The sequence below is a fragment of the Thamnophis sirtalis genome, unplaced genomic scaffold (genome assembly GCF_051295495.1).
Source record: "Thamnophis sirtalis isolate CommonGarterSnake01/CBP01778 unplaced genomic scaffold, rThaSir2_p1.2 scaffold_11, whole genome shotgun sequence".
Taxonomy (NCBI): domain Eukaryota; kingdom Metazoa; phylum Chordata; class Lepidosauria; order Squamata; family Natricidae; genus Thamnophis; species Thamnophis sirtalis.
In genome coordinates this window covers 48,302,795-48,792,499 of record NW_028261391.1, presented here as the reverse complement: position 1 = coordinate 48,792,499, position 489,705 = coordinate 48,302,795, and the positions used below count along the sequence as shown (strand labels likewise).

At 39.3% G+C, this 489,705-nt stretch overlaps 9 protein-coding genes across 29 annotated transcripts; 5 read left to right on the top strand and 4 right to left on the bottom strand.

Annotated features, from left to right (window-relative positions):
- The first annotated feature begins 13,086 nt into the window (after positions 1 to 13,086).
- ITPRIP (inositol 1,4,5-trisphosphate receptor interacting protein) lies at positions 13,087 to 38,779 on the top strand. 2 transcript variants are annotated; one of them, XR_015698061.1, is made up of 2 exons: positions 13,087 to 13,282; positions 13,741 to 14,269. XR_015698061.1 is itself a non-coding variant. In XM_087725808.1 (2 exons), exon 2 carries the CDS (start codon positions 36,721 to 36,723, stop codon positions 38,356 to 38,358), a length of 1,638 nt encoding a protein of 545 aa, XP_087581934.1. In that variant the 5' UTR covers positions 13,087 to 13,282; positions 36,708 to 36,720; the 3' UTR covers positions 38,359 to 38,779. The 2 variants fall into 2 exon arrangements, 1 of the variants encoding a protein (XP_087581934.1); XM_087725808.1 differs by lacking the exon at positions 13,741 to 14,269 and adding an exon at positions 36,708 to 38,779.
- A 14,026-nt stretch (positions 38,780 to 52,805) lies between these two features.
- On the bottom strand, positions 52,806 to 70,123 carry LOC106543498 (glutathione S-transferase omega-1). Its single transcript, XM_014059528.2, has 6 exons — positions 69,991 to 70,123; positions 68,673 to 68,781; positions 66,952 to 67,174; positions 63,380 to 63,481; positions 54,586 to 54,692; positions 52,806 to 53,147 (listed from the first exon to the last, which is right to left on the bottom strand). The coding sequence occupies exons 1-6, from the start codon at positions 70,022 to 70,024 to the stop codon at positions 52,994 to 52,996; spliced, it is 729 nt and encodes a 242-aa protein (XP_013915003.1). The 5' UTR covers positions 70,025 to 70,123; the 3' UTR covers positions 52,806 to 52,993.
- Positions 70,124 to 77,811: 7,688 nt separating this feature from the next.
- Positions 77,812 to 92,504, bottom strand: LOC106543499 (glutathione S-transferase omega-1). Of its 3 annotated transcripts, none has more exons than XM_087725807.1 (7): positions 92,348 to 92,453; positions 91,126 to 91,228; positions 90,746 to 90,852; positions 89,127 to 89,349; positions 86,439 to 86,540; positions 79,877 to 79,983; positions 77,812 to 78,294 (listed from the first exon to the last, which is right to left on the bottom strand). In XM_087725807.1, the coding sequence occupies exons 3-7, from the start codon at positions 90,802 to 90,804 to the stop codon at positions 78,141 to 78,143; spliced, it is 645 nt and encodes a 214-aa protein (XP_087581933.1). In that variant the 5' UTR covers positions 90,805 to 90,852; positions 91,126 to 91,228; positions 92,348 to 92,453; the 3' UTR covers positions 77,812 to 78,140. The 3 variants fall into 3 exon arrangements, with proteins under 3 accessions (XP_087581933.1, XP_087581932.1, XP_013915004.2); XM_087725806.1 differs by having other exon boundaries at positions 91,193 to 91,228; XM_014059529.2 differs by lacking the exon at positions 91,126 to 91,228 and having other exon boundaries at positions 92,348 to 92,504.
- Positions 92,505 to 96,476: 3,972 nt separating this feature from the next.
- CFAP43 (cilia and flagella associated protein 43) lies at positions 96,477 to 160,376 on the top strand. 8 transcript variants are annotated; one of them, XM_087725795.1, is made up of 40 exons: positions 96,477 to 96,578; positions 97,614 to 97,867; positions 98,796 to 98,892; positions 99,844 to 100,011; positions 103,971 to 104,121; positions 107,219 to 107,378; positions 108,425 to 108,478; positions 115,340 to 115,419; positions 117,453 to 117,584; positions 122,661 to 122,777; positions 124,176 to 124,256; positions 124,883 to 125,034; positions 126,459 to 126,562; positions 127,705 to 127,845; positions 129,066 to 129,235; positions 130,417 to 130,581; positions 132,596 to 132,726; positions 133,651 to 133,819; positions 134,243 to 134,347; positions 136,288 to 136,365; positions 137,938 to 138,063; positions 138,659 to 138,763; positions 139,712 to 139,828; positions 141,463 to 141,669; positions 142,029 to 142,235; positions 143,599 to 143,688; positions 143,784 to 143,864; positions 145,263 to 145,388; positions 146,839 to 146,958; positions 147,040 to 147,147; positions 147,573 to 147,659; positions 149,430 to 149,518; positions 150,531 to 150,738; positions 151,029 to 151,141; positions 153,055 to 153,214; positions 153,639 to 153,803; positions 156,191 to 156,271; positions 157,365 to 157,518; positions 158,014 to 158,210; positions 160,110 to 160,376. In XM_087725795.1, the coding sequence occupies exons 1-39, from the start codon at positions 96,511 to 96,513 to the stop codon at positions 158,187 to 158,189; spliced, it is 5,097 nt and encodes a 1,698-aa protein (XP_087581921.1). In that variant the 5' UTR covers positions 96,477 to 96,510; the 3' UTR covers positions 158,190 to 158,210; positions 160,110 to 160,376. The 8 variants fall into 8 exon arrangements, with proteins under 8 accessions (XP_087581921.1, XP_087581920.1, XP_087581922.1 ...); XM_087725794.1 differs by having other exon boundaries at positions 130,414 to 130,581; XM_087725796.1 differs by lacking the exon at positions 108,425 to 108,478 and having other exon boundaries at positions 130,414 to 130,581.
- On the bottom strand, positions 157,970 to 161,511 carry SFR1 (SWI5 dependent homologous recombination repair protein 1). Of its 7 annotated transcripts, none has more exons than XM_014059532.2 (4): positions 161,393 to 161,511; positions 160,507 to 160,616; positions 160,017 to 160,421; positions 157,970 to 158,936 (listed from the first exon to the last, which is right to left on the bottom strand). In XM_014059532.2, the coding sequence occupies exons 2-4, from the start codon at positions 160,597 to 160,599 to the stop codon at positions 158,745 to 158,747; spliced, it is 690 nt and encodes a 229-aa protein (XP_013915007.1). In that variant the 5' UTR covers positions 160,600 to 160,616; positions 161,393 to 161,511; the 3' UTR covers positions 157,970 to 158,744. The 7 variants fall into 7 exon arrangements, with proteins under 7 accessions (XP_013915007.1, XP_087581930.1, XP_013915008.1 ...); XM_087725804.1 differs by having other exon boundaries at positions 160,520 to 160,619; positions 161,179 to 161,449; XM_014059533.2 differs by having other exon boundaries at positions 160,507 to 160,619; positions 161,179 to 161,448.
- A 33,940-nt stretch (positions 161,512 to 195,451) lies between these two features.
- On the top strand, positions 195,452 to 261,152 carry COL17A1 (collagen type XVII alpha 1 chain). Its single transcript, XM_087725793.1, has 56 exons — positions 195,452 to 195,567; positions 199,652 to 199,713; positions 200,543 to 200,587; positions 201,673 to 201,771; positions 204,975 to 205,106; positions 205,535 to 205,582; positions 209,136 to 209,171; positions 211,202 to 211,249; positions 211,735 to 211,878; positions 214,394 to 214,549; positions 215,857 to 215,928; positions 216,748 to 216,819; positions 217,247 to 217,321; positions 219,678 to 219,842; positions 222,034 to 222,120; positions 223,088 to 223,132; positions 224,011 to 224,160; positions 224,583 to 224,762; positions 225,469 to 225,498; positions 225,953 to 225,979; positions 226,738 to 226,755; positions 227,525 to 227,578; positions 227,740 to 227,844; positions 230,425 to 230,487; positions 231,715 to 231,768; positions 233,042 to 233,077; positions 234,002 to 234,037; positions 234,455 to 234,517; positions 235,024 to 235,059; positions 235,462 to 235,533; positions 236,645 to 236,671; positions 237,399 to 237,434; positions 238,966 to 239,001; positions 239,092 to 239,172; positions 239,912 to 239,947; positions 240,436 to 240,513; positions 241,409 to 241,462; positions 242,369 to 242,410; positions 242,749 to 242,802; positions 243,006 to 243,065; positions 244,288 to 244,314; positions 244,400 to 244,441; positions 245,194 to 245,262; positions 245,560 to 245,601; positions 246,726 to 246,839; positions 248,374 to 248,505; positions 248,868 to 248,942; positions 249,460 to 249,597; positions 250,444 to 250,533; positions 251,461 to 251,571; positions 253,372 to 253,524; positions 254,653 to 255,009; positions 257,362 to 257,493; positions 257,846 to 257,908; positions 259,052 to 259,114; positions 259,562 to 261,152. Exons 2-56 carry the CDS (start codon positions 199,659 to 199,661, stop codon positions 259,609 to 259,611), a joined length of 4,365 nt encoding a protein of 1,454 aa, XP_087581919.1. The 5' UTR covers positions 195,452 to 195,567; positions 199,652 to 199,658; the 3' UTR covers positions 259,612 to 261,152.
- Positions 261,153 to 261,471: 319 nt separating this feature from the next.
- SLK (STE20 like kinase) lies at positions 261,472 to 308,154 on the bottom strand. 4 transcript variants are annotated; one of them, XM_014065846.2, is made up of 21 exons: positions 307,980 to 308,154; positions 306,845 to 307,663; positions 295,314 to 295,478; positions 294,123 to 294,171; positions 293,373 to 293,522; positions 291,916 to 291,988; positions 291,508 to 291,702; positions 291,164 to 291,245; positions 289,585 to 289,713; positions 287,110 to 288,561; positions 279,915 to 280,045; positions 279,529 to 279,652; positions 278,317 to 278,496; positions 276,380 to 276,472; positions 271,046 to 271,156; positions 270,482 to 270,611; positions 269,637 to 269,761; positions 269,342 to 269,530; positions 268,841 to 268,966; positions 268,181 to 268,294; positions 261,472 to 267,069 (listed from the first exon to the last, which is right to left on the bottom strand). In XM_014065846.2, the coding sequence occupies exons 2-21, from the start codon at positions 306,992 to 306,994 to the stop codon at positions 266,923 to 266,925; spliced, it is 3,915 nt and encodes a 1,304-aa protein (XP_013921321.2). In that variant the 5' UTR covers positions 306,995 to 307,663; positions 307,980 to 308,154; the 3' UTR covers positions 261,472 to 266,922. The 4 variants fall into 4 exon arrangements, with proteins under 4 accessions (XP_013921321.2, XP_087581917.1, XP_013921322.2 ...); XM_087725791.1 differs by lacking the exon at positions 307,980 to 308,154 and adding an exon at positions 304,604 to 304,717 and having other exon boundaries at positions 306,845 to 306,917; XM_014065847.2 differs by lacking the exon at positions 271,046 to 271,156 and having other exon boundaries at positions 307,980 to 308,150.
- A 197-nt stretch (positions 308,155 to 308,351) lies between these two features.
- STN1 (STN1 subunit of CST complex) lies at positions 308,352 to 334,925 on the top strand. Its single transcript, XM_014065850.2, has 10 exons — positions 308,352 to 308,515; positions 315,371 to 315,518; positions 316,706 to 316,801; positions 323,270 to 323,341; positions 323,927 to 324,097; positions 324,312 to 324,423; positions 325,372 to 325,540; positions 331,421 to 331,543; positions 332,735 to 332,807; positions 334,033 to 334,925. The coding sequence occupies exons 2-10, from the start codon at positions 315,386 to 315,388 to the stop codon at positions 334,188 to 334,190; spliced, it is 1,107 nt and encodes a 368-aa protein (XP_013921325.2). The 5' UTR covers positions 308,352 to 308,515; positions 315,371 to 315,385; the 3' UTR covers positions 334,191 to 334,925.
- Positions 334,926 to 339,816: 4,891 nt separating this feature from the next.
- Positions 339,817 to 480,761, top strand: LOC148043639 (SH3 and PX domain-containing protein 2A-like). 2 transcript variants are annotated; one of them, XM_087725789.1, is made up of 6 exons: positions 339,817 to 340,673; positions 381,005 to 381,085; positions 428,599 to 428,674; positions 457,495 to 457,571; positions 461,018 to 461,109; positions 480,568 to 480,761. In XM_087725789.1, exons 1-6 carry the CDS (start codon positions 340,602 to 340,604, stop codon positions 480,602 to 480,604), a joined length of 435 nt encoding a protein of 144 aa, XP_087581915.1. In that variant the 5' UTR covers positions 339,817 to 340,601; the 3' UTR covers positions 480,605 to 480,761. The 2 variants fall into 2 exon arrangements, with proteins under 2 accessions (XP_087581915.1, XP_087581916.1); XM_087725790.1 differs by lacking the exon at positions 480,568 to 480,761 and adding an exon at positions 461,244 to 461,410.
- The last annotated feature ends 8,944 nt before the right edge of the window (positions 480,762 to 489,705 follow it).

Below are 489,705 nucleotides of genomic sequence, written 5' to 3'. Positions count from 1 at the left end.
GAGGTAATCCATTTTATTTTATTGCCCTCCCTGATTTTACACATTTCTGTCATGACTTCTTTGTACCTTCTTTCATTCCAACTTAAAGAACTTAGTTGCTATATTTTTTACTTGTAGGAAGGTTCTTCATTCCTTCAATCAAAGCAGTTATTCTTTTTGCATCTTTTCTAGCTCTTTATCCTCTTTAAGATGTAATGACCAGATGTCAAATCATTACATGGGGAAAAATAGCAAATTATATTCACATAGGTTAAGAGTCTTTTTCTTCCCATCATATTTTATTAAGATAAAGCCCTGAAGCCTTAGAGCAAATTAAGTTTCAGAATAAGATAAGGGACTGGCAAGGAATCCTAAGCAGTAGATAGATTTCTTAGGTCTAGTGAGGAATTTCCCTTGAAGGAGGACAAATTGTAAGGAAGGAAGAAAACATTTTGGAGTGAATGAGGTGTGCAGGAGATATGAGCCGGAAAATTAGAAAAAAAACATAGGACCCAATATCACCCTTAGTCTTAGTATTTGAAAAAATAATAATTCAGTATTAATGGGCTTATGTTTAAGAGTAGAGCATAACTGGTTTCTGGAACAGGTTCTAATTAACATTTGTGAACTATTGCATACCTTATGATTATAAATGTTATAACATATAGCATAAGGATAACCACCAGAATCATTTATTTAATATATATTTTCATTTTTTTAAAAAAACTGTTAAACTATTCTTCCCTCCTTCCCCTTTATAAAATTAAATCCAGTGGAAGTAATTTTCCTGAAATCCAAATGACTCAAGAGCTTATTCAATGAAAAGAAACATATTTATTTATATTTATTTATACAATTTATAAGCAGACTCCCAACTACTTGCTTGATCTTTTCTTCTTTCAGTGATTACTTCTGTGCAGATGTTTCTTGCAATATTTATTATCTTGTATACCTATGAATCTGCTGGTTTAAATAACAGTTATATTTTTAAAAAATAAGTCTATAGTCATACATTTGAGCAGGCTTCTGCTGATTTTATGTAGGTGACATAAATTCTGTACTGAAATCAACATCTTACCCTGCTTCATCTGAAAAGAAAACATAGGGAAATCATGTAAGCACTGTTTATTATCTTACAGCAGGAGTGTCAAACATATGATGTATCGTGACTTCTTTCCCCTTCACTTTCCCCTTCACTAACTTCACTTAACGGGGTGGGCGTAACCAGAGCTGATGCATACTGCCCACAGGTTGCGAGTTTAACAGCCTTGCCTTACAATGTCATCACTAAATTAGTATAAATCTGAGGCGGGCTACTCGAATCCAATGCCCACTAGATGTTACAACTATCATTCCTCAAATTAGCAGCCAACATGGCCATGTTGCCTGAGAATTCTGGAAGTTATGCCATATAAATCTGAGAGGTGTCCAGTTAGATAAAGATGGTATGGAAAGAATAATTCCTGCTTCATATTAAAGCAAGAATATATGCACATTAAATAGATAGTGCAACCATTGCTTATGATGACATTTATTTTTCTGCATTTCTGCACTATTCAAGCACAAAATACAACTTTTTTGAGAAGATTAAACTCTAGGAGTGTGAAAATGAAGTAAATCTTTATGTCCAGCATAAAATGAAGCATGTAAACACATTAAGCATGCTGTGAAGTCCCAATAAATAATCTGCTGCATGCTTAGTGTATTATAAATAATATCTCATATATTAACAATACTTTATAGCACACATGTGACCAATAACATTTAGATGATACATCTATAAGCTTTAAGCTAAACATATAATATCTAACTTACGTGGCAATATTGAAATAACCACCAGGTAAGAGGCATCATTGGCCATTTCCCACATATAAACAATGAAATACACTAAAACTTCACCCTAATTTCATGTACATATAAATCACTTGCAGGAGGAATTATTCCCTTGTTAGCCATATTATAATAAGGAAATGCACTAGGTGGCACTATGTAACCATTAAATGATAGCAATTATGCTGAACTTTACCTTGTTTTATTCTCTTTCACACTAAAATTATCCCAGATGCATATGATTTTCTTTCTATAAATTGTTCTCCATCTTATTGTTTTGGTGCTTGTTTAATCTGTACACCTTCATGTACACAAAGCTGCAAACTGATGGCGAGATGGGGGATCTGTATTATAACGCTATGGTTGTGGGTGCTTTCAGGGGAAGAGTTGCCAGTTTTGCCTGTTGAAGGTGTTCTTCTATTTTAATTTCTTTAACAATTTGTGTATGTGCAGTGGGACCAGAAACAGTTGTTGTAGAGAGTGACACAGCTCTCACATATGGGGGAGGCCAGTAAAAAAAAATAAAGCCATAAAAGTCAAAAGTCTTCCAGAAGATAGTTAGATCGTAGAGCAATTAGCCTTTAATAATATGACACAAAGATATATGTTTGTACTGTAATTTTCTCTTCTTTTAGAATAATCTCTGAGATGGTTTCGCCCATGGTGCAAAATATGTCACTACTCCAGGGAGCCAATTAGCCACCCATGCCATTGCCCAGTTAATTTAGCCAGCTGCATGCAAACCAACTCAAACCTATGACCTTAGGCACATGTAACGATGTAACTGCACAATTGTATAATGCATTTGTATGGGTTTTGTTTTCTTCTGTTCAATCATATCTGATTCTCATGGACTTTTGTCAGTCAGAATCATTCCACCAAGTGCTGTCCCTATTCACAGAACTGCTCACAGAAACATCTAGTCCACTATCAGTCCTTACCTGGAAGTCTTGACCTGCAATTATTTTTAAAAGGGTTCTTTATGACTTAATATAATATTCTCCCATCTGCATCTATACAAGGTAAATTAAAATTTACCCTGGACAAGCAAACATGCTCATGTTCTAAGAGGATTAAAACAAATAATATTTTATTATACTTCCTTTTCTACAAGACTTGACAAAATAGATTAATCCTCTACACAATTACCCAGACAAAGAATGAATTTTCTACCATTCTGCTTCTTTCAGATGTAAAATAGCACAAAGATTTCAGGATAGCCAGCTTCAGAGTAGCTGCTTTGAAAATACAAGATTGTTCAACCTGAATACGACAAGCTATTGCTGGACTTTACAGTGTTTGATCTTTGATTGTAAATAAAAGTTGATGTATGGGGTTTACAACTTCAAATCAGAGCTCTTATGTAATCTCCAATATAGTTACACCAACCTCTCCAAAAAATGGCAGCTAAACGGTAATATTTAATGTGCAGAGGAAAAATATTAGGTGAAAATCAGTCTGTTTGGAAGAATTGCTTACAATTATACTTGGATTAAATATCATTCTTATTTGGCTTCATTCATTTTCCTAATATGCCATTCAAAAATAAATCATAAACCTTAGCTAAAATGTAATGTGCAAAAGAAGATCAAACAGTAAGCCTTGGCCCCCAAATAATTGTAAATTCTAAATAGTTAAGTACTTCATTCTTTTAAGTTATAGAAACTGGGTTATATGTAAATATGCTGCCTCCACTCACACTACAGTTTAGGATGGGAGAGTAGTACGTTGTTACCTACCTGTTGCTTTGAAAGAACATAAAGCAATCTTTCTATATATTCTGTTGCTAGTTCTGCAAATCAGAAGTGTTCTGATTTATATTTCTATTCCATGATACTTCTCAGACTACAGATCAGGATGATCTACTAAAATGGCCTACGTGATTTGTTTCCAATCATGGAGACTCAGGTTCACAGAAACTCCCTGGATGTCTTTGAACCAGTCAAATAGGAGGAAAGAATTTATATGCACTACATCCCTGAGTTCTTGTACAATAGATGGAATATTTTAATTAAAGACTTTGCACACATATTCATTCATATATTGCACTCAACCCAAACGTTTTAGTTTCCTATGCTTCTGTTACAGAAATAGTTACTCTTTTGAATTTGGATACCTCAGTAAATCAAAAAGGTTTGCTAAATGTAGCATATAATGATATTGTCAATTGTTGGCAGGCACACACACATTTACTAAGCTTTTGAATTTACTGTGTTTGTAAGTACAACCTTTTCCTAAATACCAGTACAAATATACATTCAGAAATGAGACATTTCACTGATTCCATATGTAGACTTGTTGCTCTCTCAACAGACAACAACTTTGAAAAATATAATTATAAAACATGATTCAGAAAATAGACCTCTGTCTTTGATGTTTTTTGTTTGTCATCCCTGTCATATATGATATTCAGATAACATCCACCTACGTACATACAGATATACACGGTTATATGTTGGGAAGACACGGGATTGTTTTGTAATAGGTTTTGATTGCTTTCTTTTCCACATTGCAAAACTCTGAACAGGAATCCTTATGTAAGCAAAATATTGCCAACCAAATGGAAGGCCCAACAGCCTCTTTTCAGGTGGCCAATTCAATAAGAAATTATTGAGAGAATTATAGGACAATCTACCATGGTGAAGATATTCTAGACATTTGGTAGATAAAATTCTTCATTCGGACTTGGCAAAAGCATAACCTTGGTTGGTTGGCTAATATTGTGATCCTGTTAGTCCTTAGGAAGTACACAAGATCTTCAGAACTGCTAACCCAGCCACATGATTATGTCCCTATGTTGGAAGAAATGTCCATCTGGATTCAGTTTCAAGTGGGGAAAAAGATACTGGAAACATGGAGGCTGCTTGGAAAGATGGTTTAATGGTGGACAGGATCACATGGCTTGAGTTCCTGAACAGAAAATGTGGATCACTCTCTGTTTTCTGCTCCTGTGTAAGAAATGTATTCTGATTGGTTGTCAGACTCCCAGGGGCGGGAGGGGTGAGGGTTTTTTAGCTAACTGTCAGCTTCTGCTTTGCTGTTGCTTCAGCTGCCATGAAACGGGGAGGGAGGGCATGGTATTTGGGTGGGGTTACTCGATGTGCTGGAGGAATGTTCTGGAGTTCTCTGGATGGTCAGACTACGCATGCGTGGGTGTTTCCCGCCTGGACTAACGGCACCGACATTCCATCTTCGTGATGCCTTTTGAAGTTATCTCACACCTGACACTTGAAGGACTTATGATTGGACTAGGCCTATGATGCCAGGGGGTGTGGAATGGGCTATTCTATATATCAACTGCTTTCGCGCCTAATTAATCAGACTTCGCTATGCAACCGCTCTTTAACCATTTTTAATTAGTAAAAGTACATTTGATTTTCCACGTATGGAGTCTCATGGTCTTTCTTTCCTAATTATTAAATGGAGAGGTGCTGACAAGTAGCGAAGTCTCAAAATCACCTTTCCAGGAGATCACCATCTACCGTGGAGGGTGCAAATGTCTTTGCCAGCCAGCGAAGGAAAGGAGGAAGAACTCCCCGCCGAACTCTTGCTTCATGAAGATTTATCTCAGCTGCAGATATCAAGCCCGGCTGATCCACCTCCCCCCCCCCGGTGGTCCACCTCGATAGGACAAAGAGAAGAGGGGCCCAGCTGGGATGCGGGGGTTACCCGGAGGAAACACCAGGAAAGACCGCTGGAGGCGGGAGCCAAAAGAAGACCCCGGGGGGAAGAACAACCTGATTACTTGGAACAAAGGTACTTTGGGCAAATATGTGGGGAAGATGAAGAGGTCAGGAGGGGCTGGGAGCGAGAAAACCCATGCGCTGATTCACACCCCCCCTCGAGCTGATTCACCCCCTCCTGCTGGGCCTTTTGCCAGACTAGGGGGGCCACCTCCCAGAAGACGCAGAATGGCTAAAATTCCCCCCTTGCCTGTGAGATATGATGGAAGCCCTGCGAAACTGGGGTCTTTTATCATGCAAGTGTATAATTACATGGAGATCTACGGCCCAGATTTTGAATCAGATACCATGAAAATAAGGATGATTTTACTATCATTAGACGGTGAAGCGTCTGACTGGAGTACTGGTTTACATCAATCGATTTCCCCCCTCCTGAGGAATTTCAATAGGTTTATGGAGGCTTTCAAAAGACGCTTTGATGACCCCCTTACTGAGAAACGAAGCAAGTTAAAATTTATAACCCTCGAGCAAGACGACAGACCGGTGTCCCAGTATATTCAAGATTTTCAACGCCTTTCCCAGTACATGAGGGGGTGGAGTGAAGAAGCCCTTTTGGACAAATTTGCTTTGGGCTTGGATGAAGATATCTATCAGCAATGTGTCAATCGAAATCTCCCCAAGCGCTTAACCGTTTGGTTTGAACACGCTGCTGACATCGAGCTGGATTTAACGAGGCTCCGTTATGCGAGAGAGGAGAGACAGAAAAGGAAGGAGAAAGCTGCAAAATCCACCACCACCCCTTAGCCGGAAAGCCCCGTTCGGAGGGAAGGGCGAGGGGAGAGGTGGCCCCTCGGGGAAATCAAGGCCAGTAACGTGTTTTCGTTGCGGAAAATTAGGCCATCGCACACCCGACTGCTGTGCTAAATTACCCTCAACCTCCCAACCCCCATCCAAGCGGGAGGAGAGATCTGGCAAGTCCTCAGACAAGAGAAAGAAGGAAGCTGCCTTCGCTGTGGATTCCAGACCCCCTCGCTTCAGCCAGGCCTTGGAGGGAGAAGTGGACGCCCCCCCCCCAGCTCTTCTGATGACTCAGATGACGACACATCGCCTCGCTGGGTGAGTTCAAACAAAGGCCCCATGCTAATCCCCATAGAATTAAAAGTTCCGCCCGATGGGGAGCCGGAATCCCTTCACGCCTTACTCGACTCTGGGTGTTCCCAGTCAATGATCAATCCTGCTATGGTGGAAAAGTTGGGCCTCAAATTACGTACTTTAAAAACCCCCATTGTCTTTTGCCAAATAGATGGGTCCATCGCGGGGGGGGGGGCGCTCATTTCTTTACTGAGCCCTTGGAAATGAAAATGGGTTCCCACACAGAACTAATCTCGTTCATTGTGGCTCCTGGGATGGACAGGCCACTCATTTTGGGCCTCCCTTGGCTTCGGAAATGGAACCCTCGCATAAATTGGAGGGAAGGCTGGTTACGCATCCGCACGAAAGAGCCTCCGGAAGGGGAGGGCGTTCCTGAGAAACCTGTTAATTGCAATCCTGAGGTGGCCGCCAGAGGGCAGGAGAGGATTGAAGGAGAGGAAAAGATTCCTAAAGTATATTGGGACCTAAGGGGAGTTTTCAGTGAAAAGTCTTCCGACAAACTTCCACCCCACAGACCTACTGATTGCTCCATTGACATTCTACCCGGGGTTAAACTACCAAAACCCCAAATATATTCCATGTCACCCAGAGAAATGGAAGAAATGTGGAATTTCATAGATAAAAATTTGGAACGGGGATTCATTGAACCTGCTCGTCCCAAGGTTGCTGCCCCTGTACTTTTCCGTGAGAAGAAAGATGGCTCTCTCAGATTATGTGTTAATTTTAAAAATTTGAACGGGATATCGGCCCAAAATGTATACCCACTTCCATTAATGAAGGACATGTTGGCCCAGTTGGGGAAGGGCCGCATTTTCACTAAATTGGACCTCAGGGAAGCTTATTATAGGGTCCGCATAAAGGAGGGAGATGAATGGAAGACTACTTTCAACTGCCCTCTTGGTTGCTTCCAGTTCCGGGTCATGCCTTTTGGCCTGCAGGGGGCCCCTGCAGTTTTCATGCAATTAATCAATGAGATCTTGCATGACCACCTCTACAAAGGAGTTATCGTATATTTGGACGATATCCTTATCTATAGTCGCTCCTATGACGAACATGTCGCACTTGTGCGCACTGTTTTGAAAAAACTCAGAGCTACTGATCTTTATGCCAAATTATCCAAGTGTGAGTTTCACCAAACTAAGATTGACTACCTTGGATATCGCATCTCTCCAGCCGGCATTGAAATGGACCCTGAAAAGGTGAGGGCAGTCACTGAGTGGGACGCGCCTAGAACTCGTAGACAATTGCAAAAAAATTTGGGTTTTGCTAATTTCTACCGTCAATTCATTCCTTCTTTTGCCAAAATTGCGCTTCCTATAACTAATTTGCTGAAATCCAGAGGTGGTCCTAAACCTAAGCCTAGCAAGCCTCTTGACTGGACCATGGACTGCCAAGCGGCTTTCGAGAAACTGAAACGCCTTTTTGCTGCGGAGCCGGTGCTGAAGCATCCCGACATGGACAAGCCTTTCGTCGTCCAAGCTGATGCCAGCGACGTCGCTGTTGGGGCCGTCTTGTTGCAATCCAATGACCAAGGTAACCTGCAACCTTGCGCGTACACCTGCCGCAAGCTCACAGACACTGAGAGACGTTGGGCAGTTTGGGAGAAGGAGGCGTTTGCGGTACGGTGGGCCCTAACCACGTGGCGCCATTTTCTGGAAGGCGCTAAGCACCCTTTCGAGGTGTGGACTGACCACAAGAATCTGGAGGCTTTGAGAACGCCGCGCCGTCTCTCCCCCAAACAAATGTGGTGGGCCCAACATTTCAACCGGTTCAACTTCACACTCAAATACATCCCTGGTGGGAAGAATTTCATGGCGGACGCCTTGTCCAGACTCCCTCAATACAACTGCTCTAAACTGAGCATCGTGCAACCGGTGGTTCCCACTTCCAGCCTGGCGGCTCCGGTGGTTACTCGCCAGCAGGCACGAGCAAAAGTGGACGTGCCTCAAGATTTTCTTTCTGACCTCAAACTCGCCCTTCCCCAGGATGACTGGTTCCAGAAGCATCAGGATGAGTGCACGATGAGGGACGAATTGCCATGGATCGGCGCCAAATTGTATGTCCCTACCTCCCTTCGTCCCGTTGTCCTCCAACGTGCTCACGACTCCAAATTGGCGGGTCATTTTGGTTTTGTAAAAACTTTGCATTTAGTGAAGAGACAATTTTGGTGGCCATCTTTGAAAAAGGACATTGAACTTTATGTTGCCAGTTGCCCCGTTTGTGCGGCCGCGAAACGGCCTCCTGGGAAACCGCAGGGATTGCTCCAGTCTGTCGCCCAACCTGTTGCCCCTTGGAAGGAGATCTCTATGGATTTTATTGTTGAGCTCCCCGAGAGCCAGGGGCACACCGTCATTTGGGTCGTTACGGATTTGTTTTCAAAACAGGTTCATTTCGTCCCCTGCCACAAAATTCCTTCCGCTAAGGCGCTGGCTAAACTCTTCATTTCCCACATTTACCGTTTGCATGGGGTGCCTGATCGCATCATCTCCGACAGGGGTGTCCAGTTCACCTCAGTGTTCTGGAAGGAATTTCTCAAACGTATTGGCTCCGCCCAGGGCCTTAGCTCCGCCTACCATCCTCAGACTAATGGCGCTTGTGAGAGGACTAATTCTGTTCTTGAACAATATTTACGTTGTTTCATCAATTATCAACAAGATGATTGGGTGGACTTATTGCCACATGCTGAAGTGGCCTACAACAATTCTGTCCATTCCAGCACTGGTTTCACGCCTTTCCGGGTGGTGTATGGTCAAGATTTTGTTCCTATTCCTGAATTGCCTCGTGACCAGCCGCAAGTTCCGTCCGTCGCTGACTGGAGCGACCGTCTCAGCCGTATTTGGCCTTTGACCCTGGCTACTCTGGATGCTGCACATCGTGCCCATAAAAAACAGGCGGATAAAAGGCGTACACAGCCATATGAATACCGGGAGGGTGACTTGGTTTATTTGTCCACGAAGTTCCTTCACACCACGCAGAAGTCCAAAAAGTTGGGGCCGAAATATGTGGGTCAGTTCCCCATTGTGAAGGTCATCAATCCTGTCTCTGTTCGCTTGCAGTTGCCCAAGCACCTTCACCGGGTTCACCCGGTATTCCACATTAACCTCATTAAACCTGTTCGTGTTTCACATTTACGTCCACCTGATGACCCTCCGCCTCCTCCTTTGCTGATCGATGGTGAACGGCATTTTGAAGTTCTTCAAATACTTGATTCCCGCAAGCGGCGTAATCGCATCCAATACTTGGTGGCTTGGAAGCATTTTCCTCCCTCTCATACGGAATGGGTTGACAAGTTCCATGTTCGTGCCCCCCGGCTGCTTCGGAAGTTTTATGATGCTTATCCTGACAAGCCTTATTTTTTCTCTTTTCCCCTCCCTGTTTCTTTTTGTGTTTTGTTGTTCGTCTGTTTGTTTGTGGTTTTTTTTTAGGCCTGAACGCCTTTTTCCGGGGGACGGCCGGATGTCAGCTTCTGCTTTGCTGTTGCTTCAGCTGCCATGAAACGGGGAGGGAGGGCATGGTATTTGGGTGGGGTTACTCGATGTGCTGGAGGAATGTTCTGGAGTTCTCTGGTCAGACTACGCATGCGTGGGTGTTTCCCGCCTGGACTAACGGCACCGACATTCCATCTTCGTGATGCCTTTTGAAGTTATCTCACACCTGACACTTGAAGGACTTATGATTGGACTAGGCCTATGATGCCAGGGGGTGTGGAATGGGCTATTCTATATATCAACTGCTTTCGCGCCTAATTAATCAGACTTCGCTATGCAACCGCTCTTTAACCATTTTTAATTAGTAAAAGTACATTTGATTTTCCACGTATGGAGTCTCATGGTCTTTCTTTCCTAATTATTAAATGGAGAGGTGCTGACACTAACTTTGTAAGTTGTGTGTCTTTTGAGTCTCAAGCTTGGTTGAGTTCCCAGATGCCATGTGGTGAGTTTCTGTAGAGGGTTAAACATACCTTTGTTATGTAAAATAGACTAGCTGAGGCATTTTAATGGCTCATTGACAAAGGTGGGGGCTATTAAGAGTGAGTCTGTTTCCTGCCTAAAAACATGTTTCTCCATTTCTTATCCAGGGAAATATAATATTCTGCCTTTTCAATATTTCCCATTTCATTTTTCTAGGAGAGGGGTAGCTGCTAAGTTCCGACACCTATTGACTGGTGAAAGCTGCCCAACAGTTTTGTTTTGCTTTATGTGGTAGTATCTGCTTCCTTGAGGGCTCAAGTGGGGGAGGCTTTGTTGGCCTTGAAGGACATGGTGGTGTGTCCCTTTTTTTAAAGGCTATCACTGGACCTAACCATTCTAGATTGTTTTCATCCAGTCTCCAACCTCCTGTTTTTGAAGACAGTTGATAAGAAGGTGAACAGTTACAAGTCCTGAAAGTAATGGATTACCCTGTCCCTTTTCAGTTGGAATTCACATCAGCATATAGTGTTGAAATATTTTGCTCATGCTTGCTTATCAATGACTTATGGCATGGCCAGGATGGGAGTGATGCAACCTTCTTGACTCTCCTGGATGTCTCAGTGGCTTATTTTGATATTGTTTCTTATAGGACTTTTCTGGCCTGGCTGCAGGGAGTGGGTTATGGTGTTTCAGTAGCTCTCCTTTCTCTATAGCCAGATCCAGTTGGTGTTGGTAGAGGGTAAGAGATCAAATCCAAAGCCTTATGTCTGTGGAGCATCAGAAGATGATAGATAGATAGATAGATAGATAGATAGATAGATAGATAGATAGATAGATAGATAGATAGATAGATAGATAGATAGATAGATAGATAGATAGATAGATTTGTAGTAGTATGGTAATATAGTAGTGTTACATGGCAGTATAGAAATGTCATTTTGGGTTCAGTTCCAAATGGGGGGAAAAGACCCTGGAAACTTGGAGGATGCTTGGAAATATGGTTTAATGGTAGACAGGACCACATGGTTTGAGGTTCTGAACAGAAAAGGTGATCACATGCTTCCAGATGTTGGGTGAAGAAGAGGCCGAGATGCTGAAAGTTCCTGGTTTTATGCCCTCTCTGGCTTTGATGTTGAGCTTTTATTCTGATTGGTTGTCAGACTCCCATGGGGCCATGCAGGGGCAACTCTGTAGGCTGTGCTTTAAGACGAAGTTTGATTGCCTTGCTGGCTGATGTAATTCTCCCAGGTGCCTTATGGGGAGTTTCTGTAGAAGGCTAATCCTACATTTCTTATGTAGAGTAGACTAGCTTAGGCTTTTTGATGGCCCATTGACAAAGGTGGGGGCTATTAAGAGTGAGTCTATTTCCTGCCTAAAAACATGTTTCTCCATTTCTTATCCAGGGGAATATAATATTCTGCCTTTTCAATATTTCCCAGGACATTTCATTTTTCTTGGAGATGGGTGGGTTTTAACTTCCTACAGTTTGGTATTGTTTCTTAGCAGTAGTTAAACTGCATAACCACTCTGGAGGCGGGCAATCTGAAAATCCAATGAATAAATAAATAAGACGTAAAACTTGGTGAGTTCATAGGAATTCCAAGTTAGTGAACCAAAGTCTGGTTCTTTAAGGACAATTATTTTAAGGGGGGGGGGTACTTAACCCACAATCACTTGGCTGCACATACTCCCATGGGCTCAGAATGCCGTGGGACTTCAGGGGAGGCAGGAAACAGGAGAAATAGACTAAATTCTTCTTGACCCGAGGAGCTTGGTTGGCTGCCAACTTGCAGAGCTTTTAAAGCAGCTAAATAAAGCCACGGAGGATCAAGCTATAAATGAGTATTGGTCGCTCTTCCTCAGTATTACCATTATAATGTGCTTCTGAAGAAGATCCTGGCCCCAATGTATTTGATTAGTTATAATAGGAACAAAAGGTTGGGGCTGATCCCCATGTTTTCTCGACTTCTCCCTCCCTCCCTCAAGAATTTGAACGTGTGTGCAACCAACATAGCATCCTCGGGTTTCCCAACAGGCAACTGTAAGGCCAAAGAGACATCTTGGCAGTGTAACCGGACAAGGAAATTTGCATACAAGAGGCTTTGTTGCCCAGACTGTTTTCACAACTAGAGAAGCCACGAGGAGCAAACTCCGGAAAATTGCTGCTCTGCTGCTTCCTCGCGTGTTGCACAACCGGCGAGATTTAAGGGCGTCCATCATCCGCTCTCTTCCTCCCCCACCCATCCCCACGTCCTGTCCTACTCGGAAAGTGTGTCTGCTAAAAATCCGCTAATCTTTTCTCCTCTGCACTCGAGCCGGCAAAAAAAAAAGGGGGGGGGGGGGTCTGAACAAGCTACCAATTGTCGCTGGGTTGTTTTAAGACATCGCCTTCCACCTTAAGAAGGTCCTGGCACTTTGCAGAAAGTTGGACTGCACCGCTTTTTTCCTCTGCTGGGTGGAGAGAAGTTTTTTTTTTTTTTTTGAGAGAGAGAGAAGCTCATCTCCAGGAAATGAGTAAACTAGAAAAAAAATCGTGTTAAAGCTGCTCCCGTAGCTAAAAGCAACAGGCGTGTAGGATGCTCAGAGAAGAAGGAAGTGCTTCAGACAGAAGTTTTGATCACAGTCGGCACGAAAAGTCGAAGCCTGAATCAAACCTGGCTTGGAAAAGCAGACAAAACGGTTCTCTGTCGGTCATTTAGTCGAGTAAAAAGTTTGTTGCAGGACGCAGTAAGTATACAGCTAATATTGACTCCTCTGCCTCAAAAAAACAAACAAACAAACCCCAAGTTTTTCATTTAAGATAGTTTTTCTTTTCTGTCGGAGGTCTGCATTTGCTTTTTGAAAAGTATGCAGCCCCATCCCGCCGCCTTTTTCGCCGCTAAAAATAGGAGTCACTTTTGCAGTCCCCCCTTCCTTCCGCTCGCAGCCCTCCAACCGTCTCTAAACGAACGTGGGGGGGGGGGGGGACAGACACACACGGCCGGATGCCCTGCTCAGAACCGGTTGGGAATCACTCTGTATTCGGCGGGGGGGGGGTGACATTTGCACCGGTTTTTTTCCTTAAGCATTGTAAAACGAGTTGCAGAATAGTAAACGGAAGAGGAAACATCCTTCAAACTTTGGGGGGGGGGGATGAGGTAGTTTTAAAAAAAATGATTTTCTACACTGCATTTTCCTCCTTCTAGGGACTTGGCTTTTTCAACTTACAGATGGATACCGAAAACATTTTTTTATGGTCCATATTCTGATTATCCAGTTATGTTCACCTCTCACGAGGCTCTTCAGCTTTCTCTTTCTAAGTGCTTTGGGGGCTTTTTTGTTGTTGTTATTAAACTGCTAAATTGTCCACAATTTATTTTATTCTTCTCCTGAGTCAAATAATTCCAGGCTAGTTTACAGCAACATGCAAATTAACAAGAAGCATTAAGAGTAAAAACAAATCCTAATAAAAACACAAGGCTGTAATTCTACCAGCACCTGAGAAGGTGAGAAGCTATAAGGGTGAGATGAGAACAAAGTATGGAAGGAACTGTAAGAAAGGAGACAATTACGTTTATAATTTAAAAGCAAAGGGCCCTTTCCCAGAGATTTAAAGATTAGCAAAATAATAAAAATAAAATAAGTAAATAAAATAAAAAATAAGTAAAATAAGCACCAGAAAATCCTGCACAGCCCCACCCCAGAAATCCATCCAAGTTGGCTATGTACCTCAAGAGAAAATGACTGAGGATTGTGTTGTATCCACTTTTATTTGCTTAGATAGATTTGTTAAAATGTGTAACTTAGTAATAAACAGAAAAATAAATAAAATGTTCTTTAAATTAGGACTTAAGCATTGACTGTGAAGCATTCTCCCCATTACAAACTCAATTTTGTTCTATTCTTCTAGCTTGCCATAACTATTATAACAGTGTTTCCAAATATGACACCCTATTTTATTCTGGTTAGCTCAAGGGTGCCAAATTCGCAGCATCACATGGGGCCTTTTTTTCTCTTTGCTAAACCGGGCGTGGGCATGGCTAGCACGTGAGACATCTGGACTGTGAGTTTGAAAGCCCTGTTTAGCTGAAAATTCTAGGAGTTGTAATCTAAATAATGGTTGGAAAGATATGTTTTAAGTGCCTGGCCTGTAACTATGTTTTGTAAAATTCTGGTCCCTCCTGCATGGACATGCCTACTTAGCAGTATATGCCATATCGAACACTAAATAATAGATAAATGTAATTCTAAGTGTATTACTTCTCTGTAGCTCAGACTACAGTACTTTTAAACGGGGTTAAACAAATTCATGAAGTTAGTCTGTGGTTTTACTTATGGAAACTACCATGGAACCTCTGTTGAATGCCACATAGAATTGGGCAATTTGAAATAATGTATACATTACTCAAAGTGGTCAGTGATCACGGGCTATGGAAACTGATCCAAAATGAAAGAAAAGTTACACGTGATTTTCCTCTTTCAAAACACTCTGCTTCAATGGTATTTGGTGGGGGAAGTGCTAGAATAGATCTTTGCTTAGTTACAGCCATGGAAGGATATATGGAGTTGGTTTCCACATAAACTAGGGATGTCCAGCTGGTGTCCCCTGGGCCAGATGTGTCACACACAGGCCACACCCATCCCAGCTCCACAAAGGGAAAAAGTCTCAAAACATCATGTGGTGGCAACGTGACACCAGGAGTTTGACACCCGTGACATAAACTAAGCTTAGAATGAGTAGCCATGGCAGATCATTTTTACTGTGATTTTTTTTAAGTGAAAGATCTCCATTAACATACTACGAGGGTAGAAACAGGCTCAAAAGTCTGGAAGGCAAAGTTCACCTATTTAAAAGTTTAATAAACCCCAGCTCTCCCTCCCAAACCTCCCAGTGATGTTAGCCTGTCATGGATATCCTTCCCTACAGCCAATTAGTTTTTTAAAAAACCCTGCAGTCATCAAATGGAAAATATTGCCTGCTCCTTGCTAAACTCTATGAACTAAAATGCTAAGCCATAATTTGGGAACCATCTCATTCTGTAAATATAATTCAGAATTCAAAATTGCTATTAAATTCCTTTTTTGAGATCATTTTGCAAATAAATCTGTCCTCTGTCTCACCATCTCACCAAGCCTGGCATCACCATCACCTGAAACACTTCTTATGTAGTAATCAGAATTCTTTTTATTTGTGATTATTTACAACTCCCTTGAAATCACATTGTCTTCACAGTGATATTGATCTGAGGCAGTATTGGCGAACCTTTTCAGCACTGAGTGAAACCAGAAGAGCAGCCCTCCGGTGTGCGTACGTGTGAAGATGATATTCCTGTTTCCAGCACATGCATATGTACCGGCCAGCTGGTTTTTGCACACGCATGTGCATGAGAAACTGGAAGACCAGATGGCTGATGTGCATGCATGCGCTGAAAACTGGAAGAGCAGCCACCCGATGCATGCATGCACACCAGGTGGCTGCTCTTTTGGTTTCCGCTTGAAGACCAGCTGGCCAGTGCACCGGAACCTGGAAGAGCAATGGGTGACAGCTCATGTGCCTGGAGAGATGACTCTGTGTCCCACTTCCGGCACAAGTGTAATAGGTTCGCCATCACGGTTCTAAGAGGTTTTTCTGCATTATAGATACCAAATTTCATGGATCACTCTACGAATAATAGATGCATACTGTATTTTCCGGCGTATAAGTTGACTGGGTGAATAAGACGACCCCCTACATTTCCTGTTAAAATATAGGGTTTGGGCTGTACTTGCCGTATAAGACTATCCCTCTTCCGAGGCGCACCAAATAAAAATTAAAAAAACATCAGATTTTATTTCAATATGGTAATTTTAATTCAAATGGTTACGGCATACAGGAATTTAGCAGGAAAACTCACTTATAAACATAAGGCTGTTTGTCATCAAACATGTAATATAAAACATTGCAAGTGGATTAAACTTTTCCTAATTCACTCTAAAGCTGAAAGGAAGGATAAGATGATAAACCCAGGGGGGTGCCATGCTGTTTGTTTGCAGTAATGCTGTCAGGTCAGGTATTGCCATTCCAGTATACAGTGTTCAGCCAATCATGGTGAGCGATGTATTTTCTATTAATGAATACAAGGCCTGCTCAGATTGGCAGAGGGTGTGACATCATCAGCCCGCCTTCCTGACTCCAAGGCAGTCCAAGCAGGCCGGCTCATAGCGGTATACGCTATGTGGAAACTGCTGGCTCAGCACTGCCGGCGTGGAAAATGCAGCTCAGTACAGCAGTGCGGCAGCGGTACTTAACGGCACTCAGACCGGCTTGGAACCGGTAAGTTTCAGCTCGCCGTATACCTGGCGTATGACAACCCCCGATTTTGGGAATGATTTTTATAGGCTAAAAAGTCATCTTATACGCCGGAAAATACGGTAGTTAGTAGACAGCTTTTTCATTTTGGAACTCTCCAAATTTGCAATCCCACAGACTCACATTGGTCCAGGCCAAGCAGGTTGTGGAAGTTGAGACTTATGGGGATTGTAATCCAACAGATTTTATGGATCAAGAAATTTGTAGACAAGCTTATATATGTGGATCCTGAAGAATAAAGTTTAGAGTAAGTTTTACAGTCCCTGTAAAAATGTTGGACACAGAATGCTGAAAAGTGATTGGCACAGTCCTTGATTGAGTCCAGTGGAACTACGATTGCTAGACCTAATTATCTGAAGTATTCAAAAAGTATTGAGCGCTCAGATAAGCAACTCATATAGATACTGTAGATGCCATCATGTCTTGCCATTGACAATTCTGGCTTGGCTATTCAGATTTGAAGTCCAAGACTCCAGAGCCTCACAAGTTGGAAGGAATAGATCGCCCTGATGACCTAAAATGGATAATTTATTCATTATTTGAAACTTGCTTGCTTTGATAAGAATAGTTTAAAAACATTTTAATACATTTGCCCTCTGGTTATATGTGTATTTTCCAACTTTCCTTAGTGTCTTTCCTGTGTATTGGGTTGATTAGTTACCATATTTTTCAGAGTATAAGATGCACCGTTTCCCCTCAAACAAGAGGCTGAAAATCTGGGTGCATCTTATACCCTGAATAAAGCATTTTTTGCCTCCCGAAATCCCGCCCTTTCACCAAAACAGCCATGCATAGCCTTTAGGAGGCCTCCAGAGTGCTCCTGGGGGCTGAGGAGGGCAGCACTCTATAAGCCTCCTAAAGGCTATGCATGCCCTTTTTTTTGAAAAAAAACTGGTCCATTTTCACAAAAAACAGGCCATTATATGCTCATTTTTGTCCTCACCTCCACCCCCCAGGAACACTCTACAAACCTCCTAAAAGCTATTCATGCCCTTCTTTTGAAAAAAAGAAAAAAGGCCCGTTTTCGTGAAAAATGGGCCGTTTTGGGGAGGTTTGCAGAGTGCAAAAACTTTTTTAAAAAATTTGCCTCTTCAAAATCTTATACTCCACTGCGTCTTATACTTTGAAAAATACAGTAAATAATTTTAAGGAACAGCCAATGCGAAGGAGAGCTGCTTTAAAACCTAACTTTCAAAACCTAAATTTCTTTTTGACAACTTATTTTCCAGCTTAGATTTTTCATAGCTACCAGTTTTCAGAAAGTAAATATTCCAATTTGAAAATCTTAGGAGAGGGAGTTGGCACATTTTCTTGTAGATGTTTCATTAAACAGTTATGGTGCTCCAACTGTTTTTGCACCAAAGAATGTCTATTATTATTGGTACTACCTTTGTTTTCTTTTGCCACAATCATTTCTTTTGTATTTTATCATTTTTTCGAGTTCTTTGTCTTCAATTTTGCTGTCTCCAGATACTCCCATATACACTATCCAGCCTTTTTTGTCTTTCTTATCAACAGTTGTTAAGTCTGGGGTGCTTTGTGGCTTGTTGATTTGAATTCTAAAGTCCCAGAGAACTTTCTTTCTTTTCACATCCAGAGAAATATTCTGCCTTTTCAATATTTCCTAGGATATTTCATTTTTCTGGGAGAGGGCTGGGTGATAACTTCCTACAATCCCTCCTTTTTTAAAAAAAAAACATGTTCCATGCACATGTTCTTGACAAAAGATTAAAATTGGTCAGATCAGGGAGACTTAATTCTTCTGATGGAAAGGCATTGAGAGAGACAGCAGAAGGATCTCTTCAGTGGCTCCCAGAGAGCTTTCAACCATGTAGGTCTAGCAACCAGGGCACAATTTCTGGAAAGAAATTTACAGTATCCAATTTTCCATGCCAATTAGTATCAGATATCACTTTCTGTGAGCTTCCAGACAGGTTTCAAGCAAGCAGAAATCCCAAAATTCTTCACAGCCATGCTTTCCCTTTACGTTACAGGCTGCCCATTTCGAAGGGATGATTCTTGAACCTGCCCTAGCTCTTATTTTAGTGAGGCCAAATTGAGTTTAGCTAGTGTGCAATCCAGGCTATTTAGTATTTTTAAAATTACACACAATGAGCCGGGGGACTCCTACTCATGAGACCCACGAGTGCAACATATCCTGCTTTACTGGGCAATGGGGCAGCATCATTTTTGAGTCAGTCAGGGCTCAGATTTTGAAGATCCTTTCTGCTACTCTTCAAGTGGGGGAAATATCTGAGGAGAATTGATCCTCCCACATGGGATTAAAAGGGAGATATCATTGCTTAGGCTTTTTTGTGCCAGAGCAAAAATCAACTTAGGAGAAGCTTTGTGTAGAGGAGAGTCAAGGAGATAGTTTCAATCTAATTCTGAATGGGGTCTCTCTCTCTCTGTCTCTGTCTCTCTCTGTGTGTGTAGGTGTAGCTGCTTCTACAATACAGAAAATACAGACATTGGACAAACTTTCCCTCCCACTAGACAGAAATCTAAGGTGTTCAGAACTGGCTGTGCTAGCCATTCTCAAATATAATTCTTACATGACTACATTAAAGTGATTACAATATAAATGAGACAAGAAAGAAAACCTTATAATGAATTTCTGTGAAGGAGGCAAAGAAAAAAACTTTACAATCAATTTTCACCCTCCCCCATAGACTTTACAGCTGTCTTCTGCCGATAGAAGAGAGTCTTTTGGTCTTTCTTGTGCATTTTAGGGTTCTTTCTATCATGTCTGATAGTGGTCAGTCAGGCTTGGTACAGTCTGTCCCAGGCTTGGCTAAGTTTTTTCCTCATGTCAGGTTTTATCAGGATGCAATCATCAGCAGTCAATTTGAGAGTTATGGTTTGAGCTAGCAGTCCTTTGTTTCTGAGGTAAAAAAAAGAGGCCAAGAATACAGTTCTTTACAGACATATCTTTAGTCTCATGTTGTGGAATCTCACCCGTTCTGTGTGGAAATCCAAACATTATTCCAGAAGGCAGACGATGTAAATTTCATGGAACATGACATTCCCACTGCCTCTATGATTGAAACACTTTTGCAGTAAGATGAGTAAATTTCCAAAAGGGACAACAACTTGTGTTGCAAACAAACAAACAAACAAAATATCATAGGGTAGAGCACCTTGACTCATAAGCTTTTAAAAATGCACTTAGACGTAAAAGAGAGAGGGAAGAAGAACAGCTTCAAAAAAATTGCAATTAAAAAAGGTACTTTGAGTCAACACTCCAAAATATCAGATTCCATTCAGATGGAAGCAAATTCTCATTAAGTATGTTAAAACATTTACAAATGTAAGCAAAATATCTCAAAATCATTTCTTTTTATAGGTTTAATTTAAGCATTTTAAACCTCAAAAATTTCCAGAAGAAAAAATCAAAATTGTATTAAGAGCAGACAAGGAACTGTAACTGCATAACCTTTATATGCAGATGAAAAGATCACAACAGTGAAAGGTAAAGGTGCAAGAGCAGGTCACCCATTTACTCCAAATTTCTCAGAAGAGAGAGAGAAAAAAGTGGTTAAGGTGAGGAGAAAAACTGCAGCCGCCTTTAATGACCCAAAAGGAAGGAGGGAAAGAAGGAGGGGATGCACAGAGGCATTCACAGGTATCACTGGGGGCATTTCATACACATACTCATGGTAAAATGAGCAGACACTCACACTCCCCGCCTTTCCTGCTTCCTCCAAAGAATGACCCAGAAGGAAGAAGGGGGGAAAATTCGCGCAGGCAATCACAGGTCTCTGGATCCCTTCACTTATCATTCCCTGGGGCATCGGGGACACATACTCACATTCATACTGCAATCAGACGTTCATGCTTGCTCATGCCAACCAATCTTAATAAGTATTTCAGGAAGCTTTTTTCACAAGCCATCAACCGTCATTTTCTTTTATTAGAGGATCTCACCCTCCCTTCAGGTTTGGAAATGATAACACACATGCATACACATACCATTAAACAACCCTGCAGCTTACTGTTTCTTTATATGAAAGGGAATCAAAGTACATTCATACCAACTTTTACCATCAACATACTCACATTTGCACTGCAATCAGACTGCTTGTGTAAATTAATTTCACATACAAAAATCCCATTTCATTCTTTCTTCATGCAAAGCAGTTATTACAATTATTTCAAGGAGCTGTACATAAGCCAATGAGCTCCATTTTCTTTTATTAAGGGATCTCAACTTCCCTCCAGGTCTGGAAATGATCACACACACATACATGCACAAATACCATGGAACAACACTTTCAGGCCTGGAGGAGATTCTATCCTTTAAAACTTCAATTTTCTTTTATTGGGGAACATGTGGCTCATTCTCCAAGCATGGGAAAACTCAGAGAGCAGTTTAAATCCTAACTACATTCCCCTTCCCCACAGCTTCAAACCCAAGCTGAGAAGCTTACTTATTTTGCCAGCTGGTCAAACGTATCACAATCAATTCAATGCCATTCAATTCTACATGTTATTAGTGTAGATGCACACCTAAGAATTTTTAACAGACATTACATCAAATTAATCAAGTCCAATTACCTAGGTCTTCCCATTCAGACAGGCTTTACCTTATTACCTGCTAAATTTCTTACTTTTGCTCGAAGTTACACCTGTTGTTCTATCTCCTTAAGCACTAGATTGTTAATACCTGTCTCTGCCCTGGGGTGTTCCATTTCTAATTTGGATCTGCCAGCGGCGTTGGCTAATTTTTAAAGTTCCAAACTCTTCTATCTTGAACTCCCAGCAAGCGCTGGCATATTTTTAAAGATCAAGATATATAGAGACAATATATAGAGAGGTTTGTCCACACATTGTTTGCATTCAGCCAGGGTTCTAGTTTGGATCTCCCAGCGAGCGCTGGCATATTTTTAGAGTTCCAGATGTATGGAGACTTTCATTAACACATCGTTTGCATCTGGGTGGGGCTCGAGCTCTACTTTTCTTTTTAAAAACAACTATTACTGCTGCAACAGCTTTCTAACGTATCCCTGTGCACTCCTCAGTCACTTTGAGGAAGAAACTCAAATAGAGCTTCTCTTCAGTTCATCTGATGGTGGCCAGAAAATCAGCAAATTTGTTGACAAAATCTAAATCAAAACTGTCTTCTAGAGCCAGGTTTCTACTTTAGGTCCAATAGAGAAGGTTGGCCAGATAAATGTGCAGAGGGTTTTTACTCAGGTTGAAGGCAAACCTTTAGTAGGAATTTCCTTCATCTCATGCATGCACACACAAGGCAACACTCTCCTCCTCCCCCCAAAAGAAAAAAAATCTATACTCACCTCGAAGAGTACAATCTTCCAGGGCTGAAAGACATGAGAACAAGGTCCCCTCCCCCACAGAAAAGGCATTGTTGGAGGATTAGAGGTAAGGGAGAGGCATGGGGGGGTAGATAGCTTGCAGGCAGAGTTTGGGGAAAAAACCAACCCCACCAGTATTGCTGGTAACATTATTGGGATATCACAGATGAGAAATGGGGTCTGGATTCACATGCTTCAGGAAAGAGATGAACAGGTAAAATCATTTAAACACACAATAACTGCAAAGACGAAAATTTTCTTGTAAATGAACTTAAAACATTTCCTGGGTTGTTACTTTAAGGTACAAGGAAGGAAGGAAGAAAAAAATACTTCTCTTTACTCTTTTCTTTCTTTGAACAATTTAAAATTCTTGTCTTTTTGGATTGGAGACATTTTATAGTTACAATAACTCGAGGGTGCACAAAGACTTAGACACACAAATACACAAGGACAAGGAGAAAATAAGGGGAAAAAGAGAGAACTCTCAGGTTTACACATCCTAGTCATTCCCAGCACAAATCTGTTAAATTAGGGAAGGCACAAATCTTAACAAACAAACCACGTGGTTGAATAGAAGACAGAGAAAGAGACAACCAGACCAGAGAGAAAGGAAACCCTAACATTTTTCTATTTTCTTTTAAGTACCTTTATGTAGCCAAATTAGTTTTCCTGTATTATCTTTCCGCAAAGCCCATTTGCCACAGTTTCCTTGCTCTCCATGCCAACCAACATAGGCATGTGCCTGGCATCCCAGGCTTCAAGGAAATCTCCAAGGAAAATTTCTGTCACCCACGAGCTAACGCTTCCCATGACCCTTTACATGTAGGGCTCACTTTTGGCCTAGCTGGGTGACCCGCCATAAGTTTTCGGAAGAAAAAAATTCTGGGAAGGACTTAAATTCTCTCAACAAAGTATTCAGCCCCTTTCCTCGTAGGGAATTCCGCTAAGGTTTTCCAGATCCAAAAAGGTGATCTGGGGAGGACCACTGCCCCGCTGCAGTTAATACCAGCACCTCCTTCTCTCTTTATGCACAATGGGCCTTTGCTTTTTTGCTTTCACAGGACAAAAGCAACAACAACAACAAAATTTTCATTTACTTTTCCATCCATTTTCACACACACTCTCTTTTCCCTAACAGAAGGTCCTGTTCTCTGGCCTGACCCTAATACTTTCCAGGCTCTCTTGGTAAAACACACAGAGGAACCAAGATCCAGCTGTGATCAGGAGAAGGAGCCCATCAGTCATACACATGCAGGCATACACACATTTTCCATGCTTTGCCATGCTTTCAAATTAAATTTTAGAGAATTAAAATTTAGAGGTACTCACCTTCTTTCCAGGCAGCCTTTGAGCTCAAACTCAAAACCCCTTTAAAACCTAGATCCAATGGTTAAGGCCAAGATAAAGTCCACCCACAGACTCAATGGTGTCTGTGCCAGCATGGAGGCTTACCTGGGCCATATCCATTGGTTAGGCTAGCTTGGAGTCCCTTCATGGACGCCAATTGATGAAAGAAATGTCCTGGGTTCGGCTCCAAGTGGGGAAAAAGACACTGGAGACATGGAGGCTGCTTGGAAAGATGGTTTATTGGTGGACAGGACCACATGGCTTGAGCCCTGAACAGAAAAGATGATCACATGCTTCAAGGTTGGTGGAGAAAAGAGAAGGAAGGACTGAGATGCTGAGTCCCTGGTTTTATGCTCTCTCTGGCCTTTCATCTTGAGCTTGTATTCTGATTGGTTGTCAGACTCCCATGGGGCCATGCAGGGGCAACTCTTTAGGCTGCGCTTTGAATCCAGGTTTGGTTGAGTTCTCAGATGCCATGTGGTGAGTTGGGTAAAGTGCCAATATTATCATGCCTTAATCCCATTCCCCTGGAGCTGAAGTGGAGAATTCTTTATTATGTAAAGTGACTAGCTTGGCCTTCTTAATGGCCCATTGATAAAGTGGGGATGGGCAGGAAGCTACAGGCAGCTATTCTGTCTTTTAAAACATGTTTTTTTCTTTTCACATCCAGAGAAATATTCTGCCTTTTCAATATTTCCTAGGATATTTCATTTTTTCTGGGCGAGGGCTGGGTGATAACTTCCTACAGTGGAAAAGAAGAGAAGAGCTGAGGTGCTGAAAGTCCCTGGTTTTATGCCCTCTCTGGCCTTTGATCTTGAGCTTTTATTCCGATTGGTTGTCAGACTTCCATGGGACCATGCAGGGGCAACTCTGTAGGCTGTGTTTTGAATCCAGGTTTGGTTGAGTTCTCAGATGCCATGTGGTGAGTGAGTAAAGGCCACTCATGCCTTAATCCCATCACCCTGGAGCTGAAGGGGAGAACTCTTTATTATGTAAAGGGACTGGCTTGAGCATCTTAATGGCCCATGAACAAAGGGCAATGGGCAGGAAGCTGCAGGAAGCTACTCTGGCTTTAAAACATGTTTCTCCCTTTTCACATCCAGGGAAATGTAATATTCTGCCTTTTCAATATTTCCTAGGATATTTCATTTTTCTGGGAGAGGGCTGGGTGATAACTCCCTACAGTAGAAATACCTTTCCATTTATCAATATACATAGTTTAGGTGTACTATGCAAGGAACAAATTTCAATATCTTAAACTACTTCTGAGGTATTTTGTTCTGCATTTGATCCATTCTGTGGCAGAATGTGATTATCCTATAAATTAGCATTTTTGATCCCTTCATTAGATATTAAATAAAGACTGTTACTAACTAACCATTTGTTCTCATCAAAGTCATGTCCAAAATGAGTCATGTAGACTAATTGCTGACAAATGCCAAATGTAAATATAATGCCAAATGGTGCGTCCCATCTATACTATATCTGACGGTTTCTGAGTTCTTCAACTAAAAAAACGTAGTCTCTCCTGGCTCTTAACATTTGAGGTGGTATCTCTTTCAAAACAATCAGGTCTTGACCGCCAATTTGGAGCTTAGTGTTATAAGACTCTTGTAGTACCATATTTCTAAGCTCTCTTGTAGTGAAGTATATAACGATGTCTCGAGGAAGCTGTTTCTGCTTTGCCACCCAGGAGTTAACGCGATAAACTTTGTCAATCTGCCAGTCGAGGTTAGTCCCTGGCCTTCCCACCAGGCGGTCAAAGGCTTCTGATAGGATCTGTTTCAGGTTCTCCTGTTTCTCCTCACGCAGCCCCCTTACTCTTAATGCCAGCTCCATTTGTCTATACTGTATCATAATAATTTCTTTTTCAGCATTTTCCACTTTTTGTTCCACCGCCTCTGTTTTCAATGTCAAGTTGGTATTAGCCTCATTAAGATCCTCTAGACTATCTTCAATTCCAGAAACATGTTCTGTCAATACAGTTACAAGTCCCAGCATTTCATCTTTAATTTTAACAACCCTGGCATCGATTTTCTCATACAACTCCTGTTTAAGTCCTTTTATTTCCCCTTTTATTTCTTTTATTTCCTCTTTTCCCTCCTGTTTTATCTCCTGTTTTATCTCCTCTTTAAGATCTCTAAGTTTATCTTCCATTTTAATTGTCTGTGTGTTAAGAGCCACACTTAATTCACTCAAGAAAAATTCTTTCATTAACAAATCTCCAGCAGGGGGCGTAGGGAGCGGAGGCTGCAACCTTGTGCCAGGCACTGGGGATGTGCCCCTGGGAATAGAAGGCAACGGTTTCAAATTAGGATTTGGTTTTGAGGCCATTCCAAATTTTATCTTCCAGCAATTAATAAAACTCTGCTGCCTGACTGTGCAGCTATAAGTAAAGATGCTGAATTTCCCCCTTTACTTTGAAATTTGAGGCTTGGCAAAACTTTCAGAAAATAAGCATTGTAACAAGACAGTTCAGCAGATTCATCACCATTTAAATTCCAGATAAGCAAGATTAATGAGAGAAAGGAAGTCTTGTGAAAATGAAACTAATTAAAAAGTTTCTGCTGGCCGATTGTGAAACAGGTGATAAGACGCTCCTTTGAAGTTTTAGAGTTCTGTACATTTAACAAGGAGGTTAAGAAGATAATCATTGTTACCGGAGAATCCAGCCGGCTCGGCGCCATTTTAAAAGCCTCTAAGTAAATAGATTTTCAGAGGAAGATCTTGTAAAAAAAAGAAGCTAGAATCTTGGTAAACAATTAATGTCCACGTAAACGGATTCAGCTCGTATTAAAATCAAATAAATCAAAGCTGTGAACTGAGTGGGAGAGATCTTACTTTGTACTGCACAAGGCAGTTTGAAGTTCCCAGCACGGACGCCGTTCTGCTTTGGGCTGGCCCCCCTCTCTCTGCAGGCACAGAAGCTGCAAAAATCGAAGGGCATTTGCCAGCAAAACTATATCTTCTTCCATTCTTGCCTGAAGGATAAGAAACCTGTTAAGACGTCAGATGGATGATCATCTAAACAGATACATGACCAGGAATTCGGGGGCAGCTAATTTTAAGCTGCCACCATCAGCAAGCTCCTCCCAGGAAGTAAGCCATGGCTTTTTTATTATCGTAATAATTTCTATGTTTTCCTAGGGGGAAATGGTTAACAAAGAAATTAAAGGAAAATTGGATTTGGTTCTTTTCGAACCTCCAAGGTGCACCATGAACAACATTTCTAGTGATAAAAAATAAATGTATATCTCTTTAATATTCCATATTACTAAATTGGTAGAATAAACTTTTCCAACTGTTTCACCCATTTTCATAGTTGAAACTTTACATTTGTTGTCTACTTCTTGCAATTTGGTTCCCCTTTGGTTAATTACATATTTTTTTAGTCTCTTTATCATTGACAAGTATTTCCAAAGCTTATGGGCAGAAAAACAAAAAGCAAATATCATAATACGTAGTAAATTAATTATGATCTGGCTATTATAATACACTCAGATGAATGTAGAAATTTGGAGTGTTCAGACTAATTTACCAGATAATTTGATAAACTGATAATTTATCATTTTGTAAATGTCATAATGTCCACAGATGTTTCCTTTTGTCATTGAGAAGATTGTGGGGAAACGTGTCCCTGGTCTTTTCAGCCATTGCCTTTCTCGCACTTAATAGTATTCTGTCTAATAGCAGAGAAATAGTGGCTTTCATAATGCAACCTTTTCAAAATAGTTTAAAATTCAGAACATACTAATTTATTGTTATTTAAATTAGATTTTTGTCTCCCCTTTCTTAATAGTTTCCATAAAAAACATCTCTGTGAAGAGAGAAAGTTACTGGCCACAGTAATCTGATGAATTTCATAATTGAGGGTAGATTTGAATTTAGATCTTCTAACTCTCATTCCTGCATCTTAATCACTATTACCACACTGAATCACACAGCTCAGTTCTGTGCAGACAAATATAGTGTGTATTTTTTTTTCCTGCAAGCAAACATGAGGTCACTATTTGAATTCCTTTGTGCTTTATCTGAGACCAAAATCCTTTTAATGCAATAGTACTTTATTTTATCTGTATGCTATTAATATTCCAATGTGGGGCTGTAGTCCACAAATTTCATATCATAGTAAATGTTCTAGTTTTCAGACTACCACAACACAGATGTTTTGTATGGGAGACTAAAAACTACAAGCCAATGTTTATTTCAGCATATCAAATGAAGCTTATAGAATCTTTTCTTGTGCTGAAAAATTAAGATACAAGCATTATATTATATTTAGTTACCTATTCATAAATAGGTAACTGAACAAATATTTCAGTGGAGTAACTGATTCAGTGGCAAATGTTTTGTTGGAATACAGCATACAGTATTACTGTATACATCATCAACTAAATCAATAAAAAACAATAATCCTATAACAATTGGCAAGTTCTTATGTATGTAACTGTGCATGTGTTTGTTTAATCATAAATCAACCATATATTTGATTCACACCAGAGGGAAATTTTGAGTAGTTCGGCATGCCTTTAAGTGCCGGCTTGTCTTCCGGGTGTCCTGGCTCCATCTGAGATGCTTCTCGCCACCGTCGCGCTCCACCGCCTTGCCCCCGCCCCCACCTCCTCCAACAACAATCCTGATTCCCCGGCCTGCAACCAGCCCAGCACCGAGCGGGGACGAGGAGGAGGAGGAGGAGAAGAGCGGTGAGTCCAGGCTCGGTGCTGGGCTGGCTGCAGGCCGGGGCATCAGGATTGTTTGTCGGAGGAGGCGGGGGGGCAAGGCGGTGGAGCGCGACGGCAGCGAGAAGCAACATCCCCACCACTGTGTCCGACAGGCGTCTTGCGTTTATGTCTTGCCTCACCAACGGTAACCGTCACCGCACGTCACTGAACAGCTTATATAACATTTTGTTCTTCCCGATCCCTGTGTAAGCTGTACATAATGAGATTCAATATGATTTTGAAATCCATATGCTTTATAGATAGCTGATTTGCATATAATGCTAAGTAGTACTGTAGAAATATGGAACAGCATTTCATTCGTGTACTTTCATCTTCTTTATAGCTGTGAAAAAGACTTGGAAAAATGTTCTTAGCAACTAGCAGATTTTTTTCTTGGTATATCTAAGTGTAAACAGTGATTAGCAGTTCGATAAGACATAAAACATCCAAGACTGGTTTATTCATTTCTGGTTATTAAAAAAACCCTAACTTTGCAGTGTTAAAAGAAATGGATTCTTGTTACTTCATAACCAGCATCTCAACAATTTCATACACAACTGGGAAACCTGTTTACCAAACATCAGCCTTTTGATGTAGACGACATCAGGAAACATGCCACTAGAAGAAACAGTAATAGAATCTTGCAACTTTTATCCACCCTTCTTCTTGTATGCCGAAGAATAAGGAAAGATCTTGCCTGAATCTCTTCTTCTTAATACCTCTTTGTTTATGTAATCTTTCTTGCCTTTGTTCCTCAAGATCATTTTCTTTATGGTCTATGCCAAATACTTTTTTAGTATTTGAGAAAAATCAGATTATAAAAAGAGTATAAAGAAGTTTAACCTAGACTTCTAAGTACATACTATATTTATTCAGGAAAACTAAATGAGATGTTAAAAAAAAAGTATGTCAGAAAAGTTATACAAAATACATAATTTTTAAAAATCTCTTAAATAATTCACATAACTGGATTAAATCGAGTATAGGTATGTGTGATTAACATTCACCCTTAATATTAACACTTTTTGTCTGTGTGTAGAGTAATGTTTGGTTTAGTTCCGTGGTGAAATTCAATTTTTTTTTACTAACGGTTCTGTGGGTGTGGCTTGGTGGGCATGGCAGGGGAAGGATACTGCAAAATCTCCATTCCCACCCCATTCTGGGGCCAGCCACAGGTGGCATTTGCCAGTTCTCCGAACTGCTCAAAATTTCTGCTACAGGTTCTCCAGAACCTGTCAGAACCTGCTGGATTTCACCCCTGATTTACTTGTATGAAAATAACCCTAGCCTCTGTTTCAGTTCACACAGTCCTAGTTTCCTTTTATCGGTATAATTCCAAACAGAAGAGTAGAACGTAGTTTACCTTAATTATATTTTGTATATTAATAAAGCATTAAATTATGCTTAAATATACTATTTTTATACTCTAGGACAGTGTTTCTCAACCTTGGCAACTTGAAGATGTCCGGACTTCAACTCCCAGAATTCCCCAGCCAGCATTTGCTGGCTGGGGAATTCTGGGAGTTGAAGTCCGGACATCTTCAAGTTGCCTAGGTTGAAAAACACTGCTCTAGGAAACATATAGATCTCTGCTGTAATCCTATTCATGTGAATACTTGTTGTTTGACAGTCTTCCTTCTCTCCTATGACAGTGGGAACCTTTATTTTGGTACAGTTAAGTCTGGGACTTAACAAGTTTAAATGTTTTGAAGTTCCTATGTTTTTTTTATATGTTGAGAATTTTTGAATGCAGACATTTTCTGTTCCATTTCATGCCAGCAGTCAACTCATTACAGCAATTCTCCACCCTAAGTTTAATGTCTCCAGTCCACTCTAATTTTAATCAGTGTTTAAAATCATACTTGGTTAAAATCTGTGTAATCAACTGTCTGTCAATGCATGAATCTTCAAATATTTTGTTTCTAATAAAGATTTCTTTAGTTTAACACATATTTATCACAGATTTTTTTAAAAAACATATTACTAGAGAATGAAGGCCCAGGATAATGTTACAGAATCCAATCTGGCTCGGACACCAGAACCAGAGGAGCTGATGCCCATCTTCAGGGAAATTAGCTAGAGAGAAGATTGGATCCTGCAATATCACCAGAACATTAAATGGGAAAGCAAAATTATGCAATCTGTTTACAGTCCTAGGTAGAGCAAAATCCCTACAAGGAACTCCCCGTTGTTTCAAAAACTGCTGCATTATGCACCATTAATGTGCAAATTGCAGCCCTGCTGTCCATGATCTTCCTGCAAATGTTATCTCTCTTTTGAGATTGTAACAAATGTCTTAGGAATATACAAAAGCTTGGAGAAAAGAAAATTAAGAGACCCTTATGGTCCCAAAACTAATCCTCAAGGCCTTTTCCTATCTCAAAATTAGCAGCAGAATAAAAAATGAAGAGCTTAATCACTACAGAGCAGAAACTGAGTACAGAACTATAAAGCATGCGCTTACTGCCACTCTTTTTCTAACACACCCAACAATTGGAGTATAATTAGACTATGCTTTATTCTAGCTAATACCATTCACCAGTTGGCAAGCCCAGGCAGACTAACAAATATTAAACAAGCTTATTGTGTTTGTCAGCACTGAGATTAAGGGGATTATGCATCATACTTCTTATACACAAGGAAATTAACCACACCTTTAATTTCAGAAATGAATGCTGATGGAGCATTAACGTACCACATCACTTGTTAAAATGATACATTGCCTAAAGAGGTAATCTACCAGCTTGTCTTGCTGTTTATTTCGCATATGGCTTTCCCTGCCTGCAGCAGAATTGAGATGTAGCTTGTTTCCGAATACTCTTCTCATCCTGCTAGGTTTGTGCACTGGATCTGGCTAAAGCTTGACTTCTAGACCGAGTTAAAAGATTGTGAAATAAATTTTCGTATACAGTATTGAAGATGGAATGCTGTGGCAAATTCACGTCATTCCCTATGTGGGTACTTGCAAAATTCTACTTGGAGTCTATTCTTGCAAATGGCAACAGTGCTATCATCATACTGAAAAAGGGGAAAACAGGCTTGTATCATATAGATATAAAATAACTTGAAGAACGAATTCTGAATTTAATATCTTGTGAGCAGACTAATATTTATCTCAGTCCCAGCATTGATCTTGAGAGCAGAGAGAAGTAACTCATTTTACCATTTGTCCACTTAATTGTTGTTTAGCTTGTTACCTTCCAACAATTCAACTAACTCCTAATTCAACTATCCTTATTTTTTATACAACCCTCTATTCACCATACATGAATTTTGCTGAACATATAGTGGGTGTAATACTACAGGTTTCATTTCATTCTGCTCTGACAGAGTATGCTTAAAATTGATTTTTAAAACTTGAAAAATCTTGCTCTCGTTTCTATGAAATTTAGCACCTTTGATGCATTTCTTAAGGTCATAAATTTCTATTTGTAAAAACATAACAAGATAATAGCTGATAATAGCTGATAGAAAGATAATAGTCTTTCTCCCATTTTAACATTGCATTTAGTATAAGGTTATACTAATAGAATCTTGCAAGTCTGAATGTGCTTCTCCCTCCCTCTGATCTCCCTGAAGACTAGAAGAGTCTTGTCTGAGATACTTTCTTGAATTACATTTCTATCCCAGGATCAGTTATGTTTTATCAGTTGCCTAGTTTTTAGCTCTTCTTCCTGTTCCTCAGGGTTATTTCTTCTTTCTATTATACCATCTATATGCCCAAAGGAACGTGAAACACTATATATCCAAGCCATAGATGATGTTCCAGAAAAGAAAACCCTCTTCCAGAAAACTCTGACTACTTTGTCAGTCCAGTAACTGGGAAAAAAATCCCAGATAGCATTTCAAGATCTAGACTCACATACTATATTGAATTCTGTACATCTTACATAAAGCAAACGTAAATAACGCTATCACAAAATCTACAAAACCACCCAGTGAGCCTCAAGGTCTTATTCTGCTTATTCTTCCCTCAAAGAGCCTAGGTAATTGAAAAAAACTACTATGCAAGAACTGGTGCTTCACTGCACTTACCAGAAGTATGTAGGCTCTGATGTAAGCTTTTACCAGTGCTCAGTCACATTCTTTTTGGTTTTCTGCCACTATCAATCTAGTTATCTTTTCAGCTACTTCATTTCTCTGAGGTCTTTGGTTAATTAAAAGGCTTCTTGGGATTGGTTTGGGTATTGCTCTTTGGTAGTCTTCATTTTCCAAAACTACATCCAAAAAACCAGAACAACCCACGAAAACTGTCAAGAGAACTCTATATACTCATCGAAATTCATCATCTATTTGGGACATCACCCTCATGGGATGTTTGAAAAGAGCCACTGCTGAATCTCTTTAAATGCACATTGTTTTTCACATCTTATCTTAATCATGTATGTTTTGTTAAAATTATTAGTGTGAGGCAATGAATATAGATTGATAGACACTTGCAAAATATTAACCTATATTCATTGTCAAAATAACTGCAAAATAGTTTCACCAATAAATGGCCATGAAATCTTGCCCTCTGACTTTATTTAAATTACTTTATAATTTTTATTAACTAGACACAATGCTTTCTTATCACAAGCCACATGCATTTGCTCAGGTTTGAGATCAGGATCCCTCAGAGAAGATAACATTGGCAGTGTTATATTTGCTTCTCAAAGTATGCATAGTACATACTGTTCTATTTTTAATAACAGCCCAGAAAAGGAAATCCTGGAGATTTATTGTGAACAGATAAAGATGCAGGTTGGCAGGGTAATTTATAGTTTAATTTTTAAAATCCTGTTTCACTTTGTGATATTCCCTATTAAAATTTACACATTAATAATCTACATCTTTGGACATTTCATTTATATCTTGTCCTTGTTTTCTAAGCCTCACCCTGGGTTAGTATGCTTTTGGTAGGGATCAGTTAAAGATCATCATCCTTCAGGTCCCTTCCTGTATCATCAAATTTATACCATTGTCCTCTATGTATCTTGAAATTTTGGGCCCAAACCTACTTTTTCCCACCTATTACATACAAATCTAATACATATAATCGCAATAGGCAACATTCTTTTTTGTTCCAATTCCCTCTGCTTGTTGTTAAAATGCAGTTTGCAAGAATCTGCCTGCAGAATTCTGGTAGCTTAGTTTGTAATAGTGTGAGAGTCTTCTGAAATTTATGATTTCACTAGGAAAATCCAGCGGAGAGTCATATAACAAGTAAATCTGGTTTTTTTGCTTCTCAGGATCTGCAAGAGCAAGTTTATCTAGCCCGTCCTTCTTTAAATATAGTCATCTGAATTCTGCTTCACAGATATAAAAATTGTGAATTTCTTCCATAATTTATCTAATGTTGATTAGACTGCTTTTCTGAAAGAGATCGCATGATACAGAGCACCCTTCTCAAAATGGGCATCTGGGACTACAACTCTCAGAACTGGGTCATTCTGCTTGGGGATTCTGACAATTATTGTTCCAACACACCAATGTGTTGCAGGTTGGCACAGACTGGGGGTAAGCTTTCCAATAATGGATAATTTGCACCAACTCCCAAATGTTCTGTCCATGATAAACATGGCACTATTGGAATACAGAGCTGAGACCTATTTGGTAATGGAAGTCTAATTTTATTAAGTACAGAATTGTGCTGTGCTTTAATAAGAAATTCATGACTTGAGATTGACTTGGTGGAAAATTTCTAAATCTAGGTATAGGTTTCATGTTGAATTGTTTTGCTTATTTACCTCCTATCTGTTTCCAGGTTGTGGAGGATACCTGATCGTGGGGTGGTGGGTGGGTATCTTCATTTTATCCCCAGAACACTCGCCTGTGAAATAGGTTGAGCTGAGAAGCAGTGAGCCCTATATTACCATAATCATAGCGGACTTGAACTTGGTTTTTCCAGGCCTAATGCAATCAGTCCTAATAATTACTGTGTTACACTGTATGCTGTCATGCAAAGAGGATTATTAATTGTTCTTATTTGTGCACAACTCCAAAATAGTAAGTTTCCCTTGAAGATGAAGTTAGGACTCTTCTGTATATCTCGGCTTTGTGGAAGATAGTTTTGGTACAAGGATGCATTGTTCCATTGTTGAATAGAGGTGGTTGGTGCAGTAACATAAGAAAATTCCATCATTGCTCTGCTTCAAACCCGTTTTTTTTTTACTTTGTTTTAATGCTTTGTAATTTTAACCTGCTTTTATATTTATGATTGTTTTTATACGTATTTTTATTACATGGTAAGTTTCTCAGAGTCACCTTGAACTGCAAGATGGGCAGAATATAAATTTAATAACTAATAATGTAACTACTGATTTAGATAATTTAGGCTACTTATTCATGTGTTTGTGGAGCCATTATTGAAAAAAATTCAAACATTAACTATGACTCCACAATGCTGTTACAAAATCAAGACCAAAACATTAAAAGTCACATGTGCATAATAAAAATAAGTAAAAATCTAACACAACTTAAGCATCATTTAGTTAAAACCAACATAAAGGCCAAATGGCCCTTGGAAAATGCTTCTTTAATTTTCAAAACGCCTACAGGTAGTGGTTGGATTATGATAGAACTGGAATTTCTATCACTATGCAATGTGTTTGTAAAGCAGGACGTGCCACATGGCCACATTGCACAGCAACAGCAGTCCTGGAAGTACTGTGATGTGACTGTGATGTGGCAAAAGGCAGAAACCACAGGCAAGCAGGTTGATGGGTGAGAGCTATAGTTTAGAGCCACAGAAAGGCTGGTGGGTGCTACGGAGCATGAATGGGTAGATGGGTTGGTTGTTGTCCTAGGAAAGTAACTATTGCAAGCAGATGCTACAGAGCATGGGGAAATGCCCTGGCCAGACACTGGGAAGCAAGCATAAGGAAGCAAAAAAGTAATGGGAGCGACTTGCGACCTGCCAACTTCCCACTGACTTTCCTTGTGTAGCAGATGACAATTATGTGCCCAACTCATGTGCAGCCAGTCTGATTGAAATCTAGCCCATATTTCTTTAGAGGACAGATATATTAAAACTAGTATGATTTATTAGCCAGAACTGTTTCATGTGTAGAGTGTTGGTTGCATAATACCAAACATCCATTTCAATTTGCTTATGTGAATGATTTAAGATCAGTTTCTATAGATAATGCTGCATGAAAAATCAGAAGCGTGAATCAGTTCACACACGTGTGTGAGTAATTGAATGCTTATGTAAGCTAGCACTTTCTTTATTGTGAAGAATGTTTGCCTCAATGAAAGTTTAGAAGCAAAACAATTACAAATACAAAGGGGGAATAAATAGTGGGTTTAAGGCTATTATCTTTGAAAATACTGTGTACTGCAGTGATCCCCAACCCCCGGTCCGCGGACCGGTGCTGGGCCGTGGAGTACCTGGCACCGGGCCGCGCAGCGGCCGGGGGCCATGATTGCTGCAGCGGCCGGGGGCCATGATCGCTGCAGCGGCCGGGGGCCATGATCGCTGCAGCGGCCGGGGGCCATGATCGCTGCAGCGGCCGGGGGCCATGATCGCTGCAGCGGCCGGGGGCCATAGTTTCTTTCTGTATGCAAATTAGGGCTAACTGGCACAAGGGGTGTTACTGGATCGCTGGTGGCACTCTGACGTCACCAGCGGCCCACCGCCCCCCTGTGTCCAGCGCCGCCCTTCTCATTCCTTTTCAGCGCTACAGCGCTGGCCGATTCCTGAAAAAAACCTAAGAGCGCCTGCGCAGCTACGTAGGGCTAGCGTAGAACAATGCCCCCTCACCCCTGCGCGCGCTCAGCGGGCCACGGTAAAATTATCAAAGGCTGACTGGTCCGCGGCGATAAAAAGGTTGGGGACCACTGGTGTACTGTACTTGGAGAGGTAACAATTTTCTATCTTAAAGAGAGCTCTCTTTTTCCCCTTATTTTAGAATGCACACAGGTTGTTAGATCAATATGCCAAACCGTAAGAACTAATACAGCCTTAGGATATCCACATATAAAATCAGTTAAGGGTTTTTGTTTTGCTTTGTTTCTTCTGAACTTTCAAAGGAGTTGTATTTTTGCATCTCATTAGCTATAAAATAAATTTAGTCTCTTGACACCAATGGGAATAATCTTCATACACTTCATCATTGTAGCAATATTAAATAGAGCGTTGACAAAAGGAACATTGCTATTTGTTTCTTTTACTCCTCTTGTGAGGTTTATAATTTAATATCCAATTTTTGCTTGAAATTGATATTTTTATGTCTCCCCCTTTCTCTTGGTAGTACCTATTTTCTTTAAATAAATTCCTGAAATATACTAACATTTATACGTGATATAAAGATAATTGTTTTCTATATCTAATATCGTCATTTTTAGAACTAGAGAGAAAAGTAAGAAAAGTATTAGACAGTTATTTCAGCAATACCAATAATACATTTCTTCATACCTATGTTCTGTTATTAGCAAAGCTAACTCTGTTTCTCTCATAGGTAAGATTCTATTATGCCGGCCGGATTCTTCCGGGTGTGCTTGGTGGTAATAACAGCTATTATCAACCATCCACTTCTCTTCCCAAAGGAAAATGTTACTGTTTTTGAAAACACAGAAGAAATCATTGAAAAGATGAAAGAGCGTGAAGAGAACCTGAGGCTAGAGCAGCTGAAACTGGAGCAGGAACTAGCAGCACAAGAGGTTTCAGTAGATTCTTCAGAGGAGAAGACTGGATCAGAAAAACAATATGACCATGATTCCCTTTCTTGGAATTTCTGGACTGTTTTGTCCATGATAGTCTTCCTTCTGATTGAATTCTGGAGACAGGATTACCAGGAAGGGATCTGGCAAGATTATACCAAAGATGATGATGAAATTAATGTCCTGGGGAAAACATTCAAGGGTTTTATTCTACCAGACAAAGTCACATTGGACAGTTTTTATGAAAGATGCCTCCAGAATGTGACAAGTGATATTGCTAGGAACCGAGAGCTTGTGGAAGGCTTTGCAGATGACTTATTAGAAGCTTTGAGAAGTGTGTGTAACCGAGATACTGACATGGAAGTGGAAGAGTCTATAGGAGTTGGGAGCATGTATGAAAACTGGAGAGCAAATAAGCCTTTTACTTGTGATTTCATTGTTCCCTTTAATCCCCCAGAGCCATACTGTTTCCAATTTGAGACCTGGTGTTCGGGAGAGTCTATTCTACCAGACAAAGGAAGTTATGGTATGATAAAAATCATCCGGTCATATGATAACTCATCAAGTTGTATCTGTGATAAAACTAAATTGGGGGAAGATTTACTTTGTCTGCTTCATAGCAAAGCAAGCCAAACTAGGCAGAGTAACCATATGGAAGATCTCCTTTGCTCCAAAGACACTCAGTATCTTGATTCTGATCAGGTTATGACATGGTTCCAGATGGCACTTACCAAGGGATGGAATAAAATTGCACACAAGTATGAATTCAGTCTGCTTTTCAATCACCTGGATACTCCAGGTGCCCTGAAAATCAAGTTCAGGTCTGGAAAAACCATCACATTCAATCTCAGGCCTGTGGTACAATATGCAGATTCTGATGTATATTTTATCTCTCACTTTCCATTCAATAGCTTCACCAGCAACACTCACTGGTTTCTCACCTTTACTGTGTACGAGAAGAGATATATCCAGTTTATTTCCAAAACTTTGCCTGCTAATCCTTGCCACCTCAGTTGCCTCCAGATTTTGTCTTTTCTTCATGGAAAACAGTGCAGTCTGACAGAACCGAGTAGCCTGACAAACTACCATTTTAAAACAGTAATACTGCATTTGCTACAAATCCATCCTAGTTCAGCGTGGACTTCTGACTGTCTGGAGGCCAGGCTGCAAGATGTACTCAACTTTTTGGAGAAAAGCTTGCAAGAAAAAAGACTTTACCATTTTTTCATTGGAAATAGAAATCTGCCACAGGAACTGGGTGTTCCAGTGGAGTTTCAAAAGGCAGAACCACTGAATCTTTTCCGGCCCCTAGTATTGCAACGAAACACTTACAGAAAAGCTATGGACATGTTCCACGAGATGCTTAAAAATACATTGGCTTTAATTAATGAATATTCCACGAATGTTCCAAATGGACAGGCAACTCCACTAAATAAAGATCTTTTCTGAGAGCTCCTCCTTTGACTGCTACCATACAGTATATGCAAATCTCCCCAGGGGAGAAGATGTATACATGTGGTAGAATTTACAGATATCTATATGACAAATACCATTTTCATTTTCTTTCCAATGGGCTGATATTTATGCAACTTTCAACATTTTTACCACTGCATTTCTTTGTTGTAATGAGCTTAAGCAAGGAAGATCATTTTTAATTTATTATATTACAGTTTTAAGAATATAGCGGTATATGTGTTAAGTGTTTTATTATTGCTGCTGTGGCAAAGTACCATAGCCAGACTGAAAAAGAATGCCTTATTTACAAGGTCTAACATAGTTAATGAGAGAAGGATGATGTACAATTAAGTAATATATATTCTGTTTTGTTCCTTTCCTTTGGCATAAAACTCTACTGCCAAGATTTTTTAAATGTAATTTTAAGTTAGTTTAGATATATGTAGAAAATAATGGTTCAGTATAACTTTATGCATTTGACAGTGCAATTCCAAATAATGCCTTTAGAAGCAGATCCTACTAAATTTGGGACAGCTTACTTCTAAGGGATCTCAACTTAATAGGCTTGACATATTGGAGTCAGAAATTCTTGAGCAGATCCAACTTTGCCCATCTTCACTGAAATGAATTCACCCCTTTAAATCCCCAAATCTGAGCTTTGCCAGGATTATTATCAGCCAAATGCTTTTTAAAAAGTCCATTCACTTGGAAGATGGGACTTTTTTTTGACTTTCTGCTCTCTGGACTGCATTTCCTTCTATTTCTTACATAAGAGGCTTGCTTTGCCACTCTGTTCCAATGGCAATTACTAATTTTCAGAGGAAAAAGGGCCAAATTGCTATTTTTGTGCAGCAAAAGTCAATGAATAGTCTGAAGTGAAGACTGCTTAAAAACCAATGATTGAATTAGAAATACTATAGACAAGATCACTTATCTATATACAAGCTATCGTGTGTGTGTGTGTGTGTGTGTGTGTGAGAGAGAGTGTGTGTGTGTGTGAGAGAGAGAGAGAGATATTGATTGATTAAAAGTGGTGAACATTATTTATCTTCCTGCCTCCTATTTTCCCCTCAACAACAACCACTCCCATTGGGTGGCTTAGACTGAGAGACATCAACTGGCCCAAAGTCACCCAGCCACCTTTCATGCCTGAAGGAGGCCTAAAATCACCATCTGGTTTCCAAGCCAGTACCTTCACCACTACAGCACCCACCCACCCCATCATATGCATTTATTAATACTTTTTGTGGCCACCAGTGATTTCCAGAAGCTATAGAAAACTGTTGATTACATTCTGGTACAACACAAACAAATCTTAAAACCAGTAGTTTGCTTTTAAAAAACAGTGGTTTTTAGTTATACTGGCACATAATTCTGAATGTAGTTTTGCAGTGACATGAATCATTCCTGCACTGAGCAGCAAATCAGGTTCAGTAGCTTAAATTATCCCTTCAGACCTAATTCTATAGCAGTTACACAGATTGGGCAATTCTATCTTTGCATATTCATTATCAAATTATAAATTGATATATTTATATCTATCCTTAGTCCATCTTTCATGCAGTGCTTCTCTTTACCAACAGAAATAGTCAAATTATTCCTGATCTGATTTAACAGTGTTTAAATAATTCTAAATAATGCTGCTATGTAAACTGTTCATGCACTCTTGGAATACAATGAATCTTTGCTTGAACAGACCTTGACTTGTCAAAACTCTTGCTATTTGCCTGACTTTATTAAACCAATAACAGTTTATATTATTTGTATGATGTCATTATGCCAATGACATAAATTTTGACTAAAATGCTGTAGTGGGAATTTTCAGGAATAACAAACATCTGTCACTAGTCAATGTGTTAAATTAGTTTTAACAGTACAGTGGACATTTGCGGCCACAAGTTTTACAAAGGTATGAAGAAGATACCAAAAAGGGTCACCAAGTGATGACATTACTGGACCCTGTAAAAAAATGTTCCTAGTGGCTTGGGGGAGGGGGAGGCAAATGGAGAACTTTATAAAGAAATAGAAAATTATGCAATCTCTGTCCTATAATATGAACAAATTTTGGAAAACATTTCATGTGACTGATATTTAAGCTTTGAAATTTTCTGTCACGAGTTATATTGATAACTTCTATGGAATCTTCCCAAAAGATCTAGCGATAAAAAAATAAATTCCAGTTCTGATCACTAGATTCTACTGGAAACAGCTTCCTAATGTATATTGCAGTGATGGCGAACCTTTTTCGCCGCGGGTGCCTAAAACACCCGTGTGCGTGCTATCACACGCACTCAAGTGCCCACCCACATAAATTAATGCCCCCTGTCAACTCCGTGGACCGTGCATTTTTGCTCAAGGCTTCTGCCACTCCCTGCTCTGGCTGTTTCCCCTTGGCTAACACCCAGCGAGAAGTTGCTCTGCCACAAATGGGCAGAGACCGGGGTGGGAGATGCTCAATTGAACTCCTGCGTCAAAAACTTTCCCTTATTCTCCTGTGTAAAGATTGGGTCCTTTATACTCCGACAGGTGTGAGCCCAGTTGCCACCCCCCCCCCTTATCAAAGAGGATCCTGGGCAATACAGTCAATAGACAAATGAGGAAGGGAGCTGCCTGCATGGGGGAAAGACAAGCGGCAAGGAAAGAAGAAAAGGGGGCTCTTTCCCTTTTGCTGGCTGCTCTGTTTCCCCCCTCCCCATGCTATTAATGGGGATCCTGCCTGATCGCTGGAATCCAAAGGGAAATGAGGAGAGAGCTGCCTGCAAGCGGGAGGGGGGGAGACAAGCTGCAAGGAAAGAATTGGATTCCAGCGATCAGGCAGAATCCCCTTTAGTAGCACGGGGGAGGGTGGAGAAACAGAGCAGCCAGCGAAAGGGAAAGAAGCCTCTTTTATTATTTCCTTGCCGCTTGTCCCTCCCCTCCCCCCCATGCAGGCAGCTCTCATTTCTGGTTTGCGTTAGGCTGTTTTTCTCCCTTTGAAGGCTTTAGGGAATCCTCCAGAGAGCGAAAAACCGTCAAAAATCAGCTGGTGCATGCGCGCTGGAGCTGACGGCAACGCCCTGCGTACCCTCAGAAATGGCTCCGCGTGCCACCTGTGGCACGCGTGCCATAGGTTTGCCATCACGGGTATATTGGATCTAAACGGTATATCTGATCCATCCATCCCCATATAAATAGCTGCTCTTCCAGTGTAAAATGGGCAAGGCTGTTTGTTGAGGCTTTTGTTTAGATTGAGAATAAAAGTTAAACAAGTCTAATCTCCAACAGCAAACAGTATGGCAATCTCATTAAATAAATATACAGCACACAGTCCTTGACTTATGACTGGTCATTTAGCTACCATTCAAAGTTATGATGGCCTTGGAAAGAGTGCTTTATGGGCTATAAACATTTTCAGCCAAATTAAAGGTGTTCCTCCATACCCACCCCATAACCTGAGTGCATTTTAGGCACTTGGTGATTGGCTCTCATTTACAACTGGTTGCCAAACACTGCAGGATCAAGAGATTGCCATTTGCAATCTTTGCTAGTTTTCCCAGAAAATCAGTGAGGAAGCTGCCAAGGAGGTTTGCAAGTAGCAGGAATAGAGGGGAGCCCAAATTCTTCTGAAGGCTATAGAAATGGAGCTCAAAACCTGAAGATTTCAGCATGGTTTCTGCAGCCCACTGAAGAATTTTTCCTCCATGCATGGAGAACTGAAATTCTATAATGCAAATCCCAAGAATAAGAAAAACTGTTGAAAACTTTGTGTCTACATTTTTAAAAACCATAACTCTGGAAAACTGGACTTTGATAAAAAGATTGAAAAATCCTTTGGGCCATCAATAGTGTCAAAATGTCCATTTTCTAATAGCATTCTTTTTGCAGGCAATTTCTGCACTTAAAAAATGTTTCTTGTATTCATGTCAACAATATACTATATAACTGATTCCTTGTAAAATACAGCCTCCAGTTAATAGGTCTATTAAACAGCCCTCTGTGACTTCAGTTATTTTAAGTAATTACATGATGGAAGTGGAAAATACCTGTCATCTTTCCCTGTCAGCATTATTTCTAGTTTTGTCACAGTCTTGTAATAAGTCTCTCAGGAGAAACAAAATACATTGTAAAAAATCCACAAGTTCCTTCAGGGTATCATTGAACATCTGTGAAAAGCTTTATTAAAGTTTTAGCAAGAAATATACTTTTAAAAACTTCCTTTAATTTTAATTTGCCTATTTCAAAAGTTACACTATAAGAAAGCAAAGCTGAATTCATAGAAAAAAATAAGTGGTTCAAGAAATGTGTATACATAGACTCTCTCTAAAGATAATGAGTATTCCTTTCTCCTTTGTTGGTGGAGACAGCGGTCGTGCATGGGTTAACTCAGTCAGTAACCAATAGAACTGAGTCTACCAAAGTGATGTCATCGGCTCTGCAGAGCATGCTCCCGCTTTTTAAGACTCCATTCGATTGAACTGGCTGTGTTAAATCGCTCTCTCCTAGATTAATTGGTTAAAATTGATTGATTGATTGGGTTTTTAATTGACTTTTCTCTGAATTCGCTTGCAAATTGTTTCTTTAAGCTGATATTCCAGTCTGGGCTCCTGATAAATTCTCTAAAGCCTCTGGGCTAGAGAGCTTTTGCCGCGCTTCATCGAGGTTAGCCTCTAAAAGCCTTCGGGCTTTCTGCCGGATCGGATTTCAGCAGAGCTTGCTGGAATAGCCGAGGGAAGCCCTAATCCTCTCAGCAGGGGACTCCCAGGTTGCTGCCTTGCCGCTCTCACTGCTAATTGCGCCGCTGCTTGCAGGAGCCTCCAGACACAGCGGGGAGCCTAATTAGAGCCGAAAAATTCACCGGCGGCTGGGGAACACCGTTCCAGCTCCTGAGCTTCACACTTTGTCGCTCCAAGGACAGCAGCAAGCCTCCACAACCTTGCCACAGAGCCTAACCCGCCCAAGTTCACCACGAGGCCTCGGCTACCACGTGGCTCCGGCCCATAGGCTCTGCAGCCTCAGTGGCCATTGAAATTGGCGCGAAAACTTCTGGCGGCCATTTTGAAGCAACAAACTAACTGAGTAACGGCTATGGCCTCCTCTCCCCCTCCGGAGCCTCAATTGCCTCCTCTGCCCTTGGTCTCTGCCCCTGATATTGAGGCCCCTGCCCCTAGGGGTCGCAAGCGCAGGCCTGCTCCTGCTGAAAACACCGAGCTTCCTCAGGGGGAAGTGCAGGAACCAGCCCTTAGGGAGGAAGACAGGGCCCCTCAGGCTCCAGCTAAGAAGGCCAGGTCCAAGACTAAGCACGCTGAACCTCGCATATTCCAGGCCCAGAGACCTGTTCATTCCAGTCCTTCCCCTGAATTTTCTCCCGATTCAGAGGATGACCTCTCTCCTGCTGCATCCATCTTGCAGCCCGAGGATGCTAGAGGCACAGTTACATTGGCCAATAATGGGGATGATTCGGATTGTGACAGGAGCGTCACTCCTGATGAAGATCCCCTCTACCAGGAAAATATTTCTCACTCTTCACGCCAACGCCGTTCTTATTCACCAGGCATGGCGGACATGATTTCTGAGGCCATTGAGTGGTATTGCAGCAGGCCTTAAACACAGGTCTTCTAACCGTTCTGCTTCTCGCAGGTATCTCCATCTCTTCTTCTAGTTCCAGGAGCAGGGATGGTGATCTCTCGGCTTCCTCGTCACACGAACTACCTGGCACTTCCAACCAACAGTTGGTCTTCGGGGAAGAAGAGCACCCGGCAAGAGACTCAGACCTCTCAGAGGATGAGGGTCTTCCACCCGACCCCCCTCCTTTTGTCGGTTTGTTTAAACCTGCTGTCTTTCGTTTTCTCCTGTTTAAGGCAAGGGAAATTGCAGGCATCCCAGCCCCAAAAGCATCCCAGAGTGCGGAAGCAGACAAGACTGACACCACCGATCCGCTCTTCATCCAGCCTACGGTGGAAAAAGAGGTGATCCCTTCACCACGGTTCTTCATGAACGTTGTCCAGAATCAGTGGGCATCTCCAGGTACTGCAACCCTTCCCAATGCCTCGGACAAGCATCTGTACAACGTCGCTTCTGACTTTGCCAAGACCTTAGAGGTACCTTCTGTTGACTTGCCGGTAATTGCCCTCTCCTCTCCCAACGCGCCTTCAGCAGCTCCAGAGGAAGCCCTACATCCAGAGGGCAAGAAGGTAGAGCAAACTCTGGTCAAGGGTCACCAGGCCTCAGCTTGGGTTGTTAGGGTGAGCACCTCAGCTTCCTTCTTTAGTCGATCCGTTCTTCTCTGGCTGAGACAGCTTCAGGCTCGCCTTCCAGCCAGGGATTCAGGGCTCGCAGGGACATCAATAAGATTAAGGCCACCTTAGAATACACTGCAGATGCCTCCCTGGACACAGCACGCTTTGCCTCCAAAGCCATTGCCTCCTCCAGCTCTACCCACTGGCTTATCTGGCTGAGGCAGTGGCAAGCGGAAGTGCGGGCCAAGTGGAGGCTTGCATCCTCTCCCTACTCTGCATCCCTTCTCTTTGGTCCTCCATTAGAACCCCTTCTGGTGGAGTCCAAAGATAAGAGGAAGGTTCTGCAACCAGCCACTAAAAAGCAGGAAGATCAGAACCAATCCTTTTACCGTAGGGAGTCCTTTCATGGCCAGGAGGGTAGTACTTCCAACTCCCATCCGCAGCAACAGGCCCCTCCTAGACAGGCCCCATCCTTCTCCTATAGATCAGGCAGGAACAATCAGAGATTCCAGCCCAGAAATCCCTTCAAGGACAATTCCAACTGTTCCTTTAAGAGGCAGAAGTGACTGCCTGGAGGATCTCCCAATAGGGGGGTGTCTAACGACCTTCGCGGATCTATGGGACGACATCACCAACGACACGTGTTTCAGGTTCACAATCAAATTCGGCCTTCTCCTGGACTTGCGCTCCAGCCCTCCGAACCACTTTGTCCCGTGTCCTATCTCCAGGAACCCTCAAAAAAGGCTCCTGGTAGAACAGGCCATTCGCCACCTTCTCCAGATTTGGGCCATTCAGCCTGTGCCTCCAGGCCAGGAGAGACAGGGGTTTTACTCTCGTCTTTTTATCGTGCCAAAGTCTTCGGGGGACTGGAAGGCAATTCTCGATCTAAAATTTTTAAATCAATTCGTCAGATACAGGAGATTCAAGATGCACTCTCTCCTATCAATTCTAGAGAGTATTCGCAGACATGATCTCCTCACATCAGTGGACCTGATGGAGGCTTACCTCCATGTGCCCGTCCACAAACGGCAGAGGAGGTTTCTCCGCTTTGTCCGTGCGGGCTTCCATTTCCAATATCGGGCCCTTCCCTTTGGGCTGTCCTCAGCTCCAAGGGTTTTCATGAAACTTCTGTCTGGCGTAGCTGCGCATCTGCGGGCCAGGCCCATCCAGATCTTCTGCTACCTGGATGACATCCTCTTGTTGTCCAGGTCACGTACCCAGGCCCTCAGATATCTCCAGGACACCCTTCAGGTATTAGAGGAAGTGGGGTTCTCCATCAATCGGGAGAAGAGTCACTTTGTCCCCACTCCTCGCCTGGTGCACATGGGAGCCCTCAGATTCATCCCAAGGGAAAGTCTTCCTGTCCCAGGACCACCAGAGCAGTCTCAGGGAGTTAGCCAGAGAGGTACGAAGGAGGCAGTGGGTCCCTCCTCTCCAGCTGTCTCAACTGCTGGGGAAGATGGTCTCCTGCTTCTCCATCGTCCCTTGGGCACGGCTTCACAGCCGCTGCCTCCAGTGGTTTCTTCTGCCATTCCAGAAGACCAACAGCAGCTGTTCCTCAGTGAAGGTTATAGGTTTATTTCATTTATATGGTCCTCCTGATCCTGGAAGTCCTGTCATCCCTGGAATGGTGGATCTCCCCGGCCATAGCTCAGGGCTCTCTTTTTGGGGATCCTCCATGTCTTGTGGTAACAACAGACGCGAGCCTCACGGGCTGGGGAGCTCACTTGGAGGAACAAGTAGCGCAGGGTCTTTGGTCCAATTCAGACCTATCACACAGTATGAATTGGCTAGAGTTGAGGGCCATCCATCTAGCTCTCCTTCACTTCCAGCCTTTTCTCCAAAACTTACGTGTTGATCCGGATGGACAACACCAGGGCCAAGGCGCATGTCAACCGCCGGGGGGAACGAGAGCTGTCTCTCTCATGGAATCTGCCTTTCAACTAGGCACCTGGGCGAAAGCCAACCTTCTTTCCCTACGCGCCGAACACATCTCGGGGTCAGACAACACCGCAGCAGACTGGCTGAGCCGCACAACAATCGACCCAGCAGAGTGGAGCTTGAATTGCTGCATATTTCATCAGCTGTTGGCCAGGTATGGGACTCCAGCCTTGGACCTCTTCGCAACATCTGCTAACAACCAGCTGCCCAGGTACCTGTCTCGATACACGACACCAGGCGTGGAAGGGACAGACACTCTCAGGTGCAGGTGGCCTCGCGGTCTCCTGTACGCCTTCCCTCCCTTGCCCCTGATACAGAGGGTGATTCGGAAAATGCTGGAGGAAGAGACCGAGTTCATCCTGGTCGCCCCCAATTGGCCGCACCGACCATGGTACGCGGATCTTTCAGTGGAACCTCAATGGCCCCTGCCAATGATTCCGTCCCTCCTTCATCAGGGGTCCATTCACCACCCAGATCTGCGCTGGCTACGTCTAACCGCTTGGAGGCTGAGCAGGCGGTCCTGAGGACAGATAACCTTTCCAAGACTGTGATCCATACCATTCAAGCCTCATGCCGCCCAGTTACCAATAGGATATATGAATCTACATGGCAGACTTTTGTAATGTGCCTGGGGCGAGGGGAGGACCCATTGAAAGCTTCTTGAATTCTTGCAGCAGGGTCTTGATAAGGGTTAGGGTTCTCCAAATATCTTGCGGCGGCAGGTGGCAGTTCTCTCTCTCCACCGAGATGAGCCCCTCTCCTTGCATCCTCACGTCCGCAGGTTCCTTAAAGGGGCATCCAATATCTGTCCTCTTGTCATGCACCGATTCCCCTCCTGGGATCTGACCAAGGTCCTCGACTTCCTTACAGAACTGCCCTTTGAGCCCCTCAGGGCGGCAACTCTGCACCACCTCACTCTCAAGACTGCCTTTCTGGTGGCCATAACATCAGCACGGAGGGTGTCAGAGTTGGCGGCCCTCTCCATCCGGGCCGACCTGTGTGTCTTCCACCCAGACCATGTGGTTTTCCGCATTGATCCCACCTTTGTTCCGAAGGTGAATTCAGCATTCCATCGTTCTCTGGATCTCACCCTTCCAAATTTCTGCCGGCTCCATCTCACAGTCTGGAGCACAAATGGCACAAACTAGACGTCAGGTGTGCCCTTAAAACTTACATCGCCAAGACGGCTGCCTTCAGACGCAGCGAAGCCCTTTTTGTCTCCTTTCATCCGACCAAGAAAGGCCTAAAAGCTTCTCCTTCCATGATTGTACGTTGGATCAGATCAGCCATTCGCAAACTTACATCGTGCATCATCTCCCTCCTCCTCCCAACATTATGACTCATTCTACGCGCAGCGCAGCCACATCAGCGGCATAGGCGCGACAGGCCTCAGTGGAGGAGATCTGTAAGGCAGCGACCTGAGCTACCCTTAATTCCTTTATCAGACATTACAAGATAGATAGGTATGCATCGGCTGCTGCAGCTTTCAGGCAGCGAGTGCTCCAGCAGGTCCTTCTGTCCTCCAGCTCCTAGGCCAGTCTCATGCCCTTCTGGGGACATGCCAGCTCTGGTACGTCCCATGCCTGACCGCTGTCTCCACCAACTTAGGAGAATGGGGCGTTGGTTCTTACCTGATACACCCCTTCTCTGGGCAGGTGGAGACAGTGGTCATCCCCACCCTAGTATTCTGGCCTACCTCGCACGGGTGTACAGTGAGCATTTTTGGTTGAGTCTGGAGAGAAAGCAATTGGTCACACACAGCAGACTACTAATCTCAATCAGGAAAAGCGGGAGCATGCTCCGCAGAGCCGATGAAATCACTTTGGTAGACTCAGTTCTATTGGTTACTGACTGAGTTGACCGCTGTCTCCACCTGCCCAGAGAAGGGGCGTATCAGGTAAGAACCAACGCCCCATTTTCATGTCATTTTAAGCCTTAAGCATGGTCTATACCCATACAATAAGCCAAAAGCAAACAGTAGCTGAGTAGTTCTCTCTAATTCCTGTCTTGCTTTGTAGAGGGAGGAAAAATATTTGCGCAGCTTTTCCAAAACGGAGTACAAATTATAAATATACAAATAAATTGCAAATACCTGTAATAGCAGCAAGTTAAAATAGTCACATTATGGATTATAGAAACAAAGTAAGAGTATGTCACATACATACTTAAAAGTTGGGCCTTGAAATTGTTCATCCCTGCTGGCAACTGCCCCCTGCAGTTTTCATGGCAACATTTTGAGAAGTGGCTGAGAGAGAGGGATCCACCTAAAGCAGGACTAGCATACAGTGTAGCCTAACACTGTAAATACTACACCCAACTGGCTCTACACATACATTTTATGGATTATAAAATGTCACTGCTAACTAGAATCAACAATGCTCGGAAGCTTCAGCGGTGTTCATCCCCATTTCAAAGCCAAAGAGCCATCTCCGTGGTCATGTGGCCAGCATGACTAAACACTGAAGGTTCATGGAACGCTGTTACCTTCCCACCAAACATGTTTCCTATTTTTGTACTTGCATTTTTACATGCTTTCGAACTGCTAGGTTGGCAGAAGCTGGGACAAGTAACGGGAGCTCACTCTGTTATGTGGCACTAGGAATTCGAACCACTGAACTGCTGACCTTTCTGATCAACAAGCTCAGCATCTTAGACACTGCGCCACCACGTCCCTCTTTTTACTTGTTAGCCTCCTACAGTTGTCAAGGCGCTATACACATTTAATAAGTAAAACGTTTTGAAAACATTTCAACAAAAATTAAGCATTACACAAAAATTCTTGATAGAGTCTCCATTTTGTTTTTTCCTCACATTCTTTCCTTTTCAGGATATACCATAAATGTATTAATTTAAAAATTACATCTTTAATAAAATTAACAACAATCATAGATCTTGCACTATCCTAAACTCAACAGATATTAGATCTTTTTTGGAGGGAGGATGGGGCAGTCTTGTGCAGATGTTCTGGAATCACATCAAGTGTATTTCCAGCTGGGCATAATCTAGAGAAGGATGGCTGCCTGTAGTCTTAGGAGCCGCCTCCTTCTCTGTGCCACAGCAGCACTGAGGATTGGTCTGTTTAAGGTAGCTTTGCTTTCTTAAGTTGCTATATGTTTTAACCATCAACAGGCCATATAATAAAAAGTATACCTAACCAAAAGGGGTTTCTTTGCAGTGTTCCCAGCACCACACCTTCCCTTCCCCCTGGCAAACTTCCCACATTGCAGGCTAAAACAAAAGCTCATAAAACATGTCTGAACAGTCACACAAGGTAGTCCCAAAGTGTTTTCCACTTGATGTGGGCTCAGTGAATTGATTTTGACTTTATGCCATTAGACTCCATTTAAATGTATCTCTATCACTTACTTAGTTCTTGCTACTTCATAATTCCTTCCACAGCAATGCAAACACGACTAGTTTTAATTTTATAGAGATTAAAAATTGATTTAAATCTATACAAAATGCCATTCATTCAACTCAGATTTGTCTACATTGAGATAAGTAGACCTGAGACTTGCAGGATCTACAATTTTTTTTCACTACCATCCAGGGCCTGATACAAAAAAATGCATTTAAGTATTAAAGTATTTTGAATGTAAGAAAAGGACTATCTTAGTTCCATTCCATAGCGTTGAAAGATGATTTTGTTACAAGCTGATATACCAGTACATTTGCATGCCAAGTACTGTTTAAACAAATCATACCCCTTACAGAATCCCTCAGTAAACAGGTGTTAATACCATCTACGTACTACAAGATAAACATTTCATTTAGCAAATTAGAATTCATAACTTGCAAGTTACATGGGATTCTTTATAAGTTTAAAATAAGAAAATGATATAGCAAGTGCAGATGTTTAGCCAGTTGATTTTTCCCCCCTAGTCTTGGCAGTAAGGTCATTAAGCCTTCAGAATGTGATTGATTCATTAGACTTAAATTACCCATTCAAGACAATTTCACAAATGAAAAAAAACAACTTTCAGGTTGAATTGATCTTTCTACTTTCAAAAAACATATGTGGTGTCTAGGCAATTGAAAATGAAGATAATTCACTTTTAAAAAGGGAGGAAAAGTGTATTTTGAAACATCTGTGACTTTTCCAGGTAACATTTGCAGCTGTGAGAAACATTAAGAAATTGAAATTACATGGAATTGTGGAAGACATCAATATCAAGAAAAAAAATCTGCTACAAGCTCCACCTAGTAAGGTTCCAGAACTCATAAATCACTGCAAATTTAGCTGTTACTGCAATAGTAGTCCACACCGTTGTACGTTATTGCTTATATAACCACAATGTGCATGTGTCAAAAGGAAACCTTTTCTTCAATTATTGCACAACTCATTGTCTATATATGTAGAATAAAATCTAGGTAAATGTCAAATGCTTTAAACATTAGATGCTCTTTGAACTAATAAACCAATTAAACTCTTCATTCACAGCTGCACAAGATACACTTGGAGAAAAATGAGTGAAGTATTTAAAGAAAACCTTCCCAACTGTTAAGCATTCGGGCAGCCCTAATTTTGGGGGGTTCTGTGGCAATCAATGCCACAGACAATGATGTACAAGTGGAAGCAAATATGGATTCAACTAAATGTCCCAAAGCCAAGCTGAAATACAAGTGGGTATTTCAGTGAGATATTGATTTGAAGCCTACCTAATTATGCAATATTTACATGACTGACTGATAAAGATTTTGCCATGACCTTCACAGTCCCCAGCTTGAACATCATTAAAAAATTCAAACATGCAGTTTGTACAAAGAGATCTAAAATAATTCAGAACAAGACAAGTTATATAAGGATGAAATTCCGGAAACAAGAATAGTTACTTTTAGCTGGGTACACGAAATATTTACCTGCTGCTATTTTTGCCATTTTTTAATAACTAAATAACAAATGAAAGTTTCTGTGTCTGACCTGTACCTGTTCGTGGTTTTGTTACAGTTTTGTTATTTTGAGCCTGTAATTATGCATTAGTTAAGTATGCATAAATTTTCAGGAAAATGTGTTCAACCTTGTACCATGTAGATGTACATCTCGTTTATATGGGGCTTCATGTTTGATGCAACTGTACTTATCTAGGTTAACCTGCTTTTCAAACATTGGAGAATACTCATGCTGCTACAAACCAGCACCAGGTAAGGAAACAAGTATGCAAAATTTCTTGAACCAAATGCAAAGTTTCCTGAACCAGATGGGAACATGGGTTAGAAAAGAATATTGCGCTCAATTTGAATTGAATTGAATAGAATATTTGGCCAAATTTGATTAGACAAACCCTAACACCTGAACTAAAGAGACACTATCTAATACTTCAATTTTACTTTAAAGTCAAGACTTAAATATGGAACAATAAATTTATGGTTGAGACTGACAAAGGTAAGTTCAAGCCTGAGATAGCAGGTTGTGTCCTGAGGTAAATGCAAGTAAATCAAAACTAGAAGCGTGCATTTATCATACTGATCTCAATTTAAGTGCAAGCCAACAAAACCAAATGCTTTCTATATAGTTGCCTTCACCAATCTGATTTCATCTACATATACTATACTAATATAGTGATATTGCTTGCTGAAAGTATCTGGGAAGATCATAAATGGCAACTGAGGATGTTATTCCCGTCATAAATGTACAACAGCTGCCAAGATTTCAAATGATGATCACATGATTGTGGAGAGACTGTGACAATTGTAAAGGCAAAGACTGATCATAAGTCACTTTTTTCAGTGTGTTGTAGCTTCAAACAGTTGCTAAAGAAAAGCTTGATAAGTGAGGAATACCTGTAATTTGTCTTAGCAACATTATATTTGGATATGCTGGCTCTTTATGCAAAACCTAAAACTGAAAACATCTGGGGAACTCTGTGAGAATTATATTTTTATATGCTCTCAAAAATGGTCATAGTTCATCTCTTTGCCAAACTGAAAAATAATACAGAAGAACCAAAGTAACTTCCCAGACCAAGGGACCCTTTGCTCTAGGCTAGGGACAATAGTTTTCTATGCATGCCACTTTGTGCTAATTTCCTATCCAGTTGCCTAAATAAGGGTATACAAAATGGAAGGCTATAGCTATAATAAAGCACAGGTTTTTCATGCAAAGCCTCCATAGTTCAATCTTTTGACTTGCTGTTGATACACATATATTAGTGATTGAATATAAATCTACAGTACTTCCAATGTTCTTGGAATTCTCCTGCCTCCTTCTCTTAAAACATCCTTCCAGGAAAATCTGGATTTGCTCATAAGCGTTTAGTTCACAGCACAGCCTACTAATTTCTAAGCTTAATTCATGCCATCTTTGCAGATAATTTATTGCAGATAATTACCATCTCATTGCAATTATATACTGGTTGAATAGCATACCACAAAAAATATCAAAGCTGAGCAAAGCATTTCAAATATCAGATGACACGCTGGAGCAATAGGTATCAATACCCCTTGTCATCCACTGAAAAAGCTTTCCATAGTTTTCAGAGCCCATAATCACAGGCCTCAAGACTACTATTGAAATATAATTCAAGGAAGCCCTTGAAGATTTGAGGATCAGTTATTGTGGCCTGAACAGCTGGATCAAGCTTCATCAGATCAACCCAGCATTTTAACCCTGGAGTATGGTCCAAACATCTGGAAAAGAACAGAAAAAGATTTGAGGTAACAGTGAAACTTTGAGGCAACTATTTTTGAATATGTTGCCATTAAGATAGTGTTCATTGACATTCCTAGGTCAATAATATCGAAAGAATCCAAGTTCAATATCCAAGTAAAACTGGGAAAGAACTTTGATGCCCTACTATCATTAACTGGTGTGGAGAATGTACAGGTAGCCCACGACTTGTGATCACAATTAAACCCAAAATTTCTGCTGCTAAGAGAGACATTTGTTAAGTGAGTTTTGCCCCATTTTCCAACCTTTCTTGCCACCATTGCTAAGTGAATCATTGCAGCTGTTAAGTTAGTAGCACGGTTGTTAAATGATTCTGGATCCCCCATTAACTTTGCTTGTTAGAAGGTCACAAAAGGGGATCACATGACCATAAGAGATTGCAACCATCATAAATATGAATCAATCGCCCAAGCATCTGAATTCTGATCATGTCATCTTGAGGACGCTGCAACAGTTGTGACTGAAAAATAGTCATGTCACTTTTTTCAGAGCTGTAATTTTGAACGGTCACTAAGGGCACTGTTGTAAATCTAGGACTACCTGTATTGAATTAGATGGTTTAAAACACTTTTTTACATTCCTAATTGTACATCGAAAGATATATGGTTCTCCACTTGGGTTGTGCTCAGCCTCCTTAAAGGAAAGTGCTTCAGATATAGCCAGATAGCTGTAGCTTAGCTCAAGTGCATAATTTCATTATTTCAATTTCAGTTCAAGTTATAGGGGTTTTCCAGCATATATGATTGGCTTCCCAATCTTTCAAAGCACTACCTTAAAAAGTATGGCTGGCAATTATCATATACTATGAAGTAAATACAGTGTTAAAATAATCTAGCCAAAGCTTTCTACTTCCACCTTTGAATTAAAGGAACTGAGGACATTCTGCTAACTCAGAAGAGCAGAATGACAACAGATTTTAATTACATCACACCCAATTCAAAATATGGACATGGGCATCTGTCATGAGAAGAAAAGTAATGATAGAAATTGAACAGAACTGAATTGCTACTAAATTCTGATTCAGAAAAATGTATTTCATCTTCCTGCCTTAGACAGCAAAGTTAGAAGATTAATGGATACATTCAAAACAGAAAAAAGACGATTCTCCTATTCCAGGGCTGTCAAAATCCCAGCCCTTGGGCCGATGCGTCACATGCTGGCCACACCCATGCCCAGTTTAGCAAAGGGGAGGAAAGTCCCGATATGTCACATGACGCTGCCATGACGGTGTGAGTTTGACACTCCTATCCTATTCTCTGTTGCCTCCTAATGACATCACTTCCATGTAAATTAGACATAAAACACGTGGAGCTAATATAGCTCTCCTGGCAGTAATCTGCAAAAGTAACCATGCGCAAGATTTAATAGCAAAAACTGTAAAAGGTACAATGCACTTACTCAATTAACTGAAAGGCCTCCATCCGTTCAAACCATGGCCAGATTAGATAATCAATCATGGATACTGAATTTCCACCAAAAAACTTAGTTTTGTGGTTTGTGAGCATCTAAGATATAGGAAGATGTGACATTTCTAAATAAAATGCAAGGCATGACACCATAATTAAGAAACTAAATACGGAAAGTTGAGAAAAATTATGAAGATGGTTCACTGCAATTCTTATTCTGATGATCTGTGAATTAATGTATTTATTTACATTATTTCTATGCTACCCAATTGTGTTAACACTGGTTGATGTTGGAAACAAGAATTTTAAGAAATGAACAATAGACACAGAAGTGTTACTGCCAACACATTTCTGTCCCCAAAACTCAGAATCTATTATTAGATTTCAGCTATTTGGAATTAAAACTAAAACACATTGTAGAATATTGTAAAATCAGAATTTAAATAAAAAAATATGAAAGAAAAAGATCTTAGAGAAGTGCTTAAAATAGAAGCATCTATAAAAGTGAGAGGGAATGAAACAGAAGATGGGCAGTAAAATGGATCAATGCAAAAACAACCACCTGAAAGAATCTTACAAATTAGGACCACAAAGACATTTTCACTGTAAACAGCTTCAACCATGAATCTTCACGGTTCAACCATAAAACTCAAGCTCTGATCAATTAAAGTACCTTGGGACACTTTTGAGTACAGATCAGAGGTGGGTTGCTCCCGATCTGGCCCAGTTCGGGAAAACTGGTAGTGGTGGCAGCGGGAGGCTCCACCCACCTGCCAGGATGCTTCTGCGCATGTGCAGAAGCATCGTGCACACGAGCGAACCAGTAGCACCAGGATTTGCAACCCACCTCTGGTATAGATCACCTTTGTTTCAAGTTCAAGAAACTCTCAAAACTAAAATGCCATAAATAACTCATTTTAAAATATGAGTTTCAAGAAATTTTTCTAAGTCTTGCACTCAGACTGGCTTGAAACAAAGTGTTTTGTATACCCCTATAACAAACATAATTCCACTAATGAGACTGTATTTCTCCATGCACAAGTCTGGTAGCAGGGATATTCCATCCCCTTTGAAATGACTTAAATGTTAAGAGTTTTTAAGAATATGCATTATTGCACCAGTAAGACTTAATTCTAATTTGTACTATTTTATTAACAGGAAGGGATAGCGACAAAAATGAAGGCATCAATTAAATTCATTAATCCACAGCACTCCAAGTATCCTGTCATCTGGGCCACGATGGCATGCGTGCCAGAAGTGGCACACAGAGCCATCTCTCTGGGCACACGAGCCATCACCTGTTGCTCTTCCGGTTTCCGGTGCACTGGCCAACTGGTCTTTACACACATGGGAACACCGCAAACCAGAAGAGCAGCCGCCTGGTGCACATGTGCGCACAGGGAAGATGATATTCCAGTTTCTGGCACGCGCATGTGCATTGGCAGCTAGTCTTGCCCGCATATGGCCAGTTCACATGCATGCGCCGGAAACCGTACTGGTCTGCAGTTTATTGGGAACTATGCTGCACAAGTGGCGGGTGAGTGTACGAAGTGCCTTTTGTGGAAGTGGCAGGCTCATGAGCAAAACCATCTCCTCTCCCCTGCTGCCGGCGGTCCACATGCTGGGAAGGTTGAGCACTGCTGGTCTAGAGTATACCTGAGGTGCTCTCTTATCACTGTGTAAACATGCAACTTCTACCAGATTTGTTTTGTAAGGGGAAGGACTGGATAGAAATGAGGGATATAATCTTGTGTGTTCAGTTTGGACCGAAAACCAAGGTCTGATCTTCACACCACCTTATCTTAATGAAAAACATGCACATCATCTCTCATACAATATAGATACCATTGGTTTGCTACCCTTTCTAGCTAAAGTTAGGAGAATCAGGAAGAATGTTAGGAATTGGAATCTATCCAATAACTTCAAAAGGAGAAACTGTGGAGTTCCAAACATGACAAGGGAAACAGTGAATCAGCAAGAGTGACATGAACTTTACGTCTCTTCAGAGGCCATGTATAAATTTGCTGGGATTTCAGGAAGAGAATACTACACTATATTGCCAAACGTATTCGCTCACCCATCCAAATAATCAGAACCAGGTGTTCCAATCACTTCCATGGCCACAGGTGTATAAAATCAAGTACCTAGGCATGCAGACTGTTTTTACCAACATTTGTGAAAGAATGGGTCGCTCTCAGAAGTTCAGTGAATTCCAGCATGGAACTGTGATAGGATGCCACCTGTGCAACAAATCCAGTCATGAAATTTCCTCGCTCCTAATTATTCCAGTAAACTCTCAGCTGTATTATAAGAAGGTGGAAGTGTTTGGGAATGACAGCCACAAAGTGGTAGGCCACGTAAACTCGTCCAACATCAGTGTGTGACCTCACAAATGCGCTTCTGGAAGAATGGTCAAAAATTCCCATAAACACACTCCTAAACCTTGTGGACAGCCTTCCCAGGAGAGTTGAAGCTGTTATAGCTGCAAAGGATGTCATATTGAACCCTATGGATTAGGAATGGGATGTCACTTACAGTAAGTTCATATGCGAGTAAAGGCAGGTGACCGAATACTTTTGGCAATATAGTGTAAGTCTACATTGGGTGAAGCTTGGTGTTGCGATATACGTGCAGGTATGCATTTAGCCATACTGTAACACGTATAGAACAGAAGCAATAATTAACCATATGATTAAATCAGTAAACTAAAAGCAATAATTGGCCATATGATTAGATCAGTAAGACAAACTGTCCAACTCCAAGCGTTGATTAAATCAGTACCCTTAACACTAAGCAGATCAGCAACCACAGACTTGTAACTAAGCGCTGATTAAATCAGGGGTTACAACTGTTTAACTCTCAAACATTAATTAAGCATTGGATGTTTGCATGATGATAAAAGGTTTATTGACTATGAGTGTTCTTCAAGTCTACATGAGAGTAAATGAGTTACCATATACTGTAAGCTTGCACAATCATGATTGGTCCGCATTGGCTATGTGAATCCACCCCTCCCTTGTGTATGATCAATAAAAGAAGCCCCCAGACTTCGTTCTGGGTCGGTTTCGTCCCGAAGGAAATTCGTGTCCGAGTCTTCTTTCCTCATTGGCTTCATGAACCACCCACGGAGAAATCGCATCTGGTGACCCCCGACGTGATGATCCATGCTGCCCGTCTCATCTCACCCTCGGCCGGGAAAAGCCTCGCACCCAGGGCCGGCCGTCTGCGAACGGAGCACCCTCTCAATTCGTGAGTATGGGATCGGGTTTCTCGAAAGAACAGGAAGCGCACCTTCATGAGCTTCGGGATATCTAAATTTTCTAGTGTAATTATTCAAGCGATGGGCAAGTCGCTTCCCGTTTTCCCCTCAAAAGTATTTAATTGACTTATTGACTGATGTCTAAAATCATTGTCCAATCTACCCGGAAAAAGGGGTCTTTAAAGCTCTCCTTATGGATAAAATTGGGCACCTACTTCCATGAGGAACCCCTAGCCCCTCCGGGCGTTTTAACAACATGGCGTTTACTTATCAAAAAAGCCTAGCAAGCCCCTTCCTCTTCCCTTCTCTCTTCTTCTCCATCAACATTGAAACATGTGATCCCCTTTTCTGTTCAGGGCTCAAGCCATGTGGCCCTGTCCAACAGTAAACCATCTTTCCAAGCAGCCTCCATGTCTCCAGTGTCTTCTTCCCCACTTGGAGCTGAACCCAGAAGGACATTTCTCTCAACAATTGGCGACCCACAGATGGGACTCCAAGCTAGCCTAACAAATGGATATGGCCCAGGTAAGCCTCCCATGCCGGCACAGACCCCATTGAGTCTGAGGGTGGACTTTATCTTGGCCTTAACCATTGGATCTAGGTTTTAAAGGGGTTTTGAGTTTGAGTTCAAAGGCTGCCTGGAAAGAAGGTGAGTACCTTTAAATTTTAATTCTCTAAAGTTTAAATTTTTGTTGTTGTTTCTGTTGTTCTGTGATAATACAGGAAAACTAATTTGGCTACATAAAGGTACTTAAAAGAAAAGGGAAAAATGTTGAAGTTTCTTTTTTTTTCTCCTGTCTCTTTGTCTCTTTGTCTTCTATGTGGTTTGTTTAAGATTTGTGCCTTCCCTAATTTCACAGATTTGTGCTGGGAATGTAGGATGTGAAAACCTGAGAGTTCTGTTTTTTCCCTTCTTATTTTCTCCTTGTTCTTATGTAAATGTGTGCCTAAGTCTTTGTGCACCCTCAAGGTAATTGTAACTAAGTAATTGTCTTCAATCCAAAAGACAAGGATTTTAAAGTGTTCAAAGAAAGAAAAGAGTAAACTGGCAGAAATTGCCTTCGCTCAGTTTGTTGCCCCCCCCCAAAAAAAGATAAGGTTTTTTTTTCCTTCCTTCCATCCCTTTGCCTTAAAGTAACAACCCAGGAAATGTTTTAAGTTCATTTACAGGAAAAGTTTCATCCTTGCTTCTATCGTGTGTTTAAATGATTTTACCTGTTTATTTCCTTCCTGAAGCATGTGAATCCAAACCCCACTTTGCATCTGTGATATCCCCATAATGTTACCAGTTTATCTGTTTAGTAACTGATGATTTTACCTTTTTTTTTACTCTGCCTGCAAGCTTTCTACCCACCCAGCCCCAAGCCCCTCCCTTACCCTTAATCCCCCAACAATGCCTTTTCTGTGGGGGAGGGAACCTTGTTTTCATGTTTTTCAGGCCTGGAAGATTTACTCTTCAGGTGAGTAAAGTTTTTTCCTTTTGGGGGAAGGAGGAGAGTGTTGCCTTGTGTGTGCGTGTAAAAGATGAAGGAAATTCCTACTAAAGGTTTGCCTTCACCCTGAGTAAAAACCCTCTGCACATTTATCCGGCCAACCTACTCGAAACCTGGCCCCAAGAAGACAGTCTTCATTTACATTTTGTAACAAGTTTGCTGATTTTCTGGCCACCATCAGATGAACTGAAGAGAAATTCTAACTGAGTTTCTTCCCCAAAGCGATTAAAGCCTGACTGAATGGGAAGACCTAGGTAATTGGACTTGATTACTTTGATGTAATGTCTGTTAAAAAAAAAATTCTTAGGTGTGCATCTAATAACATGTAGAATTGAATTGAATTGATGTTTGATCAGCTAGCTAAATAAAGACATTTGAGGATTTAAAGTGACAGAACCTCCCCCAGGCCTGAAAGTGTTGTTTCATGGTATGTGTGCATGTGTGTTTGTAATCATTTTCAGACCTGGAGGGAAGTTGAGATCTCTTAATAATAGAAAATGGAGCTCATTGGCTTATGTACAGCTCCCTGAAATAATTGTAATAACTGCTTTGTATGAAAGAAGAATGAAATGGGATATTTTTGTGTGTGAAATTAATTTACACAAGAAGTCTGATTGCAGTGCAAATGTACAGTAAGATGCAAGATTGTTTAATGGTATGTGTGTGTATGCTTGTGTGTTATGATTGGTTGGCATGAGCAAGCATGATTGCAGTATGAATGTATATGTCCCCGAAAGTGATAACTGAAGAGATCCAAAGACCTGTGATTGCCTGCGTGCCCCCCCCCTTTTCCCCTCTGGGTCATTCTTTGGAGGGAAGCAGGAGAAATGGGGAGAGAGTGTGTCTGCTCATTTTTACAATGAACGTGTGTATGAAATGCCCCTAGAGATACTTGTGAATGCCTCTGTGCATTACCCCCCCTTCTTTCCCTCATTCCTTTTGGGTCATTGAAGGGTGGCTGAAGTTTTTTGCTCATTTTAACCAATTTTTATTTCCTCTCTCTTCTGAGAAATTTGGAGTAAATGGGTGACTTGCTCCTTCACCTTTAAAAGTTATGCAATTACATTTCCTTTTCTGCTCTGAATGCATTTTGGTTTTTCTCTTTTCCTTCTGGAAATTTTTGAGGTTTAAAATGCTTAATTAAACCTATAAACAGAAATGATTTTGAGATATTTTGCTTACATTTGTAAATGTTCTAACATACTTAATGAGAATTTGCTTCCATCTGAATGGAATCTAATATTTTGGAGTGTTGCCTCAAAGTACCTCTTTTTTTAATTGCATTTTTTAAAAAAAGTTGTTTTTCTTCCCTTTCTCTTTTACACCTGAGTGCATTTTTAAAAGCTTGTGAGTCAAGGTACTCTACCCTATGTTATTTTGTTTGTTTGTTTGCAACACAAGTTGTTGTCTCTTTTGAAAATTTACTCATCTTACTGCAAAAGTGTTTTAATCATAGAAGCAGTGGGAATGTCCTGTTCCATGAAATTTACATCATTTACATCGTCTGCCTTCTGGAATAATGTTTGGATTTCCACATTTGGACAGAATGGGTGAGATTCCACAACATGGGACTATGTCTGTATAGAACTGTATATTTGGCCTCTCTTTTTCTTCACCTAAGACACAAAGGACTGCTAACTCTTGAATTGGCTGCTGGCGATTGCATTCTGATAAAACCTGACATGAGGAGAAAAAACTTAGCCAAGTCTGGAACTGACTACCAAACCTAACTGACCACTCTTATCAGCAAGCTAAGCCTAATGCCATCCAGCAGATATGAAAGAATGGACTCTGAGATGGAGAAGTAAAGACCAAAAGACTTTCTTCTATCCCCAGAAGACTATTGGGGAGGGTGAAAATTGATCCTAAAGTTCTCTTTCTTTGCTTTCTTCACAGAAATTCATTGTTAGGTTTCTTTCTTTTCTCATTTATATTGTAATCAGTTTAATGTATTCATGTAAGAATTGTATTTTGATAATGATAGCACAGCAATTCTGAACACCTTGGATTTATGTCTGGTGGGAGGGAAAGTTTGTCAAAAATGTCTGTATTTTCTGTATTGTAGAAGCAGCTACACACACACACACACACCAAGAAAAAGAGAGAGAGAGAGAGAGAGAGAGAAGAGCCTATTCAGAATTAGATTGAAACTATCTCTTCCACACACAGTTTTTGCACATTAGCTAAACTCAATTTGGCCTCATTAAAATAAGAGCCAGGGCAGGTTGAAGAACCATCCCTTTTAAAATGGGCAGCCTGTAACTTAAAGGGAAAGCATGGCTGTGAATAATTTTTGGGGTTTAAAACCTGTCTGGAAGCTCATAAAAAGTGATATCTGATACTAATTGGCATGGAAAATTGGATACTGTAAATTTCTTTCCAGAAATTTGTACCCTCGTTGCTAGACCTTCATGGTTGAAAGCTAAACACATGTGCATTCCACTCACATGTTTTGAAGAGAAAACAAAAGAAAGGGGAGTATGTAGGAAATTTAATCTTACAAATTGCTGTCTTCAAATTGATTCAACTGGCAAGGTAGTGGCCAATCTCAGTTGCAGAAATTGGTTCACGTACCCGTGCAAAAGTGGACAGGATTAATGGATGATGCAGGCTTCCTGGGAGGAATTTTTCGCAATTGGAAACAAGCCGCCTTCATGGCAGGCATGGCGCTCCTAGGGTTTCTCCTTTTACCCTGTTTAATCCCAGTGATCCAAATCATCATTCAATCCACAGTAGAAAGTATGACACAGGGCAAAAACATTAACACAGCAATCTTTGATTCGCAACACAAAGCCCTACTAACAGCATTCTCTGATGAAGACCCAGAGAAAAACGATACTCCCTTCCGACTCCTCAAAATTTAAAACAAAAGGAGGAGATGTTGCGATATACGTGCAGGTATGCATTTAGCCATACTGTAACACGTATAGAACAGAAGCAATAATTAACCATATGATTAAATCAGTAAACTAAAAGCAATAATTGGCCATATGATTAGATCAGTAAGACAAACTGTCCAACTCCAAGCGTTGATTAAATCAGTACCCTTAACACTAAGCAGATCAGCAACCACAGACTTGTAACTAAGCGCTGATTAAATCAGGGGTTACAACTGTTTAACTCTCAAACATTAATTAAGCATTGGATGTTTGCATGATGATAAAAGGTTTATTGACTATGAGTGTTCTTCAAGTCTACATGAGAGTAAATGAGTTACCATATACTGTAAGCTTGCACAATCATGATTGGTCCGCATTGGCTATGTGAATCCACCCCTCCCTTGTGTATGATCAATAAAAGAAGCCCCCAGACTTCGTTCTGGGTCGGTTTCGTCCCGAAGGAAATTCGTGTCCGAGTCTTCTTTCCTCATTGGCTTCATGAACCACCCACGGAGAAATCGCAGCTTGGGACAATGACAGAAAGGCAGCTGCATCCTGATTCCTAGTGCTGCTGCTTTGTGGATTTTTTTCTCTTTCCATTCTCCTGAATATATAAGCCTCTCTCCTCCCCCTCTATGGAAGAAGTGTTGTAAAAATATGTACACCTGCTGAGTTTGTGCTGGTTTGGTTTTTCTTAAAATAAAAATATTTTTAATAAGTTAGATAAATCTTTAAAAGATGCAAGAAGCTTAAGGGACACACAGTTGTTAAGACTTGTGCCGTTCAACTTCCCTGTAAAAAGAGTATCCTGCAATAGCCTCATACAAAACCACATCTACTCAAGTTCTGTATGAAAATAGCTCCCCCTAGCGGACAGATTCAAGCAACTTCATATAAATTGATTGAAGTTGTTTAAACTAGAAGACCTGACAGTTCAGTGTACCTCTATAAAAGATACCGTTAAGACCACATAATAAAAAGCAACATTGTTTGTAAAATGGCAAGGAATGATGGGAACAGAATAGGAAAGTTCACCTAGAACATACAGTATCTCAATCAGCATTCAAGGAATGCAGGGAATTTTCTACTTCATTTTTTCCCCAAGCCTCATGTCCTCCAGAACTATTCTGTCAAATAAGGTCATCAACCATTTACCTTTTCAAGCTTCAGAATCTTCTCCTGGAACTCCTTCTTTAATGCTGATGCATCTTCACCATTCCTGAAAGCCCGAATATAGTCAAAGCACATTGGATGTAGCTAAATAAATCAGAAATGATACATTACCAAGCTGCACAAAAGTATAGGATTTTCATTCAAGAAACAAAAGATTACTATGGGAATTCAGTGATATCATCATCAACAAGGAAGACAATAAATTGTCTGTATAAATAAAAATAGGATCATGCGTGTTAGAACAACTGGGACCAGAATTTCCATTGCAAAGCAAAATGTCATATTGCTTAGTGTCAGCAATCCCTGGTGTTAAACAAGGATTGTGGATTGTTAGGCAAATACCTCCTCATCACTGCCGTCTTCCAACAATCAATTTCAGCAGGAAAACTGGCAGGAAGTTGCTAGTACAAGGTGACTTGCAAGCCGGCTGGCAGGCAGGTAAGTGGGTGCTGCCAGATAGAGAGGGAGCAGGCCAGGAAAGCATGGTTCAAGTACATTAGGAATTGAAGTGGTTGCTGCTTGGTGGGAGATGATGCTTGAGAGTGCACAAGTGGAGAGTAGGCACAAGCGCAGTGGGCTTGGGATGGCTGCTGCTGGATTAGAGAATGCAAATGCATTCATAATTGGCAGATAGGAATGGAGTGGAAGAGGCGTGCGCAAGGGTGTACAAATAGAGAGGGAAGCACCACATGAGCACAGCGGGAGGAGAGATTGTGTAAGGGTGGAAAGACTTCACAAGGCTACATAAATAGTGAAGGAAACACAATTCAGAGGTAGGTTTCTAACAGTTCGGACTGATTCAGCCGAACTGGTAATGACCACTGGCTGGCCACACCCCTGAATTGGTCTGCCTGCTCGAACACTCACCCTGCCTTGCCTTCGCCATGTGCATCCACTGCGGCCTCCTGCCTACACACAGGTAAGATCTACACACAGATCCTGGCTTGCTCACTCGGCTGTTTCCAAACTAAGCACCAGTTGGTTGGTTAAAGTGCGGGTTGGATTCTAATGTTCCATCACTGAAGGCTTTTAAAAAGAACTTTTTGGTGGCCGGCTGGCAAAGAAAGCTCTCAGCTGTGACTGGCGCCGCTGCTGCTCCTGCTGGCTGGGCAGACAAAGAGACTGGATGGTGGCTGCAGTCTCAGTCTGGCACGAGCTGTGGGCCTGGACTGAGGAGGCAGGGAGCGGCTTGCCTGGGCTGCTGCTGCGACATCCGCAGAAGGAGTCCCCCTTCTCACCTCTGATGGGCCTTCTTCACAGTTGCAGCAGCAGCACCCCGCTCCTGCTGGTGTGCTGACCTAGGCCACCAGGCCAGTCAGGTCCCATCTGTGAGATGAGCGCACAGGAAAAAAGGCTTCCCGCTGGACCTCGGGGGTGGCTTCACCAAGGATGTGCTCAGGCCCCAGGGAAGAGGGCGACCCTATTTCCGCAGCCCGACAGCCATGGGTGTTGGGCCAGGAAGAGCAATGGAGGGAAAGCTGAGACGACTACTGCTAACCTGCGGCATCCAAATTTGGATCTGGGGCCTGAATTTAAAAAAAAATGCAAAAAGTCCCAAATTATTTTGCCACTGGTTCGGTGGGCATGGCTTGGGGGGGGGGTGTCATGTGACTAAATGTACATGAGTGATGTCAAGTTGGCCATGCCCATTCAGTCACATGCTCCCTGAACCAGTGGCGAAAATTTTTGAAATCTGTTAAGTTCTCGGGCTGCCGATCTGGGCTGAGCTGGGTTTCGCTGATTGCTAAATGTAGCCGTGGATTGGCTGGGTGCCTGAGAGCGGTCTTACAAATAGCCGTCTGATGGCTTCTCTTCTCAGCCTGTTGTAATTCAATGCTACCTTGTTAATAAATGGTTCAACTGCAACTTGGTGTCCGGCGTTACCTCGGCTTGCGAACAAAGCAAAACCCATCACTGATACGATCCAAATTTGGCAGGGCCTGGGGTGGCTGTTGCCCTCTTTTGGAGGGCAGGTGCCCAATGGTGAGTGAGTGGCCAGGGAGGATGTGCGAGTGGCTGGAGAGGCTTGCATGAGCTCAAGGGTCAGGGAGAATACACAGGTAGAGGACACTTTCCCAAGCAACTTGGGACTTTCCTGCTGGCTTCCCTATTGACTTTGCTTCTTGGATACCAACAGGGGAGATGTGAATTTAGGATGCTACAACTGTCGTAAGTGAGAGCCAGTTGCCAAGCTCCCAAATCGTGATCAAGTGACCCCAGGTTTCTGGGACAGACAAAACTTCTAGGACTAATTGTAACTAACCATTATTCAACACCACTGTAATTTTGAATAGTCACTGAACAAGTGGCCATTAACCAAGGACTACCTGTATTTACTTAACAGCTCCTATAGATAATCCCAAGATCATAGCTTTGAGATCCTTTTGAATAAGGCAGCATTAATGAGATCCAGTGTAGTTTGGAGTTATCAGACATTGAGAACTTAGGGAAAAAAAGTAAAAATAATAATGTTCCTTTAATTATAACCTTATACGAGATATAGATGATAGTCCCAATTCATCTCTAAACTACCTACTTATTCCTTTGTTGACATTGAAACTCACCATATTGCCTACACTTCAAAGAGTAACAGTTATCTTTCCAAATGTTTTTTCAAACCAATAGAATTTTCACTCAGTGATCCCAAAACCTTTGATGTGTTCTTCATACTTATAGTAAATAATCTAAGGCAGTGTTTCTCAATCTCAGTAACTTTAAAATGTGTGGACTTCAGCTTCCAAAATGCTAACTGGGGGATTCTGGCTGGACTGGGGGAAGAGTTCATAGAAGAGTCAGCCTAGAATCAAGTGAACAAAGTTCAACCTCTCTTGAATTCCATTGCCCTTATCTAACTCAAAGCTTGTGCTACCCCTAGTTCAGTATATCCCTGTTCATAGGCATGAGTAGCAATACATCAATTAACTCAGAGACCTGATCTTTTGTGCCTGACACAGTTTCCACCCAGACATGGAATGATTTAATATTTGGATATTAAATGTGAAACACAAATCCCTAACCTAACAAAATCTTTGCCGTTCAGTACATCACTCAGCATTGATGCTGCTCCAAGTCTGGTTCAAAGAGTATAGTTAGATAATAAAATGCCACTTTCCCCTAGGAGACACAAATCTTACATCATTATTACAGACCCTTTTAACTATTTTCTCAACTTCACCTCATATATTTCTAATAATGTATCTAATCAAATTACCATATTTTAAGCTTTAATTCTGCAAGATATCATAGAAAGTATATTATAGCAGAAGCAGCTGGTTTTTAAAGCATTGAATCACTCATAATTTAAACCCTAGACCTCCACCTAGCATGAAGTTATGAGCCCAGTTATCTTAAGATGGCTCATTACCTTTCCTTCCATCAATGAATCTAATCTTTTGTAGAATTCATTTTGCCTATTCATACACATATTAAGACTCAAAGAAGAAGAAGAAAGCCATACTTTCAAACAGATTTATCAATGCAATATCAAATATCAACTATTAGTTTTATTTTAATATTCCACACTAAAATGAATTTCTTGCTATGTTCAGTAATACCTTGGAGAAGTATTCTAGAAGCATTTTCTGATAAGCTTTTTCATAAGGATCTGCAGGGTACAACTTCTTTTCTGGGTAAACTTCATCCAAATATTCACAAGTGATTGGAGATTCACTGATCAGCTGACCCTTGCTTGTTTCTAGCACAGGTACCATTCCAAGTGGGTTCTTCTCAAAAAACCAGTCTGGTTTGTTTCTCAAATTGATATTTACAATTTCATGGCTAAATAGAATGAGATGAAACCAAGAATCTATTACTAAGACACTCTATTAAAATGATGTTATTCAAAGTTGTTGTGGGGAAAATAAGAGGAGGAAGGTATATTGGATATGTTCATCACCTTAACCTATTTGTAAAAATAATAAAAGACAGGATACAAAAATAAAAAATACAACTAGTAATTTCGTGCTATATGCTGATTGAAAAATAGAACATGGTAATATTAACTCTTGGAAACTGGAAAAAAAAGACACTTAGATTCTGATTTTATGGATACATCCACGTGTCTCTATATAAGGCTGTCTCTATGCCATCCAACCATGAAATCAGAACAGTTAATGTCTGTGGCTTGCATTTTCAAACTGACACTATGTCCATAATAGTTTCGGATTTCATGGCACAGCTAGGAAAGTAATTTGGACTTTATGCACTTGAATTACTTCGTAATAGCCTTTCCCTAGTGTGATCACCTTACATTAAGTTCATGGTAAAGCAAGTTTTATCCTCTAGTAGCACCTAGATAATCTCAGAAGTTCAACAGTAGCAATCTTCATTAGCATTAGGATACGAAATCACCTGGGAATAAAAAAGCATGCTGAAAGAGCAAAGATTGATTATTTTCACACTGTTGCCAAGAAATCTAAATGGAGAGACCCATCTATGAAGCCACTAGAAATTAAACTCATATTTAGAATTCAGACTTTAACTTAACCTGTTGGGCATGGAGGACAGCCTATTTTTTTAAAAAAAGCATGTCCTATAGTTGTTTGTACAAAACAACAGCTTACCACTATAAATAAAATGGACCACAGGCATAGGCTCACTATGTAAAAAGAGATAGGGGACAATATTTAAAAAAATAACTAATTGCCGCATTCCTTCAAATTGTTTTGGAATCCAAAAAGAATGTAGCTCAGACAAGTCTATACCTGAAATATTTCATCATCTAAAACCAATAATCTACTCATGCAATCAGTCCTGAGAAGATGACCTCCAATCATCACTAGACAAGAAATCCTGAAATGATTAAACATATTATATAATCAGAACAATAGAAACACTTGCCAGGATTTTAAAAGCAAACAACTACCTCTCCCTTTAAACTATCCATCACTTTCTCTATTGTATTTTCAAACTAGTGTTCAAATGAAATCTTTCTGGAGCAGAATCCTCTATTAAATAAATAAGGAATAAATCTGAAATTGAAAATATTCTATAGCAAGGGTGTGAAACTCGCAGCCCAGATGCGTCACGTGCTGGCCTGCCCCCACCTGGTTTAGCAAAGGGGAAAAAAGTCCTGATACATCACGTGAAAATGCCGTGACAACATGAGTTTGACACCCCTGTTCTATAGCATTAAGAGAAGGAAAATAAGTGTCTTTAAATACAATTTCTATAAACCCAAATACCTACCAACCCTCTGCTAATTTTCAACCAAACAGGTGTTGGTGTTTTTACATTAAGCCCTAATGAATATGGAAGGCAAAGTATCTGCTCATACTTGATTCCTTTGGCTTTTAGGACGAGTACTGTTCTCTGTGCAAAAGGGCAGTGACGCATACTGTACAGACGGATGGTTCCTTCAGGCACTGGTCCTGGAGCAGGAGTTCCTGAAAGACAATCACCAGTCAGAATTAACAAAAACTATATTCTATCCTGCAAATAATAATACACCCAAAAATAGGGCATGAAGAAGTATAATACAGGTAGCCCTCAACTTATAACCGTTCATTTAATGACTTTTGAGGTTACAATGACACTGGGGAAAAAAGATTTATGACCATTTTTCATACTTATGACCATTGCAGCATCTCCATGGTCACATGATCAAAATTCAGAAGCTAGGCTCATATTTATGATGGTTGCACTATCCCAGGGTCACGTGATCACCTTTTGTAACCTTCTGACAAAGTCAATGGGGAAGCCAGACATTTAACAACTGTACTACTAGCTTAACTGCAGCTATTCACTTAACAACTGTGGCAAGAAAGGTCATAAAACAGGGCAAAATTCACTTAACAAATGTTTCACTTAGCAACGGAAATTTTAGGCTCAATTGTAGTCATAAAAGAAAAAAAGAAAAAAGGTAGGGAATAAATCATTCAAAGCAAATATTGTCTATCTAGTAATTATTGTTACTCATTCCAATAGTTTAATTTTACACAGTCTGCCTTCATGCAATATATGCTAAGCTTGTGTACTCTGTTTATGTTTCAGTGTGTTGTACAAATTCACCCAGTGTGTTTAGTCTATAGTTCAGTATTTTGCAGAAATCCAAATAAAGTTAATTCAATAACCCAAGATTAAAACTACCCAAACTTCATGTGTTTTATGAATACAAATATTTACATTTGAGTCATAATAGAAAGGAATGAAGAATACAAAACATTCTTTTGTTAAAGTAAATTGTTATTGGCCAAATTATAAACAATTTTATGCACTCAAGTTTAATGTCTGTTAACATGCATACAGTAAATATACTAGGGCAAGGCTGCATATCAGGAACATACATTCCACCAAAAGGCATATTAGAAGTGTACACGCCCTCAACATATATTTGGTTGTACAATTTTAGATATGTAGCCTTTTAAAATCCTGATTATAGTGAAATCCAGTCATTGCCTTTGGCCATGCAAGACCAGCGATTAGGGGTGCTATCCTTAACGACATATTCCCCCCAAAATTCCATGGCATGTCGTCCCCCAACTCTTGAAAAACGGGGTGCGTGAAGACCAGCCCACAGCCCTAAAAAGGAGGGTTGCCTTAAGCCAGTTGGATTAGATGAAAGTGTTCCTCCTTGGATCAGAGCACTTTCTCACCTTTCCCCAAGCTTCTAGCGAATTCCCCAGACATCTTGCTTCGGGTCACCAGAAAACGGAACCAGCTGTGCACGTCGGAATTTTTCCTTAAGACGCCGCCTTTTCTCTCCACCGGCCCCTCGACGCAGTCTGGCTCCTCCCTCTTCGTTAATGGGCAGCTCTCCCTCCGTTGGATGCTAAAGAGCTTCGAGTTGAGTGATTGACAAGAAGTAAACAACTTGGAGGGCTGAGCGAATTGATCTACTACGGCGGTAAACTCTTCCGCAGAGCAACCTCTGGGACGCAGTTACTAGTTAACTCTAAGGCCGCATGCCTATAAGCGCAAAGTACGAATTCCATCTGCTATGTAAATATAGGTTTGAAAATCCGATACAAGAAATAAAAAGTATAGAAACAGGGTGGCAAATGGAGTCTACTCCAAGTCCTCTACCTGTGTTTATATTCTCTTTGTCTGTGTTCAGACGTCAGCGTGTCATTTTCATAGGAGAGAATTCAGAACGTTCCACATCAGACTAAACGATATAAGTCATGTCATGTAAACCACTGTAACATAGGACTTATACTAAGCCCTGTGATTCAACTTAATGTGTAAATCAGGCAACTTGCTTGAGGATGCGCAAAGGTAGCTATGCAGCTAACACAGAAAAGTAAAATGCAACTGTCCTCAGTAGCTGTATTGTGTATTATAGTGTATTTTTATTATTTATGCTGTTGGATAATTTTTGTTGTTGGAATTGGGTATTTTTGAACTCTGGCAAAGTGCCAAAATCTCTGGATGGGTGGTATATTAATATTTGTATAAATAAATAAATCAGTGTAACTTTTGTCTCTTGCAAGTCATTTCAATTTAAAATAATGCTTACTGGCTGTGCAGACTTAAAATTATGACCAGAAAAGGAAAATAGAATATAGAATAACAGAATTGGAAGGGACCTTGAAGGTCTTCTAGTCCAACCCCCTGCTTAGGCACCCCCTACAAATCCCCCTTCTTAAGATATCTTTTATATTATAAAATGCTGGTTATAATTGTTCTGCCTCATAAAGTAATGTAAACAGCATATATTAAGACTATATAGCAAATCTATAAAAATGTAGCAATAAGATAATTATCTGAGGGAAAGTTTATAAAAGAAGTAAACAAACCTGTTGGGTCATTGTTCCAGAGATATGCCACCTAAATCAGATTCCTCACTCCCTTGAACAATGCAGAACTCCTAATGTACTAAAAAAGTTCTTTAAAAGTCAGGAAGATATTCAGAGACGAATGTGCTTTGAATGATAGTCCTTGTTGAACTGTATAGCACAGCCAAACAGCAGCAGTTCACAACAGGAAATGCTTTATGACATTTTGTATTATGTCAGAAAACATTTTATGATCATTTTTATGTGATAGCTTTTTAAAAAACATTTGCCAAATTTCAATTCCATGGGAGTCATGGGTATCAGATTTTGAACATATTCTGTAATTTAGCCCATTTGAAGTACCTTGATTGAAAATGTATTGGCCTACAATGCACTGTTATACCCAAGTAATGTTACAGACACAAGAGTTTTATTAGTAGATAGACAAATGCTTTTTTCAGAAACACCACTCTTTGACTACATTGAAACTTATTGTAGAAAGTTCTCTTTCAGCAGTAGAAAATAACTCAACCTGATGCCCAATATCTATTTATCTAGATAAATAGCTAGATAGGTATTCCAAAGCTTCTGTTTGTCTCTCAGCAATTTTGAAATGCTTTCCTCTTATTTCTGGTTTGCCATGGAATTCAAACTTGATTCTAAATTGTAGATCAGTGAATTTACACAGTATGTATGTATGTATGTATGTATGTATGTATGTATGTATGTATGTATGTATGTATGTATGTACACACACACACACAGTGGGGCAAAAAAGTAGTCAGCCACCAATTGTGCAAGTTCTCTCACTTGAAAAGATGAGAGAGGCCTGTAATTGACAACATAGGTAGACCTCAACTATGAGAGACAAAATGAGAAAACAAATCCAGACAATCACATTGTCTGATGTGGAAAGAATCTTTTTGCAAATTATGGTGGAAAATAAGTATTTGGTCACCTACAAACAAGCAAGATTTCTGGCTCTCACAGACCTGTAACTTCTTCTTTAAGAGGCTCCTCTGTCCTCCACTCATTACCTGTATTAATGGCACCTGTTTGAACTTGTTAGCAGTATAAAAGACACCTGTCCACAACCTCAAACAGTCACACCCCAAACTCCACTATGGTGAAGACCAAAGAGCTGTCGAAGGACACCAAAAACAAAATTGTAGACCTGCACCAGGCTGGGAAGACTGAATCTGCAATAGGCAAGCAGCTTGGTGTGCAGAAATCAACTGTGGGAGCAATAATTAGAAAATGGAAGACATACAAGACCACTGATAATCTCCCTTGATCTGGAGTTCCACGCAAGATCTCACCCCGTGGGGTCAAAATGATCACAAGAACGGTGAGCAAAAATCCCAGAACCACACAGGGGGACCTAGTGAATGACCTGCAGAGAGCTGGGACCCAACATAACAAAGGCTACCTTCAGTAACACACTACGCCGCCAGGGACTTAGATCCTGCAGTGCCAGACGTGTCCCTCTGCTTAAGCCAGTACATGTCCAGGCCCATCTGAAGTTTGCTAGAGAGCATTTGGATGATCCAGAAGAGGATTGGGAGAATGTCATATGGTCAGATGAAACCAAAGTAGAACTGTTTGGTAGAAACACAACTCGTCGTGTTTGGAGGAGAGAGAATGCTGAGTTGCATCCAAAGAACACCATACCTACTGTGAAGCATGGGGGTGGCAACATCATGCTTTGGGGTTGTTTCTCTGCAAAGGGTCCAGGACAGCTGATCCGTGTACAGGAAAGAATGAATGAGGCCATGTATAGGGAGATTTTGAGTGCAAACCTCCTTCCCTCAGCAAGGGCATTGAAGATGAAACGTGGCTGGGTCTTTCAGCAGGACAATGATCCCAAACACACCGCCCGGGCAATGAAGGAGTGGCTTCGTAAGAAGCATTTCAAGGTCCTGGAGTGGCCTAGCCGGTCTCCAGATCTCAACCCCATAGAAAACCTTTGGAGGGAGTTGAAAGTCCATGTTGCCCAGCGACAGCCCCAAAACATCACTGCCCTAGAGGAGAGCTGCATGGAGGAATGGGCCAACATACCAGCAACAGTGTGTGCCAACCTTGTGAAGACTTACAGAAAACGTTTGACCTCTGTCATTGCCAACAAAGGATACATAACAAAGTATTGAGATAAACTTTTGATATTGACCAAATACTTATTTTCCACCATAATTTGCAAAAGAATTCTTTCCACATCATAGGTGATGTCAATTACAGGCCTCTCTCATCTTTTTAAGTGGGAGAACTTGCACAATTGGTGGCTGACTAAATACTTTTTTGCCCCACTATGTGTGTGTGTGTGTGTGTGTGTGTGTATGTGTGTGTATGTATGTATATATTCTTAGATTTTCATGGGTGTGGGTATGCTGGTCTTGTTGTATTCGGGTCTTTTCCCGTGTAAGATTGAGATTGTCTTGGCAACGTTTCGGCGAGGTCTCACTCACCATCTTTAGGCTGGTGTTTTCGGCTTCGTGTTTATGTGAGTAAAGCATGGTCGGAGCTGCCGTCTTTCTATAAATCTTGGGGGGGGGGGGAGTTCTGGCTTTGTTTCAGTAAGTGGATTGATTGGCTCTCTTTTCCAGCACCTTAAAGCTCTTTGAAATTAATTTTGAAGGAACCAAGTTAATCTCCAAAACTGAACACTATCAAAATAGAGAAACACCCCCAAAACATGAATAAACGTGACGATACCTCCCGCTTACCAGACATCTGGAAACCAGCCCTACTCAACAAACGAGCCCCACCCACCACTAAGGCCGTTACAACACAAAACAACGGACACACAGCCAGCACGAAATCAGCACCAATCTACCAATCATGATACAACCACACAGCCAATCAATCCACTTACTAAACAAAGCCAGCAATCCACACAGCCCCACCAAGATTTATAGAAAGACGGCAGCTCCGACCACACTTTACTCACACAAACACGAAGCCAAAAACACCAGCCTGAATATGGCGAGTTTAAATATACCAGGGGTTGTGACTTTAAATATATATATATATATATATATATATATATATATATATATATATATATATATATATATATATATATATATATATATATATATATATATATATATATATATATATATATATATATATATATATATATATATATATATATATATATATATATATATATATATTTAAAGTCACAACCCCTGGTATGCCCAAATATCGGAGGAAGTTCACTGCTTCCATTCTCTGTCCATCGGCTCATCACAAGAGACCATCCAGACAGAAACCAGACAGAAACCCAATATTTTTACTGTTGCCTTTGTTACATTTGTGTTGTATTTGTGCTGATAAATAAATAAACGGAGACTAGTATAGATCTATTTCAAGCTATTTAGCTCTCATCAGCTAGCCATACCCTTACTGCACAGATTCTAATTCCAGTAAGGGTATGGCTAGCTGATGAGAGCTAAATAGCTTGAAATAGATCTATACTAGTCTCCCTTTATTTATTTATCAGCACAAATACAACACACACACACACACACACACACGTGTGTGTGTGTGTGTGTGTGTGTGTGTGTATACACACACATATATATATACACACACACATATGTATGTATGTACGTACATATATATAACTGGCATTGTCTAAAGGAATATTTGCACATAATCTAGGCTAGATTCTCCTAAATCAAGATAGATCTCACAGAAAGATGTGAAGAATGAGAAAATTAACACATCCTGTGAAACTTCCAGATCCAGATATACAGGGAATTACTGGCCAATTAAACAGACATTGTGGTAGCACTGGTAGATAGAAGAATGATGCTAAAAGATGTAGCAGTGCAAAGTGACAGCAATATCAGAATTTGTCTTTGGGGCATATGTTCTCAGTGTACATAAAAAGATAAGATACATTCGTCAAGAATCATCATAAGGTACAACACTTAATGATAGTTAAAGATGGGATACAAATAAATAAAATACTGTAAAGTGCTAGAAACAGCTAAGATACTGCAAAACCCTCAAACTCCCAGGCATCTGGTAAATAACATGAGATTAAGAAAGACATATACCATCCATAAGGGTGAGAAAATAATTTGTTTATATGTCCAGTCAGCTATAAAGCCAAGAAAAAAGGCTCTTAGCAAATTCAAACACAGGATTTTAAAGCTTTACCAAAGGCTAACATTTGGGGCCATTCTCCAAGGGCAGGATATTCCACAAAGCAAGGGCTACTGCAGAAAAGGCCCATTTTCTAATCCCCCCCAGCTGTTAAATCTTTGCCTGAGACAGAATTTGCAATGTGCCCAATCTGCTAGATTGAATTGGATGATACACTTGGAAAAAGGCAGTCCAGCAGGTAACTCGGTCTCAAGCCAGTTAGATTTTAAAGTTGACAATCAGCATCGTGGATTGTACCCAGAAACATACAAGTAACTAATAGCAATAGCACTTAAGACTTATATACAGATTCATAGTGCTTTATGCCCTCTCTAAGCGATTTAGAGTCAGCATATTGTCTCCAACAATCTGGGTCATCATTTTACTGACCTCAGAAGGATGGAAGGCCCAGTGGAGATGGTGAGGATCGAACTCCTAGCAATGAGCTCAGTCCGCCTGCAATACTGCTTTCTAACCACTGTGCCACCATGGCTCTTGCCTGACTTTTTAATAGTTTTGTTATTTTGAACCTGTAACTTTGTTAAGCATGCATTCAAATTTGCAGAAAGATATGTGCAACTTTGTACCATGTAGATGTACATATCATTTATGTGGGGATTCATGTTTGATGCAAGTGTATCTAAGTGCATCTAAATCAAAACTAGAAGTGTGCTTTTATCATATTCTCAATTTAAGTACCAGCCAACAAAGCAAAATGCCTCCTATATACCGATTTTTCACACTAATCATGGCTCATCTCTCTGCCATGCTAGAAGACAGTATAGAAAACCAAAGTAATTTCCCAGACCAAAAACCATTTGCTCTAGGGACAATAGTTTTCTATGCATGAGTTTGCTCAAATTTACTATCCAGTTGCCTAAATAAGGGAATACATATTAGAATGTCTATAGCTTGGTAATGAAATACACAATCTCATATCCTGCTATACAGGTGAAACTCAAAAAATTGGAATATCATGCAAAAGTTCATTTATTTCAGTAATGCAACTTAAAAGGTGAAACTAATATATGAGATAGACTCATTACATGCAAAGCAAGATAGTTCAAGCCGTGATTTGTCATAATTGTGATGATTATGGTTTACAGCTCATGAAAACCCCAAATCCACAATCTCAGAAAATTTGAATATTATATGCAATCAATAAAATAAGGATTGTACATAGAACAATATCGGACTTCTGAAAAGTATAAGCATTTGGTTTGGGCCCCTTTTGCAGCAATTACTGCCTCAATGCAGTGTGGCATGGAAGCTATCAGCCTATGGCACTGCTGAGGTGTTATGGAAGACCAGCATGCTTCAATAGCGGCCTTCAGCTCTTCTGCATTGTTCGGTCCCATGTCTCTCATCTTTCTCTTGGCAATGCCCCATAGATTCTCTATGGGATTTAGGTCAGGCGGGTTTGCTAGCCAATCAAGCACAGTCATTGAACCAGGTTTTGGTGCTTTTGGAAGTGTGGGCAGGTGCCAGGTCCTGCTGGAAAATGAAGTCAGCATCCCCATAAAGCTCGTCTGAGGAAGGAAGCATGAAGTTCTCCAAAATCTCCTGGTAGACACTTGCGTTGACCCTGGACTTAAGGAAGCAGTGGACCAACACCAGCAGATGACATGGCTCCCCAAATCAACAGACACTGTGGAAACTTCACACTGGACTTCAAGCATCATGCAGCGTGTGCCTCTCCATTCTTCCTTCATACTCTGGGTCCTTGGTTTCCAAATGATATGTAAAAGTTGCTCTCATCAGAAAAGAGGACTTTGGACCACTGAGCAACAGACTAGGTCTGTTTTTCTTTAACCCAGGTAAGATCCTTCTGACGTTGTTTGTTGTTCAGGAGCAGCTTGACAAGAGGAATATGACATTTGAAGCCCATGTCCAGGATCCGTCTGTGTGTGGGGTGGCTCTTGATGCACTGACTCCAGCCTCAGTCCACTCCTTGTGAAAGTCCCCAACACATTTGAATGGCCTTTTCCTGACAATCCTCTCAAGGCTGCGGTCATCCCTACTGCTTGTGCACCTTTTTCTTCCACACTTTTCCCTTCCACATAACTTTCTATTAATGTGCTTTGATACAGCACTTTGGGAACATCCAACTTCTTTTGCAATTACCTTTTGAGGCTTTCCCTCAATGGAGGGTGTCAATGATGGTTTTCTGCACAACTGTCAAGTCAGCAGTCTTTCCCATGATTGTGATTCCTACTGAACCAGACTGAGAGACCATTTGCAGGTGTTATGGCTTAATTAGCTGATTAGAGTGGGACACTTTGAGCCTAGAATATTGTACCTTTTCACAATATTCTAATTTTCTGAGATTGTGGATTTGGGGTTTTCATGAGCTGTAAGCCATAATCATCACAATTATGACAAATCATAGCTTGAACTATCTTGTTTTGCATGTAATGAGTCTATCTCATATATTACTTTCACCTTTTAAGTAGCATTACTGAAATAAATGAACTTTTGCATGATATTCTAATTTTTCGAGTTTCACCTGTATATCTTTACTTGCTACTGCAAATAAAACGAAACCTATGCATTTGAAGTGTTTTTATTCTTGAAAGGCAATAACAGAGACAAAGTCAAATTGATGTCTATTCTAAATTGATAAACAATGCAAAAAATTCAACATCATCATTTAAATTGATAGAAAGATAACGATAAAAAAACTTTTCTTCCTGTTCAATATTGGCCATTTTCCTTTTCAAAGGGAAACATATTGCAGGTAATAGTCCAATTATATACTCATTCCATAACACAACACAATACACAACAAAACTAAAGCATTTCCAATATCAGATGACATGCTACAGCAATAGCTGTCAATATCCCTTGTCATCTACTGAAAAAGCTTCCCATAGTTTTCAGAGCCCATAATCACAGGCCTCAAGATTATTATTGTAATACAGTTCAACGAAGCCCTTGAAGATTTGAGGATCAGTTATTGTGGCCTGAACAGCTGGATCTAACTTCATCAGATCAACCCAGCATTTTAACCCTGGAGTATGGTCCAAACATCTGGAAAAGAACAGAAAAAGATTTGAGGTAACAGTGAAACTTTCAGGCAACTATCTTTGGACATGGTGTCATTAAGATAGTGTTCAGTGACATTCCTAGGTCAATAGTATAGAATGGATTCAGGTTCAATACCCAAGTAATACTGGGAAAGACCTTTGTCTGAAGCCCTGTCATCAGTAACTGGTATGGAGAATATATTAAATTAGATGTCTAAATACTTTTTTACATTCCTAAGTGAACCTAGAAAGAAATATGACATTCAACTTGGGTAGGGGTTGACCTCCCTAAAGGAAAGTGCTACAGATAGCTGTAGCTGTAGGTAGCTGTAGTTTAGATCAAATAAATGATTTCATTACTTCATTACTCCCAAGTTCTATCATTCAAATTTTTCAGCATACAGTTAATCCTCAAATTACGACCACAAAGTTGAGCCCAAAATTTATGTGGCTAAGTGAGACAGTTGTTAAGTGAATTTGCCCCATTTTATGACCTTTATTGCTCCAGTTGTTGAATGAATCACTGCAGTCATTAAGTTAGTAACATGGTTGTTAAGTGAATCTGGCTTCCCCATTGACTTTGCTTGTCAAAAGGTTGCAAAAGTTGATTACAAGACCCTGGGACACTTCAACCATCAAATATGAAGTTGCCAAGCACCCAAATTTTGATCACATGACCATGGAGATGCTGCAACAGTCATAAGTGTGAAAGATGGTCATCAAACACTCTTTTCAGTGTCATTTTAACTTCGAACGGTCACTAAATGAACTGTTGTAAGTTGAAGCCTACCTGTATATGATAACTTCCCCAACTTTCAAAGAAGCATTTGAAGAAATATTGCTGACAATTACTATATAGTAGGAAGTAAATACAGTGTTAAAATAATCCAACCTAAGCTTTCTACTTCCACTTGTGAGTTAAGAGGAATAGAGGACTCTTGTTTGAAACTCTATGATTATTTGTGCTTTTTTAAAAGGCAACTGGAGCATTTTTTTCCTTGAGGAAGAAGAAGAGAATGTTTCTCTTTTCATCCGAAAAAGCTTCATCTGTTGTGACTGGATGGTGGGGGAATGGAAGGATAGGTTCTGACAGGAAAGTGGTGGTGTGGGGAAGGATTCAATTTTTGGCAGTCATCTTGTCATTAGTATCTCTTTGAGAGCCATTGAAGCCACTGGGGAGTTTATCTGTACCCTCCCAGATCACCTGATACAGATTGCAAATGGTTCTGGCATCTTCTTGGAACTACTAAAAGGACTGCATTGTAGACGGGAAATTAGATGCTGTCTTACTCCTCTGTTGAGGGAAGATTGTTCTAGATGTCTGAGAAGCTCCATAGACTCTCAGTATTCTTGTTTGTTCCAAAGCTATTAATTTCTGATTTGCTAAATTAGAAAAACAGAATGTCAAGAGACATCACACCCAATTCAACTCCTGTCCTACTCTCTTTTGCCTCCTAATGACATCACTTCCATGTAAATTAGAAATAAAACATGTAGAGCTAATATAGCTCTCCTGACAGTAAACTGCAAAAATAACCATGCCCAAGATTTAAGAGCCAAAACTATAAAAGAGGCAAAACACTTACTCAAGTAACTGGAAGCCCTCCATCCGTTCAAACCATGGCCAGATTAGATAATCAATCATGGATACTGAATCTCCACCAAAGAACTTAGTTTTGTGGTTTGCAAGCATCTAAGATACAGGAAGATATGACATTTCTAAATAAAATGAAAGGCCTGACACCATATTTACAGAAACAAAATACGGGAAGATGAGAAAAATTATAAAGATTATTCTCTACAATTCTTATTCTAGATTGTCTATAACTTGATGTATTTTTTTAAAGTACTTCCATGCTGCCCAATTGTGTTAACACTGGTTGGTACAGGAAACATCAAGTCCAAATTATAAAAAATGCAAGGTAGACCCAGAGGTGTTAGTGCGAACATCTTTACTTCCCCAAAATTCAAAATCTTTTATGTGAAATTAAGCTATTAGAGTTAAAAGTAAAACATGTGGAAATGTTACAAGAAGAATACTGTAAAAACAGATTTTAAAGAAGTATGAAGGAAAAAAATATTGAAAGTGCTTAAAATAGAAGTAACTGTAAAAATGAGAGGGAATGGAGCAGAAGATGGACAGTCAAAATGGATCCATGGAGAAATTGTTTGCCTATAGTATTTAGGATCTATCTTTTCCAAAAGCAGAAACCACCACCTGAAACATTCGTACAAATTAAGAGTAAGAAGACATTTTCACTGTAAATAGTTTCAAGCATGGATCTTCATAAAACTCAATCTCTGATCAATTCAAATATCTTGGAAGTGTTTTGAGTTCAGACCAGCTTTGCTTTAAGTTAATTCTCCAAGCTTCTAAATTCTATTTAATTTTTATTTATTTATTTATTTTAACTTTTGTATTATGTGTTTCTTTTAATGTTGTACACCACCCTGAGTCCTTGGGAGAAGGGCGGCATATAAATCTAATAAACCTAAAGCTAAAGCTAAAATGCCAGAAATGACTCATTTTGAAAAATTGAGTTTCAAGAAATTTTTCCAAGTCTTGCACTCAGACTGTTTTGAAACAAAGTGTTTTGTATATCCCTATTACATATTTCCACTAATGAGACTATGCTTCTTCGTGTGCAAGTCTGTTAGCAGGAATATTCCATCTCCTTTGAGATGACTAAAATGTTAGAATTTTTAAGAATATGTATTAATGTATCAGGAGGGCTTAATTCTAATTTGTAATATTTTGTTAAGAGGAAGGGATAGGGACAAAAAGAAGACATTGATCAATAAAGGAGGCCAGCAGAAGAAACAGCTTTACAAGTGCACATTTTCCTATACAGAGAGTAGATGTATTGCTTTCTTTTTTGCTCTCTTCAGAAATTTGATCTGCAGATCACATCACCATGGTTAAATGTATTTATCAATGGCAATGTGGCTTACTCTGAAGCATTATTCTAGTCATTGAAGGGATTATCTCTAACTATTCTAATGAAAAAGCGTAAGTTTAAAATGTCTTCCTGTCATATGGAGAAAACTTATCTGACTAATTGAATGCAGAGGTCAGATGAATGTGGTTCAACTCCTTTTTTCTGAATAATTCACTAGTATTCTGACAGATACACTCATTAGTAACATGATCTTTGACTGCTTGAAATCTTTTATGTAGCCTCCTTTGGAGAAATAAACTCAACAACCATTCCAGTCATTAAAAAAGAGCTCCCAGAAAAGAGACCATCAAATTCCCCACAAGGATAATAGAGATAAAAAGACTCTCTGTATCATCATGCAATCAAAGGCTAGATCTGCAGAGCTAAACTTGAAAGTGTCATACAATTTAAATAATACAGGTGGTACCATCAGCCCCTGTTATTGGGTGTCCTGCTGTTACAACTATTATTGTAGCCGAATCCCTAATTACCGTATTTTTCGGAGTATAAGACGCACCAAGGTTTTGAAGAGGCAAATTAAAAAAAAAGTTTTTGCATTCTGCAAACCACCCCAAAATGGCCCATTTTTGCAAAAAATTGGCCTGTTTTTTTTTAAAGGGCATGAATAGCCCTTAGGCTTGTAGAGTACTCCTGGGGCAGAGGGGGGGCAAAAACGAGCAAAAAAGGCCCGTGTTTCGTGAAAAAGGGCATGGATAGTTTTTAGGAAGCTTATAGAGTGCCCCTGGGGGCTGGGGGGGGCACTCTATAAGCTTCCTAAAAACTATGGGAAAGGCTCATTTCTGCCTTTCCCAGCCCAAGAGCTCTCTGAAAGCCTCTTAAAAGCTGTGCATGGCCATTTTGCAAAAGGGGAGAGGTTTCAGGAGGCAAAAAATGCGGTCTTCAGTCTATAAGACGCACCCAGATTTTCAGCCTCTTTTTTGAGGGAAAAAGGTGTATCTTATACTCGGTTTCTTGCTGGCTGGGTGGTTTCTTGCTGGCTGGGTGGTTTCTTGCTGGCTGAGTATGCCACAGTAATGTCTTCCCTAAAGTACCTGCTGATGGTGGATGATGTAAATTCACATCTCTCCAGGTATCCTGTCATCTAGGATGTAGTCATTTACCTGTCTAAGGTGTGCTTGGGGTATTTTCTTAATACGGTGTACAACTTCTACGAGGTAAAGAATGGACTGGATAGAAATGTAAGAACGGACTGGATAGAGAAGATCTTTTGTGCTCAGTAGAATTGCACATTAATCTTGGACCTAAAACAAAACATCTGATCTTCACACAAATTTTATCTTGATGAAATACATGCAGGTCACTTCTCATGTAGAATACCATTCATTTGCCTAATTTCCTAGCTACAGTTAGGACTACTGGAAAGACTGTTAATAGGAATCTGTCCAATAAGGTCCAAAGGAGAAATTGTTAGGAGTCCTAAAAAGTAATGAGTAGAGAAACAGTGAATCACTGAGAGTGACATGAACTTTACATCTCTCCAAAAGCCATGCATGAATTTGCTGGATTTCAGGAAGAGAATAATAAGTCCACATTATTGAAGCTTGGGGCAGTGACAGAAAGACAGCTACAGCTTGATTCCTAGTGCTGCTGCTTTCTGGATTCTTTTTAGTTCTCTTTCCATTCTACATCCTTCTGAATCTACAGGTGAAACTCAAAAAATTGGAATATCGTGCAAAAGTTCATTTATTTCAGTAATGCAACTTAAAAGGTGAAACTAATATATGAGGTAAGACTCATTACATGCAAAGCAAGATAGTGTACTTGTGTACTGGACCCGTGTCCCTCCTGGCTGGTTGCCAACAGCAGTGAGGTGACCCGAGGCTGGATCCAAGCGGTTGTTGTTGCATCTCTTCGGGAGGGGCACTTCCCCACCGAGCTTAAGGCAGCGGTGGTGAGGCCCCTTCTGAAGAAACCGTCTTTGGACCCAGCTGTTCTTAATAACTACCGTCCAGTCTCCAACCTTCCCTATGTGGGGAAGGTTGTTGAGAAAGTGGTTGCTCTCCAGCTTCAGCGTACCTTGGAGGAAGCAAACTATCTTGACCCCTTCCAGTCCGGCTTCAGACCAGGTTACAGCACAGAAACCGCTTTGGTCGCATTGACCGATGATCTCTGGAGAGCTAGGGATGGAGGCTTTGCGTCCATCCTAGTTCTCCTTGACCTCTCAGCGGCTTTCGATACCATCGACCATGGTATCCTTCTGCGACGACTGCGGGAGGTGGGAGTGGGCGGCACTGTCTTGCAGTGGTTCTCCTCCTACCTCTCGGACAGGTCGCAGTCGGTGTTGGTGGGTGGGCAGAGATCGTCCCCGAGGCCCCTAACATATGGGGTGCCACAGGGGTCGGTCTTGTCCCCCCTCCTATTTAACATATACATGAAACCGCTGGGCGAGATCATTCGGAGGCACGGGATAAAGTATCACCAATATGCGGACGATACACAATTGTATCTGTCCGCCCCGTGCCAACTCAATGAAGCGGTGGACGTGATGAACCAGGGTCTGGAAGCTGTTAAAGACTGGATGAGGGCAAACAAACTGGTGCTCAACCCAGACAAGACCGAGTGGCTGTTGTGTTTTCCTCCCAATAATTTGACCACCGTACCATCAATCAGGCTGGGGGGACAAAACTTATACCCCTCAGATAGGGTCCGCAACTTGGGAGTCCTCCTGGATCCACAGCTGAGTTTTGATCACCACCTATCAGCTGTGACCAGGGGGGCATTTGCCCAGGTTCGCCTGGTGCGCCAGTTGCGGCCCTACCTGAATCGGGAGGCCCTCACGACAGTCACTCGAGCCCTTGTGATCTCTAAGCTGGAATACTGCAACGTGCTCTACATGGGGCTGCCCTTGAAGAGCACCCGGAGACTTCAGCTAGTACAGAACGCGGCCGCGCGAGTGATTGTGGGCGCACCTCGGTTCGCCCACATAACACCTATCCTCCGCGAGCTGCGCTGGCTACCTGTAGATCTCCGGGTGCAATTCAAGGCCTTACTTACCACCCATAAAGCGCTCCATGGTAGTGGATCTGACTATCTGAGAGACCGCCTCCTGCCAATAACCTCCCTGCGTCCCATCAGATCGCATAGAGCGGGCCTCCTCCGTATTCCATCCACCAGTCAGTGCCCGACTGGCGACCACCCGGAGGAGAGCCTTCTCAGTTGCTGCTCCGACGCTATGGAACAATCTCCCCGTGGAGATCCGTACCCTGACCACAGTCCAGGCCTTCCGCACAGCCCTCAAGACCTGGCTAGCCCGTCAGGCCTGGGGATAAATTTTCCTGCCCCTCCCGAATGCTGAGTGAATGTTGTGTTTTAGCACTTTTTGTTATTTCACTTTTCTTTTTGTCGTATTTTGTCTTTCACTCCCCTCCCCTCATTATTGTAAGCCGCCCTGAGTCCCCTCAGGGAAAAGGGCGGCCTATAAATGTTAAATAAATACAAATACAAATACAAATAGTTCAAGCCGTGATTTGTCATAATTGTGATGATTATGGCTTACAGCTCATGAAAACCCCAAATCCACAATTTCAGAAAATTAGAATATTACATGCAATCAATAAAACAAGGATTGTACATAGAACAATATCGGACCTCTGCAAAGTATAATCATGCATATGTACTCAGTACTTGGTTTGGATCCCTTTTGCAGCAATTACTGCCTCAATACAGTGTGGCATAGAAGCTATCAGCCTGTGGCATTGCTGAGGTGTTATGGAAGACCAGGATGCTTCAATACCGGCCTTCAGCTCTTCTGCATTGTTCGGTCTCATGTCGCTCATCTTTCTCTTGGCAATGCCCCATAGATTCTCTATGGGGTTCAAGTCAGGCGAGTTTGCTGGCCAATCAAGCACAGTAATCCAACAGTCATTGAACCAGGTTTTGGTGCTTTTGGCAGTGTGGGTAGCTGGAAAATTAAGTCAGCATCCCCATAAATCTCATCTGCAGAGGGAAGCATCAAGTGCTCCAAAATCTCCTGGTAGACGGCTGTGTTGACCCTGGTCTTAGTGAAGCATAGTGGTCCAAAGTCCTGTTGCTCAGTGGTCCAAAGTCCTCTTTTCTGATGAGAGCAACTTTTGGAAACCAAGGACCCAGAATATGGAGGAAGAATGGAGAGGCCAATCAAGCACAGTAATGCCATGGTCATTGAACCAGTTTTTGGTGCTTTTGGCAAAAGTTGCTCTCATGAAGCATCCTGGTCTTCCATAACACCTCAGCAATGCCACAGGCTGATAGCTTCCATGCCACGCCGCATTGAGGCAGTAATTGCTGCAAAAGGGGCCCAAACCAAGTAGTGAGTACATATGCATGCTTATACTTTTCAGAGGTCCGATATTGTACAATCCTTGTTTTATTGATTGCATGTAATATTCTAATTTTCTGAGATTGTGGATTTGGGCTTTTCATGAGCTGTACGCCATAATCATCACAATTATGACACATCACGGCTTGAACTATCGTGCTTTGCTTGTAATGAGTCTTATCTCATATATTAGTTTCACCTTTTAAGTTGCATTACTGAAATAAATGAACTTTTGCACGATATTCTAATTTTTCGAGTTTCACCTGTATAAGCTCCTCTCTTCCTTTTCTGTGGAAAGTGGTAAAAACATGTACACCAGCTGAGTTTGTGCTGGTCTAGTTCTTCATTCTCTTAAAATAAAAATATTTTTTATGTTAGATAAGTTTTTTAAAAATGCAAGAAACATAAGGGACACACAGTTGTTAAGACTTGTGCCATGCAACTTCCTTGTAGAAAGAGTAACTTGCTTGCAATAGTCTTAGACATAGACAAAAGCACTTCTACTCAAGTACTGTATGAGAATGGCTCCCCTGGGGGACAGATTCATGCAACTTCATATACATAGAATGAAGTTATTTAAACTAGATCTGACAGTGCACCCCTAAACAATACAAAACAACTTTGTCTTTAAAATGGTTGCAACTGTTGGGAACAGAATAGAATAGAAAAGTTAACCTAGCATATAGTATGTCAATCAGCATTCAAAGAATGCAGGGAAGTCTCTACTTCATTCTTTTCCAAGTCTCAAGTCCTCCAGAACGGTTCTGCCTACAATTTATAAATCTCGAAGCCACCACATTTAATAAGATTCTTATCTGGAAGGCAGCTATAATTGATTATGACAGTTCATTGCTTTTTTCTCTTAAAGAATGAAGATCATAAACCATTTACCTCTTCAAGCCTGAGAAGCTTCTCCTGGTATTCACTCTTCGGTGCTGATGCATCTTCACCATTCCTGATAGCCAGAGTATACTTGTAGGTTATTGGAGGCACCTAAGTAAATTAGAAATGATACATTACCAAGACCCACAAAAATATAGGATTTTCATTCAAGATACAAAAAATTATTATGGGAATATAGAGAGACAATACCATCAACAAACAATAAATTGTCCTGGTAACATATTTTATCCCAATTTTTATTTATAACAGCAAATAGGACCAGAATTTCCATTGCTAATAATGTGGCAAAGTGTCATATTGCCATATTGTCAGCAATCCCTGCTGTTAAACAAGAATTGTGGATTGTTAGGCAAACTATCTCCTCACCACTGCCGTCTTCCAACAACCACGTTGAGCAGGAAAGGTGGCAGGAAATTTCTACCGTGTTTCCCCGAAAATACGACACGGTCTTATTTTCTTTTTACCAACAAAATATGGCTTGGGCTTTATTATGGGGGTTTATTGTTTTGGGGTTGCTGGGCGGCTGCTCTCTTGCGAGTGGGCTCCCAAACAGCTGGGCACAGCCTCATGGGCGAATGGCTATGTTGCACTGTCGCAGCAGCGCAACACAACAGCCATGAAGCGACCACGCTCACGAGCAGGCCACCTGGCAAACCCTCTTTGCAGCCAGGAACAGCACCATTCACTGACCTAGGGGTATTGCCAAGCCACGTGAGCGCCTGTTCGCTGCCACCCAGCTCCTGCGGCTTGGCGCCTTCCAAATGCCAGTGAATGGCACTCTGCACGGCTGGAGAGGGGGGTTGTGTCCACGGCTGTTTCACTCTCGCTCACCCACCTCCCAGCCTCATGATGCATGGCCCAGTTCTCATTATGAAACCTGGGCACCTCCGCCACCATCCCAGCCTGGCTTTTTCCATGGCTTCCAACTCAAGTCTTTCGGCAGTGGCCGCTCTGGGCGCTCGCTCTATGGTTGTGGGCCAGCTGCCTGCAGAACGTACAACCATAGAGTGTGTACCCAGAGCAGCCACTGCTGAAAGACTTGGGTTGGAAGCCGTGGAAAAAGCCAGGCTGGGATGGTGGCGATGGCGGAGGTGCCCTGGCTCTGTAATGACAGCTGGGCCATGCATTGGGAGGTGGCTGAGCAAGAGCGGAACAGCCACTCGTGCAACTCCCCTCTCCAGCCATACAGAGCGCCATTCACTGGCATTTGGAAGGCGCCAAGCTGCGGGAGCCGGGCGGCAGCAAACAGGTGCTCACGCGGCTTGCCGATACCCCTAGATCAGTGAATGGCGCTGTGCCCGGCTGCAAAGGGGGTTTGCTGGATGGCTGCTCGTGAGCGTGGTCGCTTCATGGCTATTGTGTTGCACTGCTGTGACAGCGCAACACAGCCATTCGCCCATGAGGCTGTGCCCGGCTCTTTGGGAGCCCGCTCGCAAGAGAACAGTCGCCCAGCAACTCCCCTCTTCAGCTGGGCACAGCACTGCTCACCAACCTAGCGGTATCCCAAAGGTGCCAAGCAATGCGATCGCCTTTGCCTCCCCCCAGGTTCCCGCGGTTTGGCACTTTTGGAATACTGCTAGGTTGGTGAGCGGCGCTCTGCCTGGCCGGAGGTGGGTGGTTGTCCAGGGGGCTTATATGCGGGGGAGCTTATATTTTTGCCCACCAGAAAAATGTGGCATGGCTGTATTACGAGGACATGTCGTATTTTTGAGGAAACACGGTAGAATAGGTGGCTTGCAAGCAGGCTGACAGGCAGGTAAGTGGATACTGCCAGATGGGAGAGGGAGCAGGCAGGAAAGCATGGCCCAGGGGCATCAGGGCTTGGGGTACTTGTTGCTTGGTGGGAGATGATGCTTGAGAGTGCACAAATGGGAGGCATGCTATGAATGCAGTGGGTTAGGATAGCTGCTGCTGGATAAGAGGATGCACAAGTGTTCCTTTGTGGCAGATAGGCGTGGTAGAGAAGGATGTGCACCATGTGGGCACAGTGGGACCTAGGGTGCCTGCAGCCAGGTAGGGAGGATGTGCAAGGGGGGAAAGAGTTCACAAGGCTACATGAGTGGTGAAAGAAATACAATCCAAAAGGGGCAGGGCCTGGGGTGCCTATTGCCCCGTTGGAGCGCAGGTGCCCAACAGTGTGCGAACAGCCACAGAGGATGTGTGAGTGGCTGGAGAGGCTGGTCGTGAGCTCAACAGTCAGGGAGAATGCACAGGTGGAGGAGTCTTTCCCAAGCAACTTGGGACTTCTCTGCTGGCTTCCCTGTTGACTTTGCTTCTGGGATGCCAGTAGGGAAGGTAGCGATCACTTAGGATGTTACAACTGTTGTGAGAGCCAGTTGGCAAGCTGTCAGATCATGATCAAATGACTACAGGTTGCTGAGATAGACAGATCTTCTAGGACTAATTGTGTCTACCAATTTGGTTGTCTCAAAGGTGTTTTTTCAAAAGGCCACTGGACTATGCTATTTTCTTTGAGAAAGACATTTCACTTCTCATCCAAGACGTGTCTTCAGTTCTGACTGAATTAATTAATTGATCAATTAATTGAACAGCATTTCTCAACAGAGGGGAAGGAATACACCATCACCTATCTCCTGCCTGTTTTACCAGGTAATCTACCAGTTTTATTATAATCTTCCACACTAAAATGAATTTCTTGCTATGCTTCAATAATACCTTAGAAAAATATTCCAGGAGCATTTTCTGATATGCTTTTTCATAAGGGTCCGCAGGGTACAACTTCTTTTCTGGGTAAGCTTCATCCAAATATTCACAAGTGATTGGAGATTCATAGATCAGCTGTCCCTTGCTTGTTTCTAGCACAGGTACCATTCCAAATGGGTTCTTCTCAAAAAACCATTCTGGTTTGTTTTTCAAATTGATATTAACTATTTCATGGCTAAGTAAAATGAGATGAAATCACCAGGTTAATTCTTTTAGGAGGCTAAAACAGGCTATGCAAAAACAAGGTTGTTCAAAGTTGTTGTAGTGGGGAACGTAAGAGGATAAGGTATACTGGGTACATTCACCACCTTGAATTATTTGTAAAAATAATAAAGATGGAATAGAAATAAATAAAAATAAAATATACGAGTAGTAATTCCTGCTATATGCTGTTTGAAAAATATAATATGATAATATTAACTCTTGGAAACTGGAAGAGAAGACTCTTAAATTCTGGTTTTAGGGTTCTAATTTGTGTGTATCGACATAAGGCTGTCTCCACCTAATTCAAACAGGACAACCAAAGAAGTTAGTGTCCATGGCTTGCATTTGCAGCCTGGCTCCATGTTCCTTTCTTTCTTTCTTTCAACAAAGTTTTGGAACAAGATTCAGATTATGTCCATCCTATTGGATTGCATGGCATGGCTAGGAGAATAACTGTCCCTTGGATTACTTCATGCTAACCTTTCCCTGAAATACAATCACCATATATTTAATGGTTAAGCAAATTTCATCCTTTGGTAACATACCTAAATGATCTCAGAAAGTTAACAGGAGTAGTCTTCATTAGCATCAGGATAGGAAATCACATATCCTAATAAAAATAGGGGGAGGAACCAGAGCACCCTGGAAGAGCAAAGGCTAATCACTTTCATATGGTCGCCAAGAAATCTGCATGAACAGACCTACTTATAAACCCAACAGAAGTTAAGCCCATCTCTAGAATCCTGATTTTATCTTAACTGGTATGATGTGGAGGACAGGTTTTTTTAAAAAAAAAAAAATTAAAGAGATGTCCTATGGCTGTTCATACAAAAACAGCTAACCATTATAATAAATTGGACCATGTGCACATGCTCATTCACTATTTAAAAAGAGTGATGGACATATTAGAAAAATAACTAAATGCCATATTCCTTCAAGTTGCTTTGAAATCCAAAAGGAATGTAACTCAGGCATGTCTATGCCTGAAATACTGCATTATATTCTAATCCAATAATCTACTCATGCAAGATGATCTACAATCATCACAAGACAAATCTTGGAAATGATTAAGAAAACATATTACATAATCATAATAGAAATACCAAGAATTTGAAAGAAAACAACCACCCCTTCCCTTTAGCTATCCATCAATCTCCCTATTATATTTCTAAACTAAGTTCTCAGATGAAATCTTTCTGCAGCAGAATCCCCTAGGAACAAATCTGAAATTGAAAATGTTCTATGATATTAAACGAAGGAAAGTAACATGTTTTGAAGACAATATCTGCTAATTTTCAACAAAAAAAAGGATTTGATATTTTTACATCAAGCTGTAATGAATATAGGAGAAAGGTATTTGCTCATACTTGATTCCTTTGGCTTTTAGGATGAGTCGAGTTCTCTGTGCAAAAGGGCAGTAACGCATACTGTAGACGAATGATTCCTTCAGGCACTGGCCCTGGGGCTAGATTTCCTGAAAGACAGGTTCAAATTTCTAGTCAGAACTAACAAAAACTAGATTCTATCTTGAAGACAAACAATCAGCCATCCGAAAAACAAGGTAACGCTTATTGTCATATAGCTGTATAGACAACGGCACACATTAAAATGTAATTCTGATGCCCCCCACTCTCAAAAAGAAGAATGCCACAAAACAATGTCACCATCCCAAGGATAACAATATAACAAAAAAGATGCCAAGCTATACAACAATGACATCAAAACTTATATTAATCACAGTACATACATAGCGGAAAAGAGAGTCTTGATTGTTAGCAAGGTTAATAGTATATGGAACAAAGCTGTTACAGAACCTAGTTGTTCTGCTTCAGATACCACAAAGCCTCCACCTAGAAGGCAACAACAAAAACATGACATTAAAGTGTATAATATACAAAAAGAGAAAAAAAGGCAGGAATTAAAACTCTCAAAACAAGCATTGTCTATCTTCTTACTATACTTTCTCATTATTGTTACTCAATAGTTTATCTTACACACCGTGTCTTCATACAATATATTAAGCTTGGGCAGTGTGTTTATGCCTCTGTGTTGTACTGCTTTTTACCCAAAACTATTGCAACTATTTACCCAGTGTGTTTAGAGTATAGTCTGTTGCAAAAAACCAAATAATGGTAACCGGATAAACCTGGATTAAAACTACCCAAGCTTCATGTGTTTTATAAATACAAATATCTACATCTGAGTCATAATAGAAAGGAATGAGTACCAAGAATACATCCTTTTGTTAGAGTAATCATTACTGGCCAAATTTTAAACAATTTTATGCACGCAGGTTTAATGTCTGTTAACATTAAGAGTGATATGGAGGCCATTAAATGGCTTGTGTGTTATGTTGTCGCTGGTGTGGGGGGTGGAAGGCTTTTATATTATTTTACTAGTTTAATAAATTTATTATTTGATTACTTTCTCTCTTAGTTTTAATTTCTATATATGGTGTTTTTATATTCCTGTAAGCTGCCTTGAGCCACCATGTGTGAATAGGCGGCAATATAAAATTTATAAATAAACAAACATGCAAACAGTAAATATACTAGGGCAAGGCTGCATATCAGAGTATACAGTCCACCAAAAGTCATATCAGAAGTGTACACATTGGTTGTATTACACAACCATCACCACCGCCCCAATTTTCGATATGTAGCATTTTTAATCTTAATGATAGAGAAACCATTCATCGTTTCTGGCCACCCAAGACCAGGGGTCAGGGGTTAACATCTTTATCGACATGATATTCCCCATGAAACTCCATTGCATGTCGTTCACCAGCTCTTGAAAAACGGCGTGGGTGAAGACCAGCCCTGGACGACACCCAACCGCCTTAGGGAAGGTCACGGAAAAAGTTTCCACCAAACGAATAATTCTATAACATCCCTAGAAAGGAGGGTTGCCTTAAGCCAGTTGGATTGTTAAAGAAGGTGCTCCTCCTTGGGATCAGAACGCTTGCTCACCTTTTCCCAAGCTTCTAGCGAATTCCCCAGACATCTTGCTTCGGTTCACCAGAGAGAAAATGGTACCGGCTGCGAACATCGGAATTTTCCCTTAAGACTTCGCCTTTTCTCTCCACCCGCCCCTCGACGCAGTCTGGCTCCTCCCTCTTCGTTAGTGGGTCATCTCCCTCTTCCGCTGGATGCTTAAGAGATTTCCACGCTGGCTGATTGACACGAAACAAATGGCTCGGAGGGCAGAGCGAACTGATAGTCTTCTATCGCGGCAAATACTTCCGGCGTAGCAAACTCTCGGATACAGCTGCGGATGAACTGTAAGGGTCTGTGCATTTGAAGTACAGTTAGGAAGAGTACAAATTCCATCTTCTCTGTAAACATACGTTTGAAGATCAAAGACAAGGATTAAAAGGTCTAAAAACAGGGCGGCAAATGGATTCTACTGCCAAGTTCTCTGCCCGTGTTTAGTTTCGCTTTGTCTGCGTTTAGACAATTGCGCGTCATTTTCTTAGGATAGCGGAATTCAAAACGTTCCACATCACGCTAAATGTCATGTAAACCCCAGTAACATTGGACTTCTATTAAGCCCTGTGATTCAACTTAATGTGTAAACCATGCAACTTGCCTGATGACACGCAAAGGTAGCCAACATAGAAAGATAAATCTGCAATTATCCTCAGCAGATATATGATATGTTTTAGTGCATATTTTTCTGTTGAATATTGGATTATTTTTGTTGTTGGGGTTGGGCGTTTTTTAACTTTAGTAAAATGCCTAGAATCTCTGGGTTGAGGTGATATATTAATATTTGTATAAATAAACAAGTAAAACTTTTTTGTCTCTTGCAAGTCATTTCAAGTTAAAACAATGTTTACTGGCTGTGCAGACTTAAAATTATGACCAGAAATGGAAAATAAATTCCCCCTCCCTAAGTTATATTGTATATCTGTAAAATGATGATTGTAATTGATGCATCTCATAAGGTACACAATATATTTTAAAACTATACCACAAGTTAATAAAAACATAGGAATAAGAAGAGGTTAACAGATTAACAGAGTTGGAAGGGACTTTGCAAGTCATATAGTCCAACCCACACCCCATCCAAGCAGGGGACCCTGCACCATTTCTGACAGATAGAAGAAGTAGACAACTTGTTGGGTCATTGCTTTAGAGATGCTACTTTATGCTCAATGCCTTCAACAATAGCAGAACTTTTAATGTATTGGGAAATTCTTAAATATTTAGAGATGTATCTGCCTTGAACAATAGTCCTTATTGAACTGTATAGCACAGCCAAATATCAGCAGTTCACAACTGGAAATGTTTTATGACATTTTTGTATTATGTAAAATGCTTTATGATAATTTTATGGTGATAGCTTAATAACATTTGCCAAATTTCAATTCCATGGGAGTCATGGGTCCTGGATTTTGAATACATTCTGTAATTTAGCCCATTTGAGATACCTTTATTGAAAATGTTTTGTCCTACAATGCACAAGTACACACAGTTAAAAATTACAAATACAAGAGTTTTATTACTAGTTAGAGGAATGCTTTTCTAAGAAAACACCACTCATTCTTTCAGTGCATTAAAAATTATTGCATAAAGTTCTCTTTCAGCAGTAGAAAATAACGGGATGGCCAATATCTATTCATCTAGATAAATAGCTTCTGTTTGTCTCTCAGAAATTTTGAAATGTTTTCCTGTTATTTCTGGTTTGCAAAGGAACTCAAACTGGTTCTAAATTGTAGATCAGTGGATTTTTACAGTATTGCATATAATTGCCACATAGAGTTTTGAAATAGAGTTTGTCATCAAAAAGAGGTTTGCCCTACTCCCACTAATCGCAACTTAAATAATCAGCACTTTAACAATTTAAACTTGCAACCAGTTTTAAATCCCAGATTTAGAAAATATTACATAGTGATTTCAGGATCCTTAATTTCAAAGCTTTTGTTTGTCTCGCAGCAGTTTTGAAATATGTTTTCCTCTTATTCCTGGTTTACAAAGGAACTCAAACTTGGTTGATTCTAAATTGTAGATCAATAGCAATAGCAGTAGACTTATATACCGCTTCATAGGCCTTTCAGGCCTCTCTAAGCGGTTTACAGAGAGTCAGCATATTGCCCCCAACAATCTGGGTCCTCATTTTACCCACCTCGGAAGGATGGAAGGCTGAGTCAACCCTGAGCCGGTGAGATTTGAACCGCTGACCTGCTGATCTAGCAGTAGCCTGCAGTGCTGCTTTTAACCACTGCGCCACCTTGGCTCTTCAGTGATTCAGATCACTGAATTTTCAGAGTAACACACATTATTGCCACATAGAGTTTCGAAATAAGTTTCATCAAACAGCTGTTTGCATTTTTTCCACTAATAGTAACTACAATTATCAGCACTTTAACAATTTAAACTTGCAACCAAATCCCAGTTATAGGAAATATTAACAACGAAAGGAAATGTGTGGATTTTCCAGATCCAAATATGACAGGCTTTTTACCAAATAGGTATCTTGTTGGGACTGCAAAACCTATAATTATAGGTTGGTGTTCCTACAAAAATGCTCTAGAAAACTTGCTAGAAATCTTCCTAGGTTGTCTAATTCTGTACCTCTATTTATGACTGATGATTGCAGATAGTCTTTGACTTAGGACCACAATTGAACCCAACATTTCTGTTGTTAAGTGAAACACTTGTTAAGTGAGTTTTGACCAATTTTATGACTGTTGTTAAGTGAATCACTGAAGTTGTTAAATTATAACATGGTTGTTAAGTGAATCTGGTTTTACTTTGGTAACATGCAGTTACCAAAATGTGTAAGTTTTGAAATGAACAAGTTTAAATAGTATCAAAATTTTGGTTATCATATACAGATGGACCAATGGGAAAAGAGGTGATTAAAAGGACTGAAATTTATATTATGATATGACTTATAAGAATTTTAACAAAATAAATTACTGTTGGTATATGTTACCAGAAAAATTATCAAGAACATATAAAGAGCTACTTCAAATTGAGGTTGGAAATGTAAAAAATATGAAGAGTCATTTTATCATGCACCAGGAACATGTAAACAAATATTTGCATGGAAACATTCCTTGAATTTGGGAGAGAAAACATTAACCTTTGCAAAGTGGCTCCTCTCTGCCATAATATAAATCACCAAGGGAAAAGCAAAAAGCAGTTCTTAAGGGGGGGATGTCATGTCTTTTTATAAGGTAAAGAATTATATATAAATTAATATTTGTCATGCATCAAAAAGCAACAAGAAAAGACACTGATTAGTCATGAGAAAAGACAGAGTCCCCTCTGAGGGACAATTTAGAAATATGAAATGTAAATCAATTAACAAATAAATTGTATATTTGCTTTGTCATCCTTGCTTCTTTCTTTTAACACTTAGAATACTCAAGGACTCTAGAATATGCTCCCTATTGGTTAGTGTCAGGGCTTGCTGAAAAGGCTTCTCACACAGGAAAAGAAGAAAATGATTTTGCTTAAAAAGAAAACAGTCTCCTAACTTCAAATGGGGGACATGAATGCCTAAAATGCTAATATCACCTTTATAAAAAAAAAACCCATAACGCAGCTTAAAGATTCAAATAACGTCATTAAGTGGCTTGTCTAATTTTGGAACAGTATGGTGTGCGAATGTAGCTATTAATTTATAAATCATGATTTATGGCTTAACATGCGTAAACCTAATTATTTTCAGTTTATTCAATACATCATCGCTCAAATTCAAGTTGTTCTGTTGAAGTGGCCAATTATTCACAGAAGCTTGTTAAAATAGGACTTCTTTTAAATGTTTTCATTTATTCATTTTATTTAATTATTGCTCTATTTTTCGAGAGTCTGAAAGGGTAACTGGTGGAAAAAATAAAAGTAAAAAAAACAAACATTCATTTCTTTATTCTTGCTCCTCCCACGTAGGCTACTGCAGCCGGTAGCGAAACTTCCTCTTATTTTAACACTTAGCGTACCACATTAAAAAAAAAGGAATGGAAAGAAATTGCATATAACTCACTTGGAATATGTGGACTGCAATGGCAGAAGGAGGAGGAGTATATTAGCTTTAGCCAATGGCAGAAGTGCAGCTCGCGGTTGCTGGGATACGAATGTAAACGGCAAGCCTCGGCTGCGCGAAGATCAAAGCAGCGGGCAACATGGACCCTCTGAAAGCGGGCGGCCGTCGCCCGGTATCCGCGACGCACAAAGCCGAGCTGGAACCCAAGTACGAAGGGATAGGAGAGGGAGGAGAGGCTTTCTGGTGTTTCTGAGATGTGCTTTCCTAAAAACCTTTTTTTTTAATTCCCTACCTTCCGGGGGGAAAAGGCCATATAGAAGAGCGCGGTTTTCTTTTTGCCTCGTAAACAAATAAGTTTGGGTTTTGTTAAGATAAGGACCACCGGTTTTTTAGTCTATCATGTGTTTTTCAAGGAAACAAAATTACCAGCTGCGCATAGTTGTTGTTTTTTAATGCAAGCCCAGCTGTTTGTTTTCTTTTTCATGCCAACATCCTTGGAGACAGTCCTGAGGTTTGTTGGAAAGAGTACTTCGGATGTTTCTATGGGAATCATAGTGTTATATTGAAGAGTGGGGTTGAAATAAATAAATTGTCAAGGAAAAAAGACAGGTGAAAAAGAAATAAATAGTTTGATATTGCTGCAAATGGTGAAACTGAAGAAAATTCATGGGGATTAAATAAATACAACGTATGTGAAGGAAGAGTTGTGGTTAGAGGAAGTTGATGACATTTTCAAAAGTGCAGAGGTGAGAATTTTAAAGAAGGAAGGTGCAACCTATGAAGCAGATCTGGTGAGAGTAAGGATAATGTAGTGCCTTGGCACAACTTACAAAGGTGGAAAGATGAAGGTCTCAAATGTCCTCACCCAGAAGGACTTTTCATATCCTGATTTTTTATATCTTGTCATACTTCTCACATTGTAGAGTAGCAACTTGAGAATTTAGATAGCTATCACCTACCAAAAAGAGCCAGTTTGGTTTATTGGTTAAAGCACCAGGTTAGAAACCAGAAGACTGTGACTTTTTGTCCTCTCTTAGGCACAAAACCAGTTGGGAAAAAGGCAGTGGCAAACCTCTTCTGAAAAACCTTGTCAGGAAAACCACAGGAACTAACCCATGTAGACATGATGAGTCAAAACTGGCTTGAGGGTACACAACCCCCACTAGGAAGCACTTTATTTAATATGTGAGATTAGTCATCTATAATTAAACATATTTCCCTTAAAATATATTTTTCCCCAAGGTGGGTACAAGGATTCACCAATAGGAAAGTTGGATTTATCAACAACAGGACTGTTTCTTATCCTTGTGGCAATTACATTATCTTTATTAACATGGAAACTCGAGAGAGATCATTCTTGCGATGTCACCATGGAAATATTGGAGCCTTTGCAGTGAATGCAAGTCAGAATCTTGTTGCTTTTTCTGATCGGCAGTTGAATCCTAGAATCTATGTTTACAATTTTCCAGGACAAAAGAAAATAGCAAAATTAAAAGGTGGGTATGAGGACACTTTTATATATAGTATTATTCCATATACTTATGGCAGCATTCAGTCAAATAAAAAGCCAACATATTTCTGTTCCTGGGAGGGATGGGTGAAGAATGCAGGCATGTATGCCAATAATACATATACCCAGTAGGATTGCCCAAGGTGTAAAGATCATTTGCAGCTGCCCACCTAAAGCAAGCAGGCATTTATATCAGGCAGTACTGATATAGAAAGATGCTGAAAGTAGATGATCCCTTTCAGTGACAACAGTAAAACATTTCATACTATGTAAAAGAAGGCAATATTAAACCATTCCAGCAATTTACTGCAAAAACCAAAGGACACCATAGTGACTGGAGGTAAAGTGCAAGGGCAATCCTACTGGTATATGTATAAAATGCAAGTCCTTAGGTTGGATGGCACTCTCTATGATAATCACAAAATATGTCAAAAATTAATGTATGATGCATGGATTTTGTAAAGATGGAGCAGAATGGCAAGTGAGATGAAAAACTAGTAACTGGTCAAAACTGATTAAATTTAAAGACTGTATAAGATTTGGAAATAAGGTTGGGAAAAATCTATATGACACATGGAGCTGCCTTTCAAGATTCTCCTAAAATTCTGATTTGAGCATCATCAGGTGGCTGTTTAAATTTTTGAGGGGTTAAAAAAACCATGTTACATGGCGCCAAAACAGTTTTAATGAGTTTAATTCAGAGATGATTCATCTATCATCACACTGTACCATAATGTGATGGGAAGGGCAAGCAGGAATAGAGTAACAATAATATGAGGCTGGAATAACACATTATAGCATCTATTATGGACTGGGAAATTTTAAAATCTATCTTAAATTTTAAAAACTACATTAAAATATTAAATAAACTTGTTTTAATAAGCTTTAAAGTCTATGCTACTTTTAACTTTTAGGGCAAGCCAGTCTAGACTATTCCTTGCTTGCATTCAGTCACACAGGTCCCTATCTGGCCAGTTATTCGTCGCTGCCTGAGTTTTGCCTTTCAATATGGTAAGTATTGATAGCATATTTTAATAGGGACAAGTGGGTCAGAATTGCAGTCACACAAATTATGTATCAGAATTCTCTACCTTTCTGCTGTATTCATGAATTAGTGTGCTTATGTGCATATCATTTTGCTTGGCTTTTTGCAAGTGAAGTGATTACACTAACCAGACATTTACCAGGACAGTATGCAGAAAAGTATAGATTATGTTGAAATCTAGATTCTTACAAACCAGAATCTCAAGATGGTTTCTGGTTCCAAGTCTGTTAGAGAGCAAAAAGTCAGAATTCAGGTTCAAGATAACCTTTTTGTTTATAGTAATTTCCTGTTTAGTTTGTTGACTCCCAAATGAAAAGAAGGGGGAAGGAAAAGTGGAAATATTATGTTTAAAGCTTTAAAAAAATTTTCCTGGCATATTTTATCTAAGTGATTGTTTTTAAACTTAGATCTGGCAAACTTTTGCCATAGCTGCCTAATTGCAAGGAAACCATCTAAATCTAAACAATAATAAAATAACCAGAGTTGTGGTGTTCCCCCAAATCATGGTCAATATTTTAGTGTACCATGTTGAACCAACCTGGACACATTGTAGAAAACAGCAGTTAAGAAAAGATTGTTTACAACTGACTTGTTTTCCTGCCATAAGTCTGAATAAATTGGCCAAGATTATTTATTGCTATACTTGCCTAATACATTTTTCAAAGGAACCTAAAGTTCATTCAGTGCAGCAGGGATATTGAGGCTTCATTTGCTTTATTTTTTTCTTTTTTAATTGCTGTCTATTAATATTATATTGCAAGATGCAAGTCAGTTTTCCTTTTTGTTTTATTTATATATTGTTTTTTTGTTTTGACCATTGGAATAGCTCCTGGATTTTTGAGATAAAATACATATTGACAGAATACTTTGCATATACAATAAATAAAAAAAAAATACTTCTTTTCATTTTTAATTAGGGATTGGCAGAACAAAGTCTTATTATGTAGTAAGTCGCAACCTGAGGTAGAAATAACTGCAATGAGTTTTAATCCTATGAATTGGCATCAGTTATGTTTATTTAATGCAACCTCTATGACCCTTTGGAGTATTGAAAGGAATAACAAAGAGCACATCTTGATTTCAAAGTAAGTATGATTATGATTTTTATGTTAGAAGCAACAATGATATGCTAGAAAAAATAGAATAAGCTCTCTGACTAGGCTCTGTAGTTTGTGAAGAGTAACATTTAGTCCAGGGGTGTCAAACTTGATTTCATTGAGGGCTGCATCAGGGTTGTGTTTGAACTTGAGGGGCTGGGGTGGGCATGGCCAGCTTCACGTCACTTATGTCGGGGGTGCCTGTGGTTGCCTGAGCGCTCTGCCTCAAAATCCAGGCTCCCAACCTCCGTTTTTGGCTGCAACAGCCTTCTGCAACCCTCTGCCAGCAAAAATGGAGCGGGGTGGGGGCTGTGAACAGCCCTCGCAAGCTCTATTTTTGCTGGCAGATGCACCACGGGCTGGTCTTTTGCTGTTTCTAAGGTGGCCCCATGGGCCAAATCTGCAGGCTGGATCCAGCCCCTGGGCCTTAGTTTGACACCCCTGGTCTATTCGATGTGTCATAGTAGAATATACAGTATGAAATATAGATCTTTTATTATAGGTCACACGGTGTAAATATTTTCATTTCATTTATTGAATTTCTAGGCCGCCCAATCCCGAAGGACTCCGGGCAGCTTACAGAAATGAAAATATTAAAAAAGAATTTAAAAACAATAGGACACAACAAAGTTAAGAAAAAGCACAACATACACCCAATCAGAGGGGGGCTGGACCTCAGTCAAGAGGTCAACAGCACCAGGCCTGCTAGAAAAACCAGGTTTTAATAGCTTTGCGGAAGGCCATGAGAGTGGGTAGGGCCCGGATCTCTGGGGGCAGCTCATTCCATAGGGCCGGAGCGGCAACAGAGAAGGCTCTACTCCTAGGCGTCGCCAGCTGGCATTGTCCCACTGAAGGCACCCGGAGAAGGCCCATCCTGTGCGATCTTATTGGTCTAAGGGAGGTATGTGGCAGAAGATAGTCTCACAGGTATCCGGGTCCTAGGCCATGTAGGGCTTTAAAGGTAATAACCAGCACCTTGAATCATGCTCGGAGACTAATGGGAAGCCAGTGCAGCTTGCGGAGGATAGGTGTAGTATGGGTGTACCTTGGTACACCCAATATTGCTCACGCGGCTGCATTCTGGACTAATTGTAGTCTCCGAACACTTTTCAGGGGAAGCCCCAAGTAGAGCGCATTACAGTAATCCAGTCTTGAGATGACGAGGGCATGAGTGACTGTCTGAAGTGCCTCCCGGTCCAAATAGGGCTGCAACTGGTGCACCAGGCGAACCTGGGCAAAGGCCACCCTGGTCACAGCCGACAGGTGGTGTTCCAAAGTCAGCTGCGGGTCCAGGAGGACCCCCAAGTTGCGAACCCTCTCTGAGGGAGCAAATTTTCTCCTCCCAGGCTTAAGGACAGACTAGATGGACTGTCCTTAGGGAGCAACATCCACAGCCATTCGGTCTTGTCAGGATTGAGTGCGAGTTTGTTCACTCCCATCCAGACCCTAACAGCTTCCAGGCACTGGCGCATCACTTCCACCACTTCACTGAATTGGCACGGGGCGGACAGATACAAATGAGTGTCGTCCGCATAGTGGTGGTATTTAATCCCGTGCTGGCGAATGATCTCATCCAGTGGCTTCATGTAGATGTTAAATAGGAGGGGGGACAAGACCGACCCCTGCGGCACCCCATAATTGAGGGGCCTAGGAGTCGACCTCTGTCCTCCGACCAACACCGACTGCGACCTGTCGGAGAGGTAGGAGGAGAACCACCGTAAAACGGTGCCTCCCACTCCCACCTCTTCCAGCCGTCGCAGAAGGATACCATGGTCGATGGTATCGAAGGCCGCTGAGAGGTCAAGGAGCACAAGGACAGAGGAATGCCCTCTGTGCCTGGCCCGCCAGAGATCATCGGTCAGTGCGACCAAAGCGGTTTCAGTGGAGTAACCAGGCCTGAAACCAGACTGAAAAGGGTCTAGATAATCTGCTTCATCCAAGGTCCGTCGGAGTTGAAGGGCCACCACCTTCTCAACAACCTTCCCTAAAAAAGGGAGGTTGGAGACTGGACGATAGTTTTTAAAAATAGCTGGGTCCAGAGAAGGCTTCTTGAGGAGGGGCCTCCTTCACAGGTTGTGGAAAAGATCCCTCCCACAAGGCAGAGTTCGTAATTCTCTGGAGCCAGCCTCGTGTTACTTCCCTGCTGGTCGAAACCAGTCAGGAGGGGCACGGATCCAGTAAACAGGTGGAGGCACTCATCGCTCCCATGGCCTTGTCCACTTCATCAGGGATGACAAGCTGGAACTCATTCCAGAAAGTCTGAACAAGACCCTCCCTCGGCATCTCTGCTGGTTCTGTCCAAATGGAGTCCAGGTCTGTCCAAATCTGAGCGATTTTGTCCAACAGAAACTGAGCGAACTCTTAGCTCGATCCTGTAAGGCATCCCCCGTTTCCCCCCCCTTTCAAGAGGGAATGGGTTATCCTAAACAGGGCGGCTGGGCGAGATTCTGCGGACGCAATGAGAGCGGAAAAATGTGCACATTTTGCTGCCTGTATCGCCACTAAATAAATCCTAGCAAAGGTTCTTAGTAGTGTTCGGTCGGATTCGGAGTTGCTAGCCCTCCAGCGTCGCTCTAGGCGTCTCTTTTTGTGCTTCATCTCCCAGAGTTCCTCAGTAAACCAACGAGCCCTCCTGGATCCACTGCTGCAGAGAGGCCGCAAAGGCGCAATCCGATCTAGGGCCCCAGTCGCCGCTGTATTCCAAGCGGCGACCGGGGACTCTGTCGGATTGTGGGCCAGAGAGTCACATATCTCCCCAAGCTCCTTCTGAAATCCCAACGGGTCCATCAGGTGTCTGGGGTGGAACCACTTAATCGGTTCCACCTCCCTGCGGTGGGGGAGTAGCTTCCAAAAATCAAGCCTCAACAGGAAGTGATCCGACCATGACAAGGGTGAGATGTCTACTTCCCTTAACTCAAGATCACGTCTCCACTGCCTTGAGAGAAACACTAGGTCAAGCATGTGTCCTGCTCTATGAGTCGGACCCTGAATTACTTGGGTCAAGTCCATGGCTTCATGGAAGCCATGAACTCCTGGGCCCCATCAGAGCGTTCGCCTAAGGACGGCAGATTAAAGTCCCCCAGTACTAACAGTCTGGGGAACTCAATCGCCAACCCGGCTACTGACTCCAGGAGCGCAGGCAGAGCTATTGTGACGCAACTAGGAGGTAGGTACATCAAAAACAAGCCCACTTGAACCCCTAGGTCCAACTTCAAAAGAAGGGACTCACACCCAACAATCTCCGGAGCAGGGCTCCTGCGAGGAGCTAATGATCCTTGGATAATAATTGCCACTCCCCCACCCCTTCCTGTCATGGTTGGTGGAGCACCTGAAACCCTTCCGGGCACATTTCAGAGAGGGGGACTCCTCCCTCATGGCCCAGCCAGGTTTCAGTAATACATGCCAGGTCTGCCCTCTCGTCAAGTATTAAGTCCCGGACGAGGGGAGCTTTATGAATCACAGACCTGGCATTTAGCAACAGCAACCTGAGACCAGGGCCCTAGCTTCTCCTGCCACCTGGTCCTTGAGTTGAGCTTACAGGGCCGGAACGAGGGATCGCTGTGACATAGCGAGCCCTCCTTCCCCGGTAATGGCTAGCCCTGTAGCCCCCGTCGTACCTGCCCCTCCCCAACATGACTGGGATGCTCCGACCCGCCTCCATCCCAGAAGGCCCCTCCCCTCCTTCCATGGCCCACGCTCTTTCCGGCAGGTCACATCTATCACTCATTCTAGGATGAGGGGTAGGCCTGGGCCCCCCTACCACTTCTGCTTATGCACTCAGTGGGGGAGGCACCAGGCTGCGCCCTCAATCCAGTTTTGTCATACTTCACATATTATAAAATATGCTTTATAAATAAGGTGATTATGTTATACTGAAAACAAACCTTCATGTTTATAATTCATATTAAAAGAATCATTGTTCCAAGTTATTTTCCATACGGTTTCAGGCCTGTTAAACTTCCTATTGAAGATGGATCCTTAACAGATGAGGAAAATAGCTTCTTTTCCCATCCTAATGTCAGTGATCTTTATTTTGGTCCTGTGCTACCCAATTCAGCCATATCTGGCTTGGTAGGAGATGAGGCTGAAACGTTTAAGGTTAGTTTGATTCTGAATATTTCTTATTATGATCAGAAATCACTGCTTGTTAGTTAAGTATCATAGAGATTAATATGCTATGACTGTGATCGTGAACCTATGGCATGTGTGCCACAGGTGGTATGTGGATCCATTTCTGAGGGCACGTGAGGCATTATCCTGTCAGCTCCAGCGCGCATGCATGTGCTGGACAGCTGATTTTCGGCCTTGATTTTCAGCCATTTTTCGCCCTTCAAGGAAGCCTCCGGAGGGCGAAAAACTGCCCAATGCACAAACTGGAAGTTCAAGAATGGACTTCCGGTTTGCACGTTGGGCTGTTTTTTGCCCTCCAGAGGCTTCAGGGAAGCCTGAACCCTGGAACCTGGAGGTCTGTTCCCAAATTTCCAATTTCTGTGTTGGGCCATTTTTCGCCCTCCCCAGGCTCCTAGAAAGCCTCTGGAGCCTTGGGAGGGGAAAAAATGGACCTCCCAGGCCCACTGGAATTTGGGAAATGGGCCCTTTCCGGCCTCCAGAGGGCCTTTTGGGGGTGGGGAGGCTGCTCCTCCTCCCCAGGCTCCAAGAAAACCATGTGCGCATGCATGGGGCAGCGGGGGGCATTAAATTATGGGGTGGGCACACACACACACACACATGATAATGCGCATGTGTGTGCTTTCGGCACCTAAGGCAAAAATGGTTTGCTATCACTGTGCTATGATACAGATTTATTCCCCAAAATTCAATTTATTTCATTTTTGAATTAAATTTAAAGAAATAGATTTAATTTTTATTTAATTTTATTTTCTAAAAATTAAAATTAGAATATATTAAAATTTAAGAGTGTTTTTGTGAAGGCATGCCTGCATGTATCTTTATAGCTCAAGCTCCTGCTATATATGCATATTTTGTGTAATTTTATCTATTATATTAATCTTGGATATTATCAAATTCATGCCTTAGATTTAGATTACTTTTCTTTGATTATACATATGAGTCCAAAAAAAGCCACTTTATAGATTCAATTCTGGTAATGAATTTTTATTTATTGGTTTCTTAAACTGGGCAACTGTAGGTGGTTATAGACTATTTATGAATGTGTTTCTTGTACTGATGTGAAAGTATAGTAAAGGCAGACTGACTGAATATATTCATGACATTTTATTGGCTGCATTACAGAACTGATTTGTGATGGTTTTCTGTGATTTTTAACATCTTAGTCTAAAGCATAACTCATAATGCTCTGAAAACACGGTACATTAAGAGGAAAGCAGTGTTTTCATGAGTGCTTTTGGGTTTTAGTTGTGAAATGTATTTTTTTAACCCTAGCTGTTCATTTGTGAGTCTCATTTTTGAGATGGATAGTTCATAGAAACAAGCTGAATAAATAATATCAAAAATATCCAAGCACAGAATGTGAGGTGATTCATTCTAACAACCTATTAAAGTTTTGTTGGCTTAGTATTTTGGTCATGCTAGGGGTCACCACCTACAGACCTTGGTTGAGCTTTTATAAAGCTTGTTGAACCTAGATAATATTTAGATAAGGACTGCAGCTCAGAACTGAGCTCTTTCTTGGGAGATTGAAAAAAATAAATCCTAAAAAAAGTCAATTAGAAATCTATATTATTTTCAATAAAACTATAAATGCTTGTCTATCGAGTAGATAGGAATCTAACTCAACTTGAGAAAGTCATTATCTTCCCAGACACCTAAGATACAATAATGTATGAACCCATCAATAATTTACGTTAAGCAAATGATTAAGTTTGCGGACCAGGCGTTAATACAGGTAGTCCTCGACTTATGACCACAATTGAGCCAAAATTCATGTTGTTAAGTTTGGCATTTGTTACATAAGTTTTGCCCCATTTTATTTCTTGCCATGGTTGTTAAGTGAATCACAGCAGTTTATAAGTTAGTAATACGGTTGTTAAGTGAATCTGCCTTCCCCGTCGATTTTGCTCATCAGAAGGTGAGAAAAGGGGATCTCATGACCTTGGAATACAGCAACGGTCATAAATATGAACCAGTTGTCAAGCATCTGAATTTCGATGACATGATCATGATTTGACTTAGACTTAGAATAACTTTATAGTCACTTTGAATGTACACTAATTGGCATATATTAAAATGAAATTTCATTGCATACAGCTCTCAAAGGGTCATCACCTCCAATATACACTACATAAACATAACAAAATAAATAAATAAATACAACATTTTGCATATATACCCACATATCAGGAGATGTTACAATGGCCATGTGTGAAAAATGGTCATATGTCACTTTCTTCAGTGCTGTTGTAACTTTGAACAATCACTAAATGAACTGTTGTAAGTCAGGGACTACATGTAATAACTAAACTCCCTTCTTGCTAATATATCTTTGTGTTTTGTTTATATGGACTTCTGTTTTCATAGCTAAATTGAAACAGAGTACCATAATTGTTTTCTAAGTATTCAAGTCATATGGGGAGAATAGCAAGGAAAACAGAAATTAAAAGTGAGACTATGATATAATCATCAACAATATATATATTTTAAAATAAATAGGATGTAAAGTTGTTAACAGGCTTGAGGGAATACTAATGATGTGTCTTTGTACTCATAACCTTCACCCAGGAGCAGCTAAGAGGACAAGATTAGCAATGGAGATTAATGGGAACCAACACAGGCCAATCATTCATTAGGTTTCCAATCAAGTATCATCATTTTTGCATAATAATTGTTAGTCAGCTTCTTAAAAACATTGTCTCACAAGCATTGGGAATAGTGAGTAACGTACCATTCACACATTCAGCCAGTTTCTCTTTCAAATGCCAGAAGTTAATTAAAGCTCTCTATAAGAACTTTCTGGAATTAAAAAAAAAATGGCTTCCCTGTAGGTCTGCAATTCTAGGCCATTAAGCCTAATTTAAGGATAGGTAAGAATATATTGTCTAACGTGCTTGTAGTAATTTATATGAAGGATGAATAATCCTGATTAAAACATGTGTATTATATATGCCATATTATAAATATTTGAATAAAATCAAATTATGTCTGTCTGTGTATGTAGTTTGCGATTTTTGTATTGGTAATTCTTTTGTAATTGAAACTTCTTCCTTTATAATGATAGCCTAAAGATGATATTCAACCTTGTATTCATCCGACTGTCCATTGCTGGACTCCAGATTCTGAGCTGTATTTGGGCTGCGAAGAAGGATATTTCCTGAAAATAGGTGCAGACACATATAGGGCTGCTCTTCTCACTCAAAAACTTTCTCCAGATGCTATTGGTGAGAAACATTTTTTTCTGATTCATTGAAATTCAGACAAAAGAGGGGAGGATGCTATCTCTCTCTTGTTCCTCAAGTAATTATTTTGGGAAAATAGTTAATCCTGATGAAATTGTGTTATGTGCTAAATAGCCGGAGTTGTAAAAAAAATGAGAGTTCCACCTAAAAAATACATGACGAGCATAACTAATTTGATGGATTTTTTTTAAAGAAAGAAGACTATTCAAAAACATTAGGAATATTAATTTCCTACCATTCTCTTTTCCTGTGAACTGACATTGCCTGTTTAACTGGAAGGAGCAGTTAAATTGCATCCTCTGAAATGCAATAGATTCATGTTGCCAATTCAATACTGTAGCAGTACTATTCTACTGTCACAAAAATTGCATTTGGTTCCTTTATGAGAAAAACTGTGAGTTTACCAGTAGCTTTGAAATATGAAAACTTTAAATAAAATTTTCACAGTAAATATTATTATTAATTTTCCAAATAATTTGCTGTACTATATAACTTTTAGATGAATTATGTTGAATTATTACTAAATTTATCAAACACATCTAAATCCAAAGAAAACCTCTTAAGGAGAGTTAATTTTTAAAGTTACTATTTCTATAATTAGAAATAAAGGCTTCCGAAAAACTACAGAGATTATTTTGCATGGCGGAGGGAGGGGGGGGGAGAGAAAGGGTAAGTAAAATATATGAATACTGATAGTTAAAATAGGCTATCATATCATCAATTAAAAGCCGGTTCCAAAAGATATATGTTATGGCTCTTTAAAAAAAACTAAAGATGTTAGACCCATCAGTACTGGAGGAAGTATATAATAGAAAAGACTCAATACCAAGTTGTAATCAGACTAGTTCTCTGGAATTGTAGACAAATCTCATCTGTGAGCCCTATTGTAGATTTATATTATGCACATTATTCACTTTATTAACACAAATAATAATCATATAATTTTTGCTGATTTAATGGTAATTGGTTCTAATGTACTTGCAAATGAGTTATGTAAGTTGCAATTTACATACTCACTTCCTTTCCAGCGCAAAAACGGACAACTTTTCACTCAATGTCACACAGTTCAAGGAAAATGGAAGGTATTCATTTTTTAATACTAAATGCCTTTACAGAAAACATTTGTTACTTTGGGTATGTATCATAGTGCACTTTATTAGATAGGAAATGAATGTTGAAAGTACATATGAAATGAGGTATTGTACATGTCTGCATCAGTAACCTCTCTACTTCTGAGAACTGTGGAGTCCTTGGTGCTCTCAGGGCTTGGTTATTGCCTGCAGACTTTTCGTTGCCCAACTTGATAGCATGCATCAGTGCAAGTGAGGTTGTTTGTTTCCTGTTTTTATATAATAGCTTACCTGGTGAGTTTTGGTAGGAGTATGATTTTCTTTCCTTGATTCCTTTCCTCGGTCTTTTGATTAGATATTTCTTAATAGTTCCTTATTTTCTGCTTGATTTTTTGTCTGGTGTTAACCCCTGCTTACCTGGGCTTTGGTTGCTGGAGAGAATGTCTTCTAGTTTATTTTTATGTGTCTACTGAGAGCTGATTTGTCTGAATGCTGAGTTGCCAGGACTTCCCTTGGGACTTTGAATTTAACTGCTTATAGTTTCCCAGTTGGAATTGTGGCTTAGTCTGTCCATATATTGTGAGATTAAAGAGTTTTCATCATATTTACTAACTGCTTGGTATTCATAGAAGCCCTTTGCCTGTATCTCTCCTACATAGTGACAGTTTTAGTCCTTATATGTTGTAGATGTGTCCTGTTTTTATTTCTTGGCCTATTGAGTCTTTTGATGTAGATTGTTTTGGATGGCTTTCTAAGTATTACAATAAAGAAAATGGCTCCTATAAAAACCATGATTTACTACTTATTTTAATAGGAATAGATCCTATACCTTAAAAATACAGTAGGTATTACTGAATAGGTATTATAAGTTGGAGAAAGTCTTCCAGTTTAAGAAATTAATGAAATTGATGTGTTTATGCACACAGACATAAGTATATAAAAATCAGTTTGAAGGAAGTGATGTAGTTGAAAGTCTATGTCTTAATAACTGGGTATGTGCCCTGTATTTGTCATTGCTGAGAAATTGGAACCCTTCCTTTTGCTTTTCTATCCCCTCTTTAGATTTCAAATGCAATCAAACAAACAATAGGATTTCTAATAGAAAGAATAACATAGTTAATGGGATCAAAATCATAAGAAGTTTGTGCACTTAGGATGATGTAAATTTTATTTATATAAGGCATTCAGCTGTTCAAAACATATCAAGGTATTTATCCCAAAGGAATTATATGAGGAGAACCATACTAGTCTATATTAGCTAAAAAAACAGGAACAGTCCACTAATAAATTTTATAAATAACAATTTTTACTAAAAGACATATGTTTTTGTGAGCATCAGCTTACTTCATCAAATTCATAAAGTAGCTAAACTGAGGTTGGATTTAAATTGGAAGGAGGTAAGGGAAGGAGAAGGCACGGGAAGGCAAATTGGTTATGCGGGTAGCGCTCAGCAATCTCAATCAATACTTGGACTTGGACTTAATCTTCGTAAATGTCAACGTCCATAAGGCAGTGACCTTTGCATTGTGAAGGCCAGGGCCAGGACGTCACGGATTACAGCACGCCATTGATTCCGATTTAGGGCGGCTTGTTGGGCATCGGTTATCGAGAAATGGAGTGGTTGAAGATCGTGAGCCACTTGGGATATCCACGTTTTCTTTGGGGCATTTCGTGCGATTTTCCACCCATCCGGTCGCAGCGAGTTAATCGATCGGTAAGGTAATCGGCTATTGTCCATATGGCAAACGTGTCCAAACCATCTAAGTCGTTGTCTTCTTAGGTAAAGTTCGATTGTAGTTTGGTTTTTACACAGCTGCAATACCGTTTCGTTTTTCCATCGGTCCCGTAGAGTTATGTGCAGAATGTTGCGCAGGCATCTTAGCTGGAATCGTTCTAATAGGTTCAGGTCACTTTTAAGTAAAGTCCACGATTCCGAGCCGTACAGTAAGATTGTGCGGATGGAAGCATTAAATATCCTCATCTTGGTCGCAATCGTCACGTCATTTTGGCTCCACAGGCACTTCCTTAAAGAGGCGAATGCGGCTGTAGCATTGCCAATGCGGCTTTTGATGTCATTTGTAGCCACTACACGTTGGCTGTCAATGATCGACCCCAAATATTTAAACGTGTCTACTCTTTCGATAGGGTTGCCTTCGAGGTGCAGTTGAGCTGGTTGAGTGCCCGTAAAAATGAATTTGGTTTTTGCACCATTTATCACCAGGCCGAGCTTGTTAGCATTTGCTTGTAATGCATCCAGGGTATTTTGGGCGTTTTGGGCTGTTTCAGCAAAGAAGACGATGTCATCAGCATACACCAAGTCCGTGAGAGACAGCTGAGCCCTGATTTGAACGCCTGGTGTGTCTTTAAAAGTTTGTCTGAGGATCCAATCCATGGTTATATTGAAGAGCATTGGTGAAATAATACAGCCTTGTTTGACGCCGGTAGTTATTGAGAATGGTGGGGACACATTTCCCAGGTATTTTGTCCGGCTCATTCCACCTTCGTAAAAAGCTTTAAGCACGTTGAGTGTAGCATAGGGGATTGATTCAGCTTTAAGGGCGCACCACAACGATGAATGATCTATGCTATCGAAGGCGCATGAAAAATCCACAAATACTAAAAAAGTATCCTTTTTGTAACGCAGGCGTGATTCGGCTAGTTGTCTCAGGGTAAATATTTGGTCTGTGCAACCTCTTCGAGCCAAGGTGGCGCAGTGGTTAAAATGCAGCACTGCAGGCTACTGCTAGATCAGCAGGTCAGCGGTTCAAATCTCACCGGCTCAGGGTTGACTCAGCCTTCCATCCTTCCGAGGTGGGTAAAATGAGGACCCAGATTGTTGGGGGCAATATGCTGACTCTCTGTAAACCGCTTAGAGAGGCCTGAAAGGCCTATGAAGCGGTATATAAGTCTACTGCTATATTCCTGGTCTGAAACCGGCTTGCTCTTCCCTGCAATTAGTTTCTCTGACTTTCAGTAGTCTGGATCGGATTAATAGCAGTAGACTTATATACCGCTTCATAGGCCTTTCAGGCCTCTCTAAGCGGTTTACAGAGAGTCAGCATATTGCCCCCAACAATCTGGGTCCTCATTTTACCCACCTCGGAAGTATGGAAGGCTGAGTCAACCCTGAGCCGGTGAGATTTGAACCGCTGACCTGCTGATCTAGCAGTAGCCTGCAGTGCTGCATTTAACCACTGCGGCCACCTTGGATTATAGAGGTTAAGAGCTTGCCGGATGTTGATAGCAAACTTATTCCTCTATAGTTTTTGCAATCGGCTGGGTCTCCCTTTTTGTGGATTGGTACAATAATCGAGTCTTTGAAGTCTTGAGGCACGACTCTTTGGTCCCAGATGGCAGAGTATATACATTTCAATTGTTTTACTATCGGTTCTCCTCCCGCTTTCAAAGCTTCAGCAGGGATATTGTCCCTGAAGAGCCGAGGTGGCGCAGTGGTTAGGGTGCAGTACTGCAGGCCACTTCAGCTGACTGTTATCTGCAGTTCAGCAGTTCTAATCTCACCGGCTCAAGGTTGACTCAGCCTTCCATCCTTCCGAGGTGGGTGAAATGAGGACCCAGATTGTTGGGGGCGATATGCTGACTCTGTAAACCGCTTAGAGAGGGCTGAAAGCCCTATGAAGCGGTATATAAGTCTAACTGCTATTGCTACTGCTATATTGTCTACCCCAGGTGCCTTCCGGTTCTTAAGTCTTTTAATTGTAGCACGGATTTCCTCCTCTGTCGGAGGGTGGTCGTTAATTGCGCTTGGTAATTGTAAGTCCGCATTCTCCATCAGACGTTGGTCTAGGCTGGTGGGGTGGGGGCGATTCAGTAATTGGCTAAAGTGTTCTTTCCACCTATCCAGTTTACCCATTAGTGATTTTATGGGGTTTCCGAGATGATCTTTGAGGTTTGAGCTCGTTGCTTTAAAATTTCCATTGCAGCTTCGCAGGATGCTGTAGAGTAAGCGTGAGTCGTGGTTTTTGCTGGCCAGTTCCATTTCTTGGGCTTTTGCGTTCCACCAGGCCTCCTTATCCGCCTTAAGCTGCCTTTTAATTTGCCTGTTAAGGTAAAGGTATAGTTTGTGGTCAATGTTCTTTATTTTTGTGCGTTGTTCAACAAGATTTAGGGTATTAGTCGAAATCCAAGGTTTTATTTTCCGTCGTTTTTTTGGGCAGATTTCATTAAGTGAATCAATGATGGAGTTTTTTGTTGAGTTCCAGTTTTTGTCAATGTTGTCCGCTAACAGAGGAGAAAATCTGTTCTGTAGCAAGAGTTGAAATTTGGCTTGGCTGTTGGGGTTGGATAAATTTGCGTAGTCGAGGGTAGCTGTGGGCTGAGTAGTATTGGGTGCCTTTAGGTGCAGTCGGAATTTTGCCCTGACCAGATGGTGATCCGATCCAATAGAGGCTCCACGCATTGCTTGAACATCATGAGTAGCGCTCTGGAATCGTTTATGCACTAGGAAATAGTCCAGCATACTTTTGTCTCTGCCATTATTTGAAAACCAAGTGTGCCTGTGATGGATCGGGTGCTGAAACCACGTGTTGCAAACTACCATTTTATTGAAGCTTGCAAATGATAGTAGGCGTAGACCGTTGTCGTTAAGGCTGCCACATCCGAAAGGACCAAGAGTTTTCTCCCAGCCAGGACGATTTGAGCCGGTTTGTGCATTCAGATCCCCACAGAGAATAACTAAATGGTTGCCACCTTGGTATGAATCCATCGTTTGCTGTAAATTTTCATAAAATAAATCCTTGTCAGCATCGTCGCTTGTTTCCGTAGGGGCGTATACTCCAATCACGATCGTTGGTATAGTACCAGCGAATTCTAAAATGGCGATTTGGTCCGAAATCGGTTGGAAACACGTGACATATTTCTTCAGACTAGATTTTAACATAAAAGCTACGCCTCGATTAAAACTTTCGCCGCCGGAATAATAAAGGTTAAAGCTAGTTGAATGGCTAGAGGTAAAAACAGTACATTCCCCTTGACTGGGGAGTCTGGTTTCGGTAATAGTCGCTAAATCAATATCAAATTTGTTGAGTTCATCGGCCAATAAGTCCATTTTGCCGGTTTGGCTACCTGAACGTATGTTCCAGGTGGCAATGTTCATGATTTTCTTTGCATTAAGAATTTTGTTCGCTGCTGCTGGTAGCATATTTTTCGAAGGGAGCCCAGATACCCCCAACGCATCGGTTCGGCCGTGTGCGCTAGTTGTTGTTACATTATCCGTATGTTGTCCTGCCATTGGGTTCTCAGCTTATTTCACGGTTCCGTCGCCACGGGAACCAACACTCCCCATTTATCCGGGCTTGTGACCAGCTATGGTTTAGGAATCAGACTATGGTGGCGCAGTGGTTAGAATGCACTATTTCAGGCAAATTCTGCTGACTACTGACTGCCAGGAGTTTGCCAGATCAAGTCTCACCGGCTCAAGGTTGATTTAGCTTTCCATACTTCCAAGGTTGATAAAATTAGGACCCAGATTGTTGGGGGCAATATGCTGATTCTGTAACCACTTAGAGAGGACATTGTAGAGCAGTATATAAATCTACCATATTTTTCGGAGCACTCTACAAGCCTCCCAAAGCCTCTGCATGCCCCCCCTTTTTTGCAAAAAATGAAGTGTGGAGAGGGTTTGGGAGGCCTGCAGAGTGCAATTTTTTTTAAAAAAAAAATTTACCTCTTCAAAATCATGGTGCGTCTTATACTCCGGTGCGTCTTATAGTCCGAAAAATACAGTAAGTGCTATTGGTATCTCATTGTTCAATAGATTTTGAACAATTGCAGTGTTAACTGATAAGGTACTTGTAACCTGTCACACATGTAATTTGCATGCAGAAAGAAAAAGGTCCCCCCGCCATCAATTACTTGTGTGTAGGAAAGATGGAATTACTAAGTATGCTGCAGAGACGAAAATATCATTGAAAATAAGGAAACGTAGAAGGGGCAAACAGTGAAAGTCAAGTGGCTGAAAGAATGAACAGATCTTGGGATGACCATGCTAGAGTCCTCCTTTTCTTGTAACCTCCTATTCTACACTAAAGCACTGCTATCCACACAGGCTCTTCATATGAATCAAGAGTGTGAATAGTGAGGAAGTTCTCTGTTGCTGACACTCACATGGAATCGAACAAAAGGAAACTGATCTTACCATTCTCACTAAACAGTCATAAGCATATTTTATTGAATTAGGGCATATTAGAAAGCATAGTGTAATTATGCCTGTTTCAATGTCATCCACTAGTCTGTTCAGAAAACAGGCTTCTATTTTTTAGTGAAATCTGTACTTGATTAATGGAGGTAATCAAGTTAAATAATCTATGCAATCTGTAAATTACCACACTTAATTGCTCTATAACTTAAAATATTAAGGGAGATAAAATAAAACAGAAGAGATAGTCTTCTGACTGACTGATGTAAAGAAACAGTTATTTTGTTTTATTTTGTTTGGAAATCCCTCAAACCAGACTCCTTCCATTTTTATTTTTTCTCATATACTTCGAAACAATCTGCTCAAAGATCCCTCAAGTGACATAAAGTCAACAGTGGCCTTTTCTGCTTTTTGGCTGTTATTACCCATAATCCCATTACAAAAAGCTTACATCTTTTGCTGTAGAAAAAGGAAGTATAGCTTTTCCAACTTGAGATTTTATTTGTTACCAATGGGGAGGGGGGTACTCTTCAGTTCTTTTGTCTGCTAAATATTTGCATACTTCACAGTTTTTAATCTAATGCCTCTTGTAATTTTTTGCATTGTGATTTTAATAGATAGATGAACAGACAGACCGACAGACAGATATACACATACACACATATTACACAGACAATGCATAGTTTAAATAGCTCATATTTTATTAATACTTTCTATAGGTGAACCAAGGAAGGAATCTCAAAATGTGATCCTACTTTCTATGGCACTTCATAAGGATGGACTGTATGCAGCTGGAACTGTAAGGCACTGTTCTATCGAGTCCTATAATGTTTCACTGCTAATAAATTACATTAAACTCAGCTATCAACATTTCAGAATGAAATGTTTTTCATAACCCATCCCATAATCCTAGAAATAAAGAAATCAATAAAGAGAAACAACAGTGTTGTAAACATTAAGAACTAGGAAGGTTTTTTCCTTCTAATTGCCAATTAGGTACTGCTCAAGATACTAGAAAATCATATTTATGATTTCAGGGTAATATTCTTTGTACCACAAAAAATATATTATATATTCCCATGGCCTTTTAATATATAATGTGATACAGGAAATGTTCAGGAAAATATTTTTGAGAACACAAATGTTGAGTTAGTAACCGATGGATTCTGTGGACTATCTAACCATGCAAATTGATTAAATATGCATTTTCAGTACATATGTATCTATCACCCCCTTCTGCAAGTTTTATGAACAATAAATATGCAGAGATGTACAGAAGATCTATTACTATTCCAATATTTACCTAGTTTCTGCTATAGTAGTAATAGTAATTAAAATTTTTATAAATGTTTTTGGGAACAGATTTCTTCACATGTATTATTTATATTATACCATGTCTGCAAAATAGTTATTATCACCAATAAGAGGCAGAGACTAAGAACGTTAAAAACTTGCTAAGTTCTTAAAGGAGATCCTATTGAAGGAACCAGATTTATATCTCAGTTGCCAAATGATAGAAGTTGGAAAAGCAGAAACCAGCTTTTCCCAGCCTTGAAATAATCTCTTGTCCAGTTTCAAGTTTACATCAAGTGCTGCACCAAGTATTTGTTAATTTGGAAAGAGAGGAGGAAAAAAAACTCACTTCTCAAAAGTCTTTGAACTTTGGCCATCAATCAACTTTATGTATATTTTTCTCTCCTTGTCTGTACAGAAGATTTTATTTTAGTCAAACCACATTTGAGACTTTTCTGGCAGGTTAAACCAGGTAATCGAGAGAAGTGTCAGAAGAATTACTGCTGAGCCCATGATTGAAGCTTTAGACTTACTTGATCACCATTTCACACTAGGTTGTAGGCATTATTCACACATTGCAACAGGCATTTTCTGCACATCAACTTGTTAACTTGGCTTCATTGCTTTTTAGGAACTAGGAACTCTTAGAAGTTTGCAATGAAAAAATAAATTATCAGGATACTGAATTTTAGATGCTGGTCACCTAAAAACCTTATTAAAAAAGTTTTATGTAAAAAGTAACCAAATGTAGACAAGCTTATCATATATTTTAATTCTGAAGAGCATTCTAATAAGTATGAAAGTTCCATGAATGAGATAAATTGTGGTGTGATAAATTGTGATTTAATAAGCCATTAAAATAGAAAATGGGGTTATTTTTACAAGGGTTATATTCAGTTTCTAGATGTTAAAATGAGAGACAAATGAAAAATAAGTAATATCATTGTTTCCCCAAAATGTGACATAGAAGCTTATTAAACCAAAGAAATTAGTTATGTGTACTTATAATTGTAATATGATATGGATATCCATATATCAAATGGATATCTAAATATATACTGTATATATTTGGATATCTAATGAATTATTTTTTTTACAAAATAGGCATAGGGAGAAATAAATTGTACTGAATTTATAATTGTTCTGGAAAGCAAATATCAATTACTGCTTTAAGAGATGTTTCCTGTATAAATTACCCCTAAATTAATGTTCACCTATATGCATTTTCTAATCTTGGGTGTTGGAAGGAACAATTTAAATAAGAAAAATGAAGGAAGACTTTAAATCTCATAACCTTTTGCACAATTATAACCTAATTTCACATGCTTCTTTTCATCCACCCACTTTTGAAAGTAAAAGAGAGCTGAGAGATTCACTTTCCAATGTCAATATAGTTAGGTTTCAAATATTCTCTGATATTCATACAAAATAATTTTCAAATAACACAATGCTGTACCTAGAGTTTTTGGGGGGCGGAAGGGGTTGGAAAAGTTGGTATGAATTGTGCATTTTACGGTGTCTGTATGTTTTTTCCCCTAGGACGGTTTTGTTCGCCTTTACAAAATCAAGGGCACAAGCTTTCAAGCAGAAGATTGCTTTGAAATTGAAGAGCCAATAACAACTCTTTTCTTCTCCCCTGATTACAATTACCTGCTAGTAGAAACAGAAAAGGTACTTGTGCCAGGCAAACATCTTATTATATGAGATACCCAGATAAATATGTATTTATTAGCATTTTTTCCATATAACAAAATCAAGCCTAATATGATTTAATGTGGTGATTCTTTCAGTGAATACAAATGAATACTATCAAATGAGGGATTGATCTCTTCAGATCAGAAGCAAATAACCTGAGATCAGGCTAATTTGTTACCAGTTGGATGAAGTTTTAGTAAAATTAAGGACTGAAAAAATAACAGTTTTAATTGAATTATTTCACTCAACATTATTGTTGTACCATTTATTTTCTTATGTTATTATCTTGTAGTTAAAGGGTTTTTGTCTGTTTCAGATTAAACATTGCACAAGTAGTCATTCTATGTGAAACAATTATCAACACTTAAAAGTTAAAAACCCTTCCAAATTTCCCAGTGAAACAATTGCTTGGACATTCTATTTCTGACATCCACTCAGGATTAGACTGGATGGATTTGTACTTTTTAATATTTTTAGACCATTCTGTTATATAGATATCTTCAGATTAGTTTTAACATAAAACTGATATATAAAGGTTCACATTAGAGTAGGGTGACCAGACGTCCCGCTTTTGGCGGGACAGGAACGATTTTTCATCATTTTTCCCACATCCCGCCCGCTTCTCAAAAACCCACGCTTTATTTCGGCGCTCGCTGGCTCTCCCGCCCATCATCAGCTGCCGCTAGCTCGCTCATTCCTTTCCCCCATCTATTCTATTCTACACTAAAAATCTAAGCCAGCCCAGTCTGCCACTCACTGATTGGCCTGGACTCCAGCCAATCAGTGAGCTGGCTGGGATGGAAAACTTTAAGCACGCGGCATCCTAGCCAGCTCACTGATTGGCTGGAGTCCGCTTAAGCACGCCGCACGAGTCTCCATTTCATTTCGCCTTCGCTGTTTGCTTTTGCTGCTTCACTGGTGAGTAACCGGTGGGAATTGGGAGGCTTTGCCGCTTAGAGTGGGTGGCGGCAGCCTTTAGCAAGGGAAGGCCTTCCCTAGGGAGTCTGGATTTCCCTCCCCCGCCTCCTCCACTAGCCTTTGTCCCTCCACAGGGCGGCTGGGGGGAGGAGACGGCCCTCCTCTCCTTCTCCCCCTTTGCGGAGTTGGGCGGGCGGGCCGTCTCCTCCCCCCAGCCACCCTACTGTGGAGGGACAAAGGCTAGTGGAGGAGGCGAGGTGAGGCGGGGCGGGGGGGAAAGCCAGCCCGCGGCGGCTACTGCCAGCCCGCAGCCTCCCTACCCTGAGAGAGAAACCTGGGAGAAGATGCGGGGGGAATTCGCATGGGGCGGGCTGCAAGAGGGAGGGAGGGAGTCTGGGGCAGGCGGATGGCAGTGGGATCGCTGCCCGGGAGCTGCCAGAAGCCTTCCCCCCCTTTCCTTCCCTTGGCTGCGAAAAGGATGAGTGGGGGGCGGAGCCGCGGAGGGTCTGGACCGAGACGGGGAGACAGATAAGGCAGAGCTCCGAGCGAGTCATGAGTTTCCTTCTTTGGAAAATCTCTGAAAACGGAGTGCTAGCTGGGGGAGCCGCCGCAGCAGCAGGAGCCCTTCAAGGGAGCCCCTGAGCTGCGAGGGGAGGGAAAGATGCCCCGACTTGGGAGCTGTGTAGTTTGAAAGAAGCAGCAGCTGCGCGTTTCCAAAAAGCTGTCCCGAAGCCGGCGTGTGGACTGAGGAGCGTCGGGCGCGTGTAGGATTTGCTGGAGAGGAGGACTTGGTGCTGGGTAGGCTCGGAAGGGCTGTAGAGAGCTTTGCGGGGCAGGGGAAGGGAGCGACGGGAGGATGCACCAAAGGTACCGTGGAGGGGCGGCCTTCGTGGTGTAGGTTAGCTCAGGATCGGTCCCCAGCCCCACCACTTTTAGGGGCTGGAGGAGCGGGCAGTGATGGGGATGAAGTTGAAGAGTGCTGGCGGAGAGCCTGAGGAAGGGGTTACTTGGGGGGGGCTTAAAAGGAGACGGCCGGGTGGGAAGAGGGCGAGCGCTTTGGAAAATCTCTGAAAACGGAGTGCTAGCTGGGGGAGCCGCCGCAGCAGCAGGAGCCCTTCAAGGGAGCCCCTGAGCTGCGAGGGGAGGGAGAGATGCCCCGACTTGGGAGCCGTGTAGTTTGAAAGAGAAGCAGCAGCTGTGCGTTTCCAAAAAGCTCTCCCGGAGCCGGCAAGGGACGTGTGCACTGAGGAGTGTCGGGCGCGTGTAGGATTTGCTGGAGAGGAGGACTTGGTGCTGGGTAGGCTTGGAAGGGCTGTAGAGAGCTTTGCGGGGCGGGGGGAGGGAGCGGCGGGGAAATACAGTCTTCGGGGTGGGGAGAAGAAGCAGTTAGTCTCTCGACGGGTCACCCAGAAACTGGGTTTGGGGCTGTGAAGTCCCGCTGTTGGGACGCAATGCATCTGTAGCAGAGGAGCGGGATCCCGAGGGAGGCTGTTGCAGAAGGGCGAAATCTGAGATTTCTTCGCTTCTGCGGCAGGATAACATTTGTTCTTTAGAGGAAGGGGGGGAGAGATCACTACAGTTGCATTTCTTTTCTTGCTGGGGATTTAGAAGTCTTATGTTCACTTTTATTCCCGGGAAAAAAAACAAACCTGAGCCTCCGCCGTTGTCCAACCCTCGCGTTTCCTGGCAAGAAATCCATCCCCCATTATGACGAGGTACGCCGGCTTTCGATTGGTTAAGGCATCCTTGGCATCCCCCGGGTGATCTCCGGGCCCCCGGCTTCCCCATCTCCTCTCCTATGGGGAGACGTGCATCATAATGTTGTAAGCTGCCCGGAGTTACCTGTGTGTGAGGTGGGCTGCCCTATGCATTTGTGTTTGTGTGCTGGAGAGAGAGTGAAAAAGAGAGGGAGAATTATATTAATTAGAAGTGGTGGTGGCGGACGTCGGCAGCGACTGTAACGACTGCTCGGGTGAGGTGCGGAGGAAGAACGGAAGGTTCCTCCCGCCCGCGACGACGGCTCCAGCCATGGACGAGCAGGCTGGCCCCAACAACAACAACGCACTGCTCTTGCCGCCACCTCCGGATGGGAAGCAACCACGCCTGTGCGGCCCCTGTGCTGCGGTGGGAAGTGAGTCTGCAAGGTGTGGTTGCTTCCCACCCGGAGATGGCGGCAAGAGCAGCGCGTTGTTGTTGTTGTTGAAGAAGACGCCGGGGCCAGCCTGCTCGTCCATGGCTGGAGCCGTCGTCGCGGGCGGGAGGGACCTTCCGTTCTTCCTCCGCACCTCGCCCGCGCAGTCGTTACAGTCGCTGCTGACGTCCGCCACCGCCACTTCCCTCGTCCGTCTCGATTGCTGGAAGCAGTAACAAACGGCGCGTCTGCTCCGCTGTCAGTGCCTTGACAGCCACCCCAGCCGGCGGCTACCGGGCCTCACTGGAGTCAATTGCAAAACCGCGTTCAGCGCTTTGAGGACCTGAGGCATCTTGGGAAATGCAGTTCCCTATCGGAAAGAATGGAGTAGCTGCGAATTTGTAACAACAGAAGATAATAACTTGGTGCTTTGCAGGTTACGAAAATCTCAAGTTTGATTTGCACACTGTTTTTTAAAAGTTAGATAAAGAAATTATGCTGTGAAAGCGACTAGAAAGCCTCCCCTTCCTGTGTGCGAGAAAGGGAAGGAGAGGAAGGAAGGAGGGAGGGGGAAGGAAAAGAAGAAGGGAGGGTGGAGAAGATGGAAGGAGAAAAGATGGATGGAAGGAGAAAGAATGGGAGGAGAAGGAGGAAGATTGAAGAAAAAAAGAAAAAAGAAGGGAGGGAGAAAAGAGGGAAGGAGGTAGGAAGAAAAGGGGAAGAGAGGGAAAGAGCAGAAAGACAAAGAGGATGAAGTTGATAGGCAAGAGGAAAGAGGAAGGAAGGAAAAAAGAAAAAGGGAGGGAGAGAGGAAAGAAGAAAAGATGGAACTAGAAAGGAAAGAAGGGAGGGAGGGAGGAAAGGGGAAGACAGGGAAAGAGCAGAAAGACAGAGAAGGTGAAGGTAGATAGGCAGAAGGAAGGAAGAAGGAAGAAATAGGAAAGGAGGGAAGGAGGAAGGAACAGAAGCGAAGAGGAAGAGAGAAATGGAAAGAGCAGAAAGACAGAGAAGGTAGATAGGCATAAGAAATGAAGCTGAAAGAATGGAAGGAGGAAGGAAGAGAAAAGGAGGAAGGGAGTGAGTGAGGAAAGAAGAGAGGATGGAAGGAGAAAGGAAGGAAGAGAGGGAAAGAGCAGAAGACAGATAAGGTGAAGGTAGATAAGCAAGAGGAATGAAGGAAGAAGTGAGGAGTCTCGAGGAGGGGGAAAACATTTAGTGACCAAAGTTACAATGGCATTGAAAAAAGTGACTGATGACCATTTTTCACACTTAGCGACCGTTGCGACCATTTTTCACACTTAGCGACCGTTGCAGCATCCTCATGGTCACGTGATCAAAATTTTGTTTGGCAATAGATTCGTATTTATGCTGGTTTCAGTGTCCTGGGGTGACCTTTTGACAAAAAAAAATTTTTTAATCAAGCCCCCCCCCCCCCCCCCCCGGTCAAAGGCGTCCCTCTTTTCCAATCTGAAAATCTGGTCACCTTACATTAGAGTGTAGATTTTCCTGGTTACTGTAGTGAGATGATTCACATTTGTACGATGCTGAAAAAATCAAGCTCAGAATCGGTTTGTCTCATAAGATATATTTTGATCATTTTGGATCCATTTTGGAAGCATTTTAAGCAATAGAATAAATATTTTTTTCATTCTATTGGATTTTAATGCAAAACATTAAAATTACTAAAAAAAAAATTGGGTGGAGATAGTATTGAAGTAATTGATTCCACTACTAATAACCATTTTTCACATAATAAGCCATTCAGGTAAAGTTTCTAAAGACGTTCTCAAGAACTTAGTATTGCATACTTTTGCCAAAAGGAAATAGTGACAGTTTTGAGACTGGTATACAGTATATAAGAAAGTTAGTATAATATGATGTATGCCTTCACCCTGAGTTCAGTCACAAGTGGTGAAATAAGATGTATATTTTCCTAAAATAATTAAGAATATGTATAAATGCTTTCTCTGATCTTTCCATCGTGGATCATTTCTAATTAATAGGGATCACTTTATATCTTTAATCCAAATTCAAATGAAGATGTTATTACATTACTGGATGCAAGTATGAGTCAGTTCTTAGCAGCTGATTTTATTGTTCCAGGCAACAAGCACTGCGTGGTAAGAAAATTTCATTTATATTAAATGGCAGAGAAGAAAAAAATATTTTTTTCCAGAATTTTTAGTGTCATTTTGCAATATCATTCGATGAATGTTCCCACTATGGCAATTTCTAAATGAGGCTTGAAATCATATGTCTGTATTGGTTGCTTAATTTTTTATTCTTCTCATTTTCCCAAACAATTTAATCTGCTCATTTAAATAAGGCACGTTATGGTTCTAAGCAAACAGATCAGTGGCTTGTTTTTTCAGCACATATGGAGTTTGAACAGATTCAAACCAGTTTTGTTCAATTCAGCTGTTGCAGAAGGAAAATAATATCCATAATATAGTATATTAAAATAGAATAGCAAAGGAACTCCAAGCTTATAAGACCATCAGCTAGTATCAAAATAAAAGAAAAAAATCCTTTAGAAAAATCTTATCCAAAGGAAGGATAACAAACAAACATACAAAAATTCATAAACTTGCTCAAGTGCATGCAGTATGTGAGGAAACACACTCAAAGGTAGGAAAGGACAATATGACTCTTCTGAAGGAATTCTTACAACAAGTTAAAGAGTTATTTTTTGCCCTTTTTCAGACATTTTATATTTATTAAGTAAAAAAAAAACCAGTTTTCTTTCATTGACATTTTTCTGTTGCTTAATTTTTAGACTGAAGCAAGGGTTAAAGTGAGAATTCTAAAGTTGGGATTTAATTAGTGATTAAGCAAAATTAAAAACAAAAAAAATGTGTGTATAAGAAAAAAGATCCAAGTAATCCCTTTTGTTCCTTTTGCCCCTTAAACCTTTAATGTGGCTGAAAAGTTTGGCCTTACTTACCAGAGGAGAAAATGGATGAAAGATATCAGCATAATGCAGTAATTGAGGTCAGCTTGGTGGATTTTTCTTAATGGGTGTACTGTGAGGAAATGTAAAGTACACTTATTGATGGATATTGTGAGGGCTTTCACCACACTTACTAGTGAAATAATTTTGTATAATGTAAATAAAACAGATTAAGTGGCCAACACAAGTACCAAATCACCTACTGACTTAATATTAAATGCTAGGATATAAAATAATTTGCTTCTATACTGTATATTATATTTAAGACTTTGTATATCTGTTCCATCCTTTCTTTAATTATTTTGATGCATTTCTTTGATTTGACCCATATGAACTAGGGATGTGGGTGTGGGAAGGGGTATTATGTTTTTATTATTTATTGTAAGCTGCCTAAAGTTACCCTGTGGTTAGATGGGCAGCCAATAAATTTTACAACTAAAAATAAAATAAATATAATGACAAGGAACTAGGAAATATGTTCAAAATAAATTAGTAAAATGTATACATAAATAATAGAAACTTTATTTTGTTTCCTAGTTTGATCACATTTTATTCCTTTTTACTATAGTCTGCAGCAAAATCAGGAGAGATACAAGTTTGGGAGCTGGATAATGGTGCTTTTATCAGCACACTGTGTTTACATACAGTGGTACGTACCAATATAATTTGAGTTTTAATGTATTGGATCTGACTTACTATCCTATATTAATACTGCCATCAATACAATTAACCAAATGGAGAGTTAAGGTAAACATATATTAAAATACCCCAAATATTATTTTCCTTTTTTAAATCTATGAAATGATTTTTAAAAATATCTTATTCCTACATAAAACAATTACATTGTTTAATTGTTCACATTAATAAATATCAAATTGTTTTGAATTATTTCTGCTGAGAATCTAAACTATGTATAGATTATTATTTCATATGAAATGTTTTTTATTGCATCATCAAAACAGATTGGGTTTGATTTGGTTTGGTAACAGATTTTCTCTATATAGGCCTGGACATTTTATGGTCTGCAGGCCATATCCGGCCCTTTGGCTGTCCCTGTGGTGGTGGCAATAGGGGACAAGACAATAGCATCAGCAGGGGGGTAGCAGCCTTCCACAATAGTCCCAGTTTCTCATATAGCCCCATGGGAAAATTAATTGCCCACTTCTGCTCTAAATTGAGGCTGGCCTAATAAAATTCCATGAAAGAAAAAATAAAGTATCTTTTCTCAAATGACCTACATGAAAAAAAATTCATTATCATTTGTTTATTTCCAAGGTTACTGCGATGGCTTGTAGCCTCTCCTCTCACAGTGCTGCAGTAGGAACTCCAACAGGCCGTGTCTTTTTTGTAGATCTTACAAATGTTGAAACTCCTAGAGTAATTCACCGAATTCTCCTTTCTGAGAACATGACTGTGCAGTTTTTGCGGTAAGTATGTAAAATTGGCACAGCAAAGAAGGTGGTCTGATCCAGACTACTTGCAAGATTCTCAGAATTTTCAGACATGTGGTACCTTTAACATTTTGAATGTGTGTTGTGTTGCATCATGGTAAAATGTTACTAATGCAATATAGATGACATCTATTTACAATATGGCCAGTTATCACTCACCCATCTTACAAGAAAGAAGCGATTGAAAGTTCAGAAATATATAATTTACCTGAGGATATGATTACAAAACTGAGGTGGGGTTCCAGATAACTGCATTTACAAAGTTGGGTGGATTGGGAAAAACATATTGGCTTCCCTCTCCCCTTTTTAATCACCCCCATCAGTTTTCTTGCTCTGATTCATTCGGTCTTATTCATTCTAATTCTGCTCTCACTTTCTGATTTGCCCCTTTCCTGATGTCCTTACGGTTCTTTTTATTCTCCTTCATTCCCTTTTCCAGATGCTATAGATTATTTTAGGTTACAACTGCAATAAGGACTAGGATTAAGTACTGCTAACCGAAACAATCATAAAGTACAATGTCACATCACCTCATTGCTTACTGATGGAAATCCTAACATCCTCAGTTGCTGTTGTAACTGCCCCAGGATCAGGAGGGTCATTAAGCAGGAAGTGGGTGAATGTGGGAGTGCATAGGGGTGATGGATCATAGGGACCATAGGTTAATGGCTATCACAAGTAGGTGCTAAAGAGTGCGAGCAGGCCAATGGCAGCTATGTGGATACCTGGATGGCTGTATGGAGCCCAGAAAGGCTGGTGGTACAATGGCTAGGCTGGCAGGAACCACATGTGAATCAGTGTTTGCAGGTAGGCATGTACTATGGAGTACAGGTGGGCAGAGGGATGCTACAGAGTAAGAGATCACTGAGATCTCATACTCCTTGGGTAAAAAAATAGGAGCAACTTAATCTAATAATTTGCAATCTTGCCTGCTGGCTTCCTCATTGACCTTGCTTGTGGAAATCCAGAAGGGAAGGTTCAAGTGGCAATCACATAACCATGAAATGCTGCAGCCATTAAAAGTGAGAGCTACTGTAATTGCCTAACACTGAAATCACAATCACATGACCACAGAAGTATTGTGATGGGTGGAACACCCACTTGGTGCAAAGTTTGCCTCCCAGTTGATAGCAGGGTAGTTAAATTCTCCCATTAGAACCTATTAGACCTATCTATTAGAACCACAATTTCTAACATGGCCTATTGCAGTACCTGAAAGGCATCGTGTTGGAGTATGCTGGTGCATGTGCTTACTAGTGCTAAATTGACCCCCCCCCTAAAGTTTGTTCTTGGCCAAGTTCAAAATATATATACTGTAATTCCTTTGAAATAACAGGGATCCCATTATCCTGGTTGCTGATCAAGTGCTATCATCTTATTTACTCTTTTTCCCTCCTAAGGTATGAACAAACTGGCCAATTTCTCATAGCAGCTTCTACAGATGGAAATGTTTTTATTTTAAATGCTCTCCCATCAACATTGTTTAAAGTACTGGGATATATAGGTAATATACAGAAATTTATGGATGTCTTATTTCTTCTATGTATGTGGACAATATTTTTTCCTAGAACAAATGTTAGATGTCAAAACCCAAATATTTTATTTCAGAATGATCAGTTTTCTTAAATCAGTGAGAATATTGTGTGATCTTAATAATATATTTCTTTTTATAATCATCTATTGAGTCTGTAGGTTTTTGGTAAAATCCTAAACATATGCTTTAAAAAAAGTGGAGAAACATCTGTATTATAATATGAATAGGTGTAATAGCATGAATAGGTGCAACAAAGAATATCCACTGTAAGCAAGAAAGTAGATTGTTATAAATGAGAAACATTTTAAAAGGATAAGCATATAATTTGATTGTTTTTGATCAATATAGCAAGAAGAGGATTAGTGTTTGTATTTACATTCATTAGACAGGAAAGGATAACAAGAGAGTAAGCATATATACAGGAAGAGGGGGGGGGCAAGAAAAAAATGAATCAAGCTCAGGACAATGCAAACTAACATTACTCAGTGAAGGTCATAAATGTGGCCATGGGTCACAAAGTTACTTTTTCATTACTTTTTCATACCACTGTAATTGTGAATTATAGTTGCCTAACATACTCACTACTTGTATATTTATATAAACAATTTCTAAAAATTTCAGTATAACGCTTAGTAAAAGGGGATGCAGTGACTCAAGATTACAAAATATCTGTAATATATTTCATATTACAGTTACTATCCTGGCAACTTATCAAAAGCTGGCAGGAGGGTAGTCTTTATGGGTAATATAGGCTGGGATGACGTTTCCCATGTTATCTTGCCATCAAGATGGAATGCTGAAAAGTCAAAATTGTGAAGCTACACTGATAGTATTCAAGAACTACAGGCTAGATTGGTAGCCCATGTGTTATAAGGCATATTATGTGTATTATTTTCTTAGAAATCAATACATTTTGGGTCTATTCATTGGCTAGATAGGATACTAAATAAGTCTTGTATTCTAGTGCTCAATGATAAAGTAAGACAGGATATTAAAAATATATCTAATTTGTCTTTCCAAGGACTTCTAAACTATTTTAGCCCCCCCCCCAAAAAGTGATAATCTATTTTGATGTTACATGTGGTTTGAATGTTGTCTTCTTTTCACTGTAGTGTTGTCTGGTGAGATTGTGGACATAACTTTACAGTATAATGAAGAAAATGAATTAACTGAAGTGATTGCACTTCTTTCTCCAACGGAGTTCAAAAGGGGAAGAGTGGAGATATTTACACTTCCTCTAAATATTATTTCAGGTAAGAATCAATCTAGTGCTGAGTTCTGTTATTTCAAAGTGCAGTCACCATTTGAAAATAATATATGCTGACTTCAAAGTGTGAATAGATCCTTATGTTCTTAACATGTTTATAATGTCATTGTTCTATTTTTTTTAAATGCTAACAATGTTAATGTTAAGTTTTTATATGTTGTTTTATTGATCAATTATATTATATTGTATACCAGCCCCTCTTTGAGAGAGACGGCTGGTTTAAAAGTATGAAATATAAACAAACAAAGAAGCTATCATATACAAAATATTTTCAGAGGTTCAAAACCACTTTTTGAAGACAGGCCAAAAGGCCACAGAGCTGGGACTTCCTGATGAAGGGAAGGAAAAGCAGCCAAGGAGGAGAGGGAAAATCTTTTCCAAGCAAGGAGAAAGAAGGAAAGAGAAAGTAAACAAGAAAAAGACTGTTGTTCTGCTCAGCAAAGAAGAAAAGAGAAGCAGGATTTTGGCAGCTCTTAGTGGGGCGAGTTTTTTAGAGCGACTGATTGATTTAGCCTTCAAGTTAGTATCGATTCCAAGTAATAGTCCCCACAATTTTCTTGGAAGGATTTTCAGAAATGGTTTCCCATTATCTACTTCCTAGTGCCTGACCTAGATTCATGCCTAATATGTGATCAGAACTCATGTTCCTCCAGTTTCTATCTTGATGCGTTAATCATTATACCAAACACTGTTTTTCTAGATTATCACCCTACTGATAATGATTTGAAATATGTATCAGCCCAATAATAATATTGATAAAATATTAATATTCTGGTAATAAAAAGCACTATTAACTTCATGTCAAGGTGAAATAGCTCTGTTTTGCAGCTGTGATTTGCAAGTCACTTTGTCAGATTTTTTTAAAATTAATAAGTGTGTGTTTAATATTGGAATACTCTTCATATGTACCTATGTATGAAATGGTTTAAGTGTTGTGCTCAAATTATGTTATGCCCCAAACTAATGAAAGAGTCTTGTGAAAATTTGACTTTGAAACCCTCAACATATACTTGTGGAATTTTTTTTTTATATTGTTGCATTCAAAAGGCCAATTACAAAAGTTAAATACAAATAATCCGAGATAATTACATACACATTTTGGGAGACCCAATTACATCTGGTATTTTTTTTTCTTAACAAATATTCTCTAAGAGAAAAAATATTACACAAAGTTATTTCTCCTTTTTATCTTTTTTAAATCTGCAGACAATGAAATGTGTATTACAGAAAGAGGGCTGTTGAAAGACAGTATTATTCAGAAGCATATGTATGAATTAGAGTTCCCACTACTTTCTCTGGTCAAGCGGAAGGATGAAACAGTACTTGCCTGTACTAGCCCCTCTTCCTACATCTGTAAATATCATCTTATTGAAAAAGTATGTCTTCCTTTTACAAGTAGACTTTAATTATAGGTCAAACTAAACAAAATGTATGCAAATGTATGCAATTCCTTTAAACACTTTTCTTGGAAATTGCACTTCTGGATTTTACAGTCCAAACTAGAATTGTAGAACAAATGGGAGAAAGTTTAAATCTATCTTCTGCTCCAATTTCCCAATAAAAATTATTTCCCCACTCTACCTACAACAGATATTTCCTGTTAGGTTGTAAAATAGCATATTAAAGGAAAGTGGTTTTTGGGGAGCAATTATTCAACATCTCTTGATCCCGGACATGCCTATCCATAAGTTGAGATGCTTTGATTGAACACAAAAATTCAGAGAGATTAAAAATGATAACACACTTAATATGTCATCTAACTTGGCCCCTGGCCTGTTATTTTTTTAAAAGAATTAAATTTATTCAATACACTCTATTTATTCACAATATTATTAAACACTCATTTTCCTCTAGATTGGATTTTTGGATCTTAAAATGCTCCTATATAAATTAGCCTTTAGTTTCATTTTCCCAACTTTGTCCTTTAAAAATGGAGAGATTCTGGGAATGTTCATTTGTGCAGCTGAAAAGTGCAGTGAGAAACTGCTATGCTTATAGAGGGCATTTAAGGAGAAATGAATAAAAAGGCAGCTCATCAGACCAGGATTACTGCCACTGCTTTATGTAGCTCTGAGCTGTATATGAAATAAAAGACTGAATAAGTACTGGTAGATAATAAAAACTGAGAGAAGTATCAAATGGGGTAAAGTTGAACAAGAATTGAACTAGTATCAGGGCAGAAAAGCTGGGATTATGAGGAAATAAAGAATATTTCTGTGGATGGAATTTCAAGGGAGATGTGAAAGAAGAAAGAGGAGAAACTTCCTAACAGTGAGGACAATTAACCAGTGGGACAGCTTGCCTTCAGAAATCCATCATTCCATCACTGGAGGTTTTTAAGAAGAGTCTAGACACATATCTGAAACAGTTTAGTTTCTCCTGCTTGAGCTGGGGGCTGGACTCGAAGACCTCCAAGGTCCCTTCCAACTCAATTTTATTCTAGGTTTATTGAAAGGATGTTTGGTTATATTGTATTAGTTTTCTTAATTTGACTGGAGCTACCTTCCATATTCCTATGACCACATCAGTTACTGTATATGGCATTGCTTTATAGCAGGTGGCTTTACAGCAGATGACATCAAAAGACCAACCAATCATGTCAGAGAAGAAGATACCAAGCAAACAGTTTGGACAAGCATTCCTGTGTTTGTCGCCTCATGACAAATGGCTAGCTTCAGCTGCAGAGAGTGGGCTATTGTTTATTCATAATGCCTCAACTCTGGTAATTGTCACAACTTAGTTTTCATTTAATCTGTGTTCCTTTGAGTCATCAAATGAATTTCTTTGGTGTTTAAGGTACATATTTACAAACAATATTAAGTAAATGCACTCTGATGATTTCATTTTACCCGTTCTACTGTGACTGAAACATGCAATTGAACTACTGAAAAAATTGGAAGTTAGAAGGAATGAGTGATCTTTTTTATAGATGTCTCGGTTTGCATCTAGAACAATCAAAGGGACTGAATGTATTATTTTTTTATATTCTGTTCTGCACAAGGTGCTTCAGCATATGATGGCTGATCATATCCATACATTCTTGAATTAAATTGACATTCTGGATGAAATGGAGTTTTAGACTTGGATTTTGCACTGAACTGCCTTGATAAATTTGTTGGATTAGTTTGGCCAAGTGAGAAACAAAAAAATATGCATCCTGTTGATTCCACTTGGCAGTTTTCAATTCATCAAGCATGCTGTCCTAGTTGGTCAAAGCTAGACATGGATAGAATAGTGTTTTTGCTAATTATCTAGCTTTCCATCTCCAGAAAAAGTAAAGGTGAGGAATTTCTATAGGATTTTTATGGCATTCATGTGGATTCTGCAAATTCCAATTTTATCTCCTTTGTGATTCTACATGAAACTGCTTAGTGATATCATTTTGGAAATTTAAAATGTCCATATGCTGATTCTCTCCAGTTCTATCTCTTTTTTTTTTACCAGATCAAGGTAAGTCAGAGGAAGTCCTCAGTTTGTCCTATCTATATTAACAGACTGGATGAGAGCCAATAAATTAAAACTTAATACAGACAAGGAAGGTTTGCTGTTAGTAGACAAGATGGATAGTAGATGATGGGTGCTGCTCAATCTATTCCAGATGGTGCTATATTCTTCCCAAAAGACTAGTTCATAGTTTGATGTTGCTTTGGAGCCACTTCTGACATTACAGGCTCTAATGGCATCAGTGATACAAAGCACTTTTTATTACTTTAGGGTGACACCAAAGATGTTATTTTTAAAATAACTTCATTACAGTAATACATGCACAGATGACTTCACTGTTAAATTATTGACATGAAGGATTGCCCCTGAATATGCTTCAGAAATTTTAATAGAAAATAATATCAAGCAGACTGACTGTAACAGGGCAATTCGAAATCATACAAATTTTCTGGTGCCAATTCAAAGTGAGGATGTTAATTTATACTTTAATGGCTTGAGAACACAGTACAGTGTCTGAACAAGTGCCTTTCCCATTTGTTTCTGAACATATCCTAAGGTCATCTTTGGAGGACTTTAACTGGCTGCCCTCTTCTACTGAGGTACAGCAAATGTCTGCCTGAGAGCTCCCCCCAAATTTTAATGTCCTCCCACCAGGTATACTTACTCCCTTTTCAGTTCCAGGCAAAGTCATTTTTACTCTCAAATGCCTTTTAATGTACTGATTCTGCTTAAGTATTTAAACCTTTTGACTATTATTTTCATTGCTTATTTTGTATATTTTATACAATGCTTGAGTGTATGGTTTTATCAGTTGTTTTAATCAGTTGTTAAAATTCCTAATTTGGGATTTTAATTAGAATCATTTCAAAGTTTCTTAATAGGAAATTGGGAAGGAAAGAAAGAAAGCTATGTTTTCTTGTTATAGAATAGGATCAAAAGATTAAGAGTTTTACACAGTTCAAAGTTCCATCTATCACCAGTTTATCTGTGTCTCTTAGTAGTGATCTTTATCTGTAAACTATGGAATTTTCTTTTTTTGAATTCGGACCATTTGATATATATTTATTAGAATTAGTACATAAATATAAATCACATATTTGAGATATACTTTACAATTACAACATTTGCCAATACCTAAAATAGGACCAATGCTACTAAAACATTTTTAGTCTTCTCACATAGTTAAACTATATGCAACCTGCAAAAGTTTTCATTACATCTTTCCAGTCTTCTCACAAATTCCTTAGCCAACAGATAAAACAGTAATTTTTTCTTAAATATCTTTCTTCAAGGATATTCTGACTTCTGAATACTGCCATTCATATAATGGACGAGGAATTAAATCATTGGCATTCTCATTGGATAGCCAAAATATACTTGTCACCGGAACCCAAGATGGAGCTCTTGTTTGTCTAAAATGGAAGTATGTACATATTGACGGATAAAAGGATGATATATTTTCACCAGCTTTTCAAAAACATGGCTATTTGCCTTTATATATTGTGATTTGCATTAGACCAACTGATAGGATTATTTATCCCCCAACCCAATTGAGAGATACTTTAATTTGATTAACTTGACAATATTTGACTAAATACTCACAATTTTCTGTAGAAATAACTACGTATGTGTTTATTCAAAATACATCAGATGTGGGATGCTGTCAAAAGGAACAAACAAAATTTGGCTGTGATGTGTCTGCTTCTGTATATATTAATATTACTAGAAGGATGGAAAAAAAAGAAAAAGCAGTATAGTATAGTACCAGTATATACTAGAACATTTAAGGGAAAAATGACCATTTCTACTCTTGTTTTGCATCTGCTCTGCAAAGTAGGGCTGTAATTCTACAATTACTGACCAAACTGTGGAAATGTTTTATGAATAAAGCAGAAAAGAGGTATATTTGTATTTAAGGTAAGTCGTCTGTCCTGAGAATAAGATATTCTAGGTTGCCCAAATTTCTTGTGAAAGTATATAGATACAGGTTGAAGTTCTTCAGGCAAGAAAGGAAATTTAAATCACTTTTATGATACTTAAAGTATATTCAGTGCTTGCTGAAATCTGCAAGCATTAAATATTACAATAAAAATCTGTAAACCTATTGAACATTGGAAAATTTGCCAAACTGGGGAATCGGGTATATTCTTGTCTCCCACTAATAAATGCTTTCTTTTAAAAACAAAAAAGCTTCTTCTTTGTGAAGATAAATAAAGTATGGATTTGAAGTTCTTCTTAAGGATTCATAAGATTATTTTATAAATCATATTTGACCCATCTATTACGGATTGCTTAACAATCTTACCCACATTTTTTTCTTTGACTTTTTTTTCTTTAATTCTTCTAGGAAGCTTGGGGAACGCAAAATGAAGGATGCAGTTGACTTTGGGACACAACTTCTAGTCAAACTTAACCACTCTATTTTCAGTGAAAACTCATTTATAAAAACTATGGAAGAATGGGCAATAACATCAAAACCCACATATAGCATATCATTTGAGACTAGTTCTCCACAGGTCTTATACTATTTAAATATATAGCAAATGTAAACAATAGAATAAATATTGAGAAGATAAAAATGGAATTAATTATTTGCTGTAAAATCTTTGTGATTGAATCTTATTTTTCTTTTTCATTTCATTAGTAATATAACTAGCTATGTAGACCTATGATGTGTGGTCATTCACAGGGAATCATAACTATCAAGATGCCTGTCCTTACACCCTTGAATCAATGGCATACTTAATTCTGTAATAATTGATCAGTAAAGTAATTCATTTAGATTAATTTAATTTGTGCTTTCCACCCTGAAATTAAATATATAGCAAAAACTTAAGAAACTGATACTAAACATAGTTGAAATATAGATTATATATCTATCTAAAACACAATACAATATGTTATTTAACTATATTGTAAATGAGCTCTTTTCATTCAAGTTACATGGAAAAGCAAGCATAGAAGTGACTGATGAAGATGAATACTATTTACTTACACAAGCAAAATCCGAGGAGACTTCATGGTTAGATCAGAAAGCAGAGAAGGTACGTTTGTAGTATAGTAAAATCTGAAGTATTATAGTAAGATGTAAAATGGACAGGTAGCGGTTTGTCTCTTTCTTTGTTTATTGTGGTTTTATTAAAATTGATAACTCATTGCCCTATGAAATTGACTATGAATAAAACCAAGCAACATAGGACACATGCTTACTTCTACATAAGCAATACATTCATTTACTACAGGATGCCATGATTGATTTAGCCATGGTATGTTGAAAAAGAATTAAGAAAAAGCAGAGTGTAGGAATATTTTATTTTCCCCAATCTAGTCCCTTCCCTTGTAGTCTTCTACTTATAACCACAGTTGAGCCCAAAATTTCTGTAGTTAAGCAAGACAGTGATTAGGTGAGTTTTGCCCTATTTTACCTTTCTTGCCAAAAAGGTGCTTTTTCAAGAGAGAACTGGACTTTCTTGTTTTTCTTTGAAGATGTTCCTCATTCAAGAAGCTTCTTCAGCTTTGACTGGATGGTGAGGAATGAAAGGATCTAGTCAAGAGCTAAAGAAGCTTCATGGATGAGAAGCGAAACATCTTCAAAGAAAAATCAGAAAGTTCAGTTGCCTCTTGAAAAAGTACCTTTGGGACAACCCATGACCTGGATGACTGAGAATCTCCATAGACATTTTCTTGCCATAGTTGTTAAATCACTGCAGTTGTTAAGTTATAAGACAGTTGTTAAGTGAATCTGTTTTCCCCATTGACTTTGCTTGTCAGAAGATTGCAAAAGGTGATCACATGACCCTGGGACACTGCAATCATCATAAGTTTTCCAAGCATCTAAAATTTAACCACATGATCATGGGGATGCTGCAATGGTTGTAAGTATGAAAAATGGTGATAAGTCCCATTTTTCAATGCTGTTGTAACTTTGGTCACTAAATGAATTATTGTAAATTGAGATCTACTTGTACTGAGATATAGGCATTTTAGAAGGACTAGGAAAAGGAAGCAGTCAGTGGTTCCTAGTTCATTGCTAATTCCTTCTCTACAAATACATAGTTTCTTGGATGAGGTACTAGATGTGTAAACTAGGTCTTTGTCTGAGTAAGTAGTCCAGTTGTTCCTTAGAATTTTTGCAGTCCAAACTAGAAATAGCACATAATTCTACATGAAATATGGAAGTTTATTTAAAGCTTGAACTTTTATAGATTAATGGATTAGAAGTGACTTGATCCGCTATTTTTCTCAGGTTTTGTACTATTTAATCTTAATATGGGAAAAAGAGCTAGTAGGGCAGTGATGGCGAACCTATGACACGCGTGTCAGTGCTGACACGCGTAGCCATTTGGGGTGACACGCACAGGATTTCATGCGATTCATCCTCGGCTCCTGCACGGCCGCCGAGGATGAAAGAATCTGTGCTGGAGGAATGGGGGGGGGGACGTGTGATCTCCCCTGCCCACACTCACTTACTGTATCGCCGCCGCCTCTTTCTGAGCGCAGGGGCTGCTGGTAAGGCGTGCGTGCCGTGCGCACACACGTCATCAGCGCGGCGAGGGAGGACCCGCAGGAGAGGAGCCCGGGAACAGTGCGCGCCTCTCTCCAGTCAGGCCGGCACAGAGAGTCTTATGTTTTTGTCGAAGTGACACACAACGCGAGTTATGCTCGATTTTTTGCCGATTTTTGACACACCACGCCAAAAAGGTTGCCCATCACTGTAGTAGGGGATAGTGGTTGGTTGTTGTTGTTTTTTTGACTTTACAAAATATAGATTTTTGGATGAGAAGTGAAATGTCCTCAAAGAAAAAAAAACAAGAAAGTCCAGTTGCCTCCTAAAAAAGCATCTTTGGGACAACCATGATGACTGAGAATCTCTACGGACTTTTACAAAATGTAGTTTTCCCATTTTAATGCAGGTATACCTTTTTTTGCTTTGTATGTCAAAAATTGCAGTGTTTCCATTCCTCTGTCTGTTGTGAAATTTCAGGCAATCAAGGATGAAACTGACAGTTTTGATGAAAAGAGAAAAGAACTAAAACATGGAATTAAAGTGCTTCGTAAAAAGGTGTGCATTGATAAATCCCCAGTCTGCTTCCAGAAGTGCTATAAGGACATTACTTTTATGTTTCTCACACTTACTTTCATAACATAGCTTATTTGATTGTGGTTTTTATACAGTCTTTAAATCCTTTGTTTTCCCTTTGCCATGCAGCCATAACTTGCTTATGAGGGGTCCTTGGTGCTGTCTAAGTTTTCTCACAGATGTTTCAGTACCCAAACTAGGTAAAATCATCAGTTAATAACTTGCTTAGGATTCATATAGTGGGATTCCACAAGGATGTAGGTTGAATGTAAATAGCCAAATTATTTACCTGAAAAGATAATAGGGACCTTTTCCATGCATGTTGATATCTTTCATATTTAGTTGGGAAACATCTGTACCACTGCAGCTGTATATGAAGGTCAGTTGAGAGCACTAATCACTCAGTTCACTTTATGTTTTACTTTGGATTCCTGTACTGAGCAGTGTTTTGGACTCTGGCCTAAACCACCCGTTTCAATTTTATAATATTATAACTTTAAAAATGTAATTTTTAGAAAGGTGTTCTAACTAAACATTGTCTTTTTTATTTGATACTTAATGTAAGATAGTAAAACAGCACACAAACCGCATCTAATAACTATAGCTAAAGTTAACTTGCACCTAGTAACATCTGGAGAGAAAATGTCCTTTCAATCACCATGCATCAAATATGATGATCTGGTGTTTTTTTTCAGGAAAACAAATCATTTGATATCTTTTTAAATTGCAAAATCTCATGAGATTTTTCTATGATCTCACACCACAATGCCAAAACCTTGTGAAAGTTGGTGATATTTCAACCTTTAAAAAAACCTGTGTTAATAATATTGGTTGGAGAGACAGTGCACCATCTAGCTCTCATAGATAACATATCCTTATTTAGGCCTCAGGTGCTTATTTTCAGATGTATACTTAATTTCCTACTTATTGGGAATTATATAATAATTGCAAAAGAACTATTGCAGTCCTTCAAATTGACAGTTATTTTGAGACCACAGAAAATGATCTGTTTGTAAATCCAACTGCTGTGTGAAATAACTGCTTACTGTTTAGATTGGTTCTATGAATCTAAACTAGCAATCTTCATACTAGAGTCCCTTGTTCTTCGCAATGACTACGACAGTTTTAATTCACAGTGCAAATGATTTCTTTGCACTTATACTATCAAATGATTACATATATATTTCTGGATTCAGAATTTCCATTACTTTCCTGATATGAAATGGATCTGTATTATTCTTGTGTTTAAAGATATAATGTGCTTTGTGTAGTTGCTGAAAAGGTAGTACCGGCACGGATAACTATATGGAAATGCAGTCTTTCAATTATTTGGAAAGATATTAGTCATACTCCTTGTCTCTTTATGATGTCCAATGGTGTTGCATTTCCACTCACATTAAACTTAGCATGCCTAGTGATTTGTTATTATTATTAAAACTTGCATGTTTGTAAATTATACTTCAAACACACAGTATATTAGGATAGACATAGATTCACCATTCTTTTACAAATACATCTTTTCCTCACTATTAATTTCTATCATTTCAAAAATAGATTCAAGAAATGATGTTCGAAAATTCAGTTGCACCTAAAATTGAGAAACTGGACCAACAGGAATTCAATCTGGATGTAGAGGAACAAGAGAAACAGCAAATACACAGTGCTTCAGAAGTGGAAAGGGTATGGTGAACTTGTTGGGGTTCAATTTACTTTTATTTGTCCTGAACAAATAAAACGTTTGTATGGAGAATAAGAGGAATTCTAAAATGCTTAAAAGTCAATCAGAATTATACAGTATATATTATTCGTTAGGGCTAGATTTACATATTTATAAAGATCACCATTCAAATAAATAAACAAATCAGAAGTTGGAATGGGCTTATCCTAAGGAACTGATTTATTTATTTCTGCCTTCATTTTTGTATTTTCTTCTTCAGCTGTAGAATCTAAGAAAGGAAAATTATCCTTGTCACAATTGTACAATTTTTACTTTATTATATAAGTAACACAAGATTTACACATCTAAATGTCACCGATATTAAGGAAAAGAGCTTTCTTTTACTTTATATACAGATTTTTCAAATTGATATTTTGTCTATCAACATAATTCAAGCGGCAAATGTTTAAATCTGGATGCTTTCTAAGATTTTTGTGATATATAAGATTTTGATTAATATTATATATTGCATGATTTACATGAGTCCAGGGTTAACATGAGTGACATATAAACCAAATGGATTTTGCATCCTCATTTGTTTTCTGTTTTATGATAAAGGTGAGGAAGGATATAGAGATGGAAAATCTAGCCAATTGCTATTTACGTGAGATGATAAAAAAAGAGTGTTGGGATACCATGTTGGTTAAAGGACGTTCAATTAAGGTAATTTTTTTCCCTTTCTCACTTTTACTCTGCTTTAACTAAAAGTCAATCATTGCTTAAATTAATTAAATCTAGGAAAATACTGCAGGTAGTCCTTGGTTTAGCAGCTGTTTTAAGTTATGATGCTAAATATAGAGACTTACTGCTGTTCCTCAGCCTTTGCAGCACCCCTGTGGTCATTTACAGAGCCGAGGTGGCGCAGTGGTTAGGGTGCAGTACTACAGGCCACTTCAGCTGACTGTTATCTGCAGTTCAGCGGTTCTAATCTCACCGGCTCAAGGTTGACTCAGCCTTCCATCCTTCCGAGGTGGGTGAAATGAGGACCCGGATTGTTGTTGGGGGCAATATGCTGACTCAGTAAACCGCTTAGAGAGGGCTGAAAGCCCTATGAAGCGGTATATAAGTCTAACTGCTATTGCTATTGCTATTTGATAATAATTTGTGTGCTTAGCAATGGGCTTAAAATTATGACAGTTGCAGCATCTCACATCCATGTGATCACCATTGGCGACATTCACTGGTGGCTTCCAAACAGCAAATTTAATGGAAAGCCAGCAGATGGCGATCACATGACATTGCACCTAATGACCATGCAAGAATTGCCTAATGACCACAATGGAACTGCTGGAATTGTTATTGTAAGTCATTGCATTCACGTAATGATGTACTTTATAACTGATGGAATTTTTAGTCCCAAATACTGTTGTTAACTAATTACTTATAATTCATCCAAAACTATTACCCAATTATGAACAGCATCATGAAAGTAATTCATATGAGAGAACATCCTACTGTTTAGTAGAAGATGGCTTTAAAAAGAAAGAATCAGTTAATAGTACAATAATACACCTCTAAAAGTACAACATAAAGCTTTTGTAAGTTAGAACTATATTAAACATTGTATTTGGAAACAGCATGAGTTATACTTGCTTTTTTTTCTTTCCAAAGACTTTCCATTCTTCTTGTGAAGTTCAGAATTATCCAATGAAAGGACGGAGTCCAGAAGAAAATCAAATGTTGGAAAGAATTTTGTATTTAAAGAAGATTGAATCAATAGATATGAAGGTAGAATCTTGTTTTTTTTCCCCAAGAAGGATAAATAATTTTCATTGTCAGGTTTACATTGTCTAATGATTCTTATATTCCAGTGTTTCTCTTAACTATTCCTATGCTGAAATGGTTCAGGTAGGTTATTCATCTAGAGCCTAGTTTATAAAACATTTCATAGCTTTTAACGTACATTATTCACATAACAGAAAACACCCCCCAAGATAAATATATAAGATAAATATATTTGACAAACATGGGTTTGTCAAAAACAAATCATGCCATACTAATCTTATTGCATTCTTTGACAAAGTGACAGAACTAGTGGACCAGAGGAATGCTATTGATATAATTTACTTGGACTTCAGTAGGCATTTGACAAAGTAGACCATAACTTACTACTTGATAAAATAGAAAAATGTGGGTTAGAAAGCATCACCACCAGATGGATTCGTAACTGTCTGACCAACCTCAGTGTAGCCCTCAATGGAACTGCACCTACCTGGAGGGAGGTGCACAGTGGGGTATCCCAGGGCTCTATTTTAGACCCCAGTACTCTTCAACATATTCATCAATAATTTGGATAAGGGGATAGATGGGGAACTCATAAAATTTGCAGATAGAAATAGAAAATTAGAAAAATAGAAAAAAAAAGAATATTCTATTCTATTCTTCTAAACTTACAGTATTCCATTGTTTTGCCTTCTGGGTCTTGAAATAAAACTTCTATTTCAGATAAATGTTTTCTGAAAAATTTACTATGGTTTATGATATTAACAATATTCTGATGTGTGTGTGTGTGTGTGTGTGTGTGTGTGTATATATATATTTAGAGTTACAACCCCCGGTATGCCCAAATATGGGAGGAAGATCACTACTTCCATTCTCTGTCCTTCGGCTCGTCACAAGAGACCATCCAGACAGAAACCCAATATTTTTACTGTTGCCTTTTTGTTACATTTTGTTACAAGCCACAGAGTTCGACTCCTTATCAGCCAAGCCAGGGTAAAAAGCCAACAGTAAAAATATTGGGTTTCTGTCTGGATGGTCTCTTGTGACGAGCCGAAGGACAGAGAATGGAAGTAGTGATCTTCCTCCCATATTTGGGCATACTGGGGGTTGTAATTCTAAATAGATACCTTTCACCCTGGCTTGGCTGATAAGGAGTCAAACTCTGTGGCTTAGTGGTTAACACATCTGCCTAAGATGCAATACAGCACAGGTTCGATTCCCAGTAAGGGTATGGCTAGCTGATAAGAGCTAAATAGCTTGAAATAGATCTATACTAGTCTCCCTTTATTTATTTATCAGCACAAGTACAACATATATATGTATGTATGTGTGTATATGTATGTATGTGTGTGTGTGTGTGTGTGTGTGTGTATATATATTATATATATATATATATATATATATATATATATATATATATATATATATATATATATATATATATATACACACACTAGTTGTATATATATAAGTTGTGACACTAATTACATACATACATACATACATACATGTATGTATGTATGTATGTATGTATGTATGTATGTATGTATGTAATTAGTGTCACAACCCCCTGGTATGCCCAAATATGGGAGGAAGCTCACTGCTTCCATTCTCGCTCTCTCTATATATATTTCACTCAGCTTCGAAAAAAGATTGTGGAATTTGATGCCCAACCTTCAGGCGTTAAAGAGGAAGGGGAAAAGACAGAAGAAGGAGAAGAAGAAAAAAAAATAGATGCTCTGGTTGGGAGTCTGAGCGCAACGTATGGTGGGAACACATCTCTTTTATATAACCAACTGGAACTGCACACTAGAGAGGAGAAAATAAGTCAAATTATATTGCTACGGGTAAGTTTGTCATATCTGTTTATTTATTCCACTATACATAGGCAGGATTGCTCTTGTAAAGTATTCTATATCTTATAGCAAGAATAACTGAGCAATAACTCAGGTAGTTATAAATTGGGTTTTACACAAATCATATTTAAGTGTTCTGGAATTTGTGTGTTGCCACATTTGGATGTCCATGTCATGTTTTCAGGAGAGAAAGCTTCAACAATGAAATCAATGTAGAATCTTTAGAGACCAATGGTCAGAATTGCAAGCAGTTTTAAACTGAGGTCACTTAAGAAACTCAGTTATTTCACATGCAATATTACTATATACTATTTGCTTGTAATACTGCCATAAAATCCTTGATACCTCAGGACATCATCTATAACATAAAGAGATCTTTTAATAAGGATTTTGATTCAGTCGCACGAATGAAAGAGCTGGAAATTGCACGTGTGAAAGAGAAGAACATAAGAATATCACAGATCTTTAACCAGCTTGATATTAAGGAAGAAATCTGGGTGCCAACTCTTACAGACAATGAGAAACCAGAGCGAGCACTGGTGGTTCAAGAATCAGAGGTCAGGTATTTGAGATCCCTAATGCTTCTCACTTGATAGAATGAATGTATATAGCAGTGATGGCGAACCTTTTTTGGCTTAGTGGGGAGTAGAGGGGGGTCCTGCGTGGGCTTGCCCTACCCATAATGCAATGCATGACCCCCCCAGTGTGCATGCATGCATGAGAGGTGTTCCCCATTTTTCAATGCTTTTTTCACCCTCCCCAGGCTCCAGAGGCTTTATAGGGGCCTGGGGAGGGCAAAAGCAGCCTCCCCTGCCCCCCCGAGGCCCTCCGGAGGCTTCAGGGACCTTCAGGAGGCTTCCCTGAAGCCCTCAAAGGGCAAAAAATGACCCTCCGAGCAAACCGGAAGTCACTTTTTGCTTGTAGGGTAGTTTTTAGTCCTCCAGAGGCTTCAGGGAAGCCTCCTGAAGGTCCCTGAAGCCTCCGGAGGGGTTAAACAGACCCTCCGAGCAAACTGGAAGTCTGTTCCTGAACTTCCTGTTTGCCCATAGGGCCGTTTTGCGCTCTGGAGGCTTCAGGGAAGCTCCTGAAGCCTCCGGAGAGCATCCGGGGGGCTCTTTTCGCCCACCCCAGGCTCCTATAAAGCCTCTGGAGCCTGGGGAGGGCGAAAAATGCCTTTAAAAAGAATGAATTCAGCTGACAGGGCAATGGCTCACGTGCCATTGACAAATGGCTCCACGTGCCACCTGTGGCACGCGTGCCATAGGTTCGCCATGCTGGGTGTATAGCAATGTTAATTGTCTATGGAGATTTTCAGTCATCCATGTCGTAGTTGTCCCAAAGTTGCTTTTTCAAAAGGCAACTGGGCTTGCTTGTTTGAAGATGTTTTACTTCTCATCCAAGAAGCTTCTTTGTCTCTCACAGTTGAAAAAGCTTCTTGGGTGACAAGCGAAATGTACAGAGCATAGGGTTGCCTGTTTAAACTGATAGTTTTTGTTATGGTTTTTAATATTTTCTATCTTGGTTTTTAATCTTATGAGATACTAGTTGTTTACTTAGCTAGAAAAGTTAAAACATTACACATTTATGTGGCTCATATAAAAACTTATTAATAATTAAAACATTATTAAGATAGCGACAAACCTTTCTTTCCAATTACACTAATATATAATAGTCGTACCGCATGTATAAAAGTAATCTTTAAACCAGGATAACACAATTATTAACTTATTCTACAATCTTAAGTATGCTCTCTCATTGTGGAATTCCAGTATTTAAATCTTGTAGGGTACTCATGGCTTAAAAGAATCCATGTTTGTTATTAAGTAAAAATTTAAAGAAAATTGTACTGGGGAGCTTGTTAGGAAAAATGTGCATTACTTGCATATAGAAGAAGCCAAACTTCATCTTTTGTTCCCACAGATTAAAGTAGAAAAGTACTTAACTCCAGTGCAGAAGGCAAAAAACAAAATCATGGCTCGGATTGAATATAAAAGACGACTTGCTGCCCAGGTAGCCTGATGTGACAGAGCCTTATTTTCCATGGTTTTTCTAGTTTGATCCTTTCTCTAATCTTTCTCATAATCTTTTATTATGCCATTCTTCAGAGTGACAATGCAAGAGAACGTGGCCTTATGGACATGATGAATGGTGTCCTTGAAATAAAAAAGGAAGATATTTTGAAGATGGTGAGTTATGTTTGTATTAAATCATAAAGATTTCATGTGATTAACAACTAATGTAATGTATATTCATTATCAGTGTGTGTCCCCAAAGGTTATCTCTGATCAAAAGAGACGCAATTGAAAAATTTAGGTAGGACAATAGACAGGCAAGGAGGAAGATAATAGAAAGAAGATTTACAGAAAAATGCATGTAAAAGACAAAGAATGAGGGAAAGATTGCTGAGTTTGCACACACAGAATAAAGAATTTCAGTATGTAGGCAACAGAGTTATTAAACCATGCAATAAATATTAAATTTACAAGCATGTCATCCACAGGTGTCCACATATATTAGAGTACATGTTCTTACATACAAAATAATAAAAATAATACAATAAAATGAATGGATGAATAAAAAATAAGAATGTCAGCAAACATTCTGAATTATAAAGAGTAAAGGTCATAAAACACAGAACTTACAGAACTGAGGAAGTTATTCCCAATGGCTTAGGCAATAAGTGCAACCTACTCCCTCCAGACTAACAGTTAAAGCAATATGGACACTGTATGTTCTTAAGGTACCTTGAGAAGAACACAGCTGTGAATATCTTAACATTACCTCAATCCTGCATAATCCAAATGAAAAATTAACTGTTTGATTTGGTGATTTTTTTTTCTGATGCTGTAGAAATTCGGGCTAATTGCATAGTGGTAGGAACTGTACAGGGGAGAGGGTAATCATATAAACTACAACATTTTAAGAACTATAATCAACAGATGCATCTCTGGGAAACAAAGGAATGGGGACACATGTCCACCACCATCACTATTCCTAAATCATCCATAGAATTTCAAAAGCTGCAATTGCCACATGTAATTCATAGAAGTGTGCTAGCAGCACATATATCAGAAATATCCTGTGTTGAACTTGTAACAATCCTGAAGAACACAGCAACGTGTATATTATTACTTGCTTCCACAGAAGAAGAAGCTGACTAACCTGCCCCTTAAGTATTGTCAGAGTCGTAAGGGTGGACAGGCAACAATGTACTTCCAAAGTATCATTAGGACCAATTGTATCACAAAGTACATTATATGAGAGATTTCATGCTCTGATTCCATGACCCTGTCATAACGAATTGGAGTTTTCAAAATGCAAAGAACCCAAAATTTTAAAAGGTTACAAACATTTATTTTTAAAGTTATTTTAAACAAGTTCAGCTGTTAAAAATTGGCTTTCTATAGAATTCAACAGATACCAAAGAGGGATTGGAAAGCATGTTATTCTCATATTACATAGAAGATGGATGCATTGTTGAATATCATTTGAAAATACATTCTGGAACTTAATTAAATCTTGTAGTTTTTGCAAATATTCAATGTCCACTGTTGTTTCTGAAATGCTTTCTTTGATATACTCAGGAAATTCCACCACCTCCATTTGTATCAAAAGAAGAAGCCCTTTGGAGTGAAGAAGAAAGAAAAATATATAAGGAGTATGAAAAGAAGGTTAAGGAACTGAATGAAGAAAGAGAAAAACATCGAAAGGTAAACAGATACAAAGAAAGATTATTAAGCTTCTCTTTCATTAAAGGGTGGAACATTTTTTATTAGGAAAGCCTTCCTGACTACTTTAAATCAAACATAGTGAAATATGACCAATTTAATCTCTTTTCCAAATATTCCATTGCCACATTTAAAAATAATTACATTTTATATTCAAAATGTTAAGTATATAGGAATGAGTAATTTGTCTAAGCAAGAATGAGGCAGTCTTCACTTTCCCTCATAAGACAAAGATCATGTCAGTTTTCCTGTATTCAGTTTAATTTCTTTTTCTGCCATAGACAGAATTAGATGTCAGCAACATGCCACCTTAGTTGTTTACTTTTATTATTTTCTAAGTGCTATTCTTTTATAATGTACAATTCACAAGAAACTAGCGGACCAATTATCTTAACAAATTAAATTTTCATTCAACTTAAATGACTAAGAAACTAAGAGTAGCTTTTCTCTAAGTTTTTCTTAATGTCATTAAATTAATAAAGTACATTTACAAACCTGAGTTTTGATGAAGGGACTTTTCTTTTATATTATTAATAGCTTGGTATTAATTCCGACCATATTAGGTCTTAATTATACGTAGTTTGTTTGGCTGGAATTAATGCATTATCTGAACTAAACCATAGTCATTGGACATCCATCAGTTCATCTTAGGTTGATATGCCAATCCAATTTCTTTAATTAAATCAGAAACTGATATATTTAAATCAGATTGCAACTATTGGGGATATTTGTTTATTTTTATTTCTATCCTGCCTTTATTATTTTTACAATTAACTCAAGAACATCTCTAACACATCTTTCTTCTCCTATTTTCCATACAACAACACTGTGAGGTGAATTGGGCTAAGAGAGGGTAATTAGCTCAAGGTCACCCAGCTAACTTTCATAGTTAAGGTGAGACTTGAACTCACAGTCTTCCACTTTCTAACCTGGTGTCTTAATCACTAGATCAAATTGGCTTTATATAGTGGCTTTATTTTTATATAAAGCTTTTTCACATACTGGAAGAGAAAACAGGAGAGTTTACAAGGAAATTCTCAAAGAAATTAAAGCCACTGGAAAACTTTTTTTCTCAAAATATGTTTCATTAACTGAGTGAAAATGAGCTGCTAAATAAATAGTTAAATTGGCAGCAAGTTAGATGGATGATTCCAATTCTCCTCTTTGTTTGCTCAGGACCTTTTCAGCTTCCTCTGATTATAGAGTGGTGAGAGATAGCAGCTGATGAATTTTTCAGTCATTCTGGCTCATAAACTTCACATCTATAATTCTTTTTGGTCTTTTAATTTCCATATTTCCATCTTGCAAACATAATTGTCTAGGAAAAATATAAAAAGAGATTATTAGGATTGAAAAGTCATTTCTTATGTATTATTCTTACCTGCCATTAAAATTGTCATATATAAAGACACTGCACCTTTTCTTTTCACAGATTCTAGAAACTGAACTGAAAAAGCTTCAGGGTTCAATTCAGGAAAATACTCAAGGATTTGATGAAATCCTGAACAGGCTCTTTGACAAAAAAGTCCACTGTGAAATGGTTATATACCAGGTGAGTTTGAATAATATTTATCATCCTTGCTTCCATATAAGCAGCACTTACTGTTTGTTCCCTTTTCAAACCTTTTACTAGGAAGAACTCAAAATAACTAACCTCCTCTTCTCACTGCTTTTGGATGAAGAGCTGACCTCAAGAGAAGTTGCACTCCATCACCACCTTAATAAAAAAAGGAAGGAAAAGGCAAGAACATGTGAGGCGTGGGGGGGAGGGAGATGTTGAGAAAATATTTATTTCTCATGACACCTGCCCTTTTAGAGTCAAAGTGGCCCATTCAGCAAATAATTATCTTATAAAATTTCCTCAACTTCTTGAAAATATCATCAATAATTCTTTATAAATATCCCTTACATTTCACAAAAGTTCACATATACTGGTTCACATACCACTAAGATAAAATAGGTTTTGCTTGTTTGTAGTTTTTCATGTGATTAAGAAAATGTCTTACATTTCTGAATGAGGCCAGGGACATGCTGAACTCAATAAAGCTAGTCGGGTGGGGGTGGGGATGTTTCCTGCATATAATCACCCGTCTAATTGTGCTAACGTGATTTAACATCTTATGTTCCAATGACAGGCAATCATACCCAACTTGTTTATTTTGCTAGGCAATATCCAGTGAAGCAGTAAAGACAGCTAAAGCAGAAGTGGATGCTTTTAGAGAAGCCTACGACATATTAATTGCTGAAGACAAAGTAAGACTTTAAACTCTAGATCAGAGGTGGGTTCCTACCAGTTCACACCTATTTGGTAGAACCGGTTTGTCAAATCTACCAAATCGGTTAGAAGAGGTTCCACCAGTGGACCCGGAAAGCAGGCCACACTTACAGAAGAGGTTCCAAAATTTTTTGAAACCCATCACTGCTCTAGATCAATGTTTTTCAACCTTGGCAAATTGAAGATTTATGGACTTCAACTTCCATAATTCTTTAGCCACACATCTTCAAGCTGCCAAGGTTGAGAAGCACCAGTCTAGATTAACACAGCTTTTCATCTGAATCTGTGGCATTTAATATTACTGAATTATTGAAGTTTATTGAATTTGATTAATGGATTAGACTAAGCTAGATAATTAACAACTTCCAGTTTAATTTGGGATTGTTTATGTAGATATTTTATTTAAATATTGAAGTAATTGCTCATTATTAGTGGACATAATTGTTCTGACCCAGGCTTCCTTAAAAAGCAAGAAGCATAGTCTTGGTCCCAGCAAAAACCCTTTTATTTACACAATTGTGAATTCCTTTCATTCACAGTCCGCAAGGCTTAGCAAACAGTCTTCAGAGGAATGTTTATCAACATGGACCTTATCTCATTTAGAGAGCTGCCAAATAACTAGTTTCCAAATGCAGGGCAAGGCAAAACTTGGCACAGAGTTTCTTATAATCACAAACAAAACTTTTCACTCTTGAAATGACCAAATGAACAAATTGTTTTCTGCAAAAGCCCATTCCCTGTTCGCTCTTTTGTTTTCTATGGAAGAGGCCTTTCACTTTCAGAGATGTGGCTTTACTCCTAAGTCAACCCTGCTTTCTTAGTTGTTCTTGTCTTTTTGCAGCTCTGTGCATGCGTACACTGGGAACAGGCTCAAGCTGTTCCTCTACCTCACTGCTGTCTAGCTCCCCCTCTGCCTCCGATGCAGAGCCCTTGACTGAGTTTTCCTCAGCCCCCAGGACTGGCCCATGTTCCTTCCCAACCTCCTTTCTGTCCGACTCTGCTGCCAGTTCCGCTGGCTGTTGGCGGGTCACAGCAATAATAGTCTCGGAGATTGTTTTGTCATAGCATGGATAAATAGCCTACTTCATAAGCCAAAAGATCCAACTAGCAGTCATTTCTTTCTTTCTTTAAACCAGTGAGACATCACTATCATTATGGTTCTGTCTTCTTTCAAGGATCCAGTTCTAAGGGCAAGACAGCAGCATCTGTAAAGTAGGTTATATGGCAAAAAAAATCAAGATGTTGGTTAGGACTGCAATTGAATCTCTCCCCATTTTGTACTTAGCATGATGTTGTCTACACATACAGGTTGATAGGACTTCAATCACACAACTCCCATCTTGACTATTGTTTTGCCTACAAAAAAAATGCAGCCAACAAGTGCAACAGCATTAAGGGAGCTCAAAAATGAAGATAACATTCGTAACACTATAACTGAAGCCCTGACTTTTCTGTATGTGCATCAATGTTGCACAAAGCTACAAAGGGTCAGGGCTTTGATTAAGCTGGCTTGACCACACTTTCTCATTCAATTCTTTATGTATGCTGCTTATTTTGGAAAGATCTTGCCATGTCACCTTGAAGTCAACTAATACTTTGCAAAGTGAATATGACAATGAAATAAATTTCAACATTCCTTAATTTAAAGCTCATTTTCTGTAAATGTAATCATTATGTGCAGCAGAACTGGAAATTGGTATAATAAACTCTGACATTTAGGTAACTTCTGTTTTCCCCCTGACCAAAAGGTTATGGAACGTGGTTTTAGAAAGGAATTTTCAGATCTTCAAACTCATCATGTTGATCAACTATTCAAACTTTATAAACGTCGACCAAGGTAGAAAAATTTCATTAGTTCAATCATTTTCTGAAAATCTATGAATTTCCTCTTACAGGCATAATCTTATAAGCAAAAAATGAAGTTGTATAGTATCTGAAAAAACTGAAAATCGTTGAAGCTTATTAAATTAGTTCATTTTTCAATTCTAAGGGCATTTACATGACAAGAAAAATACCAATGAAGCAATCACTGTTAAATGAGATGAAGTGGCAGCCAGTTACTAGTGTTATCATTAAAGTCTCTCTTTCAGCCTGCCACACTCCTTTTTCTTTTACAACATATTTTTTAAAATAAATTGAATATGATATAGAGCAAAATATGATATGCTACATAACCACAGAACAAAATAACACATGGTCTACAAAGAACACCTACAATATACTGTCTAAATGACAGTAACACAGAGCCAAATAATCTCTGTTTAAATTAAGGAAGACTGCAAACCTTCCTCCTGGTCTATATATAGAAATTAAATAATAAAAGAGAATATTTGTAACTCAAGGTTGACATTAGGGGTCTTTAGTGCTCTCTGAGCTTGCTTGTTTTCTTCCAGATGTTTCATTACCCATTCTAGTTAACATCATCAATAGCAATAGCAATAGCAGTAGACTTATATACCGCTTCATAGGGCTTTCAGCCCTCTCTAAGCGGTTTACAGAGAGTCAGCATATTGCCCCCAACAATCTGGGTCCTCATTTTACCCACCTCGGAAGGATGGAAGGCTGAGTCAACCCTGAGCCGGTGAGATTTGAACCGCTGAACTGCTGATCTAGCAGTAGCCTGCAGTGCTGCATTTAACCACTGCGCCACCTTGGCTCTTGTGCCCATCATCAGTAACTTCAGAAATTAAATACAAAGTTTTTTTTAAAAAAAATGCTAGTTAATACACAGTACAGAGATTTTTAAAGACAAAATTAAGCTAGTGATATACAAGTTTTTCTGTTGAATATGTAGCATGTCACAGGAGAAATTACATTTTTTCTTTGCCTGTTGTGTTCAATAATGGAAGGGCTTTGAAGATGAAAGTACAAACAGATACTGCAAACCCATATGGGGAACGGCCAGGCTCTGCCAAAATGTATCAGGATGCTCTCGCCCATTTAATGAAAGCAATTGATGAAATGGACAATCCTGAAAACAGACCTGAGGGGCTTGACATCAGTAACTGGGAACGCTTTTGTGCAGCTAGGCGAGCGAAAGTAGAAAGTGAACAGCAAGTATGTATAAGATTTCATTATTTAAAATCAAATTTGACCTTTATATTTTGTACAAATAAATAATTCGCTCAGAACTGAGCTAATGAGAACCACACAGTGTCCCAATCATGCATAGGAAGGTGGCTGCTTTTAAAATCCTTTCTAGTTTTCATTTTGCAAGAAGTGGTTTGTTATTTTCATGGGTCTCAAATGTTTTATCAGCCTCTCTATGTAAATAATGTAAAAAAAAACTATTTAAAGTGATTTGAAAGTAGTAATCTAAAATAAAGGTTATTTTCTTTTTTGTAAAGGTGAAGCAAAAAGTACTGACACTAGCAGAGATGCAAACTTTCCTTCAAAAAAGAATGGAAGATGATGAACAGCTGCGGAAAGACATTGAACATGTTTTTGCTGAGATCAATTTGTAAGTTTGCTTTTTTCTTTTATATTATAAAAGCGTATATTAATTATTATTGAACTCATGTATACTATCTCATGACAATATATACTACAGTATACTATAATAATATAGTTGTAGTAATCTTAACTAAATAAACCTACCTACAGTATCCAAAGTGTAAGGGGCCTTTTTGTTATGGAGAAAAGCTAAAAGTCTAAAAACATTATAATTGTTAATCATGTTCTTTATTCAACATTAGCACAGACAATGGAAAAATTGTCCTCTGAAAAGGAAGCATCTATGAGTCATTCTTACCTTACAGTATGCAGAACCCATCAGATTAAAAGATTACTTTTTCCCAGTGCAGACAGTCCTTGAGTTATGATGCTAATTGGAACTGGTGCTTGGTCATTAAGTGAAGCACCACATGACTGCAACAGCAATTTTGGTGGTCCCAATTGTGATCATTAAGTGGGAACAATATGATCATTAGATGAGGACCTCATGCTTCTTCTACCTATATGAACTGTCTCTGCTTTAACTCCTCCCACTTGCCTATCTCTCCCCCATCTTTGCCTGTTGCACTGCACACCATGACTGAGATGAAAAGACTGCTATATTCTACTGCCACCACCCAGCAGGTCAGAAAGCCTTTTAGTGGAAGGAACTGTCTTCAGATGAATCACCAGGCACAGGCTAGTAAAAGAGCCAATTCTCTTCCATTCTCTTCCCCACACACCTGGCAGGCACAGGATGGAAAAGGCCCAACATTGGACTGAATGCAGAAATGGTACCAGTTTTGGAATTGACTATTCTCCTTCACCTGGCCTTTATCTACCCTCTTTGAATTCTTCAAGCAAGCAGCCCAGAGGGCAGTTGGGTTGAGACAGCTCCCTCTGCAGATGCAGTCTTCTCTTGTGGCTCTGGGAGCAGGAAGGGACATGACTCCCTGTCTTGCAAGTACCATAGGTAGTGGTAGGAAAGAGGAAGGCACACGAGAGAAGAAGGGACCATGGCAATGAACACATGCTCCCGCTGCCTGGAAACATGGTTGTTGGGGAAAGCACTCTTGCTCCTCAGTTTCAGTGTCGTTGCCATGGTCATTGCTGATGCCCCGGCAGTCCCAAAGAAACTATGTAGGTGAAAGTCAAGTGCTAGCATAGCCATGCACTGGTGCTAATGAGCGCACCTTTGGGGGGAAAACTCATGGGGCTCTCCACCACTACCCCACAGAGTGGCTCAGATGTGGTCCCTCATCTTCTTCTCACCACCCCACTGCTTCCAACTGATAGTTGTTGTCTTTTTTTACCTCACTTCTGCTGGATTTGCTAACACTGGCTGTCTCAAGCTAAGACTGCTGGAGTGGGGCAGGCCTGCCAGGAGGTCAGTGCCCATAGAGGCAGCAACCAGGAGAGGTCAGAAAAGAAAGTGAGGCCAAAGCCAACAGAGCCCCTGAACCTTGGAGCTTGAGGCCAGCCAGTGTCACCAAGTCCTGCAGAGGGGAAGTAAAGCAAAGAAGAAAACAAAGGTCAGTTGGGGTGGCAAGAGGGCCACAAGTAGGCAGCAGAATACAGCAGCCTCTTTCTCTTGGCTGTGTTGTGCCAAAGGGCAGAGATGGAGAGAAGCAGGTGGGGGATGGAGTTCATGCAAGGCAGGAGAACGTGATCATGGAATGATCATAAATGTGGGCCAGCAACCAAATGCTTAAATTTTGGTAATTTGATGATAGGAACACTGTGCCAGTTATAAATGTGAGGACTGGTTGTTAAGACTACTTTTTCAATATCATAATTTTGAACAGTTGCAAAATGGACATAACTTGAGGATTACCTGTATAGTTAGATAAATCAGTACATAAGATAATCTAGATAAGGTTTTTTCCTAATCATGGTAAAATGTTAACATAAGTTATATTATTTTTAAAAATATAACTCTAGGCTTCGGGAGCAGAAAATGAGATTTCAATTAGATTTGATGGTCCAGTTTCTTTTTAAACAAGGACAAGTGGAACTAGAAGGCACCAACTTAATACCAGATTACACAGATGCTATTCTGATCAACAGGACTATTATTGAAGAGCTAAACAGCATGATCTGGGTAACAATCTTTCTTTTTTCAAAGAAAAAAGATAATGATATTAAAGATAAAGCCTCTGCATATCACCTATATGAAAAGTTATTTTCTTTGCATTACAACTTCTAATTAAATACAATTATAGTTTTTTAAGTGACATAATCAACCTTATTTTAATTCTCTTATCACATATTACATGCCCCAACTAGTGTAATTCTTCTAACACTTAACTAAATTACCAGTGAGCATATATCCTCAATGATTTTTCTTTCTTATTCAATGTGGCTGTCTTTGCTTTTAAATCTATCATATTCAAATAGCTCACAAATGTTGTTCATTTGAAGAGTTAACTTTGCCATTTTACCTTCAGTTTTATGAAATCTCATCTGTTATCAGAATGCAATTTTAAAATGATACATTGCACGAAGAAATTTTTCTTTTTTTCAAGGCTCAAGGACAAAAAAAGATTGCCAGTATGGTAGAAAGTAAAGATTTCCGTAAAGGGATATTTCAGCTGGAATGGGAACATCGAAAAATGCAGATGCAAGTACAAGATCTGAATCAAAAGGCTCGAGATATACAAAAACTAAATGTTACAAAAGATCATCAGATTGTAAGTTCATATTTTCAAATTTTAATCATGATATAAAATATGCAACTATATTAGAAAGTGCATATCAGAGAGTGCTGTAAACATTATGACTGTGTATATAAGTCTAAGTGCTATTACTATTCTACCTATCTCATCAATACCTGCACGAGACTTCCCTATATTGAGAAAGCCACTACTCTTCCAAACTGTCTATAGTTCAGTGACGTGCGGTGAGTTTTATGGCTGGTGAGGCAGCTTTTTAGACTTGTGGACTTCAACTCCCAGAATTCCACAGCCAGGCATGCTCGGTTTCGATTTAAAGCGACAGGATTTTTCCTCCTTGCAAAATAAGTTTTCCCATTCTTTTTCTTCTCCCTCCCCTTCCTTCCTCCCCTCTCCCTCCTTCCCCCTCTCTCAAACAGATACACGCACACAGAGAACTTGGATCCCTCTCTCACTCACTCACTCTCAAACAAACACAGAAGTTGGATTGGATATATTTTCCAAAGGCTTGAAAGCAGCTCCTCTGCCATACCCCCCCCTTCCCCTGCTGCCTTCTGATCGGAGCCTTTGATTGCAGGTGAATCACGTTGCCTTTTCAGTGAAGCTGGGCTTATATACTTTTATCCAGCTCTGTGTGTGTGTGTGTGTGTTTGAAAAGGCAACGTGGGTTCTGCATGCAATCAAACTTTTTGAATTCCTCCCCCCTCCCCACACACGCACCTTTTCCAGCTGTTTCAGAGAGGATTTCAACTCTGCCCTCATGAAAGGCCAGAGCTCTGAGTCAGACTGAGCTAGTTGCTCCCAGAGAACTCTAAAAAGCCTCTAAAAATGCCCTCTACAGGAGGTGAGAGAACACGTGCCTCATTTGCATAAGGAATTCTTCGCTTTTAACCCTTGGTTAACTCTTAAAAGGCGAAAAATTCCTTATGCAAAAGAGGCCCCTAGTTCTCTGGCCTCCTCCTATAGTTAACACTAAGCACTGTTCCAAGTCACTGTGACTTAGAATCTGGTAGCAACTACCTTGGCTTTAATTATTTTAAAAAAAATCTTTAAAATTCTTTCCTTTTCCTTATGACTGGTGAGGCCACGCCTCCCCTGCCTCTAGTGACTGCATGTCCCTGCTATAGTTTATACATAAATATGTGGTTAAGCCAGAAGACTATTGGAAAAATGTTCAATGGACAGATGACACCAAAATAGAACTTTTTGGCCTAGGTGAAAAGTTTTATATTTCACAAAAGACACTGCCTTCCAGTGTGGAGGACCTTATCCCATCTGTGAAATATGTTGGTGGCAGTATCATGGTTTGCCACCACTGAACCAGAATCTTTGCCTTAAAGGCAAACACACACGTCACCCCCTAAGGGGCTGAAGGCATAAATTAACAGCCCCAATACAGTGTTTCCCAAGACAAATCCACACATAATCTGATGTTAAACCAATATCCTACTTATCTCAAATTTAAAAGTTAGCTGTGGAGCTAATGGTGATGCATCCGTCCTCATTGAGGGAATGAGTCGAAAAGCTAGGGTTGCCTAGCAACAGGGGCATGGCTTAACAACAATTGTCATCAGACTCAGTCCTATCAGTGAGCGGATGATGTCAACTCAGTCTGGATGATACCTCCACTACTATGGAGAATGGCTTGACATTATTAATGAAATTCTGAATTATACCAACAAATTCTCAAGGAAAATATCGGAGTATGTGTCTTTGAACTGAGGAAGTGGATCATAACGACAAAACAACCCCAAACATACAAGTTGTACAACCAGAGAATAGTTAAAGCAGAAGAAAGTTAATGCTCTGGAATGGTCAAGTCAAAGTATTGACCTTAATTCTATAGAAATGTGAAAGGATATGTAGCAGGCAGTTCACATGAGGAAACTCACCAAATTGAAGTGTTCTGTAAGGAGGAATGTACTAAACTTCCCCCAAGCTGATAGGTAGGTCTAATCAAATTATCAGAAAAGTTTGATGTTGCTGCTGCCCAAGAAAATACACTACTTAGTGAAAGCAAAGGTTCAAATATCTTTGCACATACAAATATGTAGCTTTGGATCCATTTATTCAATAGGGAAAAAGTATCTGTTTTACTCATTTGGTAAATTTTTATCTATTATATGACTTACGTAGAGAGCAGATCAAACAAATATTTAACATTCAAGAGGGTTCACAATCTTAAGCATAACTGTATATGCATTATATCTGAGACTGGAAACTAGCCTGCTCATTCAATAAAAGCTTTTCGAGATAAATGTGAATTTAATTAAGGTTTGTTACTGGAAAGCAGAACAATCTTCCTTTGAAAATTTGTTTTTGCTAAGTTAATATTACAGATCTAGGATTTAACATCAGGAAGCATCAGCTATATTAACTTGATCTTTTATTTTTTGATTTCATAGTTCTTATCAGTCTTAAACTATGATAAGCGGATGAATCATGAAGTATCAGTAATGGAAGGAACATTTAACTTTCTAGACAAGGTAATTTCTCTTATGGAATAAACTTTAATAAAGAAATATGGAACATGCCACATACTCAACATATTTAGTTTAGACTTACTTATGTCATCATATTTATACTTGCTAAAGGAAAACAATTTTGAGTTCTTGCTAAAGAATATTATAAAATACTCCCAACCACTTCTACTTTTGGTTTTTACCACATCTGTAATCTTCAGACTACAGTCCTAATTTGTCACCTGAATTTTTTTTTTCTAGTGACCTCCCAATCCTTATTTTTCTCATGGTATTGCTACATGAACAGGATTAACTCTTACTAGAACAATTTTATTTCAAACTTGTTTGCACACAAATGTCCCTCACCAGCTACTAGATGAGATTATTTTGGGAGTTTGAGTCAGTAGGATTTATTTATACATATGCTCTTCAATTCTACCTCTACTTACTTCAGAGTTGTCATATAAATGAACTGTAATTTTTCCCCTCTATCTGAATATACTATAGCATCAGTTAATCTTCTCCTTCTAGCTATTAGTTTTATTTATAATGTATCAAAAGAAAACCTTGAAGAATAGTTTTTACTAGTTCTTTGTTTTATTTTATTTTTATTACTACCTTATCAATTTTCTTCAAATATTTAAGAGTGTATTATAGATCTTAACTTAGTGGTCTCCTCAATTTAATGTTCATCTTGCATTATTGAATATAGTATATGAAGTCTAAAATATAACTGAAAAAATATTACTTCAGTTCTGAAGTATTTCCACAATGAATGAAATTTTTATAGACTGAAAATAAGACCATTTTGGACAAAGATCAAAAGCACTTTTCCTGATTTGGATCCAAATGTTTTATATGGTTGAGGGCTTCTGTTTTAGTAATACAAATACTTCAGCTTCTCACTGAGGAAGAAGCAACCTACCAAAATAATATAGTCATTGGGACCCCTCACTTTCTATTAATAATTGTATTACTGGCTACATGTTTAAACTTTTAATTAAATCATATTAAAAGCTAACTATCCTCTTTCACAGAAGAAATAAAATTTGTTTTAGTATCTTTTCACTTAATATTCTAAAGATCCCTTTTTAATAATTATGTTTTTAATTACCAGGTTCACAAAAAAAATATAGAACAAAAAGAAAAAATAATTAAAGAATTAGAAAAACAAATACACTTAAAAGAGGTATCAAACCAGAAGTTCAGCAAGAAATTACAAGAAATGCTTGTTATTGTATCAGAAAGGCGGCACATTTATGAGGCTACTGGTAAGTTACATGCAAAGATCAGATATCACCTAAAAAACTCATGATGATCACGTAGCAAGTGAGTTCACATTATGCACTCTTTATGAAAAATAATCCCCCCCAAATAATGTGGATGTTATCAAAGTGTGTATATTTTCCTAGGTCAATTACCAACTGCCATAACTTTGTTAAGCATTGCAATATATTCTGACATTTCTATTAATTCCATTTTGTTATTTTACTTTCTTTCAATAGTTCTGAGGTCTACACTAGCAAATAGATCACTTCTTTCAGTGAGCCTACAGTAATACTGATGGGAAGCAAATTAATCCAATAAATAAATAAAAACTGTTTCGTGTGCAAATGAAGTAACTGTTTCATCAATCATACAATGATGTACAGCTCATAACAATAAGATGATAGTTACCATAGTCCTATTAGTAAATTTGAAAGAAGTTGGGGAACACTGGTAATCAGTTCACTTATTTTATTGTTGTTTTTTTGTTTAAAAACCAGACTCAGAACTACTGAACCAAACCATTGCTAAGGAGCATTATGAGGACATTCTACAACGACAGCAATTAGTAGATCTTGCAAAAGCACAAGCCCAGGAGTTGGCCGTCCTTCAAGCTGAAGTGGAAAGATTGAGAATGAGAACATTTCCAGCTTTCTTTGATGTGCAACAATTTTAGCAATAAACACTCTTAAGCAAGGTAGTTTTTCCCCTCCTTCTGAATTTCTCTTTTAACTTTATTCTTTATTACATTAAGATAGTTTTATAAATATTGTGTCATCATTCATTTTGATCACTTCAACATATTTATATTCACAATGCTTTTAAATAAATGTACCAGTTTGTATTGTAACAGATTAATGTTGTCATACTAAAACTGGTATATTTAGACATTCCACTTTTACAAAACCAAAAGATATGCAGTGGAATTTAAAAAAACTCATAAAGGAACAAATATATCCTTGCATACAGAGAAGTATCCTAAAGCAACTTGGCAAAAGAAATTGGCTGAAAGATTGCAGTTTGAAAAGAGACTGAGTTAAGAACAAATGAGAAGGGACATAATAGGAGGGATAGATGTCCAGAATTTAAATATAGAGGTTGGACTAAAAAAGAAACAGAAAGAGGTAGCAGGTTCTTATAATAATCGATTCATACAGTTCAGAATTTAGATTCAATTCTTGAAAATAGTCATCTTTTGATATATTTTTAAGAGTGAAATAAAACACTCATTTTATGGATCTGTGAAATCTTCATTTGTTCGGATATAATGTAAGAGTTTGTCATCTAATCCAAAACTGTCAATCAGTTGAGTCAGACTTAATTTCTTGTTATCAGTAGGTAAGGCTGATTGCAGCTCATATAGAATTGCTTGGGAACTCTTTCTCCATTTTGATATCAGAAACTGTAACTCTTCTGGGTTATTCTGTAGGGAAATAGAAAAAAAGCAGCACTTATAATGTGTTGATGTAGCTGAAATGGATAACCTAGATACTGCTCCAATAGAGCAATGGCTCCCAAGCTTTGCAGTTTGGCCTGGCTGGAGGGGGAGAGGGGAACTGGGCTGTGTGGGCCTTGTGGGAGTAATGGGCTGGCACACATACATGCAGGAAGCGGCGGATTGGCACGCACATGCACAAGTGTCCGCCAGCCCACCACTTGTGCAAGTCGAGCTGTGTGTGCACGTTCATGTGCTCCAGCTAGTCACTTGCACGGCCCAATTCTGAATAGGCCATGGCCTGTAGTGGGCCATGGCCTGGGGGTTGGAGACTCCTGCAATAGAGAACAGAAATTCACAGAATTTAAAAGTATAAATATGAGGATCCCCCCCCCCGCCCCATGTTTGTAATGTACTTTCCATTTGAAAGAACAAAGTATCATATACAAAAACTATTTAAAAAATCTTATTAGACTTAGATTAACTATATTGTCACTTTTTTGAATGTACACTAATTGGCAAACATTAAAATGAAATTTTGTGGCATACAATATAATGTATCTTACTTAGGTGTACAATTATAACATTTATTTGAAAAAATGTTTCTTACTTTCTAGAACAAAGTACATAAAGGTGCAATTTAAACAATGAATATGACTTGTGCAAGGATAATTTTAATGTTTGCAAAAAGACAAGAATAGGTGAATGACATTGAGTACGTATAGTTTATATACAATTAGTATTACATAAAAAGAAGTCTTTTCAACTTTAAATTAAAAATAGACAGCACTTTACACATTGGCAAGAAATAGTATCTTATTAAGGAAATGGCCAGTTTCCATTACAGTTAAAGACTTATTTATCTCTAGAATAGATGAAAGCAAATATATTGTGCAAGAGTGAATTGGAACAGAAATTGGCTTGATGACATGATAAGATTGTTTAGTATTTGGGAATGCAATAGCATAATAAAAGTATTAAAAAACAACCTTATTGGCAGGATTTGTTTTTAATATATTTGAATGTATTTAAAACTCTTTCTGAAGATTTAATATTTACTTTGCTCACCTTTGTTCTATATAGTTTGACCAATTTAAGTCTTCGAAGAATGTCCTCTTTTTCCTGAAGCTGTTTCATTATTGTCATCTTTTCCTCCAACAGCTCCCATTGTTTACAGTTTGTGCCCAACGAATTAATTTCTGAAGAAGTGTGCGTAGCTTTAATATATTCATTGTATTCAGATAGTGATCTGTTTTCTGCAGAACTCTCCGAACACATAATTTCATCAGGAACTTTTTTCAAGCACTTATCCTCAGCATGTGAAACAAAACATGGTTCTTCCTTAGATAAAGCTTTCTCCTTCCGATTACTATTGTTTTCATCATCTATTTTAAGTTGTTTGGCGACAATAAAATTTGAATCAAAGGATCTTCTTGTTTTCTTCAACCGTTCTCGAAGGGTTGCACTCATTAACTAACATAAATGTAATTAAGAACTTTTAAAAACAATCTAAATATATAAACATATATTAAAATGCATTTCTTGATATATTTATTACCTGTTTCCCTAACCTGTTGCTTTGAACAGAATTCTCACAATTCTCTGGAGTGGAGGATGATGATTTAGGTTTGTTCAGTATAGGTGTCCCCATTTTGACAATTGATTAATCTGCTTGAAAGATAGACAGACTACTTCAGGGTTAAGATGGCAATTTATCAGTGTAAAATCATGTTATAAAGTATTGCTTGAATTCTGGAGTCTTCAATTATAGTACTGAAGTAGGAAACTCTGTTTAATTGATCTCATGAACAATCTAAATCATAAGCTAGCAACTTGCACATTTGTTACTAGAATAGTTAAAACCACAAGTCTTTTAACATTCCCAGACACATCTCCTTTGTTGCATATATACATTTGTAACTTGCATGCGAAACTCTATACTCTTGGTGGATAAAGCTTCTTTCACAAGCTTTAACTAAGCTTCTTTTGAAGCAGAATTGTCTATTCTGCAGGACTCAACTGGCTAAACAGAAATACGACCTGAAATAGTCACCTATTTACTTGAGCATGTATTCGACAACATCTGGCCGCCTTAGATCTCTTACAATAGGGAACCGAGAACTAGTAAACCCACGATGAGGTGGGATAGGATGTGACCTGCTTTCCACATTAGCTTTAAAGGTCTCTAATCCTTCCCACCTTTCTGAGCATTAAGCAGCATTCCAAGTACCTTTCGTCGGGGACGAAAAGAATTTTGTCTTCAGAGGAACTGAAAGAGACTCAGGCTGGACTAAAGGCTCCGCCACATTTTCTTTAACAGCAGAATAGTTTCGCCTCGCACTAAATTACTCCAGAAACAAAAACACAATCCAAAATCTGGGCACTCTTAAACACCCACAGCCTTGTTTGTAATACCCACTCAAGCGGAAGCGAATTAAACGCACCCGGCAAGACGTAACCTCTCTGCGAGGCCTGTTGCGTCACGGTCTCAGCTGCGCGGCGGAGAAAGAGGGGCGGAAGAAGCGAATTAAAGAACCGGAGAATCGCTCACGGGACACTGGCGGGGGGCGGGGCTGACGTCCCCTGCACCACGTTGGGTTTAACGCAGCGTTTTTAAAATTTGGCCTCTTTTAAGCTGCGCGGACTTCAACTCCCAGAATTCTCCAGTCAGCATTTTGGAAGTTGAAGTCAATACTGTGTACACCTTAAAACTGCCAAGTTTGAAAAACTCTGGTTTAATGTAATTCTTTAGGATTCTAGGCGCGCTCGAACTCGAACATAAATCCCCTTATGTTCAAAGGAGCTTATTCTCAAGGACCTAGACTGAGGTTTGGTGTGCTGTTATAGTTCTTCCCACTTAGCAATTATTAATATTTCTAGGCAAGGCTTTTAATTATAATTTATCTGCACTAAATGGTTCAGATTCTGATTTTCATATATGATTTTTCTATGTTCTCATATTGATTCCTCCTTTTTTAAAACCACAGTTAGTTAAAAGTCTGGCAGGCAGCTGTTGGTTTGTTTAAAAAGTGATTCTTAATTCTATCTAATCTTTGAGGTTTTTATTGGCTAGTGGGATATGTCAAGAACTAGAGTTTTTGTCTCACAAGCCCTTGCGTATACAATTTAAACACTCAAGAGCATTAATGCTTTTTAATGTTGTTGAACACATGCATCACAGAACAAATCACATAGAGGTTTTATTCAACATAAAAAACATGGTTCTCAAGCTATATTTTGGATACGTTATACAAAGATCCAGTTCTAATTAATCAAATTATAATGGTAGAAAAGATGGAATGAAAACAAAGAGAACTAGAAGTAAGGATGGATTCAATATGGTAGTAATAAATATAATCGATCGAAAGGGCCAGGCTGAGGATAGATTATTCTGAAAGGAAGTCTATGTGGTTTGTGGTCAACAGGAATTTGAAGGCACCTAGTTAATCAACAGTTATACAGTCTGTTTTGACTATTTTCAGATACATTTTATCAACATAAACGGGCTGATTTTCACATTTTTCAAACTCTGGTAATTGTTTTTATATAATAGTTTTCATTAAGATGAAGCAGCTTAAAGTAAAAAAATAGGTATTTCAGTTTCAAATAGTTCTTTTCCTTTTCTCCTGATGTGACCTTGGCAATGGACACAATATTATGCTTTGTCTTGCAATGTGGTTGTTGCCAGGGTTTAGTTGACATCTGCCCAACTTTGTTGGGCTACTGGAGGTTTCTATCAATATGTTGATTCCCAGCACTGAGGACAACTCACTATGGGCATTTTGATTTGGGCTGGGAAGAAATTAGATATCTAGTTTCTGCAGAGTCATCTACCCTTGTAATTCAAATTGCAAAATATTTAAAATATTGTTCTGCCAGCAATAATAAATATTAGACCGTGCCTGAATGGGAAGGGCTAAAGACCTTTTCCGTTGCTTAGTAACTGTACTGTACACATGTTCCTCCTAATTAATGCTTCAGGACATAAAAATTAATACATAGTATGCTTTGCGTGTCAAGATAAATCTTAATGTTTAGTTTTAATTGGATGAACTAAACATGATAGTGAGTAACAACAGCGTCACCTGGATTTGCTTGTATATGAACTGGGTGGAGCTTTGGAGGTTTTGCATTTTCTGCATAGAAACAAGCAGAATTTGTAATAGGACAAATTGACAGCAGTGTCTGCGAGTGGGTGGGAAGTGACAGGATCCTGCAAATGTCATTGATATATCAGATTGATAGTTTTGCCTTTCATTCAGGAGCTGAGGGTGGGGTACATAGCACTCCCTCCTATTTTCCTCATAGCAACTCTTGTCAACCAGAGGACTGAGAGAATGTAACCAGTGTGTTTCTATGTTGGAGAATGGATTACAGGAGTGGGTTCCTGCCAGTTCTAACCTATAGAAGAGATTCCACAAATCTACAGTGCCGTTTAGAACCAGTTCCAGCTCCCTCCCCCCACCTGTCCGCACATCATCAAGATGAAGAGCGAGAGAAGGAATTCTGGGAGTTGAAGTCCACAAGTCTTAAAGCTGTCAAATTTGAACACCCCTGGGTTGTTTTTTTTTCCTAAAGGGTTAGGGGTGCAAGAGTCTTGTAACCTGACAGCTTTAAGACTTGCGTGCTTCAAATGCCAGAGTTTCTGAGCCAATATTTTTGTTGCTAAGCAAATTTCATTATTAAGTGAGTTTCACCACATTTTACAAGTTGGCCACGCCCACCCAGTCACATGACTGCCAAGACTCTCCCACTCAGTCCCATGGCTGGCAAGCCACTCCCACCCAGTCACATGGCCGGCAAGCCACTCCCACAAAGCAGGCCACACCTACAGAAGAGATTCTAAAAAAATTTGAAACCCACCACTGATTCTCATCCATGGAATTCTTCCTAAGCTCTAAGTTTATTGAAATTAGCTCTCTTAAAATCCAAGATTCTAGTTTGACTTTGTTCTTCTACTTGTGTTTGCATAATGTTGAATTCCAATATTGCAGGGTCACTTGCCCCCAGGGTTCCTGTGGCTTCAACACTTTCTATCATTTCCTCTCTGTTAGTGAGAATTAAGTCCAATATGGCTGATTCCCTTATTCCCTTTTCTACTTTTGTCTGCTAGGTTTGTTAGGAACTTGTTGGATCTTCCACTTGGTACAGAGTTTGTTTCCCAGTTGATGTCAGGGTAGTTAAAATCTCGCATTACTATTGTGGTGTGCTTCCTACATACCTTAGTTAGCTGACTAGCAAAAAGTTCATCTACTTCCTCTGCTTGGTTGGGTGGCCTGTAGTATAGACCTATGGCAATGTCGTCCCCCCCCCCTTTAATATTGACTCAAATGCATTCAAGATAGTTCTCATTGTTGTGCTCTATTTCTGTAGAGATGTAGTTATTTCTTATATATAGTGGAATTCCACCTCCTCTTTTATTTGGTCTATTTCTTTTAAATAATTTAAATCCTTCTCGCTGTATGTTCCAATTGTGGGTTTCATCCCACCAAGTTTCTGTAATGGCAACAATATCGTATCTGCCCTCATTTACTTGAATTTCTAATTCACCCTGTTTATTCCTCATACTCTAATGCATTCTGTGCATTGGTGTATAGACATTTGAGTCCTTTAAACTTTATTTAACCATTGGTTTTATTTTTTAACACTTAACAATATAAATAAAATAACAAATTGAAGAAACTAAGAACAAACAATAACAATAACAACAACATTCCATGGGAAAGCGGCTCCATGCAGGGCTTTGTAGTTGGGGAGATTCTGTCCTCCATCTGCATATGCTCCGTTGCTGAAGCCGTCCTATAGGCAGACAGAATAACAGAATTAGAAGGGACCTAGGAGGTCTTCTAGTCCAACCCCCTGCTCATGAACACATTCTCAGCATTACATCCATCTGTCTGCTAGGCTAAAGAGCCAACTTCTAGTGCAGCTCATCAAGAAGGGCGAGACTGGCTCCTCGCAAGTAATGGAGCTGACCTTTGCTGCTCCTCCTTTTTGTCTGCCCTGTCTTAGTTCAGATGCAGAAGGCAGTTCCTCCTCCTCCTCACTAACTAGCTGGCAGTTGTCTGCTTTCCCCACCTAAAGCCTGAGGGCTGCCCTCCTGCAGCTGTTGTTTCAGCCAAATCACTTTTGACAGGCTGCTCGGGACCTTTGACCAACTCACCTCCTGAGGTGCCTGGGGCTAGTTTCTCCTCCTCCAAGCTGACCTCTGGAGGGGAATCTGAGGAAGTATCTGAGGGAGGAATCAAAGGCTATCACTAGTACCATGTTGCTCTTTCTGGAGCTACTTGTACTTGCCCTCCGCTCTTCCCAGGTAGCATATTGGACACCTTCCTATCTGAGGGGTTCATACCTCTTCTCATTGAAGAAGACAGTCCAGGGAGTCCAGGATGTTCTCTTCCAGGCTGCTGAGATCCTCCAGGCTTCTTCTCCTTCCTCTGGAGAATCCTTTGAACCATAATGATTCCTCTTTAGCAATCAGGGAAAGGAGACTCAGAATTTCTAAAAGAAGGTCTACTGAATGGGGATCATATTTCCCATTTAGAACACCGGTCCCTGATGCTTTGCGGCAAAGAAACCAGTTGCACCAGAGCTTGGATGCATATAGTTAGCCTAAGTACATTGTCCCAAGGGCCGGGTGTCCCCTTCCGCCACTGCCCAGTGTGCTCCAGCACAGTTCCCTCAGGTTAGGAGAAGTGACTAGAGGAACTCTATCCCTGCCCAACTGAAAACACTTTGTCTTTCTTTCCCATGGACTGGAAGAAGGGCTGGCCTCCGCATCCTGGTCCCAGCTATCCTCAGATTCCTCCTCCAGAAGGTCAGCAAGGGAATCCACGTCCCAGAGGCTGCTGGTCCTGGATCCCACCAGGACAGTCAGCGAATCCTGCAAATGACAATATGGAGGCTAAATCCTAAGCTTTCTGCATGCCAATAAGATTGCTAGAAGATAGGGTGCATTCAGGCCCTATGGGCCAACAGGAAGAGAGCCTTTGCAAGCTTTAAGCTTAGAAAGATATATACCACAATTTCTCCCACTCTCATCAGGAGTTGTGGCTTAGCCCTAACCCTAACCCTAACCATCGGCCCCATTGCCAAAACTTTCTTACCTCTGGAGAAGACGTGTCCTGCCCAGGAGAGAGTTCCTCCTCCACTGGTTGGTCCTGTGGTTCCCACAGAGACAGGGCTTCTTCTTTTCACATGGGGAGGAACTGTCCAGGCCTTACCAACTCAGTGAAGGTCTCCAAAATGGTGGACAGCCACAGCCTGCAGTGCTCCTGCCTTTCCTCTCTGGGGGGAGAAAACAAAAGGGCCAAAGATCAAAAGAAGCCATGGGCCCTTTTGTAAGAGTGGTCATGTGGAGGCTCTAGGAACCCTTCTGGCTGGCCTGCCAAGGGGCTTGCCCTGCCAGTGGGATTGCCCTGAGTCATTCCTCCTTTAGCAGAAGCAGAGGCAGAGATGTCCAAAGTGATACCTACCCTGAAAGACAGTCACTGCTTCCCTCCTGCACGTCCCTTGGGCTCAGAGCCGTCCCCATCGGTTGGAATTCTTCCGATGGATCCTGCAATAAGAATGCAAATATTCCGTCTCTTGGTATTTTATCCAATGCACAGAGTCAGGGCTTCTGCCATTACCATGGGGAGGAGCTGGTCTGGCCTTACTGACTCAGTGCAGGTCTCCCAAATTGTAGTGAGCCATGGTGTCCACTTCAACGAGCTCTCATTTCTGGGGAGAGAACGAAGGGCCTGAGTCATTCTTCTGTTAGCAGAGGTAGGGGGTAGAGATTCCTGCCCTTTGCCAACCTTTCTTCTAGCCCTTCTCTTGGGGGCTTCAGAATCCCTCAGCTGAGAACACCCTCTGTTGATAACCAGGGTACTGCCCAGGCGGGGGCTAGTTCGAGGCCTGGCAGGGCCGCATCTAGAACAACCAGCCAGAGGCCCAGGGAGGCCTCCGGGGCCCCTGATAAAAGCCATAAAAAGAAAGATAAGTCTAAATCAACTTCCAAAGCTTCAGGGGAGGGGAGGGTTTCACACATCCCCGTGCCTTTACCTCAGCATATTTCGCCTGTTCCTCAGTCAGCAGGGCATCAGACCTGGTCCCCGGATCGATCCCTCCCTGCTATTTCTGAAACTGGACTGGGGGGGTGGGGTTACAACCCCACTCTGTATTATCTTCTGTATTGCCTGAGGCCCAGGCTGCTTCGGCCTTCTTGTTGCCTCGTGCTGGGCCCTCAGCTACAGTTACTCCAACTGCTGCAGGCTTAAGGCCTATGGAAGGCTATGATCAGGGCCTATCCCCTGATATTTACCAGATGATCTCTGCAGCCATTTCCAGGGGGGTGGATGCCGAGTTGCTTCGAAGGCACCAGGCCCCGGTGATTGCTAGTTCACATAGTGGCCCTCCTATCCCACCTCCTCAGGTAGATCTGCCTGATCTGCAAGCAGGGCCTTCTTCTTCTCCTCCCCCCTCTACTTATAGTGAGGATTCGGCCTTGGTGGAGGAAGGGGAGCTGATTGATAGGGAGTTCTCTGATGATGAAGGTCTGATCTTTGATCAGCCTAATTCCTCTAGCCTATTTAGACCTACTCTTTTCAAATCTTTATTGTTTAAAGCTAAGGCCACTACCCACATGGGAGAGGCTGCTTCGAAGGACAGTTCAGCTGTAGGCCTCAACACTACTGAGCGCCTCTTTGCAGAACCAGTCTCCTTGCAAGAAGTGATTCCTTCCCCAAAACTGTTCATGGATCTCATTCAGAAGCAGTGGGATCAACCGACTGCGGTTACCCTGCCCAGCCACGGGGATAGGAAGTTGTACACTTCTACCCCTGACCTAGAAAAGATTTTACAATTCCCAACAGTACACCCGCCAGTAGTAGCCCTGGCATCTCCTGCCCTGATTCCATCTGAAATCTCTGAGGGTTTAAAGGCAGAGGACCATAAAGCTGAGACAGTAATTCGGAAAACTCATCAGGCTGCGGCCTGGGCCTTGCGTGCTGCTACTGCAGCATCGTTCTTTAATAGAACTTCTGTTCTCTGGCTTAAACAGTTGCAAGAGAGGCTATCCCCTGATGAAGTACGTCTTCACCAGGACGTTACTAAAATCATGGCTGCCTTGGAGTTTTCGGCAGATGCCACACTTAATGCTGCCAAGTTCGCTTCTCGCGCTGGGGTGTCCAATGTGGCGTCTCGTCGCCTCTTGTGGCTTCGCCATTGGCAGGCCGACATTAAGTCTAAATGGCACCTGGCATCCACACCCTTCAAGGGGGGGGGGGCTTTGTTTGGATCCGTTCTTGATCCCATACTTATAGAGAGCAGGGACAAGCGCAAGGTGCTTCCCTCTTCAGGGGGGCGCAATACCAGGAGGCAGCATCCATATAACAGATGCCAGTCCTTTCGGGGAGGCTATTCTGGTTACTCAGCAGCCCCATTTGTTCCCAGTTACAACAGGGTGTTTCACCAGTCCCAGGACCACGGCCAGGACCGTGGGGGGCCAGGGATAGGGGGCGCCAACAGCACCAAACGCAATCCCACAACAGGAGGTCCTTTCGTGGCTCCGGGAACCGGTCCTTTCGGAGGTACTGGTGACTCGCAGGGGGACAAATCAGTGGGCGGGCGTCTGCTGGCCTTCGCTCATCAGTGGGCGGAAACCACCTCCGACGCCTGGGCCCTTCAGGTGGTGAGGCTGGGCCTCACACTAGAATTTCTCTCCATCCCCCCAAGACGGTTCATCAGGTGTCCCGTACCCAGGTGCTCAGAAAAGCGGCGTCTCATGGAAGCCGAAATACATCATCTCATCTCAATCAGTGCAATAGGACAAGTTCCCGCAGGGGAGGAAGGTCTAGGGTTTTACTCCATCCTCTTTCTGGTACCCAAAGGCTCAGGAGGGTGGCGAGCCATTCTAGATCTAAAAAGACTCAATTGGTACATCAAATATCAGCGGTTCAAGATGCAGTCGTTAAGGAGCATTCTAGCATCCATCCTCCAGGGCGACATGATGACATCAATCGACATCAAGGAGGCGTATCTCCATGTGCCCATTCATCCAGCTCATCAACGGTTCCTCCGCTTCCAATTTGCGGGCCGTCATTTCCAGTACCGGGCCTTGCCTTTCGGTCTTTCATCGGCGCCCCGCACCTTTACCAAGCTCCTGGCAGTGGTAGCGGCCTCTCTTCGTTCGGTTCCGGTGAGAGTGAATTGCTATTTAGACGACATCTTGGTCCTGTCATCATGCCGGGACCAGGCCCTGTGGGATCTTCAGGTGACAATGAACTCCCTGCGAAGGCATGGGTTCGTCCTGAATCTTCCCAAGAGCAATCTGCAGCCAACTACATCGCTGCTTCACTTAGGGACCGTCATCAACTCCGCCACTTGCGAGGTCTTCCTGTCCCTGGAGAGGCGTCAGAGCATCCAACATCTGGCAGCTCAAGTTTCAGCCTTACGACTCGTGCCCCTGGCCTTGCTTTCTCAGCTGTTAGGGAAGATGATTTCTTGCATCGACATCGTTCCCTGGGCCAGGTTTCACACACGACCACTCCAATGGTTCCTGCTCCCTTATCAAAGGTCTCACACCAGTCATTCTCAACTCAAGATCCGTCTTTCTCCCAAGGCCCTCAGATTCTTTTGATGGTGGGCGTCCTCCAAAATCCTCAAAGGATGCCCGTTCAAGGAACCGGAACGAATCCAGGTTACAACAGATGCCATCCTGTTTGGATGGGGCGGCCATGCCCTAGATCGGGTGGCGCAAGGGCATTGGTCGGACCGGGAGTTATCCAACAGCATCAATTGGCTAGAGCTGCGGGCCATCAGACTGGCCCTGAGAGAATTTCGGGACATTGTGACTCACAAACACGTACTGATCCTGACAGACAATGTGGCCTCCAAGGCGCATGTCAACCACCAGGGGGGCACGCATTCCAGAGCCCTCATGATGGAGGTGGAGAAATTGCATCATTGGGCAGAGTCCAGACTGTTGTCCCTTCGGGCGGAACACATTTCAGGCGTAGCCAACGTCCAGGCGGATTGGCTGAGCAGAGCCACAGTGGATCATGCAGAGTGGCAGTTACATCCCGACCTCTTCCAGCAGATCTGCCTCCGGTTCGGCTGTCCGATGGTGGACCTGTTCGCGCAACCTCACAATGCGCAGCTGCCCCGTTTCTTCTCCAGGTATGTGACTCCCGGATCGGAGGGAGTGGATGCCTTGCGCAGCCCGTAGCCGGCCGGCCTCCTTTACTCCTTCCCGCCTCTTCCAGTGATCCCAGCGGTCATCCAGAAGATTCTCTTGGAGCGAGCGGAAGTCCTCCTGGTGGCTCCAATGTGGTCTCGGCGAACCTGATATGCGGACCTGGTACACCTGTCGATCTCTCACCCGTGGCGGATACCAGATGATCAGATCCAGCTCCATCAGGGGGCCCTCATTCATCCGAACCCCCAGTTGCTGCAATTAGCCATGTGGCACGTGAGCAGACGATTCTGACGAAGTCATCACCACGATTCAGGCAGCCTGTCGGCCTTCCACCACTCGAATTTACGAGGCCACCTGGCAGGCCTTCTGCAGGTGGTGCCACCGGACGGGGGCAGACCCCCTCCAGGATTCGGTGCCCCGAGTATTGGATTTTCTGCAATCTGGTCTTAATAAAGGTTTGGCACCCAATACACTTCGCAGGCAGGTCACGGCTCTTGCCACAGTGATTGGGGGAGGTCAGGGCGTTCCTTGTCACAACATTCTCAAGTCAAGGCCTTCCTGAAAGGGGCAGCCAACATCCGACTTCCGACCGTGCACTGTTACCCTACTTGGGATCTGTCGTTGGTGCTCAGGGCACTTATGGACTCTCTTTTCGAACCTATTACTTCCATCAGTCTTCGTCTGTTGACTCTTAAGACAGTGTTCTTGGTGGCGATTACATCGGCCAGGTGGGTTTCCAAGTTGGCGGCTCTGTCTGTTCGGGCGGATCTCTGCCTATTCCACCCAAGCAGGGTCGTTCTGCGCTTGGATCCAGCCTTTCTACCAAAAATCAACACGCTGTTCCACAGAGCTCAGGAACTCATCATGCCGGACTTTTGTCCCAACCCTTCTCATCCGCAGGAGCGCCAATGGCATCACTTGGATGTTCGCAGGGTTCTTCGTCGCTACGTGAAGCGTACAGCGTCCTTCAGGCGGTCTGAAGCACTCTTTGTTTCCTTTCAACCATCTTCCATGGGACAGAAAGTCTCTTCTCACACGATAGGGCGATGGTTGAAGGCGTGCATTGCTCTTGCCTATGACAGTCAATCCCGGCAGGTCCCCAAGCGCATCACCCCTCACTCTACCAGGAGTGCGGCCACTACGGCAGCCTGGGCCATGCAGGCCTCAGTGGAAGAAATCTGCAGAGCGGCCACCTGGTCTACACCATCACCATTTATCAGATATTACAAGGTTGATGTGTTTGCCTCGGCTGAGGCGTCCTTTGGGCGGCGTGTATTGCAACAGATGCTCCCCCCTGCGGGGGACCCTGGCCAGCCTAGTTCCCGCCCTGGACCTTAATTGCTTTGGCATGTCCCATGCTTGGATTCCCCAAGCAGCACACAGGAGAACGACCGTTGACTTACCTGAACGGTCCTTCTATGTGTGCTGCGAGGGGAATCCAAACCCGCCCGCAGCTTCAGCTGGCCAGGGTGGTTGTGACTTGAACTTGGATGTACTCATTGATATGTCACCGGTCTGTGCCGGACGTTATTTACTTGTACTTTGTGTTCCTTCTGACGATGTTTAGGTACCCTTTGGCTACGGCCTTTATTGCTACTGTTATTGTTATGTTATTGTTATCGTTCTTGTTATACTTCATTAAATGGCTGACTTCGCACGAAACTGAGCCCATCCGGTCAGAGGAGGCATGGTCAGCAATTTACATAACTCAGTCTCTAGGCTAATGGACAAAGTTAACCCATGCTTGGATTCCCCTCACAGCACACATAGAAGGACCGTTCAGGTAAGTCAACGGTCTATCTATCAGGGCAAAAGAGATTAAGAATTCCTAAAAGAGGGCCTATTGATTGGGGATACTGGACCACAACAATCTGTCTGTTGCTGGATACATCTCTGGAGTTGGAGAAATCCCCATTCCACAGGTGGGTTGCTGCCGGTTTGGCCCAGTTTGGCTGAACCGGTAGTGGAATTCAGGCCTTGGTCACAGAACCAGCAGTGACCTAGGCCTGCCACACACCCGAACCGATTGCCTCGCTGCTGCTAGGCGCCACCATCTTGTTTTTAGTGACTACGGATGAATTTATGTTTCGAATAAAGTACACTCTGAAAATGGATTAGGACAGCCCAACTGGTAATACCAATGAAACAATTTACATTTTGTTCAATAATTAGTCTATTTTTAAAGGCTGTTTAATTTAATCTCTGTTCTGTTCCGGCATTCAGGGAGATATTATGCTCAGCCTCTGCTTGCCATCTCTAGATCAGATTAATGTGTCCTACTCTACATGGTGTTATTACCTAAAATTCATTTGTTACAGAACGCACTGACATATATTTTAGTTGCAGGAATATCATTTCTTAGTAGTAGGTATCCAGGTACAATTCAAGGTACTTGTTGCTAACTATAAAACCCAGTGTGTTTCAGGATTCAGTCCTTTCAGGATCTCTATATGGCCTACAACACTCCTAATGTATTTCAAGGATGCAGATACTATAAATTTTAGGCTTCCATACTTAAGTTGCCACATTGAGGAAATTGGTCTGACTCCCCATTTATATAATTTCAGACCATTGAGATCAAATCATTGCTTTAGACTTAGAGTAACGAGACAAACCAAACAGTTTGTCAGTTCAGTTACCCTAAAAGGCCATCAAGTTTAGCATTCTGAGCATGCTGTGAACTGGGAAATTAATAAACAGAGTATTAATGCAAGTGTTTTGCTAAGCTCCTTTCTACCCAGCTCTTATTACTAATTTCCAGTTGATTTGTAAAAGAGGCCATGTCAGTATGTCTACCCCCAAAATCTGGATGTCATTTATGTACAAAATAAGAAACATCAACATCTAATTTTTTAATTGATTACAAGGGGAAAGCAGTCCTGCGAAGTCTCAGGTACTATATTCTCTGCTGGGTCCTTTTGACCAGTGTTGCAATGTGAGCAACCCTGGTCAGGCCCTCTTTTAAGATAACACCCAGAAAGTTAAAACTGGCCACTTGCTCCACTTGGTCTCCATTGATAAGCAAGGGCTGGGTTTCCGATCTATTCCTTCTATAGTCCCCTATAAGCTCCTTGGTCTTATTTGTGTTAAGAATGAAGTTAATGTCTCCACAACATGAGAAGCAACTGTTCCATCACATCTTGATAGGCAGACATTTACTGCTTAAAGTTAAATCAGGATTGAGCTAGAGCAATATGTGCTTCTAAATGTGGGGAAACTTTCAAATATTTCTCACTTCCAAACCAATGGTTATAAAAAAAAATCATTGTTCACTAGCAGTATATTATAAGTAATAGTAATTAAGAAATAACCTCTGACAAGATGAGCAGCTCGGAAACTTGCTTCTGCAGCCCCTGCCTGGCTTCGTCCTCCACCCCCACCCCCTTGCTCCATTCTTTGCAACGTGCAGCCTCTCACAGTAACAAGAATTGCAGGCAATTCCCAAGACTGCCTGATTCTCAACCAGCCGGTTGCATGGTAGGAAGGAGCTTCCTGTCCACTTGAAAGAGAGGCTGGGTTGCATAAAGGGCCTTTCCCTCTCAAAACCCTCTCAAGTGCTGGGCTCCACCCCAGGGAGCTAAGCTCTTGGCAACCAATTGAGGTAAGACTGTTCTTGAAGGAGGCGTGAGGTGCATGGGGCCTCCTGCTGCTTTTGCAGCCTTAATCGGCTACAATTCTTGCTGTCTTTTCTCCCACCCCCTTTGCTGGGCACGGCAGGGCTTCCTGCCCCTCACCCCCACCTGCCACCCCCAAGTTGCACCCCAAAATAGTAAAGCCTCCCCGAAAATAAGGCCAAGCGGCTATTTCGGAGTTAAAAAAATGTAAGACAGGGTCTTATTTTCATGGAAACACGGTAGGATTTAATTGGGCACTGGTTTTAGTTCATAAAATATATCTATGAATATAATTGGAAGGGATGTGTGTGTGAGAGAGATGGGGGAGAGAGAAAGGAAGAGAGAAAGGAAGGAAGGAAAAAACAAAGAAAGTGGGAGAGATACACACAAGGAAGGAAGGAAGGAATGGAGGGAGGGAGAGAAAAAAGAAATAGAGACAAAGATAGAAAGGGAAAGGAAGAAAGAGAAAGAAAGAAAGAAAGAAAAAAGAAAGAAAAAAAGAAAAAAAGAAAGTGGGAGAGAGATGAAAAAAAGAAAGAGAAAGAAAGAAAAATGGAGAGAGACAAAAGGAAGGAAAGAAAGAAAAAGAAATAGAACTTATGACCACAATTAAGCCCAAAATTTTGGTTGCGAAGCAAGAGCGTTGTTAAGTGAGTTTCACCACATTTTCCAAGTTAGCCATGCCCGCCCGGTCACTTGACTATCAAGCCACTCCCCCCCAGTCACATGATCGCGAAGCCACTCCACAAAACAGGCCACACTTACAGAATAGGTTCTAAAAATTTTTGAAACCCACCACTGGTGGATTAGAATGTGGTCCTCCCTTTTTTTAGCACAACACTTAATTTCTACACCACTTTGGTTCTGATGTGACTTATAGATCAACATTGGACATCATATAGATATTAACTTGGGGACTTTTGTGCAAGCAATCTGACAGGTATTTTTTTAAAAGATGTTTGCATTGTCTGCCTATGGATAATAAACAATGACTTAAAGGCAAGCCCCATGAAGCTACAATTTGTTTTATCTACAAATTATTGTGGAAGATAAAAGAACTGAAAATATTTTTAGAAATCACAGAATTTGAAGGTAAATATTATGTCTCTTGCTAAGCTGCTGCTCTGTCTGAATATTTGTCTGCAGGTGTGAAAAAAAAATGTACGTTGTAGGAAGTTAAAACGCTGCCATATCAATGGACCATTAAAATGCCTAAGTCAGTCTATTCTACATAACAAAGATATTTCCCCCAAGATGGCAGCGCGCTTAGACGCTGCGGCTTTGAGCTCCTGGTGCCACAGTAGAGTTAGGCAAAAACTAGTCTATACCCACAGGGTGTTATTAAAGATTGGATCTTCTAGTCGACTAGATATTACCAGCGACTTCCAGCAGTCTCATAATATACCAAATGACATAGTAAGACTGCCAGGGTCTCCATGCATCATTGTTGGGTCTAAGAGGCGGCGAAGAGAGCGAAAGCAGAAGTGGGGATGCAGAGCTGGTTTGCTAGTTCAGTTATGGAAGCAGCCTCACAGACCAGCATTACCAAGCATTTTTCTAACCAACTCTAGATCCTTTGTCCACAAAACTGATGAACTAGAGCTATGGATGGCAGCGAATAAGCTCATTCATGACTGCTGTGTGATGATCATCACAGAGACCTGGCTTCATCCGCTTGTACCGGATGCGTCAGTGGAGCTACCTAACCGCACCACACACCGCTTTGACAGAAATAGCAACTCTGGTAAAAGCAAAAGTGGAGGACTTTGTATTCACACACATAATAACTGGTGTACTAATAGTAGAATTGCTTATATTCATTGTTCTACAGATGTGGAATTCATTTCACATCTGTCATTTGTCATTTGTCGGCCATTTTATTTACCTAGAGAGATTTCTGTTATAGTTATCACTGCTGTCTATATTCCACCTGATGCAAATGTTAGCGCAGCGCTCTCTAAATTACATGACGCCATCAAGATGCAGCAGCAAACTGAGGATGCTTTTATCGTGGCTGGGGATTTTAATCAAGCCAGTCCAAAGTCTGTTCTCCCTAAGTTTGTGCAGTATGTGCAGTGTACCATCAGAGGTAAGAATACTTTAGACTATATGTACTCAAACTTAACACAGGCATATAGAGCAATCCCCCTCTCCCAACTGGGTATGTCTGACTACATCCCTCTGCTACTGTGCCCAAAGTATAACCCCCTTAGGAAAAGGATACGACCAGTCTTGAAAACTGTCAAAATCTGGCCCGAGGGAGCACTCTGCCAGTTGCAGGACTACTTTGAGACTATCGAGTGGAATATATTTGAACATTTGGAGCTGCAAGAATTCACTGATACTGTACTCTCATACATTAAAACATGCACAGACAATGTAACAATGAATAAGCACACCAGAATTTACAGTAATCGTAAACCCTGGATGTCAGCAGAGGTACAATCACTTCTGAGAGCCCGAAACTCCACCTTCAAGGCAGGAAATGAAGACAAATACAATGAAGCCAGGGCAAACGTGAGAAGAGGCATTAAGGTGGCTAAACAGAAATACAAACAAAAGGTAGAGAAGTATCTGGAAGATAATAACTCAAGACAGGTGTGGCAGGGGCTACAACACCTAACCAACTACAAGGGCAATACAAAAAAAATAGCCAATGCTAATGCCCTGCTAGTAGAGGAGCTAAATAGCTTCTTCACCGCTTTGAGGTCAAAAGATCAGTCTCTGTGGCTCTAACCCAAAGGCCCTCTGACCTCCAGCCACTCACCCTGGATGAACATCAAGTGAGAGCTGAGTTGAAGACTGTAAATCCCAACAAAGCTGCACATCCAGACAGGGTGTTGGGGAAAGTGGTAAAAACATGTGCTGACCAATTAACAGGAGTCCTGACAAGGATTTTTAACCTCTCCCTGCAATAGGCTAGAGTCCCATCATGCTTGAAAGCAGCCACAATTATCCCAGTTCTGAAGAAAGCAGCCATAAAAAGCTTGAATGACTATAGACCCATTGCACTGACGTCTATAGTGATGAAGTGCTTTGAGAGATTGGTCCTACAACACCTTAGGTCCTGTCTTCCACCAAATTTTGATCAACACCAGTTTGCTTATAGAAGCAACAGGTCGACAGGGGACACCATCACCACTGCTCTACATATTGCACTGAGCCACCTTGAAAAATCTGGGAATTATGTCAAAATGTTTTTTATAGACTATAGCTTGGCCTTTAACCCCATCTTACCAGGGATTCTCATTGAAAAGTTGACTGACCTGAATTCCCCTCCCCTTACTTGTGAATGGATCAAAGACTTCCTGACGGATTGTCCACAAACAGTAAGGGTTGGGTCCTTTACATCTTCCATGCTGAAGCTCAGCACAATCTCTCCTCAGGGCTGTGTGCTCAGCCCATACCTGTACTCGCTGTATACATATGACTGCATATCCTCGGATCCATCCAACATCATAATAAAGTTTGCAAATGACACAACAGTGCTGGGTCTCATAATTGGAGGGGACGAATCAGCATACAGGGAAGAAGTCCAGAAGGCATCCGCATGGGGCTCAAGAAACAACTTACATCTAAATACTAGTAAGACAAAGGAGATGGTGCTAGATTTCTGGAAGCACAGAGAGGAACCTGCCCCACTGTATATTGAGGGAGGCTGTGTGGAGAAGGTTTTCTCTTTTAAATTCTTGGGAGTGCTTATTAGTCAAGATCTCACCTGGAAAAACAACACGTCTCTGGTGATTGGAAAGGCCCAACAGAGACTTCATTTCCTTAGAGTCCTGCAAAAAAAAAAAATCAGGTGGAACAATGGCTGATGACCTCTTTCTATCGGTCCAACATAGAAAGTGTCCTCACATATTGTATTACATACCATAGTATGCTGGTTTAACAGCTGCGGACAGGAAGACACTACAGAGTGTGATCAATTCAGCACAAAAAACCATTAATTGCCCTCTGACACCATTGGATGACATCGCCAGATCTCACAGTTTTAGCAGAATAAGGAAGATACTCAGAGATGATTCACACCCTGGTCAGTGTTTCTTTGCACTTCTACCATCAGGCAGAAGACATCAAAGTATAGCCAGCCGAACAAATAGGTTTAAAGATAGTTTCTATCCTTGGGCTGCAAGACTTTTAAATACAACCGCAATCACTCCATGCACATGCTGGTTTTTTTCTTTTTCTTTCTTTTTTGGTTTCTGTTATAATTTTGCACCAGTGAGGTTAAAACCAATTTTGTTGTATTTAAGTATAATGACAATAAATATTATACTTATACTTATCTCCCTCCTTCAGCTCCAGGGTGATGGGATTACGGTATTAGCCCTTTACCCATCTCACCACAGGGCACATGGGAAGAAACAATGCTCAACCAAACCTGGACTTAAAATACAGCCTAGAGAGTTGCCCCTACATGGTCCCATGGGAGTCTGACAACCAATCAGAATACATTTGTTACACAGGAAAAGGAAACAGAGAGGTGGGACCAGACAGAGAGTATAAAAAACTCAGGAACTCTCGGCAAACCTCTTTTTTTTTTTTTTTTTTTTTATTAAGGATTTATATGCCGCCCTTTTCCCTGAGGGGACTCAGGGCGGCTTACAACAATGAAGGGAAGGGAGTGCAAGACAAGACTTGAAAAAAAAGAATCGTGATTAAAAGAAATTAAACCATAAAAATACAACATTCACTCAACATTCGGGCGGGGTGAGAAATAATCCTATCCCCAGGCCTGACGGGATAGCCAGATCTTGAGGGCTGTGCGGAAGGCCTGGACTGTGGTGAGGGTACGGATCTCCACGGGGAGGTTGTTCCATAATGTCGGAGCTGCAACAGAGAAGGCTCTCCTCCGCGTAGTCGCCAGTCGGCACTGACTGGCGGATGGAATTCGGAGGAGGCCTACTCTGTGCGATCTGATGGGACGCAGGGAGGTGATTGGCAGGAGGCGGTCTCTCAAATAGTCAGATCCACTACCATGGAGTGCTTTATAGGTAGTAAGTAAGACCTTGAAGTGCACCCGACGATCCACAGGTAGCCAGCGCAGCTCACGGAGGATTGGTGTAATATGGGCGAACCGTGGTGCGCCCATAATCACTCGCGCGGCCGCGTTCTGGACTAGCTGAAGTCGCCGGATGCTCTTCAAGGGCAGCCCCATGTAGAGCACATTGCAGTATTCCAGCCTAGAGATCACAAGGGCTCGAGTGACTGTTGTGAGAGCCTCCCGATTCAGGTAGGGCCGCAACTGGCGCACCAGGCGAACCTGGGCAAATGCCCCCCTGGTCACAGCCGACAAGTGGTGGTCAAAACTCAGCTGTGGGTCCAGGAGGACTCCCAAGTTGCGGACCCTGTCTGAGGGGAACAGATTTTGCCCCCCCAGCCTGATCGATGGAACGTCAGCCAAATTTTTGGGAGGAAAACACAACAGCCACTCGGTCTTTTCCGGGTTGAGTACCAGTTTGTTAGCTCTCATCCAGTCTTTAACAGCCTCAAGGCCCCGGTTCATCACGTCCACCGCTTCATTGAGTTGGCACGGGGCGGACAGATACAACTGCGTATCGTCCGCATATTGATGGTACTTAATCCCGTGCCTCCGAATGATCTCGCCCAGCGGTTTCATGTATATGTTAAATAGCAGGGGGGACAGAACCGAGCCCTGCGGCACCCCACAGGTTAGGGGCCTCGGGGACGATCTCTCCCTCCCCACTAACACCGACTGCGACCTGTCTGAGAGGTAGGAGGAGAACCACTGTAAAACAGTGCCGCCCACCCCCACCTCCCGCAGTCGTCGCAGAAGGATACCATGGTCGATGGTATCGAAAGCCGCTGAGAGGTCGAGGAGAACCTTTTCTTTTCTTCTTCATCCAACATCTTAAGCGTGTGATCACCTTTTCCCCCAGGACCTCAAACTATGTGGTCCTGTCCACCATTAAAATCATGTTTCCAAGCAGCCTCCATGTTTCCAGTGTTTTTTTTTCCCCTACTTGGAACTGAACCCAGAAGGACATTTCTTCCAACAACATTATATGTTACTACATCAACACCATACCTCTTCAATACTGAAGAACAGGAAACTTAAAAGAGTAGTTATTTAGATGATCAAATTTTCAGTTGTCCACTGAGATTATCAAAGTTTTAGTTGCCTAGCAATGTGATACATCCTCAAACTGAAATTTCTGTGAGCAATTCTTTTCTAATACATATATTTACAAATTATCCATCCATTGTTTAAAAAAATGTATTTTCAAAAGTTTTGCCTTTCAATTACTGCTTCCCCTGTCTCTTATTCTTTTTATGTTTATATATTTATTTAGGAAAATGCTTAATATGTCCAGGATGACGGGGATTTTAGTTCCACAAATTGCATTAATTTGCTTTTAAAATTTCAGAAAACATTTTGTTTTTCTGCAAGAAATAGAATGCATAACACAACCATTAGCTTTCCATTTTCATTCTGAAACAGAGGCTGCCAATGTTTATAAAAAAAATGGTGTAGCATATTGACTTGAAAGGAAAACTAAGTACTTGGAGGGGAGGGGAGGGGAGAGGAGGGAAGGATATGGTAAGAGAAGAATAGACGCTAATACATGGAATGTGTACACAGGCTGCAAGAGAAATATTTGTGACTTTGTGGGAGACAGAACCAGCATATCAGCCTTTCCCACTTTTTATTGTCCTCCCTATATAAAGAATGACTTATCATCGTGAAATTTCCATTGGGGAGAATTGAGACTTTTCATTGCAAATATTTATTCTCGCACAGAGAAATGAACGGAAAATGAGATGACATATTAACTAAACAAAATTAGCGGTTGTAAAATTGAATAAAAGAACAGCTCAGTCTCCCCAATCTACCCCCCTTTTTACCCTGATTTATATGATGTAAACAGTGCTGAATAGCAGGAACTGTGGGATGCATTGGGACTTATTACAAAATATGCATGTTTGGATATATGTTTTCTGAGTTCTGTATGAAAGTTTTGTCTGAGAGAAGTCTATGCAAGCATATATATTATAAATTGAATGCCTCATTTTATAGACGGTTAAGTTTAATAGATAATCATTAATTCAGGTATTATTTGAAGTTCTCGTCATCGTCTCCCCTTGTGCTTTTTTTGTAGTCTTAATGTACATGTATGCATATATATGTAGGTATCTATATAACAATATATGTACTGTAGATCTATAAAAAAGAAATGTTTCCTGAAAGAGAAATTTCTAGGACTGAATTCAATGCATATTGGCAGTTTGCATATAGAAAACAAAGGATCTCAAAAACATAAAACTTAAGTGTTTATAGCCTTTTTGCTTGGCATAATTTCTTCCAAATGAGTGGTTGTTTTAAATTCAAAATAGGTAGTTTTTCTTTTGGATAAATGCAATAGTAAAGGTCAAGGTTTCCCTCGCATAAATGTGCTAGTCATTCTTGACTCTAGGGGGCGGTGCTCATCTCCGTTTCAAAGCCAAAGAGCCAGCGCTGTCCGAAGATGTCTCCGTGGTCATGTGGCCAGCATGACTAAATGCCGAAGGCTCACAGAACGTTGTTACTTTCCCACTAAATATGGTCCCTATTTTTCTACTTGCATTTTTACGTGCTTTCGAACTGCTAGGTTGGCAATAGCTGGGACAAGTAACGGGAGCTCACTCCATGGTAAATGCAATATTTACCATCTAAAATTAGCCCCTTCTACATCCCTATATATGTTCGTATGTGTATATGCTTGCAAAACTGTTTCTTTATCTTAGAAGCTAGATATAAGATAGATATCCTGATCTAAGAAATGATGGCTCACAGCCCTTTAATTGAGCTACTATTGGCCTGGTTTTGCTTTCAATATAAAATACCACAACTAGAGGCTGTTAGGAATTTGTTCTTTCTCCACATGTAATGTTCCAAAGACTCATTTTGCTTTGTGATGTTAAGCAACTTCCTGCAAAATCAAAAGGAGAGAAAAATACCCTGCTTGCTGGTAATTTCAGTGAGCTGTGCTAGAACTTGGCACAGCATGCCCTTCTCTAGAAAAACACAATATCTTGTATCTACAGGTACAAGTTTAAAAACGTTGTAAGATTGCCAGATTCCTAAATCAAAGCAATAATTGAAACCAAATCATGCAATTAAGCTGTCCCAGAATGAAATTTGGCAAGAAGAGGGAGTGAGTGAACACCTTTTCTAGCCGGCGCAAAGGACTTCCCAAGACTTGCTTTGCAGCAATCCAGACTCTCTCCCTACCTCTTGCAGCCCGCCCCATTTGCGCCGGCTAGAAAAGGTCTTCACTCACTCCCACTTCTTGCAGCATGCCCCGATGCGAAACACGCCGAGATCGGCGCACTTGGGGCTGCTGTTGCTGTGATGTCCAGGGAGGCTCAGCTGGTCTGAGTAGGCAGGGCAGGGGTAACGCGGTGCCCAGCTCAGGTGCTCCGAGCAGAGGGGGAGCCGCCCCCTCTGCCAGCGCTGGGCAGCAAAGCTTAACATCTCAGCTTTGCTGCCCAGCGCTGGCAGAGGGGGTGGCTCCCCCTCTACTCGGAGCACCTGAGCTGGGCACTGTGTTACCCCTCTCCTCCTCCCTCGGTCCTTCCCACGGCCGCCTCGCCAAAACCTGTGCTCGCTCTCCCTCCACCTGCTTCGGCCGCTGCTGGCCATCGCCCAGCTGGGGCTGCTTGGGAACAGAGAGGACCTGGGCGCGGAGGGAAAGAGCAGCATGCGCCACACCCAGTCCCGCCGCGTCTCTTCCCTGCAGTGGCGCGCCAGGCTGGTCGGGCAGCCTCCCCTTCCTCCCTCCCTCCCCCTCGGACTCCTCTTCCCGCCCCCGCCGCCTCGGCTTGGAAGGGCTGGGAGAGCGAGAGAGAGAGAGAACGGGGGAATCTTTTGGGGCTCGCCGGAGAGCTGCTCCTTTCCCAGAGCGAGGGTGGCGCGGGGAAGATGATCCGCCAGAGGAACCTTCCGAAGTGGCCCTTATTTCACGCTATTCCACGCCCGGCGTTGGGGCACCGAGACAAAGCGCCCGAGGAGAGAGAAGGAAAGAAGGGGGGAGAGAAAAGGGGGCGCCCGAGCCCTCTCCCCACATCCCTATGCAGCGGGGAAAGAGAGGTGGCTCCCGGTGAAGCGTCGCCCCTGCGCTCGCTGCTTCTGCCGCAGCCACACCGAGGCCGAGACGGGATTCGGGGTTTTGACAGATGCCCGTTTCCCCCCCGCGCGGCTCCCTCCAGCCGGAGAGCCATGTATATCCCTTGTAGGGGGAGGGGAGAGAGGGGAGGGGAAGAGGCTCCGTGGGTGGGGGAGGGGAGGGGAGGAAAATGGGGGACGCTGCGGAAGTCAAGGAGATGAAGAAGACCTTCATTGTGCCAGCCATCAAACCCTTCGATCACTACAATTTCGCCGCCGCTTTCTCCTCTTCTTCTTCCCTGTCTGCGGTTCCGATTGCAGTTGCAAGGAGTGGGAAGGAGAGGAAGGAAGGAGGGAGGGGGGAAGGAAAAGAAGAAGGGAGGGGGGAGAAGATGGAAGGAGAAAAGATGGATGGAAGGAGAAAGAAGGGAGGGAGGAAAGGGGAAGACAGGGAAAGAGCAGAAAGGCAGAGAAGGTGAAGGTAGATAGGCAGAAGGAAGGAAGAAGGAATAAATAGGAAGGAGGGAAGGTGAAAGGATGGAAGGAGGAAGGAACAGAAGAGGAAGAGAGAAATGGAAAGAGCAGAAAGACAGAGAAGGTAGATAGGCAAAAGAAATGAAGCTGAAAGAATGGAAGGAGGAAGGAAGTGAAAAGGAGGAAGGGAGTGAGTGAGGAAAGAAGAGAGGATGGAAGGAGAAAGGAAGGAAGAGAGGGAAAGAGCAGAAGACGGATAAGGTGAAGGTAGATAAGCAAGAGGAATGAAGGAAGAAGTGAGGTGTCTCGAGGAGGGGGAAAACATTTAGTGACCAAAGTTACAATGGCATTGAAAAAAGTGACTGATGACCATTTTTCACACTTAGCGACCGTTGCAGCATCCTCATGGTCACGTGATCAAAATTTTGTTTGGCAACAGATTCGTATTTATGCTGGTTTCAGTGTCCTGGGGTGACTTTTTGACAAAATATAAAATTTTTAATCAACACCCCCCCCCCCCCTGGTAAATGGTGTCCCTCTTTACCAATCTGAAAATCTGGTCACCTTACCATTGAAATCAGTAGCTGAATTTGATAGTGTGAGGTTGTTCTATTGTTTTATTATTAAAAATGGTAGTCCTGTGAGACTGTGCAATCTGAAGTCCTTATTTGCTTCCTTCTCCAAAAATCTTTTAATTAATATTCACCTGACATAAAAGGGAAATAATTATATTAGTCTTTCTTGTCTGTGGAGATTCTCAGTCATCCAGGTCATGGTTGTCCCAAAGGTGCTTTTTCAAGAGGCAGCTGGACTTTTTGTTTTTTCTTTGAAGACGTGTTGCTTCTCATCCAAGAAGCTTCTTCAGATCTGTTTTGAAGAAACTCTGAAGAAACTTCTTAAATTAGTCTTTCTTGTTTTCACTTATTTTCATGATTAGCAGCTTCTTTTAATTGCCTGTAAAATTTGAGCTACCAGAAGCTTTAGGCAGAACAATAAATTGCATACATATTCCCTCTAGAAAATAGTTTTTAATTCTCTAAATCCATTCTTCCCTTTTTTTTTGCCTTATGGAAGGTAAGTGTAATGCCATGCTAGAGTGTAGGCAATTCAAATTCATACAACTCACGTTCATTTTTAGTGATCTTCTTCCAAAAATTAAAGTAAGGGTTGGCACCTCTTACTTAGTTTTTTTGAGAAGATCACTGACAATTTATCATATTTTGGGGAAGGGGGGGATATATTTTTTCTGTTGACATGCAAACTGAGCATGAGATATAAGAATTTGAATTGCCAACACTCTAGCATGGCACTACCTAAATTTTCTGTTGCTGGAAAATATAGTGCATGTGTATAATCATAACCTATTGTACCATTTTAATTGGTATACGATCAGAATATGTTCAGTCAAGGCTTTTATGGATTCTGTCAAATTATAGAATTGCAAGGAACCCTGTCTATAGTGACTATCTTTGGATAATATGGATTGTAAGCTTAACATTTTGAATACATATCACTTTGTTTCTCTTATGCAAGAGTTTGTTTTGGGCTCTGTTATTCTTTTTGTAGAAATAGTAAATACCTGCCTTCTCCTCTCCTCAATAGATAATATACAAATCCTAGCCAAACGCTACTTTGTAGCTGCTTGCGGGTGTGTAGGGGCGCCCATTCCCTAACAGCCCAAACTTTCTCCGAGTCCATTTCAATACCCTCATGAGATATGCAGTAGCCCAAATAGTCAATATTTTTTTTCTTGGTGGAATTCATACTTAGATAATTTGGCATTAAGTTCAGCAGCTCTGAGTTTTTTCAGGACTGAGCGCACAAGTTTCACATGTTCCTCTAGAGCAGTGATGGCAAACCTTTTTTGGCTGCCATGCCAAAAGCAGGGGAACACAGGGGAGTTGTGCGCCGGTGTGCCACACTCATAATGCTATGTGCGCCTGTCCCCCAGCGGGCGAGCATGCATGCAATCAGCGAACCCCCCCTCACTTTTGCCGCAGTTTTTTCACCTTCTCCAGGCTCCAGAGGCTTTCTTTGAGCCTGGGGAGGGTGAAAACAGCCTCCCTGTCACTCCCGGATGCCCTCCAGAGGCCTCAGGAGCTTCCCTGCAGCCTTTGGAGGGCAAAAAACGGACCTACAGGAAATCCGGAAGTTCGGAAATGGTGACTTCCAGTTTGTCCGTAGGGCCAATTTTCGACCACTGGAGCCTTCAGAAGGCTTCCCTGAAGGCTCTGGAGAGTGAAAAATGGACCTACGGACAAACAGGAAGTTACTTCCTGTTTGCTCGTAGGGTCGGTTTTTGCCCTCCGGAGTCTTCAGGGAAACTGCCTAAAGCTCCCTGAAGGCTCAGGAAGTCAAAAATTGTCCTTATGGACAAACCAGAAGTCACCATTCTCAAACTTCCAGAGCCTTCAGGGGCCTTCAGGAGGCTTCCTCATGAAAGCTCTGGAGCACGAAAAATGGTCCTCCAAGCAAACCAGAAGTCCATTCCTGAATTTCCAGTTGCCCGTAGGGCCAGTTTTTCACGCTTTGGAGGCTTCAGGGATGCCTCCGGAGAGTGAAAAACAGTCTCAAAAGAAGGCTGAAGTCAGCTGGCCAGCATGCACATGTGCGCTGATCAGCTGACAGGGCAATGCCTTGTGTGCCCTGACAAATGGCTCTGCATGCCACCTTTGGCACGCGTGCCATAGGTTCGCCATCAGGGCTCTAGCGTTTCTGTGTAGATGAGGATATCATCAAGATAAACTAACACCCCTTTCTTGCAGAAGTTGTAAAGTGTGGGTAGTCATAGGACTTCTTTTTCTGCTTCCTGCCAGGCAGCCTTTGCTCACCAGTGTCGGGTGGCTGTAACTCTGGTGGGAATCTACTCTGGAGCATCCATCCGTCCCACTCCCAGCGACCATCTGGGCCAGACCGATTTTTCCTCAAGTTTCAGTTCAGCCATCCACTCCATTTCTTCCCTGCCAGAGTGACCCAGAGGGTGGAGAGTATCCAACCGCACTCAGGTCCTCCTAGTTGCTGCATGGATTAGACATGGTTGGAACAACCCCCTCAAAAGCTTTAACTCCGGGATGCTTATGAAGAGATCTTGTTTAATGTCCAGCATGCCTCCTTCAACATCCAAGAAAGGAAACCCCCAACTCCATTGTTTTAGAGAAAAGGTACTTTTACTGGATATGAAATGAAAACAGCGGAAGTGAAGCAAGATTTGTGCCAAAAAGGCATGAACTTGTACATACCAAACATTTACCCAAATTCCTCCCACCAGTTACCCCAGCTGTCAGCTCCGGCCAGCCCAGAGGCCTGGAGCTGCCATTCAGGGGAGAAAACTGGGCCAGCTGCCAAGACTCACTAGGCTATTCTCCTCCACAAGCAGCTGAGTAATCGACAAAGCTATTGATAAGTGACTGAAAACAATCCATGATTAATTGCCAGATGGTTTTCACTCTGGGTTACGAGGGGATGGGTGTGCACAGGCGCAGGGTGCAGTTAATCCTAATTACCAAGTAACTATAAATGGTGGTGGGGAGCACCGGGTGGCAGCTCTGACAATTTATTTATTGCCTTAGTGCTTTGTTGGTCAGTTCATGCCAGAGGAAGAATACAAATTGCATTTACAAACCGTTTCTGTGTTTGGCTGTTTTCATTAACCCTTCGGAACCTGATAGATTGTCAGAGCTGCCACCTGGTGCTCCCAGCCTGGCTGGCCACATGGACTTTTATAGCAGGTGGCAGATTCAATTTGGCCTTGGGAACAGATAGTCATGGACTTCATCGTGGATTTACCGGACAGCCAAGGGAACAAGGTCATTTGGATGATGATAGACCTGTTCTCCAAGCAGGCTCATTTTATAGCATGTACCGGCCTTCCATCTGCTAGGAAGCTGGCCAAACTGTTTATTACCTATGTGTATAGACTCCATGGAATCCCCCCAAAAATAATTTCAGACAGGGGAGTGCAATTCACTGCCCGGTTCTGGTGCAGATTCGTGGCAATGGTGGGGGACACAGGGACTTAGTATAGCCTTCCATCCCGCAACCAATGGTGCGTGGAGAGCCCAGATGTGATGGTGGAGCGCTACTTAAGATGTTACATCCAGTATCAACAGACCGATTGGGCTGAATTCCTTCCCTTTGCAGAGGTTGCATATAACAATGCAGTGCACAAAAGTACGGGGTTTACCCCATTTCATGTGGCTACAGGGCAGGAGTTCATCCCAATTCCGGAGTGTCCTCAGGTGCACCCAGATGACACGAACTCGCAAGAGTGGATAGCCTGGATACAAAAAGTTTGGAAGGTGGTGAGGGATGCGTTACTCTTTTGCCACATATAAAAAGACTGCTGATAAAAGGCGGCAGGCTCAAGGACCTTTCCACGTAGACCAGAGGGTATACCTTTCCACTAAATATCTCAGGCTGTCATTGCCATGTAAGAAACTCGGGCCCAAATTCATTGGGCCTTTCCCAATCGTGCGAGTTATTAATCCAGTCACAGTGCAGCTAAGACTCCCTCCTCTACTGGGGAAAACACATCCAGTCTTCCACTGCAGCCTCCTCTAATCAGTTCAGGCATCTGATATTAGAGGAGACTCGCTACGACTGCCAGCCCCAGTTACTGTAGATGGGGAACAGCACTATGTAGTGCAAGATATACTAGATACCAGGTGGCACAGGGGACGGTTACAATACCTTGTTTTATGGAAATGTTATCCCCTGTCAGAGGCATTGTGGGTTCACAGCAAGGACTGTAGGGCGCCTCACCTGATAGCAAGATTCTACTGCAGACATCCCATAAAACTGGGGGGAAGGGATCCTTCGATTCCTAATTGACTGTAATTTTTAAATGCTGTCTCCGTGGTAAGGGACCACATGTCAGCTCCGGCCAGCCCAGAGGCCTAGAGCTGCCATTTAGGGGACAAAACCGGGCCAGCTGCCAAGACTCACCAGGCTTTCCTCCTCCACAAGCAGCTGAGTAATCTACAAAGCTATTGATAACTGACTGAAAACAATCCATGATTAATTGCCAGGTGGTTTTTGTTCTAGGTTACAAGGGGATGGGTGTGCGCACACGCGGGGTGCAGGTTATCCTAATTATCAAGTAACTATAAGAGGTGGTGGGGAGCACCAAATGGCAGCTCTGACAATTTATTCATTGCCTTAATGCTTTGTTTGTCAGTTCGTGCCGGAGGAAGAATACAAATTGCATTTATAAACCGTTTCTGTGTTTGGCTGTTTTCATTAACTCTTCGGAACCTGATACCGGCCTAATGTCCAACCTCCAACCCCCAAGGGTGTCATGTGGGGTTCATGTTCAGGTGCCTCATCCAACTGGTATGCAGGGGCACCTGGCCTTGTCCAAACCCAAACACAAGCCTTCAGCATGCACAGAAGATTGTGAGAACAAAACTCCCTCTTTCAAGATGTCTCCACCAGCACAATTCCCCTCCCAAATACCATGAACCCCCTCCCTCCCTGTTACTATCGCAGCCTATAGCAAGCAAGCGATATAGACGCTGACAAAATCTTCCTAGTATGTAATGTTCAACTCCCAAAATAGTCAGCAATCAGTCTACTGCTGTGGAATGCTGGAAGTTGAAATCTTATGTTTATGGTGGGTGCCAAATCAGAGAAGGCTGTGGGATTGAGAATAAACCATATAATTGTCCCTGAATAGGTATGTTTATGACTGTACTGTATGAGACAAAACATTCTGTTGACATGAAAGAGGCAGGCACAATAAAAGTGTTGGCATTTTCATTTCATGTCCCATCTTGTGTTAAATGGCATTTGAGGATTCCTCCCCATGTGAATTTGTTGGTAGTATTTTATGCCTCTGGAATGTACCTTTTGACAAAGGATTGCCAGTGTTGCAAGTCTACACTTGGTAGAAAAAGTTCTATGCCCCAGGAAAAACAGGTGCAACAGTAGCAGGCAAGAGCCAGCAGGAAAACTACAAGCCCCTTAGAATAAAATAATCACCCAATAAAATGATACTAGTCAGCCCTGGTACATACGGTAATGGAAAAGGAATTGAGGAAATCTGAATCCCTGATTCTTTCAACCCTCTGCATGTAATTTCTTCAAAGGTGTCTAATTCTAACTCTGTATTTCCAGCCAAACATTAACATATTAACTTTAAACTACTGGATAGTAATTGGGTATTCAAAAATATAATTTGTGCTTAAAATTTTCCTTAATATTCAAAATGGTTTTATAAATAATAACTGAAATGACTATATATTTTTTCTGTAGCATAATGAGGCTTAGGCTTAACATTCAGTTGGGACAGTTACACAGATAGTAGGAGTAACTAATATTTATATGAACTAATATTAATTAAAAGATTAAGTTGTTTAGATAGGTCTGGACATTTTCTGCTACCACATCAACTGGAATATGTGAACTTTGAAGGGAATTGCTTTTTAAAAAAATGATGCTAGATTCCATTTAGATTTTGTATAGCAAAATACATGCCCAGGATACCAACAATCTTGTCATCATCCACTGCACATTTTGCTTCATGTGATGTTAAAGACGAATTCAATACCTTTCTGACTCAACAGATGAACAAAGAACTCCAGACAATCTTGTTATCAGCAGCTATAGTTCGCAAGGTAAAATGCTTAAGGTGTGATTTTTAGATGTTGCATAAACCTGTCAGATTATGAATCAGGCCTGTATCCTTTGTATCAGTCATACATCATGGGGTGCTATTGCATACAGGTAGTCCTCAACTTACGACCACAATTGTACCCAAAACCTATGTTGCTAAGTGAGAAATGTGTTGAGTGAGTTTTGCCCCATTTTACAACTTTTCTTGCCACATTTGTTAAGTGAATCACTGAAGTTGTTAAATTAGTAACATGGACGGCTGTTAAGTGAATCTGGTTTTCCCATTGACTTTGCTTGTCAGAAGGTCACAAAAGGTGACCCTGGTATACTGCAATTGTTACAAATATGAGTCAGTTGTCAAGTATCCAAATGTAAATCATGTGACCATGGGGATGCTACAATGGTCATAATTGTGAAAAATGGCCATAAATCACTTTTTTCAGTGCCATTGTAACTTTGAATGGTCACTAAGTGAACTATTGTAAGTCGAGGACTACCTGTAGTTATAAAGTCAGTTACCCAAATTTTGCTTCTGGGTTACCTTTGAGAACATGAAAAATATGCCTTTGGATTCAGTTCTAGCCATCATTGAATTTTCTTTTTTCAGCTGCTATTAAGTCAGCCCAGTGTATCGGCAAACCAGTTATGTTGTCTGTTCTAAGTCCATGTTATGTGAGGGGAGGGTATATGTCTACGTATATTTGGATACAGACGTGGCCTAGTGAAGTATTGGAGTGCATTTTCAGGTATCCAAGCAGATGTGTGGTCTGTATTATCTGCATCTCCCCTCCCCCAACCTGGAGTCATTGTGAGAAATCGCAGCTTGAACAGGCATGTTCAGCTTGTCTCTTTGCAGAGGCCGCACCCTTCTTCATGTATCAGTCATATACCCTACAATGGCAGTCCCCTCGTAAGGCATTTAACTTCTCTATCATGCAGCAACAAGACCTTCACATGTATAAAGAACACACATTCAGGTAGTGGGAGGTCACACAGAAGTAGCCTTCCTTAACATAGCAAATGCCAAAACCATAACTTCAAGAGTCTGGGTGGGGAAGAACATTTCCAGATGAAGTTACTTATTTAATTTTATTCACCCTGCCTTGTTAAAAAAAAATTATGTAGAGTTCAGATAAGCCTATTTTGCTTTTGCAACCATTTCTTCTCTTATTGGAAGGGGTTCATGAAGAAAGATAGGATGGATCTTGTGTTCCACATGTGTCTCCTACAGTATTGTATCATAATTCAGCATCTAAATCATATTTCAAAATGAATCTAAGAAACAGTATGTAGCAGAGAACAGATGGCTTATTTTAAGTCACTTGAATGGGTTAGTAAATGCCATTGAGTGTGGCTCAACTTCTGTATGGACAGGTGCTTGCAATTTTACCTGTTTTTACTAATTGAAAGCTCTTCCAAAAACATGGAATTTCTATCTAGCTATTATTTTCTCCCTTAAACCTTGCAAAATTATTTCTCTTAATCCATCATTTACATCACATGTCTGTAATAATGTAAGGTTCTTCTTGGTGATCATCACCTCAGAGTTGCAGTGAGCCTTTAATTGGCTTAGGAGCGACTGATGCTTTCTTCTTGCAGTCCACAGTACTTTTAGTAAGTGTACTTGGATGGAAGTCAAGTGTAATTGTTTGGGGGATGAATCCAGCCTGCAGGCTACCAAAATGTCATCAGTGCACTGAATGGGTATAAAGGTCAAAACAGAAGCTACATGTTGGGTGATACATCCACCCAGTGATCCCCAACCCCCGGTCCGCGGACCGGTGCTGGGCCGTGGAGTACCTGGCACCGGGCCGCGCAGCGGCCGGGGGCCATGATCGCTGCAGCGGCCGGGGGCCATGATCGCTGCAGCGGCCGGGGGCCATGATCGCTGCAGCGGCCGGGGGCCATGATCGCTGCAGCGGCCGGGGGCCATAGTTTCTTTCTGTATGCAAATTAGGGCTAACTGGCACAAGGGGTGTTACTGGATCGCTGGTGGCACTCTGACGTCACCAGCGGCCCACCGCCCCCCTGTGTCCAGCGCCGCCCTTCTCATTCCTTTTCAGCGCTTCAGCGCTGGCCGATTCCTGAAAAAAACCTAAGAGCGCCTGCGCAGCTACGTAGGGCTAGCGTAGAACAATGCCCCCTCACCCCTGCGCGCGCTCAGCGGGCCACGGTAAAATTATCAAAGGCTGACTGGTCCACGGCGATAAAAAGGTTGGGGACCACTGCATCCACCTATTTTGAAAGGGAGAATCACAGGTGTCTTTCAAAAGTGGCAAAGAGTAGAGAAGGAACCTATTTTGTGTCAGCATTTAGATGAAACTTTACAAGGCACTTTCACTGCATTTTGGGGCTATATTGGTTTTATATATGACAGTTTAAAAATAGTTTTAAAATGAAGAGTTATATTTAGTGTTACATTAAACATGCAGTGTGCAACTGATTCTATTTTTGTTGTTGTTTTGTTTACATTAAAATAACCATGTTGGAGTTGGTTTTAGGTGCAGGATACAATATCAGGTCAGGAAAATTAAAATCTTTCCCTCAACATTTGCCTTGCAAAATTGTTCCCCTGTAGTTCAGGCCAATAAAGATGGAAAGGATAGTGTTCATGATTGAAATGAGTGGCTTGAAAAGCTATTTTTTCTGTTAAATGTGGTCTTATGGAATATTGCTATATAAATGTGACATATAAGTTTGTCCCAGAAAAAGAGTTTTATATTGATGATGACAGTAGAATCAATAGCCTAGGGAAGGACAGAGAAAAACTGCTTTAATTCTTTTTTGTATGCAAACCTTAATGAATTTAAATATTTTTATTTTATTACCATAACATCAATGAGAAAAACATAATAAGAACCAGAATATAAAACAATACATGTAATATTAGATATTATTAAGCCAGAAAGAAATTACAATAAAAGCAATAAAAAGCCCTTCACTGCTCTTCTAAATAACAGCAATGTGGGGGACCATGCAGATCTTGGGAGTGGGGTAGAACCTCATTCCAGAGGGCAGGTGCTGTTGCAGAGAAGGTGTTAGGAATATAATCTAACCGTTGGATTGGCAATATATAAATCATGTAACAATGCTATACCTGTTGCTTTAAATCATGCACCAGAGGTGGAATTCAACAGGTTCTGACCAGTTCTGGAGAATCAATAGCAAAAATTTTGAATAGTTCGGAGAACCCGTAAAGTCTCCCGCTGCCACTACTGGTTCGGCCGAACCGGCAGCAACCCACCTCTGTCTTGTACATTGAAATACCTTCACTCTGAAACTTACACCGTCAATCAGATATTGTTTGGCTTAGATACATAATAGATACAAAAATTAATCTAGATTTCATTTTCAATTAATAAGGTTATTATTTGAAATCATTGCAATAGTCTTAAAGTTTGCGGGAAACTGGGTAAGAGTGTCATCGGGGAATCATCCATGGTAGTTTTCACCTCTAAGAAACCTGATTCTAACTCAACTCAACCCATGTTCCCTAATATTACTACTATCATGATTCATAAAGGAAAGCAAATAACAAAAAAATTAATTTATATTGTTTGTTTATTTAATGTATGGCATACAATGTCAAGGAAATCTACAAATGCTAGACACAATGCAATCCTGACAACCTAAATTGCTAGTTCATTCTGTTTGGTACTTGCATGCCTATTCTTTATGCGCCACATGGAGCAAACTATCTTACACTAGCTGACTAATGGCACTTGGGTTGCTGGCTCTTCTGGGCTCTTCCACCAGTCTTGCCTTGTCTCACCTCATATTGCGTGGCCTTTCGTTTGGCCGGTCCAGCACTGGCTTTTGTTCTCCACACACATGAATGTAGATAGGTTATTCCCATGGAAATGATACCCATTTATCTACTTGCAATATATCATTCTTTCAGACTGCTGGGTGGGCAGGAACAAGCAGCGGGAGCTCACCCTGTCTCGCGGAGCTGGGCTTAAACCACTGGAGTGCAGATCATTTTAGATTGGCATTCCCAATGTCATTAATTCATTGCGCCATCATGTCCCCATTACTATTTGTATTCTTTCATGATGAAAACCTGATTTTGTCTTCATATATTTTACTCTGGTATTGATAAATTGATACGTTAATGGAATGACTGTAATTTACTAAAATGATAGAGGGTTTACCTATTAAAAATAAATTATGTCAAATGCAATCATAGAAATATATTGGTACAGATATATAAAGAAATATAAAGAAAGAGTCCCAGCACACTCTTCACCATAAGTCTCCTTTTTTATTTACTAAAATTGTACCAAATTGAACAGATGCTGAAATGCGGGATCCTGGACAATTGTCCAGTTTGCCCCTCTTAAATCTACCACTGATGTTTGACAAAACCGCATTAGCTCAATTTATAGTGCTTAAATGAAGAAGACAAGGCATTAAATGTGGATTTTTGCATGTAAAATGGGACTCAATCAATTCTGGTTCTCTAAAGAGATTCTCAGTGTCAAAATTTACTCGTTCTAGGGGTATATATCTTCCATCTTTCTGGTTGGTGACCATGAAGTGCAATTAAAAAAAGATAAATCCTCAAAACCTGACTTCAGTCCAGACCCTGACTTAGATGAGTTGATAGTCCTAAACAATCTTGTAATTCTTAGCTTTCTTTATAAGGATTCCATAAGAAAGTAATGTAATGGCGTTGAGCTATATGAAGGCAATTTTAATAATTTTGATAATTTGTCCCAGGCTTGCACCATCTGATACAGTTTCTTCCTTACTAATCGCTCATTATATGTAATACAAGTAATTTATTGCCTGTATGATACTTCTAACATAATGTAAATTCCTCACTTCTGCTGATAATGGCATATACTGAAAATGGGGATGATGTAGAACAAACTTTCAGACATGTGCGGCAATGGAGAAGTCCAGAGTAAAAATATTCTGTCTTATATTAAGTTCATGTAATATGTCTGAAGTATGAGATTTCTTTTTAGCATCCAAAATATCCAACTAAATTACCAGTCACAAGCATCCATTTATCAAGGCTATGAAGTTAAATGTTTCTGTCCATTTCACCATTCACTTCTTCAATTTGCTGCCATTCTGTTTTATTTTTTCTACCACACAAATTCTTTGATGTTTCACACTATCTCTATGAAAGCTTCTTACCTATTCCCAATGTCTCAAGATTCAACTGATTCTGCATTCATATGCTAACTGATGTCAGCCTAATAAAAATGATGCTGAAGTAAAGAGACCTTTGGTCCTATCCAACAGAACCCTCCTTATATTTGAAATGGCTGAATTCAAGTTGCTGCTTTTCTTCCCTGTACTTAAATTTGATTCCTGGAGGCAGGTTTTTTTTTCCGCCTTCTTTCTCGCCTGCTGTTTTAGGTAATTTATAGGGTGGAGTAAAGCAGGAAACTATGATACACCATTGTCAGGACTTGTTTAAGAGAAACATTTTGAGAGACAGAGCCTACCCATTAGAAGGGTGGGGAAAATAGATTAAATACAAGACCAATTCAGCATTCTTTGTGGATCACTCAGGAACAACTTACCATTAAAGCAGTGCTGTTACACTTGTGGTCTTGTGGAACATCTGGAATACTGGGTACGAAGCAAACAGTAGCAATCACCACCAGAATTCAGGTATGCAATACAAGCAAAGAATCAGTCAGAAAGGATCCACTTTCTATTATCCTCTGATTCTTTGGAATAAGATTTCAACAACTAACAGGGTCTGACACCGAGAACCAAAATGTCTAACAGCTATTAATGCAGAAGAATGAGTATATGTTAGCCATAGTTAGAGGTGTTTAGTTAGAATGCTGGGTGAGAGGGGGAGACTGAGATGCATGTCAAGGAAGAAAGGAAGGATGACAGCACTTCTTCCTATTTATATTTATCAATTTCCGATACGTATGTATTTATAACATATTGTTTCTGTGTATTATGGGTATGTATTCTGTTTCTGTGCATACTTGCCTGAATCTCTACACACAGTCAAAATTCTTTTGCAGCAAAGAGACTATGTGTTACCTTTTCTAAAGAGTGTAAGCAAGCTTAGTTTTTTTCACTACCCAGGAGCAATGTATTCTTTCTTTGTGTATCTGGGAAACCAGTCTTGAAGTAGTAAACTCTTGGCATAATTAAAATGAGGATTTTCTTTAAAAGATATAAAGTATTCTTTGTTGTAGCATTTTTGTCCTCAAAACGTGTGACCTTTGTCATGCACTTTTATCTACTAGATTTTTTTCATCAAAAATACAAAAATAATATAAGTTATATATGTTCTGATAAATACAAAAAGCTTTTGCTGAAAGAAGGTAAAATTTTCTGATGGCTAAAAATATGATTTAAAGTGATACAACAACCAGTCTCTCCCAATTTGGCGCCCAGCAGATGTTTTGGGACTACAGTCTCCAGAATCCATGAGAGATCATGTACTTTTGGCTTGGATTTCAGGAAATTAGTTTCCCAACCTATCTTGAGGGTGCCAGGTGAAGAGAAGCTGATTTAGCTGATGTGGAGCAGAGGGATATTCTGTGAATTTTAAATTAATGCATCAGTTATGACAACAGAGGAAATAAGAGGAGATGATTATACATTATGGAACTGATGAAGCAGAGAGTTGTTTCTTTCCATACACCTGATTTGTCTGAATGATTGTTCTCTAGATGAGACTGAGCAACAGGTACTGACTGATACCCACAGTTGCAGCTCAGTAAAAGGGTAAAAGTACAGTGCTAATTTAAAGTTTCAGCAAGACGTACCGAAATATAAGAACTAGAGGGTGGAAGAGCATTTAGGATCAAGTCTAAAATAAAAGGACATTAAGCCCTGGGTGAAAGAAGCACAAATTCCAGTCCATAAAGATGAGAATTGGGGAAGAATTTTAGCAATATTGCCTTGTTACTGGAAAAGGTGGGCTGTTAGAAGTCACAGGGTAAAATGAAAATTTGTAAGATTGTTAAGCATTGTTACTTATTAGACACAGATAAGTAGATTAGTTGTATATGTTAGGTTTAACATATTATAGAAGCATATATTTTGTATATTAAACCAACATTGTGTTCATATCAACAGAATGCATTCGGCCTCCTGGTCTTTTGTTTGTACTATAACTTAATTGGAACTCTCACACAAATATTAATTTCCTATTTAGCAATGTATGGAAGACAGCTAATTTAATATTATAAATCCTGATACATTTAAGTAGATGGTCATATTTAAAGCATTGGATATAAGCCTTGTTGTATTTGAAATATTGGGTCCTACCTAATGGACTTGAGGATGTTTTGCCAAAAATTCTCTTCTCAAGATAAGCATAATTTAGGTCTTAAAACCTAAGGTTTATTCTATCTGGATAGCGATACTCAGAATCCAGTTTCTAATGATTGTAATATCTTCTGCTCCCCAGAAGAAGCAAAGCCCCCCAAATGTTTTCAAATTCATGCTCTTTTTAACTAAATGCATCAAAAGCAGAAAGGGCTTAGTTGTGAAGAGAGAAAAAAAGAACAATGATATCAGCAGTACTGAAGAGTCATTTAGGTGATATGGATGGCCATATAAATAGATTAAATAAACAATAAACTGTCTAGGACTGGTGAAGGAGCAATGGTTGGAGAAGGCCATGATCTTGGGGGGGGGAGGGAGAGGGGGGGAGAGGGAGAAAGATTTGCTAACAATCATTGCCTTAAATATCTGTCCCACACTTTAACATATAATTTTAAAAAAACCTAATACTCAAGTAACAATTTATTTAATTCCTCCTTCTCCTCTTTTAGTATGTACCATGCCCAGAGTCACTTTCATGTCAGATGGGCAGCTATGCAAATATGATACATAAATAAATAATACCTTTACGCCAAGGAGTAATAAGGGGGTTAACTGGCAGCCAATATATATATATTATTTAGAAAAGACTATTGTTTTTCCCATGGCCAAAAAGCAATAATTAGTAGATATATATTTACTTTTTTTAGAGCAGAGAACATCATTTTCAGACAAACTGAAGAATAATGATCCTTATTTTATCTTTATTTTATAGTTAAGATCTGATTCTAACATATTTCAATCCCATCTTTTCAGAAGAGTCCAGGAAATCATAGGTTTATGATCTTTATTATCCACATTTGTCTGGTGAGGCTCCTTAGATGAGTATTGTGTATGTGAATAGCCTAGAGTCTGAATGTTCAATGTGTTAAGGCAGAATTTGCACTGTAAGGCTAACCAAGAAAGGCCTCCTTGGCCTTTTGACTAAGATCTTGTGTGTACATCAAGAAATGTTATTACTTCCACCTCAACTTGCTGCTGTCTCTAGAACATGGCTGGAAGTTATACATATTGTTATATAAATATTGTTAGAGACCAAGTTGAGGCAAGCTGCTTTAGCCACTGTTCAATAGAGTCCTAAAGCCAATCGAAGCAAAGAAAGGCTCATGAAGAAGAGGCTTAAAAAGACAATCAACAATAATATGGTAGGGATGTAGTTAAGAGCTCACAATGACCCCAGCAACTGAGCTGGGTTTGCCTCCAGGGTTTTACCATTTCATGTGCATCTTTCAAGCATCTTCCTTCACTGTCAGTGCTTGTCTGGGGTGAACTCATAGTATGAGTTTGAATATGACTCAAAGATGAAGAAGGTGTGGGCTTGCTTAGGTGCTTCAGGCATCTTTTATTTGGAGGAACAAAAGCCAAGCCATTAGCTAGCATGATCTGTGAATGGATTAAGGATTTAGATGATTTGGAGGGATTTGTTTTAAGAGCTTCTTGAGATATAAAAAAGTAACTAAAACCCTATAAAGACATAGAATTCATCTTAAGGTAAGTACATAAAAGCCCCCCAGAACTCCTGAAGTGATGATTAACTGTGTCTCACCCACCAACGTGCTCTCTTTTTCTGAACTTAAAAAGTAATTTGTTAAATATTTGCCTGTTTGGTAATAGGCAAATTAGTCATGATCAATCTTACAGATTGCTAGACATGTGTGGTTTTGATCACCTTATACCAATGCAAATTCATGATTAACAAATCTATTTATCATGCATTCTACAAAACTTAATTCAAATTTTTCTTCATGCTATGGATTTACTATGCCGTGAATAAAGAAAAAGGTTGACTAAATATTCATAAATTATCACTAGATGGCCCTGTTGCAGCATTTACCAAATTTAACAACTTATGATTGTATGGAATTTAACTTCCAGAATTCCTCAGTAGTTTGGCCACTGCTGAGATTTCTGAGTTGAAGTCCACACAACTGAACATTAACAAGCTTGGGAATACTGTAGCAAAATCTATTGCATCTTTTACCAGATTATGGTTCTTTTGCATGCATCCAGTTTTGCTAACTGTCTCCAAAAATCTTGGCCTTGGAACTTCACTAGAATAATTACCAGTTTAGGAGTTTGAAGATGCAAGCTATCTTAAGGAAACTTTTGTGAAGGGTTTTAATAGAAAGGAACCACAACTTTTCTGAATATTTATAGTGAATATTTAATAGGAAATATATTAACTCCCTCCCTTAAAAAATACCATTACAAAGTTGCATCTTATTTCATGACCCGTCATGTGTTCTGATTTTAAAAGTCCCTATGAAGTGGTTAGTAATTATGGAAACATGTGAATTGCATTTCTTTGACTTAGCACAGAAAGTGTTTGTACTGTCCTTGCAACGAAACTGTTGAATGTCTGTTAATTTTTTTACTTTCTTTCTTCACATGTGAGTAGCAATGATATGGATTCCATAACAAAGAAAAACAAGCGGGATGGAACTGAAGTTACAGAGCGACGTAAGTATTTTTTAGAAATATTAGGACCCTTACATTATCTCCCACTTTCAATCTTGGGTAAAAGCATACATCTACTCTACTCGATCAATATGCATATATTAATAGATAATATTAATTAATATGCATATGGTGTAAGCTTTCTGGTTGAGAATTCTGAGAGTTGTAGCCCAAACATATCTCTGACTCTAGGCTGTTCAAAGTATTATAGTAGAGATAGTATGGAGCATATAGACATCACTGTGTCTTCAAATACCTTTTAGGTTCCATGACCCATTATCTTTTCCCCCCCAATAAAGATGGTTCTAAAATTGCTTTAAAACAAAGTGCTAATATTTAACATCAGCATTTTTCTCAGGGCATCTTTGCATTCAATATGTATTCCTAGAAAATATAAAAGTTGGATGTCAATAACCTTGTACTTTAGAAGTACAGTATATATATTGCCCTTTCCTGCCCCCTCCAGCAAGTCAGAGGAACTACCAAGAGTGGAGTAAGTAATTGAAAGAAATCTCACCAGTTTCCTTGTTTAATAAATCAGTATTTGGTAACTTTAAACATTTATCATTTTGTTATGTTTTGTTAAGAATTGTTCTTATAGAGAAGAGTTTTCAGCTTTTCTCTAAATTACCAAAATATTATTTGTGGAATCAGTCAAAATGTTCAAAAACATTTTGAAAGCAGTACATTTATTCTCCTCATTTCAGTCTGACAATTTTGAAAAAGAGGCTCTGTTCAGGGAAATACTAATTGTCTCAGCAGAATTGCTACACTAGGTTCCTGGCTTAACATTTATTTTATTTTCTTATTTTCTTTTTAAATTTCTTTTCAGTTATTACGGAAACGGTTACCACCAGATTGACGTCTCTCCCTCCAAGTAAGTAATTGTGGTAAAGTGTTTTCCTTGGCTATGCCTACATCCTTGCACCTTATTTTTGGAATCGGAGAAAAACTATCCAGCTGGCTTATGGGTTGTTTTTACCCCTTATATGCTTGTATGTAGCAATAGCAATTGCACTTAGACTTATATACCACTTCACAGTGCTTTACAGCCCTCTCTAAGCGTTTTACAGTGTCAGCATATTGCCCCCAACGATCTGGGTCCTTATTTTACCGACCTTGGACAGATGGAGGGCTGAGTCAACTTTGAGCCTGGTAAGATTCGAACCACCAAATTAAAGGCAGCTGGCAGTCAGCAGAAGTAGCCTGCAGTACTGCATTCTAACCACTATGCCACCATGGCTCATGTATGTATGTGCATGTATGTATGTGCATGTATGTATGTATCAGGGGTGGGTTCTAGCCAGCTTTACTGCTGGTTCACTCATGCATGCATTGGATGCGTGCTGCACATGCCCAGTTCTATTAAAATTGTTCTGTGCATGCAATAACTAAAGTGCCATTTAAAGATAACAATGTTTCAATTCATTGTTTATGTTGCCACAAAACTCTATCATCCTATTCTACTTCATAAGGTTGTTGAGATAAAAGTTGAAAGCCTTAAGTTTATTTTTAGAGAAAAATAGGGATAAAAGAATATATTATTTTAAATTGTTCTGGTTATCAGTACAGATTATTAGATAAACTAGTTCAACAGATATATAGATAAATAACCCATATTTGAAAAAAAAAATCTATAAATGATACCAACCATAGTGCAGGAATAGCATTAGTAGTGCAGGAATAGCATCAGTAGTAGTTTTTGTGTGAAAACACTGCAAAATTGTAGAATTAATGCTCCAAGACTTATTCAAGATAGAACATTGCCAAACATTGTTTGGTTAAATATTTTGCTCTTGCCATTTTTAATTTATTCCATTTTGAACTACTGATAATGATCAAATATTGAGAGACTAAAGTATTACAACTTTTGCAAAATTGTAAAATTGTACATGGGTTTGGTGCATCTGTTTCAACCTTTTGCCTTTTCTGACTCACAAACTGTTGTGTTTTCTCTGACAGAAGGAGCTGGTAGTAGTGGACATAAATCAACAGCTTATAGTGGAGGAAGCAGCATGGAAAGGAGGACATATGGCCATGGCAGCAGTTATACCGCAGCCAGTAAGTGGTTTTCAATCTAAGAGCAAATAAGAGTTTGAAAGTGAAAGTCATACATGGGAATGGAAAGGCCAAAGAATGGATGGGTTGGCAGAGATGCTGACTGCTGGAAAATGTCAAAAGTGGGGAAGATGAGACATTCTTTTGATTCTTTACTAAAGAGTGATTATCATAAAAATATAAAGATACCACTTATAGATATTGGGTGACATTTCTTAATTGGGATGATGAGGTTTATTTTCACAGGAAATGCTACCATTCATTAGTAGGAGCCCAACCTACAGTGAGGCAACTATGCCAAATGTTCATTGAAATAATCAATTTTAACCTCCTGGATCTGCAGCAAAGTGGAGGGCTGCCTGTGCTTTTAGAGGGAGAACATCCATGGGCTAGTGGCTATGACAGAGAAGGTCTGCTGCCCATTTCACCCACATATAATCTCCTATGCAATCAGGCAACTTTGAACAGGCCCTCTCTGTTACTAGACTGAATAAGCAGAATTAGTTCTGACAAGGCATTACCTGATGAATTTAGGGCTTTAAAAGTAATGACACTGGACTAAGGAATCTACTGGCAACTAATGCAATGTATTTCATTCATTCTATCCTGGCAGGTTTACTGCTGTATTTTAGATGTAGATGTAGATGTAGATAAATTTATTTATAGGCCGCCCTTTTCCCTGAGGGGACTCAGGGCGGCTTACAACGTATAGGGAAGGGAGTACACACAATGACATATAAAAACAGTACGTAATTAAAAATAGAAGCAACATTCATTCATCATTCGGGAGGGGACGGATTATAATCTTTAACCCCAGGCCTGACGGGATAGCCAGATCTTGAGGGCTGTGCGGAAGGTCTGGAGGGTGGTGAGGGTACGAATCTCCACGGGGAGATCGTTCCAAAGGGTCGGAGCTACTACTGAAAAGGCTCTCCTCCGCGTAGTTGCCAGTTGACACTGACTGGCGGATGGAACTCGGAGGAGGCCTAATCTGTGTGATCTAATAGGTCGCAAGGAGGTAATTGGCACCAGCTGCAGTTTCCTATTATTTACCCACTGTTCTTATTTTGATAGATCTAAGTTAATCTTTGGTATGGAGATCTGACAAAAATCTAAAGATATTTAAGGATTTTGATAAGCCACATATTAAATAAATTATTCCAAGTATGCCTTGACCGGTTATTCATTAAATCTGCATAGTTAGCCAATAAATATCAAAGTGTCGGTTTTGAAGCTGTTAGAAATTGGAAACAAAACTGAAGTTTTCACCAGTAAGAAACCACAATAATTATATAAACATTGGGAAGCTGGAATGATTAAAACACATTCATGGATTATTTTCCAATTCTGTTTTATGCTTCCCTTGTTTTTAAAAAATAGCATTTTAAAGCTTAGAATGTGAGAAAAATCTAACAAAATTATTGAGCTAAAATGCTTCTGAAACCCCTTAATAATTTTAGATCAGTTTTTCTTAAACTTTCTGCTTTCAGAATGCCTTTGCACTTACTGTATAAAAATTATGGAGGACTTCAAAGGAGTTTTTATTTGTTTAGGCCATATTTCTCAATATTTGCCATATTATAAATTAAAGTTGGCACATTCATAAAACATTTATTTATTTATTGGGTAAAAATTAAACCCATTAAATGCTAACATAAATAAAATACAGTAGTTTTCACACAAACATATATTTTTAACAAATAAATAATGATAAGAGTGACATTGTTTTAAATTTTTGCAAATATTTTTGGTATGTGTGGCAAATCATTTTGATTTTACAAACCCTTAATAGGATCTTGGGGACACCTCAGGGCCTTGGATCTCACTTTAGGAAACATATTTTAGAATGCATAAAGACTTCTGATAGCATTTAAAAGTATAAAGTTATAGAATGTTCCCAGGCTGGGGGTAATACATTTGTGTGGTCGTATTGTATTTTGTGTTTCATTGATATGTTTGTTTTTAGCCATGACTACTGTGTTTGTTTCATGTGTTTTTTAACTGTTATTTGATTTTGATAAAATTAATAAATTTAAAAAATGGAATAAGGTAAACTGGTAATCAGAGTGACCTTAGGAAAAACTGATATTAGGACATTGTCCAAAATGAGCAGATGCTAGTCAAACCTTTTGAGGAATATGTTAAAAGTCTTATTCAACAGCAGTATATACCCGAGATGGGCATCACATACTGTAACAACCAGTCCGCCCAGCATCAGAAATGTGAGTGCGCATGCTGTCCGCACATGTGTGCAACATCAAAGACACGACAACTTGCTCACATGCTCTGTCCGGGCATGTGTGTGGCATGAAAAAACACAGCAATTCGCTTGCACGCGCCGTCCACACATGCATGCTGCATTTAAAAAATGCAGCGATATAGGATGGGATTTCACGTGGTTGGTTCGGTGGGATGTCCACCCGCAGAGCGCAATTACCGATTCTCCTGAACCGGTCTGAACCAGCAGCAGCACACCACTGGTATATACTATATATCGGGGCTGTCAAACTCACGACTTGTGGGGAAGATGTGTCATGCTAACCACGCCCATGCCCAGTTTAGCGAAGGAGAAAAAAGTTGTGATACATGACAAGATGCTACCATGATGACACGAGTTTGACACCCCGGCTATATATCATACTAAAAGTATGTGTGTTAATATATATTATCTGCCATATAAATGTTATACATATTTCTATATAGATAGCATATAATAGCCAGTATCTATTACTTCAAATATAAATCCCAATGAAGCATAAATCTTTATTACACTTTACAACAGACAGCTCAGATGTAAATTGATTTTTCCCGGAAGGAATTAGCTGGGATTAAAGGGGGTTTAAGAAAAATTCACATTTTTATTTGTCAAAAATTATTATGTTGTTATAAAATTATAACAATTGTAAATGTTGTTAAATATGTTTATCAATGCATTTTTCTGTATATTTTGTTTGCTACATTTCACTCAGAAGTGAGCCAACAGTTAGTGTCTACTGAACACCTTTTAAGTCATTTGTGTTTTACAGGCTCTCCAGAGGTATTCTGATTATAGGGTGATCTTTCTAGAATTAGAGAGATCAAATTCATGTAATTGTGGCTATCTAGATAAGACAAACAAGTGGGAAGTTAAATGATGAAAAGACATCATTTCCCACATAATTCAGTCCACCAAATGTGAATCTGAGGAGGTTTTGTTTCATCTCTAGGTGGGAATGCTAGAATGAATACCTCCTCTTCCTCCTACAAGCAAGCCACCTCTCCTTCTTCCACTCTTACCAAATCACCTGGCTCCACTTTTGAACGAAAAACCTATGCTACCCACCATCCAGCATATGAAGGTATCATAAAAAGAAGCAGGGTTAAATGATTTTAAAGAGTTTCAAAGAAACCAGGGTTAGGACAATTTTAACTGATAATCCCAACTTTTCTTAGGAACCAGATACCGTATGGCTTGCTCTTTTCGGTAAATTTTGGATTGATCTGTTGTTCAGTACAACAGTTCCATTCATGATCTTTGCAGGCATTTTCATTATGATTCAGATTTCTAGCATAATATTCCAGTGATGATATTAATTTATCTCTTTTCATTGAACACACACTTCTGTTGCAGGCTAATTAATAAATTTTCTGCATGTGTTCTTCAGGAATAGTTTAGGTTTCAAAGTATGCTTTATTACATATTGTAATATGATGGAAATTCAGTATGTGGAGTAAACTACATAATACTGTTTTCAAATTTCTTTTAATTTAAACTTTTCTTTTTCAGGAAGCTCCAGTGCAAATTCCTCGCCAGAGTTTCCACGCAAAGATTTCGGTACATTTTCCATTTTTGAGAATTACCTTAGTATCAGTATAGATACTGAAATGAATTAAGAAAGTGGTGCAGATTTTCCTAACGTTCTTCTTTTCTGTTCTAATGATAGAACTGTATTCCCTTTGCCTCAATTGCTCAATAAATGCTATTGAGCTATACTTCTAAATTCCACTGGGGGCAGCAAATGAATGAATATGTACACCTTTTTGTTCTGACCCCCCTTTCGCTTGTTCATAGACGACAGTCAGACAGACTTAAAAGGAAATAACTTTATCAGTCCTGGCTCATGCTGGCTGCGAGCCCAAAATAAACATAAATAATGTCTCTGGCAAAAAGGTTACTCAGCAGAATGCAAAAGCAAAGAGCTATTACAGCAACACCAGGTTTACCGAAAGAAAGCAAATCACTTCTCCAAGTGTCTTTTTGAATCAGGGTTATAGAAAGCAAATCACTTATCCAAGTGCCTCTCACAAACAAACCACGACTGATGAATGATGAACCACAAATGAACGAGTAAACGTTGACTTCTGCTCCCAGGGTGTGGCACCATCAGTCCTTTTATTTCCAGAAGACGACACTAATGAGCCCCAGCTGCATTGTTATTCCTGCATCCCGACTCAACTCACAGCAAATTTCTGCTGAGTCCCAACACTATCCCCCACCGCAGGGCCTCTTCCCTGGGTTCCGATGGTCTGGATGCGGTCGGAATGAAGTGTCCACACTCATTTCCTGTATTTCTTCCTTCGTGATTCCCCAATACCTGCAGGAACATTCCCCTTGCTCCAATGCTCCCCAGGTATCCCGCCCTTCACGGCTTCGACACCCCATCCAGGGTCCTCCACCCTCTCCAAGGCCGACCCACCAGCCCCCGTACTGTCGGAGCCTGGCGGCGGCTCTACTAACTCCGGCCAAGGCCTAACACCCTGTCCAGGGTCCTCCACCCTCTCCAAGGCCGACCCACCAGCCGCCGTACTGTCGGAGTCTGGAGGCGGCTCTAATAGCTCCAGCCAAGCCCTAACACCCTTTCCAGGGTCCTCCACCTCCTCCAAGGCCAACTCATATGACCCCTTGCTGTCGGAGTCTGGCGGCAGCTCCACCAACTCCTGCCAAGCCACCACACACTCCCCTCCCGCAGGGCCCTTCCCCCGGTTCCGACGATCAGGGTACGGCCCAGAAGTGTTGGTGACGGCCTCCACGCAACACAGTCCAAGACACTTGCACCCCGCCGGGAACCTAGAAACAAAGTCCAGTGCTGCAGGGACCGGGGTTGACAAAGGCTGGAATCTTGGCGAAGCCCTCCTTGCAGACCTGGCCCATTGGCACTGGGCACATGACTCCACGCATCTCCGCATGTCATTTCTCAGATGGGACCACCAAAATTGACGGGAGGCCAGGCGTAACGTCCGGAAAACCCCCCAATGTCTCGAAGCAGACGCGCCATGAACCTGCGAGAGCACCCGTCGACGGATGTGCCTTGCGGGAACATAGAGCCGGCCCCGATACTTCGAAAGATCCCCTTCCAAAGTCCATGGGGACGCCGGCCCTACTTCCGCCTTGCGTCGCTCCACCCAGTCGTCACCCCGCTGTGCATCCCGTATCAGAGATTGTATGCTCACGGGATGACAAACGGCAGTGCAGGATGCAATGGGTAGAACAGTCCGAGGTGGAAGCGAGTTCGCAGGGTCAGAGTTCTCCACTTTATTAGGCAGGGCATCCACCCTGGGATTCCACACACCCCGAATGCACGCTACCTCGTGTGAACGGGGTATCACGGCCGCACAAACGTGCTGGTTGTCCAACACGATAGTGCGTTGCTGAGGGATGGCTGCAGTCTGCGCAACCCTTCTGTTCTTCTTGGGGCAACTCCCTGCCAGGTGTCCAAGATCCCCACAGTAGAAGCACAATCCCTCAGCACATCGTCTGTCCATCTCTGTACGTGACACTCGAGGTCTGACAGCACCCAACTCCATGGGCTCCTCCCAGTCCACTGCAGTCTCTTGCTGAACCGGCATGCTGGTGGTCTCCTGGAATGCACAGTGAGGCCTTTGCCTCTGCAGCCTGGCGTCTATCTAGAGGCACAAGTGGACCAATGCGTCGAACGTCGGTGGCCTGTCCACCCTCGCCAGTTCATCCTGCAAGGCCTCTGACAATCCATCCTGGAATGTGTCCATTAGAGCTGGTTCATTCCACGTGGAATCCTGGCTACGCAGCTTGAATTCACTAACATAGTCTTGCAATGAACCACTCCCCTGCTGCAGTGACTTCAGACTTCTCGCTGATGTTTCCCCCTTGATAGGATCTTCAAACATCCGTTTAAAGTATAGACAAAAACCCTGAAAGTCATCTAACAAAGGGCTCGGCTGAGTTAGCAAGGGGGTAACCCAATGGGCAGCTGTGCCTGAGAGCAAACTGATAATAAATCCCACCTTTGTCCGGTCAGTGGGAAAGTCCTCCACTCTCAAACTCAGGAACAGCTGGCATTGTCCCAGAAACGCGGCAAACATGGCCTGACTCCCATTATATTTATCTGGCATGGCTACTGGGCCCTTCCTCCTTGGCTGGGATTTTTTTGCAGCTCTCTGCAGCTGTGCAATTTGGTCCGCCAATACCACTATCTGTTGGGCCATTTGCCTATTTTCAGCAATTAATTGCTCCATAATTAATCAAATGGAGGCTTGTTTTGGCAGAAGTCAATCTGTTCTGACCCCCCTTCTTCGCTCGTTCACAGACGACAGTCAGACAGACTTAAAAGGAAATAACTTTATCAGTCCTGGCTCACGCTGGCTGCGAGCTAAAATAAACATAAATAATGTCTCTGGCAAAAAGGTTACGCAGCAGAATGCAAAAACAAAGAGCTATTACAGCAACACCAGGTTTACAGAAAGAAAGCAAATCACTTCTCCAAGTGTCTCTTTGAATCAGGGTTACAGAAAGCAAATCACTTATCCAAGTTCCTCTCACAAACAAACCACGACCGATGAACGACGAACCACAAACGAACGAGTGAACGTTGACTTCTGCATCCAGGGCGTGGCACCATCAGTCCTTTTATCTCCAGAAGACGACACTAACGAGCCCCAGCTGCATTGTTATTCCTGCATCCCGACTCAACTCACAGCAAACTTCTGCTGAGTCACAACACCTTTTTATGGTTTTTATTTAGAAAAAATAATTCATGAAATTCTTGCTTATTCACTACATTCAAGGCAAGTTGTTTTCTTGCCTAAAGTAGGAACATGAGCATCAATTCATTGTATCACAAAGTCAAATATAAAAGCTATTAATAACAAAAGTCCAAAATTATCAACAATCCTATATTACTTTGTCACCCAATAAAATAATGCCTACTTTAAACTAAATAGGGTTATATTATCTGGTATTGGTTTTTTTTAAAGCAAGATGCTGAACACCTTCACTGAGAATCTATTGTATTGGTTATTTTATATATGTATTTAAGTATAAACTCGGTAATATTTGCTGTTAGTTTTTAGAAATCTACTCTCTTTTTTTCTCCAAATCAAATTTCAAAGAGTTATTTTTTTTTCTTTTATAGGTTCTTCTGCTACTAGGGGACGAAGCCAAACCCGAGGTAAGATCATGTATGTATGTATGTATGTATGTATGTATGTATGTATGTATGTATGTATGTATGTATATGTGTGTGTGTGTGTGTGTGTGTGTGTGTGAAGATAGATAGATAGATAGATAGATAGAGAGAGAGAGAGAGAGAGAGAGAGAGAGAGAGAGAGAGAGATAGATAGATAGATAGATAGATAGATAGATAGATAGATAGATAGATAGATAGATAGATAATGGATGGATGGATGGATGGATGGATGGATGATAGATATAGATATAGATATAGATAGATATGCTGGGTCACAAACCATTTGCCTTGTCCCAAACTATCCTTTATTTATTTATTCCATTTAAAATTTGGATTGATATTTGGAAATGCAAGTCATTGCTCCAAAAAATTCAAAGAAACTGTTGGTATTTGTCAAAGAAAAATTGTCTAGAATTAATAAATATATTTTGAATTTATGCTGGAAATATGAACAATATGAAGAGACATTTTGACATGTATGGTGGCTGTGTAAAAAAGCTACAAAAGTTTGGGTACATACAGTAGTTCAGAATTTTTAAAAGCTAATGTACAATTGAAACCAGGGGCTTTTCTTTTAGGATTACATTCAGCTAAAAAAAGTTATGGAATTTGTTTTTATATATGACAACTGTAGCACGATTATCATATGCTCAAAAGCAGAAAGGTTCACCATTATCCACAACATAGTGAAGATGATAGCATTTTCAGAGATAGCTCAATTGGTTAATTCTTGCTTAAAGAAAACATCTACACTAACTTTTTACACACATATATATTATGTATTATGTATGTATGTATGTATATATGTATGTGTGTGTGTGTATGTGTGTGTATGTAGATATGTATGTGTATGTATGTATGTATATATATGTATATATATATACACACACATACACATACACATACACATACACATACACATACACACATACACACATACACACATACACATCATACACAACATACACAACATACACTACATACACTACATACACTACATACAATACATATACATATACATATACATATACATATACATATATACATACATACATACATACATACATACATACATACATACATACATACATACATACATACATACATACATATATATATATATATATATATATATATATATATATATATATATAGTTTCTTTTACAACCCCCGGTATGCCCAAATATGGGAGGAAGATTACTACTTCCATTCTCTGTCCTTCGGCTCGTCACAAGAGACCATCCAGACAGAAACCCAAATTTTTACTATTGCCTTTTTGTTACATTTTGTTGTATTTGTGCTGATAAATAAATAAAGAGAGACTAGTATAGATCTATTTCAAGCTATTTAGCTCTCATCAGCTAGCCATACCCTTACTGGGATTTGAACCTGGGCTATATTACATACTAGGCAGACTTCTTAGCCAATATATATATAATACACACACACACACACACACACACACACACACACACAAACATAATACTTTTGATTATTAAAAAAAATTAAATAATAGAAAAAGTAAGCCTTTTTCTGTCTAAAAGTGAAAGTAATTCCAAGCACATGTTTTCTAGCAACTCTTTCAGATGATATAGTAAGGAAAAATCACTGTTGATACAGGAGTTTCAGCAACTGAACTATTTCCCAATATCTAATCAATGTATCCCATAATATACATAAAACAGAGTGTTCTTTGCTTTCTTTTTTACTTTTTTTCTGTGAATGACAGATCTAGTCACCAATAAAAGAACTGAAAGAAGGACGTTGATAAAACTGACTTTTGAATCCTTATCAGAATGGGGACCAACAATTTCAAGTAATAGATGAGTAGCAAGAAGAAATAAAAAAAAAGAAATCAGATAGAACTAAATACAATGAACTAGATCATGTTCATCTATAGCTTTGTGGAATGTCTTAAAATTCAACACTAAACACTGCAGCTTTAGGATATCAGATAACCAATACACTTTCTACTTTAAAATAAGCTTTTTATTTCCCTTTGTCTTGCACAGAGAGTGAAATCCGAGTGCGGTTGCAGAGTGCTTCTCCATCAACCAGGTGTAAGTACTATCGCTGTTGTCTATGTTCCTAATTTGAACAAAGGTAGTTGCATCTTTGGTAAACAATTCACAATTTTCATCAGTAATCTTTTTCTTCAACCACAATTCCCCGCCCAGTATGTCATATAATACTTTTAATCATCAGAGTAAGCAGTTGCCCAGAAATGGGGAATAGAAATAGATAGCTAGAATAATTATAGTGGCTACTGAATTATATATGGCATGATCATGCTGAGAAAAGAATACTAATATTGAAATGCCAGTTAACACAGAATCAAGTTCCTTTTCGCTTAATGTTCAACTTCAGACATCCATCAAAACTTCTATCATTGGTTTCAGATCCATCTATTGATCAAAATATAAAACCTCGCGCTTAGTATGGTGATTAGTTAATTTGATTAAGCAATTCATTGTCCTTTCAGACGCAGTTTATATCTGAAAACAGTTGATATGGTTAAGTTCCCAGTATCTTTTTTCTCCTTTAGGGACAGAATTGGATGATGTCAAGCGACTTTTACGGGGAAGTCGATCAGCGAGTGCTAGTCCTACTCGTTCCCATTCAGGCACACTCCCTATTCCAAAGAAAGCTGTTGTTGAAACCAAAATGGTGACAGAAAGCTCCCAATCAGGTACTTGTGCTGAATCTAATGAAATAAAGTCCATTGAGAAACTTGAATTGCTGGGGAAGCTACAGGGTTCTATTAAAACAATAAGTTTGGAAGTTTATTAGCATTTGTATGCCGCCCACTCCCAGGGGACTCTGGGCGGCTTACAGACAACAAGGGAATATAAAAAAATTAAAAATAGAAATACAATTATTTAAAATTACACAACATATATAGCATTTAAATGGGGCTAGATAGTGATCAACAGCCCCAGGCCTGCCGGAACAGCCAGGTCTTAGTAGCTTTACAGAAGGCCGGAAGAGTAGTGAGGGTCCGGATCTCTACAGGGAGATTATTCCATAGGGCCGGGGCAGCAACAGAGAAGGCCCTCTCCCGGGGGGTCGCCAGCCGACATTGACCCGCCGATGGCACCTGGAGGAGGCCCAATCTGTGTGATCTTATCGGTCTTTGGGAGGTAAATGGCAGGAGGCGGTCTCTCAGGTAGCCAGGTCCTAAACCATGTAGGGCTTTAAAAGTAACGACTAGCACCTTGAAGCATGTCCGGAGACCAATGGGGAGCCAGTGCAGCTCATGGAGGATAGGTATAACATGGGTGTATCTCGGTACACCCATTATTGCTCGCACGGCTGCATTCTGGACCAACTGCAGTCTTTGAGCACTCTTCAGGGGCAGCCCCATGTAGAGCGCATTACAGTAATCCAGTCTTGAGGTGACGAGGGCGTGAGTGACCATCCGAAAGGCCTCCCGGTCCAGATAGGGTCGCAACTGGTGCACCAGGCGAACCTGGGCAAAGGCCCCCCTGGTCACAGCTGACAAATGATGTTCTAATGTCAGCTGCGGATCCAGGAGGACTCCCAGATTGCGAACCCTCTCTGAGGGGCGTATAATTTCACCCCCCAGGCTAAGAGATGGAATAACTGGACCATCCTTGGGAGGGAGCATCAATAGCCACTCAGTCTTGTCGAGATTGAGTGCAAGCTTATTCGCTCCCATCCAGACCCTGGATGGAAGGAAGATACTACAAATATATTATTTTGATCATTGAGGAATAATAGATTGATCATATAGGAAGGGACCTTGGAAGCCATCTAGTTCTAACCCTAACCCTCTTGGCTATCTAAATTTTGCTTAAAAACCTCCAGTGATGGAGCCATGCTACTAAAAAAGCTTTCCTGCTGCTTAATAGTTCTCACCATCAGGATTTTTTTTCTTATTTCAAGATTGGATCTTCCTCTGTAAAGCTCCCACTCTTTGGTTCTTGTTCTGCCCTTGGGAGCTATGGAAATTAAATCTATAGCCTCTTTTTGTGGCTGTTTTAAAGTATTGAAAGACTGCTATTATGTCCTTCCCACTTTAGTATTCTGTTCTTTACCCCTACCTATATCTCATTTACAAGCCATAACAGTATTACAGAAAAAGTCTTCACTGATCAAGGCATTCCACTACTGAAGGAAATGACATAATAGTATCTACTCTATTTTCTGCCTCCCGAGTCCCAGCTGATTGGGAGGAAATGTGGATTTTGCAGTAACCTGCCCCCGGAGTGGGGAGGAATGGAGATTTTACAGTATCCTTCACCTGCCATGCCCACCAAGCCACACCCACAGAACCGGTAGTAAAATTTTTGAATAGATAAATAGATAGATAGATAAATAGATAGATAGATAGATAGATAGATAGATAGATAGATAGATAGATAGATAGATAGATAGATAGATAGATAGATAGATAGATAGGTGGATGATAGATAGATAGATAGATAGATAGATAGATAGATAGATAGATAGAGAGAGAGAGAGAAGGGGGGGTAGGTAGGTAGGAGGTAGGTAGGTAGGTAGGTAGGTAGGTAGGTGGGTGGGTGGGTGGGTGGGTGGGTGGGTGGATGGATGGATGGATGGATGACAGGACAATCACCCTCCTCAAAATGGACAAAATAGACAAGTCAAAATACAAAATATAAAAATATTTTCTATTTTCTATTTTGCAAAGTGTATTTAAAGGTTTTAAGCAAGAACACCCTGCATACTGCACATATATTTTAATTCTTCACATTTTAAAAGTTATAATTCAATGTTTGGCAAAACTTTGCATATTAGAAATAAAGAAAATCTGCCTTTTTATTTACTTCATCCACCTTGCTCCTGGTCATCTTATTTTTCTCTTTCACTTTTCCAAACATTATTGATTTCTCCAACAAGCTAGATCTTACATAATGTGTCCAAAATATGATAATACGAGCCTGGTTATGTATGTCTTGAGTGATCATCTCTGAATTGATGGTCGGACACACAAACAGATACACCTGTTTTTCCAATAGCAAAATTCAAAAGGTTCAATAGTTTTTTTTCCTTGTTCATTAAAACCCAACTTTACTTCCATGAGACTAGAATATTTACAAAATTCATGTTATCTTATCTGGTTTATATGAAAGTAACATAAAAAAGCTTCATTATATATTGTATATAATTATATAATATTAAAATCCAGTTTGGGATAATGTTCTTTAATTTTTCTGCAGTGTCAGGGACTTATGACACAACAATCTTGAATGCTGCCCTCCCACCATACATGTGGTCCTCCACCCTGCCTGCAGGGTCATCTCTTGGTGGCTACCATAACAACATGACCCAAAGTTCATCTTTGATCAACACTGCAGCCCATTCTACTGGATCAGGTATGCATTCATTTATCAAAGTCTCTGCAATGCTGGGTTGCCAAATGATGCCGTTGATGCCCGGTCCTCATAGTTAAAAATTTTGTGAGTCTGGATGACGAGAAACAGACTGAAGCTCAATCTTAGCAAGACCAAGTGGCTGTGGGTATTTCCCCCCATTATCCTGGTGACCTTTCATTACTAGGCTAGGATGGGATTGTACATCTCTACTCAAGACTGATGTGCAATCTGGAATCTTTTGGGATTCACTACTCCTGCTCAAGGAATAGAGAGTAGCTGTGCCTGAAAGGGATTTCATATTGATTCATTTCCAAAGTGCTTTTTCAAAAGGCAACTGGACTTTGTTTTTTCTTGAAGATGATTTGCTTCTTATCCAAGAAGCTTCTTCGGTTTTGACTGAAGTTCTGACTTCTGCAGTCCGAATTGAAAAAGTATCTTTTGGACAACCATGACTTGGATGATGGAGAATCACCATAGACATATTGATTCATGCATTTACTGTTCTACTATCCAGTAGGGAAGCTCCCTTGATGATCACTTATACCTCAATCCACATGGGGCTGCTTTGAAAGCAACTCAAAAACTAAAGCTCGTTCAGAATGTGGTGGCATGAGTTGCAATGTGACACCATTATTCCATAAGCTGCACAAGTTACTAGTTGACTTTTGGGTGAAATTAAAGATGCTGGTTATCACCTGTAAAGTCTTTCATAGTACAGGGCCAGTTTTTACTTGATCCGCTATCTCTAATAATTTCTTCCCATCTGGTAAGAATCAGTAGAGTAGAGGAAGGAAGAATCAGTGCCTTCCAAGTCCCTTCAATTAAATAAACTATCAGAATGATATAATGAGAGCCCATCTTGAATTTTATGGATGCTATTTGAAAGCTTTGATTAATTAGTGGCTCACTATTTTGATTAAAATAGAGCTGCCAGGACTTTGGAAAGTAAGGAAAGCTGACTAGAAATGTGTGTAAAAAGGGTTGTCATTTTAAAAAAAGGAACCGTACCTGGGAAAAATGGACCTGATGAGAATTTTCTTATCAAATATTTTCCATGCTTTCTTTAGGCGCTGTGTCTTTTTTAATGGAGACCCATTTGAGGGTTGAAAACATAGACATGAGTCCACCATAAACCAATTACTGGTGGTTGAATAACTACAAGAAAAAGAATGACTGGGTCACACATCTGAGATGTGACACAGCCATTTTTCTTTCCATTCAAACACCAGTTCCAGAACTTTGGGTTGTGGTGAACTCATGTTTTCAACATTTTCAACACCTTTTATTTCTATTATTTTCTCTTGCAGTATTTGGCGTTCCAAACAACTTGGCCCCAACTTCATCCACTCTGAATGGTGGTCTTAGCAATTCTTCCACAGGTTTGTTTTCTCCATTCTTCCCTGTTTCAGGAAAAGGAAGCATTCGCGCATTTGTTATTGATTTGTAATCTGTGTTAATGGCACAAGAGAGGAGGCATATCCAAAACAAAATTTCCTGTTTTATTTTAAATCAGTGGTAGTCAACCTGGTCCCTACCGCCCACTAGTGGGCGATCCAACTTTCATGGTGGGTGATAGGGTTTTGTCCGATACTGAAGCACTTTCCTTTTTTCAAATGTAATTGACTTTTTAAAAAAATTTCATAGCATTATTTAAAATTTTTCATTAGGTTTTCATAAAATCACCATTACTGTGGAACCGGTGGGCGGTTAGAAAATTTTACTACTAACAGAGATACAAAAGTGGGCGGTAGGTATAAAAAGGTTAAATCAATGCCCCAGTAAACACAGATGCAGATATTTGCTATATATATTTATACATTTAATAACCTATAAAAAAGCCATAATAAAAATATAAACAAAAACAAAGATCAGCTGTTAAACAACTAATATATCTTTTCCATTAATTTTACTCCGATAATTGTACAAATTATCACTGCCAGAAATGTTGGCATGGCACTAAGAAAGCAATTTCTTTCCATCTTTAATCTTGGCATTTTAAAGATAATTGCCAGAATATTTCCTTATGATAAAAGTTGGTTCCAGCATGAGAGGAAAAAGACAACATAAGTAATCAGGTCTGTTTATATGTTATAACTGCATTAATTGTAGATGATTAATTTAAGACCATCCATACAAAAAATTGCTGACTATGATTATACATAAATTTTAAATCTGACCCTCAAATATTTTATTTGCAGCATATGGTGTTCAAAATAACCTGGCTCCAAACACACTTGGGGTCACAAGTACCACAACCACAGCTTCCACAGGTAACAACACTTGATGAAAATATGTGGAATTCAAAGCATTTTTGCTAAGATTCATTTGCCTTAGAAATGATGGAAGAATATTGAAAAATTATTTCCTTTTGCTTATTTCAAAATATTGCAATTCATGTAGATCTCCATAATATATCTCAAGTAATTCTATTGTTTTGCCAGCTTGCATATCTACTAATCTCTGTGAGGTCCTGAATCACTTTTTCTCTCAGTAAGTCACTTATAGCTGGATAAAGAATAGTTGTGTATCGAGATATAGATAATAATCACTACTTCAACTTTTTAAAAGATGCTGTTCCATTCCATGATATTAGTGCCCCAAAAGCTGGGGAAATACATACATAGTTAGATCTTTTCCTTGGGCTTCTGGAAATCTAGAATTGTGTCTTTATCCCTCACTCTTTTTCATTTTCAACAGCATATGGAACAAAGAAAAATGCAGTGCAAAGCTCTGGTGTGACTAGTACAGGTGTGTCCACATCATCTACAACTGGTGAGTCTTCATCTCTTTCACATGGAACAGCAAAGGAGACTCTGCAGAACCAACAACGCCCCTTTCTGTGCTATCTATGGAGTACATGATGGGGAGAAGGACTTGTGCTTCTGCCTTACTGCCTTGCCTGCGATCCAGCAAAGCAGCATCTGCCAGTCTCCTTTTCCTGGATGTCTCAAAGGTACTTTGCCAAAAAGGCAACTGCACTTTCTTGGTTTATTTTGCTGTTTCGCTTCTCATCTAAGAAGTTTCTTCAGTTCTGAACTGAAAAAGAACTGAAGAGGCTTCTTGGATGAGAAGATAAACTTTTTCAAAGAAAAAGAAACCCAAGAAAGTCTGGTTAATTTTTGGAAAACCACCTTTGTGACATGGATGATTGAGAATCTCCATAGACTTTCCCTGGATGGATTTTCAATTTTCCTTTGCTGTGCTGGTGCTTGTGGGTTTTAATCAAATGTATTACTTATTTTAAAAACTTTTTTTTTCTCTGTATGTGTAAATCTTCAGATTTACTGATATTAGAAAAGTTGTTGTTTCAGGCAAGGCTTCATCCAAATATGAAACAGGGCTGAATTAGTTTTGCTGCTATGACCAACAAGGCATGGTGGGAAAGGGAGGATTTTGCTCAAAATTAGGGATGCCCTGTGATTGATCTGTAGAAAGGAAGCCTAGAAGAAAGTGTAAGGAATGTATTTAGTTTCTACTTCACTGTATTGTTGTAGGTACAAACAAGTATGTGAAACTAACAAATTTTGCAACCTTCATAGTAAAGCAACAACATCATACTAGCTTTTTTCCCTTAAGAAGGTTCCAATTCCTCCTAAACATTATCTTGGGGAGAGGACTTGATATGGTTTGGCTAATGTAGCATCTAAAAAAGCCCAGATGTAATACCTGCTTGAAAACATATCTTCTGATAGCACTGCACATTTCTTAAGCTATCTATGTTTTATACAGGTTTACATTAAATGTTAAATCTTAAAATAATGGGCAATATTTCAATTTGATTTATAATTTGAGTAAGTCCAGCTACAGAAATTTATAAACCATTTTTTTCTTGATGTGATTTGAGAACTTAGTGTTATCATTACAAAAAAAATCACAGTGCTGTATTAGCCCTACCTCTGTCTGAGATCCCCTATTTAGTGGAGAAATTCATATATTTAATATAGGGAATTCACTACACAAGAGATGGGGATAGCTATTCAATTGGGTTGTCAGGGTTCCAACCAGTGGTGGATTATGACCGCCGGGAGCACCAGGTACCATTCTGGTATGGTGCTCCAGAGAGCCCACCAGCCTGCCCGCCCGCCTGCCCGCCCATGCTCCTTACCGGTATTTGAAATTTTCAGGGCGGGCACATGCACGGAATGGACGGCACCTACGCAATGCTCAGCCAAGCAGCTGGAGCGTTGCGGAGGCATCACGGAGCATCATGGGCGATAAGTACACGTGCGCGTGCTGCGCACGTTCATGTGGTGGACACCCAGCCCCGTTGCACCATACCAGTTGCAACAGGATCCAGAACCCACCACTGGTTCCAACGGATGCCGTAAAAGAGTTGACATAGATGACTTTAAACTGGGACTGGTGGATTAGTCAACTAAAGCCTTTTAATGTTGAAGATTCAACATTCTCTCAGAGTTTGGGTAGCTTGTCTGCAAATACTTGTGGAGGGGAGCGAACAGTAGAAGAAAGGGTATGTCTTCACCTCTTTCCAGTGAATCTGTTGGGCCGCTGTGAGAAACAAAATGCAGATTAGCAAAGGCTTTGATCTGACCCAGCAAGGTTTATGTTACCAACAAAATAAACTTACAGGAGACACTGTAAATGAGATGTCCACTAGAGGAAGCTACTGCCTTTAGAAAATGGAAATAAAAGCAAAACATGGAAAATTTACTTTATTTTACAGCAATTTTTCTTTAATTGATATCATGCTGTCTAATGGCAAGTCTATAAACACTCTTTCTATGTTTTCTTGCTGCATAAATCAAGCAGAAAGCTAGTTTCTGTTCTGTTAGATTTCTCAGCTGCATTACAAAGGGAAATGTGTGTTTCTTACTTACCTTGCAAGGATCACAAAAAAGTGAGCTAAGTGTTACCTGCAGTTATACTGCTATTACTAAACCCAGAGTAACACCTAATTATTATAGTTTATATCCAAGTGGATATTTTAAATTAATAATTAACAAGTTCAGAATAATCATCAATATTTTGGAGAAAATCTATGTGGTCAAACACCAACTTGATGGCACATAATTATCAATCAGTCTTTGAAAACAGTATCACCAAAGGAGGATAACTGCAATATCCAATATATACATGATTGTTTTCTCCTGTCTTTTCTGACATTCAGTTGCCGCGTCCACAAACTCTCAGAGTGATGACATCCTACGCAAAGACTGCAAATTTGTGCTCATAGAAAAAGATAATGTAACTCCCAAGAAAGAAATGGAACTATTGATCATGTCCAAGGACAGTGGAAAAGTTTTTAGTGCATCAGGCACTGGGCTCAGTGGAGGTCAGTTTTGTTCCCATTCTTGAGGCCACATATTGATTTCATATAAGTTCAGAGGGTACACTACTTATATGGGATCTGTTTCCCTCCAACCTTGTTTTATATCATCTGATAATGTCAGAGAAAATGGCACAATTCATTTCCATGAAGTAAATATTTTCTGGTTTTGTGTGATACACTGAATCACAAACAATAGCAACCATTCGTTTTCAAGTCAGTGTTTCTGACATATCTGTACCCTGTTTCCCCAAAAATAATACCTCCCCAGATAATAAGTCCAATTGGACTTTTGAGCACATGCGCTAAAATAAGCCCTCCCCTGAAAATAAGCTCTCCCCAAAAATATTGCAACACAGCATTAGCCATGAGGTGACCACGCTCACCACCTCCTGCTCCTCAAAAATAATAAGACCTCCCTGAAAATAAGGCCAAGTGCTTATTTTGGGGGTCAAAAGAAAATAAGATGCTGTCTTATTTTCAGCAAAAGACCCTATCTTATTTTTGGGGAAAGATGATAATGTTGGAGAACATAATATTGTAATGCTATAAAGAAATGCATGTCATTTTTTAAAAAGTGTTCATTGAAAGGATAACAAGAAGAAGACAAAGCAGAAAGGTAGTAAGATGCAAAGTATAATTATAGAAACATAAAAGCAAACGCTAGTTTTGGTATACCAATAAAGGTAAGGTTTTCCCCTGTCCAGTTGTTCCTGACATCTCTGTTTCTTAGCCAAGGAGCCAGCAATGTCAAAAGACACTTCTGTGGTCATGTGGCTGGCATGAATATCTACTTGCATTTACATGCTTTCGAATTGCAAGGTGAACAGTAGCTGGGGCAAGTAATGGGAGCTCACCCCATCACACGGCACTTGGAACTTGAACCCAGGCAGTTGGCTTTCCAGCCGACAAGCTCAGCGTCTTTAACTGCTGAGCCATCAAATCCCCTTTTGGTATAGCTATAAAGTGAGGTAAATTATTGTAGCTTAATAGATCTAAAGAGAAAAAAAGAAATCTGACTAGGTTTTACATTGTTCAAGTGAGATGATTTTGACTGGCTGTTGCTTTTTTCTGTCAATGAGCAAAACATATTCACAGAGGAGAAGAAACATCAAACTTACTTAGGCGGATGAATGAGCAAGGAAATGGCAATATTCCAGAAAGACTGTTGTGAATGTTTGTGAAAGAATACTGGCTGGGATATGACTGGAGAAAGGGAGGAAGTGGAGCACAATCCCAAACAACTCACAGGAAATTTAATCTATTGAGCCTGAACTTCACTATGACTAGTTTCTCACGGGCTGAAAGCTCCAATGAATTTTAAAAAAATCCTGGGTTATTGTATACTGAAGTGTTTGTGGAAATAAACCTTCAGGTTAATATCTCATATTACTGTACCACTTTAACAACTATGCTTATATAGTAGATAACAGCAGCTGCATTCAGTTCTGTAGTTGCTACCTAATTACTTTTTAGACTGGCCCCAGGATGCCACATTTACTCCCTAAAGTCATAAGAATTGAGTAGAGTATGTGCTAGCAGAGTGTTTATTTGCCGGATGCCCTTCCTTCACCAATGTGGAGGTTTGTACAGCAGATACATTCTCATTGTGCCCAGAGAGAGGAATATCTGCCTCTACCTAAGATTGAACTCACAGCCTCCTGATTGTGAGGTGAGAGCTCCATCTCTAGGCCACCACACCACTCCTTTTCCTTGTTTAATCAATACTGGATGAATATTTCAATACCACAATGATATCAGTGAAATGAACTCATTAAGACTCCAATTCACAGCATAGTCCAATCCAGGGATGGATATATTTTTCAACCTGTGTATTAGACTATAATCCAGACTATACTGTTGGACAAGTTTTATGATATCCCACAGGGTTTAATTTTTTAATATCCTTTTTACAAAGAGGTTTAGTGTTGAATAGGTTTTGGAGGAAGGGGATTTGGCCCTGAAGTAAAAATATTCGCTTAATTTAGGAGTACATCAAGATTTTGAAAGGGCTTAACAAATACTGTACATTTACACAAAGCGTAAGGGTCTCATCCTCCACACATTCTAACATTTCTTGGCTAAAAAATCAATCAGACTTAGATATTCTCTTTGTTTTTGTTTTAAATTTGGAGATAAACTGGTATTAAGCCATTTCATATTTACCCTAAATATGATTTATTTGGGCCCACCACAGGTTATTATGCAGAAGACACCTTACAAAAAGGCGAAAAGGCTAGCTCTTATTATGCTGGAGATTCCTATCTGAAATCAGAAACAAATGGTACGTCATTGATTCTCTGTCTTGATTTGACTAATTAAGAGAAGAATAAAAATACGTCTCACACAAACATTGTATGATAACAATGATCCGGCTAATTAAAACAATGGTTATGCTAGTGACAAAGCTGTGAAAGCTGGACAAAGAGAAAGAATGAGAAGCAAAATAGACACCATGGAATTATGAATTTGGAGATATTTGTTAAGATTAATATGAACTATAAAATGAATCAATTAATACTAGCTGATAAAAAACCCAACTAATTCCTTGAAGTGATAATCAGAACACAAAAACTAGTATACTTTGGACATGTGATGCAAATGGATGATGAACTAGAAAAAACAATTATTCTTGACAAAGTTGAAGATAATAGAAGAAGGGAAAGAGAACAATAAAGTAGCTGAGCAACTTCAAAGAGATCACTGAAACATCCTTGGAAAAGCTATGGATCATCAACAGGGAGAGGTCAAGCTGGTGTCCATTTACCCATACAATTCAGCAGAAGTGCACATGACTATCACCAGATATGCATCAAGAATTCCTGGCCAACTGTTTAATATAGTAAAAGAGGCCAATCTGCATTCACTCATCTATTCGCCTGAATATTAGGCAGAAAAATATTGTGCATATGGAACTATTAGGATACAGAAAATGTTTCTCCCTTTTAGGTGAGAAAAATACTTCAGAGCAAATAATCCCCTTCCCAAAATATTGAATGAAATTCGTTTCCTACTATGCAGTATTTCTACTCCACTTTTTGAGAGTTTTGAAAAACAAATCTTAATTTATAATTACAGTATGGTTTGCAGTAATTCTTCAAAGTCATGTCCTTATTCTATGCCCACTGAAGCCACACTGTAATATTGTCCCACGTCCTTATTTGGATTAACAACTACTACTGTGCATTAAACTCTGTTTATAACAAATAACACAGAAGAGTGTTACCCTTACATTCTTTTTGTTGTTACAGGTGGCCTTAAATCTGTTTCCGCAAAAGACAAAACCGCTGTTGCAGGTGAATACCCATATTCATTAGTTCTTGATTGATATAGTGCAGAAACCATTGACAGATAATACTAGATTCATAGATTTTTATGGAAATATATTTATTTAAAATTGGAGGCTATTCAATGTGGGGGATATTTTTTCTATAGACAAATGCTAAGATTATTTTTTTATGTGAACCTTTACACCACATATGCAGGATTTAGAAAATCCAAAGCACATTTACTTTATTCTGTGCCAATTAAATGAAATAATGAAATAAATGACCTTTAGGAATATTCTATACTTGGGTGATTATAATTGTACAATCAAAATCTTCTGGGGAGATTTTCTAACTGGACCAGGTTGTGTTGAACAGCTGTGACACAGCAGACCATTTATCATTTTGATGTCTATATTTGAAGCACAAGCTATCCAGATGTCTCGTAACTGATCTGCTATTAAACTTAAAAGAAAAAATACACCTTTGAGAGTGTAATACTTATGTACCATAGCTGATCAATAATAGAATATTACTTCATGCTACAAGTTACAAAGATTTCTTTAAAGAGTTTTTAGAAACTAAAGTCAGTAATACAGTCTTATGTATGGTGTATCTCTGTATATGTATTTGCATATATTTGTGTGTGTGTGTGTGTGTGTGTGTGTGTTTGCTGTTTGTATTAATTAAAGCCCAATGTTTCTCAAAAACTGAAGATTGGTTCTCAGTGCAGGTTCTTTAAATATGAAGTGAATACTTATTTAATGCTAATTATTGTAATATTGAGTTTAGATTTTGAATAAGACTCAAAGGTATGACTTTTGCCCCTTCCCCACAACCATCGGCTTTTGCAATCTCACTTTCCAGGGACTAATTTGTTTTTTTTTTTTAATTATCCTTTTCTACAGGAGGCAGAGGTGATAATGGGTGTGGAGGGGCCGGGGGTTGTCCAGCCTGGTGCCCCTGTAGTTCATGTTGCAACTGGTGGATGTGGCTCCTGGGTTTGCTACTGGCCTGGCTGCTCCTTCTTGGTCTTCTTTTTGGACTTATTGCTTTGGGTAAGATATTATCATTGAATGGGAGAAGCAAAAAGTTCAAGATCTCTTCAAATGATTGGTCCTAGAAAATAAGTATTGTCAGTTTATTTTAACCATATTTTGTTAAACATTTTATAATGGTCTGGGTTACCCATAGTATTAAGATCCATGATTGTACTGTATACAACAGGGGCTGCATTTATACAGCATGCTAATCCAAAATCAGAGCAAAGCAAGCTCATCATAATTTTGTATAATGTGTAAACCAGATTTTGAACAAAAACAATTGTTTACATTTTTGAAAGAGGCTCACTGAAAGAACTGCCTAGAATTTTCTTTCAATTCACAGTTATTTTCTGTTCAATAATTACTTCTTGAAAATTTTGCACGAAACTACAAGGTATAAGGACAACTTAATTCTCTATTTTACTTTAAAATTTCAGCGGAGGAAGTACGGAAGTTGAAATCGCGAGTGGAGAGCCTTGAATCACCGATTGAGTCCCGACAAGGAATTGGCACTTACTCAGAAAAGTTAGTCAGCCAGGGAGGCACACTCAGCAATATGAATGAACATGAACTACGGAATTATCTGAAATCGTTAATAAGTGTGGAGATGAAACAAGGTGAGAAACATACAAAAATCAAATTCATTAGGACATGAAAGTATGAAAAGGAACAGAATACAGATTCCACAGTCACTCTTTAAAATTAAATCAATTTATATGATTGTACATCTCACAAATACATATCTGGGTGATTAACACATCAAAAACTAATTCATAAAACAATATCAACAAAACAATCCTGCAATGGTTAAGAACAAACAATAAACAACACAATAACATCTTATTTCACGGGCCATTTAAGTTTCTAACCTCCATGTATTGGAGTACATCTAGGTTTTCAGTCCTTTGTAAAAGGTCAACAGGGTCTTTTTTAATGGGTTCATCAATCAGATCACTGGTCAGCTACCAAGCACTAGTGTTCATTAGTCTGCCTTGTTTAACACAGGTAATTGGAGATGTAGCTGAAAGGACTTGCATCTTGTATTTCTGTAGCATGCTTCCTTTCAAGGTGCCAGATTAGCCTATGCCATTTTTAAAATGTTTTCTTAAACATTTTGGAGAAAATCATGCTGGATAGTGTCATACTAAGTGAGTGATACACAATGTTAGAGGTCTAGCAATACCTTCTACGCATATTTTATATAATATACTTTCTAAGCCACACATATTTCCATTCACTTATCTTGCCATATCAGTAATAAACCAGAAATAGTTTTGCATCCTTTGTACAAGCATCTGACTGTCATTCCATATACCCATGTAGGTCAGTTCCGAGGAGAACCAGGACCAAAAGGTAGCAATTTACTAGATTTGTTTCAATATTTGAATAAGAGTATCTTTTATTGTTCATTTGTATTCTAAACAGTATATGGTTGAAAGGGGGCTTTTAGTTCTGTCTTTAGCATTAAAAAAATTAGCATGATTCCATGGGAAGATGCATACTTTGTGTTTCTCTAGGAAAAAGCACTAATAGTCAGACACATTTGAATTTCTAGTTTAGGCATGCATTTTATATAAAATTAAGTGAACCCTTGGAATTTGTGTTTTTTACTATGAAATATATGGAGCAATGTCTTGAAAAATAAACCACCTGAGACTAATTGATATAGAGCCAACGATATTTCTGCCTTTCACCAGCTTCTCGAACATATTCTAAGTATAGTAGGAATTAAAGGTAAACAAAATAAGGAAAGTCTGGATATAATCCCTCTATAATATTTATGCTTTTCTCCCATTTTCTTCCCTAGGGGATATTGGGATCCAAGGACCAAAAGGTAAGTTCAATTTTTTCTAGACGCTTAGCCCTGTGAAAGCAATATAGACATAACTTTTCATTAGGCATAAATCAGAGGTGGGTTGCTGCCGGTTTGGCCTGGATTGGACGACAGGAAATTCTGCCCACCTGACCGGACACGTCTGCGCACGCAGGAGCACTCCTGAACCAGGAGTAAAAAAATTCCCAACCCACCTCTGGCATATATGTATTTATATGTATCTACAATAGAATATCAATGGCTATCAGGAATTGCAAGATTAGGAAAATATAATTAGCCACATATTCTTAAAAATCAGCAATCTAAAACCCAACTTATTCAACAATGGATACTAAATAATAGTTGGTAAAAAGGAAAAGTTGAGCATAGTGCCTGTCAGGTGAAACAGTGCTGATTTTATATGAAGAGTTTAATGCTGTACCTTGAAAAATCTAGATGAAAAAGACATTTACATTTTTTTAAGAAGTCAAGATGGCTAAGCAGGAACATTCCAGGAAAAGCATTATTCGTTTTATCTGCTTTCCATGGTACAAAGGGGATTTTGATTTGTTGAGAACCTTGAAACTAGGTATCTGTTGAATAGCACAAGCACAGAGTTAATTCAAGTTTATCATTTCTATTGTGTGTGAAAGCATTTAAATCTCCTTTGCCTTGCAGTTGCAAGTGTAACTGACATAATGTGGAACTCAAAAGACCAGAAAATTGCTGTTGGAAAATTATGTTACTTATTATCACTTTTTGTTTGTTTGTTTCTATAGGAGACCCAGGCATACCAGGTAGGTGGAACTTAGTAACAGTATCCCAATTTCCTATAGCCCATCTTCTTGAGCTGCACCAGTAATTACTGTAAATGTCAGCGTTAGTGGTGTTCTTACATTCATATTACCCAAGAATCCAATACTTCATTCTTGATTTAAAGAGAAAAGTAGCTAACAGTTATCACTCAGTTACCTCAATAGAAAAAAGTGGCATTTACTAAATTACTAAAAAGTCACATTTTGAACTTATAAGACACTTTTTGTTTCCATATTCATACATTCTGAAATCATGCTTTCATAGCATCTGGAATCCATATGCAACAGCAAATTGCCAGATTGGAACAGTGCCTTTTCCTGCACTGAAATTAATGCAATCTATTTTAAAATGTTATTTAAAGTGTCATTTTAAAATTTCTATAGATAATATGGATTTTGAAGGTCAGAAATGAAATACAGAAAATTGTGATGGTCCTAAAATAGCAATGCCAATGTTAGGAATAGTTGTGTGTTGTAAAAAATTAGTGTCTTAGTCCAACATCAATTATAAGATTTATAATTTATTTTTAAGCTAATGACAGAGTCATTCAAGGGGTTATTCCTTTTGTGATTCATTTGATTCTTATAGCAAAAATCAAAATTTCAAGTTTCAAATAAATTTTAATTTAAAATTAATTTAAATTAGATGTAGGTAATTGTTTTTTCCCCCTTATGATTCCTTGTAGCTGAGCATAAATAATGACACATATCATTTTTTGAACATGCATTTTCTATCTAACATGTATTCCAGGCTTAATAGGTCACCCTGGGCCAGAAGGACCAAGGGGACTAAAAGGCAGCATGGGTAAGCAAAATATTTCTTTATTTTGGATCTTATATGGGGCACCGTTTTGTCATTACAATATATGTAATTATCTGTAATAACAATTATAGTCCAGGAGAAGAAACATTGGGTGAAACACAGGCTGTGGTGGACCTATATTCTGAATAATTGATTCTTTACAGGTGAAACTGGCCAGGAAGGCCCCATAGGGCCAAGAGGACGAGATGGGCCTCCAGGCCTCCGTGGGGAGCCTGGTTCCCCGGGATTTGGAGAGAAAGGTGACAAAGGTAAGATTTTTTTCTGCTTCCACAAATAACCTAGAAAATATTATTTGGAAGAGTTTTCAAGATTGTGAACATATTATATCTGTGACTTTCATGCATTCTGTCTTCAGAAATACTTTCACACTAGCCATCCATGATGTCTGTTGAGATAGCTGTTTGCATTGCAGAAGATTTTGAGAAATATTTAATCCTTCTTCTTGAAGAAGCTTAACTATAGTTCCAAAGCCCCAGCAATGCTATTTTGCTATTCATTAGTGAAGCCCTTGCTTTGCATAGGCAGCTATGCCTCCACTTATTTTTTCCATGGTTTCCCTTTATCTTAAGGGAAACATATAATAATAGCACTTATATACCACTTCACAGTGCTTTACCGCCCTCTCTAAGCGGTTTACAGAATCAGCTTATTGACCCCAATAATCTTTGTCTTCATTTTATTGACTTCAGAAGGATGGAAGGCTGAGTCAACTTTGAGCTGGTAAGAATCGAAACTGGCTCTCTGTAACAAGCAAGTAGCAAGCACTGCAGGTGCCCACCATTTAAGTTTACCAGGAATGCCCCTCTATTTCTGGCGGACAGATTCAGACAGAGAGAAACCATAAGAGAAGATTTAAATGACTAACAGCACTTGATCAAAAAGATAGATTCCTCCCTCTGCATTACAAACAGTACAAACTTGCATTACTTGGAAATGAAGTGAGGAGAGAAATAAGAAAACAGTGGTATTTCCTTGGAATAGGGATTCCCTATTTTCTTGGACATTGGCAAAAGTCTGAGATTTTTGAACCTCTGACTCCAGGCTTTCTTAGACACCTACTGCATATCTATGTGTGCAGGGAAAGACGATTCATTGCAGCCAAATTACTTTTGGGCAACTACTTGCCGACTCTTACTTATTTTCCTAGGAATTTCAGATTAGATTTCAAGGACTATGATCCCAATTCATTTCTTTAGTGCATATGACAATGCTCCATTCTTAATTTTAGTACTTACCAAAACAAAACAAAAAGCTAGAATCATTGCTTTTACCACAAAGGCTACAAAAACTGTGTCATCTGTCCAAGTGATATGAAAATCACAAGGGCTGAATTTCTCGGCCAAAAGAGATGACTGAGGGTTTTTTAAAAATATTATATTGCCTATTGTTCTTTATATATTTGCTAATCAGAAATGCAAGCAGGGCTGGAAATGAAAACGGTATTCTAGTCAGATACTAAGTAAATGGGATGCCAACCAACCCTTCGTCATTTCTAATGAGTAATGCGATACAATAAAAGAAAGCCATCTGCTACTTTGTTTTGTAACAGGCAAACAATGCCTTATCTGTCCACAGTGCTCTTGTCACTTTCAAATGTGTCCCTGCACCTGGCACTGAAAATTAAGGAACTTTAAGACAGAATTGAAAAAGGACATCCAGAAGCTATTTCTGTGCCTTGGGTTCCTGTAACCAACCACTTTTAAGAGGCTCCCCCTGAGCAATGTTCCCTCTAAGCTGCGCAGGTGCGCAGCTGCGCACATGGCAACAAAACACCGCGCAGCAGTTTCCAACTGCTGTGCAGTGGGTTTTGTGAGACTCCTTCCATGATAATAGGAGAGGAGATCCAGCCTGGAGACAGCAATCAGTTCTAGGTCCACAAGGCAGAAAGTAGTTGAGAGAAGAGGTATGGGGGTTGGGAGAAGGCATGGGACGGGCTCCCAGCAGCAGCTGCTCGGATTTGCCACTTGAGAGGGGGGGGAAGGGGAAGAGCCCGAGCTTGTGTATTCCTCCTTCCTTCAGCCCAACACTCTCGCTGGCATCCCGGCCATACAAGAGGGACTGCAGAGAGTCTCCTCGAGTCTAGGGCAGCAAGTCATTCGATGGGAAAGTTGCCTCTTGGAAGGAATGACCCGGCTTGGCTCCCGCTTCATCTCTCCTGCCTCGTCTCTCCTGCCTCTTCACTTCTTCATTTGGTTGTTGGGTGGCAGATCGAAAGCGGGAGCCAAGCCGGGTCGTTCCTTCCAAGAGTCTTTTGTCACTTTCTCTCTCCTTCTCCGTCTCTTTCTGTCTCTCTTCCCTCTTTTTTCTTCCTCTCTTTCTCTCTCCCACTCTTTTATCACTTTCTCTCTACCACCCAACCTGTCCCCATACTTATCTTCGACTGATGATCATGTTTGCAATAATTTACCTTTTCTAAATAGGCGCAGTTCCCTTACTGGATCCCTCGCTCACTCAAACACACACATACAAAACCATTTTTCTCCATTCCAATTCGGATCCTACAAATCAATTGCTCTGTGAAACATCTGTGAAAAAAATTCAGGTGCTTAGGCATGAAAATGTGCCGCTCAAACACCATACTTTTCCGCACACACTGAAAAAAAATTAGAGGGAACATTGCCACTGAGTATTTGTTATAACTGTGCCCTATAAACATTTCTGAAAGGAAACAATATTCCTTTTAGGGAATGAAGAAGAGAAGCATCTTCCCAGTACTGCAACGTATATGAACAATGAATTATTGCTATAAATAACAATTGTGGATTTTCATATTAGGGGATTAAAAAAAAGCAAACTTCATCAAGTGACCTAATGCATTTATTATGCAGGTTCTGCTGGGGAACCAGGTGTGCAAGGTCCACCAGGTGTCCAAGGTTCTATAGGTCCTAAAGGTAAGTGTAAATCTGATGCAAAAACCTAGTAAAAATAAAAAAAGATAAGAATTAGGAAATGTTTCCTTCAAAGACCACATTTCTTCCACTTCAACATGTTGCATGTTAGCAACATTTAGAACTTTGTGCCAGAATCAAAAGTGGATCAGACTGACTTTTTCCTCTCTTTCTAGCCTACTTTCTTCTTATGTGTCCATCTTTTTGTTGCTCCTCTTTCTTTCCTTGACCAAAAGGCTACCAAAGGAGGAATAGCTCCGCCTTCCTAGAAATCTGAACCTTTGAAATTATAGTGCCTGAAATTGGGGCCAGAGCTTATTGGATCTTGGAACTACGCTGGGATCTACTTGATAACCAATGCAGTTGCTTCAGAAGAAGGACATTTGTGTATGATCTGATGTCCCATTCAGAAATCTGACTGCTATATTTTGCATTACCTGCTGCTTCCAGATTGGTTATAAGGATAGCCCTACATAGAGCACATTATGGTAAACCAGGCAGCAGTGTGTGTGTGTGTGTACTAATACTATATTTAACATCCCAAATTACATTCCTGTCTCTTCTGAGGGGATGCTATCCTGTTTAGAACCGATTCCTCAGTTTCTGTACCTCAGAACTACCTACCCACAACCTCTCCACCTTGTCAAGACTAAGACTCGGTTTAAATTTCCCATCCAGTATACTATCAGATTCAGGTATGCTGAGCCTCTTCCTATTAAGATATCATAGGGGATTGTAAATAGATATGCTCAGCCTATTCGATGTAGTGCCTTTTTAGGACAGAGAGTTCTGGAGCAGAATATTAATTTGAATACTACCACTATCATTACCAGGCACAACATTTTACTCCCAAATTGATCTAATATCAATTTAGGTTTCTTCTCCATTGATTTTTTCCACCACATTAAATACAATAGCCCAGAGCATTCCTGGTAAAATATATCTTTTCAGTCTGAACATATTATTGCCTTCTTGATGCCATGCCTTGAGGGCAGCTAAGAAATGTAGCCCATCAGGAAAAAAACAAGTATTGCATATTAAAACATGCAGCAAATCAAGATATTACAACTACGTAGGCATCATCCAATTTGCTTACAAGTAGTAAAATCTGTATAAACATAACATAATAAAATTAAATTGAAATCTCTGTGTTACTTATTTCCTGGTCTTCAAAAATGTTGTCAGTTATCTTTTGCCTAATCTTCCTAATTATTCCTGATCTTTCTTTAGGTCCTCCAGGAATTCAAGGATTTAGAGGTGAAGCAGGTATCCCCGGTTCTAAAGGTACAACTCACAAACCATTCTTCTGTGTTTGAGGAGTGGGATCCAAAAACATATCATATGTTGGACATGTATAACATAGTATTGAACATAGGCGTGGAGAAGAAGCCATAAAGTCAAGGTATCATTATGTTGTCATGAGGAAAATGATGTAAATGGTGTCAGTTTGGACATAAATGATGTACAGTTTTAATTTGCATCATTTGCATAATGATATTAGAACATGCATGCCTTTTTTTTTGAAACCTCATCTGAAGGAGGCATTGGGCATTGATGTGATAACTCAATATTAATAACAAATAATGAAATTAAGAATATAAGGATTTCAATGGATGAAAAGTTGTACTATATACATGCATGGAGCAATTTAAAAAAAATATAATGCCTAACATTGTGTTCCAAATTCAATGTTGTTTATTCGCTGCTATACACAATATGTGTGTATGTAAATCTGTGTATATGTCTATGTGCATTATTCTGCTCTTTAGTTCCAAAATGGATTATATCAGTAAAAATCAGGCTTTTCATATTATAGTTTTAGAGTTTAAAATGCACATTACAAAAGACAGAGGCATATGGAAACAAGCAAGCAAGAAAACACAAATGTTTAAATGTACACAATAGTCCTTATAATTATTAATTGGAATAAGAGTATTAAGAAAAAGCAAGAGACAAATTGAAAAGCTCTAACATATCTCTCTCCACTGCAGTTGGGGTAAATTGGGAGTATCAATTCCATCTAGTTTATAGATTAGGCATAGTCTAATCTTTACTAAATTGTGTAATAAATATATTTTGTATATTCTAAGGATTCTGTACATCTAAAATATTTTATTATTAATATAAGTAATATTTGTTAAGTAATTGTTGTTAACAACTGTTAAGTTAGTAACATAGTTGTTAAGTGAATCTGTGTTCCCCATTGACTTTGGTTGTCAGAAGATTGCAAAAAGTCACATGACCCCAGGACACTGCAACAAATGGCCAATTGCCAAGTGCCTGCATTTTGATAATGTGACCATGGGGATTGCTGCAACTGTTGTAAGTGTGAAAAATGGTCATGGGTTTTCAGTGCTATTATCATTTCAAACAGTCACTAAACAAATGGTTGTAAATTGAGGACTACCTATATGTATAATCTATAAATTAGAAGGAATTAATGTGCCCAATTCACTAAACAGTAGGCTTTCTTTACTCTTCTTTTCAGCCCACTATAGCTGAGGAATGTTACTGCCAGTATTGTTCTGTTTTAAACCCTTTTCTCTCTATTATTTAGGTGAAAAAGGAGCCATGGGAATAGCTGGATCCAAAGGTAGCTGTGCTTTTACATCTAATTCTAACAAAATGAAATTCATAGTGGGAAAAGTATGGTTCTACAACTTCGCAAGACAAACCAAATGCAGTTATAGAATAGGTGATACTTGGCTCAACAGTAGTAACTGGAAGTAGGATCTTAGAGTGCTAGTGGGATAATCACTGACATATGAGATGGGAGTGTGCTGCATCTGTCAAAAAAGCCAATGCAGTCCTAGGCTGCATTAATAGAGGAATAGAATCAAGATCAGGTAAAGTGTTAATACCACTTGATAATGTTCCGGTCAGACCAAACTTGGAAAAATGCATCCAATTTTGGTTGCCATGATATAAAAAAGATGTTGAGATTCTGGAAAGAGTGAAGACAAGTGTAACAAAGATGATTAGGGGTTGGAGGCTAAAACATATGAAGAATGGTTGCAAGAATTGGGTATGTCTAGTCTAATGAAAATAAGGACTAGGGATAACATGATAGCATTGCTCCAATATTTGAACACAAAGAAGAGTGGGCCAACCTATTTTCCAAAGCACCAGAAAGCAAGACAAGAAGTAATGGATGGGAATTAATCAAGGAGAGAAGCAACCTAGAATTAAGAAGAAATTTCCTGACAATTAGAACAATTAACCAGTGAAACTGTTTGCTTTCAGTAGTTGTGGTGCTCCATAATAGGAGGTTTTAAAATGAGATTAGACCACCATTTGTTTGAAATGGTATAGTGTCTCCTGCTTGAGCAGGAGATTGGACTAGATGACTTCAAACTCTCTTCCAACTCTGTTATTCTGTATTCTGTTATAATTCTCTTTATTGATTTTCCCCCATCCACCCGGAATTTACCAAATCTGTCTTTTTTTAAATTCCTGACCATGATGGGATTATAACACAGATTAATTTAGTTTCATTTTATTTCTATGTGTATTTTAGGTGATCCAGGAGAGAGAGGACCCCGTGGTCTTACAGGTATATATAACATTATCAAAAAAATTGAAACTGCTACATAAATATTTATATTTATCCAGAGATAAGCATTCTGATTTATCAAAGGATTTGTATGAAGATTTTTGATTTCCAGGCACTCTACTTACTTGATGAAATGCAAGAGACAATCTGCTGCTTCCAGTGAGAGAGCTAAAAATTGCTGTATTTGCATCTTTAGGAGGAAAAGGAAATGCTTATAAATGTGTATATAAATAGGAGGTGAAGAGTGTGGGCACAAATGTGCGTGGAGGAAGATACGTGTCTGCATATTTTTACCTATCTGTGTTCATTATGTACCAAGTACATCACTCAAAGGCCTGAGTCAAAGCTGAATATAATTCTGGAGGACTAAAGGTTGTCCTGTTTGAGGTTATGTATGTTTGTATGTTTGATTTCCAGGTGAACCAGGATCCAGAGGACTGCCTGGGCCAGTAGGTGAACCAGGATCTAAAGGATCAGCAGGTGAGAGGCACTATTCCATAATGACACTTCTAGAAAATCTATTTCAAATTAATTATTTAGCCTTTAGAACTCTTGAAACCTACATCCCAGAATTAAAAGTGTTTTGATAAGGAAAATGTAAAACTCATTAAAAGAAAGCAGGAATGAATTTAAAAAGAGTTCTGTATAAATATTCTTTGCAGTTTAGGTGTGTACAGTACATGCAAATATGCAAACATTTAGATCAATTTGAGTCCTGTGCGATTTGATCCACATATAATGTAATGATGAGTGGAAATAAATAAATATATAATCTGTTTTACCTTTTTTCTACTCCCAAGATTATATTAGTTGCAATAGTGAGATGCGAGGCTATATTAGAGTTTTTGTAAAAATTCAGCCAAGAGAGTTTGTGAAAGTTCAGCCTAAGCAATTTTATGACATTAAAAAGAAAAACAGTATTATTCAAATATATTGAACTCAGTGAGTATTTTTGCAGTATCTGAAAGGCTGTTATATTTCTATAGGTCCACCTGGCCCAGATGGGCATCAAGGTCCCAGAGGTAAATAACTGTTATATTTCCACTAACAAAAGAAAAGAATACCATAAGCATAGCTTTTTAACTGTGAAGTTCAATTTTAGTAGCTTTTATTGCCATCTTTTATATATTCACTGCATGTCACAGCCTCAAATGTTTCAAATCAAACCTATCATTAAATTATCCTGGGGCAAAAGAGATATACATACTTTCATTATCTCCCTTTTTGTCATTTTGGTCCTATCCTCACATCCAAACCCTACCTGCAACCTATGGTAATAGTACATCTCAAGTCAGGTGATTATATATATAATCTCAGATTATGTTAGAGTAGTCTTTAGTTGTAATCAGTATCAGTTCCATTTTCTGAATGGTCATATTTTTCAAAAAGAATACTAATTTTATATCTTGTTCACCTTTTTGTAGGGGAACAAGGACCTATGGGTATCCCAGGTCCACGAGGACCACCAGGGCCTGCTGGAGATGCTGGACAGCCAGGTAATACAAAATGGATGAAGAATATTTGCAGCAAAGGAAATTTATTTTTCTATCTGGAGGTTATAGCTCTCTGCCTGTGGAGTGTTCTAGACTAAGGGTCAGACTAGGGTATGCGCAAACATTGCGAGAATGTTAAAAATGGTATATATTTATTTATTCAATTTGTATTCTTAATACAAACAAGTGACTCTGGGCAGTATAAAGGTTGAAAATGAAAAAAAACAATTAAATATGATTGTGATTTGCTTATGGAATAGCTGAGTGAGTTTTTAACATGTGTATAAGCTTGGGTCCATGCCTGATGACAGTCGGAGGAATGCCATTGTAGTTCCTTTTTCTAAAAGGATTCATAACAAGAATAACAAGAACAAAACACATTCAATTGTTTGTGGCTGAGAAGGGCTCTGATTGAAGAGGTGCAAGAGATGACAGTGAGAAACATTTGAGTATGCAATATGTGATATGTTACAAATAGTAAATATTGATCTAAAGAAGCAAAAAAACCGCTGTTGTATAATTGAGAATTAGATATCACAAGCAACAAAAAAATGCAATAACAATTGATTCAAGAAGAATATATGATAAAGTAAAAAGAGATAAGATCAAAAATAAATAGGTGATGAATTAATGTAGATTGAATATAAAAGGGGTGAACAGTACCAAAGAGATACCCTTGACATGTTTCAGTCATATAGAGAGGATCAAAGTGCAAAACAAATTAATGAAAGGGGAATGAAAGGGCTGAAAAGATGGGGGAGATCAAGAAATCATTATTGGTTGGAGTTGATGAGTTCCCCAAAAGAGATGGGTGAATTTGAGGACTTCTCCTTCCCAAGGAAAGTTTATTCAGGTTTGATTAAGCCTAGCCAATGGGAAATCCAATCTCCAGAGTTTCTGGGAGCCCATATCTTATAAATGCCGAAAAGCTGATTGTCTTCATATCAGGAGGGAAGTAAAAGATGCCATTGAATTAAGTGAAAAAGAATTCACTCCTTCAACCAAGATGTCTGTTGTTAAACTTAAACTTTCACAAATCAAAGGTTTTTCTTATTATTATTATTACTGTATCTACTAATTTGCCTTCCTTCATATAATACCACTGTTTCCTTAGGTCTTACCGGAGCACAAGGCCCACCAGGTAAGATACCGGGAGGGAAACAAATGCTTAATGAATAAATATGTAGATTAAAATGTTGATCTTGATGAGGAAGTAACAAACAATTAATTGGCAAAATTCCTTCACTGAACCAAACTAAACCAAACCATAATTTGTTTAACTATATTTTATTGATTAAATTGCACATATAATCCATAAATATAATATGTCTTTATGAACTCAAGAGAGCAATAATGTAATGAGAAATAGGATAGTTCTTGTTTAATTTGAACAGATTATTTATTTATTTAAGCTGGAACAGAAATGGCTTTTTCTTCAAAGTAATTTCTGAGATGGTAGCAATGGAATTTTGCATTCCAATTTTATATCTGTTTGCTTAGATATAAGCCACATTTAGTGCTGCAGAGCTATTCCTAGAAAGGAAACATTTACTTCCATTGGATGCATAGCATGTGCATTAGTCATGTTCAACATAGTGGATGAAGAAACAACATGAAATAATGCCTACATGTCTATCTTCTGATTCTGGAAATCCCTGAAATTGAATGGCCTGGTTTTTTGTTGCCAAATGATGAATTTTAAATAGATAAAAAAACAGACTATATTCATCCACATTGGAGGCCCAAGGGGAATCTTACAGATACAAACAAAAAGCAATGAAGCAGAGACTTCATAGCATGAAAATGCTACAGTATACCAATTAAACAATGATATAGAATATTATTCATTCCATGTGGTCATTTCACAGGTATGACAGGAGCTGCAGGCCGACCTGGTCCTAAAGGTAATATTAGCTATGTCTTTTCTCGCAACATCAGGACAGGGCAGGTTATCATGGTATGCCAGAGCAATAGCCGAAATTCTTCCCTGTATTCCAGAGGCACATGCAGCTGCATTACTGGGTTGAAAAATAGTAGAGACTTCCGTGTAAATTCCTGATCATCAAGAGATTCTATCCGACTCCTTTTCTCCTAAAATAAGACTATAAAGCAAAGCTGAAACGCTTTAATCTTTTTCCAACCAAGTCCTACAGTCCAAATATGGGAAGGGCCAAAAGAAACATTGGATCCCTGTTGTGGCCCAGCAGGTGCCGTTGGAGCTGCCACCAGACTCCGACAGTGAGGGGCCCTCTGAGTCGGCTCTGGAGGATGTGGAGGACCCTGGACAGGGTTCTGACTCTGAGCAGGGCGCAGAGTGGCTGGTTGGCCACCAGGAGGCACCTGAGCCTTGGACCAGTGGGGAAGAGAAAGGGAGAGTGAGCCGGAGGCCAGTAGTGAGTTGTTCCTGGATGCACGCCATCAAAGAGCTACTAGGCGTCAGGAACAATTACGCAATTACAGGAGGTGACTGTATTCAGCTGGTGATCATTAGGCTCCTCTCCAGACTATAAAAAGCTACTTGTGTACACGCCCCTCTTTGCAGAAGTCAACGCAGGATTGAATGCCGGAGGACATTACTGTGAGCTTGGTAGGCTGGATTGCTGCCAAGCCTTATCTGTGTTTATTGCTGCCTGAGTTTGTCTGCTTGGCTTTCAGCCACCGAGGTCTTTGTGTCTTGCTATTAAAGTTCATTCCAGTTAAGCTTGTCTCGGCATTCGTTACTGGATGGAGGAGGGGGTCGGAACAGGTCCCATTTAATTTAATTTCAAATTAAGGGAATGCCAATTGAATTAACTGAACCAAATATAATTAGCACATTTGTTCTCTGTGTATTTAAAATGCTTCCTATAAAAATTGATGATGAAGGATTTGGACTTGCTCCCTAATCTTTGGGGTTGGTACAAGTGGCCTTGGGCCATATATAACATGGCCTGATATAAAGAATTGTCCCAAAAGACCATTGAGTAATTAGGTATTCTAGCAAAGGGTTTCTCCCCAGTTTTCCACCATGTTGTTATAGCAAAGCACTGTCTAAGATCAAATCTATAAGAGACGATGTTGGAAAAAGACATTGATTTATTTGATGTATTTCTCTATTCTAAAGATGTGTGCATAAACATATATGTGCATAAAATCCTAACACATGGTTTTTTAAAAAGAAAATCATTTGCAAAAATATAAATTTTTAAAAATACAGAAAGGTGTAGCTATTCGGAGGTGATTTTTATTAAACTGATCTAGAAACTGAACATGGGGAAGTTAGAAAACGACCATGTATAAAATGTAAAGATTAATTCATCCTCAGAGAAACAGATTGTATTAATGCCATAATTCTCTCCCCAATTGCAGTGTTATATCATTTTAAACAAATGTATATTCCACCGTTCAATAATTTGTTATTTAAAGTTAATTTAATATCTCTTCTTGTTTCTGTAGGTGAACCCGGAGTACCTGGCCAGGTCACTAGTTCAGGTAATGCCACAGAAGGAACACTCATTTCCTTTCTTATTCCATGGCAATCTTTCTGCATGAAATTATGTGTATTTTTTTAAACTGTTTCAGATGGTGGAGCAACTGTTGCACTTCCTGGCCCACCAGGTCCATCAGGGGCTCCTGGACCTCCTGGCCCACCTGGTGTCCCAGGTGGGTATCTCCTTTCATTCTTGACTAGTTTCTCTTAATTATTTCTTTTGTCTTAGTGTCGGACCAGTACATTGGTGTTTAAAAATTGGGATTAACTTTAATGATACAGTTTACTCTGTTGGCTCTGATGAAGTGGACAGAGTCCTTGATGCTGTCAGTGCCACCACAGTGTTAATTAGATCCTTGTCCCTCCTGGGTGGGGAAAGCCTTCAGCACAGTGACTAGCAGTTGGGTCCGGGGAGTGATCATCACTAGAACAGGGGACATTTCCAGATGCTTTGGAAATGATATAGGTACATTGAAGCTTTAAGTTATTAAAATTAGTCCATTCCATTTTTACAAATGATAGTGTCAAAAGTTCCATAGTTGTCTGTGTGAAGCAAATTCCTTTATAGTTAAAAGTCCAATTTTTCTCCCTTTGCGGAAGAAATATAAACAAAACATTTCTTCACAACATCTTCTTTAAAGCCAGAATTGCCGCAGTGGAACTTTTTCATTCAGACACCTTTTTTCATCACTTGTTAGAAGAAATAAATACTATTTTAATAGAAGGAAATGAGAGAAAGCACAGATTGTTGTGTTGTGATAGCATGGCATGTGAAATTGAAATCTTTAAAAAAATAATTGCATCTTGCAGACACAACCATTATTTAATAGGCTACTTGGTTTTCCTTTTTGAAGATGAGATACAATTGCTTCATTTGTAAGAACAGTGGTTCAGTTTTGTTTCTTAATTCAGGTCCTGTTGGCCCAGCTGGTCTTCCTGGAGCTCAAGGTATTAATTACATTTTTGAAAACCCAACATTGTTTCCTTTCTCTTCTGCCAATTTACTCTCATTGTGATGTTCTTTCTTTTTAGATTGTCTTGATCAGTGTGGTTAATATTTCTTTACATTTTATACTTTTTATTTATTTCCTTATGATTTCAGCCTTGTTCTTTTACTGCCTGAAATAGTCTTATCTGCACTATGCAGTGAATCAATACTGCAATATTGTAGTATTTTAGAAATGAAAGTATTCTATTTTTTTTAAAAAAAAACTTTAAAGTGGGATGTTAAGCCATTTCCACATAGAACATGAAAACTATCTATACTTTTCTGAAATTATTCTCAGGATCCTTGAAAATTCCTCTGAGCTCAGATGATAAGGTGGAAGCTTGCCAAATCCAAATTACACTTGTGAGGAATGCTTTACCCTGCTAAGACCCTGCAAACCCCAGCTCTGATAATTAAGAAATGTGACATTTTTTATGTTCTGATGCAGGTCCTCGTGGTGAGAGAGGCATTCAAGGAGAAACCACCTTTGTTGAAACTGCTAATCCTGCAGTTGCTCCGCTAGAAGGTAGAACAGTTCCCCCCCCCCCCGATAGACATAAATGTTCTAACAGTATTGAGAATAGCAAAGAGATGGCTTATGCCATTAGGATGTTAACTATGACTCTCCAGATTCTGTAATCATTAAGAATCTGGCATTCACTTCCCTATTCTTCCTATTCCTCATGATCAACTGCTTAGATCACAAACTAAAACAATTGACAAAACAATGTATTGATGATTTAATGATTGGAAGTACTGCATATCAGTTAAGTGCACTGTATGGATGAACTGACAATATTTTCATATACGTGTTACCGGTACTTCTAGCTGAGATGAAAGTCTGCAGACTCTGAAGAACAAATGTCTCAGGATCAAAGAGAATAAGCTTTATCTGAGATAATCTTAATTCAGTTTATCTAATTTGATTTGTTCAACTAAAACCCTTATTTTCTTCAGCCAACATGCCCATTGTTCACATTAGCTGGCAATTTAGGAAACTGTAGTCATGGTTACAAACTTTGGAGAACAAAGCACGTCCTGCCTCTGCCCACCTCCACAGGTTCTGTAGAGGATCATGTTGCCTGCCTGACCAAGACATCTGACTACCAGAGTACCCTTTTGACAAAGCACATGTGACGGAGGCACTCCTGGTTTCATTCAAGTTCCCATGTCCCCTGAATCTCCATACTGCACTAAAACTGATTGAAACTCAATTTGTACTGTTAGTATTTGTACTTCACTGAATGTGCCTGTTGCTCAGGAAGAATAAAAAGTTCACAGCTGTGGCAGTAGGCCAGTAATCTGAAGTATTGGGGAAATTACTTTGATTCTTTTTTTAATGTGTTTTCATCTCTAAAATGTATCTAATATTTAATTTGTACATTGAAAAATATTAATTCTACTTGCCTCTTTTTGTCTAGCGTTGCCAAAACTTAGAGGACCTCCAGGACCCCCAGGTCCACCAGGATCCCCAGGTATATACTTTCGATACGTTTGAAAAAGAAGATGAATTAGATTGTGAGATGAAGCATGATTTAAGTCCTCTAATGGACTTTGTCTATTAGATTCCATTAATGGTCACTAACATCATAAATTCAATTGCTATTTCTGAGAAAAAAAACCAAAGCTAGAAGTTTTCTAGTTGTCCTAAACTTTATTCCTTAATATTTGTAGTTTATTGTAGGTGTGTGTGTGTGTGTGTGTGTAAAATTCTGTTTGGTAGAAGTGACAGTTGAGCTGCTATAATTCTAAAATATCTTTGCAGAAGACAAGGCACAACTGTGTTACTATTTTATAGTAATAGCAATAGCAATAGCACAGCATAGTATAGCATAGCATAGCATAGCATAGCCTTTATTGTCATTGTACAAAATAAATACAACAAAATTGGTTTTAGTCCACTGGTGCAATTCATGACAACAAATACAAACAACATAAATAGTATAATGAATAATCCAAATGCAAGTAATTAGGGGAAAAGAAAAAAGAAGAAAGAAAAAGAAAAATTAGTCATGCGTTTCTGTGCGTGCGTGGAGTGATTGTGGTTGTGTTTAAGACTTTGATAGCCCAAGGACAGAAACTATTTTTAAACCGAATGAATTGTTCGGCTGGCTATGCTTTGATGTCTTCTGCCCAATGATAGAAGTGCGAAGAGATACTGACCAGGGTGTGAATCATCTCTGAGTATCTTCCTTACTCTGCTAAAGCAGTGAGACCTGGTGATGTTATCCAGTGGTGTTAGAGGGCAACCAATGGTTTCTTATGCCAAATTGATGACTCTCTGTAGTGCCTTCCTGTGCTCAGCAGTTAAACCAGCATACCATACTATAATGCAGTATTATCTGAATCCAAAGTAATTGGGTTTTTTCTCCATTTAACAGGTGCCTCTGTTGAGGGCCCACCAGGGCCCCGTGGCCCACCAGGTAAACATTTATTTTCACAGAATCAACACATTCATTATGTTTTCAACAGCTGTGCTGTCTTCAAAGACAAATTCCAATCAATTCATAATATATCATAAGCACACAATAGATGCTTTCTCTGCTCTAGTTGCAGTGGAATCGATTAATGAAGTCCGTGATCAAAAAGTAATGAAGGAAGTATAATATGAACCCCCAAACCACAGAGCCAGGTGTGCTTAAATGGTTCTTGAGCTTCTGCAAAACAGTCATATTGCACTTTCTATAAAAATAACTTGAATGCTCTTTCATAGAGATGTATATAGTAATTAGCACTAATACATAATATTTCTGATACTTAGGAGAAGGCTTACCAGGTCCACCTGGGAGACCAGGTTCTTTTGTTCCCACATCAGGTAGCTATTTTCATTTGATTTTGAAGTTTCTGTTCCCTACAATCCTGAAGCAAATATTATACTGTAAGTGCCTCGACATAAGACAAACTTTACATTAAGAAGAGATCCTTCTGATCAATAAAGAAAGCCCAGGATTCTGAGCCTGTATGTGTTAATGTGTCTTGGTTGTTGCTGAAAATAATAATGATGTTCTTTTACTACAGAAACTTTCTTTGCTGGCCCACCAGGACCCCCTGGTCCTCCAGGTCCAAAAGGAGATCAAGGTAATTTGAAATTTGCTTTTGAGTATAGAAAATGATTAGACTGGGAAAGCCAGTGTTGCAAAGTTACTAAAGCTACAGCAAAGTAGAGCTGAGTTTTAGCCTGAGAAACATGAGACCAATGTAAAACTGGATGGATGGATGGGAGGGAGGGAGGGAGGGAGGGAGGGAAGGAAGGAAGGAAGGAAGGAAGGAAGGAAGGAAGGAAGGAAGGAAGGAAGGAAGGAAGGAAGGAAGGAAGGAAGGAAAAAAAATTACAATGATGTCAAGATTCCGAGTAATGAACCCAACCAATTCAGCACTCCAAGACTTTCAGATTTCTCAAAGAACTGTTTTATTGAGTTCATCATTTATAAGCATGAATGAAAGTAAAACCAACTCTAAATATTTCCCGTGGTTTCAGTATAATTAAAGAAAAGAATAATTCCCTCCCTCATGGTCACAGGTCAGATTGTCCAGTTAGGTGTTCTGGCATCTCCTTGGCAACTCCCCTCAGTCTCTGGCCAGCACCTGTTGAAATGACCATGGTTCCCACAGGATGATTGGTTGTTGTTGTCTGGTCTGACATTCCAGACTTCCCTTCTCCCATATTGTGTGGCAATCTGAGAAATGGAAAAATGGCTGTGGCAGGCCTGAACTGTTTGAAGTTGACAGATAACAGATGCTCCCTTAAATCTAAGTGTACATCACATGTCCAATGAAAGGACTAGCCATTCTTAATATTCTTTAAATACATTTTTTGTGATTTATTTCACACTGCAGCATACACCTAGATGTTAAACTTCAGAAATTGTTCTGAGGATGTGTTATAGCTTGCAGTGAGGCTGCACCCTATAAAATAATTCAGCCTTCCCCTGTCATCAAAGATGTTATCCCTTCCTTTCCCTCAGACAGGTTTCTTCTCAGGTTATTGGCAGCTACACAGTTTACTACTACTATTTAGTAGGCTGGTAGAATCAGATTCCTATCTAGATTTAATGTCATGCCATTTGGCAGGAGTCATTAGTACAAAGTGACTGAATCTTCATGCATAAATACAGGCCTCGGAGAAAATGTCTGCTATGTAAACCACACTGCCTTAAGCAGCCTTCGTACCAACAAAAAGAATGGAAATGGAAACTGATGAGGAGTATCTGTGCCAATAGCAGTGACGTTAGCCAAAGAAATCCTGAGTGAGTGCCCACTGCATAAGCATTGCGACTCTAATAGAGCTTTTTATTTGCAGGGTTGCCTGGCCCACGAGGATTCAAAGGTAATAAAAATGAGAGGTTTGTTCATTGGATGGTATGAAAAGGCAGTAATATAATCCTTGTCCTGATTATTCAACTTTCTCATAGGTGAACAAGGTCAGCCAGGTCTCCCAGGAGCCTCTGTTCAAGGTGAATCCAAATTAGCTTCCTTCCTTATCAGGATTTTATAATGCAGTCCTTTACTTGGCTACTGTACTCAGAATAATAATGAGTCGCTTTGACTTAACAGAGCCGATTTCGGTCACCTTTAGGGGAATACCTGGGTTGGAGGAGGTATATCTTTCCAAATGTAAGCTTTACCTAAAACATTTAAGGTGTACGACCAGTGGTGGGTTTCAAATTTTTTTAGAACCTCTTCTGTAGGTGTGGCCTGATTTGTGGGAGTGGCTTGCCAGCCATGTGACCGGGTGGGAGTGGCTTGCCAGCCATGTGACTGAGTGGGCATGGCCAACTTGTAAAATGTGGTGAAACTCACTTAACAACGCTCTTGCTTAGCAACCAAAATGTTGGCTCAGAAACTCTGGCATTTGAAGCACGCAAGTCTTAAAGCTGTCAAGTTACAAGACCCTTGCACCCCTAACCCTTTAGAAAAAAAAACCCCAGGGGTTTTCAAACTTGACAGCTTTACGACTTGTGGACTTCAACTCCCAGAATTCTTCCTCTCGCTCTTCATCTTGATGATGTGTGGACGGGCAGGGGGAGGGAGCTGGAACCGGTTCTAAACGGCACTGTAGATTTGTGGAACCTCTTCTATAGAAGAGGTTAGAACTGGCAGGAACCCATCCCTGTGTATGGCATAATGATACAATGACCTATATGCCTTTATTCCCTTAGTCCCAGTTCCCCTTCAGTTTTCTCTGATTCCTTCCCATCTTTTTTAGCAGGTTCTGGAATTTCTGTCCAAGGACCACCTGGACGTCCTGGATCACCTGGGCCTAAAGGAGACAAAGGTTTGTGCAAAGAGAGGCGGCTCTTCCCACAGACCCCTTTATCAGAGTCTTGAATGCCAAATGGTAGAGCCTGGTGCTTCTGGTATTCTCATTCGAAGTTGACTGAAGTTTTTAAAAAAATAATGTTTAAAATGATATAAATAATTCTAGATTCTCATTTGAGAATCTCATTTGACTCCTATTTTTCCTCAATAAGGCAATAAAAATTGTTCTATCCTGCTGAACAGTAATAGTGTTATATAAACAAAGGGTGAGTTACATACTGGGCCATTTCATTCTTCCCATTAATTTTTTTAGGTGATGCAGGTGTACCAGGAGCCCCTGGAATCCCTGGTGGAGGTAAGGAAGCCTATTTTATTTAATATATACACATTTGCTACAATGATAAGATATTCTGCAAGGGTAAATATAATTGGAGTTTAATTTCTCTGAGAACTTTGTAGGTGAATAACAGCTCCATACATCGGTGCCAGGAAAAACTTTCCTGAAATTGAACTGCCCATATTCTTAATCTATCGTGCCTTTAAAAAAGTGGTGGGGCTATTTTAGCACAATAGCTGTAATAAAATTGAAACACTTTCAAAAGCTCAGAAACAACAGCTTGCTGTATAGAAAACTCTTGTCCAGAAGTGAACTAAATAAGCACTAGAATTAGAGATTCAAATTCATGAGTATGTTCTTACTGGCATGGGTGGAAGAAAGTCTGTGCTCAAATAAACATTGCAAATCAGACTTAGATTTTCTTCATGTAATTGATCAGATTCAGATTAACCAGGAAGAGGAGCAAAGGGCTGATGCTCTCCACTGGTGCACTAACATGCCCAAATCTTTTCCCTGTGAATGTTTTCTTTTTGTCCCTTTATTTCCATGAGAACTTTAGATAGGGTGGGTAGGGGAAATGTATTTTATTATTTATTATTACATTTATTTGCTGCCCATCGCATTGTGGGTCTATTCTGGGCAACTTACAACAGTAGACATATAATTATAAAAATGTAAATATGACAATGAAACAATAAAAATAATGAAAGTACAGCAATATGAATTAAAAGATGGGTGTGGAGGTGTGGAGGAGTAGGGAGGGAGTGGAGGAAATCCAATAAGGAGAACTTCAAAAGCAGTGGTGGGATACAACCAGTATGCCCCGGTATGGGCGTACCGGTGCCTGCTGGGAGCACCAGGTACTGTTCTGGTATAGTGCTCCGGAGGGCCCATCTGCCCACCCATCCTCCTTAATGGTATTTGAGCCGATTGGGGCTTCCGCGCATGCGCATGGAGTGTACAGCACCTGCACGATGCTCCGCTCAGCAGCTGGAGCATCATGGGCAGTAAGTACGCATGCGCACACTGTGCGTGTATATGTGGTGGACGCCCGGCCCCATTGCACCGTACCGGTTGCACCGGGATCCGGAACCCACCACTGTTCGAAAGGTATTATAAGTAAAGTAATTTTTTTTTAACAGCTGGATCCAGAATTTCTCAGGGCCCTCCAGGTCCTCCAGGTCCTCCTGGAGCTCCAGGAGTTGGAATTAGTTCAATGCAAGAGATCCAACAGTATGTCGCTGAGTACCTACAGAGTGAGTATAAATGCCCAAAACTTTAACCTTAGACTGTCTACTGTTGACCTCACTCCATTCCTAAGAAGTCTTTAAGCGCACCAGCATGCCTACCTTCTCTGTCCTAATATTCCCTTGTATTTGTATTCATTTCATGTATACATAATCATGTTTATACTTATATCTGTTATCTAATTCATGCTTGATGAAATAATATTGAACACCTTGAGTTCAAGCTCAATTTTGACCACTTTCCTAAAGGATAAAAAAATGATAGTTTACAACTGCAGGGAGCAAGCTGTTCAGAGGTGGATTTCAAATCCTGTTGCTACCGGTTCGCTCGTGCATGAACCTCCCGCCGCCACCACTACTGGTTCGGCTGATCTGGGCCAATCTGGGAGCAACCCACCTCTGAAGCTTTTCTAAAGTGTGAAGATCAAACCTGAGAATATCATTCCCTGGCTTCCAACCTCCTGCGTGCCTTAAGCCCTGAGTATCCTCTTCTGGCTAGCTTGTGTGCAGTGGGCAGATAGTGCCTGGAAAAAGGGCACCCAGAAATTGCATATGATATGTATGATATCAGAGTGGTAATATTATGCACTGCAATGTTTGAAAATGAGGATGGGATGAGATTAGATCTAACATGGTCCACCCTTCTATATTTCAAAAGGAAAAAACCCTCAACATTCTATTTGTCACAGATAGCATATGAATAGAAACACCCTTTCTTGTTTTCATTTGCTCTTTACAAGGAAAATTTAAATGGGGAGGGGAGAATAACATTTTAAAAATATGACTTAATCCCTGAAGTCTGAGAGTTGCCGTAAAGAATTTTACGCCCTTTATTACTACTTCATTTAATATAAAGCATGAAATGGCTCGAAGCTTTTCGCAATTTCCAACTCACAGACAACACTTTCCACGTGTAAGTTTCCAGTTTTCTTTTGACAAGGAAGAGAGAAATAACCAAGAAAAAAATTGTTTCCAAGTTTCTGTTTTAAAGTATCATTTTATCATGTTTCCTTTCCTAATTAGCAATTAGATTATACCTTAGCTGCCAAGATTTCACTGTGAGATATGTATAACTTAAAGTACAGAAATGTTTTCCACGTGCACAACAGGGATAATGATCCATTCACTTAATTGGTCTTGATATATGATTCTTCCCAAGTAAGTGAGAAAAATATAAATTGATCTTCCTCTTACTTCGGTATCTCATAGATGTCTGCACACACCCATTTGGCATGGCTAATAGTCAGAGTTGGATCGGTTTAACAATAAAAGGCCTCATGTTGAAAAAAGATGAACTGCATTTATATGCTGCATAAAGCATAAGTGAAAATAGCATGTTAGGAACTTAGAATCTGGATTCCTAAATGCTCTCCAGTCAAGTATTTCTTGAATCTGAGGTAGCGGCTAATTATATAAGAATGCTGTGGAAAATTATCTTTAGAATTTCCCTAGATTATGCTGATATATTTCCAAGAGAACCTGGAGATCATGGCACTAACCCATCTCTGTAGTGATTTAACTTTGGTTTTTTAACATTTATTAGGTGATAGTATTGGCCGTTACCTGATTGGACCACAAGGCCCACCTGGTCCTCCAGGACCTCCAGGAATCACCATTGGTGCTGAATCTTTGGACTATGGTGAATTGGCCCATCGTGTTATGAGCTACCTATCCAGTAAGGCCCATATTTTTTTTATACTGAGTTTCCATTTCTTTAGTTATTCTTCATATTTGCACATGAAAATACAGAACAGATCTGTCTGGGATATATAAATTATTTGGACACTGCTACCACACTGAAGTTGAGTGGCTTGCTTCTTTTCAATGCCTGCTGCACAGTGTAAATTTATCAGGAATAGGAAATAATTTTAATGTGTTGAATAGATTGTGTTACCACACTGATGCACTTCTATCAGATATTTTAGAACCTGTTTTCTCATCATCATCTGCTTTCTTTGTTATATGTTGGAAATAATTTGTTTTAGTTTCTTTGTGAATTTACAATTTCTGTTTTTGAATATTTTTTTCTTTCTCCAGCTTCCAGTTCCTCATCTTCTCTATCTTCATTCTCCTCATCACTGTCTTATGAAAATCTTCTTGCCATGCTGCAGAGTAAGTAAATACTCTAAGACTAGTTATCCATGCCATGTTTTATTTTAAATAAGTACATATGTCTCCTTTTAAACTCTGTGGTATTAATTACTGCAGCATGAAATAATCTCCAAATGGATGTTGAGTTCACACAAATAACTTTTATTTGGTTCAGAAAAATTCAGTAAAATAGAAGTTACAGTATTCACCAAATTTTCAATGAAGAGAACAGGAAATACGCACAAATGTTGGATATATGAGAAACAAAATTAAACATACTGTATTTATTAAGTTTAAAGGAACATCATGTTTCACATTCCTTTGTTCCATGCTAAAGAATATCAAGCTACCTTATGTATAACTAATTAGTACTAATAAATCTAATAAAACTAGAATTATTGGAGAAAACATTTATAGAAGTTGAAAAATATAAAGTGTGTTAAAAATAGCTTGGAAGCTACCCAGAAATATTGCTGGTTTGGGAAAGACCAAAAATTCAGAAAAATAAACATTGCCTTTTTTTAAATCCATTTCTTAGGAGAGGACATTCGATCATATCTTACTGGACCTCGAGGTCCCCCAGGTCCTGCTGGGCCACCTGGACTTGGAGGAGATAGTTTAGCTTTGTCATTGGACTATGATGAGTTAACAAGACGTGTTATCAGCTACATGACAAGTAATGTCTTCTTTTATAACAAGCTTTATAAGTAAGCATAGCGATTCCATTGCATAGGTGAATTTCTCAATGATACACCATGAAAGATAAATTGAATGCTCTGTACTGTTCATTGTAATCCTATTAGAAAAGTCGATTGCCAGATACTCTGTAGGAATGTAATAATATCCCAACCAATTGTTGCTGCTCTATATCTGTTATGGCATCAGTTTCCCTCACTATAATGAAGTTGTCTTAGTGTAGCCAACATTGTGGAAACTATTTCGAGTTAGTTTGTAATATTCCCGGTCTGAACCAGTAGGAACCCACCACTGTACAAGTTCTGAAAACAAGCCATTCCACTGGTTAATTGTTCTCATTGTTAGGAAATTTCTGCTTAATTCTAGGTTGCTTCTCTCCTTGATTAATTTCCATCCATTGTTTCTTTTCTTGCCTTCTGGTGCTTTGGAAAATAGGTTGACCTCTTCATCTTTGTGGCAGCCCCTCAAATATTGGAACGCTGTGATCGTGTCATCCCTAGTCCTTCTTTTCATTAGACTAGAGAAACCCAATTCCTGCAAAAATAGAATAGGTAGGGTAGGAGGAAATTGTTAAGAGGATTTGAGATTTTAGTTTATTCCTATAATCATTTCAGTATCATAAAAGTCTGATGTGAAAGCTTTTTTTAGCCAAATTGTTTTTGGTAAGAATAAGATGCTCCTGAAACTAATTTGTATCTTTTGTCCATACTCTATGATTAAATCAATATGAACATTAGATGCATATATTTTCTGAGGAAATATATAACATGGTTCTTTCCAGTTTTCTTACATGATTTCATAACTCAACTTTCATTAATTTTTTTAGGTTCTGGAACTACTATTGGACTTCCTGGACCACCTGGTCCTCCTGGTCTGCCAGGAACATCTTATGGTGATATCTTAACTTTGCTTCAAGGTGAGCCTTGTCATCCATTCATACCATCCTAAAAAAGTCATCCTCATAGTTGAACAGCTGAAGGACCTGCATATTAAGATTTCCTCTCTCAATTTCCTTACAATTACAGGTCCATTATCACTCACCTTGAATTTGCCATCTTGGATTCTTTCTCTACATTTCAAACATCTAGGTTTCTGTTACTGTAATTGAAGCAGGCAGCAGAAAATTCAGCTCCATCTCATAGCTATATAAAATATTGCCAGAGAATAAGTGAAGTATTTAACCCTATTACTCACGACAGAAGAAAATGGGAACAGCACAGGGACATATGTGAATGAACTATAAAAATGTTATCAGATATGGCATTTCCAGCATGGTATACATTCTTACAGGTTCCATAACCTCAGCATCAGGTCTTGAATGTGAAGTCCTAAAATATTCACCATGTAATAGATGTAGTTGATTCTTCTGTTCTATCCTCACTTCCTTAAATGAAAAACTCCAAAACCTTTCTGATCAGACTGCTTAATTTTGTTGGCACAGTGACCCAAATTGGCAGCAGAGTTCTACAAGTTGGCATCAGAAATACAACTGCTATAGTATAGGTGCTAAAATAATCTCTAACTCTAAAGCAGCAAAAAAAAAAAAAATTAAAAAAAATGAAAAGTCCCATTTGTGTATGAGACAGCTTTATTCATTTTGCACTATCATTATTAAGACCATTAAAAAAAAACACAGCAAAAGTTTGTCTATCCCTTACCCTATAGTTAGATAATTGAATGGGACTGCAGAGGGGTGTTTTTATCTCTAGGCAACAGTGATTTTGACCTGGTGGATATGTAAATGAGTATGAAGTGGTGTGCTTATATGTGGGCTGGAGAAGATAGCAGGAAAAGCAGTAAATCAGGTGCTAGTATTATTTATTTGCTTCCTTTATAATTTCAGATTCAGAATTCAGAGGCATTGTGGGGCCACCTGGGCCTCCAGGCCCCCCAGGAAGATCAGGTAGCTCTGTTTCCACCCTTACTGCAGAGGATATCTCCACATATCTACAAAGTAAGAGAAGTTGATACAGATTGTGTTTGGTTGGCTAGATCAGTTTTTTTCAAATTGGCAATTTCAATGTCTAAAATTCCCCATCCAGAAAATTCTAGAAGTTGCACTAGTGTTTTTGAAATCAAGATTTTGAATTCTCGGATTTAATGTGGTCCATCAGATCAGTACTTCTGATTCAAAAGAATTAAAAGAAAAAGAATTAAAATTCGCTGAGGGAATTCTGGAAGCTGAAGTCTACCCATCTTAAAAGTTGCCAATTTTGAAAAATGCTGAATTTAGATGATATGAGATAAGGCTTCTGAAGAGGAAAATTTTCTGTAACTTTACAGGGCAGATAAGATAATGTAGGGATGGTGATAGCACAAAATTTGAATGGTTAAAATGACCAAATAGCACAGTGGACGAATCAGTCAGAAAGTCTACTTGGGTTTCACCTACATTTTTAAAAAGGTAAAAACTGCTAACAGAACTACATTGATATGTGTTTTAGGCCAGATCTAACTTTCTAAAAATTATGACTGTCATGGCGCAAACTAATATTCCATATTATTATTATTTCAAGTGATAATTTATTCCCCCCCCCTAGAAATTATGCTTAGATGGAACTAGTAAAATCGCATCTTGATTTTCCTTATCCCCTCCAAACTGAATCAAAACATTTCAAGATAATTTTAAAAAATGAAATCAGTATTAAAAATGTTGTGATATTATTTAAGGAAAAAATCCTTTTGTGTATGTGCTTTCTAGTTAGTTTTTGACTTCTAGAAACTATCTGGACTAGTCCCTCCAATTTTCAAGGCACAATTTCAGAAGTAATTTACCTTTGCCTATTTTCAGGAGCTCAAAAATAATGACTAGTCCATCAGCTGTTTTATGTCTAGAACTCACTGTCTTCCAGTGTCTAGCCTGTCTTACCCACTACACCAAAGTCCTCAATACCTTTTTAGCAAATATTAATATAAAAATCACATTCTGATAAGATTATTGTGAAGAAATCCCTGTTTACTATCTGATTAAAATTAAGGCAATAAGTTTGGAAAAGCATGGTATATTTGCCTACTGAGAAGTAAATTCATAGAGTTCAGTATGACATAATCCAGAATATGATTGATGTCATAGTACTTTGGTACCTCAATCAGTACTCAATTGCTTTGAAACTCATTGAATTTGATACTCAATTCATTTTGCCATGAACATTTTGTCCCAATACTTGTCATTTGTTTGATACTCAATGCATAAGTAGAACTTGTCAGTGTCGATTGCCTCATGACTTGCTATCCTTTCCAGCTGAAACAAAGGGTGAAGTGTTAATCTTGCCCTGTGCACATCCTCTTGCAGACTTTTATTTTACTTAATCTAAGTATTTATTAATTTTTAGTTTATTTCTGATGTAGAAGTAATGATATACCACCCTATCTTTTAACTATAGCCTTAAAATGTGTGCTGTCTTTGGTTTGGGAATACATTAAATTTCTTTACATTATGCCTTATGAGAAAATTTGTTTGGTACTCATCGTTTTTGGTACACATCGTGCCTCCCAGAACTAATTAACGGCAGGTACTGAGGTATCACTGTATATAATAAATTCCACAATACAGTGGAATTATTTTAGAGTTATTGCCTTTATGACTATGGTTTTAAAATACATGACATAACATGGGAAAGAGAGAACCAGAACACAGATATGGGAGCTAAATTTAAAACTTTAATTGCTTGTCTTAAATAAACCTCATCCTAACTCTTGTAAAAAGTAAAAAGCCTCTTTTTTTAATTAAATAGTGTTTTCTTTTCCCTTCAAGGTATGGGATATTCCTTGGGTGCTGGTCCCCCTGGGCCACCAGGCCCCCGAGGCCTCCCAGGACCACCTGGTTTTTCAGGAACTGGTGTTATCTCTCCTGAGTATGGAGTTTGGAGTGACCAGTTCAGGAGTGAATTGATCCAATACCTTACAAGTAAGCATATACTCCTTTTACAGTTTTATTTGCTCCACTTGAAAATTCAAGATTTGGACTTCATCCTGGTTCATGATCTGACTGAATTCAGAGTTCTTTGGGGTTTCAAATTAGATTCTTATGTGGCAATTGCATTTATCCTAAATTTAGTTATTAAAACTTTATCTTTGTGGCCTTCAAGATAACATAACATAACATAACATAACATAACATAACATAACATAACATAACATAACATAACATAACATTACATACATACATACATACATACATACATACATACATACAAAGAGACATATATTCTGCATGACCAGAGTTAGAAAATATTCTTAATTTCACCATGTGGAATGCTTTTTCCACTGTCTCATAAAAAAGAATAAGAATCCTCTACTATTTTCATGTGAAAAGTCCTTGAGAGTATTTCTAGAGTAATGAAGGGAAACACACAAAAAGTAGTTTTATGTTTTGAAATGTTGAAGTATCAACATTTGAAACATCCATAACGGTTCTTGATCTTGATGATGGAAGTAACCTTTCTTCTTGATTTTCATTTGTAACATCCTTCCAATACAAATGGTATGTATTGCTCTGAATTCTTGATAAAGAAAATAAGCAACAAATCCACTTTAGTTTCAGATTCACGGTCAGAGATTATAACTATTGCATGGTATAGGGCCTGGTTACTTGAGGGATTTCTTGTCTCCCATAACAGCTACCTGGCCAATTCAATCTTGCTGTTGTGCTCCAGTGTCATCTATCAGGACCCTGAAAGCAGGCCTTCTTTGTAGCAACACCTGCCTTCTGGAAAGAGGTTCCCTCCAAGATATTGAAAGGCCCCCAATCTGGTGTTGTTTAGAAGAGCCACAAAGAGGTTATGAGAAAGGATGCAGGGCCTTATTCATCTGAAGTTATCCAATTATCTGGGATTTTCCATATGTTTTATATTCAATACAATTTTCCATCACTACAAAATAAGCAATCCACTGCATACAGCAGATTGTTTCACTTCTGATCTCTATTGTATATTTTTATTGTTGTTGTTTAGCTTCTCAATTCTGCAAAACTATAGAAAATCAGAATCTATGTTAATTGATGTAGTCCTATTAATATGCACCATATGATTTGTAGGTGATGATGTACGTAGCTTCATCAGAGGACCACCTGGACCTCCAGGACCACCTGGACCAAGAGGAGATGGCAGCTTTAGGGCTGAAAATTATAGAAGTTCTGTAAATTCAGAAGGAACATATGGCAGATCTACAAGTTCTGGCTTATCGTATGATGCATCATTAGCCACAGGAGAATCAAGCAGCAATTTGTTCAGAAGCAATGGTGGATTACGTGCAGATGAATCTTATGCTGGAACATTTGGAAGAGAAGGATCACAAATGAGTTTAATAGGTGAAAAAGGATCTTATATGAGATCCTATGATGGGTCATTGGATTACAATGAATTAGCATCCAGGGTCTCTGAAAACATACAGAGTAAGTACACAATATAGTATATTCCATCTGTGCCAAGCTTGGGGAAATAGATGTAGTTTAAAACATAATACATTTTAATAACTAAAGCTCACTGAATCATTGATAGGCAATGTTCTTTTGCTATGGACTCAGAAATTACATCTAATGATCCCAAAATTTTCATTTTTTGTTGTCCTTTTGTAAAGTTTGGAGGATTAAATGGTGTGTGTGTTGAACCTTGCAGATTAATTAACAATTTTGTCCACTGTTTTTTTGGGGGGAGCTACTAAAAATACTGGAAATCATACCTGAAGGTATGAATTGGGGCTGCAAATCACATGCAGCTCATAGGCCTCTTATTGCTGCACTAAATATGGGTTTTTAAAAATATCCATGCCACCCTGAATATTTAATTCAAGATCAGTAGCCTGTGGCTATATGAAACCCCCCCTCCCCAGCACTCCTTTAGCAATTCCCCAGCACTCAGAGTTTCTACTATAGAAATGGTGTTGGTTTTGAAGAGCCGGATTTTAGCAACATGATTTTGGCCTTTCAGGAATGATTTTTAAACATGGGACTGGGAATAGTTTACACCTGGGAGACCTGATACACCTAGAATAGGATTGGAAATATTTGGTCATACTCCTTCCAAATGATATCACAGAAACACCAAATGGCTTTCTTCAAAACATTGGGATGCTTAATTGTGGTTACCCATCCCCCTCAAATGTTGCTTATCTCTGATTTGATAGAAAGCATTTTTGGAAAATGCTCAACACATAATCCATTTCTGAATGGCAGTAAAACCAATGCATTGAAGGGGTAAAGCAGTACCATAGAAGTATATGCTCACAACCATGCCTAGGATTGTTTTCAGTACTGTACTTGTCAATACTTAATTCCCTAAGTCCTCAACATTTACGGCTTGGTGGCCTGGTTGGGGCAGTGAGAGGAGAACTGGGCCACATGAGCAGCAGGCTGGCATGTATGTGCAGCTCCACTTGCGCAAGCGGCAGGCTGGTGTACATGCAGGGTGCGCCGCTTGAGCGGCCCTGTTCAAAATAGATATGGTCCAGTAGTGGACGGCGGCCTGGGGGTTTAAGGAACCCTGTCCTAAGTATTTGCTCAAACTCGATGAAAGCTAATTCTGTAAATGACGGCAGATTTGAGTGATTAGATTATGGTTAGGGTTATTTTCAAGAGTCAGCACACAACAAATTGTTTTTCAATAGAACCTACAAAAAGTTTAAATCTTTGGTTCATGTTATTAAATTATTTGTTTGTTTGTTTTGTCAAGCATGTAAAAGATAATAGATATAAGTACATACAAGATTATGAATACATGAAAAGGATACGAATAAATGGGGTTGTTAGGACAAATTATATCCCATATTGAGAATATAGCAATGATAAGTGCCTCAAGAAATGAAAACCAAGACCTAACATCGACTAGCTCCAACAGTGGAAGAATACTGTTTCTTACATAACATAAATTAAATAGGCAAGAATTTTAAATCTTAATATAGTAATAGTAGTAGGACAAAAGTCATTGTGTAGGATCTAAATTGTGGACTTTGTGGGAGAATGTTGCACTTTACATACCAAGCCTTGCATTAAGACTTGACATTGTGTGTGTGTGTGTGTATGTGTGTGTGTGTTTGTATCAATCAATCAGTTAGCATCCATGCATGGAGAACAATGATTCAACCTCACATTGAATATTTTGGTAAAGATTTTAAGTTACCTATGTGCGTTTTCTGTGAGACTTTAGTGCAGCCTCTTATAATAGCACTCAAAATTATGACCAAGAGATAAATGTAATTCTTTAGAGGAGCAAGGATAGTTCTCATTAATTTTATCTTTCTTTACAAGACTGGGTGTGTTACAAATTTGGGTATGAATCAACACAGTTGGTTAAGTAGTATTTCAAGGATCCCTGTATTAAAATAGCCTCATTCATTGCCATTTTTCTTCCCATGGTCCAATTCACTTTATTGTACAAGCCTTGAGTATATTGGGCCCAAATCTTCTGCAGAATTATCTACATCTGTATAGCCCATCCTGAATGTTAGGTATTTAATGGGGCATCTTTTGTATGTCCCGTCACAAATTTATCCACAGAAAAGGCCTAATTTTTTCCACACAAGGACCTATATTGTCAAATAAATTGCGATTGTGATTACCATTAGAGCCAAGGCTGGCCCCATTTAGGAAAAATCTTAAAATTTGTTTATATACGCAAGCTGTTTAAGTGTTTTAAAATCGTATGTTATATATTTTTTTTTATCAGCAACCCAGACGTACATGAATGGGCAGCATACAAATTAATGAATAATAATAATAATAATTTTAAAAAACCAATTTATTTCCCAGGCCGAGGCCTTCTTCAAGACATTTTCACTTATCATACACAAGGCCCACCTGGACCACCTGGCCCCCCTGGTATTAGCAAAGTGTTTGCATCCTATGGCAATATCACAGCAGACCTCATGGATTTCTTCAGAGGTAACTAATAATCTCTAATTTACTCTAGCCTTTTATATACCATTTCCTATTTCTTTTTCTTTTTTTAATCTATATCAATATCTATATACCTAGAGTAACATAACTGTGAATGGTAGAAGTAAACGTTTGTCATAAATTTGATCTCTGGGCCTTTCTAAAAACAATATATGAAATACTATCAGAGAAAACGTGAATAGCTTACTTTGATTCAGCATAACAGAAAAGGCTGAAAGGGCTAATGGCACTTAACTCATAATAGTTCATTTGTTTTGGAAATACTTGCATAAATAGCACTTATTTTATATTTATAAGCAGAATATCTAGAAATGTTGGTTTTGATTGTTTTCTACAGCTTATGGAACCATTCCAGGCGCACCTGGACCACAAGGACTGATGGGATATCCAGGCCGTAAAGGTGATTTAAATGCCTCTAGGGCAATCTTTAAAAAACAAGATTGGCTTTCATGTGCAGTGATGTCATACCATTCAAAATAAACTAACAGGTTGGAAAGTCAGGCAAGATGTTTTTTAATCAATACTGCTAGGACCTACTGGGAGCGATGAATTAAAAAATAAAGGTGCCCCCCCCCCCCCCGTAAACCTAAGAGTTTCTTTGAGAGTGCCAATACTTTATGCTTGTTTCTTGGGAAGGCCTTTTGGCCCTCAATTCTATTGGCACACAAATACCTTCACTTTTGACTTTATTCACCCTTAGAGAAAATGGTAACATTTCTTTCAGTTTAGTATGCATATTAAACTTAGTTGACTTTGCAGGTACTACCGGTTTGGCCATAACAGCCTTCACTTATGTTTTCGTTCTTATACTAAAAATATAAAAATAAAGCAAAGTCACATACACAAAAAGTAAAGCAACTTCTACACCACGGGTGTCAAACTCACGTGACATCATGACACTTTTTGCCTTTGCAGAGCTGGGGTGGGCGTGGCCTGTGTGTAATGCATCTGGCCCACAGGGCGCCATTTTGACACCCCTGTTCTACACAAATATGAAAGCATTTTCTCCTGTATTTAATTTTGTTTAAATAGTAACCTTTTGCTTACTAATACTAAACATTGGTTCATTCTGGCTGTTTGTAGTTAGGCAGGTATCCTGTTTCCCTGAAAATAAGACCTCCCCGGATAATAAGCCCAATCGGACTTTTGCGTGCATGCGCTAAAATATGATCTCCCCCGAAAATAAGGACCAGTGCTTATTTTGGGGGTCAAAAGAAAATATTTTCAGTGAAACATGGTATTATCGATCAAATGCTGATAATCTTATGCATAATGTAATTTATAATTTGCATAATTGAAAACTGCTGGAAAATTTGGAGGCAGAAAAGGAAGCAAATGAAACATTTTTCAGTTTGCTTGATACCTTCATAAGAAAATGGCTGGGAGTGTTCTTGGGACAAGGAATTGGAAAGCCTATGATTGACTAATCTTTGAATTTGTTAAATGATTTAACAAAGGTCTTTTTAACCTTTTGTCAAATGTCCTGGTTTAGATCCTTAGATTCATTACGTTATTTGATTCCCCTCCCCCTTTATTCTTTTAGGTGATACTGGATCAATGGGCCCACCAGGCCCCCAAGGACCAAGGGGTCCAAAAGGTGAAAAAGGTATGATATTATCTTTAAATAAAGAGAAGCATTATGATCAAAAAGTTTTAATCATAATTGAGATTTATAATCCTCTGAACTATTAATTTTGTGTGAGCAATTCCTTTCATAACCTTTGGAAATCTACAATATAGGGAATAACTATTATACTATAAATCCCCTGCATAGATTAGATCCAAATAATAGAGAAAATGAGATTAGCATAAGCATTCGTGAGGAGTGGTGACAAATGTGATGACAAAACGTGTGATATCACAATCCAAACCTCATGACTTACATTCTTGGGTCTGTTAGGATGGAAATGTAAATGGGTGGGGTATGTGACATGTCACATGTTTCTTCTTTTTACCATTGTGGTTAATAGCAGAGGCACCTCTACGTGTCAGGACAGTAACTCCATTTGGGATTTTAATAAATTAATTGTTTTGCTTCTTTTGTCTCCATCAGGTGAATCAGTGTACAGTGGTCGAAGTAGAAGACAAAGTACAAGAGCCTAAACTAAGAACACAAATTAGGGCACAGATTATCCCAAATATTGTTGTTGTTTCTTAATGCCAAAAGAGATGAAACACCAATGGCTATTGACTTTCACTAAAGAAACATCAATCTGCTACAAAGACTTGGTATTTGGGGAATTATTTTACTAACATGTTCTCTTATGTCTAGATTCTCGATGGCTTTCAGAGGCTTGTAATTAGTCACTTGTTATAATTCTATATTAATTAGGAGATCTATCATTGAACTATGAGGATTTTATATCTGCATACCCTGCCCAATTCATCTTATTATCCAGACACATCTGAATTCCTTCAGATAAATACTAGAACATTTTCATATAATTTTTGAAACATTTTTTTAAAAACCATTTTCATTTTGAAAATGAAAGGATTAAAGGTGGGTACTTTATCTAGCAAGGGATGTATCTAACAGTGCTGCATTTAAAACGGGGGCTAAAATCAAAATATTGCCAGCAGGATGTATAAAACATGTTATATTTTATATACTGTATTTCTCCATTCTTTCAAACCCTGTTAACTGCATTGTGAAGAATATTGGAATTAATGATATTTAAGCATTTTTGTTAGAACTGATAAAAAAAAAGTTTGCTATGGTTTTTTATCACATGAAATGCCTTTTTAATATCCAGCTTTTCATTAGCTCTCATATATATTCTAGCCTTTGGTTTCTACTAAAGTTAAAGTAGTGTGTTGTTCCGGCATAGTTAGGAGGGAAGTTTTTAAGCGAACTATTGATTTGTTTTGGTCTTGGTGCTTTCAAGTCAGTCTTGACACCTGGAAACTACATGGACAAGTCCCAGACGTTTTCTTGGCAACATTCTCAGGGTGGTTTGCCATAGCCTTCTCCCTAGGGCTGAGAATTTCTCAATTTCCAGTGTGGTACCTTTAACCACAACATCAAACTGGCTCTCATAATAGTAACTACGATAGTACAATTTCATACTGAGTTCAGTATCATGTCCTTCAAAATGGAATAATCTTACATAAAAACACTTCTACCTTTACAATGAACACCTTTCAAGCTTTTTTCAATAAGAATCTACAACCCCAATTAATTTCATCATAGAATTATATGCACAAAATAGGTAAAGGACATAAGCATATTTATCCGTAAAATTTATTTTCATATAGCTTCAGATCGGTCAATTTGACAATGTTGTTTTGTATTGCCTAAATTCTCTGATCCCATCAAAATGCACTGTAGTAGTATTTGCAAAACAATTGGTATGAACAGTTAAATTAAACCTGACATAATCATGCACACACAGTAAATGGTATAGTACTGTGCAATTCTGTGCATGTCTAAAAGGTTCCACTAAATTCAGTGGAACCTGTTTCCTTATAAATATTTGCAAAATGAAAACCTAATGTATTGCAATTATAGACATGAAATCCAGCTTTCCTAAGCCTGTAAACATAATTTCATACTGAAATTATTAGACAGATATACTGTCTGCTTGTCTCTTTTTCAATCTGTCTAGGCGCGTATGCACACACATATCCCTCCAACAGATTTGATTCACACTGTAATCTTTTATACTTTAAATCCTGAAATGATAGCTGACATTTTGATACTATACTCAGTTATAGTTCATCCTCTATTTTCTTATTTTCTACATGAGCAATCCTGATGTTCTATTGCTTTTGTGACATCAAGTCATTGCCAACTCGATTGGTAACAAAAGGATACAGATGTAGATGATCAACACCAATGCTAGATTGCCCATTTACAAGTTGCAAGTGGTCAAGTGACTAATTTCCAGTTCTCTCCAGATGGTACTAATCTCCAATTCTTGAAGTTGCATGGATGAAAATTTAGTATATTTAGAAAGCACCAGATTGGAGAGATTTATCCCCCAAAAAAACACACAAGATGAAGAACTGCGGTTTATCTTTTTTTTTTTTTTGGCCTCAAACCAGGTATTTCTCCTTTTAAAAAGGACTGGAGGCCATATTCCAGCAATTTGACAACCAGCAAGCCATATTTGCAATTAAAATTTGGATTAGCAAGCTGCCCATTTCTGAAAATACCCTAAGCATCAAGCATAAATCCTTAAGTTTATTAAATACTTTTCTGAACTTATCATTAGCATGGAAAATGAATTCCAAATTTTCTTTTTAAATTTTAAGTACTGGTTTTTATTCAGGATAAAATGAATAATTTGTAACTAAAATCCAGGCGTGGGAATTAGTTGTAAGGATTTTGAAATGAGAATCCGTTTGAGCTATTTGCCACAGAAGTAGGCTGTGCTTTAATTCAAATGTTATTTGTAAATGAAATATTTGTTTTTTAAAAAATAAAGTTACTTTAAGATTCTGTAGTGTGTTTTTTCTCAAAATCCAGCAGGGCACAATTACAAAAGGGAACAAAATTGGATTGACTTTAATTTACATTTTAATTGATCTAATTGACATTTAATAAATGTATTCCACAATTAACCAGCTGTATCCACTTGAGTAAACAGCAATTAGTACAAATTGATCAGGAACAAACATTTTTAGTAAAGTTTGAAGCAGAGATATTCAGTCACAATATTAGAAATCATTTTCATTCGAATGGATGATTTATGTATTTGCTAATCAAAAAGGGTTGAATATGTGAAAAAAGAATCATCTTATAACTTTAAAGAGGGTAGAGATTTTTTAGCTGCTATAAAGATCAAGAACTACTTTAATCTTTTTTTCTACTTGAACTTTACTACTTTTTAAAAATAAAAATTCACTCTATATAATTTTGTTTATCTTTTACATATGTGTAAATCATTAATAAAAATTAATTTAAAAAAATCATTATCTAGGTATGAAGAAGCAATGTCTTCTTAGGATCATCTAGCAGATTTAGAGGGCAGCAATAGAAAATATATTCATAGACCAACTCAAGAGCTGGTTATACTTTTTTTGATACATCTCTGAGTGTCAAAATCTCACGGTGAGGCTTCTTTAGAATTTTCCTTCTCATCTCTTTAGAAAGGGCTAACTGGAAAGAAATGATCAGAAGAACACACTATCTGATTTATTTATTGTTCAAACATCAAAAAGAAAAATCTAGTTGACTGAGGTCTCATGATTGGACAGCATCCTTAGAATAAGTACTTGTACTTGTACTTGACGCCTCTTCACCCATCGTGGGTATAGGCGTTAGAATAAGTAACAAGCAAATACACAGCAAGAGCTTAATAACCGTTTATTATGTATGGTACCGCCATTCCAACTTGTTATCTGGGAATGTACAGTGGCACATATGGGTTTTCCCCCCCTTATACCTATGATGATTGAGCTGAGAGATTTCATCATTCTTAGTGAGGCAAAACTAACAACTTGTCATTGAGACACAGAAACTATGAACTGGAAGGGATTTCATTATAGCAGCCACACACACACCCTACTCAATGCCAGAATCTGATTAATTCCCCTAACAGGTTGCTAGCCAACTCCAAGACAGCATCATTTCTTTCTGTTCTTGGCAGATTGTTCTATGTGTTTTTTGTTGATGAGAAATTCTTCCTAATTCTTCCTAATTGGCCCAATCAGACAATTTTTAGTACCCTAGTAGCAAATTGTTCCAGCTTCTCTCATCCTTTCAAGAATGTAATGCCCAGAAATGGGATAATCTAAATGTATATTGTATGGTAGTACAATATACAATGGAACAATTACTCTCCATAGCCTGTATGAAATCTGTTTCAGTCCAAGATAGGATAAGCATTTTAGCACTTTGTTTAGCACTCATATTCAGTTGCAGGTACATTAGTACTTCTTGATTCTTCTCCTGAATTTTTCTTCCAAACCAAGATTTCAGTGTCTCCTATCTGATTCTTTTCTATACAGAGATTCTTATATTTATCACAACTGATATCACCCTATTGAATTCACACCTGTATTCAACATTGAATACAGGTGTGCGTGTGTGTGCGCCTTTGAGTCAGTGTTGAATCCTGTCAACTTCTTACATTAATCCCTGCAGTTTTCTTATCAGGTTTTCAAAAGTTATTTGCCACCGTCTCCTTCTTAGGGCTGACAGCGATTGGCACAGCTGGCTTTGTGCCTCAGTTTCTAACCTGATGCCTTAATGACTACACCAAATCACCTGCTCATGAACTATATTCATGAATATATTTCACTAGTTACAATATAAATAAAATCAATATTTGAATTGATCATCATACAGAATAAGTTGGCTTATTTTGTATGATGTTAAAGCTTCAGTATCTGGCTAACTCAATTTTATTCCTTTGACACAATAAAACTGAAATCAGTTTTTAAAAATGATTTTTAAAATGTTGCTTTGACAATATTAATCTCAACAGGAAGCATCAATGCTGTATAGATTTATGAAACTAATGATATGATCAAAAATACACTTGTAGTAACATACCCACATTGTGTCTATTTTGTGTTAGAAACTCACCATGCCTTTTTGCTTAAGGATTGGTATGCCAAAGCTACAGGCCCATGAAGAATATGACATTTTTCTCTTGTATAAACCTATACTTTTCAATGGAGTTCTGCATATTTATTCTTCAGATATTATATAAGAGCACCATCCATAATATGTCATGTTATCTGATGAAGAAAGGGATATACTGACAGAATTATGATTACTGATAGACAGAATATCAAGTTATTCCTTCCAACTGGTGTAACCACTTAAACCAATGAGGCAGCATACAATAAAATGAGAACATATTAGAAAATATCTTGCTAAATATTTCCTTATGTAAATATATTCATAATGAGATATGTCACTTGATGTTTCTTTCTGAAAGAATTCTTTATTATTAAAAGTATCCTTGAAGCCCTTAATTCAATTTCTAAAATTGTGTGAATTTTACAGGCTTTTATATATCATGCATTAGCCTTACCACAAAAAGATCACAAAATGTAGAGCAGAATAATAACTGAATATAGAGAAGCTGACAGAGTTGAATCATAGGCAACAATTATTTAGGCTTTTTATTCTGTCATCCAACAATCATATTTCTTGAGGTATTAGTGAGTTGTTCTTCCGCTGGTTGGATCATATAGCCAATTTGATATTATGTTCCAATAGAATAAGAGCACTGTAACTGAAAAATAGAAAACTTTTCAAATTATAATAGGAAACTATGGGTCCAAGTTGACCCATATCCAAGCCATGTTTCCTGTCATGATGTCAAAGAAACAATTGTCAATGAAGACCTGAAATAGATAACCGAAGACCATTATGGGGGTCAATGGATCTCAAACCCAATTTATGTCATGAAATTGTAACTATATTGAAATAAAGCTCCTAAGAGGAAAGTTCCACCACAGATAACCGTTAACATGGGAAAATACCAAGCAGTATTAATTAATGTATTCCAAATGTTGATTACCTAGTTCTACATACAGATGGTATTTAATAAATTCCCACAAAACACCACACACCAAAAGGAAAACCATTCAGATTAGCAAACAATGCCTCCATTTGTACATTTCAGAATTCTGCCTTAATCATGCTGTCCAATTATTTGATTCTGAACAAACTCAGGTTTGTTTGTTTTATCTCCAAAAAGCAGATGTATTAACAACAAGAAATGACTGAAAAAATAAACCCAAATAAGAAAAATGAATACAGAAATAAAACATTCCTCAAAGGAGTCAATGGACTTTAGATTTTTTTTAAAGCAGACTTATATGTTGATTAAACAGAGAGAATTTAATGTTACAGTCAGTACTAGTTGTTTCACAAGGTGAAGTTTTTAAAAAAAACGTAAAAGTTGATAGGTGTTCTTTCATCTATGCAATTCTGCAAAAGGTTTTTAGGATGCAATACAGCAAACATAACACTCTAGTAACATATAAAGGAATTTACAACCTGGTACACATTACATATTTATAAAATAAGATATCAGATATTAAGGCTAGCTATACGTTGCAAGCAAATTATTATTTCCGATGAACAGAATTTAACTGAAAATATGCATCTTCAGCCTATACTTATAATATTGAAGCAATTGAACAACCGAATAAAATCAAACTCAGCATCTGAATTCAGTAGCCAAAGTATTGGTCACATTTCCATTAAGGCAGTTTGTATTTTTTTTAAAAATCTGTTTCCTTTGTATAAAAGGTAACCAATTTTGCCTTTAATGAAAGATAGCAAACTATGAAAATGTTTGGATGATAATCCAAAATTACCTATTAAAGGATTGCGCTATTGAGGACATTTATATTACAAACTTAATTTTGGCATATCAAAAGCAATAGTTTTTGATATGCTTCAGTATTGAAAAGCTTGTCTTACTGAATGAAGATAAATCTCCCGCTGATAGAAATATAAAAAAATAAATTACAGTGGAGCTATGAATTTTAGAAATAAACTATCTACTTACTTCTTAGCAAATGAAGTAGCAGATTAAATTGTTTTAGTACTTAACGTAAATCCTTCGCTCAATGTACATACTGAAATTTTACAAAAAGATTATTCATATCCGGAAATCAAAACATTAATTTGTAAGTACAAGGGCAGTCAAAGACTTTGCAGCATTGAAATCTGATAATGCTGCTCTGATCATCTAACTCTGCTTTTCATGTGATCATGCAGAGCTGCAGGGGGAGTGAAAATTAATGCATTTCCCCTCTTTTAAAAAGATATAAATTCTACAATTTCAATTCATTTTGTAGAATATTAAAAGCCAAATAGAAAATTTAAAAGAGGAGGGGAGAGACTATAAACTGTACATTTTAAAGTTGAGTGGGAATGCTCAGTTTAAGGATTTGACAAACACTGTCACTATAACAGCAACAGATATTAACATCAACAGCTTACCATGTGATAATCACAAATCTTTTATAAAAGAGCAGTATGTTTAATTGTTTCAGGCACTGAATAAAATGAGGCTGGAGAGCTGCTGCCTCATAAACAAGATTTGGTTGAATTAGCAGTACTGACTTTGTCTAAGAATCATCTTTGATTCTTGGGACATTGCAGATGATCATTAAATGGTTAGGCTTTCTTCCCAGTGCAAATATATTGGATATATAGTTTTTAGATCAGTTTTCAAACAGGTATCTATTTCTGAAACACATTATACCATATTCTGTTTTAAGAACACCTCTGTGCTTCTAATTTCAATTGTTTTCCAGCATTTAAACAAAAGAAAGCAAAAGCAAAGAAAGAAAATTCTAACATCCTTGATTGTCTCTGCTGAAAGCAGAAGTTTGATATGTTGTGTGTTGTGTATTAGTGTGAGTGTAAATACAGAAACAGAATATGGTAAACTGCCAATGTCAACAGCACACTGAAACCACCTCACAGAGGTTCAACTGTTATGATCCTGTGGAATGCAGGCTAGGAATTGGGTAGAATTTAGAAATCCGGCTTTGAGTTGAAGGATTAAGGCATTCAGATTCTCCAGACATTTTAAAGAAAACTTCTTGTTCTTGAAGTTTCCGGGCAAATTCCTCTTCTAATGTCTAGTGATTAAACACAGAAAAACAAATAACTTTAGGATTTTTCTAGATTTATCGAAGACATTGTATAAAACTATCTTGAAATAATGCAATAGTTTATTCAATCAAGGAGTAAGTAGGGGCGGGGGGGGGGAAGCACTAGTGATTTTCTTGACACACAGGTATGTATGTATTTATTTATATTTACACAAAATATCCTTATATTCTAATATACCTGATTATCTAAATACTTAGACATAATCTGCAAAGCTAGCTTACCCTCCCCAGTTCCCTTACAAAGTCTTTCCTTATTTTTCTCAAGATTCTAATATGAATTTGTAGTTCAATTACCACAAAAAATATAAAGGTAAAAATAACTAATAATTTATAAAAACAATTCCTAAAGAAAGGAGTCTGAACTACTGATAACCACACAGAAACCAAAATAGTCAAATATTGATGAGCAACTAAATTTGTTAAATGACTTAAGCTCTGACATTATATAAAAGAGATCTCTTGCAACCTCTCTACTTAAAAAATGGATTGCTAACCAGGGCTTTGTATAGGCTGTCCATGGCCAATTGCATGTTTAGTAAACAAATTATTAATATCATGTGTGAAACTTTACACTGTATGACAAGGATAAGCTTCATGTAAGAAATGCAGAATATTTTTGTTTACTTAAATGTACCTAATTATTCTAATTTTATCATACTGTTTACTATTAATATTCAGCAGAAAATATTTTTAATCTGCCTTTTCTGTAGCTTCTATGCTATCTATGCTATCTATGCTATCTATCTATGCTATCTATCTATCTATCTATCTATCTATCTATCTATCTATCTATCATCTATCTATCTATCTATCTGATATAGTATTTCAACATTTGCACAAGTATGTAACTATAAAAATGTGCACTTTTCCTAGTAAGATTCTGAATCAAAGTATCAAAACACACTGGATCATTATATAGAAAAACAAATCATTTATCTGAAATGATGTTGGGTTTCCTGCCTAAGCAGGGTTTTAGATCTCCAAGGTCCCATCCAACTCTCTTATTCTTTTCTAAATACTTCTCTTCAAGATATAACATTTTGTTTAGATTTCTGTATTTCCCAATTTGAAGTTTTACCTTCTTCCTTGGTCTTAGTTTCTCTCTCCATTCTTTAAGCTCTTGGCTATGTTCTTCATCCAACTCTTTTAATTTTTGAGTCTCATGTTCGACCAGTAGATGGCATTTCTCATTCTGCAAATGGGATATCATTTAGTAAATCAAACCGGATGGTATAGCCATTTGGTTACAGGTATATGCTGACTTAATTTTTTAAATTAGGTTTAGTCTGGATGTTCCTGCCATTCAGACCACAGTGAGAATCAAGTCACTGGAAAATCAGTTGTCACTATTTTAAATCGAAATGTAATACAAAGTAGAGTTACATGAGTTTAGCACTCTATTAGAAATAATCTAAAACACTAATGCAGCAAGAGGTGCATGAGAGGTGACATTCAGATTATGAGTTTTTAGGTACTGCTTAATACTATGGTTTATTGACTACTTTCACATTTCTTTGGGAAAATAGTGGCATAGAATTATTGCTTTAAGATAATATGTTTATTCCCAGGTTAACTGTTAGATGAGTATTGCAAAAGCCCTTTTTCAAATAGGAGTGTTTCATGTAAACAAGTAACATAAATGACACTATAGATGTATAATATTTAAAAACTATTCCATGCACAATATACGACAGTACAATTCTATACTATAAATCAATCAACATTTTATATAACTGACCTGCAGCTGATGTAATTCTCTAATGTTAGCTTCACATTGCAATTGAAGATCTCGCATTTGATTTTCATGTTTCTGAAGTTGAGCCAATCTTTCATTTTTTTGCCTCTTTTCTTCTTGAACAGCAAACTTGTACAAAAATGGAATTTAAATTAAAATAAGACTTACTACTTTTATATTTAACCACATACACATGATACATAATATACAGTATAATAATAACATGCATCTGTTACATGCTATTTACAAAACAATTTCTGGTAATTTGGGTACACATTATAGTACCTTGCAATTTTCATAAATGATCAAACTTATAACGTTCCATATCTTCAATGGTTAACTGTTCCAAATTCATTCAAACTGTCAAAGGAGTCAAGAGTTTCATAGAAATAGCTATTAGATTAAATGTAATAACTTTTCAACTCTGGAGAAGATTGTTTCACAGAACGTATACTCTCACAGATAAAGATAATTTAAATTTAAATCAATATTATTACTTCTTACCTGCTTGATCTTTTCACGATCTTGGTCTGGAGTGCTTGAAGAGTTAATTCTGAGGCTTTTCTTAAACATGGCCATTCTTGTTTTGGCTTCACTACGCTGGATTTTGGGCAACCGAGCTTTTTCCTGAGTATGTTTGTTTTTCAACTCTTCAATCAGTCGTTGGTTGTATCTCTGCATTTGCTCAGTTTCCTTAAAAACAGATAAATGTCCATTAATAAAAGGAATGCCAGCTAAATACTAAAGGTACCTTCCTGAGCATTAGGTTAAAAAAAAACCAAATTAAAATTGCACTAACTTTTTCATGCCGTTTAAGCAGCTGGTGTCTCTGCATGAAGTACTGATCCTTCAACTGCTGTTTCAGCAGCTGATGTTTTTCTTGCAAGTGTCGCTCTTCAAGTTCCCATATTGCAGCTTCCCTGGCTAGAATGGAAAAAATGGCTTCTGAGACTGAGAAAACAGGTCCAAAACAGGTCTTCTGCAACTTCTGTACTTCATACAGTGATTTAATTAATGAAAATTCTAAAATTCTAAAAATTCTAAAAGCCCAAGTAAAATACTGTAGTGGTATTAAGTTAAGAAGGAAGCTGTTAACAATGAAAACTAAAAGTGAATGTGGGTATTGTAATAGATCCCTGAATTTTGTAACAAGAAGATGCTGGTTAGAGGCTAAATAATTAGGAAGAAAAAATGTTGGGCTATGAACGACTGTCACTGGGGGAGGGGGAGGTTTGTATGTTTAAAGCTGTATTTGTATGTCTTATTAAAAAATGTATAACCAATAAAGATTTTTTTAAAAAAAAGAAGGAATTGTTTCCAATATATTTTCCAACAAAGACTTGAATTGACACACCTGTATATTCGGCATATAACAAAATGGCCTTGAAAGAGGATTTTGTATATCACTTTTTTCTGTTTTGGAATGAGGACTTCCATTTGAATGAATTTTATTTAAAGTTCAGTTACAGTCTTTCCTGGTTTCCCCCTTGTATCAAACAGACAGAAATTTAGGATGTCAGTCCATAAATATTCTTACTCATTTTCATGGGGTTTACTTTTCAGCAATACATGATGGATAGAGCCCCTAATCCTACTATGAACTCATAAAGGCTCAGTTCAACTATGAGAAAAAAGAAGAAATACCTCTCATGAGTTGCTGCTTGTTATTAAGACAATCTCGTTCAATGGTTGCCAGCTCTACTTTCTGCTGCTGAATTATTTTTTTTAATGATGCATCCAGTTCTTGTTGTTGTTTCTGCACAAACTCTTGCTCCTGTTAAAAATGAGTCCAAATTCAGTAATCACACAGAGTTCAAAGGAATGTTGATTTGCATCCCACAGTAGCTTCAAGTAGCACTGAAGTCTCAAAAAAGCATTGTGTAAGGAGAGGTACACTAACAGAAAGACATTAAGAATACCCAGAGGGCCACCTAACAGTTTCATAAATAAAGGGGCTATGAATGTGTGCTTCTAAGATTCAGACTCATCATTTTATCTAAAGGCTAATTAATATTTTATAGAAGGTGTGCTGAACCTTTCAGATTTTGCAACTTGCAGTCTGCAGTGAGAAGCATGATGGATGCTACAAGTTACAGTTCAATGCTTCAAATAACCTCAGTTTTCAGAAGGCTTCCTGCATATACTAAAGCTGCAACACCCAATCCAATAGATGGAAATGGATGGATGGAGGAAGATACATACACTTACACTTAATGACTTGTTAAATTTAATTCTTCCTCTCCAAATCAATAATTTCTCTAAAATCCATTTGATGTATTTGTAGGTTTTACAAGCAAATTGCTTCATGAAGGCATATGGCTAAAGAAAAACACAAATTGAAAATTTGTAGCAATGGACTAATTAAGTTTTCTCATACAATGAACTAATTCAGTTTTCACATATAACATTATTATTAAAATGTTACACAAGTGTTTATAGCTTTCAGTTACCAATTAAACTAATTTTTAATTGGTATGGTAGATGAAAGAAGATATGACCAATAAAAATTGGGATGAACTAAAAATGAGTCCTGCTCCACAACAGGTTTATTGAGATCAATTCAGCCTTTTACCCTGAAAGTCTTCAGGTGGTTATTTTTGTGGATAACTGCAGAAGAAGCTGAGAAAGTAGCAATTTTATGAGTCTTAAGAAAACAGAATTGTTCCAGGGCCTGTATAAGAAGTTTATAGGACTTACAATGTTTTCCCAAAGTGTGATTTGGCATCCATTAATAATATTAGCAAGTAGTTAATCCCTGGAAATATAGTGCTGTGACATTATTATACACAGTATTTAATAGTAATTAAAGAACTGGGATCATTTAAGACGTTTTCAGAAAAAGTAAGAAATGTACCTTAAAACAAAAATAGATTTGTGCTTCATATGAATACAATTCATATGAAAAACAAACTTTAAAAAATCCTCAGGATTTTAAACTATTTAAAACATCTATATCAGGCTTGTCAAACTGGCAGCCTGCATGCCAAATACAGCCTGCGCAGGCCATGCCTATCCCAGCTCCGGAAAGGCAAAAACATCCCAATACATCGCAATATGGCCCAATATGTCACAATACAGCCTATGATGCAATCCCCTGATCTATATAATGGCTTATAAACATGTATAATATGTGGGATAATGTATAGTTAATTAGATTTCCAAATATTCCAAAACCTAGCACATAACTACAAGTTTTTGATTCAGAAATGTATCTGAACTCAATATTTTAAATTGAAAACACTTTGTGAAATTATATAGCATTTAAAGATGGTACAGATATTAAAAGAAATAATCTAAGTCTAGAAACAACAAAGATAATCCAAGTCAAAATATAAACCTGAAATTACTAATAAACCAACAGAACACAAACAAATTAAAATGTCCAGTATTTGCACATCAATACTTCATTTACATTGCAAATATTCAAAAATATAATCACAATATTTTAATGTAAGGTATGAAATGTGCTATGGAAACTTAGAAACTTCCTTTCCCCTGAAGTTTCTATAATTTTTGCCAGTTATTTTGGAAATGTTTCTCTCTTCTCAGAGCTAACTTACGAGTCTCAATCTACGGGAGTGTCTTAGGTCACAAACCAAATTACAGAACACGTCAGTTATAGAAACATTAGAATGAGTTTGCAGAGCTTTCATTGTATTGCCTAGTGCCAGCGGCACTTAACTGGAATGCAACTCTGGGTGACGCTCATTGTCATAGAAAAAGAACTATCACTGAACAGGCTTTTAAATTATACTTGCTCATTCTGGTTAGTTTTCTTCAGCAACTATCCAGACTAATACTTTAATACAGAGGTGTCAAACTCAATTTCATTGAGGGTTACATCAGAGTTGTGTTGGGGGGGGGGGGGGAATGGCTAGCTCAACATCACTCATGTTGTGGGGCACCTATGGTGGCCAGAGTGCTCTGCTAGCGAAAACAGATTCCCAAGCTCCGTTTTCAACTGCAATGACCTCTGCAACTCTCTGCCAGTGAAAACAGTCCTCCTGAGCTATGTATTTGCTGGCAGAGGCACTGCAGGCCGGTCCTTCGCTGTTTCCAGGGTGGCCCTGAGGGCCATATCCCTGCGGGTCGGATCCAGCCTGTGGGCCTTGAGTTTGAACTACTGCTTTAACAACTAAAAATGATTTGTGAAATTTTGCCTTCATTTTTATATAACTCTAAGAAAATGTTAAAATTTAACATCTTTTTAAAAAATCATTTATATTTCTTGGACCTTATCCTCAAAAATATCTGTGAAAATATATAGGGGATTTCCCAGACAAATATCATAATTTCTCAGACTGCCACAGAAAAATTATGCCATTCCTGTGAAATGTTACTACAAAGCTATTCCACCAACAACTAGAAATGGATAAGAAACAGACGTCGGAAAAGTTTCCACCCATACTTCATATGAAATTATTACCCTTGCTTTTTGTGTAGCTTATCTAAAAATATTCCTGCGTATTAAAGGAATCTGTAATGTTTCTGGATCAATAAACACAATTGGCAACACAGTGCCATGGAATAATGGAAAGCAAAGAGATGTAGAACCTGAATGCAAACCAGAACTTGAAACCGAAATTACTTAACACAAAAAGGCTACTTCTTTTACCTTACAGTTCTCTTGTTTGACGTCTCCATAATAGTTTAAAAGTATTTAAGCAAAATATTTGAACATGTAAATGTCATCAAAATATAATCATTATCTACTAGATAGTTCTGCAAATAAATAATTAGCAGAACTTCTAAACTTCTTCAGAAAAAAAGAACTTTATGATCACCTGTTTGTTATTTAGAGAAGATCAATGACTGCATAAATGCAACTATCTAATACTAACAGAGGGATTGCCTATAAGGTATGCAATGTTTTTAAAGCTCAATAATAAAAGGCCATATCAAAATTTTACATTGCAAAGAAATATATAGATAAGATGCAAGCCCTTCTTAAACCTCTAAATACTAATAGGAAGGGTGGAAAAATTACCAAAAAAGAAGGTGGGAATAAAGGCATTTCTTTGTCCTATAATCAAACAGTAAGAGAACTGTTATTAGGTAAAGAAGGAAAATGCACTGTCAAATTATATCTAAAAGCACTCTGAAGAACAGCCAAGTTTTACAACACACAGAGGGAACAACAATAACTCAGTTTTACACATGTGCTGAAAATTGATCTAATTTGTTCTATTAATTTCTTCGTGCACATTAATAATGTTTTATATAGTAATTTAAATAAAAATAATTTAACAGCACATGTATGTAAGAGGAAAAAAAAGAAAGCCAACACGACAGAGGTCATATGCTTTTTATGGGAGGGTTATATAAACTTACATCCTGCATTACTGCATTGAAGAGAGCAGATGAGGACAACTGAAATGACTGAATCATAACCTGAGCAATGGCCTGTGGAGCAGAATACAATGTACTTCCCGTGTGAAAATAACCACAGACAAAGCATTTCCACACTACACAGAAGCAAAACATCAAAAGAACTTACAACTTCAGCAACTACCTCTTTACCAGACACTATTGTAACAATAATTCATCTTTATTTATAATACAGTATTTCTGAATCACTGTTTATACTTATTGTCTCAATTGAGCATTTATGCATGTAGGCACCAATCACAGACTAAATGAGAAAAAAAGAATCATCATCACTCTTTAATTTTCTATACCTAATACTCAATAACCCATTCTCAGTCACACCCTGTAACTTCACTTGCTGTGTTAAAAGATTTTTTTTTCCTAATAATTTAAGGACTGCAATTATAAGACAGTCACACAAAAAGGACACTTACCAAATACACCATCTATGGAAAAGTATGATTGGTAAAGTTTGGGAAAAGGTATGATACACTGTTATGAAAAAAATTGCCTATTAAAAGCAAGATTCTGCTAGATGGATGGGATGGAAAGCTTCAGCAATTTAGCAATGCCTAAGTTTTCTCTATCTTGCTCTAAATACTTTAGTGTTTTTTATGGTTATCATCCCCTCAATCCCTGTTGTTTAGAACACTGAATACACGGTTGTTCAACAGGTCTTCATACTCTTTTCAAGTTTTTAGAAATTTTAGAAATGGAGAAGGAGATCCTTCATTTCATTGCATTTGCTATCTTTTATTGTTCTTTTAAATCATGTATTGATTTTATTGAAATTTCTCTGGTTTTTTGGCAGCCACCCAGAATCATGGAGAATTGGGTCACATATAAGTTTTGCTATATCATTATTTAATATTATGATCCTACTGTTATTTTTTTCCTCCACTATTTACTAAGTAACATAAATAATGAAATATAAACTTAAACATCATATTGGTCTATGTAATGCATATAGAGAAAATCCACTTTGAGATGTCCAGATGTTGCAAGGATGAAAAGAACATCTGGTGACCTATCCAACCAGATAATGTTTGTAGCCAACAGAAGCCACACTAGAATCTAGTGGATGTGGACCTCATACTACGATCTATGAAGGCAGCGGCAGTGCAGATTGTGTTTTAGATTACAGATTTGCAATTATTCAGATTTCCTCCATCCATCTGTGAATTTTCCTGAGGTATTTGCTTGTGTTAAGAGTTAGGGTTTCCAGCAACTGACTAGAACCTTAGTCTTCAGAAAGGAACTGTTCATTCCTTTCCTGTTTTATTTTTAACACTCTCAACCTTGCTGTATATAATAATTTCATGGGCTAGCGGTGCTCAATCTACAAAAAGGAACTCTAGTCTTTGGCAAATTATTCCCTGAGAGATCAAATAACTGAAGAGATTGCTGTTTGCCTTCTTACTGACAAATTGGTAGCATAATATAATCAGTTGCCTCCGGGAATTTTGACACCAGGATTATGGAAAAAAGATTCAGGACTTCTCTCATTGGAACCAGTGCAGCCCAAGCTACCATTGTCCTATATGTGTATGCCAACCAGCTACACTCTAATTGCATATTATTGTATCAGAAGTATTCTTCAAAATTAAAAGTTAATGATATTAGCTACCATTTAACATCAAAAGTTCAACTACAGATACAGCAAGCTCAATGCAAATTTTGTTTCAAACAGTAAAAATATTGAAATACACCATGTACAGCAGTATATTTGGAAGAAAGCTTTGATTATCTTGTTCATAAATATTCACCTAATTAACACCAGAGTCACTGTCTGGCATTATAGATTTCAGTGATATTTTTTTTAAAAGGTAAGCAAAATCATAACAATTACCTTTCCATTATTTTTGATATTACAAGCTTCAGTTAAAGCAGATGTAAAGTATACATCAGACATTTTAATATACAACATAAACTGAAATTTAATTACTTTGGATGCTATTCTATAAATAACTATGTATTTCTTAAATAGAAACATTTTTACATTGATTTTAACATTAAAATCTAATACCCTTTCATCTGCAGTTCTGGATTCTAAGAAATCTCTACCAATGAATAGATTCTTTCAGAGGGAGAAATGCCCAATCATTACCAAACTATTAAAGCAATGCGAACAAAGCTGGTTTGGGGGATTTAGAAGCAGGAAGCTGCTATGGTTACCTGAGCATGCTGGGTTTGAGTAAGCTCCTCTTTCTTGCGTTTCATGAGCTCTTTTCTCAGCTCTTTTGGTGCTTTCTCCACTTCATTAAAAACCTATAGTGCACAAGCATGCAGAATGTGGGGAAAATAACCCTTTTTCTCCACAGCAAGCATTTATGGTGAATGAAGAGGAGCAATAAGCATTCAGAGGATGTTACAAATGCATGCAAAGCCAGAAGAATTAGTTTGTGAGAAAATGGAGGAAGAAGTGTACATGCACGAAGTACTTATTGATTGCATTCCAGAAAAAAGTGACATGCCAATAGCAGCCCAACAACTAATTTCTATTTGCACCCGAGTACTAATAAACTGCTTCCATAATCAATTTTTATGCAGTAGAGACAGTCATTAAAATAAAGCTTTTTGAAATGACAATAAAAAGAATTTTGTTTTTCCAAATAATAAAACATATGGAATAAAACAACACAAGAGCAGCTACCTCTGCACTTGTCATATAAAAGTACAGACAGTAGTTGTTAAAAGAACAACTTGTATGAAAAGCTATGATCATCTCAAAAGTGATAGTCACATGTCATTGGAAAAATAAATCAAATATTCAATTTTATACTGGAGCTAAAAAGACCCTGGAGGCCATCAAGCCCAACCCTTTATTCAGTATAGAAACCAAATTAAAATACTTCTGATGAATGGACTGTCTAGCTATCCAAGATTAAATGACTATTTTTAAAACATAAAGCATACATAGGAAATAAAGCCCAAATCACCACATGCTATTCCTGTTGCTGTGAGTATATTAAAACTTTAACCAGCTTTCCCCTTTGAGATCCAATCACCATTAGAGACTCAAAGTGCAAGAAATTTAGCAAAAGAAAGAAGTTAATATTATACCATTTTTAAAAACAACTAGATGTAATAGTATTGTAATAATATCAAAGTTAGTCTAAGAACAATGTAATCTAAACAAATAATAAATAAAATATATCAAAACAGAGGGTCAAGAAATTTCTGCTGTGATTATACAGTATTATTTTCTGCAGGTAATAATATAATAGCCTAGTAATCATCAAGCTGGAGGGATTTTGGAGGACAGAAATGCTTTTGTCAAAAATGGTAATAAAAAGTGAAATATTAATGTCAGACAATCAACAAAAATTGAGAAAATAAGACCTGAGAAATAATTCCTTCATTTTGCATAATTTTGGCCTCCTTTTAAGTAAGGAACAATATATTCAAATACTGAGTTTTAAGTTGCTTAGCCAGAGAATTTCTTACCATTTAAACTGGATTAGATCCAAATAAAACCAAAATGGTAAATTTAACCACTATTTCAATTTTTAAACTTATCCTAGTAACATACTGCATAACAACCCCTTTTTTATTTCATGCAGAAATATCAATACTGCAGTTTTTCTACCACAATCATTTTGAAATGTAAAACTGTTTTATATTGTATGTAGGGTAATCTGAGAAAAAAAACCAGTGTTCTACAGCACATTATTCTTGATTCTTCTGATATAAAGATCATCCTTCTGCTTACACATGCACAAAATTTTAAAAAATCTGTTATGATGTATTTCATGAAAGTCTCCATGACTTTTACTTGTGATTATGTTATAAAGCAGCCAATTGAAAAAATCTTAATAATTAGCCATGTGCAATTTTCATAAAAGCACATGTGCAAAATCTCTCTGCAAACAGTTCTAGCAATTATTCTGAATGGATAACATACACAAAAATTCTATCAAAGGTCTTGACTAAATAATACTTTTTACTACTCCAAATATACAGTGAAGCCCATTATAATTTATTACTGAAAATAAGGTGTTGCAGACCCTAAGTGTGCATTTAGTATGTATGCATAATTATGGAATGAAAATGTAAACATCACTGAGGCCAAAAACATTCACCATATTTTCGAAATTATTTAAAGGCTTTACCTCTTTCTTTTTGTTTTTCAACATGTTTTGAAACTTGGATAATTCTTTTTCTTGTTCTGCTTTGATGCGCTTAGCTTCATCACGTAAACGATTTGTATGTTCCTGTTCTAAGCGCTCTATTGTCTGTTTTTGCTGTTTTTCTAGGTTTTCAATTTCCTGGTCAAATTGCCGCTTCTTGCTCTAAAAAAATAATAGCATTATTTTCACTGATTATCTGAGTGAACAATATACTCTTCTGAGAGAAGTATTAAGGCAAAACAGAAGAATCTCATGAAAAATAGTAATCTCTGGTAACTGCTTGAATCCTTCATTAAATTTGTAAAATGTTTATTAAGTGATAGATTGTAGTGGAAGGGGAGAGAACACCATCTGTTAACAAGGCATTTTTGTCTACCTTAACTCATTTGTATAAGTAATTAAATTCAAGTACTTAAATTCAAGAAAACAGTGATTCTAATAAAAAATGCTTCTCGATTTTGCTGAAACTATTAGTATATTTAGAATTGAATCAGCAGAAGTAAATCTCTTACTCAGAAAGACGGAGAATATTAAATGCAAAAACATACATTTCTTCTTTAAGGTCAAGCAATTCTGAAATGGTTTTATTTCCTCCCCCCCCCCAATTTTAAAATCACACAGCTAAAATATTTATGACAACAGTACTTGTTTGGTCATGAGTTGGGTATTTCTAAATTTATTTTTAAGATAAAAATGCTATCGTTTTTATATTATTAAAGAAATGTATCTTGCTACATTTACCCTAGTTTTTATAATACTGATATTATCTTCTCTTTTATCAACACTTTTCCTGTGGCATGTATCAGATGAAGTGTAGTAATAATGCATATTATTATGTTCCTACTTTCATTTAAGAACCACTTCTTCTTAAAAATTAAGACTCTGTTTAGCTGTAGCGCTGTATGAACAGATAATATTGGATATAAGTTCTTTAGAAATACAAACCCTGTGCTTATTTTCAAAACAACATTTACTTTATCACAAGGCCTACTTGTATTTTATTCCTTTCATTGTAATTATCTCTTTTTCCATTCCTTTTCCCCTACCAATTAGATTTCCTGCCCTTTATAAGGAGGCATAATTAATTCTTTACTTTAGTGGAATGTCATAATCTACTGTTTCATCACAGAGCACTAAACAGAAAATGTTGAGCTTGCCCAAAAATATAATAGCAGCAGGAAACTGGAATCTTACTGTCATTTCCTGTTCAAAGCGCCTAAACATCTGTTCTCGTTGTTGTAATAGCTTATGACTGAGTTGCTGCTGAGCTCGTTGTTCTTCTTTTTGGAGAAGGCGTAGCTCCCGTAATTCTTGACGGCTGGCATTAAGGAAGAGGGAAGTAATTTTAGAGTCATCAGTAACCAAAGTGAAATTAGAATTCTGAAATAATATGACCAATACGAGGAGTGGAATTGAACTACTGAATTTTATAAGACTTGAGACAATGCAAATTGTTTCTTACAGTCTAATACAGTCCACTGTATATTGTACGTGCATATTTCTGTATCTGTGAGTCCATATGTGATATGTATTAGAGATAAGGATTATTTCTCATTTGAAATGGATATTTTAAAACTCACCGAAGATACCGAAGTTCTTCACTTTTAGAATCACTGTCAGTGACTATTTTTGAAGTAGTCACACTTACTTCTACACCATCAATAATGAATTTCCGAGTTTTCTTTAAAGTCTTCTTATGTCTTTTGGTTTCCTAAATAAAAGATAACACATTATTTCTTGATCTCTTAAAAATATGGTCTCAATCTATTCTTTTTATAACCAAGATTAAGTAAAATCTTTTTTAATATATTTAATATATTTCCTTTAAGGAAATTCATTTTTCCTGTCTTTATATTTCTGGAAATATGAATTAAGATGGCAATAATTTCTTAAATAATTACTATGTACAGTAAAATACCTGTATCAACCCGTATAAATATCGACTATTAGCTAGCTATATGACTTATTAGGTAAATCTTCTAATGGTCACAGAGAAATAATGAATGAGAGTGAAACTGCAAATTAAACATATGAAGGAAGAATGAACAAGCTAAGAGGAAAAGAAAAACCAAGTAAGTTGTGATTGGATGGACTTGCTAAAATCTTCAAAAAGACAGAGGCAAGAACTTTAAAAAAAAGAAAAAGGAGAGTATAAATTAACATATGAACACAGCAGGAAGAATACTTGCAAGGATGGAAGGATATGAGGAAGTAGGTATGGTAAAGGCATAAGTTGATTCAGTTATATCTGTTCTCTTATCTATTTCTTTTAGTTTACTTTGCTTGCTACTTCTCACTCAGTTTCTGCCGTTTCCATAACACTGCTGATTCAGACTACAGGGACATCTATGTATGTAGATAATCAAATCTCCATTTTACAGGAGAAATTAAAATTCGAATATTACCACAAAGAGACATTATATACAGATTACACCATACATTGTCTGATAATAGACTAAACTAATTATGATTGGAACTGTAGCCTTTATATTTTTGTAGTACAGTAATTCTTTCCATATTCAGAATTCATTTTTACATAAAGTATCATACAAACATTTGGACTAAGAGACATGTAATTGATATACAGCATTAGAAGAAAACATGACGGACTTCTGGTTTGGGCAAGGCGTCTGAAGAGCTGCTTTTTTCAGGAGCTCCAGCCCTGTGACTGTGTTAAGCTGTCTAAACAGCATCTATCAGCTGTTTGACAGATTGATTACCTCTTCTTCGGGCAAAGAAGGAGGGGTGAGCAGCTGAGCTTGGGAAGTGCTCCACTAACCTCCCCCAGGAGATAAATCTGGGGAGTGGAAGGTGTGGCGCAGTGGTTAGGGTGCAGTCCTGCAGGCCACTTCAGCTGACTTGTTATCTGCAGTTCAGCGGTTCTAATCTCACCGGCTCAAGGTTGACTCAGCCTTCCATCCTTCCGAGGTGGCTGAAATGAGGACCCAGACTGTGGGGGCGATATGCTGACTCTGTAAACCGCTTAGAGAGGGCTGAAAGCCCTATGAAGCGGTATATAAGTCTAACTGCTATTGCTATTGCTATCGAACTCCCCTGCAACCCAGTGAAACTCCGTGTCCGGGACTCATTCTGCCTTTTGGCAGAAACAAAGACATGTGTCCACCCCTTGTTCAATGATTGATTTAGACCTGAATCCAAGACAGGCAGAGGAATACCGGAGAACTTTCAATTGTGTGTATTAACAGGCTTTAACTCCATTTTTCTAAAAATTCCTTCTATTAAACTACGTGGCAGAAAGAAAAAAGATTGCGCCGAAGAGCTTTGAAAGTGGGGTTACGCTGTAATGTTGTAATCTACCACAGAGTTAAATTACTTACAGATCATTAAATCAGCAGTGATTTATTAGAGTAATAATTGGAACAAGCGGTCTGTACTGAGGAAATGGCGTCCAAGCAAGTTAAACCAATTATAACTTCAAAGAGTGCAGGGAGCTCCCCTGCTCCAACAACTAAATTACAGTCTTTGCTGCCCCCCCAACACCCCCCAAGAAGGTTCTCTTCTGCTGGAGAACCTCTGACTCAAGAAATATTGCAAAGAGTTTTAAATGATGCTTTAAAAGACCATGCAGCTGTGATGGAAATTAAAATGCAGGAAAAGGTTTCTGCTGCTTTTAAGGAGATGTCAGAGGAGGTGTTAGGAATGGTGCAGATTCATAATCAACAAATCAGAGAAGATATTTTAGAAGTTTTTAAATGCTTATCTGGCCATGTATCTATACTTGACGACAAAGTGGAAGATGTTAATGAATCTAATATTAATTTGGAAACTAAGATGGATGCGGTCCAAGGCAAGATTAACGATGCAGAAAATGAAATCACAATGCTGCAGTATAGGCAGATGGAATTTGCTTTAAGGCTAAGGGGCCTCAAAGAGAAACATCAAGAAAATCTGAAGGAGATTTTCTCTGAAGCCCTTGACCAACTGATGGGCCGGTTGGGAGGAGACTTTGACTGGCAAATAGACAAGATATATTGTGTTAATTCATGGATTTCTAGACAGAAATAACTCCCAAGAGACATTGCAGTGTATTTTGCCACAAGGGATGTGAGGAATTTGATACTACAAGAGTCTTACAAAACCAAGTTGCAGATTGCGGGCCAGGATGTGACAGTTTTGAAGGAAATCCCACCCAAAATGTTGAGATCCAGAAAAGACTATGCATTTCTAGTGGAAGAACTTAAGAACTGCCAGTTACAGTTCAGATGGGAAGCTCCAGCCAGATTAGTGGTCAACTACTTGGGACAAAGATATCGTCTTAACTCAGTTTGGAAGGCTAGAGATTTTTACAGCAATGGACCAAAGGCTGGTCACCCCCATCTCCAGAACCCAGACAAGGGGAGCAAGAAGGACAGACAGGACAGCAAGATATCAAGGATCATTACAGGTGGACCAAGTTCAGACCCACCTGGTGGAACTAGAAGGAGCCAAGGAGCAAAGACAAACCTGAGCGGTTACTAGACGTATGGAACAAGAATTAAAGAAACAACAAGCTCTACAACAAGCTTACATAGTGGCTAAGGAAGCCACTGATTTCAGCTCAGAAGCGGTGGGAAGAGCTAGGCCGAAAACCAAACTACAGGATTTTGAGATGGCTCTTAAAAAGCTTCAGGGAGCTAAAGATGATAACTAAATTCCTAATCTGGAACGTCAATGGCTTAAACTCACCTCAGAAAAGGAAGAAAATAAACCATTATTTGAAACAGTTTAAGAATGATATAATTTGCCTGCAAGAAACACATATTAGAACAAATGACCAGAAATATTTGATAAACGCAAGACTTGGACAACATTTTGTAGCCTCCGCCCCAGAGAAGAAAAACGGTATAGTTATATACCTGAGAAAGGATATGAAAGCTGATCTAATTGAAGCAGACTCTCAAGGAAGATATATCGCAATAGAACTATTACTAGAAGGGAAAAAGATACTTTTAATAGGAGTATATGCTCCCAATCAACAACAAGACACATTTTACAAGATGCTCCAAGGTAATACAGTGGGACTATAGATCTTGTATACTAATAGGTGATTGGAATGGAGTTTTGGATACCAAGAAAGATAAGAAGGGTCTTCGCAAAATAGTCAAACACGTGCGAAATTACCTGTCTTTTTTTGACATGATGGATAATCTTGAGCTTAGAGATATTTAGCGAGAAAGGAATCCTAAAGAACAGGACTTTACATTCTTTTCTGATAGACATCAATCTTTCTCTAGGATTGATTTTATATTGACCACAAATGATCTGTTTTCTAAGGTAAAGAAGACCAAGATATGTTCCAGAGCCTTAACAGATCATAACCCAGTTTGGATGGGATTGGAACATGGGAAGGAATCTAAAAGGGGTTGGAGGCTAAGTGAAAATTTATTTAGCTATGAGAAAAATGTCAATGAATGTAAAAAATTGCTGAGAGAATATTTTGTTTTTAATATGAATAAGGGTACATCTATGGAAATGGTTTGGGATGCAAGCAAAGCGTATATAAGAGGAATCCTAATAAATTTAAATAAATTACATAGACAAAGACAGGGGGGAAAAGAAAGGAACTAGAGGAAGAGATTAAGCAGAAAGAGCAGGAGTTAATATCAAACCCAGGAGATAAGAAGATAAAAAGAGGCAATTGCTTTATTACGAGCACAATTCAATATGCTGATGTCAGATCAGGTGGCTACTAACTTGCTATATGCTAAACATAACACTTATTGCAATGCAAATAAGCCAGGTAGATGGCTAGCATACATGACCAGGAAGAAGCAAAAATCTTGTATTATACAAAAAATATATTACAAAGGTAAGGAAGTTTATCAACAGGACATGATCCAAAAGGCCTTCCTTGAATTTTTCACAGGATTGTACAAGGGTGACAAAATACAAGGCTTAGATATAGATAGATACTTGGACAAAGAAAAAATACCTATAGTTAAGGAAGAGCATAGGGAGAGATTGAACCAACCAACAAGCTTGGGGGAAATCCTCCAGGTAATTAAATAGTTAAAGGCAGGGAAAGCACCGGGGCACAGATGGTTTGACAGCGGTTTACTATAAAAATTTACAATTAGAAATGGTAGAACCCTTTAAGGAATTATTTAACAAAATCCAAATGGAAGGGAAGGTACCCCCATCTTGGAGAACAGTTTTTATCTCCTTGATACCCAAAGAAGACCAAGATCTTACTCAGCAAAAAAACTACAGGCCTATATCATTACTCAACACAGATTACAAAATCTTTGCTGAAATACTAGCGGATAGGTTAATGGTGGTTACTCAGCAACTGATTCACAATGATCAAACTGGTTTCATACAAGGGAGACAAATGAGAAGTAATGTAAGACAAATTGTTAATATATTGGAGTATCTGGGAAAGAATAACCAAGTCCTCGCAGCGCTTATATTTCTAGACGCAGAGAAAGCATTTGATCGAGTTAATTGGCAATTTTTAATGAAAACAATGCAAAAAATGCAAATTGGAAAGTATTTTTTACAAGCAATCAAGGCAATATATCAGGAACAAACAGCACAAATTATAGTCAATGGAAGTTTAACAGAATCTTTTAAAATTGAGAAAGATACAAGACAGGGTTGCCCCCTATCACCATTATTGTTTATTATAACCTTGGAGTTATTGCTGAATAAAATACAGGGGTCAGAAGATTTACATGGAATTAAGATTAGACATCACGAATATAGATTACGAGCATTTGAGGACGACTTGGTTATAACTTTAAACCAACTAGGGAAATCTATCAAGGTTTTAATGAATATGATTAATCAATATGGTCAAGTATCGGGGTTTAAAATAAATCTAGGGAAAACAATGATGCTAGTTAAAAATATGAACACTAATCAAAGGGAAGAATTAGAAAGAATAACAGGATGTGAGGTAGTTAATAAGGTTAAATACTTAGGAGTTTATATTACAACTTTAAATGGGAAGCTATATAAACATAATTATGAACCATTATGGCACAAAATACAGGTAGAGGTGAAAAATTGGGAAAAACTACAATTGTCTTTGTTAGGAAGGATAGCAGCAGTGAAAATGCCTAAATTATTATTTCTTTTTCAAATGACACCAATACTTAAAAAAGATGCAAACTTGCTGGAATGGCAGAAGGGCATTAATAAATTTGTTTGGGCAGGGAAAAAACCGAGAATAAAACTTAAAATTATGCAAGATGTACGTGAGAGAGGAGGCTTGAAAATGCCAAATTTAAAACTATACTATGAAGCAGTAGTTTTATCAATAATTAGTGATTGGATTAATTTAACAGAGGATAGATTACTGAATATCGAGGGGCATGATTTGATATACGGCTGGCATTCCTATTTGATATACGACAAGAAGGTGGATAAGACTTTCAAAAGTAATATATTAAGGAATGCTCTATTGCGTGTCTGGAAAAATATCAACATAAATTAAATGATAAGATACCTATGTGGGCAATTCCCAGACATGCAATAGAGAACATAAGTATAGCACAAAACCAGGATGTAACTACATACAGACCGCTTCTTACTATAGAAAGAGGTGTATTGCAGTTAAAACCCTTGAATGTACTAAAAGAAGAAAAGGTAATTCAAACATGGTTTCAGTATGGACAGTTACAGGCCAGATGGCAGAAAGATCAGAAAACTGGTATTATGCAAGATGAGGACAATCTATTAAAACAAATCAGGGATCAAAGTCAAAGGCATATAAAAAGGCTATATAATGCATTAATAGAAATTGATTCTGAAACAGAATTAGTTAAAGACTGTATGATAAAGTGGGCACAAAATTTTGAAGAACCAATAATGCTGGATACATGGGAAAAGATATGGGTAAGAAATGTAAAATTTACACAAGCCCAAAACCTGAGAGAGAACTTTTATAAGATGTCTTATAGATGGCATTTAGATCCTAAAAAACTGGCTTGCATGTATCCGAATTTGCAACCTAAATGCTGGAGATGTGATTGTGTTGATGCTACATACTACCATATATGGTGGACTTGCAAAAAGGCTAAAGCATTTTGGATAAAAATATGGTGGATTATGCAAAATATTTTTAAAATGAGGATAAAGTTTACCCCGCAGTTATTCTTGTTAGGCATAACTACTGATTGTACTGTTATAGAGACTAAATTGATTTTGAATCTAATCTAACAGCAAGACTGTTGGTGGTGGAATACTGAAAGAAGGAAGATTTGCCTACTATTCAAGAATGGATATTAAAAGTAACCATCTTAGCAGAGATGGCTAAAATATCAGCATACCTTAAGGAGCACTCAGATGAGAAATACAAACTGGAGTGGAGAAGTTGGATTGACTATATTCAAAATAAATATGAGTCTAAGAAATTCCAGATAGCTTATGACTGAAAGGGAAAGGAATGATATAATTTGTTTATAGTTAGTTTAACAAAAGAGGAGTTAAAGCGCAAATGAAAGAAGAAGCCAAGTTTATTTTAGTTTATTTTAGAATATGATTGTTAAAATTTTATACCTTGTATTTCTCTGGGAAATCGGGGTGGGGGTGGGGAGATAGGCTTGGGTGGGGGGGTGGGGGAGGGAGATAAATAATTGTAAAAGCTTTTTAAATTTTTCAATAAAAAAGAAGAAAACATGACTATGCAGAAATACAGAATTTGCAACATTCTAAGGACACAATGATATAGAAATTTGTAAGTAGTTATGGTAAATAGAGAAGAGACCCTCAGTCTATAATTTGCATTCATTCAAATTCACATGGGGCTTAATTTTAAATTACAACACTTACTTGTAAAGATATTGATCCACTATCTTTGTTTTTAGTGAGGAAGTTGGAAATTGACAAATTTAAATCAATGCTGCTGTTATCAGCTGCAGAACCAGTGCCTGAATCTGTATCATTTTCTTTAATAGACTCAGGATCAAGATATTGTGTATGTTCAATATTATTCTGATTCTTTGATTTATTTTCCGTCTCATTTTCTACACAGCTAACATTAATACTTGGTACTGGAGATGCCTCATGTTCAAGAGGTTGTTTCACTGCACTATCTCCAAGGTGATTTTTAATAGGTAAATCACTGGAAACCACCTCAGGATCTGTGCTTATTTGAAAATTATTCTTGTAGTTTTCTTCAGCTCTGATCTCTAATTTATCACCAGGTTGCACAACATAAACCTCATCTTTTGTGTCGATTTCTTCAGTTTTCTTTTGTTTTTCAGCATGTATAGCATCATTCAATCCTGGCTTCTGTTTCATGACCTCCATTTTTTCTGCAATGTTGACCACAGTTTCCTTTGTTGTGTTTCTCTGGTTAGAATCATCATAATCTCCCACTATCTGTTGCTGATCAATATCCACATCATTCTGAGTAAAAGTTGGTTCAGAAGTAATTTGTCCCTGAGCATCCTCAGAAATATACACTGTTGGCTGTTGGCTGTTTTCAATCACTTTAACTGAATCTGTGATCTGAACCTTGGTAGTAATACCTCCCTCTTGAGCACTACTGGTATTGTCTTTTATTTGTTTCTGCTGTTTATCAAACGATCCCTCTATATCTGTCATCTCCATATTGGCATTTGCTTCATATTTCTGCTTTTCAATTTCTTTCAGAACATCATCTTCACATTTTTCATTTCCTTGTAATTCCTTAATTGCTTTACTTTTTTCTGTTGACATTTCCTCCATGGCTTTGTTTTCCTGGATAACTATGAAACTTTGCTTTTCTTCTTGCATATCAGCCTCCTTGGAAATTGTTTCTCTAATTTCTGCACTGCTAGCTTCAATTTCAAGACTAATTTTATTTCTGTTCTCAACTGATAATTCATTTGACAAAGCATTTTCTTTTTCTGTTTTTAGATCAGGCTTGACATTTATTATAGATAATACTGTATTGCTTTCCTTTTCTTCTTTTTGTGCTATAGTGTCTTCATTCAATATTACATTTTGATCCGCATTTTTGCTCTTTTTTGCTTCTTCAACTGCATATTGTAATGCTAATTCATTCTCTCCTTTTTCAGTATGGCTCTGCTTGGCATCACTTGTGTTTTCTGTGAATACTTCATCTTTATTTCTGCCAGGCTCCATACTTATCTTTTCTTTTTCAATTGTGTCTTCCATGGATGAATGCTCTAGTCTCTCCGAAACAGATTCCAGAATAGATGCATTCTGTGAAAGCTTATCCTCTTCCGAGCTGGCAATACTGAGGTCAGATGACGCTCGCTTATTGGCAGGTAATTGCTAAAATGGATATTGAAATCATTATTAGTTGTACATGTAATTACTTCAATTTTAAATATTCACCCTATTACTGAAGTTAAGATTATACAGAACTTATAATAACAGTATAAATAATTTATATTAGAACAAATTATCTGACAAGCTTCTTCCCAATATGTACCTTTTGTAATCCAAATTTTCTTTGAATCTGAGAATCTATATGCATACCATACAGAAAAAAATATTGCGTTTAAAATTTTCTGCATTACAGTATCTGCCTTCAATATGATGGGAGGTTGTATAAAATTTAATAAATAGATAAATAGGCACACTGTACACTTCGAATTTGGCAACTTTCCTTAAAGGAAATGCAGCTTAGAACCCATACAGCTTACATGGGACCAAAATATGTCATTTTATTTTATTTATTAAATTTATTGGTTATCCGTCATACCACTGGACACCCATTCAACTAGCTCTGATGAACTGCAACATGATTGGAAGTTGTACCTGCCATTTTATCGCTAATGAAATGTAAAAATTCTTATGGTTTGGAAGACCATCAGAACACTCAAAACAACAAATCAACAACCTACACTCAACTGGTCTTGTTTGAAGAACGGAATAAAGTTCCAAAATACAGGTTGTAATGTTCCTATATATGTAGATTGAATAATAATATAAATAGATTATACTATTTACTTAATATAAATATAACTGTGTGTGTGTAAGATATTTATATTATGTAACTAATATAATCTATTTTAGTATGCAAGTTTACTTGTTAATAGAAATTCACTGTTGCCAATGACAGCATATTATAAATTGCTCTAGGTCCAATTTGCTATTTAAACTACTTGTTACTTAGCATTTATACCAGAAAGCTGGACAATATTTTAGGTTACAGTAATTGGAAGACGAAATTAGCTTATATGACATTTAACTCTATAATAAAAATTTTGCATTAACAAAAATTAATATAATTTATACACTAGGCTTGCAATGCAAAGTTTCTTTTTAATGTACACATTTTAAATTTCTCACTAGAGAATTTTCGGATTCCTCCTCTTCATCTTCATCTTTTCCATCCTCTACTTCTTCAGTGACTTCAGCCTTTGCTTCTGCAATCAGCTCTCTGATTGGTTTATTGGAAGTTACTGTAACAAATGGGTGCTAGAGAAAAAGCATATAGAATTTAATCAAAATTAAAAAGCTTTAAATTAAAATGAAAAAAATGATGCAAGAAAAGTAAAAAAAATAGGTTTCTATTAAAAGCTTACAACTAATTTTTCCACTGAACCATTCTTGTACAAAATTCTAAACAATATTTTTTTTCATTTAAAAAACCATTTTATTCTTCAGTAACTTCTTATATTTGGAAGTCTAAATGTGTTTCTATTTATTTCTGCTTAAGTAAACTATATTGCAGGCGCAAAGCAGAAATTATTTTTCTGGAAAACTGTCCTCTCTGCATGGTTTCATTTATGGATATATTTTATCATAAAACAAAGAATTTGGGAAGAAAGTAAGTCATAGGCTAATTCAATTCCACAATTATGAATGGAATCTACAAGCACTCTAGTTTTTTGAACAACATCCAACACTACTTGAATAGAATTAGAAATCCTGTATTTGAATATATTTTCTCAAAACATTTCTACTAAATTCAAAGATTTCAAAGCTGTTAAGTCCAGAAATTCTTCAAGCCTAATTTACAAATTATCCTTATAAATATGAAACATAATCCTTTTAAATTATGGTAGTGAAATCAAACATAAAAATAGATGCCAAAATTATTAAACAATAATTAGACTAGATTAACCTGTATTAATTTCAGTTCATCTTAAAAATGAATACAAGTCTGTCCTTTTTCCATACCAGTATGGGAGAAAGGTATTGTCAGCCTCTGTTTTGCTGCTTGCTTTTCGGCTACCATTGAAACGGGGAGGGAGGGCATGGTATTTGGGTGAGGGAAATAATCTATACAGGAGGACTGTTAATTGGGAATTGTTCTCACCAACTTCTGCACGTGTGGCAAGGAGGGGAGTTTCCTGCCAAGGCCAACTGTCCGGCATACCAACCTGATGATGCTTTTTGAAGATGTCTCCCACCTGACAGCTGTGGAGATATTGGACTGGACTATGGACTGGGGTTACCAAGGGGAGGGGAATGGGTCATGTATTGATATCTAATGTTTTCGCGCGCTTTTGCTCAGATCTAGCTTTGCTCAGCTTCTATTTACTTATAATCAGTAAAAGTACTCTTAATTCTGCAAAATGGAGTTGAGTGGTTGCTTTCTTGGTTAATAAGCGAAGCAGCATTGACAGGTATGTCTGATCCTGTTTTTCTCCAAATGGACATTTAATTAAATTTTAAAGCAAAGTGCTATTTGTACATTTAACTATATCTATTATTGCATTAAAAATTCTTAATTCTTTTTGTTATAATTTAGCTGTGGGAATAGAGCATAAATTACCAGTGCTTCAGATTTGATGGATGCTATTACAATATTAAACATTTTACATGTCTCATTTTAGCATATTTATGTCTTCAATTGCTCCTTCTGAATGCTATATGATTTGAAAACAGAAGTCCAAATAGTAAAATATTTCATTCTTCATACCTGCAGAAGTTCAGCAATGTTCCATCTGGCATCGACATTCTTTTCCAAACATTTCTTTAAGAAATCCTTAAAATCAGCAGACCTACATAAAAGCAATTAAATTGGTAAGTTATAAAGATAAAATTATAATTATAAGTTAATTGTAAATAATGGTAGAAATAAAATGTAAATAATTGATATTTCCATTCATTTATAACAGGTGGTTTTCTTTTATTACAGTACTTTAGAATATAGGCTTAAGATATCTTTGGGAAAAGTTTTTGTCAACTTTGGAGCAAATATTTCTTTTTGTCAGTTTATTCTAGTGCTGATAATAAATATATAAATAGATAGAGAAAAATAACCATTTTGAAGGTAGTGCCAACGAAGGTGGTTCAGACTTCGCTATTTTCAGCAGAACACGCATTGGATTCAATTCATGATGAGGTGGTTCTATTTCAGCCATTTCTATTAAAGTGACACCTAAAGACCAAACATCAGCTTTATAATCATAAGGTCTGTCTTTAGATGTCTCACACATGACCACTTCAGGAGCCATCCTAGGGTAAGGAAAAAAACCCCACATTGTTAGCAATAAATAAGGCCTGAGCTAAGACCCAATTCAAGAACTAAGGAATGTAACATCAATATTGTTTATGTTATCATTACTTAAAAATGTTGTCATTTTTCTTATCTCATATATATATCTCATCTAAAAATATACAATGTTATATGTATAAAGTTTATTCTCAAAAGGCTATAAAATGCCTTACCAATATGGAGTGCCAATGAAAGAATCTCGTCTCTGGATTGTACGTGTATTTTTAGCTGATACTCCAAAATCCGCTTCAACAAATAAAAAATATTGATTTAGAATCACAAGTAGCAATTTGCATGTATGTTTCAAAGCTATCTGCTTTGTTTCCTACCTTCCCAAATGAGAAAACATTGTTTCATTCTTAGCTATCTCGATTCCATTTTTTCTCCAAGATATATATTTGGAACAATTACTTCATGCATTTAATATTTTAAAAAACATGTCAATATCTCATAAGTAAAAGTTATTTTCAATACATATATATTTTACTAATTGGTATAAATTAAAAAAATAAAGAGACAAATGAGATGTATATCCTTTATGTTGATTTAATGTGAGATTCAGTATAACTTGTCAAAAGTCTTATGGTAAGTAGATCAACTTTTATTGCTGTCTTTGACACATGCACTATATTAAATGTAAATTAGAATGGTAATTAAAATATTAAATAAGTAAAAGGAAAGGAGAGGGAAAAGCATAAAAGCAAATCATCAAGCCTGTATCTATAACTGCAAGACATTATAATAAAAAGCAAGTATGAGTATGATACGTTTGACCATTTTTTTAAATAGAATTCCATATGCATGTATGGCAGGAAAGCAATTTCCATTAAGATGACAATTTCAGGATTTAAATGGTACCCCAGGAACAACCAAGAGAGTATTACAACCACATGGCATCATCACAGCACACAAATCAACCAAAGCTCTTTAAAACATGTCAAATAATCAAAAAGGCCCAGCAGCCCAAGAAATAAAAACACAAGTCATCTACAACATACAGGGTAAGGAATGTTATAAACACTATGTAAGACAAACATGCAGAAAATTAACAGAGTATATGCATGAGCACCAACTAGCTATCAAAAGACATGAGAAAATTCATCTTCTGCAGTGAGGAAGATTAATCTTTCAACTCAGACAAATCAGCCATCAATAGGCACATAAAGATAAACAACATTATAAGCAGGGATTGACACCAGACAATCAAGAAGTAAACAGTAACCTAACCAAGGAACTACCAATGAGAAAACAACTCCTCTACCAACACTAACAGGGCAAAGCTATTGCATACAAACAGAGAGCAAACTCCATTTCTTTTTAGCATTGAAGGTATTATCTAGTTTGGTAACAAAACTTCTGCAAACAAATAACTATGCTCAGAAAGCACCAAGGACCCAAAGTTCAAGCCTGAACTACATATAGTTTCTTCTATTGGCATTATCTGTATTAAGGTACTTCATGCAATGGAAAAAAAGTTTTCTTTGAAATTGAAATCAGCTAAAGCAGATCTAATAATTAAGGTCCTATAACCTAGAAATAGCTGTCTATATTTATTGAGAAACTATTACTGATACTACACTAGAATTAAAACAATGTAACTCTCTCCTATATTAAGAAATAGAATACTCACCTAGTTTGATATCTCCATCCAAAGTGAAAAGAATATTGCCAGCTTTCAGATCTCGGTGAATGATCTTGTTTTCATGCAGATAATGCAGCGCATCAAGAGTCTGCCTGCAAACTACTCTGATCTGTGGCTCTGTCAGCGGTCTTTCCAGTTCTACAAGGAAAGCATACTCTTACATTTAAATATCTTCTTTTGCCAAAAATCTTGATAATTAAAGTAAAATATGCAGGGGGTTGAGGGAGGAGTGTTGCTAGGTCAAAATATCCAAAATAAATTATATAGATTTCAATATTAAAATGATATAATGCCAAGTTTTACCCGGTAGACCAGCAGGAAATATGACCAAATAAGCAATAATTTATAATTTTATTGTAAAGCTACATTAACAAAATCTTGCAAATTTGCAAATGATATTCTTCCACCATATCCTTTACAGCCTGAGAAACTAAGGAGGGGCCCTTCTGAAACTCTTGGCCTACCCACTAACCAGTGCAGAATCTATTGTGTCTTATCTGTTCCTTAGGCAGCATCTCTTCAACCACCCAAGACCTTTCCCACTACCATCACACATAGGTTTTAAAATTAAAAGTATTACTTAAAATCATAATCTAACATTGTGCGCTCATGTGTATTCTATCTCTGTAAATTATACAAAAAAAGTACTAGGCATTACTGTACTCATATTCTAAAAATAACAGAACCTACCAATGAAATTATCTATTTTGCCAACATTTTGAATGTTGTTGTACTTACCCAACATTACTGCATCAACTGCACCACCAGCACAGAACTCAATGAGGATCTGCATATTTAAAGAAAGTAATATAGATGTTTACTTTTCAAATTGGCTTATTGAAGAACAGGAATTAAGCTTAATCACCTATACTAAACTTCGGGTTAGAAGTATGCAAAACAGTTTGAATATGAAACATTTTAACTCAAAATGGCCACTTTTAGTTGGAAAGAGTTGCTTAAACTTTGGGGAAATTAATAAGTTTGGTTAATTTCATTAAAAGGCCCAAATCCGCTGTAATTCAAAATCAAAATGGATCATAATCTTTATATGTCTTACGAATATATTAAACGTAATGGATGCATTTGATGATATGTGGTGTGAAACTTGAATATGATGTACTACCGCATTTTTCGGACTATAAGACACACTAATGTATAAGATGCACCAAGATTTTGAAGAGGTAAGTAAGAAAAAAAAGTTTTTGCCTTCCCTCAGCCCCCAGCAGCACTCTGCAGGGTTCAGCAGGGCTGGTGCAAGGCAAAAATGCCCCCGTTTTTGCCTTGCCCCAGCCCTGCTGATCAAAACCAGAGGCTTTTTGCCCCTGAAAAAAACGGAGGCTTTTTTGCCTTGCCCTGCTGAACCATGCAGAGTGCTGCTGGGGGCTGAAACAAGGCAAAAAAGCCTCCGTTATTGTAAAAAACGCCCTGTTTTTCACAAAAATGAGATGTGGTGGCGGGGCTTCGGGTAGCCAAAAATGGCTGCATTTGGTGTATAAGATGCACCAACATTTTCACACTTTTAGGGGCGGGGGGAAAGTTGCGTCTTATACTCCAAAAAATAATTGACTTGTTTTTAGGCCTATATTTGTTAAGAGCTGCTTATTTCTCCAAATTATTTCTATTGAGAATTAAATAGAAAAGAGTCATGCAGCCTTGCCTCTCTATTTCTGTTATTAGATGAAATTAAGCCAGGACATGATTAATTAATAGAACAGAGTATGTTTTTTTTGAGTTTCTTAGGTCACCCAATCTGACTTGCCTTAGTAATCAGCTATCAGTTATGCTTTGTTTAAAATGCTCAATAAATGCAGGGAATTGCAAATCTGTCTCTAAAAATGTATTTTTAAAAAAATGCAGATTGCATGGAGGCAATGTTAATATTTAATACACAGTATCTCCACAAGCGGTGGAACAAAAGTAACCACTTACCCAAAGATTATTTTCATAATAAAAAGCATCTAGCAATTTGACAATATTAGGATGATCACAGGATGCTAAGATATCAATTTCAACCATATAGTCTTCAAGTTCTTCTTCGGATTTAGTATCAATGACCTTTGCAGCAGCAAGGACTTTTGTTTCTTTGTTCTGAGCCTGCAGAAAACATTAAAGCAGAACTGGTTGGTTGTTTTATTCTTTTATACTGCAGACATTTTATTCAAGCTTTCCTCCATGTTTTGGATATTTTGTAAAAAATACTAAAATATACTGGATCATCTAACATATTATTAGCACTTTCTTCTTTGATTTATTCAATGCAACCTTTCCTTCTGCAAAGCCTTCAAGTTGACTCCATCTTACTGAAAACAGTCTTAGCTGAGGAAGAAAGCAGAACACATCTGTGTTGTCTAGATAGGATTATAATCTGCCTATTTCTTCCAAGTATCAGCACTAAAGCTTATTCTATTCACAAATTAATTGGGAAACCAAAATGTAGAAAACACAAAGCACATTAAAACAAAATGTTACACCAGGAATTCTCTGATCTAAAAAGCATGTGATTTACCACTATGCAATGGTTTCTTTGTATTATATACAAAGTATATAATTTTATTTGTATAATGTTATTGTATAATATTCTTGTAGTATTTTACCTTGATAATTGAAACAACTGTGATAAATTTTATATAATTCTTAATATTCCAATGCCGCACCATAGGCCTCCGCAATGGCCTGACACAGCCAATGGCCAATGGTGGCCGAGGACATCCTAGAACCTAAAATTCATGGCTAGAACAGAACAAATAAGGCCTCCGACCTACGGACCCCTTCGGTCCGCCGGAGGTAGATCTGCAGAGTGCGGCGCACGTCCAACCGATGCCAGAGCCTCTCCCTATCATTGGACGGGCTCAGGCAAAAGTCGGGCAGGACGATCTCCTGAGCCCTATGAAAGGGAGAGTTCACCTTCGGTATGAAGGTAGGATCAAGGCGAATCACCACCCTGTCCTGGTGAAAATGGCAAAGATTGTCCCTGGAAGACAGGGCGCCCAGCTCTGAAATACGTCGGGTGGAGGTAACCACCACCAGGAAAGCTACCTTCAGAGACAAGAACCATAGATGAACAGACCGGAGAGGTTCGAATGGGGCCCCTGTCAAAGCCCTGAGAACCAGGGGAAGATCCCACATGGGGAACCTGTGTACGGGGGGAGGCCTGAGATTAGCCGCCCCCTTCAGGAAACGCTTGATCAGGGGAACATGGGAGAGGAAAGAAGACCCCACACACCCCCAGGACCGAAGACAAAGCCGCCATCTGGTGGCGCAACGTATTCTGAGAAAGCCCGTCGTCAAGGCCCTTTTGCAGGAAGTCCAAGAGGTTGGGAATAGTGGCTCTGTTGGGAGAAATGCCAAGAGGAGAATACCACCGGACAAAGGCCACCCAGCTGAGAGTCCGAAGAGAACTGCTTAATCGCCCCCTCTGAAAGGGGATGAGCACCCACTGGAGAGGCCGAAGGTGAAGCCTGGCCCACGGGATAAACCCGATGCAAGAGACCATCTTGCCCAATAAATGTGATAGAGTAAGGATCGAAACTAACCGACTTCCGTGAACGCTTCCTGCCAGTCGACGTAGGCTGCTCTGATGTTCCTGGGACAGGCGCACCACCCCCAACACGGAGTCTATGACCGTCCCTAGGTGAAGAATGCGTATGGAGGGGGAAAGGTGGCTCTTGGGGAAGTTTACCGAAAAAACTAGGCTCTGAAGGCTCCAAATGGTGAGCTGAAGGTCCGAGATGGCCTGAGGAAGAGACCCCGCCTGAACCGAGACATTGTCTAAATAACATTGGAGCCTCACCGGGATGGAGTGCAGATGAGCTGCCAGGGCCGCCAGAACCTTCGTGAAGGCCCAGGGAGCCGAGGCCAGCCCAAAGGGGAGAGCCCTGTATTGGTAGTGACGTTCCCCATGCGAGAACCTCAGGGACCTGCGATGACCAGGAAGAATAGGGATGTGAAGATAGGCCTCCGTGAGGTCCACGGAAGCCAAGAAGTCCCCTTTTCTGATGCCCTGAAGGATAGATTTGAGGGAGAACATTTTGAATCGCCTGTACACCAGAAAACGGTTCAGGCGCTCAAGGTCCAGAATTGCCCTCCAGCCCCCCGAGCTCTTCGGAACCACGAACAGGTAGGAGTAGTGGCCCAGGCCCCGTTCCCCAAGAGGAACTACCTCCACCGCCTGAATGTCGAGAAGATGGACAATAGCCTGATCCATCAGGCGGCAGCGTTCCAGGCTCCAGGACGGAGGGAACAACTTGAAGAGATTCGGCAGGTTGGAGAGAAATTCCAACCTGAGACCGTGACGAACCGTGGCTCAGACCCAAGTGTCCGACGTGATCTCATCCCATTGATCCGCATAGAGGGACAGGCGGCCGCCGATGGGACGACTCGGGTTTGAGCCACTTCCCCCCGCAGTAGGGATGGCCGCCTCCCCCACGAAAGGGCCATCTGGACTGGTGCTGGAAACGGTTTCTGTCCTAAAGGATGACCTGGAAAACTGCCTGTCAGAGCGGAAAGAAGAAAAACGCTGGTTATAGTCGAAATCTGAAGCCCTATACTGCTGCCTACGGTAAGGATGAGCCCTAGCCTCAGTTTTCTTAGCATTAGATGGCAGAACTTTCTTTTTGTCTTTATTCTCGACCAGAATGGGGTCGAGGGCCTCCCCAAAAAGATTAGGCCCCTTGAACGGAGCAGCCGCCAAATTCCACTTGGCCTTGTTATCCATCTGCCAGTGGCGCAGCCATAAGAGCCTGCAAGATGTGACCGAAATGGCCAAGGCACTGGACGCAAACTTTACCGTGTCCAGGGTTACATCCGCTGAAAACTGGGAGGCCGCCATGATCTTGATCAGATCCTGGTGGAGCCGCTCGTCCTGGATGGGAATGCGCTCCTGGAGCTGCTTAAGCCACATGACCATGGCACGGTTGAAATAAGAGGCCGAGGCTGCGGACTTGATAGCCCATGCCGTGGCATTAAAATTCTTTCTTAAGGTAAGCTCAGCGGGCTTATCCTCCGGCTTCAATTTGTCTGCCGCATCGCCCGATACCACCGGAGAGGAGACCAGGGTAGCCACTGGGGTGTCAATGGCCGGCAACTGAATGGCCTGGGCAAAGGTCTGCTCCACATTATTGTGCCGGTGGTCATTACTCCCAGGAGTCGAGAAATTGGAGGGACGCATCCACTGGTTGGTCAGGACCTCCATAAACAAGGGAGGAGCTGGAATCTCCTCCTTATTCGTGGCCGTGGCAGAGAACATAGCCATGTCAGGATTCCTAGGTGGTGGCACCGAAGGATCCCCAGTCCTCACCTTGGTGGTCTTCCCTGCCTTGCTCAAGAGAATCTGGAACATGGCTGGGACAAAGAGACCTGCAGAAGAGGGCTCATCTGAGGGCCCCCCATTCTCGTCATCTGAGAAACCCATGTCCTGGAGATTATCCTCCCCCATCACCAAAACTTCACTAACCATGGAAGGAGAGGAAGCACGATACTGGGCCCTGCCTAGACCCCCATACCTGGAAGAAAAGGAACCCTTATCCCGCTGGGCAATGCCCCGCGAGATGGCAGCAGAAATAAGCCTCTTAAGACCCTCAGGGAGTTGTTCCAAATCTTCTATATCACCAAAAGCAGAACTAGGCCCCTGGGGAGCCAACCTGCATGCAGGGCAGGGTCCCCTAGACGTACCCTCCAAAGGATCCCCCGAAGGGGAGGGAGAGGGGGACCTCCTCCTCCAGGAATAGGAATGAGGCCTGTCTGGAGAGACCGAGGGAGAAGAAGGGCTAAACCCCCTAGGAGAACAGCGTGCAGAAAGAGGCCCAAGAGGAGACCTGGATCTATCTCGGGATAAGGGCCCAGAAGGCCTGGCCTGCCTCTCTGCCCTGACAAAAATCTTCTCAATTGCCCTGTGCTTCTTGACTTCCTCCCTAGTGGAGGACCTAGACGGGCGCTGGGCAGCCAGTGCACCCGGGGGGAACCCCTTGCTCCGCTTCCTGCACTAGGCCTTCCCCCTCCTTCATCGGGCTCACCAGGTGGCCCTGGGGGATCTCAGAATTCTCCTCCATGTCGTACTCACGTGCCCAAAGTGCCAGAACCGTGTTCCCAGGCCGCAGGCCCCAACGAGACCCAGGCCCGCTGTCTCCTGTGCCGCAAGAGGCCTTAGCTGCCGTAGGCCAAGGCGTGCTCCTCACGCACGTAGTGGCGATTCAAAATGGCCACCAGAACCTTCCGTGCCACGAAGGGGCCGAAAGGAGACCTTCATGGCTTAGCCAGGCATCCAGCAGCACGCGCTGCTTCTGGCAAAGTCGGGGGAGGCCACGTGGAGCCCAGGCATGCTCTCCCTCCCCCGCAGGTCACTAGCAGCGAACTTGATCAAGACGGAAGCGCAACAGCCGCTCTGAGCTATCGGCGGTGCCGCGGGCGGCTCGTGCGCTCCTCGTGGCACCGCAGCCGCTTCTTTCAGCAAAACAAACAAGCCAAGCTGCTGTTATAGCAGCAGTAACAGGAGCTGGCACCCCCACAATCCCGGGGATAGAGCTGAGGCTCCGGGCCCGCGGGGGGGGGAGGCAAAATGCCTCACAGGGCCCTCCCCAACCACCCGAGGCAGAGAACTGTCCCTTGGGGCCGCAGCTGCACAATTTAGAATTTAGGAAAAACTTTTAAAATGCCCAATTAAACCAAATGAGAGATTAGATTGAAATAAACAGAATCCTACCAGGAATATTCTCAATAGTTCTTGGACCAAGAAAGACTGAGAGGAACTGGGCCAGGATTGGAAGGCATCAGTATTTAAGTTTGCTCTCAGTCTTTGGACCAATCAGGCTTTGAGAATACCCACACGTGACCACTCCCTCCCTTCCTCTGGAAAACTTTGTAGATTTTAAACAGTACCCTAAATTAAGCCTGGAAGCCTTGCATCCCACAAAACAAAGATGCTATTATAAAAAAAAACTATAACTAGTGTTATCAGTTTGCATCCAAAACTCCCTACATTTGTGTGTTCTGGGACAGATTCTAAACTGGTTCAATGGCAGAGCCATTTAAAGCACACTGCAATAATCAAACAAGGAAGTAAAAGGCATGTGTTCCAGGAGAAGCACAAGGGCCCTCTTGGCCATGTCTGTCACCTGCTCATCGATTGGGAAGTGTAAGTCTAGAACCCAGAGCTGAAATGTACAACTGAGTATCATCAATGTATTGATGGTACTAATCCCAAAATGACAATAACCTCACCAGACGTTATGTGTAGAAACTAAATAGAATGGAACAGGGTTGCAATTGGGGCACCTTGTATTGTAATATTTAATAAAGACTGTAATATTTGTAAGTCACTTTGACAGGATATGTAACTTGCAAGATGTTACATTACACCGCACAATCATTCAAAAGTTTCATAGTGTGCGAAAAAGGCATTTTTTTCTTAAGTGTTAAACAATCGCTCCTGCTTTAGACTGCAAAGAAGTAACTCACAATGTGCAAAGTCCCAGGATAAATTTTATCATTGCATCTACAGATATGGAGGACTGCTTTTCAAACAATTGACTCAACCTTCCAGAGGATCAGATGGTTTGAAAATGCTATCATGCTTTATGAAACACACTTTCCAAGTGCTTTGGAAGGCTTGTCTTTCTGTCGGTCTATCAAGGCTCTTTCAAAACTTTCCTTCCAATGTTAGGTTAATTCTTTTCCAATTCATTATTTATTCATCCTTTTTTTCCAAATGAAAGAAATTCAAGAAACTAAGAATAAACTATAACAATAGATGGTTTTTTTCAAATGTTCTGTTTCCTGAGCCCCTATATACTTTAGGAATATATTATTGCTCCTAAAATTTGGTTCTAAGGAAACCACAGTATCACTGGATAACACATTTTTCCAAAAGATTTGCTTCCTGAAAAAAATTGGTGATAGACACCTTCAAAATGAACCCAAATATAATTTTAAAACAACTGTATCATGTAGGAAACTTGAAAAATATGAAATTATTTTTAATGATTATAATGCATTTAATTCTATAATGTTTCCGACATGAATGAGTTCAACGGGGCTAACAGCTTTTGCTGCCAATTTTCTTTTGTACTCAGCATCTGATATATCTTGCTGCAGTGTCCAACAAGTCAGTCAGCATTGATGGATTCCAGTTGTCCTGATGCCATTTTTCCATTGTGTAGGAGACGAACTGGCAGAGCCAGGGGGAGAAATGAAAAGAGGGATCAGCCTAGAATCATCACATGACATGGGCAGAAATGAATTAGCCAAACCACCCTTGGCTTCTATTGCCTCTTATTTAATTCTAATCAAATGCTGAGCATTTGTTGAGAAGATTTCTAGGTCCACGCTTTCATCAATAAATCAGTTAATTGAACCTTCAGGTGTGGGCTTGGCCTTTTATGCCTGACAATTGTTCTGGTGAAAACTTTCATCATGTTCATCACTGACTGTACCTAGATTTTTGGAAAAGAAATCCAAGTATGAATGCAAAAACTGAATCTTTAGTGACATGTTACACCTTATGGTCTTGTATACTATAAGAAATTTGTCAACCAGCTGAATGTAGTCTGCAGTTGCCAAGGAAATTCTCAACAACATTCTTGAATGCTTTCAAGGTGATTTTATCTGGCCCCACTAACAGATCTTCAAAGTGTGTCACTGATGACATATCTGATCTGTGGACCAACAAAAACGTCTTCCTTAATCTTGGCATTAGTTTTTCTTAGAAACATCTGTTCGAAATAACAAAAATCTTCACTTTCCTTGTTCAACATTCCCACAAATTTTTCATCAGTCTTGACTTTTATGTGAAGCAGAGGCAAAAATTTGTTTGTTGGATTAATAAGCGTACTACATTTTTCTGTCCTGGAAACAATTTTTTTCATACTGACCATTTCTTTTAATGTTATTTGACTCTCTTGTATATCTGTCTCATTTGCATATATAATAACATACTTGGTATAGCCAAGCAGAAGAGCCACTACTTTTAGGTCTCCATAGTTATTTTATTTATTTATTTATTTATTTTATTTTATTAAATATATTTATAAGCCGCCCAATCCCGAAGGACTCCGGGCGGCTTACAAAAAATAATAATAAGAAAAACACATAACGAGAAAAGAAACAGTTTAAAAACAGCAACACCCGCATACATTCATTCTAATCGGGGTTGGACCTCAACAGTGAGGTCAACAGCCCCAGGCCTGCTGGAACAGCCAAGTTTTTACAGCTTTCCTGAAGGCCATGAGAGTGGGTATGGTCCGGATCTCCGGGGGTAGCTGGTTCCAGAGAGTCGGAGCAGCCACAGAGAAGGCTCTCCTCCGAGGGCCCGCCAGCCGACACTGTCTGGCTGACGGCATCTGAAGGAGGCCCAATCTGTGGGATCTTACTGGATGTGCTTCAACAATTCCATGTTTTCATGTTTCTTTTATGTTGGCAACATAGCCAATAGATATAAAAGGGTGTACATTGTGTAAAAACAGAAGATTTCTATAAAACAGTCCATTATAGGTTAAATTACAAGTTATTCTCACTATTAGTAGTCAAAAATCTATAAAATACACCCAAGTGTTCAGGAAGAAAAAATTTTGTAACAAAAAAATTAAAGTATAAGTCACTGTAATAAAGCTACTCTTCCTTTGTCTGTTAGATGGGATTAGATTAGTCTCCTGCTTACCATTTATTTTCCATGAAAGTTAAGAGATGAAACTCACTCCATTAGCAATGTAAAGATATAGTATACTTCTCCTCAGCTCTGCAGAGCAGAAGCAGGATAATATGCAAAAATAAATTCAATAACATTTCTCTGTTGATAACATCAACAAAATCAGAATGTTCATTTTTGGCCATAATGTCATGCAACCTTCAAATTTCTACACATAGCCCATAGATGTTAGCATATGCAACTCAAAATTTAGAAAATACATACTAATTCAGATAGAGTATCATTTATCTACAAACAATACGCATCTTCTTAAAGAACAGCATATTTATTGCAGTATATTCTTTCATGAGTTCCAACTCCCTTTGTCAGATGCAACTTATCTGCTTTGTATCATCTATCACAGTCAACGGTCTTTGTAACTAAACTGTTTATTCTTAAATGTTAGCTGACAAAACTATAGCGATTCAAATTTGTTAGTCCTGAAGAAAAAAATAATGTTGTACTCCATAGCAAATATTTATCATACAAACTTCATGTTTGTAATATGATCAAGAACAATATTTCTTATCTAATGAAACTATTATAAAACAATCTCGTCTTGGCAGAAATATTGTTCTATTTAGAAAAGTTCATTCTGCTGCAGTTTTAGTTTAACGTTTGTACGTGCAATGATTTTTGATCATAACAAAAAGATTTTATATGTATGTCATAAAAACCAAATACTTTAGTTAAGAAAAAGACAACAATACAGTATACAGTTCTAAAAATACAGCATTCTTACAGTTGTAAGAATAAATAAAATGACAAGGCTAGCTATAAAGGGGTAAACAAAAACAGATACATTATACTAAATCGAACAATTCTTTTATTTACCTCCTATGGACAGCAATTTCCATGATTACAACAGGTTATTATCATACAGAGAAAAAGAAACCAAAGCAGAATCCTTTCCAAATAAAAAGTTTTTTAATATAAATATTTTGTTTATTTTTAACCATTTTGACATAAACAAACATTTTTATTTATTTGGTTTACTATTGCTGCTACTTCTGTTCAGTTAGTCAATTTACTTTGAACTATTCTGGAATAGCTTCCATTTTATTATTAAATGGGCTTTAGAATAAGCAACTTGATTTCATTCATTTGTTGTCCTAAATGGATCTTACCAGAACTCTAGAGCAACTTTTATGATAGTTAGTGATGGGCAAGGATACAGAATGAAGGAGAATGAGGGAACTGTTTCAGGCAATTCCTTTCAATTTATTTATTAAATATTATATAACTCCATACTGAAGGAAATATTGTCATAAATATGTCCTCAATTAAATATATTAAGAAAAAAAATCCAATTGTTCTATCAATATTGCAGAATATCACAAGCTGCAAAAGATTAATTTGCATAGTCAGGAAACTATCCTTAAAATATTGCCTGGAAATGTATCCAGTATAAAACAGAACTGGAAGGAAGCAAAAAGTCCTTCCCAGGAGAAGTCCATTAAAGCAAAAGGTAAAGATGCAAAGTACACATATTGCTTCCTCCTTTTTAAATAAATGTTTGAGGTAGATAAGATTTAATTTATACCTTGAAAAAGATGACTGCTGCATAAAAGAATGGGTGGAACCAGCATGTATGTGTGAACTGACACACAGAATATATTCAAAATGAAAAGAAGACCTCAGATTATTCAATATGTGCCTGGAATATAAATGACTAATATAAGAATACAAGAATCAACTTGCCTACCATGCCTCCTTGATTTGTGGAATTAAAACAAAAGCAACAATTGCATTCATTGGACTGAATCACAGAGCTATAAATATTGCCACTCCACAAAGTTATAGTCATTGTAATTCAAAATCTCCATTTGTAATTCAAATCTAAGATTAGACATTGACAGTGAGCAGCTTTATGACTGACATGCACAAACTGCTGTCCAAATGATGACTGAAGTAGAAAGAAAACCACCAGCATTAAAAAATGAAATCACAAAGCTATCATAATTATTAAAAGTAAATTATTTGTAGCAAAATTTCTTGGCCATGCTTGTCAGCTTCTTCTTCCTGAATAATATGGGTTGGATTCTAAGCTACACTAACACTGCCCATGGTCCATCACCCCACCCCCATTGCATCTTCAATAACTTTCACCAAGAAAGGAGTCCCTCAGTTTTCCAATGGGCTGAGAAGCCTGCAGGAGTAGATTGAAATCTTTCCATTAAGTGAACTTTGTTCTGTTAAAAAGTTGCCATATTTTTAAGCTGTTGACAATTAAATCCAAACAATGAAAAAAGGTTTAAGTTTATTTTAAAAATGGTCTGTTTAACATTTTTTCTTAATAAGATTTTTTAAAAAATATTTACTGTAGAAAAAGCTTAGTAAAGTTTATGGAAGAAAATAAAACAGCTTAGAATCACTAACTGGCAGCTAATCACCAGACCAAATAATTGGTAGGATAAAACTGCTGGGTTATGAATGTTTATGGAAACATGAAAGTTCAATGAGATTCAGAAGGCATGCATATACATAGCAATTGTTTAGAATAAACATCATAGTTTATTCTAAATATACTTCATTTCCCACACTTTGAAGGAACAATATTAAGTCATTATCATATAATTATTTAAAAGCATTTGGTCTTGATGAAATTTCTGTTAAGATATGTTCACCACCCTCTATAAAACAGCAGTGTAAGATTTCAAAAACAAATAAAGTCAAAGTCATAATCTTTTCAGAATATGTTTTCTAAATATATTTTCAGTATCAAACTGAAGCCTTTAGGGTGAAGAAAGTCATGTATTGTATGAAAAATCCAAACACTTAATCGAAGAAGAGCACTTTTTCTTTTATCTATAGACACCATACTTCTATTTTTAATGAGCAGAGACAGTAGAAAAATAGACCAAAAAAAAAAAAAAAAAACCCTTGGCAAAATGTAGTGAAGGAGGATGGGTCTATGTTCCAAGAACTTTTTTCAGTTTATTTTAAGCAGTAATTAAAAATTGACTTTTTTGGGGGGAAATGCGAATCAATACACGGAACATATTACCATTTATGGTGGACCTGTGAGGAGGCTAAATTTTTTTGGAAAAGGATCAAAAATTGGCTGAAGGCAATAGCAGGGGTTAAAACAGAATGGAAACCTGAAGTTTTTTAAAATTAGGAATAAGGTCTGCGAAATACAAAAAAGAAATCCAGTATTTAATACTACATAGAATTACGGTGGCAAGGATTGCCTTTGCCCAAAAATGGAAAAACAAATTAATTCCAAGCGAAGATGAAATAATAAGAAAGGTTATAGATTGTGCTGAAATGGACAAACTAACTAAAGAAATCTAGGGAAAAGAAGAATCAGAATTCTACCAGATATGGGATAAATGGTATAGGTGGATGGAGGAAAGAAACAAGAATCAATGAAGGAATATAACAAAACTCAAAAAATAATAGTTATGAGTAAAATAAGAGGGTTAAGAATGGTGAAATCCAAATGAAATACAATAGAAGAGGAAATAATATAATGTGAGCGGTATCGATTAGAAAGAAGAGGAAGTTCCTGTTCGTATTGTATTGTGTAAATGTGGTGTACATCTAAGTTTTGTGTGTGTGTATTTTACATGTTTGTTAATAAATAAATAAAAATTGACTTATCACTAATTTTGATAGCTACTTATATCCAAGAGAAATCCATAATTTTTACTGTATCATGATAGCCCAACACTCATTATTCTATGGATTATGAATTTTATGGTGTTGTTAAATTCATATGTAAGAGGGCCCAGAAAAATACAATTTACCAAAACAGCATCAAATAAGAAGCATTCCTTACCTTAAATACTTTGCCAAAAGCACCATCACCCAATTCTCCTATGATTTCCCAAAAGTCCTCTGGATTCAAATCTCTCTTGACATGCTCATACTGTTTCTTTTTCTTTTCACCTCCCAACTTGAAGATTTTACGGAAGTTAAAAAAGGACATATTTGCCCTTTTTAGTTAAAAAACTATTTTAAAAATATTCAGAAAAAAATTAAGCAGTTGTTGTGTCTGCTGTTATGGTCTAAAAGAAAAACTGTACAAAAGTGTGACTTCGCTGCTATGCGTCAGCAACGATGCTAAGAAAGGCGTGGATAGGGACAATTTGTAGTCTAGATTTTTGATTCGGTATACAATAATCCAACCTCACAACCAGAACAAGTAGCAGCCAGCCACATGCGGTTTCTCACATGCAGTTTCCCACAAGTTTATCGCTGTAGGTTTAACAACCTAATAATCATATAATTTCTCACTAAGTTCTTCTACTCACTCAACACATATGGCCAGGCTCCAGAGATACTTTCCCCAAAAGATGTATTGCTCCTAACAGTCTGAATGTTGAGGAGCGACAAAACAAAACAAAAAAAGCCCACTAGATTCTTCCAGATAAAGGATCCAATATTAAATGGTGAGTATGTGTGCAAAAAAGCAGGCAGCTGTATTCAAGATCTGCCCCTCCTTATTCAACAGCACAGACTGCTTAACATCGCGTCAGATGCCACCACCCTCCTTTCCTTGGTGGTTGAAAACTTCGGCAATCCGCGAGAACGGAAAATACGCATCTTCTTTCCTACCCTAGGCACGACAAGACTTGCCTTCAAGAGAGCATTTTGTCTATTGGAAGAGAGAGACGAGAAATTAATTGGCATAATATACTCCTCAACCATTTTTTAAAATTTCTTCCCCCCCCTGCCATCAAACAATATATTTATTAAAAATGAAATGAAAAGTTATTCCCTACCGGGAAACAGCCCCCTCTACTCCCCTCCGTTTACCGCCCCTCCCTATTTTTCGTTGGAGAAAGTTGGCAGAAAAATAGATTGGGAGTAAAGAGTTATTCCAGGAAAAGCAGCGACTCTCAATGATGGCAGCTGCTGGTCTCTTCCAACAAAAGTGGGGGGGGGGTGATAGATGAGAATGAGAAACTCACCAGCCGAGATAGATTCTCGTCTCCCCCGCCGCAGGAGAGGTGATGGAGATGATGACGCCCGCCGCCTTAAGCGCTCGTACTTCCTGTGCCTTCCCCCGCCTCCCTCAGATAAGTGGGCGGAGCCATACAAGGAGGAGGTTCGGCGGTCTCGCTTCCTCTACTCCCCCTTCCAATCTCCTTTGCTCTTGTTCTCTCAACCGCCGCCGCACGCAACGCAAACGCCTCTAGAATCTCTCCCAGCGCTTTCGCCCACACCCCCACGCGACGGAGACAGCGCCTCCTCCTCTCTCCCCCCCTCTCTCTTTCGGGTTACGCTCTGGCAGCCAAGTTGCCTCGAGTGCGTCTTTCCCCAAGCTTGTATCCTTTCGCCGTAATTCCCTCCCTAACCACCGGATATTACAACAAACAAAAGGCAGGACAGAAAAAAACAAACCAAAGGATGAAATCTCTTCCGGTTTCTCTGCGCTAGCTCCTCCTGTCGGACACCGTTCCGCCTCCGTCAACAAGCCAATGAGAGCGCCGCCGGTCTCTGGAGGGTAAGGCTGGCCGGGTTTAGAATTGAGGTCAGAGGAGAGCTGGCGGCGCAGGGAGAGGGGGAGGGGATGACTTGAGTGGAAGCGCGAGGAGGCCCTAGTATGGTTTCGTGACTACCGAAAGCCCGGGGGGGGGGTCGGTTTATTTAGTCGCTTCCTCTGTAACCGCTCAGGACTAGAAAGCAGGAACACAACGCAAGGGTCTCCAACCTTGGCAAACCTGAGGAACTCTGGGGATTGAAGTCCCCAAGTTTTAAAAGTTGCCAAGGTTGGAGACCCTTGCTTTAAAGTCACACCCGACTGGTGTGCTGGGCTGGGAATCTGAGACTTCATTTACTCTTCCGATGGATCACTTTCTTTGTAAACTGAGAATGCTTGGATGAGTGCGGTTAGTCGTGACAACTTTGAGGGGAACTCTGCAGTTTAACCTTCAGTCCTCAGCCGGTTTGGAGCCACCTTAACGTACATTAAAATCGGTTCAAGAGGAAATACATTTTAAAACTTGGACAATGTTTACATGAAAAGGCGTGGTCATGTATATCATATCCGAATTATCGTAGTCATGAATCAAAACCAATTTCGTTGTATTTAAGTACAATGACAATAAAGATTATACTTGTAAAATCTTTTATCTCCGATTGATGAAGCTGCAGTCGTGTGTGGAAAAATTAACATTAGACTATATCCCAAAGGTGCTTTTTCAAGAGACAAACTGGACTTTCTGGTTTTTCTTGGAAGAGGTTTCACTTCTCATCCAAATGTCTCCCAAGAAAAACCAGAAAGTCCAGTTTGCCTCTTGAAAAAGCACCTTTGGGGACAATCATGACCTGGATGACTGAGAATCTCCATAGACAATTACACTGTATACCTTTTAAATAACAAAAAGCTTTGTGCCTGGATGTTGATTCAAAAGCAAGTGTCTGCTGACCTCAAAAGAGCTTTACTGGAATAAATATAAATACACTAGTTTCAATAGGCAATGAAACATTATAACAATACTTTTGTTATGTAAAGGCTTATGTTGAGAGAATGTCCAAAGCTACTTATTCTAGGAAAATAATTAGGGTTGCTGCTTCCATTCTTGGTCTTAAAGCAAAAATGTTAGGTTACTCTTATCATTTGTTTTGGAAATTCAGAGTAGTTCCATTGCTATTTCTGTTTTTCGTTGAACATAGTGTATAGCTCCCCACTTTTCACTAATGTTTATTAAATGTTATAATTATAACATTTAATTGAAATTCTTTGGTTTTTATTTGAGAACTGGAGATTTTTGTCCTGCTTTAAGAAGTTTTTTAAAGCCTATATTTTGACTACCACATTCCCAGTTTTCCTGAGTTTAGTTCTCTTATTAAATCCTGCTTACCTTGCAAGTGCTAGTTTCTCATTTCCTGAGCTTGAAAAACATAATTGTTTACAAGTTTCAAACTTGTAAGTGAAAATTTGTTCATCTTTTAAAGTAGACTTCATTTTATAACTTATTCTGATTTCATAAGCATACTTCAAATCAGTGGTAGTCACTACCTGGTCCCTACAGCCCACTAGTGGGCGTTCCAGCTTTCATGGTGGGCGGTAGGGGTTTGCTGTAGCTCTGCTTTATAAATTTTATAAAGTAAAGTTACTTCCCTACTTTATAAATCACAATTACTGTGGAACCGGTGGGCGGTTAGAACATTTTACTACTAATAGAGATACAAAAGGGGGCGGTAAGTATAAAAAGGTTGACTACCCCTGCTTTAAATATTTTATATTTGGCTTTAACATGTCTTAAGCTTGTTAAATTCCTGTACATAAAAGCCTCCATTTTTCAACTCTCTGCTCTTTCTGACTAGGGAATCATTCTTTCTTCTTGATGGAAAATTTTTCTTAATGAAAATTGCCAGTATTATAATAGTGATACGGCATTACCAGTTTTAATTTCAAAAATCTAAATACCATAGAGCTGCAATTTTCTCTGAACAACTTAAGGAATCCACCCAACTGAGCAATATGAGATGTAAAAGAAACTTCATAAGAATAGATTGCTGGGACACAAATGAGGAAAACAAAAATCTTTGTCTACTGGCATATAGATGGGCAATTTCTCATGTGAAGGCAGTAGAAAAAGTAACCTCTTGAATAGAAACATGATACAGTTTTGTTCTAAATGTTATATATCACTTTTAGATAAAATCAAACATGTGAAATTGGAATGGTTCTGCTGCTTCATTGTGCAGTTCCTTTTTTCATTCAATTTACTTAGAATAACAGAGTTGGAAGGGACCTTGGAGCTCTTCTAGTCCAACCCCCTGCCTAGACAGGAAGCGCTATACCATTTCAGACAAATGGTTATCCAACATCTTAAAAACTTTCAGTATTGGAGCATTCACAACTTCTGGAGGCAATTTGTTCCACTGATTAATTGTTTAACTGTCAGGAAATTTCTCCTCAGTTCTAAGTTGCTTCTCCCCTTGATTAGTTTCCATTGCTTCTTGTTCTATCCTCAGGTGCTTTGGAGAATAGCTTGACTCCCACTTCTTTGTGGCAACCCCTGACATATTGGAACACTGCTATCATGCCTCTCCTAGTCCTTCTTTTCTTTAAACCAGACATACCCAGTTCCTGCAATGGTTCTTCATGTTTTAGCCTCGAGTTCCCTAATCATCTTTGTGGTTCTTCTCTGCACTCTTTCTAGAGTCTCCACATCTTTTTATATCATAGCGACCAAAACTGAATGCAGTATTCCAAGTGTGGCGTTACCAAGGCATTATAAAGTGGTATTAACAATTGTATCTGATCAATTAATATCTCATTTGCTCTGTAATTTGGTAATGTGTTTTTTTGTTCTTGTTTTTATAAATTAAGTTAATCCAGATAGGTATTTAAAGCAGATCATATGGTACAAGTAGCCTGATTTGAGTTCATGTCTCTGGATTCTGTGACAAATTAATTCAGCTGCTGTAGAAATTAGATCCCTATATTAATATGGAAACTAAAAAAAACCAGTGGATTATACAACTGTGCAGAGAACCAACTGAAGATCTCCTTCTTAAAAAGGAGTGAACTGATCCTATTTGGCAATTAGTAAGAGCCAAACACCTTGATTATGGAAGATAGTTTATTTAAGTTAAAGTATATTCAAGTTAAAGCATACATTTTTTCTGTCCCCCCCCCCACAATGGTGCTTTATATTCCAGTAATGCATCAGTCCTATAGATACTCCCCTAAATACAGTTGAACTCAAATCTCCAAAGGCTTGCCTAATAAGTGTATACAATGTTAATATTTCTTGCACAGTAGCATTTAATTTTAATATTCTTTAGTAGAAATAATGCATTGTTTATCATTTTGTAAAGATTGACCACTATAAGCAAAAATACTTTTAAAGCCAGTGAAATTATTCTTTTACTTCATAGAAAGTAAGCACCTTAACTTATCATATAAAGCAATTAAATTCTTCTCCTGGTGATAAAATGTCAACTGAGCTCTTAATTGTAGTTGTACTTCATGTGATAAGCTCTTTTTGCATAGATTAATCAGAACACAAATCTTCCTAAGGTTTTGATGATGAAGAGAATAAAGAATTTCAAATACTGTAGTTTTAAAAATATAGTTAGACATGTTCTCTGATATTTACATTAATTTTTTTCTTAAAGATTAGTTGGCTAGATAAACTGTGGTCTTAAATAGATACTTTTTATTAATATATATTTGTGTATGCATGCTATCTGAACTAGACTCAGCAAATACAAAACATACAGTATTTCTGAGCTTTTTAATTGTGCTGTAAATTAAGTCTTCACATGATTTCTCAAGAGTTAAGCCTTCTAAGCTCCTATTAAGGATATTTGGGATTGTGCTCTTAGTAATGCAATCATATTAAGATTGAGGTGTGTAACAATTAGGCTCAATTGTGTTGCTATAATTGAAAACATAGAATATATTTTATATTGTACCATGAAGTTAAGGTTATATTTTTGGTTTACATGCTATATTTCTATATTGTCAAACTTTGTGAGATTGAATGCTACCTCTGCAAGAGTTAGGCTTGTCTTTGGAAGGACAGAAAATTTTATACATGAAAAGTATTAGTTAAAAAAGTGAAAAATGTGAGAGATTTTAAAAATATGTGAGACAGCTTATTAAAGTCAGAATCAACATTATTATATTAATATTATATATTCATTATTGTACTTCAGTGCAGTAGCTAGTATTATATGCACATGTCAATGTGTCTTAAAATGAGCCAGTATGGTTGGTCAGTGCTTTGAATTGTGTGGAGTGAGCACCTGTTTTCTGTATATGTGTGTTTCCTCAGGAGGGAGAAAAGACAGATGTACAGTATTGGGGAAATATGCAAATTGGACCGTATGGCTCTCATATAGAACCAAAGCACTCTTTGCTTCCAGATTCAAAATAATACACCAATGTATTCTCTGGTAGGATCAGAGGGTAGCTTGTAGGCTCTCCTATGCCACTTTGCTTTACATACTATCTCTAATTTCTTAAATCTGACAGTGATTTTTGTCTCCCTGTTGCTGAAAAATAAAACAAGCCTGAACTATTGTTTCACTTCAAATGGGTCAAAGGAAGATTGTGTAGCAAATACAGAACATGCCGAGGTTCAGCTAATTAAGAGAAAAAATTGCAGAGAAACTACAGTAGTCATTCTTTAATGACTGGTGTTATATTCCTAATTGCTCTATTAATGTCACTGGAAGTGTATCTTGATCTAGCATGAAGGACAGGTCACCTTGGCAAAGTATGCAATAACCTGCCTGCAGTTCTTATCTAAATTCTATATTACATTCTATCTTTTCATTTACACCATCAATTTCATGATCCTTATTATTGTGGATATTAAACTTTCCATTCATCAATACAAAAGTATGAACTTGCATATTCATGTTTTCTCTGTAGATGCTGTATTAAGTATAGGGGAGTAGATAAGTAAACTTGTGTGAAGCCTCATATGGATGTCTTGTTTTGATAATGCTTAAATAAAACATTTTAATGAAGGCCTGCAAATATTTTCTACTTCTAAGCACCAATTTGGAACTGCTGTAACACATGGAAGCCACTCATATCAAACGTTAGTAGTGAGGTGTGAGTGCAGAAGACATTTCTGCTACTACTTCTACTACATTTCTATTTCTACTAAAACTGGGATTAGGCTAAGTGAAATATTTCAGCTAAAAGCATTGGAAAAAACAGCTTCTTTTGTTTAAAGTCAGTTCTGCATTATATAAAGCTAATTTTAGCTGTTGTTTGATAGCTCTTTCTGGCCCTACTTGCCTATCTTTTTTATGTATGTATGCTTGACACTGTCCAAGGTAGTTGTCAGCCTCTGTTTTGCTGCTTGCTTTTCGGCTGCCATTGAAACAGGGAGGGAGGGCATGGTATTTGGGTGAGGGAAATAATCTGTACAGGAGGACTGTTAATTGAGAGTTGTTCACACCGTTCGTTTGCGCATGTGGAAGGAGGGGAGTTTCCCGCCAAGGCCAACTGTCCGGCATACCAACCTGATGATGATTTTTGAAGATGTCTCCCACCTGACAGCTGTGGAGATATACAATTGGACTATGGACTGGGGTACCAAGGGGAGGGGAATGAATCATGTATTGATATCTAATGCTTGCGCGTGCTTTTGCTCAGATCCAGCTTTGCCTAGCTTCTATTTACTTATAATCAGTAAAAGTACTCTTAATTCTGCAAAATGGAGTTGAGTGGTTTTTTTCTTGATTATTAAGTGAAGTAGCAATTCCCTATTAGAAATCATGCTAAGACTTCTGGATCTTAATTGTGTATGTGCTTATACTTCCTTAATAAGCCTTTCCATCAATTTTCTCAGAGGTGAACTAGCCACTATGGAGCTAATTATACTCTATTTTAAAACTTGAATTCCAAGTTGTGTGTTTAAACATTCTTGCAAATGACAAGCACTAATATTAGTAGATATACAGGAAAAGCACTAATTTTAGTAGATATTTTAAATATGATACAATATTTGAAAACTTTTATAATGTACAAACCTCCCAAAAAAGCTAGAGCAATGCTGGTGAACCTTTTCGGCACCAAGTGCCGAAATGGGAGTGTGCGTGCATGCTGGAAACCAGAAGAGCAGCCGTCCAGTGCACATATGCACGCTGGGAAAATGATCTTCCAGTTTCTGGCATGTGCACTGGCCACCTGGTCTTCTGGTTTCTGGCATGCATGCAAGTGTAAATACCAGCTGGCCGGTGGGCATGTGTATGCTGGAAAACAGAAGATCATCTTCCCGGCGCGCCTATGCGCACCGGGCAGCTGCTCTTCCAGTTTATGGCACTCCTGTGAATGTGAAGATCAGCTGGCCGGCATACCGGAACTCAGAAGAGCAATGGGCAATGGCTTGCATGCCTGAAGAGATGGCTCTGTGTGCCACTTCCGGCATGCGTGCCATAGGTTCGCCATCACGGAGCTAGAGACATTAAAGTCAGAATATTAATTAATGGAACAAGTAAAAATAGCTGTGCTCTCTCTCTATTCAAATAACATTAAACAAGAGAAACCAAAATGGAAGCTGCCTAAATTCTCAAATAGCTGTCTTTTTACATATATTCTAAACAATAGAATTTTAGGACTTGATGGATTTAACTTTGTTTCCCTATAACATATGTAATTCCAAAAAGGTATCCTATTTTATGAATGCATGCCAAAATTTATAAGTTTGGTTGAACTGGTCTAATGATGATTGAGGGCCTATGTAGAATTTTTGCATTTGACTACTACAAATTTAAAATATATGTTTTTTATTTTCCAGATTCCCTATCATAACAGTAAATTTTTACATAATTGGATATAATATTTTTGTAAGATAGATGATTGGTTAATCTGTTCTTGCAGCGAAATTATTTCAGAATGTGTGCTGCAGCTATGGAATCAGAAGATGAGGTACCATCACTTTTGTGGGGTTTGAATCCAATCTTTTCATCCTTTGCAAGACTATACATTAAAGACATATTAGAAATGAAAGAGTCTAAACAGGTTCCAGGTAAGTAGTGAAATTGCTATGAACTTTATAATTATAAAGTTTTATAACTAAATAAAGGTGCAATGACAATAAAGTAAACTAAACAATCTATAATATAGACTATGCTATGGATTGTAGAATTCCTACACAACCAAGAAAAAACTACTGTATAACAGTTTTTTGTCTTATTGTACATGATCTTAAATATCTTAAACATTGGGAAAAACTTGAATTTTTAAAAAATGTATTAGTAATGGCTCAGTCTTTCTGCCAGTAATATGCTTATCTGATTTCCTATTTTCCATCATTTGTATTTCTTACACAACAGCCTAAAAATAATCATTGGATACTTTTCATGCAAGCTTCAGGATCTTCCACCTCTACACAAATGAAATAATGAATCATACTATGAAAATAGAATGTTTTCAATTGTAGTACTATATGTGACATTTTATAGTCATCAGTTGGGGTGGCAAGTTTATCATCCAGATCAGAATAAATCTTTGTTTTTAATTTGTAGGGAGGAAAGTTTGTAGAATATGAAACAACTGCCATTTAAGTGAGTTCCAGATCAGTCTCTATCAGTGGCATATGGAAAGGGGAATGAGAATGTCATGCATGAACTGCATGCCCATACAGAGGAATGGGGCTTCAATTACATTGCCTCAGCCACCAACTTGACTGTTTTTAACTTTCCCTGCAGCTATCAGTAATTTATATTGTGAGCTGCTACTGAAAAATAATATTTCATGTGGAAAATAGCTATTGCTGAGGAAAATTTAAGAGATAATTTTATGTGTACAAATTATGGTACACAAATAAATTGGGGTGGGTACTGATTATGGTGGCAAGTTGTCTATATCCCATAAATTGTGAATCTGTGGTTGGTTTCTTTTTTTATTGAACTTTAATCAAATTTCATTGTCTTTAATTACAAAATAAAATTTAAAACATTTGAATTAAATATTCCATGTATGTCATATTCAAATTTGAATTTGAAACTAATGTATCAAAATATTGTAATACTGTACTTTAATCAATTGTTTTATATCAATGGTCATAACCTTTGGATTTCTTGATCAGGATATATGAAATTGTTATTAAAATTAACAGTTGATTAAGAAAAAAAATGTTAGTAGTATTTGGGATTATGACACTATGTTTTTAAAGGACTAAATCTAGGACTTTACTCTTTTTTTTCCCCTAAGGTATATTCTTTTACAACAGACATCCAATAAGACAAGTGGATATTTTTGGAATGGTGGTTCTAATAAAAGAAAAAGATTCCTTTTATATTTGTGGAGGTAATAGATAATTCAAGATTTTTGTTTTTTAGTTTTAGTTTCATTTTTAGTAGGATTAATATTCTGAATATTACTCTAGAATTCTGTAGAATCAATATTTCTAGAAAAATGTATATGTATATTTCTAAAGAAATATGTATGTATGTATGTATGTATGTATGTATGTATGTATGTATCTATCTATCTATCTATCTATCTATCTATCTATCTATCTATCTATCTATCTATCTATCTATCTATCTATCTATCTATCTATCTATCTATCTATCTATCTATCTATCTATCTATCTATCTATCTAGAGAAATGTAGATGTCTCAGTCCCTCAAGGTAGACCAGACTGGAAATCACCTCTATAGGAAAGTTTAATTTTAACTATAGTAACCAATATTAAGATTGGTTAATATAATCTGATAGTTCTGTATCCCCTTCTTCTCTTTATAGTTCAATGATTTAGGGAGGTATGTGTCTAAGTTGCTTCTTGTTTATAACTTTAAAAAATGCTTCAAGCTCTTCTCCTAAGCAACAGATCCTGCATATTTCCATTAAGTTTATCTTCTTATACCATTTTATATCAGTCAAAATACTGCTTGCATTAACACTGAAAGTGTATGCACGTATACTCAGAAACAAGTCCCTTTATGTTCAATGGCACATATCAAACAGAGTGTGATAATTGACATCCGAAGTAACCTTCAGTTTGTTTTTTTGTTTTCTTCCACATAATATTTTTTATTTCCATTTCATTCTATACAATCACATGTTTACTGTGCATAACCGGGGCATGTAACATTGAGTAATAAACACAGCCTTCACTTATATAGAAAATGCCCCCTACAATACAAACCCAATATACCACCTTGGCCCACCATACACCCTCTTTCAACCCCCTCCAACTTTCATTCTTCCTTCTTACATACCCCTCTACTACCTACTTCCCCTCCCCCTCTATCACTCCCTCTCTTCATCCATTCCCTCCCTTCCTTCTCCTCCTCCTCTCTCTCACCCTCTCCACCCTCCTTCTTCTTTCACTCAACTCCTCCCTTCGGTGCCTTCCAATATATTCAGCTTGTTCTATTTTAACACTAACATTAAAAAGCCACAGTATACAAGTGCAATCATGTACTTTAGAATTTAACACATATTATATTTCCCCCCTCCCCCTAGAACCCCACCTCCCTTCCCTCCCCCCGACTTCCCAGAGCCCATACACGGTATAACTTTTTAACAATCACAGTCTAAAATGTCTCTACATTGAGCTCAGCTTCTTACTGTTACCCAAATTTTAAACAGTTTAAGTTATTACTGATGTTAAGCATAAGCTATCTGGAGTTTCTTAGTCCCATATTTACTTTGTGTATAATCAATCCATTTTTTCCAGTCTCGTTTATATCTCTTGTTTGAATGTTCTTTGAGATATGCTGAAATTTTTGCCATTTCGGCTAAGTTTATAACTTTCAAAGTCCATTCTTGAATTGTAGGCAAGTCTTTCTTCTTCCAGTATTGCGCCACCAAGAGTCTTGCTGCCGTTATTAAGTACAGAACCAAATTAATCTCTGCTGCTGTAAAGTCAGTACATATACCTAGTAAAAACAGCTGAGGGGTGAATTTTATCCTTCTTTTGAAGATATTTTGCAAGATCCACCATATTTTTATCCAAAATGCCTTAACATTACGACATGTCCACCATATATGAAAATATGTAGCATCAAGAGAACCACATCTCCAGCATTTAGGCTGAACATTCGGATACATAGAAGCAAGCTTTTTGGGATCTAAATGCCATCTATAAAACATCTTGTAAAAATTTTCTCTCAGATTTTGTGCTTGTGTAAATTTTACATTTCTTACCCATATTCTTTCCCATGTGTCCAGCATTATTGGTTCCTCAATATTCTGAGCCCATTTTATCATACAATCTTTAATCAATTCCGTTTCTGAATCCATCTGTATTAATACATTATATATCCTCTTTATGTGCATTAAGCTTTGATCTCTTATTTGTTTAAACAAATTATCCTCAGCTTTTACAAAGCCAGTTTTTTGATCTATTTTCCACCTAGCCTGTAATTGGCCATACTGAAACCACGTTTGAACTACCTTCTCTTTTTTAAGTACCTCTAAAGATTTTAATTGCAACACCCCTCTTTCAATAATAAGGAGTTGTCTATATGTGGTTCTATCGTGTTTTTGTTCTATATTCATATTTTCAATTGCATGTCTAGGAATTGCCCACATGGGCAATTTGTCATTTAGTTTATGTTGATATTTTTTCCAGACCCGCAATAAAGCATTTCTTAAAATATGATTTTTAAAATTCTTATCCAATTTTTTGTTAAATAACAAGTAAGCATGCCAACCATATACCAAATCATGTCCCTCAATATTCAATATTCTGTCATTGGTTAAATGGATCCAATCACTAATTGCAGATAAGGCCACTGCATCATAATATAATTTTAAGTTAGGTAATTTCAATCCTCCTCTTTCACGTACATCTTGCATTATTTTCATCTTTACCCTCGGCTTCTTTCCTGCCCATACAAATTTGTTGATACCCTTCTGCCATTCTAAAAGATTCACATCTCTTTTGAGTATTGGTAACATTTGAAAAAGAAATAAAAATTTTGGTAAAATATTCATTTTCACTGCCGCTATCCTTCCGAGCAAAGATAAATGCAGTTTCTCCCACCTTTTCATCTCCGTCTGTATACTATGCCAAAGTGGTTCATAATTATGCTTATATAATTTCCCATTTGAAGTTAAAATATTAACTCCAAGATATTTAACTTTTTTAACTACCTCACATCCTAACATCGCTCCCAGTTCTTCCTTCTGTTTGGTATTCATATTTATAGCTAATATTTTGGTTTTTCCTAAGTTAATTTTAAATCCAGAGACTTGACCATATTGATTAATCGTATTCATTAAGACCTTACTGGATTCCTGCGGTTGTTTCAAAATTATAACCAAGTCATCCGCAAAAGCGCGGACTCTGTATTCTTGCTGTCTGATCTTGATCCCTTTTAGACCATCCAAGCCCCGTATCTTATTCAACAATACTTCCAAAGTTATAATAAACAATAGTGGGGACAAAGGACAGCCCTGTTTTGTACCTTTTTCTATTTGAAAGGAATCTGTTAAACTTCCATTGACTATGATTTGGGCTTCTTGCTGCTGATATATTGCACCAATTGACCGTAAAAAGCCATCTCCTATCTGCATTTTTTGCAATATCTTCAACAAGAATTGCCAATTGACTCGATCAAAGGCTTTCTCAGCATCCAAAAATATGAATGCGGCAGGGATTTGATTGTTCTTTCCCAAGTATTCTAAAGCATTAATAATTAACCTAACATTGCTCTTCATCTGTCTGCCCTGTATAAAACCTGTTTGGTCGGTGTGTATCAGTTGTTGGATAACCACCATTAACCTATTTGCTAATATTTTAGTAAAAATTTTATAATCTAAATTAAGTAATGAAATAGGTCTATAATTTTTCGGCTGAGTAAGATCTTGATCTTCTTTGGGTATCAACGATATGAACGCTGTCTTCCATGAAGGGGGCACTTTACCTTCCGATTGAATTTTATTAAATAATTCTCTAAGAGGTTCTACCATTTCTAACTGTAAGTTTTTATAATAAACAGCTGTTAAGCCATCTGTACCTGGTGCTTTCCCTAGCTTTAATTGTTTGATTACCTGCAGGATTTCCCCAGAGGTTATTGGTTGGTTCAACCTATGCCTGTATTCTTCGCTAACTAGGGGGATTTTCTCTTTATCTAAGTATTTATTTATGTCTAAATCCCTAATTTTATCCCCTTTGTACAACTCTGTGAAAAATTCTCGAAATGCCTTTTGGATCTCTTCCTGTTGAAACATCTCCTTCCCTCTGTAACACAATTTGGATACATTTCGAGTTTTCCTTTTTTTCCTAATCTGATAAGCCAACCACCTGCCAGGTTTATTTGCATTGCAGAAAGTATTATGTTTAGCATATAATAAACTGGTGGCTACCTGGTCAGAAATCAGCATATCAAATTGAGATTTTAATATGGAAATTGCTTCCTTAGTCTTTATATCACCTGGGTTCAGTGTTAATTCCAGCTCTTTCCCTTTAATTTCCTCTTCCAATTCTTTACGTTTTTGCCCTTGTTTATGTCTATGTATTTTGTTTATGTTTATCAATACTCCTCTCATATACGCTTTGCTTGCATCCCATACATATTCCATAGATGTATCCTTATTCATGTTAAGAACAAAGTATTCAGATAACAATTTTTTACAATCATTGACATACTTTTCGTATCTGAATAAATTAGAGTGTGATAATTGACATCCGAAGTAACCTTCAGTTTGTTAATTCACATCGCCTTCAAACTTTTCTCTGACTTCTTTTTAGATTTGACAGGGGTGCAAACTCGAGTCGTCATGGCATTGTCATGTGATGTATTGGGACTTTCCCCCCTTTGCTAAACTGGGCGGGGACAGGGCCAGCACATGATGCATCTGGCCCACGGGTCGCAAGTTTGACACCCCTGCTCTAAGAGATGGAAGACAAAAATAAAAGATTGACCTGCCTACTTATATACTAATAATATTTCAACCTAATTGTTTTGGTGACCAAAGCCATTGATTTCAGATAGTTGCTAAAAGGCAGAAACTTTGATCTTATGAATCAAAGGCAAACATTTTCCCCAGGCACTCCTCACATTCAGTTTTGATATATCCCAATTTTTGGCTTAAAGCAAGTGCTGTTTTTTAGCTTTGGAGTATAGGGTAGGAATGGAATAATTTTTTTCTAGTACTGCCTTCTGGGAATGTATAAGAAGATATGTATTGTATACCTAAATTAAATGCAAAACTATAGCTCTTGCTTGATGCCAAGAATTCACGCATATCCAAACATATTGCAAGGAATGCAAGTATTATTCTTGCCTTGAATGTTTCTAGTAGTTCAGAAGCTCTGAGTGTGAAAGAGAGGAAATGTGACTCTATTATGCATACTTTTCTCTTTCTGATTACCCTTTTAATCTCATTGTCAACCTTCCATGATTCTTTTTGTAACCAGCTTCTTATTGCTACCCAAAATAGAATTTAGCAAAAATAAGTATTTTCTTGGGAATATTTATCTAATTCTTTATTTCTCCACATGGTCAGACTATTTTTAGTTCATTTCTCATACTGTGTACTAATATGCCCCTCCCTGTTCTCATAGCTACAGTCAGGCTGAGTTGCCCAAAATAAGTTGCAACTTCCCTTTCATCTTAAAAATGAGGTTGTGCAGCTGGTGAGCTGAATAGCAAGTATTACAGCAGCTGCCAAGCCAAATGATTCATGAAACTCTCACAATTACTGCCAACTAGTAAAATGCATAGGAAAATGAAGAGGAGCTAAATCATTGCCTAGATTTTAACCATTCTCAAGAATCACAATGATACCCTGTTTTCTCGAAAATAAGCCTTCCGCTGAAAATAAGCCCTCCCTAAAAATATTGCAACACAGCAGCAGCCATGAGGTGATCGTGATCACTGCACCTCAAAATAATAAGACCTCTTCAAAAATAAGACCCAAGTGCTTATTTCGGGGATCAAAGTAAAATAAGACCCTGTCTTGTTTTCAGGAAAACATGGTACTTACAGGCCTAACATAATAATGCACCTCTATTGTTTAGAGCCATGGTAGTCAACCTGGTCCCTACCGCCCACTAGTGGGTGTTCCAGCTTTCATGGTGGGCGGTAGGGGTTTGCTGTAACTCTGCTTTATAAATTTTATAAAGTAAAGTTACTTCCCTACTTTATAAATCACCATTACTGTGGAACCGGTGGGCGGTTAGAAAATTTTACTACTAACAGAGATACAAAAGTGGGCGGTAGGTATAAAAAGGTTGACTACCCCTGGTTTAGAGAAGAGAAGGATGGTGGTTGCAGAATTTTCAGAAATGTTTCAGAAATGACCAAAAATAGAAAGCCATGCATAATAGAAGCAGTCTTTCAAAACAAGGACTGCTGAACTACTAGAAAGGTTTAAGAGCAAGATTAACACTTTTCTCAGCTGCTCTTAAATATATATTCAGCTTATGAGGAGACTAGCATTAATGATATATATTGATCCACAAACAGATATGCTCATCTTACCTCAAATTCTTGTTAATCTGCTTTGATATTCTTCTCTACTGCATCATTTTATAAATGCTCCTATCAATCAGTTTAGGACTGCAAGAAGACAGAATCATTATTTATTATGACTAGAAAGATACTTTCTATATTAATTCCTATTATTATAAATAATAAACTCATAAACTCATAATAGGAAATAGTAACCTTTAGAACTAACAGAATTAGATGAAAGGAAGCTGGTAGAGTATTAAACACCAATATCATTGGCTAAAATGTAAGGCTTCCGTCTTTGTGGGATCAAGGGGAAAAACTTCTATCAAAATGACCTAAATGATCACTATTATTTTCCAGTGGATGACGGCACTGGCGTAATAAGCTGCACCTGCTGGAAAAATGCATTAGCAGAAAAGAAAAAAATGTCAGGTAATATTTCTTCCGCTTTGTTTTCCTCTTTAAGGATATTTAGTATATGCTGCCGCCAAGGTTGTTTTCAGATATTATTTTTACAGTTACCTGTACCTTTTCATATCTTGCTTACTCATGAAAATTTGATTGTTGTAGTAGCCCTTGAGATATGGAATATTTGAGGTTTAAATATAGTATAGGTATTACTGTATTTTATGCTATTGTTTTTATTGTAATAATTGTGTTGTTTTAATCTGGTATTTGGATGTCAGGAATGTATGCTACTCCATGTTGATAATGTTTGGGGTAGCACATGTGCTGAGTAATAAATCTTAAAAATAAATGTCACAGAAAGAAAAAAGAAAAGAAAATTAAGAAATTTATCTATCCCTGTTTTTTGTTTTTGTTTTTCATCATGCTGCTGCTTAAGGAGTTTTCCTAAACAGCAGAATGTCAGTTTTTAAGTGAGAAAAAAATACATCTCTGTGGAAGCATGTCCTGCATAATTGTAGTACTTGAGAAAATGTTTTTCATTTTATTGTATTCAGTGAACATTGTTATTAATAACATAGCACCTTATGAAATGTATATATTTCTCTGCAGATTTGAAATCTCAGCCAAGTACCTTAAGTGGTCTGAATCTAAGTGACTTGATAAGAAATCTCCAAATAGCAATTCGAAAAAAAACAATTCTGGAAATTGGTGATCTAATCAGAGTCCGTGGTTGCATTCGAATTTACAGGCAACAACGGGAAATCAAGGCTTCTATATATTGTGAGTACTGCTAATTATCTTATAGCAGTATACATTTTTATCTTTATTTTAAAGTTGCAAATTGTAATCTGATCATTTTTTCAGAAAAGATTTTTTCTGGTATGTAGTGCCTCTTATATTGATAAATTTTGAATTATTTTATTTTATACATGAAAAGTAAATAATCTTTACTATCAACAATTTCAACTTATTTACATTTCTCATATCTTTTCAGATAAAGTTGATGACCCTATGTATGAAAATCAAATTTCCAGAATGCTAGAACTTCCCCATTTATATAGGGATATTTATGATAAGAGATTCCAGTTTCCAGAAGAAACACAGTGGTCAGTGAAAACTATATATATATTGATAACTGAGTTTTTAGTTGTTAATTTGTGAAAATGTGAATACCAGTTAAATATGTAATGAAAACTTGGGCAAATTTTTAAAAAAAGTATTAAACCCTTGACTATCACTGGGCTTTCAAGATGGCTACCACATTGAGCAAAATAAATGGAGATCTTTCCTCATGCCATTTATATTCTCATTTTCAAGCCCAATCTTGCATTTCATATATTCCATGACACATCCCAATCAAGTCTAATTCTTTCAAAATATATTGTGTAACTCCCATAATTTCCAATCATCCAAATCATGCTAGAGAAGCCAGAAAAAGAGGTCAAAATAATACAGTAGTTGATAGTAATTGAAAGTGTCACCCACATTTTAAGCAGATATGAGGTTAGTATACTCTCTTATCATGTGTGCCAACATCGTAATATGATTGGTAATAATCACGCCATCCAGTTCCAAATTATATGCAGACCCCATTTAGCCATTTTAATCCATTCCAATGAAATGGCAGTAAGCAACAAAGCAAACTGCATGATTGGCAGATGTAAAAATTACTAGATGCTGCAATTTCCATTTAGATAAAGTTGTCTTGTGCAGCAACAACAGTGTTTTTCTAACTCCTGTGTGCAATGTCAGGCACAGAAATTTGGTCCTTAGCATGGATATTGGTGAGAAAATTATTTTTTACTACCATTTATTTCTGCCATTACATTTGTAAAAAGCTGAGGTAATCATTAAATAAGGATTGGTTATATATGTAATTTGACAAATATATTATGTATTATGTTTTTAAATCAATGCATGCATTTTTACCTGTAAAGAATATTATAGCTACAGTTCTGGAAAGGTTTCTATAGTTTCATTATTAGTTTTAGACACTTTTTTATTTTGGTTATTGTTCAAACTTTTTAAAAATTTTATTTATTCTCTATTAATAGTAATCTTGGTGCATCAGATAAACTGGGTTGTGTTATGAATCTGAGTAAAAAAATAAGGGATTTTCTATTGAGGAACAAAATTCAGAGCTTCTATACGCAGGAATTAGAAACTGTTGAAGATTTGGTATCATTGGTCAAACAGGATGAACTTGGTACCAGTGCTGAGCAAGTGAGTAAAATTAACTTTGAAAGACTTTTTCTCTTGTGAGACGAACTTATGAAAGTTAGTTAATTAACTAATTAAAAATGAACTAAGTGTTAGGGCTAGACAAATGTTCCATTTAAAAAAAATAAAGTTCACATCTATTAATGGTGTGCCAGCCTAATAATTTGTATAGTCCTAGTTTTAAGCCTGAGTTATGACAATTAAAAACTATTTTTAAAAAAATTACTATAAGATGTAACCGGTTTAAGAATGAGCTCCATTTCCAAAAACTGTTCTTAAATGAAATTTGTATGTAAGCTGGAATAGTATCATTGAATAACTATTATTTAAGTACAATTGTGAAATGAACTTGGAGCAATATGTATTAAGCCTGAATCACTGTGTATTTAAATTCTGTTACAGTAGGCTCCATTCTTAGCTGTGGCTCATCCTTAAACACAGTGTTTTAATCTAGGCACTTGCTTTAATGAGATTTTAATAATCAGGAGCTGTATTGAAATAACTTATATTATGCATGCTTTTTAAATTATTATATATAAACCAAACTACAATGCAACATTATATGTTGAATTTCAACATTTAGCTTTAACTCACTGTTAATTTTATTATATTATTAGGGAGTATTTGAGAATTTTATGTTTTTTACAAGTAATGCTTTTAAGTTATTTGAATAACAGGACCAAATATTCCTGAACTTAAGGGCAGGTTAATTAAGCCCCAATTTCTTACAAAGATGGGACATTCAGTGTAATGTTCTGTCAGAGCATTCTGACATCTGCATCGCATTATATTTATTCTTCTTGGGCATTTTAACTTGTTTGGGAAGGACATGGGGGTAAGGGATTTGGGAGGCTCCAAGCCACTAACCTCTAATTGAAATCAGAATTGTTAATAAAGTAAATTCTTGTTTGAAAGTTACACTGATTTTCAATAGCATAATGTTTCTGTTTTATATTTCACTTCTGGTTAAATAGGAATTTATAAAAAGTTTATAAAAGTTTATAAAAAGCTTATAAAAAGTTCATAGTATGCAGAAATAAGATCATGAGCCACATAACCATGGTACAGATTTGCATAAGTTAATGTATGTGATGTTATGCATATTTGTATCATTTGAAAATTTGGATTGAACAAATATTTAAAATCTTTTTTGTGGCCTTATAGCAAGATATCAGTGTGTTTAATTTATATCTTATAATTTTATTTCAAGAGAATAAAAATGTTTAAGTTTTTATTTTCTTTAAACTATATTTTTTAATGTCAACCCTCAAAAATGACCACTCAATTGAGACCACACACATATGCATATATATTTCACAATTCTACCAACCCCCATTTCTCAGTCTCAGCTGTTCATTGTTAAAATTGTGAATAATATCCTTTTCAGTTTTTAAAAAAAAAATGATATTATTTTTGTCCAAGCACACCTATCAGAATCAAGTTCCCTATAGAAGACAGTATTTTCCTGGTTTAGGAACATTCCTGTTACATAAGAACATAATATAAGCAATGCTAGTTCATCTGGTACATCTGGTCTGTTTTAACAGCAGCCAACCAACTGCACAAGGAAACCCACATGCCTCCTAGCAGATGCTTTTCAGAGACAGTCACACTGCCATCAAGGCTTATAGCCATTGATTCCCATGATTTTTTTGAACAGGTCCAACCCTTTTTTGAATGCAGCCCAAATGGTTGCCATTTTCATATGGAATGTTTATTATGAACATCTAATTCTTGGTTTTTCTTGTTTCACTCCCCTTCACTTTCTAAATCCATAGTCTTTCGTTGTCTTGAATTTTCTTTTAAGGCATACTGTTTGTTGGCTTTGAGTTTCCCATCTATATAGTACTGGTATTTAAAACTCAAATTATAGATTTACCTTCTAAAAGCATCACAGTTTGGTCTGTTGACCTTTCATGATAGATATTGAATTTCTTGAGCTTTCTGCTTCCATCTTCATTTGGAACTGCAAGCTCAGTTCCTGTGGAGACAGAATGTCTTCCTCACCTTTAATCTTCCATCTGCAGAATCAACAATTCTATTTTTCTCTGTTCTTTTTTTAAGGCTCCAATATCTTGACTAATTTATCTTTTCAAATTTTAAACACAACATACAGAAACACTCCATATTACAGCTGAATTAATCTTTTTCTTGTAATGTATTTATTTCTTGTACTCTATCAGATGGGAAATAGTAAGAGCTCTTGCATAATCATATAATATAATCTCAATCTACTAACTATGACATGAGAAGGAACAGAAAGAAGGAGCAGTTTTCATCTGAAGGTCAATTTTCAATCTGTCTCCTGTCATTATATAGTTGGAATATTGTGACTTTTTAAGCATTGGGAAGACACTAATAAAGGAAGGGGGAAGTGAACTATGTCACTTTATCCCCATGGAAAGTTGACTGAATTGAAAAAATTGGTCTGATAGCAATCTTTAAATATTTAATAGAACAAATGTACATTAGAACTATAGATGAGGAAGTTGATTAAATTACAAGAAAGCAAATTTTAAAATAGATTAAGGAAAACTTCCTTACTATGAGAACGGCTAAATTATCTCAAATTGTTTAGGAAGGCTGCAGGATACTAATATTTATTTAACATATTTAAAGAATTTGATTAATGATAGGAAATTGACTGGATGATTTTCTTTATTCCCCAGATGAATTTCAAAGGTTAGCAAAGCATACCTCTCACTTCAGATCTACCTCTGAGCACTCTTGTGTTTGGACAAGAAATAGAAATTGTGCATATTCCACAATATAGTCAGTCTTCAGATATTTCAGTGTTAATAGTACAGGTTATCAAAAATGTAGTGTGCAAATAATAATTAATTTATAACAGCAGTTGCCACTGGAATTTCTGTCATTAAGTGATGCAGTCATAAACTGCAATCTCTGCAGTCCCAGTTTCTGTTATTAACAGAATTTTATGCTTGTTAGGTAAGGCAGCTTAACCAAAGTCAGAACCAAAGCCAGTGAGGAAGCCAACAGAAAGTTCTAAGTCTCAAGCCAGAAGGCAGGCAAGTAGCTATGGTTGGGTGGGAGAGGAAGCATAAGGATCCATGGGAGTGTGGGCAGAAATGGTGAGGGTCTGGGAGGGTGTGAGGGAGTGCACAAAGTTGTGGTACACGTTGGGAAAAGTGCAGAAGAGGTACAGCACAGGCCAAGGAGGATGCTGGAGTGGTTGATGCAGCAAAAGTACAGAAAGACTGTGCAGGTTCAGGCGACTTAGCCCAGGAACAGTGGAGAAGTTGTTAAGGAAGGTTGCAAATAGCAATCATGTGCTCATGAGTCATTGCAACTAGTTATAAGTGCGAATCAGTTGCCAAGTACCCAAATCAAAATTATGTTATCATGGGGATGCTATGTCAGGGTGTGACAGCTGAAACTTGGAGAATCAATCTTAAGCATTATTTGTTCAAATGCTGTCAGAACTTCAGATGGCTGCTGAACAAATGATTGTAAGTCAAGGACTATCTATATGTTTATTGACCAACATTTTGTACTACTTTAAAGAGAAATACATTTATTATGCCATGCATGTCTATAGATATCACTGGATTAATAAATTACTTACTGAGCTTAGCAAATCTTATGTATTTAATTAGTACATATATAATATGTACTAATATGTGCATCATAATGAAAAGTACCATAATTTGGGGCGGGTATAAGACACACCTTTTGCCCCCCTAAAAGACGGTGAAAATTTGGTTGTGTCTTATACACCGAATGTAGCCCCGCCCACCCACCGGCATCCATCCTTTGGCCTCTGTCTCTCAGCAATTTACCTCTTTGCAGCAAACGGAGAAAATGGGGCTTGTGGAGGCAGCAATAGGCTATGGCAATCCCTGCAGCCTGAAACAGCTGATTATGGGAGGCCAGTGTTGAAATTGAAAGTGAAACTTGCTGTTTGCTGCAGTGAGGCAAATTGCTGGGAGGCAGATTTTTTTTCTTCTAATCAGGCTAAACTGAAACAGGCTGTTGGCTGTAAGGAGGTACCATAAGTCAATAGCTATAAATGCCTATAGAATGTTAAAATTATTAGACTTTTTAAAGACTATTTTATTATTGTTCTAGACAACTTAACAAAATGAAGAAGCTTTTTAAAATAAATGCTTGATCTTAAGAGGCCCAGCATCTTCTTTTAAATAGCGGCGAATAATGTATACTTCCAGAAAGCCACATCAATTTTAATAGCATCTGTACAAGTATAGTCTGAAATGTACCACAAACAGTGTATATCTTCTGTGCTGTTTGGTGCAAGGAGGCAAATTGCTGGGAGGCAGAGGCAGATTTCCCTCCCTTGTTTTCCTCCCCAAAAGCTAGGTATGTCTTATACATCGGAGCATCTTATACTTTGAAAAATACGGTATATAAAAAGACTATAACTACTTATGCTGGGTCATGTATGCTTTGGTGTTTCATGGCCTCATGAACACTTTTAATAAGAACGAACACCATTCTGGCCTGAATCTTGGCTCACAAAGGTTTTGAAAGAGCAAAATTTATTGATTGTAACAATATCAAAATGATACAACTTCGCAGGGTAACATGAAGTTCAGTAGAGTGTAGTACAGTTTATATATTATCTGTATGTTCTTGTAATAAAACACAGCTAAGATTACAGATTGCTCTTGAGCTAAGAAAGTATAGAAGAATTATAGAAATATTTTATTCCTTATAATAACTAATCAAATACAATTTAGGAAAGAGTATATAGATTTTTACTTTTGATTATACATGCAGAGTTCAGCAGAATTTATCTTTTCCTTTTTGAGCTTTCTAATCTATCTTCTATATGTTCTCTATCTAATTACTTCCGGATACTTCTTTCCTATTCTTTCAGCCACTCTTTCAGTCGCTAAAACTTAGATCAGGATAATACTGTACAGCAGGCAAGAGTTATAAGGAGTATCTGTAGGAGGTCAGACTGATGTCAGGAACATCTCAGAGTCATAAGCTACATCATTTTTTCCATGTATTGCAATATTTCACACACCCAAGCTGGCAGAGCTTACAATGTAGTGGAACAACACAGCAGTTTCTGTGGATGAGTATTGGATTTACAATTTGAAGATAACATTTTAAAGTCCTCATCAGCCATGAAGATAAGGAAACTGACCTTGAGCTAGTCCTAAATTAGCTTATGAAATGATTGTGATGAACAAAAGAGGAATATGCATGCTGTTCTGAGCTTCTATTTTTAGTAAAACCAAATCAGAACAGAACATTTTAACCCTGCCACTGCACTGCCATATCATTACCATGCTGTTCTGTGTCTTTCAGAGAATAAAAATAATAAAAACAAAGGAGTGTGGCTTGGCTCATCCATATTGCATTACTTCTTTAAGAGAGGAACATAAAGTTAAGAAAACCACAAAACTCAGCTTTCCTAAGATGCTTCTCTGTTGTTTTTCCTAAGCTGCTATTCATGTCTTGTATACTTTTTCTATGACTCCAAAGTATTTCATGATTTACAACTCTGTTAAAGGAGCTCTCCAAGCTGAGCCTTATGCCAGTTTATATGATTTTAATTACAGCTTGACTTCAGTTATATTATTTTCAGTTATCCCAAAGGAATAATTAAGAAGCTCTTTTCTTTGCTCTGGTAAACCTTTTAGTTCAGTCACTTACTGTTTCTATTAATAATTCATCAGCATCTCTTTAGGTAAATTGCTTAGGCAGCAAACTTTTCTAAATACTGCTAGCTGCAGTCTATTTAATCATAAGAATAAAGACTTTGCTGTTATTTAAAGGTAAGATCTTTTCACTCTTTTATTTCTCTAAATAAACAGCCTAAACAAGCATATTACTTGCCTCTGTACCTTCTTATGCAATTACGTTATCTACTTTTTACTCTTTTCCCATCAGACAGATTCCAAAGCTGGTCCTTGCTCCAGATTGATTAGAAAGTCATTCATGGAAGCAATAAAGTTATTGCAGAAAGATGGTGTTCTTTTTCAAAAATCAAAGACTTCTCAAAATATATATTATGTAAGTATTGAAGGTCATATAGTTTTTCTTGCATCTTACTATATTTACTTTCAGTTATATGGAATATGTTAATGGCAAGCTAATGCTACTGGAAAATGAATAGCAGAGTTTGAAAATACTGTTTTGAAATAAATAGAATGATTAGATACAAGCAGATTTAATTTCACATATAACTGGGAGATGCAGATTGGGTACATTCATTAAAAATGTAGAAGGAAAGAATAATTTTCTCTTGCAAGAAGAAATTGGAGCTGAGTGCATATAGTAACAATAAGTAGAAATCTTGGAGTTGAATAGTATTGTTAGATGCTGAGTTTATATCGGCCGTATTTTAGCATAGCACTAGATAATGTGTGTACTTGACTCAGCATTTCAGAAATATTTCCTTACCTAAATAGAAAAACAAAATGAATATGGATGGGCAAAAAAAAAATCAGTGAGAGAAGGAATGAGTTTCAACTGTCTGTCAGCTTGCCCATTGAGTTTCCTTGTGGAAAGCTAGCAGTGAGCATTGAAATCTTTTCCTCCTTTCTTCCTCCCCTCCCTCCTTCCCTCCCTCCCCTTTTTTCTTTCTGTCCCCTTCCCTTCTCTTTCCAGAAGACCAATAAGTGGATATTACCAGCTGGGGGAAGGAATAAGGGAGTGCAGTATTAGTGTAGGTACTGGCACTCCCATGAATTTGGGAAGCTGTCAGTGAACATTGAAAATGAGAATCATCTGACTTTGGTTGATTGAATCAGTGCAGCAGTGATGCTGAAGCAGCAATCCTGTAGTGGTGAAGCAATCACAAATTCCCCAAATTTTAAGTGTTAGGCATTTTTTTGTGGTGGGAAGCCCTATGATACATAGTTTTGCCCAATTAAGAGTTAAAGTCACAATCATTTTAGTAATAAATAGGTAATATAAGACTCCCATGATTGTAGTTTGTATATGATGATTTAAATTAGAATTTGTTGTTTGAAAATTTCTGATAAATCATCATTTATTCCATAAATGATGGCTTAGCACAATGTATGAAGCTGGCTGTAGTGTCTAAATAGGGATTGATTTTGAATGGGAAATCTGAAAGATGAAATATCACTGCATGAGGATTACATATTCTTCCCATATTATATTCTTTTGAGATGAGAATGTTGCAGTGTCTAATTGTAAACCTAAAATTTTATTTAGCAATTTATCCTTATATTTTAGGTTACTGAACAGGATACAGAATTGCACAAAGTAACTCTTGAAGTTATCGGAACTGATTGTAAGAGACCAAAATGTAAGTAGGCTCACTATCTTAACTGCAAGCAGAAGTATATTTCTTATTATTTCTTATTTGTATAATTCACACAATATAAAAAGTGGAATTATTTGAAAACTCCTGCTGGAAGTTCTTTTACATATTTTTTATAATTTTAGATACTTCTTTGGTTTCTGTATTAAAATATTTGTCTTAGATCAATTGCCCATACTCATTTCTTTTTACTGTCTCTTTTACTCTTCCCAGCTGATTCTTTGCATTCTGTATTGATCTAAATACATTGATCCATTGTGCATTTCTAGGAGTGTAAGTGAGGCATCTTTGAAGGCGATAGGAAAGCACGACACTGAAAAACTTTCTTTATTATGTATTTGGCAATATGAAATGTTAAAGTTTGAGCTCATTTAAGAAAGGTTTAATGCCTTAATAGATCAAGGTAGAAAAGAAATATACTAAAGATCAAAATTAGGAATATGTGAGAATTGCATTTTCTTTTAGCACAGAGGAGAAGAATCAAAACAAGGTAGGATAAGAATGACCTTGCATATTGTCTTTCCTCATCAGTGAATCATAGATATCTCTACCAGCCACAATAAAATGCTTGCCTTGTGACATTTATTATATTTGTTAAAGAAACACACACATTTTTGCAATGTTACTAGTCTGCCTTGTGCCTTAGGATATCTACTGGAATTCCCGATAAATATCTTAAGCCACAAGAATATCAGATTACCGGTTTTTTGTTTCCCTGAACAAAAGTTACAAAAGCCCTTATACTAAGCCCTTATACTAAGATGCAAATATTTCACATCTGCCTTACAATGTACCCCCACCTAAAAGCTAAGAAATAGTACCAATTATGTGATGAATGAGCACCAACTATCTGGATATTTTTTCCCAAACAACAGGCTTCCCTCTCCCTATCGCCATCAATTTTTCCTCTTGTTAGAAAGAAAATATCCTAAGTAGAATGCAATTATTCCTGATCATTCACTTCTTTGTTTAAAACATAGACATTCATGTGGGAAAGTAATAAATACAAGAATCAGGGAATGAGGTTGTTAAATTATTCATATAATCCTTACTATCAGTACTAAAAGGGAAGAATGAAACTGCCAAACCTTTAAATACCAGCCTCCTAACCGAATGATGGGTTCTGTAGTTGCACCAAGAATTCTATTCTTTAAGAAAGAAAGGACAACAGTCCACCGTTTGTAATCCTGTGTTTACTTTCTATTTGCAGATGTTGAAAAAGGGTGCCACCTTCGTCACATACTCAGTTGTATTCAGCAAAGTTATAATCCTTATATCACTGAAGCTGTTGTCCGTTGTCTCCTTGATTGGTTGGAGATTAACAGTGAAGTTGTCACTACCATGGAAGAATACTATATAGTCTTTTAATCTAAGGGAATGGAAGCCTGGAGTCAAACGTCATCCAGTGATCTACAATATCAAAGATTTTACTGTGTACCTGCTCAGCTATTTTTCTAATTTAGAAGGTGATGCAGAATACAAATCATTTTGTTTCGTGATATTCCCAGTAGATATCAGGGTCTGAAGCATTTCTCCTTTCTCTAAGAGAAAAAGATACTAAGCACTCATATAAAATTATGCCGCAACTGCCCCCTTGTGGTTGGATACAATTAAAAAGAACAAACTTCGCCTTTGAAGCACAATTTGTGGATATAATTCCTCATTTAGCAAGGAGTAGTATTCTGGACACTGTGAAGTATATCAGAGATTCCTTGTTTCAGTTCTGTGTTATATTAGCTCCCTCAAAACTTACTGAAATTCAATGTTAAATGAAGAAGCTATGCCGATTAAAATCTAGGATCCTTTTTTCCATACAAGTTGAAAAACATCCAGCAGAATCAAAATGGTGTAAGAATCAACAACTTACCGCCAAATCTAAGTGACAGCTTCATATGAACCCCTATAGAAATAATCCAGATTCAAGAAAGAATTGGACATATTCTGAGGCATTCAGACAAGATTTTAAAAATGTTGATTGGATTTCTTTATTAGTTCTTACTTATTTGAAGAGGCAAACCTAAGGATATTACTGTCATTAGGCATATGGTTATTGCCTCTGCTGGCTGTACAGTTTCAAAACTGAATAAATAAGTTTGGGACCGATTAGAACCAGATTTCCACCACAATATGGAGAATGAAAAATGATTCCTAAAAGAGCTAGAGTCAATCAAGGTGTTATTTTATTTTACAACAATGAGTTCAGCTAGCTAAACTTTTGGTTGAAAATCCTCTTTTATCTCAAGAGAGTTGACCCATGAGATTGGTTCATACCAACAATTGATGGATCCAGATGGATTTCAGAGGGACTGTGATATTCCTACTGGTCTGCTGCACGGCCAATCTGAAGCTTCAGTTGCCACTTGGGATAAGAGGGTGGTTGACATATTGCATCATGTTGCACCTAAGCGACCTCTTCCTTCTTGTGGATCCCATTAGACCTTGTAGTTCACAGAAGAGTTAAGAGAGTTGAAATGAGAGAAGAGACATATAGAGTGTTGTTGAAATTCAACGGGACAAACTCAAACAAACCATGGGTTTGAGTCACTATTAAGGCCTGCTTTGTAACAGTATAATTAGCAAAGCATCAGTACCCTCTTTTCCATTTCTTACCTAAATAAGCAGAATTCAAATACTGTTTCATTTTTTCTCTCAATGCTGGTTGTTTGCACATTACTCATCCATAGTTAAATGAACATAGCTAACTGAATTAAGTTTTCTAGGTTCATGTGACATACTAGACCTGTGATAATGAAGCTATGGCATGTGTGCCAGAGATGGCACGCAGAGCCTTCCCTGTGGGCATGCGCACCATTGCCAGCTTTTCTCCTGGTTTCTGGCACACATGCTGATCTTCGTGTGTGTCGAAACCCAGCAATCCCAAAGACCAGGTGACCAGTGAGCGCATGTGCACTGGCCAACTGGTCTTTGGGTTTCTGGGGTTTGGCACATGCAGAGATCAACTGGCTGGTGCAAGTGTGTGCGCTGGAAACCAGAAGACCAGGTGGCCGGCGCGCACATATGCACTGGCCAGCTGGTTTCCAAGTTTGTATGCATGCACACATTCCAATTTGAGCATTGGAAGCTGAAAAGGTTTGCCATCACTGTATTAGACCATAAATTAACCAGACTTGCTGCTTTGCCCAACAGAGTACTGTAAAAAATAATTGCTTGGCTTGTGTCTCCATATGTCACACAAATTCAACCATGTTTTCACTACTTGGAATTATTATAGGAAGCCAGTGTAAAGATTGTAGCTAAAATAATCTACCCAGGAACAATGGAATGATGGAATTATTTTAGTCAGAGACCTTTGAGAAGGATAACCTCTTCCTAGAAAAAAAAAAGAAGCAATGATAGGTTCCTAAAATTACTACATTTTAACACATCCTTTCATCAGATTTTCAGTAGGTAAGTCATGTTCCAAGTGATGCTATCGGTTGAGAGTAATTTGTTTTATCCACAAATCTGATTTTGTCACCAAAAGCCCTTTGTATGTCTTCTAAAAGCCACTGGTCTTCTACAATGTATGATCCAAAGTGAAAAAACCCTTCAAGTCTTTTGGACTGTAAGGAAGACAGATTTCCTAAATAAAGTTTCAGATCTTTTTCTTAAAATATTTAAAATTTTAATACTTAACTTTTAAATTACAAAGTATTTTCTTATTTAATATTTACTGTAGGATCTAATAATCGGGAAGTTTAGTTTCCCTTTCTTTTATAATATAGTATCAAGGATGTTCATAAAAACAATTTAGTCAAGGAAAAAACATTTCTGCTATTCTGAAATCTAAAGCTTCTCCATTTCATTATCTTGTAACTTTGATGACAAAAGCATCATGGATTTTTATTCTTCCATAAAAATTGGATTCTCATGGTAATCTGTTTTATGAGTTGATAATTATCTTAACAGAAACAAAAGTAACCTAACTTGCAAATATGTTTATTGCCACTGTGTGGTGCTGTTGAAACAAACTTGGAAAACTTATATTTAATACAGGAGTTTCTTTATATGTATCATGGAACTTATATTTTGTAATGAAGTTTCTTTACATATGTAAATGTTTAAATATTTTATTTAAATACATATTTAAATTTAAGGTGATTTTCCATGTTCAAAATGAGACCTGTACGTACTTCATGACTGAGAAAAATATGCTTCATGAAACTTTAGTAATATAATTTAAAAAATCTGGCTAGTATTTTTTAAATTTCCTTTTGCAAAAGCACACTGCAAAGAGTTTTAATATATTTAACATATATCTTTCTACTAAACTGCATTTTCAATATTGATTTTTTTCTAGTCTGGTTTTTGAATTTGTATTTTATATATTTAGATATAGTGGATATAAAAAATCTACACACTTCTGTGAAAATGCCAGATTTATGAGATGTAAAAAAAAATCTGACCAAGATAAATCACTTCAAAATTATTTTCATCTTTAATATAACGTATAAGCTCTACAATCCAGTTTATAGAAAGATATGAGTCTTACTAAAGTGATATTATGATCCCTTGTATTGTGCCTGTTTTTTATTAATGGTTTTTATTAATTTATTTTTATTCATTAAATTTGTTTGCCACCCATCTCCTCATCAGGTGATTTTTCATAGTTTTCATACTTTCATACAGTGGAGGCCTGGCTTTTGTTCTTATTTTCCATCATTTCCTGATTAAATTTGCAATTTGCAATAGAGCTTGGTTAAATCACTATATTCTTCCCTATGGATACTTTTATATACAATGTATCATTTTCTCTTCCTCGATAAAATAAAACAGTAAAACAATTTTGCAAATTCCTTCAGAACCGAGACTTTAATTAATTTCATTTTAATTTAATGTAAATACCTGGATAACCTTTCTCTTAAATGTTGGATATTAGATCCCTTTCCCTACTATATTTCACTCATCTTTAAAACCCAGTCACTGTGACAGGTGCAAAAGATTTGGAAAGGAGGGAATAACCTAACATTAATTATTAATTCTATTAAAAGTCAAATAAAAATATTTTTTGGGGTTTAACTTCCTGTTTGTTGAAATAAGATAGAGGGGTATAAACTTGTATTTCATGAAAGGTATATTAGCCAATTTTAATCTAACTAATTGAGTTATACATTCAGTTAATCTACACTCTTCTGAATAGACAAATGCTGTAACTTTACTCCCGACAACTTGCATTTCAAATTATATATTTCCATGTTGGCCTTGGAAGCTTAGACTGGGATTCAATTAGATGCCATACAAAATATGCTCAAATTATTTATATGCTTGCAATTAAATAAAAATTGTTTGATGGCAGCATGAGGAAAGATCTTGACGTCTGCTTCAGGCACTGGAATTCCCTTTTTTCTTGTCTTTCAGCCAGTAGGCAAAGGCTTGTTTATTCCTGCTTTTGGCATTTAAAAAAATTGTAAAAATGGATCTAACTGATGAGGAAATAAATTGTGGAGATTCTTTGTAATATACTTGTATTTATTGAATTTTTAATTCATCTAAATATGTGAAGCATCTACATACCCCATTCTTCAGTCTCCAAGGCCCACTGAAAAGTTTACAATCAATGGAAAGAAAGAAAACCTAAACCAAGTTCCTACCCACAGGATCTAAAAAAATATAACATAAAAGGGGGTGGGGAGAATGGGAAGGGCAGAAAAGCACAAGCTCAGACATCTAAGCTCCTCCTCCTATAAGCCATAAAATTATGGTTGCATGCAATTTAGGGAGAGGATGAGCTTAACAGAGAACAGTTGATGAAAGGGATTTGCTTCCCATCTCATTTTCTGATGCAAACTGATAAAAAGGCTGCCAGTTGAACTAAGCCCTTTTCATTGGCAATTTTAGAGAATGTCCTACAAGTCAATTTGACCTATGCTGCAGCCTACTGAACAGGTATACAATGGGCTGGAAAGTTACCAGCCCATTGGAAATTATTGAACTTCAATTCCCTCCTGCCCCAGCTAGTTGATGGCATGTTGGGCATTTTAATTCAGTGATATCCGCAGAGCCACAGATCCCCTTTTCCACTCAAATAAATGGCTCATGGTCATTGGAAAATATCATCCAACTTTTTGGAACCCCCTAGCTTGTGGCTCTCGAATTCTCTCATGTCATGGGTAAATCTTCTGGATATGTATTTGGAAATGTATTTAATTGATTTCTATAACTGTCCATCTCAGCAAACAACTCTGATTTCTGCTTCGTGGGAGTCTTTGGAGTGGAAGACCTGGTCTGCACTCCACAGCATGAGCAGCAGCCTCTGTCATCAAAAATAGGTTTTGCAATCTCTAAGTCAAATCTAGTCTGTCTCATTGTCTAGAGCAGATCACCAGCAGGGACTTTTAAATTCGGAGCCCTAGGTGGGCAGCCTACCTGCCTCTCTCTGCATTTAGGATACCGGATTGGGTAACTTCATGGAGGGAGGCAGAGAGAGAGAAGGGGGGATGTTTTCGAGGGGAACTGACTAGAATGTATGCAGGCCAACTAGACTATACAATACAACCGAGACCCTTTTGGTTTCTTGAGCACTTTGGAGAGCACCCAGTAAGGGTGGGGGGGGAGCATCCGACGTGGGTTTCTTTTAAATTGCATAAAGTGAGAATCCGGGAGATTCGAGCCCCTCTCTCCTTTTCTGCCACACAGCCGCCGTCTCACTTTTTCTCTTGTCGCCAGGGACCGGGGGGGGGGGGAGAGAGAAGAGAAGAAGCGAGCGCCTGAAACACCAGTTTTTTCCCTCTTTCCTCCTCCTGCCCATGCCAAAACCTTTGCCAGCCGACTAGTCGCTCTAAGTGGCCGCCGCCCATCTCAGCTTCCCTGGGGCTTTGGGCGTGGAGAGGTGATCGCCCCCTCCCCGTTCCGCTCTCCTGCCGGTGGGTGGGGGTAGGCAGCGCCGTCCTCTCCTCCTCCTCTGTCGGCCATCCTATTCATCCAGCCCCGCCCTCCCAGCCCCTCGCCTGGCCGCGAGGACGACGGCAGCGGGAATCCGGAGCTGGGGAAGAGAGCCGCGCGCTCGCTCGCCTCCCCACCCAAACCAGCCCCCTCCGTATCTTCCGTCCGTTTCTTCCCTTTCCGCCCTCACCCCCCAGGCAGTCGGGGCTGCAGCGGGAAGCCTTGTCAAAGATCAGTTGCTGTCAGACAAGGAGCTGCGGCGAGGATAACTGCACGGCGGCGACTCACTCCGGTGTAGGGCGGGAGGGGGCAAAAGGAGGGGAAAGAGGTAGGTAGGCAGGGAGAGCGAATAAGAGGAGCAGACACACACGCACACACATATCATACACACACACGCAGTACGCGAGATCTGTGTAAGGGGTGTGCAGAACTTGATCCTTTCCCAGAACTCAACTCCTCCCCGCCGCCCGTCCGCTCCAATGCGGTCCGGACGAGAAGAGTTCCTTTCCACCAGGATGAAACATTGGAACTAACTGCAGACAATTCAAATATTCCTGCATAGGAGGGAGAAGAGTTTGAAGTGTGTGTGTGTGTGTTTGTGTGCTCCTGCGCTTGCGGGACGCGCTGGCTTATGGCCGTATTTAGGTCGTTTCCCGCGTGATTTTTTTTTTTTTAAAGGAGGGAAAAAAGTACTCGGGAAAGCTAAGTCGAAGGCGTTTCGTTTGTTCGTTTTGTACCAGCAAGGGAAAGAAAGCGAGGCTGAGGGGCAGAGGAGGTTCTGTTTTCCTAGGAAATCCTCCTTGAGTGCCGAGGAGCCAAAGAATAAGCGCAGTCATCATAATACAAGGATACATCTGGACTGTTTTTGCGTTTCCTGGTTTTCCTGGGGTTGCGAAGATGCTGTCCTACACTGTACTGGATGCTAATGTGGTGGACGTGGAAAAAAGGCGAAATCCTTCCAAACACTATGTGAGTAGAGGATGAATAATGCTTGCAGTGAAGGCCTGGGTGCCTATTAGTACACAATGCTGCGGGTCCTGACAAGGGGAAAGAAGCCTTTGACCGATTTGACTATTGGGTTTATTACTACAGTAAGCCAGACAGAATTTGAGAAGGGTGGCAGGTGGAAGTCGGTTCACTTTGGTATGTGTTCCTTCCCGTTTGCAAACCTGCCTTAGCAGCCCCTTTGGTATGGCAAAGGGGACAGCAAAGGGGCTTTTCTTTTTTGGGCAGTTGCCACTAACAATGCAATCAATGTCTCTGGAATAAGTTTCATGTGATGAGAGAACCTGAGTACTGGGCATCAGAAATTTATGGAACAGGTGGGGGTAAAAGCCTCTCCAATGGGATCCAAAAAGCATGCCAAATGAGTATAAGTGTAAAATGAGACCCCTTGTGGTGTCATTTAAAATGGGAATTGGAACCTGTATGAAATCCTTGACTACAGTATTTCAGCCGAGGATGCTAGGAACTGGCATGACTTGTTAATGTGGGACACATTGCTCAACCTTGGCAACTTTAAGATGTGGGCATGGATTCCCAGAATTCCCCAGGCAGAATGCTGTTCTTGAAGTTGAAGTCCACAAATTTTAAGGTTGTCAAGGTTGAGAAACACTGTAGGAACTGTTGAAAAATTATTTTACATCTATGACTTTTATTATTGGCTGGGCCAACATTAATCAAGAGTGTATTTTAGACTGACCGTTAATTGCTGTTCCTAGGGAATCACATGAAGTGCATCTGGCACTTTTATACCAATTTATTTCACCCAACTTCATAGCTGTAACCTTATTGTGCATTTGGTACAATGCCCTTAGGTTCTCTTTGTCCTCTCTTTGTGAAACATTTTTTGTAACTCTATTCTTCTAGAATTCAATATACGTTTGCTTGATCACTTACTTCAGCCTCACAAATCAGCAATCAAAAAGGCATATTGTCTGACCTAAATTAAGAAGTATAATTTCTGTAATTTTCCAAAGTGAGAGTCCTAGTTTTTCAGTCAGCCTGTAGTTACTAAATGACATTGCAGGACTTTCTAATGGGGATCTAAGCAATGATGATGCATGAACTTAAATTCACTTTAACTGAGCCAGCTTGAGCAGTAAGCAGTGGAGTGCAAGCTAGGACATGTGCGTGGTACTGTTAGGATGAAACTCACCTATAGTGCAAATTGTGACTGTGCTCTTGGGTTTTCAACTGCTGATGTTGAGGACACTTTGTTAAAATGTAAGAGCATAAAAATAATTGATTCCAGAATAAATGAAGAATCAATCAATGATTTACATGGTAAACTAGTCAGACCTTTCCTGCAAACTCATAAGCTGTGCATGAAAACAGTTCTCCCTTCTCTTATTCTCCCTTTCAAAACCTGTAATTCAGTAACATGCTACCCAATATATAAAGGTTTTATTTGGTAGTCATAAGTAATAAATAGCTACATAACTGTATGTTTATATTTTTCATCTCCATTTAAATTAGAAATGCGTAATAGGCACCAAAAAGCCATGCTCCCCCATCCAAAAAGCTTTGGGTTTTACCAGAATCCTTTGGAAAAATCCCTTGATTATCCCTTATGATCGATATGTGAGAGAAGTATATGCGAGAAATCACATAAAGAATGTGTACTTTATAATAAAATTAAAATAAATTAAATTAAATCAAAACTAGGTTTTATCCAGGGCATCCCTAATTTTTCATCCCTATGACATTTAATTTTTGTTGTGCGCCCCTCCTTAAAACTATTAAAATCAATAATATCACTTGTCCAGATGTTACCCCATTAATAGAAATAATCACGTGTTCTGCATATATAAAGCAAAGTGCAACTGAAGTGAATGTAGAGATTGAAAGGCTGTTGTATTCTGCAGGATAAGTATTTCAAGTATTTCAGTTCTTTTATAGGATAGGTGGAGAGGCTTCTCTCTAACATAGCATTGGAACTGTAACTTCCACAATTCTGGGATTTGTGTGCTTGTAGATCAGGGGTATCAAACCGGATTTCTTCGAGGGCCGGATCAGCATTGTAGTTCTCCACAGGCGGGGCTGGGGGTGAGACAGTATAGATGGCTCCTGTAGCACCCTGTTGGCCAAAATGAGGGGGCGGTGCCCACCCTCTTGACAACCCTGTTGTAGATGATGCTGATGAAAGCATTTAAAATATTGTAGGCTTAATAAATATATTAGCTGGGATGAAAGAAATCAGGCCAAGTAAGGGGTAACATTAGCATTTTAATGGCCTTCCAGTTAAGTTTGGAATAACGTGCATAAGATTGTATAAGAAGGATATTTACATTAGTCATGCAAATTTTATTAGATAAAGAAGCAAGTTCTGTTATTCATTAACCATCCTCAATGACTGTTTTATCATTTGCCATTGTATAAGCATCACTGTCTCCACTTTGAACATTTCCTTCCCATTCATCTGTCTTTCCAATTCTTTGCTAATCTTCAGTGTTCCTACATTAACTTGCAGATCACAATGTTCCATACAGCTGATGAAGATTGAATTGAATTGAATTGAATTTATTATATTTCTATGCCGCCATTTTCCCCAAAGGGGACTCAGGGCGGCTCACAACCCAAGTCAAGGGGGGGGTACAAATAAGGAATAAAAAAGACGAACAAAACAATACCACAATTTAAAAAAAACAACAACCATACCATTCGAGGGGGGACAAAAGCTCATTAGCCCCAGGCCTGTCGGAACAGCCAGGTTTTAAGGGCTTTGCGGAAGGCCTGGAGGGTGGTGAGGGGAGCTCGTTCCAAAGGGCCGGAGCAGCCACAGAGAAGGCCCTCCTCCGGGTGGTCGCCAGTCGGCATTGGCCAGTGGACGGAATTCGGAGGAGGCCTAATCTGTGGGATCTAATCGGTCTATTGGAGGTAATTGGCAGCAGGCGGTCTCTCAAGTACCCAGGTCCAATACCATGAAGGGCTTTATAAGTGACGACTAGCGCCTTGAAGCGTATCCGAAGACCAATAGGCAGCCAGTGCAGCTCGCGAAGGATAGGTGTAACGTGGGTGTACCGAGGTGCACCCACAATCGCTCGTGCGGCTGCATTCTGGACAAGCTGAAGTCTCCGAATGCTCTTCAAGGGCTGCCCCATGTAGAGCACATTGCAGTAGTCCAGTCTAGAGGTCACAAGGGCACGAGTGACTGTTGTGAGGGCCTCCCGGTTCAGGTAGGGACGCAACTGGTGCACCAGGCGAACCTGGGCAAATGCCCCCCTGGTCACAGCCGACAAGTGGTGTTCAAAAGTCAGCTGTGGGTCCAGGAGGACTCCCAAATTGCGAACACTGTCTGAGGGGTGTACTGTTTGACCCCCCAGCCTGAGAGATGGAAACCTTGGCGAATTAGTGGGAGGGAAACACACCAGCCACTCGGTCTTATCCGGATTGAGTGCAAGCTTGTTAACCCCCATCCAGACCCTAACAGCCTCAAGGCACTGACACATCACGTCAACCGCTTCACTGAGTTGGCACGGGGCGGACAGATACAGCTGTGTATCGTCCGCATACTGATGGTATTTTATCCCGTGCCGTCGAATGATCTCACCCAGCGGCTTCATGTAGATATTAAACAGGAGGGGGGTCAGGACCGAACCCTGCGGCACCCCATAATTCAGGGGCCTAAGGGTCGATCTCTGCCCTCCGACCAACACCGACTGCGACCTGTCTGAGAGGTAAGAGGAGAACCACCGTAGAACAGTGCCTCCCACCCCCACCTCCCGCAGTCGTCGCAGAAGGATACCATGGTCGATGGTATCGAAGGCCGCTGAGAGGTCAAGGAGCACTAGGACGGAGGCATGACCCCCATCCCTGGCTCTCCAGAGATCATCGGTCAGCGCGACCAAAGTGGTTTCCGTGCTGTAGCCAGGCCTAAATCCCGACTGAAAGGGATCTAGATAATCGTTTTCCTCCAAGGACCGCCGGAGCTGAGAGGCCACCACTTTCTCAACAACCTTCCCCACAAAGGGGAGGTTGGAGACTGGACGATAGTTATTTAAAACGGCTGGATCCAAAGATGGCTTCTTCAGCGGGGGGAAAGAACCCCTCCCGAAGGGAGGCGATAACAACCGCCTGGATCCAGCCCTGTGTCACCACCCTGCTGTTAGCAACCAGCCAGGAGGGGCACGGGTCCAGCACACATGTGGAGGCACTTACAGCTCCCATGGCCTTGTCCACTTCCTCAGGGGTAACAACTTGAAAATCAATCCAGAGATGTCGCTCCAGATTCTCCCCTGGTTCCTCGGCTGGCTCTGCGCAATTGGAGTCCAGGTCCGTCTGAAGCCAAGCAACTTTATCCGCGAGAAATTGGACGTATTCCTCAGCTCTGCCTTGCAAAGGATCGCTCGTATCCCTCCTGTTCAGGAGGGAATGGGTTATCCTGAACAAGGCGGCTGGGCGCAACTCAGCAGAAGCTATCAGAGAGGCAATATGTGTTCTTTTTGACGTCCTAATTGCCTGAAGGTAGAGTCTGATGCTGGATCTTAATAGTGCTCGGTCTGACTCAGACTTACTGGATCTCCATCGTTGCTCTAGGCGTCTCTTTTGGCGCTTCATCTCCCGGAGTTCCTCAGTAAACCAAGGAGCCCTCCTGGATCCACTGCCTCGGATTGGCCGTAAAGGCGCAATCCGGTTGAGAGCCTCTGATGCTGCTGAATTCCAGGCAGCAACCAGAGTCTCCGCCGGACTGCGGGCGAGGGTATCAGGAACAACGCCAAGCTCCGTCTGAAAGCCCAAAGGGTCCATAAGGCACCTGGGGTGGAACCACCTAATCGGTTCCTCCTCCCTACAGTGGGGGGTTTGGTCTCTGAAAGTCAAGCCTCAGTAGGTAGTGGTCCGACCATGACAGGGGTAAGATCTCACTACCCCTCAAACCAAGATCACAACTCCACTGCTCCGAGAGGAATACGAGGTCGAGCGTGTGACCTGCCGAGTGAGTCGGGCCCCGAATTACTTGGGCCAAGCCCATGGCTGTCATGGAAGCCATGAACTCCTGCGCTCCATCAGAGTGCTTGCCAAGCGAAGGCAAATTGAAGTCCCCCAGAATCATAAGCCTGGGAACTTAATTGCCAGCTCGGCTACTGACTCGAGGAGCAAGGGGAGGGCTGCTGCAACGCTGTTGGGAGGCAGGTACGTTAACAGCAAGCCCACTTGACCCTTGAAGTCCAACTTCACCAGCAAGGACTCACACCCGACAAGCTCCGGAGCAGGGATCCTACGAGGAGCTAGAGACTCTCGGATAACAATAGCCACACCTGCACCCCTTCTCTGGGGTCGCGGCTGATGAAGCACCTGAAAACCCTCTGGGCACATCTCAGTGAGGGGGACTCCTCCCTCTGGGCCCAGCCAGGTTTCAGTAATACATGCCAGGTCTGCCCCCTCGTCTAAAATTAGGTCCCGGACGAGGGGAGCCTTGTGAACTACAGACCTGGCATTTAGCGACAGCAGCCTGAGACCAGGGTCCTGATTACTCACGCCATCTGGCCTTGGAGTGGGACTCATAGGGCCGGAAGGAGGGATCTCTGTGACGTAGCGAGCCCTCCTTCCCCGGTAATGGCCAGCCCTAAAGTCCCCGCCATATCTGCTCCTCCCTGTTAAGACCGTAATGTTCCGGCCCACTCCCGTGTCCGTGGTCCCTCCACCCACCCCCATAGCCCCCGCATTCCCTGACAGGCCCTTCGAATCAATCATCCTGAGATTGGGAATAAAATGATAGTAAAGCTTATGCCATAATGCATAACAACAAATATTTACTATGACCTTTAGCCAAAAAACACTACATATAAACAAACTTAAAATTAAAGATAAAAGTTAAAAGAAAGCATAAAATACAGGAAAACAAGATAACCATAATGTTGATGTAATACAAGTACAGTAACAGTGGTGATCACTAAGATCAGCAATAATCTTTAGTGTAAGTGGATCAAATAGAGGCTCAGAATTGGACCACCTAAGAAGACAGTCCTTGTCAGGTAGAAGAAGCAACAAATAAGCATTGTTTTTCTGACAGGTTATACCTTTAAAAGGGGATGGATGGATGGATGGATTATCCGAGATGATCTGTAAATAGATCAAGAGAAGAGAATGTGGCTCATTCCATTTTTTGCCCTCCCCAGGCTCCAGAGGCTTTATAGAAGCCCGGGGAGGGCAACAACAGCCTCCCTGCCCCCCCCATGAAGCCCTCCAAAGGGTTCAGGACCTACCTTGAAGCCTCCGGAGCACAAAAAAACCAGCCCTACAGGCAAACCAGAAGTTCAGCAATTAACTTCTGGTTTGTTCATAAGTCATTTTTCATCCTCAGGGGCCTTCAGGAGGATTCCATGAAGACTCTCCGGAGGATTCTATGAAGGCTCTCCGGAGCCTTCAAGGAAGCCTCCTGAAGGTCCCTGAAGACTTCAGAGGACAAAAACCAGCCCAACGAGCAAACCGGAAGTCAATTCCCAAACTTACAATTTGCCCATAGGGCCCTTTTTTGCGCTCTGGGGGCTTCAGGGAAGCTCCTGAAGCCTCCAGAGGGCCTCCAGGGGGGGAGGCTGTTTTTGCCCTCCCGAGGCTCCTATAAAGCCTCTGGAGCCTGGAGAGGGCGAAAAAAGCATGCAAAAATGGGGGGGGGGAGTGCTGGTTATGTGCGCATGCGTGTTGGGGTCACGCATTGCATTATGGGTGTGGCACACCTACGCATGACCCCCCTGCACTCCCCCCGCTTTTGGCACGCAAGCCAGAAAAGGTTTGCCATCACTGGCTTAAGATAATGGGTTGAAATTTAAGGTGCTGAAGGTCTTTTGTTGGTTTTTCTGCAACAGACTAGTATGACTATTTCTCTGCAAATTAGATTTATTCTCAGTCATAGACAATATTTGATTCTTTATACTTAATTGATTGGATTGTGACCACAGTACTTTTCAAATTGAGACACATATAGAAAGATCTGAATTTGCACTGAGAATTAGACTTAGGCAATGGCACTAAATATTAAATATTACAATGGTCATTTCTGTTGCATGTGTTAAGGCTGTGTGGGGCTGAGTAACTTAATTTTGGGTTTTTCCTTTAGAAGTTTTTCAAAGTATTGTGCTTTGAAAGTTGAGATCCTTGTGCCTTTAACCAGTATTTTACCTTTGTAAAGCATTTCTGTCCTTAAGAAGACAAGTGAATTAAATAAACATATTTTCTTTTAATTTCATGACAATACCTTTGCTAGATTTCTCCATTTAATGCTGTTAATTTCAAGGGCTGATTGAATACAAGCCTGTAACCACCTTTGTATATTTTCTTATGTAGAAAGTTGAAAAAAATCCATTATTTGGTAACAATATTATCTTGATTTTATGGATATGCAGATAATTAGACTTCTGATTGTAGAAATGCAGTCAAATAGTAGAAATCTTAGAACTTGTTGAGCTGAGATATATTTCTACATAAAATGATTAATGCTGCTATAATTTAATTCGAGCTTCAGTTTCTGTTCTTTCCATTCAAAATGCCCAGAGGATGGTCTTTGATTTCTCAAACTTCTACCATATTGCTTGATATAACAGATTGATTTTGGCAGAGTTCATTACAGATGCTCTTAAAATATATACATGTATTAAACAAAATGTGCAAAATTCATATATGGACCAAATTCACATGGATGTATGCTTTTTCTTCATTTCTCTACATTAGTGCCAGCTTAGTGAATCCAGCTGCTGTTATAACGCTTGCTTCGGGGCTTTTTCATGTGCTTTGTTTGGTCTTTTTGAGTATCTCTGTTCCAGTGTGGAAAGCTTTTTGTTATTTTTGTTAGCTTTGGGGGGAAAAAACCCATACCTCTTTTATGGTATTCCAATTCAAGGTGACTGCTGCACAAAGGTCACTTTAAGTATATAATTGCTCGTCATATCTCCTACTTTATCTTAGATATTAGGGAGCATACAGTGACCAGGGGGACATTCGCCCAGGTTCGCCTGGTGCGCCAGTTGCGACCCTACCTGAATCGGGAGGCACTCACAACAGTCACTCGGGCCCTTGTGACCTCTAGGCTGGAATACTGCAATGTGCTCTACATGGGGCTGCCCTTGAAGAGCATCCGGCGACTTCAGCTAGTACAGAACGCGGCCGCGCGAGTGATTGTGGGTGCACCTCGGTTCACCCACATAACACCTATCCTCCGCGAGCTGCGCTGGCTACCTGTCGATCTCCGGATGCGCTTCAAGGTGCTATTAGTCACCCATAAAGCCCTGCATGGTAGTGGATCTGGATACTTGAGAGACCGCCTTCTGCCAATTACCTCCCTGCGACCAATTAGATCTCACAGATTGGGCCTCCTCCGTATTCCATCGGCCAGCCAGTGCCGGCTGGCAACTACAAGGAGGAGGGCCTTCTCAGTAGTAGCCCCGACCCTTTGGAACGAACTCCCCGTGGAGATTCGTACCCTCACCACCGTCCAGGCCTTCCGCACAGCCCTTAAGAACTGGCTAGCCCGTCAGGCCTGGGGACAAGGATAGTTGCCCCTCCCGAATGATGAATGTATGTTGCTTATTACTTTTATTATATGTGTCTATGTCATTGTTTGTATTTCCCCTCCCTGATTTTATGTGAGCCGCCCTGAGTCCCCTCAGGGAAAAGGGCGGCCTACAAATGTTAATAAACATCCTAAACATCCTAAACAAACAACATGTTTAAATATTTGTGAATGTGAATCATGAAAATCCACCTAAAATTTTATCATGTACCAGGAAATGTAGATGTTATCAAACTTAAGAAAGTCTACATATATGTAATTTCATTTGTAGATGTTTATCTTGTGCCTCTCCTTTACTTACTGAATTCTTTGCTCAAATCTTCGTTTCATTAGGACATGTGATTTTTTTCCTTATGCAGATATCCTTAACCAGATTTCATCCAAAGATTTATGTAAAAAGTGTTCCATTTATTGAATGCTCTCACACAAGGAGAAATATTATAGTAGAGCAGTGAGGTATTTTAGATTTGATTCTTAGAAGATGCTATGTGGATGGGAATGTAGCATCTTCAAGAAGCAGCTGCATCGTTTTCCTAGCACTTCCATGAATTAGAACCACCATACAGCCTATCTTGTAATACCTATAATTACCATAACTAGTTAAATCTGAGGAGTCAGGTTCATTCCAGAACAACACAACTGGTAGTACAAAAAGTGACAAAAATTAGACTTAACAGAGTCTCCTCCATTTCTACAAATGAAAGGAATATTTTACAAATAGTAAAACATGTTCAATTTCAGTCATTGATGGCACAAAATAAAAAGCACATCTTTGAAAATAGTGGCTGAAATGTGAGCAGCTTACAGAACTGCCCTGTTCACGGGATCTTCATGGGCTTTCAAAATGTGTGTGTTTCTGTGGATATTTTTGTTTATTCAAGTATTTTATTGAGGTGGGAATAAGTTTGCTTAAAGATTCTTTAAGAATATTAAACCAAACTGAAGGAAGAAATGAAAGATGGAGACTATAGGCAAAAAAAAAAAGTAAAGAAGAAGGTGCATCTTAAGCTGAAAGGCTTACTCAGGCGGCATGTTTGTATGGACACAGCATAAGGAAATGTCATTTTATCCTTTAGAAAACCAATATGGAATAAATGGATTTCTTTCTTAAACCCTGTACTTGATTATTTCTATATGTTAAATATATTCTTAGGCTATGATATTCCATCTTTCTGTTAAAGAATTCTTTGTTTATTTCCTTTCCCTAACACATAACAATACATGTGAGTACTTCATTTTCGACAAAAAATCTAGTCTGCATCCCATCATCTTCGTATGGAAAACATGTTAAATTTAGGACCGCTTATTGCATTAGTAAAGGATTTTCTTTTTAAAAAATCTGACATGTATTAAAGTATTTATTTATTTAGTAAGTTACTCAGCTTTGTATGTTGCTCTTTGCTCTCTGAAAGTAATATTTTCTTTTCTCTTTCAGACTACCGTAACTTTCTAATAGAACTGATAGAGGAACATTGTGTAACAAAACTCCTAGAATCTAGGATTCTTTGATGCTATTGCAATCTAAAAATTACATTTTCTATACGTAATTGTGAATTACAGTTCAGTAATGATCCTTGGTACTTAACCGTGTCACTTTTCTTTGGTGGAAACAGCTGCTCTTAGACAGCATATAGGCTGGTTTTTGGTGAATAGCCGTGTTTATGTTGCTTCCTCTTCACAACCATGTGTCCATGAGAAAGGAAACTGCTCATACTTAGCAAAACAGGATTGTGTTCTGGAAAGCAGTTTGCAATATTGTGCTAATATAAACATCACCAAGTGCTTTGATGTGTCTGAGCTGAGCTACCAACTTGATTTCAGCCTCAGGTACTGAAGGTAATTTGTCTTTGTAAATAAAGGGGGTTGGCTCATAGTTTGTGGCTTTGTTTTGTCTGACACAGTCATTTGTTAGCAACTATCCTACAAATAGGCATAGGGCTTTTCTTTTTTATTCTCCTGTGCATTGTTTCTGTGTGAAACACATTGATCAGACTTAGCATCTTCTGCTTGTGCTCTTACTGTTGAAGACTACCTTAATCTTAACAGATATAGAGCAGGGGTGTCAAACTCAAGGGGGTACTTAGATCTGGCCTGTGGGGCTGTCCAAGAAACAGTAAAGGAATGGTCCATGGTGCTTCTGCCAGTGAAAATGGGCTGGGGTGGAGGGGCCAGAGTGGGTGTGGCCAGTTTGATATCACTCATGTTGGGGGCACCTGTGGTGGCCCAAGTGTTTTGCCAGTGAAAAAAACTCTGAATTCCATTTTTAGTTGCCATGGCCTCCTGTAACCCTCTGCCAGTGAAAATGAATCTTGGGAGGGCTGTATGTCTTTTCACCTGCAGAGCCTTGCAGGAGGCTGTGGGTGCTGAAAATGGAGTTCGGAGCTTTTTTTCAATCGCAGACCGTATGGGCCACCACAGGCGTCCCCAACAGGAGTGACATCAAACTGGCCACACCCATTCTGGCCCTTCCACCCTAGGCCCAAGGTCAAACAATGATGCAGCTCTCAATGAAATCGAAGTTGACACCCCTGATATAGAGAAAAGTAGAGACAAGAAAAATTAGTGTTGACATGTGAGGAGTATGTAATCATAGAAGTTATGGCAAATTTGTAATTATAGAATAGATCAACAACCATTGAGTATTAGTGAAAATAGAAATGTATAGAAAAGATATAAATCAGTAAGGTACATATTTAGATTACAATAAAAGCTACTTTTTATCACTGTAAGTCACCCAGAGTTATCCTGTGTAGGATGGACAACCAATACATTTTATAAATAAACATCTACTGGTATATCTACACACATATACACATATGACTGAAAACTAATTGACAGAAATTCCAATTTCTCTCATACTATGAGAGAAAAATATGGAAAGCAATCTAAGATACATATGCAAAGAGGGTGTTGTGAAGTGCTTGCCTAGTATTTTTAATTATTAATTACTTCAAGAATGGGAAACAATATGGACAAACAAACAAATGCTACCCACCACATGCAAAAGATTCAGGATTAAGTTATTTTTTTAATATATGTCCTGCCTTGCTAGCTCAGACTTATTCTGTTGTTAAAATACAAGTCATACATGGTTTAATCCAAGTATAAGAGCAAATTCAAAAGGCTTTAGCTATAGCTGAAGAATCTAGAAGTTAATACCACAGATATAAGGAATATAAACAAATAAAAGGTACTTTATAATCCAATAACTCTGGAGTTCTGTCTGTCTTCAGCTGTAGAGAACAAAGACCACAATAGCCTCTACTTTTAACAAGCTTTGTACCATTTGGAGATTGCCTTTGCAGATGTTTCTGCTGTTAAGAATTTAACAGGATTTCAGCCTCATCAATTAAATTGGTTGTAGCATTTCTTTCAAACTAGGAACCAATTGAGCTTTAAAGTTTTTCAGATATCCTAATTCAGTTATCCTATTTACTTGAGAAGGACACTAATTTGGTGATCAGCTAGTTATCCCTGACAAAATTACTTGGAGCCCTTAAACAGCTCTGAGTTTATTTGGCACTAAATAAAATCAGTCAGTCATGTTAATTAACTATTTTCCTATTTTCTAGAGTGAGGGACAGGTGGCTTCAGTAGTGGTATTAACTCCAGTAGTGGTATTAACACGCCCAATTGGCCACGAGACTGGGATGAAGCTGAAGCCACACCTCTGGGCTCCACCCTTGACATCCAGTTTCACCCCAGTCCGGCCAGATACGAGACGTAAAACTACTTTTCTCCTGTTAATACTACTACTGAATCCTCCTTGCCTCTACAGCCTCTGGGAAAAACGGCTCCTATCTTGCCAGTAAGTGATCTGCAGTGGTTCCCTTTACTGACCACCAGGGAGATTCATCTCTTTGCTGGAGGCTGGGGAAGCCTTGGTCGCCCTTGCGGTGGCCATTTTGGACCATCCGGACCATTTGGTGGCTTTGCCTGACTCCTGGGTGATTGGGAGGCTTGCAGCTTGGGATTTCCAGCCCTACCGCCTCCCATCAGCAAAATTCACTGGCTGAGGACTTCAGCGGCTGGCACCGGCAGTGCTTGCAAGAGCACAAAGAGTTTTTTAAAGCTGCAGGTGAGCCGCAGAGCAGCGAAAAGGCATGTGGGTGCTGGGAGCCGAGGCAAGCCTCAGCGGCAGCCTCCAAATAACACCGTGCTCAGCGTTGGAGTGAGGGCTGTCTAGAAGCTTGGGAGATAGAGGTTTTCTTCCTCTCCTTCTCTTTCTCTCTACTGCAGCTGAAGTGAGGAGTGTGGAGGAGGCTTCGCAAGGAGGACTGTGAGTGGAAAGGTGGCGGAGGAAGCGGGAAGGTCCCCTTCACCCCCTTGTTCCCCTGTTCTTTCAGGCAGCGACCTACTGCCTCTGCCAGGGCTCAAAAGACTGCTGCTGCCTCATGTCCCTCACATGCCACCCAGAGAGATAAGCTTAGGAGGCATAAGGCCATTTCTAAAACTTTTTCTAGAGCAGAGTAGTTGAGGGCCCAGCAGGGTAGGCTCAGGTTTTTTAGGGAGGTTTCCCCATCTCCACCCCTTTCCCTAGAGGACCAGGAAATGGATCTGGAGGATTCCTGTATTCATGAAGATCCCACAGGGGATCAGGCCTTGCCTAGGCCTATTCTGGCTCCCCAGCCTGGGGCAGCTCAGGATCCTGGGAGTTCCTGCTGGGATTCCCTGGATGTGAATGATCTTCCCAGGGGGTTGCAGAGTCTTATTGAAAGGGCTATCTCCTCTGGCATTGCAACTGCCATCCAGCAGCAGGCCACCAGGTCCCGGGTATCGGATCAAGACAGGACCCCTAGAACCAGCTCCTCTCAGGCACGTCCCTCCTCCATTCCTGTGAGCTCCCCCATCTCCCCTTCCCTGGTTAGTGAAGGCTCGCTAACAGGGGATAAGGCCCAAAGGGACCCTGACCTATCTGAGGATGAGGAGGATGCCAAGCTGGATCCTCTGGTGTTTACTGGCCTTTCCCCCCCCTAATTTATTCCGATCTCTTCTACGCAAAGTGCGTGCTACCCCAAAGGTGGAAGAGGGGGAGGAGGGTAAGGAAGGAGTGAAGGATGGGGCTAAAGATGGTGCTACAGAGGGAACTGCTGTGAAGAAACCTTGGCACCCGGTTTTCTCTGAGCCCAAGGCTGTTAAGGAGGAGATCCCGGCTCCTCATCTCTTCCTGGAGATGGTGAAGAAGCAATGGGAGAAACCTGCTGCCTTCCCTAACCCCGGCAGTAATGATAGACATTTTTATAATATTGAGCCAGATTTTTCCCAGGCATTACAACTGCCCACTATGGACCCACCTGTGGTCACTTTGGTGTCCCCTGATTCTCTGGTGGCCAAGGATGTGGCTGACAACCTTAAAGTGGATGACAGGAAGGCAGAGTGATGCTGAGGAAGATGTTCCAGTCTGCGGCCTGGGCCATCAAGGCAGCAGCATTGGCTTCGTTCTTCAATCGCACAGCTATCTTGTGGATGGAGAAGATCCAGGAACGCATTCCCCCAGAGGATATATGGCTGCACCAGGACCTAAACAAGTTAGTGGTGGTGGCGCAGTTCTCGGCTGATGCCACATTGAATGCCATGAAGTTTGCTTCCAGGGCCATGCTGTCGTCCATTGCCTCTCGTCATCTTCTTTGGCTCCAGGAGTGGCAAGCGGACAACAAGTCAAAGAGGCAGCTGGCATCAGCTGACTACACGTGGCGCTCCCTCTTCGGGGCCGCCCTTGACCCGCTCCTCGTGGAGGATAAGAATAAGAAAAAAATCCTACCCACCTCGGCGAAGAAGGCAGAACAAAAGTCTGCTCTGTCCTACCGCAAGCCCTCGTACTGACCTCAGGAACAGGAAGCTCAGCAGAGCAGGTACTCTTCCCCCAGGTCAGAGAGTCAGCCCGAGCACAAGTTACAACAGGGACAGGTCTCGCTTCCAACAACTGAGTAAGCGTCCCTTTCAAGGGGGAGGTGGTTGCCCCTTCCACCGGGGCAAATAGGTTGGATTCGACTCCACCCATTGGCAGTCGCCTGACTCTCTTCTCCACAGCCTGGGTGGAAATTTCCTCAGATGCCTGGGTGCTCAGCACGGTCACTCATGGGCTTCACTTAGAGTTCCTTTCCATTCCCCCAAATTTCTTCTGTACATTTCCCCCGGCCCAAAACGTAGAGAAACACAGGTTGATGCATCAGGCTATTAAACATCTGCTTGACATCACTGTAGTAGAACCGGTCCTGATGGACTAGGTGGGTCGGGGGTTCTATTTGAACCTGTTCCTGATGCCCAAGTCTTCGGGGGGCTGGAGAGCTATTCTAGACTTGAAGCTGTTGAACCAACATTTGATTTACCGCAAATTCAAGATAGCCTCCCTTAAGTCCATTTTGGTATGTGTCCGGGAGGGGGATTACATGGCGTCTATAGATCTTATGGATCTATACCTCCATATTCCCATACTCGTGGATCATAGGCGCTTCCTCGGCAGCTTGGGCCTCCCAGGCTCCAATAGATGACATTTGCAGAGCGGCAATGTGGGCTTCACCATTGCCGTTTATTCGGCATTACAGGTTGGATGTGTTCGCATCGGCTGATGAGGCGTTTGGGCACAGGGTGCTACAGCAGATGATTGCAGATCATTAGTTCCCCACCCATGGGACTTAGCTTTGGTAGGTCCCACTAATGGAGTGTCCTGTCCCTCGCTCTGGAAAATGGCAGTTGGTCTTACCTGAACTGCTATTTTTGGAGTTGGGACAGGAGTCTCCAGTTCCGCCCTAGGTTAATTAGTCTAGCAGGGGTGGAGGGAGTTCTCCTTTGTGCCTTGTTTTCAGGTCTCGGGGGAGCTTGCTTCAATGAAACTGGAGGTCAAGGGTGGAGCACAGAGGCGTGGCTTCAGCTTCTTCCCAGTCTCATGGCCAATTGGGCGTGTTAATACCACTACTGGAGCCTCCTGTCCCAACTCCAAAAATAGCAGTTCAGGTAAGACCAACTGTCAGGACTGCTTCGCTCAGTAACCAAGAAAGAAACCACTCAACTCCATTTTGCAGAATTAAGGATACTTTTACTGGTTATGAGTAGATAGCAGCTAGGCAAAGTAAGATCTGAGGCAAAAGCGCGCGTAATCATAGATATCAATATGTGACCCATACCCCTCCCCTTGGTAACTCCATCCCATAGTCCAATCCAAACACCCCACAGGTGTCATGTGGGAGACATCTTCAAAAATCATCATCAGCTTGGTATGCCGGACAGTTGGCCTTGGTGGCAACTCCTCTCTCTGCCACATGCGCAGTAGATGGTGAGAACAACTCCCTTTTTACAGTCCTCCTGCACAGAATATTTCCCACACCCAAATACCATGCCACCCCTCTCCCGTTTCAATGGCAGCCGAAAGCAAGTAGCAAAACAGAGGCTGACACCGTCATTCACAACAAAGATAAAGTCATAGATGAGCCCAGGCTATGATCTTTCTCTCTAAATATTGGATCTCTGTAATCATTTTGGTTTTTGCCCCCTCTTATGCAGTCACATGAGAAAGAGACTTGGCACTGAGTACAGAAACTAATCAAGCTAAATCTGATAAACATACAATTCTACAATTTATATGAGTATTCTCAGCTATGTTCCCCCCCCCCCCCCCGTTAAGGGTTGGTAAAGAGGCAAGATTAGCAGCATGGCCTCTTTTTTTGGTGCCATGTGCTTCTTGGTATAGGCCAAATATATTTGTGGAAAATGTAACTGGGCAAAAGAAACTTGAGATATGCTGCCTGCTCACTGAGGCAACGGAATGTTCATATGTGCTGTTGTATGACTAGAAGTATTATTTCATAATAAAGACTTAACATTCAGAATATTTTCCAGAAGGCTGCGACCTTGGCCACAGTTAAATTTAGCTTTAGCTAATATGCCTTCTGAAATGACAATAGAACTTTAGTTTAAGCCTAAAAATCAAGACACATTTACTAGGTGAGCCTTACTATTATAAGGCAGTTTTGATTGAGGCAGTTACCTATAGATGGTGAAAATCCCACCTAACTCTCTTAGCTTTTTCTGCACTTTTAAAGCAGTTCTAAACAACATAGGTTTCACTTTGATTCCACTTTATAATCCTTCATAAACCAGTTTGAATCCACCTTTGCATCTTCACTTCTCTGAGCCTCAAAATGCTAAAACAGACCATGAACACTATGAGCCAATTAGTTCTCCTTTGAGCTATTCAAAAATGAATCCAAAACACTTCTAGTCCTATAAACTACTACAGTTCCTGCAGCAACAAAAACAAACAAACAGTACCCCACATGCAAATAAAAATAACCAACCACCTAGCATTCCATATGGTAGTTACCCCACTGTGAAGGCATCATTTTTAATACAAGATTCTGCTAATTGTGATATTGCAGACAGCTGATTTTCACAATCTCTCTAAAATGGGGTAATTGCAGTGTCCATGTGTAATCCATGTGGAGGGAAGTGTTGAGCCAAGACTTAATTCAGGAAAGAATGCGGAAGTAGGATGAGGTAAATGTTCCCTTGCTAATCTTCTCCTTAAGCTTGTAGAATCAAGCTAATTGGGTTAGTTTTAATACTGTAAATAATGCAGGTTGGTAGTCTTCTTTATAGGAACTAGAGACCAGACAGCCACCACAATTTCCAGATGGTCTGTGGCTCCACCTCTACTGAGGTGACTGGTGAAGCCATTATCAAACTGCCTGCCTGTGGAGGCAGTGAAGAAGCAAGAATATGTATCTTTTTGGTTGAATGATTTTGAGTTACTCGACTTATAACAGTTTATTTAGTGACCATTCAAAGTTACATAAGCACTGAAAAAAGTGACATGACTATTTTTCATAGTTACATCTTCTTGGTCACATGGTCAAAATTCAGATGCTTGGCAACTGGCGCATATTTAGCACAGCTGCAATGTTCATGTGATCTTTTTCAGTTTCTGGCAAGCAAAGTAATGGGGAAACCAGATTCAATTAACAATCATGGCAAGAAAGATTGTAAAATGGGGTAAAATTCACTGAACAACTGCCTCAGTTAGCATCAGAAATTTTGATCATGGGTTGAGGACTACCCGTATCTATCCTTATCTGAGAATATATCTCATTCAATTCAGTTGGATCATGTATTGGTCAGATGTCATAGGATTGTTTATAAATCAACAGACAAAAACATGGTTGTATTAGATTCTCCAAAATGTTATTGTCCAAGTATATAAATGAAGGAATACTGGTACTCATTACCTCCATCCAGTAGGAAAATCATATATAGTACCAAATGTAAGTCTTACTATTATACATTGATAGTAAAAATAGTAGCTGGTTTTGAATTCTCTCGGTGGATTACATAATGCTTTTGTTCATATCTGTCTTCTTAGCTTCTGTTACACTATTAAGTAGATATAATGGTAATCCATTCACCTACCCTTCTTGTAGTTTTTCTAAAACTTGATGCTCTACTGTCTACTAATTGTCTGGTGCGGATTTAAATTATAAAGTAATGAACATTTCTTTGCGGAATACACAAAGCATATGATTGTTTACTTTTTGCAAGATAAGAACATTTTGGAATAAAAATAATGTAACAGCACATTTTAGCTGCATACTGCTTGATATAAACATTAAAATGAAAAAAAAGTTATAATATGCCGTTATTTTTTCTTGCAAGTTTCCTTGTTAGAGTGATTGAAGAAATATGATGAAATATAAGTTAAAATGGCAGTGAAGAACATTTAATTACCCTGATCACAAGCTCAAGCTTTGTTTTGTCAGTAATAGGTAGATATAATTTCCCTATTTGCTACCCTTGTTTTCTTCTCTTTTTATTCCTGGGCTGCAAAACTGAGATTATCTGCATATGGCTTGACTACTTTAAAAGAGAAATGTTTTCAAACATGCTACTTTTAGAGAAAGACTATTCTAATAAAAAATCAAGGGTTAATAGCAACCTTATTTTCCAGAGGAGGGGAGGGAGTGGTCACCTGTGGGTATTCTCAAAGCCTGATTGGTCCAAAGACTGAGAGCAAAGACTTAAATACTGGTGCCTTCCAATCCTGGCCCAGTTTCTCTCAGTCTTTCTTGGTCCAAGTACTGTTTGAGAATATTTCATAGGTAGGATTTAATTTTATTCGATCTGGCTTTCTATTTGGCTTAATTGAGCACTTTAAAAGTTTTCCTAAATTCTAAATTGTGCAGCTGCAGCCCCAAGGGACAGTTCTCTGCCTTGAGCGGTTGGGGAGGGCCCTGTGCGGCGTTTTAACCTTCCCCCGTGGGCCCAGAGCCTCAGCCCTATCCCCGGGATTGTGGGGGTGCCAGCTCCTGATTTCAGCTGCAAAAGGAGCAGCTTTCCTTAAGGGAACAGCGGCAGCAGCAGCTTTGGCGCCACGTGGAGTGCGCAAGCCGCCCGCGGAGCCGCTGATCGCTCCGGGCGGCTGCTGCTGCTCCACCGGATTTTCTCTGACTGTTGAAGGGGACGAGCGGGGGTGAGGAGAGCGTGCCTGGGTGCTGTGTGGCTCTCCCTGACTGTGCTGGGTGCGGCGCCGGCCCCTGGAAGTCTGGCTAACCCGCTTGTGTTTATTGGAGGCCTCTCGCCCTCGCACGGAGCTCTGGCGGCCATTTTGGCTGCTGCCACGTGCGTGGGGCCTCTGCTTCGGCCTGCAATGAGGGTGAGGCCTGACAAGGAGAGCTTGGCCTAGTTCCCCCACAGGCCTTTAGGCCCTGGTCCCGGCGGGGCCTACAGAGGCCTGTGTTCCTGCTTCCCTCGTCGGACACGTGAGTAACTATAAACGAGGAAGCGGAGATCCCTCAGGGCCAGGTGGTGGGCCCGATCAGGGGTGATGGAGCTGGAAGTGGTGCAGGGGGTTCCCCCCCGGGATCCTTGGCTGCCCAGCGCCCATCTAGGTCTTCCACCAGGGAGGAGGCCAGGCGGCATAGGGCAATTGAGAAGACGTTTGCCAGGGCAGAGAGGCAGGCCAAGTCAGCCAGGCCCTCATCCCGAGACAGGTCCAGGTCTCCTCTTGGGCCTATTTCTAGCCGATCTTCCCCTAGGGGGTTTAGCCCTTCTTCTTCTTCGAGCTCCTCCAACAGGCCTCAGGCCTATTCCAGAAGGCGGGGTTCCCCCTCTCCTTCAGGTGATCCTTTGGAGGGCACATCTCGCAGGTTGGCGCCTCAGGGGCCTAGTTCTGCTTATGGTGATGTAGAGATTTGGATAACCTCCCTGAAGGTCTTAAAAGGCTTCGGGGCATTGCCCAGCGGGCATGGGGGGCTAGGCAGGGCCCTGTATTGTGCTTCCTCTCCTTCCATGGTTAGCGAAGCTTCGTTCTTGGGGTGGAGAACCTCCAGGACATGGGCTTCTCGGATGATGAGAATGCGGGCCTCTTTGTTCCAGCCATGTTCAAAATCCTCTTGGACAAAGCACGGCAGACCACCAAGGTGGGGATGGGGGATCCTTCGGTGCCCCCTCCTAGGGATCCTGACATGGCCATGTTTTCTGCCACGGCCACGATCAAGGAGGAGATTCCGGCTCCTTCCCTGTTTCTGGAGGTCTTGACCAACCAATGGGCTCGCCCCTCCAATTTCTCGGCTCCTGGAGTAATGACCACTGGCACTATAACGTGGAGCAAACTTTGCCCAAGCCATTCAGCTGCCAGCCATTGACCCTGGTGGCTGCCCTTGTTTCCTCCTCTCCAGTGGTATCAGGCGATGCAGCGGATAAATTGAAGACGGAGGATAAGCGCGCGGAGCTTACCTTGTGGAAGAATTTTAATGCCATGGCATGGGCTATCAAGTCCGCAGCCTCGGCCTCCTACTTTAACCGTGCCACTGTCATGTGGCTTAGGAAGCTCCAGGAGTGTATTCCCATCCAGGACGAGTGGCTCCACCAGGATCTCTTCAAGATCATGGAGGCCTGCCAGTTCTCCGCTGATGCGACTCTGGACACGGTCAAGTTTGCGTCCAGTGCCTTAGCCACTTCTGTCACTTCTTGCAGGCTCCTTGGCTGCGTCACTGTCAGATGGATAACAAGGCGAAGTGGGACTTGGCAGCCGCTCCTTTCAAGAGGCCCAATCTGTTCGGGGAGGCCCTCGTCCCCATTCTAGTAGAGGATAAGGACAACAAGAAGGTTCTTCCTTCTAACACTAAGAAGCCCGAGACTAAGTCTCACCCTTACCGTAGGCAAAGATATAGGGCTGCGGATTATGGCTATAACCAGCGTTTTTCTTCTTTCCACTCTGATAGGCAGTTCCCCAGGTTGTCGTTTCCAGAACCAGTCCAGGCGGCCCTTTCGTGGAGGAGGTGGCCGTCCCTACCACAGGGGGAAGTGACTCGAACCCGAGTTGTCCCATCGGCGGCCGCCTCTCCCTCTATGCAGATCAATGGGACGAGATCACATCGGATGCTTGGGTCCAAGCCACGGTTCATCATGGTCTCAGGTTGGAATTTCTCTCCACCCCTCCGAACCTCTTCAGGTCGTTCCCTCCGTCTCGGAGCCGGGAGCACCGCTGCCTGATGGATCAGGCGATTGCCCACCTTCTCGACATTCGGGCGGTGGAGGCAGTTCCTCTAGGGGAACGGGACCTGGGCCACTACTCCAAACTGTTCGTGGTTCTGAAGAGCACAGGGGGCTGGAGGGCGATTCTAGACCTCAAGCGCCTGAACCGGTTCCTGGTGTACAGGCGTTTCAAAATGTCTAATCTATCCTTCCGGGCATCAGGAAAGGAGACTTCCTGGCCTCCGTGGACCTCATGGAGGCCTATCTTCATATACCTGTTCTGCCCGCTCACTGCAGGTTCCTGAGGTTCTCGCACGGGACCCGTCACTACCAGTACAGGGCTCTTCCTTTCGGGCTGGCCTCGGCTCCCCGGACTTTCACGAAGGTTCTGGCAGCCCTGGCAGCTCATCTGCGTTGCATCCCAGTGCGGCTCCAATGTTATTTGGACGATGTCTTGGTTCAGGCAGGGTCTCTTCCTCAGGCCATCTTGGACCTTCGGCTCACCATTCCGAGCCTTCAGAGTTTGGGCTTTTCAGTGAACTTTTCCAAAAGCCATCTTTCCCCCTCCAGGCGTATTCTCCACCTGGGGACGGTCATAGACTCCGTGACAGGGGTGGTGCGCCTGTCCCAGGAATGTCAGAGCAGCCTTTGTCAACTAGCAGAAAGCGTTCGCGGAAGGAGGTTAGCTTCGATCCTCTCTCTATCACAGTTATTGGGCAAGATGGTCTCTTGTATCGGGATCGTCCCGTGGGCCAGGCTTCACCTTTGGCCTCTCCAGTGGGAACTCATCCCCTTCTAGAGCGGGCGATTGAGCAATTCTCTTCAGACTCTCCATCTCCTGGCGGGGGTCCGGGTCTTTCTGGGGTGGTGGCTTTCCCCAGCCATTCAGTGGGGCTGCTGCTTCTGGGAGCCGGACAGGGTGACCGTCACCACAGACGCGAGTGGGTTCTTGGATGGCTCAGGGCAGGTGGACGGCCTTGGATCTCCACCACAACATAAATTGGCTGGAGCTGAAGGCGGCCCGCCTAGCTCTCCGTCACTTTCAGTCCTCAGTGGAGGGGCGTCACGTGCTCCTCCTGACGGACAACGTGGCCACCAAGGCCCACATCAATTGTCAAGGGGGGACCCACTCGCGGGCTCTCTGGCTAGAGGTTCTGTGCCTGGGCGCCTGGGTGGAGAGGCACCTGTTGTCTTTGGTGTCGGAACACATCTCCGGGCTCTCCAACGTCCAGGCAGATTGGCTGAGTCGGGCAACTCTGGACAATGGCAGGTGGCAGCTCCACCCGTCATTGTTTCGGAGGATCTGTCAGAGGTTCGGGACTCCTCTGGTGGATCTGTTCGCCTCGTCCGCGAACTCCCAACTTCCTCGGTTTTTCACCCATTTCCAGTCCAGGTCTGTGGAGGGCACGGACGGCCTCAGGAGCTGGTGGCCCTCGGGCCTTCTTTATGCCTTCCCTCCCATTCCCCTCGTCCCGGGGACCATCAGGAAGGTAGTAGCAGAGAAGGCCCTGGTCATAGTGGTGGCTCCGTATTGGCCCAGGAGGCCTTGGTTCACGGACCTAGTCCAGCTGTTGGTGGCCCCTCCGTGGAGGATTCCACGGGAGGAGGTGATCTTGCGGCAGGGGGCTCTGCTTCACCTGGAGCCCCAGTGGCTCCATCTGAATGGCGGCTGCTGAGTTGGGCTAACCTGTCCTCTGGGGTCATTCGTACCATCGAGGCGTCTTGGCGTCCATCAACGACCCGCGTTTACAATTCCACCTGGGCGGCCTTTGTCCGGTGGTGTTCTCCTCTTGGCATTTCTCCCAATAGGGCCACTATTCCCAACATCTTGGACTTCCTGCAGAAGGGCCTTGACGACGGGCTTTCACAGAGCACTTTGCGCCACCAGGTGGCGGCTTTGTCTTCAGTCCTGGGGGGGGGGTAGGGTGTTCTTCCCTCTCCCATGTTCCCCTGGTCAAGCGTTTTTTGAAGGGGGCGGCTAATTTCTGGCCTCCCCCTGTCCACAGGTTCCCCACGTGGGATCTTCCCCTGGTGCTCAGGGCTTTGACGGGGGCCCCATTCGAACCTCTCCAGTCTGTGCATCTCCAGTTCTTGTCACTGAAAGTGGCTTTCCTGGTGGCGGTTACCTCCGCCCGACGTATTTCAGAACTGGGCGCCCTGTCTTCCAGGGACGACGTTTGCCATTTTCATCAGGACAGGGTGGTGCTTTGCCTTGATCCTACCTTCATCCCGAAGTTTAATACTCCCTTTCATAGGGCTCAGGAGATCGTCCTGCCCTACCTTTGTCCGGGCCCGTCCAATGATAGGGAGAAACTTTGGCATCGGTTGGACATGCGCACGCTCTGCAGATTTACCTCCAGCAGACTGAAGGGATCTGTAGGTCGGAGGCCTTGTTTGTTTCGTTCCAGCCGGGGACGCTAGGTTCTAGGGTGTCCTCGGCCACCATTGGCCGGTGGCTGCGTCAGGACATTATGGCGGCCTATGAGGTGGCTGGTCATCCGGCCCCGTTGGGCATCACGGCCCATTCTACCAGGAGTACCGCGACTACGGCGGCGTGGGCCATGAGGTCCCCGTTTGAGGACATTTGTCGTGCGGCCACTTGGGCTTTTCCGATGCCTTTCATTCGACACTATCGTCTGGATGCCTTCATGTCTGCGGACATGTTGCTTGGTCGGAGGGTCTTGCAGAGGGTGGCGGCTGATGCTCCCCTTGGGTCCTAGTGGTTTTCTTCTTCTCCCTCCCTGGGACTATAGCTTGGGCATGTGCCACAGGTGACCACTCCCTCCCCTCCTCTGGAAAAAGAACGTTGGTCTTACCTGAACATGTCTTTTAAGAGGAGGGGAGGGAGTGGTCACGACCCGCCCTGAGGGGCCAAGGGGAGGGCCCGGGTAGTCCCGGGGGTTTTTGTTGTTGTTGTTGTGTTTGTTAATTCAGTTCTACCATTCGACTTCGAGGAAACTGGGCCAGGATCGGAAGGCACCAGTATTTAAGTCTTTGCTCTAAGTCTTTGGACGAATCAGGCTTTGAGAATACCCACAGGTGACCACTCCCTCCCCTCCTCTTAAAAGACACATTCAGGTAAGACCAACGTTCTTTATCATACTTTTTAGAATAAATGACAAACACTCATAATGTACAAGACCAGTCTAAAAGAACTGTGCACACATACCCACACGTATGCTGAATTCTGTGCAAGATGTGATAGGATGATATTTCATTTTCAGCTTAATGATGTTAGAGCTTTCCCAGGAAGCTTTGCTGGGCCTTTCCAGTTATATAAATAAAGAAAACTGCATTTTTGTGAGCAGTGTTTAGCAAAAGATGCCTGGGAACACAGACTGATGACCTCATGGGAGCAGGCTTCCAGTGACAAGAGTAGAAACATGTTTGTTGGTAAGCCAAGCTGTAAGTAAATGTAATACATGATACTTTGGCAAGTTAGGATGTTTCAACGATTATTAGAAGTGTCTCTGTGGAAAAAAAAATCCATAGGTTTTGCAAGCAAGCCAAGACATTATGCATTATTATTGCTGACCAGTTGTAGTTGGAGACTTTCCAGGAGTTTGAAGTCATCAGCAAGCTAGCAAAGAGGTCAATTGCAATTTTTTCCCATATCAGTTCTGTCCCTGTTTCTTCACTTGGTACTGGTATGATCTTTGAAGAGATATGACTACCAAGTGAAGAGATCTCATCACATATAAACTCCTTGGAGTCTGCAAAAATTCTTTGAAGCTGCATATAGATGTACAAATGCACATGCAGGCCAATTGTGTCTAGAACTTCACAACATGGTTTCAGCTAAATATTGCCAGAGAGGACAATAGTAAATGAATGTCGTTTATTTTTTGTTTACAAAATCAAGTATTCCTGATACTTTAGAAAGTGGATAGATGTGTTTGCTTGTTTTTTTTTTTAAATTCTTTTTTTTATTGTTATTATTATTTCAATTTAAAACAAGTACAATATCTTTCTTTACATGTTATAGAAAATGTATCAGTCAGTTACAAATAAGCTTTGGTACATCTCCTCCACAGTCAACAAACATAACTCATATTAACTCAAGTATTTTAACTCAGATATTCATACATATCACCATTGTCATATATCCATTTTCATTTGACTGTAATTATTATTTGAAAATATTGATAATAATAAAGATCTTAAACAATACATGCCCACACCAGTGGGAAAAGAAAAAATCAAAACAAAAAACAAAAACAAAAACAAAAAAGACAAAAACAAAGAAGACAAAAAGAACAAAAGACAAGGCAGGGAGGAAAAAAACAAAAAGGAAAAAAAACAACAACACAGGTTTATATTATATATATAAGAAAAAAAAGTATATCAGCTGGTTACAATATGTTTTGGTGCATCTCTTCCATTAATTCATATTAATTCAAATATCTTAACTCAGATGTTTACCATATTGACATCATTATACCTCCACTTCTAGTTAACTACAATTATTTAAACGTCTTTCAACCTTAACTATGCCAAAAAGTTAATTCATAACTACATGCTGACATTTCATTTACTTGTTTGTAAAATCCTCTATTGACATCAAATCCTCATATCCTATTTTAACTGAATATCCATCATATTTAATACGAAGAATTCCATCCTCCATGCAATATAATTTATTATCATTCTCCCTTCTTTGTAATTGTATCATATATCATAACATTTTCCCCATATTAATTAATATTTAACTGTATATATTTTATTTTATTTTTTAGTAGTGATAATTATTGTGATTATCACAATATTGTAATATAAAGGTTATTATTTATGTGTAGCCCAAAAGTATTTCCAACCTTCCTTTCTCATATCCAATTATTATTTATCATATCAACTCCACATTATATACATTACTATCAATATCAATTATTATGTGTTTGCTTGTTGATTAATACAATAGCAGAGTTGGAAGGGACCTTGGAGGTCTTCTAGTCCAACTCCCTGCCTAGGCAGGAAACCCTATACCATTTCAGACAAATGGCTATCCAACATCTTCTTAAAGACTTCCAGCGTTGGGGCATTCACAACTTCTGGAGGCAAGCTGTTCCACGGATTAATTGTTCTAACTGTCAGGAAATTTCTCCTCAGTTCTGTTGCTTCTTTCATTGATTAGTTTCCACCCATTGCTTCTTCTTCTACCCTCAGGTGCCCTGGAGAATAGTTTGACTCCCTCTTCTTTGTGGCAACCCCTGAGATATTGATTATATTTATATCCCCTCTTTCTTCCAAGAATCCAAGGAGGCACAATAATGAATAAAAATCAGATTGAGAGACAGTGACTGGCTAAATCTAGACTCCCATGCTGAAATCAGAGTCAAAGGTGCACTTCCAACTCATATCTGTAACCCCTACACTATATTGCTGTAGAGGTTTCAGTCCTGAGAATTTTACTAGGAATTAGTGGGAGGTGTAGAGTTGATTGCCAAGAGCAATTGTTTTAGTAATTAACGACTGTCCTTAAGATTATATAACAACGAATACAAGTATTTTGCCTTTGTTTCTGTTCTAGCATTAGTGTCTGTATGGAATCATCAGGCTATCCAAAACTATAAATGTTAAAAATTTAACATAAGTTAAATATTGTTACATTTTGAAAGAAAATAGCATCTTAACAAGAGTTTCAGATGTATTTCCTCTTATTTAGGAACCATTTTCAGCTTTTTCAAGTATATATATCACAAATTCTATAATTGAGATGAGAATAGCAAGGCAATCAGTTTCCAGAATGTTCAGTTTGCTGAATTTTATTAAAGATTTTAAAAAAGATTAAAATTAATACAAGCTAGTATAAAGTAAGAAAAAGAAATCAAAGAAAAAGTTAAAGAAAAATAAAGATTCAAAGAAGTAGTTCTGATTTTTACAGCAATTGCGGGTACAATTAATAATTTACTTCTTCTATGGTTACATAGCTCTCTTCTTTCTATAATCTGTGTAATCATTAAAACTTTATATCATAAGTGTATTTTTTCTTTGCATGCAAAAATTTTATAAGAGGTTTCTAGTCAGCAATAAACATAGATATTCAGGCATCTGCATCCTGTTAAACAATTACTGGATAAATCACAATTGTCCATGTTCATATAGCATGCTAAGGCATAAATCACAGTTTGCCTTAACTCATCTACATGGTAAGTGAAACTAATAGTCATGCTTTGTCTTAATGTGCTGTGTTAACCATTGATGTAAAATCGTTCATAAGCCCAAATAAGATATAATGTTTTTCTTATATGCAGTGGGCCAGGATGGTAATTGAGTCCACTCTGTTGTGTGCAGCCTCGGCTTTGTGGTATTGTGGTTCATTATCTTGGTTTTATATTTTTGTTGACTTTAACTGTTTTTATTGTTGTATGCCGCCCCGTATCATAAAGTAAGAATTGAGAATGTTGCAAATTCCTTAAATAAATATATCCAAGAAATGTACTGTGATGCTTATGCAGTGTACTTTTTCTAAGTATATAATTAGGTATCATTAAAACATTTGTCATCTGAAAAAAGTTGAAAACTGTTATTCCAGACCGAGGATAACTAGATAGTTTCAGTCTTGTCTTCAGAAATCTATATGGAAATTGCATGTGACATCTATCAATTTTAGGCCATTACAATGTATCAGAGCCACTTACAAGAAACAGAAAATGCTCTTTTGCAATTTAAAATATAAGGACAGAAGCAAAGCAACTTTTATCTAATTTGGCACATGGATTATAATCTTAAATACTTACGTTTTGTGGGTTAAGGGATGAGGGAATATAGAGGAATATCATAGCTCAGAGACCCAGATAAGAGAATTGCAAAAACATTTTTTTTCTGGGTATCAACAATAACAAATGACCCCCTGGTAAGTAACGTATTCCAAAACACTTTAAGCTTAAGTAGCTCTGGGTGACAATATTTCCTTCCTGGGAAATTTATGAAGGACAGACAAAGAGGCTGAAGTAAATAAGGGAAATTTTTTGCAAATAGAATAGTTCTCCCCACCCTCCGTCCCCCCTCTCATACACACACACACACTCCTTATGATGATTATTTAACAACTGTTCTGTTACCATACATGATGGCAGTTGAAGACTATATTCAGCTTGACTTATCTAAATATGTGTGAGTTCATAAACAAAAGCCTTTCTCTAAAGTGATCTCAACTGAGGTAGGTATTAGCAGTGGTAACATAACTGCTGGGGATTGAATGTGAGGCTTTAACTTCTGTGTCTTTCTTCAGTAAACTTGTTGAAGATAGAGGAGTGATCAAAGAGTAGTGACACACTGATCACAAAGATGTTTCTCCTTACTGAGATTTGCGCCACATCACAGTCAAGTCCCGAGTAGTTGATTCGGACCATGTGAGGAAATTGGTTTACAATAGAAACACCTTGATACAGCTTCTTTCCCAAGATGGTATGATAGCAGTTTCCCTGACTTTGCGGTTAGGTGAAGTGGCCTCCCCAATAGGAAATTGTAGAAGTGTTTCATTTTGTTTGCCATTGTATTGCTTAGTAGGTTTTTAATGTACCATGTCATTTTATAGTAATCATTTATGTGGAAGTTGCTGTTCTTTGTATATTGCAATATATCAATAAATAAAAATAGATATATAATGGGCTATAAATTGTTCTTCCCTAACCTAGAGATGCTGTCAGATTGTATAATGCCACTTTTTTATTTTGTTCACTCATGCCCCATTCTTGAAGAATGACTGGACAAGTGCCTGTAGTTTTCTTGGCAAGGTTTCCCCAAAGTGGCTTGCCATTGCCTGCTTGTTTGAAAGAACTTCCCTATAACAAACTGACTCTTGTCACCTTCTGCCTAGCTAAAACTGAGCACTTTGGAACCTAGGATCTGGGATGAAAAAATGACATGAAATAAAAGTGCTAAATAGATGGCTAAAATAGATTGAAGAAAGAGTCTTCTGCTACCCCTAGGATATGCAGTGACTAAGCAGGGTTTTTCCCCCCTTCAAATTAAATTTATACAAGTAATTTAAGTTGCAGGATTGTATGGTTCAGTACAGATATACTGCAGGGACCAAGTAGACTGTTCTAGAGTATTATATTTTTTATGTTTTTAGGTTGTGACATATCTTATATTTTTAAGATTAACCCCTAAGATTTAGGTTGTTTTAAAAGCATAATGCATGCACATGAACAATTTGTAACTACCTGGAGAAATATATCAAATAATGTTTATTCTCTGCTACTCCCTGCTATTGTCATTTAGTTTCAAGGCTCTCTTATCCCTAAGTAATCTTAGAATGGTAAAAGAATGGTACTTTGTAACCTTAAATGTTAGAATAAGATAAGAAAACAAATGTAAAAAATGGGTGAAAGAAAGGATGGAAATGCTATTTGTTTGAGGAAAATCTTCAGGAATTTAGATAATGGGAGAAGAGGTATCCCATATAAGTTTGCATTTATATGTATATGCCAGCTATATTCTGGATTTAGGAAAACACTATCTTATTCTTAGCCAAACTTTAAATTACGTATTAATTTTATGTTTCCAAGAGTACCTGACACCATTACCTTTTTCATTCATCTGTGAACTTGATTTATCCCTTAGTACAATACTATGAAGCAGGAATTATTGTTTTTTAAAATAAATATTCCATTTGAAGTGTTTAGATTTTGCAAGCCAAGTTCAAACAATGCTGATAAAACATCACAACTCTCTTCGCCCATGTTTCCTCTTGGTGGGGAAAGTAAAAGCAAGCACAGGGGAAAATAAATAAAACAATTTTGTTTTGATAGAACTTTAGTGGAGCACATTCATTTTTGTTCCAGCTGTAGTTTCAGATGATATCAGCAGTGGGAATGCTCTTTGTAAACCTACAACTCCCTTAATGATAGTGTTCCCTGTAGATAACTTCTTTCCTTATGTTTTTGTAAGGTATAAGTCAATCAACAGAAATACAATCAAAGATTTTAGGGATATACAATCTTACAATATAATACGATAGCAGAGTTGGAAGGGAACTTGGAAGTCTTCTAGTCCAACCCCCTGCTTAGGCAGGAAACCCTATACCATTTCAGACAGATGACTATCCAACATCTTCTTAAAGACTTCCAGTGTTGGGGCATTCACAACTTCTGGTAGCAAGCTGTTCCACTGATTAATTGTTCTAACTGTCAGGAAATTTCTCCTCAGTTCTAAGTTGCTTCTCTCCTTGATTAGTTTCCACCCATTGCTTCTTATTCTACCCTCAGGTGCCCTGGAGAATAGTTTGACTCCCTCTTCTTTGTGGCAACCCCTGAGATATTGGAACACTGCTATCATGTCTCCCCTAGTCCTTCTTTTCATTAAACTAGACATACCCAGTTCCTGCAACCATTCTTCATATGTTTTAGTCTCCAGTCCCCGAATCATCTTTTTTGCTCTTCTCTGCACTCTTTCTAGAGTCTCCACATCTTTTCTACACTGTGGCGACCAAAACTGAACGCAGTATTCCAAGTGTGGCCTTACCAAGGCATTATAAAGTGGTATTAACACTTCACGTGATCTTGATTCTATCCCTCTGTTTATGTAGCCTAGAACTGTGTTGGCTTTTTGGCAGCTGCTGCACACTGCTGGCTCATATTTAAATGGTTGTCCACTAGGACTCCAAGATCCCTCTCACAGTTACTACTATTGAGCAAAGTACCACTTATACTGTACCTGTGCATTTTGTTTTTCTTGCCTAAATGTAGAACCTTACTCTTTTCACCATTGAATTTCATTTTGTTAGATAGTGTCCAATGTTCAAGTTTGTCCATGTCATGGGCATTTTTAGGTCTTGACTGGCATTTAGGGGTCATACTCTTAAAAATAACGGATAGGTACTGATTTAAGTCTAATTTATTTTTAACTAAACAATTCATGACTCATTGGGTCATTGTTTCAGACATGTTTCCTTACTAAATAGATAAACAGAATGACTACTGGTGGGCAGAATGACAGTGGGAGCAGGAATGACTTCCAACTTCTTGCTGGCTTTCTCATTGACTTTCCTTGAAGAAAGGTCGCAGAGAACAGTGGAAATGTCAATTATGCGGGTGCGGCAACACAGTAGCACTGAAGTGGCCACAACTTTGTCAAACTTCAGTCCCATAGGAGTTTTGTATTTTGGGTGCATTCTGTTACTGAGCCCTTTTATAGCTTGTTGGTATAAAAATAGTTGTCCTATAATGCACAGTTTTGCCCAGTTGAAAATGGCAAACAACCAGACACAAGAATTATAGCAGTATGTAGTTATAAGGTAGTATAATTATGTTCCAGTTCTATGTTTAATAATTTCCCCGTTTTGTAACAAAATACAACTTGGTAACACTTTTGACATTCCCTAGAAGCTGTCCACACCCAAGACTTTCAGTCTCAGATTCAACATCATTGCTCTACATGTTTACTCAGAAGAGTAAGCATTATTACATTTGATTTGTTTTCTATTCTCTCTTTTATTAAGGTGCTCAAGGTGGTGCATGTACCATTCTTTCTTGTCTTTCTCTTAATCTTATGAGGTATCTGGACATAGAATGCCTGGCTCAAAATCGCCTATGAGTTTACATGGCTAAGAATAGAATAGAAATGAGGTCTTCATTCTCTCAGTCCAGCAGTGTAACCACTACTCTATACTGGCTCTCAGAACCATTTACCCTCTCACTGCTATTCATATACACTCCAATATTGTTGCCTTAAAACACTATGATGGGTTGTCTGTGTTCATGGAACATGACAATGATTTTTTTCCCCTGGAGTAAACATGCATTCCAAATATTGAACCCTAAGTAGTTCTTCTAAGTTGGCACACTAGAGATTTCATTGTTTTGATATGAGTAAATCAATCTAAGTTCTGAATTTTGGAATTGCTTGTTTCAGCTGGAAAAAAAACCTAATCCTGTGAAATGCTAAATGCCTTTGATTCAGGGATTTTGGAAGTTGGTGCATTGATATCTGTTTTTGCAGAGCTGAAGGGAGGCTTGTGTTTTGTTTTGTATTTTTCTTTACACATCTCTTGTATTTTTACAGATTATGGGAAGGAAAATAATTATAGCATTAAAGTGCTGGCAAAATGCCTCATCAAGCAAAAATGTTTAGTGACAATCACATACTACTTTGCAGACAATTACTTCCTTAGAATATCATTATGGGTTTCTCACTAAAAAAAGTTATAGGGGCTACAGAATTCTCAGAAAGACAATAGCTTCTTCTGCCCATTGTAGACCTCCTTCCCTTCCTCTCTTCTTTAAACCAATGGATGCCTTCTGCCAGAGCTTCATGTAGATGAAATGGGATGTAGTGGTTGAAAATTACAGTCTATAGTCCTACACCTCTACATGAAAGTAAGTGATGCTGGATATGTTGCAATGTACCTCCAAGCAAGCATACATCGGTTTAGGTCCTACCGGACCGTCCAAAGACAAAAGTTTCATCGACGGACCCAGACTATCGGGTCTGTGCGATGTGTCATCGTGACACTGGCTCCTCCCTCTCCTGATGATTTTTGAAGATGTCTCCCACCTGACAGTTGGGTGAATTATGATTGGATTATGGACTGGGGTACCAAGGGGAGGGGGATGAATCATGTATTGATATCTACTGCTTTCGTGGGCTTTTAATCAGATTCAGCTTTGTTTGCTTCTCATCGTTTATAATAAGTAAAAGTACACTTAATTCTGAAACATGGAGTTGAGTGGTTTCTTTCTTGGTTATTAAATGAAGGGGCAGTGACATTTGCATTGTAATCTCTCCCTTCCACTAGGTTACTACAAGAGATTTCACAGCTTCATTTACAGCCTGTTTGTAGGCTTTGGCAATCATAATTAAAGTATATTCTGAATTGGGATTCTTCAGTTAGACTCCTTTCAAATCCATTAGTCGTAGTGATTAAAGACAGCATAGAAGCATGTTGAGATTGCTTTATGGCAGCCTTCCCTAACTTAGTGCTCTCCAGATGTGTTGTATTTCAAATCATGTAGCTAGTATCTTCTTTGGCTTTTTTATTTGGACAGTTTCCTGGCACTTTCACAGTTAGGCAATAACATGAGTTATGTTGATTTGTCAGAGTAAAAAGCAATAAGTGCATCCTTTCTGTTTCTGATTTGTTCATGAAAATGTGATACTGAGGCACACATGTAATGCAATATTATATGCATTTATTCCTCACTACCAAATAATGGTAAATCCTTAGATCAGAAATTTAACTTTTAAAGAATTATCAGGGAAATCTGATAATTCTTTGCACACCAAAGAATGAAAACAACGTGATTTGCATTAAAATGATGCTTAAACAATTTATGTTAATAGCTATATAACTTAGAAAATGTATGCCGAGACCTATATGTTGTAAAAATCGTAAATAGTTTCATGTGGATTTTAGAAATAAAATCTGGAAAAACCACGGTGCCCTGAAATAGCAATAGCAATAGCAATAGCAGTGGACTTATATACCGCTTCATAGGCCTTTCAGGCCTCTCTAAGCGGTTTACAGAGAGTCAGCATATTGCCCCCAACAATCTGGGTCCTCATTTTACCCACCTCGGAAGGATGGAAGGCTGAGTCAACCCTGAGCCGGTGAGATTTGAACCGCTGACCTGCTGATCTAGCAGTAGCCTGCAGTGCTGCATTTAACCACTGCGCCACCTTGCGCCAAATATTGCCTTCTTAAGAACATGGTAAAGGAGAAAACAGTTTTACTGTTTTGCTCATACCTGTCCTTGAAGAAGAAACATCAGTGATTTGACCTTAATTATGAGCAGCTGCATTTTGCAAAGTTCATTAAAATGAGAGGGAACAATTTAGAATTCATAGCTAATAAGTAATGATGGCTGGGAATTGTGAGTTGATGTTTACTGCATCCAGAGGGTAGACATCTAGGGAAGTCTGGGGCAGCGTTAGTTTTGATTTAATTGACCTTAAAACCTGTGATGATAATCAGTTGTAGAGTGTTAGGTTTTTAAAAGCATACTTAACTGAAGTGGTTTAGAAGTGTAAATGGGCAATTGCAGTTCACTATTGCAGTCAGATACAGTCTGTGGTTTTTTCATGAACTTCACCTTCAACTTAAAGTGGGTTTCTGTCTATAATTAATGACAATATACAGAATGAAGTTTATTTATAATATAGTGGAAAATGAGCAAATTTTTCCTGTTTCATAACTCAACTCATCTGCACAAATTTGAAATACTTAAAGAAGAAAATGGAACAACAGCTTCATTAACAGGAATTCTGGTTTATAATTTCTTTGGACTGGATTAACTATAGCCATTGAATATAGTTTTACAGCATTTAAAACAAATGGTCTCAAATGGACTTTAGCAAGTCCACAGTATAAAGGAATTCTGCAGTTATGAATTATATAGAAATGTCCTTGCAGTCTCATTTTACTGCTTTAGAAGCAACTGCAGTCTCTTAACTCTGTTAAAAATACTCTGGAAACTCTCCCCTTAATAACTGTGGCATCTGTGAATGCATAAACCCCAGTGACCTACTGCATTACAAAGCTTCAACAGTGGGGATAATTTGACTTAGGGAAGGGAAATCTTAGCTCTTGCTGTACCTCTAGGATTCAAGTATTTTTAGGCCACGGACATGACTTCAATTTTGATGAATCTGGCCTCTTGTATCAGAAGAATGGAGACAGGGTAAAGAAATGGTAGAAACAGAACAAAGCCAGCACTTATTTATTTAATCATGCCCCATCTTCTGCCACACTGAAAATAACACAAAGGTTGTGACGTATGGAAGGACTATAGGCTTCTATAGTTTTCTTTGATTTTTTTTTATTGAATTGAGATCTTTGTTTTGAAATTAAGCCTATTTTAAAGTTGATGGCATAGTATTCCTATATTTTTCACCTCAAAAAGGCCAGAAACAATTAAAGGTTGTCCTTGACTTACAATCGTTCATTTAGTGACTGTTTGAAGTTACAATAGCACTAAAAAAGTGACTTATGATCAATTTTCCTTCTTATGATTGTTGCAGCATCTCCATGGTCATGTGATCAAAATTCAGACACTTGGCAACTGACTCCTATTTATGACGGTTGCAGTATGTCAGGATATTTTTGCAAACTTCTAATAAGCAAAGCCAATGGGGAAGGCAGATTCACTTAACAACCATGTTACTAACTTAACAACTGCAGTGCACTTAACAACTGTGGCAAGGAAAGTCATAAAATGGGCCCAAACTCACTTAACAAATGCCTCACTTAGCAACACAAAAAATGGTCTCAATTGTGGCTGTAAGTCAAGGACTACTATATAACAAGTTTATGAAATGGACTTTTCTAAGTGACAAATGCTGCAGTCTCTGTAAAAGAGTTTTCTACCAACTAGTTAAAGCAACTGCAGTCTCTTAACTCTGTTAAAAATACTCTGGAAACTATCCCCTTAATAACTGTGGCATCTGTGAATGCATAAGCCCCAATGATCTATTGCATTGCATTGCATTGTGTTACTTACTGAAAATAAGTGTTTATTCCAGAGTTCATACTCTTGTGTCTCTTTCTTTGCTATTAGCATGATAGTAATCTAGTTGAACTATCACGGGAAAAACATCCTGTGGCTTGAGAAATCAGAAGACAAGCTAATGTTTACTCAAGTCAGAGGCAGTTGGTCTCATATGGTTGACATGTGGGAGCTTGAAGTGGTCATTGTGGCAATTCATCTTATGAGGACCATTCATTCACATGGATTGCCTCACCATTCAGATCACAGTGGGGTGGAAATGATTCACCACATGTTCTTGTTTGCAAAGAGAAGTTTGTTGTGAAAATGACTGAAATGGATATCAGCAGGTCTACACACAAATCAGCTTCTGTGAGGGCTATAACATGTGGAAAAACTTTTATTTTAATCTCTTAGTTCATGTTTCTCAACATTGGCAGCTTGAAGATATGTGGAGGTTAACTCCCACAATTCACCACCTAGGGGAAGTCCACACATCTCCAAGCTGATGAAGATGAGCCCTATATGAATGCAGTCCTGGACTGAATAATATTAAGCTATATTTTCTGAGCTATGTATTCAAGATTTGTTTGTTTGCTTGCTTGCTTGCTTGCTTGCTTGCTTGCTTGTTTGCTTGCTTGTTTGTTTGTTTGTTTGTTTATTTATTTATTTATTTATTTATTTATTTATTTATTTATTTATTTATTTCATCAAAGATGAGGGGAGAGGCAGGAGGAAATACAATTCTCTGTTAATGCATCAGCCTTTATAAAACTGTTGCCTTTCACATGTTTGGATTTCAACTATCATAATCTATAGCTTGGATGTCATGCCCATAATTGGTAGCCAACAAATTGGGGATATGTGAATTGTACGGGATGGAAGATTTGGAAAAGGTTCTGTGTATCAGTAATTAAGTCTCTTTTAGATATTCTAAACAATATCGGAATTGTTCCTTAAGTGTAAATTTGCATGATATTATAATCCTGTGATGTTTTTCCAGTCTATAATTAAGTCATAATTCTATTTTGGGGGAGGGAATACCTAGGTGTTTTTTTCCCAATAGAATGTGTCATTTGCAGAATCATTTGAGGCCTGAACATCTTATATTTTATGATGAATTGCTTTCTATGCAGAAAGGCTCCACAAAGGGTTAACCTGTTTCCCAGGACTCCAACTTGCTGCCAACATAACAAATCCTTAGTTTCATTTTGTCCTCTAGCGGTTAATGCCACGCTAATTATACACAAAAGCAATTAATCTCTTTACTCGTCTCCTTCCTTTTCTGGATAGAGAAAAAGCAAAGCAAAGAAGGATATTAATGTTCTTACAGACAGATTATTCAAAACGTGCTTTGTAAAATCCTATAGAAAATGTAATACTTGGAGACATTTGTGCTGAAATTTCACTTATAACTTATATTTGTTTCGATCAAGTATTTCTGGGAAAGAGTCAGACAGTTATAGAAGTTGAAATACATTGAATTCTTCTTCAACTCCATCTCCTTCTGCCAGTGAGAAGTTGTTCTATGTGTTTAACACTAGTTTGTAAACTAGGTTTATTACGGTTGGGGGTGGCGATCAAAGGCTTACTTAGTAATTTGCTGCTTTTGACTTTTATGGTCAGGAAAGACTGAAATAGTTAACACTGAAAGCAAGAACAATTGGATGCATACTAGCTACATTTCCCCTTAGTAAACAGTCCAGAGTTAAAGACAAGGAGTAGTTTTGAGTTTTTTGCCTCAAGGGTCTTGGAAATTAAATGAACTTTATTTTTTGTCAGAAAGAGGGGGGAACACTTCTTTTCAGCAAGATACCCTTTGAAGAATTTCCATTTGCCTAGTACATGGAAACCCCCAGAGACTCCATATTGTTCAACAGTGGCCAAAGAACTTTGGGACTATGTGCTTTTGTTTTTCCCAGGCCCTGGGTTCCCTTGCAAGGCACTGTATTTGGACTTCAGTTGCAAGGTTAAGAGTCAGTGCTGGAAGATGTTCATACTCATATGAATTGCACAAGTTTTTACAATAAGGCTTCCCAGAGCTCTAATACAGGGTCAAACAAAAAAAAAGTTATTATGAAAGAACAGTCTAGAGCTTCTTCTCTGGCATAAGCAATTTTGGGCCATTGCTGAAAACTGTGTAAATTAAAGTCCGTACATCTGTAGTGAATCCAGGCTGATTTAGGGAAACAAGGCAATCTTAAACATATTTTAACATATACTATCAAGAGCAAGTTATACCATGAAAATATTTATTGGCTGTTCATAATTAAAATAGGCACATAATTATGTAGGACGTGTAAATGACAGGGATCATTAAAGTTCATAGGTGCATGATTTGAAAACCATTGACTCTGAAGTGTGAGATCATAGGTGAGCAAATCTGTCAGAAGAAAGCTGTGAGAAATATCTTTATAGTAACTATCCTCCAGAAACAAATGTAGGAAGTAAAGAGGGGTCTGGTTAAATGCTGATGACTGTTACCTGACACCTTTACTTTACCCAAATATTTCTCTTGTATAGGAATTGGAAGTTCCAATCCTCCTGCAAGATCATCTGGAGAAGTATAAACAATAAATTAAAAAGCAACTTAATCATGGAACGATTTCAGAATAGATATCTAACTCAGGGCTCACAACATGTAGTATGAAAGGCTGTCACTGTAAGAAAGGGCAAGGTTTCTACATAAGGCTAGCTAATGATTTCAGTTTACTAGTTTTGATTATTTGAGGGTTTGCTGATGTAGGAAGTGGCATTTGGTCTTTCAACAGAGGAACTTATGACCTCTGCTAATGCAGTGCTTCCCTTCTGATGCACGTATCCTCTTTAGAAAAGCAGGGATTGACATCAGGACATGATGTCATGTGACTCTCTGGATCAGTGTCAAGCATAGCTGGGTGTTTTCCAGAGAAAATAATTATTTTGATGATGAATTCTTACTTAGCAACTCATTAAGTGGATATTTGCGACCTGTTACAGCACAATTTATTTACTTGTGTGCTTTTTATAGAAAGAAAAGAACTGCATCATCATGTGTTAATCAGATGTTTTACAGGGCTTGCTACATCACTTATGGCTTGAAAGCTACTTCTAAAAAATACTTAGCTAACATGCTAATCATGAATTCCTTCACTTCTCATTGACTAGCTGTATAACATATATATTTCAAAATATTGTTCAAAAGCCTTTTAAAAACTTTTATTAAAAACAACAAAATAAACATCACAATTGAACTGTTATGGAGGTTGTGGGAAGTTACTCCTACACTTAGTAAGAAATAAACTATATTAACTATATGTAAACATGGGTCTTACATACAAATTGAGCAAGTAAGTTGAAAGTGGACCAAAATCTTCAACTTGAAGTCTGAACTACCATACTACCACCAACTACCCAACCAAATAACAGACCCCATTCCATTAGCTTGCAGCCCAAGAAATTAGAGAGGGTCTCTTCTAACCCTTTGCCCCTCCCACATTGTTACTATGGGCTAAGTTACCTTTTTCTGATCATTCCCTTGGCTGTGCTATTTTGCCCAGTCTTCAAAGTCATTTCCACATACCATTGCAGGGTTCCATCAATTCATGCTAAATCATGTTCAGATTCTGAATTTTAGAGCAGCAGCAACAACAGCAAGGAAAAATGGTCTTGAGATTAAATAGGTGCTTGTCAAACACAGCTTCAGGCTTCATCTGAGATGATGGATAATATAACAAAAATGAATTTGGCACCCGAAAAGCCAGAGATTTAGCTGTGCTGCCATGATATAACCTATGACCCACATCTTTGATGTATTTTTAGCCATAGTGTTACCAAAATCTATAGTTAGATTTCCTGTCCATGAATAATTAAAAAAAATAGATAGCTGCCTATTTCTGGTTCCACCTGAAACAAAATATGGAAGAAGAATAAGAAGCTTCATAAAAAAATGTTTTTAATATAAGATTACCTAAATGTAGCATCAAATCACAGATCACATTGAAAACCAAAAATGTAATAGCCATGATCTTCTAGTCCTACATCAAAGAATGAAAACTTCCAAAGATGTAATCCACCAAAAATCATACAAAAAATGAGTACAACCATTCATCTAGGACAGTGATGGCTATCCTTTTCAGCAATGAGTGCTGAAAGCGTGCACACGCATATCCATAATGCAATGTGTATGTGACCCACCCGCGCACTCACCCCTGTGCATGTGAGTGTGACTCCGCTCCCCATCTGTGACCCCTGCACATGCCCTAGCCCTTGCACATGTGCATGCACCTCCCTACATGCTCCCTGCGCATGCAAATGCATCTCCCGTATGCACTCCACCCCATGCATGTGTGCCAGATACCCGAAAACTAGCTGGCTGGCGGGAGGCGGAGGTTAGCTGGGATGACCACTTGCATGCCCACAGAGAGGGGTCTGTGTGCCACCTGTGGCACATATGCCATAGGTTCGCCATCACGGATCTAGGAGATAATTCAAAGTTGTAACCAAAAAATTTGCTCAACTATTTTATGCTATTAATTTATATCATTCACTCTATCTCCAATTTTTAATTTCAGTAGCTTTGGAAGAGGTGCTATGTGTAATGCTAAGCACAATTTATTTCAGAGGAGAGCTTTGGCCTAAAACACATTTAACAGAAAACATGTTCCTCATTTTGCAGATCAGATCAAATGATGCTGGATAATTCAATTATTTCAGAATAACATTTTGGATAACATTACAAAGTATGGAAATAAAATAATCAGAGTCATTTGATTGGAATTAGAGAAGCTCATGGTATTGCAGTTTTGATCTTGGTTACTGAACTATAGTACAGTCCTTATGATATAAGGGTAGCATGGAAATAAAAATAATTATGATACAATAAATGTATAATATGTTTCTTTTTGTTTGTTCTGTAATTCTAGGTATATATAATCAAAGTAACATGGTCGGACACAACTTGCCAGACAATCTACCGGAGGTACAGCAAATTCTTTGACTTGCAGGTAATGAATAAATTTTGCTTTTTCTTTGTTGAGACAAGTATGTGTAGAATTGACATAACCCATCTTAGAGCTGTTAATAATGATTTGAATCTAATATCACAGTTCACTGCAGATTTTGTATTGTTGCTGAAATTGCTTCCAGAATACTTGAAAATACTGTTTGAAAGAAGTTGCTTTGATTCTCATGGAGAAGGGCTTGCATAACTAGATGGTTCTATAGTCTTCCTTGTGGGAAACTGTGCATCCTCTTCCTTCATTGTGGAAAGAATATGTCCCATGAGACTCCAACACTTTCCCTCTTAAATTAAACTTCCTTTTGTTTGTGATTCTGCTGATAGTATGTATTGGTTATCTTCTGTGTCTCCCAGTGACTTCCTTGAGGTCTTCCTTTTTTTGACCTGTATGTACTCATGTTCAGTGCGAATCCATTTCTCAGTAAAAAGATCCAAAGGATTCAATATAATCAGAGTTCATCAGCTCTAGAGCAGCATTGAGTATATTTATCTAAATTTGAACTAATAAGTTGGTGATCGGGAGGGGAATGAGAGTGGATGGTCAGTGGGAACAGTAGCCTGAGCTTCACAGTTGAAAGGGGCTTCTCCCAGAATATAATTCCATGTTTGTAGGATTGGATCATTTAAGGCAGTAACATTAGTTTTTTCAATATTTTGGGTTTCTCTCACATGATCTCATTTATAGGGTAATTGAACAGAAAATAATGGGGTCAAAAGGGGATGAGAAAAACCTGGCTGGGGACCCAGATGAAAATTCTGCTCCCTCGTTTCACAGAGTCAGCAGCTGAGTTAAAAACTTACTTTGCTGGTGTATTCTACAGACACACTTGAATGTACCCTCTTATTCTGTATTCCTCATTTTGTGTTTCTTCTGTCTATCTCTCCACACTTATAACCATGTTGCTTGTATCTTTCAATTTATATTGCTTTTTATTTATTTCCTAGTATGATTTGATAGCTTATTAATAACCTGGCTATCACTAAGTGTTATATCTTTTTATTCTTGATGAATGTATTTTATTCTCTTATGTACACTGAGAACATATACACAAAAAACAAAAAATGAATTCCTTGTTTGTCCAATCACACTTGGCCAATAAAGAATTCTATTCTGTTCTATTCATGTGTGCTGTTATACCTTAAAATGGTTATTGTGCTGGACCCGTGCCCTTCCTGGCTGGTTGTAAACAGCAGGGAGGTGACACGAGGCTGGATCCAGGCGGTTGTTACCGCCTCCCTTCGGGAGGGGATCTTTCCCCCCGCTTTAAAGACGGCGGTGGTGAGACCCCTCCTGAAGAAACCATCTTTGGATCCAGCTGTTTTAAATAACCATCGTCCAGTCTCCAACCTCCCCTTTGTGGGGAAGGTTGTTGAGAAGGTGGTGGCCTTTCAGCTCCAGCGGTCCTTGGAGGAAGCCAACTATCTCGATCCGTTCCAGTCTGGCTTCAGACCTGGCTGCAGCACAGAAACCGCTTTGGTCGCGTTGACAGATGATCTCTGGAGAGCCAGGGATGGAGGCCACGCCTCCATCCTAGTGCTCCTTGACCTCTCGGCGGCTTTCGATACCATCGACCATGGTATCCTTCTGCGACGACTGCGGGAGATGGGGGTGGGAGGCGCTGTTTTACAGTGGTTCTCCTCTTACCTCTCGGACAGGTCACAGTCGGTGTTAGTTGGGGAGCAGAGATCGACCCCTAGGCCCCTAACGTGTGGGGTGCCTCAGGGTTCGGTCCTGTCCCCCCTTCTTTTCAACATCTACATGAAACTGCTGGGTGAGATCATTCGACGGCACGGGATAAAGTACCATCAATATGCGGACGATACTCAATTGTATCTGTTCGCCCCGTGCCAACTCAACGAAGCGATGGATGTGATGAGCCAGGGGCTGGATGCTGTTAAAGACTGGATGGGGGTCAACAAGCTTGTGCTCAATCCAGAAAAGACCGAGTGGCTGCTGTGTTTCCCTCCCAAGAATTGGCCAAGTACTCCATCTCTCAGGCTGGGGGGTCAAACTATACGCCCCTCAGACAGGGTTCGCAACTTGGGAGTCCTCCTGGACCCACAGCTGACCTTCGAACATCATTTGTCAGCTGTGACCAGGGGGGCATTTGCCCAGGTTCGCCTGGTACACCAGTTGCGTCCCTACCTGAACCGGGAGGCCCTCACAACAGTCACTCGGGCCCTTGTGACCTCTAGGCTGGAATACTGCAATGTGCTCTACATGGGGCTGCCCTTGAAGAGCATTCGGTGACTCCAGCTAGTCCAGAATGCGGCCGCGCGAGCGATAGTGGGTGCACCTCGGTTCACCCACGTAACACCTATCCTCCGCGAGCTGCGCTGGCTACCTGTTGATCTCCGGGTGCGCTTCAAGGTGCTACTTATCACCTATAAAGCCCTTCATGGTAGTGGGCCTGGGTACTTGAGAGACCGCCTACTGCCAATTACCTCCACCAGACCGATTAGATCGCATCGATTAGGCCTCCTCCGAATTCCATCTTCTAGCCAGTGCAAACTGGCAGCTACCCGGAGGAGGGCCTTCTCGGTGGCTGCTCCGTCCCTTTGGAACGAACTCCCTGTGGAGATTCGGACCCTCACCACCCTCCAATCCTTCCGCGCTGCTGTAAAGATCTGGCTGTCCCGGCTGGCCTGGGGTTAAGATTATAGCCCCACTCGAATTGTGTGATTGTTGCGTTTTTCTTTTTAATATGCTGTATTGTTTATTGTTTGCTGTTTCCCCCTCCCTTTTGAATTGTGAGCCGCCCTGAGTCCCCCTAGGGAAAAGGGCGGCATACAAATAAAGGCAAAATCAAATCAAATCAAAATATTGGAAAAATGTTTTCAGTCAAGAGGCGTTTTATCTAGGGATGCCAGGCCATGCACAGCTTTGCAAAGTTTGCTTCCTCATGAAGGGGGAGAGTAGAATGACTGATATGGAAAATTCCTCTGAGCAGATACAAGGTTGTCTTAATATCCTTCATGAATATCCAGAAGTTAAATAAAAAAGCTGATTACTATTAATGAAATCAGTAGTGATACGTCTCAATCGAGTCACTGTAGCTATTTCTGTGGAAACAGGAAATAACTAAGATGTGACTCATGAGAAAAAATCAATGGAGCACTGGTAATACATACAGTAGTTGGTTAGATTACAGATTTAAGGAAACTTTGATCACTATCAGATAAACATGGCAAAGGCATTTGTCTGCTCAGAATTTAGACCAATGTAGTTTGCAATTGTTTCTGTAGTTGTATGGAAAGATCAAAGACATATCAGCAGAATATTGATTGCATTCATCATATTGAGTTTGTAAAAAGGAATTAATATGAACTCAGTCCCACAATATGTAATAACAAAAGTATTATTTTTTTAAAAAATGGGCATCTTCTTTCACAGTCCCTTTAGGAAAGTTCATTTGGAAACAGCTGTCCAAAGAGCTAAACAACTCTAATAATTCTTTTTTTACTTTTACATGGAGACATTTTGCATTTCTCACAAATGTATATTTTTTTTAGTTTTATGACTCCAGCTCATGAATTCTTATTAAGATTTCTGTAAAACCCAAGAAGGCAAATCCTCCATTATATTTCCTTCTGTTAGCATTCCTAAGCTGAAATAGATATGAAGAAGGCACGGTTTCTCTTCATCTGATAACGCTTTAAAAAAAATAATTATCCCTTCACTTTCAAGTACTTTCTTTTTATTAAACAGCAGCTTTCCCCTCCCACAACCTTGTCTGTGTTCCTGCAAGTCTCCTAGACTTTCCGTTTGGTTTGAAAAGTTCCCATCAACTAAAGTTATCAATAGGGTTAGTGTGTTGTGCAGGAAATGATGTCTCCAATTGGGAGAAGGAGTCTTGAAAGGTCCTATTGATAAGTAGAAAGGGAGGGGTGACTTAGCAACAGTGGAAAACATTTACTGAATAATATGCATCTTTCTCCCATTCCTTCTTGAAAACATATTGAATGTTCTCACCATCCCCAATAACTTTTTATTTTAATCCTTTTGTTACTACATATTGTAAATATCACTGTTCTGCAAGTTGTACTGAAGGACACCAACCCACAACAAGTTGAATGGTTTAATAAGCAGTATTCATGTTTGGTATAGGCTCATTTACAGGTATTTATTGAAAACATTTTATTTTGTTGTTCCAAAGTGGCTTCCAACAGCACTGAAAAAAATATACAAGAATTCAGCAGATTAAGTTGTTCCTAAAAATTCAGTGCAGTAACTGGTTTCTCTGATCTATGGATTTCATCTAAAGGGCAAGACACAATATGTCATCTTATTTTGTAAAAATTGAGGAATAGTATTAAAGTCAAGAATATTGGAAGAAGAACCATCTTGGCACAGTGGTTAGAATGCAGTACTGCAGGCTACTTCTGCTGACTGCCAATTGCCAACTGCCAGCATTTCGGCAATTTGAGTCTCACTGGCTCAAAGTTGAGTCAGTGTTATAAAATGGACCAAGATTGTTAGGGGCAATATGCTGATTATGTAAACCTCTTAGAGAGAGCTGTAAAGCATTGTGAAGCGGTATATAGGTCTAAGTGCTATCTGCGTTTAACTTTCAAAGATTTATTCCACAATGAGTTCTTTGATTTTAAGTCACACTTAATATTCTCTAAGGAGCAATTATCACTTATATCTATAGTATCTTTCTAGTAACTCTGCAATGATATGTCATGAAGAAGGGCTGGTTCGGTTCTATATTATCATACCATGAAGGAAAATTGTACTGTCTATCTCATTCCTTGTAGATGTTAATTTTTTCCCTTTGTATCTGTTCCATCGTTTCCTGTCTTAACATTCCTATGATATAATGTTCTTTCTTTGTTTATTTGTAAAACATTCCTAGAACCTTCCTAATTCACTTGTATTGTGTTTTCTATATTTTTTTGGATTACATAACTTGATCATTTGTTTATGAAAACTTTTGCAGACCAATGTTATAAATATATTTCATATTTTAAAAAAATGTGTTATTGTGGATTGAAAATTAAGTCCTGAAGAGTCCTTCACTCATGAAAGGAGCCTTTGACTATTACAAGGGCTCTTTCCATGAGTGGACAACTATCTCTTGATCCAATGACTGTATGACATTAATATTCTTAGGTCAAATTTATTTCTGTCTTACGGTCCCATTATCTGTAACAGAAGTCCCATTTTTATAGCTCATAGAGCCTCTTCACTGTAACTGCTGAAAATTAATAGAAGCGTTTCCTGTCATTCTGAGATGGTAAATATATAAGAATTGTATTATAAACCTGAAAAAACCATATTGTAGTGTAATTAAAGCATATGACAATGTAGTTAAGAATTTCCTCAAAACTGCCTTCCCAATTATGGGGTGATTTGACCCTTCCCGCTCAATAGACATCCTTAAAAATGTTATGTAATCCTTGCTCTAAAAGGTTTTTCAGTTTTCATTTAGAATCTGCTACTTGATAAATAATGTTATTTACTAACTAGGTGCCCTCAGCTTATCATAATGATGAAAGAGTGGTGATGCATAGGTCATAATAAAATTCCTACTCTTTGAGCCTCTGGGTATATATTAATAAAATAATAGTAACACTCCCCAGCCCTCGATAAGGATGACAGACAGATGCAAGCTTATAGCTTTGGGTTTTCCTATTGACAATGTGATGCATGTTCCATAATTTTCCCCTACTCACCCCTATACTTATATGTTTTCTCGTAACGTCATTCATCCACCAATGAATGACCCCATTTGAATGCTGGTATTACTGCATTTTGCTTTTTACTCTGAGTGTTGTGTGAAGTCTACCATTCTCCACACATAAAACACACACTGCTAGGTCATGGTTTCCATAACTGTACTTTATACATTGCACATGAATAACCATATTAAAAAAAGTTTACACCACATAAAACACAACCCATAGTTTATATTGTATTTTTATGAGCCCATCCATGATCTTTTGAAATCATGTCTTCTGTCTCAGTATTCTGCGTGAACTCTACCAATTGTGTTACATGAATCAGATGACTGTGGCTTAATACTACTTGTGAATTAGGGCACTAAGTAGAGATTTTAGAATATGATTAAGTCCAAATTAAGTGGAATATAAAAATAACCTCTTTGATATAGAACAGTAATCTACTGGATTGGCCTTCCACAATCCTGCCACAAACAATTAAGGAAGGAAGATCACTTCCATAATCCTTAGCCAGCATTGACAGTAGTCTTGCTAGTTGGGATGAGGGATTTGAAGCACAATGCCTCCGAAGGAAATCAGGTGTCAGAAAGTGTATTAGCTATTCAACCAGCTTTAAGAATTTAGCATAAATTGGAGCAATATAGGAAGTAAAATTTTGTTGGATATGACTCAGTGGTAATTTTTCATCTTCAAGCAGTACTGAATATTTTTTATGCTTGTGTCATCATTGAAGATGCAGGTTCCCACACATCTTTTTTAGGGCAGCCATTGGATTATTGTTTCCTATTCTGGACTTGGCTCTGTCCTATTCCATGAGTACTGAGTCCACTTTCTTGGTTGATTTCAGATAGCCTGAAGGGATGGTATGGGGAAGGGAGTGGGGAAGCCAGTAGGAAAGGATCAAGTAGCAATTAAGGAAGAAAATGTTGGAAATCAGCTTAGTTACAGCTTTTGCTTCAGTGATTTGGGGTATGGTTTTCCTGACTTTAATTAGCCAATTAAATAACATGGATTTATTTCCTTTGGGAATAAAGTGAAACAAACTAATGGAATGATTGTCCACCTATTAGAAAAATGAATGCAGATACATTTCACTTGAACAACCATAATCTGCTATTATGAATTTATTTGGCGCTCCAATATGAACAGTTATGATCCTCATGAATTTGCTGTTTGTAGAAATTCACATTCCAACTTTTTATATTTTTATGCTTTTTTTAAAGGAAGTTAACATGCTTCAAATTAAAACATATTTATTAGAGCCATAAGATCTTCAAAGGCATCCTTAGATGAGAAAAATGACACATTTTGCTGCATAGTGCTTTATTTATTGAATGGCAGACTTTCCAAAAAAAAAACAGATAACGGTTTTTTTAACAGATTAGCAGATCTTGGAGAGCAAGAAGGCATGGCAGAGAAATGTTTGAATATGTGAACTGTTTTATGATTGGCTGCAATATGCATGGTAGCCCACAGGATGTTTTTAAAATTAATTATTCCCATTGCGTCCAAAAGATGGGAACCTTTGAACCAGCAACAATCACTTAACAGTGGAACTGAGCGATCTCAGGCTCTGTGACAAATACTCTAATTTTTAAGCATAACATAAATAAATATGCTGTATGTGGCTCTTTGGAAAAAAGGTTAAGATAAAATCTAATGAATATTTTTATTGAAATCTCAAATGCTTCATTGCTGTTTTCAAAATTTTAAGAATGAAAGTCACTGAGCTATTAGTTTATATTATAATATCTGATATACAGATAGGTATACAATATATGTATTTAACAATTCCCATTCAGCACTGGTATTATGAATGCCATTACTGGTATTCATTTCTATAAAGGACCCTAGCTACCATTGTAGCTTGATACACACATTATGCTAAGCCACTGCTTGTTTTAATCTTGATTTGTTGAATAATCCACAGTAGCTGGTTTATAACATTAAACCATAAATTGTACAACATGCTAAACCAAAATGACATAAACCTTAGTATAGCCTATGGCAGGGGTGTCAAACACACGTCGTCATGTGACATATCATGACTTTTTCCAGGGCGCTACTCAGGAGAGTCCAAGCAAGGGTTAAATGCAGCCAAACTGCCCAGAACTGAATTGAAATTTTAAGCCATGCCTCTGGTGCTGATTATCTTCAGTTTTTTTCAATTCAGCTAGCCCAGTGGACGCGCTTAGAGTTTCTCTTCATTCTAACAGTATTGCTTGGACTCTCTTTGAGCTTAATTGTAAGTAGTTTGCATTTGAATGGTGAGCAGGCTTAGTGAGATTGTTTACCTTTCCCAGTGATTTACCATTTAATTCACACTCCTTGTCCCCCAGGCATCGTGCTTACTATCCAGGCGCGCTAGGTTCCGGCCACCATTTTGGAGCCACTTGCGGTTTCGCTTTTACTTTAAACCGCGTGCCGCAGCTGCCTGCAGCCTGACTCACGGCAGGAGCCACGCGTTGCCTTCTTTGTACTGGCAATTTGGCCTGCTTTTCTCTTCCTAGAGCGGCGAGGATTGGGGCCTACCGGTCACAAACCTACTGATCCTGCAAGCGCTGGGAGCTGTTAACACTCATGCATAGTACCACGTGGCTGGAATTTGGTGCTACGACCTTCTGTGTCTCTCTTTGAGCGTTTGTTGGTCTGCAAGGGCTTTGCAAGGTGAGTGGAGATAGTCCCTAATTCATCAGTTAGGTACTAGTTATCTCATGGCTGATTGGGTACCAGAGGACCCCAACCAAATAGGGGGCTCATCCAGGGCTTTCTCCAGGCAGGCCGGCATGGCTGCCAGGGTGGCCATCAGGGGCTCTAAACCATACTCCAGGCCCGGGCCTAAGCAAGGATCAGGCCCAGACAAGAACGCCAAAAGGCCCTTGAAAAGCAATTCTCCAAGGCCCAGCACCAGGCACAAGCCTCTGGAGGTTCCACCAGCTCAAGCATGGCCTGTTTTGGATAGTGAGGAAGAGGGCCAGGAGTTTTCGCCCACGGCCTCTATGGCCATGGCTATTTCTCCTGGGCCTTCAATGGTGGATCAGGCTGACCTTTTTGCTTGCCCTTCGGATCTGGAGGAAGGCCCTGCTCCGGGAAACTTGGCTCCACAACTCCCACCTCCCAGGCCTGACCCAGGACTCGCCCCATGGAGGATCTAGGGCCTAACCTTTCGGTTGAGATGCAGGAGGTTATCAATAGGGCCATCTCCCAGGGCATTGAAGCGGGCATGTTACAAAAGGGCAAACACGCCCACAAGACTAAGCATCTCCAGCCCCAGGCTGTTCCAAGGGCCACATCTCCCCCATGTATTTCGCATTCCCCTCATTCCTCCTTGGGTTCTGATGATTCGGACTGGGAGAAGGGGGAGGATATTCTTCCTAGACAGGAGGCTGAGTTTTCTGGGGAGGAAGGTGGTGCGACTGAAAAATCTACCTTTTTGGGCCTATTTAAAGTTGCCAATTTCAAAACCATTTTGGATAAGCCTAATTTAGCCACCCGTATGGGGTCTACACCACCAGCTCAGGCATCTGCTGACCCGGATGATTTATCTGGGGACCTATTTGAGGAGCCTGTGATGGCCCAGGAGATCGTGCCCATCCCTAAACTTTTTCTTAATTTGGTTCAGAAGCAGTGGGCTCAACCAGCTACCATGGCTACCCCTAGCAGCAATGATAAGAAGCTGTATACAGTGGATGCCAGCCTGGAGGATTTGCTTAAGCTGCCCCCTATAGATCCTCCAGTGGCAGCTCTGACTTCAACTTCTGTACTTCCACCTGATCTCTTGGAGGGCCTCAAGACTGAGGATAAGAAATCTGAAAATGCCTGCCATAAAACTCATCAGGTTGCTGCATGGGTGATTAAAACGTCCGCCTTGGCTTCCTTCCTTTCCAGGGTTGCCCTTCTCTAGTTGAGGCAATTAATGGCACGGGTTCTGGTCAGGGATACCAAATTACGTCAGGATATAAATAAGATCATGGCGGCCATGGAATATACCACCGATGCCACCTTGAGTGCGGCCAAGTTTGCCTCTCTGACTCTAGCTTCTAATGTTACCACAAGACATCTCTTGTGGCTGAGGCACTGGAACGTGGACATGCGTTCCAAGTGGAAGTTAGTTTCGACTCCCTTCAAGGGGAACAAGCTTCTTGGGGAGGTCCTGGACCCGGTCCTAAAGGAAAACAAGAACAAAAAGAAAATGATGCCATTGGTTACTAAGAAATCCGACAAAAAAGGTTTCTACTCCTACAGGAGGCAGCCCTTTCGGAATGTGGAGCCTTCCTCCAGCTCCGCTCCATTAACCAGCAGGCAGATAGGTCCCAGGGGTCGCCAACAGCACTATTCCAGATGTCCCTTTTGGGGGGGATCTGGTTCCCATCCTTTCAAAAGGTATAAATGACTGCCGGAGGTCAGCTCCCATAGGAAGGCGGCTCTGGTTGTTCCACGCCCAGTGGGAGCAGATCACGTCGGACCAGTGGGTCTTACAAACGATCCGACTGGGTCTCATCTTGGAGTTCCTCTCCCTTCCCCCCCCCCGGTCACTTCATCAGGTGCCCCGTTTCCTCGTGCCCGGTCAAAAGGTCTCTTATGGAACAGGAGGTCAGGCATCTCAGGGAGATCTGGGCCATAGAGCCGGTCCCGGAAGGACAGGAGGGGACAGGGTTCTACTCCATCCTGTTCCTGGTCCCCAAAAACTCCGGGGGGTGGAGGGGGATCCTAGATCTAAAAAGGTTAAACTATCACATAACCTATCGGAGGCTCAAGATGCAGTCCCTCCAATCCATTCTGGGCTGCATCAGGCCGGGAGATATCTTGACCGCTATAGATCTCAAAGAGGCCTACCTCCACGTACCCATCCGCAAAGTCCACCGCCGATACCTGAGGTTCACTTATGCCGGTCAGCACTACCAGTACCGGGCCCTGCCGTTCGGCCTGTCATCGGCCCCCAGGATGTTTACGAAGATCCTCGCAGCAGTGGCGAGGATCCCATCCGGTGAGGATGCATCATCCAGTCATTCATGGAAGTTCATGTTCTCATCCAGTCATCATCCCCCCAGCAGGCAGTCCGGGACCTGCAATACACGATGCAGGTGCTTCAAAATCATGGTTTTTCCATCCACTTGGAGAAGAGCCACCTTCATCCAACGACCAGGCTTCAACATCTAGGGGCCATCATCGACACCGTCGCCTGCCAGGTTTTCCTATCGCTGGAGCAGGTGGCGAGCCTCAGGGAGAGGGTCGCGCAGGTGCAGTGGTCTCCCCAAGCCCAGGTCGTTCAGCTGTCGCAGCTCCTAGGCAAGATGATCTCGTGCCTGTCCATCGTCCCGTGGGCACGTCTTCACTCTCGTCCCCTCCAGTGGCTCCTGCTCCCTTACCAATGGGCCAACGAGAGCAGCTTGCCGAGGCTCATCCCAATCTCCATGAAGGTGCGTCGTTCACTCAGGTGGTGGTTGTCTCCAGCCCTGACAAAGGGATCTCCATTCAAGGAGCTGACCCGGCTCACCATCATGACGGATGCCAGTCTGTATGGTTGGGGGGGGCATTTCTGCAATCAGATAGCTCAGGGCAGGTGGTCCACAGCCGAAGCATCGCACAGCATCAACTGGCTGGAGCTGAGAGCGGTCTGGTTGGCCCTGATTCGGTTTCAGGCTGGCATTCGGGGACGTCATGTGAGGGTGTTGACGGACAACGTCGCGACGAAGGTGCACATCAACTGCCAGGGGAGCATGCGCTCTAGGTCTTTGATGTCAGAGGCCGATGACCTAGGTCGGTGGGCAGAGGAACATCTGTTGTCCATACAGGCGGAGCACATTTCCGGCACCCAAGCGGACTGGCTGAGCAGGGCCATGGTCGACCACTTTGAGTGGTGCCTACATTGCAGCTGTTCCAGTGCATTATTCAGAGGTTTGGTTGCCCCCAGGTGGACCTGTTCGCCATGGCAGCCAACTTGCACCTTCCAAGGTTTTTCACAAGATTTCACAACCCATGGACTGAGGGGGTCAATGCTCTGCACTGCCCTTGGCCACAGGGACTGCTCTACGCCTTTCCACCGTTACCTCTGCTTCCCCAAGTCATCAGGAAGATCCTGGCGGATGCAGCAGAAATCCTGCTGGTGCCTCCCTTCTGACCCAGGAGAACCTGGTTCGCTGACCTGGTGAGTCTCTTCGTCGAAGATCCATGGCGGATTCCACCGCACGAGATCTCTCTCAGTCAGGGGGCCCTTCAACATCCGGAGCCCCAGTGGCTACAATTAGCCGTCTGGCACTTGAGAGGGATCTCCTGAGCAGGGACAACCTTTCCACCAAGGTGATCTGTACCATCCAGGCGTCACGTTGTCCTTCCACGACTCGGATCTACGACGCTACCTGGCGGGCCTTTATTGGCTGGTGTTCTTCTCATGGTGTTTTTGCTCCCTCAGCTTCGGTTCCTGTCATTCTGGACTTCCTGCAAGACGGCCTTGACAAGGGTTTGGCGCCTAACACTCTCCACCGTCAGGTGGCTGCGCTTTCCACCATCCTGGCTCCCGACGGTCAGTATTCTCTCAGTCGTCATCCCACCATCCACAGTTTTCTCAGGGGGGCTGCTAACCTGAGTCCCCCGACTGTTCACAGATATATGACTTGGGATCTTAATGTGGTCTTATGTGCCCTTGTCGAGTCTCCATTCAAGCCCATCCGGACGGCCAGCATGAAGCATTTGACATTTAAGACCGCCTTTCTCATTGCCATCACTTCTGCTAGGCGTATTTCTGAGCTGGCTGCCTTGTCTGTCCATGAGGACTTGTGCCTGATTCAACAAGACAGAGTGATCCTCAGGCTGGATCCATCCTTCATTCCTAAAATTAATTCCTGGTTCCACCGAGCTCAGGAGGTCATCCTCCCTGACTTCTGTCCGCATCCCAGACATCCCCGTGAGAAATGCTGGCACAAGCTGGATGTACGCAGAACGCGCCGCAGATACATCAAGCGTACTGCCAGTTTTTGACGTTTTGAGTCACTGTTCATCTCCTTCCAGCTGTCATCTCAGGGCAGGAAGGTGTCTTCGTCCACCATTGGTGGGTGGCTTAGTGCCTGCATCGCCCTCGCTCATGTTCTGCAGTCTAAACTGGTACCCAGTTGCATTACGGCGCATTCGACCAGGAGCGCTGCCACCACGGCAGCCTGGGCGACTCGGGCTCCAATTGAGGAAATTTGCAGAGTGGCCACCTGGATTTCTTTGTCTCCGTTTGTGCAGAATTATAAGCTGGACAAGTTTGCTTCAGCGGAAGGGGCCTTTGGGAGGCGTGTACTGCAGGGCATTCATTCCAGCAGAGAGACCCTGACTACTTCTGCTTCCCGCTCTAGTGACATTTTGCTTGGGTATGTCCCTTGCTTGGACTCTCCTGAGCAGCGCCCTGGAAAAGGACCATTGGACTTACCTGAAGGGTCGTTCTCAGGGCGCTGCAAAGGAGAGTCCACCCCACCCGGGGGTCTGGCTCCGCTGGTATCAAGTTTTGTTTGAATGTTCCAGTTGGACTTGTGTATTGTTGTGATTGTTGGATTCCATTGTTGGACTTCTCAGCGCGCAACGATTCCACATCTTCATTGAAAAAATCTGAAGATAATCAGCACCAGAGGCGTGGCTTAAAGTTTCAATTCAGTTCTGGGCAGTTTGGCTGTATTTAACCCTTGCTTGGACTCCCTTCGCAGCGCCCTGAAAACAACCCTTCAGGTAAGTCCAATGGTCCTTCCTGCCCCCTTTGCAAAACCGGGGGTGGGTGGGGCCAGCACGTGACACATACAGCCCATGGGCTTTGAGTTTGACATCCCCTGACCTAGAGCAATGTGTGAATGAGGTCAATAACTTTGGTACATTCCATGATAATTTTTATAATTTTATGAACCATGGTGAGACAGTGGTTAGAGTGCAGTACTGCAGGCTACTTCTGCTGCCTGCCTCCAATTTGGCAGTTCACATCTCACCAGACTCAAGGTTGACTCACCCTTCCATCCTTCCTAGGTGGGTAACCCAAATTGTTGCGGGCAGTATGCTGACTCTGTAAACTGCTTAGGGAGGGCTGTAAAGCACTGTAAAGTGGTTTATAAGTCTAAGTGCTATTGCTACTGCTGTATCTTGGACATTCATTATCTTTATTTATACCCTTAGAATTGGAAAAATAAATATTATTAGTGGCTGGCCATGTTAAATGTTTTATTTTCTATAGTACTTTTTGATAATAGCAGACCATGGACTTGTGCTGGAGCAGCATGGCTAAACATTGTAATGGCTATGAAGCGAGAGGGTTGCATAGCCACAAAACCAAGGGAATCCTATCTAACCTGTAGCCCAAATAATTTCAAATAGACAGAAAATTTAAAGCTGACCATGCTACATACTATGCTCTGCTGACATTGTAACGTATCAAAATATGGATATGGATAGGTGTATTTTGCATACTCAGTTTTTATGTATCAGTTAACAGTGAATGACCTTTTCATTTCTATGAAATATTCAAAAAGATGCAAAAAAAATCTGTCTTGCACTCAGCTGCCCATAATACTAGGAAAAAACAGAACATTAAAATGTTGTAGGCCTTTTGGAAAATGAATATGAAACATTACCTATTAATCCTAAAATAGCCTTGATTATTAATATAACAATGCGCTACAGAGCACTTAAGCTCATACTAAAGAAAAAGATATAGCCATAAAATCTGTAATTACTAGCTGAAATGCTGTTCTTTCTAAACATGTCAGTTTGAGATACCACCACAACCTCAGTGTTTGCTAAACCTTATTATGCAATGCCTTCTTCTTCCCTTGCTCTTTCTTCTTTTTAAACTCCACCCTCTAATTGAAGAATAGTTTAAAATTACAATCCATAATCTACATATCCCTAAAATAGTATCCCCCTAGCAAAACTACATGGTGGAACACTTACTGAAGAGAGTATCATTCTGATGAAAGACAACTAGCTTTTTAGTTTTGTAAATCTAATTTTTGCACAAATGTACTCTCCCAGAACTCACTCTGGGCAAGATCATATTTGTGAGGCACGTTTCCACTATATTTTAACCTTTGAAACTGATTATGTTTGGGTGCATAATATGCTCCAAGCCTAGAACTATAGAAACATGTCATGGCAGTGTAAGTTTAGATGAGTTACCCTCATCTAAAAATGGATATGATCTCAAAGCCACATTGATGGCAATTTCAAATAGTCACTCAGTTTAAAGTAGCATAAAATATTTTATTACAGTACACGAAAACAAAATTCAGGCAAAGAAGCTCAATAATAGTTTAACACAGAACTGTCATTACCCAAACCAAGTAACATCCTCAGTGCTGGTCTTAACTTAAGTTTGCAAATCATACTAAGCTCCACAAAAAAACACATTTTGGCCTACTGCCAGGTGATTTTAGTTTTCTCTCACAAAACTCTGAGATTTATCTTGCTCTTCTTTTGAATGATGGACTGCTTGGTCTTAAGTATGTTTCTTTAGAATGGAAACCTATTGAAGTCAGTGAGGCTGCCTAAAGAGAAAGAATATCATGGAACTACCATAGTCTTGCAAAGCATACCTTCTAGAGAAAAGGACCTGAAATATCTTCAATTCAGATTTCTGTGCACTGAACAAAGAGACTTCCCATGAGAGAGGTTGAAATCCTCGCCTAAGGCAGTATATCAAGCAAGATGATGGATCATATTTCCCATTCATAGACAAGACAATTGCTTGTTGCCACCACCAAACAAACAGATTTCTCCATCTGATTATTACTACTATGATTCTGTCCTGTCGTGACCATGAAATAATACCTGAATTCTGAAGAGTCTTTCCTTAGGGTAGGATTGCTTGACCAGGCACTGATGATGGAAAGACATATTGCATCTTTCCTGCTGTAGCAAACCAAGAATTGCTGAAGTCTTCAGACAGCCAGCAGAACAAGCATGGTAGGATAGGTGATATCCGTTGACCACTGTGTCTTGCTGCAGTAGAAGTCTGATGCCACCAGGTATGAGATGTCCAGCAACCAAAGCCTCGTGTGGCACACAGACCTTGTTTTGTTTGTTTTTTGAAATACAAAATCAAATTCCAAATTCAGGGTATTATATTTCTGTTATATTGCAGAAGGTGTGCTGAATGTTTTAGATTTAGATGTTCCAATGTCAGCTTGGATAACCCATTGTCTGGATGATACAAGCTCTCTCCATGATGCCCCTCCTTCTGTAGAAGAGCTGGCCCCCATATACCCAATTCTTGAGATTCTAGGGAACCAAAAGCACCTGGCAGTTCAGGAAGGCTTTTGGAAAGCAGCCAATCTCCAAAGCTGGTGCTATCATTAGGAATTGACACAGTCATTACTAGATAGATTATGAGGGCTTTTGTTGGTTTGTCAGTTATGGTCCCTAAATCATGGGGAATTGTATAAGGTCCTGAAATAAAAACTATGCAGCAGTTCAGATTGCAAGTGAGAAAGGAACCAGCTGCACACAAAAAGTATCCTCTATTAGACGTACAGAGAAGGTTGTAGTGCATCCTGTGATTATATAACACTGTCATTTTGTGAGATAAAACAGCTTTAGTTTAATTTAGGTCTTCGGCAGAAAGAAATTGGAGGAAGCTTGGAGATAACAGAATCATGAATCATTCAAGCACAAGATGTGCTTGAGGTTTCTACCTCATCAAGGCAGCTCCATGAAAAAGTTTTTGATTGACTCTGAAAATGAGCTGACAGAGATTTGGTTTACTTCAACAATTCGATATCTTAGTGTGATAATCCAAAGGGGAAAAAATAGTATTTTTTAATGTAATCATTAGGTACAAATTATGCTGAATTCATTTTATAACTTAGAGCTGCCCTGGGTTTGGACATTGTTTCAAAATCAAATAAGCCACAATATGGTTTAGAACTATATGTAAACCCAGATGCTGTGGTTTGTAAACAGTTGCTTGTAATTTAGAATACTATACAAATACAGATGTAGACAACATAACATATACGGATTTTGAAGAAGTGAAGAAGCTTCAGAACTGAAGAAGTGTCTTGGATGACAAGTAAACATTTTCAAGGAAAAAATACAAGAAAATCCAGTTGCCTTTTGGAAAAGTACTTTGGAATAACCATGACCTGGATGATTGAGAATCTCCATAGGCAGACAGAATAGGATATGTGTTCATTCCTGTGTGTAGCAGATATGACAGTACAAATCCCATATATGCATCCTAACATCTGACACGTATGTAAAACATGAGCTTTGAAAGTGTATAATAATGCACATTTTCACTTGTTCACCTTGTCCCCACCACTCTTTCCATTTACAGGGCAATTTTATGAGACATGTTTGGGTCCTCTGCAACATGTTACATGAAAAATATCAAAGATATCAAATTCAAATAATAGTGAGAAAGCAGGTTTGGTGATGAACTTTCCAGTCTGAGATTGACTTCAAAGAAAAAATATATATGTGAAGGCCAGTGGGGAAATGGAGCTCATGTTTCATGTTTAGATCAGATCATGATATTGCCATCTGAGGCCTCTTTCGCAAGTGTTCACTTATTAATGAAGCAGTATTTTTAGCCCTGAGGTAAACAGAATTTTCAGACATGATGATTCTGTAAAAACTCTTCAATTTTATATGGATATCTTCTGAATTCTTGTGGTAAGGTGCAACCAATTCTTATTAGAGAAAACAAGAGTTTGCAAAGATTTTGAAATACTAAATGTATTTGCATAAATGTTTTCAAAAATTGTTATGCGTGATAGAAGACATGTATTTATACATTACATACATATACACATGCACTCCTTTGTAGCAGATGGAACAAAATCAGTGAGCCAATTGGCATAGTACCAAGTGGAATACAAATCGAACTTTGAGACCATTTTACTTTTTGGAGAAATGCCCAAGGCTATGTGATGTGGTACTTTTGTGCCTTTCCCTAAGAGATTCATCTGCAGGACATAGATTTTTATCGATCCTATTAATAAGCTGTTTCTGTTCCAGAAGTATCACATGACTCCCCAATTCCCTTGTTTCATTTGTACTTGTAGACTTTCATGCACTCTCTTTCTAAATCTAATCAGAGAACATACTCTTAAGAGTTATTTTGAAAGTGGCCCAGAGGCTAATGACATCAGATGGAAAATTAATTCATGCAGTTAGCAACTGCAGAATGATGGTGCCAACCAAAGAATTATGATGATGTATTAACTCCTTCGTGAAGTAGCAAAAGTGAAAACACATCCTCCAACTTTAAATCATGCACTTTTTTGCTCAGCTAACTGCTGTGTGGTCAGTTATTTATGGTGCCAGAAAATTATATGCAGTTGACACCCACAGCCCGAAAACACAATTCCATTTTTGTGCCGTGAATGCAGTCATTCACTTTTGTAAAAAGGTGCAGAGAACAAGATGAGGAGTACCTCTTGTGCTCACAATTTTGGCTTATGTGGAGAGAAGCTCTTTGCTTTCAGAAACATCAAACACAAGATTATGGAGTATTTATATTTTTCAATATAAATGCTATTTGGAAATTTCCCCTTAAAGACTGGAAAAGTAACCAGGGAAGCTGCAAATTACTGTTTCTTTTGCACCTTCATAAACTTTTTGCCTGCAATCCTGCCCCTCTTCAAACATTGCTTTGCTATAGAAAGTGGATGGAAGCTATATTTCTTCCAGGAGGCATTTAGTTCTCTTTTATTGTCTGGAAACATTTTCTGGGGTTTGTAAATAGGAATGGAGTGCCTGAATGTTTTTATGAGTGGGAATTATGCTATATATTTTGAAATTGAAGTTCTGAGGTTACCTGCTACATATGTCACTGCATTTATTTTCTATACACAGTCATAGAGCTGAACCTTTTTTTTTCATTTAATAAAAGAGGGGATATATCTCCTAACGACATTATCGGTTGGCAGTCCTGATGAAAATATCCCCCTCTTCATTTATTGATCCCTGGAGAAAGTTCTGTTAATTCTAATGGAAGCTTCCCTCTAGGGCTGGTAGGAGAACAATTTCTTCAGGATCAAACTGAGAGACAATTATAGTAAACCTTTTCTTCTCAGGATTTCTGGTCTCAATAAAAATGGAGTCACCAATACTTCTTATTAATTGATACTCTAAAAAATGAAGTAGGCAGGCCAGGAAGCAAATATCTAGCCGCATCTAGCAGAAGAATTGAAAACAGCTTTGTATAACTTCAAGTGAAGTCTAACCTGCCCAGTTGTTATTGTCAGCAATATTGTCATTATTGAAATTAATTTAACATTCCATTTTAATTGAACTTTTGTTTCCATTCTTACCTCCTACAGAGAAACAAAAGATAGCTACATATCTGATTCAAATGTATCTTCTTCACTTCTCTGGTTTCAACCTTTTTTGCTTAAAACAAAACAAACTACTAAAAATAATTGTGGCTTTGGTAAAAAAGAAAGAAAATAAATGACAATATAATGGCCTTTCTAAGATTTTAATAATCTTGAAAGTAATATGACAGATCCACTGTTTTTCTGTTGCTAGGACTAGTATATCAGGGCTGCAAAAATTGCTACTCCATCTAGTGGTAGATAGAATTTTAGAACTCAAATCCTGCTTGTTTGTGTCTGTCTTTTTGCCCTATTTATTACCCCTTCTTAAACTGTTTTTGCAGGACTGAAAAAAACATATTTGATTAGAAATTGATTGTTGGAAATTATTGACCTGCTATTCAGACCAGTTTGAGAAACACTGATCTAGACCTTCAGTTCTCATTATCCACATAAAAGATGTAGTCTATTACATTTGGAAGGTACCAAGCTAAAGAATAATTGCAATTTTAGTCTTTGTTTTAAATACTTGTTGCACATTAATAGGGTTAATATACATTTGTTTCCCAATATTAGAAAGCAAATTCGGACTTTCTTACTGGCCTTCTATAGTGTGTACATGAAGCTTTCCAAAAGTTTGAGGCTGTGAGTTGTTATGTTTTGGATTCCTCCTCCCACCTTCCAGCAGTTACAGGTTTTTTTAATGGAACTTACACCCAATTCCTGTTTTTGTTGTTGTTAGGGGTGTGTTAGGCAAACCAGTGTTACCTGTAGAGTTACCGCCTTTGGGTTTTCTTTCAGTGTGATAAAATATAAAGTATTTGAAGGTAAACAAGAAGAGAATTTTGGCTGAGTGTGTACACTCTTATGAGAGTGAAAAAAGGGGCAAAGCTAAAAGAAGCATTTTCCATGCAATTTTAACTGTTGAAAACGGCTTATAAAACTTATTACAAGAAGAATGATCAAAGGAAAGAGACTGTTCCGCAGAGCAAAGGTGAGTCTGATACCCAAATTTGTTCTGCCTGAGATAGAGGACAGTTTCTGTTCTTTATTCCAGAATGGAAGTCTGAACTACTGTTTAACTTAACATCTCAGGATAAATGGTTCTCACTCAAAATTTATAGGGTATTTAGACTGTGAAGCTTTGTGGTGTAGATGTTCTTCAGTGCTTGTTTTATGAACCACAGAAAAGAAATACCTACCTTGCTAGGAATCAAAACGAACTTAATTTTTTAATCTCATTTATTACATTTATCTACTATCCATTTAGCTGTTTGGAGTGACACTGTGAAGCTTGTTGTATTGTACATTGTACTGTATAGTGGTAAAAAAAACCTGACCCAGTATTATACATCCTAATGATGTTTTACTTTTTAAAAGGGTTTGGATATGCATTTCTTGAAATGTGTATCTGGTGGTAACAGCAGCAGCAATGTTCAGATGGACAGCTGTGATCTATTTTAAATCCCCTTAAGAAACCAAGATTAGAATTAGCTATATAACTGGCCAGATTTAAAGTGTTTATTAATCCAGTTTTGTTGATTGTAGTTTGATGAATATGCCAAACCACATGAATGTGTGTGAATCCCTTCTGAAACAGAGGAAGAGTCTCAGCAATGGGGAATGCCAACAATTTTGGAGATTTCCGGAAAATTGAGAGATTTGGAGAATATGGAATGGGCTTGGTAAAAGTAGAAACATGCACCATTCTTTTTTTCCCTTCAAATCTAGTTGCTAAGAATGTATAGTTCTAAATCAAGGTACCACAGTACATTATATTCACTACATTTAACTTGTGTTCAGAGTTTAGTTTGGAGTAGGCTTATTGTCAGTTGTGGGTGTAGAACTACAGCATTAAAAATGCCAATGTCTGTGGATATAGTCAGCTCAAAGGAGAAAAATAGAACTGGGGAGAAGCAGCTGCCATTTTTTCAAACTACCTCCATACATATACTTCCTCATTCTATTGTTTGTCATCAAAATCTTACCTCATTGCAAGGCTTCCACAACTATGCCATGGTCATATGTCCACAACATTTTAAAGGAAAAATATCAGTCTTGCATACCAAGCAATAATGGGGTCAGTTTACTTTTGGCTTGTGAACCTTTAATTGTTTTTTTTTTAACAAATCATGATTTTGATTTAATTAACAGAATAGCATAAAACAGAGTATAGCATAATTTACAGAGTAACATGAAATTAACAGAATAACAAAGTTGGATGGGATCTTGGAGAACTTCTAGTCCAACCCCCTACTCAAGTGGAAGACCCTACACCAAATCCATTCCAGACAAGTGACTGTTCAGTCTCTTCTTAAAAGCCTCCAGTGATGTATTTAATCATATAGTGATATATTTATAGTATTTAACGTGTTTCCAATTACGGCTTAGGAATAACATTTCACCTGATTTCCCCACTAATTCAATTGTTCTTGAAACGTGAAAGCCAATCTGACAATCTTGTTTTTGGTCTAAACTGCTGTACTCCTCCAACACTGGAGTTTATGTGAGCCATGATCCAAAAGATAGATCAATAATTTATTAACTCCTCTTCCTATCAATGTTCATTGTGAGGCAAAAAATAATTCACCATTTCTTAACACTACATTTTCTTCCTCCTATTCCACTGTTCTCTCTTTGCACAATTAGTTTGTAGACTCCTTGATCAAAGAAATGAAAATACCAGATTCCTGCAGTTCAGAGGAACAGCTGTATAACACATCATGGTTTAAAATTTAAAGTTTAGCTCTAATTAGTTTACAAGCCTTTCATATGATATAAAATATCTTCATTTAATAATTCTGTGTTATATTTGTTAACATTGGCCTTTATTTGTGGGTCAGACCAAAATGTCAGGCTGAAAACTCAGTTAAGAAATACATTTTTGGTAAAATGCTATTTCTTTGGCATATTTAAATAACCAAGTATGTGTGAAGAAGCTGTAAGAAAACACAGGAAAGGTGCAATGATCTCATACGTTTTCCATTAGGGATCTGATCAATGATCTAGGTTTTTCCACTTAGTATCTCCTTCGATTCTAATTAAGAGTTTCTTTGAAGCATGGCACTTGGAGATTCACTCTTTCTCAACGTAGCTCTGATTAAAGAACAGTGCAGAATGTGAAACTCAACAAGAAAACAATGAAGTAAGATGCCTTAGAAGGATATCCAGAAGAATAAATCACCCTAATTTTTGATACTAGCTTTGCTACAAAAAAAGTCAGAAAAAAAGCTAATTGGAATCTTGGAATCAGGCAATAAGTCAAATTATGACTGATAAATTGTTATTTTAACCATGAGCAATGGAACAAACCACACTTGGGTGGTTTAATTTAGTATTTTAAGACATCAGCTATAGTTTACACAATTTTTTACAGCGCATCCCAGCCACTGAACCACCAACTAGTTTCAAATGTATTCTTCAAAAAGTGTAAAATCAAAGCTAGGATAAAACAGATGATCATTTTAATATACACTGAAGACTATAAAATGAATCAATTCATATAGCCTGGACAAGCTATAAATGTCAAATAAAGGAGCATAGGATGAATTTGTTCCCAACTTAAGTTGCATCTTTCTATTTCATGACTATTTCAATGTATACCACTATATGATGAATGGAATCAGTAGCCTGAGCCTGTTTTTCTACAACAAAGCTGAAATAGCACTCCATGACTAGGAAAGTAGTCATGTTGTTAAGACTTTTAAAAATGCCAGCAGATATGGGGGACTATGGTATTTCAGAGGACAGTCACTTCATCAGAAAATGCCCATTTCTAGTCCTTCTAGATCATGTGTGTCAAACTCAAGGCCCACAGACCGATATGGTTGGATCTGGCCCTCAGGGTCATCCTGGTCTATCCAGTGTAAAGAGTAAAGATCAGGCCAATGTAGCTTCGGCCCGGTCTACCCCATGCCAAGAGGAAACATGCCAGCAGTTTGGGGAGTGGCATCCAGCTGGTCATGCCCATCCAGTTGGTCATGCTCATCCAGTTGGCCACACCCACCCTTTCAGCCATGCCCCCCAACATCAACCACAGCCCTGATGCGACCCTCAATAAAATTGAGTTTGACACCCCTGTTCTAGATCAATAACACTTAGACTTACTTACCATTTCATAGTGTTTTACAGCATCCTCTAATTCAGGGCTGTCAAACTCGCAGTCCGCAGCCCAGATATGCCACGCACAGGCCATGCCCCTGCCTGGATTAGCAAAGGGGAAAAAGTCCCCATACGTGATGTGACGCTGCTGTGACCACATGAGTTTGACACCCCTTTACAGAGTCAGAACATGCCCCCAACAATCTAGGCCCTCATTTTACTGACCTCTGAAGGATGGATGGCGGAGTCAACCTTGAGTTGGTGAGGATCCAACTCCTGGCAGTGAGCTGAATTAGCCTGCAATACTGCATTCTAACCACTGTATCACCAGGGCCAGATCACATCTCCTGATAGATGGGACCCAGAGTACATCTCTTTTATTGGACCTGGAGGAGCAGGTAGAAACTATCAGAGAGAGGAAGTCTTACAAAGAACTTGGCCCTGCATACGAAAGGTTTTATAGGTAACAAATAAGAAATTGAATCAGTGTAGCTCATGAAGCAGAAGTGTAACATGGTGTACCAAGGTATGCCTATAAATGCCTCTGCTTCCACATTCTATATTGTTGCATGTCTGGACTATGTATACATGCTGAAAATTGCCAAATTAGATTTTCCCATGAGAAATGTGTTAATGAGTATAGTATGAATAAAATGAGCAACATTCCATGGCAGAGATGAAGGTGAATAAAATATCTTTATAAATGTCTGGAAATTCCTTTTTCTGACAAAGCTGCTGCTGAAACCTTTTCTCCTCCCACAATTTCACAACTGCCTTGTTTGCTTGAAACAAGTCTCTTGGAAGCCACAATATTCCAAAAAGAAACTGGAGCTGTTAATCATTCCATTTGATCCAGGACTGCTGAGCCAGTTTTACTCTTCCTAGCAGCTGTTGTTTTCTTTAATTAGCACAAATGAAGGCTTGGAGGATAGAGATACCTGGGTGTTAAATATATCAAATATGATTCCTAGATTGAGTTTCCATTTGTTGCACAATGTTTGTGAAGGAAGCTACACAGTTTTCTTTAGGATACTAAAGATTCTTTTAAAAAAAATCTTTTTTTTTGTAATGTCCTTTGAGATTGCTTTCTTTTAATAAAATAAAAATATTATAGAATAGAATTCTTCAATTTGGACACACAAGGAATTTGTCTTTGGTGCATATGCTCTCAGTGTACATAAAAAAACAAAATGCCTTATGTATTATGAGCCCCGGGGGGCACAGTGGTTAGAGTGAAGTAATGCAGGCTACTTCTGCTCACCGCAATTTGGCAGTTCAAATCTCACCACACTCAAAGTTGACTCAGCCTTCCATTCTTCCGAGGTCAGTAAAATGAGGGTCCAAATTGTTGGGGGGAAATATGCTGTAAAGTGGTATATAAGTTTAATTGTTATTGCTATTATTTTCCTGATCTGCCATTGCATCTCTCTCAGATCATAGATTGTATTAAACCACAAGAATCATATTCCCACAATCCACAGATGCTAGAGGACTTGGCAAAACTACAGTACTGCTATCTGTAATTTTACAGTTTTGTTATTTTTGGGCTGACATCCCAGGTACTTTTGCAGTGTTTGGCCAGTAGGATTGAGGGACTCTGTCTGGATCAAAGTCACCATATATGGGGTAGGGTAAAGTTAATTCCCTTTTCTCCTTGTGACTCTGATAAATTTGCAATTCTGTTAAGTTTTCTGCAAGGCTTTTTTTTTACACCCATAGTATCTTTGGATTAGTTTCCTGTTTCACACCCTAATAAAAACTGGCTAGGAGCTTATAACCAGAAGACCAACATGAGATTCTAAGATTTTTCTTTCCTTCCTCCTTTCCTCCCTCCTTCCACTGAGATGCAGAAGAAATTATGATAGGGAAGAGGGAGGGGAAAGGGGGGTAAATTTTACAGTTGAGTTGTACTTTATCATACTGGAGCAATCAGAAAAAAATTCTTAGAAGTGTGGGCATCATGTGATGAATGGACAGCTGCCTTCTGTTCTGTTAGCCAAATTTGACTGAAAAAAATCTGTTTAACCTGACAAAAGTGTCTTGTTTCTCAGTACAAAATAATTTAAATGGTAACAGGTAGCTGGAAAGACAGAGATGGAATGACCTCAGTATCCAATGGACCAGCTTTAGCTACCATTAGAAGATATTAAAAACCCCATTCTTTAGGAAAAACAGATTTAATAAATCACTGGACAACTGTTGTAGCATTTAAATTAGCAAATTATATATCCGGGAGATACATTGTACTAAGCCATTGTTAATTGTGATTTGTTGAATAAGCCAAAATTGTTTTAACACATCTCATTAAGTCAAATCATGGTTTGTAATAACAGGGAGGTGTGTGTGTGTGTGTGTGTGTCATACAATAAAGACTGAATTTACTTGGCACAATAGACCAAATAGAAAATACTATCTTTAGAAAATACTATCAGATATATTTCCTTCAAATGTGATCAGACTTCATTGAAGAATGTTTGGCTATTCTAATCTGGTTTGGGCAGAATTTTAACATTGCTGAAAAATATAATTAGCACCACCATTTATGATTATGCCCAATTATAAATGAAAAAGTATATGAGGAAGTAGAACACTAAATGATCCATCATGTCTCAGAGATGCTTTATACCATGAAACAAATATGGAAAAACTGCTTAAATTGCATTGCTTGTCAGATATTTGTATGACACACTCAAGTGCAAGTTATTCAATCACATTTTAGTTTTGTGTACTTTATGTACTCAATTCATGTACTCAATTCAGTCAGTTTATGATTCATTGTGACCATTGAAAATAGATTAATTGTATAAGCCATGTTTAAATAAACTATAGAGAAGTATTATGACATTCTGTTATAGGAGATTGCTATGCAGATTGGGTTTCTATAAGCCTTTTTAACAGTATTTGCTATTGTGAAGCTTGTTCTTTGTGGCGATGAGTCATTGCCCACAACTGTTTCCCCATATAATGAAAACTACCCACATGAAATGATTGAGCAGTCTCTGTGTTTCTCACAAGATATATCAAATTATTTCTTTTAATAGGCTTCCTATGAGATAACATGAGAACATCAGTATGCCCAAAATGTACCCTATTGACCTAATATTCTCTCTGTGTGTGGAATGGAAAGTCAGCATTTCATTCTTGTGGCTCTTTAGTTGCATACAAAAGTGTTATGGCACATATGGTTTTCTGGAGTCATTCTTAAATTCCAAATGAAGATGGGGAATTGTTCTCTATGCACAAGGCACAAATGACCAGGCTCAAGTTACCATACTTTGGACACATTCTGCAAATGTCCAGCTCTCTGAGCAAATCTATAATGTTGGGAAAGGTAGAAAGAAAGAAAAGAAGACGATGTCAGCAGCAATTACAGAGTCAGTGGGTGCATAGTTGAAAGATCTAAATGATCATTTTGGCCACAGATCATCCTGGAGAAAGTTTATGTGGCCTCCAAACTCAATCAAAGTCCAACAAACCATTTCCTTTTCCTGTCATATTTGGCTTTCTGCATCAGTGCTAATTTCCAAGGCTCCAGCCCAAGGAGACTTTTTAAAGATTCCCTCTGCTTCTTATCTTGCCATTTCACATCAGAGAAAGATCATAGAATAAACAGTTCTGTACCTGCCCGAAAAAGATTTCAAATTGTGTTTTCTTTCTTTTTCCATATATACAATGTTTTCATGAATATTTGTGCTTGCAATACTATTTTAATGGTTTAATAATATTTAATCAAAACCTCCAAAATTTCACTGAAATAATAAAAGGCTCCTTATTCATACTCCCGCCCCCCCAATTATCTGGTTGAATTTTTGAGATTTCAGTAACACTCAGTGAGGCTTATGCTCAAGTAAGCCATTCACTTCTACTTTAACTTGTTGGCTGAATGTATACAACACCTGAAAGGGCTGATATAAGCAAACCAGCTGTTTCAGGTTACTTCTGTAAATAGACAGCAATCGCCAAAGTCTACTAAGCAACTTGCAAGCATTGTTTAATTAGAAGGATTAAAAGAAGAATCTCAGAGTTTTAATCATTGAGGATATATGTAAATCTTTGACTTTGAATTACAATAGGCAGTCAATTATGTGTGAAACTTCATTGTTGATTGCAATATATGAATTCACTGCCAAATTAAGCTAAAAAGTTGAACTAAGGAATAAGTATCAGATCAGTGATATCTGCCAAGCACAAGTGTGAAGATTGACAACGAGTTAAGTTAAAATGTAGTGCTTAATGTCTGCTGTAAAAATTTTGTGGTTAGTATATGGTTCCCTGTGTTTTTCTCTTAGTCATATAGGAAAAAAGGATAAAGATGTGAAACTGACCTTTTTATTGCTTTCCAAAAAACTTGATGATCATTTAAAAGAGAAAGATATTACAACAGGTCTGATTATGATCACCATATTGAAATAGGGATTTAATGATAGCTCTCAGCATGTTTCACTTTGGGCAGCCTTGGGTGGGCAGTGGAGAATTGAGGTTTAGCATCATCTGAAAGGCCACATGATTGAATCTCCTCCCACATGAACTAGTTAGTCAATTAAATCCCAAAACTGCTTTGGAATATTTGATAGGCTAGGTTGATTGGAAGGCTCTCTTTTACAGATTACTGATTCTGAGAAAGGGTCTGCAGACTCTTAAATAGTCAATTAGATGCTATGTTGCAACTTTCTCATGTCCATCAGCCTATTTGTCATGTCAGCCTATGCATTGCTCTGCACATTGCAGTCACATGATAACAGCCTATTCATCACCTCAGCTCTGCATCCCTGTGGGCCTGGACAGTCATTTTGTAAAGTTAGATCAATGGGTTTTGAGTTTGAGTTTTATTAGTATTTGTAGGCCGCCCTTTTCCCTGAGGGGGCTCAGGGCGGCTCACACAAAACCGGGAAGGGGGAATACAGACATTAAGATAGAAACATATAATAAAATAGTAAGCAACATACATTCATCATTCGGGAGGGGTAACTATCCTTATCCCCAGGCCTGACGGGCGAGCCAGTTCTTCAAGGCTATGCAGAAGGCTTGGACGGTGGAGAGGGTACGAATCTCCACGGGGAGCTCGTTCCAAAGGGTCGGGGCTACTGCTGAGAAGGCCCTCCTCCTTGTAGTTGCCAGCCGACACTGGCTGGCCGATGGGATACGGAGGAGGCCTAATCTATGGGATCTTATTGGTCGCAGGGATGTAATTGGCAGAAGGCGGTCTCTCAAGTATCCAGATCCACTGCCATGTAGGGCTTTATGGGTGACTAATAGCACCTTGAAGCGCATCCGGAGATCGACAGGTAGCCAGCGCAGCTCGCGGAGGATAGGTGTTATGCGGGTGAATCGGGGAGCACCCGCAATCACTCGCGCGGCTGCGTTCTGCACTAGCTGAAGTCGCCGGATGCTCCTCAAGGGCAGCCCCATGTAGAGCACATTGCAGTATTCCAGCCTAGAGATCACAAGGGCCCGAGTGACTGTTGTGAGAGCCTCCCGATTCAGGTAGGGTCGCAACTGGCGCACCAGGCGAACCTGGGCGAATGCCCCCCTGGTCACAGCCGTTAAGTGGTGGTCAAATGACAGCTGTGGATCCAGGAGGACTCCCAAGTTGCGAACCCTCTCTGAGGGGTATAAAATTTGACCCCCCAGCCTGAGTGGTGGAATATTAGCCAAATCTTTGGGAGGAAAACACAACAGCCACTCGGTCTTTTCTGGGTTGAGCACAAGCTTGTTAACCCTCATCCAGTCCATAACGGCCTCAAGGCCCCGGCTCATCACGTCTACCGCTTCATTGAGTTGGCACGGGGCGGACAGATACAATTGAGTATCGTCCGCATATTGATGGTATCTAATCCCGTGCCTGCGGATGATCTCTCCCAGCGGTTTCATGTAGATGTTGAATAGTAGGGGGGATAAGACCGAGCCCTGAGGCACCCCATAATTTAGGGGCCTAGGGGACGATCTCTGCCCCCCCACTAACACCGACTGCGACCTGTCCGAGAGGTAGGAGGAGAACCACCGTAGCACGGTGCCTCCCACTCCCACCTCCCGCAGTCGTCGCAGAAGGATACCATGGTCGATGGTATCGAAAGCCGCTGAGAGGTCAAGGAGGACCAGGATGGAGGAATGTCCTTCATCTCTGGCTCTCCAGAGATCATCCATCAATGCGACCAAAGCGGTTTCTGTGCTGTAACCGGGCCTGAAGCCTGACTGGAAGGGGTCTAGATAGTTTGCTTCCTCCAAGGACCGTTGGAGCTGGAAGGCCACCACCTTCTCAACAACCTTCCCCAAGAAGGGAAGGTTGGAGACTGGACGATAGCTATTAAGAACAGCTGGATCCAAGGATGGTTTCTTCAGGAGGGGTCTCACCACCGCCGCTTTCAGTGTGGCGGGGAAGTTCCCCTCCCGAAGGGAGGCGGTTACAACCGCCTGGATCCAGCCTCGTGTCACCTCACTGCAGTTAGTAACCAGCCATGAGGGACACGGATCCAGAACACAGGTGGAGGTACTTACAGCTCTCATGGCCTTGTCCACATCCCCGGGGGTAACGTCCTGAAACTCAACCCAGAGCTGTTCTACTTGGTCCCCCTGTGCCTCGGCTGGAACTGCGGGGGTGGAGTCCAAGTCCGACCGAAACCGAGCAATTTTGTCCGCTAAGAATTGGGCATACTCTTCAGCTCTGCCCTGCAAGGGTTCCCCCGCCTCCCTTTTGTTCAATAGGGAGCGGGTTATCCTAAACAGGGCGGCTGGACGGGACTCAGCGGATGCTACCAGGGTGGCTATGTGGGATCTTTTTGCTGCCCTAAGTGCCCTGGTGTATTCCCTGGTGCAGGTGGTTACCATTGCTCGGTTCGATTCGGACTTATCGGACCTCCAACGGTGCTCTAGGCATCTCCTCCGGCGCTTCATCTCCCGGAGTTCCTCGGTGAACCAAGGGGGTCTCCGGGATCCGCCGCCTCGGAGGAGCCGCAGTGGCGCAATCCGGTCGAGGGCCTCCGACGCTGCCGAGTGCCACGCAGCAGCCAGAGTCTCCGCCGGACTGTGGGCGAGAGTGTCAGGAATAACCCCAAGCTCTGTCTGGAACCTTGACGGTTCCATAAGACGCCTGGGGCGGAACCACCTGGTCGGTTCCTCCTCCCTACAGTGGGGGTTTGGCCTCCGGAAGTCGAGCCTCAGTAGGCAGTGGTCTGACCACGACAGGGGTATGGTGTCACTCCCCCTCAGACCAAGATCACAAATCCACTGCTTCGAGAGAAATACAAGGTCAAGCATGTGTCCCGCTGAATGGGTTGGGCCCCGAATTACTTGGGTCAAGCCCATGGCTGTCATGGAAGCCATGAACTCCTGCGCCCCATCAGAGTTTTCACCGAGCGACGGCAAATTAAAGTCCCCCAGGACCATCAACCTAGGGAACTCAATTGCCAGCTCGGCTACCGACTCGAGGAGCGAGGGGAGGGCTGCTGCAACGCTGTTGGGAGGCAGGTACGTTAGCAGCAGACCCACTTGACCCTTGAGGTCCAACTTTAACAGCAAAGACTCACACCCGACAATCTCCGGAGCAGGGACCCTACGAGGAACTAACGACTCCCGGATAACAGCGGCCACACCCCCACCCCTTCCCTGGGCTCTCGGCTGATGCAGCACCTGAAATCCTTCTGGGCACAGCTCTACAAGGGGGACTCCTCCCTCTGGGCCCAGCCAGGTTTCAGTAATACATGCCAGGTCTGCCCTCTCGTCTAAAATTAAGTCCCGGACGAGAGGAGCTTTATGTACAACAGACCTGGCATTTAGCGACAACAGCCTGAGACCAGGGTCCTGACTACTTGCGCCATCTGGTCTTGGAGTGGGACTCCTAGGGCCGGAAGGAGGGATCTCTGTAATGTAGCGAACCCTCCTTCCCCGGTAATGGCCTGCCCTAAAGTCCCCGCCGTATCTGCCCCTCCCTGTTACGACCGCAATACCCCGACCCTCTCCCGTGTCTCTGGTCCCCTCAACCACCCCCGTAGCCCCCGCAACTCCCGGCAGGTCCTCCGAATCACACATACTCATACACTCCCCCAAACAGTCCCCACGTAAAAGTTAAAAAACACAAAATTTACAACAATATGATCATAAAAGTGGGACATTCATTCATCTCATACGTACCTCATACATAGCCCATGCAAAGAAAGAAGAAAAAGATGAAAGGAAAGAAAGAAATAAGAAACTAAAAATAATTGCGCAATTGGTTAAAAATTTAAAGTGCGAGTTCAGATTGTTGCCAACAGCTGTCCATCCGCAGCCCAGACCAAAGTTTCCTTCTGAGGGTAAAAGCCAATATAATAATGATGGTAACGTCCTCTAATCCACATCCTCTAAAGTAATGTCGGTTTGTTTGTCCGTTTGGGGAAGAAACCGGAAGTACAGCCAGCTGGGCACTGTTAGTTAAAAAAATGCTGCGGGGATTCAATGAGGATGCCCAATGCCGCCATCATCTGTCCACCCGCAGTCTCAATGATAGCCCAGCCCAAGGGTCTTCTTTCTGGGGGTAAAACCACCCCAGGGAGTTCCCAAAATCTCACCGTCAGAGGCAGGCAAAGCGAAAAGGTGAAACAGGCACTAAAATGGCCAGGGAACGTTGCTGCTGTTCTCAGAATAAAGCCTGCCTCCTCGGTATCAAACGGCCAGAGTAGTACTAAAATCACCGGAGTCTCCGAAACTACTGGGATCGTCACGGTCTGCACAGCACAGGGGCGGTCTCCCCAAGACCTTGTCTTTGCCGTCCTCGCCGCTGGTAAATAGGGCAGGGAGGTGGAATAGGCGATAAAGCCTCCGAGGAGCGCCGCCGCTGTTATCCGGCTGAAACTCTTTCCCTCGCCGTCAAACAGCCAGAACAGCCAGAAAAGCTGGAAAAGCACGGAAGCCGCCAGAGTCACTGGAGCCGGCGTTGTCCAGGGTCGTCCCAAAGTGGCAACCCCTACCGCTGGCTGGTCTTCCTGGGTCCCCAAAAACTTAAGCATCCCGGGCAAACCTTCTTTCTCCGGTTCAGAGTCGCTGCTGGAGGTTTTTTTAGGCATTTTCGTCGGAGAAACTCACGACGAAAAAAGCCTCGCAGCCATCTTGCATCTCGCACATGCGCTCTAGAGATGGGAATGGTTGAATGGTTGCTCAATGGCTCACTGAGTAGATCTGTAATAATATAGTAGCAACATGAACATGTTCAGAAAATGGTAATACAATAGTGAAAAGACATTGGGTGTAATTATCAACTAAAGCTGCTGTTCTAAATGGACCTCACATGAGCAATTCCAAAAGTACTCTGTTTCCCTGAAAATAAGACCTCCCCGGATAATAAGGCCAATTGAGCTTTTGAGCATATGCGTTAAAATAACCCCTCCCCTGAAAATAAGACCTCCCCGAAAATATTGCTACATAGCAGCATCCATGAGGTGACCACACTCACCGCCTCCTGCACCTCATAAATAATAAGATAAGACCTCCCCCCAAATAAGTCCAAGCGCTTATTTGGGGGAAATCACAGTACCAATAGGAAGTACAATATGAAGATAGGTTTTCTTTTAAATATACTTTTTTATTTTCCATTTTCATAACATACAATCACATGTATACTATTACATAGCCAATATCCTATTGTATTAAATAGTAATTACATCTGTTCCTCTCGTCATCAACGTCCAGAAAGATAAAAACCCATTATTAGCTCTTCTGCTCTCCATACACCTCTTTCTTCTGCCTCTCTCCTACCTCCTTTCTTCCCTCCATCATCCTTTTCTACTCTACTTCCCCTTCCTTTCTCCTTCTCCTCTCTCTTCATTCCACTCCTCCTTCTCCTCCTCATCTTCCCCCCTTACCCTCTCTCCTATCCCTCTCTTCCCATCTTTCTTCTCTCCTCTGTTTCCCACTCTTCCTCTCATTCACTGTATTTCAGCTTTGCTTTTTCTAACATTGTGAAGACTTCAACAATTTTTATAAAATCCAGAATGCTGCAGTTGGTTCTACCGTACTGTGCCAGGGACCGAGTAGGTCATTTGGCTGCTGATCTGGAGAAGTTGGAGGAGTTTTTGGCCAGCCCTTGCCTGCGTTTCCCCGGTTTAGACCTCTGGGTTCTGCCTTGTCTCCTTTGAGTCAGTCCTTACAGATGGTGCCGTGATTCAGAGCTTTTACGAAGGATGAATGTTCATGCCTCCCTCTCCTCTCTTTCTCTCTCTCTCTTTCTCTCCTCTCTCTCTCTCCCTCTCCTTGCTTTCTCTCTCTCTCTCCCTCTCCTCTCTTTCTCTCTCTCTCTCTTTTTAAAATATTTTATTCATTTTCATTTTCATTTTATATAATCACATATATACTGTGCAAGATTGAGGCCATATAACATTAAGCAATAAACATAACTCTTCTTATATTCCAAAATACAAAACCAACATAACGCTTCAACCCTCCATACACCCTTTCTTTCTCCCCCTCCAACTTTCCTTTCTCCCCTTCAACATTCCCCTCTTCTACTTCCCCTCCCCCTCTAACATTCCTTTCTCCCCCTCCCTTCCATCTCACCCTCCTTCCATTCCCCTCTCACTCCCTATCTGCCCCTCTACTCCTCACTTCGGTGTATTTCTACTATTCATCAATGTATTCGGCTTCTTATTTTATAAAAGAAAGAAAAAAGCAACAGTATACAGGTGCGTTCTTATTGTTTTAAAAATTGACATAAACTATATTTCCTCCCTTCCCCCCTCCCCCCTATGATCCCCTCTCCCTTCCCCCCTTCCGACTTCCCAGATCCCATACCCGGTATAACTTTTTATCAAACACAGTCTGGAGTATATTAAAACCAAGTAAGTTAAAAGTTAAAAGAGAAAAAAAAAAGAGTAAAAGAAAAGAAGAATAAGAAAGAAAAAAAGTCAATAAACTCTCTGCTTTGAGCTCAGCTTCTTATCACTACAAAAAGTTGAACAGTCCTAATCTCAATTAATTAATTACTTGCAGGTTTTCAGACTATGTTAAAACCAAGTAAGTTAACCAAGTAGAATTCTTCTCTAGCTAGAGGCCTTATCTCTTTATCTAAATATCTGTCTGTTAAACCCTTAATTTATCCCTTTTATGCCTCCTTCCTTTATGACACAATTTAAACACATCTCGAATTCTTCTCTCGATTTCCTCTTCCAGCTCTTCTCGTCCCTGCCTCTGTCCGTATCCATATACATATATATACACATACACACACATATATATATGCATATATATATATATATATATACACACACACATATACATACACATACATATGTTTTATATTCATCCGTACTCCTCTCATATATGCTCCGTCTAAATCTCCTGCAAACTCCCTGGATGTATCCTTCCAAACAGTATATTCAGATAACAATTTTTACAAACATCAATAAAGTTTCCATCTCAAAATAAGCTCTCATTCGACCTCTACTACCCTGCCGTCTACACCACACCTCCCAACTCCATCCGAACTGGGCCGCGATCCAGGAAAATCACCACGATCTCCGCCCTCCTCACCCTAGAAAGTAAATCATCAGTAATTTATATAAAAATTTGAAATTATCCATCAAGTCTTTTTAGATCCCATACAATATATCTTCCAAAGAGATCAGCATCAGTTCTTTCAGCCTAAATGTCTCTACATCGGTATACAACTATACCATTTTATGCAAAACAAAAGTCACAAAATATTGGCCAAGTTCAAAGTTAAGCAAATATTTTGGATCAGTTAATTTAATATAATTTTCTTACAGAAAAGTTATGTCGTTTTTGAGCTGTTTGATATAGCAAAATGTTTACTTTCTCTTTTATAATGGTTTCGTAGATATCTCCTTAATCAATGGCTGATAATCATAGATGTTGCTGCGATCCACCTTATTTCCATTCGTCTAGGAGCACGGCTAGGTCCTTGTTCTCTGGTCCTCTGCTCTTCCGGGAGGGGAAAGCGATACTTCCTGTCTTGTGATTGTGTGCTTTGTTGTTTCTCTTGTCCTTCTCTTTGTCTTTCTCCGGGTCCAGGTGGTTCAGGATGTCCCGTCTTTAGGGTCTTATAATAAAAATCTCGGGCTTCCCATACAGAGTTGAGACGATATTTTTGCTCACCGAATGTAATTATAATACCAAATGGCGCATCCCATCTATACTGTATTTGACGATTTCTGAGTTCTTTAACTAAAAAAGCATAGTCTCTCCTGGCTCTTAACATTTGGGATGGTATTTCCTTGAAAACAATCAAGTCCTATCCGTCAATTCGCAGCCTGGTATTATAAAACTCTTGTAATATCGCATTTCTGGATTCTCTTGTAGCAAAATATATAACTACATCTCTCGGGAGCTGTCTCTGTTTCACCACCCACGAATTATGACGGTAGATTTTTTGGATCTGCCAATCAAAGTTGAGTCCCGGACTTCCCACCAAACGACTGAAAGCCTCTGAAAAAATCTGTTTCAAGTTCTCCTGTTCGTTTTCACGCAATCCCCTAACTCTTAATGCAAGCTCCATCTTTTTGTAGTTTGTCATAACAAGTTGTTTTTCTGCGTTTTCAACTTTCTGTTGCAGCACTTCAATTTTAGATGTCAGGTTGGTGTTGGCTTCCTCCAGGAGCTCCAACTTATCTTCCATTCCCGCAACATAATCTGTCAATACAGTTACAAGTCCGACCATATCCTCCTTTGTTTGAGCAATCTTGGTATCAAGCTTATCACATAAGTCTGTAATAAGTTGCTTCATCTCCTCTCTAAATTCTTTAAGAATCTCAAAAAGAAATTCTTTCGTTAACAAATCTCCAGTAGGGGGCGTAGAAGGCAAGGGCTGCGACCTTGTAGCAAATGCCTGAGATGTATTGCTAAGAAGACGTCTCCCCAATCTTGATTTCGGTGCCATTATAGAAAGGAAGCAAACAAAGTCTCTGCTCACGTTAGTTTCAAATAAAGTAATTTCAGTAAATTTTTAGAGGTTGATAAGAAAAAATCTTCAAGGGAGCTAATTAAATTGTGAGAAGTTATTCCTTTGATTCTGTGCCAGGAAGTTGGAGATATATCGTTATAGCAAATGCGGAAGCTAAAAAGTCACCATTTTAAAAACAATTAAACAAAGGAGTTTTTTATAACATTGAAGCTGGTATTTTGATAGGAAAAAAAAATAAAGAAAAGTTCACAGGTTTGGTCTCTGCTCATATTTATTTTCAATGGCTTAGTTTCAAAAGAATGTCCTGAGGGGGGGGGGATTCCTCGCCTTGAGCTGAAAAAAAGACAGCTGAGAAGATCTGGCCGGAGTAAATGACTCAGCTTAAGGTGATCCTCCTTCTCCGTTTACAGCCCAAAAAAACAAACTGCAAACTACAAAGAAGGATCTAACCGTCTGGGTCCCTCCCTGCTTTTTTCTTACCTGAAAAAAGAGATATCTATAGATGTTAAGTAGATATACGAACCAGAACTCTGGGGGCAGCTCTGTTAAGCTGCCGACGACGGCGAGCCCCTCCCCCGGAAGCTCACCGCCTCCTGCACCTCATAAATAATAAGACCTCCCCCCAAATAAGTCCAAGCGCTTATTTGGGGGAAATCACAGTACCAATAGGAAGTACAATATGAAGATAGGTTTTCATTGAGCTGGAGATCTATTTATCCCTAAGTCTTTAATACTCAGATATTTATACTGGAAATCAATTCTTAATGTGCAAATTTGTGCTAAGGATTGCTGCTGATGTGGAGTATATGCAAAATAATTCAATAAAAAAATGAAAACCTAGCAAGGCATTTTAGAAATGGAGCAGATTGAAAAACAAGCTGAAATGAGACTATAAGAATTTTTTAAAAGGTGAACTACTTTGGTTTTAAAGATGAAAGTGTAGAAAGATCTACTATCTGCATTTTTCAAAGTTTAGTGACCCACAATTGCACAACCACAGATCTGAGGAATACTGAAGCAGATATTTGGTTGATTTTAGTTTTATTTGTTATTTTATAGATTATTTGTTCATAGATCTAAATGAAGGCTAATTTGATAGCTGAAAATGATTATTTGATTTTAAATACTGTTGAAGATGGGTGGGCCTATTGAGTCAGCCAGATGTAGTATTAGAAGAAAAAAAGACAGCTGATTGTCTTGTAAGTTTTTTTTTTTTAAGTGGCTGTTTTAGACCATATATTTTATTCATTGCTATGGGAATAGTAGTCAGAAGTTGTGCTTTTAGGGTGATGAGAGAGGATTTCACAATTGTTTCCTGCATTTGGCTGAAAATAAATTGGTGTTTTATTATCTGTGTTTATCTTGTTACATAATCATAATTTGTCCCTCCACATCTAATAAGGCAAGATAGGTTTAGACTATTTGAGCTTTCAATCCAATTCATTGAACTTTTCTGGAGAGATATACTTACCTTCAGTGTCATGTTTTCCTAACTGATTTTGTTTTTGGAGAAGGCAGACATCCTGTTTCCAATTTCCTTCTCTTCCTTTTCTGTCTTGATTTAAGGCTGCAATCTTGTGCAGAGTTTACTTGAATTCAGAGAGATTAACATCTGAGTAAATTAAGACCCAAGTATTGTAAGAACAGTGTTCTTACAATACTTAGATTTGTTAGAACAGTTTTATCTTATGAAATACAGAAGGCCCTTTGGGGGGAATCGCTCTTATTGTTCCAGAAAAAGAATTATAGTTCTTTTTCTTCTTCCCCTATTCTCTTCACAAGAAAATTAGACAAAGAATCGATTCATTTGAATGAGTCACATGTGTACTCGTGTGTGTGTGTGTGTGTGTGTGTGTGTGTGTGTATACATTTATATTACTGCTTATTCACTCATGGTGACTCAAGGTGGCTTACACATTTAAAACAATAAAAACTAAGAAAAAAATCAAATAAATCAATATAGTACAATATAACAAAATCAGAGATGGGTTCCTACTGGTTTGAATCAGTTCGGACGAGTAGGTAGTAACTTGGCCAGCCACGCCTCTGAACCGGTTGTATCGGCAGTGCGATAGGCGTCGCAATCTTGTTTTTTGCTTCTGCACATGCACAGAATTTTTTCCACTACTGCGCATGTGCATGCATGCCCCCCCAAAGCACATCCCTGAGTCCCTTCTGGCAGTAACAGAAGCCAGAACCCACCCCTGAACAAAATCACCTCCCACCCCCTGCCCCAGTGACAGCAGATCACATGAGCCATTTAATGGGCTCCATCCTGCTCTGGGTTCCCCAGGCCCACTGGCAGAACCAGGTCTTCAGTGCCATCTGGAAGAGTATTAGAGTGGAGGCCATTCTAATCTCTAGGGAAATGATGTTCCAGAGAGGGGGAGCCAACATGGAGAAGGCCTTCTTCTGAGTCCCACCAGGTTTATCTCTTGGGGATGGGATCTACAACATTCCCTGCCTCCCTTCTCTGATGGGTCAGATAGATTTGACCAGCAAGAGACGGACCCTCAAATAACCTGGTCCCAAGCCATGAAGGGCTTTAAAGGTGACAACTAGAACCTTGAAGGGTTACTATCTCTTGTTCTCTTTCCACCAAACAAATATGAGCTTCTTTAAAAAAAATAGAATAAATCTTGATCATTTAGTTTTATTTTTAAACAAAAGTTCAGGACAAAGCTAGATATAATGCTTTTCAGAGAGTTAACAATTCCATGAATGGATTGTTAGACTAAGAAGCTCATATTTGTTTGGTGAAAAGAGAACAAGAGCTATTAACTCTTTGCCTCTCACTAGTCTGATTCCACATGCATTATTTCCACTGGAAAGAAAACTAGTTATTATCTTAATAGGGCTTTAATCTACCAGTCTCCTCAAGAGATTTAAAAATATTTTGATGAAAAAAAGTAATATAGAGAAAGCAAGAAATTAAACTTGAATATCAGGTTATGCTTAAGATTTGAGAATTAAATATCATATTGCAAATTAATCCTGCTATTCATAAAGCCATAAAGCCAATGTTACCTACCTTTTGAATGTGTAAGATGTACTTCGATGTCCCAGTGTCAGGGGCCTCTTCGTTTAATAATCAAGAAAGAAACCAATCCCGACAAGACCGAGTGGCTTTGGATGTTGCCCTCGAGGGACAGTTCAGACAGTCCGTCCTTGATCCTGGAGGGTGAAAATTTACACCCCTCAGAGAGGGCTCACAATTTGGGGGTCCTCCTGGATTCGCAGCTGATACTGGAACATCATCTGTCAGCTGTGACCAGGGGGGGCCTTTGTCCAGATTCACCTGGTGCACCAATTGCGGCCCTACTTGGACAGGGGGGCACTTCAGACGGTCACTCAGGCCCTTGTCACCTCAAGGCTCGATTATTGCAATGCGCTCTACATGGGGCTATCCTTGAAAAGCGTTCGGAGACTACAGCTAGTCCAGAATGCAGCTGCGCGAGCAATATTGGGTGTACCGAGATACACCCATATTACACCTGTCCTCCGCGAGCTGCACTGGCTGCCAGTTGGTCTCCGGACGCAATTCAAGGTGTTGGTTATTACCTTTAAAGCCCTACATGGCTTAGGACCAGCCTATCTGCGAGACCGCCTACTGCCATACACCTCCCAACGGCTGATAAGATCCCACAGGGTGGGCCTCCTTTGGATACCATCAGCCGGACAGTGTCGGCTGGCGGGACCCCGGAGGAGAGCCTTCTCTGTGGCTGCTCCGACCCTGTGGAATCAGCTACCCCCAGAAGTCTGGACCTTACCCACTCTCATGGCCTTCAGGAAAGCCGTTAAAACCTGGCTGTTCCGGCAGGCCTGGGGCTGTTGACCTTAGTATTAAGGTCCAGCCCCGATTAGAACGTATGTGTGTTGTGAATTTTAAACTATTTTTTTTACTTATTTTGCTTTTCTTTTTTTCTTCTTTCGTTGTAAGCCGCCTGGAGTCCTCCGGGATTGGGCGGCCTATAAATTTAATAAATGAAATGAAATATGTTGCTGGAACCACTCATCATTTGTAAGAGCCCCCTTGAGTTCAGAAACAAAGTCCTGTGTGACCTCTAACTTAGAGGTCGTCTGACTCCTGGTGACAGCAGGAGCAGCCAGACTTCTTGTGGATATGACAGGTTGGACAACACTGAGCTTTGAACTGTTGTACTGCGGAAGCCTGGACAAAGCATCAGCCATAAAATTCTTCCCTCCCGGAATGTATTTCAAAGTAAAATTGAACCTATTGAAATGTTGTGCCCAGCGCATCTGTTTGGGAGGTCTGGGGGTCTTCAATGCCTCTAAGTTCTTGTGGTAAGTCCACACCTCAAAAGGGTGTTTTGCGCCCTCTAGAAAGTGACACCAGGTCATCAAAGCCCAATGAACAGCAAAAGCTTCCTTCTCCCAAATAGCCCAGCGTCTCTCAGTGTCGGTTAGCTTGCGAGAGGTGTAACCGCAGGGTTGTAATTTCCCTTGTGCATTTGCCTAAAGCAGTACTGCCCCCACTGCCACATCACTAGCATAAACCTGGACCACAAAAGGTGCGTCCATGTCTGGGTGTTTTAGGACCGGTTCCTCTGCAAACAGGCGTTTCAATTTCTCGAAAGCAGCCTGACACTCCATAGTCCAGTTCAAAGGTTTGCTAGGTTTGGGCTTTGCCCCTCCTTTTGACTTTAGGAAGTTAGTGATTGGTAGAGCGATTTTAGGAAAAGAGGGAATAAATTGACGATAGAAGTTAGCAAACCCCAAAAAGCTCTTTACCTGCTTACGTGTGCGTGGGGCTTCCCATTCGGTGACAGCTTTAACCTTTGCTGGGTCCATCTCTATCCCTTTGTGGGAGATTCAATAGCCCAGGTAATCCACCCTCTCCTGATGAAATTCGCACTTGGATAATTTGGCATATAGTTCTGCTGCACATAGTTTCTTTAGAACTGTGCGAACAAGCTTCACGTGTTCTTCACGCATTTCCGTGTAAATAAGGATATTGTCTAGCTAGACCATCACGCCTTTGTAAAGATGGTCATGTAAAACTTCATTAATTAATTGCATGAAGACCGCTGGTGCCCCCTGGAGGCCAAACGACATTACTCGAAATTGGAAGCAACCAAGGGGGCAATTGAATGCAGTCTTCCACTCATCCCCCTCCTTAATTCTGACCCGATAGTATGCTTCCCGCAGGTCCAATTTAGTGAAAATCCTCCCCTTCCCTAGTTGCGCCAGCATGCCCTTCATCAGTGGTAAAGGATAGAGGTTTTGGGCAGAAATGCAGTTAAGATTTTTAAAATTAACACATAAACGAAAGGAGCCATCCTTCTTCTCTCTGAATAACACTGAGGCTGCTACTTTGGGTCTCGCTGGTTCAATGAAGCCCCTTTCCAAGTTTTTATCAATGAATTTTCTCATTTCGTCCATCTCCCTAGGGGTCATTGAATAAATTTGGGGTTTCAGGAGCTTCACCCCAGGTAGAATATCAATGGTGCAATCGGTGGCCCTGTGAGGGGGCAACTTATCAGAAGATTTTTCACTGAAAACATCTTTCAGGTCCCAATATTCCTTCGGGATCCTTTCCTCCCCCTCAATTCTTTCTTGCCCTCTGGCTGCCAGTTTGGGGCCAGCTTTATCTGACTCCGGATGCTCCATCCTCCCCTCAGGGGTGTGGCCGACCGAATTCATAACCACCCATCTCTCCAGTTAATGTGTGGGTTCCATTTACGGAGCCAGGGGAGTCCTAAAATAAGGGGACGGTCCATTCCTGGGACTACAATAAAAGTTATCATCTCTTGGTGTGTTCCCAACCACATTTTGATGGGCTCAGTAGCAAAATGAGCAGGACTGCCCCCCGCAATAGAGCCATCTAATTGGCAAAATGCAATTGGGATTTTTAAAGTTTTCAGTTTCAACCCCATTTTTTCAACTACATCTGGGCTTATAATGCAACATGAGCAACCAGAGTCTAAAAGAGCCAGAAGTTTCTCTTGCGTGCCAGAAGAGGGCACTCTAAGTTCAACTGGGATAAGCATGGGCCCCGAATGGGAACTTACCCAGCAGTCTGTGTCTTCAGAGTCACTGTCGTCAGACGAACTGGGGCTTCCGCTCCCTCCTTCCTCCGGCCCGAAGCGTCGAGAAATCTCCTCCCCCGTCAAAACAGGTTCCCTTTTCTTGCTAGGAGGCTTCTCAGGCTTTTTCTCTCTCCGGGGGGGCAGAGCGGTGTGGGTCATCTTGACTCGGCAATTCACAGCATGGTGGCCCTCCTTCCCACAGCGGAAGCAGACGGAAGGCTTGGATTTGCCTGTGAATCCTCCCCTTCCTCCTTTTTGCACCTTTGGGAGGGGGGATTTGGTGGGAGGTGGGGAATCCTCAGCTTCTCTTTCTTCCTTGTAATGAAGTCTGGCCAAATCAACCTCAACGTCTGCTGCAGCCTCGTACCAAGGTTCTAAGCGGCGGGGGAGTCTCTTGTTCACACCGTGCTGGTAAACTTCTTTGTTCAAGCCATTCGCGAAACAATCTAACAAGGCCTCTTCAGACCATCCTCTCATATAAGCTGACAATTCCTGGAATTCCTGTACATACTCAGACACAGACCTTTTGCCCTGTCTAAGGGTCGTAAATTTAATTCTAGCCCGGCGCTCGATTAGAGGGTCATCAAAGCGTCTTCTCAGGGCTGCCATAAACCCGTCAAAGTTTCTTAGGAGAGGGGAGTCACTATTATGTAATCCAACCATCCATTCAGCTGCCTTCTTCTCCAGAGCCATTAATACTATTCTTACTTTAGCTTCATCTGAATTCAGGTCAGGTCCATATATTTGCATATAATTCCAGACCTGAATTAAGAACAACCCCAGTTTTCTGGACTCTCTAGCATATTTTACGCTTAAGGATGGAACCTTAGCCATTCAGCGTTGCCTGCCCCCCCGCTCTCGGAATGTCTCTAGCTGCAGGGGGTGAGGTTGGTGCTGGGTCTTCTTGTGCACATTCCCCTTCGGTCCCCCCAGCCTCTCTTAAACTATGCAACGGGTACCTTTTCTCTACTTCCTCCTCAGGCCCTCTTTCCACACCACTCTCTCGAGCCCAGCGTTTTCCCCACGCTTCTCCGAGAAGTTTCATGGCTTGGGACATCATGAAATCTTCCTCTTCAGATCCACGCCAATCAGCAGCTGGTTTTCTGGGCCTCCTCATCGTGACTCCAGTTACTGGTTCTTCAGGTTCCTCTTTCTGTCCCACTCCCCAAGTCTACCTGGGTCAAACAGTAGGTTCCTCCACTTGCAGGTCAGCCAACATTTCCGTTAATGATGGTGCTGCAGCTGCTGCCATATCCTCCTCTTGGTCACTGCCATGGAAAGACATTGTTTTTTCCGTTGAGTGCACCCCGCTTGGAAGGTATTCGCTCCAGGCTGGGTGCGAGGTGAGACTCAGCTTAATGTCAGGTGCCTCTTCCTTTAATATTCAAGAAAGAAACCACTCAACTCCATGTTTCAGAATTAAGTGTACTTTTACTAATTACAAACGATGAGAAGCAAAGCAAAGCTGAGTTTGAGTAAAAAGACGTGAAAGCAATAGGTATCATGTATGATTCAATCCCCTCCCCTTGGCACCCCAGTTCATAGTCCAATAATAATTCACCCAACCATCAGGTGGGAGATGTCTTCAAAAATCTTCATCAGGTTGGAATGCTGGACAATTGGCCTCGGCGGGAAACTCCCTTCTTCCACATGCGCAGAGAGATGGTCAGAATAACTCCTAATAACAATCCTCCAGTACATATTGATTCCCCTCCCAAATACTATGCCCCCCTCCCCGTTTCAATGGCAGCCGAAAAGCAGCAGCAAAGCAGAGGCTGACACCCAGACTACCAAGAGCACAAACCTAATAATACCTTTTTGTGCTAGTTCAGGTTGAATGGTGAATAGCATATTAACTGTTTACCTTTCATTACATTGAAATTCTACATCTTTGGAGAAAGGTATGAAAAAACCTTTGATATAGTGATAATCTGGTTTATTGTAATGAGCAGACATGATCAATGTGACAGTACACTTGAGGACAGTCCTTTAGCACTTCAGCTTTCTAAGCTCTTCCTAGAAATGTCAGGGATTGAGCAGAATTTTCTATGTGGAAAGCATCAATTCTACTAGGTTCTACAATTCATTTACAGTCCTTCCCTGCAAAAAATTTTTTTGTGACTTCCAACCCATTTTATCAATAAGACTGTTTGTATTTTATTTTTCTGAGGGATCAAAACAGTTGGGGTTTTGGAGAGGTAATGGTTATATAAACCATTTTTTTGGGTTAAAAAAGAAAGGTGTCGTCAATTTTTATCGATTTACACATTTTAGGATTCAGCTATTAACATTGGGCGATTTAGTTTCCTGTTGTATTAATTTACTGTCTCCTTTCACTAATTTCACTTGATCTACTGTATATCAGTTAATGTATTTGCCATATTAAATATTAAATATAAATCTTTTCTGGTATTTGCAAGATTGCTGTATCCTTTAAGTGATTATAAAGGGCAAGCAGTTCTGGCTGATTTTTGTTGATTCCATATGCCAATACAATTTGTGGTGTATAAGCCACTTCAATACTGTCAATACACATAAATAATTACTGGTTCTAGCGTCAGTCTTCCACATTAGTCATATTTATTGTGCTAATGGAAGATTTCTGGATTCTATAGTTTTAATTTTCTGCCTCTGTTATCTATGCTGTGGATAAATAGTGCTTATATACTTGCCATATAACCACTTTGATGTGGTTTGACTTGTGTCAGCCAAACAAGCATACTTCTAAGAATCATGCTAGGAATGTGTTTGGGTCAGTTCTTGCCAGAGAGTCAAATAATTCTGAGAATAAGTAAGATCTATCTTCCTGGCTGAAAATGCAGTGACAGCAAAACACAGAAGGTATAGTTTTCTTCTTTTTTTGAACTAAAGTAGTGTCTAAGGACTGCTTGACCTGAGACAGTCTTTACTGTCTATAGGAAACCAAAGCATAAAAATACAGAACCATCAAAATTTTCCATCCATCGAAAGAAAAGAAACATTATATTATATCCCTATGGTCAGGAGTTCAGCAATGATTAATTTCAAGTTACACTAGCACAAAGGAAGCTATGACCCTTCTCTTTTTAGCCTTCCTGACCTAAGATTTAAAAATAAAGACATCCTCCAATTAAGTGATAACTTAGCCTCAGAAGATTATCTCTAAAGCTTCTGTAATTTTGCAGTCTTGCAGGAAATTGAGACTTCAGAAGGGACTTAAGTCTAAAGACAGCAATAAGCATGGTGGAGCTAAGCCTTCTTAAGCCCTCAATTGTCCAAGACAAGGCCTAGACAACAGTTCTACTAATAAAAGTTCTAAGCTTGTGTCTTCCTGCACTGAGCTCTCCAAGGTACTGACTATTTTTAGTTTTGTCAAAGCCAAACCTTCAGTTATTGGTTGTATACATAATATGTGTAGATCAAGAAGGAAGACTAAATATTGCATGAAGAGTTAAGACCGGTTGCTACTGAAGTTAAGGGAGTTAGTTTTAGCTCAAATAGCTCTGTACCTCTTTGGAGCTAAACTAACTTTCCCTAGCCAGCTAGATTATGCAAAAAAGAATGAGAGGATAAATCGTTTTTTATTACTGGAATATATTTGAAGTCACTTTCATTAGTCGATATATGTGGAAACTTTGCAGTTTTGGATTGCTGGGAGAGGCCACTATAAATTAATTCAATTGACATACTAAGCCATGGGCTAGATTCATATAGTGCTTCTAACCAGATCAGAAAGAACTATCAGCTATGTTCACACAATATGCTGAGTTCAGTGGCTTTTAACCTTAATTCAGTTCTTTGTGGTTTAGCATGTTATGTGAATCTAGCACATTTAATTTCTGATTCAATATATTGTGTTGCCATAGAGAAGTTCAACATGTTTTGTACACTCAATGTGAGTTTAGCTTAATATGTCATTCAACTATGCTATAAATTAAAATGTTTGTAATCAAATCTTGCTATGGGCTACCTAGCATTATCATTGTCTGGCATGTTGTATGAACTTGGACCAATGGTTATATTATGGTTATGCAATCAATAATACTTTGTATAAGTGCATAAGATATAATATACTGATACATAGTAAAGTTTCTCTAATCATGTTCTTGCTTTGATTTTTCCCATTGGTGTATGGGAATAGGCAAACCTTTAGAAAATGAATATGTAGAGGCTGTAATGTAGATTAATTTTGTTGTTCAGTTTCACTCCACCTTTCCGCATCTCACTAAAACCTTGTAACCATAGCTGAAATGGTAATAAATGTGCTCAGCTCTTCAATATTGCTGCATTTGTGGAATGAAGACGAATTCAGGAAAGTTGTTTTAAAACTGCTTCAGAATCCTTACATGGACATGACCTTAGCATCCTAAACCCATTTTAATTTATAGATTTTACCACCTGGGCTTTCTTAAATATCCACACTTTAAAATTTATTCTTAAGTACATAAATGTGGTCATACATGTATACACTAGATCAGGGGTCCACAATCTCTGGGCCGTAGCTCCCTACGTGGCCTTGAGTCTTTTGGAACCAGGCTGTGCATTCATGCACATCCCCACTCACACATGCAGTGGATGAAAGCGTGCAAACATGCTCCATTTGTGCAAATGGAGCCACTTGCACAAATGCAGCTGCGCACACAGAGAACCATCCTTCCCCGCCAGTCCGTAAAGCCAAAAATGTCATGAACACTGCACTACGTTTCTAGCAATTTTGTTGTTTCAGTATTTAGGTTTATTGTGATGCTTCAGTAAAAAGCAAGTCACTGAAAATTTTATTTGAGAAGATTTTCTTTTTCTTTATTTTGGGGGATGTTACTTAACTTATAATATGTATATAGATTAAACATTTATCCATCCTGTGAGTAAACGTTTGGCCAAATGTTCTATATATTATGAATGTGCTGTATGTCATTTGCTATGACCACACACTGAGTTAAGCATATAGAAAGTGTGTGGTCAGCAGGAAAGGGAGAGTCTTTCAGAAAGGGTGATACAACCTTCAACTTTGTAAGAACACATTTTGTTCCAATAAAGTTCAGCAATTTCAATGAGTCAGTATTTCCAGATCCCTAAGAAACTTTTCTGCTTCATATATGTCTCTCAAGATACATGGAGAAGCAAGGTCTTGTGTGGGGGTTAAGGGAATTTGCCAACAACTGTATTTGATGCTTCACTGAAATTCTCTGGTGGTTCTGAGGCCGTACCTTTTACTAGATAGGTAATCTGTCTTAAATTGTGTGTGAACCAAGCTGGATTGTTATTCCATGAAGTAGAAAATGTCCAATATAGAAATTGTTGGAATGCCAGACTTTAATTCTATGCCAGCTCTGATGTAATTCACCTTGATTCTTGGGAACATGAATTCCATCCATGAGTTACTTTTTTTAAAAAAAAAAGTGTTCTTGTTACAGCTGATTCTCTAAATGTGTATAATCAAGAAATAGGCCATGCTGAAGCTGGGTTTTGGGAAAAGTGTATGGTAAATGATAGTTCATAGTAAATATTTCTTTTGCAGATGCAACTTTTGGATAAATTCCCTGTTGAAGGAGGCCAAAAAGATCCCAAACAGAGAATCATCCCATTTCTTCCAGGTAATACCTTAGTGATTATTTAAGTATTCTGACAGACAAATAGCATTAAAATCACTAGGAAAAAATGGAAAATTATGCTTCAGGTAGAGATTAAATTTTAGGCAAGTTGTTTGATGCAAGGCCAATTCCTAAATTGCTGTAGAAATTGGAATATAGAGCAGAATATAAAACCAGATCTACAATATCTTTTGTTCAGTTGGGAGGGTGATTTTTAAGCTTTGCTTGGGGATGATTTAGTGTACAAAAAGAAAGCTATGCTTACAACCCATTTACAGGATTTTATGTAGTTAATAGTCAGGAGAAACATTTTGAGATTATGGCGATTAGTTCAGTGAAACATCTCTAGACCAAAAAAGTACACATTAAATGCACTGTTCAAGATATTCAAAGTAATATTTTCAAATGGAAAAGTATTTAAATCTATAGTATATATTTAAAATAGTGTATATAATTCTATACATTTGGAACACTCATGCCAATTCAAAAAACATGTCAGATCAGAGAGAAATAATAGGATATATTATAATTATATATTAAACTAAAGAAGATAGTACCAACTTTTGCTTTCTAGCTGTTGGAGATCTCTCAATTTACATCACTGGGGGACTGTGTGGCAAATGATGATTACTGAAATTTCACTTTAAAGTAACCAGACAGCCTTGTCTAAAATGATGCCAAACTGGAGAGAAAGACCTGGAAATTATCTGGGTCAATAATGTGAATTCCTATTAGCAGGTTTTCTGGAATTACCCATATCAAATTGCCATTGTGAGATAGAATCCATGCAAAAGTTCAACTGATTCCAAGAAGATATCACTTACCGTATTTTTCGGAGTATAAGATGCACCCTGTTCCATTAAAAAAGAGGCTGAAAATCTGGGTGTGTCTTATACATTGAATACAGCATTTTTTTTCCTCCCCAAACCCTGTCCCCTTCACCAAAATGGCCATGCATAGCCTTTAGGAGGCTTTCAGAGTGTTCCTGGAGGCTGGGGAGGGCAGAAATGAACGAAAAATGCGCCGGTTTTTGCTCATTTTTTGGGGGGGCCACCCCCAGGAGCACTCTAAAAGCCTCCTAAAGGCTATTCTTGCCCCTTTTTTTGAAAAAAAAAACAGGCCCAGTTTTGTGAAAAACAGGTTGTTTTTGGAAGGTCTGCAGAGTTCAAAAACTTTTTTTTTAAATTTGCCTCTTCAAAATCTTGGTGCATCTTATACTTGGGTGCGTCTTATACTCCGAAAAATATGGTAATTGGAAATGTCTTCTAGTGGCACGCACACACACACACACACACACACACACACACTAAAACTAAATCAAATTAAGTTTATTTATAATCAGTGGTCAGCAAGATGAAAATACAGAAATAATGACTAGATTTTGAACAAAGCAGTGCATTGGTTATATAAAACTCCGAAGTAAAGATTTAAGAAAATGGAGAAAATGAAAAATTGTACAAGATACAATGGAATTAAATTAAAGATGAAATTTAAAAAAGGCAAATGTATATAAAAGATAAGGAAAAAACTTGATGTCAGCACTCCATTTTATGCCTTTTTATCAAAATCACTGTAGATATAAATTTAGCAACTCTGTTGGTGCTGGTGGGGTTCAATTAGCAAATGAGAAATTAACCAGCTGTCTCTGGTTACAGATTTGTTTTTTGTTAGAGGGGTTAAAGGTATGTCTGCATGTAAATCAGCATAGAAATGACACTGGATAAATGTGCGGGGCACAACATCAGTTAATGAATGGCATCTTACTATGCCTCCCATTTAGTACTGCTGAGGGTAAGACTCTAAAATGAACCATAGAAAATTGTGCTGGCAAATAAGGTTGAATAAGTATTTTGCAGGTATAAAATATACCTATTTTGGAAGTGACTACTGAAGCATTAAAACTAAAGGATGCAACTGATATGGGTGTAGTTTCTTTTGGCCCTCCCTTCATCGTTTTATTATTTCTGCATTGCTGTGATTTAACATGCATATATCCTTTTAATTACTTATGCACAAAGGAAGCTGATGTGTACTTGAGAGTTTCAGTGGTTCAAGCCAACAGTAACAATAATATTAATCTCCTTTATTTATTTCTTAATTTGCTGAATAAAGAAATATATGTTAATACAAGTTGTTTCATTAAGAGTGGTTTCATCTGTCTCTATATGATTGTCCCTAGAATTCTATTAATTCCAAGAGCTTATCATTAACTATGGTATACTTAACAATTTAGACCATATTTCGCTTGTTTTATTAGGTGTTAGATTACCTGGTGAAATTCTTTTTTTTATTACTGGTTCTGTGGTGTGGCTTGGTGGGCATGGCCGGGGAAGGATATTGCAAAATCTCCATTCCTTCCCCACTCCAAGGGAAGGATACTGCAAAATCCCCGCTCCCACCCCACTCGAGGGCCAGTCAGAAGTGGTATTTTCTGTTTCTCCGAACTACTCAAAATTTCCACTACCGGTTCTCCAGAACCTGTCAGAACCTGCTGAATTTCACCCCTGTGTTAGATGCAGTATGACAGCGTATGTTGGATGCAGTATGACTTACTTTGACTCGTGGTGAATGCATGTGGATTTGAAGCTCATTAAAAGATTAACTTTTTATTTTAACTCAAGGGTAAGAACAAGTTATACCAGAGGGGCTGGAGAGAGAATGAAAGAAGCATGTAGAAACACAAAGGCTCATGAAAGCTTGTCTCAAACTACTTTGTCTTCAGGAAAAGCAGGAATAACTAGTAGCTTCTAGACAAACAGTGCAATCCAGTATTTATGCTGCGTAAGAAGTAAAGTCCTATGTCATTCCTAAGGTATTAATTAATACCCATTTTTAAAAACAGGGACAGCAAGTTTCCTCAGCAAGTGTTGAAAAATACATATTGCTCTTCTGGAATTCCCATTCTTACCACTTCTAGTTTCCCAATAGGTATACATCTATGTATCTTCAGAATTATTACTGCTGCTTCTAGTATATCTTCAGTAGACATTAATTAATGTTTATTTTGACAAAATGTTTACTCTTGTCACCATCATTTTGACTGGCTCCAGCTGAATTACTCATTTCTCCTTATCTAAAGCTGCTTACTTGGCAAGTGTGTTTCCTTCTACCCTTCACAGACTGTTATCTCAGTGTTGAACATCTGCTTTGCACATCAAAGGTTCCAATTTCAACTTTCAGCATCTCCATGGAGAACTAGGAAAGGTTCCAGTTGGAAACTTGGAGTTGCTTCTATTCAGTGGCTAGGTATACACAACAGATTGGATAAAAGGTGATCAATTAGTTTGTAGCTAGCTAGGTTTGCAAATCTAGTGCAGTTTATTTACGATTCTTTGTATTTTGAAAAACCAGGCAATTGTGTTAATTCACCGTGCTGAGATTATGAATATAACGTGTTTTAACAACAGATAGATGGAACATAGGTCTGCTCAGCACAAGTCAGCTTCCTCAAAGCAGTTTGGATTTTAGAACATGCATCAATTCCCAAACCATATGGATAGTTTTAAAAAGATAGTCAGATGAATACAATTCAAAGCCCATTGATAACACACACATTCTGTTTACAAACTGGTTGTTTTTTAATGGGAAGAAGGATTGAGACTCCATAAAAAATTTTAGACCTTCCCCAGTATGCACACACACTACAAATCTACAATATTCTCTCCTTTTCCTTTCTAGTCTGTTGGCTTTTGGTTAGCAACTTAGTGTAAGAAAAAAATCTTACTTTGCTCCTCTGTAGCTGATTAGCTTGTAGTTCAAAATCTCTATAGAAAATCAGGTTCTGCCTGGGTCTAGAGGGTACACAGGTATACTGGCCATACACCTTTCTGTGCCTTCTTTATGGCAAAAAAATGTGCACACCAGCATTTCGTGCAACAAACACTTGAAAGGGTTATTTACAAGTCTTGTGATCAAACAAGTATGTCAGTGGATGCCAATATTGCTCATTCTTGGCTTATCCTTTGGGTGGAAGTTGCTAAACAAACTTTCTGTCTGTGGTTTGTTTGTCATTACAAATAGAGCAGTGTTATTATAAACAAGCCATCTTTTATCTTTTGACTTATGACTCTGAATGTTTACCAGAGGAACTATGCTGTAATCCAGTTATGATTGTATGGCAAAAATAATCCTGGAAAATAGCCTTTCTAGCTTGCCTTAACACTGGAACTAGCAGAAATTAAATGGCAATGACAAGTTTACTCAAATTTGCTAAGATAGAATACTAAAGCATTCTGACTTATTGTGTAATTTGTATAAATAAATAAACAATATTTTTTTCATTTTGTTTCTAAAGTTCAATTTCTAGTCTGTAGAAGTTTGCTTTATAGAATTCTTGAGAAATTCGGCTTCATCCTGGTGCTAAGTTACATATACATAAGACAATTGATTATCATAGATGCATCCAACATTATATCAGATCAGGTTACCACAAAGTGAAAGTGATAAATTGCTTGAAATATTTAAAATACTGTTGGACTAGTAATAGCTATCATACAATAAGCCAGAAGGCAGACAGTCTCCTACAGTTGTAAGTCTTCAACAAACAATTGCAAACTGATTTGTGTTTTGCTTTTAGAATAGTGCAAAACAGAGTTATAATAGATTACAACACATAGTGTTATGGTTTGTGCAGTCACTGTTCTTGGTGACTGCACAAAATGAAGGGCTAAATATTATTTCTGTAATTATTCTGGATCTCCAATAAAACAGCTACATGATGACTTAGAAACAAATACTTCTGTATATTCTATTTATAAAGCTGTCTGCCATTGCTCATGGCTCTATGTACCAAATGAAATCTTTTCATTGTTTCCTTCTCTTTTCCTTCAGTTTCTTTAATCTCCATTTTCATTTACATAATAGTCATTAGCTATTTTTTTTCTGTCACAAAGGTCCCATGGAAATTTCCCAGCAGGCAAAACTGTACTATTACTTGGTTCTTCTCCTTCCTCAGTGATAGGATTTATAATTATGGTGCTGAATGCTACACGTGTTCAACATAGTAATCTATAAAAAACGAAGCCTGGAAAGTATCAGGGTAATATTTCTGAATACTCAATGTTTCCATGGACTTTTAAAGCCATTGAATTCAAAATAAATTGCAATTTAAGCAGGAAGTTTTAAAAAACTAAAAATTTGATACCTATTCCTGGAGATATTTCTATTAATGTTGACTGGTCACTTATTTATTTATTTCTTATAAGCAGCTATATGCCACCCCCATCTGGGAAGTATAAAAAAGCATTAATATGCTATATAATTTGTGTAACATAGTCACCTACAGTCTTAAAGGGCCAAGTCTACTGTAACAAAATGGCTTTTGGATCCATACAAAATGTACCTGCACAGGAGCTTGTTACATAACCATGACTGAGAAGCCTCCTTGAGGGGAAGGAAACTTAAGAAGACTCTATGTAGGATCAAGCAGGACAGGCACATTCATGTTAATAAGACAGACTATGATATATTCTGGTGCCACGTTAAAAAAAGGCTTTGTAATTAATAACTGGCACTCTGAATTAGTGCCAGGAAACCAATGATAATCAGTGCAGTGACTTCAGGGTAGGAATAACTCTACAAATGGTGGACCTCCCCTCCTTACATGTTGCATTTAAATTAGTTTTAGCTTTTGCCTGTCTTCTTAAAGAACTCTCATATAGTTTATATGATAATAGTCCAATTGTGTGGCTATGCAGGGTTGAGTTACACTCCTCAGAGCTTCCAAGCTCAGTTTGGACCTTAACTGGTTGGTCAGTCTAAGCTGGACAAAAACTATCTAGCCATAGCCTCCACTTGTAATTCAATCAGGAAACATGGATCCAGGATGTTCTCCACATTTCTGACCTATTCTTTCATGCAGAGTACAGTTCTTTCTTAAGCAGCCATTAGAACTGAATTTTATAGAAGACCAAATTGTTTACTGATGATCAGCAACTATATCTTTTCATTATTCAGTCTGAACTTCTTTTCTCCATCCTGTCTATAGTAGCCACTAGCCACTGTTTCACAACTTTTATAACATCTTCAGTTTGACCTAGGGTGAAGATGTATAACATCAGCATACTGATTAAACTTCACTTCATGCCAATGGATCACCCAATGCTTTCATTTAGCAATAGCACTTAGACTTATATACCATTTCACAGTGCTTTACAGCCCTCTCTAAGCGGTCTTACAGAGTCAGCATATTGCCCCCAATCATCTGGGTTCTAATTTTACTGATCTCAGAAGAATGGAAGATTGCGTCAACCTTGAGCCACTCAGAATCAAACTCCTGGAGTGAGCAGTGAGTTAGCCTGCAGTACAGCATTCTAACCACTGTGCCACCTATGGACATAAGGAGAATACGACTGAACCCTTCTGTATTCTACATTGGAGCAATCATAGGCTCAGTGATTCCTCCTGAGGCATAGCTTCTGCTCAACTTTTTCTCTCCACCTTCAACTATTGCAGTTGGTCTAGATACCATAGTCTAAGGTATTGGATTCTGTACAAAGTGATGGCTTTTTCAAGAAAGATATACAAGTTCCTCTTTTCAAACAAGTGATATCACACTTTCCCTCAGAGAAGAATGAACTGCCTTCTGAATATAGCCACATAAATTTCCTGCCCAGTTACCTGAAGGAGCCAGGATAGGCGTGCATATACACCATAGGCGTGGAACTCATGCTATGGATCATTCTATGGCTTTCCTAAAGTTCCCTAAGTTCAAAGGAGTCCCAGGTCTTAATGTAAGATGTTACCCTCTTCTATCTCATGTGGCTCTCACTAACTTTAGGTTTATTAGATTTATATGCCGCCCTCAATGTTCCCTCTAATTTTTTTTCAGTGTGAGCAGAAAAGTGTAGTGTTTGAGCGGCACATTTTCATGCCTGAGCACCTGAATTTTTTTCACAGATGTCACCTAAGACAACAACGAAATCAGTATTATTTGAAACTCAAAGTTATGTTTATTCAAGGTACCCGCTTAATTAAAAGTGTTATATAATATCAGTATATTACGCTCCTGCTTAGCAACCAAAATGTTGGCTCAGAAAGTCTGGCATTTGAAGCACGCAAATCTTAGAGCTGTTGTTACAAGATCCTTGCACCCCTAACCCTTTAGAAAAAAAACCCCAGGGGTCTTCAAACCTGACAGCTTTAAGACTTGTGGACTTCAACTCCCAGAATTCCTCCTCCAGTCATCTTGGCTCAGAAACTCTGGCATTGAAGCATGCAAGTGTTAAAGCTGTCAAGTTACAAGATCCTTGCACCCATAACCCTTTAGGAAAAAAAACCTCAGGGGTCTTCAAACCTGACAGCTTTAAGACTTGTGGACTTCAACTCCCAGAATTCCTCCTCCAGTCATGTTGCAGTGACGCCATCTGTGTGGATCTGCTCCATCTTCGGTTTTTTCACTGGGGGCAGGGCTGCCGCTGAAGATGCCAATGAGCCCCCCCCCTAGAATAACTGCTGCCGCCGCCTCCTCCTCCTCCACCACACCACCACATTTGCTGCCCGGCGCTGCAGCTGAGGTGAAGCCGCCAAAGCTCCTGCTGGCATCCCCGCCCATGGCAGCGGCGGCGGTGCCTCCCCCTCTGCTCAGAACACCTCAGCTGGGCAGGGGTGCTGGCGGGAGCTTTGGCGGCTTCACCTCAGCCGCAGTGTCGGGCAGCAAATCCGGCAGTGCTGCTGGAGGAGGAGGAGGAGGCAGCAGATATTCCGGTGGCGGCAGGGGCTTTGGGGGTTTACTTCAGCCACAGCGCCGGGCGCAAGTGGCTAGGATTGGCCGCCCACAAAGGACCTCCCCGGGCTTGCTTTGCTGAACACGGGGGCGACTGATGCTAGTTTGAGCAGCCGCGGCTGGCACAAACTACCGTCAGTCACTCCGTGCTCATCAAAACAAGTCTGGGGAGGTCCTTTGCGGGCGGCCAGTTCTAGCCGCCTGCAAAGGACTTCCCCACATTTGCTTTGCTGAACACGGGGCGACTGACGGTAATGAGCGGCGCAGCTGGCGCCTAAGAGGTCCTAGGAAACCAGCTGTGCCGCATAAGCTCCTGCTGCCATCCCCGCACCCGTGCTAACCCTAGATTTTTTGAGGCCCCTGTGCGGCAGTTAGAAACTGCTCCGTGGGGTTTTCTTGCCACGTATGCAGCCACGCAGCCGGGCACCTTAGAGGGAACAGTGGCCGCCCTTCTCCCAAGGACTCAGGGTGGCGTACAACATTAAAAGAAACACATAATACAAAAGTTTTTAAAAAATTAAATAGAATATCCCAAACAAACCCAATTAGAATTGACAATAACATTTTTTAAAAACAATTAGAATTAAAATTAACAATGATCAATAATTTATTTATTTTTGTTCAGGCCAGGCTGGTTTGCTGGAAAACCCAACTTTTTAGGGCGTGTCGGAAGGACCGGAGGTCGGGTTTATACGAAGCTCCGGGGGCAGCTCATTCCAGAGGGAAGGTGCTCCCACAGAGAAGGCTCTCCCCCTGGGGATCGCTAGCCGACACTGTCTGGCCGACGGCACCCTGAAGAGGCCAACTCTGTGGGATCACACTGGATGGTGGGAGCTATTGGTGGCAGTAGGTGGTCTCATAGGTACCTTGGGCCTAAGCCATGGAGCGCTTTAAAGGTCATAATTAGTACCTTGAATTGCACCCGGAAGACAACCGGCAACCAGTGCAGGCCGCCTAAAAGGGGTGTAACATGGGAGCACCTAGGTACCCCCATGATAACCCGCGCAGCCGCATTCTGGACCAGTTGAAGCCTCCGGGTGCTCTTCAAGGGCAGCCCCATGTAGAGAGTGTTACAGTAGTCCAGGTGAGAAAGGACGAGGGCATGAGTGACTGTGCACAGAGTACCCCGATCCAGGAAGGGGCGCAACTGGCGTACCAGGCAAACCTGGTAAAAGGCCCCCCTGGTCACGGCCGTCAGGTGTTCTTCTAAACTAAGCCGTGTATCTAGGAGGACGCCCAGATTGCGGGCCCTCTCTGAGGGCTAAAATTTCTCCCCCTATCATCAGAGATGGAACAAAATGCACAAATCGGGATGACGGAAACCACAGCCACTCGGTCTTGGAGGGATTGAGCTTGAGCCTGTTCCTCCCCATCCAGATCCGCACAGCCTCCAGGCATCGGTACAGCATGTTGAGGGCATCGTTTGGGTGGTTTGGGGTAGAGATGAAAAGTTGGGTATCATCAGCATATTGATGATACTGTACCCCAAAACCACGGATGATCTCACCCAGTGGTTTCATATATATGTTGAACAGGAGGGGTGAGAGAACCAACCCCTGAGGCACCCCACAAGTGACATGCCTTGGGGTCGATCCCTGCCCTCCAGTCAACACAAACTGTGACCGATCCGACAGGTAGGAGGAGAACCACCGTAAAACAGTGCTCCCCACACCCAACCCCCTGAGTCGTCGCAGTAGGATACCATGGTTGATGGTATCGAAAGCCGCTGAGAGGTCTAATAGGACCAGGAGAGAGGAGCAGCCCCTGTCCCGGGCCCACCAGAGATCATTGACCAACGTGACCAATGCCGTCTCCATGCTGTATCCAGGCCTGAAACCCGACTGAAACAGATCCAGATAGACAGCTTCATCCAGAGACTGGGGAAGCTGACGTGCTACGCACTCTCAACAACCTTCGCTACAAAGAGAAGGTTGGAGACCGGACAATAGTTGGCTAAAGAAGCTGGGTCCAGGGAAGGCTTCTTAAGGAGGGGCCTCACCACCGCCTCCTTCAAGGCGGTGGGAAAGGACCCCTCTCTCAACGAAGTGTTGGTAATCGCCTGGAGCCAGCCTCGTGTCACTTCCCGGGAAGCCGAGACTAACCAAGAGGGACACGGGTCCAGCACATAAGTGGCAGCACTGAGTCTCCCCATAATCCTGTCCATGCCCTCAGGGGTCACAGGATCAAACTCATCCCAGATGGTCTCCACAAAATTCATCCCCATCGACTCGCCCGAATCTACCCAGTCAGAGTCCAAGCCTGTCCGGATCTGAGCGATTTTATCCTGCAGATACTGAACAAATTCTTCAGCCCTACCCTGCAAGGGTCTTTCCCAGCTCCTTGGTTAAGTAAGGAGCGGGTCACCCTAAACATGGTGGCTGGGCAGTTATCTGCGGACGTGATAAGAGCGGAAAAATGTTGCCATTTTGCCACTTTTATCACCATTAAGTAGGATTTAATATGAATTCTTAATAGTGTTCGATCAGATTTGGACCGGCTGGCCCTCCAACCACTCTCTAGGTGTCTTTTCCGGCGTTTCATCTCCCGGAGCTTCTCAGTAAACCAGGGAGCTACCCAGGATCGACACCGGGTCAGAGGCCGCAAAGGCACAACACGATCCAAAGCCCCAGTGGCTGCCCTATCCCAAGCTTCCACTAGGGCTGCAGTTGAGTTGCGAGCAAGGGATTCAGGAAAAGTCCCAAGCTCCATCAGGAACCTTCCAGGGTCCATCAGGCACCTGGGGCGGAACCATCTAATCGGTTCCGCCTCCCTGCGGAACTAGTGTATGGTCAGTGTATATCAGGGCTGTCAAACTCGCGGCCTGTGGGCTGGATGCATCATGTGCTGACCACACCCATGCCTGGTTTAGCAAAGGGGGGCGGAAGTCATGATACATCATGTGATGATGCAAGTTTGACATCCCTGGTGTAAATAATTGTACTGTGCGGGTCTCTAATTTTTAGTTGTTAGTAACACATGTAAATAAAGAGAAGTCAAGGGAACAATATCACTGTGAATTAATTCTAGAATTTAGGAGAATAATGGAAAGACATTTGAAAGGGGAAGCTTTGAGAGGGAGGAGGAAACAACCTTTAAAGATTGTTTCCTAAATTGCATTGTGAGTATAGTAAGAGTAAGCAGAGAGGAAACTGATCAGGAGTAAACAGGACAAAGCTGTGATGAACCCAATAACCTGTATTCCACATTTCCTTGCACTGTACCACCAGATTTTCCAAATGAAAATGAAATGCCTTAAGCTGGCAGTGGTTAACTCATAATTCTGGATGATCTCCAGATTCCATGGAAACATTAATTACTCAGAAACATTTTCCCCCATACCTGTATATTTGCCTCAGTTTTGTCTATGCTCCACCCAAATTCCTGCAACTGGCAACAGCAATAGGCGAGGACTGCTATGACGCTGGGAACTGCCCTAGTTTAAACAAGTCTGCAAGAACCTGAATAACTGCAAAGAATCTTTTTTCCTTCGTCAAGACGTGCCTGGATTTTGCTTCATCTCTCATTCACAGGAAAAGCAAACTTCTAGCCAATGAACTGCATCTCAGGTGGATATGCATTATATTACTTTTTTTAAAAAAAATGGGGAGAATAAAGCAACTCAGGCAAGATACAGTCTTTAGTTACGCAATGAGCTTTTCAAACGTTTGCATGGCAACATCTAGATGGTGTAAATAGTTACTTGAATGCTATCTTTTCTCCTGAGATTGGATTGTGTTGTTTTTCAGGTTTCATATCAGCTCATCCCTTGTTAATAGAACTGAATGTAGAGTATTAAAATACTTTTATCTTTTGATAAATACTGTAGCATAACCAGAGCATTTCTTTTCCTCCATTGTGTAATTAATATTTTAATGAGATCCACGTTTTCAGTTATTTCAAATTTTGTAAAAGATTCAACATTTCTAAAACAGACTGTTTCAGGTTAACCTCTAAAGTACTAAATATAATTTCTGCATTTCCAGACATTTATTGCAGACATGTAAACCAGTTATTGTGCATTCCAAGGTACAAAGTTTGTCTTATTGGATTGGTAGAGTACTGCTCTGCCTGTGACTTGCACTGTCCATTTTTTCCACTCAGGTATGGTAGCTACCATATTCTATAAAAAAAAGGGTTGGAAATGATGTAGGGGATCAACCAGTTTCTCTGCTTCCAGCCTTCTTTCTGCATTGACCCAATAATACTTCATAATACAAGCCTATACAAGTTTATACACAAGTCAGCTATCCTGAGTTCAAGGTGTTAGTGTAGTCTTAGTTACACACTGACAGCCTATGAGAGGAATATAGATATTTCTGCTCTTAATGTTATATTGGCAAATTTTACAATGTGGCACTCCTAAGATAGGATAGTGCCTAAGATAGTGCCCAGCTTTGTAATAATGTTTGTTATTAAGATGCAAATCATATACATACAGTTTCTGTTGTGTCTGCTCAGATTATTAATACATAGTTCCAATATATATTTTATATTTTATAGATTATTTATTGAAATATTCTGTTATTAACAATGGGTTATTATAATTCTTTCCATATCAAGAGGGTATCAAAATGGAATACAAGAAGAAAAATGTTAAACATAAATCTTATAAAGTTAATATCTCAGTATTTAAATTTATAAATTGAAGAAAGACAAAGTATTGTATTCAAATTAATATTCAACATTTATATAAGAATGTTCCTTTGAACACTGAAATAACAGGAGTCTTGAATTAGATCCAATTCAGTCTGAAGAGATTTGAACATATTTGCCAGTATGATTTGTTGAGTGGTTTTGACTGAATAGGTCTGGACTCATTTGGAAGGTTGAATATTTACATAGAGTTAATGGATAAATTTTGACCAAATGATTAAAATACACCAAAATTGGCATCTTGCAAAAACCTGTAGAAATAGTGTCATGGAGAAGAACCTCTTTTAATAATGGGTCAATAGCAATGTGAAAGTTGTGCTACAATCAGCAAAAAGTGTCAGTGACCATAGGCTGTATGTTTTTAGTAATCATACAATCGAAGAGGCCACTTGCCAATAACTCCAACTTAATCAGGGCTATATGCTAATTATATGCTAATTATATATACTAATTATATGCTAATATGAAGTAGGATTGCTTCAGCATTGGAATACTATGTGTATGTCCAGGACCCATCAATATTTTGATTGCTGCATATTTGACTCAGACCAAAACCAAAAGTAGTTCCATATAACATGCATAGCTATGCCATATTTCTTTTAGATGTTCTGTGCAACACTCTCTTATTGCTAATGGGGTCCGTTTGTGCCAAAATTGTGACATTTGGAGTTGGGGAAGGCATTTGATCTTATTCAAGGACAAGCAGGAAGTGACTCACTTTGTAAAGCACCAGAGGTAGCAATCAAAAATGATTGGGAGGAACAGCATTTTCTGGGATCTATTGTTATACCTTTCATGAAAGGCTTTCCTGGAAGCTGCGAGCACAAAATATATATAATTTCATATATCTGTTCAGAGAATTCCACAAGATTTCTGTCAGTTTGTCTCCTTAATAAAACATTTGGAAAGGTTGTTTAAATATTGATTATATGTTGGTGTCAATAGATAGATTTTATCCACAATCCTATGCCCCTAACTGGTCCTTTGGATGTTCCAATAGTGTCCTCAACACCCCTGCAATTTGTGTCCCTCCCTCTTGTTGCTCTTTGTCTTCATCACTTTCTATCTTTCCCAGCATTCCCCAGAAAGTTAGTCTGCATAATGTAGCTGAAATAGGATAATGTGGTGCCTTAGTTTATGAGGAAAGTGTTTTGTATGTATGGCTGAGGTGTGTGTGTGTGTGTTTCTGCAAAATTTTAAAGATTTGCTGTTCCATTTTAGCTGCTGTGATAACTCTGTCTTTTCTCCATGCTTAAAAAAAAACACCTTACAGAAAATGTAAAATATATTCTATATACAGCAGGAACAGATTTTTTATCAACTCTAAGCATATAGGGAATGTATATTATATTAGAAGAAAGTGGCTACACTTTTGTGATGTCAAAATATCTGAATGTAAAATGAGATAGGAATAGCTAGGTAAAACTTTCTCTGCCCAAAGATATTTTTAGAACTTGGCTTTTGTCCAGTTAGAAGACTATGTTATTGTTGAAATGTCACAGGAAAAAAGATGTTTGTGAAGCTATTGTATTATGTAGTCTTGAGGCTCGTGGTTCAGGAAAGAGAGAGTTTAGACCAGAGGTGGGGAACTATGGCACTTTTTATGATTTGGGGACTTCAATTTCCAGAATTTTTGAGCCAGCCATGGTCAGGAGTTGAAGTTCACAAGTCACAAATGGCCCATAGTTCCCCACCTCTGGTCTAGGCAAATGGAATGAAGGAAATCCAAACTGTTCAGTTTATTCCAACCTGAATAACAGAAGAGACACTAGTGTTTGTTCTCATTTTAAGAGCTAAGGCTCTCTAGGTGTTAATATTGCAAATTCTTGTCACAGGCAATGTAATCTAATGAAGATAAGATGGATTCTTCAAAAGAGCTAAATTTAAACACTGAGATTGTGGGAAGATTTGTTTTGCTGCCAACGGCATTGCTCTTTCTTTCAACACGTAGAAAAATGGGGGAAGGCGTCATATGACAAGTCAGGCACAGTTAAACTCCCTAGGAACTTTTGTAGCTCTTATTATGTTAATGAATGTTGTTCATCTAGAATTGGAAGTTATGTTCATAAACCGGTTCATCTACAATTCTTTCTATTATATTTTTATATTTCTTTTGTAGAATGGGCAATGTAGCAATTTAGTTGTTGAGTTATTGGCTAAAATAAAGGGAAATATTTCCACAATGTTAATTATAATGCTAGTTCCCTCTCTCCTGCAATCAATAATTCTTTGTATGCATACTCTTATTTGTTATGGTTCCTTTAAATGTACTAGGTTAAAATAAATCTTCATGTTTATAAACTAGCAGGGGAGGATTATGGGATCATGGAAGAGTGAAAGTTTCACAGATGTAGACTCTTTAAATATAGCTGTAAAATAATAAGCGTTAAAAAGCTACATTAATTGTATAGGAGTCTTATTTTCTTTAGGTAGCCTCTATCAGTGAACAGGTCCTTTTATTAAAAGTATTATTCTAAAAAAGTCAAATCTTCACATGTAATCATGATTGAATTGTTCTTTGCAAATTGTGGTTCAGGAAATATATTTGTAAATTTGTCTATATTACACCATCAGTTGTCTAATTTTTTTGATGATAATAAAACCACACTAAGAATTCTTATTTCATGTAGACGTAAACTTTGAAAAAATAGCTCATAATAGAAATAGCACATATAGCTATAGCTTAGTTAAAGAATATGTTAGACTCGCCAAGATGTTTGAATAATGTCTATTTCTATAGGCAGACCTTTAAGAGTTTGTTCTGAGGGTGATAGAGCCCTTACTAACTGCTCCAGTAATTTTTTAAGTATCAAACCCATTTTAAAGGTTTTAAGAAAACCTCTTGGTGTGCTAAAGGTATTTTTCCACAGTTTGATAGAAACAACATCAAGATAAGTAAAAGACAAATGTTTTTACCAAGGACACACTACAATCGGGTGGCAGCTAATTAAGAGATTTCCTTTCTCTAACAACAACATTTGAGGATTTGCTCAAGCAATACACATTTTTAACAGCATGGAGCAATATATTGGTAGTTCTCTCGGGTTGCTTGCATGGTGGCAATCTGGTTTGTTCAGTGGAGATAGACAGATATTCAGTGTTGCAGAAATTAGTGGGATTTTTAAAAAAAAACTAGGGCCCAGAAATTTAACAAGTTGATCAGAACTAATGTGTGTCCTCTTATTTCAGTGCATATACTTTAAAATGACTGGATCTAGATTTAACTCATATGGGTAGAATTGAATAATGTATTGAAGTGAATAGAAGTACAAGATTAGCTGTTATTAAGGCTATTTCAATTCAACTGCTTAATACACAACAACAGTGGGAATTAGTTGGTTTCTATTGTTAAGAAAAAGTTGCAGATTACAACTTCTGAAGTTCCTTTTGCTCTTGTCTGTTATGGAGGACTTTTGGTCTCAACAGCAGATTTAACAACACAGATAATGTTTATAAAATCTCTTGTTGGAAGAAAGTTGGATTATACATGAATACGTATTTTGTTTTTAAAAAAGAATCACAAAATATTTCCCATCGTAATAGTATTTCTATAATTTTTCCCTCAGCTTTAGCAACTATTTGTTTATAAGTGAGATTGTCTTTAGTGTCCCACATATAAATATTATATAGATTGTTTCCACTTCCAATAGAGAAATACATATTTAGCATACAAAGGGCTCCTGAAATGACCCATATGTATGATTTCATCTGCACCTAATTCTGTGAATTTTTACCCAGCAATATTTCTAGTAGGTTTTGATCCTGTAAATTGTCAGCCACTTATGCACTTTTTCAGATATTCATCTCTAACAACATATTAAACCTTCCTCGTCTTTAAAAACAGGCAAGAAAAAGAAAGTGTATTTTCTGGGAACAAAAGTATGTTAATTGGTAGGAAATTTATTTCTTGCCTATTACAAAAAGTAATATGTAACATTTTAAGTTAAGAACATTTTAAGAAAAAGAAAGCCTTAACTACATTTACTTTTTACTTTACTTTTCAATAGTGTCATCTCCAGTTTTGCAGGATTTAGCTATTGTCAGTCACTGATGCTTTCATGAAGCTTTCTTCCTAGTAACGTATTTTAAAGAGAGAAAGGCCTTACTCACAGTATTCTGTGTACTCCAAATTTGGAGGTTTGAAATTTGAGTGAATATACAGATTGCTATGCATGCATATAAATGGGGTTAATTCCTAAATAAGGTACATATGCTTTCCCTTTAATATACTTTTCAGAATCCTAGTCATGATAAGCAGCACTGCTGCAGCAATAAATGTTATTTTATCTGTGCTTCAGGGTGCCTTCAACTTTCTACTGTTCTTTATGATCACATGGTTTTGGTATAGTGGAACTCTTTGACTGCCAAGGAAACTAGATCTGAATCTTAGACATGTTAGAAAAAGAATAAATTAAAGCAAGATGCTTGCTGCAAAACTTACTTTTTACCACTGAACTTTTCTTAATATACATACCAAAACTATTAAACAAACATATATGAAATGATTAAAAATGGTAGTAATAATAATAATAGAAATAATAGTATAATTATATTACTACATAAGCAATATCTGAAAATCTGAGTGAAAATCTCCATAGATACATAAACAATAGGACTAAAGTAGTTCTTAATTTAGGAAAATTAAAACATAAGTGCTAGAGTCTTGATGAGGCTTTCCCTTCCAAGTCTTATTCTTTTATTTGTAATCTGGTGAGATATTTATGTGCTTGTTTGTTTGTTTAGCATGTTTCATGATTTTGTTCTATTTTCAGAATTAAACCAAATGATATTTGAGACCTTTGAGGTGGGAGTAACATTGTACTGTGAAAACCCCCAGAGGTGGGTTCCTACTGGTTTGGACCGGTTCGGATGAGTAGGTAGTAACTTGGCCTGCCACACCCCTGAACTGATTCCATCTTGTTTTTTTGCTTCTGTGCATGCGCAGAAGCCATTTTTAAAGTATTGCGCATGCGCGCATACAATCAAGTGTGTGTGTGTGCATGTGCAGCACATCCCTGAACGAACCAGCAGTAGCAACAGCCCCACAACCCACCCCTGAAACCCATCTCAGCTGTTGCAATGGCCATTTGGTACATAATCTTTACATACACCTCCCAATTCTATAACAAATCAGTGCATATATAATTCTAGACATTTTAGTTTCTTCGACATTTGTCTCCAGATGAGCACTAGGTCAATAGAGCTCAGTGTCATCAAACAAGCTGTCTTATAATTGTCATAACAAAGCTTCAAATGGGTCAAAAAAAAGGGGAAAGAGTCCAGTCAAGGTGAACTTTATTGATTTTCATATATATCACAGGATTTTTTTATTCATTAGAGATAGATCACAAACCAACAGAAACAGAGCACTGTTAATTTAAAGATGACTTCTCCAAGCTAATGCCTTTTTAATATGTTGAAACTGAAACATTCAGAATTCCCAAGTCTTGAATGAAAATTCCCCAAATATCTGAGAAACCTGCTTTAAGGTTATGTATAAAATTACTCATGCTTCTATTTTACATTCACTATATATTTGATTGGGGAGACTAGACACTTCAATTATTTGCTTTTGTTTCAAGCAGTAGAAAAAGTCCTGCTGACCCAGGAAAATAACCTTCTCCAAAAAGCTTTCTTGTCTACAGTCTCCTTCCAAAATAGCTGAGTACTGCAACATTAAGCATGAGCAGCCTATTATGATTCAGAGAGATACCTCGCCCAATTTCCAGTCTTCTTCTTGGCTGAATATACAGTTGGTATTTATAAAAGAAAAGTCTGATTTGATTTGGCTTAATCATTATAACTTGTAAACAATTTTATGGCTTAATCTTATATATGAACCAGAACATTATAGCTTGTTCAACAAACCATGATCTCGCAGAAATTCTGAACCTTGTTGCCAACTGTCAAATTCTTCCACATTTCTTAGATCCTGCCTAGATGTCTTGGTTGAGATGTTGCTCTTGTATTAAATAAGTCAAACAGTCCACAAGAAAGAATGATTCAAGTTTTTGATTCACGAAAGACCCTGGATATTGTAGCTCATTGCTCATCAGACTAGGCTACTGATTGCAAGAAGGAAGAAACAGAAAATTACTTTTAATTTAAACTTGAGTATTATGCATACAGTCTTAAATAGTACATTCCCTGCATTGTGAATAGTATATAATATGTGGATAGTGTAAATAGTGACAGTTCAGCCTAAGTAAAAGATTTCTGCAGCTATCAAGATTCATAATTTCTGGGAGCAGCTGGGCTGGGAAAGAGAGAAGGCTGCCCCTTCTGTTAACTGCTACCATTTTGCTGAACCATTTGGGAGATTCTAGGATTGTGCCACCGAATTTTGGCAGCAAAGTCTTCCACTGAAGAACACACCACTTCCCCAGGAAGACTATTTTTCTGGTTGACAGCTCTTACTATGAGGAAATCCTTGCTAAGAAAGAATGCAATCTATTTCTTATTATTTCAGTCCATTGATTTTGGTTGCCTTCTGGGACAAGAGACAACCTTTTAGATGTCTAAAGACTTCCAGCATTTTGTCCCTCAATATGGATGGATATACAAGCTTGAAAGACAGGGTAGAGTGGGACAATTTTGTGATCTGAATTCTACGTTCCTGTAAATATATCTCGAAATAGCCATTCCCTTTTTAGCATCAGCATCATATTTTTGGCTCATGTTTATTGTAATTTTCTAGAATTGTCTAGTTTTAAAATTCTACCAAGAAAACTACTAGTTTACCCCATCATATACTTATCCTTTTCATTTTTTCTCCCTAGATAAGAGGATTTTATGTTTCTTTCTATTGAATTCAAAAAGCTCTCTCCAGAATTCTATAAATCTTTTCTTTCTCTTCTAACATGTTTCGTATTATATGAAAATCTGATAATTGTCTTGTCAGCCTCTTTAGCTAGTCATTAGTAAAAATATTAAACAGTTCAGGGCCCAGGTCAGAACCATGTGACTGTCTGCTTGATATTACTTTCCAAACTGATGTGAAACTATTTATGAATATTCTCTGGCTATGGTCATTCATCCAATTATAAATCCATCTAACAGTTACATTATCCACCCTATACTTTACTGTGTCATTAGTGAAGTCATCATAAGAAAGTTGAATCCTGATTGCTTTGGTGAAGTCAAGGTATTCTGTGTCCATGATATTCCCCCATCTGTTAAACCAATTACATTTTCAAAAAAAGGAAACAAACTTAGTCTGGCAGGCCCTGTTTGTAAGAAACTCATGGCTGTTTTTAATTATTGCTTTCCTGCATGTGTGCTCACAAATATACTGTTTAATCATATTTTCAAGAACTGTGGCAGCATAAATGGCAGGGTGATAGTTCTGTCATTTTCTGGGTCTTCTGCCTTCATTTTTTTAAAAGATAAGAGTGTTTATTTTCTGGTCTTCTGGAACCTTGCCAAATTTCCAGGAGTTCTCAAAGATTATGTTAGCAGTTTTGCAGTGATCTTGCTATTTCTTTTAGTATCTTGGGATGTAATTCATAGGGCAATGGAGACTTGAATTCATTTAAATTAGCTGTTCTGTTGTAGCCTGGGGTGCAGCTTCTTTCTTCCATTACTGACAGTACAAAGGGCAGCTGATGCTTTATTTTCCTTCAGGAAAATGCAAAATACAGGGTAAGATATACTGCTTTCTTGCCATCACCCATTGCCATTTTCTTTTTTTAAAATCATACCTTTATTTCATTCTGAATTTTAACCTTTATAATATGATTTCTAGTTTTTGTGGCTGCCTTATACCCTTTTCTGGTAATGCTCTTCTTCCATTTTCTATATATGCTCTATTTCTTTTTTTCAGCATTGCAAAGAGCTCCATACACTTCTAAGCTGCTCTCTTAGATATCTCCTATTTTTCTTTGAATAGGAATTGTTTGTGAGTGCATTTTCAGTATTTTCCTTCTCAGAGCCATTTCATCTCAGAATTTCAAGCCATTGAATTCAATTTGGCTTTTGTCTGAGTTCATCAGAGTCAGCTGTTCTGAAATTTGGTATCTTGCTTGCCCTTGTTGTAATAAAGTCTTAACATAATATGGTCAATTTCTCCTGAGGTTCCAGTTAACTTCACTTCTTCAAACAGTTCATCTCTGTTGGTTAGGATTATGTCCAAAATAGCAGATCATCTTGCTCCTTTTTCCATCTCCTGACAAATGAAATTGTCAGCAAGAGAGAATAGGAATTTGTTGGGCTTTTGGCAGAGATTGAGACCTAGCAGATGTTGGGGTAATTGAAATCTCCCTTTGTCACTCATGTGCCTCTTTAAAGGTTTGGTTATCAGCCACAGAAAGGTTTCATCATCTGCCAGGCAATCTAAAATAAGCTCAAAAGTTATGATATCACTTTTGTTTTTGTATCCTTTTATTTTTACTCAGATGCTTTCAAAAGGATTTTCATGTTCCAGTTGGTGAATGTCTCTGCAAGCCTACGACTTCTTTATGTCTAACATGATAACCCCTCCTTTTCTGATGAACTGTTGTCCAAATATGTTGTATCCTCCCATCGTTATATTCCATTCATGTGGGTCATCCCACTAAATTTCAGACATGGCACAGTAATGGTAGTCCTTGACTTGCAACCATTTATTTAGTGACTACTTGAAGTTACAAAGGCACTGATCCTCTCACTTATAATAATTGTAATGTCCTGAGAGTTACATAATCAATATTTGGGTGCTTGGATAGGGGGGCATTTATGACAGTTGCAAAGTCCCAGGGTCATGCGATTATCATTTGAAACATTTCTAGCTGGCTTCCGACAAACAAAAGCAATGGAGAAATCAGACTTGCTTAACAATCTTGTGATTCACCATAGTGATTCACTTAATGACCACATCAAAACTTATAAAAAATTGGGTGCAACTCATTTAATAAGTGCCCTGCTCAGTGATGGAAGTTACAGTCCTCATTGTAGCCCTAAGTCAAGGACTACCTGTGTTTTCTCCAATTACCTTGTTAATTTAAATATTATATTCCCAGATAGAGAAGGCAAATGTAGTGGGTAGAACAAATTACCTTGAGGAACAGAAGTAAGTGTTGCAACGAAGACAATGAATGGTCAGATAAAAGAAATCTGAATCTGGGATAGAAATGTAATTTGCAAAAACAGGTTTGCCCAGGACCATTACGTAATTTATAAAATAATCAAATGCTTGCCTGAAAAAAATATAGCTCTAATGATACAGCCTCATTTATGCTCCAGCACTGCATTGCTTCCCAAATCTTGTGGGGCCCCCTGGTGGTTGATTCCTCCATAAGTATCAATAAAAGTAAAGGTAAAGATATTTCCTGTTCAATCGTATCTGACTAAAGGGGATGGTGCTCATTGCTGTTTTTAGCCAAGGGAGCCAGGTTGTCTAAAGACTCTTCTGTGTTATGTGTCCAGCATGACTATATGCCAAGCCACACAAGAGCTGTTACATTTCCAATGAAGTGGTACCTAGCTATCTTCTCACATTTGCATGCTTTCAAACGGCTGGGTGGGTGGGAGCTGGGCAAGTAATTGGAGCTCATTCCATAGTACACTACTCGGGTCTCGAACCTAGGCTGTCAGTTTTCCAGCCGACAAGCTCAGCATCTTTAACCACTGAATCATCACACCCATCCACAAGTGTCATTACTGCAATACAATTAATCAGTAAACAGCTTCATTATTTTTTTTTGAAATTTCGCCTCTAAATTTGCAGCATTTATTGTTTGGATAGCAAAGAACTGGAAGCACCCAACATATTGTTCTGATGTAAGTTTACATGGAATAAATCTCAGCCAGTCCTTTGGACCTTCATTCTAAGTATTTCTATGTGATTGTAGCCTAAGTAGTAAAATAAAATAGCAAGATGGAAGAAAAAAGTAATTACTGCTTCATGTAAGAATGTTAATGGTGTTCTTGCATGGAAACTGAAGGCGATAAGGTGAATGCTTGCCAAATGTACAAAACTGTTTCTCAGTAAAGCTATATGGGATTCTGTCTAAATGGGCAGGATGTGATCACTATTCCTTTTCGAAAATTATCTGTGACAGATGTACATATATATTATAGTAGAAGCTATCCCATTACAGCCCATCTGTGCCTTCTGAAATAGCAGCAAGAAGATAATTTTATTAACAGCTTTTCTTCTTTTTGTTCTGCATGACTGACACAATATGACCTTGTTTTATCTGAGGTATTGAGCTTGTTGTATTTTTGGGTAGCAATTTTGTGGAATCATAGCTATTATTCTGAATAGAAAATAGTGTCTCTGTACATTAATGCCTTCTTTTAAAAAATATTTTCTATCAATGTTTTAATGTGCAAACAGTTTCATATCTGTAATGTATATGGAATTCTACATATTATTTTAGTTCTCAAGATATGAAGTTTGTAAGCTAATAAGACAGGTTTCACTGATCCAAAACTCAGGTTGTAGTTTCTAAAATATCTGGTTGGTGTGTGGACTCAGCAGTCATGTAAAAGTGATAGTGTACAATCCTTCACTAGGCTTTATTCTGAAAAAAGTTTAGAAATGATATATTTAGAGATAGTTATATCCCTGAAAACACAAACAGAGACATGCAATCACCAACGGTACATACTATATTTCCAGAGTATAAGACGCACTGGAGTATAAGACACACCAAGATTTTGAAGAGGCAAATTTCCTCCCCAAAATGGCCCTTTTTTGTGAAAATAGGCCCTTTTTGTCAAAAAAAAGGGCACACATAGCCTTTAGGAGGCTTGTAGAGTGCTCCTGGTGGTTGGGGGACAAAAATGAGCAAAATTTCACTCAGTTTTGCCCTCCCCATCCCCCAGGAGCACTCTGGAAGCCTCCTAAAGGCTATGCATGGCCATTTTTGCAAAGAGGTAGGCCAAAAATGCTGTATTCAGTGTATAAGATGCACCCAGATTTCCAGCCTCTTTTTTGAGGGAAAAAGGTGTGTCTTATAATCCAAAAAATACGGTACATAGTATTCATTTGTTTAGGGACGAAAAGACAGTAATAGTAAGGTGACTCACTTCCACAATATTCTTGTTATAAACTAGAATAATAGTTGGCAGTTCCACTGTTACCTATTAATTTGCTGGAGCAAGTTGATTGTCTTGGTTCATGTTTTTCTTTCCTAAAACAGTCCTGAGTCCTCAAATACAAATTAGGTCTGACTCTGCTTAACTTTTCAAAATTAGCCAACATTACTTAAACACATCTGCTGCCTAGAAACCTTAAATCATACTATGGGAGTCAGTAGAACAATAGAGATATTTTGATAAAGATTAGTTTCTTTTGTTGGGATCAAGCCTTGGAATCTGCTGTTTTTGATTTGATGAAGTCTTGTTAGATGATTTTACTCAATATAAATTAAGTTGTTGACATAGAGTAGAGTTAGACTCTTTCCCAGTAATTTCCACTTTTAGTGTAACTGATTGTGGTTTTCCAGGGATTTTATTGAAGTATTTTACTATTTTGCTACCCTGAACTCTACCTGGGATTGAACCTGATCTTTTCTACATACGTTATACCTTGCTTAGGAATTAACAGAAGCATTTGAGTACATTCAGTACTCAATACCAAACTTGTAAAACCTTTGGATGATGTGCAAAATGTATTGTTTGTAGGATAAAAATAGCAGCACAAAGTAAAATGGCATGAAGCAAATAGGATTTTTTACCTAAAGTTTTTTTTTAAAGGCAGGCATATTAGTTGGTGCTCATTCAATGACATTTGCTCATCTGTTATCTTCTTTAAAAATTTAAAAATGAAAGTAGAAAAATAGGAACCAGCTTTGGTAGAAAAGTAACAGCGTTCCGGGTGCCTTTGGCGTTTAGTCATGGCAGCCACACGACCACAGAAACATCTTCGGACAGCGCGGGCTCTTTGGTTTTGAAACAGAGATGAGCACCACCCCCTAGACTAGCACATATGTGCGAGGGGAGACTTTACCGTTTACCTTTCCAGCTATAAGGTTCTCCTAAGAGGTAAAATAAAAACCACAAGGATTCTGTGGGCTCCACCATTTCCTGTCTGCACCATTCCCTTTCATCCATTTAAAAATTAAAGCTAAAAAAATGAATCACTATCTGATTAAGCTTGCTACTAGAAGGAAAACAATGAGTCCCTTACACACTAAATAACAGTGTGCTAAAATTATGGATTTCTTTGCAATATTTGTCTCGTGTCAAATCCTGCTTCTTAGGACAAGTTTCTGCCTATTTAGGAGATGAAGATTTCAGAAAGTATGTCCAGTCTAGTCCATGTGACATTCAGTGGAAGTATGAGGTGGGAGCTCAATGGATCTTTCAGTGTCTTTAGGCCATGTGCTTGTAAAGATGATGGCATCTATCCAGCATCAGGTGGGAACTGGAGACCATAAGTCTACCACCCTTTGAGAGGTAAGTAAGATTCCTGGTGTCAGAATGTTATAAACGATAGCCAGCTCTGCATAGCACAGCAGCACCTGGGAACAAAGGCAAGCAGTATTTCAGCAGTTGTTGCTTCTTTTTGCTGTGGCTTAGAAAGAAGGCTCAGTTTGATTGGGCCAGTGTTTTTGTAGCAGCCTAACCAGTTTGGCTTCTTTCACGATTGTAGATTCATGTGCAATTACTCAATATCCAAAAACACATTTGTCAATTTATATCTTTCCTCTGAGGTTTATCAGTATTCATTTTACCTAAACCTGGCCGTCTTGTAAAGTTTTTTTAAAATCACAAAACTGCAGAACAAAGATGAAGAGGAATACATTTTGGTAGGGACAGAATTCTGTATAAGACACAATGAAGTATTAGGTAGAAAAACAATCCCTGAGTAAATATCTAAATGCTTTTGCTTTGGTTAGAAAATGGGATTGTTCAGTGTGGCATGATCGTGTTTCTTGTGATATGAACATTTGCAGTTATAACAGGTTGCTGTTATAAGCTAAAGTGTCAATGAATGAAAACCTGACATCCAAGTTATACTTACTTTGTCTTATATCAAAAGAGTCATTAGTTATTCTTCAACACCCAGTAAGATATGTTCATCTATGGTGGCAAAAAAATCAAAAGGAATCTGTAGCACCTTTTCCAACTACAGTTAGTCCTCAACCTACGAACACAATTGAGCCCAAAATTTTTGTTGCTAAGTGAGAAATTTATTGAGTTTTGCCTCATTTTATGACTTTTCTCACCCCATTTGTTAAGAGAATCACTGCAGTTCTTAAATTAGTAACACATTTAATAAGTGAATCTGATTTCCCCATTGACTTTGCTTATTAGATGGTCACAAAAGGGGATAATGTGATCACATTACTCCAGGACACTGTAACTGTTATAAGTGTGAAGATTCATGACTTTTTGCCATTAATTCTTACATTTCAATTTTTGTTTCATGGGTAGGTAACCTGTGGTTCTACAGATGCTGAACTGTATCTCCTGCCAGCTTTCACATAGGCCAGGCAGGCAGCTGTTTAGTTCATCTACAATGCCTATTTTAACTTCCTGCAGTTCTACACAGACTAAAACAGGGTTTTGTTGTGGAAAGAATTGAATTTGAGACCTTCTGCAGTAAAATAATAAGGACAGCCTTGCTGGATCTTACCAGAATACTGGTTCAATTTTTGCTACTGGGAGGCCAGCACGAATGAAAGGATGCAACAGCATCTATTCATTTTCCTCATGAAATGCACAATTCAAAACATATGTACTCCTATTTAATTGTGCTCTCTAAGATGCATCAACACTGAAATGAAGAAGCCTGAGCAAATCTGTAAGCCTTTTGGAGTCATTGGTCATATTTAAGATCTTTTGTTGTTGTTGTTGTTGACATGTTGTAAGAATCACATCACTGATTAGGAATATTCTTGGATGCCCTGATGAATTTTAAGTTAGGTGCCAGTTGCAGCCAAGTAGAATACAGAATATAATTGTAATTGTGTTAGAGTTTAAAATATATTTCTTCTAGTATATTCTTGTTTAAAATTGTGGATGACATTTGATTGCTGTCTGGTATTTTAGTCTGTAACTGCTCAATAATCTGCTTCATTAGTCAGTCAATGTATGATTTCAACATTTCAAACTGCATGTCAGATAAGCCCTTGTGATTTTGCAACTATTTACTAGTATTATATGTTGTCTTTTTATCTGTCGAGTTTCTGCTTTATTTGGTTTCAGAGAGAGATCAGAGTGATGTTGCAATAAAGTGATGGGCACTTCTAAGAACCTTAGGAAATCATTATGAGCACAAATTGTATATATTATTGCAGTTTGTTGATTATTGAGATGGATGAATTTTCTATTTAGTCACAAGAACACTTTCTGTCCAACGCTTCCTTTCACTTGTTTGTGGCCAGCTTGCTTCAAGCAATCTGCTAATATTAATGCTTTGCAAATTTTATTTATGCAACAGAGACTTAACTGTTCATTGTCTTTTAGATTCTTGCAAAAAAATTCCTGGTGAGAAGATTGTCCCGCAGTACCAATTCTATGTTTATATTTCTTCAGAGCATAGTAAGAATAGCTACAGATAAGGGAGAAAGGTTTTTCTTTAAAAGGAGAAGGCCTTTTATAGTCCCATGTATTCATCATTTCATACTTGCTATTCTAAAGTTAGGAACAAAATCCCTCCTTTTATTGCTAAAGTAGATCATATGGCTCTAATGAAGGCTTAACGGAAAGCCAACTTGAGATCTGCCAGATGAACTCTTTTCCTTTCCTGGAGCTAGACCAATATGCTTCATTGTAATTATTTTTGGCAATGTGTATAAATACATTATTTTCCTGGTTTTCTGGAAATCTGTAAACAGTAGCTTTGGTTTTGCTATTCTTGAATGAATTAAATGCAAATCCAATCATTTATACACATGAACTATTATGATCTTCTTTGAATGAATCATATTGGTTGTATACATTATATTTAAAGCTTAATAGGGTTTGCAGAATTGTTATATGCATGCTTGATATATAATTGAAAATACTAAGTCCAGAACCTAATTGTTTATCTTTCCTATTGTTACTGCTAGCCCACATACTTTAATCCTTTATCCTTCCTTTCTTATTCCTCTCTTTTCATTTTACTAGGGTAAACCCTACATAAGATCTTATTAACCTATTTTTCTACAGACTCAGGGTGTGCTTTAATATTTCCAGAACTAACTACAAATTGCAACAGCCAAATGAAGACTTTTTAAAATAGTGATGGTGGTTACCAGATTGACAATTCCTTGTACAGAATACTGAACTCTGAGCAAGAGTTTAATACAAATAGATAGCAAATCTTAGCAATAGCAATAGCAATAGCAGTTAGACTTATATACCGCTTCATGGGGCTTTCAGCCCTCTCTAAGCGGTTTACAGAGTCAGCATATTGCCCCCACAGTCTGGGTCCTCATTTCACCCACCTCGGAAAGATGGAAGGCTGAGTCAACCTTGAGCTGGTGAGATTTGAACCGCCGAACTGCAGATAGCAGTGAGCTCAAGTGGCCTGCAGTACTGCACTCTTAACTGTCAAGTGGAGGACAATAAAAACGACACCATTAGATTATGTCCATAGTAATAATCTTAGCTCTAACTATCTTCTCAATCAGCAATGCCTTTTAAATACATTGTAGTTACATGTTTTTTAGTCTCCGTTAATAATTTAGTAGGTTTTTACTTCTCATGCTTTTTTTATCTTAGATAAACCTTTGGATATACATTGTATTACCTTTCGTGCCTGTGCATACTAATTTTAATAAGACTGCTTCTTTAATATTATATCTTCGTCTTCTTCAGCGGATGGCTGAATTCAGAATATGGCTGAATTTGGAGTATTTTTGAATGAAATACACATCTGTCAATAGACAAAAATAGATATAGGTCTGTTAGGGTAATATTGTCAATGAATTTACAAGAAATTTCCATCCATTTGGGTTGGATTTGTGTTGATTTGAAAAACATGGCAAGCTAAAGGTAACTTGGTTACCTTCTTTAAAGGATGTTGTAGAAATGTGTTTGTCTGCTTTTTAAACAAGATTTTATAGATTGCCGTCCATTTCTGGAATATGTATGCATGTATGTATGTTATTTCTGTGAAAAGAAACATACAGCTTTTGTTAGAAGATAGGAAATGGAGTGGAAAGAAATAATGAACTGGTGAATGAATCAGTGAGAATATTTGTTTGTTTGTTTGTTTCTGTGTACTATTAAACAAAATAATATGTAAAAATTCTTAGTTCAAAATGTGTGTAATAATACACAAATAAGTGAAAGTTATGTTTGAACATCATGTTTATTAAAACAACTCCAGAAATAAATATGAATAATTGTGCACTTTTCCTTCTCTAAAAATTTCAGAATAAGTAAATTTAGCAAAACCCTTTTATGCTATTTACATGCAAAGTAGAATGCATCAACTATTTCCATCTATATGTGAATCAGGATGACCGAGTTATAAACAATTTTTGACAAGATACATATTTAATCTTTGTATCTTCTTTGTCACCAGGGAAAATCCTATTCCGAAGAAGTCACATTCGAGATGTAGCTGTGAAGAGATTAAAGCCAATTGATGAATACTGCAGGGTAAGTGACACTTCCTCTTAAAACTCATTGAAAAATGTATAACATTTATTTATTTATACACATTTCAATATATTGCTTATTCTCTAAATCTCAGGCTGGCATATAATCAAAACCAAACCAAATAAAGTAACAAATGAAACAATATCTCATCTACCTAAGGCACCCCTTCCACCAGCTTCCTTCAAATGACCTGTCAAAAAATAAGATCTTAAGTGGCTTCCCAAACCTTGGGAACATTCTGTGCCCTAGCAGTCATGGTGTCCCATACTGGGGTGACAAAAACATTTTGAGAATTAATTTAAAAATTGGAGACCAATGAAACAAATAATAAATTCAGATCAAGCACTATTTTGTTTAAAAATATCACATATAGGTTTATGAGAGAGACTTCACTGAGCTCCTTAAACTTTCATCAAAGCTAGAGAACCTCACAGAACTCAGACAACATCTATGCTTCCAATAAAGGTCTCAGAGGCTTATATTAGGTCTCCTATTCATGCTTGCCTGAATTTTTTTTATTTCACAACTATCTTCCCTAAGTAATTAAACAAATATATTTTATATATTTGGAAACAGATAATGGGAGTAGATCCATTTTACATCACTGGTTTACTTGTGGAGCCTCTTTTTCAAAATTATTATTAGTCATTTAAACCAAATAGCACTCTAGAATGAACTCTCAACAAAGCTTGCAAAATAATTATGGAAAATAATTATGTAGTTTGAATTTCTGAATGTATCTGTTAAATCTGAAAGTACTTGTGAAAATGACTGTATATAACACATAATTTTATTATAAAAGAAACTAAATATTTCGATTTGTGATGTGTTACTTGTTAAGTGCATTTTGTGCCTTGTCCAGAAGCTATTCCTGACCTCTAGTTACTCATCTGAGGGTGCAAACTTTCTCAGATTGAAGTTGGTGATACTCCTTATGTGGCAAGTTGAATAAATAGCATGAATATGAAGGAATCCAGATAAATATTTTTAGGTACCCTTGGCAATACAACTATATATGTTAAAGTTCAAAGAGGAAACATATTATCTGGGAGTACTAGTTTAATAAGCATTTGTTTTTTAATTGTAATTTACTACTTTAAGTTGTGACATAAGGAACGATAGTATAGGCTTGCTAGTTTTTTACCCTTTTACAATCTCTTTATCCATTCACCTCAATTGCATATTTGGGAATAATTATGCACTGGGCTGACTAATAAGGATCACAGCAGTTTCTAAATCATGCAGAATTTTTGTCTAGTTGCATTTTAGTCTAACCAAAATATACTAATGAAACCTTAACATCCTGCATTTAACATCACAGCATAATCTATCATTCAAATCAGTATGTTTTCTTTTTTATAGATCCTTTTATAAGTCGTGTATATTTGGAAAATATATGAGTTAAATTTGTCTTTTGGAATGCATACACTATGAATTATGAATGCAGCTGACTTCCATACAAACTTAGACCATCTCCCACAACTATATCAGGCTACCAGTGGATCACTGTCTTTAACAAGACATTATTTATCTTTTGAATATTTAATTGACTTCTTTTCTACAAGATTTATTTCTGCTTTTTTCTTTCTAGAGCAGATTAAAAAGAATTATTGGCAGTTGGCAGTACCTATCCAACCATGGCTGATCTTGAAAACTAGTGAGGGTATTGCTACCTGGAGGTACTTGAAAGGGAGAATAGTTTGGAATTCCAGGGTTATTGGCTAGATTGGAAAGTTAAAAAAAATTCTGTAAGGAAGCAGCAACTTCTAAGCCAATCAGAATTTCTCGTTGTCTACTTTTCAGTCAAAACAGAATCAAGTTGCGGTAATCTTCAATTTCTTTCTGCCTTCTAAGTTGACATTTACATAACAGGACTTGTACTCTTTCTTTAACATTGACATCATATTCCTCTATAATTTCACTTAGAATATGTAGTACCTAACTCAACTGTGGCAATCTGCAATCTTTGACCCACAATCTGCAGCCTATTTTTATATTTACATTAGTCTGTTTAATTGTAAATGTTTACTCCTTGAATTTCTGTGATTTTGCTTAATTTTTAAAAAGGTTTAGAGGCCTCCCTATTCCCTTCTGTCTACTTAAGTCCTAGAGGGATCATCTAACCTTTTATAAAATGGCAAAGGGACAAGGCTGCCCTTTTCTTTCAAACAGTCTTTGGCATTTCATTGACCTTTTCATTGAAACATGAATATTGTGTGTTTATTTTCTGCTGTACATGAAATAAAAAGCAATTTAGATTTTGGTTGTAATTTACATCAACACTTTTCTTTGTAGCAAAGTCTATTAATGGTTTGGGATAGCATGTTAGATTACCAATTAATATAAGAATATAAGCTATTTCATTTGTAGAGGAAATTTGTTGGGTACTATCAAAGAAGGCTCTCGGGAATATTATATTTTTTCTTCTTCAATTAGCTCTACTTAATGGTTGAAGTAGAGGTTTTAGTTCAGATTCTCTCATGAAAAATTGGAAATAGGCTATGACTGTGTGTATTTCTTCAACCTTATTGACTTCATAGAATATTTCCCATTTGTCAAGCTACTGTTTGTTGTGCTGAAAATATGCTGTGAGTAACTTCTCTGCACCTTTCAAAAAATGAGTGAAATACAAATAAAGTTCAAATAAAGTTCTAGTTTTATTTTAGGCATAAAGCCAGCTTGGTGACCTTGGGCCAATCACAGCTTCTCAGCCCTTTCTCTCAATGGAAAACCACTTCGTAAATCTTGGTTTAAAAAAAAAAACTATAGGGATTTGTCCAAGCAGCAGCCAGGAATCAACACTGACTCACACACGTACACAATTAAATTTCTTATATTTCTAGTAGACAGTATTTGAATTACAAAGCTAATGAAATTACTGTTTTCATTGCTTGTTTAAATATAAAAAATATATTTTGCTTGTTTCAATGATTCAGTTGTGATGTTGATATGTCGTTGATATGTCATTGATCAGCCTTTTTAAAAGCACCACAAATGGAGCAACCCTGTAATTTCCAAAATCTCCTGCCAATGTTTCTGCTGGTTAGGATGATAGAACTGAAGTGCCCACCATTAAATGATGCCTCTGAAAGTATCAGAATGTTTATTATGAGCAGCAATGAAAAATGGGGACAGTACTAAATTTGCTTGTTAACCATGTTAATAAACTGAAAATTTTAAATTTACTTTCTGATATTCCTGTTTAAATAAAGCAGCTCAACAAATGTTAAAATATGCAAAATGTAAAACATAATTGTAAAATTAATATAGATAATTTTAAAAATCAAATCAATACTAATGATTAAATAATTAAAATATTTGTTTATTAAAGCTTTTGGGAAGTTCTGTTTGGTTTACCCATAGGTGTCAGTTAAGGTAATCCCAGTGTTTCTCATCTGTTTATTCTTAGGCTGCTTGTATGGTTAATTTCTCTGTCTTTTCAACAGGCACTGGTAAAGCTTCCACCTCACATCTCACAGTGTGATGAAGTCTTCCGTTTTTTTGAGAGCCGACCAGAGGACCTAAATCCTCCTAAAGAGTAAGCTTCTGTTGATTTCTGTTGCTCTTCTATGTAAGGAAGGAAGGAAGGAAGGAAGCTAAAGGTCAAATACATTTTATCACATTCAAAGGATAGAAGGGCACCTAATTTTATTTTATCCTTTCATATCACAGGGACATGGGCTTGTAATTTGACAAATACAAATGAGGAATAGACGTGTGTTCGTTGCGCAAGAAGAAAACTCAAAGAAATGTGCCCTCTGATTCATCACAAGCCAAAGTAACTTTTCTCGCTTTAGTGATTTGCAGAATCATTATTTGTTATATCCTGAGGGAAATCCTGCCAGTTAACAATAAACGTTTAATTGCATTCAATTTTCCTCATGCATTAGTGCTCAAAGATGGTATGCAAGGCTTTGATTATCATCCATGTCACAAGTAATTTCTGAAACACTATTATTTTGGAAACAAAGCAAAAAGAGTCACGAGGGGAGTACAGATCCTGCTAGAGACAGAGCAGAGCTTCTGAACTCTATATATATAGTAGTTAGATGTATATCCTTCAGGCTGTCACCAATTTACAAATTGCTTTTGTTGGGAATTCTGAAAGACTTTACAAAAAATGACCAAGGCATGTATTTATGACAGTTGAACTGGCCTGGGGTCATGTGATCACCATTTGTAATCTTCCGAGCAGCAGGCTTCTGACAAAGTTAACGGGGAAACTCAGATTTGCTTAACAACTGCATGATTCACTTGGCAACTGCAGTGTGGATAGAAGATCATAAAATGGAGGTACAATTCATTTAAAAACTGCCTTGCTTAGTAATGGAAATGCTGGGCTCAATTGTGGCTATAAATAGAGTGCTACAAGTTCAACTAATGACCAGTTGTGGCATACCGATATATGCTCCACCTTATGGGACAAGATAGTCTAGCATCCTTGCCCTAACACCCAAAGAAACAGTCAAGATGTCAAGGCCTAAGAATAAGATTGAGACAAGTCAGATAAAATATCCTTAATTCTTGAGCATTATATCCTCTTTAAAATGGAAAATGCATATTTTAATTCACTATGCAGAGATAGTAAATTAATGAATAAATATAGAGAAATACAGTAATCTTTATGATATCTTTTTTTGTTCAAATTACAGTAATCAAGCTCTTTGACCCTGGTCACTTCCACATTATTTCTAATATTTGCCAACCATCCAAAATACAATCATGTAATCATGGGGTAGGGGGTGTAGCTATTGGAACATCAAAAATGTGTCATCAGTAGCCCTGGGAAAGTCCATCGTAACTTTGAAAGGTTGCTAAGCAACTGATAATTAACCTGAAATTATTATGTGGAAATTTAAATAAAAGTTTGTATTAATCATATGTAAGCAAAGCTGTTGGGTTAACAGATGAATTATTTAAACTCATACAATTAATTAACCAAGATTTCTATCAGACCTTTCCGAGAGGAAGGCTTCTTCTCTGAAGGTTATGACTATAATCTATTTTGCTGGTCTAACATGATTGGCACATGGATGTTTTTCAACTTGCTTTCCACTCAGACTGGTCCAATGTCACCTGCCAGCTTCCATCTGTAATGGAGGACAGGATTTGTATGTCCCCATTTCTACTCTGTTTCAAGTAATAATTTGGTTCTATGTAAATAGTCAGACAGTATGGCTATTGGCTATGCTGGCTTGATAGTTTGGAGCCTGTGATCTCACCACATTGATTGGTAAAGGCTCTTTTAAAGAACACTATATAAGCTCAACTATATAAACAAATAGTAGATAACTACCTTTTGGTCTGTACCGAATGTCTTGAAAAATGCTTGATAAAATCACTGCTACACCATCTGTCTTTAAGCTGTCTGCACTGATGGCTTTGATGCCTTCTGTCTTCAGAAATATAAACAGCAGATCAAATAACCTCATGTTTTGACTCAAAACGACAGGCAGCTTATTGAATTATCAAGGCTTCTAATTTAATTGAAATTTCAGAGATAACCTGAGACCTTCCTTTAAGAACAAAGGCTCAGCTACCAGAGGAATTCCATTAAAAGTGTGATCATATAAGAGAAGGAACTGTTCTTAGACAGCTGATGATTGAAAGAATGGCCATGACAGTGAGGGAAGCAGTCAACCCCAATAGAAGTTAAGAAGGGGAAGGAAGATCAGTGATGTGTTCAAGTTACTAAAGAATAGGGTGAACATGGGAAGGGTAGCTATTGTTTCATGGAGCACATTTTAAAATCCTAAGTGCTCAATAAGAGCTCATTTGGAATCTGTGATGAACTCTTGGTCTATTTCAATATAGATAACATTTCAAGATTGAATTTCTAACTACATTTGTTCCATAGATACTACTCTGAAATTAGAATGCCAAGTTTCAAGCACTTCTGATTTATTTTCAGTTGTAATTATATAATGACATTGAAGTTCTAACCCTACACTAATGAAGGCCAGCTACGATATGTATCACACCCTGAAAGGCTTCAGCAACCTTCCTGTAAGGTCAGCTTCAAAGCAATGTGGCAAACCGCAGGATATTACATATGACCAATCGCATTTACTTTTAATTGCAATCTGAAAAACCATCAACGTTCCAGTGGAAGCTACTTACTAGTGTTCTGATCTTTGAAAGAAAATTATAGGCTTAAAGTAAGAATCCAAAACAAATAATTTTTGTATTACTAGGACAGAGAATAACTCATATATCATGGAGGAAAGAACTATATATTGGAAAGGAGTTTAAAAGATCTTAAAACCCATCTTTACAAGAAACAGCACTATTATGTTAACAAAGGGGTTAGGGAAAGGGACTCCTTTCATCTTGTGTGAGTTCTCATTTTAGGTGCTTATCAAATGTATGTTAGTGCATAGCTAAAAATGATTGACTAGTTTTTGGCTCAGGGTAGTGTGAGCCTGTGTCATTGGATTAATTCTATAAAATATGTTTCGGTTAATTGGAAGTTAATATCTTGTAAAAATTTGACTTAGGATACACTACCTCTATTCAACATAGTTGGTAGGCTATAAAGAATTCTTGCATTTATTTGATCTTGTTCCATTGTCAAATAACTACTTCAGGATTCCTATTTTTAAGACATTTATTTTCCTATTGTGTCTTTCTCTGGCATATATCAGTTGCAACCAGAAGAACTGGTTCTTTCTTTTCAATAACGTTCTTTCTTTTCAATAACGTATAGCAATTATAGTTTTGGGATGAAAGTTTTCAATATTCAGCAAATGATGGTATTGAGTTTTCTGGAAAATTGTATTGCCTTCACTTTCTTCTTCCACCATTTATACAATCAAAAGACTTAAGGAAGAGATGGAGAGTTGTACTTTTGTTGTTACTGTACTGGTGGAAAACAGTACAATTTTACACCCTGGCAATGTGGCCTTTCCTGCCGCAGCGTTGGCAGAGGGCTTGCCTGAATCTGCATTCAGAGCCCTGGCTGAATGGCGCGAACATTAACGTGGCCATTCCTTTCAGATTGGTAGCGACGTCTTGTCGCGACGGATAAGCTCGGTTCCTTAGTGACTTCAGCTAGTGACTTCAGCGGTAGTGACCAGCTAACTCGCGTCTCAGTTCGGCGATCCCACCCTCGTCGCCAGTATTGTGTACTAGGACCGTGGGCTATGGCCGGAATGACTGAGGCGGAGGCAGGAATAAAGAGGCTAACAAGTTTATTCCTTAAAGTAACAAGCTAACAGTGTGGAACCGGCTTCAGACAGGAACAGGGGCTTCTCATCTGACAGCTCCCTTTTTATACTCGGAGCTGTCAGATGGTAAGCCAATCAGCTGTCGAATAACTCCCGCTTAAACACAACTTTATTGAGCGTGCTCAGAACGTGACATCTTCCTTGGTACTTATATGCTTTTAACGTTTGTTTTATTTTATAATTTTTTCTTACTGATCTTTTAAATCAGTAATAGAGAGGGTTTTTTCTTAATATTAGAATATTCACTGGGAAAGGAAGATATACCGAAGCTATCGGTTCTGATTAATCTAAAAAGGCCAAATAGAGTTAGGCTTGTTAGGTTAGTACTTTGATGGGGATCTCTGAGATATCCAGGACTGTAGTCTAGACTAGGATGTAAAAAAAAAAACCTGAAAAAAATAGGCATAATCAGTCCTGTAGCTTGTAAGTCACCAGACATTGAGGCAAATTTATGTTTAAAGACAAAAGTGTATTGTTGCCACTTTAGGAAGTATCAGTACCTTTGCAATACCCTGAGCCTTAAATTAATAGAGGAATTAGATCAAGGCAAGCAACTTTTTTACAGATACAGTTTTGGCATAGCAGCAACAAAGGGATATCATGAGAGGAAGCATGGACTGAATTTTTTGCCTTTTTTAAATGGGAGATTTTTAAAATTTAAACTTAACTTTAAATACAGTTATACACAATATACACATCATCTTTAAGGGAGATCGGCAGTTTAGAAATAAGAAATATAAATAAATAAAATTGTGGTACAAAAGTTTACTTATTTATTTTTAGGTATTTGAATTTATTAGCCTCCTAATTCCAATGGGCCCTAGTCTGAGATGCAACAAACAAAACAAAAAGTTGAAATCCACATGGAGTGTGGAACTGCAAATGTATGAGAGCAAGCATTGGAAAAAACTAGCTTAGCGGGAAACAGATTAAAAGGTTATTTTTACTCTTCAGGACGACAGTTTAATGTCGAAGTATTTGTCTCTTCTAGATTGAAATATCAAGGAGTTGTTGGATAGTAGGCTGGGATACTTGCAAAGTATAAAGACTTTTCTGCGAGCTTTAGTGTTTCTGGGTTTGAATATTACTCTATTCTTATGGGATAGATCTAATATATTTCAATATGTTTCTTCTAACTTCATGGACAGTAATCATTTGATATATTCAATTTATAGCACCCCATGCAAAAGTCAAATTATATGAGGAAGTAAATAAAAACAGAAGGAATATCCAATGCATGCTGATTTCATGTTAGAACTAATACTGTGTTCTCACTCATGAGACATTTAAGCTAAATTTGGATATATATGAACTATGTTCTATGGGGAAATATTTTTCTGTCCTGCCCCCAACTATTTTTCAAAAAATTCTTGTAGACTTTATTTTTGAATCTCTCTCTTTATCTCTCCGCACACAAAGTAAACACTGGCAGTACAGTAGTCCTCATTTAACAACTGTTCATTTATTAACTGTTCAAACTTGCAATGGCATTTAAGAAGTGGTAGTTACAACCAGTCCTAAAAATCCCAGCTGGTCCAATGTCCCTACAGGCATATGATTATGATCCAGGTGCTAACGATTTCTGAATGTTGCAGCATCCCGCAGTTACATGATCATAATTTGCAACTTTCCCTATCAGCTTCCCCCAGACAAGCAACATCAATTGGGATATGGCAGAAAGTTGGAAATTGCTATCACGTGAGGTCCTTACTTATTTACACACACTGTCTTCACTTAATGATGTAACTCTGGACTGCTACAACTGCTATTGCTAAGTGGCATAATCATGTGACATCCAATTTTATGAAAGCATCACTTCATGTTACAATTACTGGTCCCAATTACTGTTGTTAACCAAGGACTACCAACTATTATGGCTCTCCTGCACCTAAATAGCTTTCCCTCAGCACCCAAAGATTGATCAAGTAATGTCCCAACACACAAAGAAACAATTATGTATAATAAATATATTATTGAAAATATATTTCTCAATAATTATTATGAAACATATTTGAGTTTTCCCAGTGGTGTGTATTCCAATAACCTGGATTCTGATACATTAAATATTTAGTTAGTTCACATGCAAGTCACTTTTCTTCTATTTTTGGCAATATGGGAAGGGTGATATGATTTGGCTTTGGTGCATTTTCAAATTTTGCATGTTATAACTCAAAATGTATTGAGGTTGAAAAGTGAAAACGTATTAGACTTGCTTCTAGAATTAAGGCAATATACAGTTACATTTCTCTTCCTTGCCTTTTTTACTTTCCCATGACCTCGAATGGGGGTTAGGAATTACTATTTTTGTAAAGGTCATTGTGGGGCAGAGGTTTAATGCTGTACTATATGCATTTAATGACATCCATATGGATTTGTGGGCATAGGAATTAAATACCTCCAATGACATGACATGGAAGTACAACCCCAACATTGCTTGCATTTAGAAATTAAAGGGTTATTAATACAAATGAGCACTTTAAATAGGAAAACAAATTTAGCAGCACTGAGTTGGCTTCCAGCCCATCTCTGAATAGCAGCAAGGAGAGGTTTGAAAACTGTGGCCTTAGCCTCATGTATGAAAATTAACACCTTTTGCATCATTGAAGGCTCAGTTTACATGAGATAACTGGTGCTTTTGCACACCTAATGATGATGGTGGAAAGAAAAGGTGAGACTTTGCAAATATATTGAGTTATTAGCTGGGTCTTTCAGTATAAAGTTTCAAATGAAACTATCCCATTTTACTCTAAAGCATTATGTTTCCTTTGATAGACTCTCCCAGAGAGTTACTTCTTAATTTGTCAGAAAACAAGATGTGCTTTGTTTTTAGGCAACCCAGAAAAATAATAGCAGGCACGATGTGAACTCAATTTGAACTATATATTTATTTATTTATATCCTGCCTTTATGATGTTTACAAATAGCTCAAGGCATATCCCACACTTCTTTCTCCTCTATTTTCTCTACAACAACCCTGTGAAGTGAGTTGGGCTGAAAGAGAGTGACTGTCCAAGATCACCCAGCTCACTTCTATTTAGCCTGATGCCTTAACCATTAGACAAATTTGCTCTCTGTATTATACACTACTATAGGGAGTCCTTGACTTATAATCATTAATTTAATGATGGTTCAAAGTTACAACAGCCTTGGAAAAAAGTGACTTACAACTATCACACCCCTCCCCCCACCTTCATGTGATAGTAATTTGGGAGTTTGACAACTGACTCGCATTTATGACTGGTAGCAGCATCCCATGGTCACATGATGACTGTTTATGACATTTTTTGCTGATTTCCAGCAAAAAAGCCCATTGGGGAAACTCGGTTTGATTAACAATCACATGATGGATTTTACACTGCTGTAAAAACTTTTATGAAATTATGATCAATTTGACTTATGATTGCAACATGTAAACTCTGCTCCCATATGTGGTCATAACCGAGGGCTAACTGTATACTGTTGTCTTCTAATATTAATGGTTAAAATGTGAAATAATATTTACATTAATTACATAGACAGTTATGACTTCTTTGATGTTTAAAGATCATCCTTATTATCTTTAAGACCCATATTCTCTCTCCTTTTCTTCCTTAGCAGTGTTATACAGCAGAACAGAACATATTGGATGTACTTATGCACAGATAAAGCCTAAAAAACTTAATTTTTGTCTAGCTCATATGACTTCTTTCTAAATGCTGAAAGCTATTGAGGAGAATAAAACTATTGATACAATAGCAGAGTTGGAAGGGACCTTGGAGGTTTTCTAGTCCAACCCCCTGCCTAGGCAGGAAACCCTATACCGTTCCAGACAAATGGCTATCCAACATCTTCTTAAAGACTTCCAGTGTTGGGGCATTCACAACTTCTGGAGGCAAGCTGTTCCACTGATTAATTGTTCAAACTGTCAGGAAATTTCTCCTCAGTTCAAAGTTGCTTCTCTCCTTGATTAGTTTCCACCCATAGCTTCTTGTTCTGCCCTCAGGTGCTTTGGAGAATAGTTTGACTCCCTCTTCTTTGTGGAAACCCCTGAGATATTGGAACACTGCTATCATGTCTCCCCTAGTCCTTCTTTTCATTAAACTAGACATATCCAGTTCTTGCAACCGTTCTTCATATGTTTTAATCTCCAGTCCCCTAATCATCTTTGTTGCTCTTCTCTGCACTCCTTCTAGAGTCTCCACATCTTTTCTACATAGTGGTGACCAAAACTGAATGCAGTATTGCAAGTGTGGCCTTACCAAGACATTATAAAGTGGTATTAACACTTCACGTGATCTTGATTCTATCCCTCTTTGCCCATGGTTTTTCCCCTCTGTCTACCACTAATTCCTAGTTCATCTAAGATAGTGATTTATGGATTTCTTCCTGTAAATGGACAACTACCAGCTCATTCTGCAAACACTGCTAGATTTGTTCAGCCTGTTTATTTTTCGTTTGACATCTCCTAGCCAAAATGCCTGGCAAGAAAGGCAAATATAGCAAATTGAGAATCTGATTGTTCTGCATAGGTTGAATCAATAACATAGATCTCACCGGTTAGGCCTCCTCCGAGTCCCATCTGCCGGTCAATGTCGACTGGCAACTACGCGGAGGAGAGCCTTCTCGGTGGCAGCTTCGACCCTGTGGAACGATCTCCCCGTGGAAATTCGTACCCTCACCAACCTCCAGACCTTCCGCACAGCCCTCAGAACTTGGCTATCCCGTCAGGCCTGGGGTTAAGACTACAACCCGCCCGAATAGTATGAATGTTGTGTTTTAATTATGTATTTGTCTTATATGTTAAAAGTTTGTCTCCCCCCCTTTTTTAAGTTGTAAGCCGCCCTGAGTCCCCCCAGGGAAAAGGGCGGCATATAAATAAACTTTAAATCTAAAAAAAAAAAAATTCTACTAAAAAGAAGAAACAAAATAATTTCCTCTATACATGATACTAGATTTTTTTTTAAAAAAAAACTTACTGGTAGGGGACAAGAATTAGTTACAGTGTGCAGAAAACATATTCTGTATCAAATTTTCCTTCTATAGAAGAGGAACAGAAGGAGAGAGATGGATAAAGTCAATCCAATAGTCTTTCCTTGGATCCTTTGGGACATGGTCAATCCAATACAAAAAGCAAATGGACCATTAACAATTTTCCAGCAACAGGGGAAAGTAGAACTGAGAAGAGTGAATTGGAGACAATTCCAGTTTAATCTTGGTAGACAAGATTTCTTGGAGATAAATTCCAATTTGAAATCTGTTAATATTATGAAATAGTAGAAATGAGGTCAGGGGTGGGTTCCTCCCGGATTGCTCTGGTTCGCGCGGACCAGATGGTCGGTGAACCCGAAAGTAATTAATTTCTGGGAACGCTGGTATCGCTCCTGGCCCCTGTCGCTGCAAAGCGCACTTGTGGACAAGGCAGCGCGACCCACTCGGCATGTAGAAACAGCAAGAAGGAACAGGAGAGGAGTTCCAAGCGGGGCTTTTCAAACAGCCAAACTCCTCTCCTGTCCCTTCTTTTGCTGTTTGAACAAGCCGTGCGGGTTGTGCTCCCTTCATAGCCAGCTCGTTTCCAATTGAGGTGGGGATTCATGAAGAGGGACGGAAAAAATCAATTTCTTCCCCCCTCCCCAGTAAATTGCCTTTACTGTGCAAGTTGCTGCAGGCTCCGAGGCTGCAGGCAACCAGGGATAGGGTGGGGGGAATGCTGCCTGTCTTCCCCCTCCCAAAGCAACCTCACAGGTTTTCAAGATCGTCTGCAGAGGCGTTTTTAAAAAGAAAACAGTCTTCTTGGGAGGGGGAATGGGCTGCGCTCAGAGAATCCAGCACCCGGGGCACCCTGAAGCAGCACCAACCAACATGTCCATAAGAAAAGCTCCAAGGGGAAGTGCGGCAGCGCCGCACCGACATCCGCCCTGCCAGCCGCCCAGCAACGCATCCCCGCCTCCTCCTCCTACTCAGCAGGCGGGCCAGGTAGGGGTGCGGGCATGGCCCAGGAGAGGGTGGTTAAGGGGGGGCGCTGCCCAGCCAGTCCTCACTCAGCAGCAGTGGCGAGTTCCACGACGTTGCCTTCAAGGTGAGCAGTGGGCACCACGTGGCTGGGCAGCGGGGCTCACCCGGCGACCACCCAGCCATCACTCAGTGGGCAGGCTGGCGGGTGGGCGGAAGGTTGCCCTGGTGCGACCGAGGTGGCATGTCGTGTGGAGGCTTGGCAGGCATGAAGGGCTCCTGTCTTCCCTGGCCAGGCTGGAGCATGGGACAGCCTCGCAACAGGTGCGTCTGCCGCTTGCGGAGCGAAGATGTGGCACTCGGAAATGGTGGTGGGCTTGTTTTCCAGTGGTTCCTGGCCCTGCGAAGGTTCCAAAAGTGCCTGGGCTCTGGGACATCCTGTGCTGTGCCCACTTCCGCTGCCGCCACCTCCGCTCCCAAATGCAACTGTCAGCTGTGAGCAGGTGCCTGAAGCTGCTGCTTGCAATCATTTACGGCTGCAGATAGATTGCTCCTGTAGCAGGAAGCTCTTCGCCCTGTGAGAGCTCCTCTCCAGCACTCCTAGTTTGGTAACATCATCAGTGCTAAAAGGGAGTGGGGTTTGGGGGGGGGGTAGAAAGAGAAAGGACAAAAAGGAGAAAGAGAGGGAGAAAGAGGAGGTGGGGGATAGTGGGATCCTTGCTGCTTTCTGAGCTTGGTGGTTTTCTTACAGGCATTTCATTACCAAACTAGGTAACATTATCAGTGGTAGAAGGAAGTGGGTTTGGGGGGGAAGGAGGAGAAAGTTAGGACAAAAAAGAAAAATATAAGGAGGGAGAGGACTGTGGGGTCCTTTGGTGTTCTCTGAACGTGGTGGTTTCTAATTATTTTTAGGGAATTTTTATTTATTTATTGTTTATAGAATGTTTATTACAAGAAATGTTATTTCTTTTTGCAAATGTTTTATTTGTGATGCAATATATTGCTTTTAAGTGTTCAGACAAGGTTTATATGTCTCAAAGTGACTGATTTTCTATGGGCAGGCCAGGTTTCTTGCAAGGCAGCTTTGCCAGATTTAGTGTGTTTCACCCTCATTGTTTAGGTAATTCTGAGGTGGTTAATGGTTCTGTGAGCGCCTGTCCTTTATAATTTTCCACATTGCCTTGATGGTTTTTATTCCAGTGACTTTGTCTTTCCTGTCCTTAGGCTTAGGAAAAAAAAACTGGTTTCATTGGCAGTCTTTTGGGGGGGGTTCTTATTTTTTGGTGTTTTCCTGGCACTGTCATAGTTTGTGTCTCTGTGTGGGTGGGTGTGTAATGTCCCGCAGTTATCTACGCATTAATAATGATCTAGTAATATTAATAATATCTAGTAATTAGTAATATCTAGTAATAACATTGTCTTGGCCAGTCCCACCAGGTCACATGGGTGGCAGGCCACTCTCATCTGGTCACATGGGCAGTAAGCCACTCCCATCCGGTCACATGGGTGGCAAGCCACTCCCACAAAGGAGGCCACGCTCACAGAGTAAGTTCGAACAATTTTTGAAACCCACCCCTGAATGAGGTGTTGTGCATATATAAAGTTATGTAGATACAAACATCTTTTTTTTAACTTTTCCAGCAAGTTTCTACAGCATTATCCTTGTCATAAAGGTGGAAGAATAAATGAATGCAAAAGTTACTATTAGAATAAACGTTTAAAAATAGAGAAAAAAGTATTCAGACATAATGTCGGATGACACAATAACTTGGAGTAGTGCTAAATCATTTACCTTAAGTTATAAGCTTCCATTATGTTTCCATCTAGGTTTTTTTCTGACTGGTGGTATGCCAAGCCTTTATAAAAAAATTATGCATTAAAACATTCATGTATGTCTGACATATTATGTGACTTCGGAAAGAAAAGCACAGTATCTCTAACAGCCAAAAAAAGATTACAAGACATTCCTTAACTAGTATGTGACAACTCTTCTATTGTGCCCAAACCAGAACTTGCTTGGTTTTTTTTAGATTGGTAGAACCTATTTTTGATATGGAATGGGAGTTGTCCTTCAAAGTTAGACTGCAAAATATAAAGTATAAGATCATTCCTGCTCCCCACCCCTTCCATTCTGGAAACAGATTCTACATTGGTGTTACTTAAGGTTGTTAATGACAGTGGTGTTGTAGCCACATTTGTGTGAGCATACATAGGCAATTAATAGTGATTTAAGAGAAAGACACATGACTGTATCTGATCGCTGAAATCATTAAAAAAAGAACATGGATGAATCTTAACATCAATTCCAGACATAGTCAGATTAAAAAGCAAACTGTGCAGTTTTGATTCTGTAATGTTGATACTACTGCTTCTAAAGGATTAAATGTGAATTTTGGACTTCTGATATCTAGTGGGGACTATCATACTCTTCAGAGCCCTTCATAAAAAAAAAGTGACTCCCTGAATGTAGTAATTTGGTACAAAAAAGATAGAGATTTAGAGTAACCTCTTTTTGCAGTTAGCAGTTTTTCATTTTGCGTGGAATAATTTTATATTCCTTTCCCTTATTTTAAATTTTCTGATATGTCAATTTTATTGTGTTTACTCTCTGAGGTACCCTTCTATAATTCCTGATAGACCAAAGCTCCTACTTTTTTATTCAGCTGTTGTCACTGGTTGCCGATGATGTTTTATTCCAATCTGTCTCTCATTCCAAGTACCAGTGGGAGTAAGAGGCCTTGCATGTAAAAATGCATTGTTTTCTGTATGCTGAGATGCACGCCCCAATTCCAACTTTAAACAAATACAAAGACGCTTTGTATAGATAAGCTAAACAGCTGAGTATTTCCCAGCTATTCTTTTAAAGAAGGAGAACTCTCATGTAAGTAAATCTACTGACATGTGTTGATATATATTAGGTAGGTAGGTAGGTAGGTAGGTAGGTAGGTAGGTAGGTAGGTAGGTAGGTAGGAAGGAGATAGATGGATGGATGGATGGATGGATGGATGGATGGATGGATGGATGGATAGATAGATAGATAGATAGATAGATAGATAGATAGATGATCCTATGTAATAATGAAACAAAGTAAGATATTAAGTTGCCATCAACTTAATATAAAATCTTTTGATATGATCTTAAAACTTGTTATATTTCTAAATATCAAATTTGTATTGAATGTTCAATTTCTGCTACTTAGATAAATTTTATGATTGAATAAAAAAACTGACAAGGAATCCTAGACTATACTTCTTTTAAAAAATTGTGGTGGTTAATAGAACTCATAACACAATTCCATATATATATATGTACAGCAGTTATCACAGAAATGTTTGCATGGCAATTAAGTCTTATTTCCTAAATAGCAAAAACTGAAGCATATAGTTAATTTTACATTTTCCTCTTACTCATTTAGAAGTTGTTGAAAGTTTGATATCCACTCCTTTCTAGTTTGGCAGTTACTCATTTAGCAAAGACAATAGAAGTTCCTTTTGAGATCAGTGCTCAACACATTTTATCAATTAGTTGTGGTAAATAATATATTTGGGAGAGGCTGGTAAAATTATTTTTATGACCAATTGAGTTGTTAATATGTTTGTGTTTTCCATCTACATATCACATGAACTATTTTGAAAATATAAAACTGTTCAGTTCTCCTTTTGAGGAATAAATAGGCTTAGTTGTCACATATTTTTGATATAGTCTGTCCTTATTTTCTTTCTCTTATCTAGCACATTAAGTAACATTGACCTACACAATATTTTGAGTTTTTAAATCATTATCAATAACAATATACCTTTAAAATATCAATCCAAGCATATTTAAATAATGAACAGAAAGTTGCTTGATACTCAGGTAGTATCCTAAGATCAGTGAAGCTCTAGTTACCTATTCCACAATTTAGTAAGAATAATGCAGCTTATTTTGTTTTTAATCTTTTATTATGAAAAATTATTTTGTTTTATTGTTAATGTTGGGATTCATGCCTGATGGTTGATATATAAAAATAAGAATCACTGTGTGCAATTGGTAAGTTTGAGAGTATAGCCTGGATGTTCTCATGAGCACCATGAGGAGTGATTTCTCATTTATAGAATGACTACCATTATGATCCTGGCGGGCGACCTTTGTGCATCTGTGGGGCCATTTTTAACCCTGCAGATAATCCTTATTATCCCAATTTACCTTGTCTTTTAGGGTAAATTGGCTTCTTTCCAGGATTAGTATCTTTAAGATTAACTAATTTTCATAAGATTTGAGGGAGAATAATAAGAAAGGATGGTGTGTTAAATTCAGGAAAAGAAGTTTTGTAAATAATGCTAATTTAGGTTTGGGGCAGGGGGGTTTCTTATATAACCAACAACCACAAACCCTCTTTTTACACTCTAGATGTGTTGAATTCCCATTTTCCCCAGCAGTTATGAAATTGTATTCTAACATCTAGAGGACACTCAGAAAGGCTGCCATACATACTTTCAAGTTTTTACATATAATCATGAAAATTATATATATTTTTAATTAAATGACATTTGTTGGGCAAAATGAAATTTAAATGGAAAATGTTGGTGAAGCAAAATAAAACAATCATAAGAAAGAAAGAGAGCCTGTTGGCATAGTTTTTATTGCAACAAGTTTAACAAAGCCAAACTTACAAGAAACAAAAAAAAAAGAACATTTCATCTGATCTCTCACATAATACCCATATATTAAGTCAGAAAAACAGAAACTCCTTTGTACATCATTTCAGTAAAGAGAAGAGTGATTTAATATGATTCATTTGATGGTAATTATTTTGTAAACTTTGTCATACCACCATTGAAATTTCAGATCTCTCCTGCCTACATTTAATCTTCTTGCCAAGTTGTGACCTTTTGATTGTTAATTATACCTCAAGAGAAAAAGTAAAAACCTGTGGTTTGCTTATTCTTTCTTGTGGCTTCTTTTATGGCTTCTAGGGCTTCCATATTTTTCTGGTGAAAATGACATGACTTAAGTTGTTTCTGAGTACATTCTTGTCATTTACAAAAGGAACATCTTATGAGCAATTCCGGATTCCAGTTTCCTCTTACTGTTTGGTACACACCCATCCATTTCAAAAGGTCTCCTACAAGCCAGTTTTAATGCAATGCATACATTCCAAATGTATCATCAAGGTTCCTATTTGCATTTTTGCCTCTTGATTCTGAGATGAGTGAACTTACACAGTGTTTTTACTTGTTTTTCTTTTGGGGGGGGGGGATTTATGGTAGATGCATCACCAATCTCTTACTGGGTTGTTCAACCCAATTAGGAAAAAAACACTAAATGCAAATATCTTGGCATTCCACTCCCATTTGGCATATTGCCAAGCAGTACCCTTAAGAGTTGCTGACATAATATCTTGCCAAGGCTCACCTGAATGCTATCTATACAAGTTTCTGTGCTGTCAGGCTATTTAGCAGCCCTCTAAGCCAAACATTTTATTTATTATTTTCCAAGCATGATGTTTGCATAGTTATAAATAATATGTTATTTATTATGTTATAAGTAAAAGAAGGCCAGAAACTGAACTATGTAATAATTTCTATCAGTCTGGGAATAAAATCTTATCACTGCTGATCTGGTATCATGAAGGAACAGAAAGATTTTGCTGTAACATTGCTATTTTTTAAAAAATGACCATCCTTTGCAACCTATTAGAAGGAATGTTTTGCTTATCACCAGACAGATCTCACAAATATACATAGACAAATATGTATGTGTGTATGCATACATGTCTATGTGGAAGGGAATACTAGACATTTTTTTTGGGGGGGGTTGAAAACATTTTATTGGCTTTATTACAGAAAAAACACACACACAAAAAATAATAATCTTTCATTACATCTTGTAGAAAGCGTATCCATTGGTCACAAGTATATTTCATGTGTTTCTTCCATAATCACATATATTCCATTCAGTTTGAATTGTATATGTTAAAATTTATATATTTTACTATCACCATACCACCATTTTCATTTAATTAAGATTTCAAGAACACAGCCACCCTAACCCTAACATATCTTTATTATTATTATAGTTAACTAGAGGTTATTTACTATTTTTCACACCTCTCCTCTCCATAGGCGCAAAAAAGCAACAATCTCTAAACAACAATCTGTTAATATGTGTTAACAAAATAACCATTTAAAATCTAAAACAATCTAAAAAATGTTGGCATTTCTAGTTGATAATCACCAAAATATACATTAACATTCCCTTTTGTTATTGCAGTTGAAAGAAGACAGGAAAAAAAACAATTGTTTGCTATTTATGTCACGTCACCTCTCATTCTAATCCAAGTTATTTATACCTTCATAGCAGGATCTAAACACAAATTTATAAGATTTATAAATCTTTTCACCAAATCTCAATTGCAATTTGTGGCCCGCAAATTTATCCTAATTAAGGTTATCATTTCATTGTTAATATCATGGTAAGTTATATGTTAATGAATAAACATTCAATGATAATCTAACAGTCTACAAAATACTAAAATCCCTACTTATTAATCATCAAAAATTAGCTAATTTTTATCATCAACTGGCATTATCAACCAGTGTCTTTCCAGTAGCAAAATGGTCCTTTCTCTCTCGCCAGCAGTTGTGTCAATTCTCTTATTGGCATCTTTTCCGCATTTGAAACTTCTCTCTTCTCTCATGTAGTTACATTGCTCTTTAATTGTTATTAACGTAGGCTTAGCTTTGGTTATCAAACTTATTTCTGGATATATTTGTTTTCTTAATTCCATCCTTTTCATTCTTTTTTTCCTCCTGCATCTTGAAGTTGGAGAAAAGGCTCCAAGTTGTCAAAAACACTTTTCCAGCTTCCCTTCTTTTCGCTTTCACTCGTATTTACTCCATTAATGGGTTCATCTGACGTCTTATCTTTGTTTTCTATATTTCCATTCCCTTCTTTGGTCTCTGGGGCTCCAACCCCCTCCTCTTTTACTGTAGCACCCCATAGACTGTCCCATTTCTTGTCAAATCTCTCAAGTCCTTCTGAAATGTTTTGAAGTCCAGCCAGGATGTTTTGGATTATTAGGTTTTCTTCCTCTGAATATTGATCCATTTTTCAAAATGTAAAGGAATATAAAGAAAAAGAAAATAGGAAAAGGAATCTGCCACTCTAGCCTGTCAAAATTTTAGGGGATATGTCTGTATTTATTTTAAATCTTAAACACAAGTTCTTTCGAAGTTTTTAAAGTAGAAGGGTTCTTATCTCTTTCTTGTCTTTTCCTTCTCTTGCCAAGATGTTTTCCAGGAACACTAACAAAACAGGTTTCGTGCTTTTGAGCCTTTATCAGGTTTTATAAGCAAATTCCAAATCCTTCTGTTGTAAGGTGAGTAAAGCCAAATAAAGCAGAACAAAGGATACATTGTGTCCAAAGAAAAACAAAGTTTAGGTTTTGGCTTCCAAGTGGTAGATTCAATAATTATTCAATTATTATTTTTTATGCTTTTTCCTTAGATATCTTTAATATAATTTTAACCAATAGAAGGAAGAATTTATTGAAATAAGAGAAGAAATTTAATTTAAGGCAACAGAAAAAATTAGGGTAGAAAAAAAATAGAGAAAAAAAGATCAATCCATAGACTTCAGGCGGGGAAACAGGAAATGTTGCAATTACTTCAATTCACAAAACATCGTTACAAACCAGAGCAGGAAACTTTCCAGTAGCAGTCCAATAGTATTAAATTTGCCGCTTTATTCTTACTTTGAGGACTAGTTATTATTGTTTTTTTTTTAAGTTTCTTAACGCGATCTTCTGAAAGTAAAAAAAGAAAAAAACCTCACCAGATGGAACGCTTTCGCTTCGTCTTTTCCTTTGGGAGCCATCTCTGACTATGCCAGCCTGGGGGCTGCTTGTTTGTCTACCCTTGGGTCAATCAGGGACTTTGCAATGTCCCTGTGACCAGCAAGGTTTTGGCTTCCCTGTCACCATCTCTTCGGGATGGTTTTGGTCCTACCGGACCATCCAAGAACAAAAGTTTCATCGGCGGACTCGGACTGTCGAGTCCGTGTGATGTGTCGTCGCGATGTTGGCTCCCCCCTCTCTCAACATTTTGGGTTTTTTTTTTCACTTCAACTGAATAGTTTGAAAGAATTATAGAACTGAAAATTATAGAATCGGAGCTGGAGAAAGGAGTTTAGGCCACTGAATCCAATCCTCTTCTCAGTACATGAATTCAAATTAAAGCATTCCAGACTGGCCGGTCACTAGCTTTTAGTTGAAAACATCCAGTTAAATGAAGTCCATAACTCCTCTAGATAATTGATTCCACTATTGAGATGCTATGGATGGGATCTGATTAAGACAGAATAGAATAGAACCTTTAGTGGTTTGGAAGTCATTTTTGAAGTTTGTTTGTTTTTAGAAGTACCATTATCAAGCTGCATATCTCCATCCCATGCTCAGATTCTGACTAGCTTAAATTGAATAATGTTTAATGCTACGCCTCAGAAGCTCTGGACCCACAAGTGTATAGAATACACCACACTGAAAGCTTTCAGAGCTATAAATGGAAATATGCATTATGGAGAAATTATGATTTCTTTTTCAAGTATGTTAAGTAAGATTAGCAAATTGGAAAACTTTGTAGTGTGGTGAACTTTGTTGTCTCTCCATGGTTTCAAGTTCAGTTCTCAAATGTCATTGAGCCACTAATGAAACATTCAAAGTGCAACCACTCTGCTTGTAAGCCTGTGATGATATGCTACTTCCTTTTGTCTAGCAACTCATTCATGTGAACTGGTAATGCACAGGGGAAAGGCCTTCAGAAATTATACATAGGAGAAATTCCTACAAAAATTGTGCAAGAGACAGGCGAGCTCAGACTGGTAGCATGGGTGTTATAATGTTGAATTGCTCTTGATGAGCAAATATGTTCTTGTAACAATTGACAAGACCAATTGCATCTAAAATAGCAAGAACTGGTCTGGATGTTCCTCCTATTGAGATGGCTTATGAATACAGAAAATAGTATTATAAATATGATTGGAAAAATGTGACAATATTAATTACCTCCTGAAATATAATACAAGTTATATCCATCTATCTACTCTGAAGATCAAAACATTTGGTGAAGAGAAATGAAAGCTAAAAGTGGTGGATCAGTAGTCTTCAGGGGGAAAATCACTGTATTTCTCTTGTTTTTGTAGTTTTTATTTATTAATTAAATTGTATGACACATCTCTGTCATGATATTCAAAGGAAGTGCAAAAACCTTTGTCCACTTTCTGTTTTTTAATTCTCTTAAAAAGATAGACACTAGAGGTGTGCAAAGATTCAATTTGAAGATGATGCAATCTAATCATTTTATCATTTTTTTCCAAACTGAATTGTTAAGACAGTTTGAATTGTTTAATCCAGTGTTTTTCAACCTTTTTTGTGCAAAGGCACACTTTTTTCATGAAAAAAATCACGAGGCACACCACCATTAGAAAATGTTAAAAAAATTTAACTCTGTGCCTATATTGACTATATATAAAGTGTTTTTCCCACGGCACACCTTACACTATGTCACGGCACACTAGTGTGCCGCGGCACAGTGGTTGAAAAACACTGGTTTAATCAAACTCAGCTTTTCCGGTGGGCGGGGCCTGACAGGAAGTTGTTATTCTTAACAGCTCTCAAATCTTGGCATCGTTAAACTGTTTAAACAGCAATCCATTAAGCTGTTTAGCAGTTTGTTTACCCCCTCTTCGGGCTATGCATGGGAAGCCCTCTAACTAATCCTCTCAGCCTAAAATCTGGGAGGAAGGGGGAGGGCACTGGCAGCATAGCAGCTCTGCACCAGGAATCATTCTGCCTTTTGTTGCAGAATGAAGGTCTTCGTTCATCCTCAGCACAATGAATGATTTACTGCGGATTTCAAGTCGAGCTGAACCAATATTTGTGAACTTCTACTTGTATGTATAAATCCTTAGCTCCATTTGTAAAGAATTTCTTCTGATAATTACTTGCTGAAAGCTCTACAAAAATGGCGCCGAGCTGTGTAGGAGCTGTGTAGGAGGGGCGAGACGCCGATAGCATTCTTGTGAAGCCTAGAAGTGATTTATTATCAAGAAGTGATTTATTATCAAACCAAATAGCAATTGCTGTATAATTGGACTGCCTGGACTTTTTAATTGACTAAAGAAGATTAAACTTGAGATGGCTTCTAAGCAAAAAGGAGGAGGGGGAACTCCTCCCCCTGCATCGAAAAGTGCCGGGAGTTCTCCAGCGCCCTCCACTAAATTACAGTCATTACTTCCTCCTACTTCTGCAGGGGACCCCTTGACAAGAGAAATTTTGCAGAAAGAATTAATTGATGCGTTAAAAAATCATGCTGATATGATGGAAGCAAAAATTAAGGAAGAGATAGCTGCTTCTAACAAACAGATGTCCGAAGAACTTATGACATGTAATCAAGCGATTAGGGGGGATTTCCTGATGGCTTTGAATTCTCTATCAGGCTATACACTCAGATTTGAAGAAAAGTTAGAAGATCTTAGTGACTCTAATACGAACCTGGTAATGAAGATGGATGTGGTCCAGCAAAAGGTCAGCGATGTAGAAAATGAAATCATAATATTACGGTATAGACAAATGGAATTTGCCTTAAGGATAAGGGGCCTCCCGGAAAAAACACAAGAGAACCTGAAACAGATTCTCTCTGAAGCCTTTGACCTGATGGTGGGAAGATCAGGAGGGAATTTCGACTGGCAAATCGAAAAGGTTTACCGCGTTAACTCCTGGCTGGCAAGACAAAAGCAATTACCAAGAGATATAGTGGTGTATTTTGCCACTAGAGATATGAGGAACACGATATTACAGGAGTCCTACAAAACTAAGCTTCAAATTGGGGGCCAGGAGGTGATTGTCTTGAAGGAAATACCACCTAAAATGTTGAGATCTAGGAAAGACTATGCCTTTTTAGTCGAAGAGCTTAAAAATCGCCAGATACAGTTTAGATGGGACGCGCCAGCCGGCATTGCATTTAGCTACCTTGGAAAAAGATATCACCTCAATTCAGTATGGAAGGCCCAAGATTTCTACAGCAACATATTGAAGGCTGGACACCCTCCTCCCTCTAGATCCAGAGAAAGAGAATAAGAAGGACATGATGGAGAGCAAACCACTCAAGCATTAACAAGGGGGGACCAACTTGTTCTCTCAGAGGCACAAGAAGCTAAGGAACAAAGACAAGCCCGCGTGGTTACTAGATGAATGGAACAGGAATTAAAAAAGCAACAAGCACAAGCCACAGTTCAGGAGCCTACAGGTGTTACTTCAGAAGCAGTGGGAGGAGCCAGGCCAAAGATTAAATTCCAAGGTGTTCAGATGGCTCTTTAAAAGCTTCAGGGGGCTAAAGATGGCAACTAAGTTTCTAACTTGGAATGTCAATGCTTTAAATTCCCCACAGAAAAGGAAGAAAATAAACTACTATCTTAAACAATTTAAGAATGATGTAATTTGTTTGCAAGAAACTCATATTAGATCAACTGATCAAAAATACCTGATTAATACAAGACTTGGACAACACTTTATAGCTTCTGCCACTGAGAAGAAAAATTGTATAGTTATATACTTAAGGAAGGATTTGAAAGCTGAATTAATTGAAGCAGACCCCAATGGAAGATATATTGCAATAGATTTGGTTTTAGAAGGGAAAAAGACACTACTATTGGGAATATATGTTCCCAATCAACAACAAGATAAATTTTACAAAATGCTTCACGCTAAGTTAGTACATTGGGACTATAGATCCTGTATATTACTGGGTGACGTTATGGATACCAATAAAGACAAGAAGGCTCTCCGCCAAAATACCCAAAAGCGAGCAAAATTACCTAAGTCCTTTTTTGATATGATAGAGGATTTTGAATTGTGAGATATCTGGCAAGAAAGGAATGCAGAAGAATATGACTTTACCTTTTTCTATCAGACAGATTATTAATACGGGTAAGGTTATGTATAAGAAAATGAAATTCATTTACATGCCAATCCACTGTGCGTTTGGGCCGATGAGGTGGGGTGGAGGCATCCTTTGCCCCAGCAGGAACTGCCTGACATTCCCCAACCCAGATAAGCAAAAACAAAATGACCATCAATAAAGCAAAGATAACCATGTGATATGAAAACGCTCTGCAGTCCACGGGCTTGGAAACTTCCTCCCACCATGTTCGAAAGTAGGGAGACCTGCGGTGGAACACGGGGCAGCCAGTTGGGGGAGTGGAGGGTGGAGGGTGCTCTGCCCTGTTTTCAGGTCAGAGATAGAGACAGCCTCGAACGGTGGTTCTTGCTGGGTGACCATGGTCAGGCTGCGTCTGTGTTTGTGTAGGTGGTTTGGGTAAATATGGTCTTACGTGCCGTCCTGGGATCCAAAGAACCTTGTCTTTTAGTTGGATTGCAGCGTAGCCCCTTCCCCAGGTAATCAGGTCAGCAGGTCCTCGCCACATCAGGTCAGGCAAGCAGCGATAGTAGACAGGTGGACGGGGGGTGTCTGCAGTAGGTGGAGCTGCAAAATGACGAGTTGCTGCTGAGGATGGTGGGCTGCCAGTAAGATTTAAGAAATTCAGGGTATAAAGGCAAAGGTTAAGCGTGTTTTGCACTGCTGGGAGGCCAGGGGGCATTTTCCCCCTATTGCCAATATATCTGTCCAGGGCATGTTTTAATGTCTGGTTGGCACGCTCAGCCAACGCCTGACCCTGGCTGTTATAAGGAATGCCAAATTTATGCACAATGCCCCATTGGTTACAAAAGGCAGCAAAGGCTGCACCTGTGTAAGCAGGGCCATTGTCTGTTTTTAATTCTTTTGGGCGTCCCAGCGATGCAAAGGTCCCAATACAATGATTAATAATGTGTTTGGTGGCTTTGCCCCTTTGGGGGGATGCCATAATGTAGCCCGAATACGTATCAATGGAAACACGTAAATATTTCCAAGGGGCAAATGGAGGATATTGGGTAACATCCATTTGCCAAATTTGGCAACACTCTGTCCCCCTGGGGTTTACCCCCATAGGGAGAGAGTTTGCCTGCTGGCTACAGGTAGGGCACTGCTGAACAATGGCAGAGGCCTCATTTGCAGTAATGCCAAATTGTTTTATGAGCGCTTTCTTGTTTTGGTGAAAATAGGAATGACTCTCCCATGGGGTGGGAGCTGTCAAAGTTAAAAGAGAAGAAGAGTTGGTAGCAGCCGCTGCTGCGGCGTCGGCCACATCATTGCCTTCCTGGAGAGGCCCAGGGAAAGGCTGATGACTTTGGATGTGGGAAACATGAAAAAAATGGGTGCGGGCAGAAATTAACTTTTGCAAAGATAAAAAGAGCGAGAGTAATTGTGGTTCCAATGAGGGAGAAAGATAGGCCTCATAGATTGATTTCACAATCTGAGTTACATAGAGGCTATCCAAAATCAAGTTGAAGGGTTTATTTGGAAAAGTAGAAAAAGCCAAAATAGAGGCAGCAAGCTCCGCACGCTGAGCGGAAGTCTTCGGGGGGGGGGGGATTTTGTACACCACCAGCCATCCTGCTGCCAGGCACAAGCTCCATATGTCTTGCTTCCGTCAGCAAAAATAGTCATGGCCTGAGGAAGCGGGAGAGGGGAATATGGAGTGTGCCATTGCAGGGGAACAGTTTTCAAAAGAGCCAATCTAGGGTCGGGAGGTGCATGGCAAGAAATCTCACCTGGCCAGTCGGCGAGTGCGAATTGAAGGTTTTCCGAGTTAGCAAGTAAAGTCTCCCAAGTTGATAAAGAACAAGGGACAAAAATCGTGGAAGGTTCAATTCCGGCCAACAACTTTGTTCTGACACGGGCTTTTGTAATTAGAGCTGCAAAAAGAGCAGGTTTCTGAGAAATAGTAGATTTTGGGGTGTGAGATAAGTTTACCCATTCAATAATTAATAATTTTGAAGTTTTTTGCACCACGGCCCCCGTTGGGAGCCCAAGAGTGTTACATATAATGAAAGCTAAGGGGGTGTCGTCCTGAAGATGATCCACCCAAATTTGAGCAAGGGCCTCATTTACCTCTTTTAACACTTGCTGATGTGTTTCATCTAATTTAATAATATCCACAGGGTTTTTGCCCATTGCTAATGCAGAAACAACAGAGCCAGTTGAGGGGTTGTGAGCCCCATATATGGGCGTGCCCAGTTAATGGAGCCCAAATATTGCTGTAACTGTACTAATGTGGGAGTAAGTGGCAAGTCCAATTTTGGCAGTGCAGGTGCAGCATGAGAAGCCAAAAGCTTATGACCCAGGTACGAAAAAGGTTGTGCTGTTTGAACCTTTTCTGGAGCTATGTGCAGGCCATTTTTATGGAGAAGGTTAATCAGAAAAGGTAATGTTGCTAAAACCGTACCTGGGGGCCCACATGCCGCTACCAAGATATCATCCATATAGTGGTAAACTAAAAAGTGAGGGTGTGCCGTCCGATACGGCTGCAAAGTTTTATCTACAAAATATTGACACATGGTGGGGCTATTGAGCATTCCCTGAGGCAGGACCGTCCATTGAAAGCGAGAAGCAGGTTTGGAGTTGTTAAATTCCGGGACAGTAAATGCAAACAGTTTGCGATCTTTCTCATGGAATGGTATAGAAAAAAAAGGCATATTTTAAATCAATGATCATGAGATCGCACTCTTGGGGAATCAAATTTGGATTGGGGAGGCCGCACTGCAGGGCCCCCATGGGTTGGAGAATTTTATTAACGGCCCGCAAATCATGCAAAAAACGCCATTTACCAGATTTCTTTTTTATAACAAACACCGGGGTGTTATATGGGCTCAGGGATGGCTCAATGTGTCCTTTTTGTAATTGTTCCTGCACTAGTTCTGTTAAAGCCTTAAGCTTTTCCTTGGTCAAGGGCCACTGATCAACCCAGACAGGGGTTTCAGTTTTTAAAGTTAGTCGCAAAGGATCAGAAAGCAAGGCAGAAGAAGACATGACAAACAAAATAGAAAGCAGTTACTACAAGATTAATTTGGCATTAAATTGGTGCATAAGATCACGGCCCCACAAATTAATATGAAGGGGCAAAATGACAGATTTGATGTGAGCTACTGCAGAAGAATCAGAAGAAACAACTGGTAGCCAATGCTTACTGATTTTTGCCGTTTGGATGCCGCCTACACTGCGGACTGCGGGAGATGCTTCAGTAGGCCAATCAGTTGGCCACTCCTCCTCACAGATGACCGAAACGTCCGCTCCGGTATCTAAAATACCAAGAAAGGAATGGCCCTTAATTTGAAATTTAGCTGAGGGGCGGGCATGTTTCATTGTTCTATAGCCATGGCTTCATGGCTGTCATGGTAATCATTTGGGTCCGTCTCGAGGGGTACCGGAATGGCCGTGGCTACCAGGGATCCCTCGGGAACATGCATTGGGACATTAGGAATAAAAATCAAAGCAACAGAAGAGAAATCAGAAGAGTCAGTAAGAAAGGGAGTAGCAAGAACTCCTTGAGACATGAAATCACGATGAGGAAAAACTAAGAGAGGCATCATAGGGGGTAATGAAATAGAGGTAGCCGGGATCACCGGAAGAAAATAGGAAGAGCCAGACATTGGAGCATCAATAGATTCACTTGCCAAGAGATTGAAATAAGAAGGAAAATAGGAAACAGACATAGCAGCATCAGCCTTTTGTGTGGGGCTGGCTGAATGACCCAGGATTAGTTTCCCGACTGTGAGTCAGGTTTGGGCATGGGGTTTGTGCGACATTGATTTGCCCAATGAAATCCCCTTTTACAACGAGGACAGACTGTTTTTTGCTTCGGTGGGCGAGAGCTTGCGGCAGCGGCCCCGCCCCCAGGTGCCCGGCACTGAGATCGAAAATGGCCAGGCTTCCCGCAATTAAAACAGTTGTCTGATTTAGGATTATTCCGGGAAGCTCCCTGAATGGCCATGGCCAAGGTTTCCATGTTATAAGTGTTAGTGCCGACCACCCGGCAAGCCGTCAGGTAGTCGGCAATGGTGGCTTCGGGTTTGCTCATGAGAGCGTGCAGAACCTTTTGACAATCTGAATTAGCATGTTCATAAGCCAATTTCATGAGCAATTCATTTTGAGCATCAACATTTTCAATTTGACGCACCAACGCCTTTTGAAGGTCATCGACAAAGTCAGAATATGCCTGATTCGGGCCCTATATAATTTTAGAAAAAGATTTTAGTGGGGTGGACGACATCTCATCCACCTTTTTCAGGGCTGCCACGGCTGCTTGAGAAATTATGGTAAAAGCAGCCGCCAGAGAAGTAGCCTGCTGTTGAGCCGTGAGAAGGGCACCTGTGCCATACAAATGGGCATCGGTCACAAGAGCAGGTAAACCCCTGTGAATGGCTTTTTGAATTTCATGAGCATATTGAGACGACCAAATAGAAAGTTGGGAAGGGGTCATCATCATACCACACAACATTTTCCAGTCTTCTAAAGTCATAGTGTAAGTATTAGCTGTAGTAGCAAACAACCCTTGTGCATACGGAGAGGTGATCCCATACAAGGAGACAGCAGACTTAAGGTCCCTGATAACCTTGTAAGGGATCGGGCTTTCAGCCCTCTCTAAGCGGTTTACAGAGAGTCAGCATATTGCCCCCAACAATCTGGGTCCTCATTTTACCCACCTCGGAAGGATGGAAGGCTGAGTCAACCCTGAGCCGGTGAGATTTGAACCGCTGAACTGCTGATCTAGCAGTAGCCTGCAGTGCTACATTTAACCACTGCGCCACCTTGGCTCTGGTATATGGTTGGCATGCTTATTTGCTATATAACAAAAAGGTGGATAAGAATTTTAAAAGCCATATTTTAAGGAATGCTCTACTGTGGGTTTGGAAAAAATATCAATATAAACTAAATGATAAGATACCTATGTGGGCTATCCCCAGACATGCAATAGAAAATATGAATATAGTACAAAAACAGGATATAATTACTTACAGGCAGCTTCTTACTGCAGAAAGAGGTGTACCACAACTGAAATCTTTGGATTTATTAAAAAAGGAAAAGGTAATTCAAACATGGTTTCAGTACGGGCAGTTACAGGCTAGATGGAAAATAGATCAAAAAATTGGCTTTATGCAAGTCGAGGATAATTTACTTAAACAAATTAGAGATCAAAGTCCAATGCATATAAAAAGGTTATATAACGTATTAATAGAAATTGACTCGGAAACAGAACTAGTCAAAGACTGTATGATTAAATGGGCTCAAAATGTTGAAGAACCAATAATGTTGGATACATGGGAAAAGATATGGGTGAGAAATGTAAAATTTACACAGGCCCAAAACTTGAGAGAAAATTTTTATAAGATGTTTTACAGATGGCATTTAGATCCTAAAAAATGGCTTCCATGTATTTGAACTTATAACCTAAATGCTGGAGATGTGATTGTATGGATGCTACATATTTTCATATATGGTGGACTTGCAAAAAGGTTAAGGCATTTTGGATAAAAATATGGTGGATTATGCAAAATGTTCTTTAAAAAAGGATAAAGTTTACCCCTTAGCTATTTTTGTTAGGTATAATTACTGACTGTACAGCTGTAGAGATCAACTTGATTTTGCACTTGATAACTGCAGCTAGATTGTTGGTGGCGCAGTACTGGAAGAAGGAAGATTTGCCTACTATCCAAGAATGGACATTGAAAGTTACAAATTTAGCAGAGATGGCTAAAATATCTGCATATCTTAAGCACTATTCAAATGAGAGATATAAACGAGACTGGAAAAAATGGATTGACTATATACAAAATAAATATGGGTCTAGGAAATTTCAGATAGCTTATGATTAAGATCAGGAATGATACAAATTGTTTATACTTAGCCTAGCAAGGAGGAGCTAAGCTCAATTTAAAGGTGTTATTAATTTTCTACTCTCTCTTTAAGTATATTTTAAACTGTTTTTGTTAAAGATTTATACCTTGTATTGGTTCTGGAAAGTCGGGGGGAACGGGGGGGGTTGGGGGGAGGGTGGGAGGGAGGGAAGTATACTAGCTTGGAGGACGGGTGTTGGATTTTAAGGTAATATGATTGTACATGTATACTGCTATGCCTTATTTTTTCTTTTCTATGTATATTGAAATGGAATTATAAATACCATCAACACAAAATGGAGTTTGCTCAGAAGCTGAAATACACCAAGTGAATGAGAGGAAGAGTGGGAAGCAGAGGAGAGAAGAAAGATAGAAAGAGAGGGATAGGAGAGAGGGTAAGGGGGGGAGATGAGGTGTATAAGGAGGAGTGGTAAGGGGAGAGAGGAGAAGGAGAAAGGAAGGGGAAGTAGAGTAGAGAAGGATGATGGAGGGAAGAAAGGAGATAGAGAGGGTGAGGAGAGAGGTGGAAGAAAGTGTCGGATAAGGTATAAATATGGTGCATGGAGAACAGAAGAGCCAAAAACTGGTTTTTCTTTTTTCTTTTTGTTAGTTGATGGCAAGATGAATTGATGTAATTACTTAATAATACAACATGATATTGGCTATGTAATAGTATACATGTGATTATATGTTATGGAAATGGAAAATAATTTTTTTAATGCAAAAACCTTTGTCCACTTTCTGTTTTTTAATTCTCTTAAAAAGATAGACACTAGAGGTGTGCAAAGATTCAGTTTGAAGATGATGCAATCTAATCATTTAATCATTTTTTTCCAAACTGAATTGTTAAGACAGTTTGAATTGTTTAATCAAACTGAGCTTTTCCAAATGTATTTGGAACAGTCTTATGACTTTAGGTATGTACAAAAACATATTTTTCTAAATCAGTTTAAAGTTCCAAATCGATGTACAGATATTAATTTTCCAATTCAATCAGATCTTGCATGATTCATATACCTGTAATGGAGTAGTTCTTTCCAACTGTTTCTGGAAGTATATAAAACCTTTATTTCCAGAAAACCATGGAAAAATGATGTTTTTATCATAATTATTTCTTTATTACAAGTAGTTCTCATTTAACAAACTCAGTTGGGGTAGTGATATGGTCATT

Excerpts from the sequence above, each read along its gene's own strand:
- ITPRIP (XM_087725808.1), top strand. The coding sequence starts at position 36,721 with ATGCCGGCCGGATTCTTCCGGGTGTGCTTGGTGGTAATAACAGCTATT.
- STN1 (XM_014065850.2), top strand. The coding sequence starts at position 315,386 with ATGTGTGCTGCAGCTATGGAATCAGAAGATGAGGTACCATCACTTTTG. Across the intron at positions 316,802-323,269 it reads TTCCTTTTATATTTGTGGAG|TGGATGACGGCACTGGCGTA; the intron begins GTAATAGATAAT and ends ATTATTTTCCAG. Across the intron at positions 324,424-325,371 it reads TTTCCAGAAGAAACACAGTG|TAATCTTGGTGCATCAGATA; the intron begins GTCAGTGAAAAC and ends CTCTATTAATAG.
- LOC148043639 (XM_087725789.1), top strand. The coding sequence starts at position 340,602 with ATGCTGTCCTACACTGTACTGGATGCTAATGTGGTGGACGTGGAAAAA. Across the intron at positions 381,086-428,598 it reads GCAAATTCTTTGACTTGCAG|ATGCAACTTTTGGATAAATT; the intron begins GTAATGAATAAA and ends TTTCTTTTGCAG. Across the intron at positions 457,572-461,017 it reads CAATTGATGAATACTGCAGG|GCACTGGTAAAGCTTCCACC; the intron begins GTAAGTGACACT and ends TCTTTTCAACAG.
- SFR1 (XM_014059532.2), bottom strand. The coding sequence starts at position 160,599 with ATGGGGACACCTATACTGAACAAACCTAAATCATCATCCTCCACTCCA. Across the intron at positions 160,422-160,506 it reads GCAACAGGTTAGGGAAACAG|TTAATGAGTGCAACCCTTCG; the intron begins GTAATAAATATA and ends CATTTATGTTAG. Across the intron at positions 158,937-160,016 it reads TCAAACTATATAGAACAAAG|AATAACCCAGAAGAGTTACA; the intron begins GTGAGCAAAGTA and ends ATTTCCCTACAG.
- CFAP43 (XM_087725794.1), top strand. The coding sequence starts at position 96,511 with ATGGACCCTCTGAAAGCGGGCGGCCGTCGCCCGGTATCCGCGACGCAC. Across the intron at positions 130,582-132,595 it reads TTCATAATGCCTCAACTCTG|GATATTCTGACTTCTGAATA; the intron begins GTAATTGTCACA and ends TCTTTCTTCAAG. Across the intron at positions 147,660-149,429 it reads TATTAATTGCTGAAGACAAA|GTTATGGAACGTGGTTTTAG; the intron begins GTAAGACTTTAA and ends CCTGACCAAAAG.
- COL17A1 (XM_087725793.1), top strand. The coding sequence starts at position 199,659 with ATGGATTCCATAACAAAGAAAAACAAGCGGGATGGAACTGAAGTTACA. Across the intron at positions 231,769-233,041 it reads AGGTATCCCCGGTTCTAAAG|GTGAAAAAGGAGCCATGGGA; the intron begins GTACAACTCACA and ends TCTATTATTTAG. Across the intron at positions 235,534-236,644 it reads TGGAGATGCTGGACAGCCAG|GTCTTACCGGAGCACAAGGC; the intron begins GTAATACAAAAT and ends CTGTTTCCTTAG.
- LOC106543499 (XM_014059529.2), bottom strand. The coding sequence starts at position 90,804 with ATGCGTTACTGCCCTTTTGCACAGAGAACTCGACTCATCCTAAAAGCC. Across the intron at positions 79,984-86,438 it reads AGCTTCTCAGGCTTGAAGAG|ATGCTTGCAAACCACAAAAC; the intron begins GTAAATGGTTTA and ends CCTGTATCTTAG. Across the intron at positions 78,295-79,876 it reads GAGGGCTTCCAGTTACTTGA|ATGTTTGGACCATACTCCAG; the intron begins GTAAGTGTTTTG and ends GTTCTTTTCCAG.
- SLK (XM_014065846.2), bottom strand. The coding sequence starts at position 306,994 with ATGTCCTTTTTTAACTTCCGTAAAATCTTCAAGTTGGGAGGTGAAAAG. Across the intron at positions 279,653-279,914 it reads GAAGAACTTCGGTATCTTCG|CCGTCAAGAATTACGGGAGC; the intron begins GTGAGTTTTAAA and ends CCTTAATGCCAG. Across the intron at positions 268,295-268,840 it reads GAGAATTACATCAGCTGCAG|AATGAGAAATGCCATCTACT; the intron begins GTCAGTTATATA and ends TCCCATTTGCAG.
- LOC106543498 (XM_014059528.2), bottom strand. The coding sequence starts at position 70,024 with ATGTCTGGGGAATTCGCTAGAAGCTTGGGGAAAG. Across the intron at positions 67,175-68,672 it reads CTAAAAGCCAAAGGAATCAA|CCATGAAATTGTAAATATCA; the intron begins GTATGAGCAGAT and ends CATTCTATTTAG. Across the intron at positions 54,693-63,379 it reads AGATTCTGAAGCTTGAAAAG|ATGCTCACAAACCACAAAAC; the intron begins GTAAATGGTTGA and ends CCTATATCTTAG.